Source organism: Pleurodeles waltl, chromosome 3_1 (genome assembly GCF_031143425.1).
Source record: "Pleurodeles waltl isolate 20211129_DDA chromosome 3_1, aPleWal1.hap1.20221129, whole genome shotgun sequence".
NCBI classification, from domain to species: domain Eukaryota; kingdom Metazoa; phylum Chordata; class Amphibia; order Caudata; family Salamandridae; genus Pleurodeles; species Pleurodeles waltl.
The window spans coordinates 262,440,809-263,017,524 of NC_090440.1; the positions used below are offsets into that span (position 1 = coordinate 262,440,809).

General features: G+C 46.4%; 1 protein-coding gene across 4 annotated transcripts; it reads right to left on the reverse strand.

Moving 5' to 3' along the window:
* Nucleotides 1-97,963: 97,963 nt before the first annotated feature.
* Nucleotides 97,964-439,125, reverse strand: ZNF592 (zinc finger protein 592). Of its 4 annotated transcripts, none has more exons than XM_069222353.1 (11): nucleotides 438,997-439,125; nucleotides 436,625-436,812; nucleotides 372,950-373,035; nucleotides 361,317-363,688; nucleotides 346,520-346,698; nucleotides 337,003-337,179; nucleotides 331,350-331,509; nucleotides 252,324-253,196; nucleotides 203,539-203,651; nucleotides 192,378-192,522; nucleotides 97,964-100,325 (listed from the first exon to the last, which is right to left on the reverse strand). In XM_069222353.1, exons 4-11 carry the CDS (start codon nucleotides 363,666-363,668, stop codon nucleotides 99,837-99,839), a joined length of 4,488 nt encoding a protein of 1,495 aa, XP_069078454.1. In that variant the 5' UTR covers nucleotides 363,669-363,688; nucleotides 372,950-373,035; nucleotides 436,625-436,812; nucleotides 438,997-439,125; the 3' UTR covers nucleotides 97,964-99,836. The 4 variants fall into 4 exon arrangements, with proteins under 4 accessions (XP_069078454.1, XP_069078453.1, XP_069078456.1 ...); XM_069222352.1 differs by having other exon boundaries at nucleotides 438,660-439,125; XM_069222355.1 differs by lacking the exon at nucleotides 436,625-436,812.
* Nucleotides 439,126-576,716: the final 137,591 nt, after the last annotated feature.

Consider the following 576,716-nt stretch of genomic DNA (forward strand, 5'->3'; position numbering starts at 1 on the left):
CCGCAGGAGATCCATCTTCCTCTGCAATGAAATAGGGTACAATTAGTGTGTCTGTGTTGTGGCATTTTTGATGTGACATGCCTGCCTTGTGATGAATTCACATTGTGATCTTGTTTCGTGTTAATTGCTCCAGTCCTTCAGATGGGCATTCTTCCAGGCCTATGGCCCACCTGCATGTCAAATGTATGTTATTGAGTTATTAGACTTGTCGGCATGATTGCCTCTAGGTGTTGGTTTAGGCCAAATAGTGAATTGACACCTTCTTTTCCTACTCAAGCCTCCGTCTACATCCATTCTCGTGGTGTGACCTTTCACTGGCTGTGGGTGTTCTGATGGCCCTGGCAGCACACTTAACAATCTGGACCTGCCCCAATCTCTGATCTTTCACATCCACTTAAATGTATTTGACATGTGGCATATCCTATGCATAGCAATGTTATGACACGATATGGATGTTGGCATTGGTAATGTGTACAGCTGATGTTGGGGAATGTGTGTTAAATTGGATTGCCCTGATAATCGTATCAGTGTCCTATTTCCTCCTCTGACTGTGCAGGTGTATTTCAGTGACCAGTTACATGTGTCCCCCCCTCAATGCTGTTGTCTGAGCAGTATGAGATTTGGGATGTTGCATTGTTACCCAGGCACAGGATGGACCCTGACATATGCAGCATGGGTGTGTCCTTAGTGCTGTGTAGCTCCTATTGTTGTTTACATTGGCTGATGTTTGCGACAACTATGGGCATTGACATTTGACAGTACTGGGGCCTTTGTCTTGTTTCTGGGGATTGTTGAAGTTGTCATCGTCAACCCCCTAATTTAGGTGTGTATGATCCATGGGGAGGTTACTGCCATTGGCTACTTGAGCTGCACACAGAGCGGAGGTGGTAGTGGCAACTGTTGTCGCAGTTACATTCCAGTTGTCGGTATGGCTAGAGGTTGTTAAGAGGGCCCTAGTTAATGTAGGGGGTATGGTGGCTGATGTGTGCCGGTATGTCAGTTTGATGTTGTGCCCTTCCCTCCTGGCGTGGCTTTCCCTTTGCTCCATCATTGGCATGACAGCATGCCCCTATGGGACTGTTGTTGGTGTAGTGTAATGGTGTGCTCCAGCCTCTGTTTGTACAGGCCATGCCCCCATTTCGTGCCCCTTTACCCATGCCACTCCATGTATATGATGACTTCCATGCATTTTGTGGTTGGTATCCCCCCTGCTCACAGTTGACATTATTGCATTTTAATTCCCCATGCGACTTACCCTGCATGTGCATTGTCTCCTGGTAGTCTGCGCTGTCCTGTCCTTGAATCCCTATTACGATCTCCTCAGGGATGACGGCTGCGACCATCTCCTCCATGTGGTCCGGGGCCTCCTGGTGTGCTGGACTCCCCCCTCCAGTCTGCAGTGCTGCCTTCATGTTCCTGGCCATCTTTTCCTTTGTCCTGCGCTTGCAGTCATGCCAGCGTTTCTTGCACTAGATGACTGTTCTGCGTACTTCTGCCACACTGTTAATCTTGTTGACAATTTGTTGCCATATAGCCTCTCTCCTACTAATTGGCAATTTTGAGGTGACAAACAGTTGGTGCTGGTGTTCCGTCACCTCTTTAACCAGAATTTCCTGCTCCTCTGCACTGAAGCGACACTTTCTTTTCTTCTTATAAGTGTCCTGGTTCTTGTGTGGGTCCTCCTGGCTGGTTCCTGGTCTGTTGTCCTCTTCCTGGGGTCTGTAGTGGCATCTGGGATCCATTTTGGCTCTCCTCTGGTGAAATGGCAGTGTTCGCTGGTTTTTTTGACGCTATTGCGTCAAAAAACGGCGCATATCCGGTTTGCGGGGTCGTAAATCGACCCACAGTCATTTCCGCTGCGTTAACGTCGTTTTGCTTTACGACTTGACGCTGCGGTGTGCGTCAAAATAAATGACTCCCACCTGTGGTTTGCGCCGTCGTGCGTCAAAGTATAAATTTGACGCCCGCATGGCGCACCAAAATGGCGTTAGCTGGCGGTAATATTTTTGACGCAAAACTGCGCCGGCGCAGTTTTGCATCAAAAAGTATAAATATGGCCCATAGTTTCTGCAATAGGCTCTCTGACAGAAAATACCTCAAGACTGATAGATTTTTTCCTAAGATCCTTCGTAATGGCCCTACCAGCTTATTTAAAAGACACCACTCATTTTCTTACATTGATGGATGAAGTAGTATGGGAATAGAATTTCCTTATGATAACCTTGGATGTGTCCAGTCTTTACACTAGCTTACACCGTGAGCTAGGTATTAAGGCGATCAGACACTTTTAAGGGCAAGATCTTTGTCATTGTTACTACACATGGAAATGTTGTTGGACATGATTTGGTTTTGTCTTATGAACATTGTTTTTCTATTTGACAACACAACTTATAGACAGAAGCAAGAGACGGCGATTGGCACTTGCTTTGCCCCCAACTACGCAAGTCTTTTTATGGGCTGGTGGGAGGAGCAGGTGTCCACCAGTGTCCAAGCCTTTGAAGATCATGTTGTTCTGTGGGCACACTACATAGACCACATCTTCATCATTTGGAGAGGGGATACAACCTCAGCTGAGATTTTTATTAGGGAGTTGAATGACAACCAGCTGAACCTGCAAATTCATGGGGATGATGAGTAAACAAAGAATCACATTTTTGGATGTAGAAGTATACATTGAGAATGATGAGATCAACACTACACTACATCGAAAACAAACTGCAGGTAACAGTTTATTACATGCGACAAGTGTACACCCAAGAAAGCTGATCAACAGTATCCCATATGGTTAGCTCCTGAGGAGTAGAAGAATCTGTAGTACTAGGGCAGATTATGACATGAAAAAGAACTTATGTTTGAACGATTTGAGGAAAGACAGTACAATCATAATATTGTGCAACAGGCGAGCAATAGAGTAGATGCTGAAGAAAGGACCTCTTTATCCCAAACATTCCTTGGAAAGTGAACAAACAATCAGATTTATTACTGATTTCTTGTGTCAGGCTTCCCAGATATTTACTAAATACTGGGGTATCCTGAAGACAGATGACCATATAGCCAAATTTATACACAATACACCACAAATTACCTTCCATAGGAGTAGGTCATTAAGTGACAACCTGAGTAATAGTTTGGTAATGTCCCAAATTCAGAGTAGAAAGAGGACCCAGAAAATGGGAGGGTTTTTTTCTTGTAAAAAATGTAAAGCGTGCAAACAGAACAAGGACTGCACCAAAATATGGGTGTCCTCCAAACAAAAATACAATGATATGAAAATGTGTATACATGCAATACAGATTACTGTGTATATTGCTTGATGTGTCCATGTGACAAAATGTATGAGGAAAGTACCATACATGAAGCCAAAAAGAGAGTATTGGAACATCTGAGGGCTATAAAAAACAGAAAGAAACAATATCCTGTTGCGAGAAATTTTTTAAAAGCCCATAATGGCAATTCAGAACTGCTGAAGGTGGGTCCGTATTTTCTTGTCCAGAAAGGTTTACTACACTGAGTGACCCAACATAACAACCAAGAAAAAACACAGTTAGTAGAGCCCCATCCATATTGCACCCAGACTTTACATTTGGCACATAGCCACATGGGGGGGTGGTCATTTTGGAAGAGAAAAGACAAAGGAATAGCTATTACAACGGTTTTATTGGCCAGGGTTTTTTTCAGAAATTCGTCAGTTATGTCAACAGTGCCCGAAATGTCAACTTGTCAATCCCGGTCCACAAAGAAAAGCTCTGCTTTTCCCTTTACCCGTTATTGACATACCTTTTTCTAGGGTGGGTATGGATTTGGTGGGTCCCCTAAAACCCTCCTCAAGGGGGTACATGTATATTCTCGTTCTGGTAGATTATGCAACCAGATACCCAGAAGCTATCCCCCTTGTTAGCATGACCACCAAAAGTGTGGCACAAGCCAGGATAGGTTTTTTCCCGGATTGGATTTCCCAGGGAATTATTAACAGACCAGGGAACTCCGTTTGTCTTGCTTGATGTCACACATTTGCCAGATATTGGGGTTAAACAAATTCGTACTTCAGTCTACCATCCCCAAACAGATGGATTAGTCAACAGATACAACTGCACCCTTAAAACTTTACTGAAAAAAAACATATCAGACTCAGGTAGAGACTGGGATAAAAAGTTGCCCTTAGGTGGTTATTACAACCCTGGCGGTCGGTGTTAAAGCGGCGGTAGGACTGCCAACAGGCCGGCAGTAAAAAATGTGGAATCACGACCGTGGCGGAAACCGCCAACAAAGACAGCCACTTTAAAACTCCGACCGCCACGGCAGTACAAACAAACAGCGCGGCGGTCACCGCCAACAGACAGGCGGAGCATAATGTACTGCCCACACTATTATGACAGTCCAATCCGCCACCTTTTCCGGGGCGGATTCACTGCGGATAAAAACACGGTGGAAACAGGAATCCCGAAGGAAAACGCTCACCTCTACACACTCCACGAGGAACGAGGACACCATGGAACCAGAGCTTCACATTTTCCCAGCCTTCATCTTCTTGCTCCTCTACCAGGAGCACGAACGCCGGCGGCGAAGACCACGGTGAGTACTGCACCTATGACACAGGGGAGGGGGTAGGGAAAAAACAGGGACACAAACACGCAACACGCAACACCCCCACCCTCACCCACTACAACACACACACTAATACAGCATGAAACATTACAGTTACACCCCACAAACCCCCCGGAAATATGCAAAGACAATAGAAAATGAGTGTAACCATTGTAATATATTAAAAGCAAGTAGGCAGAAATAGATATATACACCATGCACATAATATATACCAAGCAAAGTAGTCCAGGTAGTGTTCTAAGAAAGTCCGTGGAACACTGGGACCACACGGTATGGGCGAGGCCCACACAAGATCCTCGACCAGGGCGGAGAGAACACTGCAGGGGCATCAGACAGCAACTAAACAGGCACCTCAGGGGGAGGGAAAGGGGGGCACCTCAGCCGCTTGAGTGCAGGACGACAAATCCACGAGGGGCCACATGCCCACTGTTCCATCCTGGGGAATACAAAGCCACAGTCTCTCAAGTCTCTACAGTGGGTGGGTTGCCCACTGCCATATCCTGGGGAGTGCAAAGCCACAGTCTGTCAAGTCTCTACAGCGGGTGTGCTGCCCACTGCCATATCCTGGGGAGTGCAAAGCCACAGTGTCTCCAGTCTCTACAGTGGGTGGGTTGCCCACCGTTCAATTCTGGGGAGTGCAAAGCCACAGTCTCTCAAGTCTCTACAGTGGGTGGTTTGCCCACTGTTCAATCCTGGGGAGTGCAAAGCCACAGTCTCTCAAGTCTCTACAGTGGGTGGATTGCCCACTGTTACATCCTGGGGAGTGCAAAGCCACAGTCTCTCAAGTCTCTACAGTGGATGGGTTGCCCACTGTTGCATCCTGGGGAGTGCAAAGCCACAGTCTCTCAAGTGGATGCCTTCTCCACTGGTTCTGGAGGGGGCTTTGTGCCCAGAGTGCTTCATCCTGCTAAGGACAGAGGTAGTGGATGCCTTTCTCCACTGGTTCTGGAGGGGGCTTTGTGCCCAGAGTTTGTGCCCAGAGTGCTTCATCCTGCTAAGGACAGAGGGAGAGGATGCCTTTCTCCACTGGTTCTGGAGGGGGCTTTGTGCCCAGAGTGCTTCATCCTGCTAAGGACAGAGGGACTGGATGCCTTTCTCCACTGGTTCTGGAGGGGGCTTTGTGCCCAGAGTGCTTCATCCTACTGAGGACAGAGGGAGTGGATGTATCTCTCCACTGGTTCTGGAGGGGGCATGGTGTCCAGAGTGCTTCATCCTGCTAAGGACAGAGGGAGTGGATGTATCTCTCCACTGGTTCTGGAGTGGGCTTTGTACCCAGAGTGCTTCATCCTGCTAAGGACAGAGGGAGTGGATGCCTTTCTCCACAAGTTCTGGAGGGGGCTTTGTGCCCAGAGTACTTCATCCTGCTAAGGACAGAGGGAGTGGATGTATCTCTCCACTGGTTCTGGAGGGGGCATGGTGCCCAGAGTGCATCATTCACCCCGTGGCGGACTCGGTGACCTGTTCAGCAGTGCTTGAGATGGCGGTGCCCTGTGCAGCGGTGCTTGAGCCAGTGGTGCCCTGTGCAGCGGTGCTTGAGACGGCGGTGCCCTGTTCAGCGGTGCTTGAGATGGCGGTCTCCATTGCAGGGTCTCAGCTGCTGGCAGTCCTTCATGGCCCAACTGGGCTTTTGCTGGCGGTCCTTCAAGGCCCAACAGGGCTTTTGCTTGCGGTCCTTCATGGCCCAACGGAGCTTTTGCTGGCGGTCCTTCAGGGCCTAACGGGCTTTTGCTTGCGGTCCTTCATGGCCCAACTGGGCTTTTGCTGGCGGTCCTTCATGGCCCAATGGGGCTTTTGCTGGCGGTGGCATCCTGGGCAGCTGGGCTGGTGCTGGCGGTGGCCTCCTGGGCAGCAGGACTGGTGCTGGCGGTGGCCTCCTGGGCAGCTGGGCTGGTGCTGGCAGTGGCCTCCTGGGCAGCAGGGCTGGTGCTGGCGGTTGCCTCCTGGGCAGCTGGGCTGGTGCTGGCAGTGGCCTCCTGGGCAGCGGGGATGATGGCGGTCTTCTCCGCGGTGCTGCCCTTCCCAGACTTGCTGGGTTTCTTGTGGCCCTTCCTCACCTTGGAAGGTGTCACAGCTGACTCCACACTCCCACCGCGACCCCTGGGAGTGGCTTTGGTGTCTGGAGTCTTCCTTCTCTCCCACCGGGCACTGGCCAACTTCTGATGCTTCACAGGTGGGGGACTGTCTGTGCTGTGGCTCCGTGCCACACTGGCTGCCCTGGTGGCCGGTGCACTCCAGATTTAGGTGACTACAAGCACCACTGGTCCCGCAGATGTTGTGGCTGAGGTGCTAGTTCTGGACCTATGAGGTGGACGGGGTGGGGGAGGTGTAGGAAAGAGGTCAAGGGTGGACAGGAAAAGTTTTTTGGACACACTGGGACGGGTAGCTGGAGGGGGTTTGGGAGTGGAGGAAGAGGTGGTGGTTGTAGGAGGTGTACGAATGGTGACTTTGGGTGAAGGTGCATGCGCTGGAGGCTGTTGTGAGGTGGATGGCTGTTGGGTGGGTGTGTGCCTGCGTTTGTGTATCTTGGGAGGGGCGTTACAGACACACTGGGAGAGGACACAGGGGACGTGTGAATGGTAGTGGGGGTGGTAACTGCACGTGTGCGGGGTGTGGTGGTGGGTGTGCTGGAGAGGGACATAGTGGCTGTAGAGGTAGTGCATGCAGGTGTGATTGTAGATGTCACTGGAAGGGAGGAGGGAGACAAGCAGGAGGGGGACACAGTGGAGGCAGTGGATGTTGGTGTGTCTGCATGTGTGTGATGCTTGCGTGAATGCCTGTGGGATGTGTGGTGCTTATGTTTGCCTGAACTACCCTTGGGTGTTGACGTGTGTGCATGTTGGTCTGTAGGTGTGCTTGGGATGGGCTGAGGTAGAGGGGATTGGGTCTGGGTGGAGGAAGCTGGAGGGGGGAGGCTAGAGACGGGGACAATGGCTGCCATCAGTGCTGAGGCCAGAGTCTGAAAAGCTCGGTGAAGGGCCGCCTGACCAGAATGAATGCCCTCCAGGAATGCATTAGTTTGTTGCAACTGCCTCTCTACACCCTGGATGGCATTCAAAATGGTAGACTGCCCAACAGTGAGGGACCTGAGGAGGTCAATGGCCTCCTCACTGAGGGCAGCAGGGGTGACTGGGGCAGGGCCTGAGGTGCCTGGGGCGAAGGTGATGCCCACCCTCCTAGGTGAGCGGGCACGGGGCAAAGCCTGAGGGGCTGCTGGGAGGGCGGTGCTGGTAGGGGGGTGGCGGCTGTACCTGTAGATGCAGGGGGCACAGATGTTGCCGCCACCATAAGGGAGCTCTCATCAGAGGACGAGTCTGTGTCGCTGGTGTCAGCTCCTGTCCCCGCCATGGAGCTCCCCTCACCCTCCATCCCACTGATGAATTCAGAGTCCGTAGTGTCGCCCTCCAGGGCCATGTGGGATGCAGCTCCCTCCTGCTCCGGTGCCACTGCTCCTCCACCTGATCATGCTAATGCACACAAGAACAGGGAGACCACAAAAAAGGGGGGAAGACAGAAGAGAGACATGTTGAGTGCATGCATTACTGCTACCGTTGGCGGACACGACAGACACAGAAGCCCCCTGCACTACGCCACGCTCTTGGGCTCCACTGTTCAATTCCTGGGAATTGGCCTACAAGGCTATGGACGACATCTGCACACATAGATGACACAGGGGCATAACTAGGTGTACTTGGCACTCTACAGAGGTGGGCTGGGGTGCCACATGGCCTGCCTTATGGAGGGGCCTTGCCTACGGAACTCGCCCTGGCCTAGGGAAACCCACAGCCCACCTCCCCCACCCAGACAACTCTACTGCGCGCAAAGTCAGCAGAATGCGAGTGTACTCACCCCCTTGTGTCTGCTGAGATGCCCTCAAGCGCCCATCCAGGATCCTGAACATCAGGGGGGTCATGGTTTGACGAGCACCCCTCCCACGTTGGGAGGCCATCCCCAGCTGAGCCTCTGCCGTCTTCTTGCTCCAGCAGCGAATGTCCTCCCATCTTTTCCGGCAGTGGGTGCTCTGTCTGTGGTAGACCCCCAGGGTCCGTACGTCCTTGGCGATGGCACGCCAAATATCTTTTTTCTGGTGGGCGCTGACCTACATGAAATGTACAGGGGAAAAAGAGTAGTTATTACCAACTGCACCGTCAAAGTGATTGGCCCCCATCCCTACCCTTGCCATGATGCACATGCACTCACTGTCGTTTCATGCACGCCTCAATCTCCCCCCATCTATCATCCACCCCACTCCACACACTCATAGCCCATACAGCATGCTCACAGTGTATTTACCTGTTTGTCTGGAGGACCGTAGAGTAGCGTGTACTGAGGGAGGACCCTATCCACGAGCTTCTCCAACTCCTCCGATGTGAAGGCAGGGGCCCTTTCCCCAGACACTCGAGCCATGGTCTCTTCCAGACCGAGGGCACAGCAGCACTTGCAGTGTAGGTCCTCTCCTGTCGAAGATCAGGTATCGAGTGATTGAACAGATAGAAAATGGCGGTCACGTCCGCTGCGGTGCGTACCGTCACCGCTGGCACACATCGTCATTGGCTCCTGGGACCCATAGGGTACAATGTTAACCAATGCAGCATTGCGCCGTGGTCTTCGACCGCCTACCGCGACGGTGTACAACACCAGCGCAGTTACTTCACATCCCATTGTCCCACTTTAGAGGTCAGGCAGCCACCATTTCAGAGGCCCACATGGCTTCATTTCCAACTGCGTCACACATACCTAGGCCTAGACTCAACACACATACAGGCCACCTTTTGTGTATGATTGGTGTTCTGTGTAAACTGTGGGTACGTACCTCTGAGTTGTTTGACTCTGTGCTCGCTGTTGTCCTTCATAGGCATCGTCCCCTGGGACATGTGAGGAGATGGCGGCATCCTCCGGTGTACCGACCGTTGGTGGACCTGTCGACAATGGAGGAGCGACATGTCATAATCACATACAGGCTTGACCGTGCCACAATCCAGGAACTGTGTACCCAGTTGGAGCCAGACCTGATGTCAGCAATCCGCCATCCCACAGGAATCCCCCTTCAAGTGCAGGTGCTGTCAGTGCTCCATTTCCTAGCAAGTGGGTCATTTCAAACAACAGTGGCCATAGCATCAGGGATGTCCGAGTCTATGTTTTCCAACGTATTGTCCAGAGTGTTGTCTGCCCTTCTGAAACACATGCGGAGCTACATCGTGTTCCCTCAGGTGGAGGATTTGCCTACAGTGAAAGGTGATTTCTATGCCCTGGGACATATCCCCAACATTATAGGTGCCATTGAGGGGACCCATGTGGCTTTGGTCCCCCCCACAGGAGTGAACAGGTGTATAGAAACCGGAAGAGTTATCATTCTATGAATGTACAGATGGTATGTTTGGCAGACTAGTACATCTCCCATGTGAATGCCAAGTTCCCTGGCTCAGTGCATGACGCCTACATCCTGCAGAATAGCAGCATCCCTTATGTGATGGGTCAACTCCAGAGGCACCGTGTGTGGCTATTAGGTTAGCACCTGGAAGCAAGACAGTGGGAATTGTTGTCTGGGTCTGGGGTTACCCTACAGGTTAGTGTGTGTCTAATAATTGTCCCTCGCCATTTGCAGGTGACTCTGGTTTCCCCAACCTGTCAAGGCTACTGACACCAGTAAGGAATCCCAGGACAAGGGCAGAGGAACGGTACAATGAGGCCCATGGGCGAACTAAGAGGGTGATCGAGCGGACCTTCGGCCTCCTGAAGGCCAGGTTCCGGTGCCTCCATATGACAGGTGGATCCCTATTCTACTCACCAAAGAAGGTGGTGCCAGATCATCGTGGCCTGCTGTATGCTTCATAACTTGGCATTGCGACGACAGGGGCCTTTTCTGCAGGAGGATGGTCCAAATGGCGGTGTTGTTGCAGCTGTGGAGCCTGTGGATAGTGAAGACGAGGAGCAGAGGATGAAGACATGAACAACAGGGACTCAGTGATCCAGCAATATTTCCATTGAGACACAGGTAAGAGTACAGACCTGCCTACTACATGTACTTAAACACTACTACTTCTCTACTGTCTGTCCTTTTCACCCAGTGTATGCTTTGATTCCTCATGGACTTGAGCTGTGTGATATAGGTATGTTGACATTACAATTGAAAGAGCATTTTGTCACTGTAATTGCTAATACACTATTTCGAAATAACAGACAGACTGCAGATTGTTTTGTGTTTTAAGTGTATTTATTTAAGTGCTCAATATTGGAGGGGGTAGTGAAATGGTGAGGGGGGATGGTGGAGGAATGTCCATGGCAGAGTCCAGTCTATTAGTCTCACAGGTGCATTGCCCAAATGGGCATAGGAAGTGGAGGTTGGGCAGTTTAAGTATGGACAGGGTAGGGGAGGAGCCAAAATGGCGGCCGGGATGGACGCCTGAATTGTGTGCTCCGTCCGAGGCTCGCCGAAAACATCCTGCGATGCGCTCCCCAGGACTCTGCATTCAGACCGGGCGCGGCGTTCCGCCCGGGGAGCGTCGCTGCGTCCTGTGGGGGCTGCACTCCGGTTGGACTGGGCCCGCGGCGCTGGAGGTTGCCTGCGCAGCCGGGGGCCGGACCTCAACTAGGCCGAGGCCGCGAGAGGGAGGAGCCGATTCAGAGGGCCCAGGCGAGCCTTCTCGTGGCGGCGCCCGAGCCCAGATAAACAACCGCTCAGCATGAGAAATCGGAGGGTTGGGGACGCGAGTCTCCACCCTCGAATGCGGGCTGGGGCCTGTGGACTGAGGCCGCCGATCAGGAGCAGTGTTTGAGGCTCCTGCAACGCGCGAGGCGAGAACGAGGACCCGGGCGCGGCCCGCGCTTACCAGGCTTGATTGAGTGCAGGAGGGGAGGAAGGAGTCCCCACCGGCCGTGCCGGCCCGGATCTTCGCCGGTGGCTGCATGAGAGGCTAGACACGCACCCCCCTTCGGTGGCTCGATCCGTTCCGCTCCCCTTCGTCGCTGCGCCACCTCCCTCCCCTGCGGAGGCGCTGCTACTGCCTGGCCTTGGCGCTGCCCATGGGAGGACCTGCACCCTAACCTTGAACACACGGGTCTCTGCCTTACGGGGGACGTAACATCTTGCTACAGGGCGACCCACACCGAGAAACCCGGGTGCACTGGCGACCATTGTATAGTCTTGTGAGCACACGGTCGCACGTCTCGGGCACTCAAAAGACAAGAACAAGCTCCCGCCTGGCTATACTAATTAGCGCCATACCTGAAGGGCAAAAGCGCACGTCACACTGAGAGCAGCAGCCAAGACTCGCCTGTCGAGAGGTTAGCTCCAAGCTGTGCGCGACAACATCCCAAAAGGAAACTTCTGGTCACCCACGATGGCCGGCAGGGCCAAAGCATCCAGGAACCCGGACCGTAATGCTCTCGGAACAACACCCAGCGACCAGCAGGCAAACCTGTCCCTACAGTCATTGGAAAACACCCTCACGTCACACTCCGCACAATTGGAGAAAGTACTGCAGGCGATCATGGACACTAAGGGGGTCATTCTGACCCTGGCGGTCATGGACCGCCAGGGCCAACGACCGCGGAAGCACCGCCAACAGGCTGGCGGTGCTTCCATGGGCATTCTGACCGCGGCGGTACAGCCGCGGTCAGAAACGGGAATCCGGCGTGACCCGCTGCCCCAGGGAATCCTCCACGGCGGCGCTGCAAGCAGCGCCGCCATGGGGATTCCGACCCCCTTCCCGCCAGCCTGGTTCTGGCGGTTTTCACCGCCAGAACCTGGCTGGCGGGAACGGGTGTTGTGGGGCCCCTGGGGGCCCCTGCAGTGCCCATGCCACTGGCATGGGCACTGCAGGGGCCCCCTAACAGGGCCCCACATAGATTTTCAGTGTCTGCGTGGCAGACACTGAAAATCGCGACGGGTGCAACTGCACCCGTCGCACCCCTTCCACTCCGCCGGCTCCATTCGGAACCGGCATCCTCGTGGAAGGGGGTTTTCCGCTGGGCGGGCGGGCGGCCTTCTGGCGGTCGCCCGCCAGCCCAGCGGGAAACTCAGAATGACCGCTGCGGTCATTTGACCGCGGAGCGGTCATTTGGCGGCTCCCGCCGGGCGTGCGGTTACCGCCGCCGGCGGGTGTCAGAATGACCCCCTAAATCCTCCTTGGAAAACAGAATAGACGCAGTCTCACAAGACTTAAATCTTCTGCGAGTGGACCACCGTAACTTAGCGGAAAGAGTGAACTCGGCTGAAGAAGGGTTATCCGATCTAACCCCCACGGCCCAAGATAATCAAAAACAGATCCAACGCTTAGATGCAGAGCTGAAAGTGCTATGGAGGAGATCGGAAGAGCAGGGCACCCCGTAACAACGTGCGCTTCCTGGGGTTCCCAGAGACCTTGCGGCAACCAGACTCGGAAACATCCCTGGTACAATGGCTTATCAAGGAGGTGTTAAACGGAGCCCCATCTAAGTTTTTCTCTGTGGAGCGGGCGTACAGAGTCCCGGGCAGACCCTCGGCCCCAAACCAATCGCCTAGGCCCCTGATCGCTAGATTCCTAAACTATAGAGACCGCAACGCAATACTACAACAGTTTCGCAACAAAGGCCCATATAAATACGAAGAATCGACTATCAATGCTTACCCAGACTTCACACAGGAGGTGCAGAGTCAACGTAAGTCCTATGTCAAAATCAAACAGCATCTGCGTGAACACGACATAAAGTACGCCTTGTTATTCCCAGTGAAAGTAAGGGTGGTATCGGAGGACCGTACCCACATATTTACCACTCCTGAGGACGCTTGGACATGGCTGCACGCCAAGGGCCTGGCCCGACCCCGGGACGACGCGGAAGGTGATGAGAAATGGCAAACTTCTACCTCACGGAAGCGATCCAAGAGGCGAGCCAGAGGCCAACCTAACGACCAACAAACAGCAGAAGAGAGAGCAAGGGTACTGAAAGAGACTCCCTTGCTAATGCAGAGCAACTTCGCGCTGGCTAGGAAACCCCCGACACGGGCACAGACTCAGACACAGCCAGCTCCGTATCCACCATAACAGGAGAGCTGGGAGGACCGAAGATCACCCCCAGATCAGCAGACGAACTTTAACAGCACTCAATTGACCTACCGACCTGATGGCACCAACGACGGCTGCACGGGGGAGCCACTGTGACCCCCGGGGCGGCGGCGGGGGCCGGGCTGGCGGCGCCCCCAGCAATGAGTAACTTTGGCATAAACGAATAGCTGGTCGATGCGGGTTGGGCGGGGAACGGGGCGGGGGGGCGGAGGGCAGAGAGGATTCACTTCCCGGGGGGCGCCTAACGTAATTAGCAGACTCAGTCTGCGGAAAGATGTGAGCCCCGTAAAAGAGCCACATCCGGTAGAAATGATCACTCCACCACAGAAATCCAATCGGATACGGGGTTCTTCACATAGTTATGGGTTAAGTAGATTCACACAAGTTGTTAGTAGGGTTAGGGATCCATTTGGGGTGATTGGGGTTAGTAGTTTAGTAAACACACGTGCGCCGGATTCACTTAAAATACAAGAAAAGCAGCTGCACTCGCTCTCTTTAATACACAGCTATGTCGGAGAGGCTGCGCCCAGGTGGGCTAAATTCAAGGTCTGGAACTCAAGCACAGAGATGCATCCCAGAAACCCGCATGGCGCCCCAGGGGAGAAATAACAAAAATCAGTATGTCATAGTAACATGGAATGTGAGGGGTCTGGGAGCACCGAGGAAACGATCCAGGGTACACGCACGCCTTTGGCGATTAGGAGTACACATTGCCATTTTACAAGAGACGCACATGTTGGAAGCAGATCTACAGGAGCTGCGTGCGAGATGGGGGGCCAGCTGATAGGTACCACGTACTCAGCCTTCGCGAGGGGGGTCTTGATCTGGATCGCGGCTGGGGTTCCATTCCTTCTACTACCACACAAAATAGACCAAGGAGGAAGATATGTGGTAGCAGAGGGTCGGCTGGACGGCAGACAGCTAGCTGTTGTCGGCATATACGCTCCAAATAGCGGGATTGCAGGTTTCCTGGGATCACTCACACCGTCCCTACTGACAAACCCAATGGTACCGACCCTCTGGGGCGGAGACTTTAACAGTACCCCAACTGAGACACTGGACAGATCCCACACCCGAGTGAGCTCAACAATAAACAGGAAAACCCTAGGCCCCCTGCAGGAATGGGCAGGAGGTATGAGGCTGTACGATATTTGGCAATTAGGGCACCCGCAACAGACGGAATATTCATTCTACTCAGCTCCACACAAAACCCACACTAGAATAGACATAATATGGGGCACCCAGGACATAGGAGCCCTGATTGGAGAGGCAGAATACTTGGCGAAGACATTGTCGGACCATGCACCACTGAGAGTAACCTTGAATTGGGGTAGGACACGCCAGGCGATCCCCACCTGGCGTTTGCAAGTGGAGGCCTTACAAGACCAAGCGTTTTCTGAAACGCTGAAATCCAATTAAGCCAATACTGGGAAACAAACGCCATGACCGCAACAACACGGGCTATAGAGTGGGACGCCCACAAGGTGGTGGTCCGCGGACAATGCATATCTTCCACGTGGGGAGTAAGACGCACCCTACAGGTGGAAATCGGTAGATTAGAAAAGGAGCTCAGAGCGACAGAAACAGCAGTAGCACGAGGGGAACTCCCCCACACAGACCTATTAGAAAAGCGCTCAAAATATAACGAGGCTCACAACATACTCTGATGTCACGACTATAACTATCACCTAATGCGTCTGCAAACAGAAGGTGATAGATCGAGCAGAATGCTGGCGTGGCTATTACGTGAGGATAGACAGCAGTCCCCAATAGGGGCCATACGCGTTGGCGCACATGGCATGGCTATCACACAAGCCGAGATAAATGGAACGTTCAGAGACTATTACTCAAAATTATGTACCAAACGCACCTCATGCACCCCTACGCAACTAAAGTCCTTTCTCGCGGACTCCGCCTTGCCGCAGTTAGCGCACACCGACAGGGAAACAATAGAAGCGCCCCTGACATTGGGAGAAATAGAACTAGCCCTAGCGCAGATGCCCAGAAACAAAGCGCCTGGCATAGATGGTCTCCCATTGAAGTATTACACTGCCTATTCATCCTGCTTAAAGCCCCACCTACTGAAGGTGTTCGAAGAAGCCTGGACTAATGAATGCCTGCCCACATACCAGAAAGAAGCCATGATAGTGGTGCTTCCCAAACAGGGCCGGGACCCCACGGATGTCAAATCCTACAGACCACTATCACTCCTAAACTTAGATGGCAAAATACTAGGCAAAATATTGGTGAATAGACTAGCCCCTATCATGCACAGTATAATACACGACGACCAAAACGGCTTTATACCAAGGCGCAGCACCTTCTTGAACATCCGTAGACTTCTGAGCATAATGGGAGACGCTCCCCCGAATGCACATGAAGAAATGGTGCTCTCGCTCGATATAGAAAAGGCGTTTGATACGCTGGAGTGGGATTTTCTGCTGACCACAATGAGCCACATGGAAAAAGGACCCAACTACATACGCTGGGTCCGGACACTGTACTCCAGCCCACAAGCCAGGGTGAAGACGGGTGGGGTGATCTCCGACAGTTTTCCGATCACTAGGGGAACAAGACAGGGCTGCCTACTATCCCCACTATTGTTTGCGATAGCAATGGAACCACTAGCGGAAAAAATTTATTCCATGGAACGCAGCTGGGGAATAGTCAGGAACGGGATCCATCATACAATCTCGCTGTATGCAGACGATGCCTTAATATATATCCGGAAAGGCTACGAGGCTGTCCCCTCAGTAATATCACTTTTGGCTGAATTCGGAGACCTGTTAGGTTTACTGGTAAACTGGGAAAAGTCTTGTGCGTTCCCGCTAGTAAAATGGCCACCCGAAAGGCAAGGGGCTCCCCCGCTGGGGCGTCTGAAATGGTGCTTTGAAACGTTCAAGTACCTTGGGATAAACATATATCATAGTACAGAAGATCTCAGAGACGGGAATCTGGGCCGGGCGCTGACCTCCATAAAAGGCTTGCTGCAGTTCTGGAACAAGTTACCGCTATCGCCACCAGGGAAGGTGGCGATCGCGAACATGCTGATATTACCTAGGCTGCTATACTACTTCGCGGCCTTACCGATTATCATCCCCAAAAGCTTTTTTCGTAACCTGAATACAGCGCTGCTGCAACTCATTTGGGGCGGAGGCAGACCCTGGGTGGCCCTATCCACGCTGCAACGACCAGTAGAGGTGGGAGGCCTGGGAGCCCACAACATTGAACGCTACTATGCAGCTGCACAGCTGCAGTGGGTCCAGAATTGGATCCATAGACCGGCGCAGGTAGAATCTGCGCAGCTGGCGATCTGGTTAAACGGAACCCCCCTGTTAAAGTGGCTGGCATCCAAACGCCCCAAGTCGGAGTCTATTAATCCGTTATTGGCAGTGGCGCACAGATGCTGGGTTAAATATGTAAAGGGAGGGTGTAGCGGGCTCCTCTACTCCTCGTATATTCCGCTGGAACACCTCCCGGGGTGGATAGGGGCTGGCACGCAAGCGCTAACAGTGTGGACAGAGGCAGGAGTACACACAGTGGGTGACAGCATCGAGGACGGCAAGCTGATGTCCTTCGAGGCCCTGCGGGCCCTCACAGAGGTAAGCCCCGGCCAATTCCTGGCATACCACGCTATGGGGGTGATTCTGACCCAGGCGGTACTAGACCGCCGGGGCCAGGGTCGGCGGGAGCACCGCCAACAGGCTGGCGGTGCCCCGCAGGGCATTCTGACCGCGGCGGTTTGGCCGCGGTCAGAAGAGGAAAACCGGCGGTCTCCCGCCGGTTTTCCGCTGCCCTTCTGAATCCGAGCTGCGCCGCCATGGGGATTCAGACACCCCATACCGCCATCCTGTTCCTGGCGGTTCGCCCGCCAGGAACAGGATGGCGGTATGGGGTGTCGTGGGGCCCCTGGGGGCCCCTGCAGTGCCCATGCCAATGGCATGGGCACTGCAGGGGCCCCCGTAAGCAGGCCCCACTTTGAATTTCACTGTCTGCATTGCAGACAGTGAAATTCGGGACAGGTGCAACTGCACCCGTCGCACCTTCCCACTCCGCCGGCTCCATTCCGAGCCGGCTTCCTCGTGGGAAGGGTGTTTCCCACTGGGCTGGCGGGCGGCCTTTTGGCGGTCGCCCGCCAGCCCAGTGGGAAACCCAGAATCACTGCAGCGGTCTTATGACCGCGGAGCGGTGTTCTGTAAGGGGGAACTTTGGCGGGCGGCCTCCGCCACCCGCCAAGGTTAGAATCACCCCCTATATGTCATGCAATCAAACGAACGTGGGGGGCAGGCACCACAGAACCAGTCTCCTCCCCTGTAATCCATCATATACTACAACATGATGCCCAAACAAAAGTAACATCAAGTCTGTATAAAATCCTCAATAAACCCCCCGAGCCGCACGCGGAGAGAGCCAGGGAGAGATGGAATGCCGTCCTCCCCGATCCGAAAGGCCCACTCCGGTCACTAGTGCGCAGCCCCTCAGACATATAACACACGCTATAGCTATCAGCCATTGCAGCAAGTAATGTTTCTGAAGGTTAAGAAGTGGTCCGAGACGTATTTAATGTGTGGGGGTTGGGGTCGTTATATGTTTTTCATGCAGATCAAAGGGATCCTGTGGTTGATAATTGTACGACTTGTAAGGTACATCTGAAACACAAAACTAATAATAAAAATTTTTTTTTTTAAGTATGGACAGGGTGACAAAGTGGGACAGTAGGATGACAATCAGGGTGGATTGGTGGTCCTGTGGCGGGCGTCCTGTCCACTAGCGCCGGCGGAGGTGGTGGGCAGTTCATCGTCCATGCTAGTGTCAGGGGCCCCTTGTAGTGCCACAGTGTCCCTCCTGGTGTTCATGAGTTCCTTCAGCACCCCTACGATGGTGCCCAGGGTGGAGCTGATGGTTCTGAGTTCCTCCCTGAAGCCCATATACTGTTCCTCCTGCAGACGCTGGGTCTCCTGAAACTTGGCCAGTACCGTTGCCATTGTCTCCTGGGAGTGGTGGTAGGCTCCCATGATGGAGCAGAGGGCCTCATGGAGAGTGGGTTCCCTTGGCCTGTCCGCCCCCTGTCGCACAGCAGCCCTCCCAGTTCCCCTGTGTTCCTGGGCCTCCGTCCCCTGGACAGTGTGCCACCTACCACTGCCCCCAGGTCCCTGTTGTTGTTGAGGTGGTGGGTTAGCCTGGGTTCCCTGTAGTGGTGGACACACAGCTGATTGATGTGTCCTGGGGACGGAGGTATGGGCCCACTGGGTGGGTGCTGTGCTGGTGTTTCCAGAGGGGGGAAGGTCTGTGATGGCCTGTGCCAGTGTGAGGGGAACCGACTGTCCAGAGGTCCCCGACCGGCCGGGCTGGTCATCTAGATCCAGTTGGACAGAGGTGCTATCATCACTGTGGGCCTCTTCTGTTGGTGGTGAGGACATGTGTGGACCCTCCTGTCCGGTGACGTTGGGTAGGGGTCCTGCAGGGGTATAAAAGGATGGTTATTACATCTGTATGTGTCATGGTGTGCAATGGGTGGGTGACCGTGTACCCCAGTGCTTGCATTCCTGTGTGGGAGCTAGTGTGATGGTGGTTTAGGGGGTTGTATGGGTATGTGCAGTGGGCATGCTTTAGTGATGGGTGTCCATGCTCTGTTGTTGCATGCAGGGCTTGGTGTTGGGATGGGTGGTTTGTGATGTTGGTACATATGTGAGGACTTGGGGTGCTGGGGGTGAGGGTGGGGGTATGTGATAGCATGCAGGTAGGGTGGGGGATGTAGTAGTTAAGATTTGACTTACCAGAGTCCATTTCTCCGGCTACTCCTGCGAGGCCCTCAGGATGCAGAATCCCCAAGACCTGCTCCTCCCATGTTGTTAGTTGTGGGTGAGGAGGTGGGGGTCCACCACCAGTCCGCTGAACCGCCTGGTGGTGTCTTGAGACCACGGAACGCACCTTCCCCTGTAGGTCGTTCCACCTTTTCCTGATGTCCTCACGATTTCTTGGGTGCTGTCCCACTGCGTTGACCCTGTCCACTATTCTGCGCCATAGCTCCATCTTCCTTGCAATGGAGGTGTGCTGCACCTGTGATCCGAATAGCTGTGGCTCTACCCGGACGATTTCCTCCACCATTACCCTGAGCTCCTCCTCCGAGATCCTGGGCTGTCTTTGCCGTGCCATCGGGTGGTGTAGGTGATGTGTGGGGTGGATTGTGTGGTGGTAAGTGTGCTGATATGTAGTGGTGTGTTGTGTGAGGTGCGTGGAAGTTGTGTGGGTGATTGTATTGTGTGCCTGTGGATGCTGTTGTTCTTGCTGGTGGTGTCTCTCTCTGGCCTTCTTTCTGGATTTTTTGTCGTAGGGGTTTGTGGGTGATGTGGGTGTGTGTTTTATATTGTAATGGGTGTGTGGGAGTGGTATGTGTATGTGTATCAGGTGTGTGTAGTTTGAATTGTCCAATGTGGCTGTGTTTTGTAAATGTGTGTATATTTTGAGCGCGGCAGTGTGTACCGCCAATGGAATACTGCGGTTGAAAGACCGCCGCATGGATTCGTGTGTCGTGATAGGGTGGGCGTATTTCTGTTGGCGTGACGGTGGAGATTTTGTTTTCGCCAGTTTATCACTGACCTTTGGTGTGGCGGACTTGTGTGGGTGTCTGGATTTTGGCGGATTCCGAAATGTGGGTCATAATAGCTGTGGCGGTCTTCTGCACGCCGGTAAGCGGCTTTTACCGCCAATGTTGTAATGAGGGCCTTAGTCTTTTACGCTATATGAACACATGTCCAATCATCTACTGGTCATAGTCCGTTTGAATTGGTGTTTGGACGACCACCCAGAACCCTACTCGAAATGGCTGCAGAGCGATGGGTGGAAGATGAAAGTGAAGATAAAGACATTCTTGAATATATGCAGCAACTAAAAGACCAGGTCCATACTGTTTGGGAAGATGTGAGATACATCAAGGGGGGGCCCAAGAGAAACCAAAAAAATATTATGATAGAAATACTGCTCATAGGTATTGGACTTACTACCTAGTTCTGAGAATAAATTATTAGCCAAGTGGCAAGGCCCTTTTAAGATATTAGAACCTGTGAGCCCTGTTACATATAAAACAGAAATTTCCGAGAGTCCAAAGAAAACACCGATATATCACATTAACTTATTAAAGAAATGGGAAGAAGCAGATGGACCCCCTGGAACAGAAAAAGCCCGGTTCCTCATAAATAAAACGAAGTCACTGGAAATTTATTTATACCCGCAACCCAACAAACAAACTGACTTCCTTCCCTCCATTAACCCCACACTCTTTCCAGAACAACAAAGTCAGTTGAGAGACGTATTAAACAAACATAAAAAATTGTGTTCACTAATTCCTGGGAAAACCTCATTGGTTCAACACGCTATCAGAACCCAAGACGGAAACATTATTTGTCTCCGACCTTACAGAATCCCGGAAGCACATAAAAGGGTGCTAGAGCACGAAGTTCAATATGTGCTGAAATTAGGAATCATAGAACCTTCTGTTAGTCCTTGGTGTTCCCCTGTAGTTCTGGTGCCAAAACCCAATGGCTCTGTCCGATTCTGAATTGACTTTTGATAATTAAACAATATTTCCCAATTTGATACATACCCCATACCTCGAGTAGACGGATTGATCAAACGCTTAGGTAAAGCACGATACATGTCCACATTAGATCTTCCGAAAGGTTACTGGCCGATTCCTTTACACCCCCCCAGATAAAGCGAAAACAGCCTTCTCTACCCCATCTGGGTTATATCAATTTACAGTCCTACCTTTTGGTTTACATGGGGCCCCTGCTACATTCCAAAGATTTATGGACAGACTTTTATGTGTTCATGCAGGAGGTGCGGCAGCATATCTTGATGACATCGTAATATACAGTGAAACCTGGGACTATCATTTGCAACAACTCGCAAGGTATTTCAAACACTAATCGAAGCAGGTTTAACTGCCAATCCTGAGAAATGTAACTTGGCATGTGATACCATTGCTTACCTAGGATATCATATAGGGAAAGGACAGATTAGACCTCAATTAAATAAAGTGGAAGCTATCCTCAACGTACCCCCACCTACCACAGAAAAATAAGTACGGTCCTTTTCAGGAATGGTAGGGTACTACAGTTGGTTTATTCCAAATTACTCAACAATAGCAGCTACCTTGACTGACCTTTTAAAGAAAGAACGAAACTCCAAGATTAAAGAATTAAATCAAGACCAACTTTGTAGTTATGAGACCCTAAAAAAAGTCTAACAACAGAACCTGTTTTACGGTGCCCGACTTCACAAAACTGTTCTACCTACAGACAGACGCACCTGATGTCGGTAGAGGGGCTGTTTTGTCCCAGAAGAACGAACAAGACACCAATTACCCCATTGGTTTCATCAGCAGAAAACTACTGCCTCGAGAACAACTTTATCCTGTAATAGAAAGAGAATGTCTGGCAATTAAATGGGCGATAGAAAGCCTCCAATATTATTTATTGGGCCATCCCTTTGTTTTATATACCGATCATGCTCCCCTTACTTGGCTAGCCCGATATAAAGACACAAACCCAATAATTTTGAGATGGTTTATGGAACTTCAACCATTTACGTTTCAGGTTCACCATCTCCCAGGTCTACGGCAGACTATCTCTCCAGACTATCTCTTCAGACATCCTGTGGAGCAAGGTCTTGATCAGCCCTTACCATGGGGGAGTGTGTGTAACAGGGTTTCGAAAACCCTGTTGCAGGAGGATGAAGCGGGCCCTTATTGTCGTTCCCCGGGTTTACGACAGAGAGAACCGAGGGCTGGACTCTCCACGAAAACCCGGATATCCAGGTTAAAGGGGAGGAACAGGCAGAAGAAGAGCGGGACGCGAAGAAGAAGGAGAGAGACGCAGAGAAAGGAGAGAACACAGAGAAGACAGAAAGCACAGAGGAAAACAAAGGGAGAGGAGGAAGACCGGCCAATACGACTGACGAACGGAACGGGAGAGAGAGGGCCGGAACGAGCAAGATGGAAGAAGCAGCCGACGCGGAAGCAGAAAGCATGAGGGTGCTCAAGGCACAAGAAGCAGTTCGTCCACATGGTCCCGCCTGTGTTGGAGGTACTTCACAAAGCTAGAACCTAAAAAAAGGAGAGAAAACAAAAAACATCAACACACTTAAAGGAGCTCAACGAGACAAGAGAGAGGAAGAAGGATTGGGACAAGAACGTTAAAGGAAGAAATGGACTAAGATTACTTACCTGTACACACAAAATTTTAAATAAAATTCCTCCAGTATACCCTTTGGATGTGTTACGTTTGTACCTTCCACAAATGATCATAAAGAACCCATCACACACACTTTTGGCATACATTTAGAATGATAGCACTTTAGTTGCTCATTAGAACACTGTAAGCTGCTGATCACCAGGAAGTTAACTGGATGTCCGCTGCTAGTGATGAAAGTGCATATTTCAGTCTGCATGTCAGAATGTTTTAATGCAATAGAAGAGTTAGATAATTGAAATCTCACTTAAAGCATGTGCTATTTTTCTTTCTACAACACTAACCATAATTTCTATGACAAAATTAAATGTTTTAAGTTTTACCAGTTTGATTCAATCAAGATGGCTTCGGGTGTGCAACAGCTTTTCCATAAATATGACTGTGCTCTAGTTGTTCTGTAGAACACTCTGGGAGGCCTCAGTAGAATTCAAGGAAATCATCTGACAGGCTGCTCCTATTAGAAGTACATGTTTTACTGAGAAAGTCTGACCTCACTTTCATATGGCTGAGAAGGCTATTGTGAATGAAAAATTTGCTAGCATTTGCCTTATGAATTTTTAATTCTATTAAGGACACGGAAGCGAGAATTATGCTTCTCTTCTTTACTACTCAACATACAGGAGTCAATCACAAAACAGAAAACTTCAACTACATCTCCCAGTATGCTATTCCCAAAATGTCCACCAATCACAGCACATTAGACCCTATTAGACCCTATTAGAGATCTTAAGACCATCTTGAATTCCTTTTTCTTTGCTCTACCGAAATCTATCTTGACTGATGAACTGAGTAACACACAACTTCAAAAGGCTTCAACAAGACAGCTCCTTGTGTAAAAGTACTGAGTAACAGACAACTTCAAAAGGCTTCAACAAGACAGCTCCTTGCATAACTTCTGATCCTCTGGACCAGTGAGATCCGGCACAACAACCTTGTGCTGAAAAATCTTCTTCTTCATTCCGCTTTCTGGTCCGTTCCTAATAAGTGAAGAAAAAAAACGTATGGTAATTTCAGGTTTACCAATATTGAATCACATGGGTGGGCTAAATAACTTACACCAAATAATTTTGTACTCATTGTACAATGTCATATTCATACATTAACAGATAATTAATTGGGTGGGATAATCCTCACCTCCGTAACCTTAATAGAATTGAAGATTCTTGACGAGAATGTTAGCAAATTTTACATTCTACGTGAGGAGAGGAGGCTCAGATTATGCTAGTTCAAAGCTGATTGAAAACTCTTGATGCAATATCACCCACAGGTTTATAATAAAACTGTTTAATCATAGATTCTGAAGACCAATCAGCTGATTTCATTGTATTTTGCTCTGTCACTCCCACCTCCAAACATTTGGAAGCCATCGCACCCCTAATCAAATGAGCTCCAAACTGCTTAACATCAATGCCTGCCTTGAACATTACTCCTCTTAACCATCTGTCAATGGTTGCAGTAGACACAGGCTTGAAAGGTTTCTGCAATTAAATCAATAATTGACCTGAAACATCTGACCTCAATGTTCTAGTACATTTTTCATATTGTCATATTGTTTTAAACAATATTGAAAAAGACACCGTCCGGTGTAAATAATCTACTTGTAAGATCCAGAGGTTTTACATCTGATGACTATGTGCCATAAGGCATAGACGCATTGCTAATTTGGCAGATAGTTCTTACCTAGTCAAATGAGTGTTATCGGGCCAACTCTTAAATAACTTGAGAACCAAATTAACATCCCACATAAACATATAGCTCGGCTTAGGGGGATTAGAAACTTCAACTGGATTATTATTGACTTTTGTGTGTCCTGCTGAAATAGCTGAGCAAAAATTATTTACTGACCTGTAAGAAAGACCCTCCGCCGCTTTTTGCAACAGAAAGTTTACTATTTCAAACATCTCTGCTGCCACAGGATCCACATGCCTCTCCAAGCACCAACCCTGCCAAGATTTCTATGCTGAGGAATATCCTTTCCTAGTAGATGTGGCCCACACTTTACTGATGAGGCTTGCAGTTGCTTCTGAAATGCCTGGCAAGCACCACTGCTGCCTGTATTTGCCTCTCTACTAGTAGGGGGTGCATCTCCCTTTGGTGTCGTAATAGCATCTTCTGTGACCACAGAAGGAGCAGGGGAAAGTTGTATGGTAGTTCTAGAAGAAGCGGAAACCAAGGTTGCACTTTCCATACCGGAGTGATCAACACCACATCCGCTGCCTGCTTGTCTTTTGATTTGAGTCGCCACCCTTGGGATCATTGAGAAAGGCGAAAAAGCATAATTGAGATCCCCTGACCAACCCTGGGAAAAAGCATCCGTGGCCCTCGCAAGAGGGTCCAGCCTCCAGCTGAAGAACTCCTCTGTAGGAAGTTGGCTTTGTATATACTATTTCAAAGTAAGAAATAGTGTGCACAGAGTCCAAGGGTTCCCCTTAGAGGTAAGATAGTGGCAAAAAGAAATTATTCTAATGCTCTATTTTGTGGTAGTGTGGTCGAGCAGTAGGCTTATCAGAGGGTAGTGTTAAGCATTTGTTGTACACACACAGGCAATAAATGAGGAACACACACACTCAAAGACAATTTCAGGCCAATAGTTTTTTATATAGAAACATATATTTTCTTAGTTTATTTTAAGATCCACAGGTTCAAGATTTACAAACAATACTTTAAATGAAAGGTGTTTCACTCAGGTATCTTAGGAACTTTGAATCATCACAATAGCATGTACAGTTTTGGTAAAAATGCCAATAAGCTATTTTAAAAGTTGACACTGTGCAAAAATCAACAGTTCCTGGGGGAGGTAAGTAAATGTTAAGTTCACAGGTAAGTAAAACACTTACAGGGTTCAAAGTTGGGTCCAAGGCAACCCCAAAGTTACCACACCAGCAGCTCAGGGCCAGTCAGGTGCAGAGGTCAAAGTGGTACCCAAAACACATAGGCTTCAATGGAAATAGGGGTGCCCCGGTTCCAGTCTGCCAGCAGGTTGCCCTGGTTCCAGTCTGCCAGCAGGTAAGTACCTGTGACTTCGGAGGGCAGACCAGGGGGGTTTTGTAGGGCACCGGGGGGGACACAAAGTACACACTCAGTGGCACAGGGGCGGCCGGGTGCAGAGTGCAAACAGGCGTCGGGTTTTCAATAGGAATCAATGGGGAGACCCGGGGGTCTCTTCAGCGATGCAGGCAGGCACAGGGGGGGCTCCTCGGGGTAGCCACCACCTGGATAGGTAGAGGGTCGCCTGGGGGTCACTCCTGCACTGGAGTTCGGTTCCTTCAAGTCCTGGGGGCTGTGGGTGCAGTGTGTTTTCCAGGTGTCGGGTTCCTTGAAGCAGGCAGTCGCGGTCAGGGGGACCCTCTGGATTTCCTCTGCAGGAGTCGCTGTGGGGGATCAGGGGGGTCAACTCTGGCTACTCACGGGCTCGCAGTCGCCGGGGAGTCCTCCCTGTTGAGTTAGTTTTCCGCAGGTCGAGCCGGGGGGCGTCGGGTGCAGAGTGGAAAGTCTCACGCTTCCGGGAGGAAGTGTGTGGTCTTTAAAAGTTGCTTCTTTGTTGCAAAGTTGCAGGTTTGTTGAACAGGGCCGCTTAGTCCTTTTAGAAGCAGGGTAGTCCTCTGAGACTTCAGAGGTCACTGGACCCTGTGGGATGCGTCGCTGTTGCAGTTTTTGGCATGGGCACTGCAGGGGCCCCCGTAAGAGGGCCCCAAAAAGTATTTCAGTGTCTGCTTTACAGACACTGAAATACGCGACGGGTGCAACTGCACCCGTCGCACCCCTGCAACTACGCCGGCTCAATTCTGAGCCGGCGTCCTCGTTGCAGGGGCATTTCCTCTGGGCCGGCGGGCGCTCTTTTGGAGAGCGCCGGCCGGCCCAGAGGAAATGTTTGAATGGCCGCCGCGGTCTTTTGACCGCGGTGCGGTCATTTGGCGGCGGTACCTTGGCGGACGGCCTCCGCCGTCCGCCAAGGTTAAAATCACCCCCTTGATCTGTGTTGATCTGGACCAATGGACCTTACGGGAACGGACGACGAGTGCGCAGATATGTTTTACTTTCATTGCTTATAAGGTATTTCAACCGATTTCGGGGAACCTTATTATGGTGAGCATGGTTTGTTCACGAGGTGCTTGGCATGGCATGGCTTATTTTCTTCTTTTTATTCATGGACTCTCTATAATTCTCAGTGTGGTATCTCTCTGCTGAAGATACATTGTTGGATTGGTTTACTTTTCACGGGTTATAAGGTTTGAATGTGGTACTTTTTATAAATCTAGTGACCCCAGAATAGGGACGACTTAATTTGCAAAATAACATCTCTTTTTGTGAATGTAGTCTGTGTAAGGTATTGTGCATCATTAGCAACTTTGGATATAAACTTTTTTCACTTGTTAGGCGTTCAGGTGGGTCTTTTGATGCTTAACACTTTCTTTTTTCCTTTTTCTTTTTATTCCTTTATCTGTTTCTATATTCTTGGCTTTTTTGTGGGACATTTTGGGTTTTATACATCCAGTCGGTTATTTGAGCAATTTGGTTTTCTAATTCAAGCTATTTACTTACAATTTTCAGCCCTGAAGAAGTTGTTTGGGTTATTTTCCCATGACGAAACACGTGTTGGCTTGGAATATCGGGTGTTTGGACTGTTGGGACTCAAGTTCTTGAAGACTTTTCTCAATAAACTACGTGGACTGGATCACATATTTAAGAACTGTTCTGACTTTGATTGTTAATCCTTTCGTAGAATATTTCTGAGAAGTTGTTGTAATATGCATATACATGTATTGAGTGCCTCACACATATGTTTCATCAGTTTTGGTTTACTACGTAAATCCTTAAGGGCAGGGTGTAGTCCCTTGTGAAGGCACCTTTTAGGTATATTTGTGGCCAGACTTTCCCTGAGCGCCCTTTCTTTCCCCTCACTAACACACCCCCTTTTATAAAAAAATAGACATTCCGCCTGCAGCCTATTGCGTACCTCCTTGTCAAAGCTCTCGCGCAGCTTATAGTGTAAGTATCCTGCCACAGCCTGCACAGGCACCCAGTCAGCTGACCGTACACAATATCTTCAGGATTAAATTGGAATGGGTTGCAGGGGGAGTGAGAAAGTTCCGGCACTTTGGAAGAAGCAGCTTTCTTAGATTTTTTATGTTTGGGCAGGGATTTGCCAGAGTGGGAAGAATCTGAGTCACTGGGATCAGAATTCGAGGATACATGAGCCCCAACAGAAGCATCATTAGAGGTGGAAGGGAACGAGCAAAACTGTTCGTCATTTGTGGAGCTTTGGGTTAGCACTGACATGGCTCCGTCATGAGGCCAAGAGGGAGAGGTGTCTTTAGACTTGCCTGGAAGGGATGGACCCCCCTCCCCCGATCTGGCCTCAGTTAGTTGGACATATCCGTGCCTTTTTGCAACATTTACCAGCTGTTGGCTTATGGGTTTTAGGGCTGCCACCAAGGCCTGGTTGATTTTCTGTAGAACCGAGGCTTCTAGTGCCCTGCTGACAGACTGCTGAACTGAGGCATTGATCGACCATTCCCCAAATGATGACCATGTGCATCATCCTCATAATATTGCCCATATTCCTCCTCCTCGAAGGGCACCCGATCAGTAATTTTGCTGTGTGGAGAACACAGTAAAAAGAAGTCCAGATAGCTAGCTGGATACCAAAACAGGGGTGAGGCACCCCTAGTGCAACCTAAATCCACTAAGCTCCTCAGTGTATGCTGTGTTTCAATTATTGCAGCCCGTTGATGTGAAGGGTGTCAGAGAGAGCCACAATTGTTGGTAGTTATACCACTTCAAGAGCGTGCACTCTGCTCTGCATTCAGGGCTTGCTCTATTATTGCTGCCAGAGCGAGGTGTCTATCGAGCTGACAGGAATGCCAGGAATAAAAAAAAAATGCTTGCGATTTTCGTCGTCCTGTCTGCGCGCAGAAGGAGGTGAAATTGACAGAAGACTGCGTATAGCCCAATCCTATTAAAGTAGGCCAGTTAGTCTACATGCACGTCCTCGGCTCTCAGCCCGCGCCCGATCAGGGACGGCTCCGGTCAGACACTGGCTGAGAACGCAGCAAAACAAAGGGAGACGTAACTCACCTGTAAGCCGCGTGTATTGCGCTGCTTGGGCTGCCTAGTCCCGAATGAAGGCGCCGCCCCGTGACCGGACCAAGAGCGGCGGATCGGTCGAACATGAATCGGCCTGTCCGAGAGACCAGCCACGCCCGGTAGAGCAGGAATCTCAGATGCGAAATCACCAGACGTCGAGCGACCACTCCGCAGGAACTGCTAGAGCAATGACACCCAATAAAAGCTTGTTATTTCAAGATGAACACATTAAATTCATAACCAAAGCAATGCACTGAAGAAAAGCACTTGTCTTGGTCTCCTGAGCAACGAAGAAGGAGGAATTCAAGATGGTGTTAAGGATTCTAATAGGGTCTAATGTACTGTGATTGGTGGACATATTGGGATAAGCATACTGGGAGATTGTTACAAATGGGGTTTCTGCTTGGCTAGGTTATGCCCCTAAGCCAGGCAGAACCCACCCACTCTAGTCAGGGCAAGAGAGTTACATGTCCAAGATAACGCCTGCTTACCACCTTGGTAGCTTGGCACAAGCAGTCAGGCCTATTCCAGAGGCAATGTGTAAAGCATTTGCACAACACACACAACGCACGTGACGCACTAGCCCCACCACAAAGGAAACACAACTGCCCCAGGCCACGATGACTAGGCCCAAGTCTGGGCCTACTGGTGCCCCGGGGGGCACACACAAAAAAGGTGTACACTGTTCCAAATGGAAAAATATAATCACTAGGGGAACATTAAAGTTCAGGAGCAAGAGCCCTCACACATCCGAGAGGATGTCATGCTTCATCATCGGGTAGCTCCTCGTCAGACCGGCGCTGCAATGTCTGACGGGCTCCCCGTAAGGGGGCTCTTTGCCGGAGATCTTTTAGGTAGCAGCCGTGGTAGCGGACACTACAAGACCTGGTGTTGCGGTCAGGCGCTAATCCTGGCAGGAGAGTGAAAGCTAAAATTGGTTCCCAGTCTTAATAGGAGTGAGTCAATTTAATTTATCAATGGAATAAGACCGGGACCAAGATTAAAAACAGAAGGAAAGTGTAAAATGAGGAATATGCTCAACCACTTTCTGGATGGTGCTGGAGCTTAAGGAGATTATTGTCGGGCTCCTAGGACATGGTCAACATGTTTCGCGTAAAGTGGTCTAACAAGATCCTATGACGCTTCTTCAGGACCAATACATAATAAGACTTCTCCTGTCTATATTACCAAAAGTTTGCAAAAATGTCAAACAAATCATATAGTCACTTACATTAAAGTTCACTAATTGTCAGAAACCTCTAATGATCGCCCATCCCTTGGTACATGGGGGGCCCCTTGGGAAGTAGCATGCCAAAAGCGGTCACTATTAGTGGATGACGGCAGTCTGCAGGGGAACCTACCCTGACGTGCTCTCCCGAAAAGGGGGGCACTCCTTTGAGCGAACTTCGCCCCTGGGGCACCGATAGGAGCATGCTTGCTCTGAGTTACTTCTTTCGTATGTTCCTCGTGACCCAGGGGCACCAAAAGCAGCGTATCTCCGATGCGCTCGGATAATTCAGGAGCCCGGGTTACGGCGGTGAAATGGGGCACAGCGACGTGCTTTTCAAAACGCTAGGGCATCATAATAAGCCTGGGTTGCAGCGGTGAATTACGGCATCAAGCGCTTTCAAAGTGCTAGCTTCTAAGGAGAAGCAGGGCAATCCGCATAATGCACTGGGGCAAAATAAAGCACTCCGAGTGCTGTAAATGGATGCAGGGGTCAGGGGCCACAGCACCCTGCCCCTGGGGGACAGAGTTTAGGAACAAGGAGCGCAGAAGGCAGTGCCCAGCAGCAGGCCAGCGCAAGGGGGATGCAGGCAGTTTGTTACAGTGACCAAGCAGGTCACAGGTCAGCACAGCAGCAGCAGTCCATGGCGATTGCTGGTGAGTCCTTCCAGCATTCTGTGTCCAGTTCTAAGATGTCTCCCAAATGTGGGGAAAACTCCCCTGTACTTGTACTCAGTTTTTACAGTGTGTTACAAAGTAAGGGGAGAGGAGGTTCCAACCAGTTACAACTGGTTCTGGGAGTGCCCCCTCTCTCCTCCAGCACAGGCTCCAAACATCAGTTGGGGGTAAACAACCCTATTGTGTGAGGCCAGGGAACAACCTTTACAAATGTAGGTGTGCCCCGTCTCTCCCTTCTCTCAGCCCAGGAAGACTATTCAGTATGCAGATGTACCTCTGTGACACCTCCACCCTCCCTGTGTACAGGCTGTCTGAAAAGTATGCACAAAGCCCAACTGTCACTCTGCCCAGACGTGGATTGGAGTCAAGCTGCAAAACACTAGAGTCATGAGCTCAGAGAAATGCTCACTTTCTAGAAGTGGTGTTTCTATAATAATAATAAAAAATACACCTACCCCAGTAGGCAGCATTTCTTACCACAATTCCAATAATACCAAACATGCCTACACTACCCCTCATAAATCAGACAATACCCCCTACATATAAAGCAGGGCATTTCTAATGCAATCCTATGAGAAGGCAGCACTCACAGCAGTGAGACACCAAGTTAGGCTGTTTGTCACTACCAGGACAGGCCATGCAACCTGGCACATGTCCTGCCTTCTTCATACATAGCAGCCTGCTCATAGGGTCAGCTAGGGCCTACCTAAGGGATGACTTACATGTAGTAAAGGGGGAGTTCAGTGCCTGGCAAGTAAATTTAGATGCCAGGTCCCTGTGGCAGAAAACTGTGCACACAGGCCCTGTGCTAGCAGGCCTGAGACAGGTTTGAAAGGCTACTTCAGTTGGTGGCACAAGCAGCGCTACAGGTCCACTACAAGTAACATTTAATTTACAGGCGCTGGGTATAGAGGAGAGGGTGAGGGCCGCTGTGTCCCAGCTGGAGGTGAAGGCTGCTGTGTCCCAGCTGGAGGGGACGGCTCCTTGCCCACTGCTGTTGGAGGGGAAACCCTGACAGCCTCTGCTGGAGTTGAGGGATCCTTGCCCACTGCTGTAGGAGGGGATACCCTGCCAGCCTCTGCTGGAGGTGAGGGCTCTTGCCCACTGCTGTTGGAGAGGGCCTCTTGTCTCTCTTAGTTGGTGGAGTGGGAACTTTCCCTTTCCTGGGTGGTGTAGTGGGATCCTTCCCTCTCTTGGGTGGGGGAGTGGAATCCTTCCCCCTCTGTCTCTTGGGTGTTGGAGTGGGATCCTTTCCCCTCTTGGGTGGTGGAGTGGGATCCTTTCCTTTCTTGCCTCCATGCCTAGGAGGTGCCTCCACTGTCCCCATGGACTGTTTGGCTGAGGTGCTGGGCTGGGTCATTCTGACCCTGCTTTTACTGGCAGGATGTGGGGGAGGGGGAGGGAAGAGGTCAAGTTGGGCAAGGAAAAGCTTCTTAGGAATGGTGTGGTGGGATGAGGGAGGAGGGATGGGAGTGGAGGTTGAGGGAGTGGTTGTTAGAGGTGTATGTCAGCTGACCATAGGTGGAGGTGCATGGGCAGTGTGCTTATGTGAGGTGGATGGCTGTTGGGTGTCTGAGTGTGTGCATTTGTGTCTCTTATGAGGGTATGTTGTGGAGGTGTCTGCAAGTGAGGTGTGTGTGCTGCTTGCTGTGGTGATGGTGGTGGTGGCTGTTGATGCAGTGCATGCAGGTGTGGGTGTGACTGTGAGGGAGGTGGAGGAGGTGGAGGAGGGGAGACAGTGGAAGCAGCGGATGTGGATATGTGTGCAACTGTCTGTTGTTTGTGTGAGTGCTTGTGGCCTGAAGAGTGCTGCCTGTGTTTGTCTGTGCCACTCTTGTGTGATGTTTTGTCTGTATGTGTGCGTGGGATGGGTTGGGGTTGAGGAGATTGGGACTGGGAAGTGGTAGTTGGAGGGGGGAACAGTAGGAACAGGGACAATGGCTGCCAGGTCAGATCCTGGAACGATCTCTATTGGGCCGCCAATACACTGTGAATGCCCTCCAGGAATGCATTGCATTGCTCCATCTGGGATGCCAGCCCCTGGATGGCATTCACAATGGTTAACTGCCCTACACGAATTGATCTCCGCCGGACAATAGCCTCCTCAGTCATGCAGCAGGGCTCACTGTGGCAGGGCCTGACGTGTGTGGGGCGAAGGAGATGCCCACCCTCCTGGGTGAGCGGGCACGGGCAACTCGGTGTGGGGCTGCTGGGAGGGTGGTGGTGGTACGGGGTGGCAGCAGTACCTGTAGCTGGGGTAGTCCCAGAGGTGTCTGCCACCACCAGGGAGCCTCCATCGGAGGAGGTATCAGAGTCAGTGTTGTCACCTCCTGTCTCTGCCATGGTGCTCCCCTCGCCTTCCATCCCACTGGTCCCTTTGGCGTCGGTGGACTCTGCCTCCTGGGTCCTGTGGGATGCAGCTCCCTCTGTCGCCAGTGCCCCTGCTCCTCCACCAGATGATGCTAATGCACACACGGACAGGATGACAGAAGAAAAAAGGGAGGAGAGAGAGAAAGGTGACACTGGGTCAATTATGGCACCAACACCACAGATGGCATACACATTACCGTCACACACAGGGATCAGGATTGAGTACCATGCATCCCATTGGCATTACATTGGCTAGGTACCACAGCAAGATGTGAGCCAGCCCCCGCCAACTGCACCCCACTTCGGAGTCACTAAGCCCTGCCTGACATGGAATGCAACCTAGCTAGGTTACCAGATTTAGCAATACAACCATTACCATTGAGCTGGATCGCACTGCGTTCTCTGAGCTTGCATTAAGGAGCACCCACTAACTGACACCCAACACCAGGTTCCCATGCCACCTACCAATCATAGTTGTAACGCACACTGTACTCACCCCCTTGTGGCTGCTGTGATGCCCTCAAGCACCAATCCAGCTCAGAGTAGGCGGGCCATCAGGGGGTCAGGTTCCGGCATTCATTGGGAGGCCATCCCAAGCTGGGCCTCGGGGGACATACGGGCCCAGCATCACAGGTCCTCCCACCTCTTTCTACAGTGGGTGCTCCGCCTGCTGTAGACACCCAGGGTCTGCACGCCCTTGGCGGTGGCACGCCAAAATCCCTTCTTCTTATGGGCGCTGACCTGCAGAGGAAACACAGACAGGAGGACACCATTAGACATACAATCCAGCCTGGCCCACAAATTCCCTTCTATCCCCATTGGCACACACATCACCCAGCACCCACCTTGTACACCACCACCAGATGTACGCCGCCCCCAAATGACACGATGCTTGCACACACATCTCCATGCAACCTTGTCACATGTCTCGAGCCCAAGGTGTACACACCTGTTGGTCTGGAGGCCCATACAGCTGGCCATACTGGGGTAGGACCCCAACAACCAAGCACTCCATCTCCTCCGAAGTGAAGGCAGGGACCCTTTCCTCGGTCCCACGGGCCATGATAGGTTCCAGACACAGGTCACAGCATCACACGCAGTGTATGTGTTGTCCTGTGGAAAGTCAGGAATCAAGTGAGGTTATAGGCAGAAAATAGCGGTCATGTGTGCGGTGGTGTACACCGTTACCGCTGCCGGTGATCCCCATTGGCCGCTGTACTCCATAGAGCTCCATGTTATCCAACGAGGAATAGCACGGCGGTTCAAGAACGCCTTCCTTCATGATGCGCAAACCCGGCGGAGTTACCCCACTTTCACCTGTCCCTACCTACAGGACAGGCGGTTGTTATTTTATGGTGGTTGACGATATTCAGATAATCGAGAACAGTGTAATTTCTATAATTTGCACATACATTGCCATTACCAATGTCCCATCACGTTATTGCTCTATGTACACTGAGGTGGTGGTTCCATTGTTCAAATTGTGACAGCCTACTCATTCTTATGTCCCTTAGATAACTACCACTGAGGAGGAATCGGAGGAAGAGGAGAAAAGACCCCACGTACAGACCGCTTGTGGACTTGGCTACAATGGAAGACAGGCACATAATATTCACCTATAGACTGAACAGGGCCACAATCACAGAGCTGTGTGCTCAATTGGAGCCTGATCTGATATCAGCTTTCTGTTATCCCACTGGCATACCCCCATTGGTGCAGGTTCTATCAGTGCTCCATTTCTTGTTAACTGGTTCTTTCCAAGTGACAGTGGGCTAGCAAGGGTTTTGTCTGCCCTAGTGAAACACATATGTAGCTACATTGCTTTCCCCCAGGTGGAAGATTTGGCTACTGTGAAGGCAGGATTCTATGCAAGGGGGCATATACCCAACATTATTGGGGTGATTGATGGTACACATGTTGCGTTTGTCCCCCCCTGCCAGAATGAACAAGTATTCAGGAATAGGAAGAGTTTCCACTCACTCAATGTGCAAATGGTGTGCCTGGCTGACCAGTACATCTCCCATGTCACTGCCAAGTATCCTGGGTCGGTGCATGACACATTCGTCCTGAGGAATGGTAGCATACCAAATGTGAGGGCACAACTACAGAGACTGAGGGTGTGGCTAATTGGTGAGCCTGACTCCCCATCTAATGTATGTCAGTGTATGCCTTCTGGTGTTGACCCCATACTATTGTGTAAGGCTAATGTTTGTCTTTCAATACTTGCAGGCGACTCTGGCTTTCCAAACCTATTGTGGCTCCTGACTTCTGTGAGGAATGCCAGGACAGGGGCTGAGATTCGTTATAATGATGCACATGGGTGAAACAGGAGAATTATTGAAAGGGCCTTTGGCCTCCCGAGGGCCAGGTTCAGATGCCTCCATCTGGCAGGTTGATCCCTGTGATACGCACCCGAGAAGGTCTGCCAGATAGTAGTGGCATGCTGCATGTTGCACAACTTGGCCCTCAGATGACATGTGCCTCATCTGCAGGATGGGGAGACCGGAAATGCCCCTGTGGCAGCAGTGGATCCTGAGGACAGTGAGGATGAGGAGGCAGTGGATGAGGATGTGGCCAACAGAACATCAGTCATACATCAATACTTCCAATGACAAACAGGTGAGACTGTGGAACTGACCATTCCTCTGATTATTGATGTTTTCTGTGTGGCTGTTGCAGAATGGCATTCACTTCCTTTGCATCTCTACTTACTGTCACCTATGTCTTCTCATTTTGCAGATGTTGGTGACATGACAACAGTGTACTGATGTGATGACTAAAGACAGAGACAAGTCATAAAATGTATGCTATCACAGTGTTCAGATCACTTGCACATGACGTAACTGGTTCCATATATGCACATTTTCATCACATAAAACATTTTCACTTAGCTTGTGCTCAAGGATATTTATTGTAGTAACAGATTATTGATGGAAAAGTGCAATGGAATGGCGTGATGGTTGAGGAAGTCCAGGGTATTGTTCCAGTCTGTTTGTAGTACAGGTCCAGTGTCCAAGGGGCCAAAGGAAGGGGAGCAAAGGCAGTGCAAAGTGGACAAGGTGGGACAGAAGGGGGACATTCAGGAAGGTCTCATTTCCTTGCAGTGGTCTTGGTATTGGCAGGTGTATTTTGCTTCTGTCTGGGTCATAGGGAACATTTGTGGGGTGGTTCACCTTCTGCAGGAGGAGGGGTGCTGGTGGCCTGTGGGTCCTTTGGCAGGGCCTCCTGCCCACTATCTGCATTGGAAGTGGTGGGCTGGTCAGTAGACTGGCTAGTGGTAGGGGCCCGCTGGAGTGCTCTCCATTCCATCATAATGTTAGCCATTTCTGCCAGCACCCCTGCTATGGAGACCATGGTGGTGTTGAGAGCCTCCAAATCTTCCCTGATCTCCTGATGGTGTACCTCCTGCAGCCACTTGTTTGCCTGCATGTTGGTAAGGATCTGGCCCATCCTGTCCTGGGATTGTTGGTAAGCCACCAGAACATTAGTGTGTGCCTCCAGGAGAGTCAGTTCCCTGGGCCTGTCCTCCCCTGGCACACGACAGTCCTCCCAGTGTCCCTGTTCCCCTGGGCCTCTGTCTCCTGAACGGTGTGCCCACTGCCACTGACCCCAGGTCCCTGATTGTCTTGGGTGTGAGGTGTGGATTGGGGTCACTGTACAGGTGGGCACACTGCTGATTGACGTGCCCTGGGGACAGAGGTGTGGGGACTTTGGGTGGGTGCTGTGATGTTGGATACTGATGGGAGAGGCTCTGTGGTGGACTGTGAGTGGGCTGGGGTGGCCGACTGAACATTGGTCCCTGATGGGCCACGTAGTTCATCCAGATCCTGAAGTCCAGAGTTACTGTCTTCACTGGGGGCGTCTTCTGTTGAGGGACTGCTTAGTCGTGGCACCTCCTCGCCGCTGCAATTCGCTGACCATCTGCGGGGATGTAAGGTATGTATTATACTTCATGTCTGTGACGTATTATACATCCCTTGCTTCCCCTCTACTGCTGCTCTCGCCCTGCAACCTTTGTTTGTGTATGGTGATGTATTGCGTGCTTGTTAGTTATCCATGCTTTGGTGATGGTGTCCATGCAAGGCTGGGAGGGCTGTCCATGCGTTGGTATGGCATGCAGGGCTTGGCATTAGGGTTAGTCAGATGTGTAGGTGCAGAGTGTAGGATGGAGTGGAGTGATGGGAGTGAGGGTGAGGGGATGAGATGGCATGCAGGTATGGGGGGTGATAAGTGGTAAATATTGACTCACTAGTGTCCAGTACTCCGGCTACTCCAGTGAGTCCCTCAGGATGCAGTATTGCCAAGACTTGCTCCTCCCATGCTGTGAGCGATAGAGGAAAAGTTAGGGGGTCCACCGCCAGTCCTCTTCCACGGAACATACCTTCCCCCGTAGGTCGTTCCACCTCTTCCTGATGTCGTCCCTTGTTCTTGGATGCTGTCACACGGCATTCACCCTGTCCATGATTCCCTGCCATAGCTTCATCTTCCTGGCAATCGATATTTGCTGTACCTGTGCTCCAAACAGCTGTGGCTCTACCCTGACTATTTCGTTGACCATGACCTGCAGCTCCTCATCAGTGAAACAGGGGTGCCTTAGTGGGGACACAGGTGTTGTGTGGTGTGTGTTGTGCAGAGGGTGTCAAGTGATGTGGTGGGGTGTGGGATGTGGGGTGCGTGACGGATGGATGGGTGTTTGTGATGTGTGTGTGTAGTTGTCTCAGGGGTCTTCATGTTAGTCTTGTGGCACTTTTTGGCATTCGTAAAGGGTTGTGTGTAATGTGGGTGTGAGTTTTATAGTGCTGTTGGTATGTGGGTGTGGTGTGTGTATGAGTGTCAGGTGTATGTTTCCGGTATTAACCAATGTTATATTGTTTTGTATTTGAGTGGCCATTCTGAGTGCGCCGGTGTGTACAGCCAATGGTTTACCACCGTTGAATGTCCACTGTGGTGATTTGTGGGTCATAATGTGGTGGGCGTTGTTTTGTTGGTATAACGGTATGGGTGTTTGTACCGACCCTTTAAGGCTGACCTTTGGGCTGGCGGATTCTTGTATGTGGCAGAATTCTGTTAGTTTGGTGTGTGTGTGTCATAATATGGTGAACTGATATTCGCCACTGCGGCGGTATGGTGGCAGCCGTCACCGCGGCCGTAATCGGCATTTACCGCCAATGTCATGGTGAGGGCCCTAGTTTTCTGCCAAATTTGGTCTAATTCCATCCAGCTGTTCAGGCTGTAGTTGTGTTCAAAACTCCGATGGGAATAAACATTGGAAACACACTTTTTTTTAACCTCCCCATCCCCTTTTTCTCGGCCCCTGCTTGACAGATCACCCGAAACATTCCATGTGCAGCAAGAGTCACCAGCGCAATTATTTTGGAAAATTTCGTGAAGAAACAGCGGCAAAGATATAGGCCTATGGAAACATGGTCCTAACTATAACTGCCTACTGGCGACCACCAGTAGGTAACGTATCTATCTATCTACATATCTATATATATTTATATATATATATATATATATACATATATATATATATATACAGATAAAAAGAAGCAGGGAATTCTGGGTAGTTCCCAAGTTTCGGTGGAGAGCAGCTCCACCTTAAAACACCCCATGCACATTCAAGCCAACATGGGCTGATAAAAGCAACATCTGACCCGTATTTTGCTCTTATGATAGCTTCTTAGAGAGGTATAGTGTGTCCAGACAAAAGAGGGCACCCCGTACAAGTCAAAACAATACGCTTTCGAGCTTAGAGGGCAATATCAATGATGTTAAAAAAGCCGGGAACTCTGAGAAGTTGTCACGTTTTGGTGTCATTTTGGGAAAAGAGTTGAGAGAAAGTGAAGACAGTGAGAGTGATGTATCACCACAATCGGAATGTGGTGGAGTAAAAGATAACATTTTAAAGGAGTTCGCTCTGATAGCCCAAGGAAAATCTTTGAGACAAGTAGGAAGAGAGCCTCACAGAGGTTGAGGAAGAGGAAGAAGAACAAGGAGGGGAATAGAAGATACAAAGCAGAGCTCAGTGGGAGTACAAACAAGAGGTCAAATGATGTCGAAATGATGGAGAAAATGAGGGTGGTCAATCTGTCAGATACAAATATTACAGATTCAGAAAAAGAAGTATTATCTTTGGGATTATCGTTTTGTCTGATGAAAGATTTTGACTATACCCAGTGCCATATTGATTTATTTCACTTTATCAGGAAATTTAAGTTGAAAAAATGGTTTGGAACTCAGGTAAAATAACAGAATATTGTTGCAGAATCAATACCTTCCAATTTACAGGTAAAGGGCATAGAAGTGTTACATACAATGTGTGAACTAGGTGAAAATATTGTAGCTTGTCCTGATCCTATTCTGAATTTCATTGAGATGGGAATTGATATAGAGGAACAATGTCTCAGTGATTTTAGACCAAAATCAACCTTTTTGTCCTTGTTAATTGTGATGCTCTCAATGTTTTTGAGAAAGGGGTAATTAAAGAAATGAAGAAATTAAGATATGGAAAAAGATTGGGTTTGGATAATCTCAAACAGAAACATAGGGAGGCAATTACATCTTTACAAATGAATAAGGCCACTGTTATAAAACAAAATCAGATAAGGGTGGTAATGTAGTGTAACGACGGGCCTTGACACGGCGTCTCTCTCTGCCTCCGTGGCAGGAACACGCTGCCGACATTCAGAGCGCCATTCCCCGCATTTTTTGGTTTCCGTCGTAGCGCGTCCTGGGAAGTGTGTATTACGCTCCCAGTCGCGTTACCCTTACCTGTAAAACATTTTTCTTCTTTCCTGTTGGTGGTGGTTTTTCTCTGGTCTTTTTTCCTTCTTGCCTTTGTCTTCTTCATGTCCATGTTGTGTCCATCTTGTCTTCTTCATGTTTGTATTTCCCAGCATGCTCTCTTTTCTTATATACTGCTTTCTTTTTCCTATTCTTGTCTATGGGTTTTTCCCAATTCAAGATGGTGTTCTTTTCGTTTCCTGTGATGTCACTCCCCTTTTTCAGTATATAAGCCATTCAGTCTTGTTCTACCTTGCGCTGCAAACACTTTTGGTTGTGCTCTTCGCTCCTGTTCTTCGTTCCTGCTTTTTTGCCTTGGAGAATTTTTGCCTAGTTGTGTTCCTGTTGTCAAGTCCTGTTTTTTCTTCTTCTTTTTTAGGAGTTCCTGTGTGAGGTTTTTCCCCAGTACTTGTTTTTTTTTCCTCTGGGACTCCTTCCGGAGGGTATGGTCTGCTTTGGCGTTTCCTGTCAAGCGGCACCGTGGCTACTAGAAAGGGTCGCCCCTATCTGGGAATATCCAGAACCTGTAGAAGACCGGGTGTGTTCCCCAACCCTGTATCCAGAGGTGAGAAGTCAAGTGCAGTTCATTACATTGTCTAGAGACAGGTATATAAAAGAAGGTTTAAGGCAACCACAGGATGAAAGTAACTATCAGATTTCAAGTAGAGAGGAGATGTTGGAAGCAAAAAGAAATGTGTTTGAGAAATTGAATAGTTGGAAAGATATGGGATTGATTGAATGGCATGAATATCAATTCCTAAAGGTTGAATTTCCTAAAACACCAGCTATTACTTTTTTGCCTAAAGTACATAAGAATGCTGATGATCCACCAGGAAGGCCTATAGTATCATCAATAGGTAGTTTATTGGAAAATATGTCTAAATATGTGGATTTGTTTTTACATCCATTTGTGGAGGCATTGCCTTCATATATAAAATATTCTGGAGACTTTTTGAGGATTATAAATGGGATCATGTGGGAAGATGATTTCCTTCTAAGGAGTTTGGATGTTAACAGCTTATATACTTGCATACCTCATGAGAATGGCATTAGAGCAATAAGGTATTTTTTAAAAGCCCGTTCTTTATCATATCTTCTGTATACTAAGATGTTGTTGGACATGATTTATATATGTTTGACTAACAACTTTTTCATATTTGAGAAAACATTGTGCCGACAGAACCAGGGGGCTGCAATGGGCACTTGTTTTGCCCCTAGCTATGCAGGTTTGTACCTGGGATGGTGGGAGGAACAGGTGGTCGAAACATTGCTGCCTTTGAGGATCAGGTAGTCCTCTGGATCAGGAACATTGATGACATTTTTTGCATTTGGAAAGGGAATATGGAATCTGCAGCCAGATTTGTATCAACTTTAAACAAAAATTCCTTAAACCTGAAATTCAGTAGTGAAATACAACATCAAGAGACAACATTTTTGGATGTAAAGGTAAAAGTTCTAAATAACAAATTAGAAAGTGCTCTATTTAGGAAAGATACAGCTGGAAACAGTTTACTTCATGCCAGAAGTAATCATCCTAAAAATTTAATTCAAAGCATTCCATATGGAGAATTATTATGAGCAAAGAGAAACTATAGTTTAGATGTTGATTTTGAAAAAGAGGCTACTGTTATGATGACAAGATTTAAGGAAGGAGGGTATTTGTCAAGAACGATTGAAATGGCTTTGAAAAAGTCAAAGATATTAATAGTGACGATCTACTGGTAAGGCAATCAGCTGTGGATAGGAAAAAGGAAGAATCTGTAAGATTTATTACAACAGTTCATAGTAAGACAGGAATGATAAAGAAAATATTTAGAAAACTGTGGCCAGTGTTAAAAACTGATGAGAATATGGCCACAGTACTTGATGAATATCCAAAATTCACTTTAAGACGGAGTAGATCATTGAAAGACACACTGAGTCAATGTTTAGTACCTGAATATTAAGTAAAGAAAATCTATAAAAGGCTATTGTATTTGTGGGAACTGTAAGGTCTGTAAATATAGTGAAAATTGAAAAGAAATTATATTTCAAGGAGTTTCTAAACCTTTTGATATCAGGAAACATGTCACATGTAACTCTGACTATTGTATATGTGCGCTGAAATGTCCTTGTAATACGTTCTATATAGGAAGTACTATTCATGTGGTAAAAAAAAGAATACTGGAACATATGAGGGCCATCAAAAATGAAGATAAATCCTATCCAGTAGCGAGACATTTAATGCAATATCATGAGCAGAATACTAATAAATTAAAGTGTGTGGTACTGGAGAGGATATTGTTGAGTGAAAGAGGAGGCAACAAAACACTGGAACTTAGGAAATTAGATTCTCGTCTAATTATTGGCCTTAACACAATGGAGCCAATTGGCTTGATAAGGATGAAAAATTAGCCATTCATTTGATTAACTAGAGGCCTTAGTGTTGTAAAAATTCTGAAGCTGTGATGGAGGTAGTTTTGTTTTAGGAGGTTAATTATGTTTTGTATTACTGTAATTTTGATATACATATTTTCTTATTTTTTAACAGATTGGAAAGGACACAAATACGGGCCATAAGAAGCAAAAGAGCTATTATATGGTGAAAACACCTTTTTGAATTATTCTATATGAAACTGTTATATGAAGATTACAAATGTGATAAATGGATGTTTTTTATATATATATATATATATATATACAGCTGTTAAAAGATAAAGGGCACTGGTCCAATATATAAAATCCAGGTTGGATAAAATGAAGCATTAATTTAAACTCACACTTTGGGGTAGTAATTGAAATATAATTATAATCTGGAGTTATATATTAGATATGTAACAAGATAAATTAGTATGAAACAATTCCTGTTAAATAGTGGTTAAAGCTGTTAACTAAGCAATCCTGGAAGTATAATAGCTGCATTAGATCTGTAGAAAAATGTGTACCAAACATGTTTAAAGATGGCCGCTCAATTTTAGTTTCATAAAAAGTAGCGTGAAGTCCTTTATTGATGTCAATTACCTTTCCATCAGTTTCAATATGTAAATAAATAGAAAGAGAAATATGGACAACGTAATGCCCATTAACAAGGGAACGAGGATTCCCGAAACGCACTGGGTTAAAAAAAATGGTGTTTGTTTTGCCATTATAAGTGAAATAAATGGACTTTTCAAGGCAGTGGGTGACCAAGGTGTTTTCCTTTTTGCAAGAAAAATGGCTGAGAAATATATATATATATATATATACAGATAAAAAGAAGCAGGGAACTCTGGGTAGTTCCCAAGTTTCAGTGGAGAGCAGCTCCACCTTACAACACCACAGGCACATTCAAGCCAACCTGGGCTGATAAAAGCAACACCTGACACGTATTTTGCTCTTCTTAGAGCTTGTTAGAGAGGTATAGTGTGTCCAGACAAAAGGGAGCACCCAGTACAAGTCAAAACAATACGCTTTCAGGCTTAGAGGGCAACATCAATGATGTTAAAAAAGCAGAGAACTCTGAGAAGTTGCCACGTTTTGGTGTTATTTTTCAGCTGGGCACCTGTAGAGGTGTCCGAGCCCATGTAAGTGGTGGGGGGCACCCACACTCATGAAAAAATGTACCAGTCCAACCCAAACATTGGTTTTAGGCACTAGAATCCTGCTTTTAATAATAATTACAATTTTCTGGCAGCGATTTTGTGATAGCACTATTTTATTTTTAATTGAACTTCTCTGAAATTGCAGTTTTTCCCCAAAATTAAACATAGGAAAACATGGGAAAACAATGTTCCTATAAAAAATTGTGCAGAGTCAACAAATACTGTGCATAATAGAGGAAGACCTACTCTGGTCAATCCCTGGTGGGTAGCATAAACATAACGTGTATTTGTAAAGCGCACTTTCAACCAGAAGGGAATCTTAGGACTGAATAACAGATGTTTATTGTTACCCAACTCAATGGTACTCATTTTATCGACCTCAGAAGGATAAAAGGCCGCCAAAACCAATTTCCACAAATGCATGACCAATTGGATGAGGAATAACTGCATCAACCACCACTTGAGATTCCACAAACCCTCCAGCCACCTCCGCTCCACCTCCCTCACGCTCCCCCCCCCACATACAATGCAAAAGAGCAGGAAGATGCGCCTTCTACTTCCCAACTAAATCCTGGAATGGCTCCCACTGCACCTCAGGATCTCCTCTACTCTTCAGAAGTTCTGTAGGATGCGGGAAACCTGGCTCTTTAACTGAGGCCCTGGACCCTACCAGTACCTGTATACACTCAGGGGTGATAAGTCACACTCTACAAGTCGACTGATTGATTGATTGAGAGACACAGTCCAGCAGAGGCCAGCAGGACTCAGGCAGGTTCAATTGCAGGTCTAGTGCAGCAGGTCAGCTGGATAGTTGCAGAGAGACTTCTGGAGCTTGTGTCCTTGTAGCTTTGAACAGGAGGTTAGTCAGCTGATCCTTGGAGCCACTTCAGCCTGGTATGAAAGGTGCAGGTCCAGTCTTCAACCTCTGCCTGCAGGGCAGTCCTCTGGCTGCAGGGCAGTACTTCTTCTGTAGTAATCACAGGTCCAGGATTGTACTAAATGGTTGTTCTGAGGATCCTTTTTTATACCTGGTACCCACTTTGAAGCGAAAGACACTTATGGAGTCTTCTCCCCACTGAGGTGTTTGGAATTTCCTGCCTTCTTGCCCTGGTCTCAGTCTGTCTGCAGGCACAATAGGCTAGTGTGAAGACCCTTGTGTGTGAGCTGAGGCAGTGCCTTTGAAGTGCACGTATGAAAGGTGACACCCCCGCCCCGCTCATCAAGGCAGCATGGCCTATCCTGCCAACACATAGACACTGCCTACTCTCTAAGACTGGCATTTTCAGAATTGTGGCATAAAACCCGACTTTACCATTGCAGAAGGGTTTAAACTACAATTCCTCAGACACCAAACATGAGATTCCAACTTGCTCCTAAACAAAAGTTATCGCTTATTAGGTAACCCAATGTTATCCCATGGTAGAGGTGGGTCTTGCAATAGTGAAAAAGGAATTTGAGGGTTTTCACAACCAGGACATATAAAACTTGAAAGTACATGATCTATGTTTTAAATACAGCGCAACCTGCCTTATGGGCTATTTAGGGCCTACCTTAAGGGTGACATATATGTTAAAAGGAAAAGTATGGGCCTGGCCAGAGGTTGATTTTGCCAAGTCGAAATGTCAGTGTAAACCTGCATACACAGGCTGCAATGATAGATGTGAGACATGTTTAAAAAGGTTACTTTAGTGGGTGGCACAATAAGCGCTGCAGGCCCACTAGTAGCATTCAGTTTACCAACCATAAGTACACGGTGTACCGCTTTACTAGGGACATATAAGTAAATTAAATGTACCAATGGGTGTAAACCAATTTTACCATGTTTAGAGGAGAGAGCACAGTCTGTAATCCATTTTGATGTGAGTGTTATATGACTTGAATGACTTTAAACCTGGCATAATAATTGTTGCAGCATGCATGACATCCTCATTTCATTTGCCATAGGGGCATGATTAAGAGTCGAACAACCTGTTTGCTCTCCCTTCTACGTTAACTCATTGAATTTTTAATACAATCTCTATTTAAATAGCAGCTATCTATATTGAATCACATTTTTTTTAATGCAGCTTACATTATTTATTTTGTATTCAGCTTAGCCAGAGGAAGGTTCCATATGTATCTCTATACAACAGGTGAGCACATAAGAAAAAGACGATGACTGGTAGAATTCCCTCTGTTACAAGCCGGTAACCCCATTAGGCGTGATCATGTTCCTTCAGCATTTGCACTTTTTTGCATTTGTGCTCTATGGGTGTAGGCAGAGATGGTTACATGTAACAGATCTTTGATAATATGAGTAAATAAAATATATTGTTTGTACCTGGAGATAGTGTGTCTGATTGATATGGAGTGATTCTGAAATAATGACTTGATGGTTATGGTTAAGGTGAGACTTCCATTCGAAATCATTAAAAAAAATAATAATAATAACTTTGATTTCCTTTGACAAACCAGCGTTGGAAGGAGCTTGAAGTATTAAGCTGTGGTTCTTCCTTTCAGACAAATGTGGGCAGAACAGTTAAGGAAAGAGAAAAATGTCAAAAATAATCTGCCGTATCACCCACTATTGCATTTTAAGCTACTATAACTCCAGTGAGTCGGGAATATATAGTGTGCTCATGTAGGCAGAACAAAAGATTTCCCATCTGGGTCAGAAGGAGTTTCATCATCACAGTACAATAGGATTGTAGAGTGGTGAAAGTGCGGCGAACTATATCAATCTGGCGCCCCGTTTGGACTGCCCCTGATGGAAACCACCAAGTCCTTCATGCTTTGGAAATGGTCAGTAAGGCCTGCGTTAGCAGCACTAGAGAGGGATTCCACAGACTGAAGTAACCTCCCTATCCACTCACAAACATCCTAGAAAATCAACCAATGATCAGTTCAAGAAAATATACGTAATGAATGTGGTACATCTTTCCTCTGTCAGTGTATACAGGAATAGGCATGAACATGCTGCAAGTACATCCACACAAAACACTGGAGGCAGTTGTCAATATTGGGACTACATGCAGTGCTTTAAAAATAGGCCAGTACTCACCGTCATTGAGGACTGGCACTTCTAGATTTTTTCCCTTTGAGTACCAGAACTTCTCCTTAGTCAGAGAGAGTACTAGTACTTTAGGGGAAGCAGGCATGGTAGGCTCAGGTTAGGTATGTGTAGCTGCACAGCACAGTTGCTGCTTTGCTGCTTTGCTGCAGACGAGCTTTTAATTCCACTGACCCTCAGTGTAGCCATATGCTGAGTCGCTATGCAAGAAACCAGCTGTGCTTGCTTACTGGGGAGGACATACATCACACTGTTTGCATGCACATGGTCTAATGACGCACCACCCAGTTAATCACATTATATATGTGTGATGCAGGCCAGGGCCTGCCACATCTCTCTACATTCAGGAAGTCATAAGGATGATGATTCAGCTTCTTGAAAAATTCAAAAAGTAAGGAGGAGGCTCTTCTGTGTAGTAGCAGGTTGTTCTACGCTTTAGGTGGGAGCGATGTAGGAGGAGGCCCGACACACAGATCTAGTTTTCCATATGCAAGTAGAAGTCCAGATGAGCGGACTTGTCTGGAAGGTCTGTGAAAGCAGATGCTATTGTAGAGGTATGCTGGGCCAGGGTTGTGTAGTGCCTTGCAAGTGTGGATGAAGAGTTTGAATTGTGCTCAAGTAGCAATGATGTCTTGGTCTGTGTGGCGCTCTCCCCGCTGTCAGCTCCTCCTGTCAAGGCACCACACTCCTATAGTGTGAGCCTCTGTTTCGAGTTCGCTGTTGGCCCCTTCGCCGGGACCCATTGATTGAGCTATTTGTGCCTTATTTGTGCAGGGTAATCTTTATTATTGGCTTATTATTTGTTCAGGTCAGTCCTGTGGTTTTGGTTCCTTTCTGCTTGTAGTTCATTTTGTGCCTTTGTCCTGCCCGTTTCCCACCATTTTACAGACTCCCTGTGGCTTCCCACCTTCAGCCCTCCCAACTACATGGCAGCCCACTCACCTCCCAGGACTACTTATGCGTGCCACTGTGCGGCCTCAGTGAGTAGCCCCAAACTCTTGGTCTGTGTGCTGCCAACTCCTTCTGTCAAGGCACCACACTCAGCAAGTATGACACTATGATTCAAGTCCGCTGTTGGGTCCTCCACCGCTACCTGTTGATTGAGCTATTTTGGGCTATTTTATGCTTTATTTGTGCAGGTAAGTCTTTATTATTTGCTCATTATTATTTGGTGAGGTTAGTCTTATGGGTTTGGTTCTTTTCTGCTTGTAGTTCATTTTGTACCTTAGTTCTGCCTGTTTTCTGCCATTTTGCTGACTCACTGAAGCTACCTGCCTTTGGCCTTCCCGCCTCCCTGACAACTTTGCCCACCTCCCAAAACTACATATGCAGGCTGCTGCACTGCCTCGCCACTGGCATGAAAAAGGCAAGTCTGTCTGCACCAGTCTGTGCCTGGAACACGGTCAGCACCAGGATCCCCAGATGTACCACCATCCACTGCTACTCGAGCTTAGAACTCTTTGCCCTCAACATCCCTCCCAGTAAGGACTGATGCACTACGCCTAACCTCAATGCAGATCCTTTTGCATGCCTCCGCTGCCACTTTACCTGCCACTCTGACCCACCTCCACCCGGCAGCACGGCCCGACCACATACAAGAACACCATCTTCTACAATGTATCCTGCTCAATATCAGATCGCTCTGCAGGCACTCAGCTGAGGTATGGGACACCATCTACAACCTCGAGCCCAAAATCGCATTCCTCACCGAGACTTGGCTCACCACCTCCTCCGCACCCGACATCACCATAGTTATTCCAAACGGTTGAAAGATCAGCCACCTTGACCGCCCCAACAAATTGGGAGGCTGCATCGCCAAAATTTACAATAACTCCCAAATACACTGCATCAACGTGGCACAACGCCTAGCTCATGGAACACCTCAATTTCCAGTTCCACATAGAAGCCAAGACCACCCTCAAAGGCACCCTCACCTGCAGGCCTCCAGGTCCCTAACCCAGCTTCAGCAATGTCATCCCATGCCATCAACACCAAGCACTATGGTCCTCATTATGACAATGGCGGTGATCCCTCCCATAGACAGCCAATGTATCACCCCAACCGCCAGCGCAGTACGACCAATGACCACAGCTGTAGCCACTTGCAGGCTGGCGGAAGTCAAGGATCCGCCTACCATATTATGACATAGCAGATCGCCAGGATTTCTGGAGCGTTAGCACCGCCACCAAAAGCCTGGTGGAAACACTCACCTCCAGGGATACAGAGGAGTCCACGGCCACCATGGAACCAGAACTGGAAATCTTCCTGATGCTGTACCACACAATGGTAGTTCAGGATCACCAACGCCAACAAAGACGATGACGGTGAGTACAGCCATCTAGCACACAAGGGAGGGAGGGGAGAGTGACACACACATGCACAACGCACACCATACACACCCAGTGCTAACTGCACAGCAAATTGACAGCAACAGAACCTAGGAGCAAAGAAAGCTAGGACACAGACCTCTGGTCCAACCACTGTAAGCGAGCTGGTCCTTTGCTGCAATGAAACACACCTTCCCCCATAGGTCGTTCCACCTCTTTCGAATGTCATCCTCTGTGCGTGGATGTTGTCCCACGGCGTAAACCCTGTCCACGATCCTCCGCCATAGCTCCATCTTCCTGGCAATGGAGATCTGCTGTACCTGTGTTCCAAACAGCTGTTGCTCTTCCCGGACTATTTCCTCCACCATCGCCTGCAACTCCTCATCATTGAAACGGGGTGCCTTTTTGGGGACATGGGTGTTGTGTGGTGTGTCTGTTGCGACAGAGGGTGTTGAGTAATGTGGTGGGGTGTGTGGTGCGTGACTGATGTATGGGTAGTTGTGTGTGTGTGTGCAGTTGTCTCTGAGATTGGTGTGGCAAGGTGGATCAGTCTTCTCATGTTTTTAAAGGTTTGTGGGTGATGTGGGGGGGTGCTGTTGTTGGGTGTGTGCATTTGTGTCAGGTGTGGGTTTTTTGTTCTGGCCAATGCTGTCTTGTTTTGTTTTGTTTTTGGGCGGCCATTTCATCTGCGGCGGTGTGCACCGCCAATGGTTTACTGCTGCTAAATGTCTGCTGTGGTGATTCGTGGGTCATTATTTGGAGGCCATTGTTTTGGTGGCGTAACGGTATGGGTGCTAGTTCCGACAGTTTATTGCATTTATTGCGTTCGTTGGGACAGACATATTTGTGGTTGTGGCTGGTTTCTGTCAGTTTGGTGTGTGTGTGTGTGTGTGTGTCATAATTTGGCAGACGGATGTTCACCTCTGCTGCGGTATGTTGGTGGTTGTCACTGCGGCGGTATTTGAAATTTACTGCCAATGTCAGAATGAGGGCCTATATCTTCCTAGGAGTCCTCAATTTCGACCTTGATGACCTTAACAACACTAACATGAGAAACCTCTTATTCGGTCACATGCTCAACACCATTTTTACCTCCAGCAGCAATATCAATTTCAGTCACACAATAGAAGCCACCTGGTTTGACCACTCCATCTTCCTTTTCACCTACTCCACCATTCCCAGACGCACCCTCAAACCACATCGGACCACCCAGTGTAGCTGGGGCAAGATCCTAAAGAGGCAATGGACAAATGCCCTCAGCTGCCATCAACCAGAGACCTCTTCGGGCATCAATGTTGATGTCAAAAATGTCAACACCCGGATCTCAGACTGCACTTTGCAAAACGTCATCTCCAAAAGACCCATCGAACAAGCAAAATGGTACACTCTAGAACTCTGATCCAAGAAGCATGAATGCAAGCAACTTGAGAGACGCTAGTGCACCACCAAAGCTCTCAGCAACAGAGACACCTTCAAACAATCACTCAACCAATTCCTTAATGCCTCAAAGAGGCCAAAAAGGTAGACTTGCTAATCAGAATCCAATCCAGCACTAACAGATGCAAGGAACTTTTCAAGATCGTCAAAGAATTCTCCAACCCATCAGCAATGGAAAACAGCATCTCCCCATCACAAGACCTCTGCGACTCCCTTGCCGATTACTTCCATGACAAAATCTCCACCATATAAAGAAACTTTGCAACCCAGCCAACGACCTCTGACACTCTCAGACTGCTCATCTCCAACAACACGTCCCAACCAATGACACTCTCCACAACTGGAGCCAACTCGCCAGGCAATCCACCAGCATTATCAGGAGACCCATGCTTTCAGGATTCCTCACGGACCCCCTGCCCACACCACATGTTCAACCTAGGCTACAACACCATCAGAATCAAACTCACAGACATCCTCAACATCTCCATCACAACAGCCACATACCTCAAAGAATGGAAACAAGTAGGAGTCAAGCCCCTTCATTAAAACACTCTCAGCGGATCCCAGCAAACTCAAAAGCTACTGTCCAAACACCCTGCTTCCCTTCCTAGCCAAAGTCATCAAGAAAGCCATAGACCAGCAGCTCATCACTTACCTAGAAGATTACAAACTTCTGGACACCTCCCAATCCAAATTCTGGGCCAACCATAGCACTGAATCTGCCCTTATCGCAGCCATGGACGACATTAGAACTCTTCTAGACCAAGGAGAATCAGCTGCTCTAATTCTCCTTGACCTCTCAGCGGCATTTAACAATGTCTCCCATCACACTCTGATCAAGAGACTCCAACAGATAGGCATCAGAGGCAATGCCCTTCAGTGGATCTCCTCCTTCCTCTCTGGCAGAACCCAGAGAGTCCTTCTCCCTCTTCACTTCTAAACCTAAGGATTTTATGTGCAGCATACCCTAGGGATCTTACCTCAGTCTCATGCTCTTCAACTCCTACATGACCCCCTGGGCCATCATCGCCATTAACCACGGCTCAAAAATAATCTACTACGCAGATGATCCTCAACTCATCCACTCACGATCCAAAGACCCGTCCACGACAAAGCCCACCTTCCACCTCTGTATGAATACCATTGCCAACTGGATGAAGAATAAGTGCCTCAAACTAAGCACTGACAAAGCAGAAGTCCTCCTATTCAGTAACTCCACCTCACCCTGGGATGACTCCTGGTGGTTTTTGGTCCCCACGAGAACAATCACTCAGGCTCTCATCACCAGCTGCCTGGACTAAGGCAATGCTGTTTATGTGGGAATCTATTCATACATCACCAAATGACTCCAATTAATCCAAAACTCACCACCCAGACTCATCTTGGACCTCCTTAGAGGGGCCCACATCTTGCCTTATCTTAAGAAACTCCACTGGCTGCCTATATACAAGTGATGCCAATTCTAGATCCTGACTAACAAGGCCCTCCACAACCTAGGACCCACCTGCCTTAACCACCTACTGAACTTCCACCAACCCTCCAGACACCTTTGCTCTGAAACACTCTCCCTTGCTCATAGTCCTGCATCCGTCGCAACTCCTACGGAGGATGAGCCTTCACCTTCACCTTCATTGCAGCCAAAGCCTGGAACAGCCTCCCATACCACCTGAGAACATCTCCCTTCCTCCAGGACTTCAGGAAGGGACTCAAGACCTGGTTATTCGACTAGAGCACAGCAGCAGCCTAGTGCCTGGATACTCTCACGGGTGATAAATCCACTATACAAATTCGCTGATTGATTGTATGAGGAGACAGTGGAGCTCCTTGAGGTGTTGTGTGATGTGAATACAGCATGGCAGATTGAGAATGATTGTGTCTACCATATAAATGGTCTGCAGCCTTCTGGTGAGTTTTTTGTTGATCCCAGCGTAGAGAGTGTTCTTGTAGTCCAGTTTGTTTTTGACCAGGGTGTGTGTGATGGTTTTCTGGGCTCCGGTTGGGAGCCATTTGAAAATCCTCCTCAGCCTCTCCAGGTTATGGAGGCGTGAAGCAGTGATGGTGTTAACTTGGGGAATCATGTCTAGTTTGCTGTTGATGACAATCCCAAGGTTCTTGGCATGAGTGGTGGGTAAAGGTTCTAGTTCAGTTGGCCACTAAGTGGAGTTCCACTATGATATATGATCTTTTCTGTTTTTGCCTAGAGACAGTTGGACTTCATCCAGTGGGCAATTTCACTTATGGAGGCATTAACTTGATAAGAGCTAAGCATCTTGTCAATGAGGGAGCGAATGAGTGTGTATCATCTTCATAGGATATTGATGTCATCAGAGCAGATGATGCTGGCTAGAGGGAACATGCATGCGTTGCCGGGGTCAGGTTCAGGGAGGATCCTTGCAGAGCTCCCCAGATGAGGTTGTGGGCATCCAAGGTGCATTGTGCCACGCTGACTGACTCTGTCCTTTCAGTCATGAGGGAACAGTTATATTGGAGTGCTTGTCCTTGGATTTTTATGTTATATGGGCATTGTATGAGGATGAAATGGGAGACCGTATCAAATGCTACAGAGAGGGTCTATGAGGATGAAGACCGTTCTGTCTCCTCTGTCTACAGTCATGCAGATGTCATCTGTGATGGGGATGACAGAAGTTTCCATGCTGTGATCATGTCTGAAATCTGACTGAGTGGTGTTGAGAAGTTGTTTGTTGTTTGAGTGTTCTTTACGGCATATGTTGATGATTTTCTCTAAGACTTTGACAAGGAATGGTAGCAGGAATATTGTTTATTATTGGTGAGCGTTGAAGGGTCCGCGGGGACTTTCTTCAGCAATGGGAGCACAGTTGTGCGTTTCAAAACATATGGAAAGGTCACTGAAAAATGCTGAAAAAATGGAGTTTGTTACAGAGATCCTACAAGGCAGTGATAGAGTTGGAGGTGGTTACTACTGAGGTAAAATCCTTCACAGTGTCAAAAAACTCTTTATATCTCTTGGTGTTGGCATCAATGCGGTTCGCCAAAGTGACACGTTTGGTGATCCAGATCATTTGGTGGTAGTGTCTTGGGGCAGATTTGAGTGTTCTCCTGCCTGTATTGTCCTGGCTTACTCTCCATTTGCACTCCAGTTCTTTGTAGTGGAGTTTCATTAGATTAGTTTTGCCATGTACCAACTTGTCTGGGGTCTGGTTGTAATGCTGTGTTTGCAGAGAAACCAGGGAGTTGGTGTAGGAGTTAAAAATGTTTATGGCTTTGGGGAGGCTGTTGCTGTGTTTGTGTTGGTGTGTGTTAGGAGCTGTGTTCCAGTCCTTGTCAATGATGCTGTTATAGTTTCCATGCGCTAGTTTCAAGGTAGTTTGTGAGCAGTGGACCTGGATGAGGATGTTCAACTTGATGAGTACATGGTCTGTCCAGGCATCTGCTGTTGACCTGTCAACTCTGATGTTGTCAACGGTGGTGCCAATGGCATCCAGCGGATGTCAGGCAATGTGAATATGTCCCTTTACTATTTGGATGAGGCCCAGTTTTCCAATATCTTTGATAAGTGCTTTTGAGTTGGAATCAGCATGGTCTTCAAGGTGGACGTTCAGGTCTTCGAGTAGGATGTAATTGTTAGTGCCGAGGAAGAGTGATGCGACAAAGTCCGAGATTGTGTCAATGAAGTTGGTGCGCTATCCAGTTGGTCTGCTGCTTAGGCTGACATGGCAAAGTAGACCAGTGGAGTTGGTTGACGGTGGACAGTAATCACATCAGGAAGGTTTCTGTTGTAAAATCAGAACACACTGGCCTCATTATCATGGGGAGTGCAGCTCAGTATTGATGTGGATTCCTGTTTAGTTTGGTTGAATTAATCAGTCAATCAATCAGATGGCATTTGTTTAGTGAGGCTTGTCACCCAAGATGGTATCCAGGTGCTTTCTGCAGGTGTTATTCGAAGACCCAGGTTTTCAGCCACTTTCTGAAGTGGGTCAGTGATGATGCAGTGCAGAGGTGGAGAGCGTTTAAGGCCTTGGCAGCGAGGTGGGAAAAGGATCGTCCTCCTGTGCACCGGCTGTGTATGCATTGTATTTTTGCGAGGGCAAGGTGTGTGGAGCAGAGGTTCCCAGGCGGTTGCTGGAGGTGAAGGTGATGGTTAAGGTAGGTGGGTCCTAGGTTGTGGAGGGCTTTGTAGGCATGGGTCGGGAGCTTGAAAATACATCTTTTGTGGATCAGGAGCCATTGGAGGTCCTTCAGGTGCTGGGTGATGTGGGTTCTCTTAGGTAGACTGAGGATCAATCTGGCGGCTGCGTACTGGATTGTTTGGCGTCTCTACAAGAGTTTGGTGGTCCGCCTAGAGTACATTGCCGTAGACTAGAGGGCTGGTGATGAGGGCCTGTGTCACTGTCTTCCTTGTGTCGAGGGGGAGCCATTTGAAATTCTTGCAGAGCATGTAAAATGCAGGCTGAGGAGACGGCGTTGACCTGTGGTCTTATGGAGAGTTCACTGTGGAGGATTATGCTGAGGTTCCGGGCACGATGCTTAGGATGTTGAGTCTCTGATGAAGATTAGCACCTCTGTTTTGTCAGTATTGAGCTTCAGGCAGTTGTCCCTTATCCAGGTGGAGACACTCTTCATACAGTTGTGGAAATTTATCTTTGTTCATGTGGAGTCTGTTAAGAGTGAGAGGATGTGTTGTGTGTCATTGGCGTAGGAGACGATGTTGATGTTGTGTGCTCTCACAATGTCTGCTAGTGGTGTCATGTAAATGTTGATGAGGGTTGGGCTGAGGGAGGATCCTTGGGGAATTCTGCAGGTGGTGTGCTTTGCTTGTAAGGTGAATTTGGGGAAGCAGACTCTTTGGGTGCATCCTGTGAGGAAGGATGCAATCTACCAGAGTGCTTTGTGAATGATCACAATCTGGGGTAATCGGTCGATGAGTGTGTGCTGGGAGTTGGTGTCGAAGTTGATGAAGAGGTTGTGTAAGATCATGGCAACTGTTTCCCCTCTGTCAAGTAGAGCGCGAATGTCATCCGTCGCTGCGATTAGAGCTGTCTCAGTGCTATGATTGGCTCTGAAACCTGATTGGGATGGGTCTAGCAGGTTGTTTCTCTCCAGGTGTTTGTTGAGTTGGAGGTTGATGGCCTTCTCCAGGACTTTGGTGGGGAAAGGGAGCAGGGAGATGGGGCAGTAGTTTTGCAGTTTGTTGCGGTCTGCAGAGGATTTCTTGAAGAGGTCTGATTTAGGCGTGATTCCAGGCTTTTGGGTATGTGGCTGTGGTGAGCAAGGTATTGATGATGGTGGTAAGCTGGTGACTGATCTTGTCTCTTCCGAGGTTTAAAATTCTGTGAGGGCATGGGTCGTGGGTGCCCCTGAGTGGATGGAGCTCATGATGTTGGCAGTAGTCTGTGTGTTGAGCTGCTCCCATGCGGAGAGAAGGTGGTTGTGGAAGGGAAGATTGGGCGTTCTGTTCGTTGAGGGTCGAAGTTTTTGTAGTTGTTTTCTATCTTGTTGTAGAAGTGGTTGGTGAGGGCCTCACAGAGTTCCTATTTGGGGGGGTGGAGTTTTTGGCAGCTGATGGGCAGGCAAACTCTCTGACGATGGTGAACTTCTTTGGGCCGGTTGATGCTGGATTCGATCCAGTGGGCTAGGGGGACTTTTTTGGCAGTTTTGATCTAGTGGTGGTAGGTGTTGAGGACTGATTTGACAGTGGATTAGTTGGTGTGGTTCTTACTGGTGCACCATCTTCTCTAGTTTGAAATTGTGTTCTGCCTCCCTGAGTTCTGGAGTGTACCAGCTGGCTTGCATGGTGGTTTTGTGGGTTTTACCTTTCTTGATTGGGGCGACCTGATCTGATGGCTATGGTAATCCAGTTGTTGATGTTCTGTACAGCCAAATCCACATTGGTATTGATGTCAGGTTGTGAGGTGGTGAGGGCGTTGGTCCAGTGCTGCTGGGTGACTGTGGACCAGACACAGGACCTAGAAGGGAAACCGATGAGCTGAAGGGACGTGCCAGGAAAGTTAGGTGATGGCTGGGAGACCAGGTTACCGACACCTTTAACTTTGTAGTCTAGTGGTGGATACGCTTTCCCTGCAGAAAAAAAGTGCCAGAGGCCCTTTGGTGCCACAAGCCTCTCTTTGCATTGCCTCCATAAGCCTATTAATTATCCAGTGCTGCCTGAGGTGTGCTTCTTTAGTGCAGTGTACATGTCAAGCACTTTTGCGAGCGGGACGCAGGTGCAGACGCCCGGGACATCTTGTTTGAGGTCAAGGGCAACAAGTTTTTATGTTCACTTTGTCCTTGGGACAAGTAGGCCCAACCCTCTGCAGCACAAACCCTGTGGCTGCTTGTTTACAGAGAGTGGAACTCTCTGCAGTTGAGGTAATGTGTTTCCAAAAGATAATGCTGTTCGAACTTGTATTTATGGTTCATTATTTGAAAACCTTCATTATTAGGGTGAGTGATGTAAATAAATGTTTTAAGGTCACACTTCACTACTGACGTTGGTTCCAGTACAAAAAAAAAAAAAAACGTGTATACACATGTTTGAAAAGTTTAGGCTATGAGGCTAAGTATAATGCTCCCAGAATGCTCTCTGATTAGATGCAAATGAAGTGTCATTTAGTAAAACGTTTTGATGCATGCTTATATTTCCCAAAAATATTTCAAATGGAAAATCAGTGTAACCATTTTCAACACTATTATGGGAAGCATGAAACTAAACAAACACTGACAAAGCCAACTGATCTGACATATTTTTATAAGTCTTTTAGTTTCATCAATGCGTGTCTTGTTTTGACATGGCTTTTGTAACACTTTATTGTTGTGGGAGCTACCAGGCCCTCAACATTGTAACAAACACTGGCAAAAAAAAAAAAAAATGTTTTTGAACTCCAAAAGCACACGTTGCCACCAGTGGCATAACAAAGGCCCCGCAGCCGCCCTCCAGGGGGCCCCTTCAGCACAGCACCTGCCCTGAGTGAGTCTGGAGAGGGAGCTCCTCCATGTTCTTTGCAAAGGGGCACCCTCCAGTTTCGTTACGTCACTGATTGCCACTGTTGTTCCTGACACTGAACAAAACTACTTTGTGTGCCAATATGCTCCTTGTGGAAGAGAAGAATGCGATCACTCACAGTAAAGCCAGCCAAAAGAGAGAGAAATAGAAGTTTAATAAAAACAAAATGTCTTTGTTAACACCAGACCTAATTAGGGACCAAGACCCACATGTAGGTAGCTTTTTGCATGTCACAAACAGCGACTTTCGCTGTTTGCGACGTGCAAAAAGCACATTGCGATGCACAAACCCAGTTTTGCGATTCGGTAACCTGGTTACCGAATCGCAAAACGGGTTTGCGACTCGCAATTAGGAAGGGGTGTTCCCTTCCTAATTGCGACTCGCAGTGCAATGTAGGATTGCTTTGCGAACGCGGGCGCAAGGCAATCGCAGTTTGCACCCATTTCAAATGGGTGCTAACACTTTCACAAAAGGGAAGGGGTCCCCCTGGGACCCCTTCCCCATTGTGAATGTCACTGTAAACATTTTTTCAGAGCAGGCAGTGGTCCTGCGGACCACTGCCTGCTCTGAAAAAATGAAACTAAAACGTTTCATTTTTCGTTTTTGTAATGCATCTCGTTTTCCTTTAAGGAAAACGGGCTGCATTACAAAAAAAAAAAAAACTGCTTTATTGAAAAGCAGTCACAGACATGGTGGTCTGCTGTCTCCAGCAGGCCACCATCCCTGTGAGGCCGCCATTCGCAAAGGGGTCGCAAATTGCGACCCACCTCATGATTTTTCATGAGGTGTGCATTTGCGAAGCCCTTGCGAATCACAGATGGTGTCAGGGACACCATCCTACATTCGGATTTGCGACTCGCAATTTACGGGTCGCAAATCTGAACCTACCTACATGTGGCCCCAAATTCTTAAAGAAAGTCACAAAAGTGCACCCATGGTATATGTCGTACCCCTATAAAATATTTGTGAACTGTATTTTAGCATGGGTAAATACGTATGTGTAGATTTTCTCATGTGAAAATCTATTGAGCATTTGCAAGTTCATTTTCCCTCCAGCCACTTTCTTCCCAACCCTGGAAGAAGTTCTAATTCTGCCATTGTCAGGAGTAAATGTCCAACCTTTCTTATTATGGGAAAATATTAGAGGGAAGCTGGTAAAAATCTTTAAAACATGCAGGTTAGTAGGTTTGCAGACTCAAAGGCATTCCAGCCCTGGAACTATTGCTTTACTGCTTCCTCCAGCCCCAGTATTCAGATCTGCAGAAAGGTGGAAAAATAAGGAAATTGCTACAGTAGGGATTGAAACTACAAGTATTCAAGCCCTACTATGGTAGTAGCCCTGGCATAATCAGAGAGGCTATTATCAGAGCTCTTACATAATGAGATTGCTGCTATAATTTGGCACCACACTACATGGCACCAAAGGGACAAGTAGATCTTTTTACAGGACAAGTAGATTTGAGAAGCAGCCTGTCCCGTGGACAAGTAGATATTTTAATAAATTCCACACCCCTGCACTTACATACCAAAGTAGAAAGCATTGTACTTTTTGAAGTAAAGAAGCACACACCGCACTGGATGTGGCAAGCACATAGTCAAGTGTTGCCTGCTATTACTCTGATCATAGTCCTTCTAGTCTAAGCACTCTATTGTGGTGGGGAGCGAATGGTCTTTGATGAAACCCTTCCTTAGCATTTTGATGCTGCAAACCACTGTGATGGCACACTGAGAAAGGAGGTAAGAGCATCTAGCGGCATACCACTGTTAAGTCAAAATCTAATACTGTCTGTAAAGTATAAGTATAATTGTAGTGAGTGTGGAATTTTACTTTAGTCCACTGCACAGGCACAATCTCAGGAGTTCAGTCATTTAAACGTAATCTATACGACATTTATAAATTTTTTCCCAACAAGCAAGATTCCTTTTAAGAGGAAGGAACATGAATGTGTGGGGGTCGTGGAATCCAGGAGAATAGACAAGCATTTGCAGTGCAATAGGTCTTGAATTTTCTTAATTTAGAGCTATTGGCATTGTACGTTCACAACTGGACTTTTCTTGCCACATAACTTGGTCAACCCTTCATCTTTTCCTGCCATATAATTCCAGTGGCCCAGCATTTAAAGCACTTCCATTTGCATTCTTCCTCTATCCTAAATCATATACAATTATCATATAAACCTTTATCAGAAATAAACTTTTGCCATTAGAGTGTAATGCTCAAAACACCATAACAAAAATATCATTACGGATGGATTGGAGGGTGAAAATAAAGATGGAGTTGGGAATAAAGATGGAGAGGACAAGTGGCGTAGTAACGGTGTCATGGGCCCTGGAGTAAAAAAGGAAAATGGTTGACTGCAATTTCAGTAGGAAAATACAATACTTATTTGAGTTGAGTGAGGTCCATAGGTCTGTGGGCCCCGGTGCTACTGCACCTGTTGCTCCATTGATAACTAGGCCTCGGGAGAGAAAGCAGGTGAGGCAGAAAAAGAGAAGTGAAAGGAATACAACAGACAAAAGGAAAAAAGAGAAGGGGTCACAAAGAAATAAAAGAAAGAAGGAAAAGAAAGAATGTGAAAATTAAAATACAACTAAGAGAAGAAATAGAGCAGATGTGTGAGGCAAAAGAAAAAGGAAAGGAAGCTAGCAGGTGAAAGATGAAGAGGAAAAAGTAATGAAAGAAGTGTGAAAAGAAAGGGAAAAATTAACAGTAGTGAAAAAAGACAGATGGTGAGAGAAACAAGCAGTGAAAGAACCAGGGCATATATGTACTGACACATTTCCCACAGACACAAAATGGGAAAACACTGACACTTCAGGTCCGACAAGTAACTTGTGGCTTCCACATACAGGTGGGTAAAAAAGGGATTTATAGTAAAATGTGAATGTAAAGATAAAGACTGTGTTTTAATCTAGAGCCTTACTTTTATTCTCTTACTCTTACAAGAACTGTAGGAAGGGGGTTGAAACCGTATTATGTGTATTATGTGTATTGAGAATTTTTAATTGGACTATGCTTTTAGGAATTCATGTTCCATAACAATTTCTACCTATGTTTTATACTATTATTATCATTATTGGTTATCTATATTCTTATTATTATTGTATATTCGCTTTGATGATTGACTGATCGAATAAAGCATGTGTTTATGACTGAAACATAAAGATAAGAAAAACACCAACAGAAGGAAAGAAGAAAGAAAGAAAAAAGTGAAAGGACGCATACCGCGTCAAAGGAAAGAGCAAATAAAAAAGACAAAGAGAGAATGAAGGGAAGAGAAAAAATAGTGAAAGAATGAATGCCTCATGAAGAAAAAAGAGAGGAACAAAACAAGAAAAGAAATAACCAAGGTTTTGCAAGTTTGAAAGAGGAGGTAGCAAGAGGAAGAGGGAAATTAAGAAAAGGGAGATGAGTAGAACTAAACAGTTGAAAGAAAGAGCAAAACTGTTAATGTGTGGATTTTAAGCTGGAAAGAGAAAAGTGGGGAGAAACAAAACATTGAGAGTAAACCGAGTAAAGTAAAGAACGGAGTGAGATAGGTGAAACAGACCCTCCCAAATAAAGATGGAAACTAAAAATAGGTTTAATTGGCTCCCCCATGTCCTCAAACAGACGTCAGAGTGTGGAACAGCAGGGGGGCACTGCAGAACAGTAGGCTGTGCATTAGCAGAGTTGTGTGTGAACCCCAGTACAGCAATATTGGGGTGCTTCAGATCAGGATTCGGGGTATAGACAGAGCTGTGTCCCGGCCCAGTGCTGTAATATTAGAAAGGGTGAGGAATGAGAAATGGAGTGCCTTGTAATTCCTGGTATTGGAATAATGAGGCGTTGCAGGTTAGAGTTGTATGTGGGCCTCAGTACTGGAATAGTAACGGGCACACAAGGTCAGAAGTGAGGTATGTTTATGGACCTATGTGTAGAACCTAGTATTTATGTGGCCGGGTTGCTGCGTGTTAGCCTGGAGGTGCCCTGGTGAAGCTGTGTGTGGGGCCAAGTATGGGAATGGGGGGGGGGGGGGGGAGGAGAGGAGAGGAGAGGAGAGGAGAGGAGAGGAGAGGAGAGGAGAGGAGAGGAGAGGAGAGGAGAGGAGAGGAGAGGAGAGGAGAGGAGAGGAGAGAGAGAGAGAGAGAGATAGATAGATATATGTGTGGTGTGTGTCTTAGTACTGAGAATAAATGTGCACTGAATGTTGGAATTGATGGATTCTGGGGGACCTGTGATGGTTACCATCAACAGTGGTGTTGGATGTTAGACTTGAGGTGCATTGCCGGAACTGTGTTTTGCTCTTTTGGGACCAGTATTGTCTTGGCAGTGGGACTGAATATTAGAATTGAACTGCTGTAATGGAACTGTCTGTGAGCGGGGTCCCAGTATAAGAAAGGAAGTGGCCTCGCCGGGGTAGAACTGAGTTGCACTGATGGAGCAGCACCCGAGGTCCTAGTACTGGAACTGCAGAGTGCACTGACTGTAAGAACTGAGGTGCTCTGGCAGACGGTGTATGTTGGGTTCTGACATGGGCATGGCTAAGGGGCTCGGAGTGTGTGAACTGAGGTGCACTGATGGAGCTGTGCCCGAGGTCCCAGTCCTGGTCAGCAGTGTGTACTGACTGTAAGAACTGAGGTGCTCTGGCAGACAGCGTGTGTGGGTTCTCAGCCTCAGCACGGTTGAGGGCTTGAAGTGTGTGAACTGTGGTGCACTGATGGAGCTGTGCCCGAGGTCCCAGTACTGGAGCAGCAAGGTGTATTGAATGCGAGAACTGAGGTGCTCTGACATACAGCCTATGTGGGGTTCCTGGTACTGGCACAGCTGAGGGCTTCAAGTGTGTGATCTGCGGTGAAATGATAGGGCTGCACCGGAGGTCCCAGTACTGGAGCAGCAGAGTGTACTGACTGGAAGAACTGAGGTGCTCTGGCAGTCAGCCTGTTCGGGGTTCCTGTGACTGGCACAGATGAGGGCTTGGAGTGTGTGAATCTGGGTGCACTGATTGAGCTGCGCCAAAGGTCCAAATACTGGAGCAGCAGAGTGTACTGACTGCGAGAACTGAGGTGCTCTGGCAGACAGCGTGTGTGGGGTTCCCCGCCCTAGCATGGCTGAGGGCTTGGAGTGTGTGAACTGCGGTGCACTGAAGGAGCTGCACCCAAGGTCCCAGTGCTGGAGCAGCAGAGTGTACTGACTGGAAGAACTGAGGTGCTCTAGCACGGCCTGTGTGGGGTTCCTGTCCCAGGCATGGCTGAGGGTTTGGAGTGTGGGAACTGGGTTGCACTGATGGAGCTGCGCCCCAGTCCCAGTACTGGAGCAGCAGAGTGTACTGACTGTGAGAACTGAGGTGCCCTGACAGACAGCGTGTGTGGGGTTCTTGGCACAGCTGAGAGCTTGGAGTGTGTGATGGAGCTGCAAGTGTGTGATCCCAGTATGGAGCAGAAGTGAGCACTGTTTCTAAGGATTACAGAGTCCTGGTAGAGCTGGGTGCCTAGGCTATAAGCAATTACAAGCAATCCTCTGCCCTTGCTCGTGGCACCTAGGCAGGCACTCTTGATAAAGAAAATCCAAGGAAGGGTGGGAGCCAGGCAGCTGAGAGATGGTGCAGATCCCACAAAGACCAAATGTGATCAAGATAGCCTGATTTATAGCCTTGCTTACAGCTAAGCTCAAAGGAAGAATGATCTGCAAATGAAAAGGGAAGCTTCCCTGGACAGGAGCAGGAAACAAAGTTAGAAAAAGTCCCCCATTGACCAGATAAACAGGACAAAGCGTAATTATACAGTAGTTGGTCCCCACTTCCACATAGAAGAAGGTGGGACAAAGAGACATGACTGTCCACTAGCAAGCACAGCTTTTTAAATGACACTGAAACTAACAAATGAAATAGCTGAAAGAAGACAGAAGAAGTATACTTAAAAGTATGGAAGAAGCCATACCAGAGAGAAGAAGAGGCACGAACCCAGGGATATAAATGAGAGGGTAAAATGTAAACAACGCTGTCAGATCTCTGTAACTGATGCCCCAAAATGAGGGAGCCTTCTCAGTAGTTAACCCTATAGATGCAGATTTGGCGACTTTAGTCAACAATTTTGCAGCCAGGCATTACAAGCAAAAGGAAAATGTGCCTCCAAATAACACCCAACAATAATCCAGCAAACATCGTTAGGCGAAGGAGTGAAGAAGGTGGGGGAGAATATAAATGACCCCTCGATCCACCGGATTTCAATTTGGAGTCTCAAGAAATGGATAGCTCTTAGGCAGAAAAAAGCAAATATGAGGGGTCAGTGGAAGGATTAAAAGTACTGCAAACACCATGAGGAATCCGAGAATCCATACTTACCATCATCACTTTCTATGTTGATGATGGACGTGCTTCTCTTAACACAAAAAAACTTTACCTGGCATCCTAGAAGCTAATGTAGCAAATAACGAGGGCATAAAGATACAATTCTCACAGTTGAAAAGTGCCAAAGATTTAAGCTGAATAAATCGATGTAGGCCTGAGTTAGTGAGACCGTTGGCTAAGCAAACGGAAGAAGGAATAGAAACGAGAAACGATAGAGAGGATGGAGCCCTCATTATATATCTCAAAGGCCACAATGCTGATAAAAAGAACAGGTGACCCGGCTTTATATGAGAAACGTATTTACCGAGGAACAACAGGTTTAAGGCACCACATGGAAGGGAGGTTAAATTAGAAGCAAGAGTGAGGGGAACCGGAATTCCAACAAATTAGAAAAACAGAAAACTAGGCATGAATCAAGTTCAAAGCCGCCCAAATTAGAAAAATCAGTGAAACAGAGTCTCATATATATATATATATATATATATATATATATATATATATATATATATATATAAATATATATTCGCTTAAACAACCAAAGGTTACAGGAACATTATAGGTAGGCTCACGCCTTAAACGTACAAAACCGTAGAAATGTATCGGATATAGTTAGCTACCTCAACTAACTATAACTCGTGCCCTAAGCTAACTATAACGTGCCATTACTCTCCTATTAGAAAAACATCGAAGAATACACATAACATAGAGAAAAATCATCCTGCCAAGTAAGAGGACGATAATGAGAAAAGGTGAGATAGAATTTCGAAATTCCCCCCAAAAGGGGGGAATAACCACATTCAAGAAAAGTGAGTCCAAAAGGGAAGCATACTGCGCCTGCATATAGTGAAACCTCAAAGCACAGTTTCCCGAACCCCCCCACCCCCCCGAAGACGCAAAAATTGTATGTCCGGGAGTAAGAAGTTCCAATTTGAATGAGGAGGAGAACAATATTTTGACACTTGAAAAAAGGGAAACAAATGAAAAAATTGAAATGACAGAAGAAGTCACATCTCCTACAAGCCTTCAATAGCTGCCCCTTGCTGCAAGTAATAAGTTCTTCAGATATAAATCAGGTATTCACTAAGAATAAAGGGGCTAGAGAGCAGTCCGAGGTCGGTTTTAGTCGCTTTTCATAAATGTAGTAAGAGAAGGAACTAAATTGACAACGGGTTAGGATAATCCCTCAAGAGGAATTAAAACCAGATAAAGTAAAAACATTCCTAGGAAATCACGCATGTTTGAACAGAAATCCAGTTAGTTCCTCAATATTAGAAGGGAAATGGGAGGTCCAGTAGAAATGGGCTGTACCTAGAGTAACATTAAAAAAAAGAAAAAAAAATATGGCACGGATTGACATAGACGCCATGAGGAAATATTAGGTTCTCAGGTTTAAGTAACACTATTTTAGAGGAATCCTTAAATATATTCTCGTAAGATTGGGAAAAAAGGGTGCAAGTTTATGTTGGGATGTTATCCTGGAATTTATATAGACTACGATGGCTCATAAACTCGGACATAGTAAAAAAATGTTTTATGTAGGAATGTAATTATCTGTTCCCAGGAGACGTACCTAGTGGGTGATGCACCAATATTTGAAAGGTTCATATTTTAAAGGAAGCATTCCAAATAAGGCCACAGCGACCTTCTGGCTGTCTTTGGACTCTAGTCCCAACAAAAATTGTTAAATGTTTAAAGCAGATTGATACCAGATGTGATTTAATATAGGTATGTGCTCTTCAGCTATATACACATTCTGCGCAACTTGAAACTTTCATAATAATAAATGTATATGTTGAAAAGTATGGAGGTCATGCAGTTTAGGAACAGATACTTTCGTTAAATGCCAATTTAAGTAACGTAGGCGCCATGTAAAAAAAGGCCCCAGTATTAATATTGGGAGAATCTAATATACATTTGAACCCTGCATGTGACGACCAAGCTCTTTCAGACATTCTGGCTGCTTAAAGTATTCCCATAGAGTATTTTCTGAATGTACAGTGTCAAAAACGGGTAGAAAAGTTTATGGTTTGTTAGAAGAGGAACGTTTCCTCTTCCTTAATGGACACTTGTGTGTGCAGCAAGTAAAACATCCCCAAGGCAACAGGAGAGGTACAATTGATTACATAGTCATACAGCTTTGATTCCTCGAAATATGCAAACACTTCCAGGTTTTAAGACTATATGGGAGTGATAGAATACCGATCTGAGTTTGACCTAGTACATCACTCAGACTTTTGAGTGAGATTAAGAGGCAAGGTTGTATCCAATTTCCTCTTAGTGGTATTGAAAGAACTTTAGACGAAGGTAGTGCTAGTTAAAAATGGAAATTTGTCTCTTGAAATCCCCCAGAAAATTGTCTAAGGCAGGGACGTGAGCTAGCCCCCAATCTGTTTTTACTATATCACCACCAGACTTTACAGAGCACACTTTCATACTCTTCAAGGATTAGAGGGCGGTATATTAAATGTTTATTATATGCAGAGGGTTGGTTGTTATTGATGTAACCCAAACGGGGGTACAAGCTGCAAGCCTTCTCTGGTTATCGTGAGAGGAACTGCTTAACAATAAACCTAGGAAAAACAAAAACCTTGGTATTTTGTTAAAAAGTGAAATCTCTTTATCTGGATAATTGGGGAAAACAAAAACCTTGGTATTTGGTAAAAAGTGAAACTTCTTTATCTAGATAATTGGGGGAATGAAGGTGGAAGAGGTATCTACCTACAAATATCTAGGAATTACTTTTGATTGTAAGTTAAATTAGAAGTTGCAATTGGAATTCATAAAAACCGAGGCTTGACTATGGTAAATGTACGTACAAATTTCAAAAAGGACTATGGTAGACCCTCATTTGAACTCCTATTAGCAGCCTACGGAACCATGCTCCCCACCTCAGATCTTTCATGAGGTCGAGATTTTAAGCCTAGTGGTCAAGAAGATTAGGATAGGTTTAAAGATACATGCCTGAAAAAAATATTAGTACTCTATCCTAGAACAATGGCCCAAACAATCACAATAGAAACAAGCCAATACTAGGTGAATGGTATTGCATCATGACAGGTGTTAAGGTTTTGACACAAACAATTAAGTGCTGATAAACCTAAAGTGCCTACCACGTGTACGACTTAAAGTTGGCAAAGTGAATGGAGCTGGGCCAGTATGGTTTGTGGTCGACTTAAGAAGCAGGTGGAATTCTTGAAATAGGGGCTCCTCTCACTTTATTAAAATCAGTATTAAAACAAGGAGCAAACTCAAATTGAGGGCAAAGATGTGTCTAAAGTCAAAGATCTTAACATTTTACTTAAGAGTTGTGGCAAAAATCCACAAGTTTATCCTTATCTGTCCCAGCTACCAGATGCACGGATGCAAAGGGCAATTTTAAAATTTAGAATAGGGTTCGACCTTGTGCACTAATGTAAAGTGAAAGTTCACCTAGGTACGGATGAGTATTGTGGATGTGGCCTGACTGTGCGCTGTACGTGTGTTCCTATGCAGATAGACTATCTGTACCTTTTCTAGCAGCTAAAACTGGTACCTTTAAATATGGTATAAAAGCTAGGCAGGGTGCCATAATACTCCTAGATAATATTCACTTCATTGCTGTTACCATTGCTTTGGGTAGGCATTTATTAGCATCTTAGATTGTATTAGATATGCGCAGACTTTATGTATTTTAAATCATTTTAAGTGATCTTAAGGAATTTATGGAATAATCGACTGTGGTCTTAAACCTATTGACTTCTTTGTTCTGATTCTGCAGCATACAGAATCAAATCATCAAATCAAATCATAAACATTTATAAAGCGCGCTACTCACCCGTGCGGGTCTCAAGGCGCTAGGGGGATGGGGTTACTGCTGCTCGAAGAGCCAGGTCTTGAGTTGCCTCCGGAATGTGAGGTGGTCCTGGGTGGTCCTGAGGTTGGTGGGGAGGGAATTCCATGTCTTGGCCTTGTCTTGTGAAGGATTTCCCACCTGCCGTGGTGCGGCGGATGCGAGGGACGGCGGCGAGAGCGAGGTTGGCGGAGCAAAGTTGACGGGTGGGGGTGTAGAAACTGAGGCGGCGGTTGAGGTATTCAGGTCCCTTGTTGTGGAGGGCTTTGTGTGCGTGGGTGAGGAGTCGGAAGGTGATCCTTTTGTTGATGGGAAGCCAGTACAGGTGTCTCAGGTGGGCGGAGATGTGGCTGTTGCGGGGTATGTCGAGGATGAGGCGGGCGGAGGCGTTTTGAATTAGTTGCAGCCGTTTCTGGAGTTTAGCGGTGTTTCCTGCGTATAGGGTGTTGCCGTAGTCCAGGCGGCTCGTGACGAGGGCGTGGGTCACGGTCTTTCTGGTGTCGGCGTGGATCCAACGGAAGATCTTTCGAAGCATGCGGAGGGTGAGGAAGCATGAGGATGATACGGCGTTGACTTGTTTGGTCATGGTGAGAAGTGGGTCCAGGATGAAACCGAGGTTGCGTGCGTGGTCTTAGGGGGTTGGTGCGGTGCCAAGGGCCGTGGGCCACCAGGAGTCGTCCCAGGCGGACGGGGTGTTTCCGAGGATGAGGACTTCCGTTTTTTCTGAGTTCAGTTTCAGACGGCTGAGTTTCATCCATTCTGCGACGTCTTTCATTCCATCTTGCAGGTTGGTCTTGGCGCTGGTGGGGTCCCTGGTGAGGGAAAGTATCAGCTGAGTGTCGTCGGCGTAGGAGGTGATGTTGATGTTGTGTTTGCGTACGATGTCGGCGAGGGGGCTCATGTAGACATTGAAGAGAGTCGGGCTGAGCGAGGAGCCTTGTGGGACGCCGCAGATGATCTCGGTGGGGTCTGAGCGGAAAGGTGGGAGGTAGACCCTTTGGGAGCGGTTGGAGAGGAAGGAGGTGATCCAGTCCAGGGCCTGTCCTTGGATCCCGGTGGAGCGGAGGCGGAATATTAGGGTTCGGTGGCAGACGGTGTCGAAGGCAGCCGAGAGGTCGAGGAGGATGAGGGCAACTGTTTCTCCGTTGTCCATCAGAGTTCTGATGTCGTCTGTGACTGAGATGAGGGTGGTTTCTGTGCTGTGATTGGCTCGGAATTCGGACTGAGAGGGGTTGAGTAGGTTGTTGTCTTCAAGGAAGTTGGTAAGTTGCTTGTTGACAGTCTTCTCTATGACTTTGTCAGGGAAGGGGAGGAGCGAGATGGGGCGGAAGTTCTTCAGGTCGCTGGGGTCCGCCGTAGGTTTCTTTAGTAGGGCGTTGACTTCTGCGTGTTTCCAGCTCTCGGGGAAGGTGGCAGAAGCAAACGAGCTGTTGATGATGGTCTAGAGATGCGGGGCGATGATGTCGTCGGCTTTGTTGAAGATGAAGTGTGGGCAGGGGCCCGAGGGGGCACCGGAGTGGATGGAGTTCATGGTGGCTTTGGTCTCTTCCGTGTTGATGTGAGTCCAGGCGTTGAGGGTGATGGCTGGGGTTGTAGGTTCTGTGGTGGTTGGCTGGGTCTGGTGTCCGAAGCTGTCGTGTAGGTCGGTGATCTTACGATGGAAGAAGGTGGCGAGGGAGTTGCAGAGGTCTTGTGAGGGCGTGATGGCGTTGGCGTTAGGGTTGGAGTGCTACACGCACCAGGTGAGTTGCGTGTCACAGAGCAGGGTGGGTTAGGTGAGGGAGAGAGGGAAAGGAGGGAAAGGAGGGGAAAGGAGGGGCAAGCAGGGGAAAGGATGTCTCCCACGTTATTGAGCTGGCCCTGATCGAATAGAGAAATAAGGAGAGTGAGAAGAGGGAAAGGGAGGACAGGGAGAGAAAGAGAAATGGTAGGAGGTAGGAGGACGCTGGAGCGGCAAGGAAGATTAATACATGTTACAGAGGTATCACAGAGAAAAAGGGGAAGTTGACAAGGGAAAAGTGAAACATGGTAGAGGAGAGCATAGGACTGGAAGGAGAATGAAACATGGGACAAGGAAACGAAAAGAGCAAGTGAAATATGGGAGACAACATGGGATATAATCAGTGGAGAGGTAAAAAGGAAAGAGACACATGGTAAGGAGAGCGCTGACTACAAGAATGAAAAAGATGTAGAAAGAGGAAAAACTCCAGGGGAGAGCCCGGTAGGAGGGCTACAAGGGCGAGGGTATCACTGCAGTGCTTTGGAACGGACAAATGTTAAAGTAAGGGACATAGGCAGCTCTAATGAAACATGTTGGCCATGCAATATGCACCAGTAGTACTTTTATTCTGTGGAAAAATGAATGGCACATGTCCTGCCTCATGTTATATGATAAAGTTGTGGCCATAATCTTTACTTTATGATATACAATTTTGTCTTTGCTTTTTATGCATAGCCCTAAATATAGCAGTTCTTCTTTGCCGAGGCACTGAACATACCAGATGTTACTATTATCCAAGTTTGGTGATACTCAAGCTACCAGTTTTGATCCCATTAAATTCTTGCCTCTTAAGGCTGCCCCTGCCCCAGGCTCAAATTCATCCACTAGTACATTGCTAATTTGGTTGAGTACCTGCACTTAATGTTTCACATTTAAAGCACTGCCTACGTGTAGTAGAACATTAACCCCAATACACTGCCGTGAACTATAAGATAGCATGCAAAGGACTGTACTGTCAATGATGGGATTGGTAGTGGGCTAGGGTAGGCCTTATAATGTGAGTGGGCATTCATAGTGTAGGTCTGTAATGCGTACTGAAGGTCTGTGGTGCTTGCATTGTTTACACATTATGGGTGAAATCTTTCTGAAGTAGAGTTTCTCATTACTTAGGCCTACAGGATCCAGCAAGATACCAATCTGATGATAAACATGCACCCCGAATGTGAATGTACAGCCCCCAACATCCCACATAAGCACCTTATGGAATAAAGTCAAAGCCACAATCAGATTCCAGGACTTTGTCCTCCCCACTGAACCAAGTTAATTACTCTGCTTCCCAGTAGAAGGATCAAAGGCTTCCCTACAGAATAGAGCAATTAACTCTGTTTTACCCTGTTGGTCCTGAGAAAAGAAAGGGTAGGGAGGAAATGTGAATCTGTTAATGAGCTTATCACACTACACGTAGGCTAGCCAGGGTCCACTGGAACAAAAGCAGCGGGCCGGACCCCTAGAGCCAACACACGAGGGACTGGTCTCTAAAGTTTTAGTGGGAAAGTATTGGGCAGTTGTCTCATCAAGGGGCGAGGTTGGGGCTCTCAGGGAAGCTCTTTCCACAGAAAACTTGAAGTCGCCATATTAATGTGTCCCAGACTGCTGTGGCGGAGGATTGGGATAGGGGTGGAGGCAAGTTGTGGCAGCCTAGGACTGGCTGAGGGTGCATGGCTTCCAGAACTTTCCACCTGCACTTAAAAGCCCCTACACAAGGGACAGTCAGATGAGAAGACCCTAAACGTGGGAGCGATGATGGCGAAAGGATGCCCAGCTGTGGAAGGAGATGCCACCTGATGTCCTGCAAGGATGGACTTTGAGACTTTTACTCCAGGTGATCCCCAGGACTAGGATGAGTTTCTCCAGGGCCAGTGGATGAGGGTCAGTCCAGGGCCAGAGGAGCTTGCACCCTTATGCCCCCTGAGGAACACGTTGGTGAAAGGACTTGCTAATTAATAATGGGATTACTAGTGTTAGAAATTGGGTTGCTATTTGGCAGAGGCATGCAGCCTGTCCAAGTAGGGATCACAGTCCTAGTCAATCACACACCCTAAATTAACCTGTGCTCATCCTCTAGTAGCTTGGCACAAAAAGCAGTCAAGCTAAGCTTATAGGCAATGTGTTAAGTATTTATGCAGCACAAAAACAGCAATATAGTGAACATGCAACAAAATAACATTCCCAAACCAATTTAGAAAAAGAGAGAACATTTTAATAATTTATTTGACACCAAAGCCATCTAAATTCAATTAGTAGAACCTGAGTTCTGAATTTTTAAAGTTTTATGCGCAAAATAGTGCCTAAAACAAAAAGCACCAACAGCGGACATCTGGTCGCACTTGACTGGAGCAAAGTCAAAAGTTAGGGCTGACTGCAATGGCCCGCAGTTTGGATCTACGAAGCGGATTGGGTCCGGTCAGTGCTTACCTCGGACTTGACATTTTTTTCCCAGGAAAAAGTATCTGATCAGTGCAGAGGTGCAGAAGTGTCCGAGAAGGGAGCGTCAGTGTCGGATAGCCGTAAAGTGAAGCCACGGTGAAGATTTCTACCTTCGGACTTAGTCGTCGAGATGGAAGCCTAAAATCTCCATTGGGACAAAACAGAAGGCTAAAGTCAAAGACAGTTCCACGAGGCTCGATACGCCTTTCGCGAAGGACAGCTGAAGAGGATGTGCTGCTGCAGAGAAGTATATAGTCAATCCGACCGGTGATGCAGCAGGTTGGTCTTGGTCTCCTCCTGGTTCTCAGAGCACTTTTTGGTGCCAGTCTCCTCCTAGTTCTCAGAGCACTTTTTAGCCAAATTTTGTTCAGTTTTGGAAATTGCCCATCTTGGCACCTTTAACACCACTACCAAGGGTCTAGGAGTGATAGAGACCTACTGGGGGATCAAGACTCACTCAGGCTGTATCCAAGTGCAGGTTTAAGATGATGGGAGTCTGTTATGTTACTGTGGCTCTGAACGGGAGGCCCGCAAACTAGCCCTTGGAGTCACTGCTGGAAATCCTAGGTGCATGTGAAGAAAGGGTTCAACAGTAGGGCTGGCCTCTGAGGGGTCAAGGCAGGCTCCAAACATTAAAGTAGTCCTTCCAGATACAACAACAGTGTGGCAGAGTGCAGTGCAGGTCAAAGAAACTGGCAGCCCTCTGAGAGTCCTTCCGCAGGTCCAATAGTAAACTGAAGAGTGGATCTGAGAGCTTTATTTTTATATCCTGGTGCCCTACTCATAGAAAGTGGGAGAAGTTTCCAGAAGGGTTATTTAAATTTTCAGGATTTTCCTGCCTAACCTGCCCTGAGTCCTAGCTGGCTGTACTGAAAACATAGGATCATTAAGCCTAATGTGTGGTGGCAGAGCACAGCCTATTCAGGCGCAGGTGAGGATGTGCTCAGCTCCACCCACTGCCCCTCACCCCCACCAGAGGAAAGGTCATTCAGCCTCTGCTAATCCCACTATTGTGTGACTGTCTGGCTGCATTCACAAAGTCTCAACTGTCAGTTACACCCAGTCATGTGACCTAAGGCAGGCTGCAGGCACAGAGGGCTAAGGGCAGTAAAATGACAACTTTCCAACAGTGACATTTTCAAACCAGTAATGATAAATTTGAATTTCCAATTAAAGAGGGTTAATTGTTACAAATCCAGAGACACCAAACATGACATAGCTACCTCCTCTGGTTCAGGAACCCCAGCTTATTAAATGTAATAAGGAATCCCCAGTGATCACCTATGAGAGGGGTAGGCCTCACAGTAGTGAAACACCATTTTTTTTTTCACTACTAGGACATGTTAAACTTAAAAGTACATGGCCTACCTTTTAATTACACAGCACCCTGCCCTATGGGCTACCTAGGGCCTACCTTAGGGGTGACTTATGTGTAATAAAAGGGGGGTTAAGGCTTGGCAAGGGGTTCTAAATGCCAAGTTGACATGGCAGTGGGACACTGCCTTCAGACTGCAATGGTAGGCCTTGGACATGTTTTAAGGTGCTACTTAGGGGGTGGCACAATAAGTGCTGTAGGCCCACTGATGACAATTTACAGGCCCTGGGTATATGGTATAACACTCTACAAGAAACTTACATGTAAATTAAATATGCAAATCCGATGTATGCCAATCAAACATGTTTTACCGCAGTGAGCACAAGCACTTTAGAAGTGGCTACTAGTGGTAAAGTGCACATAATCCTAAGGCCAAAAAGCAAATATCTAGCAAAAAGTAGGAGGAGGCAGGCACAAAGTTTGGGGGGGTGACCCTCTAGAAGGGGTCATTTCCAACACTGGGCTTGGTACAATATAACAAAGTATGTTGTTCTGTCTGATTTACTTTAAACATTCAATGACACACACTAAGAAGTTCAACAATCCACTTATGTATATAAATTAACTCTCAAAGAACACATAAGTCTGAGAAAGGTTTTTTTAATACATTGAGTATATATTGTTTTGAAGTAACTCAAAGCATGTACATTCAATAATGTTACTCTATAAGGAACTCCATGCGTGTGGGTCTAAAAAGTGCTTGTTCTGTTAACAGAGGCAAGTGAGTAAGCGTACAGTAAAAATAGATACTCCGCTCTTTTCAATACTTATGTTGTCTGCTCACATAAATTCAGTATAGTCTCTCAAGCATGGATGGTAAGTTAATCCACTTTGCATCTTTTCTGAACTGTATGTTGTGTGCAAGCCAAATTACAGGATCTTTAGATGTTTCAATCCAATCACTGTGTGTGCTGTATATACATCAATTTGAGTCTTCAGCAGGACAGAGAAGGACAGAAGGGCAACACACTATACAGTGAATTAATATAATGTTAGTCCCCATGTGTTCTAAAAAGGACAAAATTCAATGTTAGATACTTGAGTGAAACTCACTTAGTACATGTGGGCAATACTTGCACATAACTAAGAAAACAGCTCCTACCAATTGCCACTTCATCTGGAGTCCTTTAAAGATTTGCCCTGAAACATGGAATTATTCCCTGGTGCGCATTATCACTATTACAGTGGGTAGAATTTACCCTGCATTTGGTAAGTTACGGGATACATATGTCTTCCTTACTTTAAACTGTCACATCCTTTAGGTCTTATTGGGAATAAATAGGAAGTAAGAACTGTGTGTTAATCACTTGTTCTCACTGTTTTCTATGCTTACATTATAGTCGCTGTGTGAGGTGAACCATCCTTACCTAATATGTTATCCAGTGGAGTTCCTGTGTAGTCAGTTCATGTATGAGACTCGCGCCATTGGGCTGCGTACAGATAAAGAAGCAACACTTTGACATAGACGTGCACGCTTCAGAGATACCAAATACCTCCTTCCAAGGTGGCCGGTTATAGTACAGGTTCTAGGCCTACCATACTAAATCATAGGGGCAGATTACTACTAATTGTCTGTAGACACAATATCACTGAATTCACTCCACTCGTTGAAGGTCATAAGTGATTGATAAAAATGTCCATTCCTAACTAATTTCGGTGGTGTTGGGGTGCTACACTGTGTAAACATGTTTGAAAAAACAAGTATGATATGTATAGATAAAGAGCAATGTCATACACTATATGAAATTTGGTACATTAAAAATTACTGAAATAAATACCAATACATTAAAAAAAAATCGGATAGTGCATCTTGGAAGTACTTTTTTTCCACTGTTGCAAATTGCCACCTATTTGTTAAATTCCTCAAATTCATTTAACCCTTTGTGGACTATGTCCAACAGGTGTATCTTTAATTCCCTCAGATTCAACACCTCGAGGTCACCCCCATGTGGATTCCCTACAAACTACCTAGGACTCTCTGCACTGACTACCACAAGTGAAGTCTTCTACAAGTGGGGTGTTGGAATTGAGGTCTCTAGTTGGAAGAGGTATTCACCTTTGTCCAAATAGGGACCACAATCCTAGTCCGGGTACGTCACACACAATTCAAATTATCCTGTGTCCACCCTCTGGTAGCTTGGCACTGAGCAGTGAGGCTTAACTTAGAAGGCAAGGTGTAAAGTATTTGTGCAATAAACCATGCAATAACACAGTGAAAACACCACAAAAATACACCACACAGGTTTAGAAAAATATATGATATTTATCTAGTTAAATTAAGGTAAAAACAATAAAGAGTCAATAAGTACAACTTATAATATCACTTTTGCAACGTTAAGAAGAGTCTTAAATCTTAAAAATCAACAGTTGTTTCTTGTTTGCACAAAATACCTGGTTTGTGTCAAAATTACCACGCATGGAGACCGCAGAGGAGGAGATGCGTGGAAAAATAAGGTGTGCGCTGGATTTTCCTGCCACGGCACGGACAACGTGTCGTTTCTTTCTACGCTGCAAGGGGCTTTGCTTCAATTTCTGGTGCACGGTCTTGATTCCTCACTGCGATGCGGGGGATCTTTTGCCGCCCAGGGACGATGCGAGGAAATCCTGGGGGTGCAGGACGAAGTCACAGATGTTGTGTTGATCCGGTAGGCAGTGTCGAATTTTCTGTCACCCGGCAGGTGCTGCATCGATTATTCACTGGCTGTGTTGTTCCGTCTTGGCTGTGCGTCGATCTAGTTGGGCTGTGTGTCGAATTTCCAGTTACAATACAGTAGCTGCTTCGATCTTCACTCGGCAAGTTGGGCTGCGACATTCCCGTTCGGCTGTGTGGTGATTTTCTCCTCACAGGGCAGTCTGTGCACCGCTTCCGGCAGGTTGTGTGTCGATTTTCTGCGCACAGGGAGTTTCCTTGAAGAGATGAAGTCTTTTTGGCCCTGAGACTTTAGAAAACAGGAGGGAAGCTCAATCCAAGCCCTTGTAGAGCACTTCTCAGCAAAGTCAGAGGGCAGCAGGGCACCAGCAGGGAAGCAGTCCTTCACAGTAAAGCAGTCCAGATTAGTCCTTTGGGCAGCCAGGCAGTTCCTCTTGACAAGTTGCAGGTTCAGGTCCAGAAGTGTCAGTTGGTGGGGTCAGGGACCCAGTTTATATACCCAAAAATGCCTTTGAAGTGGGGGGAGACTTCAAAGAGTGGTTTTGAAGTGCACAAGCTCCCCTTTCAGTACCATCCTGTCTGCCAGGGTCCCAGTAGGGGGTTTGGCAGTCCATTGTGTGATGGCAGGCCACTAGCCTTTGAAATGTAAGTGTCAGGCAACCTCCACCCTTCTAGCCCAGGAAGACCCATTCAGTAAGCAGATGAGTGCAGATGTGACTGAGTATCCTGTGTTTGTGGTTGTCTGGGGGAAATGCACAAGGGAGCTGTCAACCAGCCCAGCCCAGACATGGACTGGAGAAAGGCGGTAAGGCACAGATGGATTTTAAGTGCAGAGAAATGCTCACTTTCTAAAAGTGGCATTTCTACAATATTAATATAAAATCTAACTTCACCAATAAGTAGGATTTTCTATAACCATTCTGGCCATACTAAATATGACCCGTTTACCCCTTTCTGATCAGAATCTACTGATATACAGGTATACTGTTTACCACCCAAACAGTATAGGATGGTAGCCCTAATGCTAGCCTAAGAAAGGAGCAGGCCTCACAGTAGTGGAAAACGGATGTAGGAGTTTTCCACTACCAGGACGTATAAAACACACAGGTACATCTCCTGCATTTTTCTACATAGCACCATGTCCTGTGGGATACCTAGGGCCTACCTTAGGGGTAACTTATATATAGAAAAAGGGAAGTTCAAGGCGTGGCAAGTACTTTTAAATGCCAAATCGAAGTGGCAATGAAATCACACACACAGGCCGTGGAATGGCAGGCCTGGGACATGGTTAAGGGGCTACTTATGTGGGTGGCACAATCAGTGCTGCAGGCCCACTAGTAGCATTTAATTTACAGGCCCTTGTCACATGTAGTGCACTTTACTAGGGACTTCTAGGTAAATTGAATATGCCAAATGGGGATAAACTAATGCAGTTTAGCACTCGTTAGCGGTGGTAAAGTGCACAGAGTCCTAAAACCAGAAAAAACAGTGTCAGAAAAGTAGAGGGAGGCAGGCCAAAAGTTGGGAGATGACCATCCTAAGGCTGTCAGGTCTAACATGGGGCTTCTGAGTCTTGCAACATATTCAACTACAGTGTTGGAGGATAGTGGTTCAACTTTTTGTCGAGTTTGACCCATATAGGCCAGATCCCACAGGCATTTAAGCATGTAGATAGAATGTGTAATGTTACAGTTGATATGGTTCTTAAGAATTAATGTTTTATTGCTATGTGTTATCACTAAAGTAAAATCGAATGCCTTGAAGCTTCCACACTTGAAATGCCCCATTTTACCATGGATGGCTTCCCTAGGAGCTTTGCAGACTGGTCTTCTGCTCTCATGACCCACAGTTGCCCTTCAAAAAGCCAGGAGGCTCTAGGGCCTGGGGGGCATGGCAGGAAGAGTGGTTTGCTAGCTGGTTGCAGAGAGGCTGTGGAGTTTGCCCCCCACCAGCAGGAGAATAGCACCAGGAGCTAAGTTGAGGACATGTCTGGTGTAGGAAGCAGGAAATCCAACTCCCCATAAAACGTACCCTCTTTAGAAGTGAGGAGACATGAAGAAAACACTCCTAGTGATCAGGAGTAGACACCAGGAACAAAACAAGCCCAGGGTTGTTCAAATAGGTCCAACAAGATCCTTGGAATGAGCCTGTTTGGGAAAAAAAAATAAAGCAAGAGTTAAAAAAAAATCTCCCCAGGGTAGACCAGGGCCCGGTGTGGTCGCTGCAACATACTTTTACCTTGTTGGGGAGGTAGCATGCGTAGGGTCCACTCCTGGCGATCCGCACCTCGAGACAACAAAGTACTGTGGCCCGCTTCCTGTGCCTGTTGAGGTGGATCGCATCTGCCTCATGTCCGCCTGCCCGCATTCCTTGAGGGCAGGTGTGTGTACCTTGCTCCTGCCAAGGTCGGAAGCCAAGAAAGAAGGCTGCTTCTGCCCAATGGGAGAAGAGAATGATGTTGCCACCCTTTCCGTGCCCTCTAAAGACAGGGGCTGTGCATGGGGCTCATACCCTCAATAACTTTTGCAGCTGTGGGTGCCGAATGTGACTAGGGCACCCATAAAAATATAAAAAAAGGTTCACAGTTTTGCAGTTCTGGAAGTCACTCATCTAAAATTCATAGACTGGGTGAGGAGCGCCCCAGAATGTCCTGCAAAGGGGCTCAAACGTGCTTATTTATTTGCTGTGGTGTCTCAACTAGGGGGCAGGGACACCACAAATGTTGGCCAATATGTTTGGGGGATTGCTGAAAAGCATCTCCTGATGGCTTAAAATAATGAATCTAAGAGAGGTTTTTTTTAAATTTCAACTAACATTTTAGAACTTAGAGAACAAGCCAAGGAGTCTATGGCTCCAGTAGCTTATCATGTCTAACTGGGTTTAATAGGCTTTCTGTTTTGCTAGTGATGACAATGCAGCTATTGAGTTGGATAGAGCAAAGACTTGTAGTGGTCAATTTCAGCAGTACCAATGCCACTCCTTCTTTCTTTAATGGAGAACAGACAGGCATTTCCCTACAACAGATGGCAAAGGAGAGCCAACCCAATTACTTCTCCTCTGATATTGGTTGCAAAATTGCTATGTTTCTTCACATTTAGCAAGCCATTTCAGAACACAGATGCGCTCCTCAAACCGTTCAATCTTTCTCAAATAGAGTTTTCTCTCCTTGGTTTCAAGACTTTTTCTAAGCCCAGTTCATTTATATGGAAAAGAATAAGAGCTCATATCGAATGACTTGATGAATTAATATAAAGCTTATTTTGAGCAATATTATCCTCAGAAATGAGGTGTTCTAGAGCTTTTAGCAACATATCCAACTATAACAATTAAGCAGAGTAAAACCCCAAAAGAGTACGTTGAATGGTTATGTTGTGTATTAAAGTTAAATGGATAAGTCTTGAGATTTTGTTTTTTTAATTCCCTATATCTGTTTGCAGTCTTAGCTGTTGTGGCATTTTGTTCCATATCATTTTTTTCAACTTAGGTGTGCTCAGGTGATGTGTAAATCAAGATCTGAGAGTTCTTTAATGTGCATTTCTTGTGAGCAGTGATGTTAAGTCATTTTCCTGTTGAGCACAGTGCAGTGTCTTATGCATGTACTAAGAGCCTTAAAGAGATACCCATTTCTGACTGGTAGCCAATTAAGTTTACAGAGGCTGCTAAATATTGAGGCTTTTCTGTTCAGCCTGAGGACTAATCTTGCTACTGCATTTTGCACTCTTTAAAGCTTCTGAATGGCATACTTATAAAAGCCCACTAACAGGAAATTGCAATAGCCCATGTACAAGATTATGAGTTCCCAAATCATGATTATTTTAGATGAAGCAGGCAACAGTGGTAGAATATTTTGAATCGCCCTTAGTAGACGTGTGGTATGAAAACAAGAGCTAAGTCAAAGATACCTTCTAGATTCCAAGCCTAAATTATTGCTGTGGACAATGGTCAAGATTTTGCTGACCACCACACTTGCATCCACAGGGAATGGTTTTCCAAGATCATAACTTCAGTTTTATCCCCATTCAGTGTGAGAACATTGGTTTCCTCCAATCTTTGGGTATCATCTACGGAAACAAAGAATTGTTGCCCATAAGATGCTTCGACACAGGTGTAAAATAAGACATTTAACAGGGTAGGACTCAATGCAGATCTCTGTGGGACCTCCAACTGTCTGTTTTTGGCGGGAGAGCATAATTCTTCTAGGCATGTGATTTGCATATGCTCCGAGAAGAATGTTGTAAATCATTAAAGCCATCAATGATAGCCGTGCTTCTACCAACCACTTCAACAGATGCTATGAGAAATGGTGTCAAACGCAGATGACAGGTCATGGTGTATCTCCTGAATCCATGATCTACTGTATTTCGTTGGTAACTTTAACAAGTTGTTACATATAGATGGCATATATACATATTGCTTGGAAAAAAATCAAAATAGAGATCTCACATATGTTCTTTTTTCCAGGAATATGGGTGCGGAAGCTTTGACCTCAGGGATACTTATTTCTCTGATTAATTCTGTCTGAAACACAGGAGGTTCCTTGAATTCTTTTGGCTGGCCGATGGCTAGTGGGGTAGAATGCCTGAAGGTACAGCGTTTTCACCTTCCTAGGGAGGGGGCCTGTTCTTCAAAGATGTTGGCTTCAATGTCAGGGGATTGCTGGTACATCTAGCGCGCCCAGTACCTTTCCTTTCAGTATCAGGGGGTTTTCTTAAACGTTATGGGTTCTGAATTGAACCATGGGGTCCTGAAACAAATCGTGGAACACACTGAACCTCTGAACTCCATCAGTACACAACTGAACCTGAAGGCAGAAAAAAACAGGTTAACAGAAACAGTGTCTATGTGCATTGGCATTGCCTCCTTAGAGTGGAATCACAGTGCATGCTGCGATCTGAAAGCCTTTCTTTGAAGAAAGAGAATATTCAAACATCAGAGCCCAACACTAAATGACAGGAGTATGCACAACACGTGTATCTATAACACATGCTGCAAACATATGTTTCTGCAACTGATCCTGACTGAGGCTGTGCCAGATGGATAAGCAGGAGTTACTGGGCCACAACTGTGTGGATTGAGGCCTTTTAGCACTTCTGTCCAAGGGCCTGCCCTGCTAAGGTTCTGCAGACTGGGGCAAGGGGCAAGTAAAACCCATCCGCATGTGATGCTCAGTAGTAGCGAGAGTGAGCAGTCACAGGCTTCTCAGGGAGTTTAGTGTGGGGCAAACTCCAGCTCAAGGATCAATACAGGTTCTCCCTAGGAGTGCAGGAAGATTGATGCGAAGCCCAGTGCTCTTCTTTGTAGAAAAGACAAGTATTTTATTGCACAGAAAACACAGAATTCCACTACACAATCTATAATGCATGAACATACTGTTCAGAGATGTGACTCCTTGTGCACTTGGGAATTCTGCCAACTAGCCCTCCACCTGCTCCTCAAGAGTGCCCTTTGTGCTCCCTCCCCTCAGGTTCAGTGTGCAAGGTAGATCGGTGTGTGAGCTAGTACCTCCCCATGCATTTGATCGTGTACTTGCACTCAGTTTCTTGGGCTTAGGCTCTTTCAGTCTTTCACCAAACTCATAGAAGCGGCATAGGGCTTGTTCAGTCTTGCTGCTGCTTGTGGTATGTCACCATCTGGCCATGCAACAAATTGCTCAGAGGACTGTGACATAAGCAGAGGCTTTTGACAGAGGCTCTCTTGCAGGTGGCAGGCTGCAGATCAGATTTCACGACGCCTGTTCCTTGGTGCTTTTTATTTTGCCTGATGACCACACGTCTGCAGATGATGATTCCGCTGCAGGGTGGGCAATAGGCGCTATCTACTGCACACAGTGCCATTCTGTGCAATTCCTCACAAGACATCTCTTGTGATGCTTTATCTTCCTGACTGGCTCTGAACCAATGATACACTTGGTAGTGCTGCGATCAGGCAGTGCACTTGTGGGGCACACAGACAACCATCTGGCACTTATCTTGGCTTCAGTAAGACCTACCGCATGGGCACACTGCACTAGGTGTCTGATGGCTATGATAGGGATACATGACTAAGGTTGCATAGCCTTATTCAGGTGAAAAGCTGATAGCTTGATTCAGTAGTACAGCAAGTCCTTCAGTGCACTTGCTTAGTGAGTCTCTTAGGGAAGGACATTATGCCAAGGTCACCAATAGCACTGCGTTCCACAATCCACCCCACTTTTTGGCTCTTCATTCCCTTGCTCACAGGTAAGATATAGCTTGGCATCCAGGACACACCAGAAATTTCTGTTTTAGATCGACTCCAGACAATGTTCCCTTGTTGACTGTTAGTGCCACATCAACCCTTGGCTGCCTAGTAGTCTCTGAGTAACCATTCTTGGTAGAAGAGACCACAACAAAGAACAATGGGTATCGAGCTCCCATCTTTATACTGCTTCCGCAGACAGAGGATGTATATTCCAGGTCTGCTTCCTTGGACTCAGTCTGAGTTGGTTCCCCTTTCATGAGTCCTGGCAAAGCCACCTTCTAGGCCTGGCCTTTGTCTGCAAAGATACGTTGCCCAGAACACCCTCCAGTTGGAGTCTCCAACCACAGAAGTACAAAGAGAGAGGTGAGAGCAGGCTGCACCCACCTATTTAAGACCCTTCCTCATGGACAGCATGAAGAGTAACACAAATCTATGCCATTTTAAAGGTCCCCTTTCCCTAATAGATACTGCAGGCAACACCTTGAACCCGGCTGCTGTCTAACTAATGGCATTTGCAGTCAGAATAATTCATAACCCAATGTATCAAAAAGGGCCCTTTCTCTTCTAAGGAAAGTTTGCCTCTTTTTTCTTTACCATAGTATCTGGTGCTCCTTTGCCCCATCTAGGAGGTGACAGCCTGTGCTGTCTGGAGAAAACTACCTCTCCTTCATCCAGTACTTTGGTCTAGGTTGCAGCGTTCCAAAATGGAACCCACAAGCCTTCACTTGTGGATGGCACACAATCACATCTAAGCACATGTACAATGCACGCAATGTTGCTGCTAGAACATGGTTCTCTGGTTGCCAGTCAGTTTGCACTCTGTTCAAGTAGGGACCCTCACTCTAGTCAGGATAAGGGAGATACACATGTAGGATAACTCCTGCTCACCCCGTGGTAGCCTGGCACAAGCAGTCAGGCTTATCACAGAGGCAATATGTAAAGTATTTGTACAAACACATACAGTAACACAGTGAAAACATCAAAAAAGCACTCAACACCGGTTTAGAAAAATAACCAATATTTATATGAGTAAAACAAAACCAGAAGACTAAAATCCAACATACACAAGCAAAGATACGAATTTTTAAACACTAAACTTCAATATAGGGCTTAGAAACACAATAGCTCCAATTTGGGCTATCACATCGTCGCTGATGGAGTCGTTCCCAACAATCTGATGCCACTCGCAGGGAAGGGTGGCGCCGGTCACGGAGTCACACGGACCCCAAGGTGCAGTACTTTTGGTAATGAGGGAACAAGCTGGTGCACGGAGTCGGGGAGGTGAGGCATTGCTGTATCCGGTGCGGCATCGGCTCCTGACTGCAGAGCAGGGGAGGTGATGCAGCATCAGTGCGAGGCTTTGGTTTCTAATGATCCAGTGGGTCAAGCTGCATTGGGCGACCTTTCAGGGCCGCGGTTACGCCACGGGGCTACAGGCGCCGCGGCAGAGTCGGGTGTCACGGACGTCAGTGACACAGCACTCAGGACTCACAAAGTAGTGAAACGTCAGCGGGACTGCAGTGGTGTCAGGTCTGCGGTGTCAGTGGTGGTCATCTCACTCCAGCAGGGACCACAGCTTCGGGTGCAGGCGGCGTTGCGAAGTCAGCCAGCGGCATCGGTCCTGGAGTTGTCCGGAGTCAGTGCAGCAGGTTCTTCTTCATTTTAGGCCAGCATTTACTCCCAAGAGCCCAGAAACTGGAATAGGAACCACCTGGTGAGTTAGGGTGCAGAGCAAACAAACCCAGAGGCTGGTAGGTGAAGTCTTTAATGTCCCTGAGACTTCTTAACAGGTGGCAAGGTCAGTCAAAGCTCTTGGGGAAACTTCACAAGCAGGATACACAGCAAAGTCCAGTCTTTGTCCTCTTTAAGGCAGAAGCAGCAACTGCAGGCCAACCCAGCAAAGCACACACAGCAAAGGGGCAGGGCCCCTCCTCCAGCTCTTCTCCTTGGCAGATGTTCCTCTTGATCCAGAAGTGTTCTAAAAGTCTAAGGTTTTGGGTCAACTGCTTATACCCATTTCTGCCTTTGTAGTAGGCAAATTTCAAAGGAAAGTTCACAAGATCCTGTCTTGCCCAGGCCTGGCTTCAGACACACTCCAGGACCGCATTGTGTGGGCAGGCACAGCCCTTTCAGGTGCAGGTGTCAGCTCCTCCCTCCTACTCTTGCCCAGGAAGACCCATCAGGATATGCAGGACACATGTTAGCTCTCTTTGTGTCACTGTTTAAAGGGAATTCACAAACAGCCCAACTGTCAGTCTGATCCAGACGTGGATTCCACAGGCAGGCAGAGACACAGAATGGTTAAGCAAGAAGATGACCACTTTCTAAAAGTGGCTTTTTCAAACAGACAATCTAAAAACCAACTTTACCAAAAAGATATACTTCTGAATTGTGAGTTCAGAGACCCCAAACTCCATAACTATCTGCTTGCAATGGGAAACTGCACTTAAGAGATATTTAAAGGCAATTCTCATGTTAACCTATGGGAGAGATAGGCCTTGCATTAGTGAAAAACAAGTTTGGTAGTATTTCACTATCAGTACATGTAAAACACACCAGTAAATGTCCTACCTCTTAAATACACTGCACCCTGCCTGTGCGGCTACATAGGGCCTACCTTAGGGGTGACTTACATGTAATAAAAGGAAAGGTGTGGGCCAAACAAGTGGATACACTTGCCAGGTCGAACTGGCAGTGCAATACTGCACAGACACTGCAGCGGCAGGTCTGAGACATGTTTACAGGGCTGCTCATGTGGGTGGCACAACCAGTGCTGCAGGCCCACTAGTAGCATTTGATTTACAGGCCCTGGGCACCTCTAGTGCACTTTACTAGGGACTTACTAGTAAATCAAAAAGGCCAATCAGGGATAACCCAATCACCAATACATTTAAGGCAGACAGCATATGCACTTTAGCACTGGACAGCAGTAGTAAAATGCTCAGAGTACCAATGCCAGCAAAAAAAGAAATTAAGCACACAGTCAAAAATACAGGCAGCAGAGGAAAAGAGACAGGGGAAACCACATCAAGGATTCCAGGTCTAACAGCTGCATTCAGGATTCCAGGTTCATTATGAGCAGCAGTTCTTTATATGAATGGGTCTGTAGGAATACACTCAAGACTTACAGGTAAAATCCTGTCAATATAATTTACCAACCATGGTGTGCTGCCTCCACCATGTTCCAGGCATGAAGCCGGGAAAGGTAGTCCGCTATTACAATAAGCACAAGAAGTATGGGGTTTATTTGTTAGACGGAACCGCTGGTAAAAAATTTACCTAGGGCTCTGCAGTCTCATACTATGAGCAACATATTGAGTGCTGCTTAAAGCTGTGTGGTGGGGGGTATTTCCTTTATGGTCTAGGTAGGACAGTGCCACCCGGACGGACTCAACCTCACCGTTAAACGAACAGGAGGGAGTGCAGAAATTCAAATTATCTGGAAATATATGGGATCCAGCTATACTAGGGAAAATATAAAAACACCTAGTCAGTCACCTGTGTAATAGTACACCTTTATTTGTGGTGACCGCTGGTGAGATTAAGAACAAAAGACGGGACACCTATAGGAGAGTAAAGACTCACAGGGTCACCTATATAGTAGTTACTGGCCAGCATGTTTCTGCCCACTGCAAAGAGCCAAAGGAAGTCTGGGGCATTCTTCAGGGCCTGGGATCCCTCACTGTCATGTACTACTTTCTATTGGAATCTGTTAGGTATGAAGAATTTGCTGATGAAGATTGCCTCCTCTCTGATTCAATTAATTCCAAAGTCCCAGATTCCGTCATCATGCACAGAATTTCAAATACTTAAGTTCTAAAAAGCTTTTTTCCCCCTGAAAAACGGAAGATATAGGGGGTCATTACAACCCTGGCGGATGGTGGAGAACCGGCGGTAAGACCGCCAACAGGCTGGCGGTCTTACCTAGGTGAATTATGACCATGGCGGTTACCGCCATGGTCATCCGCCGGTTCTCCATCCCGCCCGCCAGGGCGGAAACGACCGCCGGGTTGGAGACCTGGGTCTCCAGCCCCGCAGCCGTCAGTATACCGCCGGCGGTATTTGGACCCAGCTTACCGCCGTGGATTTCCTGCGGTTTGAACCGCCATGAAACCCATGGCGGTAAGCGCTATCAGTGCCAGGGAATTCCTTCCCTGGCACTAATAGGGGTCTCCCCCACCCCCCACTCCGACTCCCTCCCCTACACCCCCCACCACCCCTGCCACCCCCCAAAGGTGGCAGGGCCCCCCTCCCCACCCCGACCCCCAACATAACATTACTCACACACACCCGACACGCATGCAGGCACCACCAACACACACACGCACACACCCCGACATACATGCCTACATCCACACCCACATTCAAACATACACGCACACATCCATAGACATACCCACAGACATACAAGCACTCATTCCCATACACACAACACCCCCGCAAGCATACACGCACTCACACCCCCCCCCTACATACACACACGCACACCCCCAGGCACGCACACAACACCCAACACCCCCCCACCCCCCTCCCCTAACGGACGATCAACTTACCTGGTCCGTCGATCCTCCGGGAGGGGACGGGAGCCATGGGGGCAGCTCCGCCGACACCGCCACGCCAACAGAGCAACCTCCACTTCCCCGCCACCCGCAAGTATGGCTGTTGGCGGCTCTCCGTCGGAATAACGACGGAGAGCAGCCAACAGTCATAATACTCCGAGCGGCAAACCGCCTGCACAGGCGGTCTTCCGCACGGCGGTCCCTCGGCGGTCTTGCAAAAAGACCGCCGAGGTCAGAATGACCCCCATAGTATTTTGTACTGCGAACCAGGTCAGTGTCACACGGTACTATGCATCTGAAGCTGAAGATTGGAGGAAGCCTCGATGATATAGTTAGACCACACAGCCACAAATCATTTTATTTCTAGCCTCTGTGGACAAAGTCAACGGAGTCTGGAGTGAGAATATCTTGAACTGCTAATTCAACGGTTTCTGGCACGAGTGGCATTTTATTAAGCAAGCAATATGCTCTGTAGAATCCAAAAGTAGAGATGCCTGCTATCAAGATGATAAGCATCTCAGCAGGAACACTGTTTGCCCCATCTGCATATAGGTGGACTACGTTTTCGTAGCTTTTCATTTAGTGGCATCATAGGCACTAGACTGTCACAAAGACACTAGTGTAAAGTTCTGCCCCTCCTAAAAGTGTGTCCGAAGAATACAGATACTTAGAAGGGATACCATGCAGGCAATGGTCTATGCTTGGTTATCAACATGGAGGCCTTCTGGAGCTCTAATAAGGGATTGCAGAAGGTGGTTAAATGTGAGGTAGGGAAACTGAGGCCCGTTTGCCACCTCTTCTACTTCAGCGACAAAGGCTTCATGCCAGAGAGGACCTAAGAAGAGAAAAAATAGGTGTCCACTGTGCTGTTGAAAATGGCGCTGAAAGTTAATTTGGCATTCAAAAAATGGTTCCCTATCTATAGCAGTATTGTAGCTTGAGGAATTTTCTGGAGTGACATGCTACGCATCAATCCACCATCTAGCAGTTGGGTCCCTTTTCTCTTTTTTTGTGGGTTTTATTTTTGCTTCAATGTTAGGTTGGATATCCAGACAAAAATGTTTTGTGAAGGTGTGTACAGAAGACCATGTGGGCGCCATACAATTGTCATGGAACCATTAACAGTCAATGCCAGCGACGCTCCTTCTTTCTTTGTCCAATGTGCTCTTGGTTTTAACTCCAGTGCTAATCCTGCTGTCTTGTAGCATGTCTGCATTGTCCGAACTATCCATCTTGCAACAGTCCCTTGGTGACTGGCCACCTTTTTTAGTTGGTGGAAAGGAGTTGAACAATTGGTTTCCTTCCTGATTTCTCTTTTCCTGCAAGTATTATGTGACTGCACTTCTGACACCCAGCGTGTGAAGGGTCCCTTCTACTTGTGATCTTGGTTTTTGGGTAAAAAAAAAAAAAAAAGCTGGCAGCTGTACAACTTGAATGACACTGAAGCATGAAAAGTCCTTTTGAAGAAACTGTGGATTTGTTCTCTTTACAACTCTATCCCAACGTATCTGCAAACAAGGTTCAAAAGGCGGCTTAAAAAACTGTGTTATTACTAGAGTTCGCTTCCAATTTGGTGAGGGGACTTATTTCGGTGGTGCTAGCTGCTTTGCTCCTTCTAGTAATCTCTTTTTAGTGTGAGGATAGCCCAATCACATGTGCATTGACCAGGAGGTTAGATACGTTTGAAATGTGAGGGATGAGTTGATATTCTGTAATGGAAAACTCATGACAAGTAAAAGGATCGCTCCTCTAATTGAAGTAAAGATGAAAGCAATAAAGCTGGCTCAGGAGGAGCATCTTGGAAGTAATCTCACTAAGGCCAGGGTAAGAGAAAGGTGCTGGCGGCCGAGTTTGGATTGTCAAGTAGAGGAAGTACTGCATGATTATTTGATGTGTGCCTCCAATGACAAATCATGCATCGCTTCTTGTCCCCATCATCAGTGGTAATATCCAAGGAGCCTTGGGTAAAGTTTTGCCTCGATAGAACAGGATTGTTTGAGATGTTACCACCCACAGAGAAATGTTCTTTTGTTAGTCCACTAAAAAGGTTTGACCAGGTGTGCAAGTATGGTGAACTCTAGAGCTGTTTTGGATTTTCATAAAGATGAATTTAGCAGTTAAGGGGTGCCAAAGTATCTTTTGACAGAAAATTGTGTGCAGTTAGTTTCCCAGGAGATGCAGTTTCCTTAAAGAGTTAGCAATTATTTGTCGAAAAAGGGCTATACATACACCCAGGCTAATGGTCTTGCTGAAAGAATAAACCGACTAGTAAAATCATGATTTCACAGGGAAGCTAGTCCAAGAGTCTCACTCAAAGATACTCTAAAAGAATCTTGGTTGGCTCTCCATACCTCCCCTAACAGGATGACCTTAAAAATCGCCTTTTGAACTTCTGGTAGTGACAGTGGCAAGCTTGAAACTGAATCCTGCCAACCTGCGTACAATAAAACTGTGACCAGAAGCATTCTGTTAGGTGGGTGACCTTGTTTGGATAGTAGTAAAAAAGGCCAAGCTGGTTGAAAAAATGAGGACCTCAGTTTATGGGCCCATTGTCCACTGAGCCTATAAAGTTGTCACAGTAGACTCAGATGATAACTTGCAGCATATGCCTAGGTTGGAGTGATGTAATGTGGGTAATAATAAACATTGCATCTTTCATAGTGAAGCTGCACGAAATGGACCAACTGAAGATCAAAAGGAATAAGATTTGGTTAGTTCCAAATTCACTGGTTTGGATACCTATCGATGTTCACAAGTGCAATTTAAGACTGAGGAAGATACCTGTTTGGTATAAGGATTATGTTACATTGTAATTTCTTCAGTGCATGTGATGTGGGTGCCTTTTTCTTTCTTTTCCCAAAAGATTGCCTTTTGCACTCAGTTTTCCCTGGTTGTTCTTTTCCCTGTCACCATTTTCCTCCCTTTTCTTGAAGGATGCTTTGTCCATATCCAAGTTTATATTTTTCTGCAATTGTTGGTTTTCTTCTCTGTTCAACTGAGGGACGTGGGTTATGGTTATCTTATTGTAGAAGTCTTGTCCTTCATTAATGTTTATACTTAAGAGTACTTAGGGCATTAGTGATGTAGCAAAGAATACTGAGAATCTCTCCAGTAGTGATAAGGTTTCAAGCAGATGGAGTGGAAGCTGAGCCTGGCAAGGTGCTGTTGATGGTGGCCATTGAAGATCTGTTAATTAATTTTCTCTTTAAATTATACCTGCCTCTTGGTGTAATTAAAAGACTTAACCGCAGGCGAGGGCCTAGACAAGGGGTTTCCAACCTTTTTTACTTCTGTGGACCCCCACTGAACTATTATTGGAATCCAGGGACCCCAGCCCACCACCCCCAACTGAGTCGTTACTGGAACAAGGGGACCCCAGCCTAAACATTGTCGATGATTTGAAACACAAAACAATAAACACAAATACAGAAACAAGCATTCCTCAAACACATACACAAATACAATTTATTTAATTTGCAAAAAAATAAAATACAAATAATTCAAACAAATTAATAGGAAGGTTGGAGCTTTTCTAAATTCAATAGAAGCTACACATTGTCCATACTATATTCTGTTTGATGCACCTGCACTGCTCCCTCAAATCAATCTGGGGACACTAATTAAGTATGTTTTTAAATTTTCAATTGAACATTTAGCCACTTTAGTTATATAAACTTTATTAATCTGTTAATATTATTTAATTTTCTAAGCAGTCACGGACACCTGAAGAGGCTTCACAGACCCTCAGGCATCCTCAGACTGCAGGTTAGGAACCCCTGGCCTAGGCCTACCGGGTCCTCTTCTCCTGTCTTCTGCACATCCCTTTTCTCTGCTGTATAAAACAAATAGTTAGGTAGACATCTGTCAGTAGGGGGATCCGTGGGGGAGAGGTGGCACTATACCTGGAAGAAATGAGAGGGGAAATTCCTATCTTGCTGGAGACTGTTTTTGCACTATGTCATGCCTTGTGATTGAAAACCTGTACTTTATCCTGACTTTTCCTGGCTATGTAATACAATATGTTTTCAGGGATAAGTGTCTTTGTTGTCTGCAAACAAACCAAGAAATTTGTGACGAGCACTGCATCAATGATTGTACAGAGTGCAGGGGTGCAACCGATGAATGTTCCCAAAAAGCAAATCAGAGGTTATGCGAGTCAGCTAGGTCTTGAAGCGCCAAAGCTGCAGCATAAGCTAACGATCTTAAGTAACAGAACAGCAAAAATAGATATAGAGTCAAATATGAACCCAATGGAATTGGGGCCAGAACCTTTAGAAGGACTAAACAGTTAGCACAAGAGAAATATGTACAAAGCAACATTATTTGGCAGCAAAAAAAGGTCACTAGTGAAGGGCACACATACATGTGTCACATATAAAGTGCACATTATTGGGATGGCTTCTAAAATTTTGCATTAAATTGCAGTTTTCATTTGCACCATGAGGTAGCAATGATGGCCAAACTTTGATAACAGGAAAGAGACTGTTGGAAAACATCTCTATCAGGAGGGTCACCCCCCAAATGTTGCTTTTCTAGCCACATTTTTGTTGGCTTTAGGACTCTGGGCACTTTACCACTGCTAACCAGTGCTAAAATGCATGTGCTCTCTCCCCTAAATATGGTAACATGGGTTCCTACCCAATTGGCATGTTTAATTTACTTGTAAGTCCCTAGTAACATGCACTAGAGGTGCCCAGGGCATGTACTAGTGGGCCTGCAGCACCGATTGTACCACCCACAATAGTAGCCCCTTAATCATGTCTCAGACCTGCCATTGCAAGGCCTCTGTGAACAGTTTCACTGACACTTTGACTTGGCATTTAAAACTAATTGCCAAGCCTTAAGCTCCCCTTTTTCTACATATGTCACCCCTAAGGTAGGCACTAGGTAACCCATAGGGCAGAGTGCTACGTAAGTGTAAGTAAAAGGCAGGACATGTACTTATGTGTTTTACATGTCCTGGTAGCGGAAAACTCACAAATCCATTTTCCACTGCTGTGAGATCAGTTAATCTCATACATCAGCATTAACACTGCCTTTAAATGCTTTTAAGTGGTAGAATCTGACCTGAAAGGAGTAGCCTGTCGTGTTTAGTATGGCCAGAATGGTTATCAAAATCCTGCATACTGGTGAAGTTGGATTTAATATTCATATTTTAGAAATGCCACATTTAGAAAGTGGGCATTTCCCTGCACTTACTGCCATCTGTGCCTTACAGCCTGTCTCCAAACCACGGCTGGGATGTGCTGGGTTGACAGCTCCCCTTTTGCATTCCACCTAGATAGCCATAAACACAGGACACTCAGTCTCATCTGCATACTGAATAGGTATCCCTAGGCAGAAAGGATTGAGGGGCCTCTCCCTTACACTTCAAAGGCCAGTGACCTGCCCTCACACAAAGGACAATAACCCCCTACATGGATTTTGGCAGAGAAGGCTGGGTTGAAAGGGAAACGTTTGCACTTCAAAACCACTGTTTGAAGTTTCCCATACTTCAAAGGCATGTTTTGGGTATATATACTGGGTCTGTGGCACTTCAAAATCAGACATTTCTGGACTTGCAACAGGACTCTATCAGAGGGATTGCCTGGTTGGCCAAAGGACTCATCTGGACTGCTTTGCTGAGAAGGACTACTGCCCTGCTGCCTTACTGCCTGCTGGCACCTGACTCTGCTGGAAGGATTCTGCCTTCCCCACACACGCTATCCAAGGGCTTGGACTGAGCTTGCCTCCTGTTCTGAAGTCTCAGGGCCACAAATACTTCACCAAAGAGAAGAAAATCCCAGTGCGTCAGAAAAATCGAGGCAACACCTGCAGAAAACACAGCGCCTGCCTCATGGGTTAAACATGTCTGCATCACCTACCGGATTGACTGCTCCATCTCACCAGCGAGTCACGGATTTTCAAAGCATCGTCCCAAAATATCTCAGGTAACGTTTCCTGCAAGGATACAACCACTGATTCTTAAGGATTACGACCCATTTAAACTTTTAAAAGAGATATCTTGACTTGTGCATATTGAATTTTTGTTGTTTTGGTCTTATTTTATTCAGATAAAGATGTATTTTCCTAAACTGGTGTGGAGTACATTTTGTGGTTTTTTCACTGTGTTACTGTATGAGTTATTGCACAAATACTTTACACATTGCCGTTAAGCCTACCTGCTCTCTCCGTTAATTACTAATGTCAAATAACCTCGTGGTCACTGGGCTATAGCACTGGTGTGCAGGAACAATGCAAATAAACCACCACACGAGCACCTGTTTGCAGCAATTGTGTTTTTTGCATTTTTAGTTCAAAATGCATCTTTGCTTTAAAAATTTAGATGAGAATGCATTTCGAGCTAAACAAATTGAGCTAAATGACAGATTTGCCTTTCACATAATTTTACAGAAATTGTGTGTAATTATTAAAAAGTAAACAACACAAATTACACACACCCCTAAAAAATACCTGCAAAATATCAAGTACAGAATCAGCCTCTGCTGCTCCAAAAGGCAACCTGTAATCCAATACTCATATCCATCTCTAATTAACTCCTTTGACACAACACAAATGAAATCCAACACCAATTTATAAAAATAGATTATATTTTTGAGTTTTTAGACACCAAGATAAGCAACATCCACCAGCGGGTTCCAGAGATATAAACTTTTAAAGGAAATGTACTTCTCAGCTTTTAAGTCTAAAGCACAAACGAGCATAGGTAACTATAAAGTTTGAAAACTTTGGAAAAGTTTGGAAGAGTTGTGTTTGACTACTCTAGCCTAGACAGGGTGACCAATTCAGACAGGGAGGCTTGTCAGGAATATTTGGACAGTTACCTGGTCACCAAAACAAACTCAAGTTAAATTTCACACTTTACATAAAAACCACCAGGGACTTCAATAGCACAGTCCTGATGCTGAGGATACAGGATTCTGTAAGATGCTCTGGGTGCTGTGTGGTCAGACTGAGATCTCCTTACAGTTATTCCTTGGTCCACACATAAGGTGGCCACAGGGGTCTGTGTCCCTTAAAATCCTTTCTGGGTCAACAGAAGTCCTGCAGCAACTGAGCTACTGATCGCCGGTCACAGAGGCCCCAACGGTTTCCTTTGGAAAGGGCCAGTGTCCGTTTTTGGCAATTAAACCACACTCTGGATGGGTGACATGGCAGACATGGGTGCAACCTTTGAGTTCTGAGGGGAGGTCTTCTTGGCTGCACAGCAGCGGTTATCAACAATTCTGTGAAGGTGGCTACTGACTAGCCAGAATAGGCTAATCTTGCTTTAATGGTCCTTGGAAAGGAGCTCAGCCGACTGACCACTGGAGTCACTGCTTCAGTCTAAGGCTCTGGAATGCGCTTTCCATGATCCAGGCAAAGTCCTCTCTTCACTAGACTAAGGAGAAGCAGATGTAGTCCAGTGCAGCCTCTCTTGCCAAATCCAGGGGTTCAGTGCAGCCTCTTACCTGTTCCAGGGGTCAGCAAGGCAGCCATTTTTCAGCTCTCTTCTCAAGTCCAGATGTGATCTGAAGTTCAGGATGCCAGAGGTGCCATTTTATTGCGAGAAAATGCCCTGGAGGGATGATGCTGTCACTAGCCAATGAGCTACCAGGATCCCTCCTGCCTTGTGATGTATTCCAGCTAAGTGTGGCAACTAGTAAACCCAGTGTGCACTATTCTGCTCACTGTCAAGATACTTGAACCCTTCCTCGGTTATAAAGTGTTTGGTAGCCCACCCTAGATATATGGCTACCTGTGGGCTACTCGCCCATAGGAAAAACAGTTTGCCTACTGGTTTCCCTTCCCTCTTCACGCTGCCATTCCCATCTACCTGAACAAAAGGTCAGCGGTTCTCGAGTGTGATCTCTATTTGCTCACCAAAGGCGGATTCTCCTTTGAAACTCACCTTTTGGGTTAAAACCTTGTGTGACTTCCTGCAAGGGGGAGGTAACACCTACCTATGTGGCAGACCTGTATTGTTCCGAAGCCTGGGGCGCAGTCACACAACTCCCCAAGGAGGACAGAAGGCTGTAGTGGTCAGAAACTGCAAAAGGTCACTGGCTACACTGGGCAACAAAGTGGTAACTTTACTTAAATGTGGCCTAAAAATTTGACTTGGGCATCTAGTCAGGTTTAATGCTACACTTAATGTGATACCTTGAAGTAACCTTTCCTAGTCTCATTCACAAGTTAGCAAGACTGAGATGCCAGCCTGTAACTTTGTACTAGCCAATGAGGCTACTAACTTTCCAGAGTAAAGCGACAATTCGAAAGTTTTAGTGTTATGACATATTAAAGTACATGTCTCATTTAGTAATATACTGCTCTCTGCCTTAGGTCTCGATAGGCCTTCCATAGGGGAGACGTATAAAGAGAAGTGGGGCTTTGTCATTAGTTTCAAATAACAAAGTCGAAATAGCAGTTTAAGAATGCTCTTCCAGGCTGCAATGCCACGCTGTGGGCTATTCTACACTTTGGCACAGACTGAGGGACAATAGGTGGTGCAGCCTGGATGGACACTATCTTACAGTAACCTTATATTAGTCTTGGCACTATATATTAAAGACTTATAAGTAAGTCAGTTTACGCCAATTTTGGGTAGCTATATTAACATACATTTTGTAAGGGGTTAGGACACTGGCACTGAGGTCTGGTTCATGTTAGACCTGACAGCCTTAGGGGGTCCACCCTCAACTTTTTGCCTACCTCCCTCCACTTTCTGACACTGTGTTTGCTGGTTTTAGGACTCTGCGCACTTTAGCACTGCTAACCAGTGCTAAAGTGCATACGCTCTCTCCCTTAAAACATGGTGACATTGGCTCATACCCAATTGACTTATTGAATTTACTTATAAGTCCTTAGTAAAAGTGCACTACATGGTCCCAGGACCTGTAGATTAAATGCTACTAGTGGGCATGCAGCACTGATTGTGCCAGCCACATAAGTAGTAGCCCCCTAACCATGTCTCAGGCCAGCCATTGCAAGGCCTGTGTGCGCAGTTTCACTGCCAATTCAACTTGCCATTTAAAAGTACTTGCCAAGCCTTAAACTCCCCTTTTTCTACATATGTCACCCCTAATGTAGGCCTAAGGTAACCCATAGGGCAGGGTGCTATGAAGGGAAAGGGCAGGACATGTACCTGTATAGTTTAGATGTTCTGGTTGTGTAAAACTCCTACATTCGTTTTACACTGCTGTGAGGCTGCTCCTTTCATAGGCTAACATTAGGGCTACCCTCATATACTGTTTGAGTCGTAGATTCTGATCTGATCTGAAAGAAGTAACAAGGTCGTATTTAGAATGGCCAGATAAGTAATACACAATCCTGCAGACTGGTGAAGTTGGATTTAATATTACTATTTCAGAAATGCCACTTTTAGAAAGTGAGCATTTCTCTGCACTTAAATCCTTCTGTGCCTTACAATCCACGTCTGTCTGGGTTAGTTGACAGCTCCTGTGTGCATTTCACTCAGACAATCCCAAACACAGGATGTTCAGTCACACCTGCACACATCTGCATAGTGAATTGATCTTCCTGGGCTGGGAGAGTGGAGGGCCTGACACTTACATGTCAAAGGACAGTGGCCTGCCCTCACACAATGGACTGCCAAACCTCCTACTGGGACCCTGGCAGACAAGCTGGAACTGAAAGGGGACCCTGTGTACTTCTAAGCCACTCTTACTGGTTTGCTGAAAAGGAACGCTGCATTGCTGTTGTCCTGCTGCCCTCTGTCTCTGCTGAGAAGTGCTCTCCAAGGGCTTGGATTGAGCTTGCCTCCTGTTTTCTGAAGTCTCAGGGCCAAAAAGACTTCACCTCTGCAACAAACTCCTTGTGCGGCAAAAACTCGCCGCACAGCCTGTCGGAATCAATGCACAGCCTGCACCGCAGTGAGAAAATCACTGCACGCCGAACTGGAACGACACAGCCCGGCTCCCCAAGTGGAGATCAACGCAGTGCCAGCGATGCGACCACAACTTTGACGCACGGCCCACTGGATCAGCACATTGCCGAGCTGGAACGACGCAGCCCGACTTCCTGCTAAGAGGAATCGACGCAGCGCCTGCCGCGTGACAGAAATTTCCCCTCATCGCCCCCCAGATCACCGCAGCTCCTGTAACTTCGGCCTCCACGCTCAGTATTTCTCTGCATCGTCACCAGGGAGTCCAAATACCCCGCAACCCTAGGAGGATCCAAGTCTGTGCGCCGAAAATCGACACAAGGCCTTTGCTGCGTGAAAAATATTGACTCATCGTCTGTGTGAGCACACCTCCCAGTTTTCCACACATCTCTTCCTCTGCGGTCCCTTGTGGATAATTTAGACGCAAACCAGGTACTTTGTGCTTGCAAGAGACATTGTTTTTAAGAACTAAAGACTCTTTATCATTTCCTAAAGTGATTTCAATGTGTACTTATCAAATCTTGATCGTTTTGACCTGCATTTAATCAGATAAATGTTCTATATTTTTCTAAACCTGTGTGGTGTATTTTTGTGGTGTTTATACTGTGTTAGTGCATGATTTATTGCACAAGTACTTTACACATTGCCTTCTAAGTTAAGCCTGACTGCTCAGTGCCACGCTACCAGAGGGTGGGTACAGGATAATTTGAATTGTGTTTAACTTACCCTGACTAGAAGTGAGGGTCCTTGCTTGGACGGGGTGCAACCTGACTGCCAACCAAAGACCCCATTTCTAAAAGGTTAGAACACTGGCACTGAGGTCTGGTTAGCAAGCCTGAGTACACTCTCACAATTGAAAAAACAGCAATATCAGTACAAAGCTTTGGAGGTGAATAGGCATTCCTTACAGTGAACTAGAATAGAAGCCATGTTCTCGTAACATCTAAGCAAATTACAAAAGCACCATTCATAAGCCAGTTGGCTGTCCCAGTGGCGTTTTAGCACTGTGTACATGTACTTAAAATTACTTAATTTAACACAGCCTGAAACTTGTAATCAACTTATCTTTGCCATGTGCTAATTATGCATAAAAAGGGGTGGTAATACGTTCTTAAGCAAAACGAAATGGTATGCTAAATAGTATAATATTTCCCATTGGCTTCTGTCAAGTGGAAAGCTCTTTATTTACGTCCATTCAACCTTCATTGTTAAAAGTAGGGAAGTATCTCTATTTCACCTGTATGCGTTTTCTTACAATATCCTGAAGGAGACATAACGACAAGGCCTAATTGCCGTTGCCCATAAATCCAATGTGATGCCTTGGGAGACCGCCGTGATTACCTCAGGCTACTGATAAAACAAACTACTCAGGAAAACATTCCCTAGGGTTCAATGGGAAACTGTATGCTAAAAACTGCAGTGTAAAGCCAACAATTCATGTCTTCCATTGGTTAAAGGAAAACTGTAGTTTCGTCCATTCCGCCTCTGCTAAAAATATGGTAGTATCTCTTTTTCACTTGTTGTATGCATTTTATTTGAATATTCTTAAGTAAACATTATGGCAAGGCCAAGTTGCCATTGCATTAAATAGATATGTGATGGGTTCGGTGAGCTCCCTCGTGATGTCAATCCACGGAAATCGATATACACAAGCTACCTATTAAAACTTTCCCTGTGCTAGTATGCAGTTATCAAAAAAGTACAAATATTCTGAACCTTTTGTATCAAAACACAGTTGAAATAAGAGTGCGCAATTTCGTTAAATGCAAGAAGATAAATAGATTGTTTTTTTTTTTTTAAATTATATTTAGCTATTGTCATAGTAAACAACACAAGATGGATTCTGGCTCAACAGAAAAAACAGACGCAATATTATACAGCATATAAGCAGAAATGCACAACGGGTGTACTGCACTTGAATCGTATGGTCACATGAAAAAGAAAAAATAGTCAATATGACTACATTTAAATAAAAAATCTGCAAAAGTAATTTATAAAATTGTGTAACGAGAGGACTATACAGTTTGATACAGTACAGTGGTCTTATGATAAAGAACATACTTTTTTTATTCTAGGAGAGAAGGTGGGATGATTTTGTGTTCATTTATTTTTTTACCTATTAAAGTGTTTAGAAAAAAATGTCGAGGGAGTGATGTGTTTTAAGGGGAACAAGCCAACTCCACTAATTATTCATTCTCTATATTGTTTCCACAAAGAGAGTTTGCACTGTCGTTATACCAGAATTCTGTCTTCATTCACTGTAATTGGAATGGTAATAGACTGTTTTAACTTGTACTGCCACATTTGTTTCTTCGCTAATGAACACTGGCAGGCTGACGCACATCTCTTCTTTCCATGTAGCTTTAAGTGACTTTAATTACAGAAGATCAAATATTGCTCATCTAAGGAGTGCTTCGGGATACATTATTCATTTGGTGCATTGGAACAACAGGCTCGTTAATTAAAGAGCCTGCAGCACAACGAAAGATAATAATAAAAACGTGCATGATAATAAGGATTTGGGGCGAACCTTTGTTACAACTCGTTTCTAAATCGGAAGAGAGTATTTTTACTATTGAAAGGAGAAAGGGACACGAAGAAACTACAACTAATCAGAAACGACTGATACTACTACAACCTTGCTGTGCATTACGCTTACTTTAGATAGGTAAGCACATATAAATTCCAGTAACTAGACCAATATCACATGTAAGGAGGGCGTGTCTGAGGAGCATAACTATATTAAGATATACATCTAGACACGTCCACTTGGGTATCGAGCAATCCAATAACTCTCCCCTGCAACGGATTCCAAAGGTCTATTTGATGAAACAGCAAAGGTAACCACATTACACAATACCAATGTGAATTAAGAAAAAGAGGGTGTCAGGCTGCAGAGTCCATAGCATGAAGTAGATGTACATTAAAAGTGCTGCAAAGGGTAAGTAACAGGATACTGGATGAGCTGTGCAGATACAGTAAAGAAACTGTACAGCTGGAAAACCTTTTGTTCTGCTTGTGAAGATACCATTTCTTAAAGTCTTAGTAGTCGCAAATATTTTTTGCAGTTATTTCCCTTTTTTCATTTTAATAAATAAAACGTCTCCGGCTGCGACTCAGCTAGACAAGTGGCAGTGGGTGGTTTCATCTCAACTTTGGTGGACAAGTTTGTTCTCCATATAAAAAGAAAAATGAGGTGATTTTTAATTGATTATTTACTTGAATGACCAGTGGACCCTCCATAAATTCGGACACAATATAAACCAGTACCACTTTGTTTTTTTCTTTAAAAGTAGCTCCGTGCTATTTTGCGTAAAAATAGTTAGTCTTTATAGTCTTTAAATTAGGCCCCCCTCCCCAAAAGAACTATCTCACGCCATTGTTACTCTGTTCCTCCTTTGCATTTTGTAGATAAAGATGTGTCATGAGTTCGAACATGCGCACCGTGTTCTACTTCACTGTCAAAAGTTTTCTCACACAATTTGCATGGCCATTTGCCACTTTCGTCCAGCACAGTATCTGCCTTCACATTCTGCTCTCCATGCCCATTGTTTTCAACTGGATCGAGTTCCTGGCTCTTTTCCTCTTCCTCGAGGCCCTCCAACTCCTTTACTTTGTGTACAATGAAGAGATGTCTATTCAAGGAGATCTGGGAGGTATAGCACAAGCCACAATGCAAGCACTGGAAGGTTGACTTGTCAGTCTTGTGCTGTGGTATGTGTTCCTGAAACTCGGCCTCTGTGCCTGTGGAGAATCCACATTTTGCACACTTATAATGCAACCTGGGTTTCTTTGCAGGAGGTGCTTCAGCAGTATCCATAATTTTAGTGCCGCTCAGAGTTTCTTCTGCTACCCTTTTTGGTGCTTCAACCTTTAAAGAAAATACATATTGTTATTGTTATGAAATTAGCAGTCAAAAGTTTTCATTCATGTATTTTTCTGAATTCTAATTAACATTTAATATGTTTAAAAAATATATATTTTATTCAGGGAAATAATGGTGGGCTATTTTCATAAATGGCCAGTTACCCCACTAGATACAGTCCTAAACTACCAGAACAAGGTCTTCTCTCTTCTCCCCGTAAGAAACCCATTAACTTACACTTTAGTCTCTGTTATTTTTCACCTCACATCCGCCCTAGGAGCCTGAAGACTTTGCTAACCTTATAATGTATTGACAGGTTTTTCAAGGGTGTACTGTTCAAATCGCTAGATCAAACCAACTAAGGCATTTTAACCTGCTTAGCGTTACTTCCCATCAAAAACGTCAATTTCAGAGGCAATACTTAAATGTGAACGAAAAAAAAAGAAATCAAGGCTTTCATAAGCATAAAAGGTAGGCTTTTATTAGTACCTATGAAGCAGAAATATGTGTTACCTGTGCACTGGCACTCTCGCAAAGAGGATAGACAAAGTAATTTAATATGAAGCTGGCCTTTAAATAATGTAGAAGTCTAGCTTGATTTTTATGAGATGCAAACCAGCATTAGCAAATGAGGGTTTAATGCTGTAATAAAAACTGTTATTTTTTAACTTGTGCAGTCCAAAAATTAATTATGTTGTTGCTCTAAGTTAAAGGAATAGCATCGTGCCAAGATCAAAAAATCACATTATTGTAAATATTAGCTACTGCTCACATTTCAAACGGTTGATACAGAATCTTAACAGTTTCTAAACAAGACTTAGTCAGCATCCTCCGTTTAGACAGATGTGCATACAAAAAAAACAGAGAAAAGAAACACCGATTTCAATTTTTGTGCCTGATATAGAAATACTAAAAATGTTCTAATACATTGGCCACCATGTTTACTTATTTTAGAAGAACAAGTTACTTACCTTTGGTAATGCCTTTTCTGGTAGAGCCTCTAATCTAACAGCAGATTCCTCACCTTGTGAATTTTTCCAGGCGCCAGACTGAGCCTGGAAGATTTCACAGCAACTCCCTCACCTTCCAGAACGGCGATATTGTGTGGCTCCATGTTGGGTCCATCCAACACCGGGTATGATGTTGGAGCAACTATATTGGTATCACCTCCACAAGCGAACACCAGTTTCTTTCCGATGTTTGTCTGCGCTGTTGGACATGGAGCCCAGAGAAATCCGAAGATGTCAGTGTAAAGAGCTTTAATTTTGGGATCCTATTAACGGTCAGGGAGAAATCTGAGTTTAGATAGAGGATTAACATGAAGAGGCGTTAACAAAGATAAGTTACTTGTTCTTCTGATAGACTTCTAACTGCATCACCTTGTGAACAGACACCAAAGCAGTACCTCCCCAGGTGGTGGGTCTGTGGAATGACTCAGCCCAGGAAATCCTGAAGGACAGATTGGATGATGTGACTGTTTCGCCAGACCTGGCTGGCCTGAAATAGCGTTTTGTCAGCGTGTGGAGGGATGCCCATGTAGTAGCCTGAAAACTGTCACACAGCTCCCCAGTGCAGTGGTAGCAGCCTTTGCTCTGGTGGAATGAGCCTGCAAACCTTCTGATGGCTGCTTCTTGGCTAACCCATGGCAGGTCTTTATGCATAATAAATTCATCAGGAGATGGCTCTATTTTGTAGTGCACAAAAATATGATAATCTGATTGATGGCTGTAGGAAGCTGGCTCTGTATATACTATATCAAAATGAGATATAGTGTGCACAGAGTCCAGGGGTTTCCCCAGAGGCTTGACAGAGGCAATAATAGATAATGCTAATGCTCTATTTGTAGTAGTGTGGTTGAGCAGTTAGGCTTATCAGAGGGTAGTGTAAAGCATTTGTTGTATACAGACAGACACTAAGGGAAACACACACTCAATGACTGAACTCCAGACCAATAGGATTTGTATATAGAAAAATAATTTTTAATTTATTTCTAGAACCACAAGATTCAATTTGCAGGTAAGTACATTAAATAAAAGGTACTTTGAATAGTTATAATCAGGAATTTGAATGGAATCAACAATGTACACAGTTATTCTTCAAAGGGGAAAAAGCTATTTTAAAAGTGGACAGTGCAATTTTCAACAGTTCCTGGGGGAAAAAAGTACAGTACAGTATTGGAGGTAAGTAATGGACCTACAGGTTCAGTCTCTGGGGCATAGGTAGCCCACCATTGCGGGTTCAAGATAACCCCAAACACCCAGCACCAGCAACACAGGGCCGGTTAGGAGCAGAGGTCTAACCGGAGCCAAAATAACGTGGTCACACATACAGAAACATGTCAGCCAATTTTTAGATAGGTGACCCAGTGAGACCTTACTCTCACCGAGGTGTCCCATCCTTGTTTTTAACACACCAGCAGACACCACTATTAAAAATGTAGATTACACACTGGTAACTGCCTAGGTGTTTTTATCTTCCCTTAGCTTAGCTGGATCCCACTAACTCCCGATAAAAATATATTTACGCACTCCCTCCCGTTCCTTTAACGGTGAGGTTGAGTCCGCCCAAGTGGCACTGTCCTACCTGGGTAGGGCTAGGTGGTCAAATGATGAAGCATGACACTATATAGTGTGCGAGACCACCTAGTCCGTAAAGGAAATACCCCCTCCCCGCTTTCACCTCCGTCCCACAGCACTCACACTCCACTTTTTGACACCCAGTGTGGTCTAGGAGCCCGCGGATAATCTCTTGTGGCTTTAGCTCCATTTCATTGGAGAACCCCATACTTTTTTGTGTTTATTAGCTTGCTTACACACACCTAGCAGACGTAATAGCAACAAGGAAAACTGTCTTTAAGACTAGCAACCTTAAAGAACAAGAATGCATAGTTTCAAACGGTGAACCCATTAAAAAAGTTGATCCGGAAGGCAAAGAAAGGCTGACAGCATCGACAAATAGCCATTGACAGACGCAACTGCACGACCCTACTGTGCTAAAGTAAAGGCAAACAACAGAACATCAGACAAATGGGCTCTCAAGGGATCAATTTGTTTCTCTCCACACCAAGCCACCAATTTCGCCCATCTGCCGGCATAAACAGTCTTAGTGGAGTTTCTCCTGGCCGATAAGATAATATCCACCACTTCTGGCAGGAGAGAAAAAGAACTCAGATTGCCCCGTTCAATCTCCAGGCATGTAGGTGCAGGCTTTGGAGTTGGGGGTGTAGAACCCGTCCCTGCGACTGCGAGAGATCTGCCCTGAGAGGGAGACAGAGCGGAGGGCACAGTGAGAGTTGGAGGAAGTCTGTGTGCCACACCCTTCCCGGCCAATTCGGAGCTATTAAAATGATTTGAGCCCGATCTTGGCGAATCTTCCTCAGAACCCGAGGAATCAAGGGTCTGGGGGAAACGCGTAAAGTAACTGGCCGCACCAAGACATCTAAAACGCACCCCTCAACGCTCCTTCCACCTGATACTAAAGACTGCAAAACGACGGGCAGTGTGCTTTGTCCAGAGTGGCAAACAGATTATCTGTGGAGAACTCCATAGCCTGAAGATGTGAAGAACCAGATCCCGATGGAGACGCCACTCGTGGTCGGCTCAGAAATGCCGACTGAGACCGTCCGCACGTACGTTGAGAACTCCGGCCAAATGGTTTGCTACTATGCAAATACGATAGTCCTGTGCCCAGGACTAGAGCCGCAGAGCCTCTCTGCAGAGAAGGTACAACCCTACTCCTCCCAGCTTGTTGATGTACCACATTGCGGTAGTGTTGTCCGTCAAGACCTGGACTGACTGACCACAAAGGGACGGGAGGAAGGCCTTGAGAACCAGGCGTATCGCCCGCAATTCTAACAGACTGATGTGAAAAGTCTGTTCCACTGGAGACCAAAGACCTTTGATCTCCAGGTCCCCCAGATGAGCACCCCACCCTTGAGTGGAAGCATCTGGTATGACCGTGGCCACTGGAGATGGTAGAGCAAACAGTCTTCCTTGGGAAAGATTGCCGTCCACAGCCCACCTTGTAGATCCACTGCAGCATCTCTGGAGATCGTTATCGACTCTTCAAGATACCGTTTGTGTTAAAACCACTATTTGCGGAGAGCCCTGCATGAGTGACCAACAGAATGCAAGAAGCGAACAGACCGAGCAGACGTAGGACCTTGAGGATTGGAACAACCGCTCCTTTTTGAAACATTGGAATCAACGCCTGAATGTCCTGGATCCGCGGAGGCGGGGGATAGGCCTGATTCAATGTTGTATCCAGTACTGCCCCTATGAACATGAGGCGTTGAGAGGGCTCCAGGTGAGACTTGGGCACGTTTACCGTAAAACCCAGTCTGAACAACAACTGCGTTGTTATTTGGAGGTGATGCAGCAAACCTCTGGAACCTTGGCTTTGATCAGCCAGTCGTCCATCCTCATATCCAGGATAGGTCTCAATCGACCATCCTTCTTGGGAATCAGGAAATATCTTCAATAGCATCCCTGACCCCTTTCCTGCTCTGGAAGCAACTCCACTGTGCATTTTAAAAGGACCTGAACCTCCTGCTGAAGAGATGATCCTCTGAACAAAACAAAGGACGGGGCTGGTTGGGAGGGGGAAACGCCTGAAAGGGAAGGGCACACCCTATCCCCACAATATTCAGTACCCAGGAGTCCGATATGACTAACTCCCACTTGTGAAAAAAATGAAATAACCTTCCCCCTTCAGGAGAAGCATGACTCGAAATGGATGGAAAACTAGGGCTGCTTTCCTTGTTGTGCTCCCCCAGAGGAAGAAGATGAGGAAGGGTGTTGCTGGGTGGCTCCTCGCGTTCTAACCCTCCCCCATCCTCTAAAGGACCTATATGAAAGGTTGGCAGACTGCTGAGTCGTCGATGGTGGCTTCCCAGGATAAGCGGCTCCACGTCCAAACCCCCTAAACCTCCGAAAGGACCTGAAAGGAGTAGATGTGGAAGCCTGCAGTCCCAAAGACTTCGCAGTGGCCCTACTATCTTTAAAGCGCTCTAAGGCAGAGCCCGCTTTGGCCCCAAACAACTTTTCTCCATCAAAAGGAAGGTCTAATAAAGTTGCCTGGACATCTGTTGAAAACCCAGAAGACCTCAGCCACGTTGGTCTCCTAGTGGCAACTGAAGTACCCATCACCCTGGCCACTGAGTCTGTAGTATCCGGACCAGACTGGCTGATCTGTTTGGCCGCAGCCTGGGTGTCCGACAGGAGTTCATGCAACTATCCCTGCATATCCTGCGGCAAGTTCAACACTACAGCTCTAGCCGGGTCCATCAGGGCGCGCACATATCTACCCAACACACAGGTAGCATTAACTGACTTTAGGGCCATACTGCAGGATGAAAAAGTCTTCTTAGCCATCTGGTCCATCCTCTTGGACTTCCTGTCCAATGAAGTAACAGAAAAGGAGCCTGGAGCAGAATGAGTCGAACAAGAAGCCTGGACCACCAAGCTCTCCAAGGTCGGATGTTGTGCCAAAAATCCCGGATTTCCCGGAGCAAGCCAGTACCTTCTTGCAACAGTTCTGGATGCAGCTGGTGATCTAATAGGCTTTCTCCAGATCTCTAAGATAGGCTCCGTAAGAACATCATTGAATAGGAGCAAGGGCTCTGCTGAAGTAGAAGAAGGATGTAAGACTTAAGTCAAAATGTTAGTTTTCACTTCAGCAGCTGGCAATGGAAGGTCCAAAAATTCTGCAGCTTTCTTGTTAAGAGTGGAAGGAAGCCGCCTCTTCCGTAAACTTCCCTGGGGATGAAAGATCCCACTCAGGGGAAGTGTCCAGCCCACTAGCTGAGTCTAGGCCCTGAAATTCTCCCAAGGGCTCAGCAATCTCTCCTTCCTCCAACAACTGTCTCTATGACTCTTGCTCTTCCAAGAGCCTCAACACTCTCCTCCAAGACCTCTACCTGGCCTCCAATCTAGGCGTCGACATGGAGTTAGCCGACATAGACGATGCCCGGCTATAAAACCGATTGGAGCAGACTGGGAGAAGGAGATGCACTTCTTCCTAACCGGGATCCATTCGGCGGCAGAGTTGACTCCAGCGGCGCCGTCGACATATGAGGCGCTGTCATCGGCATCGTCTGCCTAAGCGCAATGTCATTGGCGCCGGAGGCCTATGAGGTGATGTCATCGGTGCCAAACCGGCATCCTCAGCCTGATAAGAAGGTACGAATGGAGCAGACTTGTATGGAGCCGGAGAACCCAAGGAGAATGCCCAAGGACCCGTGGGACCAGCCGGTACACCAGCATGGGCCATAGCCTTATTGAAGATAGTGAACATGGCATTCAGAAATGCTGCCGGATACGCTCCTGGAGTCGGGAGGGCAGGAAACCTTGGATCTTCATGCGGTGCCTGGGCCGGATCCGGAACCAATGGCACCGACTCTTGAGCCCCAGGTGAAAAGTGAGGACGCGCTGGAGACTCAACCACCTTTATGGTGCCGACAAAGCCTGAGGACTTTGAGGCTGGGGAGTTACAGTGGGACTAACCTCCCACGTTGTACGACACTGTCTAGATGGAGACAGAGATCGAGATCGACTTCAAGAAGAACGATGTCGAGAGTCGTGTTGACGCCTCTTATTATGTGATGACGAGTCTCTAGTCTTAGACCTCCGATGAATTCTGTGTCCTTTCTTCGCCTTAGCTGAAAAGAGTTAAGCCTCTCTTTCCTTCAGCACCTTCGGATTCATCTTTTTGGCAGGACACTCACTCTTCTACATCGTGGTCCGAACTGAGGCACCATAAGCAATCCTTGTGAGGGTCCGTGACAGACATACGACCCCCACACTCCTGACAAGGTTTAAACCCTGACTTTTTAGGAGGAGACCTTGTAACCGATTACAATAAGAAACTTTGAAACTGTAGCTTCTCGAGAGCTAAGAGAAAACCGTTAGCATCAAGGCATAGAAAAAAAGGGAACTGACGTAAGCACGCCGGTGAGGACCTCTTATTGCCACGGTGACGTCAGACGGAGTCGTGTGCAGAGCCATGCAATTGTGATGTACTCGACGACATGGAGAGCTGGGAAGAAAACTTTCAGTCGAATGCTGGCACATAGGGAGAATTCATAAGGTGAGGATCCACAGGTAGTTGTATCCATCAGAATTCTAAATTTAGGGGAGTGTTTGGGTCAGGGGGCAGTAGCCAATGGTTACTGTCCCTGAGGGTGGCTACACCCTCCTTGTGCCCACTTCCTTTGGGGGGAGGTCACTCTCCTATCCCGATTGGTCCTAATTCCCCAAAGCAAGATGGAGGATTTCTCAAGGAGGGAGTCACTTCAGCTCTGGACACCTTAGGGGTGGTCTTGACTGAGGGGGTGACTCCTCCTTGTCTTTCCTAATTTTCCCTCTGGACTTGCTGCCAAAAGTAGGGCTGTGTCCGGGGGGCCGGCATCTCCACTAGCTGGAGTACCCTGGGAGCACTGTAATCCGAGGCTTGAGCTTTTGAGGCTCACCACCAGGTGTTACAGTTCCTGCAGGGGGAGGTGTGAAGCACCTCCAGCCACGACAGGCTTTTTTTCTGACCACAGAGTGCACAAAGGCACTCACCCCATGTGGGTCAGAAACTTGTCTAGAAGTGGCAGGCTGGCACAGACTGGTCAGTCTTAGACAAGCAGGTGGGATGCCCTGTGTGCATTGTTCAATAAAACCCACACTGGCATCAGGGTGGGCTTATTGTGCTGAGAAATTTGATACCAAACTTCCCAGTATTCAGTGAAGCCATTATGGTGCTGTTGAGTGTGTAATGACAAACTCCCGGACCATATACTTAATATGGCCACACTGCACTTACAATGTCTAAGAAGGGAGTTAGACACTGTAGGAGCATATTGCTCATGCAGCTCTGCCCTCACCTGTGGTATAGTGCACCCTGCCTTAGGGCCGTAAGGCCTGCTAGAGGGGTGACTTACCTATGCCACAGATAGTGGTTTGTGGGCATGGCACCCTGAGAGGAGGCCTAGCCTTTTTTCCCCCACCAGCACAAAGAAGCTGCAAGGCAGTGTGCATGTGCTGAGTGAGGGGTCCCCAATGTGGCATAATACATGATGCAGCACTTAGAGACCTTCCCTGACCACAGGGCCCTTGGTACCATGGGTACCTTTTGCAAGGGACTTTATTGTGTGCTAGGGCTGTGCCAATTGTGGGAACAAAGGTACAGTTTTAGGGAAAGAACACTGGTGCTGGGGCCTGGTTAGCAATGCTCTGGGCAGGATAGGTAGCAGTGGAAAGGAATACAGGAGTCCAGAGCCCCAATCCAAGCAGAAGGGATCTCAGAGGGAAAGCTGCCTTGGGAACTCCAACATGCAAAAACCTAGACATTGCACATTCTCTGTGGTGGCAATTAGATTTAGCCAGGATTCTCCAACATTGTTGAAAGACACCCTGAGCCACCTCTGATTATAACTGCTATTAATGATCTGCTAGCCAATGTCAGCTGATTGTGTCCTCCTTGGTGTTTAAATATCTGGCCATGCACTGGGCGTTCAGGGAGATGCCCTGGGCATACAGCCACTTCCATAGATGTGGAACCTTTTGGTGCAGGAACTATGACCCCACACCACCTTGACTGTTACAATATCACACGGCGGGAGTGTTGTCTGTGAGAATCTGTACCTGTTCCTCCTTGATGGATGGGAGGAATACCTTCAGTGCCAAGCGAATCATCCCAGAACTCCAAGAAGCTCATGTAGAGAAGAGTCTCAGCTGTTGTGAGTATAGGAATTACTTTCCTATCCCAGAAATGATGCATTCATCAAAACTGTTAATTCAAGGTGGAATAGAGACAGGGGTCAGCTGCACGTTTAATTGCGACTATGCTGCCACCACTGCATGTCTTTTGCAGTCTCCTTCAACATCTATTTTGAATCTGAAAGGTTCCCATAGTGCTGGACCCAGAGACATCAGATCTCACTACAGAACTCACATGTGACACCTGGTGTGGTCTACAAGTGGGACGCAGAAAGTCAAGAGGCCAATGTAATTCTACCTGTATTTAATCACCGGCTCCATTTTGTGCTTAGCCTTACACACCGTCACTTAAGTGGTGCAGGTATTTTTCCACGCCCAGCTTGTGTAACGTGCTTTCGCTTTTTCTCATCGCTGATGGGCATATAATGAAAATGTCACTTACCCAGTGTACATCTGTTCGTGGCATCAGTCGCAGTAGATTCGCATGTTCTGCAATAGCTCGCCATCTGGTGTTGGGCCGGAGTGTTACAAGTTGTTTTTCTTCGAAGAAGTCTTTCGAGTCACGGGACCGAGTGACTCCTCCTTTTGTCTCCATTGCGCATGGGCGTCGACTCCATCTTCGATTGTTTTTCCCCGCAGAGGGTGAGGTAGGAGTTGAATTGTAGTAATAGTGCCCATGCAATGGAGTGACTAAGTATGCACCTATTTAAGGTTGAGATGATACATATATAAATAATTGAAGGTAACTTCCAAACTGCTACAGGCTCCCGGGGAGGCGGGTGGGCACATGCGAATCTACTGCGACTGATGCCACGAACAGATGTACACTGGGTAAGTGACATTTTCAGTTCGATGGCATCTGTCGCTGTAGATACGCATGTTCTGCATAGACTAGTAAGCAGTTATTTCCCCAAAAGCGGTGGATTAGCCTGTAGGAGTGGAAGTAGTTTGAAATAATGTCCTTAATACGGCTTGACCTACTGTGGCTTGTTGTGCGGATAACACGTCTACACAGTAGTGCTTGGTGAATGTGTGAGGCGTAGACCATGTGGCTGCCTTACATATTTCTTGCATTGGGATGTTTCCTAGAAAGGCCATGGTAGCACCTTTCTTTCTGGTTGAGTGTGCCCTTGGTGTAATGGGCAGCTGTCGTTTAGCTTTAAGGTAGCAGATTTGGATGCATTTAACTATCCATCTGGCTATACCTTGTTTTGAAATTGGGTTTCCTGCATGAGGTTTTTGAAATGCAATAAAGAGTTGTTTAGTCTTTCTGATGTTCTTTGTTCTGTCAATGTAATACATCAATGCTCTTTTGACATCTAATGTATGTAGTGCCCTTTCAGCTACGGTATCTGGCTGTGGAATGAACACTGGAAGTTCCACTGTTTGATTTAGATGGAACGGTGAAATAACCTTTGGCAAAAATTTAGGATTGGTCCTTAGGACGACTTTATTTTTGTGTAGTTGTATAAAAGGTTCCTGTATAGTGAACGCCTGAATCTCGCTTACTCTTCTCAGGGAAGTAATGGCGATGAGAAATGCCACCTTCCAGGTTAGGAACTGTATGTCGCAGGAGTGCATGGGTTCAAAAGGTGGACCCATAAGTCTAGTTAGGACAACATTTAGGTTCCATGAAGGAACAGGTAGTGTTCTTGGTGGTATAATTCTCCTAAGGCCCTCCATGAATGCTTTAATGACTGGTATTCTATATAGGGAAGTTGAATAGGTAGTCTGCAGGTATGCAGATATTGCTGCAAGGTGAATCTTAATGGAAGAGAAAGCTAGGTTAGATTTTTGTAAGTGAAGCAAGTAACCCACTACATGTTCTGGAGTTGTGTGTAATGGTTGTATTTGATTAATATTGTAGTAGCAAACAAACCTCTTCCATTTACTTGCATAGCAGTGCCTGGTGGATGGCCTTCTTGCTTGTTTTATGACTTCCATACATTCTTGGGTAAGTTGTAAGTGCCCGAATTCTAGGATTTCAGGAGCCAGATTGCTAGATTCAGCGATGCTGGATCTGGGTGTCTGATCTTTTGGTTGTGCTGTGTCAACAGATCTGGCCTGTTGGGCAATTTGATGCAGGGTACCACTGATAGGTCTAGCAGCGTTGTGTACCAGGGTTGCCTTGCCCAAGTTGGTGCTATCAATATGAGTTTGAGTTTGCTTTGACTGAGTTTGTTTACCAGGTAAGGAAGGAGAGGGAGAGGAGGAAAAGCGTAAGCAAATATCCCTGACCAGTTCATCCATAGGGCATTGCCTTGGGATTGTTTGTGTGGGTACCTGGATGCGAAGTTTTGGCATTTTGCGTTCTCCCTTGTCGCAAACAAGTCTATCTGAGGTGTTCCCCAGAGTTTGAAATAAGTGTTCAGAATTTGGGGGTGAATTTCCCATTCGTGGACCTGTTGGTGATCTCGAGAGAGATTGTCTGCGAGTTGATTTTGTATCCCTGGTATAAACTGTGCAATTAGGCGAATTTGGTTGTGAATTGCCCAATGCCAAATTTTTTGTGCTAGCAGGCTTAACTGCGTGGAGTGCGTCCCTCCCTGCTTGTTTAGATAATACATTGTTGTCATGTTGTCTGTTTTGACGAGAATGTATTTGTGAACTATTATTGGTTGGAAAGCTTTTAGTGCTTGAAAAACTGCTAGAAGTTCTAGGTGATTGATATGCAGTTTTGTTTGATGTACGTTCCATTGTCCTTGTATGCTGTGTTGATCGAGGTGTGCTCCCCACCCTGTCATGGAAGCATCTGTTGTTATTACGTATTGTGGCACTGGGTCTTGGAAAGGCCGCCCCTTGTTTAAATTTATGTTGTTCCACCACAGAAGCAAGAGGTAAGTTTGGCGGTCTATTAACACCAGATCTAGAAGGTGACCCTGTGCTTGAGACCACTGTGATGCTAGGCATTGTTGTAAGGGCCTCATGTGCAGTCTTGCGTTTGGGACAATGGCTATGCATGATGACATCATGCCTAGGAGTTGTAATACCATCTTTGCCTGTATCTTTTGTGTTGGATACATGCGTTGTATGATGGTGTTGAAATTTTGAATTCTTTGTGGACTTGGAGTGGCTACTCCCTTTGATGTGTCTATTATGGCTCCCAGGTATTGTTGTACCTTGCGTGGCAGAATTTTGGATTTTGTGAAATTGACGGTGAACCCGAGTTTGAAGAGGGTTTGTATGATCTGATTTGTGTGATTTGAGCACTGTATGAACGAATGGGCCTTGATTAGCCAGTCGTCTAGATATGGGAACACATGTATTTGCTGCCTTCTTATGTGTGCTGCGACTACTGCTAGACATTTGGTAAAGACTCTTGGTGCGGTTGTTAATCCGAAAGGCAGTACCTTGAATTGGTAATGTATTCCTTTGAATACAAACCTTAGGTATTTCCTGTGCGATGGGTGTATTGGTATATGGAAATAAGCATCCTTGAGGTCTAAAGTTGCCATGTAGTCGTGCAGTTTTAGCAATGGCAATACTTCTTGTAGTGTGACCATGTGGAAGTGGTCTGATTTGATGAAAGTGTTCACTACTCTGAGGTCTAGGATTGGTCTCAGCGTTTTGTCCTTCTTTGGTATCAGAAAGTACAGTGAGTAAACTCCTGTGTTTATTTGTGTGTTTGGCACTATTTCGATTGCATTCTTTTGCAATAGTGCCTGCACTTCTATCTCCAGGAGATTGGAATGGTGTGTTGTTAAATTTTGTGCTTTTGGTGGTATGTTTGGAGGGAATTGTAGAAATTCTATGCAATAACCATGTTGGATAATTGCTAGAACCCAAGTGTCTGTAGTGATTTCCTCCCATGCTTTGTAATAATGACCTATTCTTCCCCCCACTGGTGTTGTGTGGAGGGGGTGAGTGACATGTGAGTCATTGTTTAGTAGTAGGGGTTTTGGGGCTTTGAAATCTCCCTCTATTTCTAGGGAATTGCCCTCCTCTATATTGTCCCCGAAAACCTCCTCTATACTGTCCCTGGTAAGTGGACGGTGTCGCTTGTGAGGTGCTGGCTTGTGTGCTTTGACCCCGAAACCCCCCTCGAAAGGGCGTTTTACGGAATGTGCTGTAATTCCCTCTGCTCTGCGGGGAGTAGAGTGCGCCCATGGCTTTGGCAGTGTCTGTATCTTTTTTGAGTTTCTCAATCGCTGTGTCCACTTCTGGACCGAACAGTTCTTTTTGATTAAAAGGCATATTGAGAACTGCTTGTTGAATCTCTGGTTTAAATCCAGACGTTCGGAGCCATGCATTCCTTCTGATAGTTACAGATGTATTAATTGTCCGTGCAGCTGTATCTGCAGCGTCCATGGAGGAACGTATCTGGTTGTTGGAGATGGCCTGTCCCTCCTCAACCACTTGTTTTGCCCTATTTTGGAAGTCTTTGGGCAGATGTTCGATGAGATGTTGCATCTCGTCCCAGTGGGCTCTGTCATAGCGCGCAAGTAGTGCCTGGGAGTTCGCGATGCGCCACTGGTTTGCAGCTTGTGCTGCGACTCTCTTACCAGCTGCATCGAACTTGCGGCTTTCTTTATCTGGGGGTGGTGCATCTCCAGATGTGTGAGAGTTGGCCCTTTTCCTAGCTGCTCCTACAACAACAGAGTCTGGTGGCAGCTGTGTTGTGATGAAAACCGGGTCCGTAGGAGGCGGCTTATACTTTTTTTCCACCCTTGGTGTGATTGCCCTACTTTTGACTGGGTCCTTAAATATGTCTTTTGCGTGCCGGAGCATACCAGGGAGCATAGGCAGGCTTTGGTATGAGCTGTGGGTGGAGGAGAGTGTGTTGAACAAGAAATCATCCTCGACCTGTTCTGAGTGGAGGCTTACGTTGTGAAATTGTGCTGCTCTAGCCACCACCTGAGAGTACGCGGTGCTGTCTTCTGGTGGAGATGGTTTTGAAGGGTATGCCTCCGGGCTGTTATCTGACACTGGGGCGTCGTATAGGTCAGATGCGTCCTGATCTTGGTCACCCTGGCTCATGGTGGTGTGAGCTGGGGAGTGTGATGGCGTTTGTGCTGGTGAAACGTTAATTACGGGCGGAGGAGAGGGTGGTGGTGTAACTCGTTTCACCACTTTTGGTTGTGGTGCTTGTTCCGTCTGGAACTCCAACCTTCTCTTTCTCCTAATGGGGGGAAGGGTGCTTATTTTTCCTGTCCCCTGCTGAATGAAGATACGCTTTTGCGTATGGTCCACATCAGTTGCTTGTAGCTCTTCCTCAAACCTATGCTTTTGCATTTGGGAGGTTAGCGAGTGCTCTTCTGTATAAGAGCCTGAAGCTGGGTCGCTTGCAGTTTGTTTCGGCATCGAAACTTTGTCTGCGTGTTTTTTCGGCTCCGAGGTGACTTTTTTCCTTTTCGGGGCCGAAACCTCTCGGCGTCGATCTGTTTCGGTGCCGCTGTCTCGGCGTCGAGCAGTGTCGACACCGGCATCTCGGTGTCGAGGCTTGTCTCCAGCACTTTCTCGGTCCCGAGAAGGCTGCGTGCCTGTGTCTCGACCGGAGTCGGACGATCTCGGCACTGTTTGGGCCTTTTTCGGTGCCGAAGGTCGGTCACCGAATTTATGGGTCGAGCCATGGCCTGGTGGCAGTGGCGTCCCCTGGGCCTTGTAAATGTTTCTTTGTGTGGTTTTCGACGTCTTACTCACGGTTTGTGTATCGTCGAATCCTTCGGAGTCTGAGTCTTGGATCGAGAAGGAACCTTCCTCTTCTTGTTCCTCGAACTCCCGTTGGGCTGTCGGTGCGGACGCCATTTGAAGTCTTCTGGCTCGACGGTCTCAGAGTGTTTTTCGGGACCGGAACGCACGACAGGCCTCGCAGGTGTCTTCGCTGTGCTCAGGTGACAGGCACAGGTTGCAGACCAAGTGTTGGTCTGTGTAGGGGTATTTATTGTGGCATTTGGGGCAGAAACGGAACGGGGTCCGTTCCATCGGCGTTCTTCAGCACGCGGTCGGGCCGACCAGGCCCCGACGGAGGATCGAAAAACTACCCCGAAGGGCACCGGAGCTCTTCGATCTTCGATGCGGTGTGGAATCTAAGTACGCCGATCCCGAACGCAACAATACCGACGAAAATCTTCCGAAATTAACTAATTTTTTCCGTTCCGAAACTCGGAGCGACAGGAACACGTCCGAACCCGATGGCGGAAAAAAAACAATCGAAGATGGAGTCTCGGTCCCGTGACTCGAAAGACTTCTTCGAAGAAAAACAACTTGTAACACTCCGGCCCAACACCAGATGGCGAGCTATTGCAGAACATGCGTATCTACAGCGACAGATGCCATCGAACCATGGGTTTCTAGAATTCTCCTCTCCAGCTTGTTTAAAGGATGTAAGGAGAGGAAGCTTGACAACTGGAACTGGAAGGAACTCATTCTGAGAAGGGACGCCTTGCTCAGAATCCCATTGTGGGTAATTCTCTCTCTTTCCGGTCGCCTGGGTTCCATGACTTGAAGCTGGCAGAAAAAGAGATGATGTTGAGGTCAAGCCCCATGGTGATGCATTTTATAATTCTTATTTTTAGCTTTCTGTTGTGCATCCGTGAACATATATATGCATACAATAACCACTGTTGAGTTCTGTGATCATTATTATTTTATATATTTCACTGTTGTGATTATTTTCAGAATTGCGCTTGTGTTACTGCCTTTGAAATAAAAGCCCACATTATTTTCTCTGCGCATGAAACTTGAGAAGTGCCTTAAATTCATTACTCGGACAGAGTGCTGCATTCTTGGCATTCCTTTCCTTTCCTTTCATCTCCTCTTAGTCTGAGATAGGGCAGAACAGCCAAGAAGTAACAGAGCTCCCCTCACTGAGGCCCAGGTTGAAGAATGAAACATTAGGGTCATAATCTGACAGTCCTAGATTTGTTGAGGCTGCGGGAAGGGTCAGAAGAGCACAGCATCCAGGGATGGCTCCAATCAAGGCGAGCCATTGTGATGTGTGACTTCGCAAATAGAGGAAAAAACCCAATGATGCTAACAAGTTGAACGTGGAGGTGAAAAACAGTTTGAGGTGAGCTCTTTTTCAGCAATCAGTCATCAGGTATGGGAAGACTGGTATTCTCATTGTTCACACTTGGGGTGCAACAACCACCATCACCCTTGTGAATCCCTGAGGTACACTGATAACTCCAAGGGAAACATCGTGAACTGAAAGTACTCTTGGCTTACCTTGAACAACAGATAAACACCTTGTGGGACTGCAGGATAGGGATGTGAAAACAGGCACTGTGCAAGCCCAACACTACCATCCAGTCTCCAGGAGAGAGAGAACCTGGACCAGGGTGAGCATTATGAACGTGTCCTTCTGAAGGAGAAAGTTCAGAGGATAAAGATCTAGGATGGGTCAAAAGCCTCTATTCTTTTTCAGCATCGAAAAGTAACAGAAATATCATCCAGTCCCAATCTCGGATGCCAGCATCCTCTCTAAGGCTCTCTTGGCCAAGACAGTGTCCTTCAGGAGGTGTTGTGGTGTGGATGGCATTATCCTAGGGATATGAGAGGAATGGTAGAAAAAAATCTTGAGCATAATCTGGAGGAATGTGTAGCTCCTTCACCCTGAGAGAGAAAAGGTGACACGATCTCCCACTGGGCAATGTGTGCTGCCATGGGTGACTTAAAGCGGTTTTTCGGGCAGTTGTAGGTAGGTTCGGGGTTTTGGTAGATCATTACCCCTGGCAGCCTGGATGCCAGAGACCTGATCCCCTGCCTTAGATCTGGCAGACTGACAGGTCTGTTACCTCTGTTGATATTTCCTCTCGAAGCCTTGAAAGGGGCAAAATTGTGGAGGAATTGGTGCGCCAGCGGAGCAAGCAACTTGAGAGAAAGATCCTGGTTTTGCCCAGCTGCCCAACAGTGTATCTGTAAGGGCTTCATTGAATGGCAATAGATGCTCGAGGTTAGCTTGTACGGGATGAAGCACATCTGTCAAAACATTAGTTTTTACCTCACTGGTGGTTAGTGTGAGATCCAAGACTTCTGATGTCCCCCTTATAACTGTAGCAAAGAAAACATACTCTTTGGTGGCTATGTTTGAGAGAGGTGGGGGAGTAGAGATCAGTGTCAAGGGAAGTATTGGGGCCACTCACACCCTGTAAGTCCAGAAATAAGCTCTTGTCTTAAACCTGCCTAGAATCATCATCAATGTCTCCAAGTTCATGTTGGTGTTAAGGGAATGATTTGGGGTTGGAATGGAGATACAAGTGAGGTAGGTGCACTGTTGGTGGAGGATGCTCTGGGTCCTCTTCAGAGTCTGAAAGAACAATCTGTGCCCGATTAGACACAAGATTTTGGCACCGAACAAGGTTAGACATCAGGGTAAATAGAGTCAGCGTTGGGGGCATACACCGCCAGCAGTGGACAGACTTAAGGCTACCTCGGTTCCTTGGTGCCTTGTTGGGTAACGTAGTCTCTTTAAAATCGTACAACTCCAAGAGAAGGGAGATGTGGGAGAACTAGAGTGGTCCCAATACCAGCCACAGGAGTATGTCTGTGCAAATACTGGACTGGGCCTTCACTGACTTCTGTCAATGCTCCTTGACATACAGCTTGGCTTTGCGACTGCGGATGGCTTTGGGTTCATCTTGGCACACTTGTCATGCAATGCCAAATCGAGCTTGGACCCGAAACACAACAGACAGGCAGTCTTAACTATCTCCTTGGCAGTCCTTAAATGGTATAAATCCTGTAGTCAGGGGGAAATGGCACTTGCACACTGTAAATCTAAGGAAACAACACTATCTTGTCTGAAAGGCTAGAGGGAGCAAGCTCCAGATCCCCATCAGAATGCGTGAAACTAAAGAAAGGGACATCAGAGCTCTAAGGTGGTGCAGATACAGTGGCCCAGTGTAGGAAGTTGGCTTTGTATATACTATCCCAAAGTGAGAGACAGTGTGCACAGAGTCCAAGGGTTCCCCTTAGAGGTTGATAGTGGCAAAATTAGATAATACAAATGCTCTATTTTGTGGTAGTGTGGTCAAGCAGTAGGCTTAACAGAGGGTAGTGTTAAGCATTTGTTGTACACACACAGGCAATAAATGAGGAACACACATTCAAAGACTTAACTCCAGGCCAATAGGTTTTTCTATGGAAAAATATATTTTCTTAACTTATTTTTAGAACCACAAGATTCAAATTTGAGGTAAGTACATAAAATGCAAGGTACTTCACACAGGTAAGTATAGAATTTTGATTTAAAACAGTAGTACACTCAGTTTTGGTTAAAAATGGCAATAACCTATTTTAAAAGTGGACACTGCAAAAATCAACAGTTCCTGGGGGAGGTAAGTTTGGTTAGTTTTCTCAGGTAAGTAAAGCACTTACACAGTCAGTCTCCTGGGCATAGGCAGCCCACCGTTGGGGGTTCAAGGCAACCCCAAAGCCACCACACCAGCAACACAGGGCCGGTCAGGTGCAGAGGTCAAAGGAGGGCCCAAAACACATAGGCGCCTATGAAGAACATGGGTACTCTGGTTCCAGTCTGTTAGCAGGTAAGTACCTGCTTCCTCGGGGAGCAGACCAGGGGGGTTTTGTAGAGCACTGGGGGCGACACAAACAAGCACACAAAACACACCCTCAGAGGCACAGGGGCGGCCGGGTGCAGTGTGCAAAGTAGGAGTCGGGTTTGCTATTGAAAGCAATGGAGGGACCTGGGGGTCACTCTGGCGATACAGGCAGAGCACTGTGGGGGCTTCTCGGGCCAGGCACTGACTGGGCTAGGATGAGGGGCGCCTGCTGGTCACTCCTGCACTGGTAGGTGGTTCCCCTCGATCCTGTGGGCTGCGGGTGCAGTGCTAGGTCCAGGCGTCGGGTTCCTTTGTTACCAGGCAGTCGCGGTCAGGGGGAGCCTCTGGATCTTCTATGCAGGCGTCGCTGCGGAGGTACAGGGGGGTCAACTCAGGGTGTCCACGTCGTTGGAGTCACCTGGGAGTCCTCTCTGCAGTGCTGGTTTCTCCAAACACGAGCCAGGTGTGTCGGGTGCAGAGTGTGAAGACTCACGCTTTTGGCGGGAAGTGAGAGTCTCTTTAAAGTTGTTTCTTTGTTGCTAGTTTGTTGCTGTTTCAGAACAGTGCTGCTGTTCTCGGGAGGTTCTTGGTCCTTTGGTTGCAGGGCAGTCCTCTAGTCCTCAGAGGTCGCTGGTCCTGCTGGATGCGTCACTGTGCAGGATCTTTGAGTCTGGAAACAGGCCGGTAGAGCTGGGGCCAAGTCAGTTGTAGTCTCCATTGTCTCTGTGGGGCTTTCAGGTCAGCAGTCCTTGTTGTAGGTTGCAGAAATCTGATTTCCTGGGTTCAGGGTCACCCCAAAATACTCAATTTAGGGGTGTGTTTAGGTCTGGGGTGCAGTAGCCAATGGCTACTGTCCTGGACGGTGGCTACACCCTCTTTGTGCCTCCTCCCTGAGGGGAGGGGAGCACATCCCTATTCCTATTGGGGCAATCCTCCAAATCCAAGATGGAAGATTTCTTACGGTAGGGATCACCTCAGCTCAGGACACCTTAGGGGCTGTTCTGACTGGTGGGTGACTTCCCCTTGTTTTTCTCATTATCTCCTCCGGACTTGCTGCCAAAAGTGGGGGCGGTGTTTGGGGGGCTGGCATCTCCACTAGCTGGAGTGCCCTGGGGCATTGTAGCACAAAGCCTGAGCCTTTGAGGCTCACTGCTAGGTGTTACAGTTCCTGCAGGGGGAAGGTGTGAATCACCTCCACCCAGTGCAGGCTTTGTTTCTGGCCTCAGAGAGCACAAAGGCTCTCACCCCATGGGGTCAGAAACCCGTCTCAGTGGCAGGCTGGCACAGACCAGTCAGTCCTTCACTGAAGGATTGGGTAAAATACAGGGGGCATATCTAAGATGCCTTCTCTGTGCATCTTTTAATTAGCAGCACTGGCATCAGTGAGGGTTTATTATTCTGAAAAGTTTGATACCAAACTTCCCAGTATTCAGTGTAGCCATTATGGAGCAGTGGAGTTCGTTTTGACAAACTCCCAGACCATATACTTAATATGGCTACAATGTCCTTACAATGTCTTAGAATGGACCTACACACTGTAGGGGCATATTGCTCATGCAGCTATGCCCTCACCTGTGGTATAGTGCACCCTGCCTTAGGTCTTTAAGGCCTGCTGAGGGGTGACTTACCTATGCCACAGGCAGTATTTTGTGTGCATGGCATCCTGAGGGGGATGCCATGTCAACTTTGCCTTTTTCTCACCACCAGCACACACAATGTGCAATAGCAATGTGCATGTGTTAGGTGAGGGGTCCCTTAGAGTGGCACAACACATGCTGCAGCCCTTGGGGACCTTCCCTGGTCACAGGGCTCTTGGTACCACTGGTACATTTTACAAGGGACTTATATGTGTGCCAATTGTGGAAATAATGGAACATTCTTAGTGGAAGAACACTGGTGCTGGGGCCTGGTTAGCAGGATCCCACACACTCTCACGTCAAGTCAGCATCAATACCAGGCAAAAAGTGGGGGGTAACTGCAACAGGGAGCCATTATCCTACACCCAGTCATCATATCTAGGGCAGAGCTGCATGGTTGTGGAGCCGCACGCCTCCACCTACCGGTATGCAACGGAGTTGCCATGAATATTCTTCCAGATCAATTCTGGTGCCTGGGGAAATTCACAAGGTGATGAATCTGCGGTTAGAAGTCCCTTTAAGAAGTAATCAATCAATCAGTCATTTGTAGAGCTCATTGCTGTCACCCCTGGTGGTATCTGGGCACGGGGCTGTGAGGTCTCTGTTGAGGAGCCAGGTCTTCAGCCTTTTCTTGAAGTCTGTTAGTGAGAGTGCAGTTCGGAGAGAGAGAGGGGCAGGTCGTTTCAGGCCTTGGTGGCGATGTGGGGGAAAGAGCGGGCGCCGCTGTGATGGCTTCTGAGTGTGTGCGCGAGGGCCATAGAGGAAGAACGCAAGTGTCTGGTGGGTTGGTGGAAGTGTATACAGTGGTTGATGCATGTAGGTGGGCGTGAGGAGTTTGAAATGACATCTCTTCTCGACAGGGGAGCCAGTGGAAGTTTCTGACAGGGGGGGCTTATGTGGGTGCGCTTTGGAAGGTCCAGGATAAGCCTGGCAGCGGTGTTCTGTATTGTCTGGAGTCTCTTTAGGAGCTGGGAGGACATGCCTGCGTTACTGTAGTCGAAGCGGATGGTGATGAGGGCCTGGGTGAGAGTTTTCCTGGTGTTGGCTAGGATCCATCTGAAAATTCTGCGAAACATGCAGATGGTGTGAAAGTAAGAGGAGGAGGAGACTGCGTTGATCTGCCGCTTCATGGTCAGCTCTCTGTCAAGGATGATGCAAAAGTTGCAAGTGTAGTCTGTAGGCATGGGAGTGGGTCCAAGTTCGGTTGGCCACCGGCTATGGTCCCATATGGAGGTGATTTTCCTGAAGATCAGGACTTCCCTCCATGTTGGAGTTGAGCTTCAGGCAGTTAGTTTTCATCCAATTCGGCTACAGTGGTCATGGTGTTGCAGAAGTTGGTTCTGGTGGTGGAGGGGTCTTCAGTAAGCAAGAAGATTAGTAAGCCTGTGGGATCTAACGATGTTGGCCGGAACAAAAAATAAAAATATACAGATTTCATAGCTCTGAAGCCAGAATTTAACAACATGCGTAGATTTTATAGATTAACTGATCAACATCAAATTTCTTCAGGTACTGCCCACCTACACAGACCTGTGACTGGTGGCAATCTGACTGCAATCATCTTAATTGTCTGTAAATTTACTGCAGTACTTGTAGTCCACTTATGAGAAGAAAACAATATCAGTAATCAAAATCACAATTTCAGGCACCTGACAAAACATACTTCAAAACAGTTTTAACAAAGTTAAAGAACTTCTATTCAAGAAATCAAAAGGGCAAGTTAATTAAGTTATTTAATTTTGATTGGCTTGGAGATTCAAGTTGATTTTTTATATTAAGTCTTCTGACTTCTGAGGTGCTAGACAGGAAAAAACATTTTCTAAAAGCAATATTTGAACACCAGCAGGTAGTGCTGAACCATAAAATGCAATCCACAAATGCAGTGGTTTCAAAGTAAGGAGCCACTGGTGGCCACAGATGGTAACGATAGAATGAGGTGGAACCAAGTAAGAAGGAAAACCACTGAACTAAAAAACGCTCTCAAGAGAAGATCTTGTTAAGTCATATCCAGTGATCTAGGTATCCATCAGAAAATACTTGGCCAAAGAAAAGTGTTTAGTTTTTTTAATGGACATTTATTCACCAAGATTACTTTTAAGAACCATTCCCATAGAAGCGTCTGAAAGGATGCAAGGTGAAGTGCAAGCGATGATCTACAATAATCTCAGAAGTATTTGCTTTGCTAAACAGAGATTCTACTTTCACGTCAGAATCGAAGTAGTAATATTTAGAGAAGGAATGTAGAGAGGCCCATCAAATCCATTGAATTGGATGAATCTATAAGTGGGTGGGGTTGCAGCCCTGCCCTGGATTGATGGGGATTAAACCTCTTGGGAGGGTCATTTCCTCACAGTTCGCAACAATGCTTGCAGACATAGAACAGAGCCTAGAAATTGTCTGTTCGTTTACTTACTTTCCTCGTCTGGGTCCTTTATAACCTAGAAGCAGGCGGTAATCTATTGTTTGCTCCCTTACACTGTGCATATAACGAACAGAACCCTTTCTATGGTGAACCTGACTAACCTCTCCACATCTGTCATGGGGTAATGAGGAGGAATGAAACATGGCAAAAAGATCTTCTGTGATACCGGGGCCACAGATATAATGTTTGTTAAAAAAAGATGGTTTACCTGCTGGTGTCAACTATGTCTTTGAAAAACACAATAAACAGGAAAAAAAAAAAAAATCGTTAGCTTTCCATGCTGAAGCAATTGCATACATACAAAAACTCCTATAGCAAGATGTTTTGAAGACAAGAATGCATGGGTTCAAAGGTGGGACAAACAAGGAAGCTCAATACTAGGTAAAAATCCCATGGAGTGATGAGGAAAGGTAGTGACTGAAATTCAAGTATTTAAAAAAAGGCTGACCCACCTGAGCTGCTCTTTGAGGCACATCAATACAACTGTTTAGTAAATGTGTGTATAGATGACCATGTGGTTGCTGAGCAGCATGCTAACTTAAATTCTTTCCTCCTTGTGACTCCATTGCTTTATCTCCAATGGTTTATCTGCTAAGGATCAGTAAAGTGTATTGGTTTATACACTTTATCTTGCAAATTTTACTTTACAATATTAATTTCCTTTACCTCTAGTGAATGGGGCACAAATAACTGTGGTTCTGAGTGGTTTAATATATATCTACACTTCCGGCATCCAATGAACCAAGATAATCTTTCTTCTCCTTATCAACTTGACATTCTCAGCAAGCATTTTCTATATATGAATTAATCAATGTTCTTTAAGAAGAAAGGGACAGGGTAAGAGTCATGTTTACCTTTCCCTCCATTCGCAATTTCAAAGTATCACATCATGAGATATCCATTTATATTTCCATTCCTTTTTATGTATATCAAACAAGAAACACGAAAGCGGTCACCTGTCTACTGACATATGTCAAGGAGAGCAATGAAGTTATCTTAACTCTTAGTTTTTCTTAAGTGGGAAACTTTTATAGATCATCTAAGCATTATTAAAGAGATTCTGTTCATTTTGTCACTTTTTAAATAGCACATAAGCACCTTTTGTAAGATACACTGCTGTAGAGTCCTACAATACCAGGAAGGTTGATATGTTTTCTAAGCCAGCTAATGACACACTATTTTATATACGGTCACTTGACCAAAGGGAGGGACCATGGTATATGTTTTAAAGTCATAAAATATATGGTATGGGTACTCAATATCTCGATAAAGATGTGAACTAACCTGTTGTTTCGGGTGCAGAGCACCGGCACTTAATTTGGAGGGCCGGCACTTATTTTTCTGCCTCAAGCATTTACTGCGAGCAAAAGACACATATGGGAAAGACGGGGGAAGAGAAAAATGAAAAAGCGTCACAATGGGAGAAAGCTGCAAGATTGTGCTGAAGGGGCAGAGAGCGGCTTTAATGGATTGAAGAGGCCCGAGATGGCTTCAGGATTACGCTGTCTCAGTATTCTGTGTTTGCACATTTAATTGCAGCAGCCAAGTGTTTAAGAGGAGGGCTTTGGGCACTGGAACTTTTTTATTTACAAATTAAGCACTGGAACTAATATACGTCAGCAGACGGATTGGACAAAGTACAATTATCAAGTTAAATATGGACAATATTTGACTGCACTTTTCGAAGGTCACTTGACCGACTAAATAGTATGAAACAACTGAGTGAAATGTGAACCGTTCACTGACAATGAGTTGCACACATGATATACCTTTCAATTTAGAGATATGATATAAAGAGACAATGGAGATATATTAATTACTTTATAATCAATTTTTCATGAATGAATTATGATAACATTAATTCATGTAAAGTGTAATCATGGACAGAATGCGAAGAAAAGCACTGTCTGTTCGCTGTCTATATAGAGAGTACTGTTTTTTAAGGAGATGGGACTTGTGTTATTGTATTCTTTGGTTTGAGGACTCCACCGGCACTGAATGTGGAAGCAGCCAGGTTTACGTAAACCTGAACTGCGCACATATATATATATATATATATATATATATATATATATATAATCCACCATATGAGACCAGTTGGCGTTGCGGGAGCAGGGACCCCACATCAATCCAAGAAAGCAGCGATGCCAAAATGATAGTAAACACCAAAACTCGAATTCCAGGACCCGGTCTTGCCACTTTAAGTTTATTTAGGCATCATGTTTTTGGACCAGTGTCTTGCTATTGGGTAACTAGGATCCCCTTTTCGATCGGCAAGGGATCTTCTTCACAGGCATAACAAGAAGGTGCACAATCTCTTTTAAAAAGCTTTCGAAAAACACGTGAACTGGACCAAAGACAGACTCACATGTTAGGTCACCATCAACCCATGCAAAGATAGACTCTTAATGGAAAATGAAACTAAACCTCTTCCTTTTGTTAAGCACATGATTTTTGCAAATTAATTTGATCAATATACATTTCAAGTTAGATTAAAACATTCTCTTGGCATTGAATGCATTAAGCAGATGATTTCTGCAAATTAATAAGATCAAACATGCAAATAAAATTCTCCATGAAATCAACAATAATCACCAAGAACTTATCAGACATATATGTATTCTACTCTCCAATGTAGGTAAACAAATTATAATAAAAATGTAAGAAACAGAAACAAACACAAACACAGCCAAGTGGCCAAATGTCCAGCTACCAGTATGTCAAAAAAAGGAAAATACATTAGTTATCAATCTATTATGAAAATGCATGTACTATCAAGGCCAAATGGCCAGCAAAGTACATTCAATTAGTAAAAACAATATGAACCGAAACAATACAGTGAGAAAATCTTTCTAAAAAAAAAAAAAATCAACCTCATGCCAAACAATGACTGTGCACAAATCAATAGTTAAAATCCCAAGACTACCTCTTACTGTGACAAAAATGTGAACTGTGTATGAGAAACATAATGAATATATCCCAAGGCACATCATTTGAGCATTATAGAAAAAGGAGAAACAAAAGCATATATGAACACATCGTACAAAGGAATCGGTTTCCATCTACACTTTTAGTGAGACAACATCAGCAGGAGCAAAGCCTCAAAATATAAAAATAAAGAAAAAGTTTATCAGCCTATGTGAGCAAAAAGCTCTTCATCCTGATTCAAACCTGCAGGTTTGCAGCTATTCACGCATATGATGTATTCGGATTCCAAGATCAGGAGTTTCTTCTCCCTCCTGGTAGCCCTCATAGTTATCCTTAATTCTTACTCGACCATGCATGAGGGCATCTCTGGTTTTGGTCCTGACCTTTTCTAAAGCTGTTTGTAGGACTGTGTTGGGGTAGCCCCAAGCCTGAAATCTTTTAACCAAGGTCCTCTCCTCTGTCTGGTAAGAATCTGGGCTACTGCAATTGTGCCTAGCCTTCAGGAGTTCCCCATAAGGGATACCCATGTCAGCCCTGTAGAGTGGTGACTCTGCCCGTGTATGAAGCTGTTACCTGCCGTTGGTTTGTGGTATAAAGAGGTATGTACTGAGCCATCAATGATTTGGACAAGTATGTCCAAGAATTCCATTTGTTTGTCATGAAAGACTCAATGCTCATGACATCATTGATAATATCACTGCAACATTTGCACAAAAATTATTGATGAAAAAACCGTGCATGGTTGGGGCCATGAACAGCATGGTTTTTTTGTGTGTGTGTAAAATCTGAATCCAACTATAAAGTCTTATATGGAAAATGTCACTTACCCAGTGTACATCTGTTCATGGCATGTTCTGCTGCAGATTCACATGCTATGCACAGGTCCTGCCATCTAGTGTTGGGCTCGGAGTATTACAAGTTGTTTTTCTTCGAAGAAGTCTTTTCGAATCACGGACCGAGTGACTCCTCCTTTTCGGCTCCTTTGCGCACGGGCATAGACTCCAGATTGTTTTCCCGCAGAGGGTAAGGTAGGAGTGACAGAGTGTAAAGAAAGAGATGTCCATGCGATGGAATAGAAATGTATATACATATGTACAAATTTAAATGCAACAAACGGCTACAGGCTCCCGGGGAGGAGGGAGGGCACATGTGAATCTGCAGCGGTACATGCCACAAACAGATTTACAGTGGGTAAGTGACATTTTCCGTTCGATGGCATGTGTAGCTGCAGATACACATGCTATGCATAGACTCCAAAGCAGTTCTCCTCCCCTAAGCGGTGGTCAGCCTGTAGGAGTTTAAGTTGTTTGAAATAGTGTTCTTAGTACAGCCTGTCCTACTGTGGCTTGTTGTGTTGCTAACACATCTACACAGTAATGCTTGGTAAATGTATGAGGTGTTGACCAAGTGGCTGCTTTACAGATTTCTGTCATTGGTATATTTCCTAGTAATGCCATTGTTGCTCCTTTTTTCCTAGTGGAATGTGCTTTTGGTGTAATTAACAGCTGTCTTTTAGCCTTTAGGTAACAAGTTTGGATACATTTCACTATCCATCTGGCTATGCCTTGTTTTGATATAGGATTACCAGTATGTGGTTTTTAGAATGCGACGAACAACTGTTTAGTTTTCCTAAATGATTTTGTTCTGTCGATGTAATACATTAAAGCTCTCTTAATATATAATGTATGTAGTGCTCTTTCTGCTACTGAGTCTGGCTGTGGGAAGAAGACTGGAAGTTCCACTGTTTGATTTAAATTAAATGGCGAGATGACTTTAGGTAGAAATTTAGGGTTTGTGTGAAGTACAACCTTATGTTTGTGTACTTGTATAAAGGGTTGTTCAATAGTGAATGCTTGTATTTCACTAACTCTTTGTAATGAAATGATTGCCACTAGAAATACTACTTTCAAAGTTAGGAATTGAATCTGACAGGAGTGCATGGGTTCAAAGGGTGGACCCATGAGTCATGTGAGTACAATGTTAAGATTCCATGAAGGTACTGGTGGTGTTCTTGGAGGTATGATTCGTTTTAGACCCTCCATGAAAGCTTTGATGACAGGCACTCTAAATAGAGATTTGGTATGTTTATTTTGCAAATAAGCAGAAATTGCTGTGAGACGTATCTTGATGGATGAAAAAGCTAAATTTGCTTTTTGTAGGTGGAGTAAATAACCTACAATGTCTTGTATGGTTGCGTCTAATGGTGTTATGTGTTTTGCTTGGCAGTAGAAAACAAATCTTTTCTATTTCTTTGCATAACACTGCCTGGTGGTAGGTTCTCTTGCCTGTTTAATCACTTCCATACATTCTAGTGGAAGATTTAGATATCCAAACTCTAAGATTTCAGGAGCCAGATTGCCAGATTGAGCATTGCTGGATTGGGGTGTCTGATCTGTTGTTTGTTTTGTGTCAACAGGTCCGGTCTGTTTGGGAGTTTGATGTGTGGTACTACTGACAGGTCTAGCAATGTAGTGTACCATGGTTGACGTGCCCCCGTTGGTGCTATAAGTATGAGAAATGGATTGAGGGGGAAAAGCGTAAGCAAATATCCCTGACCAGTTGGTCCATAGAGCATTGCCCTTGGATTGAGGGTGTGGGTACCTGGACGCGAAGTTTCGGCATTTTGCGTTGTGGTTGGTGGCGAACAGATTTTTGTCTGGTGTCACCCACTGACAAAAGTATTTCTGAAGAACTTGGGGGTGAACTTCCCACTCGTGGGTTTGTTGGTGATCTCGACTGAGGTCGTGTGCTAATTGATTGTGAATTCCTGGAATGTATTGAGCCACCAGGTGTATGTTGTTGTGAACTGCCCAATGCCACATTTTTTGTGCTAGAAGACAAAGTTGTGAGGAGTGGGTTCCTCCCTGTTTGTTTAGGTAGTACATTGTTTTCATATTGTCTGTTCTGACAAGAATGTGTTTGTGAGCAAGAAGAGGTTGAAATGCTCTTAGTGCTAGCGACACTGCTAGCAGTTCTAAGTGATTTATGTGAAATTGTTTTTGTTTGTTGTCCCACCGTCCCTGAATATTGTGATTGTTGAGGTGTGCCCCCCCCCCATCCAATCATTGATGCATCTGTTGTAAGAATGGCGTGAGGCACAGGGTCTTGAAATGGCCGCCCTTTGTTTAAATTTGTGAGATTCCACCACTGAAGCGAAATGTGTGTTTGGCGGTCTATCAACACTAGATCTTGGAGATGACCATGTGCCTGCGACCATTGTTTTGCGAGGCACTGTTGTAAGGACCGCATGTGGAATCTTGCGTTTGGAACAATGGCGATGTATGATGCCATCATACCCAACAGTTTCATGACAAATCGGACAGTGTAATGTTGGTTTGGCTGGATCTTTGGCAATATGGTGTGGAACAATTGCACTCTTTGTGGACTTGGGCTTGCAAGTACTTTTTGGGTGTTTAATGTGGTCCCTAAGTACTGCTGAATTTGTGCTGGTCGTAGGTGTGATTTTTTATAATTTATTGAGAACCCTAGTGTGTGTAGGGTGTTTATTACATAACGTGTGTGATGTTGGCACTGTTTTTGAGTGTTGGCTTTTATTAGCCAATCGTCGAGATATGGGAAGACATGTATATGTCGTCTTCTTATGTATGCTGCGACTACGGCAAGGCACTTTGAACTGGTAATGTTTTCCCTGTATTACAAATCTGAGATATTTTCTGTGAGCTGGATGGATGGGTATGTGAAAATATGCATCTTTTAGATCCAGTGTTGCCATAAATTCTTCCTGTTGTAGCAATGGGACTACACCTTGTAGCGTTTACATGTCAAAGTGTTCTGATCGGATGTAGAGGTTGAGAGTCCTGAGATCTAATATTGGTCTTAATGTTTTGTCCTTTTTGGGAATGAGGAAGTACAGGGAGTAAACCCCTGTTCCTTTTTGATGATGCAGCACAAGTTCTATGGCTTGTTTGAGTAATAGTGCCTGTACTTGTTTGCAACATTGAAATGTGTTGAGATGGAAGTTTGTGTGCTTTTGGGGGAATGTCTGGAGGAGTTTGTGTGAACTCTATGCAGTAACCATGTTGGATAATGGATGACACCCAATTGTCTGTTGTGATGGGTAACCAGTAGGTGTGGAACTTTTGCAGTCTTCCTCCCACAGGGGAAGTGTGGTGAGGGAAGGTGGTGGTAAAGTCACTGTTTGGTATTAGTGGGTTGTTTTGAGGATTGGTATTTTTATCGAGATCTGGGGAATTGTCCTCTGTAGGATCCCCGAAACCCCCCCCTCAGGTATTGAGTCTGGTAAGAGGGTTTGGCTTGTGAGGTAGATGGCTCGGATGGTTGGGGTCTGAAGCCTCCCCTACATTGAGGCTTTCGAAATGAGCCTCTGTATTGGGATGAATAAATCGCACCCATAACTTTGGCAGTGTCGGCGTCTTTTTTTCATTTTGTCGATGGCTGTCAACCTGTGTGCCGAATAATTGTTGCTGATTAAAAGGCATGTTGAGGACAGGCTGCTGGATTTCAGGTTTAAATCCTGATGACCTAAGCCATGCATGTCACCTAATGGTGACAGCCGTATTAATAGTTTTTGCGGCTGTATCTGCGGAGTCTAGCGCCAACCTTATTTGGTTATTTGTGATTGCTTGTCCCTCCTCCACTACCTGCTGGGCTCTCTTCTGTTGGGCCTTGGGGAGATACTGAATAATGTCCTTCATCTCATCCCAGTAAGCCCTGTCATATCTGGCTAGCAGGGCCTGCGAATTAGCTATACGCCACTGATTGGCTGCCTGTGACGCCACCCTTTTTCCTGCAGCATCAAATTTCTTGCTTTCTTTATCTGGAGGGGGTGCATCTCCAGAGGACTATGAATTAGCCCTATTCCTTGCTGCGCTGACCACTACGGAATCTGGGGGTAGCTGTTGCGTGATAAAAATGGTGTCAGAGGGTTTATATTTTTTCTCTACCCTTGGAGTTATAGCCCTTCCATTAACTGGTTCCTGGAAGATTTGCTGCGCATGTTTTAGCATGCCAGGAAGCATGGGTAGACTTTGGTATGTGGCGTGGGTTGAGGACAATGTGTTAAATAAGAAGTCGTTCTCCAGAGGTTCGGTGTGTATGGCCATGTTGTGAAATGCCGCTGCCCTGATTAGAACCTGTGTATATGAGGTGCTATCCTCAGGTGGTGATGGCTTTGATCTGGACTATTGTCTGAGACTGGATCATCATAGAGATCCCATGGATCCGTGTCATGTTGTGACTGCATAGTGTGTGATGGAGACTGTGCAGTGGGTCTAGCAGGTGGGGAGACAGTTGAGGAGAATGAGGAGGAGACTGTGGAGGTTAAAACTGAGGAGGCAGAGATTTTTCTCTTGTTTTTCGCACTTTAGCCATTAGCTGGTCAGTGCCCAAACGTCCATGGAAGGCCAGTTACCTCTTTGTACTGAGAGGAGGTGCTGTGAGGATTTTGCCCGTGTCTTTCTGGATTTGTATCCTGGCCTGTCTTTGATCGAAATCCTCCATTTGTGTCAATTCCTCATCAAATTTATGTCTTTCTTTCAATTGCTTTGAAAGTCCATGCTCCTCTGTGTAGGTATGCTTTTTTGGCTCCGAAGCCGTTTTTTTCGGCACCTACGGTCCTGGAGTACTTGTTGGCCTCAGCTCCGAAAGTGACTTTCGGGGTTTCGACTCAATGGGTCGGTGCCTTATAATTTTGGAGCCAGTGCCTCGGCTCGAGTCTGAAGGCTTTGTTGTTGGCGTGGCCTTTTTCGGTGCCGAAGATGTTGCTTGGTCACCGGTAGCTTTCTTATGGGTGGAGCCATGGCCTTCTGGCAGTGGCGTCCCCGAGGCCTTGTATTTGGGCTTGGATTCGGTCAGGGCAAGCGTACTCATGTGCTGGCCCGCTGTTATTGGTCGGTCGATGTCGGACTCTTGTTCGGAATCGGACCCCCGAACGGAGACGGCGTTCGGTGCTTCTGGACGCCATCTCTAATCTTCGCGCTCTTCAGTCTCTTAGAGTCTTTTTTGAGCGGAAGGATCTACAGGCTTCGCAGGTATCCTCTTGATGATCCGGAGATAAACACAGGCTACAAGCCAGATGTTGATCCGTGTAGGGATACTTGGCGTGGCACCGAGGGCAGAATCTAAACGGGGTCCGGTCCATGAGGCTTCGATGATACTTTTGGTCGGGCCGACAAGGCCCAAGTTGGGCGTGGTTGCCCCGAAGGGCAAGTAGAGATCTGTATCCGCCGGTACCGAGGTGTCGCTGATGGATGATACGCGATCGAAAACAATACTGACAAATTTAGAGGGTTTGTAAGATTTTTCTGACTCGAACAACCGGAGTGAAGAGGAACACGTCTGAACCCGATGGCGGAAAGAAAACAATCTAATATGGAGTCGATGCCCATGCGCAATGGAGCTGAAAAGAGGAGTCACTCGGTTCCGTGAATCGAAAAGACTTCTTTGAAGAAAAACAACTTGTAACACTCCGAGCCCAACACTAGATGGCAGGACCTGTGCACAGCATGTGAATCTGCAGCAGAACAAAAAAACTTGTAGGAAGCTGGTTCAGGTTGCAGTACCCCTCCCTCCACTTTTTGCCTGGCTAACCGGGCCCCCATTGCCAGTCTTTCTTCCCCAAAATAAGACACCTGGTCATTTGATCCCCAAGTGATTCTTTAGCACATCTGTAAGTCCCTAGTAAATGGTACCTCTGGTACCTAGGGCCTAGGTACTAAAGGGGGTCCACAAAGAGCTGAAGAATAACTTAAGCCTCTGTAAGGGACCAAGCACCAGCCTCATGCAGACTGCCATTGCAGGCTGCGTGACAAGTTGCTCCCAAAAGCAAAGGCAGATATGCCACCTTCTAAGCCTTTGTCTATTTTTAGATGTAGTAAGTGTGCAGGGATACCATTTTAAATACAATTACTAGACACTGTCAATACGAGCTCCCCAGCTTAATGATGGCTTCACTGAAACTAGAAATCTTTACCCTTCCTGATTCCAGTAATGGATTTATTAATACATGAATCCAGAGGGCACCCTAGAGGTGCCCTCTGAAAAACCTACCAACTGCTGGTGGGCTCACTGACTAGTTCTAGCCAGCCTGCCACCAACAGATGAGATTCCGACACCCAAGGATAACAGCCTTTGCTCTCTGGAGGTCAGAAACAAAGTCTGTTCTGTCAGGGCTGTTACACAGCCCTCCCAACAGGATGACCTGAAAATCTGCATTCCAAGGCAGGAGGCTTCAAAGAAGACAACAGCCTTTGGTATGCAAATCTGGCCTTCCTTAGCGGAAGAGGCTGACCACCCTGCCCCAGGGCCCATCTGGCACCTGGACAGGCGGGAAAATTAGCTATGCAGGAGGCATGTTACATTGCCAGGCTGGACACATCCCTGAGGTGACCAGCATGAAAAAGACATAGCCTTAGGAATTTTGCTCTCTTGTGTGTGGTGAAGAACTAGTTACTTACCTTTGGTAAAGCATTATTTGGTAGAGACTATCTAGCTGCAGATTCCTTGCCTTGGAATTTCCTGGCGTCAGCTTGGAATCTGGAATTTTTGCTGAGCAGTACCCTGCATGTGCCGTCGGGTGGCGTCGCTCGGATCCACGTGGTGCCATTGGAGAGCTCTGTGATGTCATGGTGCCTATAAAGGCACCACTCCGGCGCACGTACGTCAGTTCTTTTTCCCACAAACTTCCAAGTCAGAAGCTCAGAGCCATGGACGGAACAGTTCGTCTGTGCAAAAAAAAAACAGGGCCCTGAAAGAGTCACTCCCTAACACTATTAGACATATCAGCAGAGAGGGGAGGGCATGGCAAGTGTAAGGAATCTGCAGCTAGAGTCTATACCAGATAATGAGTTACCAAAGGTAAGAAACCAGTTCATCTGATAGAGACTTATAGCTGCAGATTCCTTACCTTAGAACAGATACCCAAGCCATAACCTCCTGGCAGTGGGCTGCAAATGGATCTTTTTACACTAGAAAGTCCTGTTGGACCGAACTGGCAAAGTGTCCATCTCTCCGCAGCTGATTGTCCAGGCATTAGTGTTTTGCAAATGTGTGCAAGGATGCTCACATTGCTGCCTGACAGATAGCCAGGACTGGAACACCCTGTGCTTGCGCAGTGGTAGCAGCTTTGTCCCTGGTAGAGCCTGGTGGTGTAGGAGCCTTCAAAAGCCCGTCGTCGAGGTAGGGGAAGAATGAAATCCCATAACATGTGCAGATGAGATTCTACTACCGCCATCACTTTTGTGAACACCCCGAGGGGCACTGGTGAGACCAAAGGGAAGCACAGTAAACTGAAAGGGTTTGTGGCCCACCTTAAACTGCAAGTAACGACTGTGGGCAGACAGGATGAGGATGTGAAAACATACATCCTGCAAGTCTAGCGCTACCATCCAATCTCATTGGCCTAGGGCAGACAAGACCTGAGGAAGAGTGAACCTCTTGAATTTATCCTTTTTGAGGAAAAGATTGATGTCCTGTAAATCCAGAATAGAGCGAAGATCCTTGTTCTTTTGGGGAATCAGTAAATAGCAGGAATAACAACCACTACCTCCTTCTAACATCAGAACCATTTCTATAGCTCCCTTGGCCAAGAGAGCCGTAACTTCCTTATGGAGCAAGATTAAATGATCCTCTGTCGGCCATTCTTTTAATTGAGGCATTGAGGGAGGGAAAGCCTGGAAGGGGAGAAATAGCCATTCTGTATTATCTGTGATGTTATGGATCGCCAGTTAGGGAGATGAAATTGAATCCTCCCTCAAGCTGGACATGTGTGGTCTCGTAGAATCGTACTAGGACGACTTGGGCACTGTGGAGGAGTGGGGATGGGTGGTGGACGACTTCTGGCCAGACCCACTGGGTTGCAGGTACCAGGACCTCGTCCCCGCAGAGAATGCTGATCTGATGGAGGACGGTGACTGGTCTGTGGATGGCGTGGTATCCCACCCCATCCGAAGCCTTGAAAGGGGCGAAAGGCAGACTGCTGGAGAGGGGGTGCCGAGAGGCCCAAGAACCTGCCCATAAGCCGAGAATTCATGAAGCGCTCTAGCGCCAAATCTGCCTTTTAACCTAATAGGTGCAAGCGATTGAAGGACATGTCCATAAGGTTTGCCTGGACACCCCCCGAAAAGCCAGATGTACATAGCCAGGCGTGGCAACGAACAGCCACTGTTGATGAAATCACCCTACCCAGCGAGTCAGTTGTGTTCAAACCACACCTTACTGTAAACTTTGTTGCATCTGTCCCATCTTTAACAGCTTGTGAGAGCATGTCCCGCACGCCATCTGGGATCTGTGGAAGCACCTGTGCCACTGTATCACATAAAGTATGGGAAAAATGTCCCAATAGGCATGAGGTGTTTACAGACCTCAATGCCAGGCTGGAGGACGAAAACATTTTCTGATCCAGCCTCTTCCACATCCATGGGAGTGGAAGTTAAGGCACCACGGGAAGTGGAGGCCTGGACCCCTGAGGAAACTAGAATCATTTGGAGGTGGGACATAGCGGTGGTGGCCAATTTTCCTATTTACAGGAGCCCCAGTGCTAAGTTTGGACCACATCCCTAGCAGGACATCAGTGAGGGCTTTGTTAAAGGGTAACATTGGTTCCGATGAGGAAACCCCCGGAAGAAGCACCTCATTCAGGAGGTTAGTCCTGACTGGCACCATAGGCAAATCCAGGTCCAAGACTCACTCCTCCGTAGCCACCGCAGGAGGTGAGTGTAAGGAAATGCCTCCTTGGCATGATTACCCCCTAACTTTTTGCCTTTGCTGATGCTAAGTTTTGATTGAAAGTGTGCTGGGACCCTGCTAACCAGGCCCCAGCACCAGTGTTCTTTCCCTAAACTGTACCTTTTCTCCACAATTGGCACAACCCTGGCACTCAGGTAAGTCCCTTGTAACTGGTACCCCAGGGTACCAAGGGTCCTGATGCCAGGGAAGGTCTCTAGGGCTGCAGCATCTTATGTCACCCTGGGGACCACTCACTCAGCACATGCACACTGCCTCACAGCTAGTGTGTGCTGGTGGGGAGAAAAAGACTAAGTCGACATGGCACTCCCCTCAGAGTGCCATGCCAACTTCACACTGCCTGTGGCATAGGTAAGTCACCCCTCTAGCAGGCCTTACAGCCCTAAGGCAGGGTGCACTATACCACATGTGAGGGCATATGTGCATGAGCACTATGCCCCTACAGTGTCTAAGCAAACCTTTAGACATTGTAAGTGCAGGCTAGCCATAAGAGTGTATGGTCTGGGAGTTTGTCAAACATGAACTCCACAGTTCCATAATGGCTACACTGAAAACTGGGAAGTTTGGTATCAAACTTCTCAGCACAATAAATGTACACTGATGACAGTGTGTAATTTATTGTAACATACACCCAGAGGGCATTTTAGAGACGCCCCCTGAATACCAATCCCACTTCTAGTGTAGGCTGACCAGTTCCTGACAGCCTGCCACATACCAGACAAGTTGCTGGCCACATGGGGTGAGTACCTTTGTCACTCTGTGGCCAGGAACAAAGCCTGTACTGGGTGGAGGTGCTTCTCACCTGCCCCTGCAGGAACTGTAACACCTGGTGGTGAGCCTCAAAGGCTCACCCCTTTTGTAACAGTGTCCCAGGGCATCCCAGCAAGTGGAGATGCCCGCTCCTCAGGTCACTGCCCCCACTTTTGGCGGCAAGGCTGGAGGAGATAATGAGAAAAACAAGGAGGAGTCACCCACCAGTTAGGACAGCCCCTAAGGTGTCCTGAGCTGAGGTGACCCCTGCCTTGATAAATCCTCCATCTTGAGTTTGGAGGATTCCCCAATAGGATTAGTTATGTGCCCCCTCCCCACAGGGAGGAGGCACGAAGAGGGAGTAGCCACCCTCAAGGACAGTAGCCATTGGCTACTGCCCTCCCAGACTCAAACACACCCATACATTCAGTATTTAGGGGCACCCAGAACCTAGGAAACTAGATTCCTGCAACTTGAAGAAACAAGAAGGACTGCTGACCTACAAGCCTGCAGAGGAGGAGGAAAATGACAACTGCTTTGGCCACAGCCCTACCGGCCTGTCTCCAACTTCGAAAACCTGCAACCAGCGACACATCCAACAGGGACCAGCGACCTCTGAAGCCTCAGAGGACTGTCCTGGACTAAAGGACCAAGAAACTCCCATGAGCAGCGGCCCTGCTCAAAACCAGCTACTTCTTTGCAACAAAGAAGCAACTTCCAAAAGACTGCACGTTTCCCACCGGAAGCGTGAAACTTCCCACTCTGCACCCGACGCCCCCGGCTCGAGATATAGCGAACCAACACCTCAGGGAGGACTCCCCGTCGACTGCGAGACCGTGAATAACCAGAGACGACCGCCCCTGAGCCCCCACAGCGATGCCTGCAGAGATAATCCAGAGGCATCCCCTGACCGCGACTGCCTGTAACAAGGGACCCAATGCCTGGAACCAGCACTGCACCCGCAGCCCCCAGGACCTGAAGGAACCAAACCTGATCGCAGGAGTGACCACCAGGTGACCCTCTGCCTAGCCCAGGTGGTGGCTGGCTGGAGAAGCCCCCCCCGTGCCTGCCTGCACCGCTAGAGTGACCCCGGGTCCCTCCATTGTTTTCTACCTGAAACCCAATACCTGCTTTGCACACTGCACCTGGCCGCCCTTGTGCCGCTGAGAGTGTGTTTTGTGTGTCTACTTGTGTCCCCCCCAGTGCTCTACAAAACCCCCCTGAGGACGCAGGTACTTACCTGCTGGCAGACTGAAACGGAGCACCCCTGTTCCCCATAGGCACCTATGTCTTTTGGGCACCTCTTTGACCTCTGCACCTGACCGGCCCTGAGCTGCTGGTGTGGTAACTTTGGGGTTGCCTTGAACCCCCAACGGTGGGTTGCCTATGCCCCAGAACTGAGACTTGTAAGTGTTTTACTTACCTCCTAATCTAACCTTTACTTACCTCCCCCAGGAACTGTTGATTTTTGCACTGTGTCCACTTTGAAAATAGCTTATTGCCATTTTTACAAAGACAGTATATGACATTGCTGTTATGCACAGTTCCTAAAGTATCTAAGTGAAGTACCTTGCATTTAAAGTGTTTACTGCAAATCTTGAACCTGTGGTTCTTAAAATAAACTAAGAAAATATATTTTTCAATATAAAAACCTATTGGCCTGGAGTAAGTCTTTGAGTGTGTGTTCCTCCTTTATTGCCTGTGTGTGTACAACAAATGCTTAACACTACCCTCTGATAAGTCTACTGCTCGACCACACTACCACAAAATAGAGCATTAGAATTATCTACTTTTGCCACTATCTTACCTCTAAGGAGAACCCTTGGACTGTGCACACTATTTCTTACTTTGAAATAATATATACAGAGCCAACTTCCTACAGCGCGTGCGAGCATGCCAGCATTTGGAGAGGTGTCCAGTCTGCTGGCTTCTCCTAGTTCCTCATACCATTCCATTTGCACAAAACCAAAATCTACAGGATCCTGAGACCGCTCCCATTCCTCACCTATGTCTGGTTGCTCATAAGACGACTCAGGCAATGATCTGGCCCCTGTCAGAGCCATCTAAGTCGGAACTGGCGTGATACGACGCAGTTAGGTCTCATCAGGTATGAGAATGGGGCTCGCACCACAGGTGGCACGAGAATCTTCGACGTCAGGAACATCACCAGAGGAGGCCAACAATGTGCACTCAGCATCGTTCCATAACTGGTATCGGAGCCAAGAGGCCCCATCAGAGCCGAGGCTGAAGCGGCTGCCGACCCTGTGGGGGCTGAAGGTACAGCAGCGGGGCCAGCTCGCTCGAATACAAGATGCATGGCCTTGTAAAACTGAGTTGAGCAGGGTTTGAGCGGGGGTCGCTCCGGCTCCTGGGAAGGGGAAGCGGGGGAGGCTCGAAGTCAGCCTTTGCATCGGTTCTGCGGAACCGTGCCTGGAACGTCGACGTTTCCTCGTCAGTCGCCACTAGTTAGTTATAGTTAGGACTATGTTTTTATAGAGAAGCGTTTTTTAGACTTGCATATATATGTATATATCTTTGCATATATCTTTAGCACCGTTTGACTAATCTTCACAAACTTTTCCCAAAAAAGTGCCCTGGTGATTCTTGTTGCACATGGGAAGTTTCGGGGTGATCCGTCAAGTGGCGGCTAAGAAAAAGAGGAGGGTGGGGGAAGTTGTGTTTCCCATAGGACCTTTAGACACGACCACAGCCCGAACCACTGTATGGAATTACACCAAATTTGGCAGAAAGCGAACTTTCGGTACGCAGGTTGTGGTTTCGCTTATTTAGTGTAAATCCGTTCAGTAGTTCTTTGGAAATTTAAGGAAATCCAAATTTGTATATCTCTGGCCGTGATGACTTTGTGAATAACGACGAGTCATGCAGGGAAATGCACAGCTATGATTGGCTGGCAACACTTCAACCAGGAAGTATTGACAGGTATCTTGGGACTCTTCAGCCGAGTTAATCAAAAGAAATGTGAAGAAAAAAAAAAGTGCCAAGGGTAGGGACACCCTGACCCCTTAGGTCTGGTGCTGGCGTCCCAGAGGGACCTTGCCAAGACTAAAAAGCATTTATTTTTCAAAAATGTTTTGCTGCGAAATCATGAAATTAGTGGAAAATATAAATAAATGAATAAAACAAGCGCAGGCTCATGCGCTTGTCATATATATATATATATATATATATATATATATATATATATATATATATGGGAAATGTCACTTACCCAGTGTACATCTGTTCATGGCATGTTCCGCAGCACATGCTATGCACAGGTCCTGCCATCTAGTGTTAGGCTTGGAGCGTTACAAGTTGTTTTTCTTCGAAAAAGTATTTTCGAGTCACTGGACCGAGTGACTCCTCCTTTTCGGCTCCATTGCGCATGGGCATCAACTCCATCTTAGATTGTTTTTCCGCAGAGGGGAAGGTAGAAGTGATAGAGTGTAAAGAAAGAGATGTCCATGCAATGGAATAGAGATGTATATACAGAGTTTTAATAAAGAGGTGTCCATGCAATTGAATAGAGATGTATATACATATGTACAAATTTTAAATGCAACTTAAACAGCTACAGGGAGGAGGGAGGGCGCATGTGAATCTGCAGCGGAACATGCCACGAACAAATGTACACTGGGTAAGTGATATTTTCCGTTCAATGGCATGTGTAGCTGCAGATACACATGCTATGCATAGACTACAAAGCAGTAATCCTCCAGTAAGCGGTGGTCAGCCTGTAGGAGTTGAAGTTGTCTGAAATAATGTTCTTAGTACAGCCTGTCCTACTGTGGCTTGTTGTGTTGCTAACATATCCACACAGTAATGCTTGGTAAATGTATGAGGTGTCGACCAAGTGGCTGCTTTACAAATTTCTGTCATTGGTATGTTCCGTAGAAATGCCATTGTTGCTCCTTTTTTCCCTAGTGGAGTGCACCTTTGGCGTAATTATCAGTTGTCTTTTAGCCTTTAGGAAACAAGTTTGTATACATTTTACTATCCACCTGGCTATACCTTGTTTTCATATAGGATTACCAGTATGGGTTTTTTGGAATGCGACGAACAATTGTTTAGTTTTACGAAATTATTTTGTTCTGTCGATGTAATACATTAAAGCTCTCTTAATATATAATGTATGTAGTGCTCTTTCTGCTACTGAGTCTGGCTGTGGGAAGAAGACTGGAAGTTCCACTGTTTGATTTAAATTAAATGGCGAGATGACTTTAGGTAGAAATTTAGGGTTTGTGTGAAGTACAACCTTATGTTTGTGTACTTGTATAAAGGGTTGTTCAATAGTGAATGCTTGTATTTCACTAACTCTTCACAATGAAGTGATTGCCACTAGAAATGCTACTTTCCAAGTTAGGAATTGAATTTGACAAGAGGGCATGGGTTCAAATGGTGGACCCATGAGTCGTATAAGTACAATGTTAAGATTCCATGAGGGTACTGGTGGCGTTCTTGGAGGTATGATTCGTTTTAGACCCTCCATGAAAGCTTTAATGACTGGTACCCTAAATAGAGATTTGGTTTGTTTATTTTGCAAATAAGCAGAAATTGCTGTGAGATGTATTTTGATGGATGAAAAAGCTAAATTTGCTTTTTGTAGAAGTAAATAACTTCTTGTATGGACGCATCTAAAGATGTTATGTGTTTTGCTTGACAGTAGAAAACAAATCTTTTCCATTTGTTAGCATAACACTGCCTGGTAGTAGGTTTTCTTTCCTGTTTTATGACTTCCATACATTCTGGTGGAAGATTTAGATACCCAAACGCTAAGATTTCAGGAGCCAGATTGAGCATCGCTGGATTAGGGTGTCTGATCTGCTGTTTGTCCTGTGTCAGCAGGTCTGGTCTGTTTGGGAGTTTGACGTGTGGTACTATTGACAGGCCTAGCAGTGTGGTGTACCATGGCTGGCGTGCCCACGTTGGTGCTATAAGTATGAGTTTGAGTTTGTTTTGATGCAGTTTGTTGACCAAAAATGGAATGAGCGGGAGAGGGGGAAAATCGTAAGCAAATATCCCTAACCAGTTGATCCATAGAGCATTGCCCTTGGATTGAGGGTGTGGGTACCTGGATGCAAAGTTTTGGCATTTTGCGTTGTGGTTGGTGGCGAACAGATCTATGTCTGGTGTCCCCCACTGACGAAAGTATTTGTGAAGTACTTGGGGGTGAATTTCCCACTCATGAGTTTGTTGGTGATCTCGACCAAGGTTGTCTGCTAACTGATTGTGAATCCCTGGAATGTATTGAGCTACCAGGGGTATGTTGTTGTGAATTGCCCAATGCCAATTTTTATGTGCTAGAAGGCAAAGTTGTGATGAGTGGGTTCCTCCTTGTTTGTTTAAGTAGTACATTGTTGTCATATTGTCTGTTCTGACAAGAATGTGTTTGTGAGCAAGAAGTGGTTGAAAGGCTCTTAGTGCTAGGGAGACCGCTAGCAGTTCTAAGTGATTTATGTGAAGCTGTTTCTGTTTGTTGTCCCATTGTCCCTGAATAATGTGATTGTTGAGGTGTGCTCCCCATCCAATCATTGATGCATCGGCGTGAGGCACAAGGTCTTGAAATGGCCGCCCTCTGTTTAAATTTGTGGGATTCCACCACTGAAGCGAAATGTGCGTTTGGCGGTCTATCAACACTAGACCTTGGAGATGACCCTGTGCCTGCGACCATTGTTTTGCGAGGCACTGTTGTAAGGGTCACATGTGTAACCTTGCGTTTGGGACAATGGCGATGCATGATGCCATCATACCTTGCAGTTTCATGGCAAAACGGACAACGTAGTGTTGGTTTGGCTGAATTTTTGGCAATATGGTGTGGAACGATTGCACTCTTTGTGGGCTTGGACTTGCAAGCGCCTTTTGAGAGTTTATTGTAGCTCCTAAATACTGCTGAATTTGTGATGGATGCAGGTGTGATTTTTGGTAATTTATTGAGAACCCTAGTGTGTGTAGGGTGTCTATTACATAGCGTGTGATGTTGACACTGTTTTTGAGTGTTGGCTTTTATTAGCCAATCGTCGAGCTATGGGAATACATGCATATATTGTCTCCTTATGAATGCTGCGACTACGGCAAGGCATTTTGTAAAGCCTCTGGGGGCTGTTGTTATCCCGAAGGGTAATACCTTGAATTGGTAATGTTTTCCTTGTATGACAAATCTGAGGTATTTTCTGTGAGTTGGATGGATGGGTATGTAAAAATACGCATCTTTTAGATCCAGTGTTGTCATAAATTCTCCCCGTTGTAGCAGTGGGACTACATCCTGTAGTGTTACCATGTGAAAGTGTTCTGATTGGATATAGAGGCTGAGAGTTCTGCGATCTAATATTGGTCTTAATGTTTTGTCCTTTTTGGGAATAAGGAAGTACAGGGAATAAACCCCTGTTCCTTTTTGATGATGCAGCACCAGTTATATGGCTTGTTTGAGTAATAGTGCCTATACTTCTGTTTGCAACATTGCAAGATATTGAGATGAAAGTTTGTGTGCTTTTGGGGGAATGTCTGGAGGAAATTGTGTGAACTCTATGCAGTAACCATGTTGGATAATGGATAATACCCATGTGTCTGTTGTGATGCTTAACCATTGGTCGTGGAACATTTTCAGTCTTCCTCACACAGGGGAAGTGTGTTGAGGGAGGGTGATGATAAAGTCACTGTTTGGTATTAGTAGCTTGTTTTGAGAATTGGTATTTTCCTCTAGATTTGGGGAACTGTCCTCTGTAGGATCCCCGAAATCCCCCTCTTTCGTATTGTGTCTGGTAAGAGGGCTTGGATTGGGAGGCGGATGGCTCGTAGAGCTGTAGCCTGAAGCCTGAAGCCTCCCCTATATTGAGGCTTCCGAAATGAGCCTCTGTATTGGGATGAATAAAGTGCTCCCATCGCTTTGGCCGTGTCTGCGTCTTTTTTCATTTTATCTATGTGCTGAATAATTGTTGCTGATTAAAAGGCATGTTGAGGACGGCTTGTTGGATTTCAGGTTTAAAACCTGATGACCTGAGCCATGCATGTCGCCTAATGGTGACAGCTGTATTTATAGTCCTTGCAGCTGTATCTGCTGAGGGTAGCGCTGATCTTATTTGATTGTTCGTAATTGCCTGTCCCTCCTCTATCTGCTGGGCTCTCTTTTGTTGTTCCTTGGGGAGATGCTGAATAATGTCCTTCATCTCATCCCAATGAGCCATATCGCATCTAGCGAGAAAGGCCTGCGAATTAGCTATGCGCCACTGATTGGCAGCTTGTGACGCCACCCTTTTCCCTGCAGCATCAAATTTTTTGCTTTCTTTATCTGGAGGGGGTGCATCTCCAGAGGACTGTGAGTTAGCCATTTTCCTCGCTGCGCTGACCACTACTGAATCGGGGGCAGCTGTTGTGTGATATAAACTGGGTCTGAGGGTGGTGGTTTGTATTTTTTCTCTACCCTTGGGGATATAGCCCTTCCTTTAACCGGTTCTTGGAATATCTGCGGGGCATGTTTGAGCATACCGGGGAGCATGGGTAAGCTTTGGTATGTGGCGTGAGTTGAGGACAATGTATCGAACAAGAAGTCGTCCTCTTATGTTCTGTGTGCATGCTCACGTTGTGGAAAGCTGCTCCCTGGCTAGAACCTGTGTATACGAGGTGCTATCCTCAGGTGGCGTCGAGACGTTCGGTGCTTCTGGACGCCATCTCTAACCTTCTCACTCTACGGTCTCGTAGGGTCTTTTTCGAACTGAAGGATTTACAGGCTTCACAAGTATCCTCTCGATGATCTGGAGATAAACACAAGTTACAGACTAGGTGTTGATCTGTATAGGAATATTTGGCGTGGCAGCAAGGGCAGAACCTAACGGGGTCTGGTCCATTAGGCTTCGACGATCCTTTTGGTCGGGCCGACCAGGCCCAAGTTGGGTGCGGGTGCCCCAAAGGGCAACCAAAGATGTATATCATCCGATACCGAGGTGTCGATGCTGGATGTAGACACGATCGAAAACAATACCGACGATTTTCGATGGATTATAAGTTTTTCCGACTCGAACAACTGGAGTGAAGAGGAACACGTCCGAACCTGATGGCGGAAAGAAAACAATCTAAGATGGAGTCGATGCCCATGCGCAATGGAGCCGAAAAGGAGGAGTCACTCGGTCCTGTGACTCGAAAAGACTTCTTAGAAGAAAAACAACTTGTAACACTCCGAGCCCAACACTAGATGGCAAGACATGTGCATAGCATGTGTATCTGCAGCTACACATGCCATTGAACACATATATATATATACACATATATATATATATATATATATATATATATATATATATGGAAAATGTCACTTACCCAGTGTACATCTGTTCGTGGCATGAAACGCTGCAGATTCACATGCTGTGCATTATCCTGCCATCTAGTGTTGGGCTCAGAGTGTTACAAGTTGTTTTTCTTCAAAGAAGTCTTTTCGAGTCACAAGACCGAGGGACTCCTCCCTTTCGGCTCCATTGCGCATGGGCGTCGACTCCATCTTAGATGTTTTTTCCCGCAGAGGGTGAGGTAGGAGTTGTGTATATAGTAAAGGTACCCATGCAATGGAGTAAGTATGTACATAATGTGAATAAAAGTGATATATATTTACAAATTTATAAATCTACAAGTTTCATCAACATATAGGCCCTCATTCTGACCCTGGCGGTCTTTGACCGCCAGGGCGGAGGACCGCGGGAGCACCGCCGACAAGCCGGCGGTGCTTCAATGGGGATTCCGACCGCGGCGGTAAAGCCGCGGTCGGACCGGCACCACTGGCGGGGTCCCGCCAGTGTACCGCGGCCCCATTGAATCCTCCGCGGCGGCGCAGCTTGCTGCACCGCCGCGGGGATTCTGACCCCCCCTACCGCCATCCAGATCCCGGCGGTCGGACCGCCGAGATCCGGATGGCGGTAGGGGGGGTCGCGGGGCCCCTGGGGGCCCCTGCAGTGCCCATGCCACTGGCATGGGCATTGCAGGGGCCCCCGTAAGAGGGCCCCTACATGTATTTCACTGTCTGCTGCGCAGACAGTGAAATACGCGACGGGTGCAACTGCACCCGTCGCACAGCTTCCACTCCGCCGGCTCGATTCCGAGCCGGCTTCATCGTGGAAGCCTCTTTCCCGCTGGGCTGGCTGGCGGTCTGAACGAGACCGCCCGCCAGCCCAGCGGGAAAGTCAGAATTACCGCCGCGGTCTTTCGACCGCGGAACGGTAACCTGACGGCGGGACTTTGGCGGGCGGCCTCCGCCGCCCGCCAAGGTCAGAATGAGGGCCATAATGTACAATTTTCATCAACTTATAACGGCTACAGCCTCCCGGGGAGGCGGGAGGGTGCATGTGAATCTGCAGCGTCTCATGCCACGAACAGATGTACACTGGGTAAGTGACATTTTCCGTTCAATGGCATGTGTAGCTGCAGATACACATGCTGTGCATAGACTAGTAAGCAGTTATCTCCCCAAAAGCGGTGGCTTAGCCTGTAGGAGTTGAAGTTGTTTGAAATAATGTTCGTAATACTGCCTGTCCTACTGTGGCTTGTTGTGTTGTTAACACATCTACACAGTAATGTTTTGTGAATGTATGAGGCATAGATCATGTGGCTGCCTTACAGATTTCTGTCATAGGTATATTTCCTAGAAAGGCCATTGTGACGCCTTTCTTTCTAGTGGAGTGCGCCTTTGGCGTAATAAGCAGGTCTCTCTGTGCTTTAACATATCAGGTTTGAATACATTTCACTATCCATCTGGCAATGCCTTGTTTGGATATTGGATTTCCTGCATGAGGTTTTTGGAAGGCTACAAACAATTGTTTTGTTTTGCTAAATTGTTTTGTAATATCAATGTAATACATTAGTGCTCTTTTGATGTCTAAAGTATGTAAGGCTCTTTCGGCTACTGAGTCTGGTTGTGGAAAAAAGACTGGGAGTTCCACTGTTTGGTTTAGGTGGAACGGTGATATAACTTTTGGTAAGAATTTGGGATTTGTGCGTAGAACCACTTTATGTTTGTGTATTTGTATGAAGGGTTCTTGTATAGTAAATGCTTGTATTTCACTTACTCTTCTAAGAGATGTGATAGCTATTAGGAAGGCTACTTTCCAGGTTAAGTATTGCATCTCACAAGAGTGCATGGGTTCAAATGGTGGAACCATGAGTCGTGTTAATACAATATTGAGGCTCCATGAGGAAACTGGTGGTGTTCTCGGGGGTATGATTCTCTTTAGACCCTCCATAAATGCTTTGATGACTGGGATTCTAAAGAGTGATGTTGAATGTGTAATCTGCAGATAGGCAGATATTGCTGTGAGATGTATGTTAATGGAAGAAAAAGCTAGATTTGATTTTTGTAAGTGTAATAAGTAGCTTACAATGTTTTTTGCGGACGCATGTAGTGGTTGAATTTGATTATTATGGCAGTAATAAACAAATCTTTTCCATTTATTTGCTTAACAATGTCTTGTAGTAGGTTTTCTAGCTTGTTTAATGACCTCCATACATTCTTGTGTAAGGTCTAAATGTCCAAATTCTAAGACTTCAGGAGCCAGATTGCTAGATTGAGCGATGCTGGATTCGGGTGTCTGATCTGTTGTTTGTGTTGAGTTAACAGATCTGGTCTGTTTGGTAGTTTGATATGAGGTACTACTGACAGATCTAGTAGTGTTGTGTACCATGGCTGGCGAGCCCAAGTTGGTGCTATTTGTATTAGTTTGAGTTTTTGCTTTGACTCAATTTCTTTAACAGATACGGAAGGAGTGGGAGAGGGGGAAAAGCGTAATCCCTGACCAACTCATCCATAACGCATTGCCCTTGGAGTGAGGGTGTTGATACCTGGACGCGAAGTTTTGGCATTTTGCGTTTTCTTTTGTTGCGAATAGGTCTATTTGTGGTGTTCCCCAGCTTTGTAGTATCTGGGGATGAATTTCCCATTCGTGTGTTTGTTGGTGATCTCAACTGAGATTGTCGGCTAACTGGTTTTGAATTCCTGGGATGTACTGTGCTATTAGGCGAATGTGATTGTGAATTGCCCAATGCCAAATCTTTTTTGCTAAGAGACACAGCTGTGATGAGTGTGTCCCTCCCTGTTTGTTTAGGTAATACATTGTCGTCATGTTGTCTGTTTTGACAAGAATGTGTTTGTGGGCTATTAACGGTTGAAATATTTTCAATGCTAGAAACACTGCTAGCAGTTCTAGATGATTTATATGAAGCTGCCTTTGTTGAGCATCCCATTGTCCCTGTATGCTGTGCTAGTTGAGTTGTGCTCCCCACCCTACCATGGAAGCATCTGTTGTGATCACGTATTGAGGCACAGGGTCCTGGAATGGCCGCCCTTGGTTTAAATTTATAGGATTCCACCACTGAAGCGAGGAGTGTGTTTGGCGGTCTATCAACAGGCTGGCGGTGCTCCCTCAGCCGCGGTCAGAAGTGGAAAGTCGCCGGTCCCCCGCCGACTTTCCGCTGCTCGGGGGAATCCTCCATGGCGGCGGAGCGCGGGGATTCTGACACCCCCTACCGCCATCCTGTTCATGGCGGGAAACCCGCCATGAACAGGATGGCGGTAGGGGGTGCCGCGGGGCCCCTGGGGGCCCCTGCAGTGCCCATGCCAATGGCATGGGCACTGCAGGGGCCCCCGTAAGAGGGCCCCGCAAAGTATTTCAGTGTCTGCTTTGCAGACACTGAAATACGCGACGGGTGCAACTGCACCCGTCGCACCCCTGCAACTACGCCGGCTCAATTCTGAGCCGGCGTCCTCGTTGCAGGGGCATTTCCTCTGGGCCGGCGGGCGCTCTTTTGGAGAGCGCCCGCCGGCCCAGAGGAAATGTTTGAATGGCCGCCGCCGTCCTCCAAGGTCAGAATCAGGGCCTAGATCTTGAAGTTGACCCTGTGCTTGTGTCCACTGTGTTGCTAGGCACTGTTGTAAGGGCCGCATGTGTAGTCTTGCGTTTGGGACAATGGCTATGCATGAAGACATCATGCCTAGAAGTTTCATCACAAACCTCACTTGATAGTGTTGGTTTGGGTGCATGTTTAGTATTACATTTTGGAATGCTTGTACCCTTTGTGGACTTGGACTTGCAATCCCTTTTTGTGTGTTGATTATTGCTCCTAAGTATTGTTGTATTTGACACGGTTGTAGATGTGATTTTTGGTAGTTTATAGAGAACCCTAGCTTGTGAAGGGTTTCTATGACGTATTTTGTGTGTAGAAGACACTGTTGCTGAGTGCTGGTTTTTATTAACCAATCGTCTAAGTAAGGGAATACGTGCATTGGCTGCCTCCGGATATGAGCAGCTACTACTGCAAGGCATTTTGTGAATGCTCTTGGAGCTGTTGTTATCCCGAACGGTAACACTTTGAATTGGTAATGCACGCCTTGGATTACAAACCTCAAGTATTGCCTGTGGGAAGGATATATGGGTATGTGAAAGTAAGCATCCTTGAGATCTAATGTTGACATGTAGTCCTGTTGTTTGAGCAAGGGAATCACGTCTTGAAGTGTCACCATGTGAAAATGATCTGACTTGATGTAAAGATTTAGGGGGTCATTCCGAACCACCCAAACACTGCACCGCGGTCAAATGACCGCCGCAGTGATTCTAACTTTCCAGCTGGGCCGGCGGGCGATCTCAAGAAGATCGCCCGCCGGCCCAGCGGGAAAGCCCCTGCAAAGAGGAAGCCGGCTCCGAATGGAGCCGGCGGATTTGCAAGGGTGCGACGGGTGCAGTTGCACCCGTCGCGATTTTCAGTGTCTGCAAAGCAGACACTGAAAATCATTATGGGGCCCTGTTAGGGGGCCCCTGCACTGCCCATGCCAGTGGCATGGGCAGTGCAGGGGCCCCCAGGGGCCCCACGACACCCGTTCCCGCCAGCCTCTTCCTGGCGGTGTAAACCGCCAGGAACAGGCTGGCGGGAAGGGGGTCGGAATCCCCATGGCGGCGTCCCTGGGCCAGCGGTCAGAATTGCCCATGAAGCACCGCCAGCCTGTTGGCGGTGCTTCCGCGGCCCTCTGCCCTGGTGGTTTCAAACCGCCAGGGTCGGAATGAGGGCCTTAGTGTTCTGAGGTCTAATATGGGTCTCGGTGTTTTGTCCTTTTTTGGAATTAGGAAATACATGGAGTAAACACCTGTTCCTCTTTGATGGTTGGATACTAGTTCTATTGCTTCTTTTTGTAACAATGCTTGGACTTCTAGTTGTAACAGATCTAAGTGCTGTTTGGACATGCTGTGTGCTCTTGGAGGCACATTTGGTGGTAATTGTAGGAATTCTATGCAATAACCATGTTGGATTATGGCTAGGACCCACGAGTCCGTAGTTATGTTTTTCCAATTCTGGTAATAATCTGTGAGTCTCCCCCCCACTGATGTTGTGTGGTGGGGGTTTGTGACGTTGGAGTCACTGTTTAGTTTGTGGGGTTTTTGGGCTTTGGAATTTCCCTCTTGTTTTAGGGAACTGCCCACCCCTATATTGTCCCCGAAAACCTCCCCTTTGATATTGGCCCTGGTATGTGGGTCTGGCCTGTGAGGTGGAAGGCTCTGTGGTTTGGGCTCGAAACCCCCCTCTAAAGTGTGGCTTCCTAAAAGTGCCTCTGCTCTGTGGGGAGTAGAGCGCGCCCATGTCTTTGGCCGTGTCTGTGTCTTTCTTCAGTTTGTCTATTGCTGTATCCACCTCCGGCCCAAACAATTGTTTGTCCGTTGAAAGGCATATTCAGCACATCCTGCTGGATTTCTGGCTTAAATCCGGAGGTACGTAGCCATGCGTGTCTCCGAATGGTCACCGCTGTGTTTACTGTTCTGGCCGCCATGTCTGCTGAGTCCATAGCCGACCTTATTTGGTTGTTGGAGATACTTTGGCCCTCCTCTACAACCTGTTGGGCACGCTTCTGGAACTCTTTGGGAAGGTGTTCAATGAAATGTTGCATTTCGTCCCAATGTGCCCTGTCGTATCTTGCCAGTAGAGCTTGCGAATTGCCAATTCGCCATTGATTGGCTGCCTGTGCTGCCACCGTTTTGCCTTCTGCATCGAATTTCCAACTTTCTTTGTCGGGTGGTGGTGTGTCTCCAGAAGTTTGTGAGTTTGCCCTTTTCCGGGCTTCTCCTACTACCACCGAATCAGGAGTTAGCTGTTGCGTAATGTACACAGGGTCCATAGGGGGAGGTTTATATTTCTTCTCCACCCAAGGTGTGATGGCTCTGCTCTTGACTGGGTCTTGAAACACCTGTTTGGCATGTTTTAACATGCTTGGTAACATTGGCAAACTTTGGTATTGGCTGTGTGTTTGACAGGGTATTGAACAAGAAGTCATCTCCTATAGGTTCTGAATGCAATGCTACGTTATGGAAAGTAGCTGCCCTGGAAACCACCTGCATGTAAGCAGTACTGTCCTCTGGTGGTGATGGCCTTGCCGGGTAGCAATCCGGACTATTATCAGAGACTGGTGCATCGTACAGATCCCATGCATCTGGGTCATCTTGGCTCATCCCTGTGTGCGTTGGTGACTGCATCATTGGGGGTGTTGCTACTGGGGACAGATGTGGTGAGTGCGGTGGCGATGGCTGTGGAGAAAACTGTGGTGGTGTTGTTTCTTTAGCCACTTTTGCTTTTGGCTGCTTTTCGGCGTCATGGAATGCGAGCTTCCGCTTCATCTTAATTGGGGGAAGAGTTCTGATTTTCCCCATGTCTTTCTGTATATGGAGCCTCCTCTGGGTATGGTCTGGCTCACCCATGCCCAGCTCTTGTTCAAACTTGTAGGGCTGGGGCCAAAGCAGTCGTCGTCTCAGTCTTCTCTGCAGGGCTTCAGGTTAGCAGTCCTTCTTCGTCTTCAGGTTGCAGGAATCTATCTTCCTTGGTTCTGGGAGCCCCTAAATACTCAATTTAGGGTTGTGTTTAGGTCTGGGAGGGAAGTAGCCAATGGCTACTGGCCCTGAGGGTGGCTACACCCTCTTTGTGCCTCCTCCCTGTGGGGAGGGGGGCACATCCCTAATCCTATTGGGCGAATCCTCCATCTACAAGATAGAGGATTTCTAAAAGTAAGAGTCACCTCAGCTCAGGACACCTTAGGGGCTGTCCTGACTGGGGAGTGACTCCTCCTTGTTTTTCTCATTATCTCCTCCAGCCTTGCAGCTAAAAGAGGGGGCAGTGCCCGGAGGGGCGGGCATCTCCACTAGCTGGGATGCCCTGTGGCGCTGTAACAAAGGGGGTGAGTCTTTGAGGCTCACCGCCAGGTGTTACAGTTCCTGCAGGGGGAGGTGAGAGGCACCTCCACCCAGTACAGGCTTTATTCCTGGCCACAGAGTGACAAAGGCACTCTCCCCATGTGGCCAGCAACATGTCTGGTGTGTGGCAGGCTGGCAAAAACTAGTCAGCCCACACTGGAAGTCGGGTATGTTTTCAGGGGGCATCTCTAAGATGCCCTCTGGGTGTATTTCACAATAAAATGTACAATGGCATCAGTGTGCACTTATTGTGCTGAGAAGTTTGATACCAAACTTCCCAGTTTTCAGTGTAGCCATTATGGTGCTGTGGAGTTCGTGTATGACAGACTCCCAGATTATATACTCTTATGGCTACCCTGCACTTATAATGTCTCAGGTTTTGCTTAGACACTGTAGGGGCATAGCGCTCATGCACCTATGCCCTCACCTGTGGTATAGTGCACCCTTCCTTAGGGCTGTAAGGCCTGCTAGAGGGGTGACTTATCTATACCATAGGCAGTGTGAGGTTGGCGTGGCACTCTGAGGGGACTGCCATGTCGACTTAGTCATTTTCTCCCCACCAGCACACACAAGCTGGCAAGCAGTGTGCATGTGCTGAGTGAGGGGTCCCCAGGGTGGCATAAGACATGCTGCAGCCCTTAGAGACCTTCCCTGGCATCAGGGCCCTTGGTACCAGGGGTACCAGTTACAAGGGACTTACCTGGGTGCCCTGGTTGTGCCAATTGTGGAGACAAAGGTACAGTTTAGGGAAAGAACATTGGTGCTGGGGCCTGGTTAGCAGGGTCCCAGCACACTTTCAAATCATAACTTGGCATCAGCAAAGGCAAAAACTCAGGGGATAACCATGCCAAAGAGACATTTCCTTACACAACCCCCCCCCCCCCCCCAAACGAAAGAGGATGAGACTAACCTTTCCCAAGAAAGTCTTCATTTTCCAAGTGGAAGAACCTGGAAAAGCCATCTGCATTGGCATGGGCAGTCCCAGGTCTGTGTTCCACTATAAAGTCCATTCCCTGTAGGGACCACCGCAACAGTTTTGGATTTTCACCTTTCATTTGCATTAGCCATCTGAGAGGTCTGTGGTCAGTTTGAACTACAGAGTGAATACCAAAGAGGTATGGTCTCAGCTTCTTCAGGGACCAAACCACAGCAAAGGCCTCCCTCTCAATGGCACTCCAGCGCTGCTCCCTGGGGAGTAACCTCCTGCTAATGAAAGCAACAGGCTGGTCAAGGCCATCATCATTTGTTTGGGACAAAACTGCCCCTATCCCATGTTCAGAGGCATCTGTCTGCACAATGAACTGCTTGGAGTAATCTGGAGCTTTGAGAACTGGTGTTGTGCACATAGCTTCTTTCAGGGTATCAAAGGCCTGTGGCATGCTATAGTCCAGTTTACCTTCTTGGGCATTTTCTTGGAGGTAAGTTCTTTGAGGGGTGTCACTATGGATCCATATCCCTTCACAAACATCATGTAGTAACCAGTCAAGCCAAGGAATGCCCTGACTTGAGTCTGGGTTTTTGGAGCTACCCAGTCCAGAATGGTCTGGATCTTGGGTTGGAGTGGCTGAACTTGGCCTCCACCTACAAGGTGTCCCAAGTAAACCACAGTACCCTGCCCTATCTGACATTTGGATGCCTTGATAGAGAGGCCTGCTGCTTGCAGGGCCTGCAAAACCTTCTTCAGGTGGACCAGGTGATCCTGCCAGCTGGAGCTAAAGACAGCAATATCATCAAGATAAGCTTCACTAAAGGACTCCAAGCCAGCAAGGACTTGATTCACCAACCTTTGGAAGGTGGCAGGGGCATTCTTTAAGCCAAAGGGCATCACAGTAAACGGATAGTGCCCATCAGGTGTAGAGAATGCTGTATTTTCTTTTGCTCCTGGTGCCATTTTTATTTGCCAGTACCCTGCTGTCAAGTCAAAGGTACTCAAGTATTTGGCAGCACCCAATTTATCAATTAGCTCATCTGCCCTTGGAATGGGATGGGCATCTGTCTTGGTGAAAGAAGTAAGTCCTCTGTAGTCCACACAAAACCTCATCTCTCTCTTGCCATCTTTGGTGTGAGGTTTGGGGACTAAGACCACTGGACTAGCCCAAGGGCTGTCAGAGTGCTCAATGACTCCCAATTCCAGCATCTTGTGGACTTCCACCTTGATGCTTTCCTTAACTTGGTCAGACTGTCTGAAAATGTTGTTTTTGACAGGCATGCTGTCTCCTGTGTCCACATCATGGGTACACAGGTGTGTCTGACCAGGGGTTAGGGAAAATAGCTCAGCAAACTGTTGGAAGACTTTCCTACAGTCAGCTTGCTGTAGGCCAGAGAGGGTGTCTGAATAGATCACTCCATCTACTGAGCCATCTTTAGGGTCAGTGGAGAGGAGATCAGGGGGAGGTTCACTCTCAGCTTCCTGGTCCTCATCTGTAACCATTAACATGTTTACATCTGCCCTGTCATGAAAGAGTTTGAGGCGGTTCACATGGATCACCCTTTTGGGGGTCCTGCTAGTGCCTAGGTCTACCAGGTAGGTGACCTGACTCTTTCTCTCTAGCACTGGGTAAGGGCCACTCCATCTGTCCTGAAGTGCCCTGGAAGCAACAGTCTCCAGAACCCAGACTTTCTGCCCTGGCTGAAACTCAACCATAGCAGCCTTTTGGTCATACCACATCTTCTGGAGTTGTTGGCTGGCCTCAAGGTTTTTACTTGCCTTTTCCATGTACTCTGCCATCCTGGAACGTAGGCCTAGTACATAGTCCACTATATCTTGCTTAGGCTCATGAAGGTCTCTCCCAGCCTACTTTCAGAAGAGCTAGTGGTCCCCTTACATGATGGTCAAACAGAAGTTCAAAGGGGGAAAACCCTACTCCCTTCTGAGGCACCTCTCTGTAGGCGAAAAGCAGACATGGCAAGAGGACATCCCATCTCCTTTTGAGTTTTTCAGGGAGCCCCATGATCATGCCCTTCAATGTCTTGTTGAATCTTTCCACATGACCATTGGTTTGTGGATGGCATGGTGTGGTGAATTTGTACGTCACCCCACACTCATTTCCACATGTGTTTCAGGTATGCTGACATGAAGTTGGTACCTCTGTCAGACACCACCTCCTTAGGAAATCCCACTCTGGTAACGATACCAATGAGTGCTTTGGCTACTGCAGGGGCAGTAGTGGACCTAAGGGGAATTGCTTCAGGGTACCTGGTAGCATGATCCACTACTACTAGGATATACTGATTCCCTGAGGCTTTGGGAGGTTCAAGTGGACCCACTATGTCCACTCCCACTCTTTCAAAGGGGACCCCCACCACTGGAAGGGGAATGAGGGAGGCCTTTGGATGGCCACCTGTCTTACCACTGGCTTGACAGGTGGCACAGGAGGCACAAAACTCCTTTACTTTCTGGGACATGTTGGGCCAATAGAAATGGTTGACTAACCTCTCCCAAGTCTTGGTTTGTCCCAAATGCCCAGCAAGTGGAATATCATGGGCTAAGGTCAGGATGAACTCTCTAAACTCCTGAGGTACTACCACTCTCCTAGTGGCACCAGGTTTGGGATCTCTTGCCTCAGTGTAAAGAAGCCCATCTTCCCAATAGACCCTATGTGTTCCACTGATTTTTCCTTTGGTCTCTTCAGAAGCTTGCTGCCTAAGGCCTTCAAGAGAGGGACAGGTTTCTTGCCCCTTACACAGCTGTTCCCTTGTGGGTCCCCCCTGGGCCTAAAAGTTCAACCTGATAAGGTTCCAACTCCATGGGCTCAGTTCCCTCAGAGGGCAGAACTTCTTCCTGGGAAGAGAGGTTCTTTTTTTTTTTTGCTGTGTTGAAGCTGGTTCCCTAGTCTTCTTTCCTTTTCTCTTGGAGGGTTGGGCCATTATTCCAGGCTCCAACACCTCTTTTTCACCCTGAGCCTTGTACTGTGCCCTTGTCTTGACACACACCAGTTCAGGGATACCCAGCATGGCTGCATGGGTTTTGAGTTCTACCTCAGCCCATGCTGAGGACTCCAGGTCATTTCTAAACACTCTACGGGGATAGCAGAGGAGACTACCACCTGTTTCACGCCAGTGACCCCTCCCCATTCTAAAGTTACCATAGCCATGGGATGTACTTTAGTCTGATTGTCAGCGTTGGTGACTGGATAAGTTTGTCCAGTCAGGTATTGTCCTGGGGAAATCAGTTTGTCTGTCACCATTGTGACACTGGCACCTGTGTCCCTCAGGGCTTCTACACTAGTCCCATTAATTAAGAGTTGCTGCCTGCATTTTTTCATATAAGGGGGCCAGGCAGCCACTGTGGCTTAGTCCACCCCACCCTCAGAAACTAATGTAGCTTCAGTGTGAACCCTGATTTGCTCTGCGCACATTGTTGATCCCACCTGGAGACTGGCTATTCCAGTGCTAACTGGAGTAGTAGTAGAAGTGGAACCTTTCTTGGGACAGGCCTTGTCTCCAGTTTGGTGCCCCTTCTGATTACAGCTACGACACCAGGCCTTTTTGGGATCAAAGTTTTTACCCTTGTACCCAAAATTAGATTGTGAAGAGGCTTTGGACCCTCCCTCCTGAGCAGTTTTTTGGCGCCCTGTAGAAGACTCTTTACTTTTACCCTTGGATGTCTCAACACTCTTCCCCTGGGGAGTCTTTGTGACCCCTTTCTTTTGGTCACCCCCCTGTGGAAGTCTTGGTCACCTTAGTCTTGACCCAATGGTCTGCCTTCTTCCCCAATTCTTGGGGAGAAATTGGACCTAGGTCTACCAGATGCTGATGCAGTTTATCATTGAAACAATTACTTAAAAGGTGTTCTTTTCATAAACAGATTGTACAGCCCATCATAATCATTTACACCACTGCCATTAATCCAACCATCCAGTGTTTTGACTGAGAAGTCAACAAAATCAACCCAGGTCTGGCTCGAGGATTTTTGACCCCCCTGAACCTAATCCTGTACTCCTCAATTGAGAATCCAAAGCCCTCAATCAGGGTAGCCTTCATGAGGTCATAGGATTCTGCATCTTTTCCAGAGAGTGCGAGGAGTCTATCCCTACACTTTCCAGTGAAAATTTCCCAAAGGAGAGCACCCCAGTGAGATTTGTTTACTTTTCTGGTTGCACAAGCCCTCTCAAAAGCTGTTAACCATTTGGTGATGTCATCACCATCTTCATATTTTGTTACAATCCCTTTGGGGATTTGTAGCATGTCAGCAGTTTCTCTGACCCTATTTAAGTTGCTGCCACCATTGATGGGAGCTAAACCCATCTCTTTTCTTTCCCTTTATATGGCTAGGAGCTTTTTCTCCAAAGCCAATCTTTTGTCCATCCTGGCTTACAGGAAGTAATCTTCATTGAGGATGCCCTCAATGCTTCCAGAGCTGTTGGACTCCCCTGTGGGAGAAGCAGCATCTCTGACTATCACTTGTGGAGTGAGGGTTGGAGGAACCCTGGTCTCCCTAACTAGGAGTGGAGGGAGGAGATTGTCCTCCACTTCACTAGCATCATCCTCTGTAAGGGTATCTTCAGAGGGATTGTCTCTAGCAAACTCTGCCAAGAGCTCCTGGAGCTGTACCTTGGTAGGGTTTTATCCAGTATTTATCTTTTTGATTTTGCAGAGAGTCCTTAACTCTGACATCCTAAGATGCAGATTAGGGGTGAGGTTGAGCTCCACCACCATCTCTTCTGCAGTAGACATTATTTCTCTAAAAGTTGGGATATTTTTAAAGAATCTAAAACTATCTCTAGAACTTAATCCAAACTTTTACAAAAAACTTTTAAACTCTAAAAGAAATGCTAACAGGGACCAACAAAGGCCCTAGCAGGACTTTGAAATTTTTTGAAAAATAGCTCAAATTTCAAAAAACAGTTTCTAATGACAATTTTTGGAATTCAGTTGTGTGATCAGGTATTGGCTGAGTAGTCCAGCAAATGCAAAGTCTTGTACCCCACCGCTGATCCACCAATGTTGAAAGTTGGCTCTGTATATACTATTTCAAAGTAAGAAATAGTGTGCACAGAGTCCAAGGGTTCCCCTATGAGGTAAGCTAGTGGCAAAAAGATAATTCTACTGCTCTATTTTGTGGTAGTGTGGTCGAGTAGTAGGCTTAGTGTTAAGCATTTGTTGTACACACACAGGCAATAAATGAGGAACACACACTCAAAGACAATTCCAGGCCAATAGGTTTTTATATAGAAAAATATATTTTCTTAGTTTATTTTAAGAACCACAGGCTCAAGATTTACAAACAATACTTTAAATGAAAGGTATTTCACTCAGGTATCTTAGGAACTTTGAATTATCACAATAGCATGTACAGTTTTGGCAAAAATGGCAATAAGCTATTTTAAAAGTGGACACTGTGCAAAAATCAACAGTTTCTGGGGGAGGTAAGTAAATGTTAAGTTCACAGGTAAGTAAAACACTTACAGGGTTCAAAGTTGGGTCCAAGGTAGCCCACCGTTGGGGGTTCAAGGCAACCCCAAAGTTACCACACCAGCCGCTCGGGGCCGGTCAGGTGCAGAGGTCAAAGTGGTGCCCAAAACACATAGGCTTCAATAGAAATAGGGGTGCCCCGGTTCCAGTCTGCCAGCAGGTAAGTACTTGCGACTTCGGAGGGCAGACCAGGGTGGTTTTGTAGGGCACCGGGGGGGACACAAGTAGGCACAGAAAGTACACCCTCAGCGGCAGAGGGGCGGCCGGGTGCAGAGTGCAAACACGCGTCGGGTTTTCAATAGGAATCAATGGGAGACCCGGGGGTCTCTTCAACGATGCAGGCAGGCACAGGGGGGGCTCCACCGGGTTGCCACCACCTGGGCTAGGCAGAGGGTTGCCTGGGGGTCGCTCCTGCACTGGAGTTCGGTTCCTTCAGGTCCTGGGGGCTGCGGGTGCAGTGTGGTTTCCAGGCGTCGGGTTCCTTGAAGCAGGCAGTCGCGGTCAGGGGGAGCCTCTGGATTTCCTCTGCAGGAGTCGCTGTGGGGGCTCAGGGGGGTCAACTCTGGCTACTAACAGGCTCGCAGTCGCCGGGGAATCCTCCCTGTAGTGTTGGTTTTCCGCAGATCGAGCCGGGGCGTTAGGTGCAGGTTGGAAAGTCTTGCTCTTCCGGCGGGAAACGTGTGGTCTTTAAAAGTTGCTTCTTTGTTGCAAAGTTGCAGTTTTGTTGAACAGGGCAGCTGTTCTCGGGTGCCAGGGTTATGCCAATTGTGGAGACAAAGGTACAGTTTAGGGAAAGAACATTGGTGCTGGGGCCTGGTTAGCAGGGTCCCAGCACACTTTCAAATCATAACTTGGCATCAGCAAAGGCAAAAAGTCAGAGGGTAACCATGCCAAGGAGGCATTTCCTTACACTTTCCATAACCTCTAAAAAAGGTTGAATGTCTGATTCCTCCATTTGATGTTCAGAGGTATGTTTTGTGCCCTTAGAGGAATGTTCAGTGAAAGTTTTGGGCACCTGCTTCATTCGAGCCGAATGTCCTGTTTCCTCTGCAGCTGGCCAAGGTTTCAGCTGCGAACCAGAGCGTACTCTTTTCGGATATGATGATTGTGGGCGTCGGCTCTGTTCAGAGATTGAGATTTGAATGTTTTGGCTCAACCTCGAAACAGGCTTGGTAACCTTTGATGGAGTGTTTTGGCCTTTTTCGGTGCCGAACCCAAGGGTCGTCGACGATTAGTCTTTTTCAGGTGGAACCATGGCTTGACAGCAATGATGCACCCAAGGCCTTGCCTGATTTGTTAAAAGAGGGTGTTGGGGCAGGTGTACTCACATACTGCGCTGCTGCTATCGTCGTCTGAACCTCATTCGGAGTCGGAATCTGGGATCGAAACTGCTGTCTGTGCCTGCTACTTCTACAGGGTGTCAGTGGTGGACTCTGTGTGCTTGGACGCCATCTCCAGTCTCCGTGCCCTTTGATCGCGTAGTGTTTTCTTCGATCGAAAAGACTGACACGCCTCACAGCTTTCCTCACGATGTTCCGGAGAAAGGCAGGCAGAGATTACAGACCAAGTGCTCGTCGGTGTAAGGAAATTTAGCGTGGCACATAGGACATATTTGTAATGGAGTCTGATCCCTCAGGCTATGATGCAGTAGGCTCGAACAGGCCCAAGGAGGGCGCGAGTGCCCTAAAGGACGTTTCCTTGATCCCAACAGTACTATCGAATCAAGTGCAGAAGAAAATGCATAAGGAACAATACCGACGGTATGAGAAAAGTTTAGGATAATATAGAGTTTCTGAATCAAAAGTCCCGGTGCGAGAGGGAACACGTTCAAACCAGACGGTGGAAGGGAAACAATCTAACAAAGGAGTCGATGCCCATTCGCACTATCACCAAGAGGAGGAGTCACTTGATCCCGTGACTTGAAAAAAAGACTTAAAAGAAAACAACTTGCAACACTCCGAGCCCACACGTCATCGAACATGCCACAAACATATGTTCACTGGGAAAGTGATATTTGCTGTTCAACGGCATGTGTAGCTGCAGATACACATTCCATGCATAGGCTAGAAAGCAGTTAGTCCTCTCAAAAAATAGCAGTGGCTAGCCTGTAGAAGTTGAAGTTGTTTGAAATAGTGTTCTTAATACAGCCTGACCTACAGTAGCCTGTTGCTGTGAGAAAACATCAACACAATAGTGTTTTGTAAATGTATTTACATATATCAGCCATTGGTATGTTTCCTAAAAATGCCATTGATGCACCTTTCTTTTTTTATAGACTATGCTCTAGGAGTGACTAAAAGTTTTCTCTTTGTTTTGATGTAGCATGTTTGGATGCATCTAACAATCCATCTTGCTAAGCCTTGTTTAGATACAGGATTACTTTCATGTGGATGTTGAAAAGCAACAAAAAGTTGTTTTGTTTTTCTAAAATCTTCAGTTCTGTCAATGTAGTACATAAGAGCTCTTTCGAGATCTAAGGTATGGAGAGCTCTTTCTGCCACAGAGTCTGGCTGTGCGAAGACTGGCAATTCCACTGTTTGGTTGATGTGAAAGGAGATACTACTCTTGGTAGAAATTTTGGATTTGTCTTAAGTACAACTTTATGTTTCTGTACTTGGAAGAAAGGCTCTTAAAGAGTGAACGCCTGTATTTCACAAACTCTCTGTAAAAAAGTAATAGCTACAAGGAAGGCAACTTGGGTTCCAAAGGTGGGCCCATAAGTTTGGTAAGTACGATATTTATATTGCAGGAAGGAACAGGTGGTGTTCTAGGTGGAATAATGTGTTTTATTCCTTCCATGAAAGCTTTATTAACAGGAACTCTGAATAGAGAAGTGTGTTGAATAGTTTGTAAATAAGCAGATATTACAGTAAGGTGGATTTTGATGGATGAGAAAGCTAAATTTGATTTCTGCAAATGAAGTAAATAGCATAGAATATCTTGTATAGATGCTGTAAGTGGTTCAGTGTTTTTAGATTGACAGTAGTAGACACATATTTTCCACTTGTTTGCATAACATTGTCTAATAGCAGGTTTACGTGCTTGTTTAATTACTTCCATACATTCTGAAGGAAGCTTTAGGTAACCAAATTCCAAGACTTCAGGAGCCAATCGCCAAATTGAGAGCATTGGGGTTTGGGTGCCTTATTTGACCTTTGTTATATGTTATCAAGTCTGGTCTGTATGGGAGTTTGGAATGAGGTACTACAGACAGATCTAGGAGTGTTGTGTACCAATGCTGACGTGTCCACGTTGGGGCTATGAGTACCATGGTGAGTGATGTTTGACGTAGTTTGCTGACCAGAAAGGGAAGGAGTGGGAGAGGGGGAAAAGCGCAAGCAAATATCCCTGACCAATTGATCCATAGAGCACTGCCCTTGGATAGGTGATGTGGGTGTCTGGATGCAAAGTTTTGGCATTTTGTGTTTTTGCTTGTTGTGAATAGGTCTATTTCTGGTGTCCCCCACTTTTTAAAGTACTTTTGAAGTACTTGGGGGTGAATCTCCCATTTGTGAGTTTGTTGGTGATTCCTGCTTAGGAGATCTGCCAGCTGATTGTTTATCCCTGAAATGTATTGTGCTAACAGATGAATGTAATTGTGAATTGCCCATTTCCATATTGTTTGGGCTAGTAGGGATAGTTGAGATGAATATGCCCCGCCCTGTTTGTTGAGGTAATACATGGTTGTCGTCTTCTTCTGTTTGAGAAGAGGTTGAAACGCTTTTAGGGCAAGAAATACAGGTAATAATTCTAGATGGTTTATGTGAAACTGTTTCTGTTTGGCAACCCATTCCCTTTGAATAGTATAATTGTTGAGATGAGCTCCCCAACCTATCATGGATGCGTCTGTTGTGATTATGGTCTGAGGAACAGGGTCTTGAAATGACCGCCCCGTCATTAGATTGCTGAGATTCCACCACTGAAGGAACATATGTGTTTGCCGGTCTACCAACACTAGATCTTGAAGATGACCATATGCCTGAGACCATTGTTGTGAGAGGCACTGTTGTAAGGGCCTCATGTTTAGTCTTGCATGTGGAACTATAGCTATGCAAGATGCCATTATCCCTAGAATTTTCAGGATGAATCTTACAGTATATTGTTGATTTGGCTGTATTTGCGGTATGAGATTTTGGAAAGCCTGTATCCTTTGTGTATTTGGATATGCTTGGGCTTTCTGACTATTTAGAATAGCACCTAGGTAAGGTTGTACTTGTGCTGGTTTAAGGTATGATTTTAGGTAATTGAGAGTGAATCCTAGTGTATGTAGGTGTTGTATCACATATTGAGTGTGTTCTTGGCATTGTGTAAAATTGCTTGATTTTATTAGCTAATCGTCTAGATATGGAAAGCCGTGAATGTGTTGTCATCTTAAGTAAGCTGCTCCTACTGCTAGTCACTTTGTGAACACTCTTGGAGCTGTTGTCATGCGAATAGCAGAACTCTGAATTGGTAATGCTTTCCTGCTATGATGAACCCGAGGTATTTTCTGTGAGCTGGATGGATGGTATGTGGAAATACGCATCTTTGAAGTCTAAAGCAGTCATGTAATCTTGTTTTTGCAGTAGTGGAATGACATCCTGCAGAGTTACCATGTGAAAATGTTCTGACAGGATGTATAGATTGAGAGGCCTGAGGTCTAAGATGGGCATGAGGGTGCCATCTTTTTTTGGGAATGAGGAAGTATAGTGAATATACTCCTGTTCCCCGTTGATAATGTGGAACCAATTCTATTGCTTGTTTCAATAGTAAAGATTGTACCTCTTCTTGCAGCAGAACATTGTGTTCTGGGGACAATTTGTGGTGATGTGATGGTATGTTTGGAGGGGTGGAGATTCATTCTAGGCAATAACCATTGCGGATAATTGATAACACCCAAATGTCTGTGGTGATATTTTGCCAATGAGAGTGGAATTGCTGTAGTCTTCTCCCCACAGGAGATGTGGGGAGTGGAGGGGTGAGAAGGAAGTCATTGTTTAGATGGTGTAGTGGTTTGCTTTGAGGCCTCTTGTCCTGAAATATTGTCCTCTGTAGGACCCTCTAAATCCCCCTCTCTTTGATATTGAGTTTGTTGTCCCTCCTTTGTCTGGGAGGAGGATGTGTCAGAGAATTGTGGCTTAAATCCTCCTCTAAACTGTGGTCTGCGAAAGGAGCGTCTATATGGTGTGGTATATAATGCCCCCATTGCCTTAGCAGTGTCTGAGTCTTTACTCAGTTTTTCTATAGTGGTGTCTACTTCAGGGCCAAATAGAGGTTTCTTATCAAAAGGCATGTTAAGTACTGCCTCTTGTATTTCTGGTTTAAAAACCAGAGGAGCGCAGCCATGCATGCCTTTTAATTGTAATGGCAGTGTTGATGCTTCTTGCAGCTGTATCAGCAGCATCGAAGGCAAACCTTATTTGGTTATTACTTACAGCTTGTCCCTCTTCTACCACTTGTTGCACCCTTTTCTGATGCTCTTTTGGGAGGTGCTATATAATATCTTGCATCCCATCCCAATGAGCTCTATCATGTCTAGCCAGCAGTGCCTGAGAATTGGCAATTCTCCATTGGTTAGCTGCTTGTGTGGCTACTCTTTTGCCAGCAGTATCACATTTTCTGCTTTATCAGGAAGAGCGTCTCCTGATGATTGGCTGTTAGCTCTTTTTCTGGCTGCGCTAACAGCCACTGAGTCTGGAGGAACCTGGTGTGTTATATAGTCTGGGTCCGTAGGGGCAGGTTTATATTTGTTGGCAATTCTAGGGGTAACAGCCCTTGCTTTGACAGGTTCACTAAAAATGTGTTCAACATGTTTAACCATTCCAGGCAACATTGTGAGACATTGGTATCTTGAGTGAGTGAAAGACACAGTGTTGAAGAGAAAATCTTCTTCCAGGGGTTCAGAATGCATAAGCACCCCATGGTAAGCCGCTGCCCTAGAGACTACCTGAGTTTAGACAGTAGTATCTTCTGGTGGTGAAGGTTTTGAGGGGTAGAGGTCAGGAATATTATCTGGAATGGGATCAGGGTCATAGAGATCCCATGGGTCCACTGTATCTCCATGCAAGTATAATGAGTGTGTCGGAATAGGCAGTGGTGGTGGACTATTGTGAGGTGAAAAAGAAAGTTGTGGAGACTGAGGAGGAGAAGTAGGGAGAGGTGCTGCTTTCTCCTTTTGTTTCTGCACTTCTGCTGGTGGTTGAGCAGAATCTAACTCCTCTTGAAAGTGCAGCTTTCTTTTGTCTTTAAAGGAGGTACAGTAAGGATTCAATCAGTCTCCTTATGTATATGGATTCTCGATTGTCTCATCCATAACCTCCAATATTGACTCAATCTCAGTCTCTTCTTCGGAAGCTTTGTGGGATTCTTGCATGGGCTTTGAGACTTGTTTTAAGTTTCTCAAAAGTCCTAGTTTTTCTGTGTATGAGGATTTTTTCAGCTCCAAAGTTTGGATCTTTTTCAGTCCTGAAAAGGAATTTGGTTGTTTCGGCTCCGAAGCAGGGTGTAGAAGTTTCAACTCTGAAGAGTGAGGGCGTTTGCTGGAGTCCGAGGTGAAAGTTTTAACCAACTTGCTCGACTCCGAAGTGGACAGAGGAGTGGCCTTTTTTCGGTGCCGATCCGGAAGGTTGGTCGCCGACAGTTTTTTTTCGTGTTAAACCATGAAATCCCGGCAATGGTGTAACCAAGGCCTTCGGTTGTTTTTTATATGAGGGCGTAGGGGCAGACGTACTCATATACTGGCCAGCCATGATGGGTCTATCATCTTCCAAATCAAGTTTGGAGTCGGTGTTTCGTATGGAGACTGCTGTCTGCGCCTGCTCTTCCTCTATGCCGTCGAGATGTTCGGTGCTCGTGGATGCCATTTCTAATTTTCGGGCCCTGTGATCTCTTAAGGTCTTCTTCGATAGAACTGTTCAACAGGCTTCGCAGTCTTCCTCTCGATGGTCCAAAGAAATGCACAAATTACAAACCAGGTGTTGGTCTGTATGTGGGTAGGGCGAAATTTAGATTCCGACGGTACTACCGCTTCAATGCTAGATGGGACAAGTGATCTAAACTATACCGACGAATAACTAGGTTTTCCGATTCAAAATCTTGGAGATAGAGGAAACACGTCCGAACCCGACAGCGGAAAGAAAACAATCTAACTATGAAGTCGATGCCCATGCGCACTGTAACAGAGAGGAGGAGTCACTCGATCCTGTTACTCTGGTACTTCGAATAAAAACAACTTGTAACACTACGACCCCAACATTAGATGCCGGAAGAGATAAGCAGAGCATTTGTATCTGCAGCTACACATGTCATCGAACATATATATATATATATATATATATAGTGTAAAAACAATTAAGAAAAATCAGAGTGGTAGCATATCCAGCTTGGTGCATTATGGGAAATGAAGTCTGTTTGTAATCATGAATGAATTGAAGGAGTAGTAAAAACTTATTTAAACACTTGTGGGCGTGTGTCCTGTAATTACCGGCATCTGAAGAAGGCACTTTGCCGAAACACGTCATGCTGGGGTGAGGAAGTGGAATCCAAGAGTGTCTCTGGCTCTGTAGTGGAGCTGCTTGGTTTGGGCATTAATTACTTGCAGTGCTGCTTGCACGAAGGAGGCACGCACCTGATAGAGTTCGGTAACAATGAGTGGCATTTGGGTTTAATATACTTTTGTTTGCTACCTGAACCGCCATGGTCTCCTTTTCAAACACATGTCTGCTGCAGAGACAGCACATGGCTTACATGAAGTGGCGCAGATTACAATAATCAGCGTTTCCAGGCTGTGTGAGGAGTTTCAGGGGTGAGATGTGGCAAGGGGAAATGGATCATTAGAACTACTGATAAAGGTACACACGCACGTTTTGAAATTTGAGTAAGAGAGAGATGGAGGTTGGGAATCTACTTGCCACTACAGTACAGCTAAGCGCCCAAAACCAAAATGTTCTTGGTATTACAATCCACTGAGAGAAAATATGATTGGGTCTGTGTAAAACAATTAAGAAAAATCAGAGTGGTAGCATATCCAGCTTGGTGCATTATGGGAAATGAAGTCTGTTTGTAATCATGAATAAAATGAAGGAGGAGTAAAAACGTATTTAAACACTTGTAGGCATGTTTCCTGTAATTACCGGCATCTGAAGAAGATATATCTATATACATATATATATATATATATATATACATATATATATATATATATATACAGGGAGTGCAGAATTATTAGGCAAATGAGTATTTTGACCACATCATCCTCTTTATGCATGTTGTCTTACTCCAAGCTGTATAGGCTCGAAAGCCTACTACCAATTAAGCATATTAGGTGATGTGCATCTCTGTAATGAGAAGGGGTGTGGTCTAATGACATCAACACCCTATATCAGGTGTGCATAATTATTAGGCAACTTCCTTTCCTTTGGCAAAATGGGTCAAAAGAAGGACTTGACAGGCTCAGAAAAGTCAAAAATAGTGAGATATCTTGCAGAGGGATGCAGCACTCTTAAAATTGCAAAGCTTCTGAAGCGTGATCATCGAACAATCAAGCGTTTCATTCAAAATAGTCAACAGGGTCGCAAGAAGCGTGTGGAAAAACCAAGGCGCAAAATAACTGCCCATGAACTGAGAAAAGTCCAGCGTGCAGCTGCCACGATGCCACTTGCCACCAGTTTGGCCATATTTCAGAGCTGCAACATCACTGGAGTGCCCAAAAGCACAAGGTGTGCAATACTCAGAGACATGGCCAAGGTAAGAAAGGCTGAAAGACGACCACCACTGAACAAGACACACAAGCTGAAACGTCAAGACTGGGCCAAGAAATATCTCAAGACTGATTTTTCTAAGGTTTTATGGACTGATGAAATGAGAGTGAGTCTTGATGGGCCAGATGGATGGGCCCGTGGCTGGATTGGTAAAGGGCAGAGAGCTCCAGTCCGACTCAGACGCCAGCAAGGTGGAGGTGGAGTACTGGTTTGGGCTGGTATCATCAAAGATGAGCTTGTGGGGCCTTTTCGGGTTGAGGATGGAGTCAAGCTCAACTCCCAGTCCTACTGCCAGTTCTTGGAAGACACCTTCTTCAAGCAGTGGTACAGGAAGAAGTCTGCATCCTTCAAGAAAAACATGATTTTCATGCAGGACAATGCTCCATCACACGCGTCCAAGTACTCCACAGCGTGGCTGGCAAGAAAGGGTATAAAAGAAGGAAATCTAATGACATGGCCTCCTTGCTCACCTGATCTGAACCCCATTGAGAACCTGTGGTCCATCATCAAATGTGAGATTTACAAGGAGGGAAAACAGTACACCTCTCTGAACAGTGTGTGGGAGGCTGTGGTTGCTGCTGCACGCAATGTTGATGGTGAATAGATCAAAACACTGACAGAATCCATGGATGGCAGGCTTTTGAGTGTCCTTGCAAAGAAAGGTGGCTATATTGGTCACTGATTTGTTTTTGTTTTGTTTTTGAATGTCAGAAATGTATATTTGTGAATGTTGAGATGTTATATTGGTTTCACTGGTAATAATAAATAATTGAAATGGGTATATATTTTTTTTTTGTTAAGTTGCCTAATAATTATGCACAGTAATAGTCACCTGCACACACAGATACCCCTCTAACATAGCTAAAACTAAAAACAAACTAAAAACTACTTCCAAAAATATTCAGCTTTGATATTAATCAGTTTTTTGGGTTCATTGAGAACATGGTTGTTGTTCAATAATAAAATTAATCCTCAAAAATACAACTTGCCTAATAATTCTGCACTCCCTGTATATATATATATATATATATATATATATATATAGAGAGAGAGAGAGAGAGTCGCGGGACCGAGTGGCTCCTCCCTTTCGGCTCCATTGTGCATGGGCGTCGACTCCATCTTAGATTGTTTTCCCCTCAAAGGGTGAGGTAGGAGTTGGTAAAGTAAGAATACTAGAGGTGCCCATGCAATGGAGTAGGAATGTATGTACATATTGTGTATCAAAGGAATGTTTATTTACATATTTACAATTTACATGCAACTAAAACGGCTACAGGCTCCCGGGAAGGCGCATGTGAATCTGCGGCGGAACATGCCACGAACAGATGTACACTGGGTAAGTGACATTTTCCGTTCGATGGCATGTGTAGCTGCAGATACACATGCTATGCATTGACTACAAAGCAGTTTTACCTCCCTTGAGCGGTGGTCTGCCTGTAGGAGTTGAAGTTGTTTGAAATAGTGTTCTTAGTACAGCCTGTCCTACTGTAGCCTGTTGTGTTGCTAACACATCTACACAGTAATGCTTGGTAAATGTATGGGGTGTTGACCAAGTGGCTGCGTTACAGATTTCTGTCATTGGTATATTTCCTAAAAAAGCCATTGTTGCCCCTTTTTTCCTGGTGGAATGTGCTTTTGGTGTTACTAAGAGCTGCCTTTTAGCTTTTAGGTAACATGTTTGGATGTATTTTACTATCCATCTAGCTATTCCTTGCTTTGAGATAGAGTTACCAGTATGTGGTTTCTGGAATGCCACAAATAACTGTTTGGTTTTCCTAAATGATTTAGTTCTATCAATGTAATACATTATAGCTCTTTTAATGCCCAATGTATGCCGCACTCTCTCTGCTACAGAGTCTGGCTGTGGGAAGAAGACTGGGAGTTCCACTGTTTGTTTGATATGAAACGGTGAAATCACCTTTGGTAGAAATTTTGGGTTTGTTCGAAGTACCACTTTATGTTTGTGTACTTGTATGAGCGGTTCTTGAATAGTGAAAGCTTGGATTTCACTAACTCTTCTTAATGAAGTAATTGCAACTAGGAATGCAACTTTCCATGTTAGGTACTGAATCTGACATGAATGTATAGGTTCAAATGGTGGACCCATGAGTCGCGTAAGTACAATATTTAGATTCCACGAAGGCACTGGGGTTGTTCTTGGTGGTATGATGCGTTTTAGTCCTTCCATAAATGCTTTGATAACAGGGACCCTAAATAGAGAGGTGTGTTGTATATTTTGCAAATACGCTGATATAGCAGTGAGATTTACTTTGATGGACGAAAAGGCTAAATTAGCTTTTTGCAGATGAAGCAAGTAACCTACAATATCTTGTATTGACGCTGAAAGAGGGGAAATCTGCTTAGATTGACAGCAAAACACAAACCTTTTCCAGTTGTTCGCATAACACTGCCTGGTAGTGGGTTTTCTTTCTTGTTTAATTACTTCCATACATTCTGTTGGCAGATGTAGATATCCAAACTCTAAGACTTCAGGAGCCAAATCGCTAGATTGAGTATTTTGGGATCTGGATGCCTGATCAGTTGCTTGTTTTGTGTTAACAGATCTGTTGGGGAGTTTGATGTGGGGTACCACTGACAGATCTAACAGTGTTGTGTACCAGGGTTGACGTCCCCACGTTGGTGCTATGCGTATGAGTTTGTTTTGACGCAGTTTGTTGGCTAGAAATGGAATGAGCGGGAGAGGGGGAAAAGCGTAAGCAAATATCCCTGACCAGTTGATCCTCAGAGCACTGCCCTTGGATAGAGGGTGTGGGAACCTGTATGCGAAGTTTTGGCATTTTACGTTTTCGCTGGTGGCGAATAGGTCTATGTCTGGTGTTCCCCAGTGAGGAAAGTATGTCTGAAGGACTTGGGGATGAATTTCCCACGCATGTGTTTGTTGATGATCTTGGCTGAGAACATCTGCCAATTGGTTGTGTATCCCTGGAATGTATTGTGCTGCCAGGTGAATGTTGTTGTGTATTGCCCAATGCCAAATCTTTTGTGCTAGAAGGGACAGTTACGATGAGTGGTTCCCTCCTTGTTTGTTTGGGTAATACATTGTAGTCATGTGGTCTGTCTTGATAAGAATGTGTTTGTGAATGATAAGAGGCTGAAAGGCTCTCGGTGCTAGGAATACTGCTAGCAATTCTAGGTGATTTATGTGAAGTTGTTTGTGTTTGGTGTCCCATTGTCCTTGAATGTTGTGATTGTTGAGGTGTGCTCCCCACCCTATCATTGATGCATCTGTTGTAAATATGGTCTGAGGCACAGGGTGTTGAAATGGCTGCCCTTTGTTTAGATTTGTGGAATTCCACCACTGATGTGATAGTGACCGTATGCCTGCGACCATTGTTTTGCGAGGCACTTTTTTAAAGGCCACAAGTTTAATCTTGCATTTGGGAAAATGGCGATGCATGATGCCATCATGCCCAAAAGTTTCATTACAAATCTGACTGTGTACTGTTGGTTTGAGTGAATTTGTGCTAATACATTGTGGAATGCTTGCACTCTTTGTGGACTTGGGCTTGCAAGTGCTGTTTGCGTATTAAGTGTGGCTCCTAAATACTGTTGAATTTGCGCAGGTTGCAGGTGGGATTTTTGGTAGTTTATAGAGAACCCTTAAGTGTGTAGGGTTTGTATTACATAATGTGTATGGTTTTGACACTGTGTATGACTGTTGGATTTTATTAGCCAATCGTCCAGATATGGAAAGACATGAATGTGTAACAGACATTTTGTAAATACTCTGGGAGCTGTTGTTATCCCAAAGGGTAACACTTTGAACTGGTAATGTTTTCCCTGTATTACAAACCTGAGATATTTTCTGTGTGCTGGATGGATGGGTATGTGAAAATACGCATCCTTGAGGTCTAATGTTGCCATGAAATCTTGCTGTTGTAGCAGTGGGACTACATCTTGTAGTGTTATGTGAAAGTGTTCGGATAGGATGTAAAGATTGAGAGTTCTGAGATCTAATATTGGTCTCAAGGTTCCATCTTTTTTGGGAATAAGGAAGTACAGGGAGTAAACCCCTGTTCCTATCTGATTTTGAGGTACAAGTTCTATGGGTTGTTTGAGTAATAGTGATTGTACTTCTTCTTGCAACATGGAGACGTGTTGGGAGGAGAGTTTGTGTGGTTTTGGAAGTATGTCTGGGGGAATTTGTGCCAATTCTAAGCAATAACCTTTGCGGATAATAGACAATACCCAGTTGTCTGTTGTAATGGGTATCCAATTGTTGTGGAACGTTTGCATTCTTTCTCTCACAGGTGAAGTGTGATTTGGGAAGAGATGGAGAGAGTCACTGTTTTGGTTGTGAGGCTTGTTTTGCTGGCTGATACTTTCCCCTACCTCTGGGGAATTGGCCTCTATAATTTCCTCTAAATCCACCTCGTTGGTATTGAGGTTGGTAAGATGTTTTGGATTGTGAGGTGGATGCTTCAGGTGTTTGCGCTGTAAAACAACCCCTGTGTAGAGGTTTTCGAAATGAACCTCTGTATTGCGTGGTATACAGAGCACCCATGGCTTTAGCAGCGCCCGAGTCCTTTTTCATCTTTTCAATGGCCGTATCAACTTCAGGACCAAAAAGCTGTTTTTCAATTAATGGTATATTAAGGACAGCCAGCTGAATTTCAGGCTTAACCCTGACGACCGAAGCCATGCGTGTCTCCGAATAGTAACAGCAGTATTGATTGTCCTAGCTGCTGTGTCTGCTGAATCTAGGGCTGATCTAATTTGGTTGTTAGTAATAGCCTGCCCTTCCTCGACTATTTGCTGTGCCCTTTTTTGTTGGTCTTTGGGGAGATCCTGGATGATATCTTTCATCTCGTCCCAGTGGGCCCTATCATACCTAGCCAATAGGGCTTGGGAGTTGGCTATTATCCATTGATTGGCTGCTTGCAATGTTACTTTTTTTGCCAGCAGCAACAAACTTCCTGCTTTCTTTGGCCGGTGGAGGCGCATCGCCAGATGACTGGGGGTTAGCCCTTTTCCTAGCTTCACTTACAAATACAGAATCAGGAGGCATTTGTTAAATAATGAATGCCGGGTCAGAGGGAGGTGGTTTATATTTTTTCTCCACTCTGGGAGCGATGATCCTGGCTTTGACTGGCTCTTGAAATATTTGATGTGTGCGCTTTAACATGCCTGGAAGCATGGGAAGGGACTGGTAGGTAGTGTGTGTGGAGGATAATGTATTAAAAAGAAAATCATCCTCAAAGGGCTCGGTGTGCATGGCGACATTGTGGTATGAATCAGACCCCCGGACGGAGACTGCAGTGGTCATGATCTCCTCTTCCTCTACGTCGAGACGTTCGGTGCTTTACGACACCATTTCCAACTTTCGTGCTCTTCTCTCTCGTTGAGCCTTTTTGGAGCGGAAGGATCTGCAGGTATCCTCTTGATGGTCTGGAGAGAGACGAGATTACAGACGAGATGTTGGTCTGTATATGGAAACTTGGCGTGGCACCGCGGATAGAAGCGAAATGGGGTCCGGTCCATGAGGCTTCCATGCGGTCGACCCGACCAGGCCCGAGTGGGGCGCCGGTGCCCCGAAGGGCGAGTAAAGAAGTTGGATCCGACGGTACCGAAGTATCGGTGATACACGATCAAAACAATACCGACAAATTAGAGAGTTTTTAGAACTTTTGCGACTCGAACTACCAGAGCGAAAAGAAACACGTCTGAACCCGATGGCGGAAAGAAAACAATCTAACATGGAGTCGATGCCCATGAGCAATGGAGCCCAAGAGGAGGATTCACTCGATCCCGCGACTCGAAAACACTTCTTCGAAGAAAAACAACTGGTAACACTCCGAGCCCAACACTAGATGTCAGGACTATGCAAAGCATGTGTATCTGCAGCTACACATGCCATCGAACACACATACACACACATATACATACATATATATATATATATATATATATGGAAAATGTCACTTACCCAGTGTACATCTGTTCGTGGCATGAGACGCTGCAGGTTCACATGCTTTGCACATCCCACCATCTAGTGTTGGGCTCGGAGTGTTACAAGTTGTTTTTCTTCGAAGAAGTCTTTTCGAGTCACGAGATCGAGGGACTCCTCCCCTTTCGGCTCCATTGCACATGGGCGTCGACTCCATCTTAGATTGTTTTCCCCTCAGAGGGTGAGGTAGGAGTTGTGTATTATAGTAATAGTGCCCATGCAATGGAGTAAATATGTATGTACATAATATAGTTTAAGGTGATATATTTTCAAATTTACAAATGTTCAAGATCAACTTCGAAAAGGCTACAGGCTCCCGGGGAGGCGGGTGGGTGCATGTGAATCTGAAGCGTCTCATGCCACTGGGTAAATGACATTTTCCGTTCGATGGCATGTGTAGCTGCAGATACACATGCTTTGCATAGACTAGTAAGCAGTTATCTCCCCAAAAGCGGTGGTTCAGCCTGTAGGAGTTGAAGTTGTTTGAAACAAAGTTCGTAGTACCGCTTGGCCTACTGTGGCTTGTTGTGCTGTTAACACATCCACGCAGTAGTGCTTGGTAAACGTATGAGGCGTAGACCATGTGGCTGTCTTACATATTTCAGTCATTGGAATGTTTCCTAGAAAGGCCATAGTAGCACCTTTCTTTCTAGTTGAGTGTGCCTTTGGTGTAATAGGCAGTTGTATTTTTGCTTTGAGATAACAGGTTTGAATGCATTTAACTATCCATCTAGCAATGCCTTGTTTGGAAATTGGATTTCCTGCATGAGGTTTTTGGAAAGCAACAAAATTATTTTGTTTTCCGAATTTGTTTTTGTTCTGTCAATGTAGTACATTAACGCTCTTTTGATGTCTAATGTATGTAGTGCTCTTTCAGCTACAGAATCTGGCTCTGCGAAGAACACTGGTAGTTCCACCGTTTGATTCAAGTGGAACGGTGATATGACTTTTGGTAAGAATTTGGGATTTGTTCGTAGAACAACTTTATGCTTGTGTATCTGAATAAATGGTTCTTGTATGGTAAATGCTTGTATCTCACTTACTCTTCTTAGAGATGTGATGGCAATTAGAAATGCAACTTTCCATGTTAAGTATTGCATTTCACATGAGTGCATGGGTTCAAAAGGTGGACCCATGAGTCGTGTTAAGACAATGTTGAGGTTCCACAAAGGAACTGGTGGTGTTCTTGGTGGTATAATTCTCTTTAAGCCTTCCATAAACGCTTTTATGACTGGTATCCTAAATAGTGAAGTTGAGTGCGTAATTTGCAGATAAGCTGAAATTGCGGTAAGATGTATCTTAATGGATGAAAAAGCTAGCTTTGACTTTTGCAAATGTAGTAAGTAGCTTACGATGTCTTTGGCAGATGCGTGTAAGGGTTGAATTTGATTAATATGGCAATATTAAACAAATCTTTTCCACTTATTTGCATAGCAATGTCTAGTGGTTGGTTTCCTAGCTTGTTTTAGGACTTCCATACATTCCTGTGTAAGGTCTAAGTGTCCGAATTCGAAGACTTCAGGAGCCAAATTGCTAGATTCAGCAATGCTGGATTTGGGTGTCTGATCTGTTGTTTGTGTTGAGTTAACAGATCTGGTCTGTTTGGTAGTTTGACATGAGGCACTACTGAGAGGTCTAGTAGTGTTGTGTACCAAGGTTGACTTGCCCAAGTTGGTGCTATTAGTATGAGTTTGAGTTTGTTTTGAGTCAATTTGTTTACTAGATATGGAAGGAGTGGGTGAGGGGGAAAAGCGTATGCAAATATCCCTGACCAACTCATCCATAACGCATTGCCCGGAGACTGATCTTGTGGGTACCTGGATGCGAAGTTTCGGCATTTTGTGTTTTCTTTTGTTGCAAATAGGCCTATTTGTGGTGTTCCCCAACTTTGGAAGTAAGTGTTTAGTATTTGGGGGTGAATCTCCCATTCGTGGATCTGTTGGTGATCCCGAGAGAGATTGTCAGCTAACTGGTTCTGAATTCCTGGAATGAACTGCTCTATTAGGCGAATGTGGTTGTGAATCGCCCAATGCCATATTCTCTGTGCCAGGAGACACAACTGTGTTGAGTGTGTTCCTCCCTGTTTGTTTAGGTAATACATCGTTGTCATGTTGTCTGTTTTGACACGAATGTGTTTGTGGCTTATTATGGGTTGAAATGCCTTTAACGCTAGAAATACTGCCAGTAGTTCTAGGTGACTTATGTGAAACTGTCTTTGCTGAGTGTCCCATTGTCCCTGGGTGCTGTGTTGATTGAGGTGTGCTCCCCACCCTATCATGGAGGCATCTGTAGTTATTACGTATTGAGGCACTGGGTCTTGGAAAGGCCGCCCTTGGTTTAAATTTATATTGTTCCACCATTGAAGCAAGGTGTATGTTTGGCGGTCTATCAACACTAGATCTAGAAGTTGACCCTGTGCCTGTGACCATTGTGATGCCAGGCACTGTTGTAAGGGCCGCATGTGCAACCTTGCGTTTGGGACAATGGCTATGCACGAGGACATCATGCCTAGGAGTTTCATCACCATTTTGACTTCTATCTTTTGTCTTGGATACATGGCCTGTATTACATTGTGAAATGCTTGTACCCTTTGTGGACTTGGAGTGGCAATCCCTTTTGCTGTGTTGATTGTCGCCCCATAAGTATTGCTGTGTTTGACACGGCTGAAGGTGTGACTTTGTGTAGTTTATTGAGAAACCTAGTTTGGGGAGGGTTTCTATAACGTACCTTGTGTGTTGTGAATACCGTTCTAGCGTGTTGGTCTTGATTAACCAATCGTCTAGGTACGGGAACACATGTATTTGTTGCCTTCTGATATGTGCGGTAACTACTGCCAGGCATTTTGTAAAAACTCTTGGCGCAGTTGTTATTCCGAATGGCAACACCTTGAATTGGTAATGTACCCCTTGGAATACAAACCTTAAGTACTTTCTGTGTGAAGGATGTATCGGTATATGGAAATATGCATCCTTTAGGTCTAGAATTGTCATGTAGTCTTGTTGTTTGAGCAGTGGGATTACGTCCTGTAATGTCACCATGTGAAAGTGATCTGATTTGATGTAGGTATTTAACGTTCTGAGATCTAATATAGGTCTTAGAGTCTTGTCCTTTTTGGGTATGAGAAAGTACATAGAGTAAACGCCTGTTCCTTTCTGATGAATTGGTACTAATTCTATTGCTTCTTTTTGTAGCAACGCTTGGACCTCTAGTCCTAGAAGGTCCATGTGTTGTTTTGACCTATTGTGTGTTTTCGGTGGGACGTTTGGAGGGAATTTGAGAAATTCTATGCAATAACCATGCTGGATAATTGCTAGGACCCAAGTGTCTGTTGTTATTTCCTCCCAATGCTTGTAAAACTTGGTTAGTCTCCCCCCCACAGGTGTTATGTGTTGGGGATTTGTGACGTGGAAGTCACTGTTTGTTTTGAGGAGTTTTGGGACTTTGGAACTTCCCTCTACTCTTTTGGAATTGTCCCCCTCTATATTGTCCCCAAAAACTTTCCCGCTGATATTGGCTCTGATAAGTGGGCCTTGTTTGTGAGGTTGTGGGTTCTGTAGTTTGTCCTCGAAACCCCCCTCTAAACTGCGTTTTGCAAAATGTGCCTCTGCTCTGTGGGGAGTAGAGTGCGCCCATGGCTTTGGCCGTATCAGTGTCCTTTTTAAGCTTTTCGATAGCAGTGTCCACCTCCGGCCCAAACAACTGCTGTCTGTTAAAAGGCATATTCAGTACGGCTTGTTGTATTTCCGGCTTGAATCCTGATGTACGCAGCCATGCGTGTCTCCTTATGGTTACTGCAGTATTTACTGTCCTAGCAGCTGTATCTGCTGCATCCATTGCTGACCGTATCTGATTGTTCGAGATACTCTGTCCTTCCTCCACCACCTGTTGTGCCCTTTTATGGAACTCTTTGGGTAAGTGTTCAATGAAATGTTGCATTTCGTCCCAATGAGCCCTATCATATCTTGCCAGCAGTGCCTGTGAGTTGGCAATGCGCCATTGGTTGGCTGCTTGTGCTGCAACCCTTTTCCCCGCAGCGTCGAACTTACGACTCTCCTTGTCTGGAGGTGGGGTGTCTCCCGAGGTGTGAGAGTTTGCTCTCTTGCGAGCTGCCCCTACTACCACAGAGTCTGGTGTTAATTGCTGCGTGATATATACCGGGTCTGTTGGCGGTGGCTTGTATTTTTTCTCCACCCTTGGAGTTATGGCCCTGCCCTTCACAGGCTCCTGAAACACCTGTTTGGAGTGTTTTAGCATTCCTGGTAGCATAGGGAGGCTTTGGTATTGGCTATGAGTGGAGGATAGTGTGTTAAATAAAAAGTCATCCTCAATAGGCTCTGCATGCAGGGTGACATTATGAAATGCTGCTGCTCTTGACACCACCTGTGTGTAGGCTGTACTGTCTTCAGGTGGCGACGGTCTCGCTGGGTAACAGTCTGGGCTGTTATCTGACACTGGCGCATCATAAAGATCCCATGCGTCGGGATCATCCTGACTCATTCCAGTATGAGTTGGGCACTGCATCAGTGGTGGAGTGGCTACCGGTGATGTGTGCGTTGAGCGTGGTGGAGATGGTGGCGGTGTTACTTGTCTTGCCACCTTTGCCTGTGGCTGCTTGTCTTTTCTTGAAAGGCAAGTCTTCTTTTCATCCTAATTGGGGGAAGAGTACTTATCTTCCCTGTGTCCTTTTGGATGTGGAGCCTTCTCGGAGTGTAGTCTGGCTCCATTGACTCTAGTTCTTGTCCGAACTTATGTCCTTGCATTTGTGAGGACAGTCCCTGTTCCTCTGTGTAGGAACCTGATTTCGGTTCCGAGGCTGGATGTTTCGGAATGGAAACCTTTTTGGCTGTCTTTTTCGGCTCCGACTACACTTTTTTTTATTTTTGGCGTCCCGGTCTCTCGGTGCCGACTCGTTTCGGTGCCGCCCTCTCGGTGCCGAACTTGCTCGGACCCGCTGTCTCGGGGTCGAGTCTGCTGTGTGCCGGTATCTCGACCGGAGTCGGATGTCTTCGACACATGCGTGCCCTTTTTCGGTGCCGATGATCGGTCACCTATTTTTCGGGTTAAGCCATGGCCTGCTGGCGGTGGCGTCCCCTAGGCTTTTGCGGTCTTCTCGTGAGTTTTGTGTGTCGACGTCTTACTCACGGTTTTAGGCGTCTGTTCGGGATCGACCTCGTCCGAGTCCGACTCCTCGATGGAGAAGGTTTCTTCTTCCTCCTCCAAGTGTCTTTGTCCTGTCGGCGCCGATGCCATCTGCAGTCTTCTCGCTCTTCGGTCTCCTAATGTCTTCCTCGACCGAAACGCTCGACAGGCTTCACAAGTATCTTCTTTGTGTTCTGGAGACAAACACAAGTTACAGACCAGGTGCTGATCTGTATAAGAATACTTGTTGTGACATTTGGGGCAGAAGCGGAATGGGGTCCGTTCCATTAGCCTTGAAGAGACACGTGGTCGGGCCGACCAGGCCCCGACGGGGGATCGAAAAACCCCAAAGGGCCACCGGAGCTCTTCAAAAATCGGTTTCGATCTGTTGTAACTAACCCGATACCGAACGCAAACAATACCGTCGAATTTTCCGAGATTCTAACTATCTTTCCGAACCGAAACGCGGAGCGAAAGGAACACGTCCGAACCCGATGGCGGAAAAAAAACAATCTAAGATGGAGTCGACGCCCATGCGCAATGGAGCCAAAAGGGGAGGAGTCCCTCGATCTCGTGACTCGAAAAGACTTCTTCGAAGAAAAACAACTTGTAACACTCCGAGCCCAACACTAGATGGCGGGATGTGCAAAGCATGTGTATCTGCAGCTACACATGCCATCAAACATATATATATATATATATATATATATATATATATATATATATATACGCACACACACACACACACACACACGCGTACGCTGTACCAATTGTTTACTGCAGGTACATTTCCTATAAATATTGATAGGTACATATCCAAACACATGGCGGCTGGGCCTCTATTAGTGACTGAAGGAGAGGGCACTCACAGTAGAATGCGCAATTTACTTTTACTTCATTTAGGGGGTCATTAAAATATGCATGTCTGGCTCTGGTGTTTGAGACCGGCACACTAAAGGCTAGTATGCTGTATGAAGGGGATGCTATGATTCAGGAACCTGGGCACCTACGAGGCACTGAAAGTGTGTGTGTGTGTGTTAGTGCGCGTGTGCTGTGAAGTGAAGCACTCACACACTACAGAAAGGGAGAGAGGCCCACGGAATACAGAGACGCACAGCTGCACATCCAAAATATAAATTAAAACAAAATAGAAGTGACCACTGGTTGCAAACACAAGGGGGCACCACTTGCCCTGAATGTTTACATCAGAAATATGCGTTCGCCTTAAAAGGGAACACTTGCTGCCAACGCATGGCGTCTGCTGAGGAGGCCTGGGACTGATGCCGGCGACTGCAGCCTAAACGGGCCTTGCTACAACCTGGGCGCCCACTGGGCCAACTGTGTTGTTCTTCCCCTGACCTGCCGCCGATAAGCGAGACTCTGCTAGGGCCTAGCCGCCATTGCCAATGCTGATTCAGTAGCAGGAGGCCCTAATCTACTATACGCGGAGCCTGAGGCAGCACCACCCTTTCGCTCCTCTCTGGCCAGCACGGTCTCGAGAGGTCCTCCACTTAGGGCACTGCCTGGGCCAGCAGCATCGCGTGGGACACAGAGGTGTAGCGCATACTCACCCACTGTTGATTCAGTAGTGCCATGCTAATGTTGGAGCCTAGAGTGGGCGACGAAGATTGCCACCTGCCTGAAGTAGGTGCTCTCCCTCTCTTCTCCCTTTTGTTGCCGCCCTGCCTGACAGCCAGGACTCTGCAGCCCGATCAACAAGGCAGGGGGAGGTCAGACTACAATTCTGCCTCTGCATGGGGCACCAGGCTGTGACACAGAGGGGTACAAAAATATGGCTCACCTTAGCTAAGAAGTGGACCTCATCATCAGGTGAGGGAGACATGGGCCCTCCAACAGCCTGGGCCTATGCCTAACTTTTAGAGATTATAAGAGAAAGCTAGTGTTCAAATGACATATAGCTGTGTCTGTAGCTTCCATTGCTGTCCAAGTGCCCGTCTTGGAAATGCATTTGGCCTCCTATTCAGGTTTCCTAACCCTCGAACTGTTCCTCTAAGGAACTGAACGGCATATCTCCTCTACGTTGTAAGTTCAGGAAGGTTAAAAGAGTGTGGAATCAGACCTTTGCCAAAGTCCATAACATCCTAGAAGATATCCAATAACGTTTCAATCAAGGAGTGAAAACTATTGAATATTTTACTCTTCTTTTATTGATAAGGTAAAGGAAACATCCATCTGGGGTTCCTAGCCTTATCTGTGGGCTTGAGCGAGGAAAAGGAGTTTTTTTTTTAATGGAACATCATTAGCAAATCATTAGCATAGACAATAGTCTCCTGAATCTGTTGTAGCATATGCACATCAATCTTACAGCAACAGCATGAGGGCAAATGGTAGCAGACTGAGAAGTGATCACTTCTCTTGTATGGAGGTGAATTTTGATGACTAAATGAATAAGGCACCACAACTCATAATCAAATCAAATCATTAGCATTTATAAAGCGCGCTACTCACCCGTGCGGGTCTCAAGGCGCTAGGGACAAAGGGGGTGGTTATCGCTGCTCGAACAGCCAGGTCTTTAGGAGTCTCCGGAAAGCGGAGTGGTCCTGGGTGGTCCTGAGGCTGGTGGGGAGGGAGTTCCAGGTCTTGGCCGCCAGGAAGGAGAAAGATCTCCCACCCGCCGTAGAGCGTCGGATGCGAGGGACGGCGGCGAGTGCGAGGCCAGAGGAGCGGAGGGGGCGGGTGGGGACGTAGAAGTTGAGCCGTCTGTTGAGGTATTCCGGTCCCTTGTCGTGGAGGGCTTTGTGTGCGTGGGTGAGAAGTCGGAAGGTGATCCTTTTGCTGACTGGGAGCCAATGCAGGTGTCTCAGGTGTGCGGAGATGTGGCTGTTGCGGGGTACGTCGAGGATGAGGCGGGCTGAGGCGTTTTGAATGCGTTGCAGGCGATTTTGGAGTTTGGCGGTGGTCCCAGCGTAGAGGGTGTTGCCGTAGTCCAGGCGGCTCGTGACGAGGGCGTGGGTCACGGTTTTTCTGGTGTCGGCGGGGATCCAGCGGAAGATCTTGCGGAGCATGCGGAGGGTGAGGAAGCAGGCGGAGGAAACGGCGTTGACTTGCTTGGTCATGGTGAGAAGGGGGTCCAAGATGAAGCCGAGGTTGCGGGCGTGGTCTGCGGGGGTCGGTGCGGTGCCGAGGGCCGTGGGCCACCAGGAGTCGTCCCAGGCGGACGGGGTGTTGCCGAGGATGAGGACTTCAGTTTTTTCAGAGTTCAGCTTTAGGCGGCTGAGCCTCATCCAATCTGCGACGTCCTTCATACCCTCTTGTAGGTTGGTCTTGGCGCTGGCGGGGTCCTTGGTGAGGGAGAGTATAAGTTGGGTGTCGTCGGCGTAGGAGGTGATGATGATGTCGTGCTTGCGTACGATGTTAGCGAGGGGGCTCATGTAGACATTGAAGAGTGTCGGGCTGAGTGATGAGCCTTGAGGTACGCCGCAGATGATCTCAGTGGGTTCTGAGCGAAACGGAGGGAGGTAGACTCTTTGGGAGCGGTTTACGAGGAAGGAGGCGATCCAGTCCAGGGCCTGGTCTTGGATCCCGGTGGAGCGGAGGCGGGTGATTAGGGTACGGTGACAGACGGTGTCAAAGGCAGCCGAGAGGTCAAGAAGAATGAGGGCGACTGTTTCACCGTTGTCCATCAGGGTTCTGATGTCGTCTGTGACTGAGATGAGGGCGGTTTCAGTGCTGTGGTTGGTTCGGAATCCGGTCTGTGAGGGGTCGAGCAGGTTGTTGTCTTCCAGGAAGGTGGTCAGCTGTTTGTTGACGGTCTTCTCTAATACTTTGGCTGGGAAAGGCAGAAGGGAGATGGGGCGGAAGTTTTTCAGGTCGCTCGGGTCAGCCGTAGGTTTCTTTAGTAGGGCGTTGACTTCGGCGTGTTTCCAGCATTCGGGGAAGGTAGCAGAAGAAAAAGAAGAGTTGATGACGGTCTGGAGGTGCGGGGCGATGATGTTGTCGGCTTTGTTAAAGATGAAGTGCGGGCAGGGGTCCGAAGGGGCGCCGGAGTGGATAGAGTTCATGATGGATTTGGTTTCTTCCGTGCTGATGTGGGTCCAGTTGTTGAGGGTGATGGTCGGGGATGTGGGTTCGGTGGTGTTAGGTTGGGTCTGGTGTCCGAAGCTGTCGTGGAGGTCGCTGATCTTGCGATGGAAGAAAGTGGCGAGGGATTCGCATAGATCCTGTGAGGGCGTGATGGCGTTGGCGTTGGCGCTGGGGTTGGAGAACTCCTTGACGATGCTGAAGAGTTCTCTGCTGTTGTGGCTGTTTTTGTCCAGTCTGTCGGTGAAAAAATTCCTTTTGGCAGTGCGGATCAGGTGGTGGTGTTTGCGGGTAGCGTTCTTGAGGGCGGTCATGTTGTCAGCGGTGCGGTCCTTGCGCCAGGCTTTCTCAAGTGCGCGACAAGTTTTCTTTGATTCTTTGAGGGTGTCAGAGAACCAGAGGGGTTTCTTGGTGTTCTGTCGCTGCGAGCGTTTGAGGGGAACAAGGTTGTCTGCGCAGTTGGAGATCCAGTTTGTGAGGTTGAGGGCTGCGACGTTGGGGTCGGTGGTGAGGGTGGGTTGGTTGGTGGCGAGTGCGGCGAACAGTTGCTCTTCAGGGATCTTGTTCCACTGTCGGCGAGGGATGGGTTGAGTGCGGAGGTGGCGGGTCTCGCGTCGGAATGTGAAGTGGACGCAGCTGTGGTCGGTCCAATGAAGGGCGGAGGCGTGGCTGAAGAAGACGTGTTTGCTGGCGGAGAAGATAGGGTCGAGTGTGTGTCCGGCGATGTGGGTGGCAGTGTTCACCAGTTGTTTGAGGCCGAGGTTGGCGAGGTTGTCGAGCAGGGTGGTGGTGTTGGGGTCGTTGTTTTGTTCCAGATGGAAGTTGAGGTCGCCTAGGAGGATGTAGTCCGGTGAGGCGAGGGCGTGCGGGGAGATGAAGTCGGCGATGGTGTCGCTGAAAGGGGCGCGAGGTCCGGGAGGACGGTAGACGAGGGATCCTCTGAGGGTGGTCCTCGGGTCGGTGCGAATCTGAAAATGCAGGTGTTCAGCGGCAAGAGGGGAGTCTTCAGTGGAGGTGGTGACGCTGATGGAGTCTTTGAAGACGATGGCGATGCCTCCTCCTACTTGGTTGGTGCGGTCTTTCCTGGAGACCTGAATGAAACAGGCATGTACCTCATTCAAATGCTATACTTTATTTGCTATTAAGCATAACATCTGTTATGCAAATACTATACATCTATTTATGATGGAGCACAATTGATAGTGACAGTGTCTTGAGTGTTGCCAATATAAGATCCCTCAAGGCAGGAATATCACTATGATATTCAACAATATATATGAAGTCTAAGATTTATTTCAATATGTATGGTTCTCTGCTACACTGCCTGTTGAGATCAGTCTTCAGGTTCAACCTCTTAGGAAATAGGGACAAATCAGGTTTGTGGTTGCTGTGCTGTAGTATGGGCATTTCAGGTATAGGCTGAACCATCCCAGAGAGGTCACTCCTCCAGTCAAGCCTGACTACCCGTTCAAGGCAGAACACAAAAACAAAAGCACAGAATTTAAAAAGGAAATAAAACGTATTATAGGAAAAGAAAGATAGTGGCACTGACAATATATCAAATCACTTCCTCTATCTAGGTTATAACTTTGAACTTATAAACTATGGGGTTGATTAGCCAAGAAGGGATGAGACTTACAATGCACAATACAATGTGTAATATCACACTAAATGAGCGGGGGCCAAATAAACAAATGGTGTCACAATTGGATTTGCACCTCTCAGGAACAGGTGATTCTAGCCTCTTGAAAGGTGACTAAAACGTGTATCTCCTGATTAGAAAGTCCATTATTTGATGTTCAGATTCTTACTTATCTTCTAGCTATGTATCAAAAAACACAAAACCCCCTCCCAAAAAAACAAAAAAAAACTGTGACATCTAAACAAGCCTCATATTGGGGTCATCTTTTCAGTGCAACTGTAATCCTTGTGCTGTCTTTCACAGGTGCCTACATTTTTAGAAAAAGCATCTGTTTTCATAGTGCTGTACTGTATCATTCTTAGAACATACCCTCCCTTACTGCTGCAAATCAGGTTTTCAGCTTAGTCATGGCACAAACATATTCACTCTTGTCTGTTCATTTGTTCAGTGATATTAACATTTGGGAGCAGAAAGTTAAATTGTGGTTGCACTGAAATCTGGTGCTCAGACCTGCATTCTGAGGGAACTCTATGTTTTTGATTGTAATATCCTCCTGTTACTCCACATCTACATGATTCAAGTGATGAGTCTGGTGGGAGTTATCTAGCTACCATGTAATTTGTAGAAGGATGACACAAATGCATGTATGCGGCAAAAGTCATCAGGATTCTAAAGTGTCTGAGGCCCCTTGAACTTCTCAAACTTAGGTTGGGTGAAAGCTCAGAAACGAATTAGCAAGTTACATACATTATGTAACACCTCTTTGTGGTTGATACTCCATCCAACCACAGATTTCACACCGTCAGAATATTCCCCAGGCCCCAGACTGTATAAAAAAACTTTCCATAATAGTGCCCCTGCACATCTCTAGGTGCCTCAGCGCAAGTCTGCACAGGTTTTGTTCTGCCCAGGAAGTGACGGAGTGGAGCCACAAATGCCCATCCCTGCATCCCAATGTGTTTCTAGCTTTACTCTTTCCACACTTTCAGACGCAGAGCACAAAACAAATGTCGGTATCAGTGTGCAGATCTCGAATTTGAGCTTTTTATTTAGATGTTATAAAGAGGCTACTGCCGAGTATGTAGAGATTGGAGTTAAAGTATTGGAGATTGGAGTTAAAGTATTCACCAGAAAATGTTACCATAATAAGTAACCTGTTCTTCTGATGAATACTTCTAAATGCAGATTCCTTACCACCTTTAGAATAGACACCAAAGAAGTACCTCCCCAAGGTGAAGGGTCAGTGAAAAGTGGGCAAAATGCCATTCCCTGCATACGTGGCTGTGAAGTCAATAGTGATTTGTGAACATGTGCACTGATGTCCATGATGCAGCCTGGTAAATGTCCAGGACAAGCAGTCCATGTGCATAAGTAGTAGCAGCAGAATTACCCCAGGAGGAATGGGCTCTAAGACGTTCAAGAGCCTGCTTTTTGGACAATGAATAGCAGGTCTTATTGCACACGACTCAACTTCGACAGAGCTCTTTACTGAAAAACCTTTACTTTCTTCTCCCAAAAAAACCTCCCAAAAAGCTGGACGCTTGCGCCATGGTCCTTTGTACGACTGATGAAATTGCTTCTCTTTTCGAGGGTGTGGTGATAGGTTGGCTAATGTGGACTTTCTGCAAGAAGGCCGTCTCAGTCCTCAACACCAGTTAGTCACGAAAAAAGGTGGTGCAGGGCGGATACACCAATAGGGCCAGGATGTCACTCATGCGACTAGCTGAAGTGATCGCACAGAAGAAGACAGTAGCTTGTGGGCTACTGGTAGCTCTCCAATTACCTATAAGTGGCTCTCCTGTGTGCAACCCAGACTACTAAATTATGAGCTTTTACATGGTTGAATTAATATACATATACCATTATTTAGATGATATATTTGAGATAAAAATGTTTTTATTTTCAGAACTCATAAGCTATTTAGAGAAAAATGGGTGAATTTCCAAAATTTCCAAAATAAATGTATTGAGTTATCAATAATGTGGCATTAGGAGGCCTTTTTACAAATGGCATTAACTTGGCTCCAGAGACACTGCAGCTTTGGCTTTTATGTATTACCCATGTAGATGCATTCTTTATAGCCAACCGCTTTTATACACTATTTGCAATCATGCCTAGTTCAGTGAGACGATCACTGGTGGTAATCTGGCATATTGTGACCACTAATGTAATCTTTTCTAATGTAGTCACTATTACAACACTAATAATATTGGTAGCTCTCGATAAGTTCCATTGAACAAAAGGAGTCCTTATTACAGAAAAGGTTGTATATGCCTTGTCTATAAGGTAAGAAAATACGACAAGCACCTGTGCATCTGCTTGAAGGCAGTACATGAGAAACATCAAGACCAAGTTAATATCCTAATGTGGCAACATGAAAGGTTTGAGAGGAAACCTGTGTTAAACTTCTAAGTAACTGCATCCCAAACGGTGATTTAATTAAGGATGGTTGTTGTATTAAGTGCAAAAAAGTCAAAAGGGCAGACAAATAAACTTTATTAGTGCAAAGCCGTGCTTGGGCAAAGAACAAACAAACAACAAAGCATCCAACAGTCTGGCTTGCAAAGGGTCTGTTTTGAGGAATTTACACCAGGCAACAAATTTGTTCTAACGCCCTGCGTAAATGGCCATAGTAGATAGATACCTGGAAACAAAGATGAATTCCACAAGCTTACATGGTTGATTGAATGCAGTCAACTGCTGATGCTATATTTTCATACATGGAAGTGTAAATCGCACTGATTTAGGTGCAGAACTCTGCCCTGCTATTGCGATGGAAGACCCTCCCGGAATGGCAACCTCACCAGGGACCAGAAGCTTATGCCCAGAAGCTTTGGCATTATCACACTAAATGCAAACAGGAGCCTGATCTTCAGAGCTTGGGACAGGAGAGGCAACGTTAGGTAGGCATACAAGGGTCCCATGTTCCACTCCATCTTAGAAAGAGATTTTACGGGAACTTCAACATGCAGAAGTGTTGACACTGCATGTTGTTGACTGTGGCAAAAATTCTCTTTGCTACCTCTGATGCAGATGGCATTTGTGATCCACTAAACATTGCCGGCTGAGCTTGTATGCCCTGGTATTCAGGGATCTTGACAGGTGGTTCAAGATCAGGGATATGCCCCAATGCTCTAAATTATTCCAGAGATGCAGAGCCACTTGGCATAGGACTCAATTACCTACTCCGTCCAGCTAGTTGCAGTAGCACACACTGGTGGTGGTGTCCTGCTGAATTTGTCCATTTTGCCCTTCAAGGAGTCAGTCAGGTGCTGTACTACCAGGAAAATGTCCCGGTGCTCCAGCAAAGTCCAGAGGTGCAGAGCCTCCTGCCACCGGTTACATGAACCCCACCCCGCCCTGTTTGTTGCAATACCTCGTGAAGGTCCATGTACACCTGAACTAGCCTACCTGTAATGGAAGGATGGAAGGTTTTTAATGCCTAGTGGGTTGCTCTCAGCTCCTGCAGACTGATAGGAAGCTGAGATTCCACTGGAGACTGAACTCCTCTGATCCCCACCTCTCCCAGATGGCTGCCCCAACCCAGAAGTAATGCATCTGTCACCACTGTCAGTTCTGGGGGGGAGGAGAGAGGGGTCTGCTGCTGATCCAACTGTGGTTCATCAGCCACTAATGCTGATCTTTTGCAGTCTTCTTCGATATCTAGACCAGGTCAGAGAGGTTCCCCTGGTGCTTCGCCCAAAGGGACTTAAGATCCCACTGCAGAGCCTGTATATGCCAACTGGCATGCAGGAGACCATCAGACCCAGAAGTCTTAAAATCAGTCTCACCCACAATCCAGATTTGAGGCAGAAACATTGGAATTATAGCCAGAGTATCCTCGGCTGTCCACTTCGGAGGTTAGGAGCCGAACTACACTGTATCCAGAATGGACCTGATGAAAGGGAGCATCTGAGAAGGAGTTAGGTGTGACCTTCACATGTTGATAGTGAACCCCAGATAGTGCAAAAGGTTCACTGTAGTCTGGAGGTGGGTGATGACAGCATGGGACGAGCCCACCTTTAGAAACTATTCATCGAGGTAGGGGAAGGCTGGAACCCCTGACCTCCAAAGATGAACAGCCATCCCAAGGAGCACTGGTGAGGCCAAAGGGAGATACATCAAACTTAAAATGCTTGTGGCACATTGTGAACCGTAAGTAATGCCTGTGGGCGCACAGGACAGGAATTTGAAAATAAGCATCCTGCAAATCCAACACAGCCATCTGGCCTCCAGGGCTTACAAGACCTGAGCAGGGTGAGCATTCTGAATTTCTCTTTCCCCAGAAAGGCGTTAAGAGGGCACAGATCTAGGATAGGATGGAGTCCTTCGTTCTTTTTCAGCACCAGAATGTAAAGGGAATAGAAACCACAACCTACATCTGGCAAGGCATTCTTCTTGATGTCTCCTTTGGCCAAAAGAGCCTGCACTTCCTTATGGAGCAGGGAGAGGTGGTCCTCCATCAGCTGTTCTTGGGATGGTAGCAATGGCGGAGGGGTTCACAATCGGAAGCACCCACTTGTTGGGCAAATATATGGTGCACAGGAGGCCCTGTGCAAGGCTTAGCCCAGGCCCCCAGCAGAATGTCCATGAGTGCTTCACTGTAGAGGAGTAAGGACTCAGCTGAACCCGCTCCTGTGTGAAACATTTTAGTCAATACAACAGTCTGAACCTCGACTTCCGGCAGTTGTAGGTCAAGTACCTCTGCTGCCCTGCACATCTAAATAGCAAAGGATGGGCCTTCCTTCAAAACTGGGCCTGGAGGGGTAAGCACACCAGAGTATGTGTGTGTGTCCAACCCACTGGTGTCACCCACCTCATACCAGATTCCAGCTGACTCAGGTTCCTCCTCCATTGGACCAAACCATTCCTCCTCATCTTCCCCCTTAGATAGGAAGTTACTATTTAGTGGTAGGGCCTGGACGACGCTAGCAGCGAAGAGAAACAGTGCCGCCTTGGAGCTGGGTATAATGATAGGCTAGTCATCAAGTGGTGCGGGGGACAGCAGCAGAGATGAGGGTGCCGAGGTGGAGGAAGGCTTGAAGACAACATGCCTGGCATCATAGAATTATTTTAACTGGGAAAGTGCTGCTCTGGGAAACTTGGTGTAGTGTGGAGTGAGCCCCAACACAGGCTCCGCAGGTGGAGTCTGGGGCTTGGAAGCATGGCATTTGGACGGAGAAGCCTAAGTACATTTCACATTTTCTTCTTCAACTAACCCAATTTGGAGAAAGATGTCTGGAGCACAAAGACAACCATTTCTGAAAAAGGCTCCAACAGCAGCCCTGGTATCTGCCTCGGGAACAGGACAGAGAATGGCATGGATCCTCCTCCTGCCAAACGGCCATGAGCTCCACCGCCCGCTTGCAAATCACCTTGCAGTGCATCAACATGCATTCAGCGCAGGCCTTGCAGTGGTAACTCTACCCCCAGAAACAAACCAAGCAGGGTTCAGACACTGTCTGTGACATTCCCAGCAAGGTTTAAACCCTGTAGGTTTGGCAGGGGACAGGTCTGTAGGTACTGCTCAAGACTTTCGAGATCCAGTCTGACCCCTGGGGAATATTCTAAGATGAGGAATGTATGGTGAGAAGTCTCTATCAGAAGCTGGTGCATTCTTGCACTTGGCAGTGTACAACTTAACAGTCCTGGATCACATTAAGGTGCATGAGGGCGGTCTCATTCAGTAACTTGAAGTTGTGCCCTGAACCCAAGAACCAAAGTGAATAAAAATGTTACCCTATCGGTAATTTGCAGACCCCCTGACTTCTAAAGCTTTTAGAACAGCTTTGCTCAATCCGGCGGCTCCATTGGCCCTTAAACTATCTAATTTCAGCATCATAGGATACTTAAATCTTCATCTTGACCCGCCGAGTAATGTCGGGCCAATGAACTGCTAGATGACCTTGCATAATTGCAGCTGGGTCTGCTAGAGGGAGGCCCTACACATATAGCAGGTCAACTTTTACATCTGTTTTTTTTTTATTTTTTTTATTTTTTAAACCTTCCAAATTTACAGGTCCTGGTCAGACCACTATCTAATCTCTATGTCCTTACAAGTGAATAGTAACTTAAACATTACCACCACCTATACTTCCATGAAAAGGCCCTGGCATAAACTGAATCTGCAGGAATTCAGGAGCTATATTTCAGCCAATCCCTTCCCGTTAGATTCCAAAGTGGACTGTGCCGAATCTGAGACAAAGGTTTATCTCAAGCCTTGATAATTTTATTCCTCTGTGTGAGGTTCAGCCCAGTAACTCCTTAGTTAACAAGGTGCCGGTTTCACAGAAAGAGCGATGCAAGGTGCTCGAGTGGGCATGGAGAAAGTCCTATGGCGCTCAGGCAAAGGCACATTATACAAACGCAGTCACAGCGTAACATAAAGTGTTAAGGAAAACTCAAGTCAAGTTCCCTTTCAATAAAAATTTTAGGAGAGAAAATCCTGATGAAGAATTTTTCTCCATTGTTCACAGTTTAACAAAACCAGCCACCACAGGGCCTGTTGCGGTTTCTACTGACCAATATAATAAAAATAGCCAACTTTTTTGTGTGAAAAAGAGCAACACCATCTATGCCCACTTTCCGCCCAAGGCTTTAACAGATGTTGAGGTCTTTCCAAGACAGCCAGAAGAGCCACAACAGATATTAGAAGTCAATAAATTGTCTATCTTTGACGTGCCTGCTCTAATGACCCTATGCACTTTAGTGAAATTTGGCTCTCCTGACAACCCCCTTAAACCTGATATGGCCATAAAACGTCACAAGATTATTCTTCCCTCTTTTCTACAGGTTGACAATCTCTCTTTGTCTTGAGCCACTGTTCCCTGGGCCTGGAAAGAGGAGAAAATGATCCATCTTCTGAAAAAAGTCTCTCTTGACCCAACCAGACCAGAAAATTACAGCCCATTTCTCCGCTACCTTTCTTAGCTGAAGTTGTTGAAAAAAACCTGTCAATCTCCTCACTGAGTTTTTAGAAGCCAATCATTCTGGACATATCCCAAAATGGCTTCAGGTCCCATCATAGTACAGAGTCTGCTCTCTTGACGGAGGCAGAGATGCTTCGAAGAGCAGCGGGCAAAAGTGGCTCCTCGCCCCTTATTCTCATGGACCAGAGTCCTAACTTCATACGGTCACTCTGAAGTTACTTTTTCAGCGTTTCTACGACGTAGGCATTTGTTGCAATGTGTTGTTTTGGTTTGCCTCCTTCCTTAGTCACTGATCTTTTCAGGTTATTTCTCCTCCTTTTCATCCTCGCACCGGCCTTTGGAGCATGAGGTTCCTCAGGGCTCCTAGCTGAGCCCTGCTCTTAGCATATGTCAGACCTCTGGCTGAGATTGTGAAGCCCTTCAGGGTATCAATAATCTCATATACAGATGTTACTCAAATTACCGTCTCTTTCTCTCTCTCTCTCTCAGCTGATGTTCCTAAAGACATTACTAAGTTTCAGGAATTTATGCTGGCAGTGGCTACCTGGATGGAAAATAACTGCCTGAAACGTAACTCTAATGAGACCTAGATCCTGATGTTTGGAAAGAGCACCCAGTAATGGGGAGACTACCGGTGGCTGGAAGGCTTGGGAACCCAGCTTTCTCCTAAACCATCTATAAAAAACTTGGGCAACCGTAACGTTGAGACTCACGTGAGAACTCTGGCTGGCACCTGGCTTGACCTCGAGAGGTCTCAAACCCATTATTGGTTTCTTCCAACCTCACATTCAAGAGTTGATCATTCAATCTCTCAAACTGTCACAGTTGGAGCACTGTAGCATCTTGTATCTAGGTAGTAAGAGATCGATTTTAAAGAGGACATAGTTCGGTCCAAAATGCTGCTGCTATATTACTGTTCTCCCTCCCTAAGTTCTGCCCTGCCTCTTCAGAGGGGTTCTGGCCCTGACCCTCTGGAACAATTTGACCTCTAAACTAAAGAACACACAGAGTAGTCTTTTGTTCAGGGAAAAACTCAAAACCTGGCTCTTTGCCATCTAAGCTTTTACATGCTCCTTTGCCTTTGCTTCGGGTAGAATGTGTTGTCTTCTGCAGGAAGTCCTGTTGCTGGGGCAGCCATGCATGCACACTATAAGTTAGATAACCATTAACAAAGGCACACCTCATGCAGGTCCATGACTGACATCTGTTTTCTGAAGTCACAACAGGTTTTGAAGCCTGTAGGTTTAGGACATGACATCTTTCCCTTACACACTGGATTTTGTTTTTGGGTTCATTGAAAACAAATGAAAGTTGGAGCGGAGCTTTGGATCCGCATTCAAAGGCATGGAAGAAAGGAACTAACGTTGGCACACAGGAGTGGCACTTATATGTGCCTCTACTCTGTCACTTCTGGGGTGGAATGAAGCCTAGGTGGAGCTGCACAGAACCACCTAGCAGGATACTGGAGCATGCTATGAAAAACTTCCAGATCTAGTCTGGTGTCCGGGAATATTCTAAAGGTAAGAAATCTGACTTTAGAATCATCCATCAGAATGCCTGCTGCTGAAAGAACTTACATCATAGTTGGCTATTAGACCAGCACCTTCAGTTTTGTGGGTACCAAACAGTTTAAAGAAGAGGGCAAAGGAAGGCACTATGGCATGGAAAGATACTGAAGAATTCTTGGTCTGCAGCAGTTTTTCATGTTTAGACAGTTATGTAAAGATCTAATGTTTTTCTTCAGGAGCTTTGGGCAATAATGGTTATATCACTTAACTCTAAACTAGATTATGAGAAAATCCTTTATAGTCGAGCTCAAGAGCATCTTACACTGCTCAAACCTAAGTGGAATGCTGCTGACTGATTAGTATTAAGGCAAAATGTTGCCATCATGCTGCATAAATCATACAAAAATACTGTGTTCTGAAGGCAGATAATAAAGAGCAGCTCTGATTTTATATCTTCAGGGAGCTTATTTAATGAATCCATGTGGCAGAATGGAGAGGAAAATTCCAAACTACTGAGGGCCCAATTTTCAAACCTTTGTCCTGTTGGTGTCATACTCATGAAAATTCAGGAATACGGCAGGCAGACATCAGGATAAAGCTACTACATCCCAAAGTAAAAGCTTTGTGAATAGACGTCCAGTGCTTAGTGCCACCCTTTATATGTTTATATTGAATCCTACTTAAAAATGGAATAACTTAAAAACATGAGGCAGTAACGTGCCCCCATTATCTGAGAAATGTATACGAGATCAATGTGAGCTGATACAATAACAATATCAGCGTACAAAAGAAAAGATATGTTTTATTAGAACGTTACTTCAACTGGGTTATCTGAAGTCTTCTCTCCAGGCTCCAGGTTTGACATCTCTGTGATATCAGGATTTTTGATACCATGCATTAAACTGATATGATTCTCAAGCATGACGAGCTTAGCGAAGGTTTGCTTTTCTTCTGTGCAGTAACTGTAAAAAAAAAGTAGCAAAACATGAAATTAAACCAAACACAAGGTGCAACCAGATACAAACCCATCGACTTTCAAACTGACATTTACCATACAATATTTAAATTTCTTCCAGGCTCATGTCACTATACTATGCCTTTTACACAACAAATTTTGGAGCGGGCGCTACATCAAAACTCTTTTCAAATGATAAAACACATACTCTGTATTTGAATTATAAATTAAGTAATTTCAAATTTCAGGGTAACAAGCTTGTAACCACATCACTTGTCTTGGGAAATGGCCTCATTGAAGGTAAACTAGCACTTAAGTATTCACTTTAGTTTTAAATGCTCCAATAGCATATGGTTTTCACGACACTCATGAAAAAAAGAAGTAAGAGGGTGTGTGGGAATGCAATTATTGAACAGTCCCAACACAACGGGTTGCTGAAAAGGAAAGTGCTAGCATGGTAAAAGGCTTATCAACAATGCAGACACAAACTTTATTACCTTCAACAGAACTGTATCTAGAGAAGGATCAAGGTGAAATACTTGCTTTCATCAGCTATCAGTCTGTGATAGCTGATAGTCTCCCAGTCACACATGGATGTAATAAAGCTTTCACTTACGTTGCCTTATTGCAGAAACTAAGCGAACTATGTCTCATCAATTTAGCCAGCTGTAGGATACACAGATTATTTGATTTGGTTAATATATACAGGGCTCTGCTGACCTGCCAGGCGAGATTTGTGTTTCATACACATACACAATAAAATAATTGAAATTAACCTCAAGTAAACGTTTGTAATATATTTCCTGGCTAAGTTTGACAACTTTTCCATGTCTTCAGCACCTACTGACTAGTGCAACTGAGTTCTAAAAAGGACATCAATCATTGGTGAGGAGGATTTAGAATTGACTTTCACTGCGCATTTTAAATGCTGCCGATATTGTTATGTAGAGTTGTATAATGCACTCATCACCCGTGAGTGTCTCCAGGCCCTTGGGTAGGTGTGTTATCACTGCAGAGTTTATTTGAAGAGCCAGGTCTTCAGCTTTATGTTTAACACAAGAAGTGAGGATCTGGCTCTGATGTGTGAGGGAGGTTATTCCATGTTTTGGGCATGGTGTAGGAGAATTAGCAACCTCCTGCTTTGCATTTGCACACGCGTCACATGTGCGTCAGTAAGGCAGATCGTAGGTGTCTGGCAGGCTGGTGAAAGTGAATGCGGTTGTTCAGGTACGCTTGCCCTGTGCTGTGTAGGGCTCTGTATGTGAATGTGTGTGAGAAGTTTGAATTGGCTGCCCTTTCGACTGGGGAGCCAGTGTGGCTTAATTGTGTGCCGTGTGATGTGGGTGCAGCATGGGAGGTCTAGTATGAGTCTTGCAGCAGCGTTTTGGATGGTCTGGAGCCTGTGCCTGCTGGAGATGAGTAATTGTGCAACAGTCTGTCTGGTGTTCTGTGACATCCACTTTAAAATTTTACATATCATGCAAAGGATGTGGAAGCAGGAGGTGGTCACTGCGTTTATTTGTGCCATCATGTTGAGCTTGTTGTCTAAGATGATCCCTAAATTTCTTGCATACTTCGTGGGTGTTTGTAGGAAGCTGGCTCTTTATATGATATTCCACAAAGTGGTTATATCGTGCGGAGACCAGAGATTTTCCCAGAAGTGTACAGGGCTCAATTTAAAACCAAAGTGCTCTATTTGTGGTAATGTGGTTGAGCAGCCTTAGGCCTAACACAGAGGAGTGCAAGACAGCCGTTATACACTCAGTGACCAATAAATGACAACTCGAAAAGGACAGCCACACCAACTTTCAGAAAAGTAATCTTCTTTCAAGATTTATTTTAAAACCAAGGAATACCTAAAATAGGTAAGTAACATTTTTCAATAAAAGTACTTTTCACTTTAAGTACAAGTTACTTACAATTGGTAACGATATATCTGATAGAGACATCTTCTAGCTGCAGATGCCTTACACCTTAGATTTTTCCCCCAGGCGTCGGACTTAATCCAGAGATTTTTTTTCTTTGAGCAATACCCTTGCACGTCAGTAGCTGGCGTCGGTCAACTCCACGGGCCTCCGAGTCAGTCTTACCAAGACCCAAGACAGAGGCTGAAAGATGTGAATCATTGCCTGAATATCTTGGACTCTCTTTTTGGGAGGAAAGGCCCAAAACTGCGCAGTGTCCAGAACAGCTCTGGTGAAAGGGAGCGTCTGAGAGGGAGTCAGGTGTGACTTTTGGCACGTTTATAGTGAACCCCAGCGTGTGTAGGAGGTTCCCTGTAGTCTGAAGGTGGGAGACTACTTTCTGGGGTGAGTCTGCCTTCAACAGCCAGTCGTCGAGGTAGGGGAAGACTAAAACCCCCAACCTGCGCAGATGAGCTGAAACCACCACCATCACTTTCGTGAACACCCGAGGGGCGCTGGTAAGGCCGACGGGAGCACGGTAAATTGAAAGTGCTCGTGACCTACCACAAATCGTAGGTAACGTCAGTGGGCAGGCAGGATGGGAATGTGGAAATAAGCATCCTGCAAGTCCACCACTACCATCCAGTCTCCTGGGTCCAAGGCAGACAGGACCTGTGCCAGGGTGAGCATTCTGAATTTCTCCTTCTTGAGGAAGTAATTGAGGTCCCGAAGGCCTAGGATAGTACGTAAGCCCTTGTCCTTTTTGGGCACCAGAAAGTAACGGGAATAACAACCACAACCTACTTCTGGCGCAGGGACCTTCTCTTGGCCAAGAAGGCCACAACTTCCTGGTGAAGTGCCAAATGACCCTCCGGAATATGGCTGACTGATGGATGCATGGCTGGAGGAGCAGATTCGAAGGGGAGGGAGTAGCCCCTTCAAACGATCTTCAAAACCCACCTGCCCTTAGTGATGGATTCCCAGTGGGGCAGGTGATGGCGAATCCCGACGCCAACTGTACTGGAGTGAGGGGACTGACTAGGAGGGTTTGGGGTGGACTGGGCAGACCTCTGGTTCTCTGTCCCACGCCCACCTGGGATTCCGTGTCCCCGGCCACGCAGCAGCTGAACAGCATGGGTGGCACAGTGGCTGGGAGGGAGATGCAACACAGAGCCCCTTCCGTGGCCACGAAAGTGGCAAAAGGCGGATTGTTGGGGGCGAGGGGCAGTGAAAAGGCAGAGAGACCAAGCCGTAGTCCGGTAGTCCATGAACCTCTCTAAAGCAGAGTCCGCCTTGTCTCCAAAGAGACGGAAGCCATCAAAGGCCATGTCCATAAGAGTCTGTTGGACATCCTCAGAAAAACCAGATGTACGCAACAAGGTGTGGCGCCTCAAGGCCACCGTCGTCGCAACCGATCTACCTAGAGAGTTGGTAGTGTCCAGCCCACATCTGATCGTGGACTTTGCCACATCTCTCCCATCAGTGACAACTTGGGAGACAATAGCAAGGGCCTCCTTCGGTATCTGCAGCAGAACTCAGAGTCGTCGGGAATGAGGATTGGATTGACGTCGATGGTAGGCACCACAGACGTCAGGAGCGCCGACAATTGAAATAACACGGGGGAAGGTCTCAATGGTACGACCGGCGCGGATCTGGGGGGGGACGTAGGTGGCCGGAACCAAAGCCGCCGATGCAGAGTCCGAAGGCCCCCCTGACGGGACCCCGCTCTGGCTCCCAGAAACTCAGGGAAGGGCGGAGAGGACCCAGAAGCAGGTTCTGAAGACAGAGGCCACCAGCGTTGACACTCCTCCTGCATCGCATCAGCTGAGCGACAGGGTGACGGGATCTCTTCAAATTCTTCTTCTTCTTAAGTAAGTAACATAACTCCATTCGTAGCATGTGTTGGCTGCAGATACACATGCTATGCATCGAATGTAAAGCAGTAAACTGCAGCTGGTGCAGATGTTTCAAACAGTGTCTGCAGGCCTGTTTGTCCCACAAGAGATTGCGGTCTTGCCTGGACATCCATGCAGTAGTGTTAAGTGTAAATGTGTAGATTTGACCAAGTTGCTGCTTTACAAATATCAGTTAAAAGGGATGTTGCCCAAGAAAGCCACTAAAGCACCTTTCTCTCTAGTACAATGTGCATGTGGAACTGTTGGTAAAGTTAGTTTATGTAGCAAAACTAAACACATTTCACAATCCACTGTGAGATACCTGCTTTAGAAATGACTTTACCTTTTCTTGGATTTGAGAAAGCCACAAAAAGTTGTTTATTACTACAAGGTCTAGTTCTCTCAATATACTACATTAATGCCCTTTTAACATCAAGTGTATGAAGCGCTCTTTCTGCCACGGTCTTTGGCTCAGGAAAGAAAATAGCTAAATCAAATGTTTGGTTTAAATGGAAAGGAGAATTGACCTTCAGAAGAAATTGGTCCGCAGACATACTTTACCTTAAAAAAACCTGGAAATAAGGTTCTTTTATGGTAAGAGCATGAAGTTCACTAATTCTTCTTAGGGATGTGATAGATATTAGGAAAGCAACCTTCCAAGAGAGGAACTGTAATGGACAAGCATGCAGTGGTTCAAAAGGCGTGTCAATCAACCATGGAAGGACATTTACATTTCACGAGAGTACTGGTACTGTACATGGTGAAATTATTCTTTTCAACCCTTTCACAAAAGCAATAATGACAGGTATTCAAAAAAGTGACAGATGATTATGGTTCTGCAGATAAGTCACTATCACTACAAGCTGCAGTTGTATGAATGTGTATTTGTTAAATGTGACATTTGTAGGTTTAACAAGTAGCATATTGCCTGTTGTACAGTAGAAGCTCAAGGGTCTATGTGCTGGGGTATACAGTAGTGTACACAGCGTTTCCACTTAGCTGCATCACAAGCTCTTATAGTTGGACGTCCTACGTCCTGTAGAATGTCCATATACTCTGGAGGCAATTGTAAGTATCCAAACTCTAGGACTTCAGGAGCCAGACTGCCAGGTTAAGTTGTTTGGGGTTTGGATGCCTGTCCCTGTCCCTACGTGTAAGAAGGTCTGGTATGTTAGGGAGCCTCTTGTGAGGTACTAGGGACAACTCTAATAGTGTCATGAACCAGGACTGTCACGCCCAGGTGGGAGTTACTAGAATCATCTTGAGAGATATCTGCCAGAGATTCCTAACAAGATATGGAATGAGTGGGAGAGGAGAAAAAGAGTATGCAAACATTCATGACCAATTCATACAAAAAGCATTGCCCATGGTTTGTGGATGGTGGTACCTGGAGGCAAAGATTTGGCATTTTGTGTTTTCTACGCTGCCAAACAGATGCACATCTGGTGTTCCCCACCATCAGAAGTTGCGGTGGAGGGACTCAGGGGTGCAGTTCCCACATCATAGACTTGTTGCTGCGTCGTCCTTAGCAGGTCCACCACCAAATCGTCTGCTCCCTGGAGCTATTACACCAATGTGGATGTGATGGGGGCTAGCATAATGCCAAATGGTCTGTGCCAGCAGAGAACTATATTGAGTGTGTTCCTGCTTATTTATGAATGCAATACATTGCAGTCATGTTGTCTGTTCATAGAAGAATGGTCTTCCCAGTTAAATTTTGGAGGAAGGCTTTTAGAGCCCTGTAATTCGCTATGAGTGCCAGGACATTGATGTGTAGCGTTTTCTATTAATGATCCAAGGTCAATTTAACATCATGTCCTCCATATGCCTGCCCTACCCCATGGCTGATGCATCTGGGTGATAGTCACTTGCTGGACTGGGTCCAAAAAAGGTCTGCCCTTGAGGAGATTCTCTGTGCCGCAGAAGTGCAATGACTGATGGACCCTGGGCAGCAGCAAATCTAGATCCTCTAAACTGCCCCCCCACCGTTTCTGACCACTATACACTCTTGTAAAGGTTGCATGTGGATCATGCCCAGAAGAAGCATCACTAATCTGACTGGCAGGCAACGATGTGGCTGAAGAATATCCAGTTAGATCTGCAGATTGAGAAATCTCTGGGCTTTGAGGTATGCGGTTGCTGAGATCAGATTAAAGACTGCCGCCAGGTAAGGCTGTAACTGTGATTTGGTGGCATTTATTGTGAACCATAATTTGTATAATAGATTAATGGTGGGCTGTGTATTCTGCAGGCACCTCTGCCATGTTGAAATCTTGATCTGCCAATCGTCAGGCTATGGGAAAACATAAACATTGTGTCTTCTCAAATTGGCTGCCACCATTGCTAGGTATTTGGTAAACACTCTTTGGGCTGTCGTCACCCCAAATGGCAGACCTTTGAAGTGGTAATGACATTCACTTACCATAAACCTGAGGTACTTGTGCTGTGCCGAGTGAATCGGTGTATGAAAGTAAGTGTCCTTCAGGCTGAGCGCCTTCATTAAGTCACCTTCTTGCAGCAGTGGTATTACATCCTGTAGTGTCACCATATGGAAGTGCTCTGACAGAATGTAACAACTGAGCCCTGGATTCAAGCTAGCCTGGCAGATAGAGGGTGAAACCGGTCCCAGGATGCAGTCCAGTGAGGACCTGGCTTGGCAGTTCGGGCTGGACTGTTCCCATGAGGAACAGGGTCAAGACTGATTTGCATATGGCTGGGTCCAAACTGGGGTGGCATTGTGAGCAAAAGAACAACAGATTAAATCCAGATCTGTGACTGGGGGTGAGTGTTTGCATTGTTTGTCACTCCATCCATCATCCTTTTGTGTTGCTACAACTGAGCCCTATATCAGCCTGGGCGTCCTGCCTTTTTTGGGTATTAAAAATTATAGGGAATATATCCCCTGGGTGTGGTCTCTGTGTGGAACGGGCTCATTGGTACCTTCTAACAGGCATCTTCCTCTTTGAGAAGGTGAAGATGCAGAGTGTTGAGGTTGTTGGGGGGGCACTGGAGGTCAGTTCAAGACAGTATCCATGGGGGAATCTGTGGTGAGTCATTGGTTGGCAATGGAGGCTCCCTTACCAGGAGTTCCCCTAACTCTGCCTCTCTGGTTACCCCCTGTCCAAACCGCCAATTTCCCTAGTGTATACCACTTTCCTTTAATTTGTAGGTCCTGAAGGTGACTGGTAAAGCCCACTAGGAAGGTGTCTGCAGTTATTGGAAGATGGGTATTTGAGGTAAGAAGGTAAAGCCCTCCGATAGTTGGGAGATCCGGGGACCAACAGGCTAGTGCTTTCATCATACCTGAAGTGATTTTGACACAGTTCTAAAATTATCCTTTTCTTTGAATCCATGGTTTTGTAGCTGTTCCGGTAAGGCTCATTTTCAGCCGTGCAAGAGGGATCAGATTGGTCACTGATTTCATGAGGAGAGGCTATTTGAACAGACACACTGAAACGGTCTTTTTTCTGGATAGTTTGAGAGCCAGTTCCTTGAGCCTTGGTTACCTGTCCGGCGACAGAACGTCTTTGTTGTGGACAGTATCTAGTATTGTGTCTAGAAACATTAACTTATTGGATGGAATAGTTGATGATTTTTGGTAATCTACAGTGAACCAACTTTAGGAAAACCTCTGTGGCACTGGATGGTTGAAATGCTGCTGGTGCTTTTATGAACCAGTCGTGGAGAAAGGGATATACCTGATGAACATCCCTCCTGAACAAAGCTGCAACAGGGGCCAGGCATTTGGGAAATGCGGGGAGCTGATTTGAGGCAAATGGAAGGACTTTGAATTGGCAATGGGTACCGGCTTAGTGAAGTGTAGCTATTTGTAATGTTTAGGATGAATGGGGATGTGGAAGTATGCATCCTGTAGATGAGGTAGATGACTGTCATAGACAGAGTTATCGTGTATTAGATTTGGATACCGGTTTTGCCATAGGCGTCTCATTGTGGGATTATGTTTTACCACGACTGGCTTCTGAAGAGTATTTCCTGATGTAGTGTCAGGACTGAAGAGGGCATTGTAGGGTATGATATTGCCTCTGAGTAAGTATTTTCCTTTTTCACTCTCTGAGAAGTGCCTTTTGAAGATTCATAGGGAGTCTTTTTATTGCTTTTCTGTGCACCTCTGGAAGCCTTGGTGCAACCTCTCCCTTTGATCTCTCCTGTGAGGTGAAGGAATTCTCACTGTCCTCCTCATCACAAATGGAAGATTTAAGTTTCTGGAGCCACAATAATAGCCTCATCTTTCCATTCGTGAGGTTTTAGAGGAAAAGGTTAGACATATTTTCTAGTCCTTTACCTTGCGGGCAGGATGAAGTTAGCAGATACACTCCGAACATAACTCCTGACATATTAGTTGCCTGGGTCAGAGAAATGAAATAGGAAATATAATCTTAGATGATTCTAAAAGAGGTAATAGCGGAAACTCTCGGCAGAGTTCAGGGAGATTCCCTTCACATGAAGTGCAGTAGAAAATCTGAGGCCCTCAGCTTCTCTTGGGAGTGTTCTACAGGGTGCTATCGCCTGATTCGATATAGTTCAAGTTTGGTTCTTTTTAAAAGGGACATAGGTAGGCTATTAAAGTGATTGTTCATTGCCATTATGGCCCATGATATTATACATACTGCTTTATTATTGTACCATGGGACTCCCATTTTGAAGAATGAGAATGACTCAAGCATGTGAACCTATGAAAGATCCAATACTGGAGAAGAGTCAGTTCTATGAAGATTAATTTGATGTAGTATGACCCATTAGGAGTACACTATAGGGGACCAAGACAATATGGTGAGTATGAATCACATACGTGAGGCGAACAGGAGATCATGGAGGTGGTGAGAATGCAAAGGGAGAACTAAAATGCGAAGTGGAGACCAAAGTCAAATACATTATAGTAACAATGTGGGTGAATGCCAGAAGAACGTAAGCATGCATGTCGACACATATACATGTGCACAAAGGTTATGCTTATTGCACAAAACATTAACATTCTAGAGGAAACTCCAGAAGGCTTTAAAGAAGATTTATAAACAGAGACCATTGTTGTTTATTTTGTAATAATTTAACATGCCTTTCCATATATACATAATTAATCACCTGTAAAAGGAAAGTCCGCTTCATAGCTTCCCATCATATCGAGGTTTGCTGTGGCAAGCAGAAACCCTTCCCCAGGAGACATGTAGGGCCCATTAGTGGATCCACCTACACCTATGGTGTTCCACTAAGCCATGAATCAGCATATCCATATTCATACACCCTTAAGTTTCAATACCATATTTGTCACAGAAACTTGGAAAACTTAAATAGTTCGTAAAAGTTTATCACACACACAAAAAGGACAGGCCATTGCTTGACATGTGGGCTCCGCAGCACAAAGGTGCTCAGTAGCTGGATGCAATAGTCTCTGACTTCATGCCGTGTCGGGAAAAGCAAGGCAGGGTTTGTGTGTTGCAATTAAATCCATTCTGTTGCATAGAGACAACCCAAAACAAAGAACAGAGAATGATGAAGGCTTAGACATCTAAAGATTATAAAGACAACCTTGTTGTACAAACCTCTGATAACCCACCCACCAACACGTTAGGCATCAGCTGTAAAACTGGTAAATTAGAAACCTGAATCATTTAAGAGACTGCCAAAGCCAATCTGAAAGTGGCACTGCAAAACAAGATTTAACCTGGCAATCAAGAAGAAGGTGAGAAAACCCAAGCCTGCGTTTCCAATATCACTCGCGTGCACACACAGAAATATTCCTTATAGTACATTTGTTATCCTTTACATGTAAGCATGTGCCTCTTCTCACTCCAAAATGTTTGGTGAGGTTTGACACTTTTTCTTATTTTACTACTGTATGGCACATTTCTTCAGAAAATATTTCAGATGCTTCACATCACCTTCCCAGAAACTTTGCTTCACTAACATTTAGTGGACTGCCTTGCAGATATTGTGTGCCAGAGACATAGTACATTCCAACAGATGTTACTGTGTGGGCATACATGTAACTGTTAAGAATGTAGAGGCAAGCTACTTATCAGGCAAGCAGTAGGCACACTGCAAAGGGGACCTCATTAATAGCCACAACACCACACAGCTACAACACATCACTTCAAGTCATTGGAGCAACCAGATGAGAACGTTTTGTATAAGGTGGGTGATTGGTTTGTTTAAATCTAACCTGAATGCATTTGGTTGGTTCCCATCCACACCCTCCAACATCCTTGCAGTCACATAAATATGGCTACATTGACTCATATTACAAGATATGTATTCACATTTCTAAAAAAATCTGCTGAAAGTGCTCTTAGCAACATTAAACTGACTAAACAGAAACCTGACAAAGATTTTAGTAAGTGTTTGCTCAATTTTACTAAGGCACTAAAACAGTCTGTTTACAGGGGCAAAATCACAATCTTGGATAACAAAAGCCATGAAACACCTAAAAAGGCCAAGACCCTGTATCCTTTAAGGGAATACTGTTCTGTAGGTCTCTGTGGCAATGATCTCTCCCAGATATCATTTTCATGTACTTCTAATTCTCCAACTAATATAATTCACTCCACTTACTTCAAAGGCTTTTCACTTTGTTAGTGTAAACTAATATTGCAAATGTGCCTGATCAGTGACCCTCTCTTCTATTTGTCCAACCTAACTCCTCACCCAACGTCTGCCAATATATATTCTCTTACTCTACCCCTTTTACAGTAATTCACAGCTTTTCTCTCACCATTCTCCCAAGATGCCACACATTTACTATATTGAGTATGTTCATCCACGACAATGTATTATTAGTTTGAAAAAGGCTAGAAAAAGAGTTTGGTCTTCAGGACCAAAAGGTGGTAGAATTGTAGAAGCTTGATGTTATAAGAAACAAGACTAGGACTTACACAAAACTCTACACTGGAGTTGTGAAACGCATTCTACAATTGAAAACAAACTTTACTTCATAGTCATAATTAATTTGTTTGACTTATCTAACCATGATAATTTAGGCTTTCTTTCCTCGTACTCCATATATTAACCTTTTTGGCACACTGAACGTATGCAGTATCATAAACCGGAAATATATGAGAGAAAATTATCCTTTTGCAAACGGTGTTCAAAACTCACTTAACTTACTTAAGAAACCCAAATGAAGTGACCGTCTATCTTTACACATAACACCAATGAAAACAAGACCCATACCATAATTCCTGAATGATTATTGGCCTTCAACATACTTACGAGCAAGTGTACACTTTCTTTGATGTATCATGATTATTCCGGACATGCCTTCGTAGACTGAGTGACGAATTAAAAGACCGATCACAATGCCGGCAGGGATATCGCTTCATACACTATTCAGAACAAGAACAAGTATTATATTGTTAAGAAAATATCCTGAAAAACTTTATTCAGATTATGTACATTCAACAGAACACCAGCATTGGGTACATGATCATTTTATTATCAAAGTTGGGAGCATTACTGAATGGTCATAACTAATGCGGTTTTAGATTTCAAACTAATACAAAAACAAAAACGTTTCATTGTTGTATACCTGAAGGTTTCACACGCTTCTTTTTAGGTCACGCCTAATTAACAACATTTAATGTGCTTACTAAGAAGATACAAGGGCTTGTAGCCCACCCATTGCTTACCACTGGCTGTCTTCACTATCACTCGCTTTTGCATGCTTCTTATTTTTGTCCCAGCTTGTCAGTCTTGTGTTGTCCCTCTCATGGGGCAAAGCCTCTTTACTATCACTTAGATTGGCTGGATTTTATGATTCTACTGATTTTATTTTTGTAGATTAAAATAGAAAGTGACAATAAGTTATGTACTGTGCCCATGACTTGCGTAAATCCTGTTTGAGTCATAGGAACTATTTTTGTTATTGTTTGCTCATTTATCTAGGTCTTTGAGGAAGAGACCTCCAAAATATTTGGCTTTAAAGTTGTGTAATGAGATCTGTTGGTTGTTTACCAGATCTGCAATCTCCTTGCCCTTAAAAATAGGGTGAATTATTGCTCCGCACTATTAATGCAGCACTTGCTAGTTTATTAGTATGTGGTGATAAAATGGGGTTAACGTGCAAACCCAAACCTCAGGTTTAATTTGAACTGAGTATGACAGAGGCTATTTGGACCCATACCATAACCCATTCTGAGCGTCCTTTCTGTATAATTTTTGTCAGCATAGGTTGTGATGGCCATTAATTCACTGTTAGCTGAATAGCCTGGATTTCTTGCAACAAATCAAGGGCATTGAATCCTTTCAAATGCATCTCCAACTTGGAATTACTAATGGTCTCCCCATTTCCTGATCCATGGTCCAAGGAAGGGTTGACATGGAATGTAGCGCAGTCATTTCAGGGTTCTTGTGACTGCTGATCTGTAGAAGTGAACCATTCATTTTAAATTTAGTATGAGTTACTCCACCCACAAATTATTTCTCTAAATTATTTACTATTGACCAAAATTCTTTCAAGTTCCTTTTCTCATTGCCATGAGTGATAGTTACTTAAAGTACAAGAAGACGTTTATATTCTGCTGGTTTTTTACTTTTAGCACAATGTTTTAGCCTTTTCTTGACAAGCATATGCCTATTTGACACACATGCCTGTTTAATCATTCTTAGAGCTCGGGTAAACCAACTTTTGCTTCTTGTCCTGAGTGTAAAGGGGTGAGCTCTGCTGGAATTAGGGAACGTGTGTGATTTGTGTGAAAACACCATGTTCCGATTCCAATATCTGCATCAGGACTTTCTCCAGCTGCGCAAACAAGGTTGCACAAATAACTGATTACTGACTGTCTCCGTTTCATCTCAGTTTCTTTAGACCCATAGTACATTTCTGTAAAGATAAGTTATTCTCTCTCTGGGGTGCAAGTGAATGTCCGAGGGGAGTTCAAAAACCCGTTTGCTACAAGGCAGAATTACAAATTGAATAATAAAATTAAATATGGACATACTAACAGAGGTGTAATCAATAACTGAATTAGAGCTTTGCACAGCATGCATGAAGAACGGTGGCTGTTGATTACGGGGCCTTCATGGCCTTGAAATAAATGCACCATACAAGGATTCTTTATATAAGGTGAAACCTTAATTTCCCACACCCTAAACATGGCTTGTGCAAAATGTACTTGGTTTGCTAGTACTGCTCAGTGCCTTTAGGAAGGCAGGGAGGATTTTACAGGACTCAATTGAGACAATGTCTGCAGAACTAACGTGGAACTGATGAGGAATAGCTTTGGATAACTTGATTATTTTTCCTTGATTAAATAGGTCATGATGGCCTATTGAAATATATCCTGGATATATAGCCAGACCAGCTGGGTCTGGTGGCTTAGTGGACTAATGCGTCCACTGTAGGGGCCTGTGTTCCATCGCATGGTAACAGGTTCAAATCCAGGCAGGTCCACTCAGCTTTGCATCCTTTCGAGGTTGATACAATGAGTACCATTGAGTTGGTAACAATACAAATCTGTTAATCAGTGCAAAGATACCCTTTTGGGTGAAAATTTGCTTTACAAATACACATTTTATGTTAAACAGTCATTTTTCGCTTAGAGACCCTAAAAGCTCCTTTCCAGTTTGTTCCCTACATACTGGTTTGATGTACGTGTGAAGTGTTACGTTTTTTTCACGTTTTCACAATGTGGCTATCTGCAACCTCATATGCACAATAAGAAGGGTTAGCGCACTGAGTCATGGTGGTAGGATTCGCAGACTACTGGAGCTCTAACTGGTGTATGTTGGGATTCTTTCTGTCAACTGACTCCTGAAAGCCAGATGATTGTATATAATTTATTGAACAACTAGTTGGTGAATTAGATATATTTTCGGTGAATGCCACCAAATGACGTACTGATCTCAGATACTTTCTAGACTGTACACGCTGCCAGATGCAGAGCCCAATATCAAACAGGCTTGAACAGTGTGCAGATCTCTAGCCTTGGGACCTTTGTAACATTTAAAAAGAGTCTAGTTCACAGAATGAGGAGGTGGCAGAGTCGCTGTGGTTAAATAGATCACGTACCAGAAAGAGAGATATCGAAGGTAAATAACTTTTTCTTCCGATAGATATTTATAAGAGTAGATCCTTCCCCTGTTGAACAGGTACCAAAGTAGTATCTCCAGGTGGTGGGTCTGTGAACGAACTCAAAACAAGAAGTCCTGCACGACCAATCAGGCAAAGTACCCATCACGACAGACTTGGTTGTCCAGACAGTAGTGTTTTGTTACCACATGGCACATATCCTGGCAAATATTCAGAACAGGCAACCGGGGTGCCAATCTAGTAGCAGCAGAAGCAGCCTTGGCTCTGGTAAAAGGAGTCTGCAAACTTTAAAGGGGCTGATTCTTGGCCAGTGCATAGCAGATTGTGATGCAGAGCATAAACAAATAAGAAATGGTCCTCTTCTGCACTGCACTGCCTTGCCATTTTGCACCACAGAAAATCTAATGAAGAGCTGATCATCCATACAGCGTTCCCCAGTACAAACAATATAAAACCCAAGGGCTCTTTTAGGAACCAACCAATGGAGTCTCTTCTACTACTTGGAGGGGTGAGGCAGGATAAGAACATCGGAAGGGTAATATTTTACCTGATGTGGAAGGAAGTCCCCCCTTTTAGAAGAAAGGAGGCTTGGGTTCTCAGAACCAGTTCATCTGGAAAGAATGTGGTGCATAGCGGTTTGATGTAAAGGTCTTGTAGCTTGTTCACCCGCTGGGCTGATGTTATGGTGACTGAAAGAACAATCTTGAGGGTGAGTAGCCAAAGTGGACAGCGATGCAGTGGTTCAATAGAAGTATACAGTAGAAATGTGAAGACGAATTTGACGACCCATGGAGACATAATGAAAGGAGAGGGTGGAAACATATGTTGTGAACCATTAAAAAATGCTTCGCTATGGATGATTTAAACAAAGAGGGCTGATAGGCAAGAAAGCCAAAAGAGACAAGTTCTCCTTCACAGAGCACAAAGCAAAGACTTGCTGCGCTAGGAACACCACAAAAAGCAAGACTTTGGGAAGCTTGGCTCCAAGTAGGTCAATTTGCCAAGTAACACATCAAGCTACAAACCTGTCCCAATGGCAGGCACGTACTGACTGGGTGAAAGGAAGCCTGACTGACAAGGGGACATAGACAACCTTGGAAGAAAGGTTAAAGGCACCCAACTGTTGCTGCTGCTGAATCTCCAGGCATTGAGGTGGAAATTGTGCAGGCTTGGGTGCAGAACCCTTTCCTGTTCCTGTGACAGAAGATTCTCCCAAAGCAGCAACTTGCTTGGAGGACAGATGCTCAGGCCCAGGAGTTCTGGATACCACATTCTCCTTGCCCAGTTCAATGCCACAAGGATGACTTTTGCAGGGTCATTTATGATCTTCTTCACAACTCTGGACAGGAGTGGCTGCGGAAGAAAGGTGTATAGAAGCTCTGAGCTTCACTCTTGTCGGAATGAGTCTTCGAGTGAAATGCGTCTAGGAAACTACAATGCGAAAAGTGAGGACACAGTATGTTCTCGGCAGTGGTGAACATATCAAACCAAAGTTTACCCATTTGCTGAAGGACCCTGCAACATCTCTGGGTGTGAATGTCATTTCGTGAACTGCTAGGTGGCAATGGCTGTGTTCATCCACCCTGGTGTTTAGATATCCCGCCAGGTAGTGTACTACCAGGAAAAATCTCCTGGTTTTCCAGACACTTCCCGGGACATAGTACATCCATGAACCCAACCTGTATTGTCCACATGGAGGTGGTGATGTCAGTGAGCACTTGTACCAGACTCCCACTGATGGGTGACAAGACGGCTTTCAACGTCAAGCGTATGGCCTACAACTTCAGTAGATTTATGCGAAGCTGGGCCTCTGCCGTAGACCAGCTACCTCTGATCTCCACCTCTCCCAGATTACCTCCCCAATACAGGAGCGATGTATCAGTCACTACTTTCAGCTCTGGGTGGGGTAAGGAGAGGGGTCTGCTACTGACCTAACTAGGGTCTAGCAGCCACCACTTCAGGTCTCATGCAGTCTCCTCCGAAATCTGGACGTGATCTGAGAGATCCCTCTGATGCTGTACTTACTGGAACATCATGTCGCACTGCAGAGTTCACATATGCCACCTGGTGTGCTTGAACAGTAGGATGCAGGGTGTTACCAGTCCCAGTAGCAGAATCACAGTCTGGTGTACTGGGGAAGAAGAGGAAAGAGCAAGACTGAACCATGTCCAAAATGGCTATGACAAAAGGGAAAGTCTGTGAAGGAGTCAGGTGTGACTTGAGTATGTTGACAGTGAATCCCAGCGATGTAAAACGGTTTGCTGAAGTCTAGAGGTGGAGTATGACTGCCTGGGGTGAATCTGCCTTCAGCAGCCAGTTGTCAAAGCAGGGGATGACTGGAACCCATGACATCTGAAGATGTAGTGCAATCACCTTCCGTGAACGTGGAAGGGGCACTGGTGATGCTAAAGATGAGTACAGCAAACAAAGTGCTCTTGACCCTCTGCAAACCACAGATAGAGACTATAGCCCTTCAGAATGTGGATGTGAAAATAAGAGTGCTGCAAGTTCAACACTACCATCCAGTCTCCAGGGTTAAGGGCAGACAAGACTTGGGCTAGGGTAAGCAATCCCTATGGCAAGAAGGCATTGAGAGGGCGATGGTCTAGGACAGGATGGACACCTCAGTCTATCTTCAGCACCAGAAAATAGCAGGGAGTAGCAGCCAGTGCCTACTTTTGAAGTCAGAAATCTCTCTATGCATCCTTCAGCCAGAAGGGCCTGCACTTCCTGCCGTAAGAGGGAGAGATGGTCTTCAGTTGGCCATACTAGGGTGATGGAAGATACAGCAGGGTGGCAAGAAATGTTAGGGCCTAACCCCACTGAACAATTTCCAGGACCCACTTGTCTCAAGTGGTTGTCTGCCACCTTTATAGGAAGTATTGAATCCTCTGAAATGGTATAGGTGTCCCTCGAAGGGTGCACTAAAGAGGTTTTGTGGGTGAAGGAGCTGGAGGGGCTGTGGATTGTGCCGCAAACTTTCTCTGTTGTTCATGTTGACAGAAGGAACTGTGACCCAAGCCACGAAAGGCCTGCCGAGTTTATTGGGCTGACAACCGAGATTGCTGCTGGTATTGAAAATTCTAACCATAGCCATGAAGGGTGCAAAACTGCTCATGTGGCGGCGCGGGAAAGATCCAGAAAAGATTCACGCTGCACAACATGTCTTTTTCCAAATGTTTTGATGTACTTACATTCTCTATCCGGCGGTCTGGTAGGGAAGGCACTGGGGTTATATTCAGCTTGTGGATGTCTGTATGACTGCGGCTTTACGGTGTCGGGTGCTTTGTCGGGAAGGCTAGATCTCCCAGGGCTAGACAATGTCATTGTGCCCTCTGCCTTTCAGCCTAAGGGTAGGAGCAACATTTTCTCCCAAGAAGTATCTGTGAGGTCTTCATTAAATGGCAGAAAATGTTTAGGAATAGTTCAGCCTGACTGTAGCATCTCAGTGAGGACATTTGTTTTCAGCTCCATAGTGGACAACTGGAGGTCACGAACCTCAGCCAAACTTCGAGTCCACCAGGCATTGAAAGGGAGTTGTGACTTCGCAGTGCACCCCAAATCGAGAGAAGCAGCATCAGGAAGTGGGGGTCAACCAGAACCAGGAGGTCAACACAGGGTAAGTGCCACTGATGCCAAGCACTAGATAGTGCACTCTTGTGTCACCCAATGCCAAGCACTAGATAGTACTCTCTTGTGCCTACCGATGTCAAGCACTAGATAGTGCACCCTTGTGCCACCTGATGCCAAGCACTAGATAGTGCTCTCTTGTGCCACCAGATGCCAAGCAGTAATGGTCTCTTGTGCTACCCTATGCCAAGCACTAGATAGTACTCTTGTGCCACCCAATGCCCAGCACTAGATAGTGTTCTCTTGTGCTAACCGATGCCAAGCACTAGATAGCACTCTCTTGTGCCACCCAATGCCAAGCACTAGTGTTCTCTTGTGCTACCCGATACTAAGCGCTAGATAGTATTCTCGTATCTACGATGTCAAGCAGTACATAGTGCTCACGTGCCCCTGATGCCAAGCACTAGATAGTGTTCTCTTGAGCCTACTGATGCCAAGCACTAAATAGTGTTCTCTGGTGCCTACCGTTGCCAAGCACTAGATGGCACAGGCAAGGCACGCTTCCCTCACACATGGTACAGATAAGGCCAGCAACACTGCATTCTTTCCACACACACAGTACAGGCAGGGCCACCAGCGCTGTACGCTTACGTCACATACAGTACAGGCAAGGCCGGCAGTGCTGCACGCTTCCCTCATGCACACAGTACAGGCAAGGCCAGCAGCGCTGCATGCTTCCCTCACAAACACAGTGCAGGTCAGGAGCACTGCATGCTTCCCTCATATACACAGTACAGGAAGAGCCAGCAGCATTGCATGCTTCCCTCGCACAGACAGTGCAGGAAAGGTCAGCAGCACTGCACATTTCTCTCACGCACAGTACAGGCAAGGCCAGCAGCACTGCATGCTCCCCTTGCGCACACTGTGTCTCTTCCTTTACAGACCTCCACCTAACAATACAACATTCCCAGACACTTTTCTAGATATTGTCTCAAACCTTATAACATTATAGTCAAACCTATGAATTCTTGGGGAGTTAAACATTTGATCTGACAAACCCAATATGCCCCATCCAAAAGCTATCACTACTGGCCTAGTCACACTGACCCTACATCAGATTGTAAACAATCCCATACACATCGCTGGACACATCCTAGATATCATTTTTGCAAGGCCTGAACTAGTTACTATTCAAAGAATCACACCAATCACATGGTCAGACCATCATTTGGTAACTTTCTCACATAAAACACCACTAATAAACACACCCCATAGCACACCCCATAGCACCTTACAAATATGCATCTATCGACCATGGAGCAAATTCAATTTTGAAGACTTAGAAACACAACTAACAGCCAACACAGTTCTAGACAGAATAGATTCAGTTTCAAAACTTTATAAGTGGCTACAGGAAGCTTTCGATATCCTAATACCACTAAGAAAAAACTAAACAAGACAAAAGAAAGCCAACACCTTGGAGAAACACATAACTTAAAAAGATAAAGCAACAAATCAGAATGTTGCAAGGGACCTGGTTCAAAACAATCAACATTCAAAACAAACTTCAGCTACACAAACTAAACAGAATATTCAAATCAGCAATCAAAAAAGCTAAAAAGGTACTACTCAGCATTCTAAATGCTAAATCTGCAACTAAAGAACTTTATAAAATTCTCAATGAATTTTGAAAACCTAAATGCATGGAAGGACGTCATCCCACTACTCACGTTTTCACAAACAAACTGGCAACTCATTACACAACCAAGGTAGACACACTGGACTCATTTAAAACAGAGGAAAACCATCAGCAACAACCTGTTTCTTAAAATTTCCTCTAAGAGTAAACCAACCCAGCCTCTGCACTTCTTCAAACAAATATCACAAGGTGAATTAATGGATCTGTTCAAAACTAGCAGCCCTTCCAGCTGCCTTTTAGACCCTTGTCCACCACGCGTCTTCAAGAACATTCTTTTATCTACTTCTGCTGCCAAACCTGTAAGAAGAATCATCAATAACTCTTTAACTAAAGGAACTTTACCTGAAGACCTGAAAAAGGCATACATACGTCAGTTATTAAAGAAAACAAACCTAGGCCGCAGGACCCCAACAACTACAGACCAATTACAAATGGACCTTTCCTGGGCAAACTGACAAAGAGCAGCATTCACCCACATGTCACAATTCATTGAAGACAACTCCATACTTTCAGACTACCAAACTTAATTCTGCCCAGGAAGAGGCACTGAATCAGCACTCATAGCAATCTGGGATGGTCTTAAAAACACAGTTGACAGCAATGGAGTTGCTGCACTACTTCTCTTGGACCGCTCGGCTTCCTCTGATACTGTTGAACCATGACATGATGTCATTACCAGAATTGATGAATGATTTTCACTCTCATGCTACAACTGTGCAGATGACACACAGATACTACTTAAATTGGAATGCCCCAAAGACATTGAAAACTCACAAATATTCTGTTGCCTCAGAATCGATCAGTGGATGACTTGGAGCCATCTGAAACTGAATGCTTCCAAAATGGAAACACTCACATCAGGTGACTGGAAAAATTATGGCCCACGGTGTGCCTGGCCTGACTATCTCAGACCACCTCCTCAAGTAATGAACAAAACCAAGGTACACTGTTCCAAATGCAAAAAGGGGTATTAGGGAACCTAATAATTTCAGGAGCAAAAGCCCTCACGCATCACAATGGATGACTGGCATCATCATCGGGAAATGCTCCACGCCAGGCCGGCACTGCAATGCCTGACGGGCTCCCCGAATGGGGGCTCTAAACCATATTGCTTCTAATGATGACTAATAGATGCGGACTATATTGAACGCCAGTACAAATGGGAGAGCCAAAAAGGATGTTAAAATTGGTTATTCATCTCTCAATCACATCATAAATTTAATGCTCAACAACTTTCAAGGCACAGCGAGAGTACCACAAACTCTGTGGGGTTTCTTAATATGAGGTCGACATGTTTTGCGTCTAGTGGTCCAACAGGATCCATCGAAGCTTCATCAGGACCAAAAATAAGCTTCTCCAATTAACAATTATCAAAAACCAGTCACTTACATTTAGTCTACTGATTATGTCACGAAAAAAGGTCGCCCTAAAAGACAATAATAAGAGAAACATTGCACCAAATTAAGTGAAAGTCAGTAGTGCTAATTAATACAGTGAGTAGTCAAGTGGAACCATATAAAAATGTATGCTTACCATCCCCAACTTAGAGATGTAGCTTCATGGAATGCGCAACTTCAGGACTAGAAAGGACACTGAACATAGCAGTCATAAATCAATAACAACGCAGGAATATGTAGTGAGCTCAACCACAGGTATGTGGAAGTACTGCAAAAATGATATAATGAATCAAACTAGAAATTAGCAATTTACTCGGGTATCATCAACAAAAAGATGAAGGCAGAAAAGAAGTCAGTGATTCAAAGGTTAATTGTAAAAAATACATCCAAATGTGCCCAGACTAATACCTGCCCAATATGTGTTTATAAATTGGGCAAAAGTAAAGTAAAAAACTGCCGCTCATACTTACAATTTAATCCGTGGTCCTGAATGGTGGACCTACCCTCCGGTGTGCACTCCGTCAAATGACAGGGAAATGCAGTCGGAGACGCGATATATACGCGTTACAAAGTCACGGAAGCAAACCGTCTTCCGGTGTACGGGTCAGAGTGTCATTGATGAAAATAAAAGAAGGACACAGAAACACAGCTCCGGGAAGAGTCAATAATAAAAATAAAAAGAGGACAACAAAGGCAAGGCAGCTGCGAGGCTAAGAAGCCCGAAGGGAAAACGGTTGTGCGGCAAATATTCGGTAATAACAAATTGATAATGCCCATACAAAAATATGAATATATAGTAAAAATAAATCATAGAGACAAAAAAAGGGGTACAATGGCAAAAATGCTTCAGGGCTAAGAAATCAAGCCTGAAGTGAAAGAAGTTGACTGCAAATAATAAGCAATATAAATATTAATGATACTCAGACAAAAATATAATGAAGGGTTGGAGTGAGGTACATAGATTTTTTTTTTGAAAGGTTGACTATAAGTATAGTCAGTCCTCAACGGGTTATACAAAGGAAATCGGAGTTGTAAAATCATGGATTAACCTCCATAGAGACGTAGTTAAAGAAATCATGACAGAAGAGACCATGGTATCTCATCATTTAGACCCCGTACATTGGTCTGTAATTTAAATACCCATCTTTGTTCAGTTCTGAATAAAAACGTGGGGTAATTGGACCGAACATTGGGTGCTTCCAAAATCATCCACCATAAATCGTCTGGGGTATGTGGAGAATCTAAGAAATGAGCACAGAGTTTGGTTGTAATCCTCTTGCACCTAATGTTACTTCTGTGTTCATTAATACTTTTCTTCACTGGACGTGTCGTCATACCAATACATCGCAATCTACATGGACATGTTATCATGTATATGCAATTCTTGGTGTTACAATTGGTATGTTTTTTAAGTTGCCAAGTTCCAATGGGATCTATAGTCACTGTTGTGAGATGCCTTGTAAGTGAACAAACATTACACTGGCCCCAAGGGTGGTGCCCCACCACTGGAGGTAGTCCACATAGTGTCCTCTGAGTGGAAGTAGGCGAGGAATTGCGAGGATGAGTGTGAACCACAATATCCTTAATATTAGCAGAGTGTTTATAGGCATACAATGGTCTGGGAACTTGCACACAGCCGCTAGTTAGGATAGACCATCTTTTGTTGATCAGTTTTTTGATGTGGTTAGATAAGGGGGTGTAAGTAGACACACAAGCTAATCTGGTCTGGGGAGGTTTGAGAATAGTTTCCAGCAAAGCTTCCCAATGGTTATTTCTTGCTCGTTTACGTGCTTGATCTACAACTCGTGTGGGATAGTGTCGTCTATAGAGTTTTGTGTGAAGCACATCGGCCTGGCGATATAACTCAAGTGAGGTATTACAATTCTTTCTCAACCGCAAGAATTGTCCAACAGGTAAGTTATCTCTTAGAGATTTAGGGTGGTAACTCTTGTATAACAAGAGGCTATTCCGGTCTGTTGGTTTGTGGTAAATGGTAGTAGACAGTTTTCCACCGTTAATGGTTATCAAGAGATCCAGAAAAGGTAGATGAGTAGATGACACCGGCGACGTAAATTTAAAAAAGGGATCAATGGTATTAATCCAAGCGACAAACTCATTGGTCGCGATCAATGGACCCTGCCAGATAATCAAGATATTGTCGATGTACCATCGCCACAATCTTATGTAGTTATAAAAAGGATTAGTTGATGGTAAAATATGCTTCTTTTCGAAGTCATACGTATATAGACATGCCAGACTTGGAGCGAACGTGCTCCCCATCGATGTACCTCTGATCTGATGAAAAAACTGATCTTCAAATTGAAAATAGTTTTCTGTTAAAGCCAGTGTTGCGCACTGCATAATGAAGCAAGCAGGAGTAAATAATGGGTCTGGGTATTCAAGAAGAGCTGATTCCACAACCTGTAAAGTAGCTTCCTGAGGGATGTTAGCGTACAATGCTTCGACATCTAAGGTAATGATTCCTTGTACCTCACTAGTACTATTAATAACTTCAATCAAATTTAGGATGTCTTTTGTGCCTTGTAAATAAGTCGAAGATCTTTTTACCAAAGGTTGCAAGAAATTATCGCAAAAAACAGATAAAGGTTCTAAAACCGAACCCTGTCCGGACACTATCGGGCACCCAGGCAGAGGTGTTATCCCCTTCTGAATCTTTGGTAAACAATAAAAGTACGGGGTCCGGGGATGGGGGGTATCCAGAAAATCAGCTTTGTTAGCAGAAATCCACAAATTATTTCTAGCTTCTTCATTTAGACACCTGATCTGGAGTTGCAGTCTTCCAGTAGGATCACTCATTATTCTTTCATAATAAGTAGAATCACTTAGAAGACGTAAACATTCATGTCTATAGTCAGCAGAGTTCAAAATAACAATAGCGCCTCCTTTATCGGCTTGTTTAATAACAATAGTAGAGTCTGCTGCTACGGAATGTAATGCTTTTATCTCTTTAGGAGGTGTATTGATGTAAGCCTGTTTGGGACACAGTCGGTCCAAGTAAGTTAGTACTGCCTTTTCGAAAGTCAAAACTTCACTCAGCATTGAAATGGAAGGAGGAACAAAAGTAGATGGTTTTCTTAAACCAGAATCGACTGGTTGTGAATCAGTCTGTCTCTCCTGGAAAAAGAAATGTAGTTGAATTATGCCAAAGAACTTGGCTAGTTCAGAATGTAACCGGAACAAATCCTCCTTAGGGGTAGGCACAAATCCCAGGCCTTTATTAAGTACATTAACTTCGTCCTCCGTGAGTAGTTTGGAAGAGAGATTTACAACTAAGTTCTCGCCGGGGGGTTTCTTACTTGGCTCCTCGTTACCATTTGGGGTTCCTCCCGGGACCACTGGACATGTCTGCCTCTTCCTCTCCTTCTGCTTCTTCCTTTGCCCGGCCTAAAAAAGGCATATATGGCATCATCGGGCGGGGTTGAAAAAATGGATAGGGAGGTTTCCACGGCATTTGGTGACTAACGGGGTAAGGTGGATAGTGGTAGAATGGTTGTGGTTGGTTTTCATCTGTGCTCCATCCATCAGACTACTGTAAGTACGTGGTTTTTTATTTGATGAGGTGGATTCGTCTGATGATCGGGATTGGTTGTCTGTATCGTAATCCTCTTTTATATAAGGGTAGACCTTCTCTCTGCTGAACTTCACAATGTCCTTCTGAAGTTTAGTGATTTTTTTGTTGAGTCAAAAATTCTTTTGACTCATTAAGTTCAGCGTTGATCTCTGACAAACGGCTCATAAAAGCTGTTATAGTAACTGTGGTCTTCAAGGAGTTTTCTATTGCACTGATTTGGATGGTTATAGAATCGGCCAGACGTTTAGCAGTGTTAATAATCAGGACCAACCAATCCCTGGTGCGCTTCCACGCTATCTGTGCCCAATCTTTTCTGAAGGCTAGGTCTTGTAAGAATATCCTAGGTAGATTGGATACTAAAAGTCCATTGGGTGCAATGTTAGCACGTAAATATTCTGTCATGATGGTTCCATGCATGACTGTTTTTATCAGTTCACATTTGAGAGTAGATAATTTGTCCCAATCTTCCTTGAGACTATTCGTAGGGACTGAACCATCACTGCTAAGGATGGAAGGTGTCTGTAATATGGCAGACACTATGTCATCGTCTAAACTAAGCCCTTGGAAATCATCCATGGTGCCTGATTAATACAAGGGGTGAAGGATATTGTGGTTCACACTAGTCCTCGCAATTCCTCGCCTACTTCCACTCAGGACACTATGGGGACTACCTCCAGTGGTGGGGCACCACCCTTGCGGCCAGTATAATGTTTGTTCACTTACAAGACATCTCACAACAGTGAATATAGAACCCATTGGAACTTGGCAACTTAAAAAACATACCAATTGTAACACCAAGAATTGCATATACATGATAACATGTCCATGTGGATTGCGATACATTGGTATGACGACACGTCCAGTGAAGATACGTATTAATGAACACAGAAGTAACATTAGGTGCAAGAGTATTACAACCAAACTCTGTGCTCATTTCTTAGATACTCCACATACCCCAGACGATTTATGGTGGATGATTTTGGAAGCACCCAATGTTCGGTCCAATGACCCCACGTTATTATTCAGAACTGAACAAAGATGGGTATTTAAATTACAGACCAATGTACGGGGTCTAAATGATGAGATACCATGGTCTCTTCTGTCATGATTTCTTTAACTCCGCCTCTATGGAGGTTAATCCATGATTTTACAACACCGATTTCCTTTGTATAACCCGTTGAGGACTGACTATACTTATAGTCAACCTTTCAAAAAAAATTCTAGGTACCACACTCCAACCCTTCATTATATTTTTGTATGGGTATCATTAATATTTATATTGCTTATTATTTGCAGTCAACTTTTTTCACTTCGGGCTTGATTTCTTAGCCCTGAAGCATTTTTGCCATTGTACCCTTTTTCTTGTCTCTGATTTATTTTTACTATATATTCATATTTTTGTATGGGCATTATCAATTTGTTATTACCGAATATTTGCAGCACAACCGTATGCCCTTCGGGCTTCTTAGCCTCGCAGCTGCCTTGCCTTTGTTGTCCTCTTATTATTTTTATTATTGACTCTTCCCGGAGCTGTGTTTCCGTGTCCTTCTTTTATTTTTGATCAAGGACACTCTGACCTGTACACCGGAAGACGTTTTGCTTCCGTGACTTTGTAACATGTATATATTGCGTCTCCGACTGCGTTTCCCTGTCATTTGACGTGAGGGTAGGTCCACCATTCAGGACCACGGATTAAATTGTAAGTACGAGTGGCAATTTTTTACTTTACTTTTGGCCAATTTATAAACACGTATTGGGCAGGTATTAGTCTGGGCACATTTGAATGTATTTTTTACGATTAACCTTTGAATCACTGACTTCTTTTCTGCCTTCATCTTTTTGTCGATGATACCAGAGTAAATTGCTCATTTCTAGTTTGATTCATTATATCATTTTTGCAGTTCTTCCACATACCTGTGGTTGAGCTCACTACATATTCCTGCGTTGTTATTGATTTATGACTGCTATGTTCAGTGTCCTTTCTAGTCCTGACGTTGTGCTTTCCATGAAGCTACATCTCTAAGTTGGGGATGGTAAGCATACATTTTTATATGGTTCCACTTGACTACTCACTGTATTAATTAGCACTACTGACTTTCACTTAATTTGGTGCAATGTTTCTCTTATTATTGTCTTTTAGGGCGACCTTTTTTCGTGACATAATCAGTAGACTAAATGTAGTGACTGGTTTTTGATAATTGTTAATTGGAGAAGCTTATTTTTGGTCCTGATGAAGCGTCGATGGATCCTGTTGGACCACTAGACGCGAAACATGTCGACCTCATATTAAGAAACCCCACAGAGTTTGTGGTACTCTCGCTGTGCCTTGAAAGTTGTTGAGCATTATACTCATTGCCTACTTTCACTTTTGTTTTTAACCTTGGTCTTCATTTCTTCTATACTGATTAAATTTATGATGTGATTGAGAGATGAATAACCAATTTTAACATCCTTTTTGGCTCTCCCATTTGTACTGGCGTTCAATATAGTCTGCATCTATTAGTCATCATTAGAAGTAATACGGTTTAGAGCCCCCATTCGGGGAGCCCATCAGGCACTGCAGTGCCGGCCTGGCGTGGAGAATTTCCGGATTATGATGCCAGTCATCCATTGTGATGCGTGAGGGCTTTTGCTCCTGAAATTATTAGGTTCCCTAATACCCCTTTTTGCATTTGGAACAGTGTACCTTGGTTTTCTACATTATTTAGTTGGGAGATTGTACACTGGACCACCAACCTCCCGGTCCCTCCCCCCTTTTTGTTTTCACCTCCTCAAGTATCCATGGAAGTTAAAATCCTTGGAATTACTATGGACTCCAAGTTAACGATGAATGCCCAAGTGAACAAATTAGCACAATCAAGCTTCATTACCTTGAAGACTCTGCAACACATCTTTCCCCACCTCGGAAATCCACACATGGTGCAGGCTACTATCTCTCTTATACTATCCAAACTGGATTACACCAATGGCCTCTACCATGGATCGTCTCTATCAATAATGCAAAGACTACAACGTATTCAGACCTCACCTGCCAGGCTACTATTACATGTAAAGCCACAAGCCCACATCTCCCCTGCGTTCAGAGCACTACACTGGTTATCCACTGCCAGAAGATCCACCTTCAAGTTGCTTTGTATCACTCAAAAAGCTATCCATGAAACAGGACCATTTTTCATCAGAAACAAAATAACCAAATACATTCAACAAGGAAACCTCCAGTCAAGACTGGCACTCCACCTTAAAACAACAGCATACAAGAAAGAGACAATAGGGAGTTCATCCTCCTCTGTTCATGCAGCCAATCTATGGAACTCATTACCTCCAGATATAAGATCCACTGATCTAATGATAAAATCATTATAAAACCGGCCAATAAAGGTAGTAACACAGTAGTACTTAACACACAGGACTACATGGCAGAAGCTTACAGATAACTGTATAATGAAAATAGTTATGAAAGATTATAAGAGAATCCAATGAATCAAACAGTTCATCTAGTCATCTCTAATCTTCGGGGTTGGCATGAACAACTCCTTTTGAATAATGATGAATATACATTTTTGAAAATTAAAAATCAAACAATGTCTGTGATCTATTTTCTTCCCAAGATACATAAATCAATTGTGAATCCTCTGATAGGCCCATAGCCTCAGCTTTTGAATCACCTTTTGAAAGAAAATCTGATTATGTGGATTACTTTGTGGCACCCATTGTTAAGACATTAAGGGGCAGATATAGCAATGGTTTTACACGTCGCAAACAGCGATTTTCGCTGTTTGCGACGTGCAAAACCCACATCGCGATGCCAGATTCCCAAAACGGGACTGCGAGTCGCAAATAGGAAGGGGTGTTCCCTTTCCTATTTGCGAGCTGCAGCATGATGCAGGATTGCTTTGTGACCGTGAACGCGGTCGCAAAGCAATCGCAGTTACCACCAGTGTCACACTGGTGTTAACCAATTCACGTGATGTGTCACACTGGTGGTGTGGCCTGGAAAACATTTTTTCATTTTTTCATTTGTAATGCATCTCGTTTTCCTTTAAGGAAAACAGGCTGCATTAAAAAAACAAAAAACTACTTTTATCACAGACTCCAGCAGGCCACCATCCCTGTGAGTGCTGCGAGTTGCAAGGGGGTTGCAAATTGCGACCCACCTCATTAATATTAATGAGGTGGGCTTTTGCGACCCCTTTGCGAGTCGCAGATGGTGTCAGGGACACCATCCTGCATCCAATTTGCGAGTCTCAATTCAGGATTTTCCTACATCTGGCCCTAAGCTCCTACATTAAAGACTCTGGAGACTTCTTACGGGTTTTGGTAAACACCAACTGAAATAATGAGTACCTGTTGGTAACTAATGATGTAGTATCTTTGCACACATCAATTAAGCATGAAGTAGGCTTAGCAGCATGTGAATATTTTCAAGACAATGGAAAAATTCAAAATGCTGCTTTCTATGATAGAACTATGTTTAGAAAATAACATCTTTATGTTTAATCATTACATTTTCCATCAGATGTGTGGTACAGCGATGAGAAAAGATTGTTTTATGAGTAAGATACACAGATGATTTGTTCATAATATGACATGGAACACAGGAGGAGTTCATGACTTACTTTTCCATCTTAAATTCCAATGATTTAGGACTACAATTCAAATGTGAGGTGAGTCGTGAGAGATTACACTTTTTGGACCTTAAAGTCTATATTCAAAATGATCAGATAGAAACCATGGATAAAGTTTCCATTCGAAAGCACTATTAACTAGCATACCGTATGGCGACCTTACAAGAATGCAGAGAAAATGCTAGAATGATGCATGATGGAGACACTATGCATAAATTCAAGATAAGAGGATACAAACAGAGTACTGTGGAAAAGATAATGGGTGTAAAACGCAATAATGAGTTAAGCCCAAAACAGAAGTGGAGGAATAATGAGGTGGATGAGCCCTTGAGAATAATTGCTATTTACAACAAAGAATGTGGGATTATGAGAAAAATCTTGCAAAAACATTGGGATCTGATCTCAAAAGATCCGGATATTGGCCCCAGAGTGGGAAAGAAACCATCTATAACATATCGGAAAGGTTCCTTCCATAAATGATAAGGTAGTTAGAAGTTATTTTTATTTAAAAACCACCAATCAATTGGCTAACAGAACAACAAATGGGCTTTGTTAAATGCATCAAATGCATCAAATGCAAAGGGTGTAAAATTGGGCAAACTACCAAAACATTTGTGGCAGAGAACAAAACTGAAGTTTACATTAAACATAGAATAACGTGTGAAACCAAATTCATGGTATATGTCATTGAATGTTATTGTGGTCTTAAGTACATAGGAATCACCACTTGCATGTTTAGAAAGAGAATTCTTGAACATGTAAGAGCAATTGTACACAGGAATCGGACTTATGCAGTAGTGAAACACGTACAAATACATAGGACAAACGACTGGAAATCACTGAAATATTATGCCACTGACCATGTTATGGATCATGAAAGAGGAGGAGACAGAACAAAGAGATTACATCAACTTAAATCAAAATATATTATTCGACTTTGGACTAAGATTCCTTCTGGGTTGAATTATGATGAAGAACTTCATGTTCACCTCTGAGAACTATCAATATTATATGACAGCCTTACACAGATTTTTTTAAATGAGATCTGTAAGATATGAATTATGAAAGATAGCCTTCTACATGATAGCCTTCTGCATGATAACTAAGTGACTGATGAAAATACTATATAATTGAGTTAGAGAATATGGGATCAAAAGTGTCAGAAGGATTTATTTCAGCAACTAATGCTTATATTAATGAAGGTTTGCCAATCACAAAAACATACATTATATCAAATTGTTTTTGATGTTGATCTTTTCATATCAATTGTGTAAGTAGACAAAACTGACTTCTCATTTATAGTCGAATTGGGCTTTGATTTTAGTTTTATACTACAGTTCCCAGAATGCCTCATAATGGGCTAGTAGGATGATCACTATAAAAGGAGAACACAGTGAAAGGACTCACTAACCGTGAAAAAGACAGGTGTGGTTGAAAGGCGTTGGTGCAGTTTGAACATTTACAATAAAGGATACTGATGTTCACGGAGAGCTGTATATCTATATATATAAAATTATATATAAAATTATATGTGTTTATATTATTCTATGCTTATAGGTCATTGCATAGCTCATAGATAAGTTGTTATATTAGATACTTATGAATCACTGCTTTCTTTTGTTTAATATCACAATGAGCAAATGTTATCTTAACTATTCAACAGCAAGCAATCCGCTTTTGAAAAATTGAGGTAATATAAATATTAGAAAACTACATATTAACATCAAATATTAAAAATCTTGAAAGTTTGTTTATACAAAACTACTTTACTTCTCATATTATACCCACTATTATATTATTTGTACATATACCCCCTATGTATTTACATATCTAGCTATGTATTCATCTAGTCCTACTGTACAAGACAAAAATAAATAAAAACAAAATTAAATCTAAGTAAAATTAAAAATATAAATACTTAAATTATAAAATATATATAAATAAATATATATATTTTACACTCTTGTAAGCTTTACTCTGTCTCCCTAACACTCTATGTCTCTATCAATCTGTCCTCAATCCCCACTCTTAATCATCCCAAACCCATTCTACTACTTTCATCTAACCCTGCCTAAGCTCTTCCCTCCTCTATCGCATCTAGCTCACCCCAAACCTCAGATTCCTACTATGATCTCCCAAAGAACCCTACTTAATTCTCCCATTTATCTCACCTTTGACTCATCCAAAACTTCTCCTGCTACTAAGACCTCCCTAACCCCTTTCCAGAATGATTCCTCCCAAGCCTCATCCTATTACTATAAACTCCCAATTAACACTTCTGGATTCTTCCCCTCCTCTATCCCTTCATTACTCTATTCACTCCAACTAACAAACCCACATATCCTCTGCTCAAATTAACTCATACTAATACTAATACTGTACTCATTATTCCCTATACTAATCCACCACTAATACCTCTTAGGTTCCCGGAGAAGAATGCTACTCGACGAAAAGTGCTTAGACACCTCAACAGGGGTAGTAAGCGCTATATAAATACAATTATAATACAATACAATAACATCACCATTGTGAGTGAAGCAGTGTCCTCTGTGGCCGGCCAAGGTGGAGAAACCAGCCCAGAGTTGTAGGAAAGTGCCTCTTTTTGACATGGTCACCCCAACTTTATTCCTGGTAATTGAAGCAATTTTGACTGAAAGTGCACTGGGTAACTGATAACCAGGCCCCTAGTGCCAGATCTCTCAGGGTTATGCCCACATCCGACAGAAAGTGGTCATGTAATGGGTGTAGTGACCCAAGGGATAAGTAGCCCATTGGCTAATGCCCTACACCCCTGAAATACCACTAAATTTAGTATTTAGGGGAGCGCCTGGCCCCAGGAAATCAGATTCCTGTTGATCTACAAAGCAGGACATTCAAGAGCCACAAAAGCAAAGACTGAGGAAGCAAAGTCAGACCTGGACCCAGCCCAGCAGGCCTGTATGGTGCTCCCGTCGAAATGCAACAAAGTTGTCGCGTCCTGCAGCTGTTGTGCCTCGAAAAATCTGGGAAGACTGCCTGCCTTCAACAAAGACCGAGGAACGTCCTTGAAGCAGCAAAGCTGCTTCCCGGTATCTCGCAGACACCCCAAGAGAACGGAACTTCCAGACTATTGAAAACCTGACACCTTAAATCACCGCTGCACCCATACTGCACAGCCTGAGAACAACATGGTCCCCCATCCCTCCAGAGACAAAGCTCACCTTGGACTTGCCTACTGTGGACACACTGACGCTGCCTGCAGGTCCCCTTACCCGCAAGTGCTCCCAGTGGAGGAAATGCAGTGCCTCAGGACACCTCTGCACCTGTTGCCACTAGCCCATGGAGAAGAGAGACTGAAAGTGTCCCCATGTCCCTAAGCATCTCAAGATTGGAACCCATCTGTTGGTTCCTTCCGACCGGGGTTTGCAGCCCGAATTTCTTGGTCGTCAGCAAATCACTCCAAAGAGGTACGGCTTAGAGAGCTTCACCGGGAGACACGCCGACGCCCTTGCAACTTCTCTCGAGTTCACCTACCCAAAGACTTCGACTGAGGTGATGATCTGCCACCCGGCAATCCCACAAGGGTAACAGGATCTTCCCTTCAGACGCAGTCATTGCAGGCCTTGAAGTTGTGGTCCGATACAAACCACCTGAGACATACTTGATAATGATCTGTCACAGACATGTGTATGCAACAGTCCCTACAAAGTTAAACCCGGTTGTTTTTGGGGGTGGCATTTCCCTTAAACAATGGTAAGAAGAAAAATTTGAGCAATCAGTCTCGTAAAGAGACAAGGGCTACCTCAAGATTGAAAGAAAGGAAATGACGGTGGAGCTCATGCCTCGCACTTTTGGTGCAGAACAATGTCCGTGAGGGGACATGCTGCCACCTGGTGGCACACGGGTACTGTTAAAAAATGTCTAGGTGAAGTCTGATACCTGGGGAATATTCAAAAGGTGAGGAATCTGCGGCTAGAAGTATCTATCTGAAAATTATTTATTGAAAACTCTCAGTGAAATGTATTGTTTTGGTACCAGTTGAAATAAAAGGACAACAAATGCGCAGTAAAAAAATGTAGAATTTTCAAAAAACTCCCTTGGCTTTGCATTCCATTGGTAGAAAGGAGACTTTAATGAATCTCTTCTCTTCAAGGTACAACTAATAATGTGTCTGTTATAACACTAACATAACATTATTACTGCTGTTAACAGTAAGGAGGGGCTATTACTCATGTGAGGCAAAGCCGTGAATAGGTCACGAAGGCCCTACTTCAAAAATGCTAAGAAATAACATTACGCACTCAAGAGATATGCATTTGTAGTTTAGGCCATTCAGAATTTAAGAAACTATAATAGCTATTTAACCATAACAAGAACACAAGGTTTTAAGAGCCAACTGATTAGGCATCAGTAGCAAGGGGAAATCCAAAGGGTCCAAGAACAATTGTTTGCATTAGAAACGGCAACTGAAACAGCAAATTGTATGCAGACAATCCAAGAAGAGGTAAAAGACCAGTGATGGGAGTGAGTTGCAATGTAGTAGTGAGCGTAAGGCTTAATGGTGACAATAAATGGAAAAATTATATCAGATCCATGATTACATGTTACAAGTGTGGATGGTGGGACCACATATTTCAAAAGATTTTCCTGTCACAGAGGAGGAGTGTCAAAATGTGGTAGGGCTGGTCATTTCAGTAGGGTCTGTAGCAGAGGGAAAATAATGACAGTAAGAAGTCTCAGAGAAAAGACGACATAAAAAGGTAAATAACAAGTAAATAGGAAAAATGTATATTATTTTTGGAAAATAAAGTGCAGGTGTTGAAAAGGCAGTCTAGGTATATTTGTTCATGTCTTAATGGACTGGAATGAAGTTGATTCAATTGTGCATTCTGGAGCTCTGGTGATGATCATCACTAAATAACTAATGAATAACCAATTACTCTTGGTTGAAGAGGTTACATCCGGTCGATACTCCTACATGTGCTTACAGGAGGGAAAGCATTGAGTCAATAGGGTACAGTGAATGTATGCTGAATTTTAAGAAGAGGTAGGAAAAGGCATATGCAGCAAAGAGAGAACTGAATATCTTTGAATGAATACATTACATTAAAAATTATGATTAAGCTGGGAGGGAGAATTCAGCTACCATTTATTTATGAAGTTGAAATCAGATGTGTTGGGGAACTCACAGCACGTTTTGAGAGAAAAGTGGCTGACATAAAAAGAGTAGTGTATTAGATCAAATTGAAAGTGAGAGTGGTCAGACATAGATTACACAATATACACCATATAGTATAAAAGCAAAATATTACAAAGAAAATGTGTGATGAAGGCACCATTGAACCAGTTGAAGCTATTTTATGGTTATCACCACTCTAATTGCACACATCACCAAAGGAGACTTGCTTGCGCATTCATCTAAGTAGTCTTAACAAAGCTATTTGGGTTGAATTTCATCCTTTCCTACAAACCGATCTCATAAGGAGCGAGTAGGTTCATCCAGCTTGATTTGAAATCTATGTACCTCCAGATGCTGCCAAACAAAACATCAAGGCACCTATTGGCCCTCATCAAACTCAATGGTACATAGCAATTTAGGGCTATGAGATTTGGTCTCCATTCCCACTAGTAAGAATAACAGGTTTTAGGTATTTGTGTAATGCATATTTGTTTACTGCACAATCAGAAAACATTCCTAGTGCTGAGAACTGCTTGAAAGGAGATTCAAAAAACAGTCATAGTAAATACTAAGCACAAAATTAGGAGTTAAAAATGAAAGCCTTCAGGGCTCTCCTAATTACAAGGAGGGGTAGTTGATTTAAGAAATGCAAAAGTTTGGCAGTGACAGAGAATTAATTATAATGGACTGTGGTCATTCTCACTTTGAGAGCTTAAGGAGAAATGTATTGCATGAGCATAGCTGCCTGGGTATCTTGTACCAGGTGAACAATTTCTCAAGAAATCCCAATTTGTTTGTAAAGATAGCTTATGTACAATGGCAATGGTCAGTGCTTTGAAAGAACATACTGATAACTAATGCAAAGTCTTGAGGACGAGAACGGAGAGTCCTATTCCTTGATATCGCAGACCAAGCGGGCAGCTGTGTTTTGGATAAGTTGGAGCCAGAATATCATATTGTTAGGGGTGTTCAAGAGCACAGCATTCCTGTAATACAATTGGGATTTTATTAATTATGATAATAACTGAGCCCTGGGACAGCTTTCTTTATGGATTTCAGGAGGAAAAAAAACACAAGACTTTGACACTTTGGACATATGGGAATCAAGTTTGAGATTTGAATCAATATGGATGCCGAGACTGTCAACTTGCAAAGCAACAGTAGGAAGAACAAAAGAAGGTGTCTAGTTAAGATTCTTTTATCTTAATTTTGGTGGTCGTCAGAAGAATCTCTGTTTTATTATCATTACGTTTCAGGAAGTTAGTATTCAAACAAAGATAAGGAGAGTATCACTGAACATGGTGGCCGCTTCCTAATCTGTTCCGCTCTGAGCCCCTTCAATCTGTTGAAGATCTGGAGCTGCTACTGGACATCCCAAACTGACTGCTGGGGTCGATGCGATGGGACTGAAACATCTCTGCTCATGGGAGTCCTGGAACAGCAAACTGGACGTTCGCTAACACAGTGGGGCCTAAAGTGCCGCCAGGAGAAGTAAGGCTGCGGCTCGCTGTGTGTTTCAGCAGCTCCTGACCACCCTTAGATTCGCCTGGGATGTCTGGATACTAGAGCTCGCACTCCTAACACTTGCTGAATGATTGGTCCTGCGGCGCAGGTGACTGGGAGAGGAGCCGTGAGTGCCGGGAATGACAAGCAGTGGGATGACAACTGGAGACCCAACAAGACCTACTCACTGGAGTGGAAACTTGTGCGGCTGCCACGGGGCGGGCCTACAATGCTGCCTGGGGAAGGAGTGCCACGGCCTGCTCACATACCGTGTACTAACCTGGGATGCTCGGATGCAGGGGCCTGGCCTCTTCCTGGTGAATGCTACGGGGTTGGCCCCGTGGGGTGAAGAGCCAGAGGTGGAGTCGCTGCTGCATTGGACGGTTGGAGACACAGACTACCTGGGGACTGGTGGGGCCTGGTCATGTGTTCCTACCTCCCCTACCGGGGCTCGGTGCACACTGCTACGAGTGCTATTTAGGAATATGGGTTACTTTACATTCAGAACTCCCCCACACTCTCTCGACCCTTTCTTGCTTTCACATACTATCAACGGGGTCCCTACGATGGCTTGGGAATGACCAACCTTTATCTTTACTATTTGGCTTCTCACCTTTTTATTCATGTTTGGTTTAATGGGGGTTGGTCTGACTCTACTTACTTGTTAGAACTCTCCTTGCAGTGTTTTCCTCACATACAAGACCTACACTATGGTTACCCAGTCTCTATCTCTATGCCTCAAGTAACTAGGGTGGTGTTTCTGGCCTGGAGGGCTGCGCTTTGGTATGTGCAATGGGATGCCAAGCTCACACTACAGACCCCCCCCCCCCCCTCTGGCATGGCACTTTGTTGAGGGAAGTGGTTGCGCTTCAAGGCTTTAGGGCCTGGGACCTTGTTGCTATTACTTATTTGGGGATATCTGGTCTAGGACGCACAAATGTTCCTTTTCAGACCTTCAGGCCACCTACGCCCTAGATAATACTCAATTCTACAAATACCTCCAACTTCGATATGCTCTTCACACTCATGTCCTAATTCCCGGAACACTACCAGAGTTTAGCCCCCATGGAAGTGAAACTCCTTATGGGTAACCGTAGTCGTGGACAATATTCCCAGATCTACTGTCCCCTGATAATGAATTCACCTGGTACACTGCAGCATCTCGGTGGGAGGGTTGGTTGGGTTCAATTGATTTAAGAAGATTGGCGAGATGCCTTGAAAGTCCCTCGAGAGCGTACTACGTTCACTCAATTGTGGCTGGTACAAAAATATTATATATTTTGTTGCCTACATCTCCCCAACCTGACTGCACAGGATGGGCCTTCACCCTAACTCCTCATGCCCCAGATATGGACTAGATCCAGAGGACTTCTATCAGATGGTATGGTCCTGCTCTATGGTGACGAACTACAGGACCAGGGTGACAGTATTTATCGGATGTTTAGTTTAAAAGTTTGTAAAGCGCATAGCTACCGAGGCATCCCAGCGCTGAGGTGTGTGAAAAGTCCCGGGAGGAAAAGAAATGAAAGGCTTAGGTTAGAGAGTTGCCAGAAAAGAGAATAGTTTTTAATTTCTTCCTAAATAGGAGCTCAGAAGCCTCGTGTCGAAGCTGAAGAGGGAGGGCCATACAAGAGGGGGTACCGTTTGTATTGGGAGTTTTGTGGGAACACAGAATAGTAGAACATTAATTATTATCAACTGGATGTTTTTATCTTTTTAAATTCCAAAGTGCCCTCTGTTTAACATGATAGTATGGGGCAAACAAATTCAGAGGCGTTTTTTTTTTTTTTTAAAGTGTTACATTGCTGCCATTTGTTTTTTCACTACTGTAAGGCCCATTGGATAACACAGAGTTATCTTATTACATTTAATGAGTGCAAGCTTTTTACTGGGAGCACATAGGAATGTCAATGTAAAACTCAAATTATTGTAATTTAAAATCCTCTTTGAAGGTCAAGTCGGATTTTAAGTTAACTATGAAGATGCCCTTTTAGGAAGTTGGGATTTCTTGCCCTAATCACCTGGTGCTAACTGTCAGCGTCCTGGGTCACATGACTGTGAATAGCTCTATTGTTGGGGTTTGTGTATTCCTACCAGTGAGACACGGGGGACTGGGTGTAGGCAGGATGGCTGGGAGCAGACCTATTCCCTTTCCCACTTACAATTCATAGGACATGCCTTCAACACACACAAAGGAACCTGACACTAGTCTTTTGTCACCCCAAATGTCATGGCGCCTTGACAGGGGAAAGGAAGCAAATGTTGGGGTAGACTAAAAGATTCCCCTATTTCAAAAGATGGCACCCGGTATAGATACCAGAGCTCCTAAGTAGCTTTCCAGGACATCCCTGGACCTGTGGAAATCACAGACTGCCTTCTTCCCATATGGACTTCTCTGCTGCTTGAGGCCTGCCTGGACCCCAGAGGATTGCCCTGCTGCTTGCAACCTTCCTCGTTTCCTAGAGAACTGCCCTGCTGCTTGAGGTCTGCCCTGCTCTCTGAGGAGGAAGTCGGGATGGCTTGGGATGAAGGGAGCAGGTCCAGAGTGCCTGCAAGGGTCAGCTGGCTGACATCCTGTTCTGAGCTCCAGCGACACAAGCTCCAGAGGCCTTACTGCAATTGACCAGCTGACGCACTGCCAGTGAGCCTGCCTGGACACGCAAATAGACCTTCCTGAGCCCTGCAAGTCTCTGCTAGAGTGAGTCGCTGATTCCCCTAGAGGTGCATCCCAAGGTCCTGGAGCCCTGGATGGCATCAGTGTACTCCTATGCAAGAAAAGGGGAAATCCTAAAGTTTTGAGTTCTTCATGACCGCAAATGTTGGTGACAACGGCAACATGAAGCTCTGGTAAACCAGACTCTTCATGCTACAGTGACAACCGGTAATACACGATCTGCATTTCACCCTACAAGTGACTGCTTGCGGAGACAGCCATCACAAAGCTCCAACAATGACAGCCTACGACACCAGATTCTTCGCGCTACATCGACAACCATCCACAACGCTCTCCCTGCTCCTTGTGGCCTCATCTACCACGAACTGGACTCTTTGTGCCAAACTTTGAGAAGGTAACTTTTTTCAGCTGGACTAACCGGGTTGACTGCAAGGAGCCTGAATGTGTTACTTTTTACCCATCTAGCATGACCTGATGGCTGCCAGTGGCACTTTGTTCTGCTTTTAGGCACTAAACTCAACTAAAACTTTGAAAATGAGTATTTGTGGTTCTACTGACTGGAGTTTTGTGCCTCTGGTATTTTATTTATTAACATTTACCCGGTTTCTAAATTGGTTTGTGTTTTCACAATATTACTGGCTGCATATATGCACACTTTGCACACTGCTGATTAAAGACTGACTGCTTTTGTTAGACGCTACCAGAAGGTTGTGCACAGGTTACTTTATTGACATTTGTGGGTCATCCTCACAGGGACTGCCCATTGATTAGGGTTTTTTCCCCCCACCCCAATCAATAACCCAATTTCTGACAACAACCTAGTTTCATCCCCTCAATGGTCCAAATGTGTCAGTCATTCTTTTGTTCAAAGCCATCTGCAGTTGACTTGACGTCTTCTAATATAGAGCCCAGAGCCATAAGCCATACTGTCATTCAATACCTTCCACAGTTTGCCTCTTCACTAAATCTATTGTGGATGACAATTCTATGAAGACTGCTAAGAGGTTCATGCTTTTTTATATTGCATACTTGTAACAAGGATGAATTAGAACAAAAATGTAATTGATGGGGGAGAGACATCACTTTTCTTCGATCTATGTCTTCAGCTCCTCCAAAATGACTATAGACTTTGTTGTCAATATCATTCAAGATTATTGATCTCTGATTTGAGATCAAATGCTGAGCCCTTCTTGTACAGTGGAGCAAATGCACTGTTATTCTAAGAGCTCCTCCAAGAGAGGAATTCCAGTACTGCACTAAAATGTAGAACATAACTTAAAAATTGCTATCCAACATAAAGGTAGAAAGAGAGATACCTCTGGGGGAATCATATTAGATCCTGGAGCCTTCCAGATTTTAGGAGGCCTAGAGCCCTCATTTTTCTTTTAATTGGCTTTCAAGGTACCAAACGATAAACCGTCACAGAGTGGTAGCACATCACTGGTATTAACAGTACAGATCCAAATCAACTTTCCTCAACTCCCCACTTAGGCCTTCCAGTGTCCCATCCTTATCTGTCCTATCCCATAAAACCAGGGGCAGGACGCAGTCCATTCAGTGCCACAAGGGCCATATAGGGGGAGCACACACATACAGGAAGGGCCGGAAGCTCATCAGCAAGCCTAATCAATGTCAAGGGCCACCGGAGTGACAGGAGATGCCACATGTGAAGGGAGCTTGGGATCTTTCATACTGTCCACTAACGCTTCCCATGCTCCGATGACCTCCATTAAACCACAACCTCTGCTTGTCCCTCACAGCAACACATCACTTTCATATCCAGTGTATCTCTCAAGTTCTTTGCTCCAAACTTCGATCCAAGGACCCCTAGAAACTTTCAAATTTCTATCAATTTCCCTCTTCGCTGATATAAAGGCCAAGTCTTGAAATCTGCTGGTGACCATAGTTTTAGCTGTATGACAGACAAGTCCATAACATATGGAAGAATTTAGCTTCAATCACCTAGCATCTCGGGCAGGCTGCACCAACCATATTAAAAAATATTTTTACTTGCCCTGCAGTACAGTATGCCATATGTAAAGCATAGAATGGATCCATTTGTATAAGCTGTTCCGAAAGATTCTGGGGGGCCATTTCAAGCAAAGTTGCCCTATGCTTTTGGCACTTCCCAGTCTTCCCATTTAGTCCTTAAGGAGATGAGCAATCACATCATGTCTACCCTGATCGCTTCATATAAACAGGAATCAGTTTTAAAGGTACTTAAGGACGTGACTATGTTCTGACATGACCATACCCCAAAGTTTCCGAACTGCTGCCGTCACTGCCCTGTGGTGCCCCAGAGTTAAGTCAAATTAAAAGCAAAAGTCCTCAAATGAGAGGAGCTCATTGCCCCAAAACATGTTTTCCACTCATGTCACACCAGCACTCACTCAATCCTCTCGGGCCCGCCTGTTTCCCCCAGGCGGCAACACCTACAATATACCAATGGGCATGTCAGACGAGTATGGGATTTGCATCCGCGCCTTCTGTAAGCTTCTGGCACAGAAGTGCCAGAGCACTTGGAATTCACTGGCATCCCCAGTGATAAAACAGCCCGTTGACAGGAGTACTCTGAACAGTTTCTGGTTTGTAAAATGTCTCAGGGACCACCAAGTCTCAATAGCCCTTCAGTCTTCAACAAGCTGGAATTATTAAACAAATAATCTGCCCAAGCTCTTCTTTCTTCTGCCTCTACCCTTGTAGTATACACCTGTTGAAAGAAGTGTTCTGCCATCTGATAGTTCTCAGGATAGGTTTTAAAGCTAACCTAAGTGTTGGGTAATAGTAGCAAACTGTAAAACTACTTTACTCCAACCCAACCGCACGTATTCAGGTAAACGGGGTGGCTTCCGATCCATTCCCCATCCGTCGCGGGGCCCGTCAGGGATGCCCACTGTCACCATTGCTCTTTGCACTCGCGATTGAACCACTGGCCAAGCTGTTGAGAGAGGACCCACTGGTAGAAGGCTGGGCATGGCCCGTGGGCCCGGAAGACCGGGTAGCACTGTATGCGATGATGTCCTCCTTTACCTCTCTAACCCGGCAGGGAGTGGCCAGCGAGTCCTAGAACTCCTGGACCTTTTCTCCCAGGCCTCGGGACTAACCCTGAATCCCAGCAAGTCCCTGCTGATCCCCCTGCACCCCTCTAGAGACTGCGTAAGCTGGCAAAAAAACATTCCAATCCGTTGCAATAGTTTTAAATATCTGAGGGTTCACATAACCCTGCTACCCAAACTAACATGGGAACTAAACATCACACCGCTCCTTAAGAAGTCCAAAAAAGATCTCCAACGCTGGCGGAATCTACCACTCAATACGCTGGGTAGAATAGCACTATACAAAATGATGATACTCCCCAGATTCCTATACCAGCTGCAGAATTTCCCACACCCAATCCCCCGGAAATGGTTTAACGAAATCGAGACGATGGCGCGCCAATTCCTGTGGCATGGCTCCCGCCCCAAATTATCCCTTGTTACATGTCAAAGAGACATCCACGACGGGGAACTGGGAATGTCTAACATTTATATTTATTATTTGGGCATGCGCCTACTGGTGATTAATGACTGGCTGTCAGGAGGCTGGACAGACCCCGCGTACAGATTGGAACTTCAGGCGATGGGTTATAACGGGGTTTTCAATGCACTATACGGAGGTGCGATCCCACAAACCATCCCCGAGGTGACCAGACTGGTTCTTACGGGGTGGCGAGCGGCACAGAGGATCTCGGGGTGGTGGTCTCGCCTAACTCAACAGACTCCTCTTTGGCAAGGGAAATGGCTGAGGGAAATCTCCACACTGGAGGGGTTCCGGAAATGGGACATTATTGGGATATCTACACTTGGCGACATCTGGGGTGATTCACAAATTCGGTCCTTTGAGAAGCTTCAGAAATTATACTCTTTAAATAATACCCAATTTCACAAATACCTACAGCTCAGACATGCTCTACTAGTACACGTACGACCAGGGGACAGCATTCCAGAGATAAAGTCCACTGGAAGCAAAGGTCATGATGGGATACCTAAACAAAGGGGGAATCTCCCAGATATACCACTCTATCCTTGCTAATACATCCCCCCCTCCTTCGAGGAGCTTCGCCAAAAATGGGAGGGATGGGTGGGTCCCATAGACGACAGATTGGAGAGAAGCATTAATGGCCCCTCGAGCACTGGCTATATCCACACGACTTCAGTTGCTACAAACTCTTTACCTACACGCAGCCTACCATACCCCTAAGAGACTCCACCGGGCTAATCTCCGACCCACAGATGAATGCCCCCGTTGATCTCAACTGGGAGCCGATTTCTTTCACATGGTCTGGGCCTGCCCAACTATACAGTCATATTGGAGGTTAATTATGGGGGAGATCTCCGAGGTATTACAGTCAACGGTAGAGATATCCCCGGTACCACTTTTGCTAGGGGCCATGGGTGAGATGGGGCTAAATAGAGCGAATCGAACCTTCTTGGGAGTGGCCTGCCTGGTGGCAAAAAGAGACATCATGTCAGAATGGAAGGCCGTAAAAGCGCCGACCCTCACCAAATGGAGGCGAGGAGTGGATTGGTGCGCAGGCTGTGGAAAAACTTGTATACGAGGCGAGGGGGTGCCCAGATAAATACAATAGAGTGTGGGGGAACTGGGAGAGTTCACTGGCCACTTGACCAACCTATGACAACAGAAATTTCCAAAAAAAGCTCCCTTAAAGCAAAGATTTACCCGGGGGGAAGGGACACCACCGCCTGCAATCCTAGCTCTATAATGGTTGAGGGGCCAAACCCATGTAATGCTATGTGAAGATTATGTTGATCTCCCTCAGACACTGCAATAACAAGGGTTATTGATCCCGAGCTGTGGAGGTGGTTTGAAGCTCAAACATTTACTTCAAACTTTATGGAGCCCACGGGGACCAACGAGACGAATAAGACAAATGAGACAGATGATGTACCTAGAAGAAGGTGTTAGGGTATTGGTATTTGTACTTACTGTTACACTGTATTTCCATTTTGTTTCATTCTTGTTTTTCTCTAAAATAAATAAAAACTCTTTATAAAATTTTTTTTTTTTTTTAAATAGTAGCAAACTTGCAAGGATTATTTTCAATGGTTGCTACTCTAAACCTTCTGATCTGCTTTTTTGTAATTCTTTCTTTTTAATCTATAGCATTTTTTATAGCCTTTCCTTTATTGTTTTAGCATAAATTATGACAAGTCACATTTCAGGCGGTCTTCCAATTCAGGTTTTTAACTTGTGCATTCTACATTGTACTATCTGACTTCTTTACAAACAAGTTACTTACCTTTGGTAACGCTGCTCCTGATAGATACTCTACCTAATCGCAGATTCCTCCACTTTGACTATACCTCAGGTACCTGATTGGATCCAGGCACTTTGTCAGCATTGCCTGCATGCACTACAAAGTGGAATTGGGCAGATCTGTTCTGGCTATGTTTCCCCTTGGAAATGACAGAATGGAGCTGCATATAAGTGCCACCCCTGCATGTTGATGTTAGCTTCTTAACTCCTTTTCTGAGACATGAGCATGAAGCTAAAGCTGATTGCTGGGTAAAGTGTGCTGATCTCAATACCTTTTCATTCATATGACCCAACAGAACAGGGAGGTGAGAGGGCAGTCAGCAATCTGCAGTTACAGCATTTACCAAAAGAAGCATTACTGAAGGTAAGTTGGAGAAACATCACAAGGTATCCAGCTACAAGGTAAATTCTACAAAATCGGAGGCACTGGCTCTATGGATCTTGAACGAGACCCTGGAGAAGATGAAGTGTGACTTTTCGTTCAGGAAGGCCAAGAAGGTGGACAGCTGTCTTGGCATTGTTATTACACCATCCATAGCTCAAAATAGAATATCCAGGAACCTCCCGCTTGCACCAGAAATCCGATGTAAGTTAAGGCAGTGGACAGTGGATTCATTCTTTTTTTCTGGTTGGACGTTTGTGATGTCAATCTGCCCCTAGGGACAGATGTCTTTGTGTTTTATAATGCCAACTGTTTTATTTCTGGTATTCATTGCATTTATGATATTAATGTTTTTATTCTGCTTTTTATTGTAGTATAAAAGCTTCTGATCTCCTTGGTTTCTACTTGAGGTTTCGGCATGGCTAGATATGCAGTTTGTGCAGTTGATCTAGTCTGGTAAGGAAACGTTATTTGTAATGTTTACTTCAAAAGAATATCATTGCCCTGCTTGAATTTTTTATGGGTGAGCGCAAAGCGCTCCGTTCCATGCTGTAATCTCTCTTTGGGCTTCTAACCACGCCCATGTCACATCATTCACTTTCATTGGTTCGTGGGCTTGCCTTTTAAAATCTGCTTGCTTCCATTTGTGAAAGGCATGCATACGTCATGCCTTTTACAGTGTTTAGCCCACGTACACAGCACCGCTGAACTACTGAAACCATTCAAGGCTCGATGTTTTCAACATGGTTTCCGGACTATTTTATTTTCCACGCTGCGCAAACGTGCCTGGGTTTACATAGCGCAATCCCGCTCGGTTTTTCTGTTTTCAATTTCAGTGCAATTTTTCTTGTAATTTGTGTGGCAAGGAAAGTCCGGTTAGGAGTTTACAACGCTAATAGCTCTAACTCAAGCAAATGAGACCCTTTGCATTGCAAATGCTTGCTTTTAACTGTTGTAATAATTGTAGCATGTTTAGCTTATGTTTTATTGTGTTTCAAATTCATGTCTGGATTTGCGCAAAATCTGTATCGTGTTGTCATGTGTGGCAAGTTAAACTTTTTCCTTTCTAGTGGGATATCTTTGGTGTTTGCTGTGTCTGTGCAGAGTGCCTGCAGTTGATCCTCAATTTAATTGTAGGTGACAATTGATCGGTCTCTCTTTGGAGAGTAAAAAAGGATCATCGTTTTTTCTGATTTTTACTGATAAATACAGACAGAAAACAGTGTTTCCTTTCTGTATCTAATTTGAAAGCGGATAAATACAGAAAATTGTGCTCCTCATGAGTGACTAAATGCTGTCCTTCATGAAGTCTCGGACAACAGCAGAGCAGATATACAACAGGGGGAGCTAAAAAACAAGATGAGACTTCCTTAACTACTGGCATATGTTAACATATTTCCTGTGAGTGTAGTGTTTTGTTCTATCTGGCTGCCTAATTTGCGAAAATGTGACAAGCATCAAAGTAGGAGTGCATGCTAATCAGTTACATAAATGTGGAAATTTAACGTTTTTCAACTCCATTTATTCTCACAACACAAAATAAACGCTGCTAAATAGCAATAGGATGGCCAAAACATAAACATGGATAATTACAGACGGAAATGTTAAAAAAAATAAACAACATGAAACCGGAAGCTCTAAGTATAAAGTTAATTGTGTAGCTTCGATTGACAGTTTTTTCCAGATATTATTTGTCAAAAGTTATATTTACTGTCCGATACTTCCAGTTTGTTGAGTTCTAATTTGACACAGTGTTGTTTACTGTTGCCTTGTTTCCTGTTATTTTTATTAGTAAGCATTATGGCTGCCCGAAGGCTGACTGCTCAGTAGGTTGTGATTTTGCTTTTAAATCTGCCAATGAACATGGCTCTATGGAAGAGACTGCATCTGAGGCAGAGGACCAAGTTCAGAATTCTGGCAGTGAATTTCCTGTCCAAGAGTAATCATCTGACGATGAATACATTACATTATTAGTGCTAATGAAGTGCCTCTTTTAGAGGAGTACACTGATCAGCCAGTAGTGCAGCAAGGGCAAGCTGGCTTGCAGCAGGACTTGAAGGCTTCCCATTGGAAGGGATGAATCCTGGATTGCCCATAACGTGGTGCAGCCTTTTGTGCTGGCCTTTAGTGGGTGTTGCAGGGTGCTGAGTCACTGCAGATAAAGTTTTGCCTATCTTTTTCTTCCAACTGTTTACTGATAATGTGTTCTTGAAAGATATTGTTAGGCATATTAATTTGTATGCAAAACAGTTTTTGAGGGACAACAGTCCCACACTGAAGACCCACTCTACAGCTAGCCGGTAGACTCTCACAAATCTCCAGGAGATTAAGCAGTTTTGGGGTTTAACTTTGTTGATGTGATTTCGAAGGACGCCATCACTGTCCTCATATTGGTGTTGTTCGATGGCAACTGCTATACTTCCAGCAACCACCAGTCAAAATCAGTATTTGCCTCAGCTTCTGCTACAGGCTTGTCAAAGGAGGCACCCTGACTGTGACCGTCTCTTCAAGATTTGGCCTGTCCTTGACCATTTGGCTGACTGCTTCTCAGAGATGTATGTTCCAGGGATCAATATATTTGTTGATTAGTCTCTGGTCCTATTCAAGGTCCATTTAGTTTTCAGACAACCCATTTCCAGCAAGGGAGTACGTTATGGTATTGTGATGTATATGCTGTGTGAAAGTGTCACTGGATATCCGCATACTTTCAGGGAGCACACTGGTTTTGGAGTAGGTAAAATAAATTGTGTGGGATCTTGCCAGAGGGCTGTTTTAATAAAGGTCAGTATTTATATATGGACAATGTCTTTAGAGGTTTTCAACTATTTAAGGAATTGTTCAAAATGGGCACTGTAGCATGTGTCACAATCTGCTCCGACTGTTAAGGTTACCTTAAAGAACGTATGCGCAAAAAATTCAGTTCCTTGAGAAGTGCACTGAGTAGTAATGCACTTCTTGCTTTGAAACTTTAAAACAGAAGGGATGGCTACATGCTCGTGGCTATTCATGATAAAAGCAATCAACTGTGTCTGGGGTCAGATAGCAGAAGTGTGCAAACCTATGTGCAGTTTAGACTACAACAAACACATGGAAGGTGTAGATGGAGTAAATCAAAGGTTGAAACTTTACAATGTTGCTTGAGGGTCATACGTCTGGTACAAGAAGATGGCTGTTCATTTCTTATTCTTCAAAGCTTAGGATGTTTCCAAAGATTGTTCTCCAGATTACAAGAAGAGTTTTGTACAGTTTCAGCAGTTGATTAATAGGCAACCATGTTGCTGTCTAGCAGGCAAGTGTTCATAGAATCTGAGTGGTGAAGATGTGGCTAGATTGAAAGATTGTCACTTTCCTGAATACATTCTTTCAACATCCAAAAAAGACTTTCCCTGTCGGAGATGTAGAGTCTGTGACTGAAAAGAAGTACAAAAGGAGAGTTGTATTTACTGCTCTGAGTGTCCTTATCCTATGTGTGCCTATATGTTTTATATTGTACCATACGCAACTCAACAAATGGAAGCAATCATGAGCATAAAAGGGAACCGACTGTGCTGTGTATTGCTATGTATTTTCTGTTTACATACCTAGTTGCCAGTAGTTTGATCTGTTTAGTTATACCTGTTGTGTATGCAGTCTTAGTTGGTATTTCATCTTCTAACAATAAGTTGTTTTTTCTAATTGCTGGTGGTGTGTGAGGACTGGTGTCTGTCAAACACCACTCCACTAGCAGCTAGTTGGAGTGGCTGGTGTGTTTGTCCTATGGGCACATGAAAGTATTAGGGACCTGAATGGTGCTGCCTGCACTACTACTTGGGAAGATCTGTGCAGAAAGCAATGAAATGCTACACAGCATAATGAGAGAGATACACAAGATGGTGTCAGAGATCTGGCTTTTTTTAGGATATGACATGCTATGTTACAGACAACAGAAATCTTTCACATCTGCTGAACAACAACCTAAACTATGTGTAGAAAAAGAGAAAAGTACATCTAGCAGCGATAGTGGCTTACACCAGGGGATATATAGGAAGAAGCTTCTTCACAACAACAGTGGCCAAACGGTTTCAAGAACGGACCAAAATGATAGCTCCACTAAGGAGCATGCCAGCGCCTATGTGGAACCTAAACGTGGTGCTGACTCCTCTGATTATTGTAGGAAGCTGGTTATCTATGTGTTGTACCAATGTGGGGGTACATTATGCATATAGTACAGGCGACCATGATTGGTTGACAGTGGTTAAAGTAATAACCATAAATGCTCTCTTTTGCATTAATGTGAGGGAGCAGTTTAGGCTTATCAGAGGGTAGCGCTAATCATTCATTGACTGTGTTTAATGAATGAGACACTCAAGAAGAAACGCTAAAAAGATTTTAGAAAAACATCAACACTTTATATTATTTTAGATACCAAAAATAGCTTCAGAATTAGACTAAGTACTGTTCGTAATATTTCTTTGTACAGTGAGGTTAGTAAATCACACAAATGTGCTTTTACTCGGTAATGCTTTTCAAAGGAAAAAGAACATGTACTGCATATGGGTATTTGCAAATGTATCTCAGGGGTCCTCTTTTGGTCTTAAAGTGCTAGGGGGCAATGTCACGAGATTCGCCAGCAGTCTGATTTTACCAGCCCTGGGCTGTCTGGGTACAGAGGTGATGGACGGTTCGGATGTCTCACGCACGGCAGGCAAAGAGGGTTCAACTTAGAAACAGGCTGAAGGGGGGGGGGAGGGGGGTCTTGGGGACAGGTCCTGGAGCTCCCAACGGGGTGCTCAGTTTGTGAGGGTCCTGGGAGCAAGGGGGCACAGTCAATAGTCATGGTCCCAGGCCGGGGTGCAGAGGGCTTTGGTTGGTCTTGTGCATCAAACAAGCTCACAAATCTTGGTTAGATCAGCAGAGGGGGAAGAAAAACAAACAGGGCCACACTTGTGCTGAAGCTCATTGGTTTTGTTATCTGTTGGGGGTCAAGTCGTCTTTAACGGTGCTGATATTTGGTCCAGACACAAATAAGCCTTGGTGCTTGCAACTGCTCCAGTACCTTGGGTATTAGTGCAGAGCAACTCCTGGTGGGTTTAGCGTCTCCAAACTTGGTGGGGAGACAGGTCTGTTTTCCTCCTTGTAGTCAGACATATCCAAGTTCCTGGTGTCAGGGGGGGCACAAAAATACTCAATTTAGGGGTGTTTAGGGGAGTGTACGGTAGTAGCCAATGGGCTAGTTACTCCTGGGGTGACTAAACCCCCTACATGAGTAGGGAGGGCATAACCCTGTCCTAGAATTCCTATTTTCACCAAAAACAAGATATTGGAATCCTTTCTTTGTGGACACATCAGGCTGCCCACCTTAGGTGCAGGTCTAGTCTGGTAGTGCAACACCTCCTTGCATAATTAATTTCCCACCTGAGAGTACGGGCTCTCACCTCCAAGGGGTCAAAAACTGGTCTGTGGTGGCAGGCTGGTCCATACCAGTCAACCAACACACTAAAGAACTAGTAGGTTTCAGGAGGTCATATCTAAGGGCCCTCCGGGTGCTCGTCATAATACATCCAGTACTGGCATCATTATGGATTTATCAAGACAAGGTGTTTGATACCAAACACCATAGCTTCCAGTGAAGTCATTATGTAGCTGGGTAACTCTGAATGACCAGTGTGCAGTATATACCTTAAGATGGCTTCCCTGTTCACTTGTAATATGCAGTACTCAAACTAAACATCACAAGGGCATACCTGCTCAAGCAGATACGTCTGTGCATAAAATATAATGCACCCTGCATTAAGATTCTAAGGCCTGCTGTAGGGGTGATTTACACATATTAGATGCAGTGAGGTGGGGGCATGACACACAATGAGTGCGCCATGTAGTGCTTTCACTCATGGCTTGCACCATGACACGCAGTCTGCAATGGCAAGTTGTGTGCAATTTGCTTAGGGGCCCCTTAGGGTGGCACAATACGTGCTACAGCCCTTAGGGACCCTCTTTAGAACCCAGGCCCTAGGTACCAGTGGTACCATTTACTAGGGACTTACAGTGATACTAAAGGGTGTGCCAATTGTACACAGCTAGACATTTTACGTTGATTTAGGAAACGAGCGCTGGACCTGGGGACCTGGTTAGCAGCAACCCAGTCCGGCTTCAGTAAAAAAATTAAATTAAAAAAAAAAAAAAAACACTCAGTACTAGTGGCAAAAAGTGGGGAGTGACTGTCGAAAGGGACACTTTCCTACAAAGAACCATTCGAACCACTCTACAGGGTTACCTTAAAGTGCATCCCACTCAAGACGTTTCTAATTGCAATGACATTGCAGTGCAATGTAATTGAGCTGCACGCACTCACCATACAGGAGCCATAGCTGCAAATACACCAGTACAGAGTAGAGGACCAACCCACACTTCCTACCAAAGGTCATATCCCACTTTCACATAAATCAATCAATACAAAGACCACATTTTTCCAGGAACCAAAGACTGATGCCGAAAGAGCACTGCAAACACTGGACGTCCACAGGGCAATAATGATCAGCTGGTAATACCTGGAGAGAACAAAACCAATCAGCAAAAAAAAAAAAACTGTTCTTTGTATCATTCGCAGTCAATAACAAAAGGAAACCGGTCACTAGGAACACCATTGCACGGTGGATAACTCACACAATTCAAGTGTGTCACAAAAAACTGCGATGCAGCTAGCAACTAAAACAAGAGCACACCTGACACGAAAGAAGGGAGCTACAATAGCCTTCCTGGCAAACGTCGGGCTGTGCAACATAAGTATGGCAGCCACATAGTTGTTCACAAAACCATACTGCTCCAACGTCCATGTGAATAGAGAAACACAATTGGGGCAATGAGTACTGAAGCATTTGTTTGCAAACTCAACCTGATCTCCAACCCAGCCACCACAGCGAGGAGCCTGCTACAAAATCAATGCACACTATGTGACTCCAGAAAAGATTTACACTGCAAAACGAAATAGTTACTTAACTGTAACAGTAGTTGTGCAGCTTGAAGAATTTGCTGGATTCACATGCGACCCACCTGCCTTCAGACGAAATGAGGTGAGGCAAAGTAACGAGGGTATAAATAAAGATACAATCATTAGGGAAAAAGAATCCCTCTGGGCAAACATGTGGTGGCACTCTGGGCAAAAACAGAAAGGTATGTTCTACAACTCACACAAAGCAGGGGGACACTCTGCCCATGCATTCTCCTGCATTCGCTTGTTCCACTTACTTTGGTTTCTTTTGGTGGAAATTGATAAAGTCTTTCGACAAGACTCCCTTCTTTTTGTTGTGATGATTTCTATTTAGGCCGTTGATTTTTCCTCAATAAAACCTTGTTTGCTTTCTTATTCCTTTTGACGATTGGAGAGCTTTCAGCATTGCTTCCAGCCCTAGCAGCAGAAATTAACAAGCATTTTCAATGCAACGTGTCTCGCATTTGTTCGAGTTAGAGCTATTGGTGTTGTAAAGCAAAAAAAAAAAAAACATGCAGCACGATCATGCTATATAAAATGCAGCTCGATCGCGCTGCATGGAAAATAAACAGATAAAGTAGTTCGGACCACAAGCTGAAAACATCGAGCCTCGTATGTTTTTAGTACTTTACTGGTGCTGTGCAAGTGGGCTAAAAACCGGAAAAGGCATGAAGTATGCATGCCTTTCACAAATGAAAGCAAGCAGATTTTAAAAGGCATGCCCATGAACCAATGTAAGCGACAGACATGGCATGGGCGTGGTTTGAAGCCCAAAGAGATATCACAGAATGGACGGAACGCTTTGCGCTCGCCTATAAAAAGGAATCTCAACATGGCTACCATGTGCAGAGGCTTCCAGAGAGGGCATCTGCTGTCAGGAGAAGGCTGAACTAAGCGTAAAACATGCATTCTGGACCCAACCACTAGATAGTGGAATAGGTCACAACATGTGAATCCAGAAAAGATTCATGCTTTGGAACTATCCAACAACAGAAGCACGGGAGGAAGACTTGCGGATTAAGTTCCCTTTCATGGACCTGTTGCCACATCCTGCTAAGCAGGTCTGCAAAATCATTGTCCCCTCCTGGCAAGTACTCTGCCAGAAGACAGACTTTGTGGTGAAGTGCCCACCACCAAATGCCCTGAGCCAACCATGACAACTATAATGAATGGGTGTTGCGCTGTTTCTAGACCTAATACATGGCCGTCATGTTGTCTGTGCGGATGATAGTCACTTTGTGCTGAACATGGCTGAAGAAGACTTTGAGAGCTAACTGGTTGGTCCGTAGCCCTAGGTAGCTGATGTTGAGCCCCAGTTGGTCAGGTGCCAACATTTATTGAATGGTTAAGTCTTGTAGATGCGAACATCACCCAGTGAGGGAAGTGTCCGCTGTGATGGTCTCTTGCGGTTCTGGGCCATGAAAAGGCCAGCCTTGCAACAGATTGTGTGATGTGTGATGTCCCAAATCAACATTACATCCTACCAGTGACCCTGAGCTCATGACCACTGTGCAGCTACGCCCTCCTAAAACAGGCACATGTGTAACCTAACGTGTGGAACTATGGCAATACAGGAGGCAAGCATGCTGAGGAGGTGCATGACTATTCTTACACTAATTAGACAATCTGGCTGAAAACTGGGCAGTAATGACTGAAAAGAAAAGCTAGGGTGCTGGCTTGTCTGGGATAAGCTTTTCCGGTGACTGTGTTCTGGACTGCCCCTAACAATGGCTAAACCTGGAGGGGCTAAAGGTGGGGCTTTACTGTGTTGATGGAGAACCCTAGATCGTGCAATAGGTTTATGGTGGCCCAAGTATGAGCTAAGCACTGTTGTTCTTCCACACTCTTAATCTTGATCAGTCTGTCATCCAAGTAAGTGAACACATAAATGTCGGTCCTCCTGAGATGGGCGGCTACCATGGGATGGCCCTCTGAACACTCTGGCTGTCATGGTGACCCTAAAGGGCAGCACTTTGAACTGAATATGCTGGCCACTCACCATGAAGTGGAAGTACCAGCGATGTGCAGAGTGGATAGGGCTGTGAAAGTAAGCGCCCTGCAAGTAGAATGCAGTCATAAAGTTGCTTTGCTGCAATAGAGGGATAATATCCTGGAGCATGAACATATGAAGGTTCTCAGAGAGTATGTATGTGTTGAGGGGCCTGAGGTTGAATATGTGCGGTAGTGACTCCTGCTTTGGAATAAGGAAATAGGGGGAGTACATTTCTCTACCGTGTTGGTGAGGTGGCACAGGCTCCAAGGGCGCATTCCAAATGAGTACTTCTATTTCTTTTTGAAGGCAATGCTGATGTTCTAGGGAGAGGGCGTGTCTGTGCGAAAGGTGTTTTTGGTGGGGTTGCAGTGACTTCTAAGCAGTAACCCTGCCTTTTGATGGAGAGGAGCCACTCATCTGAGGTGATCTCTTGCCCATGTGCCAGAAACACCCCTGGAGTCCCCCCCCTTTCCCACAGGTAGGTGTAGTGTAATGGGGGAAGCAAAAGTGAGCCAGTGCTTGGCAAAAGCAGCTCCCTTAGCCATTTCACCTTTTCCTCTTCCATGGCAGTTGTTTCCCCGATAACCTCCCATTGAATAGACCTGTGAAGAGGTCTTCTGTTCCTGCGACCTCTGATCTGTAGCGGCTTTGGAGAAGGTAATCTTGGCTTCCCCATCTATACTGGGACCTCAGAAATAACCCTTGAGGAGAAGGTGTTTAAAGAGCACTGATATCCTTCGCCGTATCTGTATCCTTTTCTGAGTTTAACGAGCATCCGGTCAGCCTGCTGTCTGAAGATGTGCTCCCCATCAACGGGCAGGATGCTGCTCTATATCTGGCTTGAAACCAGAGTCACTCAGCCAGGCATGGAGGCATATAAGGACACTAGAATTGATACCACATGCAGCAGTGTCAGCGGCAGCAAGGGCACTGCGAATCTCTGTGTTGGAGCTTGTGGCCTCGCATCTTGTGCAGGGGTCTGGGAAGTGTTGGAGGAGCTCATACCAGTGTTCCCAATTGTACCTGAAGAATAGGCTAACAGAGTTGGCGATGCACCAATGGCCCCGGAGTGGCAACCTGCTTTCATGCTACATCTTTTTTCCTGCTCTCCATGTCTGGTGGAGGTGCATCGCTGGTGCCTTGCGTATTGCATGCTTACTGTCCGACGATAGAGAGTTGTGAGTGAGTTGTCCTCTGATTTATGTATGGTTTGAGGAAACTGTTTTGTTTCTTATCAACCGTAGGGGTGACCAATCTGACTGTAATCGCTCCTTGAATACCTGAGGAGCAGTATTGAGCATTTCCTTAAACACAGGGTAAAATTGTAATGAGTGCTGGGTGGAAGACAGCATCTCCACAAGAAAGTTCTCATCCTCTTGGACTTTATGCATTTCCACTTTGAACCAACTCGACTATGGCAAAGCCCTCTATGCCAGTACCATCCAGCAGAGCCTGAGGAAACTACAGCACGCCTAAAACGCCTCTGCCAAACTCATCCTGGAGATCCCCGCCATGAACAGATCTCCATTCACCTAAGAGACACCCAAAGGCTTCCTAGCAAGAGAAGAATTAACTTCAAGCTCCTTGTCCACGCTGACAGGTCCCTCCACGGCCTATGACCCACCTAACTCAACCACCGTATCACCTTCTACTTTCCCACCAGACCTCTCTGCTCAACAAGCACTAGCCACCGTACCCTGCATACGAAATACGAAAGACCTCGGCTGGTGGAAGATCCTTCGCCTACCTTGCAGCAAAAAGCTGGAACACCTTACCACTGCAACTCAGGCAGTCACCATCTCTACCTCAGTTATGGAAGAACCTTAAAACCTGGCACTTCAACGAGGTTCAGAGGACAAACCCCCTTAGCGCCTCAAGATCCTTATGGATGAGTATTTGCGCTTTATAAACCTTGATTTGTTGGTATGATGTAGTGTCATCCCGTGGGGCTGGTTTAGCAGAGTAAAGGTCTGGATCAGTTTCCCGGAAGGATTAACATCATAGTCATCCCCACAGGTCATTATGTGGCTGGAGGTTAAATACAACATCCTAGGGATCCAATAGGTAGCATAGACTTACTACCTCTTTCCAAAGGAAGGGTGTGGGGAGCCCTCTGGGGATTCAGAAGGGTCTCCTGGTTGAGGTGATGTTGGGAGGGGAAGAGGGTAAAGGGCGGAGCAGGGGGAAGATGACAAAGAGGGGGGAATATGATGGAAGAGGAGGGGGGAATGTGATGGACGAGGAGTCGAAAGATAATGGAAGAGGATGAGGGAGATGATGGGAGAGGATAGAAAAGGAGGGGGGGGAAGAAGGAACAGGAGGGGGAAAAGAAGGAACAGGAAGGGGGAAAAGAAGGAACAGGAAGGGGGAAAAGAAGGAACAGGAAGGGGGAAAAGAAGGAACAGGAAGGGGGAAAAGAATGAACAGGAAGGGGGAAAAGAATGAACAGGAAGGGGGAAAAGAAGGAACAGTAAGGGGGAAAAGGAACAGGAAGGGGGAAAAGAAGGAACAGGAGGGGGGAAAAGAAGGAACAGGAGGGGGGAAAAGAAGGAACAGGAGGGGAAGTGGACGGAAGAGGAGGGGGAGAGGACTGAAGAAGAGGCAAAGAAGTATGAGGGGGAGGACAGGGTCTAGGAAGTAGAGAGCTAGTACCCTGATCCTCCTGCCTCTTGGACTTAGCCAGTGGTGCAGGCTCAAAGACAAGGGCCTCTTCAAAAGTCAATTTTCTCTTATGCAGAATACGTCCAAGTGGGAGCTACAAGGATCATTGTAAGGGATGTATGCCTGATTTTACGAACCAGGAATGGAATTGGAGGGAGAGGTGGAAAAGCGTAAGAAAATAATCCCTGACCAGTTCATCCATAGAGCATTGCCTTTGGTTAGAGGGTGTGGGTGCCTGGATGCAAAGCTTGGGCATTTTGTGTTTTCTGCTGTGAGGAAAAGGTCTATTTGAGGAGCTCCCCAATTTTTTAGATATTTTTGAAGGACTTGTGGGTGGAGTTCCCATTTGTGGACTTGTTGATGCATAATGCTAAACAGGTCTGCAAAGTCGTTGTCCGTTCCTTGGAGATACTCTACCACTAAATGAATGCGATGGTGAAAAGCCCATTTCCATATTGTCTGAGTGAGTTGTGACAACTGGGATTACTGTGTTCCCACCTGTTTCTGTAGATAATACATGGCTGTCATGTTGTACATTCGGACTAAGACAACCTTGGGTGACAGGCTAGAAAGAAAAGCTTTCAGGGTTATAAACACTGCCTGGATATCCAGTCAATTGGTGTGCATGGGTTGGTGAGTTAGATCCCATAATCCATGTACTGTGAGGTCTTGAAGGTGAGTGCCTCACCCGTCAGTGATGCATCTGTGGCAGAATGAGCTGGCAGAATGAGCTGGTAGAATGAGCAGGTCTAGAAAAGGCTGCCCTTTTAACAGGTTGGTGTTCCACCATTGCAGAGAGTGGCGAGTATGGTGTTGTAACAACACCAACATGATGGACACTGCTGCAGTGGACTAGATCTTCCTGGTGACCCTGTGACTGAGACCACATATGTGACAGACACTGCTATGTATAGTCTCGGCATGAGGAACAAAGGGAATGCAGGACTCCATCATCCCTAAAAGGCACACAATAGTCCTGATTGTATATGTGTGATTCTCCTGAAAAGGTGGGAGAAGAGATTGAAAACTCAGAATGCAGCTGGGTTGGGATATGCTAACCCCAATTCTGCATCGAGAATGGCTCCCAAATAGAGCTGAACCTGAAGAGGTTGTAGATGGGATTTGAGAAAGTTGATTGTGAACCCTAACTTGTGAAGTAGGTTTAGAGTGTACATTGGACACTCCTGTACAGTGCTGGGTTTGATTAGTTAATCATCTGGGTAAGGGAACACATGTATATTTTGTCTTCTGAGGTATGCAGCGACTACCGCCAAGCGCTTTGTGAATACTCTGGGAGCAGTTGTGACTCCAAAAGGCAGGACTTTGAATTGATAATGTTTTCAATGCAACCAAGAACCTTAGATATTTCCTGTGTCAGGGTGGATGGGAATGTTGAAAAAGGCATCTTTTAAGTCGTGTGCTGTTATAAAGTCGCCTTGTTGAAGAAGGGGAATAAAGTCATGAAGAGTAATCATGTGAAAGTGTTCTGCAAGAATGTAGTGATTTAATGGTCTGAGATCTCTTTGGGGGATGAGAAAATATAGGGAGTATACTCCTGTTCCCTGGTACTATAAAGGAACAGGCCCTTTGACGTCTATGAAGGGCAGGGACTGTACCTCTTACTTTAGAAGGGTAAGATGTTTGTGAGATAACCTGTGAGAACGAGGGGGAATGTTTGGAGATGTGGTAGTGAGCTCCAGTCAATAACCATGTTAGATGATGGAAACGACCCATTGGTCTGATATTATATCCATTCATAATGTATAAAAAGTTTGAAGTCACCCCCCTACAGGTGTGATGTGGGGCTTGGGCAGATGTGTGAAGTAATTGCTTAGATGTTGAGGATGTGGTAATACGCATGCCTCTGCCTCTGTTGTTGCCTCTAAAGGTCCCTCTGAAGAAACCTCAGGAATATGAGGTCTTGGGTTGTCCAGATTGAGAGGTAGATGGTTCAGAGGTTGTAGCTTTGCTGCCCCTTAATGTGGGGCGACAAACATTACCTCTGTGTGCCTGAGACTAAAGGGCCAACAAGGTGTTCTTTGTCAAAGAGCATGTTGAGCACCGCTTGTTGTACATCTGACTTGAAGCCAGAACATCTAAGCCAGGCATGTCTCCTTAACAATGTGTCTGTATTTACCCCTTGTGCCGCTGTGTCTGTGGCATCTAATGCACAGCGTATAGAGTTATTGGTACTGGTTTGTCCTTCTGTAACAATCTGTTGGTATCGCTTGTGGTGCTCATCGGGGAGATATTGGGAGAATTACTTCATTTCATCCTAGTGAGCCAGATCATACCTTGCTAGCAATGATTTGCTACTTTTGCTGCACCCCTTTTGCCTGCTGCAGCTACCTTTTTGTCTTGTGGCGGAGAGTCTCCTGTGGCCTGGCTGTTGGCTTGCTTCCTTGAAGTAGTGGTCAATGCTGAATTTGGCAGGACCTGTGACCTGATGTACAGTGGATCAGAAGGAGCAGGTTTATACTTTTCATCCACTCTAGGAGTGATAATTATAGAGCAGACTCGCTTCTTAAAGATGTCATCTGTGTGACAAATCATGCCAGGAAGCATAGGAAGGAACTGAAGATCCTTATGTGTGGTGGTTTAAGTGTCAAATAGAAAATCCTGTTCTATCGGCTCCCTATGGAGTTGAACATTATGAAAAGCAGCTGCCCCTCCTATACCTTGTTGGTAACTAGTCGAGTTCTCTGGAGGAGAGGGTCTTGCAGGGTGTAAATCTGGATCCGTATTTACTGGATCGGGGTCACATGCATCCCATGAGTCTTGGTCTTGCTGTGTTCCACCCAAATATTCCCCTATAAGAAGATGTGAACCCCGAGGTGTGAGGTATCCTGCACTAGGAGAGGCAGATGAGCGAGGAGGGGGAAGAGGTGGAAAAGAATAAAGGGGTGGAAGTGGTGAGGAAGGTAATTCAGGAGGAGGAAGAGGAGGAGGCAAAGACTTAGATGAAGTAGCCTTTTCCTTAGAGTTTTTTTTTTTTTTTTGAGTAGGTGAAGTGTTGAAGGCCTTTTGGAAGCATAACTTCCTCTTGAATGTGATAGTTTGGGGGAGTGATAATATGCTCTGTACCATCCTGGATAGGGAGGTGGCACTGTTTTGCATCCATTGTCTCCATAATAGGCTCAACTGGAGATAGCCTAGTGGAGGATTGGCTGAAGTCCATCCAGGTCAGGCTCAATTTGCTCAGTGCCGAAAGTTTGGCTGCAGTAATTTGGGCCAAAATGCTGGAGGTTGATACCAGGACCAATGTTAGTGTCTTGGCTGGTTTTGGAGCCGAGCCAAAAGGTGCGGCGGGTGAAGTAATTTTTTTTTTTTTTTTTAATCAGTCTTTTGTTGGGTAGGAGTGGTTATAGTAAGCACTGGCTGCACCGACGTCACCTCACTGCTCTAAATCTTCAACTGAACGTCAGAATTTTGAATGGAGAAGGTCTCTCCTTGTTTGGGTTCCTCTTGTGAGTACTTCTCCCCAAAGATTCCAGGGTGTCTTCTGGGATTTCTGCACCATCTCCAACTTTCAAGCACTTTGGTCCCGAATGATCTTCTTAGATCTGAAAGATCTAAAAGCCTTGCAGGTAGCTTCCAGATGATTGGGCAAGAGACACAGATTACAAACCTGAAGATAGTCGGTGTGCGAGAACTTGGAACTGCACCGAGGACAGAAACAAAACGGTGTCTGTTCCATCAGCTCAACATTAATTTTTGGGTGCCACACGGTGGAAGGCCAGAGCAACGGGTGAGGCCACCCTAAGGCGGTCGGACAAAGAATTCGACCAGACTATAAGAACATCGAACGTTAAGATAGAATATCGCAATCAGAAGAATAATACCATTGTATGAAAGATAGACGGAAGGAAATTTTCGACTAGAGTAAGTTGAAAACTGAGTGAAGATACACACGTTCTAACCAGACGGCGGAGAGAAAACAATCTAACAAAGGACTGGATGCCCTTTGGCGGTATCACCGAGACGGAGGAATTGATCCCATGACTCGAAAATGCTTCTTCAAAGAAAAACAACTTGTAACACTCTGAACCCAACACTAGATGTCAGGGGTATGCAGAGCAGGTGTATCTACAGTCATGCATGCCATCGAACAACATGTTATTAAGGTCACTGATGTGTATACACATTAAATGTTTGTGATGAAATGCATTACTTTCTATAAGCGGTTGACGTGATATGAGATTATTTTGAAGGCACTTACAATTTCAGAAACAGATATTGTTCCCAATAGTGAGCAGTATCACTATTGGTGAACTAATGTAAGGTTATAATTTTGTGCTCTATAGGGAACCGCTTTGTTTGCGAAAAGGATTATTTATTACATGAATAAGGTTAAAACTGTATTGCACCACAAAATATCACGTGTGCATTCATCAAAATAAATAAATACATTTAAAAACAAAAAACCTTACCTTTCCATGGCTTTTCTTCATGTGAAATATATATGTTTCCCTATCAGGAATCAACTCTGAACATTCCCTACATGTCCAGTCTGCACTCTTCCATCTGGACTTTTTTTCTGATGATGTAGTTTCACTAGCTATATCAACATCAACAGGCATGTTTGACGTGCCATTTACTGCTGCTGATTCCTTTTTTGTGGAGGTTGGTTTAGAAGTCTGCTTTGTGGTTGTAGACTGTTTTAGAATGGAAGTTTGTTTTGATGTTAATGTTGCTTTAGAATCAGATACTGCTTTTGAAGGTGGTGCTCCTTTTGATGACGGTTCCACTTTTGAGTTTGGTGCCCTTTTTGAGGCTACTGCCTCTTTCGAAACCCTTTTTGACACACATGTTCCCTTTGCCACTCCTTTTGAAGTTGACATGCCTTTTGTAGTTGATGTTGATTTTGGAGTAGACCCTTCTTTTGGAGCCAAAGTGCATTTTGAAGATATTTCTTTTGGGGGTGATACTTTTGATTCTGGCACTTCTTTTTGTCCTTTTGATGAGGATGTTCCTTTTGGAGCTGGTGTCTCTTCTGTGGTGGTTGCCTCCTTTGGGGCAGGGGTTTTCCTCTGTGTAGCTGTTACTTTTGTGACTGATGTTTCCTTGGGTGTTGGTGTTTCTTTTGGTGCTGGAGATTCTTTTGGTGCTGGAGATTCCTTTGGGGCTGGCACTGAAGTTCCTTTTGCGGCTGTCAATCCTCTTAGGGCTCCCTTTGCAATTGCATTTGCTTTTGGAGTTGAAGCTTCATTTGTTTCTCCAGAATCCTGGCTGTTTGAAGCTGTCTCGGGTTTGTGTCGTATACTTGTGACGTCTTCAGGATTCGATGGAACTCCATGCATACCCTATGGGACAATAAAACTCAGTAAACTGATTTTTTTGGTAACTTTCCAATTTACGGAAAGTCGATATGCACTACAACCCATAAAAGGCATAAACCTGCAAACCACTATTGCATTTCCTGCATAAACTTACTATGATCATACAGAGAAGTTAAATGAACCAATTAAGCATAAATCCTGTTTACAGTGAAAAAGCACACATAATGTGACAATGCTTGGCAGTATCACATCACACAGAATACTAAGGATATCAGAAACTTATCCCACAACTGGAGGTCGCCACGTGTGCTCTCTCACAAAGTAACAAAGGCAATGTCAGCATCTGTCTTCAAAAACACTTATGACACTGAGTTACAATAAAGGAAGGAAGGAAAAAGGAAAAACAATCATTTCCACCAAATTAATTATAGCATACATTAAAGCACAGCCATAACATACAAATAATTTCTCCAAGGTTCTTACAAGAAAGCTAGAAAGGTTTACATTTGATGCCAGGGCTAGATGAAAGGATTTTATTAGTTTAAAGTATATTTACCAACAATGAGCAACCTGACCCACAGGCTTGGCATTTCATTTAAAAGATTAGGAGAACCAATCGGATGTTCTCAAAATGTCCTCCAACCTGACTCTTAGGAGAAAAGACTTTGATACCTTTCTGCCTTTCACAAAGTTAGCTCCAAAATTACTGGTTACGATCCATAAAAGTCATGCAATGAATGCTGTGTAGACAAAGGAGGAAATGATTCTTTGAGTAAGATCAACAGCTGGCTTTGTAGCACTGGTTCTTATTTTCCATGTGATATCCTAATATGGCTAGAAACATTTCATAAGACATAACTTAAGATTACTAGGTTAACTAGGAGAGGAGATGGATTTGGTACTATATTTAGTTTGTCTGGCCGCAGAAAAAGTAACACCAACTTATTCAAAATTCCAATAGTTTAAAATAAGGCTAAAAAAGCAGAGACTTTTTGAAGATATGCTGACAAGCCTATTAGTCTTCTTTTGCAGGCCAGTTCCTAGAAATCTCAAAACCACATTCACATCTCGTAAAGTAGCACGTTTATGGTTTGGACAAAACAAACAGCATATTTTATTTATGAGTTTATTCACCAAAGGGTGACTCCTGTACAGGAATTCATGCATGATCAGAATGAGGACAGTGGGTCAGGAGATGCAGCGAGCAGCTATGCATTGGCTTGAAGGACTTACACATGAAGAATGTTAAGATCCTGTTACGGTCTACCTTGTTCATCACAGTTTGGGAGGAAACGTGTGAAACGTTAAAATAAACCTTATCATAACATGGGAGTTAAACATGGATGGTTGGTCAAACAAATGTAGAAGAGCAGAAAGGACCAACAAATAACCTTTTACAGTGCCCTCTGGACTTTGATCAACTCTGACTGTGATGGGTCAAGTGTCCATGTACTCCTGCAGGTTACAAACTTATCCCAGCATAGATACATTTTGCACAGGGCTGCCTGGCGGCAAGCATGACATCAATCACTTTAGGCAGCAAATCAAAAGCAGTCCCTTAGTGCTGCTCAATCTCTTGTCACATTCTATTGAGACAGGAGGTCCTCCAGGGGTACCCTGATCGGAAGACAGATGCTCATGCACAGGAGCTCAGAGTACCACATTCTTCTACCCCAATCCAGAGCTACTAGGATAACTAGGACCTGTTTGTTCTTGATCTTCAGAACTCTGTTCTGTTATGGTGGCAAGGCGTGCAGCAGTCCGTAGTTCCATTCCAGACAGAATGCACCTCCTAACAAGTGTTTTTGCACATTGGCGTTTCCGCAAGATAGTTGGCACTCTGCATATCAGACAGTGGTGAAAAGATAAAGCAATGGCTCACTCCACTGGTCGAAGACACCCTATGCCACGGCATCTGCTCAGTGTACCTTCTTTGGCATTCAGGGTCCCTGTAAGTTGGTAGGCAATCAAGAATATGTCCTGCTTCAGAGATGCTAAGCTTCCTGGCAGAGGGTCCCACACTTACTTGCTTGGTACAGTACCACAAGGTAGTGCTGTTCACGAAAGCTTGATGGCAGGAAGGCCGTCAGGACCAGACTCATTACCTTTACCTCCAATAGGGTGATTTGAAGCTGTTCCTCTACTGGAGAGTACAGGGCTCTGACCCCACCCCCACCTTCCACTCTTCTCCCGATGACCCTTCCCAAAGTCTGGCACTGATGCATCTGCCACAACTATCAGCTCTCGGGGGAAGTTATGGGGGAGTGAGGGAGAGTGGCCTGTCATTTGAATGATTGTGATTGGTCGGCCACCACTGCATATTGAAGGCCATCTCCCCTGTCGTCACTTTTGTGAACACCTGGGAGGCGCCAGTAAGGCCGAAAGCGAGCAGAGCAAATGTGAAATACTTGTGGGCTCCCATAAACTGCAGGCAACACCTTTGGGTCCGCAGGACGGGGATGTGGAAATACGTGCCCTGCAGGTCCAGGGCCATCACCCAGTCTACGGAACCCGAGCCAATATTAGCATTGAGAATTTCTCTTTTCTCAGGAAGTAGTAGCAAGGGTGCAGATCTGGTACAGAATGGAGGCTTCCATCCATTTGGGCACCATAAAGTACCAGGAATAACAACCATACCCTAATTATGACACAGGCACCCTTCTCCACAGCTCCATTGGTCAGAAGAGCCAGTATTGCTGCAAGGAGAAATGGTCCTCTGTCAGCAGTTCTTGGGAAGGTGACAAAGGCAGAGGGGAGCCCCGTAGGAAGCTGGCTGTTTATACAGTGGACCAAAATGAGGTACACTGTGCAAAGAATCAGAGCAATCCCCAGAGGTATCACAGAGGCACAAATTACATCCAAAACGCTCTCTTTTTGGGTAGTGTGGTCGAGCAGTTAGGAATATACAGGGATAATGATAATCATTTAAGGCACACACCCATGCAGTACGTGAGACACACTCAAAGAAATCCAATACCAGTTTATAAAAATAACATGTACTTTTATATAACTTTTGATACCAAGATTACCCGAATCTCATGAATACTCTTCGAGGTAAGAATTTTCACAGTTTTAAAAAGTTGACAGTGCAATTTTTTATGTTATCCTAAGGGGGAAAACACGTACAGCGACTTACAGTACTATTCTCCAAGACTTAAGGTGAGCATGGGGCAGGCTTCAAGGCCACATCAACAGGTCACCTCGGGAGGCTCTGGTGCATCCGGGTGAAGAGGTCTCTTATGGTGTTGGGTGTCCCATTCATTTTAATGGTAAATGGTCCAGTTGGAAAGTTGCTGCAGGGATGGACTGAAAAGTCAGTCCAGGGGAACCCATAGGGGAGCTCAACCCTAGAGGTCCTCGGGCACATGGTAGCACAGTCGGTCTACTTTCCTCTGGCTGTGGGGCTGAGGTGCGGTGGTGTCTTTTGGTGTCAGGTTTGGTGCTGGAGTTCCTTGCGGTTGCAAGGGGGTCTGCAAAAACCACCTGCAGGCATGGATTGGGAGTCCAGTCCTACCAAGCCGATAAGTGGGCTCAGGTCTCACGTGGCTGGGTGACGTGGGGACAGCTTTGGTTCTCTTCTTCTTGGTACAGGGCGGACAGGTGCAGAGGTGTCCTGAGACGTTGAGTTTCTATCGCCTGGTCGCTCGCGGTTGTAGGGGGGCCTGCAGAAACAGGCTGCAGACGCCATCTCACAGTCCACAGTGAGTGAACTGAGGGTGGCACCGCTGACCCACTTCAATTTGGGCTAGGTGGCTTGGATGCAGTGGTAATATCTGGCGTTCGGTTCTCTCAGTTCTTTCTTGGGTGCCTGCGGATTCAGGGGGAGCAGCTTCTCTACTCGAAGGGAGTTCATCCTGGTGATGTGTGGAGCACTGGCAGCTCTCCCAGTTCATTGGAGGCTTCAGCAGAAGGACAGGTCAGTTGCTCCTCTAGGGTCGGGAACAGCGGGATTCAGGTCATCTCCTTTTTTGTCCAGCGAGGATCTGTCTTGCTGGTATCAGGGGGCTCCCTAAATGTTAAGGGGAGTGAAGGGTAGAAGCCAATGGGCTACTTACCCTTGGGGTCACTACACCCACCTAATGTGGAGTGCGCATCACCCTCTCCAGAGGTCCTAAATTCCAACACACACACAAGATGGTGGAATTGCCTAGATGGTGTTCACTTCAAGCTGGCCACCCTAGGGTTGTGCCCAGCCTGGAAATGTGGCACGCTTCCTGTATAGCTAATTTTCCTGCCTGTCCAGATGCCAGATCGGCACGTTACAGGGGGGTTGGCATCTTCCTCTGAGAAAAGCCAGATCTGTATATTAAAGGTGGTGGGCTTCTGTAAGGAAATGCCTCCTTGGCATGGTTACCCCCTGACTTTTTGCCTTTGCTGATGCCAAGTTATGATTTGAAAGTGTGCTGAGGCCTGCTAATCAGGCCCCAGCACCAGTGTTCTTTCCCTAACCTGTACTTTTGTTTCCACAATTGGCACACCCTGGAATCCAGGTAAGTCCCTTGTAACTGGTACCTCTGGTACCAAGGGCCCTGATGCCAGGGAAGGTCTCTAAGGGCTGCAGCATGTCTTATGCCACCCTGGGGACCCCTCACTCAGCACAGACACACTGCTTGCCAGCTTGTGTGTGCTGGTGAGGATGAAATGACTAAGTCGACATGGCACTCCCCTCAGGGTGCCATGCCAACCTCACACTGCCTATAGGTACAGATAAGTCGCCCCTCTAGCAGGCCTTACAGCCCTAAGGCAGGGGGCACTATACCATAGGTGAGGGCATAAGTGCATGAGCACTATGCCCCTACAGTGTCTAAGCAAAACCTTAGACATTATAAGTGCAGGGTAGCCATAAGAGTATATGGTCTGGGAGTCTGTCATGCACGAACTCCACAGCACCATAATGGCTACACTGAAAACTGTGAAGTTTGATATCAAACTTTTCAGCACAATAAATGCACACTGATGCCAGTGTACATTTTATTGTAAAATACACCCCAGAGGGCATCTTAGAGATGCGCCCTGAAACCTTAAGCGACTACCAGCGTGGGCTGACTAGTTTTAGCAGCCTGTCACACATCAGACATGTTGCTGGCCACATGAGGAGAGTGCCTTTGTCACTCTGTGGCTAGTAACAAAGCCTGTACTGGGTGGAGGTGCTTCTCACCTCCCCCTGCAGGAACTGTAACACCTGTCGGTGAGCCTCAAAGGCTCACTCCCTTTGTTACAGCACCCCAGGGCATTCCAGCTAGTGGAGTTGCCCACCCCCTCCGGCCACAGCCCCACTTTTGGCGGCAAGGCCAGAGGAGATAATGAGAAAAACAAGGAGGAGTCACTGGCCAGTCAGGACAGCCCCTAAAGTGTCCTGAGCTGAGGTGACTCTGACTTTTAGAAATACTCCATCTTGCAGATGGAGGATTCCCCCAATAGGGATAGGGATGTGCCACCCTCCCCTCAGGGAGGAGGCACAAAGAGGGTGTAGCCACCCTCAGGGCTAGTAGCCATTGGCTACTAACCCCCCAGACCTAAACACACCCCTAAATCGAGTATTTAGGGGCTCCCAGAATGCAGCAAGATAGATTCCTGCAACCTAAGAAAAAGAAGGACTGCTGAGCTGAAAACCTGCAGAGAAGACGGAGACACCAACTGCTTTGGCCCCAGCTCTACTGGCCTGTCTCCCCACTTCTAAAGACACTGCTCCAGCGACGCGTTCCACAGGGTCCAGTTACCTCTGAGGCCTCAGAGGACTACCCTGCATCTAAAAGGACCAAGAACTCCAGAGGACAGCAGCTCTGCTCCACAAAGACTGCAACTTTGCAACAAAGAAGCAACTTTGAAAGAACACACGTTTTCCGCTGGAAGCGTGAGACTTTGCACTCTGCATCCGACACCTCCGGCTCGACTTGTGGAGAACAAACACTACAGGGAGGACTCCCCAGCGACTGCGAGACCGTGAGTAGCCAGAGTTGACCCCCCTGAGCCCCCACAGCGACGCCTGCAGAGGGAATCCGGAGGCTCCCCCTGACCGCGACTGCCTGCTTCAAAGACCCGACGCCTGGTAAAGACACTGCACCCGCAGCCCCCAGGACCTGAAGGATCCGACCTCCAGTGCAGGAGCGACCCCCAGGTGGCCCTCTTCCTTGCCCAGGTGGTGGCTACCCCGAGGAGCCCCCCCCCACCACTTGCCTGCATCGCTGAAGAGACCCCTTGGTCTCCCATTGAAACCTATTGCGAACCCGACGCCTGTTTGCACACTGCACCCGGCCGCCCCCGTGCTGCTGTGGGTGTACTTTTTGTGCTGATTTGTGTCCCCCCCGGTGCCCTACAAAACCCCCCTGGTCTGCCCTCCAAAGACGCGGGTACTTACCTGCTGGCAGACTGGAACCGGGGCACCCCCTTCTCCATTGAAGCCTCTGCGTTTTGGGCACCACTTTGACCTCTGCATCTGACCGGCCCTGAGCTGCTGGTGTGGTAACTTTGGGGTTGCCCTGAACCCCCAACGGTGGGCTACCTTGGACCCAACTTTGAACTCTGTAGGTGGTTTACTTACCTGCAAATCTAACAAACACTTACCTCCCCCAGGAACTGTTGAAAATTGCACTGTCTAGTTTTAAAATAGCTATTTGCCATTTGTGTGAAAACTGTATATGCTATTTTGCTAATTCAAAGTTCCTAAAGTTCCTAAGTGAAATACCTTTCATTTAAAATATTGTTTGTGAATCTTGAACCTGTGGTTCTTAAAATAAATTAAGAAAAGATATTTTTCTATACAAAAACCTATTGGCCTGGAATTGTCTTTGAGTGTGTGTTCCTCATTTATTGCCTGTGTGTGTACAACAAATGCTTAACACTACCCTCTGATAAGCCTAATGCTCGACCACACTACCATAAAATAGAGCATTAGAATTATCTCTTTTTGCCACTATCTTACCTCTAAGGGGAACCCTTGGACTCTGTGCATGCTATTTCTTACTTTGAAATAGTACATACAGAGCCAACTTCCTACAGCTTCTTTGAAGCTCCCTGCCTCAGAATGCAGATCATCCTGTGGGGAGAGGTGCTCCACACCCCGCCCCGGACAGGCTTTTTTTCTGACCTCCAGAGATCAAAGGCTCTCATCCTGAGGGGTCAGATTCTTGTCTGCTGGTAGCAGACTGTCCAGAACTGGTTGGTGAGCTCACCAACAGTTGCTAAGTTTTCAGGGAACACCTCTAAGGTGACCTCTATGTGCATGTATGCATGTATTAATAAATCCATCACTGGAATCAGTGAGGGTTTATGAATACAAGATGTTTGATACCAAACATCCTTACCTTCAGTGAAGCCATCATGTAGCTGGGGAAGTCGTATTGACCAGCGTCCAGCACATGTATTTAAAATGGCTTCACTGCACACTTACGATGTCTAAGAAGCGGCAACTGCATAACAGGGGTACATCTGCCCTTTCAGATATGGCCATACATGCAATACAATGCACTCTGCCCTAGGGCTATAAGGCCTGCTGTAGGGGGGGGGGGACTCCCAAATATTACAGGCAGTGTTATGGGGACATGGCACACAGATTGTGCGCCATGTCATGTTTTCAATTTTTGGGAGCACCTTGTCATGCAGCCTGCAATGGCAATCTGCATAAGGTCAGTGCCATGTCTCAGAGTGGCACAAGTTGTGCTACAGCTCTTAGGAGCCCTCTTCAGTACCCATGCCCTACGTACTAGTAGTACCATTTACTAGGGACTTACAGAGGAGAGAGAGTGGGAGAGAGGTGGAGAGAGAGAGAGAGAGAGGGAGAGAGGGGAGGGGAGAGGGGGGGAGAGAGTGTGTGTGTGTGCGCGCACGTGTGTGCAGGTGGGGGGGGGCATGAGGTGAGACTTTTGGAAGGGGGGCATGGGGGGAGACCGCAGGAGGGGTACGGCAACCAGAGCCCAGTTTCCTACATGACCACAATGGGAGGGTGTATCCCTTCGGGAACCACTTGTCAGAGTTCACCGAAGGCCATTGGGGCAGGTGGTGCATTCTGCTGCCAGCAGGATGATTGTGCTGGCTGCAGGGTGCACTAAAGAGGCTTAGAGGCTGCAGCAGCGTGAGGGTGGGGGACTGGAAAGCTCAATGGGTCTGGCTCTCTCACCCTCTTTGGGTTCAGCAAACCCAACCACAAAAGGACTGAGCAGAAAGCTGCACCGGCAGGTATGGTTGTTATGTAGACGCCCATATGTGTCCTAGGCACAGTCGAGGTAGGGGCTAAAGGACTGCTGTAGGGATGGGCAGATAAGGAAAGCCCGAGAGATCGTGCAAAAGTGCTCAAGTGCCATGTCAGCTTTGTCACGTAATTGGTGGGAGTCATCGAAAGGCATGATAACAGGGGACACTTGGACAAACTTGGGCAAACTTCCCTGCATCCTGACCATCCACTAAGGCTTGGTTAAGGATAGCTCGACCCTCCTCGAAAGCATGGGAAACAGCTGTGCAATGAGTATCGACCCAAGAAGCATGCGATGTTCACCTACTGCAAGGCTGGGCTGGTAGAAGAGAAAATACAGTTGCTAAATGTGTCCAGCCCGCTGGAGTGAAAGGGAACACATTTGGGTTTACCATTGACGTTGAGGCCTGCACAGCAAGGCTCTTTGAGGAGAAGTGCTAGGAGAAGAAGGCTGAGTCTCCTGAGGCAGGGGTATGATGTTGAGCAATCATGCAATGAACATGAGCCCCTATTTCAAGGTTTGACCCAGGCCTCCAGGAGAACGCTGCTGAGGGCTTCGTTAAAGGGGAGAAGTGGTTCACCTGGAACGGCTCCTGTATGAGGAAGCTCTGTTAAGATATTAGTCATGACCTCAACAGCAGTCAGCCAAAAGTCAATGACCTCTGCCACCCTGCACATCACTGTGGTGAAGGATGTGACTTCCTTTGACACAGGGCATGGAGGGGAAAGAGTGACTGAGTCCAGTGAGGTGTCAAGGCCACAGGCATCATCCGGCCCCTCATACCATTTTTTAACGACTCAGAGTCCTCTTCTAAGGGTCAAAACCCTTCCTCCCCATCTCCCCTTCAGGAAGGAAGGGTTGATCTAGGTGCATTAAGGCTAGGGGCAGGTGGAGCCTGGCAGCACCAACATCACCATTGGATGGCACCAGTTGGGAGTTGGCAATAACGATGGGCTCATCGTGGAGTGGGGCTGCTTGCATGAGGGACAGAACCAGAATGGAAGGATTGGAGTGGAATCAGGCACCCATGACTGCTTTAGTACAAGAACCAGAAGGCCCGGCTGCATTGGGGGTGGACTTGACAGTGGTCCAAGAGGTCTCAAACCCCACCTGAGGAAGTAGGTGTCCCAAAGACGGTGTGCATGGCATCATAAAATTCTTTACGTTGGGCTGGCATCGCTCCGGCTCAATGGAAGTCAGAGCAGCATAGAGCTTGCTCTGGGAGTGGGGGAGTAGAAGCACAGTGTACGGACGCAGAAGTCTAGGAATGCTATGACTTATTTCTCGTGCTTCTTGGACTTACCCAACTTGGAGAAAGAGAAGTATGGGACTGCGAAGATGATAGTCTGGGTGAATGGCTCTGGAAACAGCCTCGTTATCTCCCACGGTAGTAGTATCGACGCAGAGCCTGCCTTCTGCCGTATCGCCAAGAGTTTCCACGCCCTCTCACAAATTGCCTTCGAATTCATGGGCTTGCAGTCAGAGCAAGTGTTGGTCAGAGACAGACATCTGTTGGTGATATTCTCCACACAGTTTATACCCCAATGGGTTTGTTGGGAGATATATCTGTACCACGCTGGGAGCACAGCTATAAAACAATTTGCTGAGTTAGCTCTTCTAACCCCTTCTGTTGACACAGAAAGAAAAGGAAATGATGTCAGCACATAAGAGTAGTGCTTACCTGGGCAGCGCAACATCACTTCCGATGTGGAAGCTGCTGAACCAATCGAAACAACCTGTCAGCACACAGAGGCACTGGGCAAGAGTTTCCACATTCAGTCTGCTGGCTGAAGAATATTCTAAGGTGAGGAATGTGCGGTTAGACATGTCTATTCAAGGACCAAGTGGAATTGAGAACGGGAAAGCGAAATGTCAGTTCATGTCAGGAGGAGGACAGGCTTCAGGAAACATGCAAATTAGGGAAATGGGAGTTAGAAAATTTCCCACTAACTGAGTGGCAATGGCATCAGTCTGAGACAGGTCAGGATAATGAGGTTGGTGAAATCATTCTATGAGATGTTGTCAAGTTGGTAAATGAAATCATCTAAGGTTATGAAATTGGCTAATTTCAGATTGTGAGATGCTAGAATTTCAGTAGCCGCTTCCGTGAAGGTTATTCTGAACTAGGTGGTTAGGGCTGAATGGGGAAAAAGGTCAGGAGCAATACATAAACACAACTGACAAAGCAGCTGGGGCTGAAGCTGAACAAAGTAATCTAGAAGCATACATGAAAAAGATTTAAAAAACATGCAAGCCTGCTTGTAGATTTGGATTGGCACTCTAAAGATATGATAGAATATTTAAGACGGATGACTTGAGTAATTGCTAGAGTGGAGCTATCCAAAAGCCAGGTCTCCATCAGAAATAACACATCTAGGCTGTGAAAAATAAAAAAAACAGTCTGAAGTATTTTGGAAATCATCTAATACTTGACAAAAGGTCTGTATCGAGACTCTAAAAAAATCTCCATAAGAAAACAAAAATCTCAGTGCAAGCATTAGAAAGCCACTAACCAAAATGAAGCAATCAGCAATTGGTCCAGGCGCCACACAAACGAAGAGGAATTGAAACTTGCATGCATTGGCCGGTTAGGAGGCAGCAAATCGACTGACAATGAAATCAAATAGTAAGCAATGGACTGGCCCCATACCTGGGGAACAGTGGTGCTTCTATTACTGAGGCAGGGTATTTCCTTTTCACCTAGTCTCCTCACAAGCTGAACATTGTAGGATGATCAGGGCCCAGTGCATTGCAAACTGATGGTGGGGGAGACTCCCTCGTGTGGCTTATACAACTGCCAATCATTCAATGATATTGCTGTTCACTTCTGCCTCTGGTTCCACTCAGACCTCAGTGCAATGCAGTTCCCCCCGAGTTACACTTAACTGCAAATAAAAGAAGGAGGGCAAGTAATTATCCACCCACAGAGACCCCCATTTTTGCTAAGCATTTTCCAAATTGTGCATTTGAATGGACAAACAAGCTGATTAAATCACTGACTGTGTGCTGCAGGTGACTGGAGAGATAATGGGTGGAACCCTGTTTTCCACTCTCTCAGTTGATCATCTCTCGCTCTTTTGTAGCCACACTTGGAAACACTTTTACTTCTGTATAATATCATCATTACAGAACATCATAACTGCCCTCAGGCTCACAGGACTTCGTCTAGTGTGGGCTAGTCCTTTATCCTGGCGCTACCTCACTTTTACATGACTTGTTGTAGAGGGTGCTAAATGATTTGAAGCAAACATGGTATGAAGTAGTCCTAAAAAAGGGCATGAGACAATTGTCTTGGGGACTTGTCGCATCTGACACATTTAAGTAGTTTTGGCTTTTCAGCCTCTGGCACTTTGCATACTGAAATGAGTTTCAATGTTAACATTATAAGAATACAACGTGCAAGACTGTCTAAAGTGTCATATGAAAAAAGTGAGTACGGAGGCTACAGAATATTCTGTATGCATTCAAACAAATTAAAAGTATGTACGTTAACTGAACGCCCAGAGAATATCTGTCATGAATTTGAATTGCAGAAACAGCGATACTTTCCGAAGTCAATAACATTCATACCGTTAACTTAGAAAATGAAGAAGCCCATTGCTAGAAGACACTGTAGGAAAGTAGTCTCTTTTTAGCATGGTTTAGCACTTTTTGCCTGTTGTCAGTGTGTTTTGACTGTGTTGACAGAGATCCTGCCAGTGACTATGCGCTCTCCCTTTAAATCTGGTTGCTTGGGAGCCACACGCCCCACATTTGGCATACTGGTGCCCCCCTTGTAAGTGCCTAGTATATGGTGGCACCCAGCGCACTGGGGCACCAAGGGTCCCCCATGGGTTGCAGCATGTATTATGTCATCCATGGGGAGCCCATGCAAAGTGTATCTGCAGGCCTGTCATTGCAGCCTGTGTAAAAGGGTGCATACACCCTTTTCACTATAGGGCACTGCACCATTGCAAGTCAACCCTAAGGTAGGCCCTCCTAGCCCAGAGGGCAGGGTGCAGGTACCTGTGAGTGAGGGCACTCCTGCATGAGCAGAGGTGACCCCACGAACTCCAGCTCCATTTTCATGGACTTTGTGAGTGTGGGGATGCCATTTTACGTCTGTACTGGACATAGGTCTCTACCTATGTCCAGCTACATAATGGTAACTCCAAACCTAGGCTTGTTTTGGTATCAAACATGTCAGAATTATACCCCAATACTGCTGCAAGTATTGGAAGTATGATTCCATGCACTCTGGGAGCTCCTTAGAGGACCCCCAACATTGCTCCTACCAGCTTTCTGGGGTATTCACAGGCAGCCCAGGTTGCTGGCACCCCTGCTGTTTGATCAGGTCAGGCCCAGGAAGGAAGAACAAAGGATTTTCTTTTGGGGAGAGGGGGTAACACCCTCTCCCTTTGGAAACAGACGTTACAGGGCTTGGGAGGGGTAGCCTCCCCAAGCCACTTGTATGCTTTGAAGGGCACATTTGGTGTCCTCCTTGCATGAACAGATCTGCAAAGGTTCAGGTCCCTGCTCTGGCATGAAACTGGACAATGGAAAGGGGAGTTACCACTCCCCTGCCAATCACCACCCCAGGGTTGGTGCACAGAGCTCCTCCAGAGGGTCCCTTGATTCTGCCATCTTGAATCCAAGGTGAGCAGAGGCCTCTGTGAGCATCTGAGTGGCCAGATCAGGCAGGTGAAGTCAGAGCCCCCTCCTGATAGGTGGCCGCCTGGCTAGGTGACCAATCCTCCTTCTAGGGTTATTAGGGTCTCCTTCTTGAGTGGGTCCTCCGATTCGGCTTGCAAGATTCCAGCAGGACAACATTGTTTCCACCACTCCTTTCAGCTTGATCAACATTTCCCCGGCTGTGCATCCTCTGACGGTAGCAAGTCTACAGTCTGCCAAGAAGGAAGAAAGAATCTCCCCTGAAGTGAAGGAGTCACTCTCCTGCATCATCTGGCACCAACTGCCATGACTGGCTGCATGGATCTTCTCATCCTGAGCTGCGTAGTGGATCCTGCATCACGGGTGGTGGTCTGGAGTTGTCCCCTTGGTCCTCTCTGCCAGCTGTCAAACATTGGTGAAGGTAAGCCCTTACCTTCTCATGCAGGACAGTACCCCCATGCAACCCGTCTCTTGCAGCTACCAAGGCTTGTTGGCATCTCCTCCAAGGGGTCTTCAGGTTTCGTGTAGACCCAGCCTGCAGCACTCTTCCCTGCGACGCACAGCCCTCTGCGTGCTTCTCCTGCAGTGTCATACCTTTCTCCAGTTGTGCTGTGTAAACTCCTCTGCAACTCCTGTGCCATCACCCAATGGGTCTCCTGTGGGGGGCCGCCTTTTCTTCTGTGGACTCTGCATTGCTGAGGGTCCACTGGGATTCCCCCTGTGGTTTGAGTCCCCCTAGACCTCTTGTCTGGGTGGTGCATTATTATTCTTTTCAGTCCTATTGGTGGTTTGGGGAACATCCAGTAACTTACTTCTTTCTTCCTGGTCGCAGGGGGGGCACTGTGGTACTTACCTTTTGGGGTTCCTACCTACTCCAGCTCCCCTTACAGAATCCCCTCCTAGGTAGGGGCCCTGCAGTTGCATTCTATTTCTTTAGTATATGGTTTGGGCTCCCACGAGGGTCACTATTGTCTTTTGGTATTACACTATTTTCTATTGCTATTTATGCCTATCTCTGATTACTAGTGTACATTTTTAGTGTGTTTACTTACCTCCTTTTGGGGGTAACTGCCTATCTAGTAATTTTGGTAATTGTGTCACTAAAATAAAGCACCTTTATTCTTGTAACACTGGGTGTTTTCTTTCATGTGTGTAAGTGCTGTATGACTATTGTGCTGTTGCAGGAGCTTTGCATGTCTCCTAGATAAGCCTTGGTTGCTCATCCACAGCTACCTCTGGAGAGCCTAGCTTCTAGACACTGCTTACATTTCACTAACAGGGGAACTCTGGACCTGGTATAAAATGCAAGTACATAGGTAGCCACCACACACCGGACAGCTTCCTACAGACACAGGTGGTCATTACAACCCTGGCAGTCGCTGTTAAAGTGGCGGTAAGACCGCCAACAGGCCGGTGGTAAAAAAATTGGAATTACGACCGTGGCGGAAACCGCCCACAAAGACAGCCACTTTAACACTCCGACCGCCACGGCGGTACAGACAAACAGCTTGGCGGTCACCGCCAGACAGGCGGAAGACAAACTACCACCCACAGTATCACAACCTACCAATCCGCCACCTTTTCCAGGGCGGATTCACTGCAGATAAAAACACGGCAGAAACAGGACTTCGAAGGGAAAATGCTCACCTCTACACAACCCATGAGGAATCCGGACGCCATGGAACCAGAGCTGCACATTCTGCCAGCCCTCATCTTGCTCCTCAACCAGGAGCATGAACGCCGGCGGCGAACACACAACGGTGAGTACTGCACCTACGACACAGGGGAGGGAAAAAACAGGGACACGCACATGCAACACCCCCACCCTCACCCACTACAACACACACGCTACTACATCATGAGTGCAACCATTGTAATATATTAAAATACAGGACGCAAAAAAAATATATATATATATACACCATAAACAAAATATACACCAGGCTTAGTAGTCCAGGTAGTGCTTCAATGAAGTCTGTGGAACACTGGGCCCACGCGGTATGGGCGAGGACCACACAAGATCCCCGACCATGACGGAGAGAACACTGCAGGGTCATCAGAGAGCAAGAAAACAGGCACCTCAGGGAGAGACCTCAGCCGGTGGAGTGCACAACGCCAAACCCACGAGGGGACCACATGCCCACTGTTCAATCCTGGGGAGTGCAAAGCCACAGTCTCACAAGTCTCTACAGTAGGTGGGTGGGTTGGCCACTGTTCCATCCTGGGGAGTGCAAAGCCACAGTCTCTCAAGTCTCTACAGTGGGTGGGTTGCCCACTGTTCCATCCTGGGGAGTGCAAAGCCACAGTCTCTCAAGTCTCTACAGCGGGTGGGTTGCCCACTGTTCCATCCTAGGGAGTGCAAAGCCACAGTCTCTCAAGTCTATACAGTAGGTGGGTTGCCCACTGTGCCATCCTAGGGAGTGCAAAGCCAGTCTCTCAAGTCTCTACAGTGGGTGAGTTGCCCACTGTTCCATCCTGGGGAGTGCAAAGCCACAGTCTCACAAGTGGATGACAGTCTCCACTGGTTCTGGAGGGGGCATGGTGCCCAGAGTGCTTCATCCTGCTAAAGACAGAGGTAGTGGATGTATTTCTCCACTGGTTCTATTAGGGGCATGGTGCCCAGAGTGCTTCATCCTGCTCGTGATGGACTCAGTAGAGTCAGTGCCCTTGGCGCTCATGGGCCAGCGGCGATTGGAGCGGCGGTGCCCTGTTCAGCGGTGCTTGAGGCGGCGGTGCCCTGTTCGGCGGTGCCCTGTTCAGCGGTGCTTGAGGCGGCGGTGCCCTGTTCAGCGGAGCTCGAGGCGGCGGTGCCCTGTTCAGCGGAGCTCGAGGCGGCGGTGCCCTGTTCAGCGGAGCTCGAGGCGGCGGTGCCCTGTTCAGCGGAGCTCGAGGCGGCGGTGCCCTGTTCAGCGGAGCTCGAGGCGGCGGTGCCCTGTTCAGCGGAGCTCGAGGCGGCGGTGCCCTGTTCAGCGGAGCTCGAGGCGGCGGTGCCCTGTTCAGCGGAGCTCGAGGCGGCGGTGCCCTGTTCAGCGGTGCTCGAGGCGGCGGTGCCCTGTTCAGCGGTGCTCGAGGCGGCGGTGCCCTGTTCAGCGGTGCTCGAGGCGGCGGTGCCCTGTTCAGCAGTGCTCGAGGCGGCGGTGCCCTGTTCAGCAGTGCTTAAGGCGGCAGGCTCCTTTGCAGTGACTCAGCTGCTGGAGGTCCTCTCTGTCCCAGCGGGGCTTGTACTGGCGGTCCTCTCTGTCCCAGCGGGGCTTGTGCTGGCGGTCCTCTCTGTCCCAGCGGGGCTTGTGCTGGCGGTCCTCTCTGTCCCAGCGGGGAGGATGGCTGTGGCCTCCTTGGCAGCGGGGAGGATGGCTGTGGCCTCCTTGGCAGCGGGGAGGATGGCTGTGGCCTCCTTGGCAGCGGGGAGGATGGCTGTGGCCTCCTTGGCAGCGGGGAGGATGGCTGTGGTCTCCTGGGCAGCGGGGAGGATGGCTGTGGTCTCCTGGGCAGCGGGGAGGATGGCGGTCTCCTCCGCCGTGCTGCTCTTCCCAGACTTTCCTGGTTTCTTGTGGCCCTTCCCCACCTTGGAAGGTGTCGCAGCTGACTCCACACTCCCACCAGGACCCCTGGGAGCGGCATTGGTGGCTGGAGTCTTCCCCCTCTCCCGCTGGGCACTGGACAACTTTTGATGCTCGACAGGTGGGGGACTGTCCATGCTGTGGCTCCGTGCCACACTGGCTGCCCTGGTGGCCGGTGCACTCCAGATTCCGGTGACTACAGGCACAACTGGTCCCGGAGATGTTGTGGCTGAGGTGCTAGTTCGGGACCTAGGAGACTGACGGGGTGGGGGAGGTGTGGGAAAGAGGTCAAGGTTGGACAGGAAAAGTTTCTTGGGAACACTGGGACGGGTAGCTGGAGGGGGTTTGGGAGTGGAGGAAGAGGTTGTAGTTGTAGGAGGAGTTTGTTTTCTGACATTGGGTGAAGGTGTATGGGCTGGAGGCTGTTGTGAGGTGGATGGCTATTGGGTGGGTGTGTGCCTGCGTTTGTGTATCTTGGGAGGTGGCATCACAGACACACTGGGAGAGGACACAGGGGACGTGTGAATGGTAGTGGGGGTGGTGACTGCACGTGAGCGGGGTGTGGTGGTGGGTGTGCTGGTGATGGCAGTAGTGGCTGTAGATTTAGTGCACGCAGGTGTGAGTGTAGACAAGACTGGGAGGGAGGAGGGAGGAGGGAGACGAGGAGGAGGGGGACTCAGTGGAGGTAGTGGATGTTGGTGTGTCTGCATGTGTGTGATGCTTGCGTGAGTCCTGTGGAATGTGTGGTGCTTATGTTTGCCAGAGCTTCCCTTGTGTGTTGACGTGTGTGCATGCTGGTCTAAAGGTGTGCTTGTGATAGGCTGGGGTACAGGGGATTGGGTCTGGGTGGAGGAAGTTGGAGGGGGGAGGCTAGAGAAAGGGACAATGGCTGCCATCAGTGCTGAGGCCAGAGTCTGAAAAACTCACTGAAGGGCCGCCTAGACTGCCCAACAGTGAGGGACCCGAGGAGGTCAATGGCCTCCTCACTGAGGGCAGTAGGGGTGACTGGGGCAGGGCCTGAGGTGCCTGGGGCGAAGGTGATGCCCACCCTCCTGGGTGAGCGGGCACGGGGCAAAGGCTGAGGGGCTGCTGGGAGGGCAGTGTTGGTAAGGGGTGGCAGCTGTACCTGCAGATGTGGGGGGCACAGATGTTGCCGCCACCACAAGGGAGCTCCCATCAGAGGACTAGTCAGTGTCGCTGGACTCAGCTCCTGTCCCTGCCGTGGAGATCCCCTCGCCCTCCGTCCCACTGGGGAATTCAGACTCCGCAGTGTCGCCCTCCAGGGCCATGTGGGATGCAGCTCCCTCGTGCTCCGGTGCCACTGCTCCTCTGCCTGATGATGCTAATGCACACAAGAACAGGGAGACCACAAAAAGGGGGGGGACGACAGAAGAAAGACATGTTCAGTGCATGCATTACTGCTACCGTTGGCGGACACGACAGACACAGAAACCCCCTGCACTACACCGCGCTCTTGGGCTCCACTGTTCAATCCCTGGGAAATGGCCTACTAGGCTATGGACGACATCTGCACACATGGATGAATCAGGGGCATGACTAGGTGTATTTGGCACCCTACAGAGGTGGAGTGGGGAGCCACATGGTCTGCCTTACGGAGGGACCGTGCCTACTAAACTCGCCCTGGCCTAGGGAAACCCTCAGCCCACCTTCCCCACCGAGACACCTCCATTGCGCGCAAAATCAGCAGGATCAGAGTGTACTCACCCCCTTGTGGCTGCTGTGATGCCCTCAAGCGCCAGTATCCTGAACATCAGGGGGGTCATGGTGCGTCAAGCACCCCTCCCACGTTGGGAGGCCATCCCCAGCTGAGCCTCCGCCCTCTTCTAGCTCCAGCGGAGAATGTCCTCCCATATTTTCCGGCAGTGGGTGCTCCATCTCTGGTAGATCCTCAGGGTCTGGACATCCTTGGTGATGGCACGCCAAATATCTTTTTTCTGGTGGGCGCTGACCTACATGAATTGTACATGGGGAAAAGAAAAGTTATTACCAACTGCACCATCACAGTCATTGGCCCCCATCCCTACCTTTGCCATGTGGCACATGCACTCACCGTCGTTTCATGCACGCCGCAATCTCCCCCCCCCCCTTCTTACATCCACCCCACTCAGGCATATCCCATACAGCATGCTCCCAGTGTACTTACCCGTCCACGAGTTTCTCCAACTCCTTTGATGTGAAGGCAGGGGCCCTTTCCCCAGACGCACAAGCCATTGTCTCTTCCAGACCGAGGTCACAGCAGCACTTGCAGTGTAGGTCCTCTCCTGTCGAAGATCAGGTATCGAGTGATTCAACAGATAGAAAATGGCGGTCACGTCCGCGGCGGTGCGGACCGTCACCGCCGGCGTACATCGTCATTGGCTCCTGGGACCCATAGGGTCCAATGTTAACCAATGCAGCATTGCGCCGCTGTCTTGGACTGCCTACTGCGACGGTGTACAACGCCAGCACAGTTACCTCACATCCCATTGTCCCACTTTAGAGGTCAGGCAGCAGCCATTTGAGGGGGCCCACATGGCTTCATTTTTAAGTGCGTCACACATACCTAGGCCTAGACTCAACACACATACAGGGCACTTTTCGGATTAGGATTTGTGTTCTGTGTAAGCTGTGGGTACGTACCTCTGAGTTGTTTGACTCTGTGCTCGCTGTTGTCCTTCATAGGCACCGTCCCCTGGGACATGTGAGGAGATGGCGGCATCATCTGGTGTACAGACCGCTGGTGGACCTGTCGACAATGGAGGAAAGACATATAATCATCACATACAGGCTTGACCGTGCCACAATCCAGAAACTGTGTACCCAGCTGGAGCCAGACCTGATGTCAGCTATCCGCCATCCCACAGGAATCCCCCCTCAAGTGCAGGTGCTGTCAGTGCTCCATTTCCTTGCAAGTGGGTCATTACAAACAACAGTGGCCTTAGCATCAGGGATGTCCCAGCCTATATTTTCCAACGTGTTGTCCAGAGTGTTGTCTGCCCTGCTGAAACATGTGGAGCTACATCGTTTTCCCTCAGGTGGAGGATTTGCCTATAGTGAAAGGTGATTTCTATGCCCTGGGACATATCCCCAACATCATAGGTGTCATTGATGGGACATTGTCATTGATGTCATTGAACTGCTAGGCCACGTCTTCCCTGGACTGGAAACAAGCATCCTGGGACCGGTTTCGGGGTTTCACCCCTCATCAGCCAGGCTAGCTTGAATCCAGTGGCATGGGAAGCACGGGACCCACGTCTGGGCATACCCTTCCCACTTAGGGCGAAAAATGCAAAAACAACAAGTGATGGACGGAATGCTGAACATTGTCAAACATTCACCCCCAGTCACAGATCTGGGTTTAATCCATTGTTTTTTTGCTGCCCATGACGTTCCAGTTTGGACCCAGCCATATGCAAATCAGTCTTGAGCCTGTTACCCCAACCTGTCATGGCTACTGACCCCAGTAAGGAATCCCAGGACAAGGGCAGATGAACGCTACAATGAGGCCCACGGGCGAACACGGCGGATAATCGAGCGGACCTTGGTCCTCCTGAAGGCCAGGTTCAGGTGCCTCCATATGACAGGTGGATCCCTATTCTACTCACCAAAGAAGGTGTGCCAGATCATCGTGGCCTGCTGTATGCTTCACAACTTGGCTTTGCGACGATAGGTGACTTTTCTGCAGGAGGATGGTCCAGATGGTGGTGTTGTTGCAGCTGTGGAGCCTGTGGACAGTGAAGACGAGGAAGCAGAAGAAGAGGACATGGACAACAGGGACTCGGTGATCCAGCAATACTTCCAGTGAGACACAGGTAAGCGTGCTATTCTGAAATCACAGACTGACTACAGATTGTTTTGTGATTCAAGGGTGTTTACTTAGCTCCTATCTAGGCTAAGATAGAGCACAGCATGTTAAGCTCTAATTCTGCCCTTCAGGTTCCCCTGGGAAGACATCAACCCCCATACCTGAGCAAAGGCCTGCGGTCTGCGTTAGCATCTGTAGCGAAACATTCAGCATACAGTTGTGGTTCCCTGGCTGGAATCTCCCTCTAACGTGTAAGGGACAAGGGAAGTGTTTTTATCAATCAATCATGGTATTTATAGAGCGCGCTACTCACCCGTGAGGGTCTCAAGGCGCTAGGGGGGTCACTGCTGCTCGAAGAGCCAGGTCTTGAGGCGCTTCCTGAAGGTGAGGTGGTCCTGGGTAGTCCTGAGGTGGGTAGGGAGGGAATTCCACGTCTTGGCTGCCAGGTAGGAGAAGGATTTCCCTCCAGCGTTGGTTCGGCGGATGCGAGGGACGGCGGCGAGGGCGAGGCTGGTAGAGCGAAGTTGACGGGTGGGCGTGTAGAAGGCGAGGCGGCTGTTGAGGTATTCTGGGCCTTTGTTGTGGAGGGCTTTGTGTGTGTGGGTGAAGAGCCTGAAGGTGATCCTTTTGTTGACGGGTAGCCAGTGCAGGGGTTTCAGGTGGGTGGAGATGTGGCAGTGGCAGGGTGCGTCGAGGATGAGGCGTGCAGAAGCGTTTTGTATGCGCTGAAGACGTTTCTGAAGTTTTGCGGTGGTTCCTGCGTATAGGGTGTTTCCGTAGTCCAGGTGACTTGTCACGAAGGCGTGGGTCACAGTTTTTCTGGTGTCGGCGGGGATCCAGCGGAAGATCTTTCGGAGCATGCGAAGTGTGTGGAAGCAAGAGGACGAGACAGCGTTGACTTGCTTGGTCATGGTGAGAAGGGATCCAGGATGAATCCTAGGTTGCGTGCGTGGTCTGAAGGGGTCGGTGCGGTGCCCAGGGCCGTGGGCCACCAAGAGTCGTCCCAGGCGGACGGGGAGTTTCCGAGGATGAGGACTTCCGTCTTGTCTGAATTCAGCTTCAGGCGGCTAAGCTTCATCCATTCTGTAACGTCTTTCATTCCATCCTGTAGGTTGGCTTTGGCGGTTGCTGGGTCTTTGGTGAGGGAGAGTATCAGTGGGGTGTCGTCGGTGTAGGAGATGATGTTGATGTTGTGTTTGCGAGCAATGTCGGCAAGGGGGCTCATGTAGACATTGAAGAGCGTAGGGCTGAGCGAGGAGCCTTGTGGGACGCCGCAGATGATCTCAGTGGGTTCAGAGCGGAAGGGCGGGAGGTAGACTCTTTGGGATCGGTCCGAGAGGAAAGAGATGATCCAGTCCAGGGCCTGTCCTTGTATACCGGTGGAGTGGAGGCGGGTTATTAGGGTGCGGAGGCAGACGGTGTCGAAGGCAGCTGAGAGGTCAAGAAGGATAAGGGCGGTTGTTTTTCCGTTGTCCAGCAGGGTTCAGATGTAGTCGGTGACTGCGATGAGGGCGGTTTCCGTGCTGTGGTTGGCTCGAATGCCGGACTGGGAGGGGTCGAGCAGGTTGTTGTCTTCGAGGAAGTTGGTCAGTTGCTTGTTGACTGCCTTCTCAATGACCTTGGCCGGGAAGGGGAGGAGCGAGATGGGGCGGAAGTTCTTCAGGTCATTGGGGTCTGCTGTAGGTTTTTTCAGGAGAGCGTTGACTTCTGAGTGTTTCCATCTCTCGGGGAAGGTGGCAGATGTAAACGAGCTGTTGATGATGCTCTGGAGATAGGGGGCGATGATGGCGTCGGCTTTGTTGAAGATGTAATGTGGGCACGGGTCCGAGGGGGCGCCGGAGTGGATGGTGGTTTTAGTCTCTTCGGTGCTGATGGGAGTCCAGGTGTTGAGGGTGATGGTTGGGGCTGTGAGTTCCATGGTGATTGGCGGGATCTGTGGTCCGAAGCTGCCGTGTAGGTCGGTGATCTTTCGATGGAAGAAGGTAGCGAGGGAGTTGCAGAGTTCTTGTGAGGGCGTGATGGAGTTGGAGCTGGCATTGGGATTGGAGAGCTCTTTGACGATGTTGAAGAGTTCTTTGCTGTTGTGGGTGTTCTTGTCCAGTCTCTCTTTGAAGGATGCTCTTTTGGTGGAGCGGATCAGCTGGTGGTGTTCGCGGGTGGCGATTTTGAGGGCTGACATATTTTCTGCGGTGTGTTCTTTGCGCCAGGTTTTTTCCAGGGTGCAGTAGGTTTTCTTGGATTCTCTGAGGGCGCCTGTGAACCAAGGAGGTTTCCTGATGTTGGTCTGTCTTGGGTGGCTTCTGAGAGGGGCGAGGTTGTCGGCCCAGTTGGTGATCCACTGTGTGAGGCTGAGGGCTGCGTTGTTGGGGTCGGAGGTGATGGAAGGTTGGTTGTGGTTGAGAGTGGAGAGTAGCTTTTCTGTGGAGATTTTGTTCCAGGGTCTGCGGGTGGTAGGTTGTGTGCGAAGGTGGTGGGTCTTGCATCTGAAGGTGAAGTGGACACATCTGTGGTCGGTCCAGTGTATCTCGGAGGAGTGGCTGAAGGATATGAGGTCATTGGCAGAGAAGATGGGGTAGAGCGTGTGTCCAGCGGTGTGGGTGGGGGTGTTCACCAGTTGCATGAGTCCGAGGTTGGCGAGGTTGGCGAGCAGGGTGGTGGTGTTGGTGTCATTGTTCTTCTCCGGGTGGAAGTTCAGGTCTCCGAGGAGGATGTAGTCTGGTGGGGCTAGGGTGTGTGGAGAGATTAAGTCTGTGATTGATTCGCTGAATTGGGCGCGTGGGCCAGGGGGCCTGTAGACAAGAGTTCCTCTGAGGGTGGTCCTGGGGTCGGTGTGGATCTGGAAGTGCATGTGTTCGGCGGCAAGGAGGGTGTCTTCGGTGGAGGTAGTGACGTTCATGGAGCTCTTGTAGATGATGGCGATTCCTCCTCCGACTTGGTTGGTGTGGTCTTTCCTGGCAATCTTGTAGCCGTCAGGGATGGCTAGGGCGTTGTCGGGGGCCGATGAGGCATTCATCCAGGTCTCAGTGATGAAGGTGACGTCTGGTGCAGTAGCATCCAAGAGGTCCCATAGTTCAATGGCGTGCTTGTGGACGGAGCTGGGAGGCGGAGTATCGAATGGAAGTGGGGGGACGGGGCCGCACGGGAGGCAGCGGCGGGAAAGCGGGAGGGGGGAGAGCGGGGGACAGGGAGCGTCCGGAGAGCGGAAACGGACGGGAAGGGAAAAAGGACAGCAGAATAGGTGGAAAAAAAGAGATAACGTGCAGCAGGAGAGAAAGGGGGAAAGCGAAGATAGCACAACAGGAGAGGTAAAAGGAGCAAAGAAGAGCACAACAGGTAAAGAAGAACGGAGCGAGGAGGGCACAACAGGAGAGGTTAAAGAAGCGAAGAAGAGCACAACAGGTGAAGAAGAACGGGGCGAAGAGGGCATAACAGGTGAAGAAAAATGGGGCGAAGAGGGCACAACAGGAGAGGTTAAAGAAGTGAAGAAGAGCACAACAGGAAGAAGAACGGAGCGAAGAGGGCACAACAGGTGAAGAAAAACGGGGCGAAGAGGGCACCACAGGTGAAGAAAAATGGGGCGAAGAGGGCACAACAGGAGAGGTTAAAGAAGCGAAGAAGAGCACAGCAGGAGGAGAAGAACGGAGCGAAGAGGGCACCACAGGTGAAGAAAAACGGGGCGAAGAGGGCACAACAGGAGAGGTTAAAGAAGCGAAGAAGAGCACAGCAGGAGGAGAAGAACGGAGCGAAGAGGGCACAACAGGTGAAGAAAAACGGGGCAAAGAGGGCACAACAGGTGAAGAAAAACGGGGCAAAGAGGGCACAACAGGTGAAGAAAAACGGGGCGAAGAGGGCACAACAGGAGAGGTTAAAGAAGCGAAGAAGAGCACAGCAGAAGGAGAAACGGAGCAGAGCACAGCAGGAGAGAAAGAGGGAAAGCGAAGATAGCACAACAGGAGAGGTAAGTGGAGCGAAGAAGAGCACAGCAGGAGAAGAGAACGGAGCGAGGAAGAGCACAGAGAAGGGAAAAAGCACAGACAAGGAGATGGACGTGAGCGGAGCAGAAGAGGAGCCTAGGACTTACCAGAACAGTGGCAGGGGCCTGGGCAGGTGGACCTGCGGTGGCGGGGAAGCGACCTACCCTAGGGTCAAGGGTCACTCTCTAACTCGTAGGGGGCAGATGGATGTTTTACAATATAACAACACAGCTGATGTTCTGTGAAAATGTCCCTATGTAAGGATGTGTACTTTCTACAAATGTTGGAGACTAAACTTCTACCACGTTAACCGGCAATGTACCGTACTCTAGCATTGGAAGAAGCGCAGAGTGATCAAGAATGTCTTGTTTGAGAACAGAGTGCTGGCCTAGGCAAAAACAATTAGATAAACAGAAAATAAAACAAGACCGTAACAATGGCTATTGTAACAATAATAAAACGAAGTTGAATAGAATATATCTAAGTTAAAGTGCACAGTGGCCTAGTGTGTTAAAATAACGTACATGAAGCTATAATTAAAATGGCTACACAACAACTCAACTCGTGAAAGGACCCAGAAAATTCACAGGACACACCCTGGGACCCCATCTTTACCTCCACTGACCAAATCAAGATCAGTCACGTCTCCCTGCTCACTAGGATGGACCCCTTTGTGATGAGGATATTCTAGTGGCTTTTACGGGCACGCTATTTTGCCATAGGTCTGCAGTTTGTGCCCTTTAGTTTAGTAATAATTCATTTTATTTTCTGAGCAGAAGATTCGTTCTGCGGTGATGTTTTATTTCTTTTATCTCATACACTTCCAGCACGGAAACTGTTTACATTCTTTTTAGTCTGATGTTGTTCTGTGCTCTGCTTAAGGCTGTACCAATATTGCTGTCAGCACAAAGTGGAACATCACAAACCTGCCACTTCATGAGAAACATACATGTTCTTACGCTGGGACAGTTTTCTCAGAACACCAGCTGTTTTATTGTAAAACTTCCCTCTGCCCCCTACAGTTAGAGAGAGAGTTCCAGCCAGACAATTGCCATTGCAGGATGCCAATTCACTGCAGCTGTCTACTGAGACTTGATGTCTCTTCCACCTATATGGGAGAGGACTGTCAGCAGACCAACAGCCCTCTTTGTTACTACCAAATTCAGGTATGGGGATGGTGTCTTCCTAGGGATTATGAAGGGCGGATCAGGGCTAACACTGCTGTGCTACTTTAGTGGCGTAGGTAGGAATTCCAACACCTAGCATTCGGACACTATGGTGGGACTTTTCTTGTGCTTCACTTTCTTTGTCACCGTTGTGTTAGTACTATGTTACATTATCCTAATCATTGCAGTACATGCATTTTATCTAGCATGTAACTGATTCAATATAGTATATTGAACCAAATTTGGATTCTGTTGGTCTTTACACATGTGAGACGAGGAGAACTGAGAGAAAAGGATGCAATCTGTTACACCACGATTTCTCTCAGAAATCAGAATGTTATGTGCACGGCTGTCACAAATCACCGCCACTTTTATGTGCTGATGAGGTACTGAACAAGTACATTTGCCATGGAATACCCACTATAGGTGGTAATTGCAGTAAATATGAGGTCTGCCCTCACTAATCATTTATCAAATAATGGCCTTACAGTCCAGGGGTTACTGTGCATTTGTGGCTAAGGCTCATTCAGCTTACAGAACAGAAATGTTCTACTCATGTCACTTTTCTAGCAGTTGATGGGAACACTAATACATTATACACTTGCCAATGCACCTGCACAATAGAGAGCATACATAGAAATGCCTCTATCTTTTTTAAGAACACCAGAACTGGCTTGATAGCGTCCTACCCCATACAACACTACAGGTTAATCTAGTTCCTTGAAGTAATGACGGTTTTTTCTGGCCTCAATTTGCCATATATATACCGCATCCTGAGCAAGGCAACTTGGTGGCAGCTGCGGTTCGTCACTTATACATTGAGCTTGTAGCAGTATATAGACTCTAAGTATAGTTTGTAATGAAAATGTTAAATAAATACTAACCCAGCACGTGCTGCTCCAGCACAGCCACATCAGGTATTAACACTGCGATGGTGCATTCGATCATGGGTAAAGTAACCACAAAACATGAAATTCAGTTTTAGTTAGCTCAAAAAAAAAAATAAAGCGCTGGAAGCTGTGTTGCCCCATACTGGACCCCAAGATAAACACAGACTTCTCACTATGTGCTTGCCATTTGGAATAGTTCCTGCAGTGAATAAATGCAACACTTGGGGTATGGTATTTGTCACGCTCTACACTACCGCACACAGCACACCAACACTTGCCAATCTTCCGAGGTGTTAAAACAAATTCAAGATGAATATGTGGTGCCCCGGCCCTAGACTTGGGGTTGCACTTAATGGGCAACTTTGGAGAACCAGTGGCACTAGCAGTGTGCAGGCAGCTCGGGGATGTTCCTGCACAGGATCAAGAATGCAAGCTGCCTAAAATTATTGGGTCGGGAGAGTTTAGGAGCCAGGCCTAGTAAACCACAATTAAGGTAAACTCAATAAGGATTCCGCCAAACAAGTAACTGGGGGTTCTAAAAAACACTGGGATAAACAAAAACAAACATTTTAAAAAGATAGGAGAGAATCACTGAATTCGGAGACTCCTGAGAAACATTATAACTTAAGAAACTGGGATAAAATAAAAACTCCTGATAGATACCAATATACTGATACATGCCTATCTAGTTCCTTTCTGGACTCACTGGATAAACGTAGTGAGAGAAGTGGGCGATCAGAACAACTAACAGAGTATGTGATACCAAAAAAAGATTCACAATACTCAGCAGAAGTTTCAATTAAAAAAGGAGAGAGACTTTCCACAACAAAAACCCCAATTCAAAAAGAAGAAGGTGGCAGCTATTTCTGCATGAAATGCCACGCAAGATGAGAGTTCTATTGAAAAACAGTTACTAGGCACTAGCTCTGCTAGACAGCGCATCAAAGTCCACAATAGTTTGCCGGAATCTTCAAGAGCATCTGGAGGTGAAAGCAACTGACGACTTTATAGAAGTCGAGACTGCGGACTGGTGCGTCTCCACTCCCAATAAGGTCTATAAAATGAAAATACAATCAGAGGGAGATATTAAGTGCACAAATAACATAATATTTTGGAAACAATTAACATTTTGCTGGCCAAAAAGACTGACAGCCAGAATTTAACTGTGAACTCCCGGATGGGGAAGGGATCATTAAGCCTTCCTTCTTGCCCCTAATTCCAATAGAATTAATAGAGTCATACTCATTTGATTGGGCATCGGCACAGGCCTCTGTGCTGTATTGCAACCATGTTGAGTTGAATAAAGATTGTCTGTACCACATAATACCAATTAGGTCCCAAACACAGCCCCAACCTCAATATCATATTAAGCATGAGGCTAAAACACCAGTGAGAGAAAGCTAGAGTACCAGGGTGTAATCGAGCCCTGTGTCTCACCAATGAACAATCCTCTATTTCATGTTCCTAAACAAGACCATACATATAGAATAGTCTTAGATTACAGACTTTTTAACAGTCATGCCCTCACATTTGTTATTCACAATACACATAGCACAGCACTCGACATATTTCTAATAGCTTTGTCTGCCAAAATATAGCACCTTAAAGCAGTGATTTAACAGCATTTAGTGCTTCAGGCTTGCAGAAAATTGAAGGCTCCCACAGGGGTATAAAACCAGTCCTGAGCTGTTTTAAGCACGTGTAACATCCACCTTACACAACATAGACCATGAGGTGTTGTCCTCTGTTGATGCCATCTACCTAAAGGATGATCTGATGATCCACCTGAAGTGGGTGGCCTGTGTTGTTGTGGGATTTGCCGAATTCGGCTACAAGTTTTGGGATAAGAGTCATCAGATGAAGGCAAGAGCCTAGCGCCCAACTTTATACAAAATGTGCACAACTGCAGCCACCAAATACCATAAAAAAAGCTCCAGTCTTTATTGTTTTTTAAAAAAAAACTTTGACAGAACTTACATTCCAGATTATGAACAACGCATTAAACCATTATATGATTTAATACCCCGACTTTTCAAGTACATTTTTGACAGTCGAACACACATGCATACTCAGAGCATTACAAGAAGACATGCTTGCAGCAAAACATTTACACACAAGGGACAACGTAACACATTTGGTCATCAGAATAAGTGCTGGTGCCATAGGTTTCACCTATTTAACATGTTATGAGGGTGATACCATCCCTATTGCATACAAATCACACCTACATTCTACAGCTGAGCAATGCATTGCTCCAACAACAAAAACCTTCTGACTGCTGTTCACATGGCTGTCATTAAAGAGAGACCTCTGGCTCAAGGGAAACGTATTATGGCGTCTCTCCGATCCCACCCCTTGAGGCATTCACAAAAGCTATCATTCCGAACGCAAAAGCAGTACATCCACGCTGGATCCAATAGGCAACATCTCTGACAGCCACTGATATTGACTACATCTTCGACCAAAATTATAAACTCAATAATTCTTTCAAAACAAAATGGAATATCCAATACCAGCAAACACTTTGCCAATCAATCAATGTCAAACAATTATTTACAGCCAACCATAGCAGCTTGCATGGCTGCGAGTGGCTACATAAAAGATGGTGAATTCTAACCTCAAAATACTTACCTGCAGACCTTAGGAGACTACACTGCACAACTAGCAAAGCTCAAAGCTCTGGCCATGGCACTGGGACACACGGATCCAGAAGATTCAATGTTGATACCACGTGAGTTGTACTACTGTGACTAGTCCTTCAATGAATATCTGCATTAATGGCGTCACAATCAGTTCAGAGATTTAAAAGGCAACACATTCAAACACAGGTTACTGTGGGGGGAAAAGTAGCAGACCTGAAGGAAACGCTAACCAATGCCCATGTAGTTCATACACTGGGATATCAATGTGAAGGTGGTCATGTTGCAAGCAATAGCTTGGCTGATGAAGCGGTCAAGGCAGCAGTAGCTACAGCTTCTCCTGCTGCATTACTTTGTTCATGAACAGGGTTGGGTGATGAAACACTTGCTGCTGTGAAAGCTTTGGCTGATGGCAAGCCATTACCACCGCATATCCTGCCAACTATTCCTACTGCATAACTAGCCTAAATACTGCCTTAGTAACAATACCAGGGGTGGGTCGTGTGATCGCCAACCACGACCAAAGATCTGAGTTGACAAAAGCGACATGTAGGAGGCTGGACTGGCTTATAGTGGGTACCTTGTGGTACTTGCACCTTGTGTCAGGTCCAGTTATCCCTTATTAGTAGAATAGAGGTGTTTCTAGCAGCTTAGGCTGATAGAGGTAGCTATGGCAAAGCAGCTTAGGCTGAACTAGGAGACATGCAAAGCTACTATACCACTTATATCATATAGCACAATATCATAAAAAACACAATACTCAGAGTTACTAAAAATAAAGTTACTTTATTTTAGTGACAATATGCCAAAAGTATCTCAGAGGATACCCTCAATTAGGAGGTAAGTAATATACACAAATTATATGTACACAAACCCAAAACAGGTGAGTAACAGTAAGAAAAGTAGTGCAAACAATGTAGAATCACAATAGGATGCAATAGGTAAACATAAGTCTAGGGGCAACACAAATCATATACTCCAAAAGTGGAATGTGAATCACGAATGGACCCCAGACCTATGGGAGGTTGTAGAGGGTCGCTGGGACTGTAAGAAAACAGTATGGGTGTCCAAGATACCCCACCCCAAGACCCTGAAAATTAGGAGTAAAGTTACCCTACTACCCCAGAAAGACACAATAGTCGTGATAGGGGATTCTGCAAAAACCACAAGCACCAGCAAAACACTGAAGACGTATTCCTAGACCTGAGGACCTGTAAAGGAAGGGGACCAAGTCCAAGAGTCACGAAAGTGTCCGGGGGGGCAGGAGTCCACCAAACCCCGAATGAAGGTGCAAAAGGGCTGCCTCTGGGTGGAAGAAGCTGAAGATTCTGCAACAACGAAAAGGGCTAGGAACTTCTCCTTTGGATGGAAGTTGCCCCAAGGCGTGCTGGAGGTTGCAGAAGTGTTTCCAGGCAGAAATACTACAAACAAGCCTTGCTAGCTGCAAGAGTCGCGGTTGAGGATTTTGGGTGCTGCCGGGGACCAGGAAGGACCCGGATGTCGCCCCTTGGAGAAGACGACAGAGGGGGCGCTCAGCAACTCAGAGAGCCCCCGCAGAAGCAGGCAGCACCTGCAGAAGTACCGGAACAGGCACTTAGAAAATCTGAGGACAGCAGTCGACTCAGAGTCGCAAAAGGAGGGTCCCACGACGCCTGAGTCCAACTCACTGAGTTGGGCAATGCAGGACAGACTGCTGGGGACACAGGCTAGGACAAAGGAAGTCCTGGAAAAGTGCACAGAAGCCAGAGCAGCTGCAACTCACGCAGTACACAGGTTTGCTGTCTGGCGTGAGGAGGCAAGGACTTACCTCCACCAAATTTGGACAGAAGGGCCACTGGACTGTGGGATACACTTGGATCCAGCTCCTGTGTTCCAGGGCCCACGCTCGTCAGGATGAGAGGGGACCCAGAGAACCAGTGATGCAGTAATTTGGTGTCTGCGGTGGCATGGGGAAGATTCCGTCGACCCACTGGAGATTTCTTCTTGGCTTCCAGTGCAGGGTGAAGGCAGACAGCCCTCAGAGCATGCACCACCAGGAAACAGTTGAGAAAGCCGGCAGGATGAGGCGCTACAATGTTGCTGGTATTCGTCTTGCTACTTTGTTGCGGTTTTTGCAGGCGTCTGAGCAGTCAGAGGTCGATCCTTGGCAAAAGTCGAAGAGGGAAGTGCAGAGGAACTCTGGTGAGCTCTTGCATTCATTATCTGAGGAATAACCCAGAGAGAGACCCTAAATAGCCAGAAATGGAGCTTTGGCTACGAGGAAAGGAGGCTTGGCTACTGAAAGAGGTAAGCACCTATCAGGAGGGGTCTCTGACGTCACCTGCTGGCACTGGCCACTCAGAGCAGTCCATTGTGCCCCAACACCTCTGAATCTAAGACGGCAGAGGTCTGGGACACACTGGAGGAGCTCTGGGCACCTCCCCTGGGAGGTACTGGTCAGGGGAGTGGTCACTCCCCTTTCCTTTGTCCAGTTTCGCACCAGATCAGGGCTGGGGGATCCCTTAACCGGTGATGACTGGCTTATGCAGAGATGGGCACCATCTGTGCCCATCAAAGCACTTCCAGACCCTCTCTCAGAGGAAATCCTTTATTCTGCCTTCCTGGGACTGGGCTGCCCAGACCCCAGGGGGGCAGAAACCTGTGAGGGGTTGGCAGCAGCAGCTGCAGTGGAGATCCCAGAAAGGCAGTTTGGCAGTACCCGGGTTCTGTGCTAGAGACCCGGGGATGCATGGAATTGTCACCCCAATACCAGAATGGTATTGGGGTGACAATTCCATGATCCTAGACATGTTACATGGCCATGTTCAGAGTTACCATTGTGACGCTACACATAGGTAGTGAGCTATGTGTAGTGCACGCGTGTAAGGGTGTCCCCACACTCACAAAGTGCGGGGAATTTGCCCTGAACAATGTGGGGGCATCTTGGTTAGTGCCAGGGTGCCCACACACTAAGTAACTTGGCACCTAACCTTCACCAAGTGAGGGTTAGACATATAGGTGACTTATAAGTTACTTATGTGCAGTCAAAAATGGCTGTGAAATAACGTGGATGTTATTTCACTCAGGCTACAGTGGCAGTCCTGTGTAAGAATTGTCTGAGCTCCCTATGGGTGGCAAAAGAAATGCTGTAGCCCATAGGGATCTCCTGGAACCCCAATCCCCTGGGTACCTAGGTACCATATATAAGGGAATTATAAGGGAATTATAAGGGTGTTCCAGTGTGCCAATGAGAATTGGTGAAGGTAGTCAATAGCCTGCAGTGACAATTGTGAAAAGCAGAGAGAGCATAAACACTGAGGTTCTGGTTAGCAGAGCCTCAGTGATACAGTAAGGCACTACACAGGGAACACATACAGGGCATATACTATGAGCACTGGGGTCCTGCCTGGCAGGATCCCAGTGACACATGAGCAAAAACAAACATACATACAGTGAAAATGGGGGTAACATGCCAGGCAAGATGGTACTTTCCTACACAACACATAAAGGAGTTGCTTCTGCCCACCATGCAGATGTGGCGGCTATTATTTCTTTACTCCAAAAACACTATTGGTGGCCAGGTCTATACAAACAGACGAGTTAATATGTTCTTTGCTGTGACATCTGTCAGCAAATAAAAGGGTCCATCATTAAACGCCCATCTCAGACACCCTTCTAATTTCAAACAAACCACTATAATGTGTGTACCTGGACCATTGTGGCCCCCTGACACCTGATGGTGCATACAAATACATTGTGCTCCAGATTCCTATGGGTCGGGCCACAACGATCAGCTGACACACTAACTGATATTAAAGATTTTCACGTTTTTATCGGTACATATGCAGTTGTGGCTTTCCACTCGGACCAGGGCCCTGCTTTTGTCTCAAGGGCATTCAGGGACCCCATTGCTTTGTTTGGGGTCTAACTACATTTCTCATCTCCCTACCATCCCGAGGGTAACAGTATAGTGGAGCGGAAGAATCAAGACTTAAAGCAATCCTTAACAGTAAGAGTATTAGGCACGGGCCGTAGTTGGATTAGTTACCTGTATGTAGTACTGAGAGCACTTAATCTGCCCAGAGATCCATTGAGGGCCACACCGTATGAGGTGCTGTTCAGGACACAAATGTATGTTCCAGATCTTGAGGACTGAAGCACAGAGGCGGCAGATACACCTTTTGACATAAATGAATGTGTCACTGTTTCGCAAAAATTGCAACAGTACCAATGCCGAAAATGTGTCTGCCTGTGCCACCTCCTTGGGACTAAGGCATGCACCAAAAACATTTAATGTCTGGATTCCGAAAGTGGGCGATCTAATGCGAGAAAAGATTGCTGGGAAAAAGGAGTTTGGTCCATCATATTGGGCACCGCTTCCAGCCCTGGGAATGCACAGTACCAGAAGTGTTATTCTACCACCGATGCTTGGATCAAAAGAAAACCGCTTTGTTTTCATTGATAATGTCAAGCTACACCAGGTGGCTGATCCTACACAGCAGACCCCTGGGTAGTTCGCAAATCCCTCTCACTACAGACCAGGAACTTCTTCTACAGGTTTTGAGCAGCAACAATGACACTTCCCTGAGTCTGTGGAGGGTAAAAAATGATCTTTCATTAGTACCACTAGTTTCATCTAAAACTAGAAACAACAGAAATAATGAGGACTACTACACAAATGCAACTCAAATGGATGAAATCCTATACTACGAACCACAGAGGGAGACTTCCAACAGCTCTCCAATTCCTAACACAGTTCCAACTTTGCACTTACTGCTTCTGGATATTTTGCTGATCGAATGATTCCTCCTTTGACTCATCCACTTCTTCTGTGACACCACCGTCAAGAGCACATAAGCTGATAAATTGGCTTAAAAAGAATTATTTTATACATCCATGGAACTATCTGTGGCTTTTGCTAATGGTAATTGCCTTCCTTCTTTGGACTGGGTGTGTCATTGTCTTTCTTACTGATACATGGTCAGTATCTTTCTGAATACTCTGCAGGCAAACTGGTGGATGAGGTCCTAAAACTACATTTTACTTCACAGAAGGTCCGTCAAGACTTGTCCCTAGTGAACATTTCAGCTATACTAGTTCCTGATGGGATTGTCTGGGATAAAGCTTCTTTTGGTATAGTCGGTCAGACAGGAGGTTCTTCAAATTTGATTTTTTCACATTTTTTTTAAATGATGAAATAATATCTGGGGTTGTTTCTGACGACTGGGATGTAAAAACTGTTTATGAACTAGGGTGCTTTACGTTTTTTGAAAGTGAAGACATTTCCCGAACAAAAGAAAATTATAGCGAAGTGTTCTCTAACAATTATTATGGACATAATTTAATTCATAGATCAAATACCCGCAAGTACCCAAAAGACTCATTTCAATTATACACAATGGGAACATTGTCCCCCCCACCAGTGGGGAGTTCTAAAACTAATATGAGTAAGTTTACATATTTTTCTGCACATAACGTTAAAGATGCAGCATCCTATTATTTTAAATTGCCCTACTCTGATTCCTTTGTGTGGAATTGGACTCCGTTCCCCACAACTTGGTGGTGCTGCCGCCCAAATCCAGCAGTCTCATAAGTACAATGAGAGACAAACACGACAGCTTCATCATACACTTTAACATCTCTACCGCACCCACTGCAGTGACTAAGAGGCAACGCAACCCTGGCTGCAGCTGGAAGAATGTGACTGAAGTTGCTTGGCTCAACACCCTCTAGCGCCACCCTGAACTTTTTTGATGACACCAACAGTAATATAGACAGTTTCAATAAATGGCTCTCCACCAGTGCCTTCATCATGGCACCCCTCAAAAATACCAACCCGAAGAGGACAAACAAATAAGCGAGCTGGCACACCAACGCTTTCAGAGTCTAAGAGGCGATGTAAACAGTTGGACAGAAAATGGAGAACCTCCAGGAATGCCTTCATAACCTTACTCAGGAGTTACCATTATAAACTGAAAGAGACCAAGAAGAAAGCTCTGACCTACAAGACTGAAGCAAGTAACAACATATACAAAGAACTATTCACTGCAGCTAGCCACATCAAACTCAATCACCCAATTACAAGAACTCTGCAATCACCTATCTGACTTCTTCCATCACAAGATATCTACAATCTATGGGAACTTTGACCCTCAAGCACACCCTACCGACCCTCTCCAACCTCCACCACTAAGGTCACCCTTCTTATGGACTGGGCCCCACTGAAGACACAGAGGCCACATTGGCATCTATTTTCTCGGGGCCCCCAAAGACACGTTCCCCCACCGCTTCTTCAAACCATGGAGACCCACGAGAAGCATGGAAATCAAAACCATCATCGACACCTCTTTCGTGACCAGAAGAACGCAACGGGTCACGCTCGATCTCTTCACTTCAGAACCCAAGGATCTCATCTGCAGAATCCCAAAAGGCTATTCACTTAGCCTCTCTACACCGTGCTCATGACTCCTCGAGCAAGCATCATTCGGACCAGTGGGTTCAACATAATCTCTTATGTCGGACACACCCAACTCATCCGATACCTCTTTTAAGATACAAACACCACCAAAAGTAACTTCAAAAAGTGCCCGACCAACGTGGCCAAGTGGATGAGAGAACTGCCTCAGACTCAAAGTTGACAAGACTGAAGTTCGTTCTTATGTTCGGCAACAAGTGTTCACCTAGGGACTCCATCTGGTGGTCCACAAAACTGGGTCCCACCCATACACCATCAGACCTCACCAGAAACCTGTGCATCATCTTGGAAACCAACCTCACTGTGAGTCAGATCAATGCCATCACCTCCGCTGGCTTTAGCATACTCCGCATGCTCAAAACAATCATCAAATGGCTCCCTCCCAACACCCGAAAGACTGCCAACCCAGGCCCTCATCACAAGCAGACAGAACTACAGCAACACTATACAAGCTGTAAACCCTTCCAAACACCGCAACCAGACGTTGAATTAACCTTCCTTGCCGCACACATATCACAACTCACCACTGAGAACTTCACTGGCTCCTCATTCAGAAACGCTGTCAGTTCAGGATATTTACCCACACCTACAAGGCACTTCACAACCTGCGCTCCACTAACCTCAACCACCAACTACAATTCCACTAACCAACTAGGAACCTCTGCTTGGCCTCATTCATGCTTGCCCACCCCTCCCTTATCCATAGAAGCAGGAAAGGAGGCAGAGTATTCACTTACTTGGCAGCCAAAACCTGGAATGACACCCTCCATCCCCTTCCTCCCAGCACATTAGGACAGTCAGGCTTCTTACAGAGTTCTGCAAGAAACTGAAAACCTGGCTCTTGACAACCTGCTTACATAGTTCACACCTACTCAGCGCATGGATATCCTCACAAGTGACAAGTTCACGCTCTACAAATCCGTGTTATAATATATTACGAAGAAGCCCATGAAGAGGAAGTGAACCCACCAGGCGCTGACCAATGAGAAATAAGGACATAACAGTGAACAAGGAGCCAACCAATGGTAAGTAATGTGTGGGCTAAAAGCCCATTTTTAGATAGTTTTTTTTTTTTTTAAGATACAAGAGATCGACCCAAGCAGCAGTGCATGCACGCTGCTTGCAGATTCAACCTTAAAAAAAAACGTCAAGCTGCACATTCACCAGGAACAGAAACAACAACAAAAATGTTTTAAAAACCCATCAGGAAGCTTTTAGTAGGTCTTGATCATTCCTTTGTTTTGCTCTGGCATATCATGCGTATGGCGGGGGAGAGAGGGCTTGGCACTTTAAATAAGCAGGGGAATACTGCTATACCTAAATGCTTTTGACCCAAGCAGAAAACCTAAACATAGACATAGACACTCCACAGCCAGCTCTTGTAAGTGACCGGGGCTCGAAACATCCACTTGACCACTTGCATTGGAGAGTCTTATGGCGAGTTAACACTGAACAGGTGTTCTGTTCAGTTGAAAAGTGGAGGGCCAATAAAAGATGCCTTTAAATCTTGTTCTTATGTCACATTTGCTCTGTGTTCATAGACAGAGGTCAAAAGTCAGTTTTTCTTACAATTAATTTTCCTTCTGACTGCAGAGTTCCAGGACTTTGTAAGGTGAACTGTGTGACCTGCTGATTAGAATGTAAAATAAAAGGATATAGGGTGTCAGGTTTTTCCTATCACACAACATTTAAATGACTAAGTCAACTGAGAAAACATTTCAAAATATATTTCAGTAGTTGTGAATACCCTTTTTTATATTTCTGTGTGATAAAAAAAAAAATGTTAAATAGGATGAAAACAAATCAGAATACTTTGCCTGTTGATGTGCAAATGATATGTTTTCTGAAACCCAATTTTCACAGATTGTTAGTACACTATATAGATTTATTAGTAAAGCTGCAAGTTAGTGGAGAAGTTTTTGGACATTTCTTGGAAAGTTATGTGTGTAGATGACAATATGTTACCACATCATGGTTTAGAAGTAATATTTATTAAAACGGAGTGTTTAAACATACTGAGAAACACTCTTGCCCTGATGGCAATGTTGTTAGTAAACTAAAAGAAGTCCTAGGTTATGTGGGCTAGACCTCATGGGGTATTCTTGTGGTGCATGCAGCTAACTTTAGTCTACTTAATCAAACAAAAGAGGTTTTCTTGTACTGCAGAAATGCTGAGCTCACATAATTGAAGGTGCAATCATATGTAAGACCTAAGAAAATGGTGACTGTAAACTATTTGCCTAAGATCAAACAATTTGAGACCAGTTTACGGTTCAAGTACATTACAGTTAGGTTCAGTAGATTAAGTTACTAAACCTGCAGGTCTAGTAACATTTTTATGATTTTTCGAGCCCTGCTGACTACTAAACTGAGAAGTCACATCAAGGAGAAGGGTTACAGCACACATCTCTGATGACACACCACTGTTAAGAATATGTTTTCTTCTTTATATTCCTCAGTAATGCTAAAACCCTGGTTAGCAAAGAAGCTGAGGCTATCCCAGAAATAAATGGATGTTAATTCAAGTGCACAAACCATGCGTGGTGGTCCTCTGATTGCCAGCACCACACAGAGGAAAAAAAAAAACACTGACAGGTTGTCAGCAATGTATACCATGCTAGGGAGAGCATGTTACACAAATAATACACAACATGTCAATCACCAAGGGCCAGATATAGCAACATTTAGAATTGCGACTCACAATGTGCAAGTCTTAATTCTGAATGTTGGATGGTGTCCCTGACACCATCTGCGATTCGCAAGGGGGTTGCAAATGCCCACCTCATGAATAATGAGGTGGGTCGCAATTTGCGACCCCCTTGCAAATGGCAGCCCTCACAGGGATGGTGGCCTGCTGCGGACAGCAGACCACCATGTCTCTGACGGATTTTAATAAAGCTTTTTTTTGTTTTTTTGTAATGCATCCTGTTTTCCTTAAAGGAAAACGAGATGCATGACAAAACGAAAAATGAAACGTTTTCGTTTCATTTTTTCAGAGCAGGCAGGACCACTGCCTGCTCTGAAAAAATGTTTGCAATGCCATTCTCAACGGGGAAGGGGTCCCAATGGGACCCCTTCCCTTTTGCGAATGGGTTACCACCCATTTCAAAAGGGGGCAAAATGTGTTTGGTTTGCGACCGCGTTCGCGGTCACAAACCAATCCTGCATTGCACTGCGACTCGCAATTAGGAAGGGAACACCCCTTCCTAATTGCTACTCGCAAACCAGGTTACTGAATCACAAAACGATGTTTGTGCATTGCGATGTGCTTTTTGCACGTTGCAAACACTGAAAATCGCTGTTTGCAACGTGCAAAATGCTTGCTACATCTGACCCTTACTTTCTATGCAAGTTAAAGAACATATAAGCAATTAACGAAATACCTGGAACAAATAATATAGAAGCATTAATTAATAACAAGCATTTGCACTGCAACGGGTCTTGCATTTGAGCTATAAGCGTTGTAAACTCCTAACCAGACTTTTCTTGTAAAATAAACTAATAATGAAAAGTAACACAGTTTAACATATGAGAGCCAATTGTCACCGTGAGCATGAAGGAGACACAGAAAAGGAAACAGACGTTATCTCCCAGTGAAACATATCAGCAAAAGTGCAATTACCGAGGTTACTGGCAAAAGTGCAATCATACATGTACCCAGCAAAAATGCAATTATCGATGTAATGCAAAGCACTCTACTTCTGCCCAGTGAGATCGCGCTGCTCAGCAAATGAAAAGATAAAGTAGTCCTGACACCAGCTGAAAACACAGAGCCTCATATGTTTTCAGTAGTTTACCGGTGCACATAAGGAGGGCTAAACACCGGAAGAGGCATGATGTATGCATGCCTTTCACAAATGGAATCAATTGGTTTTTAAAAAGCAAGCCCACGAACTAACGAAAGTGACAGGCGTGACACAGGCATAGTTAGAAGCCCACAGAGAGCTTACAATATGGTCCAGAGCGATTGCGTGCACTCAACCCTAAAAGTGACCAGGGAATAATTTGCCTGAAGGATTATTCTTTACCCCCTGATTTCTCTCCCATAAAAAGACACCTACTGGTCTCACTGTTTCTTCTGGATACATCTCTGAGTGCCAACACTGGCTACATGTGTGTAGTGAAATATGTGTTTTTGACCACTGACTGTGTTGCACCACTTTGCACCTGGATTAGTTGTTCCTTGTTCACCAGTTGCAGATTACATTTTGTATTTAGTTTAGCTGCCTACTGACTTTATAGTAGCGTTAGACACTGCCATGTTAAAGGCTGCACTTTGTAAACTGTGCTTGTTTTTGTATTCTTTCTCACCGAAGAGCTGGGACATATTATGGAGGAGATAGGCGTCAGCACGATAAGAATGTAGCAGATTGAGTTTTTTTTTTTTTTTTTTTTTTTAGAGCAAGCAGGGAACGGTTAGGCCTTGAGAGAGACAATTTGGGAGACTGGACAGTTCCAACCGGTTTCTTTCAACTCTGACCTACATTAGCCAACATGTTTGAATATTTCTTTTTTATGGGAGGGTTTTTTCCAGAAAGCCCTTCTCAGGTTCTTTAAGATATAAGAAGGTGGCCCTACTCAGTAGCGGTGGAATTTCCAAGACCTCAGTCAGGATTAGACGTCAAACGCCTGACATACCTGTCCTGTGAGATTGGAGATCTTTCTCGCAGTTGAACAGGGTCATCTACTTGCTGGCATGAGAAAGATGAAGAGATTGATGAATTTTTTCTTCATTCTTAGCTTTGCATAATTATAACTACATATATTTGCTGTGCACATTGCAGTTGAGAATCATTTTGGTATATTTTCCTTTCATTGCTGTGACTATGTTTAAACATGTGCTTTCAATCTACTAAACTCCTTTTTCAGGAACCTTGTGGTGAAATAATAATAAATGTCTTTTTTGAACTGAGAAGTGCATTCCAGAGATTTTTGTCAGCTCGGTCATTGGTGAAAGCAAAACACTGTGTCAAGAGGAAGATTATTTGCCAGAAAATCTAAATAAATGACTTGTGTTAAACTGACAGAAGGAAATAGTTTGCTCACTTTGATTACCCATACCTGTCTGAAAACAGCTCAAGATTTTCCTCAATATTGTCAGTATGTAGTCATCAAAATAGAATTCTTCACAGTTCTCTACACGACACCAGATTGTGCTACATCACAAATCCATGGAACTGGTTGAATTATTCACTGTTTCCTATGTCCTTCAAGTCAACCATCATACTTATATTGTACAGCTTCTTGATCCCTTTTGTTTTTTGGTCACCTCCCATTACCAAATTAAAGAAACTACACAGTTTTTCTTTGCTCAAACACACTCAAAGTGTTTGAATGATTTTTAGCAGTCACCAATTAACATATGTAACAACTGGTTTTTTTATGCCAAATAACTAAAAACTTATGACCTTGGAAATAACCACGAAACAACATTATAATCAAGGATACACAGAATTCTCCCAAAACAAGATTTGTTTACTTTTCATATTGAAAACATTTACACACACTGAGATCCTAGACACAACTGCACTTTCACTTACCTGTAATCCAACAATGGTTGGTGACTACATCTGGTTAAGGGATAAGGGATTTGCAGGACCTTAAGGGATAAGGGATTTGCAGGACCTGCTAACCGCCACTTTCATTCTCAAATAGAGGGAGAATCCAACTGGCTGCTGAAGCTCTACAAGTCTTGTGAGATCACAGACTCTTGTGGAACTTCACAGGCAATGTCCAGAGCAGCACAAGAGGTATTTGAACCCTTCTCCTGGTCCTATTTGAACACCTACAACTGTTTGAGGAGGAATATCTTTGGCCATCACACATGGTTTTCAGGATTCTTGTGTTCTTTGCTTAAAAAGAAACACATCTCAAAATACTGCATTTGTTGCTTCTTCAACCACACTGTTTAGCAATTTTGGCATTGTAACTTATTTCCAATTCCACAACACAGCCCAAGGTACCCGAGACCTTGAGTATACTGCAGCTAGTTGTGTCACCTGGGGATTCTGACAGGGAGTCAGGGAGTGATAGTTCCATACTGTTCATTCGGGACAAATAACAGTACCATAGAGGTTAGTGTGTGTTATCCTGGATTAGATAAAGGGAATTGTTATTAGATATCAATTTCACATTATCAAAGAGGTATTCCAATGTTACTGCCACCTTACGTTTGAAGCAGAAATTACAAAACTCTTTGGTAATCTCTGTGAGGAGCCTGAAACATGTGTGCCCTAAATATTGGCTATTCTCCAATGGACACATCAGCAAGTCTGTACATAAGTTATTATAAGCCTATTTTAAGAATATCAGTAGATCCAGACAACTGATGCTTAGACAAAGCCCACCTTCTTACCACCCATTACCAGTAGACAGATTGCTGCACATGACTCCTCAACCTAATTAATCTGCTGACAACTTGGGCCCAAGTGTAAAAAAATGGCTATGCTGTTTTAGCATTCCTGTGATTTAGCCAGCTCTGGCTCTTGTCTTGCTTCTTGTAATGGACTATGGAGTCTAAAAAACAGAAGGCCCTTTGTAAAGGCGTAGTTTTTTTCCACTACCAGAATGCCCTTCTAATGAAGGTGGCTTGAATCAATCGTGTTAGTACACCCACAATTCTTGATAAAAACCTTAGAGTGCTGCATTCTATTGAAAGAGTAGCTGTCACCAAGTGTATTATGAAGTTGGGAAACTTCATGTCTGTTTCGACTGAACTACGATTTCTCACCGCTGATAATGAAGCTAAGTCCTGCAATGGTTGTTGGTTTACCTCCAATCTCTCATTAGAATCTGATCAGCAGTAGACCAAAGCATGCACACAACGAAAGAAGATTAATCACAAGGAAAAGAAACCGTAACAAGCAACAAACTAAAATTAAAGAGCAAAATAAAAAAATACAAAAAAAAAAAGGTGGCACATTCACCTGGAACAGAAACAACAAAGACCAAAAGGAATAACTTGCCTGAAGGATAGAGTGTCTTTATTTACCCCCTATTATTCTCCCATACAACAGACCTACTGGTCTCATTGTTTCTTCTGTATACATCTTTGAATGCTAACACTAGTTATCTGTGTCACAAGAAAGATTTTCTGTTAGGAAATCAAAATGAATCACTCCTGTTAAACACAGAGAGAAAGGAAATAACACAAATTCACAGATAGTTCTTCAATTGCTGTTACCGGTCTAAAACCACCTCAAGAATTTCCTCAAAGTAACTGTATGAAGTAAAGTAACTGTGGTGGTCCCAACTACAGGTGGACCCATAAAAGTGTCCTGAGAAATGGTGATCACATCATCGAGAAAATGACTGTTTCGACCCACGTTTTCCCAGGTATTCAAGGGTTTCATCAACTTGGGAAAACAGCAGGTGGCATATGAAAGCCCGAACAGAAGCCAAATTGCAAGTCTGTTCTCACCACTGGAATTGGAGAAACTTCCTCTGATGGGTGAAAATTGGCATGCGCCATGCAAGACCAGTCAGTCACAGTAGTACGTGGCCTCTGCCATCCCTCTCTGAAGTTGAACACATTTTTTTCACAATTACTATACCATTAATTTTTCAACTTTTTCCTCATGAGGCCTCTCAAGTGGTTTGTCTTGTTTGTAGTTGTTGAGATATATTACAGACAATATTCCACCAATCCGAAGAATGATCTTCGTTTATGTTTGTCCTACGAGCTGGAGGAAGCCACAATTGCAGCAGCTTATTTATTTTCCAGAGTAATGTGTTTTTAGCTATGTTGTGAACCAATAATCCACAATGTCCCTTCCAATCTTATACATTTCTTTGGAGATAGTCAAGCTCCTCTCTTAGATTGAAAATGTAAAACTTTGTTTCATCTTGTAATAAATTTGACAAACACAAGGATGTTGTCTTGGAAACAGGATCTACTGGTTATACCCTAAAATTGGCACATTTTTTCCTGAAAAACAGCAGACACATATCAAACCAAAGTGTATAGTCTTTGATTCCCTATGAAGCACAATCTGATGATACCCTTGGAACAGATCAACAGTCGCAAACATAGTTGTGCCTTTTATTATTGTCAGTATTTCACCAATGTTTCGCACAGCATGGCGATAAATCAAACACTCTCATTCAAGCCTAACAAGTCCACACATAGCCCCACATTACTCACAAATATTGGCACAGTCCTCACTTTGTTCACCTTAGTGTGGACTTTCAAAAGTGGACAGTGCACAAAATCCTCAAATAAAACGTAGAACTTTCTCCCTTAAGAAATGTCCTTTAGCTCCCTGAAGAACATGTTACTTACCCTAAGGTAACACATTATGTGGTAGAGACTATAGTTGCAGATACCTTACCTTGGAATTTCTGTAGCATCAAGCAGGATCCGGAAACCTTTGCTGTTGGATAGCCCCATTCGGTTTCGTGTGGCGTCAGTTGCTCAGATGTGACATCACGGTCACCTATATAGGCACCACCCAGGTTCGCATAGGTCAGTTACTTTCTTCACAACTTTATTTGACAGGAGCACAGAGCCATGAAGCAAAATGACAATTGTGTGTCAAATCTAGGGCTCTGAAAAGGTTTCACCGTGACCCTAGGAATCTGTCCGCAGAGCGGGGAGGCAGAGTTGGGCATAAGGAACCTGCAGCTAGATATGGTCTCTGTAGGAGGCTGGCTCAGTTTATGATGTACACCTTTGATGTGGCACCCTATACTTAGACCAGGCAACCCTTAGTGATAGTGTTTTGGTGCACAGCTAACCATAGCTCTCTAGTGGTAGCTGTGGAAAGCAGCTCCGGCTTATCAGGGAGGAGTGTAAAGCACTTACAATACCACAGTAGTCAGTAAGTGATTGTCAGACAACTACACCAGGTGTTGGAAAAATAAAGTATTCTCTATTACGTCACTCCTACTATACTGACATTGGTATATCTCCAGTTGGAGATATCTACACACAAATTATACACTTAGCATCAAGCAGGAAAAGCATATAAATACATGGGGACCTATTGGGTGGGTGGTACATTGGGGCAAACCATATACTAAGGAAGTTGTATAAAAATGGAGTCGCCTAACCAAGGTAAATGTGTTAGAATCCCAATGGACGGGGGAGCAAGGGTTTACCAAAAGCAAGTATCAGAAATCCCACAGGCACCCGCGTGCAGAGATGTTAAAAAGCCGCGTGCCCCATAGGCTAACACAGGACCGTCGCAGTTGGAATTTTTAGGATTCAGGACCCTTCCCAGAAAACTGTGAGGAAACCAGTGGGCACAAAGAAGGTTGGATAATACCTTCTACCCGTGGATACCGAGAAACTCGGAGTACCTAGACCAAGGAGCCCAGGTGCATAAGGGAGAAGTGTCATTAGAAACTCTTGTTGGAGTCAAAGGAAGCCTTGTGGTCCAGCTGTTGCTGTGACCCATAGACCAGGTCAATGGAACCCGAAAGGTGGATTCCAGATGTGAAGAACCTGAAAAAGAAGGGGACAGTGTCCAGACTACTCTGGGTTGTCCAGGCGGTGCAAGTGAAGTTCCTTCAGGTTGGTGAAGGATGAAGACCGCTGAGGAGTCCAGGGGATGCAGGAAGATCCTTGGAGTCACCCACGGGCTGTTCCACGTCGGTCACCGGATTACAGGAGGGTAAGTAGTCAGCAGGACCACAAACAAGCATTGGCAAATGCAAAAATCGTTGCCCCGAAGGTAGCAGGTTTTTAGGGACCAGCAAGGTCCACACGAATCCACCCTTGGACGGGAGTCAGGGCTGGCCATCAGGACGCAGGAAAGCCAGCAGGAATTGTTGGATCGGCTATGAGTGACCCACTGGCAGCAGGCACAGGGAGTCGCAGGGAGGCCTAAGCAGCACAACAAAACAGGATTCCCAGCCTGCAGGAGTTGCAGAGTGGAAGCTGGACTTGGATCTGCAAAGTGCTGGAGGCTGGGGCTTCTTGGAGCTTGAAGCTCTCCTGGAGGAAGAGTCAACAAGCCTTGGTAAGAGCAACAATCGTGGTGCACAGGAGTTCCATTCCAGTGGTTTCAGCAAAGGTCCATGTTAAAAAGTGAGTCCGCACAAGGGTCTGTCAACTGGATCCTTCTTTTATTAGTTGGTCTTTTACATACGTCTCAACCATCCACGAAGCCCCTCACAGGAATATCTTCACCTCCTCAATGATACCTTGAACCTTGAGTTTATTCAACTCACTTCGCATTTCTTCCCTGACATAAACAGGAACATCTCGAACCTTACTGCAAAATAGAATCGAAACTGGAACAATCTTGATATTATGTTGATAACCCTTTAAGCATCCTAATTCACTTCTGAAAACAGTGGGAAATTCTTGAGATAAAACTGTAAATCCAAATCAGTACTGGAAGTCTCATGTCACACACACTCAATAGAAGAAGCATTTTTCAATACAATGGGATTCTCACTATTAGGATCCAACATTACTCCAAGATCCTTTTATGCCACAAGCTAATAATAGTGTCTCCCCTTTTTGATACATACATTTTCCCAGAAGTAAAGCGACCTTTGTATTCAATTAAATCAACAAAATATCCATGCAAGTGAATCACTTCACCACCATAAGCACATGGTCTGATGTCTGGTTTGAGAAGATTAACACTGCCTTTAAGACAACGACAGAAAAAATCATTAAGACACTATTGTGATTTTCGCACCGGAATCAAACAAAACCCGAGTCTTCTTTCCTTCAACTAGAATAGGGTCTAGAGGACCTCTATCTTTACCTACTTGAAGTACAATTTGTCCACAGTAAAAACCATCTGCAGCCAAAGCCTCATCATCATCAGCATGAACATCATAAACACCTTGTTTAGTCTTCCTTAGCCTACAAACAGAGGAAAAATGCCCTTGTTTCTTGCAGAAGGTACATACTGCTCTAAGAGCCGGACACTTTTTTGTCATTTGGCAAAACGTCCTAATTTGTCACACCGAAAACATCTTTTCTCTCTACCTGTAGAAGAAACAGATACCTTCTTCTTAGAAGTAAGTGTTTTCTTGTTACTATCCGAAACAGCACAATCTACACTAGAGGAATCCTTCCTAATCACATCCACACATTTTAGAGTGTGCTCAATTATTTTAGCAACCATCAATACATCTTCAAGAGGGGGCTCGTCCCTAAGCCACAATTCCTCATGAACCTTCTCAATATTACAGCCTAACATAAACTGATCTCTTATCCTCTCATCAGTCAAAGAAGCAAATTTGCACGAAGAGGCAAGACGTATGAGATCTGTCAGATAGTCCTCAATAGATTCAGCTTCCCTTTGCAATGGCTTCACAAAGTAGTATCGTTCTAAGATGGTGCTCACCTTAGGAAGATAGTGAATATCTGATTTTCGTATGCAAATTTTAAACTCATTGAGATCTATTGCTTAACTATCAGGAACATCAGGAAGATGATCAAATATTTCTTGACCTTCCGGCCCTAAACAGTGAAGCAATAAGGCGGTTTGACGTTCAGCACTCAGAGACGTTTCGCATACCTTAGCATAACGCTCAAACACCTTTTTCCATTTTGCCCATTTGATAGGAGGCTCAGCTGTGACATTTTCCATTTTGTTACGCCAGCACCACACAACCCACAAAACTTACAACATACAAATTACAATTACTATTACTTCACTATTATAACTGATAAGTAGACAAGAGTTGCTTTGCTGTGCACATCAGCGCACATTGAGTAATGTATACATAAGAGTCCAAAAGTATGTGTCCACTCAATGACAATCGGTATGCTGTGCACATCAGCGTTGCATGAGCATTTGAAGCTGCGCAATGCACACATATAAAACTAGAAACCGTGCGCATCAGCGATTCACCAAACAAAAGATCCGATGTTGCACACAGAACACACAGAGGAAGATGTGCAGATTTGTGCTGTGTACATCAGCGATGAACACAAAGAAACCTCCAGAAGTTCAAAATCGGTATTAAAAAAATAATAATAATAATAATAATAATAATGTACCTTGCTCACAAAACTCCAGTTGATATTGTAGAAGCAGCAGAAAATGTGTTTCATTCCACGAAAAAGATCCACGTAAATCTGTGAAAACGAAAGGAACAGCAAAGCACGAGACGGCAGTCACCACGTTCTGCCAGTCATTGTATGTGTTGCCATGTAAACATAGCAACAGCAGCAGGAGACCGACGTAGAAAGGAAGCAAGAGGCGTCAGCGTCATCATCACGCTCCAATAACGTTGCTATGTAATGAAAATGCCACTTACCCAGTGTACATCTGTTCATGGCATCAGTCGCTGTAGATTCGCATGTTTTGCATAGCTCGCCATCTGGTGTTGGGCCGGAGTGTTACAAGTTGTTTTTCTTCGAAGAAGTCTTTCGAGTCACGGGACCGAGTGACTCCTCCTTTTGTCTCCATTGCGCATGGGCGTCGACTCCATCTTCGATTGTTTTTCCCCGCAGAGGGTGAGGTAGGAGGTGAATTGTAGTAATAGTGCCCATGCAATGGAGTGACTAAGTATGTACCTATTTAAGGTTGAGATGATACATATACAAATAGTTGAAGGTAACTTCCAAACTGCTACAGGCTCCCGGGGAGGCGGGTGGGCACATGCGAATCTACAGCGACTGATGCCACGAACAGATGTACACTGGGTAAGTGACATTTTCAGTTCGATGGCATCTGTCGCAGTAGATACGCATGTTTTGCATAGACTAGTAAGCAGTTATCTCCCCAAAAGCGGTGGCTCAGCCAGTAGGAGTGGAAGTAGTTTGAAATAATGTTCTTAATACAGCTTGACCTACTGTGGCTTGTTGTGCGGATAACACATCTACACAGTAGTGCTTGGTGAATGTGTGAGGCGTAGACCATGTGGCTGCCTTACATATTTCTTGCATTGGGATGTTTCCTAGAAAGGCCATGGTAGCACCTTTCTTTCTGGTTGAGTGTGCCCTTGGTGTAATGGGCAGCTGTCGTTTAACTTTAAGGTAGCAGATTTGGATGCATTTAACTATCCATCTGGCTATACCTTGTTTTGATATTGGGTTTCCTGCATGAGGTTTTTGAAATGCAATAAATAGTTGTTTAGTCTTTCTGATGTTCTTTGTTCTGTCAATGTAATACATTAATGCTCTTTTGACATCTAATGTATGTAGTGCCCTTTCAGCTACGGTATCTGGCTGTGGAAAGAACACTGGAAGTTCCACTGTTTGATTTAGATGGAACGATGAAATAACCTTTGGCAAAAATTTAGGATTAGTCCTTAGGACGACCTTATTCTTGTGTAGTTGTATAAAAGGTTCTTGTATTGTAAACGCCTGAATCTCGCTTACTCTTCTTAGGGAAGTAATGGCGATGAGAAATGCAACCTTCCAGGTTATGAACTGTATTTCGCAGGAGTGCATGGGTTCAAAAGGTGGACCCATAAGTCTAGTTAGGACAACATTTAGGTTCCATGAAGGAACAGGTGGTGTTCTTGGTGGTATAATTCTCCTAAGGCCCTCCATGAATGCTTTAATGACTGGTATCTTATATAGGGAAGTTGAATAGGTAGTCTGCAGGTATGCAGATATTGCTGCAAGGTGTATTTTAATGGAAGAGAAAGCCAGGTTAGATTTTTGTAAGTGAAGCAAGTAACCCACTACATGTTCTGGAGTTGTGTGTAATGGTTGTATTTGATTAATATGGCAGTAGCAAACAAACCTCTTCCATTTACTTGCATAGCAGTGCCTGGTGGATGGCCTTCTGGCTTGCTTTATGACTTCCATACATTCTTGGGTAAGTTGTAAGTGCCCGAATTCTAGGCTCTCAGGAGCCAGATTGCTAGATTCAGCGATGCTGGATCTGGGTGTCTGATCTTTTGGTTGTGTTGTGTCAACAGATCTGGCCTGTTGGGCAATTTGATGTAAGGTACTACTGATAGGTCTAGCTGCGTTGTGTACCAGGGTTGCCTTGCCCAAGTTGGTGCTATTAATATGAGTTTGAGTTTGTTTTGACTGAGTTTGTTTACCAGGTAAGGAAGGAGAGGGAGAGGAGGAAAAGCGTAAGCAAATATCCCTGACCAGTTCATCCATAGGGCATTGCCTTGGGATTGTTTGTGTGGGTATCTGGATGCGAAGTTTTGGCATTTTGCGTTCTCCTTCGTCGCAAACAAGTCTATTTGAGGTGTTCCCCAGAGTTTGAAATAGGTGTTCAGAATTTGGGGGTGAATTTCCCATTCGTGGACCTGTTGGTGATCTCGAGAGAGGTTGTCTGCGAGTTGATTTTGGATCCCTGGTATAAATTGTGCTATTAGGCGAATTTGGTTGTGAATTGCCCAACGCCAAATTTTTTGTGCTAGCAGGCTTAACTGCGTGGAGTGTGTCCCCCCCTTGCTTGTTTAGATAATACATTGTTGTCATGTTGTCTGTCTTGACGAGAATGTATTTGTGAACTATTATTGGTTGGAAAGCTTTTAGTGCTTGAAAAACTGCTAGAAGTTCTAGGTGATTTATATGCAGTTTTGTTTGATGTACGTTCCATTGTCCTTGTATGCTGTGTTGATCGAGGTGTGCTCCCCACCCTGTCATGGAAGCATCTGTTATTACGTATTGTGGCACTGGGTCTTGGAAAGGCTGCCCTTTGTTTAAATTTATGTTGTTCCACCACAGAAGCGAGAGGTAAGTTTGGCGGTCTATTAACACCAGATCTAGAAGATGACCCTGTGCTTGAGACCACTGTGATGCTAGGCACTGTTGTAAGGGCCTCATGTGCAGTCTTGCGTTTGGGACAATGGCTATGCATGAAGACATCATGCCTAGGAGTTGTAATATCATCTTTGCTTGTATCTTTTGTGTTGGATACATGCGTTGTATGATGGTGTTGAAATTTTGAATTCTTTGGGGACTTGGAGTGGCTACTCCTTTTGTTGTGTCTATTATGGCTCCTAGGTATTGTTGTACCTTGCATGGCAGAATGTTGGATTTCGTGAAGTTGACGGTGAACCCTAGTTTGAAGAGGGTTTGTATGATCTGATTTGTGTGATTTGAGCACTCTATTAACGAATGGGCCTTGATTAGCCAGTCGTCTAGATATGGGAACACATGTATTTGCTGCCTTCTGATGTGTGCAGCGACTACCGCTAGACATTTGGTAAAGACTCTTGGTGCGGTTGTTAATCCGAAAGGCAGTACCTTGAATTGGTAATGTATTCCTTTGAATACAAACCTTAGGTATTTCCTGTGCGATGGGTGTATTGGTATATGGAAATACGCGTCCTTGAGGTCTAAAGTTGACATGTAGTCGTGTAGTTTTAGCAATGGTAATACTTCTTGTAGTGTGACCATGTGAAAGTGGTCTGATTTGATGAATGTGTTCACTATTCTGAGGTCTAGGATAGGTCTCAGCGTTTTGTCCTTCTTTGGTATCAGAAAGTACAGTGAGTAAACTCCTGTGTTTATTTGTGTGTTTGGCACTAATTCGATTGCATTCTTTTGCAATAGTGCCTGCACTTCTATCTCCAGGAGATTGGAATGATGTTTTGTCAAATTTTGTGCTTTTGGTGGTATGTTTGGAGGGAATTGTAGAAATTCTATGCAATAACCATGTTGGATAATTGCTAGAACCCAAGTGTCTGTAGTGATTTCCTCCCATGCTTTGTAATAATGACTTATTCTTCCCCCCACTGGTGTTGTGTGGAGGGGGTGAGTGACATGTGAGTCACTGCTTAGTAGTAGGGGTTTTGGGGCTTTGAAATTTTCCTCTATTCCTAGGGAATTGCCCTCCTCTATATTGTCCCCGAAAACCTCCTCTGTACTGTCCCTGGTAACTGGACGGTGTTGCCTGTGAGGTGCTGGCTTGTGTGCTCTGACCCCGAAACCCCCCTCTAAAGGGTGTTTTACGGAATGTGCTGTAATTCCCTCTGCTCTGCGGGGAGTAGAGTGCGCCCATGGCTTTAGCAGTGTCCGTGTCTTTTTTGAGTTTCTCAATCGCTGTGTCCACTTCTGGACCGAACAGTTCTTTTTCGTTAAAAGGCATATTGAGAACTGCTTGCTGAATCTCTGGTTTAAATCCAGACGTTCGGAGCCATGCATGCCTTCTGATAGTTACAGATGTATTAATTGTCCGTGCAGCTGTATCTGCAGCGTCCATGGAGGAGCGGATTTGGTTGTTTGAAATGGTCTGTCCCTCCTCAACCACTTGTTTTGCCCTATTTTGTAGGTCCTTGGGCAGATGGTCAATGAGACGTTGCATCTCATCCCAATGGGCTCTGTCATAGCGCGCAAGTAGTGCCTGGGAGTTAGCGATGCGCCACTGGTTTGCAGCTTGTGCTGTGACTCTCTTACCAGCTGCATCGAACTTGCGGCTTTCTTTATCTGGGGGTGGTGCATCTCCAGATGTGTGGGAGTTGGCCCTTTTCCTAGCTGCTCCTACAACGACAGAGTCTGGTGGCAGCTGTGTAGTGATGAAAGCCGGGTCTGTAGGAGGCGCCTTATACTTTTTTTCCACTCTTGGTGTGATTGCCCTACTTTTGACCGGCTCCTTAAAGATTTCTTTTGCGTGCCGGAGCATACCAGGGAGCATAGGCAGGCTTTGGTAGGAGCTGTGGGTGGAGGAGAGTGTGTTGAATAAAAAGTCATCCTCGACCTGTTCTGAGTGGAGGCTTACATTGTGAAATTGTGCTGCTCTAGCCACCACTTGAGAATACGCAGTGCTGTCCTCTGGTGGAGATGGCTTCGTAGGGTATGCCTCCGGACTGTTATCTGACACTGGGGCGTCGTATAAGTCCCATGCGTCTTGATCTTGGTCACCCTGGCTGATGGTGGTGTGAGCTGGGGAATGTGATGGAGTTTGTGCTGGTGAGACGTTAATCACAGGTGGAGGAGAGGGTGGTGGGGTAACTTTTTTCACCACTTTTGTTTGTGGTGTTTGTTCAGTTTGGAACTCCAATCTTCTCTTTCTTCTAATAGGGGGAAGGGTGCTTATTTTTCCTGTCCCCTGCTGTATGAAAATACGCTTTTGCGTATGGTCTACATCAGTTGAGTGTAGTTCTTCCTCAAACCTATGCCTTTGCATTTGGGAGGTTAACGAGTGCTCTTCTGTATAAGAGCCTGAAACTGGGTCGGTTGCAGTTTGTTTTGGCACCGAAACCCTGTCTGCATCTTTTTTCGGCTCCGAGGTGACTTTTTTCTTTTTCGGGGCCGAAACCTCTCGGCGTCGAGCCGTGTCTACACCGGTATCTCGGTGTCGATGCTTGTCTCCAGCACTTTCTCGGTCCCGAGAAGGCTGCGTGCCGGTGTCTCGACCGGAGTCGGACGATCTCGGCACTGTTTGGGCCTTTTTCGGTGCCGACGGTCGGTCACCGAATTTATGGGTCGAGCCATGGCCTGGTGGCAGTGGCGTCCCCTGGGCCTTGTAAATCTTCTTCTGAGTGGTTTTCGACGTCCTACTCACGGTTTGTGTATCGTCGAATCCTTCGGAGTCCGATTCTTGGATCGAAAAGGTTCCCTCCTCTTCTTGTTCCTCGAACTCCCGGTGGGCTGTCGGCGCGGACGCCATCTGAAGTCTTCTGGCTCGACGGTCTCGGAGAGTTTTTCGGGACCGGAACGCACAACAGGCCTCGCAGGTGTCTTCACTGTGCTCAGGTGACAGGCACAGGTTGCAGACCAAGTGTTGGTCTGTATAGGGGTATTTATTGTGGCATTTGGGACAGAAACGGAACGGGGTCCGTTCCATCGGCGTTCTTCTGCATGCGGTCGGGCCGACCAGGCCCCGACGGGGGATCGAAAAAAATTACCCCGAAGGGCACCGGAGCTCTTCGATCTTAGACGCGGTGTTGAATCTAACTACGCCGATCCCGAACGCAACAATACCGACGAAAATCTTCCGAAATTAGCTATCTTTCCGTTCCGAAACTCGGAGCGACAGGAACACGTCCGAACCCGATGGCGGAAAAAAAACAATCGAAGATGGAGTCGACGCCCATGCGCAATGGAGACAAAAGGAGGAGTCACTCGGTCCCGTGACTCGAAACACTTCTTCGAAGAAAAACAACTTGTAACACTCCGGCCCAACACCAGATGGCGAGCTATGCAAAACATGCGTATCTACAGCGACAGATGCCATCGAACACATAGTAACAAACCCGGAGAGCCGATCTTTACGGGAGCGCCCACAAGTCATAAAGACAACATCTGCGCTCTGGTGTATCCCCGCAAACTCTTGAAATAATGATAGGAGAGTTCACAAGCGCAAACAGTCGAGGTAAATTAAAGCAAATTGTACAGTACCTCGAAGCAAGCCCAGGGCCAAAACGTGAAGACACCGCCAAGGAAGAGGTGTCAAAAGTCAGGTGAAGACGATCTGACTGTCCCAGGACGTTGAGCCACAAGAATTGTTGTGCGCCCACGCGTCGCCAGTGTTAAAAAGTGAGTCCGCACAAAGGTCGGTCAACTGGATCCTTCTTTTATTAGTTGGTCTTTTACATGCGGCTCAACCATCCACGAAGCCCCTCACAGGAATTTCTTCAGACGGACGATCACTGTAACCAACCGTCAGTCTCCCCTCGCGTCCCGCTCCCCGTTCTCAACCTTCATTCTAGAATCACTATTTCAAGAATACTACAGTCCACCATCACCCAAGTTAGTCAGAAGACAAGTAAGACCAGGAGAGGGCCATAGAACCACCACCTCTCTTGAAGAACCTTTCGATGTCCGTGGGACAGCAGGATCCACCAACCGGTCATTGTCGTCTTAAGGTGCCTGCGGATGCAGGGGAGGGACTCCTTCACTCGAAGGGAGATTTCTTATTGCTTCTTGGATGCAAACAGAGTACTTGTGACCCTGGAAGATGGACAGCCACGAATGTTGAAGAAATCTGGCAGGAGTTGGAGAAACAATGTTGCAGTGGGAGCCCTCCCAATAGGACACAGTCTTGTTTCACTTCCAAAAGCAGACTAGCAGTGGTTCGTAGGCTAGGCGCAGAAGAGTCTTGCAGAGAGTTCCTTTGTAGAGTCTTGCTCGACGAATCTGAGGACCCCAGCCATGGAGGAGCTGTGAGGGGGTTGTCACTATCTGCAGAGACGCACCTATCATAGGGGGTCAGGGATGTCATCTACCTGGTCTAACCAGTCAAATGCTCCCAGGGTTCTCTGCACATCTTGTTTCCAAGATGGCAGACTCAACCAGTCATCTGGCAGAGCTCTGTGCACCTCCCTTGGGAAGGAGCTTGACAGGGAGGTGGTCACTCTCCTGTCTGATAGAGACTTCTAGCTGTAGTTGGCTTACCTCGGATTAGATACCCAAGCCATATCTGTCTGGCAGTGAGATGAGGACACATTTTCTAAACTAGAAAGTCCTGCAGGGCGGAGCAGACTGTCGAGGTAGCAGTGTTTGGCAAAAATGTGTTGGGATACCCACGTTGCCACCTGACAGATGTCCAGGACTGGGACTCCACAAGCTACTGCCATGGTTGCAGCTTTTCCTATGGTGCAATGGGCTCATAGGCCCTCAGGAGGTTGCTTTTTAACCACAGTGTAGTAGATTTGTGTACGAAAGTACCCTCTTTCATGGCATGGTTACGCCCATTTTCTGCCTGTTGTCAGTTTGTTTGTGATCACTGGAATCCTGCTAGTCAGAACACCAGTGATTATGCTCTCTCCCTTCAAACTTGGTAACTTGTACCATTTTCACCCCACATTTGGCATAGTGTTGAGACCATGTAAGTCTCTAATATATGGTACCCAGGGCATTGGGGTACCAAGGGATTCCCCACATGGGCTGCAGCATGTATTATGCCACCCATGTGGAGCCTAAGCAAAGTGTTCTGCAGACCTGCCATTGCAGTCTGCGTGAAAGGGTTCATGCCCCCTTTTTCACTACAGGTCACTGCACCAGGTCACTGTAAGTCACCCCTATAGTAGGCCCTCCTTGCCCAGAGGGCAGGGTGCAAGTATCTGTGTGTGTGGGCACCCCTGCACTAGCAGAGGTGCCCCACGAACTCCAGCTTCATTTTCATGGACTTCAACAGTGCGGAAACTCCATTTTATGCGTGTACTGGACTGAGGTCACTACCTTGTTGTAATTTAGTAGCGATTAGATGAAGCATTAGCAGAAGACATCTTGTATTTAGCAACTATTGTGAACATTGAGGAATCCACTTTGTATTCATGGCAGCAATTATCTCTGCCACATTCTGTCATGTGCTCGCCATGTGCTCTGTCCTATCTTCCTGTTAACTACTCTTGAAAATCTGTCTAGTGACAAGTTATATTTACCATCTCCCACTTTCGCACATGCCCAGTAAGATCTGCAGCTGTTAGTAATTAGTAACAGACCGTAATGTGTGAACTAGTCCTGTTAGCCCCTCCTACCTGTCGACTGTGCATTTCCATATGACCTTATATGTATATAAGTCTTGCTTCTATAATTGTACCACATTCTTTTTAGCCCCTGCGTAGGTATTAAAGGACAATGCTCTCTTAGTTCAGTGTGCTACTTCAAACATTGCCGAAGGGTGCGGTTTGAACTGTAGTACCACCTCATGAGGTTTAATAAACGTTGCCTTTTATTTCAGTTTCTGTGCCAACTTCTTCCTATAGTCCGAGGACTTTGTGCAGAAAAGGGCGAACCCCTTGCACTAGTAGGCCTTGCTGAGGCTTCAACAACCTATGTCCAGCTACATAATGGTAACTCCGAACCTAGGCATGTTTGGTATCAAACATGTCGGAATCATACCTCAATACTGCTGCCAGTATTGGAAGTATGATTCTATGCACTCTGGGGGCTCCTTAGAGGACTCCAAGCAATGCGCCTACCAGCCTTCTAGGGTTTTCCGGGAAGCCCAAGTTGCTGCCACCCCTCAGACAGGTTTCTGCCTTCCTGCTGCTTGAACAGCTTAAGCCCAGGAAGGCAGAACAAATGATTTCCTTTGGTAGAGGGTTGAAGGGGTAACACCATCTCTCTCTGGAAATAGGTTTTACATGGCATGGGTTGGGGAGGCTACCCCTCCCAATGGTATGCTTTAAAGGGCACATTTGGTGCCCTCCATACATACACCTGTCTACAGCGGGTCAGGGACCTCCAGTCCCTGCTCTGGCGTAAAACAGGAGGTTAGAAATGGGGTTTTTGGTTGGCAGTCAGGTTACCCCCTGTCCAAGCAAAAGCCCTCACTCTAGTCAGGGTAAGTCACACACAATCCAAGATTATCCTGTGCCCACCCTCTGGTAGCTTGGCACGAGCAGTCAGGCTTAACTTAGAAGGCAATGTGTAAAGTATTTGTGCAATAAATCATACAATACCACCATATAGCACCACAAACAATACACCACACAGTGTTTAGAAAAATATATAATATTTATCAGGATAATTGTAGGTCAAAAAGAATAAAGTTTGCAATGGGAAATTGTAGAGATATCACTGAAAAGTGATATAAAGTGTCTTAAGTCTTTAGAATATAAACAAAGTCTCTTTCAAGCACAAGTACCTGGTTTAGAGTGGAAAAATCTCCTCAGAGGGCCACAAAGGAAGAGGTGCGTGGAAAAAGGGTGTGTGCGTCGATTTCTCCCCAGCACACACGGACTCGCGTCGTTATTTTCCACGTGGGGAAGTCGTGCGTCGTTTTCTGGCGCGCGGACAGTCTCTTTCTGTGGATCGCGGGGATTACCAGCTGTCCCGGGTCTGTGCGTGGATTTTCCTGCTTGTTCTCCGGCTGCGCGTCGGTCTGCGGAGCTGCGCATCGAAATTACGATCTCACGGCAGGCGTCGCGTCGATTTCTACTCTAGAGGTCGGTCTGCGGGGCTGCGCGTCGAAATTACGATCTCACGGCAGGCGTTGCGTCGATTTCTCCTCTAGAGGTCGGGCGGCGTTGTCCTTGCGAAGCCGTGCATCGGATTTGCGGTCGTCCCAAGAGCGTTGCGTCGATCAGCGTCGGTGTGCGGCGTTTTTCTCGCCGCGGAACAAGGTGTGCGTCGAAATTATCGGCGCACGGAGCGTCCAAGTGAAAAAGAGAAGTCTTTTTGGTCCCGAGACTTCAGGGAACAGGAGGCAAGCTCTATCCAAGCCCTTGGAGAGCACTTTCACAGCCAGACAAGAGTTCAGCAAGGCAGCAGGGCAACAGCAAGGCAGCAGTCCTTTGTAGAAAGCAGACAGGTGAGTCCTTTGAGCAGCCAGGCAGTTCTTCTTGGCAGGATGTAGTTTCTGGTTCAGGTTTCTTCTCCAGCAAGTGTCTGATGAGGTAGGGCAGAGGCCCTGTTTTATACCCAAATGTGCCTTTGAAGTGGGGGAGACTTCAAAGAGTGGCTAAGAAGTGCACCAGGTCCCCTTTCAGTTCAATCCTGTCCGCCAGGGTCCCAGGAGGGGGTGTGGCAGTCCTTTGTGTGAGAGCAGGCACTCCACCCTCCCAGCCCAGGAAGACCCATTCAAAATGCAGATGTATGCAAGTGAGGCTGAGTACCCTGTGTTTGGGGTGTGTCTGAGTGAATGCACAAGGAGCTGTCAACCAAGCCCAGCCAGACGTGGATTGTAAGGCACAGAAAGATTTAAGTGCAAAGAAATGCTCACTTTCTAAAAGTGGCATTTCTAGAATAGTAATATTAAATCCGACTTCACCAGTCAGCAGGATTTTGTATTACCATTCTGGCCATACTAAATATGACTTTCCTGCTCCTTTCAGATCAGCAGCTGCCACTTCAACAATGTATGAGGGCAGCCCCAATGTTAGCCTATGAAGGGAGCAGGCCTCACAGTAGTGTAAAAAACGAATTTAGGAGTTTTACACTACCAGGACATATAATTACACAGGTACATGTCCTGCCTTTTACCTACACAGCACCCTGCTCTAGGGGTTACCTAGGGCACACATTAAGGGTGACTTATATGTAGAAAAAGTGGAGTTCTAGGCTTGGCAAGTACTTTTAAATGCCAAGTCGAGGTGGCAGTGAAACTGCACACACAGGCCTTGCAATGGCAAGCCTGAGACAAGGTTAAGGGGGCTACTTTAGTGGGTGGCACAACCAGTGCTGCAGGTCCACTAGTAGCATTTAATCTACCAGCCCTATGCACACAGGGTGCACCTTAATTTACTTATAAGTCCCTAGTAATAGTCCAATCAGGTATGATTCAAGGTTACCATGTTTTAAGGGAGAGAGCATATGTACTTTAGCACTGGTTAGCAGTGGTAAAGTGCGCAGAGTCTAAAAACCAGCAAAACTGAGGTCAGAAAAAGAAAAGGAGGAAGGCAAAAAGTTTGGGGATGACCCTGTCAAAAAGCCAGGTCCAACATGACCCCCTCCCAGCCTAAAGCCAGGGTAGACTAATCAACACTCTGATGGACTTCCCTGCTTAAGGCGATAGAACATGGACAATGGCCCACTATTGCAGGCGCACTCACCAGTTCTACGCCTTTCTGAACTCAGTGAGGCTTCTTTGTCTATACTCTCTGGGGCCACTGATCTGGCCCATGGGGAACCCTTCTCATCACCTGAGGACCCCATCTGTACAGCTCCTAACTTTAATTTGCTTACAGATGCATCCCAGTATGCAGACAGGATCACCATGGCCAACAAAGTGATGTGGCCCATTCCATTCCTTGGGTCTGACTTCTGTCCCCAACCCAGGGAAAACTCTGCCCACAAGGACAGAAACCAACAGATGCCACTGACAGCTGTCAGTGTTATGAGCCAGGCCCCTGACCATCCACTGCTAGGTGGAGACCCTGAGGGGGGCCGTTGGCTGAGCTTCTCCTCCAACTGGGGGGCTGGTAGGGAGCTCTCAAGGGATTCCTGTAGCATCCCAGAATGGGGGGTAGTAACCCCAGGGGTATTGCACCCCTTCTCCACTCTCACCAGGTCAGGGGTGGGTCCTTGATACTGGTCCCTCAGCCCAGGGTCTGTACTCTGAGGCTGAACAGAGGACAGGGGTCAGTCCTTCCTCCCCGTGCCTCCCTATCGGGGCTTACATACCCTCCTCTGGGGAGTGGTACTGTCAGACATCTGAACTGTTAGGGCACCCTTGGGGGTTGGCCCTCTCAGCTCTCCTGACACTAAGGGAAACTCATTCCCCAAAATGCAGTCAATGGGCAGCTGGGGACTAACTATGACCCGCCTCTGGGTCACCTCCCCACCCCACTCTAGGGACACCCAGGCCATGGGGCAGAAGAAATCTTCCCCAATGGCTGGAGTCACTCTACACACCTGTCCGGTGTACTGCTCTGGTGACACTAGTCTCTCCACAATCATGGTAAGACTAGCCCCTGTGTCTCTCAGAGCGGTGACTGGGATCCCATTCACTCCCACCTGGTGGAAGTGACGGCTCCCACCCTCAGGGATCACCAGTTTACCCTCTGAGTCCACCTCCCAACTAAAGGAGATGAAGGCATGGTCTACGACCTGCCCCTGGGGACTACATTCCCCTAAGGCCACATGGGCCACCCCTGTAGAGGTCCCAATATTGGGTGAGTTCTCTTGGACAGACAGAGTCCCCCTTCCTGTGTCCTATCTGGGAACACTCAAAGCAGCGGGGTTGGGAATGGGATGCTTTGGGCCACTGCCCACCAGAACCCCCACCCTGTTTCTCAGATGAGGTATGGGAACCCTTTCTTCCTCCCTTACTCTGGGACTCGTCTGGGTCATTTCTAACCTCCCCCTCACTTTGTTGGGGGGGAACCGGAACTACCCTTCTCGGGGTCACTCCCAGATACCTTTTTGGACACTCTGGTGCTTGCCCAGAGGTCTGCCTCCTCAGCAAGCTTCCTGGGATCAGTCAGCTTACTATCTACCAAGTGCTGGCGCAACTCTGTAAAAGTAGTATTAAGCATATGCTCTCTCAGAATCAAGTCATATAACCCTTTATAGTCATTTACTTTGTTGCCCCGCACCCATCCATTCCGTGCCTTACTGGAAAAGTCAAAGAAATCTACCCATGTTTGTGTGTTTTGTTTGGTGCTGTCCCTGAACCTCTGACGGTATCCCTCAGGGGTCAGCCCAAACTTGGCAAGTAAAGTGGCTTTCTGAAGTGGGTATGTGTTTTGATCCGGTTGATCCAATGTGAGAAGTGTGTCCCTCCCCAATGGCGGCACATAACCCCACATAGCTACCCCCCATTGCCCTTCAGGAACCTCATGAGCCCTTAGTGCAACTTCATAAGCAGCTAACCATTTATCTATGTCATCTCCCACCACAAAACTGGGCACCACATTTTTGGGTATACGAACCTTCTTTTCTCCAGCAGTTCCTGTCTGTATGCTGCCACCATTATTGCTGGATTCAGACTGTCTCTGCCTCTGTGCCTTGATCTCCTGCTCCTTGAGACTCAGTTCATGAGCCAACAATAGTTTCTTTTCAGCCAAAGTTCTTTCAGCTTCCACCTGTTTGGCTGCTCTTTCAGTTTCCGCTTGTTTGGCTGCCCTTTCAGCTTCTGCTTGACTCTGTTTGGCTGTTCTTTCAGCTTCAATCTGTTTGGCTGCTCTTTCAGCCTCAGCTTGTTTGGCTTCTCTCTCTGCCCTTCTCTCCTCCTGTTGAGCCTCAATTTTCAGTTTTGCCATTTGCAATCTGAACTCCCTTTCCTCTCTCCTTTCCTCTGCGGTCAGGCTTTGCATAGAGACACTGCTCCCTGGTCTGGAAGGGGGCACAATTGCAGTGGTAACACCATCCACAGATAGTGAAAATTCCCCTGAGGTGCCATTTTCTGGCTCCTCTTCCTCATCATCCTCTAAATGGGCTTCTGCCCAGGCCCTCAGCGCCACTTGAAAGTCCTCCTTTCTGGAGGCCCTTTGGGTGGGTACCCTCAATGCCCTGCAGAATCCTCTTAGTTGTTTGACCGTATATGTATCCAACTGGACTAGGTCAAAGTCCCCTGTCTGAGACCCAGTCAGAGACATGTTGAGTGAGGATTTAGTTTTTGAAAATTGTCAGGAAAAAAAAACGGATTTGCAAAAAGAGATAAAAAGCCAATTTGACCTTCAACTGTGGGTAGGTAGTGAAATACTTAGCTACTGTATGTCACTGCACAAATACAAGTCCTATCCTCACCGCTGATCACCAATGTTAGAAATTGGGTTTTTGGTTGGCAGTCAGGTTACCCCCTGTCCAAGCAAAAGCCCTCACTCTAGTCAGGGTAAGTCACACACAATCCAAGATTATCCTGTGCCCACCCTCTGGTAGCTTGGCACGAGCAGTCAGGCTTAACTTAGAAGGCAATGTGTAAAGTATTTGTGCAATAAATCATACAATACCACCATATAGCACCACACAGTGTTTAGAAAAATATATAATATTTATCAGGATAATTGTAGGTCAAAAAGCATAAAGTTTGCAATGGGAAATTGTAGAGATATCACTGAAAAGTGATATAAAGTGTCTTAAGTCTTTAGAATATAAACAAAGTCTCTTTCAAGCACAAGTAACTGGTTTAGAGTGGAAAAATCTCCTTAGAGGGCCACAAAGGAAGAGGTGCGTGGAAAAAGGGTGTGCGTCGATTTCTCCCCAGCACACACTGACTCGCGTCATTATTTTCCACGCGGGGAAATCGTGCGTTGTTTTCTGGTGCGCGGACAGTCTCTTTCTGTGGATCGCGGGGATTACCAGATGTCCCGGGTCTGTGCGTGGATTTTCCTGCTTGTTCTCCGGCTGCGCGTCGGTCTGCGGGGCTGCGCGGAGAAATTACGATCTCACGGCAGGAGTCGCGTTGATTTCTCCTCTAGAAGTCGGGCGGCGTTGTCCTTGCGAAGCCGTGCGTCGGATTTTCGGTTGTCCCAAGAGCGTCGCGTCGATCAGCGTCGGTGTGCGGCGTTTTTCTCGCCGTGGAACAAGCTGTGCGTCGAAATTTTCGGCGCACGGAGCGTCCAAGTGAAAAAGAGAAGTCTATTTGGTCCTGAGACTTCAGGGAACAGGAGGCAAGCTCTATTCAAGCCCTTGGAGAGCACTTTCACAGCCAGACAAGAGTTCAGCAAGGCAGCAGTCCTTTGTAGAAAGCAGACAGGTGAGTCCTTTGAGCAGCCAGGCAGTTCTTCTTGGCAGGATGTAGTTTCTGGTTCAGGTTTCTTCTCCAGCAAGTGTCTGATGAGGTAGGGCAGAGGCTGTTTTATACCCAAATGTGCCTTTGAAGTGGGGGAGACTTCAAAGAGTGGCTAAGAAGTGCACCAGGTCCCCTTTCAGTTCAATCCTGTCCGCCAGGGTCCCAGTAGGGGGTGTGGCAGTCCTTTTTTTGTGAGAGCAGACCCTCCACCCTCCCAGCCCAGGAAGACCCATTCAAAATGCAGATGTATGCAAGTGAGGCTGAGTACCCTGTGTTTGGGGTGTGTCTGAGTGAATGCACAAGGAGCTGTCAACCAAGCCCAGCCAGACGTGGATTGTAAGGCACAGAAAGATTTAAGTGCAAAGAAATGCTCACTTTCTAAAAGTGGCATTTCTAGAATAGTAATATTAAATCCGACTTCACCAGTCAGCAGGATTTTGTATTACCATTCTGGCCATACTAAATATGACTTTCCTGCTCCTTTCAGATCAGCAGCTGCCACTTCAACAATGTATGAGGGCAGCCCCAATGTAAGCCTATGAAGGGAGCAGGCCTCACAGTAGTGTAAAAACGAATTTAGGAGTTTTACACTACCAGGACATATAATTACACAGGTACATGTCCTGCCTTTTACCTACACAGCACCCTGCTCTATGGGTTACCTAGGGCACACATTAAGGGTGACTTATATGTAGAAAAAGGGGAGTTCTAGGCTTGGCAAGTACTTTTAAATGCCAAGTCGAGGAGGCAGTGAAACTGCACACACAGGCCTTGCAATGGCAAGCCTGAGACAAGGTTAAGGGGGCTACTTAAGTGGGTGGCACAACCAGTGCTGCAGGTCCACTAGTAGCATTTAATCTACCAGCCCTATGCACACAGGGTGCACCTTACTAGGGACTTATAAGTAAATTAATAGTCCAATCAGGTATGATTCAAGGTTACCATGTTTTAAAGGGAGAGAGCATATGTACTTTAGCACTGGTTAGCAGTGGTAAAGTGCGCAGAGTCTAAAAACCAGCAAAACTGAGGTCAGAAAAAGAAAAGGAGGAAGGCAAAAAGTTTGAGGATGACCCTGTCAAAAAGCCAGGTCCAACACAGGCCAATGGACAGAGGAGTGACCACTCCCCTGTCCGTCACCACCGCAGGGGTGGTGCCCAGAGCTCCTCCAGAAAGACCCTGGATTCTGCCATCTTGAATCCAAGGTTGGCAGGGACCTCTGGGAGCATCTGAGTGGCCAGATCAGGCAGGTGACGTCAGAGCACCCTCCTGATGGGTGGTCACATAGCTAGGAGACCAATCCCCCTTTCAGGGCTATTTAGGGTCTCTCTCTTGGATGGATCCTCAGATTCAGCTTGCAAGCTCCCAGCAGTACTCCTCTGCAACTTCTACTTCGACTTCTGGCCACTGGAACTGCGACTGGCCACTCCAAGAACCGACAATCTACGATGAAGACTCTGCTTGCAACATTGTTTCCACAGCTCCTTCCAGCTTCTGCAACATTTTACCGGCTGTGAATCCTGAGGGCGGCAAGTCTTCAGTCTGCACGAGAAGGAAGGAAGAAAGAAGGAATCTCCCTTGGAGTGAAGGAGTCACTCCCCTGCATCCTCAGGCACCAACTGCAACGACGAGCAGCTGCATGGATCTCCTCTCATCCCGAGCTGTGTGGATCCTACATCATGGGTGGTGGTCCGGAGTAGTCCTCTCTGCCAGCTGTCCAACTTTGGGGAGGTAAGCCCTGCCTTCCCACGCAGGACAATACCCCCATGCACCGCGTCTCTTGCAGCTGCCAAGGCTTGTTTGCAATTCCTCCAAGGGATCTTTACACTTTGTATAGCCCCAGCCCTCCTTCCTTCGACGCACAGCCCCTGTGTGTCCTTCTCCTGCGGCGTGGAACCCTTCACCAGTAGTGCTGCGTGGGCTCCTCTGTGACTCCTGGTTCCTCGTCCAGTGGGTCTCCTGTGGGGGCTGCCTTCTCTTCTTTGGACTCTCTGCCTTACTAAGGAACCCCCTAATACTCCCCCCATGGGTTGAGTCCTCCTGGACCCTTGCTGGTCCCTGGCAGCTCCACTTTTGGTTCACTGCGACATCTGCCTTTGCCAAGTTTTGTTGGTGGCTTTTCCACACCACTGACCAACTGCAACAGCCATCCATTCGGCATGAGACATCGACTGCATCCTCCAAGAAGCCTTCAACTGCTCCAGGGCTGCATTCCTGACTATCTTCGTCCAACCGTTGACGAACTCCTGCATCCACAGCTGGGTGGGTAGTAGCTCCTACTCCTCCTGGACTCTTCTGTGACTTCTGGACTTGGCCCCCTTCATGCATAGCTCTTCCTCTTCAGGAACCCACTGCTGTTTTCTTGCAGTCTTGCATTTTCTTCCTTTCGGGTGGTTTGAGGAAAAACAGAGTAATTTACTCCTTTCCTCCTGGTCGCTAGGGGGCACTGTGGTACTTACCTTTGGGGTTTCCTAGTATCCCCCAGTTCCCCTCTACACATTCCACTTACCAAGATGGAGGTCCTGTGTTCACATTCCATTTTTTTTAGTACATCGTTTGGGCTCCATCTAGGGTCACTATTGTCTATCTGAATTTGCACTGTTTTCTATCACTTTTTATGTGTATTTATGATAACAAGTGTACATATGTAGTGTGTTCAATTACCTCCTATTGGAGGGTTGCAAAACTAACGTTTTGGTCCTGTGTTACTGTAATACAGACCCTTTATTTTTGTAACACTGAGTGTTTTCTTTCATGTGTAAGTGGTGTGTGACTAGAGTGGTATTGCATGAGCATTGCAGGTCTCCTAGATAAACCTTGGCTGCTCATCCACAGCTACCTCTAGAGAGCCTGGCTTCTAGACACTGACGACACTACACTAATAGGGAATAACTGGACCTGGTATAAGGTGTAAGTACCTTACGTACCCACCACACATTAGGCCAGCCGCCTACAATTTTTATACAGAAAATAACCCAGTGTGAAATGGTTTGTTTCTGTACTGGCCGACTTTTCTTTGCTCCCACATTCCACAAAGATTTGGTTGTCCACACGGAACTCTTTTGTATGGTCAAGGTATAACGACAATGCTATTTTTGAGCCCAATCAGTGGAGTTGCTCCTCTTCCTTAGAGGGATGCAGGGGGGCAAATAAGGTGGGCAGAGTGACAGTCTATCCCAAATGAAACGGTGTCACCACTTTTGGGAGAAAAGAGGCTCATGTGAGCAGTATCACTTCGTCAGGGAAGATATGGTGGCTTGGATGACAAGACCTGCAGCTCACATGCAGTATGTTTATATTCAGCTTACTCAGCCCCACCCTTTTCAACACCTACACAGCCCGGCTCATCAACTGCGCCTATGGAATTAATATCTCATACCAAGAACACCCAGACCATGCACTCTCTCTCAGACTATACACTGAAGACTCCAACACATTTCTCCACCTGTATGAAGGAAGTTGCAGAATGGATTAAAAACTGCTTAAACCTTAACAAAGACAAAACTGAAGTTATGATCTTAACACCTTGCTGTGGCAGAAGAACTCAAACCCACCCCATTCCACACAAACCACACCAAGACCATAGGCTAGTCATCAACAACCAATTCACCATGATCGGTCAAGTCAACACCATTTCCGCCTTCTGCTTCCACACACTAAAGATGTTAAAGAAGATTTTCGAATGTCTCCCCTTGAATACCCACAGGACTGTCACCGAGGCCATCAGCAGCAGCAAACTGAACTACAGAAAATCCTCTATGCCGGAATCGTTATAAACTGGCCAGACAAACCCAGACCATACACAACTGTGCATCCAGACTCCTTCTCAGCCTCTGTCCCTAGCCCCGCACCTCAAGGAGCTCTACTGGCTCACAATCCACAAACAAGCAGTATTCAAACACCTCATGCACACATTCAAACCCTTGCACAACATGGTGTCCACATACCTCAACAACACGTCAGTTCGATCAACCGGACTCCTACTTGCACACATTCCCCGCATATGAGGAACCAGAACAGGCTGTCACATCTTTTCCTACCTCGCTCCTAAACCCTAGAAGGACCTGCTCCAGCACATTAGAGGTCCTGCCTACGTTCTTGAATTCCACAAAGAAGTAAAAATGTGTCTTTTCAACTAGGTAGGCCAGGGCTCGGTCCAGAATGCTTCTGCTTTCAGCACCAGGGATACAGTCCTCAATGACTGTGTGCTCTACAAATACACATCATATAAAATACTAGTATATGATCATGGCCCCCAAAAGAGGCTTTGTATTTACTACTTCTAACTTACATCACAGCAGGCTTCTGACTAGGATGCCATAAGTATGAGTGACGTAAATATCTACTACGTAAAGTGCATTTTCTTTCCTCTAGGCTGACATTTTCAATGTTATGCAGTATGAAGTCCTGACATATTGAGTGCATTTCCTTTTCTCTAGGCTGAAATGTTCAATGTTATGCAGCATGAAGTCCTGACCTATTGCTGAAAGTCCTTTTGTGAAACCCCCACTTGCAACAGTGATAAGACGGATTCCACTTCTAGCCATGCTTGGCAGACTTCCAATACATTTAATAAAGCTCTTTAAATTGATATATGTAAGGCTTGTGGGCCGATTACACTATAGCTTGTTATTTTCACCACACTATCGACCCACTGAGTCACAAACTGTCTGGGTAATAGCTATATGAGGAAAGCTACTTTCCAGGATAGGAACTGCACAGAAGAGGAAGGCAATGGCTCAAATGGGGGACCATTAGTTTTGCAAGCACTACATTTAGTTTCTAGAGCGGGACAGGTGGAACCTCAAGTGGAAGGTTTTAATGACTGCAATTCTGAACAGAGAAGAATGTTCTCTGTTCTGCATGCATGCAGAAATAGCTGCAAGGTGCCGGTATCTGGAAGTTTATGCTAACCCTTACTTGTAAAGATGAAGCAGATAAGGAAAGGTTACTTACCTGAGGTAACAATCTTTCTGCTGGATACTTAATCTACTTTCAAATATCTAACCTGCAGAATAATAGCAGATGCAGGACTGGACCAGGGCACTATGCCATGAGTGTTGTGAGATGACATCACTGAAGTAATACTGCACCTACCCCTACACAGCAACATCAGTTTTCAGTCACTTTACCAAACCTTTGAGGCGAGTGGACAGAGAGACATCAATAAGGTTTGCAGCACCAAAAGAAATTTGGGGACTGGTGGATTCGGGTCTCTCTGAATGGTCACCCTCTAACTATTTGGCTTCACCCTTCTGTTTCTGGAACCTGTCTTTGTTGACTTATAGGCCTCCGTACACTTTACCACAGCTTGTGCTCACTTCACAAAACATGGTAACATTGGCTTACACCCAATTGACATTTTTAATGCACTTGTACATTCCTTGTAAAGTGGTCCGACAGGTACCCAGGTCTGTATATTAAGGTCCTACAACACTTATTGTACCACACACTTAACTAGCTGTTTGAAACATGTCTCAGGCCTGCCACTGCAGCTTTAAACTAACAAAACAACCTGGCAAAATAAACCTTTGCCATGACTAAACCTCCCTTTTTAGTACATATACGTTATCCCTTAGGTAGACCATAAACATGCCCATACAGCATTGTATTTAAAAAGTTGGACATGCCCTTTTACGTTTTACATGTTGTGGCAGTGGAACAAAAATCAAATTATTTTTTCACTACTTGAAGGCCTACCACTCCCATAAAAGAACATTGGGTTACCTTTACTGCGTTTAATAAATGTTACATTTTGATTCAGAACAGGAAGAAATATCATGTTTGGACTCAAATAAGTTGTCATTTAAAATCTTCTTTAATAATAAAGGCATATGTTAGATTACACGTTTGAGAACACCACTTTCAGAGAGTTGGTAGTTTCCTGCGCTAAGCTTTGAGGCCTACTATGAGTTTCCACCTGCCTAAGCCTTTGAATTGCTCCCCCTTCAGGAATGCATTCTGGGAATAGACAGTGAACAATAAGACCTGGGTGTACCGGGCAGAGGGTCATCCTGCCAAAATGGGAGGGGTGGGGCTGTTCCCTGCCCCACTTACATTTCAAATGAGCTGTCTAAGCACACTCACAAAGAACTTGACACTAGGCTTGTGTCACCCCAGACATCTTGGAACCTAGGAAGGGAGGAAGGACATTTCTAGGACCATTTTAAGGGGAGAAACTCCAGAAGTTTCTTCTACTTTAGAGCGGTGTAAGGAAATGCCTCCTTGGCATGGTTACCCCCTGACTTTTTGCCTTTGCTGATGCCAAGTTTTGATTTGAAAGTGTGCTGAGGTCTGCTAACCAGGCCCCAGCACCAGTGTTCTTTCCCTAACCTGTACTTTTGTTTTCACAATTGGCACACCCTGGCATCCAGGTAAGTCCCTTGTAACTGGTACCCCTGGTACCAAGGGCTCTGATGCCAGGAAAGGTCTCTAAGGGCTGCAGCATATCTTATGCCACCCTGGGGACCCCTCACTCAGCACAGACACACTGCTTGCCAGCTTGTGTGTGCTGGTGAGGACAAAACGAGTAAGTCGACATGGCACTCCCCTCATGGTGCCATGCCGACCTCACACTGCCTATGCAGTATAGATAAGTCACCCCTCTAGCAGGCTTTACAGCCCTAAGGCAGGGTGCACTATACCATAGGGGAGGGCACCAGTGCATGAGCACTGTGCCCCTACAGTGTCTAAGCAAAACCTTAGACATTGTAAGTGCAGGGTAGCCATAAGAGTATATGGTCTGGGAGTCTGTCAAACACGAACTCCACAGCACCATAATGGCTACACTGAAAACTGGGTAGTTTGGTATCAAACTTCTCAGCACAATAAATGCACACTGATGCTAGTGTACATTTTATTGTAACATACACCCCAGAGGGCACCTTAGAGGTGCCCCCTGAAACCTTAACCAACTACCCGTGTAGGCTGACTGGTTTTAGCAGCCTGGAACACTCGAGACATGTTGCTGGCCACATGGGGAGAGTGCCTTTGTCACTCTGTGGCTAGTAACAAAGTCTGTACTGGGTAGAGATGCTTATCACCTCCCCCTTGCAGGAACTGTAACACCTGGCGGTGAGCCTCAAAGGCTCACCCCCTTTGTTACAGCACCCCAGGGCATTCCAGCTAGTGGAGTTGCCCGCCCCCTCCGGCCACGTCCCCACTTTTGGCGGCAAGGCCTGAGGAGATAATGAGAAAAACAAGGAGGAGTCACTGGGCAGTCAGGACAGCCCCTAAGGCAACCTAGCTGAGGTGACTGACTTTTAGAAATCCTCCATCTTGCAGATGGAGGATTCACCCAATAGGGATAGGAATGTGGCCCCCTCCCCTTGGGAGGAGGCACAAAGAGGGTGTAGCCACCCTCAGGGCTAGTAGCCATTGGCTACTGCCCTCCCTGACCTAAACACACCCCTAAATTCTGTATTTAGGGGCTCCCCAGAACCTAGGAACTTATATTCCTGCAACCTAAGAAGAAGAGGACTGCTAAGCTGAAAAACCCTGAGAAACCAACTGCTTTGGCCCCAGCTCTACCGGCCTGTCTCCCTACTTCTAAAGACACTGCTCCAGCGACGCTTTCCCCGGGGACCAGCGACCTCTGAATCCTCAGAGGACTGCCCTGCATCTAGAAGGACCAAGAACTCCCAAGGACAGCGGCTCTGTTCACCCAAGACTGCAACTTTGTAACAAAGGAGCAACTTTAAAACAACTTGCGTTTCCCGCTGGAAGCGTGAGACTTGACACTCTGCACCCGATGCCCCCGGCTCGACTTGTGGAGAACAAACACTTCAGGGAGGACTCCCCGGCGACTGCGAGACCGTGAGTAGCCAGAGTTGTCCCCCCTGACCCCCCACGACGACATCTGCAGAGGGAATCCCGAGGCTCCCCCTGACCACGACTGCCTGCTTCTAAGAACCCGACGCCTGGTAGGGACACTGCACCCGCAGCCCCCAGGACCTGAAGGATCCGAACTCCAGTGCAGGAGTGACCCCCAGGAGGCCCTCTCCCTTGCCCAGGTGGTGGCTACCCCGAGGAGCCCCCCCCTAGCCTGCATCGCTGAAGAGACCCCTTGGTCTCCCATTGAAACCTATTGAAAAACCGACGTGTGTTTGCACACTGCACTCGGCAGCCCCCGTGCTGCTGAGGGTGTACTTTCTGTGTGGACTTGTGTCCCCCCCCGGTGCCCTACAAAAACCCCCTGGTCTGCCCTCCGAAGACGCGGGTACTTACTTGCTGGCAGACTGGAACCGGGACACCCCCTTCTCCATTGAAGCCTATGCGTTTTGGGCACCACTTTGACCTCTGCACCTGACAGGCGCTGAGCTGCTGGTGTGGTAACTTTGGGGTTGCTCTGAACCCCCAACGGTGGGCTACCTTGGACCCAAACTTGAACCCCGTAGGTGGTCTACTTACCTGCAAAAACTGACAAACTCTTACTCCCCCTAGGAACTGTGAAAATTGCACTGTCTCTAGTTTTAAAATAGCTATATGTGATTTATTTGAAAAGTGTATATGCTATTTTGATGATTCAAAGTTCCTAAAGTACCTACCTGCAATACCTTTCATTTGAAGTATTACATGTAAAATTTGAACATGTGGTTCTTAAAATAAACTAAGAAAAGATATGTTTCTATACAAAAACCTATTGGCCTGGAATTGTCTTTGAGTGTGTGTTCCTCATTTATTGCTTGTGTATGTACAACAAATGCTTAACACTACTCCTTTGATAAGCCTACTGCTCGACCACACTACCACAAAATAGAGCATTAGTATTATCTCTTTTTGCCACTTTCTTAATAAATAGGGGATTCTCAGACCAACTCTTTAGTACACTCTGAGATCTGCAGAAGAATACAGAAGGATGGCCTTGTACTAAAGAGGATTGCCTTGCTGCTTCTTGATGCTATTTTTACTTAAACCTTTAAACTTGCACATCTCCAGGTTCTACGGATTGGATTTCTGTTCTCAATGTATTTATTAAATGTTACTCTTTTTTCTAAATTGGTGGGGTATATGTGTTGTGTTATGTTTTTACTTTATTACTGTTTGTGTGATGCATAAATACTTTACAGAGTGCCCAAGTTAATTTAGCAACTTTTGTGGATCTGTGGTTGGTGATTCAGAAGAGTTTTCACTCCCTAAATCAAAAACCCAATTTCTTACAGGATTTTTTGACTTTTTATATAAGATGTCCATCAAATGAAGGGGTAGGTGGATCAAGAAGAATCTGAAGGAAGATAAGAGTATTCACTAGAAAAATCGTTTCTGCAGGTAAGTAACTTTTATTCTGAAGGATACCTCTACCTGCTGGAGAATCTGTAGAATAGATTCCAAAGCAATACCCTGTCCAGGGGGATGGTTAGACAAGGAAATCTTCCAAGACAGATCTGACAAAAAGGCAGTTCCTACACACTTTCGAAATCAAGCACTAATGCTTGGCAAAATGTGTAGAGATGCTCATGTCGCAAGCTTGCATATCTTTAGTGGAATGGGCTCCGATTCTCATAGGGGTCCTATCTTGGCCAGCCTATTGGAGATCTTAATACAGAGGATTATTCATTGGGGCAGACTCCACGACTCAACAGCTTTGTTAGCCCAGGAAAAGCTGGTCATCTATTCGTAGCTTCTTGGTACCATCTAGGTAGTAGTTGACCGCTTGCCTAGGCAACTGTTCCTCCTCCTTTATGAGATTGGGATGGGGCTGCGGGCGGGGGACAGAAGGACGGGAGGGTGATGGACTGACTGAGATGGTAAGGGGTCACCACTTTTGACAGGAAAGCAGCCATGGCTCACAACACCAGTTTGTCAAGATAAAAGAAAGTAAAGGGTGTGCAACAGCTGAGAGTCTGCAACTCATTTACCTCTTTGGTCGTATTGAAGGACACTAAGAAAACTGTCTTTAACATCAAAATTCTTAAAGGACAACTATGCAGGGGCTCAGAAAGAGTACCCTTTAGAAAAGTTAAAACAGAGTTAAAATACCACTGAGGAACCACAAACTGAGTTGGGGGACATAGGTTTGACAATCCTTTAGGAAACATGACAAATGAGGACTTGAATAAGAAAGGCTGTTCTGGAAGACGGAGGAATGCCAACAACGGAGCTAAATAAAGGAAGTAGTTCTTACTGCACATCCTGCTAAAAAGGGATAGTGCAAACTACAAGACCGGAGAAGACTTAGCTCATAAAGGGTGCACATCAAACAAGAAGTTTCTCCATCTTCCAGAGTAAGTGAATTTGGTAGAAGGATGACATGCTTACATTATGACATCTACCACCTCTGAAAGGAGTTCAGATGTACCTGTTCCATCTCCAGGCCTGCAGGTTGAGGCCTCGGAGATTGGTGTGCAGAACCATTTCCTCTGACTAGGAGAGAAAATCATGTCTGCAGGTCAGCTTGAGCAGGTACATACAGAGACCAAGTGCTGAAGGTCTGCATACCACACCCTTCCAAGTCAATCTGGCATGTTGAGAATGCCTGGAGCCTGGTACTGACTTCCTCATGCCTTGAGTAATCAAGGTTATGGGAGGAAATGTGTAGTGCAGATGAAAATACCACTTAAACTGAAAAACATACCCTATGGCTTCCCTCAACAGATACTGGAGGGCACAGAACTGCTGGCATTGAGCATGTTCAGAGTAAGTGAATAAGTCCCCTTCAGAAGTGAATCATTGGGAAAGATGTCCTGGACTTCCTAGTGATCGGCAAGATAGTCTCAGATGTTCAGAGACCCTGCCAGTTGATGGTTGGTTAACCAGATACCGTGACGGTGTGCCCAATACCACTGTCTCAACACCTCCACACAAAGGAGGTGAGACCCCACTCCTCCTTGTTTTTTGCCATCGCTACCATCAAAATCCTGACCTTGGGTCGAGAGAAGGAAGGCCTTGAGCACCAGCCGAGTTGCCAGCAGTTCCAACAGGTTTATATAGAGAACCTGTTCTTCGGATATTAGAGGCCTCTGACCGCCAGATTTTCTGGATGAATTCCCCAACCTCGAGGTGGAAACAACTGTCACTACCACAGTCATGGCAGGATGAGGAGCAAAGGACATTCGAGCATTCAGTTTTGATTTGTCCTCCCCCAAATCCCCACCTAAACTCCTTTGCTGCAACACTGGCAGACATTATGATGGAGTCTGACATGTGTCTATCATACAGCCACCATTCCACCACTGCAGAGCCCTCATATACCAATCAGCATGCATAACTAGGAGAATGAAGAAAGCAAGCAAACCCAGGAATCTGAGAACTCTCAGAACTGGAACACTTGCTGGAAATATGGGACAATTTCCCAGATGTTATCCTCTGAGGAGGAAAGGCACCGGGAAAAGTGGTGCCCAGCACTGATGAACTGAAGTCGTGGGAGGACCTAGGTCAGATTTGAGCTTGTTGACTGAAAAGCTCAGGCCAACAGCAGAGATACTGCTGACTGCAGATAGCAGGACACCACCCCAAGCCTCCTTTGATTAATCCGTTATCCAGGAAAAATTAGGATGCCCGACCTTCGGCAAAGAGCCACAACTAACTCCATCACCTTTGCAAAGACTTGAGGAGACTGATCAAAATTAGCAGTGCGTAGAACCCACCACAAAGAGCAAGAATGACCAATGTGACCACAGGATCATGATATGACATCATCCAATATCTAGCTTCTAACACCAGCAACACTTGAGAGGGTCAGCATCTTGAAAAACTTCTTAAGGAGGTAAAGGTTCAAATTTCTGAAGTCTAGGATCAGACATGGGCTGTGGCTGATTTTGGGGACAAAGAAGTATCAGGAGAAACATCCGTGGCCTTGTTCTCGTTCCAGCACTAACACCACAGGACCTTTCTGTAGACGTGCTGACACTTCATGTGGCAAGACGCCGAGATGATCCCGGAGGGGAGACGACAGCTGTAGCGGAACCTCAACAAAGGGAGGGGTATAGCATCTTTCTATGATCCATAGGGCCCACTGGTCCAAATAAACAGCCTTCCAAGCTGGTAGAAAGATGAGAACTGTCCTCCCACATAATCTGAAAGGGCTTAGTGGAGTGAACAAGGTCTGCTTGCCTGGTGGTGTGGCAAAGGATGCAGAGGGTGGCTGGGCCGGCCCTTTCCTCTGCCTATTCCCCCATTCTACATGGCCAGCAGATGTTGCTGTTGTTGAGGCTGTAGCTTGTACAGTTATCACTGGCATAAGGAGGATCACTTCGAGAAGCCACAGAAATGATGAAATTGTCAGTAATCACTGGTAGGAAGGGGGCAATTGAAGTCCCAAGGAGCAGCCCGTTGCTTTTTAAATTGCTCTGGCGCCATATCCACCTTATCCTTAAACAGGTGAGCCCAAAAAAGGAAAGGTCCATTTAATTAGCTTAGAGTCCAGAGGAAACGTTTGATGTGTAAAGCTAAGCGTGCCTGCGGATTGACACAAAGGTACCCATGGCTCTGGCTAAGGAGTATTCATTCCCAATGTTATCATGTGACGTGATGTATTCTAGCCATCCTGGACCACCTGTCAAAAGTGCACTCCTCTCTTCTGGCATATGAGGCACCACCATCTGAGCCACATCCTACAGGACATAGGTGTAGCATGCTAGAAGAGAGTTTTCATTCACTGCCATGCTCCACTCAGAGGGGCTCGTTTTCACCCAGGCTTTTAAACAGTTTAGCTCTCTATCCGAAGGGATAGTCAGGAAGGTCCCAGCTGACTGTCCTCACGAGCATGATGCCAGTACGACTGGTCTCTCAGCCGAAGGCTCGGATGAGAGGAAAAACGGTATTCCCTAGAGCAGTACTGTAGCAGCAAGTCACCTGTCTATTAACAGTCAGAGCAGTGCTAGGTCTTTTCTACACTGCCAGGAGAGAGTCTAGGAGGGCTTAACTGAATGGCAGCATAGCTTTCGCAGTAGGAACTGCAGGGAGGAGTATTCCTGTAAGCACATTAGATTGAACCTCTACTGTTGGAAGCTGCAATTCCAGCACTTAAGCTGCTTTTATAACCACGGAGTGAAAAGAATCTACAGAGTTGTAGGTCCTGTTGTAAAGTCCACTTCAATTTCCAGTGAAGTGTCTAGCCCACTTGCAGAAGCCAAGCCTAGAAATTCTTGGCCCAGACTTCCAGTATTCATCCTCGCTTTAAGAATGCAAGTTCAGAAGGTCACAGTCAGATCCTAAAATTTTATGAGTTCTTTGCCTGTACTCTTCTTTTTCTAGTAACCTCATCATCTCTCTTTTTGGCCTTTGTGTGGCACGACTTCGGGGACTGGTGCTAGATATGGAGTTGGTAGGGATGGTGGCAGTGGGGGGTCAGGGGAAGATGTGGCATGGTATATTGAAGTGGCGGATCAAAGGCAAGGTGAGTTGGCGTCGGTCCTAGTGTGATGAGCCAAGAGGTGTCGATGAATAGCATGAACACTGGGAGACTGCATGGTGTCATGATGCCCGAAGGAGCACCAAACTGCATCAGCGCTGTGGCAAAGATAGAAAACATGTCATGAAGAAACGCGCTAGATCTGGGCCTGGAGACTGCATGGTGCCATGATGCCAGAAGGAGCACCAAACTGCATTGACGCTCTGGCAAGGATGGAAAACATGTCACAAAGAAACATGCTAGATCTGAGCCTGGAATTGGGTACTTGGGAAAGACTGGAACTGGTAACTCTAAAGTGGGTTAAGAAGATCGAGGAAGCTCTTGGGTTGTGTACAGCCACTCATGGAGGGGGGTCAGCCAGCTCCTAAGGTACCAACTGCAGTTCTGAGGATGAAGATTTTGCAAGAGTCCGAGATAGTCTAGGTGACAGATTTGGAATGTTTTGTATTTTTCTGCGCTTACTTTTTTTTTTTTTTTTTTTTTTACCACCGAATTAATGTGTCAAGGACTATCGAGAGCGAGGCCTGGAACGGCATAAAGAGCTTTGACTCCTGCTCTTTAATGGCCTTCAGATACATCCTCTGACAGGATCCAAATGACTGGGAGTTGTGGTCCGACCAAGACACCAAAAGCAGGTCAAGTGTGGGTCAGTGATACCCATATGTCCCTCACAGTTCCTACAGGGCTTAAAGCCCAAACATTTAGGGAGAGACAGTACTGCACAAAAATGGTTTCTTGTGAAGAAAACTCAACTCCATAGCGCGAGCTCTGGATCTGTGTCAAATGCGCAGAAAAAAGGGAACCAATTTTGTTATGTCAGAGTGGACGCTGTATTGCTCTGGTGATGTAATCTGATGCCACTTCCAGCGTTGATACGAAGCCTAGGGTTGACTTAGGAGTTTACCTCTCAAGCTGCCCTATCAATCCATTGAGTTTCATATCTTGGAATTTGAGAGTGTTTTGACCTCCAATACGATTTCCTCCCCCATGTTTCTAAATTGTTCTTTGAAACCATCCATCTCCTCCCACTGAGCCTTACTTTACCACGAGGAGGAGGCCTATGGAATTAGCAATCTGACGATGTGCATGGGTCCCAACCACAAACATCTTGCCTAAAACATCTGTTCTCTTGCTCTGTTTCTGGTGGGGGAGCATCATACCCACCACAAAGGAATCTTCCTCAGGGATGGTATGCACATCTACCTTGTGGTATGAAGCTGTACTTTGTATGACCCCCCCCACCACACAGCAACTGAATTATCTGGGGCAGAGGACCACAGTGAGATTGGCTCAAGGTCTGGGACCGCTGGAGGGCCCATATCATAATCCTCCCATGAGTCGCATGTGGGATGACAATAGAATGGGACCTCAGTCATCTGGCAGGGAATAAGGACTGGGGCGACTTGCGCCCGTGAAGGATTGTGAAGACCAGGGTTGGGATGGTGACGTGGGTGATGGAGGTAGAGGTACATCGAGAGGAGGTGGTGGAAGAGAGTGAATTATGTTAGGAGCAGGTTTCAGTTACACCTTTCAACCGTTAGGGTTGTGGCGCAGGCTCTAAAGCAGAGTCCATTGTTGGCTTCTATGTGAAAGTCAACCTTCTCTTTCTGGGTGGAGGATCTGAAGCCTTTAGATCTTTTTAAAGGAACTCTTCTCAGTCTGGGGATGGATCAAAATGTGTCTCCGTCCCTTAGCAAATTTCTATTGAAGTTTCTCTAGAACTGGTCTACAGGAGTCATCCGAGCCATCAGTGGAGAGTGCCTTGACATCAATGTTGGTTTCAGCACCAAGGTGGCTTTTGGGGCCGGCAGTCGTTTTGGCATTGAATGTTGAGCAGATGCCAGCAGATGGGTTCTTAGACTACAATGTTTGCTTTTACTTTACAGTGCCAGAGGGCCAATGGCTCCTGTAAAAGTATCAGTGTCTCAGTATCTGAAACTAATTTCCACCATCAATAGTACACAGAATGAGATGTAGCCAAGCAGCTGTGTTGCTCACCTTTAAAAGAGGGGAAAAAAGGCTCTAAGCCTCTTTGGCACATACCGAACCATAGTGCGATTCTTGGCAATTCCTTCTACTTTCCAGCACCACAAACTGTGAATGTGTATGTTGGAAAGGCGTAAACATCACCAATACAATGTGGTGTCCAGAGCTTTTTTTATATCCATGTTACCACACCCTTCTCATCTTGGTCTTGTCATCTAGTATCAACTGGACCATGTTCAGGTTACTCTTTATCCTTTACTCTTTATATGGACGGGCCCTCATATTTGAGAAATGAGAAATTTCTTTGAACAGCACTGTCCAGTCAGGCTAAGCCTTAAATACGTCAGCAACTAAGAAAGGTGCAACAAGGAGCCTAAATTGGATACATTTGATAGTGGAAGACTAAAAAATTTAAAACACTATTCAACAACAACATATGGTCAAGAATATAAAATATGCCCTTTTAGAGACAAACCAGTAGACTTGGAATTCAATCTTCATCCAGACCAACATGCTATTCTAGTGCCAAATAACTGAATTTGGATTGAGAATCTGGAGCACTTACCTTGACATGCTGCATCAAGAGCTGCTTTTGCATATACACCAGCTGACACTCAGGGCACTTGAACACACACACAAGCAGCTTATTAGTATTCTGGTAGAAGTGCTGATGTAAAAGCTTCTTCCTGTTAAACACTGTCTCACAAGAGCATTTGTAGATCACTCTGAAACAATTTGGAACCAGAATGGCCAATTATCACTCAATTTCATAGTAACAGTAGTTACTTTCACAAATAAATATAAGCAATTCAGTCAGTGTGCAATTTGAAAAACGAACCATTTCACAAACAATCTTCTCACTAATTAAAGGCAACCCATGCTAATGCAATCTGTTTTTTTCACTGATATTTACCTCTAGAAGACAAGGAATTTTAGCAGCTTGTCCTGGAGGTTAAAGGGCCTTAAATCACTAGGCCGATTTCGGCAGTTTCCTAACCGTATGCAATGTGAAAGCCTTTGTTGTAAAGGAATTTATAAAACAAATACCTAATTTTTTACAGGGAAATAATTTTGCTTGTTGCATATAAATGTGTTCAGCACATGCAGTTTTAAAGGGTGTTACGTGGTAAGGTTACCTTAACAGTTTTAGAATTTTTTGAGGACGGTCACCCATTTTTCTGCTAATATAATCTTGATTGATTTTTTTACACAAATCAGTCCTCCCTCTGTTTTGGATAGTGGTCCTTGCAATATGACTAGAAAACCTGACCACCCAAGTATATGATACGTCATATTGTAACAAACAATCCCTCTATAAAAGCGAGTCTCTCAATCAAAACTACAGTCTCAAGACTCAGTTCATTTTCTGCACTCTATATTTAATGTTGATGGTACTTTCTATCTATGAACCCTCAATATTCCTCTCAAATGTAACAACTTCCTTCCAACAAAAGGGTTCACAACAATTCCAATTTTTCATTCTGTTCAATTAACTCCACAGCATTGCTTCTCTCCCGTTTTCCTTCTCCGTGATTTGGCCATGAGGGATGAGGTGTAGTGTGGGGAAGAGAGGGTCAAAGGAGTGGATGGGTTCTCTTCAGCTTCTGTCCATGAATGAGGTAGGCGTGATCCTCACTCCCAATCAGAGAAAAAAATGTAGGCTCACCATGAAATGACATATGGCTTTGAATCACATGACTGGAACCTAACATGTACAACCATGAGTGATACTGTAACACTGCACGCAATCAGCAATACACAAGGATAACTTCAAGCATCACACCAATATTATAACTAGTATCTTCCACCCTGCAGATGAGCAAAGGGAATAAATAGTGGAGGGTGATAAGGAGTGCATCCTTATGTATACAGAATCCTGAGGCCAAAGTACAAATTTAGCCCAACAGCAATACAATTGTGGGGAGAGGGGTCTGCTTCTCTCCCATGAGATTGTGAAGATAGATGCCTATAGGGCTACTAAAGACTACATCTTATAATCCTTTTCACACTAGGCTTATACATGAATACATTAAGCCATTTTCTAGGTGCAGAAGAGGAGCTATCCCAACTTTGGAAATGGACAAGATCGTTCTGTCAGTCCACAAGCCCATTGCAATCACATTAGAAACACAAACACATCCCTATAAACTTGCAAACTGACTCCTTAACAAGTTCTCCCCACATGACGTAGCTAATAGAGCAGAAATAGGTGAGGAAATAACACAGTACATTCAGAAAAATAACTCACCAGACATACCTGCCTCTCTGTTTTGGGACTCAAGGTATATACTAGAGATGTCGTCATAATGATAGCAGCTAGATATAAGAAAATGCAAAATTAAAAATTAAATAAGGGCCACAGTGGTGTTGCCCCTGTCACAAGCAGCAGAACACCACAGGAGGACATTGTCTAAAAATATCTGTCACACAGTTTTAGCAACAACTTAAATTCCATGACTGGGGAAAGGCAGAATACGCTTTATTGAGGACCTGCCAGCGATATTACTCCTCAGATAATAAGGCAGGGAGATTTCTGGCTTTACACCTTAAGGCCAAGGTCAACTCTGACAGGGTTCAAAAGATCATTTTTAGCTCTGGAGAGACGGCCCACAATGTCATTTATGTGTCCTTTTGATCCTTTTATCAGCAACCATACAAATGGGAGTGGGTAGATTCTGAAGAGGTAATAACTTACCTCCAAGAAAACCTTCATTAATACATAACTTTGAGAAACATGAGAGGGACTGGATGTACAGATATTTATAGAGGAGATCATTACAGTGATATCCAAGTTTACACTGGAGAAATATCTGAACCCAGATGGGTACACAGCCACCTTCTACAAACTCAGGATTACTAACTGACACAATGTGTAAGAGAGCAACTGCTGTCATAACTAAACTGGGGAAGGAGCCATTCCAATGTGCCTTGTACAGGCCTGTCTCCCTATTAAACATCAATATCAAGCTTCTTACAAGGCATTCTGGAAAAACGTTTAGGAACCTTGCTACCTGGAGTAGTCAAGGCAGATCAATCTGATTTGGCAACGAGGGATAACACTAAAACGCTGCTACACATCCTAGATAATGTCAGAACATTTATTTCCGTCAGTAGACACTGAAAAGGCATTCAACAGTTGATAGGACCTATATGATAGGGTCTTGATGAGGCTGAACCAGGGTCCCTGATTTCAGGGATAGATTACGACGACCTATTAAAAGCCTAGAGCCGGAAAACAAGTCAATGGATTCATACTGCATCCGTTAATGATAGAGAGGGGTACCAAGCAGGTATGCAGTCTGTCACCACGTATCCTTGCTCTTACACTAAAACTCTTTGCACATGAAATCAGGCTCAGGCAGATATCACAGGAGTGAATATTAGCAAATACATATTTAAACTTACAATGTTTGCAGGCACTTAAACTTACAATGTTCTGCTCTCTCTGCCTGATCAATTCACCTCTGTACCAGCACCGTTACAGGACTTGAGCCTATTCCAGAAAGTTTCCAATTATAAAATTAATATTACTTAGTAGTTAATTTCTACTGATACACCCTCGACCACATCAAGCAGAGCAGTTACATTAACTTATGGACCTCAGAATATGCCTAATATTTAGGAACTTTGCTTCATGACAAAAGGATTTCACCAATTAGGGCAGGAAGAGAACATGTTCACTCGTATGAAGGATAGGCAAGTTGAGCAGGTTTTGGTGGGATGGGTGTGAGGTGGGGGATGGAGGTTAGGGAGCGGGGGCTGTGTTGTTGTTCATGGTTACTTTAGTTCAACAATTCAGCTTTCCACACTGGCTGGGCTGTTGCAAATGATGGGACGTGCAATGGAATGAAAATTAAAATACAGACGTTACTTGAGTCTTGAACATATTGTCGATTTCTCTGCCGCTATATTCGTCAAATCAAGGTAAGAAGCATGCATGGCACAACTGAGGCTATCCCTCTAGATACTGTTTCAAAATATCTCATAAAGTCTATATTCCTCAACTCTTGCATCATAACCACGAGGTTGAGAAGCATCTTCATGTGATGCTGAAGGCGTTTCCACAGCTTCAATGATTTGCAATGGTGGTGTCCATTTCTTGCCATTTTTAGGGTTTTTAACTTGAAATTATAAGAAGCCAGGCAGTATTGCTGTTTTGCTCTAGTGAGTTACAAATTACAGACTAAGTGCACATCTAACCACCAATACCATCAAGACATTAGCTATTCCCAGTGTCAGCTCTCAATTATTTTAACAGCAGCGGCCCCATGGCTCATGTCTTGTAGCATGTGTCTATATGCTCAAAATGTACAGAGGTGTGTAGCATTGTGAGTGATTCCTAATATTAATTGCACACAATTTTCCCCCATCTTATTCTAGTCACGAGCTGGATCATGACTGCTAAATGACCCAGCAACCTAAGGCCTTACTAAGAAGGTAGAGTAGATAAGCATCTACATATGTTGTCCAGTACCTCTACCCAAGCAGCAAAATTGTTTCAGGCAAAAGGGGTGGCAGATGTTGGGAGAGAGAAAACAGAAGAGAAGGGACAAAGAACTGAGAACAGATTGAGCTGGCTTTCCGTAATGAAAGTTGTCTGAAGGTAATCTGGGTATTACCCCATGGTCCAATTACCCTCTGCTGATCTTTTAACATAAAGGATATGGCCAAATATTAGATCCAGAGTTGACAGACACAAGCATGTTGAGTGCTTTCTAAATAGGCCTAGATATGTGGCAATCGGTAAGAGTTAATAACAAAGTCAGCATCTCACTGTAGTTTGTTGAGGAAGAGGATGCTTCACAGGATGCCTAAGAGGAGAATCATAAAGTGAAGAGTTCATGTACTTATGGCGATGCTTTCATGTGTGCTTCTATTGCAGGAGCGAACTAAAGTCATTACAAGCATCAACCCATTCCCCATGACTGCTATGGCCATTCATCTTGCCAGAGGCCACAGCCTCCCTTCACAAATTATACAGGAAATAAAATGTGGCTGAATCACCGGGTTGACAATGGAATTGGACACTTTAGTTTGCAAACTTGCTGCCTGTTAAAGTGCAAGCATATGGTAACTACCTGAATGGACCGTCATCTTGAGCAGAAGGAAGAACCATAATTAAAGAGTGTAGGCTGGAACAAGGGGATCATTGTCATTAGAGCCTGATGCATCTTGCATATTACATACAGAAGCAGAGGCAGAAGGGGGAAGGTGAGGGGAAGGGGTAAAAAAAAAAAAAAAAAAAAAAAGTTCCTGACCAATCTATTGATATAGCAGTCCCTAGAAATGGAGGAAGTGGGTACCTTCAATATCTAATAAGGTGTGTTGCATTGCACAGGTCAGGTCCAAATTTCCTGCAAACAATCAATGTCTGGTGTCCCTCACTTCTGAACGTATCAGTGGAGAAAATTTCAATTAAATTCCCCTTTGTGTCTCTCCTGATAAGACAGGCAACATCACTGTCTGCTCCCAACTGATGCACTACTAGCAGATATATGTAATGGTTGCAAATTAATTTTCAGCTGCATAATTATCACTGGTGCAGCATCAACAGGCAAGTGAAAAGACTTTTAAGTGCATACCTGGACCTCCGTTTTAGTGTGTTGACAGTTGTCTTCACCATCAATGCACTATAATTCCAAACACTCTCTATGCAGGTGTGGTAATACACCCAATAGCTAACAGTGAGAAACGTACTCCTCTTGTGCTGATCCAAAATATAGAACGCTTTATTCAAGCAATGGCTGAAAGCCCACGAATCAAACAAACCAATGGCATGGCTGAAAGTCCTTCCATGTGTATGTTTTGTTTTATTGGCAATTTAAAAAAGTTCCTGTTCTTTTCAGGACATTGTCTGTTTTGTGTGTCGGGTATCACGGGACTTTGAATGAAAATACATGACAGTCACTATCAAAAAAACATAATACATGGAAAAAAAAACACTTTTCTTCATCTGTTCTACTAACCACACAAGAAAGAGAAACCTTAAGGAAAAACAAGTGAAGTCAAGTCACGCTAGTTATGACCTGTGACATACTGCCCGTTACAGGCTCCCAGACAATTAGTGGTTCAACAAAAACAAGCAAAGGATGTTTCATCTAGCTATGAATTTATCTAGAGGGCTCACTAGTAACAGAGCTTAAAAGCATCAACATGTTTGCTTCACATACATTTACTATAATTACTAAGAAGGGATTAACATAAAACACTATGCTTACTGAGCAGCCTTCTGAGGTAGTGATGGATGCTGAGCTGCCATGTGGGTAGCAATATTTTCTGTTGACTTAAAGGCCATCGGACAAAAAAAACACTTGTGGAAGACTTCAAAATGCTTATCTTGAATATGATCTTTCAGCATCCCCAATGTCATGAAGACAACTCCACAATGGATACACCTGCAAATAACAAATACGAAACTTAAATGACTATATATCAAAATAAAAATAACGGTTAACAACACAGAGAATCTTTTAAGTCATTTGACACTTTGGATAAATTTGCCTCATTCTCAGCACCAACTCGGCAGTACAGAGGCTTAAATCAGCTCATTTAAGCAACAGAGCTTGAAGGTCCACCCAAAAAATATAGTATCTGTGATTAAAGTAAAGACACTCCAATTGCAGCTGTGGGACCAGTGGACATTGTCATCAGCAACCCACAGCTGCAGCTGAAGGAAATGGTTACATCAGTATGTGCCACATGAGAAAATTGACATGGATGCAATTCTAGCCTGTCTGTTAACCATATGAAACAAAACATGCTGTCCGATAGAAAGTCCCCTGGCTCCTCTGTCCACACGTATGTCTTCCAAGGTCAGGGCAAGAATACCACATTTAGACAGCGAATGTGTGGGTACACATTACATCGCAATCAAGATATACGTTTTGTTTTTTTTGTTGGTTTTAGGGTATTTTGGCTTGAACTCCGCAGACCTCTAATCGAGGGTGTTTTGGCAGGCCGAGATCGAAGACTTTGTTTTCTGTGCAATTCTGTGGTGGCACTTTGGGCAAGAACTAAAAGGTGTATGCTCCAAACCCACTTCACATTTGTTTTCTGTTGAAAACAAATTATTCCTACTCCCGACACTGAGTTTGTGCCTGTGCATCCAGACCCAACAGCAGGAAAAAGAATTCGAAGATGCGACCACACACAGAGGATTCTGCCATCATTAAGATGGGATCTACAACCAAATAGTTGGCAATGCAAAAAAAAAAAAGAAGAAGAAAAGAGCCGAATAAGACAGCATGTGAATCTAAAAAAAATACATAAAAAAACAAGGTTCCAGAATTAACTGCGTACATGCTGGGCCAGTATCTGGCGAGACTGAACATGCATAGAACTTGGTAGTCAACTTTATACAGGAACAACATTTTTATATAGTCATATTTTGTATATTAAAACTATAGTCAAAATTAGTTGGGAGGAATTCAATATTCTGGTGAGCCTAGAATTTATCTGTGTGGCTACTTTTTTCTAAAAGCCAGCATTAGATATCTTGATCAAGATACATGAACAGCTTGTTAGGACATCAAGAACAACTGAATCTGCCTGTAAATATTGATGCATCCAGGGACCCCATTGGGCTGTATGCCACCCTTGTGAAGATAGGGGAGTATGCGTGAAGAATTGGGCACCACATACTTCATGTCACATGGACAGGTGGTAAATGGTTAGCCACGTGACTTTCATCGTACCATGGTGTTCACTGTTGAGGCCCATTATTAGTAGCCTTCCGTCTCCATGGAAAATAATATGCAGGACAGGTTTACAATCTGTTTTTTGGCACTTTTCTTTGAGATGTAATCCCAATGTGCAGGAATATTGCAACTTCGAGGCAGGCAGGTGACTTGGACAGTAGGTTCTCAAATAGACAGTCCATTATTTGAACCTGACCCGGGAGGGAGAGGGAGAGAAAGAGCGCGAGTTAGAGGCTCCCGATAGGACCCTGTATGATCCTTTGAAGCAGAGGGTGGCAACGGATTGCACTGCCAACAGTTTCCATACTGCTGGAGCGCCTACTTTTGCCTTATGTTTAAATTCTTCCCCCTGGGTGAATGTAGCCTTAACACCACTTGGAGTAAATACCAATGGTATTGTAGGGTTCAACATGATCTGCACAGCATCTACTAGTGAGTACCACAAGGTTGATATGCAAGGGAGGAAGGTATTTTGTGTGCAGCACCAAGACTTATAAATGTACTCCTCAAGAACTGAAAGGTAACATGCTCTCTAAGTTATTTTACATGAACATCATAGTGGAGCAGTGTATAGCTACTCATTAATCTCTGAATGTCGGTAGTTTCACCTATAGGTATACAAGAGTGTCAACTTTTCATAAGTTTGTTTGTGTTATTATAGAAGGAGTAGGGGTGTATGATTTGATAATTTGCAATCATGAACATTTCAGCCTTCAATACCACAAGAAATGCCCTTAAGGGACTGCAGGTAGAGACCAACTCGGTACCAGCCATGACCAACCAGAATAGAATTGCCTTGGACTTGCTAACGGTGCAGCAAGGAGGGATGTGTGCTATAAAAAATTGAGACATATTGTTGTTATGCCAATTTGTCTTTGAATTGAGGAATGGTCCTGTAAGTACCCTTAGGGCTCTAGTAACTCCAAAGGCGAAAACCCTGAACTGGTAGTGTTTTCCACTAAACATATAGTGAAGGTACTGGTGGTGCGCTTGGTCTATAGAGACGCGGAAGTACATATCTATCCGAATCAATGCAGCCATAAAGTCGCCATGTCGCAGCAAGGGGATGACTTCTTGCAATCTAACCATGCGAAAGTATTTTAAGAAGATAAAACTGTTCATGGTCAGAGGTCGTAAGAAGCCGGAACTTTGGGTTGTATGTGAATACTGTGTAAAGTGTCTAGGAGCTTCCGAGTGAGTGGATAGGGCTTGCTATGCAATCCCAAAGTGCTCTAATTAGGGGTAGTGTGGTTGAGCAGCCTAAGGCTTAAAATCAGATGAGTGCAAGACTTCTACAAATATACACAATAGTTAATAAATTAGACACATGACTCAAGAAGGAGAGCCACACCAATTTATAAAAATAGCAAGTATCTTCATATAATTTTAGGCATCTGAGGAACATCGTTCAGGTAAGTACGTTTTTAAATAGGATATATTTTCTCTTTTAAAAGTGGACACAGTACAGTTTCTGAGTTCTGCAATGTTATCCTATGGAGGTTGGGGTAGACATGTTCTGCAAACAGGTAGAGTACAGCTACTTACAAGACCAATCTCCAGGGGTTAAGGTGAGTAGTGGGCAAGTTCCAAGGCAGCACCCACAGTACACCCTTCGCGGCACAGGGACGGTCAGGTGTTGAGTGCTAAACAGCATTGGGTGCCCAATGCATTCCTATTGAGATCAGTCACTGTGAAAAGAGGATGCAGGCTCTGGCCAGAAGGCAAGTCGGGCAGAACCAACAGTGGGGCTCAGGCCTCACAATGCTCACGCACAGGTAGACAGTTTTGGTCATCTTCTCCAAGGCTCAGGGCTGACGGGTGCAGGTGTTCTTAGGTGCTGGGGGTTCTGACCAGAGCAGTTGGGGTAGAGGTGGGCTGAGTGCAGAGGCTGCAGGAGTCATCAGGAAGTCCAGGAGGGATGAAACCATGATGGACTTGGACTCTGGAGGGCTGGGGAACCTTGTTGGCACCGGTGGCCCACTTCAAATCGGGTCAGAAACTGCAGGTGCAGTGGTGACTTCAGATGTCAGGTTTTGGTGGTTCCAGAGACTTCAGAGTCACTTCTTTTGGAGTTTGTTGGAGAATAGGTCTGCTGTTCACAGAAGGTCTTAAGTCTTTTTCGAAGGCAGGCAGTCCTCCAGGGTTCCTGGAGTCACAGCGGCAGGACAAGTAACCTTTGGTGCAGATTTTGACGAGGGATGCAGACAGGCCGGCAGCTGTTTTTTTTCTCCTTTTCTGCTGCCATGGCTCTTTGGTGTCCTTGGTGTTATTAGGTCATCAGGATCTGCCTCTCTGGTGCCACTGGCTCCCTTCAGTACTGCATTTAGGGGTGTTAGGGGTATGTAGGATTGTAGGCAATGGGCTGACTTTTGGGGTCACTACACCCCCTAAATGACCACTTGCTGTGGGAAGTGGGCATAACCCTGTCCCAGAATTCCTAGGTATGCCATCTCAAAGATGGCTACCCCTGAAAAATCGTGTCTAGCTTGCAGAAGCCCCCTTAGAAGTATTACCAGCCTGGAGGTGGCACGCCTACCTAAACAGCTAATTTTCTCACCAGTACAAGTGCCAAATGGTCTTCTGAACAGGACGGTGTCTTCCTTTCCTTTGAGGGGAGCCATATTTGCATTTTTCTAAGGCAGCAGCCCTTTGAGACTTGCCGTAATAGGAAGACTGATCAGCAGGTCATCCTGTGGGAGGGGGTATTACAACCTCTTTCCGGACAGGCTTTTGTTCTGGGCCTCCTGAGATCAGAAGGCTCCCACCTTAGGGGGCCAGAACCGTATCTCGGTGGCAGGCTGGCAGAAACTGGTCAGCGAGCACCCCAGAGGCTGGTACGGTTTCAGGGGGCACCTCTAAGGTGCCCTGTGGGTGTATGTATTGGTAAATCCAACACTGGCATCAGTGTGGGTTCATCAATACGAAATGTTTCACACCAAACATCCTTATTTTCATGAAGACATCATGAAGCTGGGGAACCTGTATTGATCAGTGTCCAACACATGCATTTAAAATGGACTCCTGGTCACTTACTATCTCTGAGTATTGACAATGACATAGCAGGGGCATATCTGCTCTTGTAGATATGCCCTCACATGTAATATAATTCACCCTGCCTTTGGGCTTTAAGAACTGCTAGAGGACTTATAGATACATATTGAATGCAGTGTTAGGAGTCATTGCACATAGGCTGTGTGTCATGTTGTGTTTTCACTTTTTTCTGCACCAAGACACGCATTCTGCAATGGCATCCGGTCATGTGATTGGTGAAGTGTCCCTTAAGGGGGGCACAATTTGTGCTGCAGCCCTTAGGCGCCCTCTTTAGTATCCCCAGACCCTAGATACTAGGGGTACCATTTACTAGGGACTTACAAAGGGTGCTAAAGAGATCTGCCAATTGGGGACTTTAATTCGAAATCACATCAGATACCAGGCAAAAAGTGGGGGTAACCATGTCAAAAAGGGGCACTTTCCTACAGAAGTGCAAGATGGGCTAGAGCGTGTCACTCATTTGGGGATAAGAAATGAACCCTATTCTAGTTTGTGTACAGGAAGGGATCTATGGGGTCCCCTGACCGGCCTGCTTATATCTCTTCCTCCAGGAAATGGAGTCAGTCTCAATTGAGTTCATGAAGGCAGGGGTTTAGGGGACAGCAGAGATTTTGGGAGGGGTTGCGACATTTGAGGCAATACCCTTCCAGCACAAGAGGGCCCACTAATAGTATGTTTGCCACAAAGGAGTGACTCTTAATTCACCTGATAGAGGAAGAATAACCCACTCCCTGTCAAAGGAGCCCATGAAAGACCAACCTCTTCCCAGACAATTCCTTTTGGACATGACTTTGTTAAGCGTCATGAAAGGGGAGGTTGATACTGTTGTACTTAGGCATCTGTACCAAGCTTTCTGGCCTGCTTCATCCCCCGGTGCACTGCTTGTAAAAATTAGGTTTTGGCATCAAGAACGTTAAGCCACTACAGACTTTGCCATGTCTACATCTTATTCAGATGCTCGGGAAAAAAGGTATACAGTCTGAAAAGATGCTTGCCATCAAAAGGTACAATTAAAATGTGATGTTGCACCTAAACCTAACCCTGACATGGTAAGGCATGCATGTCTGCGTAGTAAAAGGCTGGTGTTGCTACCCCTAGGTGAGGTCCGACACATCACAGACACACTTTATATTGGTGCTGCTGATAGTTCTGCCCTCTGCAAAAGTTTAGTCAGAGAAAGCGTTACAAGCCTCTCCATGGCCTCCCTACGGTATTGATTGTATCTGTTAAGTTACGCGATTTCAATTTGTAAAGCATGCTACTGCCCGGAAGGGAACCCTGGCGCTGAGCCGCTGAGAGGCTAGCTTTGTCCAGGGTGGGTGGAGGGGCTATTCAAAGAGCCAAGTCTTCAGCCTTTTGCAGAATGCAAGAAGTGAGGAGGTTCTGATGTGTAATTGGTCGCTCCAAGCTTTAGTACGGGAAGGACCTACGGATCTGGTTTTCCATATGCGTATGATGTGTGCAAGTAGGAGTCCGGCCAAGCAGAGATGTTCGGAAGGTTTGTGAAGCAGTTGTGTACTTAGGGAGGAGTTGTGTAGTGTGCCTTGAGGGTGTGCATTAGAAGTTGGAATTGTGCTAGTTTGTGTATGGGTAGTCCACTGAGTTGAGGTGTGATGTGTGCACATCAAGAGCGGTTAAGAGCGATTCTGGATACAGTATCCTGAATTGTCTTCAGCCTCCTGCTGAGTTTGTCGATTCTGGTGTCCCAAGGTTATTACGGGAGGTCCTTCCATAGTGCGGAAACATCCACTTTTATGTTATGTTAACATGGTGAGCGGAACGAAGCTCAGCTGATCATGTAGCTAGTGACCAAGGTATGGCGGACTGTTTTCTGGGTATCAATAGGGAGCCAGTTGAAAATCTCTCTCAGTACCGTCAGGGTGACTCACAGATGCTCCTGTCTTTGCTTATTCTCAGCGCTTGTGCCAGCTAGCCTGGGATGTGTATCTAATTGGTGCGGTTGAGCTACAGGGAGGCCAGGGTATATTTGCAGGAGATAATCGAACTGTTAAAATTCTTGATAGTGTGGGTGACCAGGACGCTGTTCCAGTTGTAGCAGGTTGGTCTGCCAATGGTTTGTGTGTGTCAGAAAGGGACGGCTGAACCTGAGGAAGGCATGGTCTGACAAGGTAACAAGGGTGGGGTCTTCATCTCAGATTTGTTTTTTACAAAACCCTTCTCGTGAGGCTAAGGATTTCCAGAGTGGCCTTGTCTGGTGCAGTTGTAGGGGTTACGCCAGGTTTCTGTGAAGAACTACAGGTCTGGGGGAGGCCATGCAGCAGTTCTTAGATCTCCGTGGCATGTCTGGTCAGTGAGCAGTTAGAGAGGAGCATGCATTGTTGAGAGTGAAGAGTGCTGTGGGGGTGGTGGGTGGTCTGTGTGAGAGAGTGGGGTGTTGAGAGGGGTTGGTGCAGGAGCAGAAAGAGGAAGATGTGGGTGAGAACCATGCACATGGGCAACATTTTCCAACGTTGGCCTGGCTAGGGCTCCTGGTCTTTGAGTATGAGGGAGAATTCTTCTCCAGACTGGAGGGAAGTGGCTAGTCAATGGAAGGACCGGCGTGTCATCATCTTGCTGATGAGCCATAAGGTCAACTGGTCTTTCTGGACTGGAACGCAAGGCAATCGGAGCAGGAGGTCTTGACGTGCACTGGCGACAAGCAGAGTTTGCAGACCCGGTGATGATCTGTCCACGTATACTTCAAGTGGCACTGTGGACAGTACCAAAAAGGGGTACTCTCCATCAGTCTATACATGCGCGAGGACAAAGGCTGATGAGAAGTCCCCGAAAAGTGAGGTTCCGAGACCGGCATTGAGCAGATCCTTGTTGCAGAGCCGACAGGCACACCAACTGCAAAAACAAATGATTGTCTCTTGTCACTCAAAAAACTAAAAAAAATGACCATGCCCAAGCTCCACACTAGATGGCAGGAGAATGAAAAGCATGTATATGCACCCACGAACCATGCACATACCACGAAAAACATACTTTTTCGCACAGTACATTTTCTTAATTGCTGTATTATGTCTATTTTCTTGGGTCACTTGAGGGCAATATCGAAGCCTGGATATCTTCAAATCTCAATATGCTGAAGACACAAATTTCACATGGGTACCTTTAATAGAGAAAGAGTTATGACGGCTTAAGTGCAAACTGCCACAAACTAAAAAAAAGAAAGGGATCAGTACTGGGAGGTGGGCACACATCCCCAGAAGCTAAGGAGTTAAAAGAAAGGTACATTTATAAACCTTACCTTCACAACTCTGGTTAACTGTTTTCAATTGTTGCTTTTTGAAGTGGTTTTCTTGTGGGCTGTTGCATCCTACAGGTACCACTGTTCAAATCTAGCTATTGCTATATTTGTAGTAATGCTCATATAGAAAAGCAATGGCCAGCCTAGTCACTGAATATCTGCAGCTGCTTATTGACAGACTTTTTACCCTGTCTCCACAGAGATAATTTAAATATTATGGTCTACACTCTACAAGCCCACAGGCTCAAGGCAATTTCAGCGAGTCTACCATTTTAGCTCCCACACTTAAAAAAAAAAAAAAAAAGAAGTCCCCTGGAAATCTTCCCACATTCACATTCTGGTAATGCACAAGCTTCAGAAACGTTTTTGAGCCCTAGTGTGAACTTTCAAAATCAGACTCCATTTTAGAACATTATGACAGCCTGTCTGCCTTTCTTTCACGTTCAGCATGTCATTAGCTTTCACAGAACTTGTGTCATTACATTTAAAAAAGAACTTTGTTATAACATCAGGTAACACAAGTCTGCGACAGACTATGCATATCTATGTTTAAATGTTTGACAGCAGACTGAAAGACAAACATATAGTCGATGTATTTTCGTCTTGCTAGTTTAGAACGGTTGCATCTTGGATTTTAGAAAGTCCACACTAGATTTTACAACGTAGGTTAAAAAGTAGTCAATCCCATATACACTACACTCACTAAATTAACCTTTGAATTTGAGAAACCTTTGCACTGGGTTATCACGAAAGGTCCTTAAACAGTGCCGGAACATCTACTTTTATGTTATGTTAACAGGGTCAGAGGAAATAATCGCAACTGATCATGTGTTTCTCTTCTCCCTGCTCAAGTCTGATAATCGGAGCTGATCCACTGTGAACAGATATGAAGTGCATTGGGCCTCAAGAAACGCCAAAGGCAACTTTGCGGTTTCATCCTCTTACAGTGTAGCGCATAGAAGTAGCTTTAGGTTGGTAATCTTCTAGAAACTTTCTAAACATGTTAGAAGTGTTAATTTTATTCTCACTGATAGCAACATGTACAAGTGCTGTTTTAATTACACGCTGTGTGGGTCTTATTCATTTACTGAGCAATAGGATGAATCTGTTGAAATGAACACTTTAAAATATATGGTGTCTTTTCTTGCAATGCTTGAGTCTGCTATTCTAAGAATAAAATTGGGTTTGAATTACCACTGCACCCCTGAACCCTTCAAGGGATCGGGTTGTAACCCAGAAAGCATGAACACCACACCTGTAGGAATCCTCAGTAGTTTGTGAGGGGCAACAATAACCTGGACTTACTCAGTGATGGTGCACTGAACTAAGTCTATGCACCTGTGAGATAGGAATCCATATCTTGTAGACTTGAGCCAGTAGGCCTCAGGTTACACAACACTTGCAAACAAAGGTAGGATGCAGTCCAGGATCTATCATTTCTTTAAGTTTGGATTTAAAACAACACTGCAATGAGAGGAAAGGTGCCCCTCAGGATTTAATCTGCCAGTCATCTAGGATGCTTTCATTTCAAATATGAAAAATAGGCGAGTATGTGATGTTAATCAAATTAATGCCTTCCATTATTCTTTAGTCTGCATCCTGTGATATTTGACTCAATACAATTTAAATTAAATATTTAGAAACTGTGATCTATTTTCACTAACATATTAAAGAAACCCACTGTATACTACTTAAAACATTATACATCTAATAAATGTTAAGTCAAGTACTAACCTGAATCCAACTTTGCGGGAATAATGTAGGCAATTCTCCTTCACATGAGTCTGAAAATATGCCGAACGACACAAAGCACCACATTCGGGACAACAATATGGTGACTTATGAGCATGTATTCTCTGGTGGGCTGTGTAACTGCATTTGTTGGGAAGCATCATTTGACACACTTGACAAGTCTGCGGAGGGGAAAAAAAAAAATAAGCTCTCTTCCTTTTGAATAATAAAAGTACTGGAAAAACAAAGTACTGTGGAAGGATGGAGTGACAATAAATGTCACATGTTCATAAGTACATATAATACTGTAACATTAAAATTAGATAGGTTATGATACTCACTCCCTACTTAAGGGAGAAGCAATACATTATGAAAGCATATAAATCTAAACTATGCTCACAATCAACTTTTCCTAAAGCTGATTATTAAAATATTAGAAAAAGTAGTTTCTAGTTTCCACCAATGACGTATATCACTGCTTAGAGGCTGGCTTCCAAAGAAAAATTTGGAAAAATCTTAAAGATGATGTCTGTATATTTTAAGGATTATATCACATTGTATTCCCGCATGTAGTAAAAATAATTCTCACCTCCTATTCACAAAAGGAAATGTCAAAGTTTCAGCAGTTCCATGGAGGTGTATAGCAGCTTGTGTAGCGAGGTGAATGTGGAAGGATCTAGAAAACTTTAAGAACTCTATAATTAATGAGTAATACATTTCTATGATTTTTGAATACTTTGATATCATGCTTTGTAGCACAGTATGGTCATGTATAGAAAATGTGACATGGATTCGAAGCATTACTGGACTTTTACGTAGATACTATGGGGAGAGGGAGAGAGGAAGGGAGAGAGGAAGGGAGAGAGAGAGAGAGAATTAATATATATCTTTAAAAAGTGTTCCCATTGAAAGGATTTTGAACACGACTACAGCCCGAACTGCTGAACAGAATTACACCAAATCTGGAAGGAAAGTAGCTTTTGGTCCAGAAAGAAGCCTTTTTCTACTTTGGTGTAAATCAGTTTAGTAGTTTTTGAGATAGTAAAAGAAAAAGAAATATAGATATCTAGAGGCGTCAAGGATTTGCAAATGTATGTGTGAATAGAAGCGCTGTAATTGGTTGGCCACAACCTGAACAGAAAGATGCGGCTGCCATTTTAATGTCCTGGGACACGATCTCCGGGGCTGCAAAACAAAAAGAAAAGTAGCATAATGGGTCAGGGTGGAGATACCCTGACCCCATGGGTGTGATACAGGGGTGCTTGAGGGTCAAATTATGGGTTTAAAATGTTTTTTTTTTTCAACGTGCATGGTGAAAAGGTTTTTTTTGTAAAACATTCACAGACTCATTCATACACTAATTCATTCACTCATTCATGCACCCTAAGACTCATGCACCAACTCACACACCCACTCAGACACTAATGCACACACTGTGATAAACTCAGACTAACACACCCCTTTCAGACACACTTAAACACTCACGGATCCCACTGACAGAGACAGGCCCTGTGGCCAACCACCGATGCGTACAGCCAAAGGGGCAGGCTCGTGGTTGGAAAAATGTATAGTAATTCAAATTAGTTTATGGTGAAAAACCATAGAAATTTACAGGAAAAAAAACAAAAGGTTACAGTGACGCTATAGTCCCCTGGGGCTGTAGGTGAGGCCGATGGGCGTCCCCCAAGCCAATAATTATTTTTGACCTGGGGAAGTAGTGGACCCTGGGCCACAGAGGGGCCATGCACCCCCTCCCCACCCCCCCTCACACACATCATTTCTGATTCATCCTAAGGAGGTGGTGGTTCATGGGGCTGTGGGTGGTCCAGGCAGCCTCCCGCACTCCTATTAAAGAATGCCCTCGGGACCTGGACCACCAGGCGGCTTAAAAAAAGACAAAGGGTAGGAGTCTGTGCTTTTTGTGGGTTTTTTTCCCCCATTTTTGCCAGATCCATCATGAGTCTAACAAAAACACTTTTAAAAAATCTTTTAAGCCCCCTTAATTTCTCAAAAACTACTGAACGTATTTTCACCTGAACAAAAAGGTCCGTTTCTGGACCGGGACATACCTTAATGCCAAATCCTGTGTAAATCCGTCCATTAGTTGAGACACTATCGCTGTTCAAAATCCCTATGGAAAAATGAATGGAAGAAAAAGTGCTTTGGGACCCCTCTTTTTCTTGCACCCCATACCACCCCTACACCCCCCGGAGTAATCGCCCCAAACAAAACTTTCCAGACAGCAGCTCAAGGGAGCATGGTATTTTCATATATATATATATATATATATATATATATATATATAAACATTTACGAGCGTCTCGCCGCAGGAATGACGCTGGCACCAGCCATCAGTTCATAAGGTATCTTCTTTATTTTCTTATTTCATGTGAAGTGCAAAGTGCTATCCAAAAAATATGGCAACGCGTTTCGGCCTGAGCCTTCAACTGGCCATTGAGTTGTGTGTGATGTCAGTGTATTTAAATCAGGTGATCACCCAACATTCACCAATTAAAAAACACTTACTATTTATCACTTAATGATATTGTCATCTATTTTAAACCTGTCATTGATCCTTTTAAAAGAAAAAAGAGAAGCAAAAGTTAAAATTAGATATTTCCTGCTAAATATTTTCAGATACTATTTTTTTAGATTGCATTTTTTTTAAGGTAGTGCTGAGCCCTTTTTCCCCTATGTTTTATATTTCTTTGAGGCCTTAATAGGTTACACTTACAAAGGTAAAGTACCTATTTCTACATAGTTGTATAACCTATTTTATAATTTTCAATAACTCATTCACCCCATATATATGTAGAACTATCTTATCAGCAATTAAATACATGTCTAATTTTTATACATTTGGAACATGTTGGGTTTATATCTCTGATAAAATACCTTTAGAACAAATTGACATCTGTAAATTTAGTGACAGTGAAATTAAGAACCCTTTAATATTTTCATTTTTTGCTTCAAGGTTTTTCTACCCTCACAACATTTCAAAATGTGAAGATAATAATTTCTTGCTAATTAAGAGACTAAAATGTCCCTCATAGTTATTTCATCCAAAGGATAATTTCTGGCATATATGTGATATTGTCCTTCTCATATGTTTTCTTATATATATATTCTTTTCTGTCTCTCTCTTTTTTTCTTTCTTCATTCCATTTTTCTCACATATCCACCATAATAAAGATATTTTTTTCTTTTATATGATATATTCATTTGTTACATCTCAGGGGATAATGAGTTTCAATTTTACTTTTATGTCTCTCAGGGTACCTCCTATTCTTTAATTGCAGTTTCTTTATTCTTAGTCTTTTGTCTTTGTTAAATGTCTATGCAACTCCGCATCCATGTTCAACCCCCACGGCATCTCACTTCCAATAAGAATGATACATTTCAATTCCATTCTCCTCAGTCTCTGTTCCAGATCTCCTCCTCTGTCATTCTGTTTAATATATTGAATGCCATAGTATCTTAGATCTTAATATTCACCTTGATGCTGCTCCCATATATGTTTTGCTATTGAATACGTTGAATCTTGATTGTTAATTGCCCTAATGTGTTGCAGTATTCGTAATTTCGGTTTGTTCACTGTATCCACCGCATATTTTTTGCCACAGAAACATTCCAACACATATATCACATATGGGGTTTCACAGTTTATTCTTTCCATAAGTTTCATTGTTCTTACATCAAATATTGTAAACTGTGTCATATTTTTCCCATAAGTGCATGCTTTACATTTCGTGCACTTCCAAAAACCCTGTTGATTATTAGTCAACCAATTTGAAAAAAAAAAAAAATTGTGGGATCATATAGTTACTTGTTAAATGATCACCCAATGTTGGTGCTCTTCTGTACATGATCGAATGATAGTTGGGTAGAGATTTTGACAATGTTTCATCTAATTATAGCAGTTTCCAATTGTCTTTTAAAAGTTCTTTTGTCATTTGACTGCCTGCATCAAAGCGCATGATTTATCGTATGTCATTTTTTTTTTTTTTTGAGTCACGTTTTTTTTTTCTAGGTATCAATAATTCATCTCTTTTACGTTGAATTGCTCTTTTTAATGCATCATTTAAGACTGAGTTTTGGTATCCTCTTTTGTAAAATCTTTCATACATGTCATCCATTTGGGTTTTCAATTCTGTTTCTTCTGTGCAATTACGTTTTACTCTTAAGAATTCTCCATATGGTACACTCCATTTCAAAGCCTTTGGATGTCCGCTGTTTGCATGTAACACGCTATTTGCACTTGTTGGTTTTCTGTGCATTTTCGTGCAAACTCTACCATTTTTAATATATACACCAATGTCTAAGTAATTGATCTCTAGATCACTTATTTCATGTGTAAATTTCAGTTGTTGGAGGTGGTCATTTAAAGAAGTTATAAATTGTATCAAGGGCTCTTTCTCCCCTTCCCATTTAAGGATGGAAAATGTCACTTACCCAGTGTACATCTGTTCGTGGCATGTTCCGCTGCAGATTCACATGCTATGCACAGGTCCTGCCATCTAGTGTTGGGCTCGGAGTGTTACAAGTTGTTTTTCTTCGAAGAAGTCTTTTAGAGTCACAGGACCGAGTGACTCCTCCTTTTCGGCTCCATTGCGCATGGGCATCGACTCCATCTTACATTGTTTTCCCGCAGAGGGTAAGGTAGGAGTGATAGAGTATAAAGAAAGATGTCCATGCAATGGAATAGAAATGTATATACATCTGTACAAATTTAAATGTAACAAACTCCCGGGGAGGAGGGAGGGCGCATGTGAATCTGCAGCGGAACATGCCACGAACAGATGTACAATGGGTAAGTAACATTTTCCGTTCAATGGCATGTGTAGCTGCAGATACACATGCTATGCATAGACTACAAAGCAGTTCTCCTCCCATAAGCGGTGGTTAGCCTGTAGGAGTTGAAGTTGTTTGAAATAGTGTTCTTAGTACAGTCTGTCCTACTGTGGCTTGCTGTGTTAATAACACATCTACACAGTAATGCTTGGTAAATGTATGGGGTGTTGACCAAGTGGCTGCTTTACAAATTTCTGTCATACGTATATTTCCTAGAAATGCCATTGTTGCTCCTTTTTCCTAGTGGAATGTGCTTTTGGTGTTATTAACAGCTGTCTTTTAGCCTTTAGGTAACAAGTTTGGATACATTTCACTATCCATCTGGTTATGCCTTGTTTTGATATAGGATTACCAGTATGGGGTTTCTGGAATGCGATAAGCAACTGTTTAGTTTTGCTGAATGATTTTGTTCTGTCGATGTAATACATTAAAGCTCTTTTAATATCTAATGTATGTAGTGCTCTCTCTGCCACTGAGTCTGGCTGTGGGAAGAAGACTGGAAGTTCCACTGTTTGATTTAAATGAAACGGTGAGATGACTTTAGGTAGAAATTTAGGGTTTGTGCGAAGTACTACCTTATGTTTGTGTACTTGTATAAAGGGTTGTTCAATAGTGAATGCTTGTATTTCACTAACTCTGCGTAATGAAGTGATTGCCACTAGAAATTCAAGTTAGGAATTGAATTTGACAGGAGTGCATGGGTTCAAAGGGGGGACCCATGAGTCGTGCAAGTACAATGATAAGATTCCATTAAGGTAAGGGTGGCGTTCTTGGAGGTATGATACGTTTTAGACCCTCCATGAAGGCTTTGATGACAGGCACTCTAAATAGAGATTTGTTTTGTCTATTTTGTAAATAAGCAGAAATTGCTGTGAGATGTATTTTAATGGATGAAAAAGCTAAATTTGCTTTTTGTAGATGGAGTAAATAACCTACAATTTCTTGTATGGTTGCATCTAAGGGTGTTATGTGTTTTGCTTGGCAGTAGAAAACAAATCTTTTCCATTTGTTTGCATAGCACTACCTGGTGGTAGGCTTTCTTGCTTGTTTAATTACTTCCATACATTCTGGTGGAAGATGTAGATATCCAAACTCCAAGATTTCAGGAGCCAGATTGAGCATTGCTGGATTAGGGTGTCTGATCTGTTGTTGTGTCAACAGGTCCGGTCTGTTTGGGAGTTTGATGTGTGGTACTATTGACAGGTCTAGCAATGTGGTGTACCATGGTTGACGTGCCCACGTTGGTGCTATGAGTTTGAGTTTGTTGACCAGAAATGGAATGAGCGGGAGAGGGGGAAAAGCGTAAGCAAATATCCCTGATCAGTTGATCCATAGAGCATTGCCCTTCGATCGAGGGTGTGGGTACCTGGACGCAAAGTTTTGGCATTTTGCGTTGTGGTTGGTGGCGAACAGATCCATGTCTGGTGTTCCCAACTGGCAAAAGTATTTTTGAAGCACTTGGGGGTGAATTTCCCACTTGTGCGTCTGCTAATTGATTGTGAATCCCTGGAATGTATTGAGCTACCGGTTGTATGTTGTTGTGAACCGCCCAATGCCAATTTTTTTGTGCTAGAAGACAAAGTTGTGATGAGTGGGTTCCTCCTTGTTTGTTTAAGTAGTACATTGTTGTCATATTGTCTGTTTTGACAAGAATGTGTTTGTGAGCAAGAAGAGGTCGAAAAGCTCTTAGTGCTAGGGATACTGCTAGCAGTTCTAAGTGATTTATGTGCAGTTGTTTTTGTTTGTTGTCCCATTGTCCCTGAATGTTTTGATTGTTGAGATGTGCTCCCCATCCAATCATTGATGCATCTGTTGTAAGAATGGCATGAGGCACAGGGTCTTGAAATGGCCGCCCTTTGTTTAAATTTGTAGATTCCACCACCGAAGCAATATTTGTGTTTGGCGGTCTATCAACACTAGATCTTGGAGATGACCATGTGTCTGCGACCATCGTTTTGTGAGGCACTGTTGTAAGGGCTGCATGTTTAATCTTGCGTTTGGGACAATGGCGATGCATGATGCCATCATACCCAACAGTTTCATGACAAATTTGACAGTGTACTGTTGGCTTGGCTGGATTTTTGGCAATATGTTGTGGAACGATTGCACTCTTTGTGGACTTGGGCTTGCAAGTGCTTTTTGGTAGTTTAATGTGGCTCCTAAGTACTGATGAAATTGTGCTGGGGATTTTTGGTAATTTATTGAGAACCCTAGTGTGTGTAGGCTGTTTATTACATAACATGTGTGATGTTGGTACTGTTCTTGAGTGTTGGCTTTTATTAGCCAGTCGTCAAGATATGGAAAGATATGTATATGTTGTCTCCTTATGTATGCTGCGACTACGGCAAGGCATTTTGTAAATACTCTGGAAGCTGTTATCCCGAAAGGTAACACCTTGAACTGGTAATGTTTTCCCTGTATGACAAATCTGAGATATCTTCTGTGAGCTGGATGGATGGGTATGTGAAAATACTCATCTTTTAGATCCAGTGTTGCCATAAAATCTTGTTGTTGTAGCAGTGGGACTACATCTTATAGTGTTACCATGTGAAAGTGTTCTGATCTGATGTTGAGATTGAGAGTCCTGAGATCTAATATTGGCCTTAATGTTTTGTCCTTTTTGGGAATGAGGAAGTATAGGGAGTAAACCCCTGTTCCTTTTTGATGATGTGGCACAAGCTCTATGGCTTGTTTGAGTAATAGTGCCTGTACTTCTGTTTGCAACATTGAAATGTGTTGAGATGGAAGTTTGTGCATTTTTGGGGTAATGTCTGGAGGAGTTTGTGTGAACTCTATGCAGTAACCATGTTGGATAATGGATAACACCCAATTGTCTGTTGTGATGGGTAACCAGTGGGTGTGGAACTTTTGCAGTCTTCCTCCCACAGGGGAAGTGTGGTGAGGAAAGGTGGTGATAAAATCACTGTTTGGTATTAGTGGGTTGTTTTGAGGACTGGTATTTTCCTCTAGATTTGGGGAATTGTCCTCTGTAGGATCCCCGAAACCCCCCTATCTGGTATTGCGTCTGGTAAGAGGGTTTGGCTTGTGAGGTAGATGGCTCGGAAGCTTGGGGTCTAAAGCCTCCTCTATATTGAGGCTTTCAAAATAAGCCTCTGTATTGGGATGAATAAAGCGCAGCCATAGCTTTGGCAGTGTCGGCGTCTTTTTTCATTTTGTCAATGGCTGTATCAACTTGTGTGCCGAATAGTTGTTGTTGATTAAAAGGCATGTTAAGGACGGCCTGCTGGATTTCAGGTTTAAATCCTGATGATCTAAGCCATGCATGTCTCCTAATTGTGACAGCCGTATTGATAGCTCTTGCGGCTGTATCTGCGGAGTCTAGCGCTGACCTGATTTAGTTATTTGTGATTGCTTGACCCTCTTCTACTGCCTGCTGGGCTCTCTTCTGTTGTTCCTTGGGGAGATGCTGAATAATGTCCTTCATCTCATCCCAGTGAGCCATGTCATATCTGGTCAGTAATGCCTGCGAATTGGCTTTACCCCATTGATTGGCTGCTTGGGACGCCACCCTTTTACCTGCGGCATCAAATTTCTTACTTTCTTCATCTGAAGGGGGTGCGTCTCCAGAGGTTCGGGAATTAGCCCTTTTTCTTGCTGAGCGGACCACTACTGAATCTGAGGGTAGCTGTTGTGTAATAAAAATGGGGTCTGATGGTGGTGGCTTATATTTCTTCTCTAACCTTGGAATTATAGCTCTTCCCTTAACTGGTTCCTGGAAGATTTGCTGTGCACATTTTAGCATGCCAGGAAGCATGGGTAGACTCTGGTATGTGGCGTGAGTTGACGACAATGTGTTAAATAATAAGTCATCCTCAAGAGGTTCCGTGTGCATGGGCACATTGTGAAATGCTGCTGCCCTGGCTAGAACTTGTGTATACGAGGTGCTATCCTCAGGGGGTGTTGGCTTTGATGGATAGCACTCTGGACTATTATCTGAGACTGGATCAACATAGAGATCCCATGGATCCGTGTCATGTTGTGATTGTATAGTGTGTGATGGAGACTGTGCAGTGGGTGTAGCAGGCGGGGAGACAGTTGTGGAGAATAAGGAGGAGACTGCTGAGGTGAAAACTGAGTAGGCAGAGATTTTTCTCTTGTTTTTGGCACTTTAGCCGTTGGCTGGTCAGTGTCCAAACATCCATGGAAGGCCTGTTTCCTCTTTGTTTTCAGAGGAGGTGCTGTGAGGATTTTGCCAGTGTCTTTGTGGATTTGTATTCTGGCCTGTCTGTCATCGAAATCCTCCATTTGTGTCAATTCCTCAGCAAATCTATTGCTTTCTTTTAATTGTTTTGAATGTCCATGCTCCTCAGTGTATGCTTGCTTTTTCAGCTCCGAAGCTGGCTTTTTCAGCACCGAAGGGCCTGAAGTACTTGTCGGCCTCGGCTCCGAAAGTGACTTTCGGGTTTGGACTCGATGGGTCGGTGCCTTATTATTTCAGAGCCTGTGCTGCGGCTCGAGTCCGAAGGCTTTGTTGTTGGCGTGGCCTTTTTCAGTGCCGAAGATGTTGCTTGGTCACCAGTAGTTTTCTTACGGGTGGAGCCATGGCCTTCCGGCAGTGGTGTCCCCGAGGCCTTGTATTTGGACTTGGATTGGGTTGGGGCAAGCGTACTCACGTGTTGGCCCGCTGTTATTGGTCGGTCGATGTCAGATTCTTGTTCGGAGTCGGAACTCTGAACGGAGACGGCGGTGTGGATCATCTCCTCCTCTTCAGCGTCAAGGTGTTCGGTGCTTCTGGACGCCATCTCTTATCTTCGGTCTCTTTGAGTCTTTTTCAAGCTGAAGGATATACAGGCCTCTCAGGTATCCTCTCGATCTGGAGATAAACACAGGTTGCAAACCAAATGTTGATCAATGTAGGGATACTTGGCGTGGCACTGAGGGCAGAATCTAAACAGGGTCCGGTCCATGAGGCTTCGACAAATACTTTTGGTCGGGCCGACCAGGCCCAAGTTGGGCGCGGATGCCCCGAAGGGCAAGTAGAGCTCTGTGTCCGCCGGTACCGAGGTGTCTATGATGGATGATACGCGATCAAGAACAATACCGACAAATTTAGAGGGTTTGTAAAAATTTTCAAATTCGAACAACCGGAGTGAAGAGCAACATGTCCGAACCCGATGGCGGAAAGAAAACAATCTAAGACGTAGTTGATGCCCATGCGCAATGGAGCCGAAAAGGAGGAGTCACTCGGTCCCATGACTCGAAAAGACTTCGAAGAAAAACAACTTGTAACACTACAAGCCCAACACTAGATGGCAGGACCTGTGCATAGTTATAGTTAGGTTCTCTCATTTACTGGCACAAAACCATAGAAATTCAGCAGTTATAGTTAGAACTTTAGTTAGGTTCTCTCATTTACTCGCACAAAACCATAGAAATTCAGCAGTTATAGTTAGAACTTTTTCAAGTAACTATAATTCACGGACTAAGGCAACTATAACTCGCGCACCCACTATGCACAATATTTTTTTAACAAAATTGTATTGCAAATGTTTTATTGATACTTTTATTGACATTATAAAAGTTGCCATGAGTGCTTTAATATCTGGATTAATTAGCAGTGCATGACCCGTTTTGCATCCGATGATACCAACGGTGTCAAAGAAGAGGTCAAAGTCGTAAATGATGATGGAAGGGTCAACAGAATTATATACATCATTGGTGTCGAAAAGGTGCTGTTGTCGTCAATCTTTTCATAGACGTTGACGATGTTCGTCTCATAGTTAATAATGGGAGTGCGGTAAATGGCTGTTTTTTGTCTCCATCGTCGATGGCTTGGTATTCACCGGCAGGGACTGGGTTTCAGTCAAGGCATCAATAGAGTTGGATTTTCACGTAGGTTTTAGCACATGCTGATGCTCGTATGTTAAGAGTGTTTTTGTCTGAATGGACTCCAGTCTTATGCTATGAAAATAGTGGCTGCAGGCACTTTAGGATGTTAAGTCCAGCTCTGGAAACTCCATATGATCCTACTTTCTTGCCACCTTCGAAAAAGTGCTGCACTGAACACTTTTTACTGAATCATCCCCAGAATAAGGGGCGTTCCCTTCAAGAGGGTGTCTTCCTTCCTAGTACACATAGAGCCAGCCTGTTCTCCCTAGTCTTTAAGGTCTAGGAAGGAAAGGTTTCACAAATGTCTTATTGTGAAGCCTCGTAAGCTGCATGAAGGCAATAAATACATTGCTTATGTGGGTCATCAGAGTAGTTCTTTTTCTAATGAAAGGAAGAACAGGATTTTAAATTTTCTCTCCGTCAGTCATGAGGAAAGATGGTGACGAGGAAAGCTTCCCTGGTACAGAAAAATTGAGATTTCCTAGAAAAGCACCCCAAAAACAACTTACAGTAAACTGAAAGCTGAAGATGGGTCTGGAAAAGCTCCAGGTCAGACAAAAAAAGTAAGTGGACATGGTCAGGGAAAGGTTCTCCCATCAAGAACTACATGTGGTAGAAATCGGAGCTATGGTGGTCTCTATGGGGAGTAGGAGATCTTGGTACTTCCACCTCATTGGCTGAAGTTCGGATGGTTTCAAATGAAGTAGATGTGCTACTAAGCAAACACTTTTCTTGAGTTCCGCTGACACTTTAACTATTCAAAGCTATTTAAAGTTACTGTCTGACGGGGAATGATTCAAGCATGTGAATATATGAAAGATCCAATGCTGAAGAACCTCTATATCCTGCACCACTGCACTGCAGTCCTACAGTTGCAAGCCTTCCTGAACTGGCCACAACAGAGGGGAAAAGACATGGAAACACAAACACACCACATTACAAGAAGAATAAACAGTGAAGCATACCTGTGTAGCTCATCAGAACAAGAGCAATGGCATGCAAAGGAGGGGTAGTAATAGGTGCAGAGGAGTGACATCATTCAGGATAGAGCCTAGCCATTGTGATCACTCCAAATGGGTGATGAGGCATCCCACACCACTGTACATTACAAAGGCCATACTCACAGCTGGCCGAAGTAGGCTGAATTACCATGGACTAAAATGAATGCATAGTCCAAAGGTAGAGACAGTGCAGGAGAACTGTAACTTGTACTTATGCGGTACCACAAACCTAGCCATATTTCAATCAGGGCTTGGCACTGGTGGGACAGCAATGTCCTCTGCAATGCGGTACAGACAAAAACTTCTGCTGTAAGTGCCCCTCATCTGTCCATTATCCGGTACCCTGATATTTATGGCCCAGTGCACTCCAAAATCCTCCATGCGCACAGAGGCCTAGGCCTATTACCTAATCATGAGACCCAGGCCTAGCTTATAGGTCTGGAGGGAAACACCAGGTGAGATTTCTAGTTGACATGAAACTACCATCCTTGGTATATGAACACTAAGCAGTGGTGAATGGATACTATTTTATGATTGATAGTATAAGCCAGGTCTTTTTTTTATGTGTGAGTGCGGTGCTTATATGTCCCACTCGAGTGAGGTTTTGTGTGAATGCAATGGGCAGACATCTCCATTTGTATATCATGTTTTCTGCATTTAAGGTGACTGGGAGGAGGATTCCACGGTCATTAGCAGTGTACAGTTGCAGAGTTCAGTGGGATCTATGGTGAATGCTCGTTTTAAATCATACCACAAGAGGGAAGTGCCTGAAACAACCTTTTCAGACAGAAATAGTACTTTTCACATTCTACAGTAGAAGTGTGTGGCATCAGACACTAAAGCATTGGAGGATAGAGACAGGGCTGCTTTAGCAGTGCAGCAGTGACCTTTATTATTTGTTGTTGATCATCCCATCCTGAGCACTACCATTTGGCTGATAGTGTGGGTGGACAGACAGGTGGGTTTGAGGGGAGGTATCTTTCATAAGGGGAAACTTCTAAGTAAGGCCTGCCCCTTCATCTATCTCTCTCCAGACTGCTACTGTAGAAAGCTTACAACATCCACAAGCAGAGCCTTCGAACATCTTTGTGCTTAGGTGTGGGTGCTCTTGTTTGAAGACCACATCATCACTACCTGCTGTGAATGCCATCATTTTCTACAGATGCCATGACTGTTTTGCAGAAGGTTCTTTTGACAGGGGACCGCTTCAATCTGGCTCCAGAACACTAACAATGGGATCAATATCCCATGCCTGGAAAATGACTAACGGAGGGGCTCAAGCTATCCAAGGTGGCTCCAGGTTCCTCAAGAACAAGTGAGAAAGTGCTTCACAATGTACCTGAAGAACTACCGAACTGGTGTTAAGAGACAGTTATTCAGGGGTGAGGGGATATCATCTCAAGCCTGCGCTATTTTGCTCAAAAAGCCTGGTGCATAAGAGTCCGCCGAGAGAGAGGAGGGACTCTCTCACTCTACAGGGAGATGTATGCCCAAGGAGGGGAAAACAGAGCTACTCTGCACAGAGCATGAGACAGACCAGAAGAGCAGACAGAATCAAATGAGTGTAATCAGCTTCAACAAGGTTCTAAGAAAGGGTCTCCCAGCTTCCTGGTAGGTTTCCTGACCATCGAATGAATGACCATAAGGGCAACTCAGATGTTCCAAATCACCAGTAGGCTCGACGGAGTCATGATGACTCTGCCAAGAGCTTCCTAGTTGTCTGGATAGTTGCACCACCAAGGCATGAGCTACTGCATTGCCGGCGCTGCCACATCCATCAATCAACAACAGAAAAAAAGAAACAGGATGGTCCACCAGCGCCACTGTTGTAAACTGCAACATGGAGTCCATAAGCTTTTATCTGCAAGCCTCGCAAGCAGTTGGCAATGCATGCACACCAACCAAGTGAAACCAAACACAGATTGTGCCCTTACAGCTAAACAATATTGGTATTTTTTGTATTCATACACTGAAGCCGTGACAGAATGTTTACCTTAATGATACAGAAACCACAAACTTACATAGTCATAGTCTCTGTAATTATAATCCAATAGAACCCCGTGCCTAACCGTGCAGTATTACATTTTGTTGTGTAATAAAAGTGTTTCTCTTTTTCGATAAATAAAAGCACTGGGCTAGAATGCATTCGTAGTCTCCGTTACATAACTGGGGGTTCAAAATTTCTACCAACCACGCCCCTCGACACTGCCTCCCTGAGAGGTGTTTGACTACTCATCCTTACTTACCAGAGAGTCAAGCGTGGAAAGGTTGGACTCGCTACCAGTTTGCAGTGTGATCTTCGGTCAGGCCTAGGGATATTAGTGGAAAAAGGCTCTTACCAGGACAGTTGAAGCGGGATTCGACTGACAAAATGTATGCTGAATTGGATTAGGAATTGAAATGACCATGGTAAATGTTCAGTCCAGACTAGGTTGATTTCAGTGAAAGTGGAGAACAAGAGGTCAAGACTATGGCCAAACTCATGTGCTGGTTCCCTTATCTGCTGTTTACAGCCAAGAGAGTCCATGTAAGCCATTAAGGTTTGGGCAAAGGTGTTAGCGGAATTGCAGGATTTGCTGCCATGAACATGTAAATTTGGAACATCATGCTTCCACTTAAATGTCCCTCACTCTCACCTTCTCCTCCCAACCAACTCCTGGTACCCAGGGAAAGCAGCTGTTTCCTACACAGCTAAATTACTCCATTGCCACACAACCTTGCAACCAACTAATGATTCTCCACCCCAGCATGCACAGTACCCTGTAGCTAGATTTGTAATGGATCACTCCAGATACAAAAATTAAAATGGGTTAGCATAAAAAAGTGAAGGAGCGGTTTCCTTCAAAAATATAAATTCTTACACAATGTCGATCACTTTTAATTTAGCTGTACTCTTCCTTTAATTTTTTCTTTGATATATGTACCTCTTTGCTCCTCAAAGTACATAGTGAAAGTTAACTGGAGTAGGACAGAAGTTGGGCTCTGTTCTGTGCTGCAAGTGTAAATATATTTTTAAGACCTACCCTAGCGATACTTAGTCATTTGGTTCAAAGTACAGTCAAAATTACAATAGGAAGAAAATGTCACCAAAAACTTACCAAGCCATCGTTTTCTTCAGATGTCCTCTGGTAATGACCTGCCATTGAAATGTAGTCATTTAACAGCTTATTACATTCATGACATTTAAGCCCATGACGTATTAGTCTCAAGGGATCAGTATACAGAGGCATAGCTGGGGGATAGTTAGTGGTCTGGCTTAAAGTTGCACTTCCTGATGCTGGAGTGACAGGACGTGTGGAAACTGTCTGAAAATTTGTAGTTAATGAGGAAGGTTGTGGGGCTAAACTGAAAGTAGAACTGAGGATAGCAGGTGCAAACATTTGGTCTGAGGAGATGGGTTTCATTAGTAACTGAGAACACTGCATGATACAACCTTTGCTCTTGTGCTCTCGTGCATGTCCAAGTAAGCTACATTTGTTGTAAAAGAGCACCAACTTTGAACACTGAGTACACATAACCTCAATATGGACACTTCGCCTGTTATAGTGCTGTGTGAGGCTTTTCTCCAGTGCAAAGGAATCTCCACATTCAAGGCAACAGTAGCCATTGGCAGGTATACGGATACTGCTCTCCAAAGGCGGGTTAAGATTTGGAGCATAAACTGGAACAGGATTGGCACTATGGAGCAGTTTGGTGAATGCTTCCACAATCACTGGAGCAGCTTTCTTCACCTGATGAACAAGTGGCATGGGCATTTGCGTTTGCTGCAGCAGACCTCGTTTTGGGACAGTAGCTTTTGTTGGTGCAGGTGCAGCAAAACTGTTGGGAACTAAATTGAGATTGGCCAGATGAACAGCTTTGGGAAGGAGACTGGTTGGAGTTGATGGTGACTTTACTGCTGCCTGCTTCTTGTTCTCCTGTGTTAGCTCAAGGGCAGCTTTCACTATTCCGGTACTTGGACTTTGAAGTGAAGAGGTAATATTGGTATGTGGGCTAGCGTTATCTTCGGTTTTAACACCGACTTCCTGTAGGCTCACAACAACTGCGTTGGCTACTGAAGCAAGTGAAGGATCTGCACTCTCCACCAAAATTGTGCCTTTAAGGTTTTCCATAACTGCACCTATGATGGGCTGTGTCTCATTTTTGATGACTGGTTCTTCACAAATTGAACTTTCAGAAAGATAACCCTCGGGTGACTTCACCAGACCATCTGAATCTAATTCTGGCAAAATTCTGGTAACGGTCCGTTTGATTTCACCAGAAGAGGTCTTAATTGTCTTTATTCTGACTTTTGGTATAGCTGGAGGGGATCCAGCTCCCATGGAAGGTGAACCTTTGCTGCTTGTATCACTACAGACACTCATGGGGCTGTCAGGCTGCTTGTTAATTTTCTTCATAACATCTAGAGGACTTCTTGGACTCTTTGGTGACTTAGGCATTTTAGGACTGCCCATCACCTCTTCTTTTAAAGCCAAAAAAGGCTCCTTTTTGACAGACGACTGTTCTTCCTTAGAAACGGTTGCAACTTTTTTGGCCTGAAGTGCAACCAGTGCAGCCACACAGGAAGACAACTTTGAATGGGCAGGTTTGAGACGCTGACGTGGTGGAATAGAACAACATACACTTGTTTTTGCCTGGAAGTTCTTGGGTTCTTCAGCACTGTTGCCCTGGAGCTCAACAAACGAAGAAGTTTCCCCAAGTAAGTTGTTGCCTTTTGCCAGATCTTTGCCCTGGTCTTCAGATTTATTTGGCATTTGCTTGTGCTCTGCAGTTGTTTCTTCCAGCCCAGTCTCTTTGCTGTCCTGAAAGTCTGGCTTATGTTCCTTTTTGCAATACTGATCAAACATGCTTAATTCATGCTCTACAGGCTTCCGCACAGTATCTACAACAGAAACATCAGACGTAATGTACACAGGAGGAGGGAAATACAGGCTCTCTGACTGCTTCTGTTTATTTACAATACCATTATCTTTCAAAGCATCCTCTGGCTCAGGACTTGAAATAGGACTGAACTGGCTAAATGATGGTAAGGGTTCTGACTTCTGTTTGTCGATTTTCTCATCATAGTTTCTGGAACTGTCTCCGTTGATGAAAGCAGAGTCAAATTTTCCATAAGTATGTCCTATACTAGGAGAGTCAGAAGCCAATTCCGATCCACGGAATCCATTATGCAGGAGAACAGAACCAAGATGGCTTCCCTCCTTATCTGCTTCAAAAGACTCCTGACGACTAGTGTTCTTTACAATGACACTCACCACAGGTATGTCAGAAGTAGGCACTGAGTGAGACAAGTTTAAGTTTTCATCTATGCACATTCCTGGAGGTTTTAGGTGACTTTCAGTTTCCTCATTGGTAGAGTGGATGGCTTCCTTGGCATCAAGGCTTGTTGGGTCAGGGATGTCAAATGCAGCTAAAAGATCATCAAAATCAGGAGTTTTCATGTCACCCATGACTGGAGTCTTGGCAAAAGCTAAAAAGAAATGACACACAAATCAGGTCGTTCATACATTTAACAGGTGGAAAAATTTATACCATTTTACTCTTGCGTCTTGGCTATTTCCAGTTCTCAGCCTGGTATATAAAGCAATCTAGTGGCTGCACCACAAACCGCTTGAACTGATGTCAAAATAGAGCTTTGCATACTGAAAAAGTGTGAGTCATAATCTGCACAAACCCATGCCTAAAATTACCAGAAAGAACGCAGACTTTTTTCACTCCCACTATGCAAATTTGTAATATTGCGCATAGCTCAGATACATTTGACTTATTGAATATTTTTTGTCTGGAGATTTCTTTTCTTACCTCCACGTTATGATCAGCCTGGCTACATGGCAACTTTCCAGCTTTAATCTATGCACGTCATTTGAAGTGTCTAACTCGGTCTGACTTTTTCGACTGTTCGGAGAACAGTTATCCACTGCATGACACCAATGTGCTACCATTGGTACAAGGTCCCTACACAACCCTGTGAATTGCATGCAAAGTAGGAAGAGCCAATTTAACACAAAATGTGGTGTGTCCATGTTTCGTTTTGTGCCCTCTCCTATCATGGGTAATAGGCTTCCAAATGTAAACAAGTGTACAAGAAAGAAGTAATTTTACAAAATGCAGTCTATATCACATAATAGTAGGAGTACCCACAACTTCTGGAATGCACAAACAATCACAACTTCTAAACTCAGCATCCTGTGTACATTTCAGAAATACATGTTTCCTTCATACCTATTTTTAACTACTACAGTTTACCATATACATTGCTGTAATATTACACAAACAAAAAGTATTGTAAAATGCACCTCAGTTGAGGGCTCTGGGCATCTGGGGCTCTTGGAGAATATATATTCCGTATAAATATCCACAAAACCGTAAGGGGCTAGCGGACGCAACGGTATATTGTTTTTGTAAGTGGGCCATTGTGACTAGAAGTTACAGATGATAATATTGTCACAAATGGCTGTTTTCCCTCATCATGTTGATTATATTTTACATTGAGGGGTCTACACAAATGCCCCTTGCTGAATACAGAATTTTGTCTACCTTTCAGAAATGTACAGCCTTCCGGAATCGCCCATGGGTTTCACACCTGTCTAGTCTCCAAACTGCTAGTAGGTTTAAATCACAAAATTAGGAAACAAATCAGGGTCACTGTGCAGACCATGATGGTGGTGGTGGTGGTGGTGGTGATGAGGGGCGGTAGGATTATTAGCAGTAGGTTCTTGGGTTAAGTGCCTGTCTGTGAACAAAGAGCTGGTGATCATTCGCCAGTGTAGGAGCTGTTTGGATCCAGGTTGAACACACACAGAAATCATGCTGCATGACACATGCTGGCAGGTAACTAAGATTCCCCGCAATGCCACAAACTTGTGTATGGAGAGACAGCCGTAATCTTGGATCTTCAGGCACAACTTCCCATGGTTCACACTGCCCTTTCCTAAACAATTGTCCTTGCTACTGCCAGGAACCTGCTATGTGGGTCTCAGATTTCAGTTGCCAAGACTTTTTTGAGAGAGAGAAGTATCCTGAAACTGTCAGTTCATGAAAACCAACTTCTGAACTACATTTTATAAAATGTATTTGAACTCTTAGGAATGATTTATCTGTACTCTTAGAACTAGGGTGTTATGTTCTTCTAAAATACCCAGTGAAAAAAAAAAGAAGGAACCTTGAGGAGGCAAATGCACGCACACATATACTCATTCGCATTTCAACAAATGTGAGGTACAAGGTATTAGATTTAGACTCGTGTATACGCATATATTGCTAAGAGTAGAGAATAATAGGATGTTAATGGTAGTCATTATTCTGCAGTACTAATTAATCAAGTAGAAACTATACTCATCTTCAACACAGTAACATATAGCGAGGGAGCAGAGGTAGTTATTCGAAATGGAGGGAGAGGAGAGTTTGAAACATACTTAATTGGTTTCAGTTTTCAGATTTCTTAGTTTTCTATTGTAGAGAGGTGAGTGTACAGAGATATTTTTTAGGCTATATCCAATCACAATTACTGTTAATTTAATATCCTAACCTCCTTCACCCCGAGAAGTGAAAAGACAGTGAAATTGTTGGGAATTACCATCTATTGTATGGTATTCCCTCCCCCCTTTTTGGATTTTTGGCTCCTTTGCTGAACCTATTTTTTTTGCCATAGGACTCTGCACATTTCCCCCTTTCTAACTAGTGGCAAGTCATGAGAAAATAGCTTTTTGCAGGTTCACCACCAATTTTGGCCCCACTATTTGACTATTCTGTACTGGTAAAACGACTAAGAGTGCACAAGCTGTTTACCTTATTTCACAGGGAGCCGCGGGGGTACTTATTGCTCCCCGCTCATTGCTTGATAGCCCATCAGGCGCTGCACACGGCGCGTCTGAGGGCAGAGCGGTGCTTCATTACGGTGAGTATCGCACGTCTTGCTGGTTTCCTGTTGGGCTTTGCATGAGTCAGCGGAACCGCGCCATGTTTCACCACGTGTCCTGGAAGGCCTGACGCCCATGTGGGTCTGTAACTACAGCATGTGTCACTGTTTCTTCTTGGTTTTTTAGCAGCTGGACGTCCGGATGTCCGGGTCAGTACAGTTGTTGGGCCCTAACCTTATTGTGCTCTGGTCACGTGCTCATACATTCTACTGCTGCAGGGCCAGGTGATATATTTCTTTGTGTGGCGCCCTTAGATCTGAGGGAGTTTTTTTTTTTAAATCAAGGCCTGTCAAACTTTCTGCAATGCTATTTCTTGCTTGGTCTCCCTTGCGAACTGCACGCTGTACCTGGACTTTGTCCTACTCATATTGCTTAGTGCACGTTGTGCTTGACATTGCTGGGCTTCGTTCCCTGTCAAAGTTTCCACACACTTGGTGCAGAGTCCTTCTGGTCACTATGCAAGGAGAGGGTTATGCGGAGAAAGAGACCTTATCAGTTATTCCCATTGACAATGAATTTTGTGATGCAATGGATCCGTCCATTCAGCAGGTGGTGGCTGCCGCCACTGAGCCTTTGGAGAGGAGGCTGTTCCAACAAGCTCATTCCTTTCCGGCCCCTCTTACTGTGTCTACCCAGGGTCCGTCAGACTGGGGTCAATCGGCACAATGCTCCAGTAAGCACAAACTGGAGAGTGGCCTGGATATGGTGCCTTTTGAAAAGGTGAAATAGGATTTGGCGGAGCCCTCCACTCAAGATGGCGATTCCCTCTCCCTCTTGCCGTCGGCGGACCCGGAGGAGGATGATTTACACAGCTCTACTGACGAAGCGGGCCCTTCTAGGCCTTGGCAGCCCGTTCAAACTCCCTGGGAGCTTCAGTTGCCTTTGGGGTCGGACATGTTAGACCCTGAAGACTTGGTCCATCCCATTCCTCCGGATGGGTTCCCTCCAATAAGGTAATATCTTACGTTGCCGCCAGGCTGAGCAAACCTCTGGACAAGGAGGTTCGTGCGCGCTTTGGGGCGGAATGTCCTCACCCCTCCCTTTCGGGGAAGGTTTCTTATACACCCGACACAGGTCCCAGGATGGTCACCTTTTTGCAGAAATTTATCAAAGACCCCAAGAAAGGGATCGCAGGTCATGGCGGGCCTGTCAGGATAAAACTGCTCGATATTTCTGGCCCACTTAGAAACATTTTGGAGTTGGCTGAGCAAGCCAAAATGTCGGATACTCCTTTGTCTCCGGAGATAATCTCTGGTTGGGCCCAGAGGGCTAGAATATTTCTTGGGAACGCCAATTGTGGCCTCTCCGCTGAAAGACGTAGATCACTCCTTATTAAGGTGGACCTGAAGTTGAGGGACCTGGCTTCTGTAGAGACAGGGCCTGTGGCTCAGGGCAATCCTCTTCGGAGACCCCTTTATGAAAGAGCTGTCCAAATTTGTTGCTACGTTTACGTGGCTTGATAAGGCACAAACATCTATCAAGAAGATTTTTCAGCTGCGCCTTTTTCTCTCGGCCGTTTGTGGGAGTTGGCGCTCCGCCGGCCGTTTCTACTTACAAGGTCTCGCTAGAGGCCAAGCCCCTCACAGAGCAGCCACAGTATGCCGAGTTCTTCCCCACGAGGAGGGGGCAGCGCGGCAGAGGAGCCAAAGGACCCTTGCAAGGGTAGCTTCAAGGAGCCGAGTCCGGTAAGTGTCATGTCAGCGGTATTTCTTCCTATCGGGTGGCAACTGGCTCTTTTCGCACAGGAATGGGAGTCCCTTACTTCAAACCCTTAGGTTCTTCAGACAATCAGAGGGTTTCAACTGGAATTTTTTGTGCTCAAGTTCAGATCTCCCACCCACGGCCCTTGGTGTTCACCCTTTCTCAGCAGCATTTGGTGGACAGAGAGTTGTGCCGGAAAGTGGCTGTAATTCCAACTTCCCTTCATCCTCTGGGGTTCCTCAGCAACATTTTTTTGGTGGACACACGGAACGGGGGCCAGAGGCCCGTATTCAACCTGAGGGAGTTTAACAGTTGGCTTTTGTACCGCCACTTCAAGATGTAGGGCATCCATCTCTTGCACGACCTCTTACTTCCCAACGACTGAATAGTAGGCCTAAATCTTCAGGACACTTATCTGGCAGTGCCAATTCTTCCCCTGCATAGTCGCTTTCATCGGTTTCAATGGCAGGGACAGTTCTACGAGTTCACAACTCTGCCGTTCGGGCTTTCTTCGGCCCCTTGGTGTTTTACCGAGGTTCTGAGGCTGGTGACAGAACATCTCCGGGCGAGGGGAATGCGTCTGATCATTATTTAGACGATTTGTTGCTGATGAACCAGTCAGGTTGTGGAAGCAACTGCAGTACGCAATCTCTCTCTTGGAAGGTTTAGGTTTCTTGATAAATGCCAAAAAGTCAGCTCTTGTTCCCTCCAGGCAGACCATCTTTCTGAGCTTTGTCATAGACTTGGTGGACAAAACCCACATCCTTCCTTCTCGCAAGATCACGAAGATCCATCAGGAGTTAAGGAAGACCATCGTTCGACCTACCACATCCCTGCGCCAAGTTGCTCGGATAGTGGGTATTTTATCCTCATCCATATAAACGATTTTTCCGGGTCCCCTCCATTACAGGGCACTGCAGCAGCGGAAGGCCTCTCACTTGTGCAAGGGCGTCTCTTATTCGGATCAGGTGATTGTGACAGAAGACGCAAGGAACGAGAGGAGATGGTGGCCTTCCCACATGAAGGCCTTGAACGGCCGAGTGATTTCCGGCTCGAATCCAGGCATAGTTCTAGAATTCAACGGCAGCGGCTCGGGTTAGGGAGCTCACTGCGTGGATTTCGTCACTGGGGGAAGGTGGTCTTCAGACGATCAAACCCTTCACATCAATTGCCTGGAGCTCTTCACAGGTTCTTTTGCTATTCAATGCTGGACCAAGGACAAAGCAAACTGTGCAGTCTTGCTCAAAATGGACAATTGGTCGGCGGTCCACTACAACAACCACCTGGGGGACCCCAGATTCAAGGCTCTGGCAGACCTGGCCAAGGATCTCTGAGCGTATTGTCTCACATACAATATCTCAGTCACGGCTGAATATCCCCCCTCGGATTAGATACCAGACTAGTGTTCTAGGGAGTGGCTAGACACGAGTTTGTGGCGTTTACATCCTGGGGTTTTCGCGAACCTCAATGCAAGATAGGGTCTTTCTCAATAGACTTCTTTGCATCCAGGCTGGACCATAAAATGTCCCGTTTTGTCAGCTGGAAACCAGATCCGTTGGCAGTGGCGACAGATGCGTTTCTCCAGGACTGGTCAAGGGAAAAGGGTTACGCCTTTCCTCCTTTCGCCATGATAACGTGTCTGGCTGCATAAGTACGCCGTCAGAAAGTGCAGGTGGTGTTGATCACTCCGCTTTGAAGGTCTCAAGTGTGGTGTCCAGTTCTTCTGGAACTTTCTTGGGATTTTCCAATCCTTCTCACCTAGGATCCGGATAATCTAAAGGATCCTCTGGGACAGAGTCCCCTATTGGTTCTCCAAGGCCGTCTTTCTCTCATGGCTTGAAGGATTTCAGGGAAAGATGGAGTCCCAGGCCTTTCTTCGGAGGCTGAAAGATTGTTGGCCGCAGCCTGGGCAGACAGCACCTCTAAGAGATATAAATCTGCATGGACAAAGTGGGTATGTTGGTGTCTTCAACACGAGGAGAATCCCATGGGGTGCGACATTGTTTTCTACTTAACAGAGCGGACTTCCTGGAAGAGGCCCAAAGAAGGTGATCTGGACAAGCATGTTCCAGAAATCATTTGATACCTTGAAGAAAGCCATGTGTACAGCACCTATGTTCAAGGCCTCCCGAGTTCATGGTAACGGGTATGAACCAAAAATTGTACTTGAAAAAATATCTAAGATATTCTGAGGCTGAAATTGACTCAGCCTTACAAAATTCACCCAGTTGTTTCATTTGCACAAAAAAAAAAAAAAAAAAAAGTGCCCTGCTAAAGCACCTCTTTTGTCAAGTCCAGTTGAATTCAGAAATTCAGTATGGGTTTCTATAAGAAATTGAGTTACTGGTTGAGAGGGGTGTAACCTTACTCAAGCAGCAACCACAAACCTCGGCAGGGTGAACTCACAAGCAAATCCCAAATTAGCCTGTGCTTAACCCTCTAGCAGCTTGACGCAAAAGCATTATGGCTTAACCTAGAAGCAACATGTAAATTATCTATGCAGTACTTCAAAAACTACTAAAGTGACACAAGAAAAATTCCACACAAATTTAGAAAAAGGCAGTAAAATGTAATTATTAGTTTTAGACCACAACAATAAAAATCCAATCAGTAGGGCTGAAGATATGCAGTTTTTTAAAGATTCAAGTGAAAATAGCTCCAAAATGCACAACGAGCTAACTGTGGATATCAGGTCACGCCAAACCGGGACAAAGACACAGGCCTACCACAATGGAGCATGGGCCGGCTACAGGGGCCTAGTTAGACCCAGTGAACAGGAATAACTTAAATCCTGGCAGTGGAGGCCCGTGTTGAGGATGCGTCATGCAGTGGTGATTCCCAGGAGTTGGAGAGCAAGGTCTTGCATTGTCGTCACAGATTCTGTCGACGAGGGGCTTGCGATGTGAAGTCCTGCGTCGAGGATGCGTCCCGCAGTGGCGGTTCCTGGAAGGCTGTGGGTGGCGATGTGAAGTCCTGCGCCAGAGATGAACCATGCAGCAGTTCTAATTCAGTGTATGGTGAGGCAAAAATTGCCAGTGGATCTGATGCAAAATTTCTGTTCGGTGATGCGTTGAGCTGCAGCTTCAATGTCAGTGCTGCTGTGACTGGTAGAGCACCTTCAGACCCACTTCCAAGAGGTCAGGACTAGGATGGCACCACTTGCGAAGGTAGGTTCCTTGGCTGCCAGAGTCCAGGTGCTGGATAGAGGATGGAGAAAGTCTGTTCTGTCACTGAGCCGTCTAATAAGAAGGCCAGCCAACTAGTCCTTGGAATCACTTTGGTTGCCCTAGGTTCCAGGTTCAAGTCCAGTCCATCAATCAGACAGGAGGGGAGTACAGCAGTACAACAGTCTGGTAATCTTTCTTGCAGCAAAGTAGCACAGCAGTTCTTCTTCTGAATCTTTCACAGGTCCAAATGTGTACTGAAGAGTTTGGGTGTGAGGTCCAATATTAATACCCGGTGCCTACTTTGAATCAGGATAGAGGTTTCCACCGCTCGCAGGTGCTTGGAATTTCCTGCCTCCCTGCCCTGGCCCTTGATTGTCCGGGATCACAACAGACTAGTGTCAAACCCTTTGTGAGAATGTCTAGGCAAAGCCTTTGGGATGTGCAAGGGAGGTGGATGAACGCTCCTCCCATTAACTCAGAGTGGCCCATCCTTCCAACACTTAGCTTCTTTGTCTCACTGTCTGGGAACAATACACAAAGACCAACCAACCGCTAACTACACCTAGTCATGTGACCCAGGATAAAAGCAGCAGACACCAAATGGTTGGGAGAAGAAAATGACAATTTCCTAAAAGTGGCATTTTCAGGATTGTGACTAAACATCTGACTTTACCATTTTAATTAAAACATTGTAGACATCAAACTTGATATGTCTACCTGCTCCCAACTGAAAGTTGTTCACTTATTAAATGTAATAAGGTAACCTAATGTTATCCTGTGGGAGCAGTGGGCCTTGCAGTAATGAAAAACAAATTTAAGAGTTTTACACTACCAGGGCATGTAAAACTTGAAAGTACATGTCCTACTCCTTAAATACAATGCAGCATTTCCTCTGGGATGTACAAGGCCTATCTTAGGGGGGACGTACGTTTGAAAAACAAATGTTAGCCCTAGCAATAGGTTTATCTTGCCAGGTCAAAATGGCAGTTTAAAACTGCACACACAGGCTGCAATGGCAGGCTTGAGGCATGTTTAGAAGGGCTAGTTAAGTGGATGGCACAATCAATGATGCAGGTCTACTAGTAGCATTCTACTTACAGGACCTGGGTACATGTAAAACTATCTTACTAGGGGCTTATAAGTAAATTAAATATGCCAATTGGGCATAAGGCAATTCTACCATGTTTAGGGGAGAGAGCACAGACACTTTAGCACTGATGAGCATTGGTAAAGTACACAAAGTCCTACGGCCAGCAAAAATAAAGTTAGCAAAACTAGGAGCCATGAATGCAAGAAGTTTGGAGGAAGATCACCCTAAGGATGAAAAGTATAACAGATACATAAGTTGTTGGATGCAATTACTGGAAGAATAAAGTTGAAATACTTGATGGACTGTAAGAGGCTGGTTACTGAAGAACAACTAGGATCCAGCTTTGCATTTTAATGCGCTACAACTGTTGACTGAGTGAGAGTTTTATGAAAAACATCCTGACAAATGAGGAGCACCACCAAGACTGTGGTTTGAAGGGAAGCTGGCACGGTCTAGATCCCAGTTCTGAATTCTGGGAGTGAAGTATGCTTTTCAGCAGCCATAAATTCCTCAACGTCTAGAGGGATGGAAACCATCTTAGATGTATAATTGTCCTCATAGTTTACCAGCTCTCCTCCATTCCCATGTAGTCAGAAATTATAGGAGCACCCGAGAAGTTTCCATTTTCCCATAAGCTGCATTACATCAACAGTTGAGGATGAAAACATGCAGAATATTGCATACATCAATTACAACAGTAGTAAAGATGTTCTGAACTCAATCCGCGAAGACGTTACAAGAACAAAGGTAACGTTGCCTGTAAGTGCTAAGCTACATAAAGGTCTGTTAGCCATAATATAAAGAAAAATGTATACAAAGGCGGAGAATTGAAAAGTTGCTGTGGTTAAAGTTACCTTGAAATGAAGTTCCAAGAAATTCTCATGGAATTGACAGCCAGATGTAGCACCCCATTGCATGATAGGTTTCTACTAAGATCTTCCTGTTATAAAGAAAAAAGCTTACAGATAAGACAAACATAAAGATGTAATTAAGCAGTTCAATGCCCTGTACAATTTAACCCTAAATTCAGGTTCACATATATTTCCCCACAATACCTTTTAGAACAAGCACTGGCAAAGCCAATAGGTCCCCACTATACAAGAGCAATTGGCTTGGCAATGGGTTTTTGCCATGTTGTACACCAGTATGGCCGTTATTCAGCATGACTAAAAGTTAGTGGTGTGAGTGTCACTGAGTGGAACCGGGACGTAGTGTTGTAGGGTTGATTTGTTGGAGTGGAGTGTCAGAGTGGAGTAGAGGAAGTACAGTGTCATAGAGTTAAGTAGAGAGGAGCAGAGTTTAGTGGCAGAGTGCTGCAGACTACGGTGTTGTGGAGAGGTATATTGTGTGGTTTGAGGTTGTTTGGTGGATTGGAGTAAAGTAGAGTGGATAGATTGGAGTAAAGACTGGTGGATTGACTAGAGTGGGGTGGATTGGATGGGGTGAACTGGAGTGGGCTGGACTGAAATGGGGTGAGGTAGACTGGATTGGGGTGAACTGGAGTGGGGTTGATTGGAACAGGGTAGATTAGATTGATTGGGGTGGGCGGATGGAACTGGAGTTAACAGGACTGGGGTGCTGTGGATTAGATTGGGGTGGGGTGGGATGGATTTTGGATGGTTGGAGTGGGATGGTTTGGCTGGAGTGAGATGGGGTTCACTGCATTGGAGTGGGGTGTATTGGACTAGAGTGGGGTGGTTTAGAGTAGAGTGGACTGGATTGGAGAGGGGTTGGCTGAATGGAGTGGGGTGGACTTAACTAGGGGGGTGGATTCGGGTACAGTGGGGCGGATTGGAGTAGAGTGGGTTGGAGTGGACTGAAGTGGACTAGATTGGAGTTGGGTGAACTGGAGTAAGGTGGATTAGATTTGGTCGAACTTGTGTGGGGAGAGTTTGATTGGGGTGGATAGGATTGGGTAAGGTGGATTGGACTAGGGTGGTGTAGATTGACTGGGGTGGGGTAGATTGGACTGGGGTGGATTGCACTGAGGAGGTGTGGATTGGGGTGGGTTGAATTGGACTGAGTGGGGTGGACTGGAGTGAACTTTCGTGGGGTGGACTGGATTGGCGTGGGGTGTTTTGGATTTGTGTGGAGTGGATTGGGTTTGATTGCAGTGGGGTAGACTGAACTGGAGTGAGGTTGATTGGCTTGATTGGGGTGGACTGGAATGGTGTGGATTAGAATGGGGTGTGGTGCACTGGACTGGATTGGAGTGGGGTGAAATGGATTGTGTGCAGTGGGTTGGATTGGAGTGGGTTGATTAAGATGGTTTGGAGTGGGGTGGGCTGGAATGGTGTGGATAAGAATGGGGTGCGAGTGCTCTGGATTGGATTGGAGTGAGGTGAAATGGATTGTGTGTGGTAGGTTGGATTGGAGTGGGTGGATTAAAATGGTTTAGAGTTGGTGGACTGGATTGAGTGGGGTCAATTAATCACTCAATATCCGTAAAGCGCGGCTACTCTAGCGAGGGTCTCAAGGCGCTGGGGGAGGCGGGAGCCTCACTCCAAGAGCCAAGTCATGAGGTTCTTCCTGAAGATGGTGAGAGACAGGCTTTGTCTGAGGTGTTGAGGGAGGTTGTTCCAGCTCTTTGCTGCAATGTAGGTGAAAGATCGTTGTAGGAAGTTGGCTCTATATACTATCTCAAAGTAAGAGATCGTGTGCACAGAGTCCAAGGGTTCCCCTTAGAGGTAAGATACTGGCAAAATTAGATAATTCTAATGCTCTATTGTGTGGTAGTGTGGTCGAGCAGTAGGCTTATTAGAGGATAGTGTTAAGCATTTTTTTGTACACACACAGGCAATCAATGAGGAACACACACTCAAAGACAGCTCCAGGCCAATATTTTTTATATGGAAAAATATATTTTCCTAATTTATTTTTAGAACCACAAGCTCAAGATTTGAAGTAAATACATAAAATGCAAGGTACTCCACACAGGTAAGTTAGGAACTTTGAATTAGAGCAATAACATATACAGTTTTTGTTAAAAGGGCAATAAGCTATTTTAAAAGTAGACACTGTGCAAAAATCAACAGTTCCTGGGGGAGGTCAGTATTGGCTAGATTGTAAGGTAAGTAAGACACTTACAAGTCTCAGTTCCTGGGCATAGGCAGCCCACTGTTGGGGGTTCAGGGCAACCCCAAAGTTACCACACCAGCAGCTCAGGGCCGGTCAGGTGCAGAGGTCAAAGAGGTGCCCGAGAACAGGGGTGCTTCGGTTCTAGTCTGCCAGCGGGTTAAGTACCCGCGTCCTCGGAGGGCAGACCATGGGGGTTTTGTAGAGCACTGGGGGGATGGAGGCAGGGACGACACAAGTCGGCACACAAAACACACCCTCAGCGGTACAGGGGCGGCCGGGTGTAGTGTGCACAGCAGGCGTCAGGTTTTGTATAGGAAACAATGGAGGGACCCGGGGGGTCACTCTAGCGGCACATGGGGGCTTCTCGGGCCAGCCACCGACTGGGCTAGGCAGAGGTTCGCCTGGGGGTCACTTCTGCACTGAAGATTGGTTCCTTCTGTTCCTGGGGGCTGCGGGTGCAGTGCTTGGTCCAGGCGTCGGGTCCCTTGTTACAGGCAGTCGCGGTCGGGGGGAGCCTCTGTATTCGGTCTGTAGGTGTCACAGTGGGGGTCCAAGGGGGGTCTCTCAGGCTACTCACGGGGTCGCAGTTGACGGGGAGTCCTCCCTGTGGTGTTGGTTCTCTGGATCTCGAGCCGGGGGCATCGGCTGCAGAGTGTGAAGTCTCACGCTTCCGGCGGGAAGAGTGAGGTCTTTGAAGTTGTAGAAAAGTTGCAAGTTGTTTGCTGGTTGTTGAGCAGAGCCGCTGCTCACGGGAGTTTCTTTGTCCTGGGATTCAGGGCAGTCCTCTGAGGCTTCAGAGGTCGCTGGTCCCTGTCAGATGCATCGCTGGTAGCAGGTTTTCGAGTCAGGAGACAGGCCGATAGGGCTGGGGCCAAAGCAGTTGTCGTGTTCCATCGTCTCTGCAGGCTTGTAGGTCAGCAGTCCTCCTTCTTAGTTCAGGTTGCAGGAATCTGATTTCCTGGTTCTGGGGTGCCCCTAAATACTAAATTTAGGGGTGTGTTTAGGTCTGGAAAGGCAGTAGCCAATGGCTTCTGTCCTGGAGGGTGGATACACCCTCTTTGTGCCTCCTCCCTGAGGGGAGGGGGCACATCCCTAATCCTATTGGGGGAAACCATCCTCCAAAACTAAGATGGAGGATTTCTAAAGGCAGGGGTCACCACAGCTCAGGGCACCTTAGGGGCTGTCCTGACTGGTGGGTGACTCCTCCTTGTTTTCCTCATTATCTCCTCCAGCCTTGCCACCAAAAGTGGGGGCAGTAGCCGGAGGGGCGGGTATCTCCACTAGCTGGGATGCCCTGGGGCACTGTAACAAAGGGAGTGAGCCTTTGAGGTTCAACGCCAGGTGTTACAGTTCATGCAGAACAGGCTTTTTTCCTGGCCACAGAGTGACAAAGGCACTTTTCCCCATGTGGCCAGCAACACGTCTGGTTGTGGCAGGCTGGCAGAAACTGGTCAGCTCCATACTAGAAGTCCGACTGGTATTCAGGGGACATCTCTAAGATGCCCTCTGGGTGCATGTTACAATAGATTCCACAGTGTGCATTTATTGTGCTGCGAAGTTTGATACCAAACTTCCCAGATTTCAGTGTAGCCATTATGGAACTGTGGAGTTCATGTTTGACAAACTCCCAGACCATATACTCTTATGGCTACCCTGCACTTACAATATCTAAGGCTGTGCTTAGACACTGTAGGGGCATAGTGCTCATGCACATATGCCCTCACCTGTGGTATACTGCACCCTGCCTTCGAGCTGTAAGGCCTGCTAGAGGGGTGACTTACCTATGCCAGAGGCAGTGTGAGGTTGGCATGGTACTCGGAGGGGAGTGCCATGTCGACTTAGTCATTTTCTCCCACCAAGTTCTGAGGTAGTGTGCACGTGCTGAGTGAGGGGTCCCCAGGGTGGCATAAGACATGCTGCAGCCCTTAGAGACCTTCCCTGGCATCGAAGCCCTTGGTACCAGTTACAAGGGACTTATCCGAGTGCCAGGGCTGTGCCAATTGTGGAAGCAAAGGTACAGTTTAGAGAAAGAACACTGGTGCTGGGGCCTGGTTAGCAGGGTCCCAGCACACTTTCAATCATAACTTGGCATCAGCAAAAGGCAAAAAGTCAGGGGGTAACCATGCCAAGGAGGCATTTCCTTACAATCTTCCTCTGGTGATAGTTTTGCGGATGCGAGGGACAGTGGCCAGGGCCATCTTGGCGGAGCAGAGGGATCTGACGTGGGGGGTGGAAAGAGACACGGTGGACCAGGTAGTCTGGTCCTGCGGTATGTATGGCCTTGTATGTGTGAGTGAGAAGCTTGAAGGTGATTCGCTTCTCAACTGGTAGCCAGTGGAGAGTCCTCAGGTGTTGGGAGATGTGTTCATGTGTTCTCGGTTAGGGAGGTCCAGTATGAGTCTGGTGGTGGTGTTCTGGATGAGTTGATGTTTTTTGATGTTCCTAGTTGAGGTGCCGCGTAGAGCGCATTGCCGTAGTCGAACTTGCTAGTGACAAAGGCATGGGTCCTGCAACAGTCTGCTGGGGTCCATCTGAAGATCCTCCGAAATCTTCAGAGTGTATGCCAGCAAGAGGAGGCAACAGAGTTTACCTGGCGAGTCATGGATAGGGAGGAGTTGAAGATGATTCCTAAGTTACGGACGTGCTCAGTCACTGCAGGGGTGGGTGCTGAGGGATGTGGGCCACCAGGAGTCGTCCCAAGCTGAGGTGGCGTTTCCAAAGATGAGGAGCTCAGTCCTGTCGGAGTTGAGCTTGGGGCAGCTTTCTCTCATCCAGGTGGCGACGGCTGCCATTCCTGAATGGAAGATCCTTTTGGCCGTGTCCGGGGCTTCAGTGAGGGAAATGAGGAGTTGTGCGTCATCTGCGTATGACACAATGTTCATAACATGGCTTCTGACGCCAGCAAGAGGGGCCATGTATACGTTGAACAGTGTGGGACTCAGTGATGATCCTTGGGGGACTCCGCAATTAACTCCTGTGAGTCTGGAAGTTTAGGGCAAGTCTGACCCTCCAGGTCCTCCCAGAGGAGTAAGGGGTGGATCCAATTCAGGGCTCCTCCGCAGAGTCCTATGCCGTGGAGTCTGGTGCATAGAGTGCTGTGGGAGACAAAGTTGAATGCTGCTGAGAGGTCGAGGAGTAGGAGTGCTGCGTTGTGGCCACGGTCTAGGAGTGATTGGATGTCGTCTGTGGTGGCCAAAAGGGCTGTTGCCGTGCTGTGGTTGCAGCGCAATACTGTCCAGTTGTTGCCCTTGATGAAATTCCGTAGTTGTACGATGATTGCTTTCTGCAGTACTTTGGCAGGGTAGGGTAGCAGCGAGATGGGCCGTAAATTCATTAGTTCTAATGGGTCGGCTGAAGGTTTCTTTACGAGAGGGTGTATTTCGGCATGTTTCCAGTCCTCGAGGACGGTGCCCGTGCTGATGGAGCAGTTGATTGTTACGGAGCTCGGGGCGATGAATGCGCTGGCTCTAATGTATATGTGGTGTAGGCATGGGTCCGAGGGGGGCTCCGGAGTGGGTGCTGTTCATGATGTTGACTGTTTCCTCTGTGGTGAGCGTGGACCAGCTGTGGATGGTCTGGGTGGGTGGGTTGGCCACACGTTCCGGTGCCAGGATTTTCCAGGAGGAAATGGTCGTAGATGTCCTGGATCTTGCGGTGGAAAATGGAGGTGAGTTTGTCGCAGAGGTCCTGTGACGGGGGATGCTGCTGGCTTTGGGGGGGGGGGGGGGGAATCTGTGAACTCTATGACTGAGAAGAGTTCCTTGAGTTGTGTGCGGAGGAGTTGATGTGCTCCCGGAGTGCGTCCTTCCTTGGGTTCTTGATTTTTCATCAGTGGATGGCGGTTGCAGCTCTGAATGAGGCAAGGTCTTCGCTGGTATGTCTGTTCCTACATTTTTTCTCTAAACGTCTGAGGGTACGCCTCGATTTGTGGAGTTGGGTGGTGAACCAGCTGGCTTTCTTAGGTACGCATTTGGCCGATGTCAGCCCGAGAGGGGCTAGAGTGTTGGCGCATTCGGTGATCCATGCGTTTAGATTGTGGGCTGCTGCGTTGGCATTGTCAGAAGGAGGAAGGAGTAAGTGATTTGCCGAGCACGGAGATGAGTTGCTCGTTAGTGATTTCATTCCATTTCCTGTGGGGGTGGGGGGATGGATTCCGAAGGTGCAGGTGCAGCTGCTGGATGTCTGCAGTGATTGTGAAGTGTAAGGTGGAAATTCAGGTAACCGAGGAGGAGGTAGTCAACTGAAGACAGGGCCTGGGGGTTAGTGATGTCTATGAAGGTTGGGCGGAGGATGGGTGGCCTGTACACCAGGGTGTCGTGGATGGAGGAGTTGTCGTTGGCATGGACCAAGAAGTGAAGGTGTTACATGGTGGTGTAGTGTTCTTCGAGGACGGCCCTGACATGTAGTGAGGACTTGTGTACGATGGCGAGTCCTCCACCCGGGCGGGATGGACAGTCCCTCTTTAGGATGCCGTAGCCATCGGGAATGGCGATGGCGATATCTGGACCTGAGTTGGGGTTGGTCAAGGTCTCGGTAAGGAAGGCGATGTCTGGTCGGGCAGTACTGATCAAGTCCCAGAGTTCGGTGGCTTGTTTGTGGAGGGAGTAGATATTCAGGAGCAAGCAGTTGATGGGGTTGTGGAGGTTGTTGGTATCTTTGTGTGCAGAGAGTACCTTTGGCTTGTTAAAGGTCTGTGGGTGTCCTTAGGGGAGATGCTGCAGCAGTTTCTGAGACGTCCGGTGTTGAGGCGGAGGAGGGACTTGGAGTTGTAACAGAGGCAGTCCAGGGGGTGGTTTAACGGAGATCCAGAGTTCCTGTCGCTGGGGTGCGGATGGACTTATCTCCGGCTTGGCCATACTGCAGCCGCCATTAAGAAGGGGGAGGGGTCAACTTGGAGGCGGGAGGGCGGGAAAGGAGCTTTGGGGAGAGGGGAGGAGGCAGAGGGGAGAAAGGAAAAAGGAACAGAGGAAAAACAAGAGAAGATGGAGAAAAAGGCAGAAAAAGCGAGAGAGAGAAAGATAACCACTAGACCACCAGGGATGAGGTGCAGGGAGGAGCCTCGAACTGAGGGTCAGGAGTTCGTTCCAGCAAAGGCAGAGGCAGCAGCAGCCAGAAGAGACTGGAAAGGACTGGAGTGGGGTGGAATAAGGTTATTTGGATTGGAGTGGGATGGACAGAAGTAGGGTGAGTGGATTGGGTTGGAGTGGGGTGGGGTGAGGTGGGGCGGGGAAGATTGCTTGGAAATGGAGTGGAACAGATTGTTTTTAATTGGAATGGGGCAAACTGTTTTGGACTGGAGTGGGCAGACTGGAGAGGGGTAGATTGTTCTTGATTAGAGTGGGGCAGATTGTTTTGGATTAGATTGGGACGGATAGGAGTGGGGGCAGACTGTTCTGGATTGGAGTGTAGTGGACTGCATTAAAGTGGGGTTGATTGGTTTAGGGTAAGGTGGATTGAATTGGGGTGATTGGAGTGGGGGTTGTGGTGGAGCAGACTGTTCTGGATTGAAGTGTAGTGGATTGTAGTGGGGCAGATTGGAGCGTAGCAGACTGAAGTGGGCCAGATTGCTCTGGATTTGAGTGGAGAATCTTGGAGTTCTTTTGGAGTGGGGCAGATTGTTTTGGATTGCAGTGGGCTGATTAGAGCAGGATGAATTGTAGCAAGGCAAATTGGAATAGGGCAGATTGTTCTGGATTCAAGTGGGTCCGAGTGGAGACTATTTAAGTTTGTTTGGACTGGAATGGGTCATTTTGTTTTGGTTTGAAGTGGGCAAGAGGGGAGTGGAGCAGATAGGAGTGTGGCAGATTGTTTTGGATTGTAGGGGGACAGTTTGGAGTGAGGCAGACTGTTTTAAATTGGAGTACAGTAGAGTGGGACAGATTGTTCTGGATTAGAGTGGGGCAGATGGTTCTGGATTGGAGTGGGGCAGATGGTTCTGGATTGGAGGGGGGCAGATGGTTCTGGATTGGAGGGGGGCAGATGGTTCTGGATTGGAGGGGGGCAGATGGTTCTGGATTGGAGGGGGGCAGATGGTTCTGGATTGGAGGGGGGCAGATAGTTCTGGATTGGAGGGGGGGCAGATTGTTTTGGACTGGAGTGAGGACAGATTGTATTGTACTGGTGTGGGGGAGATTGTTTTGGACTGGAGTGGGGGCAGACTGTTGTGGATGAAGTAGGGCAGATTGAAACTGGGCACATTGTTTTGGATTGCAATGGGGCAGATTGTTTTGGTATGGAGTAGGCCAGAAGAATGATTGGGTGGATTGTAGTGGGGCACATTGAAGCAGAGCAGACTGTGGAGCAGATTGCTCTGGATTTGAGTGGATCATACTGGAGTTCTTTTGGATTGGAGTGGGGCGGACTTGAGTGGGGTTGACTCGAGAGGGGTAGATTGGCATGGTACAGACTGGAGTGGGGTAGATTGTTCTGGATTGAAGTGGGGTGGATTGCATTAGAGTGGGGTGGATTGAATTGGGATGAATTGGAGCGGAAGGACTGTGATGGAGAACATTGTTTTAGGTTGGAGTGTGGCAGATTGGTGTGGGGAAGACTGTTTAAGATTGGAGTGGGTGCATGTAGTAGGGCAAATTGGAGCAGCGCACACTGGAGTGGGGCAGATTTCTCTGGATTGGAGTGAAGCATATTGGAGTTCTTTTGGATTGGAGTGGGGCTGAGTCGAGTGAGGAAGATTGTTTTGGAGTGTGCAAGATGGGAGTGGGGCAGATTGGAGTGCAGAGGATTGGTGTGAGGAGGATTGGTGTGAGGAGAACTGGAGTGGGGAGGATTGTTTTGGATGGGGTAGTCTGCAGGATGTTTTGGATTTGAGTTGGAGTGGAAACAATTGTTTTTGATTGAAATAGGGCAAACTGTTTTGAACTGGAGTGGGGGCAATTTGGCGTGGGACAGACTGGAGAGTGGTGGATTGTTTTGGATGGGAGTAATCAGATTGGAATGGGGGCAGACTGGAGTGGGGCAGATTGTTTTGGATTGAAGTGGTCTGGATTGTATTAAAGTGGTGTTGACTGGATTGGGGTGAGGTGAATTGAACTGGGGTGATTTAGAGTGGGCGGATTGTGGTGGGGAAAATTGTTTTGGATTCTAGTGGGGTGGATTTTAGTGGGGCAGATTGGTGTGGGGAAGATTGTTTTAGATTGGAGTGGGTGTATGTAGTGGGGCAGATTGGAGCAGCACAGACTGGAGTGGGGGAGATTGCTCTGGATTTGAGTGGAGCATATTGAGTTCTTTTGGATTAGAGTGGGGTGGACTGTTTTGGATTTGAGTAGGGCAGAATGTTTTTCGAATGGAGTGGAGTCGATTGGACTGGGGCAGATTGTTTTAGACTGGAGTGGGGCTGATTTGTTTAGCTTGGAGTGGGGCAGATACAAGTGGGACAGATTGTTTTAGACTGGAGTGGGGCAGATTATTTCGGGCTGTCGTGGGGCAGACTGAAGTGGGGCAAAATGTTTTTGATTTGAGTGGGGCAAACTGATTTTACTGACAAGGAGCAGACTGTTACAGACTGGGGTGGAGCAGATTGTTTTGGATTGGCGTGGGCAGACTGTTTGAGATTAGAGTGGGGCAGATTGTTTTGGACTGAAGTGGGGCAGATTGTTTTGGATTGGAGTGGGGCAGACTGGAGTGGGACAGGTTGGAAGGACTGGAGTGTGTTAGGTTGGAATGGATTGGGTGAGTGGTTTATTTTGGAGTGGGGTGGACCGGAGTGGGTGATTTGGACTGGTCTGGGGTCAATTGGATTGATTGAGGTGGATTGGTGTGTGGTGAACTGGCAGGACTAGAGTGGTGCAGACGGGATCAGAGTGGAGTGTAATGCAACGATTATGTGTTAAAGCATAATTTGCAGATATTATACATAATAAAGAAACAATGTAATTTAGCAATATTTATAAAAAGATAATCCTCATTTTTTTTTAAACAACTCCCATGAACAATAAACAAAACAAAGCATCAGTACAAAGTGAGCAAAGACGATTTGGCAAAATAAAAGAAAATAGCTAAATAAAATAGAAAATAAAACTTTGCAATATTGTTTGCCCAGCTGGGCATGTCTTTGCTAGTCACACGCCTTCTTTTTGCAGGACCCTAGAAGTAAAAAAGTACCTTACTGCCTTTAGGCTGAATCAATCAGTGTTAGGTCCCTACTCCACAAACAGGAACAGAAAACATGCACGGCCTGCATTGACAATCTACAAGGCTGTAAAGAAGAGTGCTATGCAAGCCAACAAATGGTAAATGACGGGTTCCAAGCCTTTTTATTTAAGAGAGGCTCGCAAGCAACACATGCAGGAGTGCATGCTCTCACCGACTTGACCCTAAAAACACTCCTAGTAACAGTAGCCTACCAGCATTCACTGTGAATTCCACCCACCTATTAACATCTAGATTATGCGCTTTACACAGTTGTGGAGTAGAAATAATTTCAAATATGAAAGAACTGGGAGAATAACATCTCAAATTTCAACAAAGATGCTACTGTTCCTTCAAACCATACAATAAAATTATACTGCTTTAAGTAACATCTGTATGAAAAAACAGAAGATGAAAATTGTGCCTATTCTGATTTCTGTGAAGGATACTGTTGGGACAGAAATGCCCCCTTCATGGTAAATAGTGTGTACCACTGGCCTTAAAAAGATCAATTAACTTAACACTATCACATTTACAAATACTTTATTTAATTATTTTCAGTTTTTATAGTATATATACACACGTTAACAAACAACATTATTATACTAAGTGAGAGCAAATGCAAAGTCGCACTCACTCACTGTTCAATGACTTTCCATTTTACAAAGACGAGTAAACAATAAAAAAAAGGTACACAAAAACGGAACGCAAATCTTCATTATGAAAATGGAAACACAGACACTTCATAAATACACAGCAAATGTCTGAAGGGAGGAGTCACATAAATAGAAAAAAGTTCATAAGACATGAAAACCTCTTTGACAAGATCGATTATTCCCCAGGACTGAGAAGAGGCACAATAGTATTGGCACAATATATCGTAATGTGCTAAAGGCATCCTCTTCAGGCTTAGCCCTACTTATACTGTCCATCTACTGTATCTTAGCCCCTCGGCGCAGATGAATGGCTTCCTCTCAGACTCCTTACCAAACAGACGGGGGACACACCTGGGATGCACCCTTTCCCCATTGCTGTTTGCCCTGGCTACAGAGCTACTGGCCTGCCTCATCTGTGGGAACCCACTGATCGACGGTTGTAGGTGGGGGACTAGCCAAGAGGATAGGGTGTCCTTGTATACGGATGATGTCTTGGTGTTCCTGGGGCAACACTAGCGCTCCGGTCCTCGTTGCCTTGAGCTCCTGAAACTGTATGGTGAAGCCTAGGGCTATGTTTAAACCCCAGGAAATCACTGTTGGTGGAGGTGCGGGGTGCCGCAGGGAGCAAGCATGTGCCCGGACATCCTGGTAAGGCATAATGCCTTCAAATACTTGGGGATTCCCCTCACCCCACTCTGGCTGCAGTTGAATTCTCAGGCCCTATCCCACGCACTGGGGGATGATATGGCCTGCTGGGCTCAATTGCCCCTTAACCTTTTGGGCCGAAACAGCGTTTTTAAAAAGATCTGCCTCCTCCGCTATTTGTACACCCTCACAAACTTTCACTACTTGGTGCCCTGTGTCTGGTTCTGATCCCTCATTTCCAAACTCACCTCCTTCATATGGATTGGAGGCCGCCACAGGGTGGCCTTTTGCTCTGCACGTAAATCACCCTACATGTCTATTACTTGGCAGCTCAGCTGATCCCAATCAATGACTGGTTTACAGGGGGGAATGGGACGATCAGACCTAACGCTTGGAGCTGGTTTTCCATGGCTTTGAGGGTCTGTTGGGAGTGTTGTATGGCAATCCGCTCCCCGCAGGGGGCCCCCTGACTGCACGCAGGTGACTGCGCAATGTTGGCGGGTAGTGTCGAGGCTGACTGGTTCAGACAGATGCCTCACCAAGCTGATGCCTCTGTGGCAGGTAACATGGTTGCAGCAGGTGTCCTGATTGGAGGGTTTCCGACAATGGGACGCCATTGGAATCACATACCTGGGGGACGTCTGCACTGGTGATACTCTGATGTCCTTTCAACAGCTGAAGGAGCACTATACCCTGGCTGGCTCCCAGTTTTTTTGCTTCCTTCAGATGCGTCACGCCTTGTGGGCCCACGTGCCATCCGGACTCTCTCTCCCGGATAACAGCCCGCGTGAGGCGAAACTGCTCTTGGGGTGCTTGGAGAGGGAGGCCATTACCCAGATCTATTGATCCTTGCTTACTAACGCACCAGATGGCCTCGCCAGGTTGCGGGATAGGTGGGCGGCCTGGGTGGGAGAGCTAGACAAGGATGACTGCAGGGAGGCCTACCTAGCACCAAGGGAATTGTCCATTTCTGCCAGGTTAAGAATGATCCAGATAAACTACTTTCATATGTCATACCTGTCCCAAAGGAGACTCCGACATATTCACCAAGGGACCCCCATCTGCTTGTATGAGATGTGGTCAACCAGGGGTGCACCTGTAGTATATGGCATGGGAGTGTCCAAGGATACAACCTTTTGGAGGGGGGGGGGGTTTGAGGCCATCTCGCCATTCTTTGGTTGTCCGTCTGAATTTAACGCGAGGGTGGTGCTGCTGGGTCTTCTGGAAGAGCTGGAAGAGCTGATGGCTAGTCAAATATTCATGGGGGTCGCCTGTCTGTTGGCTAAGAGGGACACTGCACAGATCTGGAGACCGATGGTACCGTCACTCTCGAAGTGGCAATCCGGAGTGGACTGGTGCTCTCAACTGGAAAAGCTGAACTACGCGACACAGGGCTGTCTCCACAAATACAAGAAAATCTGGGTTAAGTGGAGGGCTTACAGGGGTGCCTGTGTTAACTAAGGTTATCGTGTTCTGTTGGCAGGGGTTGTCGTCGGCAGAGGATATTACCTTGATTTCTTTAGCAGGACTATCATGTACTCACTGATATGTAAATGCTTTCTTTTGTTTCTCTGTTGTGTACATACTCATTTAAAAAATAATTAAGTTGGTTATAAAATACAAATATAACAAAATGCTGCAGTTAGCCCTTTCCTGATGCAGGATGCAGTACCTTAGACCGCTGCCAGAGGTGCCTGAAATCAGACACACATGCTTAGTCTCCTAGGATGTTAAGAACTTTTTCAGGTCACTTCTATAAAGTTGCACATGAGAGTATGGGGTGGTCCTACTTTTAAGTAGCGTTAATTTCAAAGGCATTAATCTTGGCTCGATTGTCTTCTTCAATTTAAAGGGGAATCAGGCTGAGGAAGCAATTTCCAATGAAACAAGTATCATCCTAACCCTGAAAAGTTTCTGCCACGTTCTCGCTATTGCGCTCAACCTTCCCTAATAACAACCACAAAAACAGCACGCCCTGAAAACTTGCAAGCCCATGAAATAACATAATCGACAAATATGGCACTCATTGAAAAGTATATTACACAGCTTAAAAACATTGGCTGTTCGTTCCATGCTTAGAAAAGGCTGTTTTTCACAAGCTCTTCTTTCACAAATTGTTCTCAGATATTTCAGTTGATTATTGAGTCAAGCACATGCTGAAAATTACGGGTGCAGCAAAACAATTGAATAGTCCAGTCAACACTCCCACCCCCACCACCAATTCACGTAGCACAACGGAACAATGTCATAAGGGTAAGATAACCCTCTCATACTACACCCTACATCCACGATACCTGAGGCTAATTCAGATCCCACCATCCATATGCAACAACTCACTCCAGTACATGCAAGATGAATCAATACATTCTGCCTCCACTATCACAAACTTGTTAAATCCTCTCATTTGTAGAACATGATGACTGGTCTCAGAGCACATACAGGAGAAACAAAAAGATAAAAACTGAGATACACAAGGAATCTCAAATAAAAGTACTCTGCCTCTAGTGCCACACACCCCTATCAAAACTTCAAAGTAGTACACAATCACAACTGATACCAAAGCACAATGAAGAGGAGCCTGTGGTTTCCAACCACCATAGGCTAGGTGTCCCCAAACTTTGTCACAGCGTAATCCACTGACCCACCTTCGCAACATACTGTATGAACTTCGCAACAGGGTGCTACTCTGCCCCACCCTATGACTCATTACATAAACCTTGCTACAAGACACTCCTCTTCCCCACCTTTGCATCATCATATAGAAGTGTACTACTGTAGAAAAGTGCCTCTTTTGGCATGGTCAACCCCCGCCCCCACACTTTTGGCCTGGTTTCTTATGCAATTTCGACTGAAATTGCACTGGGTCTCTGCTAAACATGTCCACAGTGCCAGATCTCTTTACCTAAAACTGCACAGTTGTTTTTCCCCAATTAGCAAACCTTTAGCTACCACTATAAGTCCCAAGATAATGGTACCCCTGATACCTAGGGCATGGGGTGCTAAAGGAAGGCCCCCAAGGGCTGCAGCATGAATTGTGCCACCCTCAGGGACCGCCTCACTAAGTGCACACAGTGAGGTTTTCGCAAACTGCCTGTCTTGGTGCAGGACTAAAATGAAAACATGACATGGGTCCCACCCTATGGGCCCTTGCCCCTTTGAAATGCATGCACTACATGTAAATCACCCCTCTAGCAGGCCTTCCAGCCCTAAAGGCAGGGTGCATTATATTGCATGTGGGGGCATACCTGCATGAGCAGATATTCCCCTATGTCTTTGTCGATTCTCAGACATAGTAAGTGAACAGTGAAGCCATTTTAAGTACATGTGCTGGACACTGGTCATTATGAGTTCCCCAGCTACATGATGGCTTCACTGACAACAGAGATGTTTGGTATCACAAAAAACACTCATCACTGAATCCAGTGATGGATTTAATAATACATGCACTCAGAGGGCACCTTAGAGATGCACCATGAAAAACCTAGTAACTCCTAGTGTGGGCACTGACTGGTCAAAACCAGTACAAACACCTTAAGACAGAGTGTTGGCCCCCTGAGGTGACAGTCAATGCTCTCGGAGGCTCAGACAAAGACCTGTTCTGCACAGAGGTGTGATCTCCTCTCCCAGGCAAGATGGACATTTCAGGGCAGGGACCTTCAAAGGCCTTGCCGCCTTTCAAATGTGACCCAGGCCTCTCCAAATGGTGGAGAAGGCCGACACCCAGTTCCTGACCTTACTTTTGGCAGCAGGACTGACAGGAAAAGTAGGTAAATTAGGGGTAGTGCCCACTTCATGCCAGCCCCACCCCCATGGTGGACGAGTTGAGGTGGACACCACTTGTTAAATTCTTCCATCTTGCATGGAAGGAATTAGGCCAATAGGGTTAAGGCTATGGAAGGCTACCCAAAGGAAGTGGTCACCGGAAGTGTGTAGTCACCCCAAAGGTGAGTAACCCATTGGCTACTACCTGGTGCACCCTGTAACACCCTTAAATTCAGTATTTAGGTGGCAGCCCCAAACCCTAGAATCAGAGTCCTGTCAACCCAAGAAGAGCTGGACAAAACCAAAAACACCCAGCGGAGAAGACTAAAGACACTTACTTGGCCCCAGTTCTACCCGCCTGTCCGCAGTCTTCAAAGAAACCTGCATCCAGAAGATGACTGTCCTGCATCCCAGCAACCTCCAATGCCTTGGGAGGACTGCCTGTCTTTGATAAAGACCAAGAACTCCCATGGACAGCGGACCTGTCCAGAAGAGACAATCTCCAACTAAGAAGTTGTCTGCCTGAGGAATCGCAAAACCGCTGCCTGGAACCACCTCTGCACCCGACACTCCAGGCTGAGTCCAAATGGCCCACCGGCCCAGAGTAGGTTCCCCCGTCCTTCAGACCAAGAATCCACCATTGGCTGGCCCCTGGCAACTCTACAGTGAAACCTGCAGCCTAAATCGGAGGACTGCCCCAACCTCGACCTGCCTGGTAAGCTGTTTTCGATGCCAAAAGACACCCTGCACCTGGAGCCCCTGGGCCTTGGGAAGCTGGACTGTTGGTGTCCCTGCAACCCCCAGCATCTCAACTTACCTAGGTAGCTGTGGGTTGCCCTCGCCCCACCTCCTGGCCAGAGCCTGCAGTCAGTTTCTGAAAGTAATCTCCTCCATTGAATAACACTGTGTGCCGAAGCTATGTTGGCATTCTGCAAAGGGCTGCCATGTGGCTTAGGGTGTACGTGTGGAGCTGCCTTGCGGCCCTACCCTTGTACTTACCTCCACTGCAGGAGATCAATTCTTGACCCCGCTTCACTCACCTGTAAGCAGGGGTTCAGCAGATACCCTATGATTCGATTGGATAACATGTTCGCACTCTGCTGACCCTGTGCCCCTGAGTGTAAGTTTTGTCCTACCTTGTGGCCCCCCCGGTGCTCACCTCAACCACCGGAGACCAACCTCTGACTCTGCTTGTACCTACACCTGGGTGCACAGCGTCATCATCCATTGATTGGGCACCAACTCAGACTTTCACCTCTAAACCTAGCAGCCCGCATGCCGCTGTGGGTGCTCTCTTGGTACCAACCTGAACCTTGCCTGGTGCAAAAAAAAAAACCTGAAGAATGGGATTAAAAGTTATGTACCTACCTAGCTGTGAAACTGCATTCTTGTTTTCCTCCCATAGGTTAACAATGAAGATTCTGAAAATTGCACTGTGTCGATTTTTGAAACAGCAAAGTATTTTTAATTTAAAGACTGCTTACCTTATAACAAAGTTCTTTAGTTCAAAGCATATATAAAAACAACTGTTATTTTTTCCTAAATTTGTCTCTAATGTATTCTTTGAGTCTGTGTCTTATGTATTGTCTCTGTGAGTATAGCTAATGCTTAACTAGTCTCCTTGATAAGCCTAACTGCTCGCCCACATTACCACAAAAAGAGCACTAGACCTATGTATTTCTGCAAACCTTTGGGGATTCACTGGACTCGCTGCACAGCGTACTTCATTTTACTGCACTATATACAGAGCTAGCTTCCCACAACTACGCTTTCCTAAACACTCAAAAGTCAAATCTCTTGAAACAGGATACCTCCCTCCCTCACCTTCTCCACAAAAGTCTAGCACTTCTGCACTTCAACTTAATTGCATACCAAAAACCCAGTGTCTTATACTCTAACTACGTGTGGGTGTATTGTACTGGGAGAAAACTAGGCGCTCTGGATAGCGAAGTGAATATCAACGAAGAATGTCGAATCTCGAAATGGTGCACTCTTGAAAGACCACACCCAAAAGGTCTTGATAGATGCTAAAAGCACTATTGCAAATATAAAGTACAAGAGGCACTCATTATAACATGAAAAATAATAGTACTCATAAGTCAGTATACATAGTTACAGAAGGGGGAAGAGAGCGGAGGAACATGACGGACAGCTAACGCGCTGCCCTTGAACTCTCGTCGGGCGAGACACGCCTAGCATCGCGCGACCTCAGACGCGAGGCGGATCTCGCCGTCAGCGCTCAGGAGAGCTGCGGCGGTACCGCTTGCGACTTCGGCATCGGAGCCCCCCGGCGAGGGGGAGAAGATTGGAGGGACGGAGTGACTCCGGGGAGGAACCCTTGGAGGAATTCCTCTCGCGCGTTGTTGCACGCTTGATCCGAGAGCCGGAGCTCCCTTTCCAGCGCTTGGGGAAGCCCTTAGAGGCGTTCCAGAAGGATCTTCAGTGGAGTGACAGCAGTAACATTGATTTTCCGCTTTAGGCAAATCAGGGTATCCACATTCTGGTGGGTGCCTGTGTTTTTTTTCTCTTTGGGCAGAGTGTATCATCGGGGCTGCCTCCCCAGGAGAAGCGGGTATTTACTCCAATCCTGTTGAAAAGTTGAATAATCTCTTTCTATTAGGCCACGTTAGTTCCTAAATTTCCCCATCCGAGTGTTTTTTTTTTTTCTAGGTCGGAAAAAAATGTTTAAAAAAAAAAAACGGCGAACAAGAAGGGGGGGTTATTGCCCTCGGCGAAGGGTGGTGGGGTGGTGTCCTGGAAGCAGGCATCGAACTCCAGTATTTGGACAGAAGCAGTGAGGGGTGTGCGACGTGGGAGATCTTTTACCTCTCGCTGCTATCTTCGTGGGAGTATACCGGAAACTCCGGGGGTCTTCACCAGATGTAATTTAAATGGGAGTGGAGTAAGAAGGGATTGCGAGAGTGTTGGAGCCTCACGGTGCATGTCACCAATTAAACGTCGTCCCAGGGGTGCTCGGGCAGAAGCCAATGACTCGATTGTTGCAAGGAAAAGTAAGCCCGGCACCCGGCGTGGGACTGTTAAGCTTCGGACTCAGTTATCTGGGACAGTAGAGACAGGTATAGCAGACTTAGACCTTAAATCGCACGGTGAGGGGATTGACTATACAACATCATTTGGGGGGCACTCTCTACCACTCCTGGAGGAAAGCCAAACTGAGCCTCAAGGGAGGAGCGAATCTTTGATTACAAGGTACTTTCAGACCGCAAATCCTCCATCACAATCTATGGCAGGTGCTCAACCGGCCTTAGCCGACTCTGGGGCATTAGATCTAGTTGAAGGCTGTTTAGCTGTAGATTCAGCCCAAAAACCACCAGAAGAGGAACCAGTTAAGCAGAAAGAGGGTCCCTCTAAGACAGTACCCTTGTTGGAAGTGGAGGGTAATTCCTCTAGTGGACCAGTATCACGCGACATGGATGTTCAGGCTTTGTTAATCTCTCTTACTAATGAGATTAGGGGAAAATTTGAGATTTCAGAAACTAATCAAACTAGGATTCGGGAAGCCTGTGAACTCTTGGAAAGTAAAATCAATTTGCTAACAGACCGGTTGGGGAAGTTGGAGGCAGTGGTGGAGGCTCATGAGGAGCGCGTGTTAGCCCAATCTAAGGATATCTTACAATTAAAACGTGGAGAGAAGATGTTGCAGGACAAATTAGAGACATTGGAAAACAACATGAGGAGAAATAATATCAGGCTTTTAGGAGTCCCAGAGGGTTTGGAAGGGGAGGACATTAAGGGCTATGTGATCGCTTTGATCAAGGAGGTCCTCCCTAATACAGTAGGGATTAATCTGGATGAGGACATCCAGAGAGTTCATCGTGATCCTTTCAATAAAAATCCCGGAAGAAAGAACCCTAGGAGGATTTTGATAAATTTCAACACATATTCTATTAAGGAAAGAATCTTGTCCGAAGCCCTTAAAGTTGGAGCCTTCTCCAAGGGGGATTGGTCTTTTAGGATAAGATCAGATGTGTCTAAAGCAACGTTAGACAGGCAGTGGGAACTGGGAAACTTTATGCGGGAGCTTCGTACCCTTGGGGCTACAGTTCAACTAAGGTTCCCGGCCACTCTCCGTATTATGTGGAAGAATAAAATGTATAACATGAGAGACCCCGGGGAGGTTAGCGCATTTATAGATCAGATTAAGGCGTCTCAATAAGATCCAGTGGAAATTCCCGTCCGACGAGGAGTTCAAAACAAGGATAACAGGATGTTATCCTAGTAGAAATAGGGAGGGTTCCTCTGGGGGGAGGGGGTGGCTTTGGGGGCGTGTTGGTGTTGGGTGTGGGAGGCACTGGGTGTAGGGGTTTGGTCTGGGTAAAGGGGTTTGAAAAGGATAAAAACAAGAAAGTCCTCATAACTTGTCTAATAGGTTGGGGGTTCTGCGTTCTGTGTTCTTTCTTTCTCTTCCTTCTCTTTACGATGTCTAAGTATGGCAATTTAAAGCTGAGATTTCTTTCTTGGAATGTGAATGGTTTAAGGGTGCTTGGTAGGAGGAGGAAGATTTTTGAATACTTGCGATTGGTGGAGGAGATCATCATACTGCAGGAAACCCACCTTCAACAAAGTGAGTGGGAGAGCTGCCTTAAACGGTTGAACTGGGTTTCATTTAGCGTTTGCTCTTCCCAAACTAGCACAATAAAAGGTGTGGCAGTTCTGGTTAAGAAATTTACGAGGTTTAAGGTAGGAGTGGTACAGGTTGATTCCAGAGGAAGATGGGTAGTGGTAGAACTGTGTGTATGCGGTTATTCGATCACAGTGGCGGGTTATTACGGGCCGAACATCGACGATCCAATGCCATTTCAAGACTTATTTAATATTTTACTTTCAGCTAGGTACCCAGTGGTATTAGGTGGGGATTTTAACATATTGTTAGACCCTGCTCAGGACAAGTCAACTCCCCGGGGTACAGTTAATTCACCTAAAACAAGGGCATTGGTGAAACAAGCGATGCAGGATTTAGGCATGGTAGATGTTTGGCATTGGAGAGGGGATGAAGGAGACAGATACACATTTCACAATAAAAAATATGGGCACAGATCTAGAATAGATTTTTTTTAATACATAAAAGTTTATGCCCAGAGGTGAGAAGGGTAGCCCACAATATACCACATCTTTCAGATCATTCAGCGGTAACACTACATTTGGATATCAGGGTCACAAACAAGGTGTAGGAAAGTACCATCTTGCCTGGCATGTTACCCCCATTTTTCACTGTATATATGTTGTTTTAGTTGTATGTGTCACTGGGACCCTAGTAACCCAGGGCCCCAGTGCTCATAAGTGTGCCTGAATGTGTTACCTGTGTAGTGACTAACTGTCTCACTGAGGCTCTGCTAATCAGAACCTCAGTGGTTATGCTCTCATTTCTTTCCAAATTGTCACTGACAGGCTAGTGACCATTTTTACCAATTTACATTGGCTTACTGGAACACCCTTATAATTCCCTAGTATATGGTACTGAGGTACCCAGGGTATTGGGGTTCCAGGAGATCCCTATGGGCTGCAGCATTTCTTTTGCCACCCATAGGGAGCTCTGACAAATCTTACACAGGCCTGCCACTGCAGCCTGAGTGAAATAACGTCCACGTTATTTCACAGCCATTTTACACTGCACTTAAGTAACTTATAAGTCACCTATATGTCTAACCTTTACCTGGTAAAGGTTAGGTGCAAAGTTACTTAGTGTGAGGGCACCCTGGCACTAGCCAAGGTGCCCCCACATTGTTCAGAGCCAATTCACTGAACTTTGTGAGTGCGGGGACACCATTACACGCGTGCACTACATATAGGTCACTACCTATATGTAGCTTCACCATGGTAACTCCGAATATGGCCATGTAACATGTCTATGATCATGGAATTGCCCCCTCTATGCCATCCTGGCATTGTTGGTACAATTCCATGATTCCAGTGGTCTGTAGCACAGACCCTGGTACTGCCAGACTGCCCTTCCTGGGGTTTCTCTGCAGCTGCTGCTGCTGCCAACCCCTCAGACAGGCAGCTGCCCTCCTGGGGTCCAGCCAGGCCTGGCCCAGGATGGCAGAACAAAGAACTTCCTCTGAGAGAGGGTGTGACACCCTCTCCCTTTGGAAAATGGTGTGAAGGCAGGGGAGGAGTAGCCTCCCCCAGCCTCTGGAAATGCTTTGTTGGGCACAGATGTGCCCAATTCTGCATAAGCCAGTCTACACCGGTTCAGGGACCCCTTAGCCCCTGCTCTGGCGCAAAACTGGACAAAGGAAAGGGGAGTGACCACTCCCCTGACCTGCACCTCCCCTGGGAGGTGTCCAGAGCTCCTCCAGTGTGCTCCAGACCTCTGCCATCTTGGAAACAGAGGTGCTGCTGGCACACTGGACTGCTCTGAGTGGCCAGTGCCACCAGGTGACGTCAGAGACTCCTGCTGATAGGCTCCTTCAGGTGTTAGTAGCCTTTCCTCTCTCCTAGGTAGCCAAACCCTCTTTTCTGGCTATTTAGGGTCTCTGTCTCTGGGGAAACTTTAGATAACGAATGCATGAGCTCAGCCGAGTTCCTCTGCATCTCTCTCTTCACCTTCTGATAAGGAAACGACCGCTGACCGCGCTGGAAGCCTGCAAACCTGCAACATAGTAGCAAAGACGACTACTGCAACTCTGTAACGCTGATCCTGCCGCCTTCTCGACTGTTTCCCTGCTTGTGCATGCTGTGGGGGTAGCCTGCCTCCTCTCTGCACCAGAAGCTCCGAAGAAATCTCCCGTGGGTCGACGGAATCTTCCCCCTGCAACCGCAGGCACCAAAAAGCTGCATTACCGGTCCCTTGGGTCTCCTCTCAGCACGACGAGCGAGGTCCCTCGAATCCAGCGACGCTGTCCAAGTGACCCCCACAGTCCAGTGACTCTTCAGCCCAAGTTTGGTGGAGGTAAGTCCTTGCCTCACGTCGCTGGGCTGCATTGCTGGGAACCGCGACTTTGCAGCTGCTCCGGCCCCTGTGCACTTCCGGCGGAAATCCTTCGTGCACAGCCAAGCCTGGGTCCACGGCACTCTAACCTGCATTGCACGACTTTCTAAGTTGGTCTCCGGCGTCGTGGGACTCCTTTGTGCAACTTCGGCGAGCACCGTTTCACGCATCCTCGTAGTGCCTGTTTCTGGCACTTCTCCGGGTGCTACCTGCTTCAGTGAGGGCTCTTTGTCTTGCTCGACGTCCCCTCTCTCTTCAGGTCCAATTTGCGACCTCCTGGTCCCCCCTGGGCCCCAGCAGCGTCCAAAAACGCCAAACGCACGATTTGCGTGTAGCAAGGCTTGTTGGCGTCCTTCCGGCGGGAAAACACTTCTGCACGACTCTCCAAGGCGAGAGGGATCCGTCCACCAAAGGGGAAGTCTCTAGCCCTTTTCGTTCCTGCAGAAACCTCAGCTTCTTCTGTCCAGTCGAAGCTTCTTTGCACCCGCAGCTGGCATTTCCTGGGCATCTGCCCATCTCCGACTTGCTTGTGACTTTTGGACTTGGTCCCCTTGTTCCACAGGTATCCTAGATTGGAAATCCACAGTTGTTGCATTGCTGGTTTGTGTCTTTCCTGCATTATTCCTCTAACACGACTCTTTTGTCCTTAGGGGAACTTTGGTGCACTTTGCACTCACTTTTCAGGGTCTTGGGGAGGGTTATTTTTCTAACTCTCACTATTTTCTAATAGTCCCAGCGACCCTCTACAAGGTCACATAGGTTTGGGGTCCATTCGTGGTTCGCATTCCACTTTTGGAGTATATGGTTTGTGTTGCCCCTATCCCTATGTTTCCCCATTGCATCCTATTGTAACTATACATTGTTTGCACTGTTTTCTAAGACTATACTGCATATTTTTGCTATTGTGTATATATATCTTGTGTATATTTCCTATCCTCTCACTGAGGGTACACTCTAAGATACTTTGGCATATTGTCATAAAAATAAAGTACCTTTATTTTTAGTATAACTGTGTTTTGTGTTTTCTTATGATATTGTGCATATGACACTAAGTGGTACTGTAGTAGCTTCACACGTCTCCTAGTTCAGCCTAAGCTGCTCTGCTAAGCTACCATTATCTATCAGCCTAAGCTGCTAGACACCCTATACACTAATAAGGGATAACTGGGCCTGGTGCAAGGTGCAAGTACCCCTTGGTACTCACTACAAGCCAGTCCAGCCTCCTACATTGGTTGTGCAGTGGTGGGATAAGTGCTTGAGACTACTTACCACTCTTGTCATTGTACTTTTCATAAGAGAAAAATATACAAAACAAGGTCAGTGTATATACACATAGCCAAAAAGTTTAGCATTTCCTCTTTTCACTCTTTTCTAAGTGCTGAAAAGTACTTCTAAAACTTTCAAAAAGTTCTAAAAAGTTTAAAAAGTTTTTTTTCTGTCTTTCCAAAAAGTTCTGAAAACTTTTTTCTCTTTTTCTATCACTTTAACTCTCTCTAAAAAATGTCTGGCACAGGAAAAAATGTTGAACTGTCCAAACTTGCATATGATCACCTTAGCTGGAAAGGAGCAAGGAGTCTCTGCATAGAGAGAGGTTTGAGTGTAGGGAAGAATCCTTCCTTAGAACTGTTAATTAATATGCTTAGAGTACAGGATAAGGCCATAAGTGCCCAATCTGTAGAAAAAGTAGCTAATGGTTCTCAATCTGATCCAGGGACTCCCCCAGGAAAAGGTTCAGGAAAGAAACTTCTCAGCCTGCCCATTACTAGACAGTCTAGCATAGTTGGTACAGAGGTTGAATCACACCATACTGATGGTGTACTCTCACATTATACTGGTAGCCAAGCTGTTAGGGTGCCCTCTGTAAGGGACAGGTCTCCTTCTGTTCATTCCCATCATACCTCTGTATCTAGAAATGTCCCTCCCACCCACCCTGATGACAGATTGTTAGAAAGGGAGCTCAATAGATTGAGAGTGGAACAAACCAGACTGAAGCTCAAGAAGCAACAGCTGGATTTGGATATACAGTCTTTAGAAGTAGAGAGGGAAAGACAGAAGTTGGGTTTAGAAACCCATGGTGGCAGCAGCAGTATTCCCCATAGTCATCCTGCAAAAGAGCATGATTCCAGGAATCTGCACAAGATAGTTCCCCCTTATAAGGAGGGGGATGACATTAACAAGTGGTTTGCGGCACTTGAGAGGGCCTGTGCTGTACAGGATGTCCCTCAAAAGCAGTGGGCTGCTATCCTATAGCTATCATTTACTGGAAAAGGTAGGGATAGGCTCCTTACTGTAAAAGAAAATGATGCTAATAATTTCCAAGTTCTTAAGAATGCACTCCTGGATGGTTATGGCTTAACCACTGAACAGTACAGGATAAAGTTCAGAGAGACCAAAAAGGAGTCTTCACAAGACTGGGTTGATTTCATTGACCAGGCAGTGAAGGCCTTGGAGGGGTGGTTACATGGCAGTAAAGTTACTGATTATGACAGCCTGTATAACTTGATCCTGAGAGAGCATATTCTTAATAATTGTGTGTCTGATTTGTTGCACCAGTACTTGGTGGACTCTGATCTGACCTCTCCCCAAGAATTGGGAAAGAAGGCAGACAAATGGGTCAGAACAAGAGTGAACAGAAAAGTTCATACAGGGGGTGACAAAGATGGCAACAAAAAGAAGGATGGTAAGTCTTCTGACAAGGGTGGGGACAAATCTAAAAATGAGTCTTCATCAGGCCCACAAAAACACTCTGGTGGGGGTGGTGGGTCCAAATCCTCCTTTAATCAGAACAAGGAAAAGAAACCATGGTGCTATTTATGTAAAATAAAAGGCCATTGGACAACAGATCCCAGTTGTCCAAAGAAAGGCACCACAGCTTCTACCACTACAACCCCTACTGCTACACCTAGTGTCCCTATTAATAGCAGTGGTGGTGGGAGCAAACCTACTAATAGCCAATCCAAGGGAGTAGCTGGGCTCACTTTTGGTAATTTAGTTGGGGTTGGTCTGATTAGGGAGACCACAGAGGCTACTTTAGTCTCTGAAGGGGCTATTGATTTAGCCACTTTGGTTGCTTGCCATCATAACTTGGAGAAGTACAAGCAACTAACCCTAATAAATGGTGTTGAGGTCCAGGCCTACAGGGACACAGGTGCCAGTGTCACAATGGTGATTGAGAAACTGGTGCACCCTGAACAACACATACTTGGACACCAGTACCAAGTAACCAATGCTCACAACATAACACAAAGCCACCCCATGGCTGTTGTAAATCTCAACTGGGGGGGGGGGTAACTGGTCCAAAGAAAGTTGTGGTAGCTTCAGATTTACCTGTAGACTGTCTATTAGGGAATGATTTGGAGACATCAGCTTGGTCAGATGTGGAGTTGGAGGCCCATGCAGCAATGCTGGGCATTCCAGGGCATATTTTTGCTTTGACAAGGGCTCAGGCCAAAAAGCAAAAAGGACAGGGAAGCTTGGATCCTGGAACAATGGACCAAGTGCTCCCTAAAGCTAGGGCTAGTAGAAGCAAACCACTTCCTACTATCCCTCCCTCTACAGTGGATTCTAATTCTGAGGAAGAAGAATTCCCTCCCTGTGCAGAACCTACACCAGAGGAGCTGGAAGCAGACACTGCTGAGCTTTTGGGTGAAGGGGGGGGCTGCCAGAAAGGAGCTGAGTGTGGCACAGCAAACCTGTCCCACATTAGAGGGTCTCAGACAGCAAGCTGTCAAACAGGCTAATGGGGATGTCAGTGACTCTCACAGAGTTTACAGGGAGGACAACCTCTTGTACACTGAGCATAGGGATCCTAAACCTGGAGCTGCCAGGAGATTAGTGATTCCTCAGGAGTACAGAAAGTTCCTCCTAACACTGGCACATGACATTCCCTTAGCTGGGCACCTGGGTCAAATGAAATCTTGGGACAGATTGGTACCAGTGTTTCATTGGCCTAGGATGTCTGAGGACACAAAGGAATTTTGTAAGTCCTGTGAAACCTGTCAAGCCAGTGGCAAAACAGGTGGCACTCCAAAGGCACCCCTTATCCCACTGCCTGTGGTTGGGGTTCCCTTTGAAAGGGTAGGGGTTGACATAGTTGGCCCCCTTGACCCTCCTACTGCTTCAGGCAATAGGTTTATCTTAGTGGTAGTGGACCATGCCACAAGATATCCTGAAGCTATTCCTTTAAGGACCACTACAGCTCCTGCAGTGGCAAAGGCCCTCCTGGGAATATTTTCCAGGGTGGGCTTCCCAAAGGAAGTAGTATCAGACAGGGGAAGCAATTTCATGTCTGCATACTTAAAGGCCATGTGGAAGGAGTGTGGTGTAACTTACAAGTTCACAACACCCTATCATCCACAAACAAATGGACTGGTGGAGAGATTTAATAAAACTCTCAAAGGCATGATTATGGGACTCCCTGAAAAACTCCGCAGGAGATGGGATATCCTTCTACCATGCCTCCTTTTTGCCTACAGGGAGGTACCCCAGAAAGGAGTGGGCTTCAGCCCCTTTGAACTTCTTTTTGGACACCCTGTAAGGGGTCCACTCACACTTGTAAAGGAGGGTTGGGAACAACCTTTAAAAGCTCCTAAGCAGGATATTGTGGATTATGTACTTGGCCTCAGATCAAGGATGGCTGAGTACATGAAAAAGGCCAGTAAAAACCTTCAGGCCAGCCAAGAGCTCCAGAAGCAATGGCATGATCAGAAGGCTGTTTTGGTTCAGTACCAACCAGGGCAGAAAGTGTCGGTCTTGGAGCCTGTGGCCCCAAGAGCACTCCAAGATAAATGGAGTGGACCCCACACAATTGTTGAAAAGAAGGGTGAAGTCACCTACTTGGTTGACTTAGGCACTGCCAGGAGTCCCCTTAGGGTGCTCCATGTCAACCGCCTGAAACCCTACTATGACAGGGCTGATCTCACCCTGCTCATGGCAACAGATGAGGGACAGGAAGAAGACAGTGATCCTCTACCTGATCTCTTCTCTTCCACAGAACAAGATGCTCTTGTGGAAGGTGTAGTTTTGGCTGATTGTCTTACTGCTGAGCAGAAAGATAATTGCATAAATCTCCTAGGACAATTTTCAGAACTCTTCTCTACTGTGCCAGGCACCACTTCTTGGTGTGAGCACACTATAGATACTGGAGACAGTTTACCTGTCAAAAGTAAGATCTATAGGCAGCCTGACCATGTCAGGGACTGCATAAAGCAAGAAGTTCAGAAAATGTTGGAACTAGGAGTGGTTGAGCACTCTGACAGTCCATGGGCTTCTCCTGTGGTACTGGTACCAAAACCCAATTCTAAAGATGGAAAGAAGGAAATGAGGTTTTGTGTAGACTATAGAGGTCTCAACTTGGTAACCAAAACTGATGCTCACCCTATACCCAGGGCAGATGAGCTTATAGATACACTGGCATCTGCCAAGTATCTAAGCACTTTTGATTTGACTGCAGGGTATTGGCAGATCAAATTGTCAGAAGATGCTAAACCTAAGACTGCATTTTCTACCATTGGAGGACATTACCAGTTTACTGTAATGCCTTTTGGTTTGAAAAATGCACCTGCCACTTTTCAGAGGTTGGTGAACACAGTCCTGCAAGGGCTGGAAGCTTTCAGTGCAGCATATTTGGACGATATAGCTGTCTTTAGCTCCAGCTGGGATGATCACCTGGTCCACCTATGGAAAGTTTTGGAGGCTCTGCAAAAGGCAGGCCTCACTATCAAGGCTTCAAAGTGCCAGATAGGGCAGGGTAAGGTGGTTTATCTGGGACACCTTGTTGGTGGGGAACAGATTGCACCACTTCAGGGGAAAATCCAAACTATTATTGATTGGGTTCCCCCTACCACTCAGACTCAGGTGAGAGCCTTCCTAGGCCTCACTGGGTATTACAGGAGGTTCATTAAGAACTATGGCTCCATTGCAGCCCCTCTTAATGACCTCACATCCAAGAAAATGCCTAAAAAGGTATTATGGACAGCAAACTGTCAGAAAGCTTTTGAGGAGCTGAAGCAGGCCATGTGCTCTGCACCTGTCCTGAAAAGCCCTTGTTACTCTAAAAAATTCTATGTCCAAACTGATGCATCTGAATTAGGAGTAGGGGCAGTCCTATCACAACTTAATTCTGAGGGCCAGGATCAACCTGTTGCTTTTATTAGTAGAAGGTTGACCCCTAGAGAAAAGCGTTGGTCTGCCATTGAGAGGGAGGCCTTTGCTGTGGTCTGGGCTCTGAAGAAGTTGAGGCCATACCTGTTTGGCACTCACTTCATAGTTCAGACAGACCACAAACCTCTACTTTGGCTAAAACAAATGAAAGGTGAAAATCCTAAATTGTTGAGGTGGTCCATATCCCTACAGGGAATGGACTATACAGTGGAACATAGACCTGGGAGTAGCCACTCCAATGCAGATGGACTCTCCAGATATTTCCACTTAGACAATGAAGACTCATCAGGTAATGGCTAGTCTTATTGTCCTTCGTTTGGGGGGGGGTTGTGTAGGAAAGTACCATCTTGCCTGGCATGTTACCCCCATTTTTCACTGTATATATGTTGTTTTAGTTGTATGTGTCACTGGGACCCTGGTAACCCAGGGCCCCAGTGCTCATAAGTGTGCCTGAATGTGTTACCTGTGTAGTGACTAACTGTCTCACTGAGGCTCTGCTAATCAGAACCTCAGTGGTTATGCTCTCTCATTTCTTTCCAAATTGTCACTGACAGGCTAGTGACCATTTTTACCAATTTACATTGGCTTACTGGAACACCCTTATAATTCCCTAGTATATGGTACTGAGGTACCCAGGGTATTGGGGTTCCAGGAGATCCCTATGGGCTGCAGCATTTCTTTTGCCACCCATAGGGAGCTCTGACAAATCTTACACAGGCCTGCCACTGCAGCCTGAGTGAAATAACGTCCACGTTATTTCACAGCCATTTTACACTGCACTTAAGTAACTTATAAGTCACCTATGTGTCTAACCTTTACCTGGTAAAGGTTAGGTGCAAAGTTACTTAGTGTGAGGGCACCCTGGCACTAGCCAAGGTGCCCCCACATTGTTCAGAGCCAATTCACTGAACTTTGTGAGTGCGGGGACACCATTACACGCGTGCACTACATATAGGTCACTACCTATATGTAGCTTCACCATGGTAACTCCGAATATGGCCATGTAACATGTCTATGATCATGGAATTGCCCCCTCTATGCCATCCTGGCATTGTTGGTACAATTCCATGATCCCAGTGGTCTGTAGCACAGACCCTGGTACTGCCAGACTGCCCTTCCTGGGGTTTCTCTGCAGCTGCTGCCAACCCCTCAGACAGGCAGCTGCCCTCCTGGGGTCCAGCCAGGCCTGGCCCAGGATGGCAGAACAAAGAACTTCCTCCGAGAGAGGGTGTGACACCCTCTCCCTTTGGAAAATGGTGTGAAGGCAGGGGAGGAGTAGCCTCCCCCAGCCTCTGGAAATGCTTTGTTGGGCACAGATGTGCCCAATTCTGCATAAGCCAGTCTACACCGGTTCAGGGACCCCTTAGCCCCTGCTCTGGCGCAAAACTGGACAAAGGAAAGGGGAGTGACCACTCCCCTGACCTGCACCTCCCCTGGGAGGTGTCCAGAGCTCCTCCAGTGTGCTCCAGACCTCTGCCATCTTGGAAACAGAGGTGCTGCTGGCACACTGGACTGCTCTGAGTGGCCAGTGCCACCAGGTGACGTCAGAGACTCCTGCTGATAGGCTCCTTCAGGTGTTAGTAGCCTTTCCTCTCTCCTAGGTAGCCAAACCCTCTTTTCTGGCTATTTAGGGTCTCTGTCTCTGGGGAAACTTTAGATAACGAATGCATGAGCTCAGCCGAGTTCCTCTGCATCTCTCTCTTCACCTTCTGATAAGGAAACGACCGCTGACCGCGCTGGAAGCCTGCAAACCTGCAACATAGTAGCAAAGACGACTACTGCAACTCTGTAACGCTGATCCTGCCGCCTTCTCGACTGTTTCCCTGCTTGTGCATGCTGTGGGGGTAGCCTGCCTCCTCTCTGCACCAGAAGCTCCGAAGAAATCTCCCGTGGGTCGACGGAATCTTCCCCCTGCAACCGCAGGCACCAAAAAGCTGCATTACCGGTCCCTTGGGTCTCCTCTCAGCACGACGAGCGAGGTCCCTCGAATCCAGCGACGCTGTCCAAGTGACCCCCACAGTCCAGTGACTCTTCAGCCCAAGTTTGGTGGAGGTAAGTCCTTGCCTCACGTCGCTGGGCTGCATTGCTGGGAACCGCGACTTTGCAGCTGCTCCGGCCCCTGTGCACTTCCGGCGGAAATCCTTCGTGCACAGCCAAGCCTGGGTCCACAGCACTCTAACCTGCATTGCACGACTTTCTAAGTTGGTCTCCGGCGACGTGGGACTCCTTTGTGCAACTTCGGCGAGCACCGTTTCACGCATCCTCGTAGTGCCTGTTTCTGGCACTTCTCCGGGTGCTACCTGCTTCAGTGAGGGCTCTTTGTCTTGCTCGACGTCCCCTCTCTCTTCAGGTCCAATTTGCGACCTCCTGGTCCCCCCTGGGCCCCAGCAGCGTCCAAAAACGCCAAACGCACGATTTGCGTGTAGCAAGGCTTGTTGGCGTCCTTCCGGCGGGAAAACACTTCTGCACGACTCTCCAAGGCGAGAGGGATCCGTCCACCAAAGGGGAAGTCTCTAGCCCTTTTCGTTCCTGCAGAAACCTCAGCTTCTTCTGTCCAGTCGAAGCTTCTTTGCACCCGCAGCTGGCATTTCCTGGGCATCTGCCCATCTCCGACTTGCTTGTGACTTTTGGACTTGGTCCCCTTGTTCCACAGGTATCCTAGATTGGAAATCCACAGTTGTTGCATTGCTGGTTTGTGTCTTTCCTGCATTATTCCTCTAACACGACTCTTTTGTCCTTAGGGGAACTTTGGTGCACTTTGCACTCACTTTTCAGGGTCTTGGGGAGGGTTATTTTTCTAACTCTCACTATTTTCTAATAGTCCCAGCGACCCTCTACAAGGTCACATAGGTTTGGGGTCCATTCGTGGTTCGCATTCCACTTTTGGAGTATATGGTTTGTGTTGCCCCTATCCCTATGTTTCCCCATTGCATCCTATTGTAACTATACATTGTTTGCACTGTTTTCTAAGACTATACTGCATATTTTTGCTATTGTGTATATATATCTTGTGTATATTTCCTATCCTCTCACTGAGGGTACACTCTAAGATACTTTGGCATATTGTCATAAAAATAAAGTACCTTTATTTTTAGTATAACTGTGTTTTGTGTTTTCTTATGATATTGTGCATATGACACTAAGTGGTACTGTAGTAGCTTCACACGTCTCCTAGTTCAGCCTAAGCTGCTCTGCTAAGCTACCATTATCTATCAGCCTAAGCTGCTAGACACCCTATACACTAATAAGGGATAACTGGGCCTGGTGCAAGGTGCAAGTACCCCTTGGTACTCACTACAAGCCAGTCCAGCCTCCTACACAAGGATATTAGGAGTTCAATTAATCGTGCTTTATTCTTAGACGACGCAATAGTAGAAGCGTTAAAAAAAGATACAAGAGAATTTTTCCATATGAATCAAAGCACTGCAAGTTTATGGTGTGTTTGGGATGCATTCAAGGCCTATATAAGAGGCAGGTTAGTGAGCCTAGCTACTTACAAGTATCGAGAAGAGAGGGAAAAGCTGGGCAATATGGAATTGTCATTAAAAACGCTTCGAGTCTCAATGTATAATGCACGGTTAGAAGGGAAAAACGATCTATTAGAGGAGCTGTCTCGTCAAGAGGAAAAGGTTCGGACTACCATAGACGCGTTTTTGGAAAATCGCAGCAGGCTAAAGTGGGAAAGTGGTCAATATGCACACTTTGAATATGGAGAAGGTTGTAGTAAGCTGTTAGCGTGGAAGGTTAAGTCGGACCTTTCCAAAAGGCATATCTTATCAGTTAAATCCGATCTTACGAATCAGATCTGTACGGAGCAAGAAGAGATTGAGGGGGCATTCGTATGTTTTTTTCAGGAGATATATTCAGAAAGCTCGGTTAACTCGGAAGAGTCGGTGAGAGAGTTTTTAGATAAAGCATCTCTCCCAGCATTAGAGGAGTCTAAAATGCTCTTATTGAATGATAAGTTAATTAAGGCTGAGCTTGATGAAGGCATAAAGGCGTCGAAAAAAGGAAAGGCAGCTGGTCCAGATTGTCTACCCAATGAATTATATAAGGCTTTGGGGGGATGAACTCGTTCCATTTATATTAGAGTTATTTAATTCTATGTTGATAGAAGGGGCCCAAATACCGAATTCCTGGAGAGAGGCGATAATTTGTTTACTGTTAAAGCCAGATAAGGACTCAATGTCTTGTTCATCATATAGGCCCATCTCCTTGTTGAATGCGGACTACAAACTTTATACAGGGATCTTAGCTAAGAGATTGGGGGGAGCCATTGGCAATTTGATACATTTGGATCAAAAGGGTTTTATGAAGGGGAGGCAACTTCATGAAGTAACTCACGAGTTATTTGCTGCAATAGATCTAGCGGAACAAGAGAAGGCCCCATTGGCAATTTTGTCCTTTGATGCGGCTAAGGCCTTTGACCGTGTTAATTGGTTGTTTTTAAGGGCTGTGTTGGAAAAAGTGGGCTTGGGAGTTCCTTTTGTTAGGGCGATATAGGAATTGTATAGATGCCCCTTAGCGAGAGTCTTGGTTAATGGCCATTTATCACAGGAATTTAGGATCTGGCGGGGTACGCGACAGGGTTGTCCCCTATCTCCCTTGCTTTTCAATTTATACATTGAACCCTTGGCTATTCTACTCGGTCCTGTAAGGAGATTATTCCATTTCGAATTCGGGGGTGGGAAAAAAAAATTCGCGTTATATGCAGACGATCTAATGATCTATACGAGCAATGTTAGGTCTACTTTCCCTAAGGTCAACACCTTGATGGAACAATTTGGTAGATTTTCTGGGTACAGCATAAACACAGAAAAGACGGAAATAATGTGTTGGAATTTGACGCATGTTTCCCCCTTAGTTAAACAGGAAATTAGATACTTGGGGATTCGATTAACAACTGATCTTAGCGAGGTAGCTAAATTGAATTTTGACATAGTACATAGGGAAACTAAAAAACTGCCAAAGGCGTGGGCCGCTCTTCCTCTCACGATAATCGGAAGATCTAATATTTTGAAGATGTGCATTCTTCCAAAATTTACTTTTTTGTTCAATTCTATTCCATTAGAGTTTAAGAAGAGCTGGTTTAAAAAACTACAGGGGGACTTATCCTCATTTGTATGGGCTTCCAAGGGAGTAAGGATTTCATGGAAAAGGATGAGTAGGAAAAAAGAGTGGGGGGGGGTATTGCGTCTCCGGACCTGTTTAGGTACTATTTGGCTTTCCAATTGAAAAACATTAGAATCTTATTGAATAAAAAGTCAGAGTATGATTTAGTCTGGAGAGCGTTAACAGCACATCTTGAGGAAGGAGCAGATCATTTCTTACATAAATTCGGACACCCTAGGTACTTTAAGAAGGTTCGTTTGAAACTTCCCAGACATGCATGCAATGTTTGGATGTATTTTTGGAGGGTGTTAGAGATACCTTACTTCTGCAGTTCTGCCCCCATTTGGGACTCACCTGGTACCCCTGAATGCCTCATCGATAAATTATCAATTCCCTTGAGAGCGAGTGGGATGGGAAGATGGGGCCAGATAACAGATAGATCTGAATTGTTAAGTTGGTCTGCATTCCAGGAAGCTACTGGGGGGACAGTTTCTAGATTCAAGTACTTTCAGATATCTAGTTGGGTAAACTCTCGATCAGTAGGAGAAATAGGGAGGAGCGTATGGGAAGGGAAATTAAACCAGAAAATCATTAATAAAGAGGTTGCATTGTGGTACCATGCTTTGTTGGAAACAGCAGAGGATAGTGCATCCCTTCCCTTGTCGAAGTGGGGGGCGATCTTTCCAACATCAGACGTCATAGCACTGTGGCAAAAGTCTTGCTCAGAACTGTGGCTTACTACTAGGCCAGCAGGGTTGAAGAAAAATCACCTGTTTACACTCCATAGGGTTTATTGGACACCGGCTAGATTAACAGCCATTGGGAAAACCCAGAAAAACTGTCCAAGATGTGGGGAAGACAAGGCAGACGATATTCATATGTTTTGGCAATGTTCTAAGTTGTTGAACTATTGGGGGGATATAGGGAATACCTTAAAGGTAATCTTTAACGTTAATTTAGTCTTAAATCTATCAACAGTGGTGTTTGGGGTCTGGGAACAGGGTACAAAGTACCGGAGACTGTCAGTACATCAGGAGCATCTATTGTTTATATTAATCCTCCTAGCTAGACGAGAAATATGTCGTAAATGGATTGGCCCTCTTCCTCCCCGTGCGTTGGACTGGCAAACATCTGTAAATCGAATATGCACATTGGAACAACGATGCCCCCTTTCTAGAAAAGAAAATTTTTGGTTGCATTGGGAGAATGTTTATCAATAATGTATTATTTTTTTTTGTGCTGTATAGGTTTCTGTTTGGTCTCTTCCTCTTGAATTTTTGAACTCTTAAGTCCAATGATTAGAACTCCCCCATACCCTTTTGGGTGCTGCTTTGGTTATGATCAGGTTCTAGAAAATAATAATACTTGATCGATGACATACGTTTGGGAAAAACACAATTAGTAGAACAGGTGGGGCGGTTAACTGTGGTATGGATTATATACCCGGAGGTGGGCCGTGGTCTGCCGGGCCTGTGCTTTTCCCCAATAACCAAAGCAAGGGTGATGAAATGAGGACAAAAAAATAAAAATAAAAAATAAAAATAAGTCAGTATACATAGGTAATGTTTTGTCATATATTTCTGAAAATTAATAGGATTATTTCCAACATAATCCCCAATTACAGTATCACTGTCCAAATCCAAATAGTAGAATTAATTGATCTGTTGTTCCAAGATTGCTATGATCCAAAGTCCAAGTCCAGATTTCTCTAATCAAAGTTCAATCATATTCTTCAAAAGATTATATAGCTTATTATTTAAACTTTAGCAGCCGCTTCCAAATTGATAGCCAGTCTAGATCTTCTCAAATTAAGGTTCAATCATATTCTTCAAAGGATGATATAGCTTATTATTTAAATTTTAGCAGCCGCATCCAAATTGATAGCCTTATCATTTGTTTAAAAACTTTCATTTGTAGAGATGTTGGAAATCACATTTTTACTACTGAAATTATTAGTACTCATAATGACCAAACATATTGAAACTGGTTTCTAAATATATTATATTAATGAAATACATAGTCACAGATTTCATAGTTTAATTACACTATATTTTTAATTACCTGGACATGAAGCTGTATGTTGAAGGTACCTGAATACACCAATCTCCTTCACTCAAAAATTAAAGCACGCATGAAAGATATTATAACTAGGTGTGGGTGTATTGTACTGGGAGAAAACTAGGCGTTCTGGGTAGCGAGGTGAATATCAACGAAGAATGTCGAATCTCGAAATGGTGCACTCCTGAAAGACCACACCCAAAAGGTCTTGATAGATGCTAAAAGCACTATTGCAAATATAAAGTACAAGAGGCACTCATAACATGAAAAATAATAGTACTCATAAGTCAGTATACATAGGTAATGTTTTGTCATATATTTCTGAAAATTAATAGGATTATTTCCAACATAATCCCCAATTACAGTATCACTGTCCAAATCCAAATAGTAGAATTCATTGATCTGTTGTTCCAAGATTGCTATGATCCAAAGTCCAAGTCCAGATTTCTCTAATCAAAGTTCAATCATATTCTTCAAAAGATGATATAGCTTATTATTTAAACTTTAGCAGCCGCTTCCAAATTGATAGCCAGTCCAGATTTTCTCAAATCAAGGTTCAATCATATTCTTCAAAGGATGATATAGCTTATTATTTACATTTTAGCAGCCGCATCCAAATTGACAGCCAACACGTGTTTCGTCCGAGGGTTTCCCAATGACTTCATCAGGGCTGTAAATTATATAGGTACCTATTATTATATGTGTATCCATATTTCCTAATTAAAAAGGAGAGACCTCCACCAGTGTATGGACATGAAACAATATATGATAAAATGTAAAAAAGGGGTGAAGAAAATATATGAAAGGAATATGAAAATTAATAGAAAAGTTGTGGAATAAAATGTGAACACAATGGTGGGATGCAGACATGTTAGTTCTCAGTGCACCTTAATTCCCAAAATGTGAGAATATCATACCCTTAGGTATCAAACATCATATATTATTATTAGATACTATGTCACCCATTCTTGAGTGAAAGGTGAACATGGTGTTAAGATATAAGAATTAGTGAAAAAGTATCAAAAAAATGAAACTTACTTATATTGCTCTTATTTACTGAATATGAGCTGACCCCATACCCTAGTGATGTCCCTTGCTACTAGAAAACATGTGCAAATGAGCCATGCTCTTACCTAAACATATATGTAGATGCGTCCTATATCATAAGTATTCCTTACAAGCGAATCCCAGAATATTTTTTTTTTTTTTTTTTTTTTTTTAAACACGTCCAACCAAACCAATATCAAGCAACAAATCAGAACCATAGGGAACCCTAAAATCCCATCTTTATCTAATCAGAGTTCTTATCAAAATTAACATGCCCTATTAAATAAATTCCTCCAATATAAATAAAATAGGCCACTGTAGCCTCGGGAAGGTTAAGCTCCTTAATTTCTATCTCGAGTGTGGCACTTTCTTTTTGTAATTTAGAAACCTTCCTTTCGGAATTAGTGATAAGAATATCCATAAGTTTTAATGAACTAGAGGTTAGTTCTTTGTCCCAGAGAGTCAGTAAATCTGGGTCCAAGTCATCATATGTAGGAAAAATTTGGGAGCGTAATCCCCTTGGGATACAATTGAGCTTGACATATTGTTTTAATGTTGCCCCATCCCACCATTTTGAGAGTTCGTTCTTTCTTAATTTTTCCAATTTAATAAATTTACTCCTTAAACCCTCCTTCCGCGAGTGATTAGAGCTTATATTCAGATTAAATAATGTATTCCTTTGTGCAACATTATTAAATAGTTCTTCTGCTAGTTTCACTCAATCCAACAGATCAATTAATTCTACTATTTGGATTTGGACAGTGATACTGTAATTGGGGATTATGTTGGAAATAATCTTATTAATTTTCAGAAATATATGACAAAACATTACCTATGTATACTGACTTATGAGTACTATTATTTTTCATGTTATAATGAGTACCTCTTGTACTTTATATTTGTAATAGTGCTTTTAGCATCTATCAAGACCTTTTGGGTGTGGTCTTTCAAGAGTGCACCATTTTGAGATTCGACATTCTTCGTTGATATTCACCTCGCTACCCAGAGCACTTAGTTTTCTCCCAGTACAATACACCCACACGTAGTTATAATATCTTTCATGTGTGCTTTAATTTTTGAGTGAAGGAGATTGGTGTATTCAGGTACCTTCAACATACAGCTTCATGTCCAGGTAATTAAAATTATAGTGTAATTAAACTATGAAATCTGTGACTATGTATTTCATTAATATAATATATTTAGAAAACAGTTTCAATATGTTTGGTCATTATGAGTACTAATAATTTCAGTAGTAAAAATGTGATTTCCAACATCTCTACCAATGAAAGTTTTTAAACAAATGATAAGGCTATCAATTTGGATGCGGCTGCTAAAATTTAAATAATAAGCTATATCATCCTTTGAAGAATATGATTGAACCTTGATTTGAGAAAATCTGGACTGGCTATCAATTTGGAAGCGGCTGCTAAAGTTTAAATAATAAGCTATATCATCTTTTGAAGAATATGATTGAACTTTGATTAGAGAAATCTGGACTTGGACTTTGGATCATAGCAATCTTGGAACAACAGATCAATTAATTCTACTATTTGGATTTGGACAGTGATACTGTAATTGGGGATTATGTTGGAAATAATCCTATTAATTTTCAGAAATATATGACAAAACATTACCTATGTATACTGGCTTATGAGTACTATTATTTTTCATGTTATAATGAGTGCCACTTGTACTTTATATTTCCAAAAACCCAGTGCTCTACTTGCCCTAAGTGACAATACCAAGGTCAGACAACAAGACAGGGTATTCCTGTTCACCATATTTGCACGCTGGCACATGCACAACCGGACCACGATTCTACAACATCACACAGACTAGTACTAAACTCTCGCCCCCAAATCTGTTCTTAACTTGCAGGTTTCACCTATGCCAAGTCAAGCCAAGAAGCTACAGAAACCTCTATGTCATTCTAGCGGAGAGTACGAGTGATAACAAGCCAATAGGTCTCACCTTTTGGATCCATTAGTTTTGTCAATGCAGTGAGTTAATGCTGTGCATGGAGGACAAAAATGTTTTTTTTAAAAGGCCCAATGAAGAAATAGCTATTTCTGGTTGTGTTATTCTATAGGCAAGCACTTGCGTCACACACGCATATGCACACCTACAGAATGACATGGATGCCTCTTTCTTCTTTTTTAGTTTAAAGATCCAAGATGGAGGAAACCAAAAGGATGATTAAAAAAGAATGTATATATTCTTGCTTAAAATCAAAGTAAAGAAGGACTTGGAGGGGCAACGGAGGAGTGTTTGGGGGGAGGGGAAGCAGGACATAAGGGAGAGAGAACACCAGGGGTAAGAGAATGGGAGAAGACGCAAGCAATGGAGAGAAGTATAACGAGTGTGACGTATAGGGGGAAACGTACACAAGAGATAGAGCAAGCAGAACATGAGGGAAGGAGCAACATCGAGCATGGACGGAAGGGGAGAAATACAAAAGATAGAGGGTGCACCAACATATCAGGGAGAGAACAATTGGGGAGTGGTATTTGGTGGAGGGGACAGCTGGAAATATATGTACACTCCTGGAGAACTTCCCTAGAAAAGAAAAATAGCTTTCTAAAAGTAAGCAAGTCAGACAAACAAAATGTGTCAAACAGTGGAGTGACAAACACAAGACACAGAAGTCAAGCCACTGAATCACACTCAGGATCTAAGTATGGATTACAGTAAATTAACTATTCAATGTGGGTTCAATCAGAGACACTGCAGACCTTATACTCAACAAGGGCACTCTTTGAATCTTTTGCCTGTGATCCAACTCCTTGATCTATTTGTAGGATACACTCCCCTTATGATTAAACCATTTTAATGGTTTTACTGGTTTGCAGTACCTGGATTGTAAATCGTTATGAAATGGTTCTTTTTGTATGGTCACCCCCACGTTTGTGGACTGATGCTTCTGGTTTTTCTACTCAGACTGCACTGAGGCCTGCTAACCAGACCTTTGTGCCAGTGACCTGACCCTAAAATGTTTTTGTTGAATTGGCTTACACCAAAATTACCCAAATGGCATAAGCTAACTTACCTATAAGTCGCTCGTACTATATGGTATCAAGGGCATGTAAATTATAGGGTCACCCCAGGGTTTGCAGCACTGGTTGTGCCACTTTGGGAGTGTCATGTCTCCCAGTCTGCCACTGCAGACTGGAAGAGTAGTTTTAAACTGCTAGTCCGACTCTGCCATTTAAACCAATGGCAAAGCCAAGCTTCCCCTTGTAATATTTGTAAGTCACCACTGGGGCCGGCCTACCGAGCCCAAAGGCAAGGTGCAGCATATTTGACGGGCAAGAACAAGTATTTTACATGTGATGCTAAAAACGCGAAACTGTTGTTTTTTACTGTGGAAAAATGTGTCACCCATTGACAAGTGCAGGGTTACATGCTGAACCCTCAGTTGGGCTAACTCTTGAATGATGAGACCAAAGTTGATATTCCAAGGTATCAAACAACTTTTTACAAAAAGGCTGACTGGGTTCTAAAGCCAAAATGTGTTGGCTTTAGTCTCCTGTGCCCTTAACAGTTGCACATGGGGGGGGGGGGGTTGTCTCAGACATCTTTCTGTTGGAGATGTGCTAACGACTACCAGGAAAGGTTACAACAGAAGCCTGCGCTAGAGAGAGATGTTACCTCTGTCCTGCAGGAAGCCATGGGGTGCTGGCACAAAAGGTGAGCTTCAAAGAAGAAAACAACTTTGACAGACAAACGGGAAACACTTGGGAGAAGGGCTGGTATATTGTCTAGGTAGACAGTCTGGCACTAGGAACAGGGAAGTGGAAACCAGCTGCCAAACCATTTTTCCAGAGGCATGTAGCCTCCCTGGTAGCCACACCTCTGGGTTGGGCTAGGGAGCTCTGGATGCCAAAAGAATGTTTCTGCCATGTTGGCAGTAGGCAGAATAGTGCAGTTTGGGATAGCCAGATGCCACACTTCACAGGAAGAGGTCATCATTAGGAAGGGAGGGAACCTGGTAGGCCATTGGCTACAAGTCACATCCTACATGGAGGGCATTTTCTGAACATAAAAAGGGGACCTTTGGCACCCCAAAGTTAGATCTCAACTTGACTGGAAGAAGAACTGAAGAAGGACTGCCCTGCTGCACGTAGGAACAGGCAAAGAGGGGCTGCAATGGCGTGGACTGCACCTGCTCCATCCAGTAGCCAGCAAAGGTGAAGTGTCCGTGCCTACTGTGTCCTGTTCGTGGAAAAGTCATCTCCAGAGCCCAAGCAAAGCAAGAGACTCCTAGGGTCAGTTGGTTGACCTCCTGTTTGCAGCACAGGGCCACAACAGCTAAAGAAGACTGCTTGGGCAAGTTGGTAGCCCAGATTTTCAAGCCTGTGCTTCTCATCGCTGTGCAGCACTAAAGACCAGGACTTGACATTCAAAGTTGCACTAGAGTCTCCTGGACACAGGAGAGTCATAAGATTGCAGCCTGGTCACCCAGAAGGCAAGTTAAAATTCAAAGAAGGATTCCAATGTGACCACGATACCGGACGAATGGTAGCCCAGTGGCGACTGGACTTCTGCTAGGAACTAGAGGACTTTGAGGAACCTCAACCCTTGTGGCCAGGGCCACCTGACCAAGTTTGTGATCAAGGAGTAGCTGCAAGAAGCCCCCCGTCGACCGCACTGCATCTACAGCATTCTTTATCACCTGCGTCAGGACCACCTCCATAGTAAACTATAAGAAAGTAATAACAGCGCTTGGAACTCACTGAAGACTGCGCCTAACTTTGAGCTGTTTGAGAACCTTGCTTGTCAATTTGCTAATGCTTGTGTGTGGATAAGTAATAAAAAAATAAATAAAAAAAGCATTAATTACAATACCTTGTAATAGTTATACCTCAAGAGCCCTCCAGTGGCTCTTTTTCATTGTTGCGTCTTGAAATACATAAAAACACAGTCTATTTTTTAAAAGTTGGTGTCAGATTTCTTGACTATCTCAATTTCTTCTTCAATTGGTTTGGTTCTGTTTAGATGCTATACACTTAGCCCTTTGTGCACGTTTTGATGCTCAGAGCCACAGCTACCCAGGGTTAAGGTAGAGGGTTTACCAAATGAAACCTAGTGGTCCTGAAGGGATTGGTAAGTGTGTTACACGGTTAGGTTTCACAGCCTCAACATAGAATACACCCTGACATAAATGAAAAACTCGACTGGCTGTCCAGAAGGGATGGATGGTTGGTGACCGCAATAAAACCCCTTTCTTTCCTATTTCCTGAAGGAAAAAAACTAAAGTTAAGCAGGTGATACATCTGATGGGCATAATTATTAGTGGCCAACGAGTAAAACTAAAAATACAAGAAACTAACCATACAAGGTACTACTTTATCCATGGAACTCCCCACCTAAACTCTAACTCCTACTCCACCACCAATTGTGTAATGTGTATATAAGATGTGAATAAGAAAGTGAGTAACTACGTTGACTCAACAAGAACCTTTGAAATTCTGACACTGTGACTTGTCAGTGAAGGTCATGATATTCTGGCAAAGCTGCTACAATGTAAGACATGATCGGTCTTGTTTGATGCTGCTGTAGGCTCAAAAAAACTCACTATATGCGTGTGCACAATAATAATTTCTGTGCTGTATTTTACAACCGATTTTTGACCTTCCAAATATATTATAAATAGCTGAGCTCACAGTTAAAAAAAAAATTCTCCTTGAAGGAAATCAAAATATCCGGGAGGTAACACCCAATTGGTTGTGTTCATAAGGATTAACAACCTTATAATAACAGAACTCAACATTTTAAAGCGCAGTAAAAGGACAGTATAGGTACAGCAGATGGCCCCTGCTCAGGGCCTTGAGAATTATGTGGCAACACAAATCCAAGTAATGCATAAGGATTAACTGAATCTTGCAGTAAGAAAAGGCAAATTCTGCTGCATTTTAAGAGACGTCCTGTGGATTTTAGTACACAATACGTACTGACACACAAAACTCACGCCAATGCATTACTTCACGTAGAGGTTTCTAAAGAACGTAATCATTATACATTGGGTAACTATTATCCAAAAACTTTAAATCAGCAATAATTAATCATTGGGTATTGCGTGGAAGAAAAGAATTGCAGAGATAACTTCAGCAGAACAAAAACGTATATGTATACATTTCTTATTATAATAAACAGCGATCCTCTTGTTCTGCTCATGTCAGCTATATTTTAAAAAATATATATTGGAACTTTCGGTTGGGACTGTTCTCTGCTCACTCAGTAAAACTTCGGAACGCATCTCTGATGGGAAAAAAAAAAAAGAGCTGTCAAGTGCCTTACATACTTGTTAGGCACTTATCTCTCTGTAGGGTGCTCTGCTGTGAGAACACAACAAAACAATCGTTTTTTTGTAACCATTTTCCTTTCTCCTTTCATCAACTGGAAAGTTAATGCATCTCATTCATTATCTTTTAAAGCGGGGGACAAACAAGTTCTTATTTTAGTAGCTTTATTCAAGTTCTACATATCCCATAAACATGCATTTCAGGCTAACATTGTCCCAAATGTGTCACTTGCACATAAAAGGTCCATTAATTTATCGTGTAACATTAATTTGTACGAAACCATTAGGATGAAAAGGAAAACACCAAAATAAATTTAGCCTTTACAGTCCTCAGCAGAATGATGATGGATATTCTGACTAAAATAAACACCAAACCCCACTTTGTCGTACACATATATCTATACAAATAAAAGCTGCATTTCCAGGCATGTTCGAAACAATCCAATAACGTAGTATTCAAAACGTTGACAGCATGTCATTGGTAGGTCTTTCCTTCAATTTTTTAACACCTTTACAGTGCCCACATCATCTGGCTTGCTGTTGCTGATAGAGTTCAGTGAAGGATTATGGGTGTCTTCCTTACATTTATGATACATGGGTTCAATGGCGTTCACAGTAGTGTCAGGCAGTAAGGTGAAATATATACTACCAGCAGTGTTTCGACAGGTCACAGAAATGACCTTCAGAGTCTGCTTAGTGAGAGCTTTTCGGAACGAATGACTATCTATCCACCCACCCACATGTATTCCGCTCCCAATTTGTTTATCCACCCCCTTGACCTGCAACTGCCACATTATAATATTTGTATATAAAAACATTAGAAGAGATTCATGTTAATAGCTGCTGAACGGGCTATCACATCGATTCTCTTCAACAAACTTTTGCTGTGTGGAACTAATAGGTTTCTACTTATAGTTGTAAACAAGTCGGAGTCCCTCTGTGTGGTTAGAGAACTCCTGAGTGACTTGCCATATCCGTATCATGTACAGCAGGGAGTACGTTATGCTTCATGCATTCCACAAGCAGCAATAAGAGAGCTTGTCTTGAAATATAGCAAATTATGAAACCACTACATAAACATTGAAACACCTTGTCAGTTTCAATATCAGTAGGTGTTGTCGCTAAAGTTTTTCTGTCCATGGTTGAACCAATTTGTAGTTCTTATGTCATCTACACATGACCAACTGTACTACTTTTTGATTTTAAAAATCTGATCATTCTGTATGTCTCCATCTTCCAAGAATAAAAAGTGCCTCGGAAAGCAGTGTCTGCAAATTGTTGGAAAGATGTTTGCCGGGGGTCTACCTGGAGAGGCAGTAAGTGCCGATGCCATCTGGGTCCTGCTTTACTATCCAATGTATTTTGCACTCAAAATGCAAAGAGCCTGAATTCATGCTGATAGGACCCTGAGTCAGGAGCATGATCAGCAAGATTCCACTTCATCAGATCCTTTCCGATCCCTGCAGCAGGAGGCACCCACAGGTAATGCAATTCCCAGCTTGATAAGCTCCTCTTCATTGTCCTGACAGCATAATGGGAGCTCGAGAAAAAGAAGAAGGGAAATGGGCGGCTTACCAAGCAGACATAATTCCCATTCTACAATGAAATGTTGAGCCCAAGTGCACAAGCATAACTCCATAGGTCATTAAAAGCAATTACAATCAGCTAATGGCTGGAAGAAGATCTTATAAACTTGTGAAAGACAACACAAACGACTGAGAGGTAGTTGTCTTTCTTTCTTACCCATGTGTGTGAATGAGGAGTATAAGCTATACTACATAAAAAAAAAAAAAGCTCCAGTGTGGGAAGGATGGTGGCAGACACAAAAGAGGCAAATGGTATTGAGCTAGCTCTATACTGGAAGATCATTTATTTTTTTACATTTGCACCCCCTGTGCCTAACAGGTCTTAAGACTCAGCTGACTAGACCTTAACCCACTGCTCCGAAAAGGAGAATGAAATTAATTTTCTCATGTGCGGATGTTTGAAGCCATCACTATTTCAGTAATTTTAATTAGGCTGTAAATATATACATACTGGAAATATCTGGCTACAACTGTCAGGCCTGTTTCTTAAAGGCTTTTTACAAATGAGGAAGAATAATGTTAGACCTCATTAGCAGTTGACACCTGTAAAGTCAGCAATCTTCAAGTATTCAATCTAGCTGTTCATGTGAGGAATGGCAGTGACTGGAAGAACAATTCTGATTGGAAAAACTGCTTTATGCATGATAGGAGGGCAAGGACAATGGAGGGTGAGAGAATGATCTGCTCAAGCATACCAGGAATTTAAAGACAGTGAACATGAAATGTTCTGAAAGGAATTTGATTAGATTTGCATTTTTATGGGAACAGTTATCTGAGAGCAGTATTCCTGAGTGAGAACTATACTGCAGCGCCTAGGTGCCTCCGCTACTATTAGTGGAAAGGCCATGCGCATCATGTTCCAAATGCTGGCCATGTGCATAGTTACATGTGCCTGCGATCTCCGAGTGACTGGGGATGGACACCGTTATATGGATTTTGGGAGAGTTGATTAAAATTTTATAAAAACATTAAACAAGGATGAAAGCGATAATGTTACTGGAAGGCCTAAAACATCGGTGTGTGTGTGTGTATATAGTTTCACTGACAAGTTTGAATTGAACCATTAGTAATGTTATGGTGTAACCATCAACAACAACAACAAAAACCTGAAATGTCCCACTCTTGGTCACCACCTTTAACCTACCATGCTGCAAATTCATGGTTTCTTTTGTTAAGAGTTTGACTGTGGTTCTGGTGAAGACCATAATTATGACAGGGCAATTTCAGAGATGTTTAGTGTTTACCACATAATTAATTAAAGTAAAAAGCTTATTAACATGTTTTATCAGTGAATTTCTGGTGCTCTGAATATATAGTTTCCCCTTCATTTTTTTGAGCAACCTTTTTATTAGCAGCATTTCATGTATGCATTTTATTCTCAAATTGGGATTTGTTGTTCAAGAAGCAAGCAGCAATTATAAAATAAGCTATACTGAATTTGAGACTGTGGATTTGGATTACAACTCCTACACGTATTTCCAGGTTGTTGCAACTACAGAGCACAATCATGAGGTCTGGTGCTCACAATTCAAAATGCACTCAATCATAAGCAACAACTGATGCCACTTCATTCCTCTGTAGCCAATCCAAGTAACGTCCACTTGGAGAACTCCAAGATATTTCTCAATGCCACAATTTTTGTCATGCTCTCTGCCCCAAAATACAATGCTGTGACCCACAATCCACACACTCATCAGGATGCTGGTATGCAGGAGTTGGATACATGAGGAGTCGGTAGAAGAATGAGAGACTTTAACAAACAGCAGGTGGTAATTTCCAAAATAAAAGTGTGGCTCAAGTGGCCTATCCCCCATCACATACAGCACCTTTCAGCATGCCTAGACTCTTCTATATAAAGAGTTGTCTCAATAACAAGAGGTTAGTCCCCCACTAGACACAGAATCTACTACTAGCCTTAGCACCTTTTACACCCAACTTGCAGTCCTAATACACACACAATATACTATAAGCCTCTTGTAGATACAGGTGTCTCCCTAAAGAAAGCTCAGTATCAAGAGGCCAGTACCCCATCTCCCGCAACAACTTATTAGTAGGCACGGCATCTTCTACATACAGCTGTTACCCTAACCAATGCTCTACATCAAATACCAGACACGTCATCTATTAGTAAGCTTAGCCAGTTCTACATACAACTGTCAAATTAGATAACATAGATGGATTTCAAAGAAGTTTATTTTTCGTAAGTGTCATCTTTGTTCTGAAGCTATGAAACTTCTTGGAAAAATATGGATACTATTACAAAGCAAGTGACTTCAGAAGCACAACTGACGGAGACAAACCAAAACGAAAAAACACATTGTTAATAGGAATACTCAAAGATATCTTAGAAAAAGAATTAACAACTCGAGATACTAATACATGGATGGCAAAGAATGATGAGCCTGCAAAATTGAAACAGTGCAAAAGAAAGCATCTAGAGTAGATATTATTGTGAAAAATAAAATGACAGTTCTATTGCAAGAAAAATGTAAGGAACTTTCAAAAAAGTTCTTTCACACAAGGGTGGTAATTAATATTATGAAATTAAAGCTAGAGAAGAGGGGCCAGAATTAAAAAAAATAAAAAAAAAGTGAGTATGTATGTAGAATGCTTTTGTTTTAAAAAGTAAATTATTCATTCTCATCCTGAACCGAATGAGAAATTTAGAAAAGGTTAGTGTCATCTCTATTTAAAAACAAAACAAAAATAAAGAAGGAAATGCCATCCAAAGCTGCAGATCAATAAAAGCAACTTTTGCTGCATGTTTGAGGCCCAATGGAAGCATACTTCAAGTAGTTTGGCTTATTTTAATGAACAAAAGCTATTATCAATACAATAGTTTATTCTTTGCAGTTGATACAGATGTCCAGTCTTATGAGGTTAATCAAGGATCATCCATACCAAAGGAAAAATTAGTACTTAAAAATACTGATGAAGTAATCAGAATGAAATTTAACAACACTGTCTTCCTGCTCCATTCCATGTGTTGCATGCAGTGCAGCCGTAAATGCATTATTAGCCAAGAGTCAAATGGCAAGCTTAGATTATTCCTAATAAAGTTCAACAGCGCATCTTCAAAAGAGCAAAATTACAATTTCACAGACACTCGATCCCTGTAAAATAAGGAAATTATCAAACCTACAAGGCCATTCATTGGCTTGCCTCTCAAAAGATCTGTATGATAGTACTTTTCATACTTTTTAAATGCTGTCTGTGCATCACTTTAAAACACACCATTTAGTTAGAAGGTCATTTTTTTGTGAAAAGACCTGCTCTGTATTTAAAAGCTGTGAATAAATTTCTACATTATCTGTGAGGGTACGGATGTGAAGTTGTTAGGCTATTGCTCTGAAGTTGCTCTGCTACTGCCAATTTGCACATTTTAATCAGCATAAAATATATTTTTTAAACATCAGCTGTGGTTGAGTCTGTTTTTATGTCAAAGCCTAAACGTATTATACTGTAATTTTTTATGAACTGTTAGCCATTGATTGTTGAGTACCCCTCATCCTGTGATTTTTACGAAATGTCTTTACTGTTGCAAGGTTTGGCATTTTCATCCACCTTGCGGAGGGAGTTTAGTGGCCATTTTTACTCTTAAGAATATAAGCACATCTGAAGCCACCATTTTCAATTTGCTCTCTTGTTGATCGCAATCTTTCAGCTCTGCCTTGTTTAAACTTGGCAGAGGTGCAGACGTGCAGCATTTTTTGCAAGGGTGTGATTGTGAAGTAGCTGCTATTGCTAATTTGCACCTTTGTACATTCTGAGCTGCATGGCTCTTTTTTTTATTTTTTATTTTTTTAAACATAAGCTGTGGCTGAATCTGTTTTCATCTGAACGTTTAAGTTTATTTCATGATTTGTAATGAACTGTTAAACATTGGTATGGGACCACCTCTTTCCCGTGATTTTTACCAAGTTCTTAACTGTTACAAGGTGTTTAGAGCAGCCATTTTGGACATGCACTCTATTGGAATGTCTGGAACCAGGGGCCCGTCACTATGCCAGAAAAATGATCTACTCCTCTGATGAAATAAGAGCACTCCACTCAGTGAGTTATCTTATCAATTACTAGTCTAATGATGCAAACACGTGTCCGAAGTCATGAGAATTTATGGATCTACTGACTAGCCTTAATTTAGTGCAAATCATACAAGTGTCCAATGAAAATCAAATATAATATTGACTAAGTATGGATAGCTAATCTTCAACTAGTCTTACTAGAGGTTCTTCTTTGTATCTGGTCTGATATTTATAATTTAAAAAAATTGCTGCTCACGACAACATGAGAAAAGATCAGTAATGTACAAATACTCTCGTAAATGGCATTGTGTAGAGAAAGACAAAGTTTAGGAGACCCCATTTCACTTCATAACTCATTTTAGCCAAGATATCCATTTAGCAAAAGGGAGGTTAATCAATGGCTGCTCATAGCCAGTGATCAACAAGCCCCTCTGTGTAGGTCCAAAACAGCTGGACTGGCTGAGTCTTCCTTTTGGTTCTATGATGAAATAAAAGCTACTAAGATAAAGTTTCGCCAACTGGAATGGAAACAGTGCAGAGATTACTCACGTAAAAAGCGGCACCTTTTTAAAAAAGTTATGAGTGATTATAAAGGATTACTATTACATTCTAAGACACTCTTTTCCCCCCAATAAAATATTACAGTTCACCAATAAACAAAAAAAGACACTTTTAAAAGTGTGACAGTACTCTCTAAGCCTGACTGGTAGCAATAGGCAGAGACAACCTTTCACAAATTCTGCATCTTGTTGAACTCTTATTTTAACGAAAAAATAAATACAGGGAGTGCAGAATTATTAGGCAAGTTGTATTTTTGAGGATTAATTTTATTATTGAACAACAACCATGTTCTCAATGAACCCAAAAAACTCATTAACCCCTTAGCTGCTGGGCCTTTCCCCCCCCAGTGCTGAGCCCTTTTTTGGCTATTTGGGGTAGTTCGCGCTTAGGGCTTCATAACTTTTTGTCCACATAAGCTAACCACGCCAAATTTGCGTCCTTTTTTTCCAACATCCTAGGGATTCTAATGGTACCCAGAGTTGGTGGTTTCCCCTGGAGGAGACCAAGAAAATAGCCAAAATACAGTGAAAATTTTGTTTTTTCCAAAAAAATGGGAAAAAAGGGCTGCCGAAGAAGGCTTGTGGTTTTTTCCCTGAAAATGCCATCAACCAAGGGTTTCTGGTGCTGAAATCACTATCTTCCCACCTTTCAGGAACGGGCAGACTTGAATCAGAAAACTGAATTTTTCAACACAAATTTGGCATTTTACTGGGACATACCCCATTTCTACTATATTTGGTGCTTTCAGCCTCCTTCCAGTTAGTGACAGGAATGGGTGTGAAAACAATGCTGGATCCCGGAATGCTAAACATTTCTGAAAACTAGACAAAATTCTGAATTCAGCAAGGGGTCATTTGTGTAGATCCTACAAGGTTTTCCTACAGAAAATAACAGCTGAAATAAAAAAATATTGAAATTGAGCTGAAAACAACAGCCATTTTTCTTTATGTTTTACTCTGTAACTTTTTCCTGCGATGTCAGATTTCTGAAAGCAATATACCGTTTTGTCTGCTGGACTCTTCTGGTTGCGGGGATATAAAGGGCTTGTAGGTTCATCAAGAACCCTAGGTACCCAGAGCCAATAAATAAGCTGCACCCTGCAGTTGGTTTTCATTCTATACTGGGTATACAGCAATTCATTTGCTGAAATATGAAGAGTGAAAAAGAGGTATCAAGAAAACCTTTGCATTTCCAAAATGGGATCAAGATAAGGTTTTGAGGAGCAGTGGTTATTTGCACATCGCTGAATTCCGAGGTGCCCATACTAGCATGTGAATTGCAGGGCATTTCTCAAATAGACGTCTTTTTTACACACTCTCTTATATTTGGAAGGAAAAAATGTAGAGAAAGATAAGGGGCAATAACACTTGTTTTGCTATTCTGTGTTCCCCCAAGTCTCCCGATAAAAATGATACCTCACTTGTGTGGGTAGGCCTAGTGCCCGCGACAGGAAATGCCCCAAAACACAACATGGACACATCCTATTTTTTTTATAGAAAACACAGCTGTTTTTTCCAAAGTGCCTACCTGTAGATTTTGGCCTCTAGCTCAGCCGGCACATAGGGAAACCTACCAAACCTGTGCATTTCTGAAAACTAGAGACCTAGGGGAATCCAAGGAGGGGTGACTTGCGGGGCTCGGACCAGGTTCTGTTACCCAGAATCCTTTGCAAACCTCAAAAAGTGGCTAAAAAAACAAGTTTTCCTCAGATTTCGGTGACAGAAAGTTCTGGAATCTGAGAGGAGCCACAAATTTCCTTCCACCCGGCGTTCCCCCAAGTCTCCCGATAAAAATGATACCTCACTTGTGTGGGTAGGCCTAGCGCCCGCGACAGGAAACGCCCCAAAGCGCAACGTGGACACATCAAAATTTTTGGAAGAAAACAGAGGTGTTTTTTGAGAAGTGCCTACCTGTAGATTTTGGCCTGTAGCTCAGCCGGCACCTAGGGAAACCTACCAAACCTGTGCATTTCTGAAAACTAGAGACCTAGGGCAATCCAAGGAGGGGTGACTCGCGGGGCTCGGACCAGGTTCTGTTACCCAGAATCCTTTGCAAACCTCAAAAAGTGGCTAAAAAAACAAGTTTTCCTCAGATTTCGGTGACAGAAAGTTCTGGAATCTGAGAGGAGCCACAAATTTCCTTCCACCCGGCGTTCCCCCAAGTCTCCCGATAAAAATGATACCTCACTTGTGTGGGTAGGCCTAGCGCCCGCGACAGGAAACGCCCCAAAGCGCAACGTGGACACATCAAAATTTTTAGAAGAAAACAGAGGTGTTTTTTGAGAAGTGCCTACCTGTAGATTTTGGCCTCTAGCTCAGCCGGCACCTAGGGAAACCTACCAAACCTGTGCATTTCTGAAAACTAGAGACCTAGGGCAATACAAGGAGGGGTGACTCGCGGGGCTCGGACCAGGTTCTGTTACCCACAATCCTTTGCAAACCTCAAAAAGTGGCTAAAAAAACAAGTTTTCCTCACATTTCGGTGACAGAAAGTTCTGGAATCTGAGAGGAGCCACAAATTTCCTTCCACCCGGCGTTCCCCTAAGTCCCCCGATAAAAATGATACCTCACTTGTGTGGGTAGGCCTAGCGCCCGCGACAGGAAATGCCCCAAAACAGAACGTGGACACATCACATTTTTTCATAGAAAACAGTGCCTACCTGTGGATTTTGGCCTCTAGCTCAGCCGGCACCTGGGGAAACCTAGCAAACCAGCACATTTTTGTAAACTAGAAACCCAGGGGAATCCAAGATGAGGTGACTTGTGGGGCTCGGACCAGGTTCTGTTACCCAGAATCCTTTGCAAACCTCAAAATGTGGCTAAAATACCACGTTTTCCACACATTTCGGTGACAGAAAGTTCTGGAATCTGAGGGGAGCCACAAATTTCCTTCCACCCAGCGTTCCCCCAAGTCTCCCGATAAATATGATACCTCACTTGTGTGGTTAGGCCTGGTGCCTGCGACAGGAATAGATCACACAACGGTCAATGTTGGTCCTTACGTGAGGCAGCTGTTGACCCTGGGGTGATCCATTCCTGACACAGGCACTAGGTGTAGGCACTCAAGTGGGGTAGTGTTTTTATCAGGACAGGTGAGGAGTCACTGGGTGGTAGGAATGTTGTGGATCCCAGCATATTCCTGTAGTTTGTGTGACAGAAATGCGATAAAAATAGAGTTTTTTCTCAACATTTCAGCTTTGCAGGGTATTCTGGGTAAGAAAACTTTGGGGAATCCACACAAGTCACACCTCTGTGGACTCCCCCGAATGTCTAGTTTCCAGAAATGTTTGGGTTTAGTGTGTTTCTCTATATGGCCGCCGAATCCAGGACCAAAAACACAGGTGCCTGCCTTACAAAACCAGTTTGTTTTGCCATAGACAATTTTGATGTCTCCACAATATGATTTGGGTGGTGGAATTTGGGGCTGAACTAAATTGGTGAGCTCCCAAGAGAGCACTCTCTCTCTGCTTGCCGCCGCATTCACCTGCTCTCTGGGTTGGCCTAACCCACTATTACCCAGTTGCACGAACAGCTTGCGAAGGGACAGCAGGACTGTCCTCATCACCTCCCTCATAATGTACTGGAAGAGGAGTTTTCGAATGGGACTCCTCTGACTGAAAAATCACTCCCAGAGTCTGCGCCATTGTCCTATCCCTCAGATGCTGTCTCAGTATCTGATGTCTCAGTCTCTGATCCTATGTCAGAGCGGTCCTCTATAACCCGAGTGCAGGCAGCAGTCATCCATCAAGATGCCATCTCTGCTATTGGCTAAACTGTTGCTCTAAAACACTAGCCTACGTAGACAGTCACAAAATCGATGGTGTGTGTGAGATACGTGCAACAGTAGAGGCCACCTTACCTGCGCTTCTTCCCTCAATCAGCACGTACTTTCAAGACACTCAAAAAACACCTTGTCACATACCATTCGTCACAGTCTTTAGCACCTCCTGCGCCCAGTCCAACAATCATTATTGGTGCTCCCACTCCCTCCTCCTCGGATTCCCTCATTACCACCCAGCAAAAGTGCCCTTCTTCTCTCCATAGACTTTACTAATGTACTCAGCTATTTACATAAAATACAGATGTGCTCTTTGCAGTAGGCATATAAACCTTCTGCGCTTCTTTATGGCACTAAAACTGCCACTAGACAAGTCGGACCCTTTTCCCCCCAGGGAAACCACACACATATTGACAAAAGTGATGTATATATGACAGCCAACCACCTGAAACTCAACTCAAGCAAAACCGAAATAATCCTCTTTGGCCCTCACCAAAAAAACCTGGGACCCCCCATGGTGGCCCACCACGCTAGGCCCTGCACCCACCCCCGCCAACTACGCACGCAACCTCAGCATCATCCTAGACTCCTCCCTCTCTATGACCCAACAAATCAACGCTCTTACCTCCTCATGCTTCAACAAACTCCGTATACTGAAAAACATTAAAATGGATCCCCACAGAGACCAGAAAAACTGTCACTCACGCACTCATCAGCAGCAGGCTTGATTACAGAAACGCCCTCTACGCCGGCACCACTCTAAAACTCAAGTGCAAACTACACGCATCCAGAACTCAGCAGCACGACTCATCCTCGACCTCCACCGACACGAACACATCTCTCCACACCTCAAATCCCTCCACTGGCTCCCCATTGACAAAAGGATCACCTTCAAGATCCTCATCCTCACACACAAATCACTCCACAACACAGGCCCTGCCTACCTCAACGAGAGTCACCTTTCACACCCCCACACGAAACGTCCGTTCAGCTGACCTCTCTCTCGCCTCTGACCCCCGCATCAAACACACCACCACCGGGGGCAGATCCTTCTCCTACATTGCACCCAAAACATGGAACGCACTCACAACCCACATTCGCAAGACCCAAAACCTACTTCTTTTCAGGAAGGGCCTCAAAACCTGGCTTTTTGAACAGTGAACCTCCTAGCCCCTTTCCCTCCCCCCCGTCCCCCCCCAGCGCCTTGAGACCCTCACAGGTGAGTAGCGCGCTTTATAAATCTCTTTGATACAGATCTACCTATATATATATATATAAATATATATCTACATAGATATATCTATAGATATATCCATGTACCTAGATATATCTATCTACATAGATATATATATATAGATATATACATATATTTTTTTTTAGTTGTTGTATGGTTTCCTTGGGGGCCAAAATGGCCCCCAGGGAAACCCTACAACATCTAAAAAAAAAATTGCCCCCACAGGGGGTCACCCTGCCCACGGGCGACCCCCTGTCATTTCATTTTTTTTTTTATTTTTTTTTTTTTTTGAAAAAAAAAAAAAATCCCCGGGGGGGGGGGGGGGCGCGATCGCGCCCCCCCCCCTCCCCAGGGGGCACCTACCTTTTTATTTTTTTAGGAAAATTATCCGGGGGGGGGGGGCGGCCCGTTTTCCGGGGGGGGGCTGCCTCCCAAAAGTGAAATCCCTGGTGTCTAGTGGGGTTTCCTGGCCCCCGATCGCAGCTGTGCTGCGATCGGGGGCCAGGAAACCGTTTCAGAAGGCCTCATAAGAAAGGGGAGACTCTCCCCTTTCTTACGAGGCCTTTTCAAAATGTTTCCTGACCCCCCCGATCGCAGCTGTGCTGCGATCGGGGGAGCCAGGAAACACTTTCAGGAAGGCCTCGTAAGAAAGGGGAGACTCTCCCCTTTCTTACGAGGCCTTCCCGAACGTGAAAAAGGCCGTTTTCCCCATGAAAGCAGGAAGCGGCCGCAAGGCTGCTTCCTGCTTTCATGGGGAAAACACCTTTGCAACGTCAGCGCGCCTCGCTGACGTCACAAAGGGGCGGGTGGGGGGCGGGGGGAGACACGGTAGCTTCCGTGTCTCCCGGGGGGGGGAAAAAAAATTTAAAAAAAAATCCTCGGGTGCGACGCACCCGAGGATTTATTAATGCCCTTCCTGGTGTCGGCCACTGGTCGTGACCCGCACCAGGGAGGGTGTGCGGGCGTCGGCCAGTGGCCGACGCCCGCATTTAAGAGGTTAATATCAAAGCTGAATATTTTTGGAAGTAGTTTTTAGTTTGTTTTTAGTTTTAGCTATGTTAGGGGGATATCTGTGTGTGCAGGTGACTATTACTGTGCATAATTATTAGGCAACTTAACAAAAAAATATATATACCCATTTCAATTATTAATTATTACCAGTGAAACCAATATAACATCTCAACATTCACAAATATAAATTTCTGACATTCAAAAACAAAACAAAAACAAATCAGTGACCAATATAGCCACCTTTCTTTGCAAGGACACTCAAAAGCCTGCCATCCATGGATTCTGTCAGTGTTTTGATCTGTTCACCATCAACATTGCGTGCAGCAGCAACCACAGCCTCCCAGACACTGTTCAGAGAGGTGTACTGTTTTCCCTCCTTGTAAATCTCACATTTGATGATGGACCACAGTTTCTCAATGGGGTTCAGATCAGGTGAACAAGGAGGCCATGTCATTAGATTTCCTTCTTTTATACCCTTTCTTGCCAGCCACGCTGTGGAGTACTTGGACGCGTGTGATGGAGCATTGTCCTGCATGAAAATCATGTTTTTCTTGAAGGATGCAGACTTCTTCCTGTACCACTGCTTGAAGAAGGTGTCTTCCAGGAACTGGCAGTAGGACTGGGAGTTGAGCTGGACTCCATCCTCAACCCGAAAAGGCCCCACAAGCTCATCTTTGATGATACCAGCCCAAACCAGTACTCCACCTCCACCTTGCTGGCGTCTGAGTCGGACTGGAGCTCTCTGCCCTTTACCAATCCAGCCACGGGCCCATCCATCTGGCCCATCAAGACTCACTCTCATTTCATCAGTCCATAAACCTTAGAAAAATCAGTCTTGAGATATTTCTTGGCCCAGTCTTGACGTTTCAGCTTGTGTGTCTTGTTCAGTGGTGGTCGTCTTTCAGCCTTTCTTACCTTGGCCATGTCTCTGAGTATTGCACACCTTGTGCTTTTGGGCACTCCAGTGATGTTGCAGCTCTGAAATATGGCCAAACTGGTGGCAAGTGGCATCGTGGCAGCTGCACGCTTGACTTTTCTCAGTTCATGGGCAGTTATTTTGCGCCTTGGTTTTTCCACACGCTTCTTGCGACCCTGTTGACTATTTTGAATGAAACGCTTGATTGTTCGATGATCACGCTTCAGAAGCTTTGCAATTTTAAGAGTGCTGCATCCCTCTGCAAGATATCTCACTATTTTTGACTTTTCTGAGCCTGTCAAGTCCTTCTTTTGACCCATTTTGCCAAAGGAAAGGAAGTTGCCTAATAATTATGCACACCTGATATAGGGTGTTGATGTCATTAGACCACACCCCTTCTCATTACAGAGATGCACATCACCTAATATGCTTAATTGGTAGTAGGCTTTCGAGCCTATACAGCTTGGAGTAAGACAACATGCATAAAGAGGATGATGTGGTCAAAATACTCATTTGCCTAATAATTCTGCACTCCCTGTATAGATCAAGGACAGCATCCTTTCAAGCCACATAGAGCTGATACTTCATTTTAAAGATAGAGATTTTCTACGTTCCCTTTTCTTAATGAAGATAGACTCCTCACTGATGGCCAGGGTGAAATCTGGCTCACTGAATGATCCATGTCCCCAAACGTTCTTTAAAGGTTTTCTACCTTAAATTTTGGGACCTGTTCAATCTCTATTAAATATCTCCTTGTCACAAAGAAGGCCACCAAGTTAATTTAAAGAAGTAGTAGTAATCCCTCTTCAGAAAGACCTAGATCAAGATAATCTACTTTTAGAAAAAAATACCATTCTATTTCCCTGTTGCCTTTTCTCATTAAACATTTGGAGGCACAGGTGCTGTGCTCGAACTTGAAGCCCCCCAATTTTTAAATCTGCACCAGGCTTTTTGTTTTGTCCAGCACACTGTACTGAATCAGTAATATTGTCTGTATTAAATGACATGCGCAGTGACTAAAGTGATAAAGGCCTGATATCTGCTTAGGTTTTGTTAAATCTTTCAGCAGATTTTGGAACAGCTGGCCACAAATTTTTGGCGGACCATGTGGAGGCTGCCACGAAGGTGGTTCTGCTCTTGAATGGATCAGATCTTACCTGCAGGATCACACACAGTCTGGCCATCTTGGCCCTTTTAAGACTACTGTGCTTTAGTTGCTGTGTGGGGTTTCAACGTCTGTTCAAGTGCCTAACAAGATGTGTTTGTTGCAGTTTTATGCATTACGAAGAACAAACAAGAAAAAAAGATCTATGTGGAAAAATTGAAGGCAGTGATGGTTTAAAGGTGCCCTCTATTGCCCTACAGCGGACCAGTTTAATTTGTGTTAATCAAGTAGTGTGTAAGTACTGTCTAGCTAAACATGATTAAAAAATGCTTGCTTGAGGTATTCACAGTAAGTTAGAAATGTTGCCATTCAGCCTGAACTAAAAGAGCTGAATGTGTTTGAGAGTATACGGATTCAAACAGTACACCCTTTACAAGCCATAGTCTGCATGCAGATAAAAAGAGCAAAATTAACTCCAAGTGAATTAGTGAAAGGTCTTACAGGAAATGTCGAACATCCTCCATTCGGATTTAAACTGAATACTGAAACTCTTGGTGTAGATCAATTTAGGAGAGGAGACACTAGTGGATCATGTAAAAAGTGTCCCGACTTGGAGTAAAAAGATTTGGCAGGAACTGGTCAGTATAGAGAGTAAAGAAAGCCATAAAATGCCTTAAAAAGGCAAAAATGTTCTACAAAGAGTGAGAAGTAGATGTAGATAAGCATGCCACTTCACAAGTTCAGAGCCAACTAGCATTGGTCTGTTGGAAAGAGTAGATTCAGGAAAAGCACAAGAGATGTATGAACACCAAAGTATACACCCTCTGCAATCTAGGGATGTAATGGGTGATGCTTTTGAATTATATGTGCTGATGCAAGCAAAAGGTGACCTTAGCAGTGTGTAAGAAAAGAGCTTAAAAGCTCTTTACTTTTAACATTGGTTTCCAACAATAGTACATCATTCAGTGTAGATACCAGTTTTAGAGTACAGACCAAGTAGACTGTTGACTGTCCTCTGAAGATCTACGATTCAGACAAAACATTCCTGATCTATTTCATCTTCTCTTTGAAAGTGATCTCTGTTTTGTCATATGCTGTTGCACATCTTGAAAAAAGCACGAGCACGTTTTCAAAATATGAGTGCAAGAGACTTTGTTGAGAAAGTTCATGGAAAATAACAGAATCTTTAGGACAACCTCACAAATCTCCTGGCGTGCCAACAGGGGCCAAATGAGTACTTAGGTGCACCTTTCTGGTTCACAACTCTTAGTTCTGTCTAGTATGCTTGGAATGATTTGCATGACTTCTTCAGACAAGCTAACTTTCAACACTGTTGGCATAAACTTTAAAACACCAGGTGAACTGTGCTTGACGGATCCAACAAATGTTCGCAGGTACTTTATTCATAGATTTCAAGCAATAGTTTACCATTCTCATAGAAATGACAATAAAAAAGGAACGTTTTTGTTAATTTTAAATGCTGACAACAAGAGAAGAAAAGAGTAGAGAAGATGACAAAGAATGGAGTTTTACAATGGCTAACGAGCTACGCTACTGATATAACAAAATACTACTTGTGTTTAGTTTCTTTATCAATAGTGTTTTTACAGCACTTTATTTCTATGCAATAAAACTGAAGGAAAGTACTTAATAAAAACAATGTGGATCATATTCAAAATGCTGTTACAATAGTAAGCAAGAGAGCGACGCAAACACATCAGTATACACGTATACATATTCACATACTGAACTGCAGACACATACACTGAAATGTAATAACACATACATAGGGAGAGTATTACAAGTAGTAACTGAACCATAGAAAACCACACATAGTATGCCTAAGTAAAAAAAAAAAAAAAGTCATGGAATACATGGAAAGTCACACAAGAGAGAGAGAGATGTATCACCACACACTCAGCCACACATATACACAAACACATAATTGTACACACACAGGAACTCACATGTCCAGAGGCATTTCCTCACACTCTTGCACCTACACTCATTTACTCCCACATATCCAATCACAAACACAACCCACATTCATTCACTGACTCACTCATATGCACTAAGACACACACGCTGTATCACATATGCTCATGTGCACAGATATCTCATTACACAGTCACACAGCTAGACCCACACACACAAAGCTCACACACTCATTCAGTTAGGCACATCCACACACTCCCTAACACATACACACACACTCAGACACAAACCTACACACTCGTCCACAGACATCCACTCACAGACACAACTAGACCTAGACAGATATCCTCACACATTCAGACATACAAACCCTTCACAAATATACATACATGCACAACTACACACTGTCACAGACATGCATATACTTACACATTCAGAGCCATCACCTCGCACAAATATATACAGAAACATACATCCTCACACATTCAGACACATACAACCCCCACACTCACACATATACAGGCATAATAATCACACACTTTGAAACACACACACTCCGAGTTTAGTATACTAACAAATATAATTTTTCTATTTTGAACCAAATTGTGTGGTTCATGTTTTTAGGATTTACATATTTTCTTGGCATTTTTTTTTTCATTTTTAAAAACAAAATGATGAAATAGGGGTTTTTAACGTGAATATTCTGAACAGAAACATAAATAAAGGAAAACAAAAGCTTTTATGATCAGCTACAGTTTTCATTAGAGGAAGCTATCGCCTATGCAAAAACCTTATAGGTACTGTGAGCAGTGTGCAGTCAGTAGCAGTTTTTTTGTAGCCAAGGAAAGGTGGTAGATAAATTTGCAGGAACAATGCTTGGCACAGGGTCTCCTGCAGCCAGAGGTGGCTGTGACGATGAAGGGGACATCTGTGCAACAGCTCCCTAAATGTAAGCACTAGCTAGCTGTCTGGGGTGAATAGTTCTTAAACCTAAACTTCACCTTACTAGAGGTACCATGAAAATGTTTTCCAGTACCTCTTCATAGTTCTTTCTCGCAATGATTCAACTACACAATGTTTGCTATAACTTTTTTCTCTCCAGATGGGATAGTAATAAAATCTCAACTAACTGATATTTTTTTGCTGGGTGGTTCATTATCCGGGCATTCCACCTGGTGCCCTCATTCTTTCTCGGATGCCACTGGAGGCAATTTTCCAAAAGAAAAACACCAGAAAAAGTATGGGCGGTCTGAAGATATGTTAACAGGAAAAAAGTACGCAGGAAGCACACTGCTGTTCAATTTACTCCATAACATAGTACAGTGTTTGAAACTAGCAAATATGTAATATGTGGGGTTATTAGCAGTGTATGACAAGAGTGTGAGTTATAGTTCCCTTAGGACAGGAGGTATAGTTACTTGAGATAACAATGACTGGTGAATTTCAGTGGTTTTTAGAGCTTAAAACGTTACATTGTTACCGAACATTACTTCAACCATATGTTTTTTCAGTAATTTATTTTTTAACATAAAGTTATATTGAATTACCATACATAAACCCAACTCACCACTTTACACTGCCTCCTTCCCCAAGCTGTTAAAGACCCTGGGGTCCCCCACCCTCTGTGGCCTGCATTTCTTAGAAGTGGGTGCCCTGGTGCAATAATTGCTCAAAAACTCCTAAATGGATTTACACCAAGCGGAGGTGTGAGTTACTGTTACCTTACAGCACAAGTTATAGTTACTTGAGGTAACTCTATAACTGGTGAATTTCTATGGTTTTGTACATTTAAAATGTGAGCCTAACTAGAAGGTCCATGTCACCTTTATTTTTATTTTTTTAAGTGTTTGTGTGTGTGTATACACACAAATGTACACACACAGAAATACAAAGTTTAATGTGGTATTTATTACCATTTGTGAGGGACAAAAGGGCATTCAGATCGAAAAATGGTTTGTCTCTCAGGAATCATAGCCCCTCGCCACAATCAATGGGAACAGCATATAACACTCTGCTCATCTGCAATTACGCACACATATAGATTACAAAATCAACTTGATAGTGCTCTATTGAAATTCTATAAATGAATACCCTGGTAAAAAAAATAGTGAAGGGATTTTATGGTAACAATACAAAACCTGAAAGCTATTGATATTCACCTGTTATGGTTATCAATGTATTCTCCATCTAATGCAATACATGTGACACAAACTCTTGTGACTTGCACCAATGCAAGGACATATAGCTATAGGAGCACTTTTGTGACCTTCTTAAAAAAATTGGTCAATAATTTATTTTCATGCTGCCCATAATAGTTTTTACCTTATTTTCCATTATTAATCTTGTTTTTAAACATTAGCATGTATAAAACACATTACATAAAATGATGCTTCACTGAAGTACTTAAGATTATCAAAACATTTTTCCCAAGGTTTCCATTTTCATGTACATTTTAATCTGAAAGCAAACAATTCACAATCCTGCCTTCCTACTTACATATTATGTGCACAGAATCAAGGAGCATTATACATGCCCTAAAATGTACACGTTTTGCAAACATGAATACAAGTTCTTATACTAGGGCCACTCTCCGAAATGCAAGCTTTCCACAGCTCAATCAATCAATGTCCTTGGTCAACTTCTGCTAATAGTCACAAGTTTGAATTAATGACACATATTGAAATTTGAATAACCTAAACATTGGGTACAAAATTCGCCTCAGTGGGAGATAATCCTCTATCACGGTTCCATATAGTGGTATTGTAAACTGGCTGCCAAATATTATGTGCTGCAGTGGATGGGCCTACTTGTCAGGCCGACAAACTAAACATGAAAATATGTTGTCCTTGCCCACAAACAGCATGTCCTAGGCATCTGGTGATAGGAATTCAACACCCCTTTATAGATCTATTAATCAGGGAAACTCTGGCATATTTTAAAGGCATGTTAAAGTGCATTCATAGTGCCTGAAAAATACAAGAAATGTATTTATAAACCCAGGTACATTTTAAATGAAAACAGAAAACAGTGGGAGCTTGGCAACATCAGTTTTAATATCTTGCTAAACAAAATTCTGCGTCATACTTAGCAGATTACAAAATATAATTTTTTGTCTACACTCAGCCAAGTCACCTGTTCTCAATTACATGTGTATCATTAATTCTAACATGCATATCAGCTACAGGAGGCCCAGATTTTTTTTATAGAACCAAAAACATCAGCCAACAGCATACTATCAAAATGTAAGAGGTTCAGTCTTTGTTGGGTGCCCACGTGCAACATCAATGGCAAATTTACTAAAGAACTGTTACGAGCCAAGTCTTTATTTACGATCAGTATCATCTCCTAATGCAGTGTGCCAGCGTGTGTAAACTGAGCTGCCTTAGTTGTCATCGAAGGCTGGAATTGTAACGTATGACTAAATGGGTATGGTCAAGGCGGCATATTTAGGCTATCCACATAAAATAAATTGGAATATTTACTAAGAATTGGTCCTGACGTTCTAGATGGATATGGACCTTTAACTTGACTGCAAATACGGAAGACCGCATGTCAAACTGAAACCTACTTAAAACTAAATTCTAATTCATTGCTGAATGATCCATTAAGCAGGCTTTCAGGCAGCCTCTCTATTGGCAGGATAGATACAGCCTATTTTATTAGATGGCGAGAGTACAGTCTTACCCTATTTGTGCTCTGTCATTGACAACAAGTTTGAGTAACAGAATTTGGAAAGTGAGAAATATATATGTGCGCAAAAGTTACACGAGTCTCATTAAATATGTATCACAGAACTGACAATCTTTATTCCGAGACCTTATAAAAACAATTCTTTTCTACATAATAAAAGGAAACTATATTTTGTAAATATTATTTTTGGATCAATGTAGCATATAAGAATATTAAAAGAGCCAACTTCAGACATTTTAATTTAAATGTCAATAACATCTTGAAAAAGTGAAGAAACTCAATGCAAATATTAATAATAAATGTCCTCTATATATAAACAACAGCAACAATCTGTTGGTGGCTTATGCGATGCACTGTTAATCATTTAAACAATATCACAAGTAGGAAAGGGTGAGAGCCTTGAAGGGATTTTAACCTGAGAGATGAGAAAGATTTCTGCTGAACATGATCAACCAACTGAGCTAAGTTTGCGACAAAAAATATATTATTATCATACAATGAGATGGAAAAGGATGTTAAACTGGAACCAATAGTCCCCTGTTCCAGCCAAAAAAGGGAGAACACCCCCATTCCCATTTGTGCAAGATGTCCAACAACTTCACTTCACCAACTACAAAAAGTGTAGTGTTTCAACCTTTATAGCCACTGACATGCAAGATGTGCCTTGAAGCGCATCAATCAGGCCAACCAAACAGCATCTCAGATGCCAATTTTCAACTGCCTAATGCACTCCACTCTGCCCAGCCTGAACTGGCTTACTACTGTACATACCAGAAGCAGATGGAAGTATGGACGGTATCAGAGGGAGAGTTGTTGAAGTTTGGCGGCACTGTCCATTGGAAAAGGTGATGTGGTTTGTTCTCACTGTCAGTCATCGATGGTGTAGTTGGTCTCTTAGCTTTGCCTCATAAGAGGACAGCAGTACGTATGTGAGAGTTATATTGTCTGAGTCGCATTACCTACACAGACCAAAAAACAAAACTGTAATACTTTTGGTTACATTAAAATATCACAGGTGAGTTGTCTAATATCTGGATCACAGGCATTTTCTCTCAGATATATAATACATCTCCTTAGAGTTCATACATCGAATTATTGTAGAGCAGCTTATCCGTTGTAGGTTTTTTACAGCTTTATGGACTGGTCATATCATGTGAACATTGCCAGCACTACTGCCCGGTTCAGGAAAAACAAATGAGTATCACTATCATAGCTCTCCTTGTGTCAAATTGTAAAAAGTGTCCTAAATCATTCAAATACTTGTTCCAGCTGACCTTTTCTAAGCTAAGTGGATAGGATAAAAAATTGACAATTGTTACATAACTTGGGGACTATTGCTTTATTTTTCAACACATAAAGCAGTTATATTTCTCTAATACATGTGAGAATAACCCCTTCGCCACTATGAGCTGACAATAAAGACTAACTCTCCCTGACAAAAAATATGTCCCATTAGAGAGGAGGGCAGAAATGCCCCAGCTGGTAAGTATGTGGTACCCTCTTGTTAGTTAAACGAAGGAGCACCGTGAACCCATACTGCTCATGTTATATACTGAATCTCTACATTCACCTAAAAACAGTGAGGTTCCCATAGCACTTGGTTAACAAAAATAAACAAACATATTCAATGTCTATCACAGCCCAGAACTGCATTATGTGCAGAAGCAACTGGAACTGGGAAATTGAGTATAGGGGAACAATTTTTGCCCCGAATATGAACCTTCTAGTAATTCTAAGGGACAAGTGCTTTCACAAGACCAAAGCCCTCATTTGCCAAGAATGCAAAGGAGATGTTTAGTAATCAGGTTCTTAAACAAGTTTTCTACTCTGATTCATTAAACTTTTTAAATAATTATTGACACCTTGCATATAAAACTAGCAATGTAAACAGTGGGTAAAACATGTTTGTAAAGATTCACAATGAGTTTGTGATAAACCTGTTAAAGATGTTTTGTTCTCATCTAACACCACATAGAGCGGGGACACTGGAATTATGCGGTTCTGCAGCTACTACCCTTTTTGCATAATTAGGGATTTACCACACTTACCACAGAATTCATCATCCGCTGAATAATTTAAAGATTTTAACAACAAAATGTTGCTAGCTTAAACGATCAAAAGTTGCTAATGTGTTGCACCATAGAGAAATCCCTATGCGAAGGTTGATGGGTCGTCTTTCAGTAGCTTATTGTTGTATTTGAGTTTTAAAGTAGTACTAATGAACTGAAACCTGTGCTAAGAGTGTCAACATGAGTAAAAATATCAAAATAATTAATACAAAAATATAATGTCATAAATTGTGCCGCATTAGGCTTAATAATTTGCTTTTCTTGCCACATAATTAAGTGGAATACGCCCCATGATTTGGTCTTCTTCTGATGCATAATTCCAGTGGCCCCGACACAGAGTGACAATTTCTTGACATAATGGAAATACAGCTGCCGGTGGACTCTCTAATATTTCCCAGCATCAGCGAATAAAAAGAAAAACGTATAGTGGAACAATAACAACTTGAATGTCAAATATTTAAATTTACGGGTTGCAAATTTGTAGAAACGCAGTTGTAACTAGGAGAAAACCTTCACAAGCAATAAGATGTCAACATGTGTAATTTTCACTTTAGTGGTACTGCATTTAAAATAAGACAAGACCTCTGCAAATACCAGCCCCTGACCGCTTCTGCCCTTGAGTAGTTTCCATTCATGAATGCTAGATGTCAGTCCGAACTGTGGTGCAACAACCAGGTCCCATCCCCAAGTTGTGGTACTTGCGAAACAAGGGGAGAATAAATGCAAGATATACTCACATCATTCGTAGTGACAGGGGCCAGCGGCACAGGCCCGAAGCATACTAAGATCGCTGGACCAAAAGAGTAGAGGTTCCTGCCAAGCGACGAGCCATGGAGGGTGTTCTGCGCGTACTGGAGACCTCGACCAAGCGGATTTAAAGATCAAGGGAGATGCAACGGGAGAGACCCGAAGTACAAGTAGGGAATCGCGGAGGTCGGGGCAGAGAGAGTGGAGCAGGAGGTGACGCGCTCATGAACAAGCACTGGCCGGGTGGCTCTCCGGTGAAGAATTGCGCCAGGAGAAGGTGATCCGAACTTGAGTCAACTGCTACCGCGTCTATGTAGGACAACTTACCAGTACTACTCCTATTGCCACAAGTCACTGGGTGCAGACTCATCTGACAGGCAGGGTTGAAAAGCTTTGAACCGTAGATTGAGTGATTCCAGCTTTGAAATCTAAAAGCAAGCACGATCGCCCCATGAAACGAAGCCCAAAACAAGCGCAAGTTCTACCAAACAAAGCCCAAAACAGACTCGCCCCTCAAATATCACGAACATAGTTTGAAAAGGATGGACAGTATTTAACAATTTAAAAAAATGTGATTTTTTGAAAGGAAAAATGCAGTACATGGAGTGCAAGCATCCAACAAGCAGCTCAAAAAGTATATACGTGGACAGAGCTCCTTTGAGCAGCAGTCAGAAAGGCGAATTCTGTACTACTTATTTTTTTTTCGAATACCCATTTGAATGGTAGTTTTCCAATTTGATTTTCTATGGGGTCCATTTCCAAAAATAAAACGTATTTAGCAGACTTTTAAATCACACAATGCATTATTAAACCAAAAGCACTTATATTCTAAGATGGCCACCACATTGCCTACTTTGTTGTGGATTGCTACTAGTATTGCCAGATTTTTAGAACCCTCTAGCCCGAAGCCAACCAAAAAGTAGCCCAAAGTTAGTCCAATACTGCAACTCTATAGAAAGAGGAGCTTGGACGCTGTTACTCAGGCAGTAAATAAAGATTTGTGGCTGGGACCACACTATATATATCGGCGGCGGTATGCAAAGTGCCTACCCCTGCTAACTGCTTCTTTTGTCTCTAGTGAGTCCTGGCACGGAAGGCCAGACAATGGAGCGCACCTAGTAGCTTACCAAGGATGCCTTGGGCCATGGTGCAAGGGAACTGGCCCATCTGGCTTTTTGAGTAGTACAATATAGCATTTATCAGGTACCAATGGGCCCTTCAGGGCTTTAAGGTCCTGGTACCACTGCACTTGCTGCACCAACTGTAGCTACGTCCCTGTCACTCTATCCCTTTCCTATCAACATGATTTAGTCATGATCAGGTGGGCAACAGGCTGTCACGCATTCCAAAAAGTTTGACTTCACTTGCAGTTTTAAGAGTTGCAAAAAGCGTAAAAGTAGAACCTGGTGTATTTGGAAGCATCGGTTATGTATGCCACATGGATTGGCTTCTTGAGAAGTGCCTGCCTCAACAATTTCAAGAAGCTTGGAGAGAGACTCTGAATTCCTTTTAACCACAGTATGTTTTGTTTTTTACTTCTATGAGTACTTTAAGAAAAGTAACTGTATAAACGCAATTTGGGCTCGGTCAGCTTGCACCCCTCTTCCACCTGTCAAACTAGCCGAAAACTGGTGGTTGCCTAGAGCAATAAGTTAAACAGCAGCACGTTTGTGCATGACAAATCGCAGGGTCTAGTGCTGACAAATTTGAGGATTTTAAACTGGGTTATAGCGAAATGTACTATCTGCTGGTCTTTTTAAAATATTTATCACAATTAAACGTTGATTCTTCAAGAAGCTTGTGGAAATGTAGGTGAACAAGACAATTGGGATAGTTGAGAGGTGTCTGCAAATGTGTGTGACGAAGTTGCTCTTGTAAGTGCTTCAGTCACACAGGGCGGCTGCAAGCTTATAGCCAGCACAGATTTATTAGTCAGAGCAGAAGACTAACCTGTTTTACAAATACAAACACAAATTTCTTGTCCAACACCAAAAAAATAACAGTAATTTTTAAAATAGCCCAAAATTTGGCAAACAGGCCAAACCAATATTTTCTTGCACAGCAGGAACAATTTAGCCAAATTGTGTTAAATCTAGCCCAATCTGGCAACCGTTCTTGCTAATAAATTGTACCCAGGGTTTGGGTAGTTGGTCCTGCCCCTTCCTGTATGCTCTGCAAATGTTTGTCCAGGATCATTCAAAGCCCTCTTTTTTATAGGCTGACAGGGACCTACTACCCAGACACAGGTCAGGGCCTTCCTTGGTCTGACTGGGTACTATAGAAGATTTGTTCAGAACTATGGGACCATTGCAGCGCCCCTGACAGAACATACTTCTAAGAAGAGGCCAAAGAATGTGATTGTCAGAAGGCTTTTGAAGGCTGCTGTGTGTTCAGCACCAGTGTTGCTGGTCCTTGATTACACAAAGTAGTTTGTGGTGCAGACTGATGCTTCAGAGCAAGGGACTGAGGCAGTGTTGGCACAGGTAAATGATGAGGGCCTTAAGCAGCCACTTACCATCATTAGCAGGCAACTTCTCCCCGGAGAACAAAAATGGAGTGCCATTGAAAGGGAGGTCTTTCCTGTGGTCTGGTCCCAGAAAAAGCTGAGACCATATCTGTTTGATACTCACCATCATGTTCAGACTGACCACAGACCTCTCAGGTGGCTCATGCAGATGAGGGGGGAGAATCCCAAGCTTTTGAGGTGGTCCATTTCCGCACAGGGGATGGAGTTTACAGTGGAACAAAGACCTGGGGTTGCACATGCCAATGCAGAGGGACTTCCCAGGTCTTTCCACTTAGCTGATGAGGACTACTTGAGTGCACCTTTTGTTTGGGAGGGGGGCATGTTGCAAAGTCATCTTTTTGCCCAGTCCACCCCTATTTTTTTTGTTGCCTGGTGCTGATGGTAACTGACTCTGACTGTGCCCTGGGCTCTGTTAGCCGGACCCAGGCCATTGCTCTGTTAAAACACACTCTTGTAGTAGAGTACCCTAGGTATTAGGGTACCCTTCCAATTGGCCTGACAGACCCTGTAAGTCCCTAGTACATAGTAGGGCAAGGGGCTACAGTCTGCCCATAAGCCCCCAGTATATAATAGGTCATGGAGATTAGGGGCCAGATGTATGAAAAGTTATTGCACTCGCAAACGGTGTGATTCGCAAAAATCGGCCTTTTGCGAGTGCAAAAACATGGTCTGCGATGCACGAAAGGCATTCGCACACCAAAAATAAGAAATCGCAATTTTTACGTTTTTTTTCGTTGCGAGCTGGTTTTGCGAGTCGCATTTTGCGATTCGGTATTTCCAGTAGGAAATTGCAAGGCGCAAAATGCGATTTGCAAAATCCAAGTCGCAAATAGATGCATCAAAAAATCACAAATTGCGATTATTCGCAGAATGGCATTTTGCACATGCAAAATACCACTAAGTGAAACCAGGTGGTAACCAGGTGCAACCTATATAAAGAGGCCCAGAATGCCTCAAACACTTTTCCACAATGGCTGCACTTTACGTCATGGCGAGGAGGATGAGGATCTTGGCAGGTTTGAGGAGAGGGAGGAGGAGACAGGAGCGCTTTTTCAGAGTGTGCATTACACTTTTTGACCTGACAGAGGAGGAAATATATGAGAGGTGTAGGTTGAACTCAGCCATGATACTTGACCTGATAGCTGAGCTACAACCCATACTGCAGCGCAGAACACTAAGGACTCACAGCATACCCACCCATGTGCAGGTATTATGCTCCCTACACCTACTCGCCTCAGGGAGCTATCAAGGGGTCATAGCAGCAGCTGGAGGCGTATCACAGAGTACCCTCTCCAGATTTTCTTATTCTTTCATCAACGCCATGCTGAGCAAACTCTAACAGTACATCAGATTCCCCCACACCCCACAGGAAATACAGCAGACAAAAATAGAGTTTTACCAGATAGCACAGTTCCCCCACGTCCTAGGTGCCATAGATGGCACACATGTGGCAATCGGTCAACCATCAGCCACAGAGTATGTGTACCAAAACCGTAAATACCAACATTCCATGAATATTCAGGTGATATGCAATGCCTCCTACATCATAACTGATCTCGTGGCCAGGTACCCAGGGAGCACACATGATTCGTACATCTTTCGCCACAGCGGCATTCACATAAGACTGCTAGCTGGGGAGTTTGGTGAAGGATATCTACTAGGTATTTTCCCTCTGTACACTGGCACATTTATGCAGTTGTGACGTCTGATGGCTCACTTACTCATTGTACCCTCTGTTCCTTCCAGGAAACAGTGCCTACGCATTGCGCACCTACATGATGATGCCCTACCTCAATCCCACAACACCAGCAGAACGGAGATACAATGCAGCACAGAGGGCAACCCGCAACATGGTGGAGCGCACCTTTGGACTGCTGAAGAGTCTCTTCCGGTGCCTCTACAAAAGTGGAGGGGCACTACAGTACAGTCCAGAGACCACATGTAGAATAGTGGCTACTTGTGCAATTTTGCACAATATAGCTACAACCAGGGGCATACCTATAGAAATCAGTAACACTGAATCAGATGAGGATGACGATCCCATACCACCTCTACAGCCAGCAGACAGAACCAGTGCAGCAGAGGGAAAGCAAACGCGTGCCGACATCACACACAACCATTTCAGACTTGAGTATGAATGACACAAATCCACTGACAACTGTACCTGTAGTGATATAAATGTATTACCTTACGTCAGGTAAGGTATGATTGAGAAATAAATGAAACAGGTGATGTGACAAATGCAAATAAACTAATGACCAGAGTCATGCACTATTTCCTCATAGTGGCAACAGCAGTCTAATGGCGGCAAGAGTCACTTTTATCTACCACGCACACCACTCGGGTGGCCAGTTAAGTCACTGGCACCTCTATTGTCACCTTCAGTGGCAGTGCTGTGCCTGTCACTGCACCGTCTGGTGTCTGCTGCTGGTATGGCAACACTGCTGAGGCTTGAACTGTGCTCAGTGTCCCCCAAGGCTACCTCACTTGGAGTGGCAGATCTTTGTCCCATTATGTGTTCTATCACATTTGTGATTTGAACTAGTCCCTGGACAACGTCCCTGCTGCTATGTGCAGCCTCCACTTGTGCCGCCACTGCGCGACGGGCGATCAATGCAGTGGAATTTGCCATCCTGTTAGAGGACCTGCAGTACCTTCCAAACATTGTCCGGAATCTGTGCTCCTGTCTGCGCCGGCTAACCCTCTCATGGCGCAGCTCCTGGCAGAGGTCACGGACAGCACTTGTTAGGTCCCCGGTGTCCCCTGAAGCCTGCACCTGTCCCTCACGCAGCTGTACAATATTGCCATTGAGTGCGTCCAGCTGGCGATGCAGGCCCATCATGTTGCGGTTGTGTATGCGCAGGTTTCTGTCTAAACTGAGGATCCGCTTATTTTGCAGACGCTGCTGCTGCAACATAGCATCTTCAAGGCCCCCGAATAAGGTGGGACCCTCACCTGCCTCATGATGTTGTGCCCGGGACTCCGTCGCAATCCTGCGTGGTGCTGTTGTTGGACGACCCCTGCCCTCCAGAATCTGGCTGCGCCTGTCTGGTGCTGACGGTGTGCTTGGCCATTCCTGCTGCTCATCAGAGTCGCCGCTGAACTCTGGCAGTGCCCTGGGCCTGCGTCGGACAGTGGACATGTGGAGGGACCCACTGGTGTTTGTATCCGATGGCTGATGGGTGTCTGTCTCTCCTACACATGTAGATGGTGTGGCTGCTGGGCCTGGCCCATCTGCAACAACAATATGCAGCATGTCAGTTCTGTATGTTACATTATCTGTCAGAAAATGGCAATACAGGTACAGGTACTGCTCTACACGGTGTTGTGTGTGTTGTGTTACCTTGGGTGTCACTATACTTCATTACATTGTTGTGCTACTGTCAGTACTAGTTTGTGGACTGCCACTCCCATAATGCATGTAGGAAAGTACCATCTTGCCTGGCATGTTACCCCCATATTTCACTGTATATATGTTGTTTTAGTGTATGTGTCACTGGGACCCTGCCAGCCAGGGCCCCAGTGCTCATAAGTGTGCCCTGTATGTGTTCCCTGTGTGATGACTAACTGTCTCACTGAGGCTCTGCTAATCAGAACCTCAGTGGTTATGCTCTCTCTGCTTTCTAAATTGTCACTAACAGACTAGTGACCAATTTTTCCAATTCACATTGGCATACTGGAACACCCTTATAATTCCCTAGTATATGGTACTGATGTACCCAGGGTATTGGGGTTCCAGGAGATCCCTATGGGCTGCAGCATTTCTTTTGCCACCCATAGGGAGCTCTGACAATTCTTACACAGGCCTGCCACTGCAGCCTGAGTGAAATAACGTCCACGTTATTTCACAGCCATTTACCACTGCACTTAAGTAACTTATAAGTCACCTATATGTCTAACCTTCACCTGGTGAAGGTTGGGTGCTAAGTTACTTAGTGTGTGGGCACCCTGGCACTAGCCAAGGTGCCCCCACATCGTTCAGGGCAAATTCCCCGGACTTTGTGAGTGCGGGTACACCATTTCACGCGTGCACTATACATAGGTCACTACCTATGTGTAGCGTCACAATGGTAACTCCGAACATGGCCTTCTAACATGTCTAAGATCATGGAATTGTCACCCCAATGCCATTCTGTTATTGGGGAGACAATTCCATAATCCCCCGAGTCTCTAGCACAGACCCGGGTACTGCCAAACTGCCTTTCCCGGGGTTTCGCTGCTGCTGGTGCCAACCCCTCAGACAGGTTTCTGCCCTCCTGGGGTCCAGCCAGGCTTGGCCCAGTAAGGCAGAACAAAGGACTTCCTCAGAGAGAGAGGGTTACACCCTCTCCCTTTGGAAAAAGGTTTCAGGGCTGGGGAGGAGTATCCTCCTTCAGCCTCTGGAAATGCTTTGATGGGCACAGATGGTGCCAGTCTACACCGGTTCAGGGATCCCCCAGCCCTGCTCTGGCGCGAAACTGGACAAAGGAAAGGGGAGTGACCACTCCCCTGACCTGCACCTCCCAGGGGAGGTGCCCAGAGCTCCTCCAGCGTGCCCCAGACCTCTGCCATCTTGGATTCAGAGGTGTGCTGGCACACTGGACTGCTCTGAGTGGCCAGGGCCAGCAGGTGACGTCAGAGACTCCTCTGATAGGCTCTTACCTGTGTTATAAGCCTATCCTCCATCCTAGGTAGCCAAACCTCCTTTTCTGTCTATTTAGGGTCTCTGCTTTGGGTAATTCTTCAGATACCAAATGCAAGAGCTCATCAGAGTTCCTCTGCATCTCCCTCTTCACCTTCTGCCAAAGGATTGACCGCTGACTGCTCAGGACGCCTGCAAAACCGCAACAAAGTAGCAAAGACGACTACTGCAACCTTGTATCGCTTCATCCTGCCGGCTTTCTCAACTGTTTCCTGGTGGTGCATGCTCTGGGGGTAGCCTGCTTCCTTCTTGCACCAGGAGCTCTGAAGAAATCTCCCGTGGGTCGACAGAATCTTCCCCCTGCAACCGCAGGCAACAAAAGTCTGCATCACCGGTCCTCTGGGTCCCCTCTCAGCACGACGAGCGTGGTCCCTGGAACTCAGTAACTCTGTCCAAGTGACTCCCACAGTCCAGTGACTCTTCAGTCCAAGTTTGGTGGAGGTAAGTCCTTGCTTCCCCACGCTAGACTCCATTGCTGGGTACCACGTGATTTGCAGCTGCTCCGGCTCCTGTGCACTCTTCCAGGATTTCCTTCGTGCACAGCCAAGCCTGGGTCCCCGACACTCAAACCTGCAGTGCACAACCTTCTGAGTTGTCCTCCGGCGTCGTGGGACTCCCTTTTCTGACTTCGGGTGGACTCCGGTTCACTCCTCTTCTAAGTGCCTGATCCGGTACTTCTACGGGTGCTGCCTGCTTCTGTGAGGGCTCCCTGACTTGCTGGGCACCCCCTCTGTCTCCTCATCCAAATGGCGACATCCTGGTCCCTCCTGGGCCACAGCAGCATCCAAAAACCCTAACCGCGACCCTTGCAGCTAGCAAGGCTTGTTTGCGGTCTTTCTGCGTGGGAACACCTCTGCAAGCTTCTTCACGACGTGGGACATCCATCCTCCAAAGGGGAAGTTTCTAGCCCTAGTCGTTCTTGCAAAAACCAAAGCTCCTTCCATCCGGTGGCAGCTTCTTTGCACCCTCAGCTGACATTGTCGCGACTCTTGGACTTGGTCCCCTTGTTTCACAGGTACTCAGGTCCGGAAATCCACTGTTGTTGCTTTGCTGGTGTTGGTCTTCCTTGCAGAAACCCCCTATCACGACTTCTGTGCTCTCTGGGGGTTATAGGTGCACTTTACACCTACTTTTCAGGGTCTTGGGGTGGGCTATTTTTCTAACCCTCACTGTTTTATTACAGTCCTAGCGACCCTGTCACACCGCGGCTCCCGCGGTGGCCGCGGCCGCAGGCTCGGGTCGCCGCGGCGCTGCATTTGTTTAATACCGCGGCCTGTGTGCGGGCCGCGGGAGAAGCCGCGGCTTGCACACAGACCGCGGGAGAAGCCGCGGCTTACACACAGGCCGCGGGAGAAGCCACAAGTCTGGTCAGGGGTCGCGGCACTCGCCGCGCCCCCTTCTTTCGTTCCTGCTGCATGGGCACACGTGGCAGGACTTGAGACCCCGAGTGGGTTTCAGACCTGCCGCACATAGCGCATTTAGTGCGCTTTACGTTCAGATTATTTTACATAAAACATCTGCTTCACCACTTACCAGTATCTACAGGCAAAAGCCGAATACCTGCACATGGTGGTGTTTTTATGCCTGCCTTTTCCCTTTCCCAGCATGCTACCCACTTCCTCGCTTCCCAGCATGCATTGTTTCTCTCTGTTTGGACTTTATTCACTATTCACTATTATACTCTTTTCCCCAATCCAAGATGGTGGTGTTTCTACTTCCTGTTTCCTACTTCCTGTCTAGGGGTATATAAGGGGAATTCAGCTGCTTGTTCATTGCGTTGCAACACTCCTTTGGTGGTAGTCACGCTCCGGCTGGTTTCTTCTTGTGAATCCAGTTTTTCCTGACCTGTGTTCGGCTCCCGTCTTCCTGTACCCTCGGATCTTCAGCTCTAACGCCTTGGTGTCCTCCTTTTGTTTCAGGGAGTTCCTGTTGGAGGTTTTTTGCCCTATTGGGGTTTTTCCTCTGGGACTCCTTCTGGAGGGCACGGACTGTAGTGGCTTGCTATTGTCAAACAGCACCGTGGCTACCGGAAGGGGTCGCCCCTATCTCGGCCAGAGCAGAACCTGCCGGAACCGGGGTCGTTCCCCTACCTTCATCAACTTCGACAGTAAGCCCAGTGAAAACCGTGACAGATTGCAACGTCAAAAAATCCAGTTGCAGTCCAGAACCATGGATAATCCAGTGGCAAATACGGAACCCACCAGTCAGACCCTGCTCATGACAATACAACAACAGGCTCAAGAACTCCAACAGTTACGTACTGAAAATACCGTCTATCAACAAGCCTTTGCATCCAGGACCACTGATGTCCCCTCAGTATCTGCCACTACACCTCGTTTCTCCGGGGAGCCTAACAAATTGAGAGAATTCCTGGATGCCTTGACGGTTTACTTTGCCTTTCGCCCCTCGCAATTTGTGCAAGACAAGACCAAGGTGGGGTATTTGATTAGCGCCTTATCGGGGCCAGCCTTGGCTTGGGCCACTCCTTTAGTGACAAGAAATGATCCCTGCCTGTCTAATTATTCCACCTTTGTCACTCCCTTTAAACAGATGTTTGAGCGCCCTGGACTCGAGGCTTCAGCAGAAGAAGCTCTTTGCGATATCCAACAAGGGAACCAAGATGTATTACAATACATCACCCGCTTCAGACAATTGGCCGCAGAAACATCCTGGGTGGAACGTACCTTGGTGACACTGTTCCGCAGAGGTCTCAGAGAGGACATTAAGGACAAACTGGTGCACTCTGCTAGGATAGAGAACCTTAAAGGATTGATGGATCAGACTCTGACTATAGAATATCGCTTGAATGAACAAAGAATGGAGAAAAGGAAGAGTCGTTTGCCATCACACTCAGTGACATCTCGAACCTTCTCTCATCGTACCGAGGAGGTCCGTCCTGAACCCAAGGGAGCCACCGAAGAAGAGCCAATGCAAATTGATACGGCTCGAGGACCTTTATCAGCTAGTGAAAGAGAAAGCAGACGAAGAAAGGGACTTTGCCTATATTGTGGTGCAGCTGGTCACCTAATTCGCACCTGTCCCATTCGTCCGACCAAGCCTCTGGGAAACGCCAACTCCCGTCCTCAGTGAGAAGGGTGAGGACGGGATATTGTGAAATACCTTCCATTTGTTCTTCCAAGGAGGAAGGAACTGCTCTTTTTCTTTTACCAGTTATCCTTCACTTAACTGATGGCCGAGAAGAAAGAACCCTGGCTTTATTAGACTGCAGAGCCAGTGGCATCTATTTAGATGAAGTATGGGCCAAAGAACGCCAGATAGCACAACTACCTAAGGAAGTACCAGAACAGGTACACACGGTGGATGGGTCACTCTTGGCCCCAGGGCCCGTCCAATATACCACCCCTACTTTCTGCCTACAGTTTGAGAAACACCAAGAAAACCTTTCTTTTGATTTAATTTCATCACCACACCACGTCATGATCCTGGGAATTCCATGGCTCACACGACACAACCCTTACATCAACTGGGAAACAAGAAGTATTTCTTTATCCTCTCACTTTTGCCAGCACCACTGCTACCTAGCAGGAGATTATTGGTCTCCAAAAGGTCTTCTAATCGCACCCCCTAAGGTGGGATGCTCTATCAACGTCCTACAGGGAGTTCCCAGGCAATACCAGGAATATGCCGACGTATTCCAGAAGCCAGAAAAGCCTGAACTGCCACCCCATAGAGAATACGATTGCGCCATTCCTTTAGAACCAAATACAGTGGTTCCTTTCGGGCGAATGTACTCTCTCACAGAACCTGAGAAGCAGATTCTTAAGGAATACCTTGATGAGAACCTACAGAGCCGTTTGATTGTTCCCCCCTCTTCACCTGCAGGGTCCCCTCTCTTCTTTGTTCCTAAGAAGACTAAAGATTTGCGTCCCTGTATTGATTTTAGAGGATTAAACAGAATCACTATTAAGGATCGGTACCTGTTACCCCTCATTAAGGACATCCTAGAAGCAGTCAGAGGGGCAAAAAGATTCACCAAGCTGGATCTCAGAGGAGCCTACCATCTTTTAAGAATTAAAGAAGGTGATGAGTGGAAGACCGCTTTTAGAACACCTTTTGGTCGCTACGAATATCGAGTAATGCCATTCGGACTCACCAATGCTCCTTCCATTTTTCAAAGGTTCATGGATTCTATCTTTTCCGATCTTTTGCAACAAACAGTAGTGGTTTATCTCAACGATATTTTAATTTTTTCTTTTCACCCAGAGGAACACTCTAAGCATGTTCGCCAAGTTCTAGAGCGACTCCGACAACACCATCTATTCTGCAAACCGGAAAAGTGCGAGTTTGATCAGACGGAAGTAAAATACTTGGGGTATTGCATTAACCAAACCGGAGTCGCCATGGATTCAGACAAGGTGCAAGCTATATTGAATTGGCCATCTCCTTCTTCCATCAAGGAGACTCAGTGTTTTTTGGGATTAGCCAATTTTTATCGACAATTTATAGCAGACTTTGCACAGAGAACCAGCTATATTACTCAAACCCTCAAAAAAGACCATCTAAGAAAGTGATTTTGTTGGACACAAGATGCAGAGTTAGCCTTTCAAGACTTAAAGAAAGCCTTTATTCAAGCCCCTACTCTACGACACCCAGACACCAGCAAACAATTCATAGTGGTCGCAGACGCATCCGAAAGAGCCATTGGGGCTGCCTTACTGCAAAGACAAGACGATGATGATTTAGAGCACCCAGTATTCTACCTTTCCCATATCCTATCCAACTCAGAACGGAACTATTCCGTGCTAGAACGTGAATTACTCGCCTTAAAGACCGCATGCACAGAATGGAGACACTTTCTGATGGGCTCGAAAGAACCCTTTGAAGCCCGGACAGACCACAGAAATCTACAGTGCCTAAGAAACTTTCAGTGTCAGAATAGCCGGCAGGCTCGATGGGCTTTCTTTTTTAGCCAATATGACTTTTATATTACATACATCCCGGGTTCTCAGAACATCCTGGCGGATGCCTTGTCCCGACGTTACCCTGAGAGCAGTGATTCTCCTGTTCAGAACCTATTTGACAATAACAAAATCATTGGTTTAGTACAGACTTTTTTAGACCAAGTCAGGTCCGAATATGCCCGTCTAGAAGACACAGAATTGAATAAGTTGCGGCCGCAACTTCATGTAGAGCAAGGGTATTACTATCATGATAAGGCCCTGTTCTTACCCACTAAACGAGTACAGACTGAAGCCTTACATATGTGCCATGATTCCCCCATCGCAGGTCATCGAGGAATGAAAGCTACGCAAGAACTTCTGCTTCGCTCCTTCTGGTGGCCAACTCTCAAGACAGATACGGAAGAATATGTATCATCCTGTCCTATATGTGCTCAAGCCGAGACACCCCATACTAAACCAGTAGGGTTACTTCACCCACTACCAGTTCCCCCAGGTCCGTGGCACACCATCTCTACAGATTTCTAGTGCTCATTACCCTCTTCAATGGGAAATCACGTAATAATGGTAACCGTGGACTCCTTCACTAAAATGGCTCACTTCACGGCCTTAAGAAAGTTGCCAACGGCAAAGGATTTAGGTCAAATCTTTACACAGGAAATCTTTCGACTTCATGGATTACCTCAGGTCATTATATCGGATAGGGGTCCTCAATATATCTCCAGATTCTGGAATCAATTCTGTAAGACCTTGGGGATCAAAGTGGCCTCATCATCAGGGTTCCATTCTCAAACTAACGGACAGACGGAACGACTCAATCAAGGCCTCTAACAGTATTTACGTAGCTTCTGCAATGCTACGCAGAGTAATTGGGCTACCTATTTACCGCTTGCAGAATTCTCCTATAACAACTCCATACACAGTGCCTCGAAGGTCTCCCCTTACTATGGCTCCTACGGTTTCCATCCCAAGGCCTTTCCAACTCCCCTGAAAGATACTTCCAATCTTCCTGTCGCGCCGCACCGCACGGTGCGTGCCGAGCGTTCGGCACAAGCCGGGCGTTCGGTTCGGGCCGCGCTTCGCGTCTTTAAGACGCGGCGCGCCCCAAGCCTTTCCTGCACCCTACGAGGCCCCAGACCTTACATGGGGCCTCGCTCTGCTCTTTCTCTCCGCATTGTTGGGGTCTCCTGAGCCCTCTTACCTGTTCTTGCTCCTTCTTCTTTCTTCTTTCTTTTTTCCTGGATCTGTTTGTTGCACTTTCCTTTATGTTTTTTCCCCCTTCCCAGGTTACCTTTCTCTTCCCAGCATTCCTCATTCCCTATTCTCTATGGTTTCTACTCCATTCTGTTCTATCTACTTTTCCCTACCTAAGATGGTGTCCTTTTTCTTCCTGTGGGTCACTTCCTGTTTCTTGGTATATAAGGGAGGTGTTTTCTTCTTTTCTTTGCGCTGCAACGCTCTCTGTTCAGATGGTGTCTTCGCTCCTGATTTCCTAGCTTTTTGGTTCTGGAATTCGCCAATTCTGTGTATTTTGAATTCAGTTCTTTTTGATTCCTGTCTTCTGTTCTTGTTTTCAGGAATCATTCTGTTGGAGGTTTTTTCCCCTTTTTCGGAAGTTTTTTTTTCCCTCTGGCGCTATTTTCTGAAGGTCACGGTCTGTTCTTGGCGTATCCATTGCCTACAGCACCGTGGCTACCAGAAAGAGTCGCCCCTTTTTGGGCCAAAGCCGAACACTCAAGATCCACGCCACGAGATCTGCAGATTCCAGGCGCAAGCAACACGTAAGTCGTGACAGATTGCAGCGCCAAACCATCCCGACGTCTTCAAACACCATGGATGACACAGTGGTGGCTGCTGCAGATCCGGATCAATCTCTTCTGATGACGATTCAGCAACAAGCGCAAGAATTACAACAACTACGCAGTGAGAATGCTGCGTTCCGACAGGCTTTGGCTTTCCGCAGCAGTGATGTTCCGACGCTCTCCGCTTCTACCCACCGTTTTTCCGGTGAGCCAACCAAACTGCGTGAGTTCCTTGATTCATTAACAGTGTACTTCGCCTTCCGACCCACCCAATTCTCCCACGACAGAACAAAGGTGGGTTATCTCATCAGTGCCTTATCCGGTCCTGCCTTGGCCTGGGCAACCCCGTTGGTATCATCCAACGATCCGGTATTGTCGGACTATTCAGCCTTCGTGAATCGCTTCAAGCAGATGTTTAATCGTCCTGGATTGGAGGCCTCAGCGGAAGAAGCCTTATGCGACATTCAACAAGGCTCACAAGATGTCCTTCAATACATAACACGTTTTCGTAAGCTAGCGGCAGAGACCACCTGGGTGGAACGTACTTTGGTGACTTTGTTTCGTAGAGGACTCAAAGAAGAAATAAAGGATGAATTAGTACATTCCACCAGAGTGGAAGATCTTCGTGGCCTGATGGATCAAGCCCTTTCCATCGAGTATCGCCTTCAAGAACGGAGAGCGGAGAAGAGAAGGAATAGAGGGTCTTTCCAACCAAGCACTTCACGAGTTTATCCGCATCGTTCTGAGGAACCTCGCCCTCCTGCTAGAGACATCGAAGGAGAACCCATGCAGGTGGATACTACTCGAGGCTCTCTCTCCGCTAGCGAGCGGGAAGACAGACGAAAGAAAGGGTTGTGTCTGTACTGCAGTTCTGCCGGACACATGCTTCGTACCTGTCCAGTACGTCCATCAAGGCCATCGGGAAACGCCACTTCCCGTCCTCTGTAAGAAGGGAGGGGACGGGCTTATCAGCTATACCTTCCATCAGTTCCTTTAATGACAATCCAACATCATTGATCATAGTACCCGTCATGTTACAATTTCCTGACGGCCGTCAAGAAAAGACTATGGCATTACTAGATTGTGGAGCTAGTGGTATTTATATAGATAAGAAGTGGGCCACTACTCAACAAGTTCCTACACAACCTAAGGAAATTCCCGAACAAGTGCATACAGTGGACGGATCCTTGATATCCTCGGGTCCTGTTGATACTACTACCCTGATGCTGAGTTTACAGATCGGTAACCATCAAGAACACATCTCCTTTGATCTTATAACATCCCCCAACCATACTATCATTCTTGGAATTCCGTGGTTCATCAGACATAATCCATATGTGAATTGGCCAACCTGGACGGTCTCCTTGTCTTCACAGTTTTGTTACGAACACTGTTTTGCTTCTGACAAGTATTGGTCACCTAAAAGATCAATAATTACGGAAGGTACCACCAGTTCTTCCATTAATACCGTCCAAGGAGTCCCTGAACACTATTTGGAATTTCAAGATGTTTTTCAAAAACCATCCAGACCTGTGTTACCTCCACATCGAGACTTCGATTGTGCTATTCCCTTAGAACCTGGGACTATCGTTCCTTTTGGAAGGATGTATTCCCTTACAGAACCAGAAAAGGAAGTACTAAAGGAGTATTTGGAAGAAAATATACAGAGCGGTCTTATTGTTCCATCGTCATCTCCGGCTGGGGCTCCTCTCTTTTTCGTACCCAAGAAGACAAAGGATCTTCGTCCTTGCCTGGATTTTCGAGGCCTGAATAAGATAACTATTAAAGATCGTTATCCTTTGCCTCTCATCAGGGATATTCTAGAGGCAGTCAGAGGGGCTCAACGGTTTACCAAACTAGATCTACGGGGAGCCTACCATCTTTTACGCATTAAAGAAGGAGATGAGTGGAAAACAGCTTTTAGGACCCCATTTGGTCACTTTGAATACAAGGTAATGCCTTTTGGTCTCACTAATGCCCCTTCAATCTTCCAGAGATTTATGGACTCAGTGTTTTCTGATCTTCTGAACCAGACAGTTGCAATTTACCTAGATGATATTCTTATTTATTCTAGAAATCCCGAACTCCATTCTTCCCATGTGAAACAAGTCCTTCAAAGACTCCGGGCACATCAACTATTTTGCAAACCAGAAAAGTGTGAGTTTGATAAGACGGAAGTCAAATATCTGGGTTATCATTTAAGTCCCACCGGCATAGCTATGGATCAAGAAAAAGTACAAGCTATTCTAGATTGGCCTTCTCCATCTTCTATTAAAGAAACACAATGTTTTCTAGGATTAGCAAACTTCTATCGGCAATTCATCTTAGACTTTGCGAAACAGACTAGCCATATAACTCACACTTTAAAGAAGGAGAATTTAACAAAAGGGTTTGTCTGGACTAAGGCGGCCGAAACAGCCTTTCAAGATTTAAAGAAGGCATTCACTCAAGCTCCCATCTTAAGACATCCAGATACCAACAAACAATTTATTGTCATTACTGATGCTTCTGAAAGAGCCATTGGAGCCGTCCTACTTCAACAACAAGAGGATGATGGTCTTGAACATCCTGTATTCTATTTGTCTCATACTCTCTCTATAGCAGAAAAACATTACGCAGTATTGGAAATAGAATTATTGGCTCTAAAAACAGCTTGCCTAGAATGGAGACAGTTTCTGATGGGTTCCAAGGAGCCTTTTGAAGTGAGAACAGACCACCGTAATTTACAATGTTTAAGAAATTTCGTATGCCAGAATAGTCGTCAAGCTCGTTGGGCCTTTTTCTTCAGCCAGTATGATTTTTACATTACTTATATTCCTGGCTCCCAAAACATTCTGGCTGATTCTCTGTCTCGCCGTTATCCAGATTGTACTCCTGCCCCATCTCAACATCTTCTGGAACCTAGTAAGATCATTGGAGTAGCTCAGTCTTTTCTGGAGGAGGTACAACTGGAATACTCCAATCTGTCTGATCACGAAGTAGAGAACTTAAGGCCTCTATTACATAAGACACAATGATACTATTATTATCAAGACCTGTTATTCCTCCCTACTAACAGAGTTAGAGAAAAAGCATTACAAATGTGTCATGATTCACCGGTTGCTGGTCATAGAGGCATCAAGGCCACACAAGAACTTCTTTCACGATTTTTCTGGTGGCCTACCTGGAAACTGGATATTGAAAGATACGTTCAGGCTTGTCCCACATGCGCTCAAGTCAAGATTCCCCGTACCAGACCTGCAGGATTACTCCAGCCCTTGCCTGTTCCGCCAACTCCATGGCACACCATCTCTACTGATTTTATGTGTTCGCTACCACCTTCAGCAGGATACCGGGTAATCATGGTCACTGTGGATTCCTTTTCTAAAATGGCTCACTTCACTGCCCTGAAAAAGCTACCTACATCCCAAGAACTAAGTCAGATATTCATCGACCATATCTTCCGTCTTCATGGACTTCCACATACCATCATATCTGATAGAGGACCTCAGTACATTTCCAGGTTTTGGAGATATTTTTGTAAAACACTAAATATCGATAGAGCCCTGTCATCGGGTTTCCATCCTCAGACCAATGGACAGACCGAACGTCTGAACCAAGGATTAGAGCAATACCTTCGCTGTTTTTGCAATTCTACCCAAAGCAACTGGAACACTTATCTCTCTCTTGCTGAATTCGCATACAATAATTCTGTCCATAGTGCCTCCAAGGTCACTCCTTTTTTCTGTTCCTATGGCTTTCATCCTACCTCTTTCCCTACTTCTTCTCGGTCTCCCTCTCCCCTGCCCGCTATCACTTATTTCTCCAAACGACTTTTACAAATCCATAGACGAATTCGATCCAATCTATTACGCACCAAGAGATATATGAAGAAAGTAGCAGACAAGAAACGTAGGACCACTCCGGACTACCATCTACAAGATAAAGTTTGGCTTTCTTCTAAATTCTTACCCTCACGTCTTTCTCAGAACAAGTTCACACCTCGCTACTACGGGCCTTTCCGTATTCTCCAGTTGATTAATCCTGTCACTGTCCGTCTTCACGTGGAAGATTCATCCAGTCTTTCATGTCTCTCAGCTCAAACCTTATGTGCAGGACCCTTACTCTCGTCAGTTTTCTTGTCCTCCTCCTGTCTTAGTGGATGATGTTCCTGAATATGAGGTTCAGGAAATTTGTGACTCTCGTCTTTTTCACAAACGTCTGCAGTATCTGATTCATTGGAAGGGTTATCCTCTCAGTGAATGTTCTTGGGAAGATGCATCTTCTGTTCACGCACCTCTTCTGATTCAGCGCTTTCACCGTTTATTTCCTTTCAAACCGGGGCCTTCGGGAGGGGGACCTACTGTCGCGCCGCACCGCGCGGCGCGAGCCGAGCGTTCGGCTCAGGCCGCGCTTCGCGTCCTTAAGACGCGGCGCGCCCCGAGCCTTTCCTGCACCCTACGAGGCCCCAGACCTTACATGGGGCCTCGCTCTGCTCTTTCTCTCCGCATTGTTGGGGTCTCCTGACCCCTCTTACCTGTTCTTGCTCCTTCTTCTTTCTTCTTTCTTCTTTCTTTTTTCCTGGATCTGTTTGTTGCACTTTCCTTTATGTTTTTTCCCCCTTCCCAGGTTACCTTTCTCTTCCCAGCATTCCTCATTCCCTATTCTCTATGGTTTCTACTCCATTCTGTTCTATCTACTTTTCCCTACCTAAGATGGTGTCCTTTTTCTTCCTGTGGGTCACTTCCTGTTTCTTGGTATATAAGGGAGGTGTTTTCTTCTTTTCTTTGCGCTGCAACACTCTCTGTTCAGATGGTGTCTTCGCTCCTGATTTCCTAGCTTTTTGGTTCTGGAATTCGCCAATTCTGTGTATTTTGAATTCAGTTCTTTTTGATGCCTGTCTTCTGTTCTTGTTTTCAGGAATCATTCTGTTGGAGGTTTTTTCCCCTTTTTCTGAAGGTTTTTTTTCCCTCTGACGCTATTTTCTGAAGGTCACGGTCTGTTCTTGGCGTATCCATTGCCTACAGCACTGTGGCTACCAGAAAGAGTCGCCCCTTTTTGGGCCAAAGCCGAACACTCAAGATCCACGCCACGAGATCTGCAGATTCCAGGCGCAAGCAACACGTAAGTCGTGACACTTCCTGCAATATCCTCCTATGTTCGACAGCTTCGGGGTGTCCAACGTGTTATCCATTCCAACCTTGTGGCCACTAAGTCCCGCATGAAAAGGGTAGCAGATAGGAGACGTTGTGCGGCTCCTCAATATCAGGTCCATGATAAAGTTTGGCTCTCCTCTAGATTCCTACCTCTCTGACTCACTCAGAACAAATTCAAACTCTGTTTTTATGGTCCCTTCCTGATTCTCAAAAAGATTAACCCAGTGTCTGTGCGTCTTCGCCTGCCCCGGACGTGGAAGATTCACCCTGTATTCCATGTCTCTCAACTTAAACCTTACCTTCCTGATCCTTTTCACAGACAATTTTCCTGTCCTCCCCCTCTGTTGGTTGATAATGTGCCCGAGTACGAGTTCCAGGAAATCTGTGACTCTCGGTTTTTCCATGGGCGCCTCCAATATCTTATTCATTGGAAAGGCTACCCTATGAGTGAGTGTTCCTGGGAGGATGCCCCTTCAGTTCATGCCCCTCTTTTGGTCCGTCGCTTTTTTCAACTCTTCCCTCACAAACCTGGGGCCTCGGGGGGGGACCTACTGTCACGCCGCGGCCGCAGGCTCGGTTGCCGCGTCGCAGCATTTGTTTAATACCGCGGCCTGTGTGCGGGCCGCGGGAGAAGCCGCGGCTTGCATACAGACCGCGGGAGAAGCCGCGGCTTACAGACAGGCCGCGGGAGAAGCCGCGAGCCTGGTCAGGGGTCGCGGCACTCGCCGCGCCCCCTTCTTTCGTTCCTGCTGCATGGGCAGACGCGGCAGGACTTGAGACCCCAAGTGGGTTTCAGACCTGCCGCACATAGCGCATTTAGTGCGCTTTACATTCAGATTATTTTACATAAAAGTTCTGCTTCACCACTTACCAGTATCTACAGGCAAAAGCCGAATACCTGCACATGGTGGTGTTTTTATGCCTGCCTTTTCCCTTTCCCAGCATGCTACCCACTTCCTCTCTTCCCAGCATGCATTGTTTCTCTCTGTTTGGACACATGTGCTTTATTCACTATTATACTCTTTTCCCCAATCCAAGATGGTGGTGTTTCTACTTCCTGTTTCCTACTTCCTGTCTAGGGGTATATAAGGGGAATTCAGCTGCTTGTTTATTGCGTTGCAACACTCCTTTGGTGGTAGTCACGCTCCGGCTGGTTTCTTCTTGTGAATCCAGTTTTTCCTGACCTGTCTTCGTCTCCCGTCTTCCTGTACCCTCGGATCTTCAGCTCTAACGCCTTGGTGTCCTCCTTTTGTTTTAGGAAGTTCCTGTTGGAGGTTTTTTACCCTATTGGGGTTTTTCCTCTGGGACTCATTCTGGAGGGCACGGACTGTAGTGGCTTGCTATTGTCAAACAGCACCGTGGCTACCGGAAGGGGTCGCCCCTACCTCGGCCAGAGCAGAACCTGCCGGAACCGGGGTCGTTCCCCTACCCTCATCAACTTTGACGGTAAGCCCAGTGAAAACCGTGACAGACCCTCTACAAGCTCACATAGGTTTGGGGTCCATTCGTGGTTCGCATTCCACTTTTGGAATATATGGTTTGTGTTACCCTATACCTATGTGCTCCTATTGCAATCTACTGTAACTTTACATTGCTTGCATTACTTCCTTTTGCTATTACGTCATATTTTTGGTATTGTGTACATATATGTTGTGTATATTTGGCATCCTCATACTGAGGGTACTCACTGAGATACTTTTGGCATATTGTCATAAAAATAAAGTACCTTTATTTTTAGTATATCTGTGTATTGTGTTTTCTTATGATATTGTGCATATGACACCAGTGGTATAGTAGGAGCTTTGCATGTCTCCTAGTTCAGTCTAAGCTGCTCTGCTATAGCTACCTTCTATCAGCCTAAGCTGCTAGAAACACCTCTTCTACACTAATAAGGGATAACTGGACCTGGTACAGATTGTAAGTACCCCTTGGTACCCACTACAAGCCAGGCCAGCCTCCTACATTGGTTGTGCAGCGGTGGGATAAGTACTTGTAACTACTTACCACTTTGTCATTTTGTACTTTTCATAAGAGAATAATATACAAAACAAGTTCAGTGTATGTACACCTAACCAAAAAGTTTTGCTTTTCTTCTCTTACACTATCTGCTAAGTGCTGAAAAGTACTCCTAAACTTTCTAAAAGTTTCAAAAAGTTGAAAAAGTTTTTTTTTCTGTTCTTTAAAAAGTCCTAAAACTTTTTCTCTCTTTTATCTGTCCCTAAACGTTTTTCTATCATGTCTGGTGTAGGAACTCCTCTTAATTTGGTCAATACAACTTATGATCACCTTAACTTTAAGAACCTAAGGAGTATCTGCATTGATAGAGGTTTAGTGGTAGGAAGGAACCCTTCTAGAGATTTTCTGTCTAATATGCTTATTGAAAATGATAAGGCCCTGGGTGGCACCTCATCTAAAAAGTTGATAGATAGCTCACACTCTGACTCATGGTAGGCCCTTGAGGGAGTGTTACAGGGTTCCCTTCCTAACCTGCCCCTTAGCAGACCACCTAACAATGCTGGTAGTAATAGAAGCTCCCATCACAGTAGGGATGTTTTTGTTACTGGAGGCCAGGTTGTTAGAGTGCCAACTGTTAGGGACAGGTCTCCCTCTGCTCATTCAAATCTTTCTTCTGTGTCAAAACATTCCCAACCCACCCACCCTGATGACAAAATGTTAGAAAGGGAGCTCAATAAGTTGAGAGTGGAAGAGACCAGGCTGAAGCTTAAACAGCAACAGCTGGCTCTAGACAGGGAATCCCTAGACTTAGAAAAAGAGAGACAGAGGTTGGGGTTTGGACCCCATGGTGGCAGCAGCAGTACTCCTGATAGCTATCCTGTTAAAGAGCATGATTCTAGGAATCTGGACAAGATAGTTCCCCCTTACAAGGAGGGGGATGACATTAACAAGTGGTTTGCTGTACTTGAGAGGGCCTGTATGGTACAGGGGGTCCCTCAAAGGCAGTGGGCTGCAATCCTATGGCTATCTTTCAGTGGAAAGGGTAGGGATAGGCTCCTTACTGTGAAGGAAAGTGATGCCAATAATTTTACAGTTTTGAAGAATGCACTCTTGGATGGATTTGGCTTAACCACTAAACAATACAGGATTACGTTCAGAGAAACCAGAAAAGTGTCCTCACAAGACTGGGTAGACTTTGTTGACTATTCATTGAAGGCCTTGGAGGGGTGGTTACATGGCAGTAAAGTTTCTGACTATGAAAGCCTGTGCAATCTAATCCTGAGAGAGCATATTCTGAATAACTGTGTGTCTGATTTGTTACACCAATATCTAGTGGACTCAGAACTGACCTCTCCCCAAGAATTGGGAAAGAAGGCAGACAAATAGGTCAGAACAAGAGTGAACGGAAAAGTTCATACAGGGGGTGACAAGGATGGCAAGAAGAAGGATGGTAAGTCTTCAGACAAGGGTGGGGACAAATCTAAAAATGAGTCTTCATCAGGCCCACAAAAACACTCTGGTGGGGGTGGTGGGTCCAAATCCTCTTCGAATCAAGTAAAAAAAACATGGTGCTATTTATGTAAAGTAAAAGGCCATTGGACAACTGATGCCAGTTGTCCAAAGAAAAGCACCAAGCCTCCCACAACCCCTACTGCAACCTCTAGTGCCCCTAGTAATAGCAGTGGTGGTGGGAGCAAACCTACTAATAGCCAATCCAAGGGAGTAGCTGGGCTCACTTTTGGTAATTTAGTTGGGGTTGGTCTTGTTAGGGAGACCACAGAGGCTGTGTTAGTCTCTGAAGGTGCCATTGATTTGGCCACCTTGGTTGCTTGTCCCCTTTATATGGATAAGTACAAGCAACTTCCCCTAATCAATGGCTTTGAGGTTCAGGCCTACAGGGACACAGGTGCCAGTGTTACCATGGTAATAGAGAAACTGGTACACCCTGAACAACACCTACTTTGTCACCAGTACCAAGTGACAGACGCTCATAACAACACTCTTAGCCACCCCATGGCTGTTGTGAATCTCAACTGTGGGGGGGGCATTCCTGGGCATATTTTTGCTTTGACAAGGGCTCAGGCCAAAAAGCAAAAAGGACAGGGTGACTTGTATCCTGGAACAATGGACCAAGTGCTCCCTAAAGCTAGGGTTAGTAAGGGTAAATCCTTACCCACTATCCATCCCTCTACAAATGATTCTACTTCTGAGGAAGAAGAATTTCCCCCCTGTGCAGAACCATCACCAGAGGAGCTGGCAGCAGACACTGCTGAGCTTTTGGGTAAAGGGGGGCCTGCCAGGGAGGAGCTGAGTGTGGCACAGCAAACCTGTCCCACATTAGAGGGTCTAAGACAGCAAGCTGTCAAACAGCAAAATGGGGATGTCAGTGACTCACATAGAGTTTACTGGGAGGACAACTTCTTGTACACAGAGGCAAGGGACCCAAAACCTGGAGCAGCCAGGAGATTGGTCATTCCCCTGCAGTACAGAGAGTTCCTCCTAACTCTGTCACATGACATTCCTTCGGCTGGACATTTGGGTCAGATTAAAACATGGGAAAGGCTTGTCCCCCTGTTTCACTGGCCTAGGATGTCAGAGGACACAAAAGACTTTTGTAAATCTTGCGTGACCTGCCAAGCCAGTGGCAAGACTGGTGGCACTCCAAAGGCTCCCCTTATTCCACTGCCTGTGGTTGGGGTTCCCTTTGAAAGGGTAGGGGTTGACATAGTTGGCCCCCTTGACCCTCCTACTGCTTCAGGCAATAGGTTTATCCTGGTGGTAGTGGACCATGCCACAAGATATCCTGAAGCAATTCCTCTAAGGACACCTACAGCACCTGCAGTGGCAAAAGTCCTCCTGGGAATCTTTTCCAGGGTGGGTTTCCCAGAAGAGGTTGTATCAGACAGGGGTATCAACTTTATGTCTGCATACTTGAAGGCCATGTGGAAGGAATGTGGTGTAACATACAAATTCACCACACCTTATCATCCACAAACAAATGGACTGGTAGAGAGGTTTAATAAAACTCTCAAAGGAATGATAATGGGACTCCCTGAAAAACTCAGGAGGAGATGGGATGTCCTGTTACCTTGCCTCCTTTTTGCTTGCAGGGAGGTACCCCAGAAAGGAGTGGGCTTCAGCCCCTTTGAACTCCTATTTGGGCACCCTGTAAGAGGTCCTATAACACTTGTGAAGGAGGGTTGGGGACAACCTTTAAAAGCTCCTAATCAAGACATAGTGGACTATGTACTCAGCCTAAGATCCAGAATGGCTGAGTACATGAAAAAGGCCAGTAAAAACCTTCAGGCCAGCCAAGAGCTCCAAAAGCAATGGCATGACCAGAAGGCTGTTCTGATTCAGTACCAACCAGGACAGAAGATGTGGGTATTGGAGCCTGTGGCCCCAAGAGCACTCCAAGACAAATGGAGTGGACCCCATCTCATTGTTGAAAAGAAGGGCGAGGTCACCTACTTGGTTGACCTGGGCACTGCCAGGAGCCCCCTTAGGGTGCTCCATGTCAATCGCCTAAAACCCTACTATGACAGGGCTGATCTCACCCTGCTCATGGCAACAGATGAAGGACAGGAAGAAGAGAGTGACCCTCTCCCTGATCTCTTCTCTTCCACAGAACAAGATGCTCTAGTGGAAGGTGTAGTTTTGGCAGACTGTCTTACAGCTGAGCAGAAAGACAACTGCATAAATCTCCTAGGTCAGTTTTCTGAACTCTTTTCTACTGTGCCAGGCACCACTTCTTGGTGTGAGTACACTATAGATACTGGAGACAGCATGCCTGTCAAAAGTAAGATCTATAGGCAGCCTGACCATGTCAGGGACTGCATAAAACAAGAAGTTCAGAAAATGCTTGAACTAGGAGTGGTTGAACATTCTGAAAGCCCATGGGCTTCTCCTGTGGTGCTTGTACCAAAGCCTCACTCAAAAGATGGGAAAAGAGAGATGAGGTTTTGTGTAGAATACAGAGGTCTCAACCAGGTAACTAAAACTGATGCTCACCCTATACCCAGGGCAGATGAGCTCATAGATACACTGGCATCTGCCAAGTATCTAAGCACCTTTGATTTGACTGCAGGGTATTGGCAGATCAAGTTATCAGAGGATGCTAAAGCAAAAACTGCATTTTCGACTATTGGGGGGCACTACCAATTCACAGTAATGCCCTTTGGGTTGAAAAATGCACCTGCCACTTTTCAGAGGTTGGTGAATACAGTCCTACAAGGGTTGGAGGCTTTTAGTGCAGCATATCTGGACGATATAGCTGTCTTTAGCTCCACCTGGGATGATCACCTGGTCCACCTGTGGAAAGTTTTGGAGGCCCTGCAGAAGGCAGGCCTCACTATCAAGACTTCAAAGTGTCAGATAGGGCAGGGGAAAGTGGTTTATCTGGGACACCTGGTAGGTGGAGAACAGATTGCACCACTTCAGGGGAAAATCCAAACAATCATGGATTGGGTTCCCCCTACAACTCAGACCCAGGTGAGAGCCTTCTTAGGCCTCACTGGGTATTACAGGAGGTTCATTAAAAACTATGGCTCCATTGCAGCCCCAATTAATGACCTCACTTCCAAGAAGATGCCTAAAAAGGTATTGTGGAGAGCTAGCTGTTAGAAAGCTTTTGAGGAGCTGAAACAGGCCATGTGCACTGCACCTGTCCTAAAAAGCCCATGTTACTCCAAGAAATTCATTGTTCAAACTGATGCATCTGAATTAGGGGTAGGGGCAGTCTTATCACAACCTAATTCTGAGGGCCAGGATCAACCTGTTGCTTTTATCAGCAGGAGGTTGACCCCTAGAGAAAAGCGTTGGTCTGCCATAGAGAGGGAGGCCTTTGCTGTGGTCTGGGCACTGAAGAAGTTGAGGCCATACCTGTTTGGCACTCACTTCATTGTTCAGACAGACCACAAACCTCTACTTGGCTAAAACAAATGAAAGGTGAAAACCCTAAATTGTTGAGGTGGTCCATATCTCTACAGGGAATGGACTATACAGTGGAACATAGACCTGGGAGTACCCACTTCAATGCAGATGGACTCTCCAGATATTTCCACTTAGACAATGAAGACTCATCAGGTCATGGCTAGTCTTATTGTCCTTCGTTTGGGGGGGGTGGTTGTGTAGGAAAGTACCATCTTGCCTGGCATGTTACCCCCATATTTCACTGTATATATGTTGTTTTAGTGTATGTGTCACTGGGACCCTGCCAGCCAGGGCCCCAGTGCTCATAGGTGTGCCCTGTATGTGTTCCCTGTGTGATGACTAACTGTCTCACTGAGGCTCTGCTAATCAGAACCTCAGTGGTTATGCTCTCTCTGCTTTCTAAATTGTCACTAACAGGCTAGTGACCAATTTCACCAATTCACATTGGCATACTGGAACACCCTTATAATTCCCTAGTATATGGTACTGAGGTACCCAAGGTATTGGGGTTCCAGGAGATCCCTATGGGCTGCAGCATTTCTTTTGCCACCCATAGGGACCTCTGACAATTCTTGCACAGGCCTGCCACTGCAGCCTGAGTGAAATAACGTCCACGTTATTTCACAGCCATTTACCACTGCACTTAAGTAACTTATAAGTCACCTATATGTCTAACCTTCACCTGGTGAAGGTTGGGTGCTAAGTTATTTAGTGTGTGGGCACCCTGGCACTAGCCAAGGTGCCCCCACATCGTTCAGGGCAAATTCCCCGGACTTTGTGAGTGCGGGGACACCATTTAATGCGTGCACTATACATAGGTCACTACCTATGTATAGCGTCACAATGGTAACTCCGAACATGGCCATGTAACATGTCTAAGATCATGGAATTGTCACCCCAATGCCATTCTGGCATTGGGGAGACAATTCCATGATCCCCCGAGTCTCTAGCACAGACCCGGGTACCGCCAAACTGCCTTTCCCGGGGTTTCACTGCAGCTGCTGCTGGTGCCGACCCATCAGACAGGTTTCTGCCCTCCTGGGGTCCAGCCAGGCTTGGCCCAGGAAGGCAGAACAAAGGACTTCCTTAGAGAGAGGGTGTTCTTTGGAAAAAGGTGTCAGGGCTGGGGAGGAGTAGCCTCCCCCAGCCTCTGGAAATGCTTTGATGGGCACAGATGGTGCCCATCTCTGCATAAGCCAGTCTACACCGGTTCAGGGATCCCCCAGCCCTGCTCTGGCGCGAAACTGAACAAAGGAAAGGGGAGTGACCCCTCCCCTGACCTGCACCTCCCAGGGGAGGTGCCCAGAGCTCCTCCAGCGTGCCCCAGACCTCTGCCATCTTGGATTCAGAGGTGTGCTGGCACACTGGACTGCGCTGAGTGGCCAGGGCCAGCAGGTGACATCAGAGACTCCTTCTGATAGGCTCTTACCTGTGTTACTAGCCTATCCTCCTTCCTAGGTAGCCAAACCTCCTTTTCTGGCTATTTAGGGTCTCTGCTTTGGGTAATTCTTCAGATACCGAATGCAAGAGCTCATCAGAGTTCCTCTGCATCTCCCTCTTCACCTTCTGCCAAAGGATCGACCGCTGACTGCTCAGGACGCCTGCAAAACCGCAACACAGTAGCAAAGACGACTACTGCAACCTTGTATCGCTTCATCCTGCTGGCTTTCTTGACTGTTTCCTGGTGGTGCATGCTCTGGGGGTAGCCTGCCTCCTTCTTGCACCAGGAGCTCTGAAGAAATCTCCCGTGGGTCAACGGAATCTTCCCCCTGCAACCACATGCAACAAAAGACTGCATCACCGGTCCTCTGGGTCCCCTTTCAGCACGATGAGCGTGGTCCCTGGAACTCAGCAACTCTGTCCAAGTGACTCCCAGAGTCCAGTGACTCTTCAGTCCAAGTTTGGTGGAGGTAAGTCCTTGCCTCCCCATGCTAGACTGCATTGCTGGGTACCGCGTGATTTGCAGCTGCTCCGGCTCCTGTGCACTCTTCCAGCATTTCCTTCGTGCACAGCCAAGCCTGGGTCCCCGACACTCTAACCTGCAGTGCACAACCTTCTGAGTTGTCCTCCGGCATCGTGGGACTCCCTTTTCTGACTTTGGGTGGACTCCGGTTCACTCCTCTTCTAAGTGCCTGATCCGGTACTTCTGCGGGTGCTGCCTGCTTCTGTGAGGGCTCCCTGACTTGCTGGGCACCCCCTCTGTCTCCTCATCCAAGTGGCGACATCCTGGTCCCTCCTAGGCCATAGCAGCATCCAAAAACCCTAACCGCGACCCTTGCAGCTAGCAAGGCTTGTTTGCGGTCTTTCTGCGTGGGAACACCTCTGCAAGCTTCTTCACGACGTGGGACATCCATCCTCCAAAGGGGAAGTTTCTAGCCCTCGTCGTTCTTGCAGAAACCAAAGCTCCTTCCATCCGGTGGCAGCTTCTTTGCACCCTCAGCTGGCATTTCCTGGGCATCTGCCCACTATCGACATTGTCGCGACTCTTGGACTTGGTCCCCTTGTTTCACAGGTACTCAGGTCCGGAAATCCACTGTTGTTGCTTTGCTGGTGTTGGTCTTCCTTGCAGAAACCCCCTATCACGACTTCTGTGCTCTCTGGGGGTTATAGGTGCACTTTACACCTACTTTTCAGGGTCTTGGGGTGGGCTATTTTTCTAACCCTCACTGTTTTCTTACAGTTCTAGCGACCCTCTACAAGCTCACATAGGTTTGGGGTCCATTCGTAGTTCGCATTCCACTTTTGGAGTGTATGGTTTGTGTTGCCCCTATACCTATGTGCTCCTATTGCAATCTACTGTAACTTTACATTGCTTGCATTACTTCCTTTTGCTATTACTGCATTTTTTTTGGTATTGTGTACATATATCTTGTGTATATTTGGCATCCTCATACTGATGGTACTCATTGAGATACTTTTGGCATATTGTCATAAAAATAAAGTACCTTTATTTTTAGTATATCTGTGTATTGTGGTTTCTTATGATATTGTGCATATGACACCAGTGGTATAGTAGGAGCTTTGCATGTCTCCTAGTTCAGCCTAAGCTGCTCTGCTATAGCTACCTTCTATCAGCCTAAGCTGCTAGAAACACCTCTTCTACACTAATAAGGGATAACTGGACCTGGTACAGAGTGTAAGTACCCCTTGGTACCCACTACAAGCCAGGCCAGCCTCCTACAATGCATTGTTGTGCTGCTTCTAAGATGTGGACTGGACTACTTCACACACTGCTTCACATTACATGCTAATTCCTAAGGGGCTTTTGTGCATACACATATAGGGTTACAAAACATCATTGCACTTTACTTGGCTGGTACTCGGTGTGCTGGAGGTGTCGATGTCTGTGACCCCAGTCACAGCTTCAGGGAGGAGTGTGGACTCCACCAGGTCCTCCAATGGTGTTGATGGTGCTTCTGTTGGTGGTCCGCCACCTGTACCCCTGGCCTCCGCAAGTCTCCTTGCCACCCTCTCCTTTGCACGGGAGCGCAGGTCGTACCACCTTTTTTTGATTTCTTCGATGGAGCGCTGTGCCACTCCAGTGGCGCAGATTTTGGACTGTATGTCCAGCCATAATCTCCTCTTTTCACTCTCAGGCACCTGAAGTGAGCTTTTTCCGAACAGGCGGTCATGGCTCCTCACCACCTCCTCAGTTAGAACCTCAAGCTCCTGTTCACTGAATTTCAGCTTGCGCTTCCTTTCAGCCTTCTCCTGTGCTTGGCCTGGGGTGCCCATCCTGGCTCAGGTGTTCTTGCTCCTTCTGAGTGCTGCTCTGTGTGGCTGGGCTGCTCTCTCTCAGGATGCTGGTTTGGGTGTGGCACCTGAAACTGCCTGGGATGACTCATTTCCTGCTGGTGATGTCATCAGGCTCCTCCAGGTGTGCATTCTCGAACTTTCTCGCATTTTGCGATTTTTTTACCGAATCGCAAAAAAATTGCAATTTGCAATAATGCCAATTGCGATTCGGTAAATGGGCCTCGCAAACCACAAATAGCGATTTTTAAGAAATCACTAATTCCGAATCGCAATTTTGTTACATGGCCAATTGCGACTCGGAAATAGCGATTTCTTAAAAATCGCTATTTGCGATTCGCAAGCTCATTTTTTCATACATATGGCCCCAAATGCCCAGGAGAATTTAAGTTAAATTCATACCACTTGCATGACAGCCCCTATAAGTTTCTAGTAAATACCTATAAGTGCTGAGTACATAATAGGGCATGGAAGTAGAGGCCCAGCAGAATTGCTGCCCTTTGCATGTGGGCACTGCTGGAGGTTTTCTGTCATTTTTAAATGCAGCCTGCCTCTGGAGACTGCATTTAAATACAACCGTTGTCCCAATTCGACTTTGGCACTAAATCAAATCAAATCATTAACATTTATAAAGCGCGCTACTCACCCGTGCGGGTCTCAAGGCGCTAGGGGGGAAAGGGGGGGTTATCGCTGCTCGAACAGCCAAGTCTTTAGGAGTCTCCGGAAAGCGGAGTGGTCCTGGGTGGTCCTGAGGCTGGTGGGGAGGGAGTTCCAGGTCTTGGCCGCCAGGAAGGAGAAAGATCTCCCACCCGCCGTGGAGCGGCGGGTGCGAGGGACGGCAGCAAGTGCGAGGCCAGCGGAGCGGAGGGGGCGGGTGGGGACGTAGAAGCTGAGGCGTCTGTTGAGGTATTCCGGTCCCTTGTTGTGGAGGGCTTTGTGTGCGTGGGTGAGAAGACGGAAGGTGATCCTTTTGCTGACTGGGAGCCAATGCAGGTGTCTCAGGTGTGCGGAGATGTGGCTGTTGCGGGGTACGTCGAGGATGAGGCGGGCCGAGGCGTTTTGGATGCGTTTCAGGCGGTTTTGGAGTTTGGCGGTGGTCCCGGCGTAGAGGGTGTTGCCGTAGTCCAGGCGACTCGTGACAAGGGCGTGGGTCACGGTTTTTCTGGTGTCGGCGGGGATCCAGCGGAAGATCTTGCGGAGCATGCGGAGAGTGAGGAAGCAGGCGGAGGACACGGCGTTGACTTGCTTGGTCATGGTGAGAAGAGGGTCCAAGATGAAGCCGAGGTTGCGGGCGTGGTCTGCGGGGGTCGGTGCGGTGCCGAGGGCCGTGGGCCACCAGGAGTCGTCCCAGGCGGACGGGGTGTTGCCGAGGATGAGGACTTCCGTTTTTTCAGAGTTCAGCTTTAGGCGGCTGAGCCTCATCCAATCTGCGACGTCCTTCATACCCTCTTGTAGGTTGGTCTTGGCGCTGGCAGGGTCCTTGGTGAGGGAGAGTACAAGTTGGGTGTCGTCGGCGTAGGAGGTGATGATGATGTCGTGCTTGCGTACGATGTCGGCGAGGGGGCTCATGTAGACATTGAAGAGTGTCGGGCTGAGCGATGAGCCTTGAGGTACGCCGCAGATGATCTTGGTGGGTTCTGAGCGAAACGGAGGGAGGTAAACTCTTTGGGAGCGGTTAGCGAGGAAGGAGGCGATCCAGTCCAGGGCCTGGCCTTGGATCCCGGTGGAGCGTAGGCGGGTGATTAGGGTGCGGTGACAGACGGTGTCAAAGGCAGCCGAGAGGTCGAGGAGAATGAGGGCGACTGTTTCACCGTTGTCCATCAGGGTTCTGATGTCGTCTGTGACTGAGATGAGGGCGGTTTCCGTGCTGTGGTTGGTTCGGAATCCGGTTTGTGAAGGGTCGAGCAGGTTGTTGTCTTCCAGGAAGGTGGTCAGCTGTTTGTTGACGGTCTTTTCTATTACCTTGGCTGGGAAAGGTAGAAGAGAGATGGGGCGGAAGTTTTTCAGGTCGCTTGGGTCAGCCGTAGGTTTCTTTAGTAGGGCGTTGACTTCAGCGTGCTTCCAGCATTCGGGGAAGGTAGCAGAAGAAAAAGAAGAGTTGATGACGGTCTGGAGGTGCGGGGCGATGATGTCGTCGGCTTTGTTAAAGATGAAGTGCGGGCAGGGGTCCGAAGGGGCGCCGGAGTGGATAGAGTTCATGATGGATTTGGTTTCTTCCGTGTTGATGTGGGTCCAGTTGTTGAGGGTGATGTCCGGGGAAGCGGGTTCAATGGTGTATGGTTGGGTCTGGTGTCCGAAGCTGTCGTGGAGGTCGCTGATCTTGCGATGGAAGAAAGTGGCGAGGGATTCGCACAAATCCTGTGAGGGCGTGACGGCGTTGGCGCTGGCGCTGGGGTTGGAGAACTCTTTGACGATGCTGAAGAGTTCTCTGCTGTTGTGGCTGTTTTTGTCTAGTCTGTCGGTGAACAAGTTCCTTTTGGCAGTGCGGATCAGGTGGTGGTGTTCGCGTGTAGCGTTCTTGAGGGCGGTCATGTTGTCCGCGGTGTGGTCCTTGCGCCAGGCCTTCTCAAGGGCACGACAAGTTTTCTTTGATTCTTTGAGGGTGTCAGAGAACCAGAGAGGTTTTTTGGTGTTGGTCTGTCGATGCGTGCGTTTGAGGGGAGCAAGGTTGTCAGCGCAGTTGGAGATCCAGTTTGTGAGGTTGAGAGCTGCGTCGTTGGGGTCGGTGGTGAGGGTGGGTTGGTTGGCGGCGAGAGCGGAGAAGAGTTGCTCTTCAGGGATCTTGTTCCACTGTCGACGAGGGGTGGGTTGAGTGCGGAGGTGGGAGGTCTTGCGTCGGAATGTGAAGTGGACGCAGCTGTGGTCGGTCCAGTGTAGGGCAGAGGTGTGGCTGAAGAAGACGTGTTTGCTGGCGGAGAAGATAGGGTCGAGCGTGTGTCCGGCGATGTGGGTGGCGGTGTTCACCAGTTGTTTGAGGCCGAGGTTGGCGAGGTTGTCGAGCAGGGTGGTGGTGTTGGGGTCGTTGTTTTGTTCCAGATGGAAGTTGAGGTCGCCTAGGAGGATGTAGTCCGGTGAGGCGAGGGCGTGCGGGGAGATGAAGTCGGCGATGGCGTCGCTGAAAGAGGCGCGAGGTCCGGGAGGACTATGGGCACTTTACATGTGATGATCTACCTTATCTTCACATATTAGATACCCCCAGGGTTCCCCTAGGTGTTCCAGGGGTGCGGGGGTCAACTATAAGCAAGGCAGTATAAAAGATGTTTTTTAAAACCCTGGTGAGGGAAAAACTGATCGTTTCATTTCCCCCCATTGTAAATACTGGGCTTCATAGGCTATCGTTGCAATATTGTATTTTATTGTAAATATAGTAAGGAAAAGCATAGAAAAGCCATTCAATAACTTAAAAGATTTGTTTAGATAAATCCAGCATTTTGGCATTGGTGAATTTATAACAACTTGTACAGAAAATAAGTTAGAAGGCTTTTCTTTCTGGAAGCCAAAATCCAGCCTTCTGAAGGTCCTCTCGCATTGGTCAGTGCTAAAAGGATTAGCAGAGCTGCTTGATTAAGTGGCTGTTCAGGGGAGAGCCTAGCTGGTCAAGGGCAACTCTGGGGCTACACAGGAATGCCAGAGCAGTGGGAGGGGTAATAAGACATACAGGGGGTCATTCTGACCCCGGCAGTCATAGACTGCCGGGGCCAGGGTCGGTGGGAGCACCGCCGACAGGCCGGCGGTGCCCCGCAGGGCATTCTGACCGTTCCGGTTCGGCCGCGGTCAGATGCGGAAAACCAGCGGTCTCCCGCCGGTTTTCCGCTGCCCTTCTGAATCCCCCATGGCGGCGGAGCGCGCTCCGCCGCCATGGGGATTCTGACACCCCCTACCGCCATCCTGTTCCTGGCGGGTCTCCCGCCAGGAACAGGATGGCGGTAGTGGGTGCCGCGGGGCCCCTGTAAGAGGGCCCCACTTTGTATTTCAGTGTCTGCTTTGCAGACACTGAAATACGCGACGGGTGCCACTGCACCCGTCGCACCTTCCCACTCCGCCGGCTCAATTCTGAGCCGGCGTCCTCGTGGGAAGGTTGATTTGCCCTGGGCTGGCGGGCGGCCTTTTGGCGGTCGCCCACCAGCCCAGGGCAAATCCCAAAATACCCTCAGCGGTCTTTCGACCGCGGAGCGGTATTTTGGTGGGGGAAGTCTGGCGGGCGGCCTCCGCCGCCCGCCAGACTTAGAATGACCCCCACAGCCTCAAAGGAGAGCAGGACAGGAGGGGAAATCAGATCACCCAACCCCCACGCTCTGGACCCCTCAACCAGATACCAGGCTTAAGGAAGGAATTTGCAGATGTTAGGAGGAAGAGAGCTATGGAAATGAGCCACACTGGGGGGTGGTTTAGTCAACTCTTACTGCTCTGCTCTGCTGAAATTTGAGTCATCTTGGATTTTGGAAGAATGGTGCTTTCTGGGACAGGAACATGCCACACTTTGAAGGATTTGGTGATGCATCTGGATGTCACTCTAAATTCTATTGGTCGGGTGCCCCCCTTCCTGATGCCCAGGAGCTGGGAATAAATATGAGGTGCATAGCCTCTCAGATCTGCTGCCTGAAACTACAAGAGGAAGAAGGTCTGCCCTGCTGGAATCTGGATCTGCACCATTGGCCTGCACTTCTGAGTGAACTGAACCTGCTGCACAATCTGGTACTACAGCCCTGGGGACAGTGCCTTGCTTCCAGAAGGACTCAGGAGTGGACGCCTTGCAGCTACAGGCTAACAGAGCTTCACCTGCATCATTTCCAGTACAAGTCTCCAGCCTTGAGTGCATCCAGTGGACTTTTAAGGATTTGGCCAGGTGCATTGTGGGAATTGTGTTCCAACTTTCCAAGGACCATCCAGGAGATTCCACACCCTTGGATTTGTGTTTTGGGCCGTTTGTACCTGAAAGGAGGACTTCAAGAAACACGTCCTGAGGTTTGGAGAATTTTGTTAAAGTTGGCGCTTTGAGTTTTTAAGCACTAGGAAGTGTTTATTCTTTACAAATTCTTATCTCTAGTTCCAGTGACCACCCAGGAGACTCCTGACCCTTTGATTTGTGCTTTGGACCCTTGGTACCTGCAGGAAGGACTTCAGGAAACACCTCCTGAAGTTTGGAGACATTTGGTAAAGTTGGCGCTTTGTGTTTCTAAGCTCTATAAAGTGTTTATTCTTTAAAGATTCATATCTCCTGTTCCCTACATTAGATGTTTGTTGTTTTGGTGTCTATTCACTCATAAAAATACAACCTACTGTTATAAATTGGTGTAAGATATTTATTGTGTTTTATTTCTCACATATTTACTGTATTGGTGTTTTTGAATGCTTTACACTCTTGTCTCCTAAGTTAGGCCTGTCTGCTCAGTTAAAGCTACCAAGGGTTGAGCAAGGGGCTAATGTACCGAGAAAGTTACTGAACCTATATTTGGTTAATGGCCTTATTGCCAGTGGTAGGTTCAACAGTCACATTATAACGCTGCACTGAAAAGTACTTATTAAAAGTGATAATTTTTATACATGAGCTGTTAGTGAGCTAAGACAGTTGTAATATAAAACCTGTACAATGCCTAGATTATTATAGAGTAGGTGTCTTCAACCAGTCCATGCCTTCAGAGTAGCTCACAACCTTGAGCCACCCAGAGTAGCTCACACCCATGAGTTCATGTTAAATAAGCACAAGGTCACATTTCTCTTTTAAAATAAGGGAAGGCTGTGTTTATTTTCAATCTTATCTTCAGGCTGCAGATAGCAGGGCTTGATAATGAGCAGTGCTGAAGTCAGATTTATGACCTGAAGACACAGAGGTGAAGAACTGAATCACCGACGCATTTACATCTTAACTAAAAGTCCTTGTCTACTAGTGTGAGAAAGAAATTATGTTTTTGAATGCTTTTAAACAGGAGAAAATTAGAATGAAGTGTTAAATTGATGATTAAGTTAACTTTTCATTTTAATCTTGTACCATTTCAAAGTATCACATTTACAAACAGCAGGCCTCTTGCTCCCATTGGCCAGTAGATGTTGTGTTATATTTGAAGCTGAAAAGTATAGTCATTTAAACTGAAAAAAAATATTTGCATGAAATATTGAGTCAATTATGTCTTAATATCTTGTGAAGCATATTTCTTCACTCTAAACTACTCCCATTTAAATAAACATCTTTATGTTTCTGTTATAAATGTGGCACCCTGTCTACCGGCCATTGGTTGCAAAATGCCTGATGTCTGTCCATGCAACACTTTGACATTTTTAAAGTGCAGAAAAATGTTTCATATTATACATATTTTTGCAGAACATTATTATGCACTCTAAAATTCTCCCATTAAAAAATGGCTGTATGTTTGTGTTATACATATAACGGTTCCTCATATGGGAAAAGGTATGTCTTGTGCCAAAACCACATATGGCACAGGCTCTCTTTTACCTATTTACATATATCCTATTTATACACACAAGACCACGCTTTCACTGGCACATGTATCAGCCCTGTCATAGTTCCCCTAGTCACAAAGTATTTTGTTCAAACCATAGTATCTGGCTGTATGGACATTAGATTTAGGTGGTCATTATGAACATGGCGGCAAACGCCGACCCGCCGGCGGTGGCAGTAACTACTTCCAAATAATGAAGCACATGAGAAACAAGTAGCAGTCCATCCACACACCGCCATCAATGTAGTGGCGACGAGGATGGAGGAGGCCCCCCATAGGTCGTCGGAAAGGATCCACCCGCCCACCAAATAATGAAGCACAAAACCGCTGTAAGGAAATGCCTTCCTTGGCATGGGTACCCTCTAACATTTTGCCTTTTGTTGATGCCAGTTATGATTGAAAGTGTGCTGGGATCCTGCTAACCAGGCCCCAACACCAGTGTTCTTTCCCTGAACTGTACATTGTTCCCACAATTGACACATCCCTGGCACAAAGATAAGTCCGTTGTAAATGGTAGCACTGGTACCAAGGTCCTTGTGGCCAGGTAAGGTCTCTAAGGGCTGCAGCACGTCTTATGCCACCCCGGGGACCCCTCACTCAGCACATGCACACTGCTTCACCGCTTGTGTGTGCTGGTGGGGAGAAAATGACTAAGTCGACATGGCACTCCCCTCAGGGTGCCATGCCCACCTCTCACTGCCTGTGGCATAGATAAGTCACCCCTCTAGCAGACCTTACAGCCCTAAGGCAGGGTGCACTATACCACAGGCGAGGGCATAAGTGCATGAGCACTATGCCCCTACAGTGTCTAAGCCAAACCTTAGACATTGTAAGTGCATGGTAGCCATAAAGAGTATGGGAGTCTGTCATTTACAAACTCCACAGTTCATAATGGCTACACTGAAATCTGGGAAATCTGGGAAGTTTGGTATCAAACTTCTCAGCACAATAAATGCACACTGATGCCCGTGTGGGATTTATTGTAAAATACACCTAGAGGGCATCTTAGAGATGCCCCCTGAATACCAGGCTGACTCCTAGTGCTAGGCTGACCAGTTTCTCCCAGCCTGCCACAACCAAACGAGTTTCTGGCCACATGGGGTGAGTGCCTTTGTCACTCTGTGGCCAGGAACAAAGCCTGTACTGGGTGGAGGTGCATCTCACCTCCCCCCGCAGGAACTGCAACACCTGGTGGTGAGCCTCAAAGGCTCATGCCTTTTGTTACAACACCCCAGGGCATCCCAGCTAGTGGAGATGCCCTCCCCTCCGGCCACTGCCCCCCATGTTTGGCTGCAAGGCTGGAGGAGATAATGAGGAAAACAAGGAGGAGTCACCCACCAGTCAGGACAGCCCCTAAGGTGCCCTGAGCTGAGGTGGCCCCTGCCTTTAGAAATCCTCCATCTTGAGTTTGGAGGATTCCCCCAATAGAAATAGGGATGTGCCCCCCTCCCCTCAGGGAGGGGGCACAAAGAGGGTGTAGCCACCCTCCAGGACAGTAGCCATTGGCTACTGCCCCCCAGACCTAAACACCCCCCTAAATTTAGTATTTAGGGGTGACCCTGAACCCAGGAAATCAGATTCCTGCAACCTACAACAAGAAGAAGGACTGCTGACCTCAAATTCCCGCAGAGACGACGGAGAAGACAATTGACTTGGCCCCAGCCCTACCGGCCTGTCTCCAGACTCAAAGAACCTGCAAAGCGATGCATCCGACAGGGACCAGCGACCTCTGAGGACTCACAAGACTGCCCTGAAACCGAAGGACCAAGAAACTCCCAAAAATAGCGGCACTGTTCAAAACCTGCAACAACTTTGCAACAAAGAAACAACTTTCAAAGAACTCTCTCTTCCCGCCTGAAGCGTGAGACTTCCCACTCTGCACCCAACGCCCCCGGCTCGAGTTCAGGAGAACCAACACCGCAGAGAGGACTCCCAGGCGACTACAACGACGTGGGTACCCTGAGTCGACCCCCGTGCACCCCCACAGCCATGCTGGCAGAGAGGAACCAGAGGCTCCCCCTGACCTCGACTGCCTGGTAACAAGGAACCTGATGCCTAGACCAAGCACTGCACCTGCAGCCCCCAGCACCGAGAGGAACCACCTTCCAGTGCAGGAGTGACCAGCAGGCGGCCCTCTTCCTAGCCCAGTCGGTGGCTGGCACAAGAAGCCACCCTGTGCCCCGCCTGCATTGCTTAAGTGAACCCCAGGTCCCTCCATTGCTTTCAATAGCAAACCCGACGCCTACTTTGTCCACTGCACTGGGCCGCCCCTGTGCCGCTGAGGGTGTGCTTTGTGGGCTTGTGTGCCCCCCGCCAGTGCTCCACAAAACCCCCCTGGTCTGTTCCCTAGGACGCAGGTACTTACCTGTAAGCAGACTAGGACAAGCACCCCTGTTCTTCATAAGCACCTATGTGCTTTGGGCCCTCCTTTGACCTCTGCATTTGACCAGCCCAGTGTTGCTGGTACGGTAGCTTTGGGATTGCATTGAACCCCCAACGGTGGGCTGCCTATGCCCAGGAGACTGACTGTGTAAGTGCTTTACATACCTGAGAAACTTAACCAAACTTACCTCCCCCAGGAACTGTTTATTTTTGCACTGTGTCCACTTTTAAAATAGCTTGTTGCCATTTTAACCTAAACTGTGTGTACTACTGTTTTAAATCAAAGTTCTATACTTACCTGTGTGAAGTACCTTGCATTTCATGTACTTACCTTAAATCTTGAATCTTGTGGTTCTAAAATAAATTAAGAAAATATATTTGTCTATATAAAACCTATTGGCCTTGAGTGTGTGTTCCTCATTTATTGCCTGTGTGTGTACAACAAATGCTTAACACTACCCTCTGATAAGCCTACTGCTCGACCCCACTACCACAAAATAGAGCAATAGTATTATCTAATTTTGCCACTTTCAACCTCTAACGGGAACCCTTGGACTCTATGCACACTATCTCTCACTTTGAACTAGTATATACATAGTCAACTTCCTACATTGGTGGATCAGCGGTGGGGTCTAAGACTTTGCATTTGGTGGACTACTAAGCCAATACCTGATCACACAACCAAATTCCAAAAATTGTCATTAGAAATTGATTTTTGCAATTTGACTATTTTTCTAAATTTTTAAAAGTCCTGCTAGTGCCTTGTGTAAGTCCCTGTTAGAATTTATTTTAGAGTTTAAAAGTTTGGATTTAAGTTTTACAAGTAGTTTTTAGATTTTTAAAAAGTAATCCCAACTTTTAGAGTGATAATGTCTAATACAGATGAGATGGTGGTGGAACTCAACCTCACCGCTTACCTGCATCTAGGGATGTCAGAATTAAGGTCTCTCTGTAAACGAAAAAAGATAAAAACGGGTTCCAACTCTACCAAAGTTAAGCTCCAGGAGCTTTTGGTAGAGTTCACAAGGGACTACCCCTCTGAGGATACTCCTTCAGATGGGGAAGTTAGTGACCAGGAGGAAGATCTCCCCCCTCCTGTCCTAACCGGGGAGAACAGGATTCCTCAAACCCTGACTCCACAAATCATAGTCAGAGAGACTGGTTCTTCCATAGGGGAGGCCAGTACCTCTGGAAGCATTGAGGGAGTGTAACAAAATATGAAGATGGTGATGACATCACAAAATGGTTCACAGCTTTTGAGAGGGCTTGTGCAACCAGAAAAGTAAACAGATCTCACTGGGGTGCTCTCCTTTGGGAAATGTTCACCGGGAAGTGTAGGGATAGACTCATACTCTCTGGTAAAGATGCAGAATCTTATGACCTCATGAAGGCTACCCTGATTGAGGGCTTTGGATTCTCAACTGAGGAGTACAGGATTATGGTCAGGGGGGCTCAAAAATCTTCGAGCCAGACCTGGGTTGATTTTGTTGACTTCTCAGTCAAAACACTAGATGGTTGGATAACTGGCAGTGGTGTAAATGATTATGATGGGCTGAATAACTTGTTTATGAAAGAACATCTGTTAAGTAATTGTTTCAATGACAAACTGCATCAACATCTGGTAGAACTAGGCCCAGTTTCTCCCCAAGAATTGGGAAAGGAGGCGGATCATTGGGTCAAGACTAGGGTGACAAAGACTTCCACAGGGGGTGACCAAAAGAAAAGGGACACAAAGCCTCCCCAGAGGAAGAGTGGTGAGACATCTAAGGGCAAAAGTAAAGAGTCTTCTACGGGGCCCCAAACACCTGCTCAGGAGGGTGGGCCCAGAGCTTCTTCACAGTCCACAAATGGGTATAAGGGTAAAAACTTTCATCCCAAGAAGGTCTGGTGTTGAATCTGTAGTCAGCATGGACACCAAACTGGAGACAAGGCCTGTCCAAAGAAAAGTCCCACAACAAATACTACTCCAGTTAGCCAGGTTCCAGGTCGGATCAACAGTGTGCCCAGAGCAAATCAGGGTTCGCACAGAAGCTACATTAGTCTCAGAGGGTTGGGGTGGGTTTAGCCACACTTGCTGCCTGGCCGCCTAACATGCAAAAATACAGGCAGCAGGTCTTAATTAATGGGACTAAAGTAGAAGCCCTGAGGGATACAGGTGCCAGTGTCACCATGGTGACAGACAAACTGGTTTCCCCAGGACAGAACCTGGCTGGACAGACATATCCAGTCACTAATGCTAACAATCAAACTAAGGTCCATCCAATGGCAATGGTAACTTTAGAATGGGGAGGGGTCACTGGCCTGAAACAGGTGGTAGTCTCCTCTGCAATTCCAGTAGAATGTCTGCTAGGGAATGATTTAGAGTCCTCAGCATGGGCTGAGGTAGAGCTCAAGACCCATGCAGCCATGCTGGGTATCCCTGAACTGATGTGGTTCAAAACAAGGGCACAGAGCAGGACTCATGGTGAAAAATAAGTTTTGGAGTCTGTAATAATGGCCCAACCTTCCAAGAGAAAAGGAAAGTAGACTGGGGAATCGGCTTCAACACAGCAAAAGAAACATAACCTCTCTTCCCAGGAAGATGGTATGTCCCCCAAGGGAACTGAGTCCATGGAGCTAGAGCCTTACCAGGTTGAGCTCCTGGGCCCAGGGGGACCTTCAAGGGAACAGCTGTGTAATGGGCAAGAAACATGTCCCTCTCTTGAAGGCCTAAGACAGCAAGCAGCTGAGCAAGAAAAAGGAACTGTCAGTGGAACCCATAGGGACTATTGGGAAGATGGGCTCCTTTACACTGAGGCAAAGAAAGCATCAAAGGGGGGCGCCAAGCAAGATAGCAGCACCTCAGTGAGGCTCCTGCGGCCCGGATCAACAATCCGTCATTATCCTGCTCAAAACTTAAGTGCTAGGGCCGTGTCCCGACGGGGGAACACATGCTGATGCAGGACCTCCTCTGTTTGAGGCAGTTCTCGGCAAGATGCTACTAAACACTGGAGAAATCGAGAGGGGTGCTGAGTGGGACTGCGGGTGCCGAGTCTCCTGCCTGGGCCGTGGCAGTCGGGGCCCTCGGCCCGGGGGAGCGGTGGGCGGCTCCAGGAGGCGGCAGACGCTGGAAGGGGGACGAGGATACTCTCGGGCGGAGGAGATCTGGCCTCCTGAAGAGGGCTCTACTGGAGGTGGCAGGCTGGCCCGTAAATACTGCACCTCCTGTTTAGGCCACGGCTGCCAGGGCTATCGGCCTGAGAGGACGGCAGGCGGCTCCGTGGCACGGTGGGTGCCGGGAAGGAGGCAGCTGCACACTCGGGGCAGTGGAGATCCCACTGTCTGAGGAGCACTCTGACTGGAGAGTGGTGAACGATTTGGACTGCGGTTGGGAGGAGTGCGGCCGAAGCAGCTAAGAGGTGGTGTGTGCTGCAACGCTGAGGATTGTCGGGCCCGGCGGGGCGGACTGTGAGGCATTTGCTGCAAACTTGAAGGTGAGAGGCGCATGGGCCCGGGGGCACGGAATCAACGCTGGGACACTGCTGCTATAACAGCATCCTCAGGTGTTTGACAAAACGTCGGGGCGGCTGTCGGGCTGTTGCTCTCTCCCCCTCCCCCCCGGGGCCCTATACTGATCTGCTATTCCGCGGCCCCTACTCAATACACAAGATGCCCTATGGGATGTAGGCTGGAGTTGGATGTTGGACGCTGGCTCACGGTGATCTATCCCCGAGGCTACTATGGGCAGAACCGACGCAAAGCAGCAGAAATTGCAGTTTGTAGTGAAAGGGCAGGCCGGAGCTCCTCTGGAGAACGCTATGCCACCGCCCCCCCCCCACCCCAGGTGAGCAATCCGACCTTGGTGAGATAAAGGCGCTCCTGCTCACCATGCAGTCTAGTCTATCTTCCATAGACGGTAAGATGGATACCATGACCACACAACTAGATCTGCTTACTGCTGGACTAGAGAAACAGTCAGGGCAGATAACCAAAGCTGAACAGCGAATCTCAAATGTAGAGGACGCTATGCAGCACAGACATGAACAGCTCATGCAGATGGATAAACTCCTTAAAGTCATATCGCTTAAGAATGAAGATTTGGAAGCTAGGTCTAAGCAGAATAACATACGCATAGTAGATATACCAGAATCCACGAATACTGGCCGGATGGAGCAATTTGTGGAGCGGCTGCCCGTCACTTTGTTTGGGGAGTCTGCTTTTTCACGACTCATGGTGGTGGAGCGAGCGCATAGGTCCCTAATGGCTAAACCTCTGCCCGGGGCCCCACCTAGGCCGATTGTTGCCCGTCTCCTAAACTATAGGGACCGTGATACTGCGACTGAGCAGAGAGAAACACCCCCTGCAGTTTGAGGGTAATGCACTGTCGATATACCCTGATTTCACTGTAACGGTCCAGGAGGCTAGGGAAAAATTTACAGCAGTAAGGCAGAAACTACGACATGCTGACATACCGTATGCTATGCTATACCTGGCGAGGCTGAAAATTACTCATAATGGTAAAACTGTGATTTTCACTGCTCCTCAGCAGATACATGACTATTTAAAGTGGACTTGAGGGAGGGAGACACCAAGAGATCCTGAGGAGGGCCCCCCGGACCGTCCCTCCACTATATCCGATCAAGATTGAGACTGCTTCTTGTCCGGTGTAATTCCCCCTGAAGATGGGGCGCAAATGCCCTCCTAATGGCGTCCCTATATACCTGTGATTCTGATGTGCCCCCCCTTGGCGGGCTGACGGCCGCTGGCAACACTGGGCAAATATATCTATCCGGGCACCCCCCTTACCATCTGGGGGTTTTCGGGGCAGCCCTCTAGATGACCTACTATTGGGACATCCCCATCTAATCTTTGGTGAAATGTTGAACTGTTTTTGGTTTGTTGTGTGCTTGAGTGGGGTAGGGAGGGATTTTCCGGGTGGGATTGGGCCGCTGAGGTGGGTGGGAGGGGGGTGTAAAGGGGTTTATTGTTTGTTCTGAGCTGCACTGTTGTACAACCATTGACCAGTTGGCGCCATGTGGGTTCCCCCCTGGCGGGATGTGTGCCCGTCGGATCGCGACCAGCTATCTTGATGACTCCACACGACGAGGCCTAGGGTTGTGGATCGAGATTTACCAGGCGGGCCCACGCTGCGAGGCCTAGGAGATCCCCGCAAACGACGTCATATCCTGGCGTATTTAGAACGACACAGGATACATATTGCACTCCTGCAGGAGACGCATTTTACGCCTGGGAGGCGAGTCATATTTGCAGATCGATGGTCTGCATACAATCAGCATTCCGCTTACTCCTTGTACTCCAGGTTGCACAACTATCCTTATCCGCAGAGGCACCCCATATACTCCAATAGGACACAGAAACGACACGAAGGTAGATATACTATTATCTGGGGCCGGGTGTTACAATATTCTATAACTATAGTTAATTGCTACGCACCTAATACTGACGATTCCTCATTCTTTGATTCTATATGAAGTCATATTGCGGAAGTAGGCTCAAGATACTTGATGTGGGGTGGGGACTTTAATCTAACATTGGACCGCCGCAGGGATAGAGGGACGGGGGCTGCAGCCCATTGTCACAGAGCGGCGGAGAGGCTTGGGGCGGACATGGCGGCGCAGGATGTGGTGGACGGGTGGCACCTTCTACTCCGCAGTGCATATGAGTTGGTCTAGACTGGACTATTGGCTCGTGGCTCGCCCCATGATCCCTTGGATTGTGGAGGTCCCGCATATGGCGCGTACATATTCTGACCGCTCCCCGGTTGTACTAGAGTTAAAGATCCCCGCTGCATTGGCACCCCTCCTGACGTGGCGGCTTTCTCCTAACACTTTGCTGGATGATGCCTTTCGTGGCGAGCTCCGCACTGAAATAGTAGCTTTTTTTGATAGAAACAAGGACACTGTAGATAGTGTTGCCACAATCTGGGAGGCATTTAAGGTCACCTTAAGGGGATACTGTCTAGCTAAGAGTATGGGTATCCTGTGAGATCTCCGTGCTACCCTTGCAGGGTTTGAGGCACAGCTTAAGCGGCTGGAGGCCGAGCAGGCGGAGACACCGTCAGTAACCACTACACAACGCCTGAGAGAGACCCTCACTGAGTGCCAGGAAACCGCAGAACTTGAGGTACTGTTTAAGGGCAAACATGCTAGGGCTCGCTCTTACGGGAGGGAGAGAGACCGGGCAGATCCCTTGCTCACACTCTTCGGACTGTCCGCCTGGAAAACACTATACTTGAACTATTTGATGCATCTGGTTGCCTACATAGGGACACCCCTGAGATACTTAAAATCTTCGCTGACTATTACCAGCAATTATACACCTCTATTAGATTGGACTCTCCGGACTATGATAGTTACTTGGCGGAGGTGGCACTAGCCTGGCTCAGTGACGCACATCGTGATTTCTTGGCAGCTGAGCTAGGGCATGATGAGATCCGAGAGGCCGTGATACAGCTCCAGTCGAGCAAGGCCCCAGGCCCTGATGGCATTTCGGCCGAGTTTTATAAAGTCCATGCTGACGTGCTAGTCCCGTGGCTGAATAGGGTCTATTGAGGGGCGAGACAGCGGGGAGTCCTCCCGTCAACCATGAGGGAGGCTCTCTTAACCACCATACTGAAACCCGGTAAATCCGTGACACGCTGTGACTCCTATCGTCCACTGTCCCTTATAAACTGCGATGCTAAGATTTTGGCAAAGGTCATTGCGAACCGCCTGAACATACTGATGTCCTTTCTGATCAGATCAGATCAATCCGGCTTTATACCGGGCAGATCTATCTCACATAATCTGCGTACTTTTATCGCTATACAGCAAAGCATGGATCCCGAGGTTTCGGCGGTGGCGGTTTACTTGGATGCCGCTAAGGCCTTCGATACCCTTGAATGGGATTACTTGATGGCAATTCTGGGGCGCATGGGTTTCCCCCATGTGTTCCTATCGTGGATTGCCCTTTTGTATACTGATCCGGTGGCCACTGTGCAGATCAACGGCCACCAGTCTGCACCGGTTCGTATCGAGAGGGGCACGAGGCAGAGGGGCCTGCTCTCACCATTGCTCTTCGCTCTGGCGATGGAGCCGCTGGCAGCGCTCCTCCGCCAGAATTATGCTGACTATGCAGTTCATGCCCCTTCCAGACATGTCCTGATCTCCCAATATGCAGATGACGTTACACTATATTTAAGAAACCCAGAAGACAGTTCAAATCCTATACTGCGAGAATTCATCAAATTTGGTCTTATGTCTGGGATACGAGTAAACTGGGAGAAGTTGCAGATTTATCCCCTGACTGATGGCACGGCGCAGTGCTGCCCTGATTTCTCTCCTCAGTGGACTGCTGTCTCATTAGATATCTGGTCATCAAGGTTACCCGTGATAGCCGTGAACTAATGCAATTGAATTATGGGGTATTACTAGATAACATACAGGAGATGGTCACACGCTGGATTACTTTACCCCTCTCCCTTGCAGGACGCGTATCGCTGATGAAAATTATTATACTCGCTAAGCTCCTCTATCTGTTTCTAAACATACCGTATCCCCCAGCTCACCCCTTTTTTAAAGCATTAAGAACACAGATGATTAGATTAGCCTGGGCCGGCAAACAACCACGTCTCAAGTGGGAAATTATGACACAACCCTTTTACCATGGGGGCTTTGAGGCCCCAGATTTTGAATTATACTATCACTGCGCACAGGCACAGTTCGCACATTACTGGTATCATCCCCTCCCTCATATGGCGCATATTGCGGTAGAGCAGGGTTATATGGCGCCAGTGCCCAGTACCGCCTACCTTAGACCCTACCTGATGATCACTGGCCCCCGAGACTCGACAGTGAGGTGTACACAGCTAGCCTGGAAAAAACTGCCCGCCAGAGTGGGTAGGGACCTATTATATTTGCCGAAGATGCCACTTGTGGGACAGGAGGTGGTCTCGGTGGCGTGTGACGCGGCGGGGGTGCGGCTGCTCACTAGCTTAAATGTCCACACATGGGGAGATCTAAATGCGGCCTCCCGCTTTCAAGAGCGAGGGGCAGGCAGTGCGGAGGACGCCCTCTCCCCGCACCATCAGGGCCCTTTTGCCCTCTTTTCCTGTGGAGCCACCTTGCATGCAGGTGTTTGATGCTCTTCTGCACTCCAGCACATTGAGTCACTTAGTGTTGACATTGTACCATTCGGTCCAGCGAGATCAGCCAGTCATTGGGGGAGAGGCACGTGGGGGATGGGAGAAGGAGCTGCATCTACAGATTACTGAAGCTCAGTGGATATACTGCTGTCAGTAGACAGGGAGAATTGCTGCGAGCAGCCGACTGCGGATCATACACTATAAATATGTGCATCGCCTCTACTATACGCCGGCGCGTCTTCACCGCCACGGCCTCCGAGCTGATGACAGATGCGACAGATGTGGGGTGGGAGGGTTAACTTTCTCCACCAGGCCTGGTCTTGCCCTGGGATGTTAGAGTAATGGAGAAGCGTGGAGGGGGCGCTGTCTGCTATGATAGCTGCGCCGCTGACGCTCACACCGCTAGTTGCACTCTTGGGATACACTGAGAAGATTGCCCCAGTCCACCGTAGATATCTGGGTTTTGCTCTTTTATTGGCTAAACGGAGGGTGGCATGCTGCTGGGGCAGAGGCAGGGCTCCTAAATTCAAGGATTGGCTTTCTGATTTAGTATATGGTAGAATGCAGCTGAAGGCATATGCCGAATTGCTACCGCCCACATCCCGCCCTAGAGATATCTGGGCCCCATTGGATACATATCTGCTTGGGCGGCTGGATCCGATTGATAATGGGGTCTCTGCGGGGTACCCCTTGGAGGATGCGGGCCGCTGGGAGGCGAGGGACCGGGGAAGGGGGATGACACAGTTGTGCGGTGTGCCCTGTACGTGTGGGGGAGCGATCGGTGACGTGGTGGGAGGTGAGCATCCTGCTGGACTCTTGCGAGATCCTGCTATGGGGGGATTGATTGACTCCGGCTGAACCCTCCTGCTTTTGGGAGCTCTATTAAGATATAGCTAATTAGTAAGAATGAGGTGAGGCTCAGAAAAGTTGTTTTATGAAGACTTTCATATGTTTATGGCTCCTTGTTATGGAGCGTGATGTGATGTAACCATTGGAAAATCAATAAATAAAAAAGTTGAAAAAAAAAAAAAAGAAAGCATCAAAGTGAAAGTCCACAAGATGCTGGAGTTGGGAGTGATTGAGCACTCTGACAGTCCCTGGGCTAGCCCAATGGTCTTGGTCCCCAAACCTCACACCAAAGATGGCAAGAAAGAGATGAGGTTTTGTGTGGACTACAGAGGGCTCAACTCTGTCACCAAGACAGATGCTCACCCCATCCCAAGGGCAGATGAGCTCATAGGCAAATTAGGTGCAGCCAAATACGTAAGTGCCTTTGCCTTGACAGCAGGGTACTGGCAAATAAAAATGGCACCTGGAGCAAAAGAGAAAACAGCATTCTGAACACCTGATGGGCACTACCAGTTTACTGTGATGCCCTTTGGCTTAAAGAATGCCCCTGCCACCTTCCAAAGGTTGGTGAATCAAGTCCTTGCTGGCTTGGAGTCCTTTAGTGCAGCTTATCTTGATGATATTGCTGTCTTTAGCTCCAACTGGCAGGATCACCTGGTCCACCTGAAGAAGGTTTTGCAGACCCTGCAAGCAGCAGGCCTCTCTATCAAGGCATCTAAATGTCAGATAGGGCAGGGAACTGTGGTTTACTTGGGACACCTTGTAGGTGGAGGCCAAGTTCAGCCACTCCAACCCAAGATCCAGACTATTCTGGACTGGGTAGCTCCAAAAACCCAGACTCAAGTCAGGGCATTCCTTGGCTTGACTGTGTACTATAGTAGGTTTGTGAAGGGATATGGATCAATAGTGACATCCCTCACAGAACTGACCTAAGAAAATGCCCAAGAAAGTTAACTGGACCTTGGACTGTCAAAAGGCCTTTGACACCCTGAAGCAAGCTATGTGTACAGCACCAGTTTTGAAAGCTCCAGATTATTCTAAGCAGTTCATAGTGCAGACTGATGCCTCTGAGCATGATAGGAGCAGTCCTGTCCCAAACAAATGATGATGGCCTTGACCAGCCTGTTGCTTTTATTAGCAGGAGGTTACTCCCCAGGGAGCAGCGTTGGAGTGCCATTGAGAGGGAGGCCTTTGCTGTGGTTTGGTTCCTGAAGAAGTTGAGACCATACCTTTTTGGTACTCACTTCACAGTTCAAACTGACAACAGACCTCTCAGATGGCTGATGCAAATGAAAGGAGAAAACCCTAAACTGTTGAGGTGGTCCATATCCCTACAAGGAATGGACTTTGTAGTGGAACACAGACCTAGGACTGCCCATGCCAATGCAGCTGGCCGTTCCAGGTTCTTCCACTTAGAAAATGAAGACTCTCTTGGGAAAGGTTAGTCTCATCCTCTTTCATTTGGGGGGGGGGGGGGGTGGGTGTGTAAGGAAATGCCTTTCGTGGCATGGTTACCCCCTAACCTTTTGCCTTTTTTTGATGCCAGTTATGATTGAAAGTGTGCTGGGACCCTGCTAACCAGGCCCCAGCACCAGTGTTCTTTCCCTAAACTGTACCTTTGTTACCACAATTGGCACAGCCCTGGCACACAGATAAGTCCCTTGTAAATGGTACCCCTGGTACCAAGGGCCCTGTGGCCAGGAAAGGTCTCTAAGGGCTGCAGCATGTCTTATGCCACCCTGGGGACCCCTCACTCAGCACATGCACACTGTCTCACAGCTTGTTTGTGCTGGTGGGGAGAAAATGACTAAGTTGACATGGTACTCCCCTCAGGGTGCCATGCCCACCTCTCACTGCCTGTGGCATAGGTAAGTCACCCCTCAAGCAGGCCTTACAGCCCTAAGGCAGGGTGCACTATACCACAGGTGAGGGCATGAGTACATGAGCACTATGCCCCTACAGTGTCTAAGCCAAACCTTAGACATTGTAAGTGTAGGATAGCCATAAGGGTATATGGTCTGGGGAGTCTGTCAGTTACGAACTCCACAGTTCCATAATGGCTACACTGATGCCAGTGTGGGATTTATTGTAAAATACACCCAGAGGGCCTCTTAGAGATGCCCCATGAATACCAGTTCGACTCCTAGTGCTAGGCTGGCCAGCTTGCCACAACCAGATGAGTTTCTGGCCACATGAGGTGAGTGACTTTGTCACTCTGTGGCCAGGAACAAAGCCTGTACTGGGTGGAGGTGCTTCTCATCTCCCCCTGCTCATGCCTTTTGTTACAGCACCCCTGGGCATCCCAGCTAGTGGAGGTGCTTACCCCTCCGGCCACTGCCCCCACTTTTGGCGGCAAGGCTGGAGGAGATAATGAGGAAAACAAGGAGGAGTCACCCACCAGTCAGGACAGCCCCTAAGGTGCCCTGAGTTGAGGTGACCCCTGCCTTTAGAAATCCTCCATCTTGAGTTTGGAGGATTCCCCTAATAGGAATAGGGATGTGCCCCACTCCCCTCAGACCTAAACACACCCCTAAGTTTAGTATTTATGGGCGACCCTGAGCACATGAAATCAGATTCCTGCAAGAAGAAGGACTTAAAGCCCCACCAGGAGACGACGGAGACGATAACTGACTTGGCCCCAGCCCTCCCGGCCTGCCTCCAGACTCAAAGAACATGCACAGCGACGCATCCGTCAGGGGCCAGCGACCTCTGCGGACTCAGAGGACAGCCCTGAACCCGAACGACCAAGAAACGCCAGCGAACAGCGGCACTGTTCAAAACCTGCAACAACTTTGCAACAAAGAAACATCTTTCAAAGAACTCTCTCTTCCCTCCGGAAGCATGAGACTTCACACTCTCCACCCGACACCCCCGGCTCGAGTTCAGGAGAACCAACACCGCAGAGAGGACTCCCAGGCGACTACGACCACTTGGGTACCCTGATTCAACCCCCGTGCACCCCACAGCGACGCCTGCAGAGAGGAACCAGAGGCTCCCCTAACTGCGACTGCCTAGTAACAAGGAACCCAGCGCCTGGACCAAGCACTGCACTGCAGCCCCCAGCACTGAGAGGAACCACCTTCCAGTGCAGGAGTGACCAGCAAGCGGCCCTCCTCCTAGCCCAGTCAGTGGTTGGCCCGAGAAGCCCCCCTGTGCCCTGCCTGCTTCGCCTACGTGACCCCCGGGTCCCTCCGTTGCTTTCAATACAAACCCAACACCTACTTTGTCTACTGCACCCAGCTGCCCCTGTGCCACTGACGGTGTGCTTTGTGGGCTTGTGTGTGTCCCCCCCCAAGTGCTCTACAACACCCCCCGGTCAGCTCCCCGAGGACGCAAGTACTTACGTGTAAGCAGACTAGGACCGGAGCACCCCTGTTCTTCATAGGCGCCTATGTGTTTTGGGCCCTCCTTTAACCTTTGCACCTGACCTGCCCTGTGTTGCTGGTGTGGTGGCTTTGGGGTTGCCTTGAACCCCAAACGGTGCCTGCCTATGCCCAGGAGACTGACTGTGTAAGTGCTTTACTTACCTGAGAAACTTAAGCAAACTTACCTCCCCCAGGAACTGTTGATTTTTGCACTGTGTCCACTTTTAAAATAGCTTATTGTCATTTTAACCTAAATTGTGTGTACTACTGTTTTAAATCAAAGTTCTATACTTACCTGTGTGAAGTACCTTGCATTTTATGTACTTACCTCAAATCTTGAATCTTGTAGTTCTAAAATAAATTAAGAAAATATATTTTTCTAAATAAAAAGTATTGGGCTGGAGTTAAGTCTTTCAATCAATCAATTAATCAATACATTTGTTGAGCGCGTTACTCATCCGGTAGGGTCTCAAGGCGCTGGACGGGGTGCTACTGCTCGAAGAGCCATGTCTTGAGGTGCTTTCTGAAGGACAGGAGGTCCCGGGTCTTGCGTAGGTTGGTGGGGAGGGAGTTCCAAGTTTTGGCGGTGAGGTGGGAGAAGGACCTGCCGCCGGACGTGGTGCATTGAATGCGAGGGACTCTTGCGAGTGCGAGGTCGGCGGAGCAGAGCTGGCGTGTCGGGATGTGGAAGTTGAGTCGATCGTTGAGGTAGGCCGGTTCGATGTCGTGGAGGGCTTTGTGAGCACGGACTAGGATTTTGAAGACGATCCTTTTGTTGATGGGTATCCAGTGTAGGGTTCTGAGGTGGGCAGATATGTGCTCGTGGCGAGGGAGGTTGAGGATGAGACGTGCTGGGGCGTTCTGGATACGCTGGAGTTTTCTCTGGAGCTTGGTCAGGGCTACAGCCCGCGGTCGACCTTAAACTTTGACTTTTCCCTGGTCGAGGTGCGACCAGATGACCAGATTGACGCTTTTGTTTCTAGGCGCTAGAAAACAATAATTCTCTAAAAGTTCATATCTCCGGTAACACTTATCCGATTTTATTCATTTTTGTGTCATTTTAAAGATAAAAATATAGTCCAGTCTGCTGCTGATGAGGGCGTGGGAGACCGTTCTTCTGGTTTCTACAGGAATCCACCTGATGGTCTTGCGGAGCATATGGAGGGTGTTGAAGCAAGAGGACAATATGGCGTTGACTTGTTGGGTCATGGAGAGAGAAGAGTCTAGTATGAAGCTGAGATTGCGTGGGTGGGTGTCGGGGGTGGTCCCAGGGTGGCCGGCCACCATGAGTCGTTCAATGCAGACTTGTTGAGTCCGAAGATGATGATCTTGGTTTTTCCTGAGTTCAACTTGAGGTGGCTTGCTGTCATCCAATTAGCGATGGCGAGAAGTCCGGTGTGGAGGTTGTTCTTGGCGGTTGAGGGGTTCCTCGGGATGGAGAGGATGAGCTTGGTGTTGTTGGCATAGGAAATAATGTTGAGGCCGTGGGGTCGGACGATGCTGGCGAGCGGAGCCATGTAGATATTGAAGAGGGTGGTGATGAGTGAGGATCCCTGGGGGACTCCGCATATGGTCTTGGTGGCTTTTGACCGGAATGGGGGAGGCGAACTCTTTCAGTTCTTTTGGAGAGGAAGGAGTTGAGCCAGTCCAGGGCTTTGTGGCGAGTCTTTGAGTGTGTGTTCCTCATTTATTGCCTGTGTGTGTACAACAAATGCTTAATACTACCCTCTGATAAGCCTACTGCTCGACCACACTACCACAAAATAGAGCATTAGTATTATCTAATTTTGCCACTATCCACCTCTAAGAGGAACCCTTAGACTCTGTGCACACTATCTCTCACTTTGAGATAGTATATACAGAGCCAACTTCCTACAACTGCCGTCAGTTCCGGGGCGGGAACCACCATGGTGGACACAAACAAAATAAAATGAAACACTCACTGGAGGTACACACAACACGCCGACGCAGACATGAAGAGAGAGTTTGAAATAATGCCAGTGCTGCTCCTTGCATGTACCTCCATGACCGCCGACGAAGACGACAACAGTAAGTACTGCAACCTATTGCACATGGGAAGGAAGGGCACAGTTACACAGCCACCTCACCCACCCTGCAACGCACTCCCAACCATTCACACAATCCCACACCATACACACCAGAACAAGATGTACTTACCAGACACAAGGCAACAAAGACCTGCACCAAAGTACACATATGTGCACACCACACCCCCACAGTGAAACGATGAACAACGTCACCATATTGTGCTAACAGCACCACTGGGCACTCAAAGTTTAATAAAAAGAGAAAAATGTATTGTCCAAATAAGGCCATTGGCCAGTCCATTATAAATACCCTAAAGGGCCACTATAGGCCAGACTTGACTCACACATGTGCACAGGGTACTCCACTGTAAAGGGACATCAATGGGGCAGCCAGGCACCTCAGGGAAGAGAGGCAGGGGGTGGCAGGGGTGGGAACTTATGTCTGGAAGGGGGGCTTGGGCTTAGGTTTGGGAAGTGGAGGGGGTTTGGGCTTGCCCTTTGAAGGTGGGGTAGTGGGCTTGGACTGGGGGTGGCAGAGGGACCTGGGGCAACATGGGGCTCATTCCTCCCTAAGGAACGGGCACGTGAATAGGAACGGCAGACTGGGGTGGACTTAGACATAGAAAGAGTGGACTGGGCAAGGAGATGGGCACGTTTAAGGATGAGACGGGGTGGGCCAGTGGGCTCAAACAGGTCAACACGTGAGAGGAAAAGCTTCTTAGGGGCAGTTGGAGTGGATTTGGAGGATGGTCTGGGAGTGGAGGTGGAGGGAGTGCTTGTACCAGGTGTAGGTGTGCCGGATGTGGATGCAGGTGCCTGTAAAGTATGCTGATGTGTGGTGGATTTGTGTTGTGTGAAAGTCTGCAAATGTTTGAGTGTTTTGGGAGGAGGAGGGGTGGACACAGTAGGACAAGACAGGCTGCCAGTGTACATGGATGTTGTCTGGGTGTCTGCAGGTCTGGTGAGTGTGCTGCAAGTGTCTGTCAATGTCGTTGTGGTGAGTGCAGGTGTGTATGGGGTGCATGTCTGGATGTCAGATGTTGTGGTGACTGCAAAAATGGGGCAGCAGCAGTGACTGAGGGTGCGGTGCGTGTGGGTGTGCATGGTGAGGTGACAGACAAGGAGGCGGGAGAGGTTGACACAGTGGGGGAAGTGGATGTTGTTGTCTCTGCTTTGGTATGTTGGATGTGTGCTTGCCTGTGGTGGGAAGTGTGGTGCTTGTGTTTCTCTGTGTGCTTCTTGTGTGTTGATCTGTGTGCATGGGATGGGTGAAGGGACTGGGGTGCTGGAAGGGGTAGAGGTGGTGGGAGGGGGGATGAAAAAACAGGGACACTGGCTGCCTTCAAAGAGGAGGCCAGAGCCTGAAAAGATCTCTGTAGGCCAGACATGACACTGTGAATGCCTTCCAGGTATGCATTGCATTGCTGCATCTGGGATGCTAGCCCCTGGATGGCATTCACAATGGTTGTCTTCCCTACAGAGATGGTCCTCAGGAGGTCAATAGGCTCCTCTGTGAGGGCAGCAGGACTGACTTGGGCAGGGGATGAGGTGCCTGGGGCGAAAGAGACGCCCACCCTCCTGGGTGACCGGGCACGGGCAACTGGGTGGGGAGCAACTGGGAGGGAGGAGATGGCATTGGGGTGGCGGAAGATGACATAGAATGGGTGTGCCCAGTAGGGTCCGCCACCACCAGGGATCTCCCATCGGAGGAGGTATCAGAGTCACTACCGCCAGTGGTAGTTGCCTCCCCCGTGGTACTCCCCTCGCCCTCCAAGCCACTGGTCCCCTTGGTGTCCGCCGACTCTGCCTCCTTGGAACCGTGGGCTTCTACATCCCCACTCGCCGGTGCCACTGCTCCTTCGCCAGATGATGCTGATGTACAAAAAGGACACAAGAGCACAGAGGTAGGGAGACAAAAAATGGGAGAAATCTGTAAATATCTGAATGAATGTACATCCCTGGCTCACACACACTCGCATCCAGGTCACACACCTACATGCAGCACCTACAACAATAGTCATGACTGTGCCCCTGACTAGTCGCCACTACCCCAGAATACACCACATTACCCACAGGAAACACAGCCCTGATAAACTCTGTGGACTACACACATGGGGGACTATGCCCAGCGAATGCACCCACTAGTCAATGAGACCACAAAGCATAAAATATTACAGAAAGGTGAGCCTCCATGGGCCTATATGGACCAGCCAAACATGCCCTCACACCATCCCCAGGTCTATGAAGGGGCAGGACTGCAGGAACACACCTGTCAGAGTGCCTGGCAGCATTCATACCACAGCACCCAAACACATCCATCAAAGAAGTATTACAGCAGTGTTGGTACTCACCCCCATGTGGCTGCTGTGCTGCCTTCAAGCGCCCATCCAAATCCGGATAGGCCACTGCCAGAATGTGGGCCATTAGGGGGATCAGGATCCGACGGGCACCCCTTCCTCGTTGGGAGGCCTTCCCCAGCTGGGCATCCCTGGTCTTCCTGGACCAACGCCTCAGGTCCTCCCACCGCTTCCTGCAGTGGGTGCTCCACCGGTTGTAGACCCCCAGGGTGCGCACTTCCTTGGCGATGGCTTGCCACAGTCCCCTCTTCTGATGGGCGCTGACCTGCATGGGACACACAGAGCAGTAAAACAGACGTCAATATGTGTGCACCTAATACAGATGACATGCCGTCCAGCTATGGAACGGACATTTTACAAAGCCACGTTACCAACTCTCAAACAGTACATGCCAGACAGTCTATGGATGGGCAGTTGTAGGAGGCTGGCCTGGCTTATTGTGGGTACCTTGTGGTACTTACACCTTGTGCCAGGTCCAGTTATCCCTTATTAGTAGATTAGGAGTGTTCTAGCAGCTTAGGCTGATAGAGGTAGCTATAGCAGAGAAGCCTAGGCTGAACTAGGAGACATGCAAAGCTCCTACTATACCACTTATATCATATAGCACTATATCACAAGAAACACAATACCCAGAGTTACTAAAAATAAAGGTACTTTATTTTAGTGACAATATGCCAAAAGTATCTCAGAGGATATACTCCCTTAGGAGGTAAGTAAAATACACAAAATATACACACAAACCAAAATCAGGTAAGTAAACAATTAGAAAAGTAGTGCAAACACTGTAGAACACAATAGAATGGAATAGGAGACAATAGGCCTAGGGGCAACACAAACCATATACTCCAAAAGTGGAAACGCGAACCACGAATGGACCCCATGCCTATTGTAGTGTGTAGAGGGTCGCTGGGAGTGTAAGAAAACACTAAGGGTGTCCAAGATACCCCACCCCAAGACCCTGAAAAGTAGGAGTAAAGTTACCCTACTACTCCAGAAAGACAGTAAAGTCGAGATAGGGGATTCTGCAAAGATAACAACTGACTGCAAAGCACTGAAGATGGATTCCTGGACCTGAGGACCTGCAAAGGAAGGGGACCAAGTCCAAGAGTCACGCAAGTGTCCAGGGTGGGCAGGAGCTCTCTAAACCCCGGATGAAGGTGCAAAAGGGCTGCCTCCAGGTGGAAGAAGCCGAAGAATCTGCAACAACGGAAGGTGCCAGGAACTTCTCCTTTAGTCAGAAGATGTCCCATGGCGTGCTGGGGAATGCAGAGTTGTTTCCATGCGGAAAGACTGCAAACAAGCCTTGCTAACTGCAGGAGTCATGGTTGAAGGTTTTGGGTGCTGCCAGGGCCCAGGAAGGACCAGGAGGTCACCCGTTGGAGGAGGAGACATAGGGGGCGCTCAGCAATACAGAGAGCCCACGCAGAAGCAGGCAGCACCCACAGAAGCACCTGAACAGGCGTTCAGAAGATCTGAGCACGGCGGTCGTCTCAGCACAACAAAAGAGGGTCCCACAAAGTCAGAGTCCAACTCAGCGAGTTGGGCAATGCAGGACAGAGTGCTGGGGTCCTGGGCTGTGCTGTGAACGAAGGAAGTCTTGCAAGAGTGCACAGAAGCCCTAGCAGCTGCAGTCCACGCAGTACACAGGATTACTGTCTGGCGTGGGGAGGCAAGGACTTACCTCCACCAAATTTGGACAGAAGGGCCACTGGACTGTCGGGGACACTTGGACCCAGCCCCTGTGTTCCAGGGACCACGCTTGTCAAGATGAGAGGGGACCCAGAGGACCGGTGATGCAGACGTTTGGCGCCTGCATTGGCAGGGGGAAGATTCCGTCGACCCACATGAGATTTATTTTTGGCTTCCAGTGCAGGGTGAAGGCAGACAGCCCTCGGAGCATGCACCACCAGTAAACAATTGAGAAAGCCGGCAGGATGAGGTGCTACAATGTTGCTGGTAGTCTTCTTGCTACTTTGTTGTGGTTTTGCAGGAGTCCTGGAGCAGTCAGCGGTTGATCCTTGGCAGAAGTCGAAGAGAGAAGTGCACAGGAACTCTGGTGAGCTCTTGCATTCGTTATCTGATGAGAAACCCACAGGAGAGACCCTAAATAGCCCTCAGAGGAGGATTGGCTACAGAGAGAGATAAGCACCTATCAGGAGGGGTCTCGGACGTCACCTGCTGGCACTGGTCACTCAGAGGTCTCCATTGTGCCCTCACACCTTTGTATTCAAGATGGCAGAGGTCTGGGACACACTGGAGGAGCTCTGGGCACCTCCCCTTGGGAAGGGCTGGTCAGGGGAGTGGTCGCTCCCCATTCCTTTGTCCAGTTTCGTGCCAGAGCAGGGTTAGGGGGATCCCTGAACCGGTGTAGACTGGCTTATGCAAGGAGGGCACCATCTGTGCCCTTCAAAGCATTTCCAGAGGACAGGAGAGGCTACTCCTCTCAGGCCCTTAACACCTATTTCCAAAGGGAGAGGGTGTAACACACTCTCTCAGAGGAAATCCTTTGTTCTGCCTTCCTGGGACTGGGCTGCCCATGCCCCAGGGGGGCAGAAACCTGTCTGAGGGTTAGCAGCAGCGGTAGCTGCAGAGAAAACCCCAGAGAGTGGGTTTGGCAGTACCCAGGGTCCATGCTGGAGCCCCGGGGATACATGGAATTGTCCCCCCAATACCAGAATGGTATTGAGGTGACAATTCCATGATCCTAGACATGTTACATGGCCATGTTCGAAGTTACCATTGTGAAGCTACACATAGGTATTGGCCTATATGTAGTCCACGTGTGTAATGGTGTCCCCGCACTCACAAAGTCTGGGGAATTTGCCCTGAACAATGTGGGGGCAACTTGCCTCGTGTCAGGGTGCCCTCCCACTTAGTAACTTTGCACCTAACCTTCACCAAGTGAGGGTGAGACATATAGGTGACTTATAAGTTACTTAGGTGCAGTGTACAGTGGCTGTGAAATAACGTGAACGTTATTTCACTCAGGCTGCAGTGGCAGTCCTGTGTAAGAATTGTCCGAGCTCCCTATGCGTGGAAAAAGAAATGCTGCAGCCCATAAGGATCTCCTGGAACCCCAATACCCTGGTACCTAAGTACCATATACTAGGGAATTATAAGGGTGTTCCAGTGTGCCAATCAGAATTGGTGAAAATGGTCACTAACCTGCAGTGAAAATTTTAAAATCAGAGAGAGCATAAACACTGAGGTTCTGGTTAGCAGAGCCTGAGTGATACAGTTAGGCACCACACATGGAAAACATATAGGCCACAAACTATGAGCACTGGGGTCCTGGCTAGCAGGATCCCAGTGACACATATCAAACACACTGACAACATAGGCTTTCCACTATGAGCACTGGGTCCCTGGCTAGCAGGATCACAGTGAGACAGTAAAAACACCCTGACATATACTCACAAACAGGCCAAAAATGGGGGTAACAAGGCTAGAAAGAGGCTACCTTCCTACACAACCCCCCCAAACGAAGGACAATAAGGCTAACCTTGGCCAGTTGAGTATTTATTGTCTAAGAGGTGATAAGTGGAGAGTAGCTCTGCATTAGATTGGTTGCTCCCTTTATCATCCACTGAATGGTTACTTCCCTGTGGGGATGTAAACCTTCCTGTTTGAAGTTTATTAGCTAGCTAGAAGTTATATTCTCGGAGTTCCTATTATTATGTTTAAGTTTAGAGCAGTGGGAATTGTCCACTGGACCTATATCAAATGATTACAATGCCAGACAGGGATGCTGTCTGAATAAAGCCATAGCTGGGCAAAACTTTGTCCATATGGCTGTAAGAGAGAACAGGGTTGCTGTTTCTCTTGAGTTGGAGCAGGGCAGGGCTGCTGTCCTATGAGCTCCTCACCAGGGCAGGGCTGCTGTCCTAAGTTTTGTGAGGCAGTGGAGGGTTCCAGGGATGCTCAGGGAGGGTTGAGGGATGCTCCATGTTAACTAAAGTGGTGCACTTGTTCTCACCAATATTAGTTATCCCATAGAGAGGTTCTTCTACCTCAGGGAGTACAGCTGTGCTAGCTGATGGTTCCCTTGGTACAGGTGCCACCCCAGGAGAGGTTTCCCCCACCACAGGAATGGTATCCTGAATGGCAGGGTGGATAGGGGATACTTTGATGTCCTTTTCACCTGTTGTTGGAGAAGGTGCCTGAGTTTTCAGGCCTTTTTCTCTCCTTTGCTTTTTCATTTCAGCTGAAATGAGAGGAAGCAATTCCTCAGGGATACCCAGCATGGCTGCATGGGTATTAAACTCTACCTCAGCCCAACCTGAGGTCTCTAGGTCATTACCTAAGAGACAGTCTACAGTTAAGCTAGGTGATACTACCACCTGCTTAGGCCAGTAACTCCACCCCAACTAAACTGAATTATAGCTAATGGGAGGAATTTAGTGGAGTTATGGACATCAATAATCTTGTACTGTTGTCCAATGATGTGTTGTGCAGTAGAAACTAGGTTTTCAGTCACCAAAGTGATACTGGCACCTGTGTCCCTGTAGGCCTGAGCCTCAACACCATTTATTGAAACTGTCTGCCTGTGCTTATCTATTGTAAGGGGACAAGCAGCCAGTGTGGCAAGGCCAATGCCACCAGGTGTGACAGAAACTGTCTTGGGGCTGACTACCCCAGTTTCTATGATGGACCCAAAAGTTAACCCAACTACACCCTTATTTTGACTGTTGCCAGCAGTCCCACCACTATTACCACTACTGCTAGGGGCACTAGAGTTTGATGTATTAGTGGTGGTAGGCTCAGGGGGTTTACCTGGGCAGGACTTATCCCCTGGCATATGGCCTTTATTGCTACACACATAGCACCAAGGCTTTTTAATGTGTGTGTGTGTGTTGTGAAGAAGAGGAAGAAGATGATTTATCCCCACCCCCTGAAGAGTGTTTAGGATTTGAAGAAGGATCTTTAGTTTTACCTTTAATCCCCATGCTTATCCTGAGATTTCTCACCATCTTTCTTCTTGCCATCCTTGTCACCACCTGTATGAACTTTTCTGTTCACTCTTGTTCTGACCCATTTGTCTGCCTTCTTTCCCAATTCGTGGGGAGAGGTCAGATCTGAGTCTACCAAGTACTGGTGCAACAAATCAGACACACAATTGTCCAAAATATGCTCTCTCAGGATTAGATTATACAGGCTTTCATAGTCAGTCACCTTACTGTCATGTAACCAACCCTCGAAGGCCTTCACTGAACAGTCTACAAACTCTTTCCAGTCTTGAGAGGACTCTTCTGGTGTCTCTGAACTTAATCCTGTATTGTTCAGTGGTTAAGCCAAATCCATCCAAGAGTGCATCCTTCAAAACGTTGTAATTGTTAGCATCACTTTCTCTGACAGTAAGGAGCCTATCCCTACCCTTACTAGTGAAAGATAGCCACAAGATAGCAGCCCACTGCCTTTGAGGGACCAACTGTACCATACAGGCCCTCTCAAGTGTAGCAAACTACTTGTTAATGTCATCCCCCTCCTTGTAAGGGGGGACTATCTTATGCAGGTTTCTGGAATCTTGCTCTCTAACAGGATTGCTATCAAAAACACTGCTGCTGCCACCATGGGGAACTAACCCCAACCTCTGCCTTTCCCTTTCCACATCCAGAGATTCCCTGTCTAAGGCCAGCCGCTGCTGTTTAAGCTCCAGCCTGGCCTCTTCCAACCTCAGCTTTCTGAGTTCCCTTTCCATTAAGTGGTCCTCAGGGTGGGAGGCTTGGGAATTGTGAGACACAGAAGAAATGTGGGAATTGGCAGAGTTGGACCTGTCCCTACCTGACTGGACTCTAGTTTCTGGCCTTTAGGAGTGAAAGGTGCCCTACTAGTGTGTGACCCCCTCCCACTACCAGTGTCACTAGATGGCCTGTTAGCTGACAGGTCCTTGGAAGAACCCTCCCCATCATCCTCAGGGGACTCCTCTGAGTCTGGCTGGGTACCCCCCTCCTCTACCTCCTGATCCTGGGATGGGCCAGACTGGTTCTGGTCATTTTCTAGGAGAAGGCTAAGGCGAAGATCTTCTGTAGGATTCTTACCAATTGCTAAACCTCTTTCAATGCAGAGACCCCTCAAACACTTAAAGTTTAGATTCCCATATGTTAGCTGGACAACTGTGGGAGTAAGCTCTACTGCAGACATGACAGAAAAGGTTTAGGACAGAGAGAGAAAAAACTTTTTGGAACTTTTAAAAGAAACAGAGAAAAAACTGTTTAATAGGAATCGAAAGAACTACCACTACATGAATATACAATTGGTGTGTACTGCTGACCAGTACATATCACATGTCAATGCCAGGTTCCCAGGCTCAGTCCATGATTCCTTTGTCCTGAAAAACAGCCTTGTACCACGCTTGATGGGACAACTGCAAAAGGACAGAGGATGGCTCACAGGTGAGTGTGTATGACAGTGGTTCTATACATAGGTGACAGCCAGCCTATATGTATGTGCAGTCAGTTTATTATGGTCCTGTTCATGTCCACTTTTGCAGGTGATTCTGGCTACCCCAACTTGCAATGGCTCCTGACACCTGCAAGGAACCCCAGGACAGATGCAGAGAGGTATTATAATGAGGCCCATGGATGTACTAGGAGTGTGATTGAGCGCACTATAGGTCTCCTGAAGGCTAGGTTTCGTTGCCTCCATTTCTCTGGGGGATCCCTTTGGTATGTCCCTGACAAGGTGTGTAAGATAGGGGTGGCCTGCTGCATGCTGCACTACTTGGCTGTGAGAAAAGCTGTCCCCCTTCTAGAGGAGGAGGGTACTGTCCAACCAGCCCAGCAACCTCAGAGAGGGGATGAGAGTGATGGTGAGGAAGAAGAGGGGGAAAATGTCAACTCCAGGAACCAGATGTTCCGCCTATACTTCCAGTGACTATGAGTTGTTTTCACTGCATAGTTTCAGTCTGACTCATGTAATTGGTGATGTGGTGTCTATAGTCATTGACACTGTTAACTGAGTACTGAAGTGGCATGTGCCAGGGAACCCAATATTGTGTACATTGTGACTTACTTCAGACACAACAGTGCGTGGGATCCCCTCCTGCAATAAAGGTATGAATATGAAATTGACTGGCTAATGCATACACACTCACAATTTTTACCTCATAATGATGAGGGACATATGATTTGGTGCATATGTGTTTTTATTAAGTGACACAAATTTGGAATATCAATATGCAGTGATAGGGAGTGGGATCATGGTGCATATCCATACTCTGGTGCATTAGCTCAGCTGTTGGTGGCAGTAGGTATTGGTCCATTTGTCCCTTGGCAGATGGTGTGTTGGTAGTGGCAGGTCAACAAGGTAGCACAGTGGTACACAAGGGAGACACTTCAGGGCATAGTCACTTTTTAGCTGGGGCCTTGGTCTTGTCTGGTGTTCCAGTACCATGTCTGGGTCTGAGGCATGTTTGCGTGACTGGAGCTAGGCTGCAGGGCTAGGGGTGCTGGTCTCCTGTGTGTCCTCTGGCAGTGCCACCAGTCCAGTAGCTGCTGCAGATGTAGATGGCAAGGCAGTGTCCTGGCTAGTGGTAGGGGCTTGCAGGTGGGTGGAGGTCTCAGGCTGGCTAGGGTGGTGGTGCTGCAGCACCCCTGCAATGGTGGCATTGAACTGTTTCCAATGCTCCATTGACTCTTGGTAGTGGGCTATCTGCAGCCTTTGATTTTGCTCCAGGGTTGCCAGGATCTGGCCCATCCTGTCCTGGGTATGGTGGTGTGCTCCCAGGACCTCAGAAATCACCGCCTGGGCTGCAGAATCCATCCTTTGGCTTCCCCCATGGGCCACTGATGCCCTCCCACTGCTCCTTGCCCCCTGTGCCTGTGTTCCCTGCACAGGTCTGGCAGTTTCACTTGCACTGAGGCCTTCATCATCCTGCCTGTTGGTGGGGCGGGTCTCTGGCCTCTGTACATGTGGGCCGCCAGTCTGTGCCCGGGAGACACTGGTGTGGGGTCGTTTGGCCAGAGCTGATATTGGTGGCTGGTAGATAGGGCTGTCAGTGGTATCCTGGGTGGGGCTGCTGGAGGGTGACGGCCCAGGTTATTCCCCACTTTCCATACAACCCTCTCCAGTCTCCTCAGTGGGGCCTCTGTCTCTGTGTGGGGTGCTTGGCCTTTCCGTCCGGGTGGCATGGGTGGTGGTGCCTGTGGGGGGGGGATGGACATGTATGTGTCATGTACTAATTTGGAAATGGATGCACAGCTCTGCCCTATTTTGTGCTTTTATTCACCTGTCATGGCATGCAGGATCCTTTTATGTACTTATGTTTGTATTTTGTGTGGGGGTGGAGGTGCATTGTGGGTGCTGTAGTGCCACTGTGTATCCTTGCAGTGGTAGGTGACTGTGCACAGGGGGCAGGATGGGGGCCTGTTAGTGGGATTGTGGGGATGCAGGGTAGCTGGATGTGTGTGTTGTGGCCTGGCTGGGGATGTGGTCCTGGTGGTAGTGAGAGGGGTGGGGTGCTGCATGCATTATAGGTGGGGTGACTGTTAAGGTATTGTAGTCGACTTAACCTAGTCGAGTCCTCCAGTGAGGCCCTCTGGGTGCAGGATAGCCAGTACCTTCTCCTCCCAGTCAGTGTAGTCGGGGGTGTAGATGGGGGTCCTCTACCAGTCTTCTGTACCGCAATGTTGGGCCTGGATGCCATTGACCTCATCTTCCCGCGCAGGTCGTTCCATCTCTTGCCGATGTCGCCCCTTGTCGGTGGATGGTTTCCCACTGCGTTGACCTTGTTGACAGTCGTCTGCCATAACTCCATCTTCCTGGCGATGGTTGTCTGCTGCACCTGTGCCCCGAATAGTTGTGGCTCGACCTTGAGTATTTCATCTACCATGGTCCTTAACTCCCTATCTGTGAAGCGGGTTGCTTAGCGGGTGCCATGGTGTGTGCTGTTGGTAGTGTGCTGTGGATGTATTGGTGAGGCTGCTATTGTGTGGTTGGGTGTGTGGCTTGTGATGGTGTTTGGGGAATATATGTGTTTTGGTGGTGTATTTGTGTGTGTGACTTTTGTTATGTTGTGTTCCGTATGTATGTATGTATGTGTGTTTTGTTGTCAGTCTCATTCGTGCTACCGGAGATGCAAACAATTGTTGGAGTTGTAATGTGAGTGTTTTATAGTGTTGTGGATGTATGTCAGGTGTGTGGGTTACAAACTTGCCAATGTGTGCATTTGTTGTTGTTTGGTCTCATTGCTGGCTGTGGCTGTCAGTACCGCCAGTGGTTGTTTGGCATCCACTATCTGCCACAGTGATTTGTGCATCATTATTTGGTGGACGGAGGATTTGTCTGCATGGCGGTGGCGGGGTGGGGTGTGCTGCCTTTCCGCCGTCATAGGCCCTGGCAGTGGGTGGAGGCTGCAGGATTTTTGGAGGTTTGACCTTTTGGCATCATTATACCGCGGTGTGCAGTTCACCGTCACTGGCGGTCTTCTGTTCACCGTCGCCTTGGCGGTGATTGCTGCCATGTTCATAATGAGGACCTTAGTCAGTGAGCTGGGTGGGGAGTGTCTAGTAACACTGCACAGGTACCTTGGCCTTCAGTAGCTCACAATAATTTTCACTGATCAGAAGTAGTTCTCACTACAGAAAAGGTTGGAGAACCCTGTATAGAGCAATATTATAGTCTATTAAATCAAACACAGTAGGTTTTTGTTCTACTGGTATTTTGAATTCATGTTTGAAAATGCTTGATAATACAGAAAAAGGAGTTTTGGTGAAATAAAATATTTTCCTAAGATCACACATTTTGTACAAATCTGCCACTAAATGAATATCTATTTGCCTCTTATCTTTTTATGTTAATGCTTTAATGTTATCTCTATGTGCACTTTTTGGCAGATTTGATATAGCACAATGCTGATCCAAAGAGCAACCGTTACATCACACAGATAATTTCTTCTTGGCAGGGGAGATTAATAGAATTGACAAGAATCGTAGACCCATTTGGTGCCACCTGTTGTGACAAATTTGGCTCAGCAAAGACAAGTAATACACAGGTGGTGTAGATTGGTTCTTCCCTTTTTAGAATTAATATTAACATTGGTGAGCAAAGTTAATGTTCTTGAGAGACGGAATGGTTGCTTGTTTAGCTATAACTTCATAGGAATGCATTAGTTGGAGGATGGCAGAGTGAGATCATGTTTCGGTTTAAATATTGATTGGCTCAAGCAAAATCCTCAGGGGCTTTATAGAAGGGTGTGGTGTGTTTGAAACACAACATAAATCTTTTTGAGTCAGTGTGATTTCCTATAAAGCAACATGATTACCTATTCAGACTTGTCTGTATTGGAATACATTGAGCTGAGGGTGAACCGCTCGGTGCCACTGATTGTGACAAATTTTGATTGGCTCACACAATTTACATACATCTAATATAGAGGGACGCTGTTTCTATTAGGATCAATAGGAAAATTTGTGAGCCAAGTTGATCTTCGTGAAAGAAAGGATGGTTAGATATTTGTCCCCGCACTCAGCCAACCTCTTGTGGTCTACTTTAAGTTGATTGGTATCAATTTTTAGTATGTCAAGCATTGTCTCCAGGGCACTTTTGGTTTCTAATTGCGCCTTTAAGGTCTTAATGAATTTCCACATGTGCTTCTCTCATGTAGATTCCATGTGACACAGAGGGGCAGTTTGTTGCAGGTATCAACAACGTCATTTCAATTTTGCCCCTGGAGAAGGGGGTATAGCAGTTTTGTGCTTAACCAATGTCTGGAGCAAGTTGCCACAAACATACAACATAGTACTCCTCATAGCAGGTCGAAGTGTCAATTTTAGATTAATAGCGATCGCTACCAAGCAGCAATGTGTCTGACCAATTGTAGTCTCCCAGCACTCCTACACAGCCCTCACAGTTGTGAAGGGTCAGCACCACGGGGGTCAGCTCACCCAACTGTAACAAAAGTGATCTTGTCCAAGGCCCATCTTGCACCCCCATGTCTTCCAGAGAAAGTACTATCAGCATTCAGCTTCTCACGGAGCGCCCAGGGTATCCAAGGTGGATGGGTCTGGCCACTATTTGTTCAATGCAGCCTAGATGGCCAGTTGTGGAGGAACATGCAGGTGAACACCACTGGGTTGGAGGAGGGGCTGCTTTGCAGTTACTGAGCAAAGCCCACTATTGGACCAAGCTAATCCGCTGGGTGGACACATGCAAGAGGATATCACCAAGGGTGGAGGCCAGAAGCAGTCTTGCTAGCAATGTACAGAGTCTGTATTAGTTCAGGTTTTGAGCCCAGATGATCCACCTATCTGTTACCGCAGCAAGTCACGACACTGAGGCCTGTCGCACACCGGAGGGAGACATGAAGGGAGGTGGAACCACCATTGGCCTTTTGCGCTGGCGAGTGGCCATGTGCCACCAGGCACCGTGCAGTTCTCGTAGATTTTGAAACTTGGCCCTAGAGGCTCCATTTTCCATGGCAATTGGATCAGAAAAGTCACATTGAAGGCTACTGACAGCACTTTCGTATCAAGCCCCGGCCAAGGCCACAGTCACAGAAGCAGGACCCAGTTAGTGCCTGCAAGCAAAAGGTGACCTTCGCCGCCCACGCTGCATGCTCAGTCAGTCCTCAGTTCACTGCGGTCTCCGCACGGCCCTCAACAAGGCTGCCCACCTCCGGGCACCACTGCTCCCAGGCTGTGCTGCTCTCACTGGGGTCAAATGTTTATTGCATGGCACACAGCTGTTGCCGACAGTCCCCTCATATTTGTTGCTACCTCAGGGAGGCACTGATAACAATTACGGTGCCTGACTGCCATCATGTGTTTCAGGAAATTAGGAGGATTACACTCATCTGAGATCACATGGATCTCAAATGAATGTGTCCACTGCCCACATGAAACAAATCCTGTCCATCTATTAGGTGGAGGCATGCTTTGAAAATGACCTGCATGATTTTCTGTAGACCAGATGGTGTGGCAATTGAAATCCAGGATGAGGACTCAGAATTTAATATAAAATCACAAGAGTCAAAAGTTCATCCATTACCAGTCCTTACAAAAGAGGATTTACCTCTTGATTTAAGGAAGGGATGAAACCTGTGATCCAAAAGATGACTGAGTAGGGCATTTTAAAAGAAGCGCTTACTAGTCCCTGCAACACCCCTGTCATGGGCACAAAAAAAAGCAAAAAAACGGAGGGTGGTTCAAGACCACCAGCACAAAATCAGTGAAATTGTAGTCCCATATTGTCCTGTGGCAGCATCAAATCCTGCTGTGATTTTAATTCAGATTCCTGCTTATGCTGAATGGTACACAGTCATTAAGTTATGCCATAAGTTCTCAGTTCCTCTTCATAAGGATATGTTTTTGCATTTACATTTTTGAATAAAGTTATCTTTGTTGTTAGAAATTAGGTCTCTAGTTGGCGGATGTATACATCCTTTTCCAAGTAGGGACCAAAATCCTGGTCAGGGTAAATCACAACACAATCCAAATTATCCTGTGCTCACCCTCTGGTAGCTTGGCACAGAGCAGTCAGGCTTAACTTAGAAGGCAATGTATAAAGTATTTGTGCACTAACTTATACATAAGTCTCCCGGTTTCCTGTTTAAACATATTTTGACATATAAATACAGACAGAAACATTTTTTTTCTTTGTCTGTATTTATAAATAGAAACAGAAATATGCCAATAAATATGTTTAACTTTGCTGCTGTTTGCGAAGAGAAGACAAGCCTTTCCGTGTGCAGGCAGGGAAATAGCTTATCTGATTTCTGCTGAGGCAATAACAAAAGTCAACATTAAGGGGCCATCTGGCCTCCTTTTGTTTAAGTATCCTCGCTTGGAGCTATGAGGGGCGTGATGGGGAGACACACACCTAAAATCATTTGAGGGAAAACAAATGCACACAAGTTATCAATTCACAGATACTTAAAAGAGACATGCTTTTAACTTTGTTCAGTCCCTGGATCCAAGCGATATGGATGCACTGTAGGAATTTTAGATGTGTTGGTCTGTCCCAGTCCTTACACAAATAGCAATTGAAATACCACTATAGCGCTATTCATCCCAATTTAGGGTTTCAGAGTGTGTACATCACACGTTATTTGACAATAAATCATATCTGTGTAAATCAATGTGTAGGATATGTTACATAAGACAGGGAGGGTTACAAGGTCCTTCATAGCTCACTGTGCTTTATTAGAAGGATTGGAATGTATTAACTGCGAGTAACAAAAGGATCTCTTTGTTAAAAGCAGTAACCCATTTACCCATCAACATAAATCTAGCTAAACCTATAACAAACAAGCGCGCTTTACCTATTTTAATACATTTGAATAAATACTATCTTTAGCGTTTTTTTTCTTGCAACAAAATAAAATGTGGATAAATACAGATACAATGACCAAAAAGTAAATATGGATAATTACAGACGGAAATGTTTAAAAAAAAATAAAAAAAACTGGGACCCACACTTATACAGTAAGGCAGTGAAAACACCACAAAAAGTCCTCCTCACCAGTTTAGAAAAATAGATAATATTTATCTGAATACAATTAGACAGAAGCAGAAAAAATCCAATGTGCAGAAGTCGAGATATCACCTTTTAAAGGTTTAAATGAGTCTCAATCCTTAAGAATCAGTGGTTATATCCTTGTAACACAGTACCTGGGATGTGTAAAAAATTATGATACTGGGTGCCGCAGAGGAGGAGATGTGTTGAAAAATAAGGTGCTGCGTCAGATTTTCCATTGCGGCACAGATGTTGCAAGGTGATTCATCGTTTTCCAGTAACGCATCCTTGGTCCCTCACTGCAATGCAGGGATATTTTGATGCCCAGGGACGATGTGTTGAAAATCCTTGACATGCTGGTAGAAGGAGGAGGTGCTGCATCTATCTGGTAGGCGATGCAGCGATTTTTCCACGTCGAGGCAAGCATCGATTTCTACAGCCATTGCATCAATTTCTCTGACGCACAGAGATTTTCTTCTCTGGGGTGAAGTCTTTGTGGCCCTGAGAACAGGAGGCAAGCTCAATCCAAGCCCTTGGAGAGTGCTTGTAGGGAAGGCAAGGCCCTTCCAACGGAGTCAGGCGCCAGCAGGACAACAAGCAGGGCAGCAGTCCCCAGAAAAGCAGTCCAGATGAGTCCTTTGGGCAGCCAAGCAGTCCATCTGTAGATCCAGAAGTGTCTTATTTGCTGGGATCAGAGACCCAGTATATAGATCTGAAAATGCCTTTGAAGTAGGGGAAACTTCAAAGAGTGGTTTTGAAGTGCACAGGTTCCCCTTTCAACCCAGCCCTGTCTGCCAGGATCCGTGTGGGGTGTTATCAGTCCTTTGTGTGAGGGCAGGCCTCTGGTCTTTGAAAAGTGTAAGAGAGAGCCCCCCCTCACTCTTCCTGCCCAGTGAGACCCATTCAGTCTGCAAATGAATGCAGATGTGACTGAGTGTCCTGTGCTTATGGCTGTCTGGGAGAAATGCACAAGTGGATCTGTCAACCAGCACATACCACACGTGGATTGGAGACAGGCTGTAAGGCACAGATGGTAGCAAGTGCAGAGAAATGGCCACTTTCTAAAAGTGGCATTTCCATAATAGTAATATTAAATCTAACTTCACCAGTAAGCATTATTTTCTATTGCCATTCTGGCCATATTAAACATGACAGGGCTACTCCTTTCAGATCAGCATCTACCACTTAAAAGTATATAAGGGCAGTTCTAATGCTGGCCTATGAGAGGAGCAGGCCTCACAAAAGTGGAAAACAAATGTGTGTGTTTTTCACTTCCAGGACATGTGAAACACATAAGTAGAGGTCCTGCCTTTTACTGACATAGCACCCTGCACTATGGGTTACCAAAGGGGTAAAGGGGAGTTTAAGACTTGGCAATTCGTTTAAAATGCCAATTCGAAGTGGCAGCGAAACTGCACACACAGTCCTTGCAATGGCAGATCTGAGGCATAGTTAAGGGGCTACATATGTGGGTGGCACAATCAGTGCTCTAGGCCCATCAGTAGCATTTAATGTGCAGGCCCTGGACACATCTAGTGCACTTTACTTGGGACTTGCAAGTGAATTAAATATGCCAGTTGGGTAGGAGCCAATTTTACCATGTTTGGGGGAGAGAGCACATGCACGTTAGCACTGGTCAGCAGTGGTAAAGTGGGCATAGTCCTAAAACCATCAAAAACAGGGTCAGGAAAAAATGGAGAGAGGTAGGTAAAAAGTTGGTTGATGACCACCCTAAGGCTGCCAGGTCTAATAGGTGTCATATCCCTCAAGGGTATACAGAGAGCTCCTCAATCTTTAGCCAGATTCTAAAATATGATTTGAAAGGTTTGTAGTTGCCCTGTAACTTTGTGCTAGTTCAGTATACAAACAATTTAATATGAGTGTCTAAAACAAAAGAAGATTGCAAGTTGGTTACAATTGCGCTTTTGAATCAGCTTGCAAAAAAATGGGCATTAGGCTTCATCTTTAAAAATACTATACTATATGGAAGAAGTTATCTATCTACAACATCATATTAAATAGGGAATGATAAAAGTAAAAAGTATGGTTGGTGTGGACTTGGCCCTTTCTCCAGCTTCATTCCCCAGCTCTTTGCCTTCAGACCTCCTTGTTTTGCTGAATTCATTTTTGTTTGCATTAGGTATCTGTGCACTTTATCACGGCTAACCAGTGCTAAGGTGTTTATGCTCCCTCCTTTAAAAAATGGTAACATTGGCTTATTCCCAATTGATATGTTCAATTTACTAAGTCCCTAGCAAAGTGGCACTACATGTACCAGGGCCTGTAAATGAAATGCTACTACGTGTCTGCAGCACTGATCATGCCACCCACTTAAGTAGCCCTCAAGCATTTCTCAGGCCTTCCATTGGAGAGCACGTGTGTGGACTTTAAACAGCCATCTTAACCTGGCAAAATAAACCTTTTGTCAGGCCCAAACCTTCCTTTTTAAATCATGTAAGTCGCCCCTTAGTTAGACCCTGGACAGCCCAGAATTAGGGCATCTACCTTTAAGTTTTACATGTCCTGGTAGTGAAAAACTCTGAAGTTCTTTTTTCACTTTTGCCAGGCATCTCTCTACCATAGGGCAAGATTGGAGTTGCCGTACTACATTTAATATGTGTAATTTCCAAATGGGAAGAAATAACCAGTTAATGCTTGGTGTCTCTGGAATCACAATTTAAAATCCTAACTTATGGTGAAGTCAAATTTTAAATTGCAATTCTGAGAATGCTACTTTTGGAAGTTGGCATTTGCATGCCTTAGCCATTTGGGGCCTACAGTCTGTCTGTAGGTCACATGACATGGGTATGGGTGACAGTTGGGCTTTGTATATTCCTCCTAGACAACCACACCCAATGGGAACTTAGGTGAGGCTCAGTGGGCCATCACTGGCAGGATGGGAGAAGGAACTGGTCACAGCCCTACTTACTTTTGAATAGGTTGTGTCCGGTCACCACAAAAATAACTGAAAACCCCCTGTAGTTAGTTGGGAGCTGGGGCAGGGAAGGCAGGACATCTGTGCACTTCAAAGATATGCCTCTAGAAGCTTCCCCCTACTTCAGAGGCACAGCTGTGTATAAAAGAAGGACCTCAGGCACCAACTATTCAGTACAATTCTGGACCTGCTGGTACTCTGCTGGACTGTTGCTCTAAAGAAACTGCTGCCCTCCTGTGCTCACCTGCTGCCCTCTTGCCTGGGGAAAAAGAACTGGAGCTGCAATTTCATCTTGAACCCAGGACCCCAGAGGAACTCAAATAAAAGACATAAAAGACATAAAAGGCCCCCAACACACTCTCGCATCAAGCTGCAGTGACTCCCTGATGCCCAAGTGGTATCCTGCACGTCCTCATCTCTCGTAGAATCAAGCTTTTGGGTTGTTAGCAACCACAAACGAACCAGTTTGCTCCAAAACCACAGCGTTCACACAGAAACCCAGCACCAGCCACCGACAGCCCGTCGCTTTGCACAGCAGCATCAACAGTCCGTGGTGGGACCGCCAAAAATGAAGGTCCATCCCTCCTGCCCGCGATGCCCTGCCTGCTTATCGCTCCATGCCTACTGCTGCCAGTGACGCTCTCCTTGCTCCTCACGATGCTCTCCAACATGAACAGGACCCTTGGCACATAACCTGAGAAGGTACACCTTCAGCAAGACTAATCTGGGACTATATACGACCCACGCTGCACTGCATTCTGCCAGAACTTTTTACTTTGACCCGGTCCAGAGCGGCCAGATGGCCTCGGTTCTCACTTTGTGCTTTTAGGTGCAATTTTACAGTTTATCTTTTAAAAATGTATAACTCCAGTTCTACTGATTGGATCTTTGTCATGTTGGTATTGTTTTCTCTATTAAGGTAAGCTCTATTTGTTTCGGACCTGGTGTCGGATCTATGTGTGTAGTATTTTCACAGTTTTACTGTTTGAAATGTTGCACAAATATTTGACACATTGCCTTTCAATTAAGCCTGACTGCTCTATACTAAGCTACATAGGGGGTTAATTTATTGTGCCTTACCATGACTAGGATTGTGGTTGCTGCTTTACCAGGGCTCAAACCCAGGTCAACCAGTGACCCATTTTCTAACGGTTGGCTACAGCAGGCAGTAGATTCCAAACTTTTCCCTGATTACAAATCCTTTACTGAGGCTTATTCACAGTAATGTGAGTGAACCGGTGCCATTCAGTGGCAAATACATGGATGCCTTCCTCGAGCTCAGAAATTAACTCTGTAGTGCACTCTCTCTAGGAATTATTATGAAAAAGATTTCCATCTGTTCTGTCATGAGACAAAATAATGTGTGTTTTCATTACTTACCCAAAAACATGGAGAGTTGAAGTGGCCTGCCTTACTTTTGTGCCACATTTGATCCTTTAGCCACAGTAGCCACTCCCCACTGTGGGTGTTCTGTTTGAATCTTTGGATCATAATGTGGTTACAGCGGTTCTGAAATGATGCACCAAAGACCAGGAAACTAAGAAAACCTGATGAAAAGATAGAATGCTGGGATAGTCTATGTGTATTAGTGGGCTTCGCATTTCATATGGTGGAATGTCGGCAGGCCTTACTAATATTAACATCTGTGGTTCAATACTATTCAAGGGTATTTATTGTGTGGTGAACAGTTTTCAGGAACAACATGTTATGATATTTTACGTTCACTGGATAGGCACTTTAATTCTTGATTGTCTGTAAATTAATAGATATAGGCCCTCATTACAACCCTGGCGGTCGGTGTTAAAGCGGCGGTAAGACTTCCAACAGGCCGGTGGTAAAAAAAATGGAATCACGACCATGGCGGAAACCGCCAACATAGACAGCCACTTTAACCCCTTCGCTGCCAGGCCTTTTCCCCCTCCTGTGGCGAGCCTTTTTTTGGCTATTTGGGGCAGTTCGCGCTTAGGCCCTCATAACTTTTTGTTGACATAAGCTACCCACGCCAAATTTGCGTCCTTTTTTTCCAACATCCTAGGGATTCTAGAGGTACCCAGACTTTGTGGGTTCCCCAGAAGGAGGCCAAGAAATTAGCCAAAATACAGTGAAAATTTCATTTTTTTCAAACAAATGGGAAAAAGGGGCTTCAGAAGAAGGCTTGTGGTTTTTTCCCTGAAAATGGCATCAACAAAGGGTTTGCGGTGCTAAAATCACCAGCTTCCCAGCTTTCAGGAACAGCCAGACTTGAATCAGCAAACCCAATTTTTCAATACAATTTTGGCATTTTACTGGGACATACCCCATTTTTATGTTTTTTTGTGCTTTCAGCCTCCTTCCAGTTAGTGAACAAAATGGGTGAGAAACCAATGCTGGATCCCAGAAAGCGAAACATTTCTGAAAAGTAGACAAAATTCTAAATTCAGCAAGGGGTCATTTGTGTACATCCTACAAGTGTTTCCTACAGAAAATAACAGCTGAAATAAAAAAATATTGAAATTGAGGTGAAAAAAAAAGCCCTTTTTCTCCACGATTTACTCTGTAACTTTTTCCTGCAATGTCAGATTTTTGAAAGCAATATACCGTTACGTCAGCTGGACTCTTCTGGCTGCGGGCTATAGGGTTTGTAGGTTCATCAAGAACTCTAGGTACCCAGAGCCAATAAATGAGCTGCACCTTGCAATGGGTTTTTATTCTATACCGGGTATACAGCAATTCATTTGCTGAAATATAAAAAGTGAAAAATAGGTATCAAGAAAACCTTTGTATTTCCAAAATGGCTACAAGGTAAGGTGTTGAGAAGCAGTGGTTATTTGCACATCTCTGAATTCCGGGGTGACCATACTAGCATGTGAATTACAGGGCATTTCTCAAATAGACGTCTTTTTTACACAATGCCTTACATTTGGAAGGACAAAATGTAGAGAAAGACAAGGGGCAATAACACTTGTTTTGATATTCTGTGTTCCCCCAAGTCTCCCGATAAAAATGGTACCTCACTTGTGTGGGTAGGCCTAGCGCCCACGAAAGGAAATGGCTCAAAACACAACGTGGACACCACATTTTTCCACAGAAAACAGAGGTGTTTTTTGCAAAGTGCCTAACTGTGGATTTTGGCCTCTAGCTCAGCCGGCACCTGGGGAAACCTAGCAAACCAGCTCATTTTTTAAAACTAGACACCTAGGGGAATCCAAGATGGGGTGATCTGTGGGGCTCTGACCAGGTTCTATTACCCAGAATCCTTTGCAAACCTCAAAAGTTGACCAAAAAAATACTTTTTCCTCTCATTTTGGTGACAGAAAGTTCTAGAATCTAAGAGGAGCCACAAATTTCCGTCCACCCAGCTTTTCCCCAAGTCTCCCGATAAAAATGGTACCTCACTGGTGTGGGTAGGCCTAGCGCCCACAAAAGGAAATGGCCCAAAACACAACGTGGACACATCACATTTTTTCACAGAAAACAGAGGTGTTTTTTACAAAGTGCCTCCCTGTGGATTTTGGCCTCTAGCTTAGCCGGCACCTGGGCAAACCTAGCAAACCAGCGCATTTTTGAAAACTAGACACCTAGGGGAATCCAAGATGGGGTGGCTTGTGGGGCTCTGACCAGGTTCTGTTACCCAGAATCCTTTGCAAACCTCAATCTTTAGATAAAAAAACACATTTTCCTCACATTTCGGTGACAGAAAGTTCTGGAATCTGAGAGGAGCCACAAATTTCCTTGCACCCAGCATTCCCCCACGTCTCCCGATAACAATGATACCTCACTTGTGTGGGTAGGCCTAGCGCCTGCGACAGGAAATGTCCCAAAACACAACGTGGACACATCCCATTTTTTCACAGAAAACAGAGGTGTTTTTTGCAAAGTGCCTACCTGTAGATTTTGGCCTCTAGCTCAGCCGGCAGCTAGGGAAATCTACCAAACCTGTGCATTGTTTAACACTAGAGACCTAGGGGAATCCAAGATGGGGTGGCTTGTGGGGCTCTGACCAGGTTCTGTTACCCAGAATCCTTTGCAAACCTCAAAATTTGGCTAAAAAAACACATTTTCCTCACATTTTGGTGACAGAAAGTTCTGGAATCTGAGAGGAGCCACAAATTTCCTTCCACCCAGCTTCCCCCAAGTGTCCCGATAAAAATGATACCTCACTTGTGTGGGTAGGCCTAGCGCCCACGAAAGGAAATGGCCCAAAACACAACGTGGACACATCACATTTTTTCACTATTGCATACGGGGTCGCTCCCCCTGCGTGACATTGGCGCAAAAAAAAAGATCCCCGGTGCCTAGTGGTTTCTGCCCCCCTTGGGGGCAGATTGACCTAAAATCGGCCGATCTGCCCCCAAAGGGGGCAGAAATGGCCTAAATACAATTTGCCCCTCCAGGGGAGCGACCCTTGCCTAAGGGGTCGCTCCCCATCTGTAAAACAACAACAAAAGAAAAAAATCCCCAGTGCCTAGTGGTTTCTGCCCCCCTTGGGGGCAGATCGGCCTAATTAAAATAGGCTGATCTGCCCCCTAGGGGGGCAGAAATGGCCTAAAATAAATGTGCCCCCCAGGGGAATGACCCTTGCCTAAGGGGTCGCTCCCCTTGCGTGAAATTCACGAAAAAAAAAACTCACTGGTGTCTAGTGGTTTCTGTTCCCCTGGGGGGAAGATTGGCCTCATAAAAATATGCCAGTCTGCCACCAAGGGGGGCAGAAATGGCCTAAATATAATTTGCCCCCTATGGGATCGACCCTTGCCTAAGGGGTCGCTCCCCACCTCAAAAATATAAAAAAAAAAAAAATGCTCCCTGGTGCCTAGAGGTTTCTGCCCCCCCTAGGGGCAGATCGGCCTAATTATAGGCCGAGCCTTTAAAAAAAAAATGCCCCCCCTGGGAGCGTTGCTCCCTCATGGCAATTTCATTGAAAAAAAAAAAAATTGCTGGTGTCTAGTGGGCGTTTTGACCAAAACGCTGAGAGAGACTTCAAAGGGAAGGAAATAACTTTCCTTCCCTTTCAAGTCTCTCGGCCTCCTCCACGTGATCGGAAGAGAAATGCTTTTGCATTTCTCTTCCGATCGCACTGGAAGCTGAGCTTCCAGCGCGATGGAGGAGGCCCTCTGTGACAATCAGCGCGCGATCTTGCGGTGACGTCACAGGGGAGTGGGAGGGTCGGGAGTGGAAGGGGAAGAGCTTCTCCTTCCATCCCTGCCTTGGGGGGTGGGGGGGACTCCCACATTGGGAGCGCTAGCGCTCCCTCTGGGCTCTGTGCCCAGGAGGTAATGGTTACGTCCTGGGCACACGAGCACTGTGCCTCAGGACGCAACCATTACGTCCTGGGCACAGAAGGGGTTAACACTCCGACCGCCACGGCGGTACAAACAAACAGCATGGCGGTCACCGCCAACAGACAGGCGGAAGACAATGTACCGCCCACACTATTATGAGAGGCCAATCCGCCACCTTTTCCGGGGCGGAACCAACGCGAACAAAAACACGTCGAAAACTGGACTTGGAAGGGGATACACTCACATCTACACAACCCACGAGGAACCAGGACGCCATGGAGCCAGAACTCCAAATCCTCCCTGCGATAGTTTTCCTGCTCCTCTACCAAGAGCACGAACGATGGCAGCGACGACCACGGTGAGATCTGCACCTACAACACAGGGGAGGGTGGAGGGAAAAGAGAGTGACACACACACGCAGCACCCCCACCCTCACCCACACCAACACACACACCAGTACATGCTGCAACATTAGATTTACACCCCCCAACCCCTCCTGGAAGAAAGCAATGACAAAAGGAAATGATCGTAATGATTGTAATCAATAATAATCCATTAGTCAAAACTTGAAATACAGTATAAACAATTATGTATATCAACTATAAAAGTCCGAATAGTGCACCATTCATAGACCGTGGACCACTGGGCCCAAAATGCATGGGCGAGGCCCACACTCAATACCAGACATCAAACGGAGAGAACACTGCTGGGGCATCAGATCAAAATGAAACAGGCACCTCAGGGGGAAGGGAAGGGAGGGGCACCTCAGCCGGATGACTGCACGACGCCAGCTCCATGAGGGGGTTCCATACCCATTGATGTTTCCTGGGGAGTGCAAAGCCACAGTCTCTCAAGTCTCCCCAGTGGGTGGTTTGCCCACTGCTTTATCCTGGGGAGTGCAAAGCCACAGTCTCTAAAGTCTCTCCAGTGGGTGGTTTGCCCGCTGCTTTATCCTGGGGAGTGCAAAGCCACAGTTTCTCAAGTCTCCCCAGTGGGTGGGTTGCCCACTGCTGCATCCTGGGGAGTGCAAAGCCACAGTCTCTCAAGTGGATGCCTTTCTCTACTGGTTCTGGAGGGGGCTTTGTGCCCAGAGTGCTTCATCCTGCCAAGGACTGAGGTAGTGGATGTCTTTCTCCACTGGTTCTGGAGGGGCCTTGGTGCCCAGAGTGTTTCATCCTGCCAAGGACTGAGGTAGTGGATGTCTTTCTCCACTGGTTCTGGAGGGGGCTTTGTGCCCAGAGTGCTTCATCCTGCCAAGGACTGAGGTAGTGGATGTGACACTCCCTGACGGTGGTGCAACATGCAAGCTGGCCAGGCTCCTGGAACTGACCACCAGCCTCGTATGACTGACCACTGGGGAAGGCAGCCACGTCTGAGGTGGTGGCACTGGCTCAGGATGTCGCAGGGCCGCTGGCGGTGCTGGCGGTGCTGGCGGCAGTGTCAGTAGCGGCGGTGCTGGTGGCGGGCTCAGTGTCTGCGGTGCTGGTGGCGGGCTTAGTGTCTGCAGTGCTGACGGTGGTGTCTGTGGTAGCGGTGCAAGTGGCGGTTCTGGTGGCAGTCTTGTCCGCCGTGCAGGTTGGCGTCGACGTGGACCTGCCTTTGATTTTCTGGTCCTTCCCCTCCTTGGATGGTGGCGCAGCTGCCCTTGGTGGCAGGTGTTTTCGCCTTCTCCCTCCGGGATGTGGGCAACTTTTTCAGTTTTGGAGGTGGGGGAATGTCCTTGCCCTCGCTCCTTGGGACACTGGCAGCCCTGTTGCTTGACGCACTCCAAAATCTCGCTATTGCTGGCACCACTGTGCCCGGTGATGTGGTGGCTGAGGTGCTGGGTTGGGACCTAGGGCGCGGATGAGGTGTAGGGAAGAGGTCAACATTTGATAGGAAAAGCTTTTTAGACACACTGGGATGGGTAGATGGAGGGGGTTTGGGCATGGAGGAAAAGGTAGTGGATGTAGGAGGTGTACGTTTGCTTACTTTGGGTGAAGGTTCATGGGCTGGAGGCTGTTGTGAGGTGGATGGCTGTTGGGTGGGTGTGTGACTGCATTTGTGTACTTTGGGAGGAGGGCTCACTGACACACTGGGAGAGGACACAGGTGATGTGTGAATGGTAGTGGGGGTGGTGAGTGCACGTGAGCGGTGTGTGGTGATGGGCGTGCTGGTGATGGAGGTAGTGGCTGAAGATGTAGTGCATGCAGGTGTGAGTGGAGACGAGACAGTGAGGGAGGAGGGAGACGTGGAGGAGGGGGACGCAGTGGAGGCAGTGGATGTTGGTATGTCTGCATGGGTATTATGCTTGTGTGAGTGCCTGTGGGATGTGTGGTGCTTATGTTTGTCTGAGCCACCGTTGTATGTTGAGGTGTGTGCATGCTGGTCTGATGGTGTGCTTGTGATAGGCTGAGGTTCAGGGGATTGGGTCTGGGTGGAGGAGGTTGGAGGGGGAAGGCTGGATACAGGGACAATGGCTGCCATCAGGGCAGAGGCCATAGCCTGAAATGCTCGCTGTTGGGCTGCCTGGCAAGAATGAATGCCCTCCAAGTATGCATTTGTTTGTTGCAACTGCCTCTTTACACCCTGGATGGCATTCAGAATGGTAGGCTGCCCAACAGTGAGGGATCTCAGAAGGTCCATAGTCTCCTCACTGAGGGCAGCAGCGCTGAGTGGGGCAGGGCCTGAGCTGCCTGGGGCATAGGAGATGGCCACCCTCCTGGGTGACTGGCCATGGGACACACGCTGAGGGGCTGCTGGGAGGGCGGTGCTGGTAGGGGGGGAGGCGGTTGTACCTGTAGAGGCGGTGGGCACAGAGGGGCCTGCCACCGCAGGGGAGCTCCCATCAGAGGAGGAGTCACTGTCGCTGGTCTCTGCTCCTGTCCCCGCCGTGGAGCTCCCCTCGCCCTCCGTCCCACTGGTGACTTCAGACTCTGTTGTCTCGCCCTCCAGGGCCATGTGGGATGCAGCTCCCTCCTGCTCCGGTGGCACTGCTCCTCCGCCTGATGATGCTAATGCGCACAAGAACAGGGAGACCACAAAAAGGGGGGAGGGGAGAAAGAAGAAAGACATGTTCAGTGCATGCAATACCGCTACCGTTGGCGGACACTACAGACACAGCAGCCCTCTGCACTACGCCATGCACTTAGAGTTCCCTAATTAATCACAGGGACATGGGGTACAAGGCCTATGCCTGATTGCTGCACACATGGAAGTGACAGGAGCCTGACAAGGTGTAGATGGCTCTTACCACTGGTGGGGTTTGGGTGCCACATAGTCTGCCTCACAAAGGGTTCTTGCCTACAAAGCTCGCCTTGGCCTAGGGTAACCTACTGCCCACCTCCCCCACCCAGACACCTCGTAATGCGCGAAGAGTCAGATGGATGTGACGGTACTCACCCCCTTGTGGCTGCTGTGATGCCCTCAAGCGCCCATCCAACTCCGGATACGCCACTGCCAGGATCCAGAACATCAGGGGGGTCATGGCGCGACGGGCACCCCTCCCACATTGGGAGGCCATCCCCAGCTGGGCCTCCACCGTCTTCTTGCTCCAGCGGCGAATGTCCTCCCATCTTTTCCAGCAGTGGGTGCTCCGTCTGTGGTGGACCCCCAGGGTCCGGACGTCCTTGGCGATGGCACGCCAAATATCCTTCATCTGGTGGGCACTGACCTAGAGGAATAGTACAGGGGAAAAGGATGATCTTTAACCACCCGGACCGTCAAAGCATTGGCCCACGTTCCCACCCTTGCCCTGACGCACATAAACTCACCGTCCGCTCATGCAGGCCTCAGTCCCCCCCTCCTGTATCTTCCATCCACACCACTTCAAACAGGCATTGCCCATACAGCATGCTCACAGTGTACTCACCTGTTTGTCTGGAGGACCGTAGAGTAGCGTGTACTGGGGGCGGTCCCCATCCACTAACTTCTCCAACTCCTCCGAAGTGAAGGCAGGGGCCCTTTCCCCAGACACATGAGCCATCGTCGCTTCCAGACTGAGGTCACAGCAGCACTTGCAGTTTAGGTCCTCTCCTGTCGAAGGTCAGGTATCAAGTGAGTGAACAGACAGAAAATGGCGGTCACGTCCGTGGCGGTGCGTACCATCACCGCCGGCGCACATCGTCATTGGGCCCAATGTTAACCAATGCAGGATTGCGCTGCAGGCTTCAACCGCCTACTGCGACGGTGTACAACCCCAGCGAAGTTACCTCATATCCCCTTGTCCCACATTACAGGTCAGGCAGCCGCCATTTCAGGTGGCCACATGGCATTATTTTTAAATGTGTCACACCTATCTAGGCCTTGCATACACACAGTGACAGGCACATTGCGGATTGACAAATGTGTGCAAAAAATTCTTTTTTTACTACCTCAGTGTTGCCTGACTCTGTGCTCGGTGTTCTCGTCCATAGGGCACGTCCGCTGGGGCAGGTGAGGAGATGGCGGCATCCCCCGGTGTACAGACCGCGGGTTGACCTGTCGACAATGGAAGACAGACACATCATTATCACTTACAGACTTGATCATGCCACAATCCGGGAACTGTGTGCCCAGTTGAAGCCAGACCTGATTTCAGCTATCCGCCATCCCACAGGAATCCCCCCTCTAGTGCAGGTCCTGTCAGTACTCCATTTCCTGGCAAGTGGGTCTTTTCAAACAACAGGGGCCATTGCATCAGGGATGTCCCCGCCTATGTTCTCAAACGTGTTGTCCAGAGTGTTGTCTGCCCTGCTGAAACACATGTGCAGCTACATAGTTTTCCCTCAGGTGGACAATTCCCCCACAGTGAAAGGTGACTTCTATGCCCTAGGACATATCCCCAACATCATAGGTGCCATTGATGGGACACATGTGGCCTTGGTACCCCCCTGCAGGAGTGAACAGGTGTACAGAAACAGGAAGAGCTACCATTCGATGAGTGTGCAGATGGTGTGTTTGGCTGACCAGTACATCTCCCATGTGAATGCAAAGTTTCCAGGGTCAGTGCATGACGCTTACATTTTGAAGAATAGTAGCATCCCTTATGTGACGGGGCAACTCCAGAGGCACTGTTTGTGGCTAATAGGTGAGGACAAGGACCCTATACCGTGTGAATGATTGTCTGGGTCTGGGGTTGTCCCTAAGGGTTAGTGTGTGTCTAACAGTTGTCCCTCGACATTTGCAGGTGACTCTGGGTACCCCAACCTGTCATGGCTACTGACCCCAGTGAGAAATCCCACAATGAGGCACATGGGCGAACTAGGAGAGTGTCCAGGTTCCGGTGCCTCCATATGACAGGTGGTTCTCTCTACTACTCACCAAAGAAGGTGTGCCAGATCATCGTGGCCTGCTGTATGCTGCACAACCTGGCTTTGCAACGACAGGTGCCTTTTCTGCATGAGGATGGTCCAGAAGGAGGTCTTGTGGCAGCTGTGGAGCCTGTGGACAGTGAAGAAGAGGAGGCTGAAGAAGAGGATATCAACAACAGAAACAACGTTATCCAGCAATACTTCCAGTGAGACACAGGTAAGAAGACATCACTGCCTCCTACATCTCATACAATTGTTAGACCTATCATATGTCTGTCACTTTCACCCAGTGTATGGACCCTGACTTGTCACTTTGCCTTTCCATTTCACAGATGTGGGCCCCACTGTGTGACCTCTGCTATATTACCTTATGGACTGGAGCTGTGTGACATAGGTATGTTGACAATACAATGGACATAGCTATTTTCCTTAGTTGTAGCAAATACACATTTGTGAAAGCACAGACTGACTTCGGATTGTTTTGTGATTCAAGGGTGTTTATTTCAGTGCAAATTAGTGGAGGGGGTTGGAAAATAGTCAGGTGTGATGGTGGAGGAATGTCCATGGCAGAGTCCAGTTATTTGTCTCCCAGGTGCATTGTCCAAAGGGGCGTAGAAAGTGGAGCTAGGGCGGTTTTATGGATGGACAGGGTGACGAAGTGGGACAGAAGGATGACATTCAGGGTGGTCTCATATCTTGGTGGGGGTCTTGGCATTGTTCTCTGCCTTTGTCCTGGATCTCAGGGACCGTTTGCGGGGTGGTTCTCCATCTGCAGGGGGTGGGGTGCTGGTGTCGTGGTCCTGTGGCGGTGCCTCCTGTCCACTAGCGCCGGCGGAGGTGATGGGCTGTTCATCATCAAGGCTAGTGTCAGGGGCCCCTTGTTGGGCCACAGTGTCCCTCCTGGTGTTGAAAAGGTCCTTCAGCACCCCTACAATGGTGACCAGGGTGGTGTTGATGGACTTAAGTTACTCCCTGATCCCCAAATACTGTTCCTCCTGCAGCCGCTGGGTCTCCTGAAACTTGGCCAGTACCGTTGCCATTGTCTCCTGGGAATGATGGTACGCTCCCATGATGTTGGAGAGGGCCTCGTGGAGAGTGGGTTCCCTGGGCCTGTCCTCCCCCTGTCGCACAGCAGACCTCCCAGTTCCCCTGTTTTCCTGTTCCTCTGTCCCCTGAACCGTGTGTCCACTGCCACTGCCCCCAGGTCCCTGATGTTCTTGGGTTTGTGGGTTTGCCTGGGTTCCCTGTAGTGGTGGACACACTGCTGCTTGACGTGTCCCAGGGACAGAGGGATTGGCCCGCTGGGTGGGTGCTGTGCTGGTGTTTCCTGAGGGAGGAGGCTCTGTGGTGGCATGTTCCAGTGTGAGGGGAACTGACTGTCCCGAGGTCCCAGAAGGGCCGGGCTGGTCATCTAGATCCAGATGGACAGAGCTGCTGTCATCACTGTGGGCCTCTTCTGTGGGGGGGGTGGACATGTCTGGCACCTCCTGTCTGGTGACGTTGGGTAGGGGTCCTGCAGGGGTGTAAAGGCATGATTATTGCATCTGTGTGTGCCATCGTGTGCAATGGGTGGGTCACCCTGTACCCCAGTGCTTACATTCTTGTCTAGGACCTTGTGTGATATTTGGTTTGAGGATCTGTGTGGGTATCTGTAGTGGACATGCTTTGGTGTTGCATGCAGGGCTTGGTGTTGGGATGGGTGGTTTGTGATAGTGGGACATATTTGAGGTGTTGGAGTGATGGGGTTGAGGGTGGGGGTATGTAACAGCATGCAGGTAGGATGGGGGATATAATAGTTAAGATTTGACTTACCAGAGTCCATTCCTCCTGGTACTCCTGCGAGGCCCTCAGGATGCAGTATAGCCAAGACCTGCTCCTCCCATGTTGTTAGTTGTGGGGGAGGAGGTGGGGGTCCGCCGCTAGTCCTCTGTACTGCAATCTGGTGTCTTGAGACCACGGAACGCACCTTCCCCCGTAGGTCGTTCCACCTCTTCCTGATGTCATCCCGTGTTCTTGGATGCTGTCCCACTGCGTTGACCCTGTCTATGATTCTGCGCCATAGCTCCATCTTCCTAGCAATGGAGGTGTGCTGCACCTGTGATCCGAATAGATGTGGCTCTACCTGGACGATTTCCTCCACCATGACCCTGAGCTCCTCCTCTGAGAACCTGGGTTGTCTTTGCAGTGCCATGGTGTGGTGTGGGTGATGTTTGAGGTGGTGTGTTGTGATGTGTGAGGGGATGTGTTTGTGTGTGTTGTGTGTCTGTGGATGCTAGTTTGTTGATGGTGGTATCTCTTTCTGTGCTTCTTTCTCAATTTGTGTTGTAGGGGTTTGTGGGTGATGTGGGTGTGTGTTATATGTTGGTTTTGGTGTGTGGGAGTGGTGTGTGTATGTGTATCAGGTGTGTGTATTTCGATTTGTCCAATGTGGTTGTGTTTTGTAAATGTGTGTGTATTTTGAGCGTGGCTGTGTGTACCGCCAATGGAATACCGCTGTTGAAAGACCGCTGCGTGGATTCGTGGGTCGTGATAGTGTGGGCGTATTCCTGTTGGCGTGACGGTGGAGGTTCTGTTATCGCCAGTTTATCACTGACCTTTGGTGTGGCGGACTTATGTGGGTGTCTAGATTTTGGCGGATTCCGGCCTGTGGGTTTTAATAGCTGTAGCGGATTTCAGCGGCCTCAGCGGTGTGTTGGTGGTCTTCTGCACGGCGGTAAGCGGAATTTACTGCCAATGTTGTAATGAGGGCCATAATGTGGTAAGGATTTATGACTGGTAGAAAGTCAGAAAGTGTTTGAATCCATGATTGGACAATTGGGCCTTGAGCTCTATAGATAAGAATGTTGAAAAACAATTTACCAATATTTGTTTCCTTATGTAATCTTGGGCAAAATAATGTGGGGATCACTGATTCTAACAATTAACATATGGCTATATAATTGGATGATTGAGATTAATTACTCTTTATGAAATGTTGGTTATATGACTCTCTGATTTGTCAAATGGGATGGTGGGAAGAAAACAATATATAACATACAGATATGTAACTAAGTGTCATGATTTGTTTATTGTTTGAAAAATTTAAGATGTATGAATCAGTGATTTGATGATTGGAGGAGTTGGAAATATTTTTTTATATTTGTGCCCATACAGAATCTCGGAATATCAGCACATGGTAAATGACGTAAATGAAGACAATAAATACATACACACATAAGAAAAAGATATATGACATGTGTAACATATGATATGTTTTGGATCACGGTATTCAGTGAATTACGTTTTTTTATATATCGTCTAATGATTTTTAAGGGGTGGGTGTTTATATAAATTTTTATGTATCACGTTTTGTAGCCCTGAAGAAGTCCTGAGAAAGGGTGAAACGCATTGGCTGTTGGTTGAAGGAATGAACTTAAAAGTTGTTTTTAAAAAAAAAAGAAGAAAGCTGAACAAAGGCCAAACAAAGGAAAACAGTTTTTATTCAAGAAACAAAATGGGCTGAAGATTCTTTATTTCATATGTCTGGTTTCAAGACTGTTAATGAAAAAATGTTTTTCTCTAACACGGATTATATGGTTAAATAGAAGTAGTGCTGGAACAATTTTCTGTTTATGTGGAATGGAGAGGCATAGAGTGGCAAATAGTCATGTTGTAAAGCAGTAGAGTGGCATAGAATGGAATGCCAAGGAGTAGCTTATGGTGGAGTGGTGAGTTAATTGGTGTAGAATGCTGTAGAGTGGCATAGAGTGGAGTGGCTTAGAGTGGCAGAGTAGAGCAGGTTAGAGTAGAGTGGAATTGAGTGAGGTTGCAAAGAGTGGAGTGGCATGGGGTAGAATGGTGTGGAGTGGAGTACCATGGAGATGAGTGCCATAGAATAGAGTGGTGGAAAGTATAGTTGAGTGGCATTGAGTGAGGGTGCAAAGAGAGGGGTGGCATGCAATAGAGTGGCGCAGAGTAGAGTGCCATGGAATAGAGTGGCATAGAGTACAATGGCACTGAGTAGTAATGGTGTACAGTAAAGTGGCATAAAGTGACATAGAGTGACATTGTGTGGAGTGGCGTAGAATAGAGTGGAGTGGTGTGGCGTAGAGTGGAGAAGAGTGGTGTAGTGTAGAGTGGCATAGAGTTTCTTAGAGTGGTGTACAGTGGAATGGAGTGGCATAGAGTAGAGTGGCTTTGAGGGTTGTAGAATTGAGTGGCATGGAATAGAGTGGCATATAGTCGAAGTGGTGTAGAGTAGAGTGGCATAGAGTGCAGTGGAATGGCTTAGGGTAGAATGCTGTAGAGTGGCATTGTGTGTAGTGGCATGGAGTGGTGTAGAGTGAAGTGGCGTAGAGTAGAGTGCATTGAATGTAGTGGCATAGAGTAGAGTGGTGTGGAGTGGCATGGACGAGTAGAGTGGAGTGGCAAAGAGTAAAGCAGAGTGGCTTAGACTTAGAGTGCTGTGGTATATAGTGGAGTAGCAGAGAGTAGTACATTAGTGGGTGAAAATAACAAGTGCCAATAGGGAAGACAGATAGGGTGACAGCAAGATAAATAAGAAGCCATATGCCTGTGTTAAATGTGGGAAAGCATATTGCAAGTCCAGGAACAATGCTGAAATGCTTATAAAGTTAAAACAATAGTGTGTTGCAAACACCAGAAAGCAAGGGAAGCCCATAGGAGAAAAGTAACCAATAGATTTCAAATGACAGTGAAAACAAAAACAAGTAATGGCATGCTGTGGGCAGGTACTAAGCCCACTGAACTGTAAACAATACACCTCACAGCACAGCATATGCGCTGTGCAGGCAAAGACCCAAATACAGGCCTTTCTGTGCACAAAGTATTGATGGAAGGAGCCGTGAGATTTCCCTCCAATGATAACATTGTGTTAGATTACTGTAAGGGTTGGCTGATGTGTGCTCTTTCTCTCAGATGAATTTAGCACCACCAGCAGCAATAGAAGGATTATGTCACAATCTCCATCCTGGGAATCGGGTGGTTATAAAGAAGCATGTTTCCAAATATTGCCAGGAGTCAAAGTGGAAAGGTCCTTTCAGGGGATCCTTATGACAAACACTGCTGTGAAATGTGCAGGCCTGCCACAGTAGATCCAGGCATTTCACATGGACAAAGTGAAGACTGCAGATGAAGAGGTGGTGACACAATACCACTGATTCACCGTTTCAAGCTTGAGTTTGCTGTGTGGATCCATAGGGCGGCGGTAAAGATCAATATGAAGATCAATATCAGGCCCAGATCAAGAACAAGCTCGTAGAGAAAGTCAAACTCTAAATCAAGGAGTGAAACCTTAAATGTGAGTTTTGAAAACACCCAGAGGAAATCAGTTTACAATAAAAAAAGAGAATCAAGCTGTTCCAGACAGATTCATGAACTAAGTGGCAAATGAAGATGGAGATGCAGCAGTAGTCATTAGTAGATCTGATGATTAGGAAGAAAAAGTGCATGGACTTTGTTGGTGAGAAGAATAAAAAGAGTTTACAAGGAAGTCCAAAGATCAGAAACAATCAGAGAAGAACCAGAGCTAATACAAAACGACTTTAATGACAGTGAAAGTGAGTGGCCTATAGCCCAAAGATCAGTATGAGAGCAAAAAAAGGTATGTAGCTCCTGAATGATCTTACCTGGGAGATATTTAACAGTGTGGAATTTAATAAAATATCTACCTGCCCACGGTATAGGTGTCTTCATAAATCTACCTTTCCTGTAAAAAATCTACTTGTCCCTTTGGTGCCATGTAGTGCTGCTACAAATTATGGCAACAATCTCATTCCGTAAGAGCTCTGGTAATAGCCTCTCTGATTATGCCACAGATAAGACTATAGTAGGGTTGAATACTAGCAATTTCAAGCCCTACTATGTAATTTCCCTATTTTGCCACCTTTCTGCAGATCTACATACTGGGGCTGGAGAAAGCAGTAAGCAATAGGTCCATGGCTGGAATGCCTTTGAGTCTGTGCAAACCTACTAAATACATGATTTGAGAATTTTCACCAGCTCTTCTCTAATCTTTTTCCATACGGAGAAAGGTTAGACATGTACTCCCAAGAAGGGCAGAAGTAGAAGTTCTTTCAGGGTTGGGAAAAAAGTGGTTGGAAGGAAAGTGAACTTGTAAACGCTCTACAGATTTTTGCATGAGCAAATCTACACATTCATATTTGCTTCTGCTAAAATACACTACTCAAATACATACTAGGAGTATGATTTCCTGGTCTACTTCTGTGAATTATTGTGTATTGATGAAAGCCATTAATGCAAAGACATATACGATGGGTGCACTTTTGTGACTTTCTTTAAGAACTGGGCCTCCAGTTAGGTCTGGTGTTAACCAAGGCATTTTGTTTTTATTAAAATTCTATTTCTCTCTCTTTCATCTGTCGCCTGGCTTTACTTTGAGTGACAGCATTCTGCTCTTCCAGAAGGAGCATATTGGCACACAAAGTAGTTGTGTCCAGTACCAGGAGCTACTGTGCAGTGTGCTGCTTTATGCCAATGTTTGTTCCAATGGTGAGGGCCTAGCTGTTCCTGCAACAGTAAAGTGTTACAACTGCCATGTCAAAACAAGACACGCATGGATAAAGCCAAAAGACTGAACACCAATGTCTGATCACTTTTTCTTTGCCAGTGCTTATTTATTTTCATGTTTCCCATAATCTTGTGGAAAAAGTGGTTACTGATTTTCCATTATGATTTTTTTTTAGAAATACTAGCATGCATCAGCATAGTTTACTAAATGATGCTTCAAAGAAATCGTACCCAAAATTTCTCAATAATTTAGCAAAACGTTTTCTTTTCCCTACTTGCATTTTTTTCTGAGCATTTTATTTTGAAAGCAAAGAATCATCAGTCTGGCTTACAAACTTCTTCAAACATTTGCATCTAATGAGAGAGCATTCTTGGAGCTTTATACGCAGCCTCATATTTTTAAACTTTTATACGCAGCCTCATATTGTTAAACTTTTCAAACGTCTGTACACACATTTCTTTCACTGAAACAACTTTCAGTAGTGCAGTGTGACCTTACAGTGTTTATTTTGAGTAATCACCCTATTAATAAACACTTTGCATTAATGAACCATAAATGCAAATTTGAACAGCATTAACATAGGGACACAAATATTACCTCAACTGCAGACAGTTCCCTTTCCTGTAAACTGGCAGCAAAAGGGTTTGTGCTGCAGGGTGTTGGGGCTACTTGTCCTAAGGCCAAAATAAACATGAAAACTTGTTTTCCTTGACCCCTTTGGGTGTCGTGCTATAGAAGTTCCACACCCCTGTCAGATGTTGAAGTCATTAAATTGACAAATTGCCAATTTGTTTTTGAAAAAGAACCACCACAAACTATTGCAAATATAAAAAAGAGATTTCTCCCTTGAATGTTGACATTTGTGTGCACAGAATTTCATAGATAAAGCCTGTTTTGGTTTGTACCTTAGGTATCCAGTCAAAGATAAAAGGGTTCTTTTCCTGGATTTAAATCAACAAATTAACTAAGTTTATGAATTGAACATACGAAGACACTGAAGTTTTGATTTTGTACTCTAAAATTAGTTGTTAGATTTTTCTTTTGCTTTTAGAGAAATTCATTTTTAGAAGAATTATGGGAATTAGCAACCAAAAGTGCTCAACAATTAGAGAATAGTTTTATTGATTATGAATATTATAATTTTAGTTGGCTTTTTGTTATGTTTGATTTCGCCAGTCAGATATGTCTCACCACATGTTAGCAATATTGAATTAACCACTGTGTACAACAGTATAGTACATATGAAAAATTAGCAGCTTAGTACAGATCTTTGTCATTTTAAATAAAATATATACTGTAAACTGATACTTGAATATTCCAAAATAGTGGAGATCCACAAGTCCTAATTTAGGCCTTATTTGGACAATGTAAAAAAAAACATGGGGCCAGATGTATCAAAAAAGCCATTTGCAATTCGGTAATAGCGATTTTTAAGCAATCGCTATTTCTGAATTGCAAAATGCTATGTATCATATTTGCGATTCGCTAATAGCAATGTGTTAAAAATTGCAAATGCTATTACCGATCGCAACTTGTGATACCGGCCCCATTCGCACCTATGGGCCTGTAGGCCCATATTTGTGAATTTTTTGCATTTCCCTAACCGCAATTCACAAATTTGGGAAATGCAAAACCCAGGGTGCTGGGGACCTAAGGCCCCCTCTGCTGCACCCCAATAATGTTTGTAAATATATTAGGTTATTAAAATAAACATTATAAAACACATATCCTGTTCCATAGGTCTATTTTGAGTGTGCTATTAATTTAGAAAAGAGAAATGAAGATCCACTGTGTCCATCAGGAAGTGTTGCTCAGTGAGTTTTGTATGGGTTGCAGTCCAATTGGATTTGTAGTTTGTAGACATCCATTGGCTAAGCCCTTCTGTAAGGGTTAGCAATCAGTCTCCTGCGTCTCATGGGGGGGGGGGGGGCACATCGTATCATTTCAATTAATGATTTACTAACTATGGAAACCAAAGAACATCCCATGACCTAAGGAATATTATGATTAAATAATATACCATATAATTTTACACTGTTTAAGGACCAGATATGCTTAATCACTTTACCCACAAGTGCCTAATATCTGTTGAAAAGTCTGTGTGGCAGTGTCATACAAGCATTCAGTTTTCACTACTAAAACCACTTTCTTTTCCTTATTATTCACCAGTACTCAGTACCATGTTCCATATACTTACTTTTTCTTAAAATAAACAATAAAATGAGTGAGATGAAGATAGTGTACAAATGTACAATGAGCAACAAGGATAGAGAGAGTTAGAAAATACAAGCATAAATTATTTGACACAGATTGAAAGAAGGAAAGAGGAGAGGAAAAATCATTCATTGGGTAAGGAAGCCAACTGGAGGTTTTAAGACACAGAATATGCTTCAAAAAACACAAAAAGACTGGACACCTTTTAATTTGGTATAGTTCTAGTCAGTATGCAAGACACATTAACTTAAATGATACTGTAAGGAAATTATATGTAAATTATATGTGCTTTTTTTTCACACTCTTCAAGGACTGTATTCCTTTAATATATTTTTCTATAGAGCCTAGTGTATTGGCACTATTAAAGAGTTTATGTTGTTCACGTAAGTCAGGATATCTCTAAAGAATCTAATTTCAAAACCAAACCATATTTTTTCTTACGCTGTCCTGCACTAATACTAGACACTGTATTCCTAATAATTGCCTTCTAAATTCAGTAGAGATTACTAACAAACCTCTATAACTTTCAACTCTCTTGCCTTAGAATGCTGTTTTAAATACCATTATTGCAGTTGGGATTGGAGCAATGTCCATACTTTAACACCTACCTTAATCAATACCTCACTAGTACAATATAAATGTAATGCTTCTACTGTATATGTAAGAATATAAAGGGCTAGACAGCTACTTAGATAAAGCAAACTTATAGTCTTCAAATTCACATTTAAAATTACTACATCGTTTTACATATTGTTTTCTTGTAAATGGATCGTCTGAAAATACAATAGAAAATGTAATTTCTTCAGTCCATTCATTACCACTTTTTCAAACTCTCATAAAGCCAGAAACAACACTGTTGCTTTTATTTAGCTACACTAATATTCTAAATAATAAAAAGCACACTCTAAAATATATATCATTTTCAAATAAGTTTTATGACAATATATTAATAATTATTTCTTCACAGCACGCTCACCACACTTTACTGCTAGCATACCTTCCATTCCCTGTAAAAGAAGCTTTATGAAGAAATAAGGTTAAGAAAGCGCTGGGTAGCTCACCCAAATGACAACCTCAGCTCTGAGAATCAGAACTACCAATAGCGTTAAGCTCATGCACCTTCAAACCAACCAGAGATAAACTCAGCTGAGAATGTTTATCTAAAGAATATATTTATCTTAAGGCCAGCAGCTCTGCACCCAATCAGAATATATTAAAAAAAAATATAGTGGGAACATTGACAGTTGATTGAACATACTGTAACCTCTGATTAGTCTTGCAGGAGTACCAAGGCTTGACTGCAGAATGATTATTATAGGTACTATAGCACAACATATTTCCTAATACTGATCCCTACAACTGATAAAGACTAGCATTTAAAAAATATTCCATATAGCATTATAACTACATATTTCAAGATATTCTTTTATAAATCATTATTGTTTCCAAATCATGTAATAAACATTTTAAAAATGGTAATAGCTCACCAATGAATTAATAGATCACAGTCCTACATTTACTTTTTCAATCTAAAAAACAGTGGTATTGGAATGTGTGTTGTAGTATAATTGGTATTTCCCAATGCATTCCTTATTGAAGCATTGCTGGGTTGTTCTACTTGGAATGCTGATGATTTTACTGCTTGAAGAGGAGCAGTGAAGACAGTAGTTGGGAGACCTTTGGGGACTGCACAGCTGTGGATGGAGTTTCTCTTGATGTTAATAAAGATGTTGTTTATATCTTGTGCTCCTGGATTTATCTACCTTTCTAATTGCATTTCACAAAAACACATATATTAAGTTTTCATTGTTATATACATGTGTCTAACTTATCATATTAAAACTATATTATTTACTCAAAAGCATACCAGCTTTATGTTTATTTTTCTGAACTTTCCTGGTACCCTGGTACTTCCACTGTAACAAGGAAAAAGCCAATTTTACCTATCTTTTTCACGGGTAATTCCCTTCCTGGTACTGTGGGAGTACCTCAGTACTAATCTAACTTAAAAAAATAATTGTAGCCCCCCCCACACCTTTCTATAAATGGAACCCATAGTTTTCTACAGCGAAGGGCTTGGAAACAGGCCTTAACTTGGAAGCAGACCGAGTAGTTAACGTTCCCACACAGAAAACACCAACATCTCTGAAAGCAACCACAGCCCTCTGTGCAACCATCTGTATGCAGCAACCCCCAGTTCCACATGGACTTCATCCATGCATCCAGAACAGTACAATGTAGCGTATTTTGTCTGGCCCAATCCCCTGACATGCATCTCACCCTGAAACCAGTAACTGCCCTGCTGCACATGACCTATGCATATATGACCAGCTAACTGGCCACAAGGCATCTAATGCTAGCACACTCAGTATCCAGGCTTCTGCACAAGACCATCCAATCAGCCAACTCCAAAGGCACATGGTCTTCAGCCATATACACAAAGATATTGATTGTGCACAACTCCCACCCACGCTACTATCCAGCCACTTTACTCAGCCAGGCACATTGACAGTTGGTCGCAGAGATTAAATCCAGCTACACCATGCTCCCTACCCCTGTATCAAACTCATATTGATGCTGAATCTCTCATGAGTAGCCAACTCCCTACTGCACATAAGCTTTCATTTTATACATCAGGAGGTTTCTTGCACAGGATCACTTCCTGTCAACCCCTGCACCAGCTCCAAACAATGCTAATTTTGTAGAATGCACTTTTTCCCACTTTAAACCGGGTGGTGGTCTGCTGTATTTGACTAATTGTTTTCAGATCGATGTGCAAGTAACCATTAGTGCTGTATTTAAGTCTAGAGCCCTCATTATGACATTGGTGGTAAATGCCGCTTACCGCCATGGTGACATCCGCCCACATACCGCCGCGGTGGTGAATATCAGTTCGCCATATTATTACACACACCAATCCGACAGAATACAGCCACATACACAAATCCGCCAGCCCAAAGGTCAGTGATTAAGTGGCGGGCCCAACACCCATACTGTTACGGCAACAAAACAACGCCCATCTCATTATGACCCACATATCACAATGGCGGACATTCAACGGCGGTAAACCATTGGCGGTACATATGGACACCCACATACAAAACAACACAACATTGGCCAATACTAAAAACACACACTAGACACTCATACACACACCACACCAGCACACCCACAACACTATAAAACACCCACCCACATTACCCACAACCCTTTACGAACAAGAGTTACTACCAGGAGATTGACAGGAACAACACAGAGACAACTAGATACACACCACATACACCCATACATCCTTCATGCACCCTACATCACACACCCCACCACATTACTCAACACACTCTCACCAAATCACCCCACACAACACCCATGTCCCCACAAAGGCACCCCTGTTTCACTAATGAGGAGTTAAGGGTCATGGTGGATGAAATTGTCAGTGTAGAGCCACAGCTGTTTGGAGCACAGGTACAGCAGATATCCATTGCCAGGAAAATGGAGCTATGGCGGAGAATCATGGACAGGGTGAATGCCATGGGACAGCACCCAAGGACAAGGGACGACATCAGGAAGAGGTGAAACGTCCTACGGTGGAAGGTACGTTCCATAGCAGCAAGACACCAGCTTGCTATACAGAGGACTGGCGGTGGACCCCCACCTCCTCCCCCACAGCTCACAGCATGGGAGGAGCAAGTCTTGGCAATACTGCATCCTGAGGGACTCACTGGAGTAGCCGGAGGACTGGACACTGGTAAGTCAATATTTACTACTTATCACCCCCCATACCTGCATGCCATCACACACCCTCACCCTCACTCCCATCACTCCACCCAATCCCACACACTGCACCTACACATATGACTAACCCCACTGCCAAGCCCTGCATGCTGTACCAATGCATGGAAAGCCCTCCCAGCCCTGCATGGACACCCATCACTAAAGCATGCACAGCAAAGAAAAACTCACAATCCCACAATATATCACCATACATAAGCAAAAGGTGGCAGGGCAACACCAACAATAGCGGGGAAGCCACGGATGTACAATATGTCCCACACATGAAGCATAATACATCACTTACATCCCCACAGGTGCCCCAGCCAATGTCAGTGGAGAGGAGGTGCCACGATTATCCAGCCCCCAACAGAAAATGGCCCCAGTGATGACAGTAGCGCTCGACTTCAGGATCTGGATGACCTATCTGGCCCATCAGGCACCACTGGGCAGTCGGTCACCCAAGCCCACTCACAAACCACCACAGAGCCTCCCCCTTCAGTATCCAACACCACAGCACTCACCCAGCGTACCCACACCTCTGTCCCCAGGACTCGTCAATCAGCAGTGTGCCCAACTGTACAGGGACCCCAGGCCACAACTCGTCCCTAAGACAATCAGGGACCTGGGGTCAGTGGCAGTGGGCACACCGTTCAGGGGACAGATGCACAGGGGAACAGGGACACTGGGAGGACCGCTGTGTGCCAGGAGGAGGACAGGCCCAGGGAACTGACTCTTCAGGAGGCACTCTCCGTGATACTGGGAGCCTACCAACATTCCCAGGACACAATGGGTCAGATCCTTGACAACATGCAGGAGAACAGGCGGCTGCAGGAGGGACAGTATCAGGGGACCAGGGAGGACTTGCAGGCTATTAACACCACCCTGATCTCCATAGCAGGGGTGCTGGCAGACATGGCCAACATCATGAGGGAAGCAACAGCACACCAGCGGGCCCCTACCACTAGCCAGTCCATTGATCAGCCCTCCACTTTCGCTGCAGGTAGTGGGCAGGAGGCCCCACCACAGGACCCACAGGCCACCAGCATCCTTTCCCCTGCAGAAGGTGAACCACCCCGCAAACGTTCCCTGCGACCCAGACAGAAGCCAGAGACCTGCCAAGACCCCCACCAGAAAATGAGAATCTCCAGATGGTCCACCTTGTGTCCCACTCAGTCACCTTGTCCACTTTGAACTGCCGTTGCTCCCCTTCCAGTGGCCCCTTGGACACTGCACCTGTGCTACAAACAGACTTGAACAATACCCTGGACTTTCCATCACCATCACCCCATTCCATTGCACTTTTCCCTAAATCTCTTAGCACTACAATAAACACCCTTACATTCAACTTGACTACTAGTAATTTATGTTTTGAAAGTGTTTATTTATGGAAACAGTCACATCCATTGCAAATAAGCTGTACACTGTGAGAGCATAGAAATAATGACCTGTAGCTGACTGTAGTCAGCACATCAGTACACAGTTGTTATATCACCAACATCTGTAAAATGACAAACCATAGATGACAGGAAGTTGAGATAATAAGGAAGTCAATGCCATCATGCCACAGCCACACAGAATGCACCAATAGTCATAGAAATGTGCAGTTGCACTGCCTCACCTGTGTGTCATTGGAAGTACTGACGGATAAATGTGGTTCTGTTTTCCTCATCCTCAGCCTCTCCATCCTCACTGTCCTCAGGGTCTACTGCTGCCACAGGGGCATCTCAAGTTTCCTCCTCCTGCTCAAAAGGTACATGGCGTCTGAGGGCCAGGTTGTGCAACATGCAGCATGCCACTACTGTCTGGCAGACCTTCTCGGTGAGTAGCACAGGGATCCATCTGTCAGATGGTGGCACATGAACTTGGCCTTCAGGAGGCCGAGGGCCCTTTCGATGATCCGTCTTGTTCGCCCATGTGCCTAATTTTAATGTTCGTCAGCCCCTGTCCTGGCATTCCTCACAGGGTTTAGCAGCCACGATAGGTTTGGGTAGCCTGAATCACCTGCAAGTATTGAGAGAGCACATTTAGCCACACACAATCCTATGGGGTTAACACCAGAAGGCATACACTATGTCAGAGTCACCAGCTCTTCGGGGTCTGCGCACGTTCCCAACACGTCCACCACTGAACAGCTCCAAGACTCTGATAGATAAATCACAGAGGCTAAGAGAGTTCAAGAGAGGAAGAGGGGATTAGGAAGGGAAACAGCTGGGAAGGAGACCTGTAGTAAGAAAAAGGTTAGAACATACAATATGAAAATTATATCTCCTGAAATCAATACTAGACTATGATTCTAAGCATAGTCATTCTGAAAACATGAACAATCTAAGAATTAAGTTTAAAATGACCAAGTTTCAAGATGGCCGGATACCTGTAAGGGAATCAAGATGGATTAAATGAAAACTTTCTTATTCAAGTACTTTCCTTTACATGAGAATCAGAAAAACGTCCTGACTAAATTTTAAACCAGTCATATAAATGCTTTTTTGAGAATGCATACTAGGACCATACAATATTGCATCTAGACACTCTGATCTTCTGTGTACTCTTAAAATGTTTCAACACAAATTGCGCATATTGTAGATTTATATACATATATATAGTAAAACACTATAAAAGGATTGTGCACCATGAATAACACAATATGGATTCAGGAAAAACAAATCACATAACTTGTCAACTCGAATATTACATGATAAATATCTTACAATAGTGGCATACAATAAACAACATGAATTAAACTCGAGGAGAGAATCGTGCGTCTTGCCGATTCGTAACCCACGATGTAAATGCCAAGAAATAACAGCTCACAATGAATAACATGATCAAAGTACAATGAAAAACGAATCGCGCGTCTTTTGCCGATTCTTAAGCCACCACGTAAATGTCAAGAAATGGTAGCGCGCAATGAACAACAAGGTTAAAACACCGTAAAGCGAATCGCGTGTCTTGCCGATTCTTAAGCCACCATGTAAATGTCAAGAAATGGTAGCGCGCAATGAACAACAAAATTAAAACACCATAAAATGAATTGCGCGTCTTGACGATTCTTAAGCCACCATGTAAATGTCAAGAAATGGTAGCGCACAATAATTAACAAGATTCAATTATCATGAAACGAATTGCGCGTCTTGCCGATTCGCAAGTCACCCTTCAAATGTCACAAACACTCACGCGCATATTTCACACGCGCAAAGTACTCTGTCAAATCATAAAAGAATTAGGCCCAAGCACATGAGAGTTCTCGATAACGGCGTCGGGAGGCCACCCCAACCACCGTCTTACCGCCCAGAACAAGGATCTCCAAATGAAGAATGAAAGTCAGATGTCTGGAAGATCAAATAGGCCACCGGGACAGGAGCTCAGGAAGTAGCTGCTGCTCTGCACAGGGACCTCTGAATAGTGAGCACCTGGAGCTGGGCTGGCTCCTTTTTATAGAGTCTTGGCCCAGCCCACAACCACACCCAGGCATGTTGCAAGGAAAGTCTCTAGAAGGCCCTGGAAAGGGACCACACCCTAACGCACTCTGAAAGCCTGCAGCAATACACTGCAAATGAACAGCATTTGTAAGTACATTAAAAATAAGTCTTCAGGATTGAACTCTGCAATGAAAAAGGTTAAACAACAACATATCAGCACAATGCATAAATTACAAAGTTTTGAGAGTGCTGAGTTTTTGCATTCTAGTCGCAAATAGAGCGCGCACTGCCCTGGTGTTGACGCACTAACAGACAGTGGGTGGGGACCAAGGCTCACCTATTAGCCGCACCCTGTGCCTCTGTAGTTGGGCCATCACATTTGGAATGCTGCTATTCCTCAGAATAAAGGCATCATGCACCGATGCAGGATACTTAACATTGACATGGGAGATTTACTGGTCTGCCAGGCACAGAATCTGTACATTCAGTGAGTGGAAACTCTCACGATTCCTGAACACCTGTTCATTCTGTCAGTGGGGAGGGGGGACAAATGCAATATGTGTACCGTCAATCGCCCCAATAATATTGGGGATATGTCCCATTGCATAGAATCCGGCCTTCACAATGGCCAAATCTTTCACCTGGGGGAAAGCAATGTAGCTACACATGTGTTTTAGTAGGGCAGACAAGACTCTTACCAGCACGATTGAGAACATTGGCTATGACATTCCTGCTGCCGAGCCCACTGTCACTTGGAAGGAACCAGTTGCCAAGAAATGGAGCACTGCTAGAACTTTCACAAAAGGGGGGATCCCATATGGATGACGGATAGATGAGATCAGGTCTGGCTCCAATTAGGCACACAGCTCTGTGATTGTGGCCCTGTCCAGTCTATAGGTGCGGATAATGTGCCTGTCCTCCAGTGTAGCCAAGTCCACAAGTGTCTCTACACGGGCTATGAGTCCACCTCCTATTCATCCGCAGCAGTAGGTATCTAAGGGACACAAGAGCGAGTAGGCTGTCACAATTGGAAAAATTGAACCACAATTTCAGTAGACTTGGTGCACTTATGTAATGGGACACTGTCAATGGCGAGGTATGTGCCAATCTAATCAGTGCTGCAGTTATTGTCGATATTACTGTTCTCCCTCCCCCCCCCGAAATGGTGACCGCTTGTCCTGTATGTAGGGACAGGTGGAAGTGAGGTAATTCCGCCGACGTTCGGCGTTGTGGCAGAAGGCGGTCTTGCACAGCTGTGCAATTCCTCATTGGATAATATGGGGCTCTATGGAGTACAGTGGCCAATGGGGATCTGCGCAGGCGCGAACATGACCACCATTTTCTTTTTGATTCCTCACTTTTTTCCTGACCGTCAATGGGAGAACACCTACACTGCATGTGCTGCTGTGTCTGGAACCTACCATGGCCCGTGTGACCAGGGAAAGGGCCCCTGCATTCACTTTTGAGGAGTTGAAGCGACTGGTGGATGGGGTCCTACCCCAGTACGGACTACTATATGGGCCTCCAGACCAACAGGTGAGTACACTTTGGGCACAATGCATGTGGGAAGCATGCATGGGGTTATGTGTGCAAGCATTGTGTAAGGGGATGGGTAGGGGGGATGTCTTGTGGAGGTGTACATGGTGTGAGCTGGGCAATGTGTCTGCCAATGGTGATGGAAACGGGTATGGTGGGTGTAGGAAGTTGGCTCTGTATATACTATCTCAAAGTGAGAGATAGTGTGCACAGAGTCCAAGTGTTCCCCTTAGAGGTTGATAGTGGCAAAATTAGACAATACTCATGCTCTATTTTGTGGTAGTGTGGTCGAGCAGTAGGCTTATCAGAGGGTAGTGTTAAGCATTTGTTGTACACACACAGGCAATAAATGAGAACACACACTCAAAGACTTAACTCCAGGCCAATAGGTTTTTGTATAGAAAAATATTATTTTCTTAATTTATTTTGGAACCACAAGATTCAGATTTTAGGTAAGTACATAAATTGTAAGGTACTTCAAACAGGTAAGTATGGAACTTTGAATTAAAACAGTAATGTACACATGGCAATAAGCTATTTTCAAACTGGACACAGTGCAAAAATCAACAGTTGCTGGTGAAAGTAAGTATTGGTTAGTTTCTCAGGTAAGTAAAGCACTTACAAGTTCAGTCTCCTGGGCATAGACAGCCTAACGTTGGGGGTTCAAGTCAACCCCAAACACCCAGCACTAGCAACACAGGGCCGATCAGGTGCAGAGGTTAAAGTAGGGTCCAAATAGCATAGGCACCTATGGAGAACAGGGGTGCTCTGGTTCCAGTCTGCTAGCAGGTAAGTACCTGCCTCCTCGGGGAGCTGACCAGGGTGGTTCTGTAGAGCACTGGGGGGGAGGGGTCCCAAGTAGACACACAAAATAGATCCTCAGCGGCACGGGGCGGCCAGGCGCAAAGTGCAAAGTAGGTGTCAGGTTGTGGATTGGAATCAATGGAAATACCCGGGGGTCACTCTGGTGATGCAGGCAGGGCACAGGGGGGCTTCTTGGGCCAGCCACTGACTGGGCTAGGATAAGGGCTGTCTGCTGGTCACTCCTGCACCAGTGGTTGGTCCCTCTCGTCCTGAGGGGCTGCGGGTGCAGTGCTTCTTCTAGGCGTCGGGTTCTTTTGTTACCCGGCAGTCACGGTCAGGGGGAACCTCTGGATCCTCTCTGCAGGCATTGCTGTGGGGGTGCGGGGAGGTCGACTCAGAGTGTCCACGTCATTGGAGTTGCCTGGGGGTCTTCTCTGCTGTGTTGGTTCTTCTGGACACGAGCCGGGAGCGTCGGGTGCAGAGTGTGAAGACTCACGCTTCCGGAGTGAGGCTGGAGTCTCTTTAAAGATGGTTTCTTTGTTGCAGATTTGGACAGAGCTGCTGTCCTCTGGAGTTTCTTGGTCCTTTAGGTGCAGGACAGTCCTCTGAGTCCTCAGAGGTCCTGGTCCCGCTGGATGCATTGCTGTGCAGGTTCTCTGAGTCTGGAGACAGGCCGGTAGGGCTGGGGCCAAGTCAGTTGTTGTCTCCGTCGTCTCTGCGGTGCTTTCAGGTTAGCAGTCCTTCTTCTTGTTTCAGGTTGCAGGAATCTGATTTCCTCGGTTCAGGGTTGCCTCTAAATACTAAATTTAGGGGGGTGTTTAGGTCTGGGGGGCAGTAGCCAATAGCTACTGTCCTGGAGGGTGGCTACTCCCTCTTTGTGCCTCCTCCTTGTGGGGAGGGGGGCACATCCCTAATCCTATTGGGGGAACCCTCCAAAACAAGATGGAGGATTTCCTAAGGTGGGGTCACCTCAGCTCAGGACACCTTAGAGGCTGTCCTGACTGGTGGGTGACTCCTCCTTGTTTTTCTCATCCTCTCCTGTGGACTTGCCGCCAAAAGTTGGGGCTGTGATCGGAGGGGCAGGCATCTCCACTAGCTGCAGTGCCCTGGGGTGCTGTAACACCAGGCTTGAACCTTTGAGGCTCACTTCCAGGTGTTACAGTTCCTGCAGGGGGAGGTGTGAAGCACCTCCACCCAGTAAAGGCTTTGTTCCTGGCCACAGAATGACAAAGGCAGTCACCTATGTGGCCAGAAACCCATTGGGATGTGGCAGGCTGGCACTAGTAGTTGGGCTGGTATACAGGGGGCATCTCTAAGATGCCCTCTGTGTGCATTTCTCAATAAATCCCACACTGGCATCAGTGTGGATTTATTGTGCTGAGATGTTTGATATCAAACTTCCCAGTATTCAGTGTAGCCATAATGGAACTGTGGAGTTCGTGTTTGACAAACTTCCAGACCATATACTCTTTACGGCTACCCTGCACTTACAATGTCTAAGATTTGTCTTAGAAACCATAGGGGCATAGTGCTCATGCAACTAAGCCCTCACCTGTGGAATAGTGCACCCTGCCTTAGGGCTGTAAGGCCTGCTAGAGGGGTGACTTACCTATGCCACAGGCAGTGGGTTGTGGGCATGGCACTCTGAGGGGAGTGCCATGTCGACTTAGTTGTTTTCTCCCCACCAGCACACACAAGCTGTGAGGCAGTGTACATGTGCTGAGTGAGGGGTCCCCAGGGTGGCATAATACATGCTGCAGCCCTTAGAGACCTTCCCTGGCCACAGGGCCCTTGGTACCATGGGTACCATTTACAAGGGACTTATCTGTGTGCCAGGGCTGTGCCAATTGTGGAGACAAAGGTACAGTTTAGGGAAAGAACACTGGTGCTTGGGCCTGGTTAGCAGGCTCCCAGCACACTTTCAGTCATAACTAGCATTAACAAAAGGCAAAAAGTTAAGGGGTAACCATGCCATCAGAGGCATTTTCCTACAGTGGGCCATTTGTGTGACAGGCTGAACTGTTTGTTCAATGGTATTCTCCTGTTTGTATTGCCTCTGCATGTCAGCACCTATCAGAAGAAGGGATAATGGCATGCCATCGCCAAGGACATGCAGACCGTGGGTGTCTGTGGCAGGCGGAGCACCCACTGTCAGAAACGGTGGGAGGTCCTGAGACGCTGGGCACTGAAGACCGTGGAGACCCAGCTGGGGATGGCCTTCCAACGAGGAAGGGGTGCCCGTCGTACCCTGACCCCCCTGATGGCCCGCATACTCCTGGTGCCCTACCGTGAGTTGGATGAGTGCTTGAGGGAATCACAGCAGCCACAAGGGAGTGAGTACATTGGGTATCATTACATATATTGGCAGGTGGGGTGGTATGCTGTTGGTGGATGTGTGTTAGTGGGTGCCCCTAGGGCCAGGCCAGACATTGCAGTGTGGGTCATCTCAAGGGTAATGGGTGTATGGCAAATACAGGTAAACTAGCTTGTGAGCAGTCCATTTCAGGCAGGGCATCGTGCGTCCCAGGAGTGCTGCAGTTGGCGGTGTCTGGCCCTCATATTGCCTTAATAACTAGCCATATGACTGACAGTGCAATGCATAGTGCTTAAGTCTGTTCCCTGTGTGTGACAGTGATGTGTATGCCAACTATGATGTTGGTGCAGTCATTGACCCAGTGTGTCCTTTGTCACTCTCCCCCCCTTTCTTGTTTTGTCATCCTGTCCTTGTGTGCATTAGCATCATCTGGCGGAGGAGCAGGGTCACCGATGACAGAGGGGACTGCATCCCACAGGACCCAGGAGGCAGAGTCCACCGACACCGAGGGAACCAGTGGGACGAAGGGCGAGGGGAGCACCACTCGGAGACTAGGGGTGACAACACAGACTCTGATACCTCCTCTGATGGAAGCTCCCTGGTGGTGGCAGACACGTCTGTGACCACCCCAGCTGCAGGTACAGCTGCCACCCCCGTACCAGCACCACCCTCCCAGTAGCCCCTCAGCGAGTTGCCTGTGGGGTGGGCATCTCCTTCACCCCAGACACCTCAGGCCCTGCCCCAGTCAGCCCTGCTGCCCTAAGTGAGGAGGCTATTGACCTCCTGAGATCCATCTCTGTAGGAAAATCAACCATAGTGAATGCCATCCAGGGGCTGGCATCCCAGATGCAGCAATACAGTGCATTCCTGGAGGGCATTCACAGTGGATTGGCGGCCCAACAGAGATCGATTCAGGCTCTGGCCTCCTCTCTGATGGCAGCCATTACCCCTGTATCTACCGTCCCCCTCCAACTACCACTTCCCAGTCCCATTCTCCTCAACCCCAATCTATCCCAGGCACACTTACAGACGAGCATGCACACAAGACAACACTCAAGAGTGGCACAGGCAAACTCAAGCTCCACACTTCAACCCACAAGCACTGACACAAACACCATACAGTTGCAGACACGGCAACATCCACTGTCTCCCCCTCCTCCTCCACCTACCTCCAAGTCATGTCCACACTCACCTTCATGCACTACATCAACATCCACCACCAGCATCACCACACCAAGCAGCACACACACCTCACTAGCAGACACCGCCACAACAGCCATGCACGTGTCTCCTCTGGCTTCTCCCACCCTGTCTGTCCCCCTTAAAGGACACAAATGCAAGCACTCATACACCCAACAGCCATCCACCTCACATAAGCTTACAGCCCATGCACCTGCACCCAAATCCCACCTCCTACAACCACTCCCTCTACCTCCACTCCCATCACTCCTCCCTCCTCCTGCCCCAAGTCCCTGTAACAAAACTTTTCCTTGCTCAGCTTGACCTCTTCCCTCCTCCTCCCCCAGTCCTGCCCGTATGAACAGGGTACAAAAGACCCAGCCCAGCACCTCAGCCAAACAGTCCACGGGGACAGTGGTGGCACCACCTACTTGTGGTAGTAAGGATACCACACCTCCAGGCAAGAAAGGGAAGGAGCCTGCACCTCCAGGCAAGAAGGGGAAGAAGCCTGCACCTCCAGGCAAAAAGAGGGAGGAACACCACACTTCCTTCCAAGAAGGGGAAGGAGCCTGCACCTCTGTCTAAGAAGGGGAAGAAGCCATCCACCCCTGCCAGGAAGGTCAAGGAATCCATGCCCCAGGTAATGGAGGAAACAAAGCCCTCTACTCCAGCGCACGCTGTCAGGGTGACACCACCACCAGCGGTCAAGTGGCCCCCACCGCCAGCTAAGGAAGGGCAGCCATCACCACCTGCAGAGGCTGCACAGGGGCCACCGCCACCCACAACCACACTGCAGCCATCACCAACTGCAGAGGCTGCCCAGGAGGAACCACCATCCACCACCACACTGCACCCATCACCATCTGCAGAGGCTTCCCAGGAGGAATCACCATCCACCATCACACTACAGCCATCACCAACTGCAGAGGCTGCCCAGGAGCCACTGCCATCCATAACCACACTGCAGCCATCACCAACTGCAGAGGCTGCCCAGGAGGAACCACCATCCACAACCACACTGCAGCCATCACCACCAGCGGACTCCATGTAGGCCACCCTACAGGGGCTGCTGTACGAGGGACTCCCTCCAGAAGCAGTGGGGAAGTCATCCACCTGAGAGACTGTGGCCTAGCACTCCCCAGGACAGAGCAACGGGCATGTTGCCTCATCCGGAACCAGTGGGCAAGTCATCTACCTGAGATACTGTGGCCTTGCACTCCCCAGGACAGAGCAATGGGCATGTTGCCCCCTCCAGAACCTGTGCAAAAGTCACCCACTCCAGAGACTGTGGCCTTGCACTTCCCAGGACAGAGCAATGGGGATGTTGCCCCCTCCAGAAGCAGTGGGAAAGTCACCAACTCCAGAGACTGTGGCCTTGCACTCTCCAGGACAGAACAATGGGCATGTTGCCCCCTCCAGAACCAGTGGGAAAGTCACCCATCTGAGAGACTGTGGCCTTGCACTCCCTAGGACAGCAATGGGCATGTTGCCCCATCCATAACCAGTGGGCTTGTTCCCAAATCAGGCTGAGGTCCCCCCCCTCCCCCTCTCCCTCAGGTGCCTGCCCACTTGCAAACTGATGCCCCTGCAGAGTTCTACCCAGATGAAGTCAGGATTCAAGTTGGGCCTTAGACTGTGCCTGTGGCCATGTGGGCCCTTTGGGCTGGGCAGTGTCCCTTTGTGTACATGTGTACAAATCTGTTTAGTTGTTAATTCAATATTTATTAGCTGTTGATATGGATACATTTACTTGGTCAATTCCTGTTGTCCTTGCATTATTCTGCCGTGTGTCGTATGCCATTGTTTTTCGTTTGCAGCTGTCTGTGTGTATGGTGTGTGTTGTCTGGTGTGTGTTGTGCGTGTGTGTCACTCTCGTTTTCTTCCCTGCCTCCCTTGTGTGCTAGGCGGCTGTACTCACCACCGTCGTCTTCGTTGGCGTTGGTGTTTCAGGTGGAGCATAACGTAGAAGATCATCGGGAAGACCTGCTGTTCGGGTTCCCTGGCGGCGTTGTAATTCCCTGGCTCTCCGAAGATGAGTCAGTTCTCTTCTGTGCAGTGTTTCCTCCAGGCTTTTGATGGCGTTGGTACCGCCCCGGAAAAGGTGGTGGTTTGCAGTGTCATAATGTGGTGGGTGGTACTTTGTCTCCCGTCTGGCTGTTGGTGGCTACCAGCATGGCGAGTGTTGTTTCCATCCTGGCGGTTGGTGTGGTACATTGGCTGTCTATGGAAGTTATCACCGCCATGGTCATAATTTGGTAGTAGTTACCGCCAGCCTGTTGGCGTAATTACTGTCACTTTATCACTCACCGCCAGGGTCATAATGAAGACCTCAGTGTGGATTTTAATTTCTGATCTAGTTACTCGTCACACACTATACAAGCAGTTACTGTAAAGCTGTAGAGTTGATGACATCAAATGTTTATAGCAGTTTTCGGTCCTAGTTTTAGAATTCAGTTTGTATGTTTTCACAAGTTAATAACTGACTACTCCAAATACTTCACTCAGAATTAAGCCACTGTTTCTACTTCTTCAAATGTAGTTTTTGTATACCTTCCTCAAGTTGAGTGAACAAGTACAGTGCAGACTACTCCTTCAAATGTAGTATTTGTATACCTTCCTCAAGTTCAGTGAACGAGTACATTGCAAAGTAACTGTTCACTCCACTTTGTAATGGTGAATCTCACCACTTCAGTAGCCCAAGCAGAGGCCCACTTTTCATACTCTTTGTGAGGGGTGTTTCCAAGGTGTTCCACGTGGATTCAGCTCTTATTTCTTTCTCAGGATGTAAGAGAGGAAGTAAAAATGTGTCTAGATGTAATATTTTGCAACTGCCTGACACCAAATGTCAAACTATGCTAACTTTGTACAGTGTGTACTTTACCACCCTCATCGCTTTGCTGATCTGCTCTGTTTCATTATGATGTTTCAGACAACTGTGTTTGGAAGCAAGGAACAGTGACTGCACATCAGTCTGTATTCTCACCTAGTTCAGTCATCTCAGAAACCAAAGGAATTTACATCTCAACAGCTGTTACACTAATTAAATTTCATTAGTTTTCGAGTCTAATTTCAGACTTCATTTCACATGTTCTTATGGGTTCCTGACAGACTATTCCACGTGATTCCTGAACCTAAAATACTGTTCCTACTTCTACAGATATAGGGCCTCATTATGACTTTGGCGGTCTTTTTGGAAGACCGCTGCGGGGGTGGCCCAGGAAAGAGGCGGTTTCACCACCAGCACCACTAGCCCAACAAAATTCCACCCACCAGATTATGACCCACGAATCACCACATCTGTTCTTTCATGGTGGAAAACCATTGACGGTGCGAACAGCCACTCTCAGAACCCACGACTGTCAGAGCACACCACCAATTTGGACAGTTTGAATATCCCACACCTGATACACATTCACACACCAGACACACCTACTCACTGCATTCTATAACACCCCCCACACAATCCACAATCGTTTGCAACAAAATCGATTTACACATACACAGAGAGCAGGCAAATTTACTCATATATCACCATTACACCATAGGCACAGATACAAATCTCACCCAGCACACACAACACAACTGCACTACCAACACAAAACACACATAACGAGCATACATACACCACAAGCGTCCATCACCCACTACGCACCACCCAAATCCCATCAATCACCCTACACTGCACCCTTACACACACACACACACACCCTACCCACAACACAACTACTACCATGTCCCCGCAAATGTACCCACGGTTCACAGACGAGGAGTTGAGGGCCATTGTGGATTAAATCATCGGGGTAGACCCACAACTTTTTGGAACACAGATCCAGCAAACATCGACAGCCAGGAAAATGGAGTTGTGGCAGATAATACTCGACAGGGTTGTTAGAAATGGCGTGTTTGTTTGGCAGTCAGGTTACCCCCTGTCCAAGCAAGGACCCTCATTCTAGTCAGGGTAAGTCACACACAATACAAATTATCCTGTGCCCACCCTCTGGTAGCTTGGCACTGAGCAGTCAGGCTTAACTTAGAAGGTAGTGTGTAAAGTATTTGTGCAATAAATCATGCAATAACGTAGTATAGCACTAGAAAAATACACCACACAGTGTTTAGAAAACTTTATAATACTTATCTGATAAGATGCAGTTCAAAACGATTAAAATGCAATAAGTATATGTTGAGACATCACTGTAAAAGTGATATAAAGTGTCTTTAGTCTTTTAAAAGCAATAAATGTCTCTTTTGAGCACAAAGTACCTGGTTCACATTCAAAATCTCAGCAAAGAACCACAGAGGAGGAGATGCATGGAAAACAAGGGGGTGTGTGTCGATTTCTTGGGCCGCACACTGTGATGCGTCATTTAGTTTTCATGCAGGGACGGCTGTGCTTCGATTTCCGGCACCCAGTCATGGAGACTCTTCGGGTTGAGGGGTTTTCGGACGCCCCGGGGACGATACGAGGATTTCCGGTGCTGAGAGGACAAAGTCACAAGGGGCTGCGTCGATCCGGTGGGCGTTGCGTGGAAATGTCTACCGCACGGCAGGCACTGCGTTGATTCCTCTCTGAAAGTCGGGCTGTGTTGCTCCAGCTCGGCTGTACGTCGATCCAGTGGCCCGTGCGTTGAATTTCCGGTCGCTATGCTGGTGCTGCGGCGATCTTCTAGCTGCGAAGCCGGGCTATGTCATTCCAGTTCGGCGTGCGGTGAATTTTTCACCAGGGTGCAGGCTGTGCATTGTTTATGGCAGGCTGTGCCTCGATTTTCACTGCAAAAGGAGTCCTTCTTGTACAGATGAAGTTTTTTTGGTCCTTAGACTTCAGGGAACAGGAGGTAAGCTCTATCCAAGCCCTTGGAGAGCACTTCTCACCACAGCCAGAGAGCAGCAAGACAGCAGGGCAGCAGCAAGGCAGCAGTCCTTCACAGAAAGCAGTCAGGTGAGTCCTTTGGGGAGACAGACAGTTCTTGGCAGGATGCAGGTTCGGGTTCACGTTCTCTACTCCAGGAAGTGTCTTTCAGGTAGAGTGTCTACCTCAGAAGTGTCTGAGTTGGTAGGGGCAGGGTCCCTGTTTAAATACCCAAATGTGCCTTTGAATTGGGGGTGACAAAAAGAGTGGCTTAGAAGTGCACAAGGTCCCCTTTCACTTCCTTCCTGTCTGCCAGGGACCCAGTAGAGGGTGTGGCAGTCCTTTGTGTGAGGGCAGGATACTGTCCTTTGACATGTAAGTGTGAAGCCATCCACCCTCCCAGCCCAGGAACACCCATTCAAAATGCAGATGTATGCAAGTGAGGCTAAGTATCCTGTGTTTGGGGTGTGTCTGAGTGAATGCACAAGGGAGCTGGCAATTGAACCCAGCCAGACATGGATTGTAAGGCACAGAAGGATTTAAGGGCAGAGAAATGCTCACTTTTTAAAAGTGGCATTTCTAAAATAGTAATATTAAATCCAACTTCACCATTCAGGAGGATTTTGTATCACTATTCTGACCATACTCAATATGTCCTTCCTACTCCTTTCAGATCAGCAGCTAGCACTCAAAAAGTATATAAGGGTAGCCCCAATGTTAGCCCATGAAGGGAACAGGCCTCACAGTGGTGTAAAAACAAATGTAGGTGTTTTACACTACCAGGACATGTAAACTACATAGGTACATTTCCTGCCTTTTGCCTACACAGCACCCTGCCCTATGGGCTACCTAGGGTATACCGTAGGGGTGACCTATATGTAGAAAAAGGGGAGTTTTAGGCTTGGCATGTACTTTTAAATGCCAAGTCAAATGGGCAGTGAAACTGCACACACAGACCTTGCAATGGCAGGCCTGAGACATGGTTAAGGGGCTACTTAAGTGGGTGGCACAATCAGTGCTGCAGGCCCACTAGTAGCATTCAATCTACAGGCCCAGGGCACATATAGTGCACTTTACTAGGGACTTATAAGTAAATTAAATAGTCTAATTGGGTATGATCCAATTTTGTCATGTTTATAGGGAGAGAGCATATGCACTTTAGCACTGGTTAGCAGTGGTAAAGTGCGCAGAGTCTTAAAACCAGCACAAATAGTATCTAAAAAGTGGAGGGAGGCAGGCAAAAAGTTAGGGGTGACAACCCTAAGGCTGTCAGGTCTAGCAAGGGTCAACTCAGTAGGCAGCCATCCATGCACAAGGGGAGGATATCAGGAAGAAGTGGAACGATCTTAGGGGGAAGGTCCTTTCCATGGCATTGTGACACCAGATCGCCATGCACAAGACTGGTGGGGGCTCCCACCTCCTCCCTAAACAGTTCACATCTTGGGAGGAAAAGGTCTTGGACATACTGCATCCCAAGGGCCTGGCTGAAATACCTGGCGGACTGGATTCTAGTAAGTACATACAACTTCCATATCACACAGTTGTTGTGTCCTGCATGCTTCCTTACCGCCCAAATACTCCCCAATGTACTGCATGTCTCACTACACATCCCACTGATCCACCTAATGCCCCTCTGCTGCATGCCACACCTCTACCCAGCCCAACTGCTCACACAGCCCTTGGCAAAGGCACGGATAGCATTGGCTAATACTATCACTAAGACTCCCACAATGCACTAGCCCATCTACGTGAATACCTGGAATGTGCACATCACTTCCCTTGCATGTATGACTATTGGGCTAGTTATACCAACTAGATGGTACAACTGAGGACCACTACATGGCAATTACAGCAATGCAGAGGCACACCACAATGTCAAACAAGGCTAAACACAGCTACAGCACTGTGGCTTATCCAATTGACCACTAATCAGGATCCACAAGGCAGAAAGTGACACACCATGGTATGGAATTTAAGGTGGCAGACTATATGCACATGCACAACTTGCACAGATAGGACAAATATCCTTGCATACTCCCATTGCCTCCTCCCTCTGGGACACCATGCTGCTAAGTCGAGCCATTTTCCACTCACAACTATCAAGCCTGAATAGTCACTAACCAACAGGGCAGAACAGTCATGTGAACTATCAGTCAGTACCAGTACCCATCCACACAGCCAGAGTTACTAAACCTGAATGACACCAACCTAAATGGAGTATAGTACACGTTACAGACCACTATCCACTGCCAATTGTATGCTGTGCAGCATCTGTCATTGTCATTGCTGGGAATCATGTCAAGCCACTGTATGCATATGATAAAGAGATAACCAAACACACCTTCAAAATGTAACTCCCTGTCTCACTCCATCCACAGGTACCCCTGCCCGTGCCACCATGGAGAGAATACCAGAGACTGCCAGTCCACCGCAGGATGAAGGCCCCAGTGAGGACAATATGCCTGGATGTCTGGACACTGACGACATACCTGGCCCATCTGGGACACCTGGTCAGTCTACGACTCCTTGTCTCACTCTGCCAACATCAATCCCCCCCAACCCTGTGGCTTCTACATCACAGCCAACCCTTCATCCCCAAACCTGTATCCTAAGGATAGATCAAACTATTGTGTCAATAGTGACATTGACAATTGTACTTGATACATGTTAGCAGAACATGTCAAAATAGCACACACCTAGCACTGTAGGACATGCAATGACATATATTATAATGGGCATGCAGAAGCGCTTTAGACACCAGCCTTGCAGCACAATGCTGAACCTGTAAGTCCTATAGGACACATATCACATGTGTAATGTATTTTATGTGGCAGACTGAGCTGTCCTGCAGTGATCATTACAAAAGCAATGGGATATACCAATATTGTGCCACCAAATATGTGCCTCTGAGTATCTAAGCAAGCCCATCAACAGATATACTGCCACATCACGTCACTGTGTTATGCATGTCACATGTCTTAGCACTACCATGATGCACAACATAGGGTTACTCCCCAATGTGGCTGAATATGTGTATAGTGCACTTATATTGGCACATCAATATATGAAAATGAAATGGGCACAAAATGGCAGCCACCTGCCCTGCAGCACAGGACAGTTGGAAGTGACCTAAGTCAGCTGGAGTATGTCATCATAGCGGAAGGTGGTCACAACTGCCATGCAACTTGTCATTGGTTAACATTGCTGCCTAATAGGGACTGGGGCTGATGGCGAGGACTGCCAGCGGTGACAGTACTGTATGTGTAGCCATGACTGGCATTTTCTGCAGCATAGCTCATTTAACTCCTGGCACTGTTGCTAGCAAGATGTCCACAACCTGAGCTGCTATGTACTGTCTCTGGGAGCCATCGGGCTATGTCCTGAAAGTAAATGGGCCCCAGCCTTTACCCTAGAAGTGCTGGAGAAGCTTGTGGAAGGGGTCCTACCATTGCATGGACAGCTATATGGCGCACCAGAGGAGCAAGTGAGCCCAATCCCATAGTCGTGTGATAGGGGTGCGTGTGACGGTGATGGGGTGAGTGTACCAGTGAGGGAGTATATGCATGCAAAGGGCATAAAGTCAAAGTGTGTGGGCAGAGAGGATGGGTATGTGTGGGCACTTGGTGAGTCAGATGTGTATAGGCTACCTCTGTTGGTATAGTGCCAGTGTACATGACTTTCTCCTTTTGTTAGTCTCATCCATGCAGGGGAACGCCCATCAGAAGAAAGGGATCTGGCGTGCCATTGCCAAGGAAGTGCGGACCCTGGGGGGGTCCACAGCCAGCAGAGCACCCATTGTCGCAAGTGGTGGGAGGACCAGAGATGCTGGGCCTGGAAGACTGAGGAGGCTCAGCTGGGGATGTCCTCCCAATGAGGGAGGGGTGCCCGTCAGACCCTGACCCCCCCCGTGGCCTGTATTTTGGCTGTGGCCTAACCTGAGGTGGAGGGCATTTGAGGGCAGCACAGCAGCCACAAGGGGGTGAGTACTGACTGTATCCTGGGACCTGGCCTGGGTTGTATAGGATTAGCTGCCTCACTGTAGCTTATGTGACAATGTAGTCAATGCAACATGTATGTAGACTTGGGGGAATGGGTAGTATTGATGGTTTGCTGTCAGTGGATGTACATCTCCCATATCCAGACTTCTCCATGTCTGCATTGTGGAGATGGTCTAATCACATTGGCACATGTGTGACTCCATCCTGCTTTTACTATGGATGTGAACTTGTGTATCACCCTACACTTTGAGTATGACCTGCTTCATCCATCTGCATTTGGGCATTTGTGGTTCTAGGGTGTCAGTCCACTTCCATCTGGAGAGCACACCTATATATGCAACTGTGTGACTCAATTTTTACCACCACGATTCTATACATCAAGTACTGGTTATGGTAGTGACTCCATGTGAGGCAGCAATTGCATTCCCTTCACAGATATGGTCTGTATAGGATTGGACTAATGGCTTGATAGTTGTATCCTCCATATATTGGTAATCTGCTATCATATGGGTATGTGAAGGTTGCTAAAGTAGGGCCATTTTAAATCATCCTTTGATTTGGTCTGATTGTAATCATCATGCATTTCTAAGTGCTAGACTTATGGGGATAAAGCCTTGAACCCAGTGGGATAGTACTAGAGGTGGTAAGTGCCTAGGCAGACCTCATCATTGTCAATATGTAATGTAAATGCTATGTATGCCAGTGCCCTAGCAATTACAGCGCAACATAGCTTATTTGCTGTCTACATCATGCCTCAATGGTTACTTGGGGGCACATCTGATGGAGTGGGACAATGTCTGCTACCTTTGGCCTAGCTAAAGTGAGTGATTAGGATAGGATAGGGTATTGTATGACTTATGAGATGTTGATGTGAAATGATGAACATTATATTTTCTCTTCTGAGGCTGCCCTATGTAGTAGTGGAATGATTTGTCAGTGTAAATGCAGTGGTGTTGGTCCATGTATGTATAATGCTTACGTGTATTTACTGTCTGAGATGTGTGTTGTCCGGACTTAGGTACAATGTATTCACAAACCTGGAATGGTGTGAGTGAGGGTGGTGTTATGATGTTATGAAGTTCTACTGGTGAAACTGCATGTGTGGTGGTATTGTATGTGGATCATGATGTCATATGTGTGTTCCTGAGATTCATCAGTTGTGACACTGCACTCAATGATTGCGTATAGATGTGTAATATGTGCAATATGGGCCATTGTAGATTAACTTAGATGTATGATTAGTTGTGATATATATGTGTTTGGTGTCTGCAGATCTTCCTCTGTGCTTGGGTCAGACTAATCACATGCTTGTACCCCAAACTTGTATTGAACACACCAGATGTCACCTGTATGGGTGTATAACTTGTAGTGGCTTCATCAGTTCTTAGATCTATATTGGCATTACTGTACAGAGTGTTATGTCAGCCATGTAATATGACAGGCAGGTGCTGTGTGGTGTGTGAGTGGAGTAGTATTCACTGTCATGGATATTTAACAAAAGACATGGACTGATCAGTAACTGTACAGGCCTGATGTGCTGGGGATGCTGCAGGCCACAGGACCCAGATTGCTGCTACTAGGGACAGCGAGGGACCCAGTGGCACAGAGGGGAGTGCCACGGGAGAGACTGGATCATCCACTTCATCTTCTGAATCCTCCTCCAGGGACACTCCCTGGTGGTGGCAAACCTTTCTGGGACCACCCCAGCACCATCATTGTCCACCACGTTCCTTACTACCACCGCCCTTACTGTAGCTCCCCACCCTGTTGCCCTTGCCCGCTCACCCAAGAGGGTGGGCATCTCCTTCGCCACAGGCACCTCTGCCCCTGGCCCAGTCAGTCCTACTGCCCTCAGTGAGGAGGCTATTGACCTCCTAAAGGGTCAATCTTTATGGGTCAGTCGACCATTGTGAGTGCCATCCAGGGACTGGCAGCTCAAGTCCAGCAGAGCAATGTGTTCCTGGAGGGCATTCACTGTGCACTGGCTGACCTACAGAGATTCTTTCAGGCTCTGGCCTCCACACTGACAGCAGTCAGTCACCCTTTGTCTACTGACCCCTTTCACCTACCTTTTCCCAATCCCAAATCCCTCTTCCCAAACCCAGCCACACAGACACACAAGCATACATCCACCTCAACAGCCAGTGGTACCCCTGACAAACACAAGCACCACAAGACCCACCCCCCTCATGCACACAAACAACACCCACCTGCAGACACATGAAACATCCACTACTTGCACAGGCTCCCCAACCACCTCCTCCATTTCACAGAAACTATACCAGACCTGCAGTCACCATACCAACATTCACTGATCCAGCCACAACTCCTATCTTACCCACAGTCAGCAAAATAGCCGACCCGCAGACATCCACACCAGTCAACACATCCGCAGCCACCACAACTTCCGACACACCCACATGCAGCACAACTTCCATACCTGTAGACACCACCCCAACAGACAGTTACCCATCCAGCATGGCATCCCCCAGCACCTCCTCCCCCCTCCTCCCAAGACACATAAATGCCCATACTCACTCACTCAACAGACACCCAGCACCCACAAGCATTCTTCGCACGCACTTGCACCCAAGACATCTACACCAACACCTCCTACAACCACTCCATCTACCTCCACACCCACACCTTTTTGCCTTGACCATCCCTGTGTGTCTAAGAAACATTTTCTCTGAGTTTTCCTTGTTCCCTACTCCTCTCCCACACTGTGATACCCTAAAATGGTCTGTGTCCCTCCCCAAGTCCGGCCCTTCCGCCTCCCAAGTCCTCCCCTGCCCCCCTGCTAGTACCCATGTCCCTCCCCCTGCCAAGAAGACGACCCCACCCAAGTGTTCCCAGCCCTTCCATAAGGCTCAGCCTAAGCCACCCCTTCCAAGCCCAAAGGCCCCCTCCCAAACCCAAGCTCAAAGCTCTCCTCCACCCTCTACTAATCCCTGAGGTGCCTAGCTGCCCCCTTGATGCCCCTACCCTGTGGAGGTCATATAGCAGTCAGGAGCCATGTATGGGCACACAGAGGTCCATTTGTGCCTTTGGCACTTTGGACTGACCAATGGCCTTCCCATTGTATATAGTTATTTTTATAGTTCTATATTTATATTTTTTATATATCTGGCCCAACATGTTGTTGGATTCAATAGTAACATACTTGTCCTGCCTTTCTTTCCACATGGCTGTTTTGTATTTGGTGGCTTTGGTGTGTGTGACATGTGTGTGTGTTGGTTGTGCTAGCTGTTGTGTCTGGGCTGCATGTGTGGGTGTGGCCCTGCCATTTGTCCAGCTGTCATGGCTGTGTATTGTGTGTAGGATATGTTTGTGTTTGGTGCATGCATGTATGTAGATAAATTGTATATTGGTTTTGTTGACATGTGTAATGGTGGTGTTCTGTGCGCTTGTGTGGTTGTTGTGTGTGCGTCCGTGTGTGTGGTGATGAATATGTCAGATGTGTCGTGTGTTGTGTTAGCGTGGTATGACGAATGCTTTGCTGTATGGCTGTGTGATTGTATATATTGGTTGTCAGGTGTTGTTACGTGTTGTATGTATGTATGTAATGTCTTATGGAGGTGTGTAATGAAATTGCTTGCCAAAGTGTTTGTGTGGTTGCGGTTGTGGTGTCGTTGTGTGAATCAGTGCTGTTGTGTTTTGTTGTGTTAGACTGTGACGGTATTGTGTGTCTGCGGATTGGTGTGTGTATAGCACATGTGTGTTGGATGTAGTGTGTAATATGGGTGTGCATGTGTGTATGTAGGTGTGGGTGTGTGTGCGTAAGGGTGTGTGGTTACATGTGTGTGTTGCCGTCGGCAGCCATCCCAGATGTGTATGTTGTGTGTGCTTGTGTACTTTGGTTTTTCCCTACAGTGTCAGGTAGGTGTGTGTACTCACGGTTGTTGTCAGAGGGAAGGATGTCCAGTTCGGGTTCGATTGGCTGCACCAGACAGGTATGTGTTCCAGAAGGTGAGTGTTTCCTTTTATAGAGTTGGTTTTTACCAGGGTTTTCATGGTGGTGCGACCGCAGCGTAAAACTTGGCGGTGTGCAGCCTCGTGATATGTTGGGCAGGACATGGTGTCCACCGGCCTGAAGGTGGCTTCCGCCGTCCGTGGCTACACTGGCGTTAGTTTGTCTGTCTTCTGTTGGGAAGACTGCCATGGTCATAGTTTGGTGGTCTTCCCTGCCTGCCTATTGGCGGTACGACCGCCTTCGCTGACATGGCAATCCTGGCACTGCTATACTTGTAATGACCCCCATAGTACTTATATACCTTACTTGTGCTGAGTGGATGAGTTAGGTTCGAAGTAACTGTTTACTTAACTTTGCAAAGGCGAGCCTGCCCACTTCAGACGCCTATGCTCAACACAGCAGCAGACACTTTTTACACTATTTGTGAAGGGTGTTTCCATGAGGTTCCATGTGCATTCTTTTTCAGGATATAAGAGAAGAAGGGAAAGTTGTCTTTAGATGCAATATTTTGCAGCTTCCTGATACCCAACTCCAGGCCTTGCTAACTTTGTACAACATACACTTTCCCTCGCTCAACCCTGTGCTGATCTATTCAAACTTGATTATGATGTTTCAGACACCAGTGCTTAGAAGCAGGGGTGAGTAACTTCTCTTTTCTTACCTTCTGCAGTCATCATGGAAACAACACAGCCTTAAAGCTCTACATATGTCTACACATTAAAAAGGTTTTCAATCGTTTTCTTTCAGACTTTGGCCCTGATTCTAACCCTGGCGGTCGGTGATAAAGCGGCGGCCAACCCGCCAACAGGCCGGCGGTCCAAAAAATTGAATTCTGACCCTGGCGGGAACCGCCAACACAGCCCGCCACATTAACACTCCGCCCGCCACGGCGGTACAAACAAACAGCGCGGCGGTCACCGCCAACAGACAGGCGGCAGACAATGTACCGCCCACACTATCACAACTCACCTATCCGCCACCTTTTCCGGGGCGGGAGCACCGCCGTTAAAAACACGGCGGAAACAGACTACGAACGGGAAAACGCGCACCTCTACGCACTCCACGAGGAAGGAGGACAGCATGGAACCCGAATTAAACATCCTACCTGCTCTCGTCTACCTGCTCATCTACCACGAGTACGAACGCCGGCGCAGACGACAACGGTGAGTACTGCACCTACGACACAGGGGAGGGGGGAGGATGAAAGGTTACGGCACACACATATGCGACCCCCACCCCCCCCAAACTATGTACACACCAATGCAGAGCAACAAGTCACAGTGACACCACCCAAACCGCCGTGAAAAAAGCAAGGACATAATTAAATTGTGAATCGAAATTTATGGGAAAAAAAAAGCCACTGATAAGTCATGGTCAAATAGCAATAACAATGTAAAAAAATCAATTCAATATTAAGTGCATACGATAAACCGAGGCAATTAGTCCTGCACATCTAACGAATTTCCAAGTGTCCGTGGGCCAAAGTGTATCAACACAAGGGCAAAGCCCACACAGGAGACCTGAGTCCTTTGGAGAGAACACTGCAGGGGCATCTGATGACAAAACTACAGGCACCTCAGGGGGAAGGGAAGGGGGGGGGGCATCACAGCCACATGAGTCCACGACGCCAGATCCACGAAGGGGCCACCATGCCCACTGTGCCATCCTGGGGAGTGCAAAGCCACAGTCTCTCAAGTCTCTACAGTGGGTGGCTTGCCCACTGTGCCATCCTGGGGAGTGCAAAGCCACAGTCTCTCAAGTCTCTACAGTGGGTGGCTTGCCCACTGTGCCATCCTGGGGAGTGCAAAGCCACAGTCCATCAGGTGGATAACAGTCTCCACCGGTCAAGGAGGAGGCATGGTGGGCACAGTGAACCGTGAACAGTATCTCGAGACAGATCCGGCACTGTCATTGTGCCAGTGGTGCTTGAGACGGCGGGGCCCAGCGGAGCGGTGCTTGAGACGGCGGGGCCCAGCGGAGCGGTGCTTGACAGGAAGGGCCCAGCGGAGCGGTGCTTGACAGGAAGGGCCCAGCGGAGCGGTGCTTGAGACGGCGGGGCCCAGCGGAGCGGTGCTTGAGACGGCGGGGCCCAGCGGAGCGGTGCTTGACAGGAAGGGCCCAGCGGAGCGGTGCTTGAGACGGCGGGGCCCAGCGGAGTTGTGCTTGACAGGAAGGGCCCAGCGGAGCGGTGCTTGACAGGAAGGGCCCAGCGGAGCGGTGCTTGAGACGGCGGGGCCCAGCGGAGCGGTGCTTGACAGGAAGGGCCCAGCGGAGCGGTGCTTGACAGGAAGGGCCCAGCGGAGCGGTGCTTGAGCGGGGGGCCCAGCGGAGCGGTGCTTGACAGGAAGGGCCCAGCGGAGCGGTGCTTGAGACGGGGGGGCCCAGCGGAGCGGTGCTTGAGACGGCGGGGCCCAGCGGAGCGGTGCTTGACAGGAAGGGCCCAGCGGATTGGTGCTTGACAGGAAGGGCCCAGCGGAGCGGTGCTTGAGACGGCGGGGCCCAGCGGAGCGATGCTTGAGACGGCGGGGCCCAGCGGAGCGGTGCTTGACAGGAAGGGCCCAGCGGAGCGGTGCTTGACAGGAAAGGCCCAGCGGAGCGGTGCTTGAGACGGCGGGGCCCAGCGGAGCGGTGCTTGACAGGAAGGGCCCAGCGGAGCGGTGCTTGACAAGAAGGGCCCAGCGGAGCGGTGCTTGAGACGGTGGGGCCCAGCGGAGCGGTGCTTGACAGGAAGGGCCCAGCGGAGCGGTGCTTGAGACGGCGGGGCCCTGTTCAGCGGTGCTCTTCTGTGCGGCGGGGCCCTGTTCAGCGGTGCTCTTCTGCACGGCGGGGCCCGGTTCAGCGGTGCTCTTCTGCGCGGCGGGGCCCTGTTCAGCGGTGCTCTTCTGTGCGGCGGGGCCCTGTTCAGCGGTGCTCTTCTGCGCGGCGGGGCCCGGTTCAGCGGTGCTCTTCTGCGCGGCGGGGCCCTGTTCAGCGGTGCTCTTCTGCGCGGCGGGGCCCTGTTCAGCTGTGCTCTTCTGTGCGGCGGGGCCCTGTTCAGTGGTGCTCTTCTGTGCGGCGGGGCCCTGTTCAGCGGTGCTCTTCTGCACGGCGGGGCCCTGTTCAGCGGTGCTCTTCTGTGCGGCGGGGCCCTGTTCAGCGGTGCTCTTCTGTGCGGCGGGGCCCTGTTCAGCGGTGCTTGTCCAGTAATTCAAGGGAGCCAGACCTGGCCTGGACTCCCTGCTCAGTCGCCCTCCGACCGTGCAGTCGCAGGACCCTTCGGTGACGGAGTCCTGGGCCCTTTGGTGTCCTTCCTTACAGCCGGGATGGGGCTTGTGGGGCCCTCCTGCTCCGCGCTCCTGCTGGCTGACTTCTCCGCCCTGCTGCCCTTTCGCTCCTTAGAAGAGGCTCTCTGGCCCTTGCCTCCCCTGGATGTTGTGGCAGGTGAAGTGGCCGAACTCTGGTCCTTGGGGGAAGCCGTGTCAGTCCTCTCACGGCGGCCCTTGAGTTTCTAGGTCCTCTTGCCTGGGGGGGGGGGCTGGCTGTCCCCTTGCTGCTGATAGAAGTGTCACTGCTGCCAAAGGGTGGACTCCAGAACCCATGCACCACAGTGACACTCGATGCTGGGCTGGTGGTGGCTGAGGTGCTCTTGGGACTCTTAGCAGATGGAGGGGGTGGGTCAGGGGAGGAAAAGAGGTTAAGATTGGAGAGGTAAACTTTTTTAGGACCAAGGTAAAGGGTGGGAGTAGTGGTGATGGGAGTGGAGGAAGAGGATGTGGTTGTAGGTGAGTCAGGTGTGCTGTCTTTGGGTGCAGGTGATTGTGACGTAGGCTGTCGTGAGGTGGATGGCTGTTGGGTGGGTGGCTGCCTGCGTTTGTGTGTCTTGGAAGAGGGGGTGACAGACACAGTGGGAGAGGACACAGGGGACATGTAAATGGCAGTGGGGGTGGTGACTGCACATGTGCGGACTGTACTGGAGGGTGTGCTGGTGATGGAAGCACTGGCTGATGGTGGTGTGCATGCAGGTGTGAGTGTAGACGTCACAGGGAGGGAGGAGGGAGACGAGGAGGAGGGGGACACAGAGGTGGTAGTGACTGTTGGCATGTCTGCATCTGGGTGTTGCTTGGGTGAGTGTTTGTGGGATCTGTGGTGCTTGTGTCTGGATGAGCTGACCTTGGGTGTTGAGGTGTGTGCAGGCTGGTCTGATGGTGTGGATGGGATAGGCAGAGGAACAGGAGACAGAGACAGGGTGGAGGCAGTTAGAAGAGGGAGGCTGGAAACAGGGACAATGGCTGCCGTCAGTGCTGAGGCCAGAGCATTGAACGATCGTTGATGGGCAGCCTGACCCGAATGAATGCCCTCCAGGTAGGCATTGCTCCGATGCACCTCCCTTTCTACCCCCTGGATGGCATTCAAAAGGGTAGTCTGCCCAACAATGATGGTCTGAAGGAGGTCAATGACCTCCTCACTGAGGGCAGCAGGGGTGACAGGGGCAGGGCCTGAGGTGCCTGGGGCGAAGGAGATGCCCGCCTTCTTGGGCGAGCGGGCACGGAGCGTAGGCTGAGGGGCTGCTGGGAGGGCGGGGCTGGTGCGCTGGGTGGAGGCTGTACCTGTAGAGGCGGGGGGCCCGGATGTTGCCGCCACCGCTAGGGAGCTCCCATCCGAGGACGTGTCGGTGTCGCTGGTGTCACCACCGGTCCCCGTTGTGGTGCTCCCCTCGCCCTCCGGATCACTGGTGCCCTCGGTGTCTGTACCACGGCCCGCCGGGGCCTTGTGACTTGCAACTCCCTCGTGCTCCGATGCCAAATCTCCTCCGCCTGATGATGCTAATGCACACATGCACAAGATGATCAAGAAAAAGGGTGGGGGGAGAAATAATAAAACAGGTTGAGTGCATGCAATGTCAACACCGTTGGCGGAGAGGACAGACACAGGAACCTCATGCACTACGCTGCGCAATCGGGGTATACTACTCAGTACTTGTGACCAGGCCTACAGGTCTATGCACAACAAATACACACATGGATGATGCAGGACCATGGATAGCTGTACTTGGCACCCTACAGAGGTGGGGGGCGGGGGCACAGGACCATGCCTAAAGGAGAGGACTACACTACAGAAAACGCCCTGGCCTAATGTCACCCACAACCCTCCTCCCCCACCCAGACGCCTCCACTGCGCATTAAGATAGCAGAATGTGCTGATACTCACCCCCTTGTGTCTGCTGTGATGTCCTCAAGCGCCCATCCAAATCAGGGTAGGCCACCGCCAGGATCCGGGACATCAGGGGGGTCAGGGTACGACTGGCACCCCTCCTAGGTTGGGAGGCCATCCCCAGCAGTGACTCGGCGGTCTTCCTGGTCCCGCGGCGGTCCTCCCACCTCTTGCGGCAGTGGGTGCCCCGTCTGACGTGGAGCCCCAGGGCCCGGACTTCCTTGGCGATGGCACGCCAAATGTCGACTTTCTGATGGGCGCTGACCTATTTGACATGTACAGGGTGGGAAAGGAAAATTCATAATTTATCTGCATGTTAGATGTGATTGCCCCCCCTCCCCAAATTTGCCATGTGGCACATGCTCTCATCTGTCGTGCGTTGCACTCCTCATTCGCTCCCCACCCCACCATCTTACATCCACCCCACTCAACACAGGCATAGCCCATTCCATGTGCACCCAGTGTACTTACCTGTTGGTCTGGAGGACCGTAGAGTAACGCATACTGGGGGAGGACCCCATCCACTAGTTTCTCCAACTCTTCAGACGTGAAGGCAGGGGCCCTTTCCCCAGTCGCAGCAGCCATTGTCTCTTCCAGACCGAGGTCACAGCAGCACTTGCAGTATAGGTCCTCTCCTGTGGATGATCAGGTCTCGAGTGATTAAGCAGATAGAAAATGGCGGTCACGCCCGCGGCGGTGCGTACCGCGACCGCCGGCGCACCTCGTCATTGGCTCCTGAAACCCATAGGCTTCAATGTTAACCAATGCGGCTTCGTATAGCGGTCTTCGACCGCCTACCGCCACGGTGTGCCACGCCAGCGCATTGACCTCACATCCCATTGTCCCACTTCACAGGTCAGGCAGCCGCCATTTCAAGTGCCCACATGGCATAATTTGTACTGCGTCACACAGGCCTAGGCCTTGCATTGCCACACATACACGCCTTTCAATACATAGATAATCGTGTTCTATGCATGCTGCGATGAATGTACCTGTGATTTGCTTGACTCTGTGCTCCATGTTGTCCTTCCTAGGCACCGTCCGCTGGGACTTGCGAGGAGAAGGATGAATCCTCGCGTGTACCGACCGCTGGTGGACCTGTTGACAATGGAAGAACGCCATATCATACTACGATACCGCCTTGACCGAGCCACTATACATGAACTGTGTGCCCAGCTGGAGCCAGCCCTGATGTCCCCCATCCGCCAACCCACAGGAATTCCCCCTCTAGTGCAGGTTCTGTCAGTCCTCCATTTTTTGGCAAGTGGCTCATTCCAGACAACAGTGGCCATGTCATCTGGAATGTCTCAGCCTATGTTTTCAAAAATTTTGTCTAGAGTGTTGTCTGCCCTGACGAAACACATGCGGAGCTACATTGTATTCCCTGAGGAGGTTGATTTGGCCACTGTGAAGGGTGATTTTTATGCCCTTGGACATATCCCCAACATAATTGGTGCCATTGATGGGACCCATGTGGCTTTAGTACCCCCAAAAGACGATGAGCAGGTGTACAGAAACAGGAAAAGTTACCATTCTATGAACGTCCAGGTGGTCTGTTTGGCTGACCAGTACATCTCCCATGTAAATGCCAAGTTCCCTGGGTCAGTGCATGACGCCTATGTGATGCGTAATAGCAGCATCCCTTATGTGATGGAACAGCTACAGAGACAACGTGTGTGGCTAATTGGTGACTCTGGTTACCCCAACCTGCCTTGGCTATTGATCCCAGTGAGGAATCCCCGGACCAGGGCAGAGGAACGGTACAATGAGGCCCATGGGCGAACTAGGAGGATCATAGAAAGAACCTTTGGCCTCCTGAAGGCCAGGTTTAGGTGCCTGCATATGACAGGGGGATCCCTGATGTACTCACCAAAGAAGGTGTGCCAGATCATCGTGGCCTGCTGTATGCTTCACAATCTGGCATTGCGACGTCAGGTGCCTTTCCTGCAGGAGGATGGTCCAGATGGTGGTGTTGTGGCAGCTGTGGAGCCTGCGGAGAGTGAAGAGGAGGAAGACGAAGAGGACGACACAGACAACAGGGACAGAGTTATCCAACAGTATTTTCAGTAGCACAGGTAAGAATCACCCACGCCATTTAATATTTACTGAAAGCTCCCTGCATCTTTACTTTGTGTGTTTCCCCCCAGTTCTTTTAAACTGATGTTTGATTTTCCCTTCCCTTTTCAGTGCTGTATGACCCACTGCGTGACTTCTGCTTGGTTAGCCCATGGACTAATGCTTATTGACATTGGTATGTTGTCATCACAAACTTAACTGAACATTATTGATCAGTAATGTGTTATACATTTGTAAATAATACAGGCTGACTCCTGAATGATTTCAGTGCAATGAGTGATTTATTTTTAGTGCTAGATATTGGTACATGATATTAAAACGGTGATGGGTGAGGGTGGAGTAATGTCCATGGCAGAGACCAGTTCTCAGTCGCACAGGTGCATTGTCCATATGCCTGTGGAAGGGTGGAGCAGGGGCAGTTCAAGGTTGGACAGGGTGACAATGTGGGACAGTGGGATGACATCAGGGGGTATCTTATGCTGGCGGGGGTCTTGGCATCCTACTCTGTCTTCCTGTGAGATCTCAGGTTCCTCTTGCGGGGTGGTTGTTCTTCAGCAGGAGGTGGGGTTCTGGTGGCCCGTCGTTCTGTGGGGGCCTCCTGACCACTAGCGCCGGCGGAGGTGGTAGGCTGTTCCTGGTCCTGGCTAGTGACAGGGGCCCTTTGTGGTGCCACATGGTCCCGCAATGTGGTTTCTATCCGGTTGAGGGCCTGGACTATGGTCCCCATAGCGGTAGCGATGTTCCTGAGTTCATTGCTGAACCCCATGTAGCGTTCCTCCTGCTGTGCCTGGATCTCGGTGAACCTGGCCAGTACCGTCGCCATCGTCTCCTGGGAGTGATGGTATGCTCCCATGATGGTGGTGAGGGCCTCTTGGAGAGTCGGTTCCCTGGGCCTGTCCTCCCCCCCCTGTCGCACAGCAGCCCTCCCAGTTGCCCTGTTTCCCCGGGCCTCTGTCCCCTGGACGGTATGCCCACTACCACTGCCCCCAGGTCCCTGTTGTTGTTGGGGTGTTGGGTCAGCCTGGGTGCCCTGTAGTGGCGGACACACCGCTGCTTGACGCGTCCTGGAGACAGAGGCATGGGCCCGCTGGGTGGGAGCTGTGCTGGTGTTCCCAGAGGGGGTTGGGTCTGCTGTGGCCTGTGTCTGTGTGTGGGGAACCGACTGTCCAGAGGTCCCCGATGGTCCGGGCTGGTCATCAGGTTCGAGGTCGACAGAGCTGCTGTCCTCACTGGGGGCCTGTTCTGGGGGTGGGATGGACAAATCTGGACCCTCCGTGGCGGTGTGTTGGCGTTCGGGCCCTGCAGGGGTAAAAGAGTATGGTTATTGTTTCTGTGTGTGCCATGGCGTGCATTTTGAGTGCCCTTGTCCCCCAGTGCTGGCATTCCCTTGTGGGAGTGTTGTGAGGGTGGTGGGGGGGGGGTGTATGGGTATGTGCAATGGTCATGCTTTGGTGGTGGCTGTCTATGGTTTGTGTTGGCATTCAGGGGTTGGTGTTGTTTAGGGTGGGTTGTGCTGGTGAGACATTGGCAGGGAGGTTGTGTGCTGGGGGGTTGAGATTGGGGGTGAGGGGGGGGTGGGGGTTGGCATGCTGGTGGTTGGGGGGGGTGAAGTAGTTGAGATTCGACTTACCAGAGTCCATTCCTCCGTGTACTCCAGCGAGGCCATCAGGATGCAGGATGTTTACTACCTCTTGCTCCCATGCTGTGAATTGGGGTGGAGTGGGTGGGGGTCCGCCGCCAGTCTTCTGCACAGCGATGTTGTGTCGCGACACCATCGAGCGCACCTTCCCCCGTAGGTCGTTCCATCGCTTTCGGATATCTTCCCTATTTCTGGGATGCTGTCCCACAGCGTTGACCCTGTCTACGATCCTTTGCCATAGCTCAGCCTTCCTTGCTATTGTGGTGTGTTGCACCTGTGTGCCGAAGAGTTGGGGCTCAACCCTTATAATTTCCTCCACCATGACCCTGAGTTCTTGGTCCGAGAACCTGGGGTGTCTTTGGGGTGCCATGGGGTGGTGTGGATGAGGTGTGGGGTGGTGTTTGTGGTGATGTGCGTGGTGATGTGTGGTGATGTGTGCGTAGATGTGGTGTGGGTGATGAAGTTGGGTTCCTGTGTGTGTTGGGATTTTCGATTGCTGTGCTCGCTCTCTCTAACTCTATCTCTATCGCCTTCTCTCCGATTTCCAACTAGTGGGGGTTTGTGGGTGATGTGGGTGTGTGTTTTATAGTTGATTGGATGTGTGGGAGTGTTGTTGGTATGTGTGTCAGGTGTGTGTATTTCAAATTGTCCAATGTGGCAGTGTTTTGGAGCTGTGTGTGTATTTTGACCGTGGCGGTGTGTACCGCCAATGGAATACCGCGGTTGAAAGACCGCCGCGTGGATAAGTGGGTCGTAATGGCATGGGCGTGTTTGTGTTGGCGTGACGGTGGAGGTTTGGTCATCTCCAGTTTTCCGCGGCCCGCTGATGAGGCGGCCTTCCTTGGATGTCGGGTTTTTGGCGGTTTCACAGTTGGTGGTCAGAATGACCGTGGCGGTTTACCGCGGCGGTAGAATGGCGGACTTCTGACCGGCGGTAAGGGCCTTTTACCGCCGAGGTCAGAATGACCCCCTTTATCTTTGCATGTTTACAAGAGTTAGTAACTGACTATTTTCATAGGAAGAACACCTGCCCACAGAGTTGCAGGGGGTGCTATATGATGTGTGCCTTTAGAAAATTATTTTATACTGATAGTGGGTCAGCAACTCCCCCGACAATACAGCTTTTCATAAGCTGTTAGAAATGGGGTCTTTGGTTGGCAATCAGGTTACCCCCTGTCCAAGCAAGGATCCTCAGTCTAGTCAAAGGGAATCACCCTCAGCTAACCCCTGCTCACCCCCTTGGTAGCTTAGCACGAGCAGTAGGCTTAACTTCAGAGTGCTAGGTGTAAAGTATTTGTACCAAAACACACAGTAACTTAATGAAAACGCTACAAAATGACACAACACAGGTTAGAAAAATAGAAGATATTTATCTAAACAAAACAAGACCAAAACAACATAATTCCACAATACACAAGTCAAGTTATCACTAAAAATGCAAAAAGAGTCTTTATGTAATTTTAAACACACACTAACACCGTTACCGTGAAAATGTACCTTGGGTGCGTCAAAAATAACTGTGCACAGGCGAGTGTGCGTCAAAAAGGGCTTGCAATGCGTTGATATCACTCACGAGCGAGACCTTGCGTCATTTCTCCTTTAGTTGGGTTGGCGTGCGTCGTTTCTTCTCTCCGCAGGAGAGCGATGAGTCGATCCAGTCAGCACTCTCGGTGCGGGCAGGCCTTGTGTCGTTTTTAGATGCCCAGTGGTACTTGTGTCGGAAATCCAGCCACACGATGATCTGAAAACCACGGATCGCGGGTTGCGATCTTACCAGCCTCCGTCAGCGATGCTGTCCATTGTTTCTCTAGCCCCGGTGTCGATCTTCAAGTCGGGTTGCAGACGAGCGCCGATTTTCAGCCGCGAAGCCGGCGGCGCTTTGATTTTTCAGCCGCAGATCGGAGTTGCGTCAATCTTTTCCTTGCACGCCATTCTGTGTGTGGATTTCTTTCTCTTAGACTGCCATCTTCTCCCTTAAGGGTCCGAGGAACTGTATGGTCACCACTTGGCAAAGTAGGAGTCTCTCCAGAGACTCCAGGTGGTGGCAGAGAGAACTCTTGCTGTCCCTGAGACTTCAAAAAACAGGAGGCAAGTCAGGAGGCAAGCTCTAAATCAAGCCCTTAGAGATCTTCACAAGATGGAAGGCACACAAAGTCCAGTCTTTGCCCTCTTACTCTGGCAGACGCAGCAACTGCAGGATAGCTCCACAAAGCACAGTCACAGGCAGGGCAGCTCTTCTTCCTCAGCTCTTCAGCTGTTCTCCAGGCATAGGTTCCTCTTAGTTTTCAGAAGTGTTCTAAAGTCTGTGGTTTTGGGTGCCCTTTTCATACCCATTTTTGCCCTTTGATGTAGGCCTACTTCAAAGAAAAGTCTCTTGTTTGTGAAATCCTGCCTTGCCCAGGCCAGGCCTCAGACACACACCAGGGGGTTGGAGACTGCCTTGTGTGAGGGCAGGCACAGCCCTTTCAGGTGTGAGTGACCACTCACTCCTCACTCCTAGCACAGATGGCTCATCAGGAAATGCAGACTACACCCCAGCTCCCTTTGTGTCACAGTCTAGTGAGAGGTGCAACCAACCCAACTGTCAAACTGACCCAGACAGGGAATCCACAAACAGGCAGAGTCACAGAAATGGTTTAAGCAAGAAAATGCTCACTTTCTAAAAGTGGCATTTTCAAACACACAATCTTAAAATCAATTTTACTAAAAGATGTATTTTTTAATTGTGAGCTCAGAGACCCCAAACTCCACATGTCTATCCACTCCCAAAGGGAATCTACACTTTAATCATATTTAAAGGTAGCCCCCATGTTAACCTATGAGTGGGACAGGCCTTGCAACAGTGAAAAATGACTTTAGCACTATTTCACTGTCAGAACATATAAAACACATTACTATGGCCCTCACTACAACCCTGGCAGTCGGTGTTGAAGCAGAGGTAATACCGCCAACAGGCCGGCGGTAAAAAAAATGGGATCACGACCACGGCGGAAACTGCCAACACAGACAGCCACTTTAACACTCCGACCGCCACGGCGGTAGCAACAAACACTGCGGCTGGTAACCGCCAACAGACAGGCGGAAGGCAGTGTACCGCCCACCCCATCACAACCTGCCAATCCGCCAGATTTTCCGGGACGGTACCAACACCATCAAAAGCACGGCAGAAACAGAACACAGAAGGGAAACCACTCACCTCTCGAAACTCAACGAAGAACCAGGACGCCATGGAGCCCGAGTTACAGGTCCTGCCCATGCTGGTGTACCGCCTCATCTAGCAGGAATACCAAAGGCGGCGGCGGCAGCGACGACCATGCTGAGTACTGTACCTAGTACACAGGGGAGGGGAGGAGGACCCCACCCTCACCTACAACACCATGCATACAAACACATGCAACAACATTACATTTACACCCCGTACCCCCCTGGAAGAATGCAAGGACAAAATGAAGTGAGTCAAATCAGTGATGTATTAGAAATAGGCAGATATACATAACGGATAGAAAAACAGTATTTACAAAAATATACAATATGTACATAAGGCCGTATATTGTCCTTCCCAAATGTCCGTGGGCCACTGGGCCAAAAATCATGGGCCAAGCCTACACTTGACTCCTGCTTCAATACGGAGAGAACACTTCAGGGGCATCAGGTCGAAAACACACAGGCACCTCAGGGGGACAGGGAAGGGGAGGCACCTTAGCCAGAAGATGGGACAACGCCACTGCTCCTGGAGGGGGCTCCATGCCCACAGCGATGTCCTGGGGAGTGCAACGCCACAATCTCTCAAGTGGGTGGTTTGTCCACTGCTTGGTCCTGGCGAGTGCAAAGCCACAGTCTCTCTAGTGGGTGGTTTGCCCACTGCTTGGTCCTGGGGAGTGCAAAGCCACAGTCTCTCAAGTGGGTGGTTTGCCCACTGCTTGGTCCTGGGGAATGCAACGCCACAGTCTCTCAAGTGGGTGGTTTGCCCACTGCTTGGTCCTGGGGAGTGTAAAGCCACAGTCTCTCTAGTGGGTGGTTTGCCCACTGCTTGGTCCTTGGAAGTGCAAAGCCACAGTCTCTCTAGTGGATGCATATCTCTACTGGTTCTGGAGGGGGCCTTGTGCCCAGTGTGCTTCATCCTGCCAAGGAGGGGATGAGTGGATGCATATCTCCACTGGTTCTGGAAGGGGCCTTGTGCCAAGTGTGCTTCATCATGCGAAGGAGGGGGTGAGTGGATGCATATCTCCACTGGTTCTGGAGGGGGCCTTGTGCCAAGTGTGCTTCATCCTGCAAGGAGGGGGTGAGTGGATGCATATCTCCACTGGCTCTGGAGGGGGCCTTGTGCCCAGTGATGCAGCACTTGGGGTGTGGCAGTTCACATTCCCTCACCTGGGTGTCTGAGGCACGAGATTTGCAGGTACCAGGTTGCATGATAGTCCATGGAGGAAGGGCTAGTCTCCATCCTGCGACGGCTAAGGCTGCAAACTGGTGGTAGTGCAGGTGCTGGTGCTGCCGCTGCCAGTGGTGGAGGGAGGCTCCAGCCCTTCTTTGCCAGGAAAAGCTTTTTAGACACACTGGGGCGGGAAGAGGGAGAGGGAGAGGGTTTGGGAGTGGAGGAAGAGGGAGTGGTTGTAGAAGGTGTCTGTCTGCTGGGTTTGGGTGAAGGTGCATGGGCTGGATGCTGTTGTGAGGTGGATGGATGTTGGGTGGGTGGGTGCTTGCGTTTGTGTACTTTGGGAGGAGGGGTCACAGACACACTGGGAGAGGACACAGGGGACTTGTGCATGGATGTGGGGGTGGTGACTGCCAGAGAGGGGTGAGTAGTGATGGGCGTGCTAATGATGGAGGTAGTGGATGAGGATGTAATGCATGCAGGTGTGAGTGGAGATGCTATTGGGAGGGAGGTGGACAATGAGGAGGAGGGGGACACAGTGGAGGCAGTGGATGTTGGTGTGTCTGCATGGGGATGGTGCTTACTTGTGTGAGTGCCTGTGGGATGATGTGTGGTGCTTGTGTTTGCCTGAGCCACATCTGTGTGTTGATTTGGGTGAATGCTGCTCTGAAGGTGTGCTTGGATAGGCTGGGGGTGAGGGGATTGGGACTAGGCAGAGGAAGTTGGAGGGGGGAGGCTAGAGACACGTACAATGGCTGCCATTAGTGCAGAGGCCAGAGCCTGAAATGCTCTCTGTTGGGCCACCACGTCACAGTGAATGCCCTCCAGGTATGCATTTGTTTGTTGCAAATGCCTCTTGACACCCTGGATGGCATTCAGAATGGTTGACTGCCCAACAGTGAGAGATCTCAGGAGGTCAATAGCCTCCTTACTGAGGGCAGCAGGGCTGACTGGAGCAGGGCCTGAGGTTCCTGGGGCGAAGGAGATGCCCACCCTCCTATGTGAGCGGGCACGGGAAACACGCGAGGGGCTGCTGGGAGGGCGGTGCTGGTAGGGGGTTTGGTGGCTGTACCTGTTGTTGGGGTGGGCATAGAGGTGTCTACCACCGCCAGGGACCTTCCATCGGAGGATGAGTCACTGTCTGTGGTTTCCCTTCCTGTCCCCGTCGTGGTGCTCCCCTCGCCCTCTGTCCCACTGGTACCCACACCGTCGGTGGATTCAGCCTCTAGGCCCATGCAGTATGCAGCTCCCTCTGTCGCTGGTGCCTCTGCTCCTCCGCCAGATGATGCTAATGCACACAAGGACAGGGTGACAAAACAAAAAGGTGGGGAGAGACAGAGGATACACTTGGTCATTCCAGCAACACCACTACCGTTGGCGTACACAACACACAGGGAGCAGCCCTATGAACTAGGCCATGCCCAACCATTTACTAAGATAGTCACCAGCCCATGGGGTACAATGTCTAATGCCATTAGCTGCACACTTAAAACCCACAGGACCCTGCCCAGTAGCAGATGCCCACTAACACTATTGGGGTAGGTGTGCTTCAGAGCCTGCCCAACAAGGGACCTACCCTGCAATCTTTGCCCTGGCCTAGGGGCACCCATAGCCCGTATCCCCCACCCAGGTACCTCTTAACGCGTGCAAAGGCAGGATTCAGAATCTGTACTCACCCCCTTGTGGCTGCTGTGATGCCTTCAAGTGCCCATCCAACTCCGGATAGGCCACCACCAGGATTCAGAACATCAGGGGGGGGTCATGGTGCGACGGGCATCCCTTCCTCGTTGGGAGGCCAGCCCCAGCTGGGCCTCCGCCATCTTCTTTGCCCAGCGGCACAGGTCCTCCCTTCTCTTGCGGCAGTGGATGCTCCGCCTGTCAAAGACCCCCAGGGTCTGCACCTCCTTGGTGATGGCACGCCAAATTCAATTTTTCTGGTGGGCGCTGACCCTCATGGAAAAGACAGCAGAAAAGGGAATTAGTCAACCGTCCAGACCATCACACTCATGGCCCTCCATATCCCTCCCATCCCCTGACGCACATACTTTGACCACGATACATGCAGCACTCTGGCCAGGACGCTGCTGCACCCCCCACATGTGGCTTACATACACCATACATTCATGTCCAACGCATCATGCTCACAGTGTACTCACCTGTTTGTCGGGAGGACAGTAGAGTAACATGTACTGGGGTAGGACCCCATCCACCAGTTTCTCTAACTCCTCGCAGTGAAGGCAGGGGCCCTTTCCCCAAACACATGAGCCATTGTCCCTTCCAGACACAGGTCACAGCAGCACTTGCAGTGTAGGTCCTCTCCTGTTGAAGGTCAGGTAGCAAGTGAGTGAACAGATAGAAAATGGTGGTGACGTCCGCTGCTGTGCGTACCGTCACTGCCGGCGTACATCGCCATTGGCTCAGGGAACCCATAGGGCCCAATGATAACCAATGCGAAGTTGCGCGGCGTTCTTCGACCACTTTCTGTGACGGCGCACAATGCCAGCACAATTACCTCATTTCCACAGGTCAGGCAGCCTCCATTTCAGGGGGGCACAGGGCATGGCACCTAACTGCGTCACAGCCGACATTGGCGCAGCAACTGATTGTCGGATTCACATCTTGTTTCTGTAAAGTAAACAAATCATCATTAGTGCAATAGATGTGAGCATATGACCCTCTTCTCACAGTTTTCTTCCATAGGCTTTAACCGCTGAGGCTGATTATGAAATGGCGGCACCCTCCCATGTACAGACCCCTGGTGGACCTTGCGACAATGGAGGATATGCACATCATCATAACCTACAGACTTGATCGTGCCAAAATCCAAGTACTGTGTGCCTAATTGGAGCCAGACCTGATGTCAGCTATCCGGCAGCCCACAGGTATCCCCCCTCTAGTGCAAGTCCTGTCAGTGCATCATTTCCTGTCTAGTGGTTCCTTCTAAACAACAGTGGCCATGGCATCAGGGATGTCACAGCCATTGTTCACCAACGTGTTGACCAGAGCGTTGTCAGCCCTGCTGAAACACATGCACAGCTACATTGTGTTCCCCCAGGTGGAGGATTTTGCCACAGTAAAAGCTGCCTTTTATGCCCTGGGACATATCCCCATCTTTGGTGCTAATGATGGTACACTTGTGGCATTTGTCCCCCCTGTAGAAACGAACACGTTTTCAGGAATAAAAAAAGCTATCACTCTATGAATGTGCAGATGGTGTGTTTGGAATACCAGTACATCTCCCATTTGAATGCCAAATATCCTGGCTCTGTGCATGATTCCTTTATCTTGAGGAATAGCAGCATCCCATATATGATGGGCCAACTCCAGAGGCACCGGGTGTGGCTAATAGGTGAGTCCAAGGTCACCACACACTATGAGTAGGTGTCTGGGTATGGGATTGTCCCTAAGGATTAGACCAGGTGCCTTTTCTGCAGGAGGATGTGCCTGGAGATGGTCTGGTGGCAGCGGTGGAGCCTGTGGACAGTGAGGAAGAGGAGGCAGAGGAAGGAGATGTTGACAACAGAAGCAATATAATTCAGCAGTACTTCCAGTGACACACAGGTAAGACACTGTGTACATTTCAGTTTTCTGTTGGACATTGTACATGGCAGCCTGTTTCACTATGTCTATGGCCACTGACCGTACCATTTGGCATCTCTATTTTCAGATCTCTGTGCCCCACTCTGGCTCCTGCTATGTGTACTGCTGCCCACCAAAGGTCATTCCAAAGTATATTTCACTGTACATTTGAGTTGCAATGCTTTGATAACGTTCTAATACATATGTGAATCATTTCACAGACTCCAGATTAGTATTTGTTCCATGGGTATTTATTTAAGTGCTCATAAGTAGAGGGGAATGTGCAATGGGCTGGGCTAATGGTGGAGGAAAGTCTATGGTAGAGTCCAGTCTCTTGGTATCACAGGTGCATTGTCTAATGGGGCATAGGAAGGGGAGTAATGGCAGTTCAAGGTGGACAGGGTGACAGAGAGGGACAGAAGGGTGACAATCAGGAGAGTCTTATTTCCTGGTGGGGGTCTTGACAATGTTCTCTGGCTTCAGCTTGGATCGCAAGGACTGTTTGCGGGGTGGTTCTCTTTCTGGAGGGGGTGGGGTTCTGGTGGCCTGTTGTTCCTGTAGCGGGCCTCCTCTCCACTAGCGCTGGCCGAGGTGGAAGGCTGTTCATCGGTTTGGCTAGTGTCAGGTGCCCGTTGTTGTGCCACGGCCTCCCTCATGGTCTTGCCCATGTCAGCCAGCACCCCTGCAATGATGACCAGGATGGTGTAGATGTTTTTTAGGTCATTCCTGATCCCCAGGTACTGTCCCTCTGTAGGAGGCTGACCTGGCTTAGAGTGGGTACCTTGTGGTACTTACACCTTGTGCCAGGTCCAGTTATCCCTTATTAGTAGATTAGTAGTGTTCTAGCAGCTTAGGCTGATTGAGGTAGCTATAGCAGAGCAGCTTAGGCTGAACTAGGAAACATGCAAAGCTCCTACCATACCACTTATATCATATAGCACTATATCATAAGAAACACAATACTCAGAGTTACTAAAAATAAAGGTACTTTATTTTAGTGACAATATGCCAAAAGTATCTCAGAGGATATACTCCCTTAGGAGGTAAGTAATATACAAAAAATATACACCCAAACCAAAATCAGGTAAGTAGAACACTTAGAAAAGTAGTGCAAACACTGTAGAACACAATAGAATGCAATAGGAGAAAATAGGCATGGGGCAACACAAACCATAAACTCCAAAAGTGGAATGCGAACCACGAATGGACCCAGGCCTAGTTAGTGTGTAGAGGGTTGCTGTGAGTGTAAGAAAAAACTAAGGGTGTCCAAGATACCCCACCCCAAGACCCTGAAAAGTAGGAGTAAAGTTACCCTACTACCCCAGAAGGACAGTAAAGTCGAGATAGGGGATTCTGCAAAGACGCACTGAAGATGGATTCCTGGACCTGAGGACCCGCAAAGGAAGGGGACCAAGTCCAAGAGTCACGCAAGTGTCCAGGGGGGGCAGGAGCCCACTAAACCTCGGATGAAGGTGCAAAAGGGCTGCCTCCGGATGGAAGAAGCTGAAGGTGCCAGGAACTTTTCCTTTGGTCAGAAGATGTCCCACAGCATACTGGAGGATGCAGAGTTGTTTCCATGCAGAAAGACTGCAAACAATCCTTGCTAGCTGCAAGAGTTGCAGTTGAAGGTTTTGGGTGCTGCCAGGGCCCAGGAAGGACCAGGAGGTCACCCCTTGGAGGAGGAGACAGAGGGGGTGCTCAGCAACAGAGAGAGCCCACGCAGCCACATGCAGCACCCGCAGAAGCACCTGAACAGGCATTCAGAAGATCTGAGCACAACTGTCCTCTCAACACAACAAAAGAGGGTCCCACGAAGTCGAAGTTCAACTCAGCCAGTTGAGCAATACAGGACGGAGTGCTGGGGATCTGGGCTGTGCTGTGCATGAAGGAAGTCTTACAAAAGTGCACAGAAGCCATAGCAGCTGCAGTTCACGCAGTACACAGGATTACTGTCTGGCGTGGGGAGGCAGGGACTTACCTCCACCAAATTTGGACAGAAGGGCCACTGGACTGTCGCGGACACTTGGATCCAGCTCCTGTGTTCCAGGGACCAGGCTTGTCAAGATGAGAGCGGACCCAGAGGACCGGTGATGCAGAAATTTGGTGCCTACTTTGGCAGGGGGAAGATTCCATCGACCCACAGGCGATTTCTTCTTGGCTTCCAATGCAGGGTGAAGGCAGACAGCCCTTAGAGCATGCACCACCAGGAAACAGTTGAGAAAGCCGGCAGGATGAGGCGCTACAATGTTGCTGGTAGTCTTCTTGCTACTTTGTTGCGGTTTTGCAGGCGTCTTGGAGGAGTCAGCGGTCGATCCTTGGCAGAAGTTGAAGAGAGAAGCGCAGAAGAACTCTGGTGAGCTCTTGCATTCGTTATCTGATGAGAAACCCACAGGAGAGACCCTAAATAGCCCTCCGAGGAGGATTGGCTACCTAACCAGGTAAGAGCCTATCAGGAGGGGTCTCTGACGTCACCTGCTGGCACTGGCCACTCAGAGGTCTCCATTGTGCCCTCAAACCTCTGCATTCAAGATGGCAGAGGTCTGGGACACACTGGAGGAGCTCTGGGCACCACCCCTGGGGTGGTGATGGACAGGGGAGTGGTCACTCCCCTTTCCTTTGTCCAGTTTTGTGCCAGAGCAGGGGCTGGGGGCTCCCTGAACCGGTGTAGAGTGGCTTATGCAAGGAGGGCACCATCTGTGCCCTTCAAAGCATTTCCAGAGGCTGGGGGAGGCTACTCCTCCCCAGGCCTTAACACCTATTTCCAGAGGGAGAGGGTGTAACACCCTCTCTCAGAGGAAATCCTTTGTTCTGCCTTCCTTGGACTGCGCTGCCCAGACCCCAGGAGGGCAGAAACCTGTCTGATGGTTGGCAGCAGCAGTAGCTGCAGAGAAAACCCCAGAGAGCTAGCTTGGCAGTACCCGGGGTCCATGCTGGAGCCCTGGGGATACATGGAATTGTCCCCCCAATATACAGAATGGTATTGGGGTGACAATTCCATGATCCTAGACATGTTACATGGCCATGATCGGAGTTACCATTGTGAAGCTACACATAGGTATTGACCTATATGTAGTTCACACGTGTAATGGTGTTCCCGAACTCACAAAGTCTGGGGAAATTGCCATGAACAATGTGGGGGCACCTTGGCTAGTGCCAGGGTACCCTCATATTTAGTAACTTTGCACCTAACATTCACTAAGTGAGGGTTAGGCATATAGGTGTCTTATAAGTTACTTAAGTGCAGTGTAAAATGGCTGTGAAATAACGTTGGCGTTATTTCACTCAGGCTGCATTGGCAGTCCTGTGTAAGAATTGTCTGAGCTCCCTATGGGTGGCAAAAGAAATGCTGCAGCCCATAGGGATCTCCTGGTACCCCAATACCCTGGGTACCTAGGTACCATATACTAGGGAGTTATAAGGGTGTTCCAGTGTGCCAATCAGAATTGGTAAAATTAGTCACTAGCCTGCAGTGACAATTTTAAAAGCAGAGAGAGCATAAACACTGAGGTTCTGGTTAGCAGAGCCTCAGTGATACAGTTAGGCACTACACAGGGAACACATACAGGGCACACTTTATGAGCACTGGGGTCCTGGCTAGCAGGATCCCAGTGACACAGGCAAAAACAAACATACATACAAGTAAAAATGGGGGTAACATGCCAGGCAAGATGGTACTTTCCTACACCCTTCTGCAGATGCTGGGTCTCCTGCAACTTGGCCTGTATCTGGCCCACCGTCTCCTGGGAATGGTGGTATGCTCCCAGGATGTTGGAGAGTGCCTCATGGAGAGTGGGTTCCCTGGACCTGTCCTCCCCCAGTCGCAAAGCAGTCCCCTCAGCTTCCCTGTTGTCCTGTGCCTCTGTCCCCTGAACCATGTGCCCACTGTCACTGACCCCATTTCCCTGATCATCCTGTGTTTGTGGGGTTGCCTGAGGTCCCTGTAGTGGTGGACACACTGCTGATTGACGTGTCCTGGGGACAGTGCCATGGGCCCACTGGGTGGGTGCTGTGCTGGTATTTCCTGAGGGGGGAGGCTCTATGGTGGGTTTGGACTGTGGCAGGGGAACCAACTGTCCAGAGGTCCCGGATGGGCCAGGTTGGTCATTCTGATCCAGACGTGCAGAGCTGCTGTCATCACTTTGGGCCTCTTCGGGGGTGGGGGGGAACTGGATGTAGCTGGCACCTCCTCTCCGGTGACGTTGAGTATGGGTCCTGTGGGGATGCAAATGCAGTGTTATTGTATCTGCGTGTGCCATCTTGTGCATGGGTGTGTTTCCCTGTAAGATTGTGATTTCCCAGTCAGCTTGGCCTTGTATGAGTGGTGATTTTGTGGGCTGGGTGAGTCTCTCTACTGGGCATGCTGTGGTGATGCGTGTCCATGCAGGTCTGTGTTGGGGGTCCATG

Coding starts and splice junctions, on each gene's coding strand:
- ZNF592 (XM_069222355.1), bottom strand. CDS start 363,668: ATGGGTGACATGAAAACTCCTGATTTTGATGATCTTTTAGCTGCATTT. Junction 346,699..361,316: donor CTGAAGAAAACGATGGCTTG/GTAAGTTTTTGG, acceptor TCCCCTCCGCAG/ACTTGTCAAGTGTGTCAAAT. Junction 337,180..346,519: donor TCCCGCAAAGTTGGATTCAG/GTTAGTACTTGA, acceptor TGTTATTTGCAG/GTGTATCCATTGTGGAGTTG.